Here is a 410,274-nt window from a genome sequence, read left to right as displayed (position 1 = left end):
GACAGGAGTAGGGAAAAAAGAAAAAGAGATAGAAAAAGGATGAAACAAAAAGACAGAAAAAAACAGAGAGAGAAAGGATAGAGAAATTGCAAAGATAGAAAAAGAGATAGGAAAAGGGAGAAAGAAGCAGAGAAAAAGGACAGACGAATAGGGAAGAAGGAAAAAGATAGAAAAGGGAAGAACGGAAAAGAAATAGGAAAAGAGACAGAATGGACATGTGTAATGAAGGAAGAAAACGAGATAGAAAAGGAAGAAAGAAAAAGAGATAGAAAAGGTAAGAAAGAAAAAGAAATATGAAACGAGAGAGAGAATCAGAGACAGAAAGGACAGGTGTATGGAAGGGAGAAAAAGAAATAGGAAAAGGAAGAAAGAAAAAGAGATAGGACAAGAGAGAGAAAAGCAGAGAAAGAAAGGATAGAAAAAATGGAAAGAAAAAGAGATAGGAAAAGGAAGGAGGAGAGAGACGCAGAGGAAAACTGAGTTCCTCTACTTTCCTCTTCTCTCACATTCTTTCTGTTCTCATTCTCTCTACCTTTTTCTCTACTTGTCTCTGTGTGTTTTGTTTATCTCTCTCTCTTTCTCTCTCTCTCTCTCTCTCTCTTTCTCTCTCTAGATCCGAACGAAAACAAGTCTCCGCTTAAGTAGTGACTCGATAGGCCTCGACGGCGTGAGAAGGGCAGTGCAGCTACCACCAGAGCGTACTCCTTCGCTCCGCCCACTTGCTTTCTCTCCTTATCTACCGTTATGTGCGGCCTTGCTCCAAAGATTCTAGTCAGAGTGTAAGACTATTGAAGCGAGAGGGACACTGGCAATCCTGGCTATACTTCGTTCCAGGAGCGTGTGGAGCAAGGCTGCGCATAACGGCAGAGAAGAAGAGAAAGCGAGTCCGCGGAGCAAACTCCTGGTATTGGTGAGCCCAACTTAAGAGTTCAGTATGGGGCTTATGGGGACAGTGTTGCCGCATGGTGCGCAGTGGAAGAAGGCTCCGCCGCGCATCGAACGTCTGCTGTAGTACACGCCGCAACAAAAGTTAGTGATTAACGGAACGGGTACTGTTCAATACAAGAATACAAATCCTTTCGCCATGATTTGATGGGAAGCTGTTCTTTCATGCGGCTGTGGTACAGAGTAATGACGGTCCATGGAGGGAGATTTGCAAATAACTGTTCCCGAATATACTTGTCATGCGTCTTGCTGTCCATTTCATCGTGTACGTTGGCCGTGTTTTTTTCCCTTTAAGTCCACTTTTTGCACAGAAAGGCTAATCGGGACTGGACCTACAGTTTAAACTGGGATCCGAACCACTATATGCCTCCAAAGGGTATCAAACCAGGACGTTACCACTGTGCCATCGGAGAGGCCTGTTTCACATTTATCGGCACACTGTCTCGTTTGAGACAAAACCGTGTTCATTACCGGCATGCACCAAAGCAAATCTCTCCCCCCGACCTGTGAGTGCTCGCAAACAACTCGTAAGGCCGCACAGAAAGTCTTGTTGTGTCTTTATTGTTTTGTCCCTCTATTCGTTTTGCACAGCAGCAGCTCGACAGTCATAGGCGGGTCTAGATTATTTTTTTCTGGGACGTGCACAGAATATGCTGTAAGCATTACGTAATATTGGAAATATAATGTGCAGATTTGCAACTTATTCGACACATCAAAGAGTGCCCTTATATCAGTGTTGTGCCCAGTGTTTTCGAAGGGGGAGGGGGTAGTACGTATACTTTTTAGTAGCTGGTCCTCATATGCCATCTTCTCCTGCCGTTGATCCTCTTCTTTTAGGAATACTTATCCAAGGGGGAGTTATGACCAGCATATACGCCCATTGGACACGTCACGTCATTCACATCAATATAATTGCAAGGGTTCGTTCTAGGTGTAATTTGTGGTCAGATGAACTAATCGGAACTGAGCCTTCAATGTATAATTCATCCTAGAATGTAACTCCTCCAGGAAACTGAACCCAGGGTCCTTCGATTATAAGGGGATAGCATTAGCAGAATTTCCGTCTTCGCATTATAATCAAGTGATCCAGGGTTCGATACCTGCTGGAGGCACATAGTACTTCGTATCTCACATAAAACTGTAGGTCCAGTCCCAACTAACCTATCTGCGCATAAAATTGGACTTAAAACTCAATCAATCAATTATTAGTAGAGGTGTGAAATAAAAGGAGTTCTATTGTATTTTTACTGATATGAAGGATAATTACAGAAACGAGACTGACATTCTTTTAACTATCTAGGGAAAAATGGCTCGATCATTTTTTTTATCTTTTAATATAACGCTCTCAATACTTTTCATAATACTTAGTCATCATTTCGGGAGGAGCAAGTGAACCTCCTCCCGAAAAATCTGGCAATGTATTATATACAATGGGCCTGGGAAGTTTCGCCGCACATCGCCTCGTATTAAAGTTATATTCGAAGTCGTTGGATTTTGCGTACCTCTTGACGTTTTTTCTGCTCGTTTGGTGTTGCAAGAGGACCTTTAATCGCTTCGCAATTAATTTTGTAAACAGTTTTGAACGAAATTCCAGTCGTTTCAGCATTTTCGCTTGCAGTCCAACTAACACTTTCACCGGGATTTTTCTGCTTCAAGTATATTTATATTTATTACAATTTGTCTCTCTTTACTTGTAAGACTCTGGACACTTTTATGCTTGATAATACCACCCCTTGCCATTTTGCTGTTGTAGAATAATATTTCCTTCAAGAAATACCCAAAATGAGAAAGCGCGTACGCAAACAACAAACCACTTGACCCCCGACAGGAGCCTATTCACGAACTTTTGCCTGGCCATTCCCCGCCCCCTTCCCTCTTCCCAACACGCGTTTGAAGCAAGTGGCAACCGTCGGGCGGCTGTTAGTTTTAACTCCCCAAATCGCGGTAAACACAAGAAAGGAAAACGTCTTTTTTTGATGATCCGAATTGCAAAAGAAGGTGTAAACCATCAAAGCCTTACATTTCCTCTGGTTTTTGCTTATTTATTATTTTCTCTTCGAATGATAACGACTTTTGTTTCTGACAGAAACACACTTGTTTAGGGGTGGTGATCTCAAAAGTAAAGTGGTGATCTCAAAAGTAAAAGCCCATAAGGGCCCATACTGAACTCTTAACTTGGGCTCCACTATAGCTCCAGTCCTCTCAAGTCATTACTTGTGCAGAGGACTTGTTCTCGGTTCCTTGCTCCACAGTATAGATGTGCTCATATTAAAATCAAATTGACCGAGATTCGAGAACAGTTGTTAAGTGCTCAGTGATACAAGGACCTCCTCGATGGCGTAGCGGTAACGTCGTCGCCTTGTAATCAAGGGGTCCCGGGTTCAATACCTGGTGGAGGCACATTGCACAGTGGTTCGGTTCCCGCTTTAAACCAGAAATATCCGGATAACGGATATCAGGATTTCCAATTATCCGATATCCGTTTCGGATGCAACGGATAATCTGGATCCGAATATCCGGATAATTAGGATATCCGGGTAATCGGAATATCTGGAGAATTCCGATATTCGGATAATTCGAATATCCGATAGAACAGTTTTCATGAAGGATTTACAGAAAATTCGTACAGTGAAATACGAAAATGAATAAAAGAATGTAAGATTATTGATTGGTCCGTAAAACGGATAAACGATAAAACTGTCCGGATAATACACACATTGAGATATCCGGATATTTCGGATAATCCTAATATCGGATATCCGGATAATTTACATGTAGAGATATAAAAATATCCGATATCCAGATAAAAAATTATCCGGATAATTTACATGTAGAGATATAAAAATATCTGATATCCAGATAAAAAATTATCCGGATAATTTACATGTAGAGATATAAAAATATCCGATATCCAGATAAAAAATTATCCGGATAATTTACATGTAGAGATATAAAAATATCCGATATCCAGATAAAAAAAATTATCTGGATAATTTACATGTAGAGATATAAAATATCCGATATCCAGATAAAAAAATTATCCGGATAATTTACATGTAGAGATATAAAAATATCCGTTATCCAGATAAAAAATTATCTGATATCTGGATATAATTTTATCCGGATTTGGCCATCCCTACTTTAATCTGTAGGTTCAGTCCCGATTAACCTATGGGCTTCCCTGGTGGCGTGCGTCCCGGGTTTGATACACGGTGGAGGCTTATAGTGGTTCGGATCCTACTTTAAACTGTAGGTCCAGTCCCAATTAGCCTATCTGTGTATAAAAGTGGACTTAAAACAACAAATGACACAAACAAATCACTGACACCGATGTTAGAGCCAGTGTTTCCATCCAGCGAACAGCCTTGCCAACAATGTAGCCAGGTCTACAGTTCAATCTGCTGATTGCTGGAGAAAACCTCTTTGCCCGCATCCCTTGGGTAGGACTGCAGAATCTCTTCCAGAGATATAACGCGTCCAGTGCACCTCCGGGTCGACTTACGCGCTGCTCCAACTCCCAGATGAACAATAGACGCTGGAGCAGACGGCTTGCATTGTGCGGACGTAGGAGAGTTTGGAAGAAACTTCGGACAGGACTTTGGAAGCATAAAAGACAGCCATCTTCCTCTTTTCTCCAGCACTTTCCTCCTAGTTTAACCCCCGAAAGAGAAACGAGGAAACACTTGAGCTCACCGTAGTTCCTACATTTTTTACAATGTGGAAAGTTTGAACGCGGCTCTTTTTATCGTGTTTGGTGAACAGATACGCCGCTGCAGATGAAAATTCTTTTTCAAGTGCAAATATTTGCGAAACACATTCTCAGCATTTTCCTACACCGTGTGATGAATTCGTATGTGTTTATTTCTTGTGTATGAAAACGATGTGTAGAAAGAGTGTGTGTCTGCACGTAAAAACAATAGTCTGCGTATAAACGTAAAACAACAATAGTTTACATATGCGCGTAAAACAACAATAGTCTACGTATAAACGTAGAGCAGCAATAGTCTGCGTATACGCGTAGAGCAATATATTCTGCATATACGCGTAAAAAACAATTGTCTGCATGTACACGTAGAACGATAGTCTACATATGCGCGTAAAACAACAATAGTCTGCGTATAAACGTAAAACAACAATAGTCTGTGTATACACGTACAAAACTAGTCTATATATGCCCGTAAAACGACAATAGTCTACATATGCGCGTAAAACAACAATAGTCTACGTATAAACGTAGAGCAGCAATAGTCTGCGTATACGCGTAGAGCAATATATTCTGCATATACGCGTAAAACAACAATTGTCTGCATGTACACGTACAACAATAGTCTACATATGCGCGTAAAACAACAATAGTCTGCGTATAAACATAAAACAACAATAGTCTGTCTGCGTATACACGTAGAACAACAGTCTACACATGCGCGTAAAACAACAATAGTCTGCATATAAGTGTAGAGCAACGATAGTCAGCGTATGCACGTAGAATAACGGTGTGCGCATACACATAAAACACAACAGTCTGCGTATACACGCAAAACAATGGCCTACATCTGCGCGTACAGCAACAATGATCCAATCTGCGCGTAAAGCAACAATGGTCTAATCTGCGCCTAAAACAATGACAGTTTACATCTACGTGTAAAACAACGGTATGATTCATATCTACATGTAAATCAATAGTCTACATCTACGCGTAAAACAACGACATAGTCTACTTCGACGATACCGTACATATATAGTCTGTATCTACATGTAAAACAAAGACAGTCTACATTTAAACGTATCTGCTTTGTCAGTTCAAACTAGGCTACCTGCAAACTATATTCTAGATGAAATTGTGAGCCAGCGAGATCATTATTATTACCTATTTCCTATATTATTACGCTGCCTTAGTTCCCGTCAACGTGTAGTTTATTTAATCGCGCATTTACCAATACTTTTGAGCTTGCAGTCGTTAGTTTGAATTCTCTTCTTAAAACCAAGCAAGCTTTCAGGTACACGAAGCGCCAAAACAAGCACTTTCTTCTTCTTCTTCTCTTGATTTACATCTTCTCCACAGACTACAAAGGGGCTGAGCGTGCAGCGGCGAGCGAAGAAGAAGAAAAAAGGACCAATCCTTTCCCGTGCTTCGCGGAGCAGCTATGCGATTCACACTGTTCGTTGAACAATTCGTTATCTCCACAATGCATTCGTGTAACAGGCTCTGACGTCATTTTGCCTTCTTAACGGAAGCCATGACAAAGCTTTCCCTTCTTCTTTCCGGAGAAAGATGTGAGTGTCGAGGACTTATGGATCGACTGACGATCTTTCAGCACAATAACGTCTGGCTATAATTAGACCTGTTCCCATTTCTTGCTCTTACTTTGTCAAATCTCGCTTTTTAACTTTCTATGGCTTAGAGCTTGGAAAAAGTGAGCAGTGAATGGAAGCGCACATGATTTTGAACAGAGCTTTCAAACTTGTGCGGCACTTCCAGAAAAACTTGGGAATTTGAGAGTCACATCTTGGAACAAGAACAAGAGCTCAACGTTAAATTAGTTAAAAGTTTAATTCCTTTATTGCCGTTATAGTTATGCAATAGTACGTATTTTTTTAATGTACTTACACAAATCTTCTTGATAAATCTTAATTGGTTGAGATCTGTATTGTATTTTTGTTATTTTACGTCGATTTTCTGCCACTTTTGGCTAATCGCGACGATAATAATGAGTGAGGATTACATGAAATCGATGAAGGAACACTCAGATAGAGAATCCGGGACTCGAACCCGGAAACTTAAGTGGCGAGATCGAAAGGGGAGAGGGGGAGTCATAACTCCTCCTTTGGCCCAGTATTCCTAAAGAAAAAAACGTTACGTGTTAAGTGTTTTTACCTTAATAAACTGCCTTGGTCAGCAACTTATTGGTTAGAAAAAAAAGATCGTGAAATTCACGAAAATATGGTAAAATGAGGGCTGACTACTGAAAAAAGTATTCGTAATCCCCCTTTCGAAAATCCTAGGCATGCCACTGACCACTAGGGGTGTGCGGGATCCCGAAAAGTAAAAAAATTCCCGTCCCGATCCCGACTTCGGGAAATGACATCCCGACTTTTCGGGATCCCGTGAAATCGGGAAATGCCGAATGGCAGTTTTAAAAAATCGTTACTTCTCGACGTTTTCTGTGCCGGCCCCCGTGGCGGAGTGGTAAGCACATCGCGCTACAACGGCAAGGGGTCCCGGGTTCGAACCCGGCCTGGGCATGGATTATTTGTGAGTGTCCATTCATAAATTTCATCACATCATCACTCATCCCCATCTTCGTAAATTACCCAAAAGTGGCACAAAAAGCGAAGTAAAATAAAGCAAATCAATCAATCAATTGACGTTTTCTGCATTGTAAGTTTCTGGAACTTATCGGAAATTGTTAATTTTTATTCCAAAAATGCAAAAACAATCACTTAAAGTGAAAATGGCGTGTAGAATTCGAGATTTCCAGAGCTTCGGGAAATTTCGAACTTTACCCGTCCCGAAAATTTCCCGACTTCGTCGGGGGATTGCGAATTTTTCCCGTCCCGACCCAAAAAATTCTGTCCCGCACACCCCTACTGGCCACCAAACTAACATTACTTAATTCAGAGCACAAATGGCGTAAATCTACTTTTCATGAAAATTGAGTTACATGTACAGTGTGTCCGGCTTAAAGTACAATAAAAGAAAAAATCATTACGTGTAATATTTAACCAACAGCACCTTAAGCCTTACGTAGTAATCTCAAAATGTTATTTTCCCGCGCTTGCAAAACGTCAGCACTCGTTGGATTGCGCGCGTGCGTGCGCGAATTGAACTGAACTGAATTGAACAGTCGTAGCGTCAGTATCTGTCAGCGATCTGTGAATGAAAGAATTTACCTGGACATGTTGCAATTGTATGCTGTGCCTCAGTTTCCACCTGATGAAATCTTCCAGCAAGATGGAGAACCATGCCATTAAGCGCAAGAAGTGAGGGATTAACTGGACCGTGAGATTCCTTGCAGAATCAAGCAAATTTTTAGGTATCATTGATATTTTTATCAATGGTGAGTTTCTCCTTCTATCCCTTGGCCCCCTAGATCCCCGAACATTACTCCTCTTGATTTTTTCTTTGTGGTTTTGTAAAGTCACGAGTGTACCAGACACGAGTTCGTGACCTTCCTGATCTACGACATCGCATTTGTGCTGCAATCCGAAATGTGACTCCAGTAATGCTGAACAACCAGAGACGTCTCGTGAACTCATGCGGTGCATGCTGCGCATGCGTCAATTGTGGGAAAAAGGACAGCTTGCTCTGCGACGACATTTATGAGCATTTCTACATTCTAATTTCTTCATATAGGAGAAGTATTTATTTTACACGAGAGCGCTCAACTAAGCTTATATTACATTTCTTGGATCTGAAGTGAAAGAAAGTACTAATTCATTTCCCACAATTGACGCATGCGTCACTTCAGATCCAAGAAATGTGCAGCAAGCGGCAAATTGTCCTTCGCTATTTTCATTCCTTTTCTATTCTACGTCACTGCTTATTGACGTTTGTATTTCAATTCATGATCATCACATTGCGGAAAACAGAGTTAATGAAATTGTTGATTGACAACTCTATTACTCTTGCTGTTGGGTGTACAGCAGGTCGAGAATTATTTGTCTTATCGGCCGGGAGCAATGAGACAATATCTCAACAAAAGGAAGAAATAAACTACAAACTGTTTGTAGTGATGTGTGGTATGGTAATATGAACTTGAATATTTTATCACTAGATGGCATAAATGTGAAAAGTATTATCTCAAGCGACGTTGATGCAGCCCAGATAGCAGCGGCGGTAGAATTCGATTGAGAAACCTGTTGTGAAATTAATAATAATGCTGTAATTGAAGAAAAAGAAAAAAAGGACCGTATCCATGGAACTGAAGGAGTTTTGATGGTACATCACTTGAAAACTAGACTTACCTGTGATTACATAGGTACAGCATAAGATTCATAACTAAGCAAATATTCGATCCGAGTTCTTTTGAAGGTTGTTTCTAATGGAATTTTGGGTTGTTTTAGTTCTCGAATCCCACATTGAGGGAAAGCAGAGTGAATGAACATTGTAATTTCCCTGCTATTATCTTTGTGGTTAGTTGCATAGTGGGGTGCGCACGTATTAATGTGCAAAATGTCCATGAACAATTGTCATTAAATTTTCAAATTTTCTTTTCCTTCCTACGTGTTTTTAATTACTTGATTTTACGTATGCTTGTGCATATGATGTCAGCAGCTTCTTTAGTTCTTATGAATCAATTATTGAAGCTTTCATTGCGTAAAACAAAGAGACAAAACATGATTATGGACAATTTGGTTGATACTTATGCATCTCGATCTATCAATTGAACTCCATCACAGGCTACTCTATTCGGTTCTTCTTCTTTTATTGGCTCACACCACATTTTAGCTATTTCTAGCCAAAGTTGCCGAGTTATATTGTCTTTGATCTTGCTATTCCCTTTCCTCAATAAAATACATTGTCACTTTTTCAGAATTATAGACTTTTCTGTTTCTATGATATAGTGAGATTTTATGGTTTATTTTTGTATCGTTTATTCTGGAAGTTATAATACCAATAGAGGTATCATTCGTTGCCCAAATATAATTTTGACGAGATATTTTTTTTTCCTGAAACGTAGAATACGTCGATTCCAAAAATAATAAAGTATTTGTAACTTGGAGAGACTTCATTTTTGGAGTATCGAATACCCTAGACACGCAATATGATGCACATTGTAGACAGAATATGCATTACTCACAAAGAATCAACATGAACACACACGAATGGGTAATATGGATCACGGGTATCGATTTTGTTAGTGTACAAAAGTGGGTATGGCGTCTGATTGCTATGCAGAAGTCTAGAGGTCAATTTCCGGGGTTGTCGATCTTCAAAATTTATCTTCTTTCTCAACTTCTCTCAAAAACACAGAAACAGACATGAAGTCACACGACTTTCAGTGTATGTGTGTGTATTTGAGTTTGTTCTTAAGTCCACTCACAGGTAGGAGACTGGGTCTACAGTTTAAAGTTGGATCCGAGCCACTAAGTGCCTATTTAAGATACTTGTAAATCTCACATGTAAGCTAAAAGTAAGACTTGAAGCTTTCCTGGCGTCGAATGATGAATAGATTCTCTCGGGCTATCGACCCCTCCCGCTCCGCTGATAAATGTGAACAAGAATAATAACATTTGCATACATCACACAAGCAGGATCGGGCGACTACCCAGGGCGCCAAATCTTGATTACAGCCAAATCCTAAGTGTGAGTTTCTTTTTATGTCCACTTTATGCACAGAAAAGCAAATAGAGACAGACGATTTACAATTAAAGAGCGGTCCGAATCACTATATGTGCCTCTATCGGCTGCATGGCTATTTGTTTTAAGAAGAGTTGGATTTATTGTTGCCAAGAATTAATTGAAGTTACTGCTGAATAACTTAATAAGTATATTGCAAAATCATCTAAGCTAAGAGATTATTGTTCTTTTGATGTCATTATGTAGGTATTAATTAAACACATACCTACAATAAACGTGTTTTTTAACAGCATTATAGTTTTAAAATAAGGCTATTGTTTTTCGTCATTGAAATCGTGTATACTTGTATATACCATGGTTATGATTTATATTGGAGGAATGTGGATAGTAGGGGACGCCAAAATTCCATCTCGCCCGGGTGAAAATTTTATCTTGAGCCACTCCCGCAAACAAGGTAGCTGATCCAACGACAACGTGCAGAAAATCAGTTGTAATCTATCTAGCAGTTGTTTATTTCTAACGACCGACTGACCAAACCAACAAACTCAAGCGAAATCAAGAAAATGAATAAAAAATATTAAAGAAAATGACAGTACTCATTCAGACCACACTGCCGTGCTTCGTACTTCAGAATGTATCTTGTCCTTCCGCCTTATCTGTCTTATTACTGCAGTCGCTGTGCGCTTTGTAGAGTAGCTAACTTCCCTCCAAATATTCAACAACGTTAAATATTACGTCTCTGCTTTCGCTATGTACAGTATTCCCTTTCATCATGCTCACTTTGCAATGAAACAGGAACAAGCTTTTGATAGTGTAACAATCTTGCAACACAATGTAAACAGCTGACTGATCCACGTCTCCTTTCCCCCCTGTCTGGTGGATAATTCGACTACAGCGTCACAAGAACAGTTTATTTTGACCAAGCAAAGGCAACGCAAGACAACTTTCAGTTGTACTCCCCTCCTTCCTGTCTTCTTCCTTTCCCCTGTCATGCTCGGAAAAGGGTGGGCGAAGATACCATAGAAATGTCCCTTTTCCAAAAAAAAATAAAAAATCCCTCTACTCCGCCATACGATCTCGAATGGAATGGGATTGCAACACTGCTGTATCATGAACACAAACATTGCAGTGCGCGTAAAGCCTATAATACTGCAAGCTACAGGCGCCAATCTCTTTTCACTCCTTGCTAGCTGCAAACAGCGGCAGTCGAGCACACGCCAACTTGTGTTCAGACCGAACGTATCTCAGCGGCAGGTGCTGGTAAATCGAAAAATCGAAGCCGGTGGGGTGTGGGAACGTTTGATGTTTTGAAGGAGATAGTATTCAGTAAATAAGTATAATAAAAAAAAATTGCATTGCAGATTTATTTGGGTGTGCACGTGCGAATAGGCAGAAGCCGCTACTGACGTTAAGTACGGAACAAAACTGTTTCATCCATAGTATTAAATTATTACTTTGGCTAGAAATCGATAAAAGGCGGTGTGAGCCAATAAAAGAAGAGGAAGAAGCTCTTCAATTATGTAAGTGTTGTAAACACTTGTAAGAAAAAGTTTAAAACGTGTTTTAAAGTAACTGCTAAACTTAAACAGATAAAAATACACAGAGATTCTTCGCCTTTAAATCGAAACTGGATTGTCAGCCTCTTTTACCCCCCTGAAGTGACCTAACGACAACCAGATTTCCTGATATTACCTCGGATATCCGGTTTCTGATAAGCTGCGGGGGCCATCTTGTCCTTCCGTACGTGACTGCCCGCTTGTCATTTCTCGCGGACTGCAACTGACCGTGGAAGAGAAAGAGTTCTTTCCTCTTTCTTTTCGGAGAGGGGGGAAAAGGCAATCTCTTCCACGTCTGTTCCTCTCGGAAATCTTGTTATAGGAATTTCTTTCAGAGGAGCGGGGGAATCAAACGATTTCAGGAAATGAAGATACTCGGATCTCTTTCCCCGAAGCTGAATGGTGCAGTGCGGAAATGTATAGACTGCTTTTTAAGTGATATTCAATTGTTGAAACATTCAATTGTTAGTGAAAGAGAGAGACATGGGCCATTGATTTAACCGAGGTCATACAAAAACCTACACAAGTAATAAAATTTGCAAAAAGGAGTTTAAATTAAAAAAGTAATTATACAAGTTTCCATTTCATGATATGCTTACGTTTCGTTCCTTTTTTTGGACGATGCGAGCCAAATATTAAATGATTTTTTTTGCCTGTAGGAGTACCAGGATAAAATATTCGAACCTGTATCACACAGCTACGAGTATGTTTAAAGAATTTAATGGGTTAAACCCTTTCTTTTGTTCAGTAATCATTCTCCGTTAGTTATGTAATGCGTCAAAACGTTAAAATATGTTTGAAAATTAGTTAACGGTTGCCTTTAATGTTGTCTATCACATAGAGAATAGCATGGTCACAATTACTCTTCAAACTCAACGCACTGTATTCAAAATTTCTAGTCAGTCTTTATGGAAGTGAGTTGAAAACATGGAAATGAACACTGATAATTTGATAGTCCTAACGTTTATTACTTCCCGCTTCGGCAAAGCGCGCCAAACAGAACACCCAATCAAATAGAGCGTCAGTAAAGAATACCTGGATCTTATTGGTTGCCTCACTTGCAGCTTCTATTACGTCAAACGTTTTGACGGGGAAAAAATCACAGTTTTCTTGAGAAGTTGAGTATAAAAATGTCTCTTGAAATTTGGATACTTAATAATATTGTGCAATATACCAATTAAATTAGGTAAGGAGGTCATGTTAAAGACATGAGTTCAAACCAGAATAGCTTCACATTTTTTATTAGAAATCTGGATAACAACTACAAAGTTCTAATAACTGCGGTACTGAAAACTTAATTCCGTCATTTGTTGATATATCTATGTGTGAGTGTAAGGTAGAGTAACGCTCTGAATGTTGGGGGAGACACATTTACTATCTTGGCTATTTGTGGAGGTGTGATCAGCACCATGCTCCGGTCGCCTTTACCCCTCAGGTTTGCCCCCAGCTACTCATTTACTGTATTAGAAGCTGAGTGAACTCCAGAATCGGTCTCCTTATGGCGATAATGACGGTAATTCACAGTATAATTGAGAACAATTCGCTGTAGCGATCAGACAATTATTGAAAACTTCCATTCAGTTAAATTTATGGCAGAACGAATATCAACCAAAAAATTTTACTACTGAGTGTAATGCAAGGAGTTTTTTTTAAGTTTGTTCTCAAGTCCACTTTATGCACATGAAGGCTAATCGGGACAAGACCTACAGTGTAAAGTGGAATCATGCCTCCATCGAGTATCGATCCGGGGCCTATTGGTTACAAGGCGACGACGTTACCCCTGTGCCATCAGAAAAGCTCTGTAATACGAGTACAATGAGAATGTAATTCCGTAAAGAGATAAGTTGCACCAGTTTTAGCTTTAGAGAAATGATTCTGGTAATTTTACCCGCCGAAAAACTGTTCTGCAGTGGGTGAATACTACACAATTTATGATACAAGTTGTGGAAAGACGTTCGTAATCCTCACGAAATTATAAGCTTCAGAATTTCCCATGTGCCTCTGTACAAAATTACATAAATTGGTGGTTATGTTCGCATCGTTTTCCAGCCACAATTTACGTAGTATATCGTTACTTTTCGATTCTTAAGACTGCTAGAACGATGTTGGAGCACAATACACACAAAGCAGATTACAAGCAAAAACAAAGAAAAGGCGAAACAGCATAAATCGAGCGCTCAAAACTGATGACTTTTGGAGCCCTGAACTGGATCCACTCCAAATGCAATTGGCACGTGTCATCAGCATACTGCAAACTCAGGTCCAATTGAGGATTGGCTTAGTTCGATCTGATAAAATCAATCGCCTGACCGACAAGGAACGATTCCAGTGGTCAAACGGCGTATTCGCAAACCCACGTGAGAATTGCAACAGTGGCGTGACTAATGGAGGCCTTCAATGGCAACGGAAGTTGGACCTCCCGTGATGGCACTGTATTCCGGTTCGATTCCTACCCCAAACTGTAGTTCCCGTCCCGATTAGCGTCTTTGAGCATAAAGTGACCTTAGAACAAACTGAGAAACTTTGGGACAGTAAAGTAAAGTAAGATAAAATACGTACATACGCAAGAGAGGGGACTTTTTCATCCCTCATAACTTATATATGAATAAATTATCATCATAGAATGTGTTAAGACTACATAAACGCTAGATTCGGCTCTTGTATCGATCATACAATTTTAGTGATGACGTCAGAGTGGGTGACAGGATTTTTTTAGGGAGGTATTGGGGGAGAAATCCGAAAATGTGTAACAAAGAGAAGATGCGAAATGTTTGTATGTTTGAGTTGTTTTTCTTTAAGTCCACTTTATGCATAGAGAGAAGCTAATCGGGACTGAACCTACAGTTTAAAGTGAGATCAGAACCACTATACACCGGGTATCGAACCCAGGACCTCTTGATTACAAGGTGACAGTCCGAAATGCTGTTGGATTGAATTAGGTAATTTTACGTCGCTTTTCTGTCACTTTTTGGCCGCGCGGATGAAGGTGAGTGATGATATAATGAAATTGATGAAGAGACAATCACAAAGAAGAGCGATGCCAACGTCGGGATTTGAATCCGGATTTTTGGTGCCCCCTCCCTAATTGTACCAACCTTCCACCGTGGCCCCACCTACTTTCCATCACCCTTCAATAAAACATGATCATGTTATAGGGTCAAGTCCTGTAATACAGACACGTAAATGTTCTTACCACAATACATGGTAAACAATAATCGGAAATTCCTTGAATTTAGGTTTAATATGAAAGACAATACACTAAGTAATAAATCAGGAAAAATGGTTTATGTTGAACTTTTTATACACACACTTATATTAATATTTTCACAAAAACAATAAATTGGCCATTTTACAAAACAGTCCTCTAATATGGCCAAGGTATTACATGTGATGTTCTCAATTAGTACTTTACACACGAAAATGTCCACATTTTCAGCATGTGCACATTCCCACAGTGAGTACAAGAAACCCACATTTCACCTCATGATCATCGCTGTAAAACCTGTTACAGTAAGTGCACTGTGGATCGTTATCTCCATCTTTTGATTTTTGTTGGGTAACTTTTTCGATCTCTTTCTGCTTTCTGTTACTCTTTTTCTTTAATTTATCCACTTTCTTCTCTGACATCTTCCTTATGTGGTCTGGTGACGTCAGGACCAGAAGCCTAGCCACTATGTAACAATACACAGTTCCGTTTGTGGCTCATAGATGGCAGAACCTGTTGCCTTCACACAGTGCCTTTGTATACTACAATGAGCACACGTTACCGCCACAGGACGCTCCCGATTGCAACACACAGTCACACATCTAACACTAATGCTACGTAAGAATACAAATCATCAAAAAAACAATATGGCTGTTCTTTACTCACGTTCAGACACAGTTGTTTCATTAAAACACGCGTGCGGCTGAACAAAGCACGGAGCTCAATATTCACTGCCACAGGACGGTCGCCGTAACTCTCACTAACAGTTCGGTAGTACCCGAACAGATGTCTCTTCCGTCGTCGAGGCGCAGCAGTACGAAATATAATTTCTGGTCATTTTACACGACTGGCCGTATTACAGGACTTGACCCTATATTTATGGTTTTAACTAGTAAAAATAATAAATAACCTTATTATTTCAAATACATGTTACCGTCAAAGAACAAGTTTATTGAAGGTATGTATTTATGAAATACCTACATAATGATATATATAACAGTAATATCTTAGCTGAAATTACTATATGATTTTGAAATGTGGTTTTTGCGTAATGCAGCAGTAACTTTAATTATTTTTTGGCTACACAAATCCAACTATTTTTAAAGAAAATACAAAAAAAAGTAAAGTGCTCCCCTGAGCCTTGCACCACGCGTATAGAGGGTGTGGGGTTAGGGCCCCACAGTTTCTTGATCTCGGCCAAGCTGGAGGTGATGTGATCAGCACCAAGCCCCTGGCCGCCTTTACCCCTCACCCAGAGTTTCCTCCAGGTACCCACTTTATACGACGCTGGGTGGGCGCCGGAGCCGATTCAACAGGTTGAAAAAGTCCCGGTTATGCCCCGCCGGGGATCGAACCCGGGTCTCTCGCATGGTAGTCAGACGCCCTAACTAAAGGGAATACACACACTTAAAAAATCAGAAATAGGGCTCCCTCGGTTTGGCGCCTCCGAGGGCGCAGCCGGGTTCATAAGTCGCCCCTGGGGTCAACTGGCAACTTCCTTGGCCCCCAACCCCCCACCCTCCCGTGCACACGCCTCCACTCACTTTTTTGCTGGCGTCATCACCAGCAAAAAAAATAAAAAAAAAATACATGCAACTTTTCTCTTGTTTTCCAACTGCCTTTTCTATTGTTTCCTGAAAGACAAGGCCAAAGCAGGAAAGGATATCCACAGGCTATATCAACAGTCGTTGTAGTCTTTTCTCCAGCGGATTACGAAAAAAAGAAAAAGAAGTATATCACGCAAAGTTGACACAGCATGCAACATTGATAGCATCTGATCGAGCAGAAGCTCGTTACTAATTAATGGTCAGGTTGGAACCCGCCAGGTGGCCTCAGTGTGCAAAATTTATCACCCAAAAAGGCATCAAAGGCAACGCCTCGGTTTGAAGGGAATTCAAAGTGGGACATTCAGTGTTGCCGAGTCACTTTAGATTTTAACAGCAAATTTTCAATGGCAAGTTCTGTCACCGCCGGATGGTTAGGCAACACGCGTCACGCCTTGCAGAGAGAGTATTTCAGGATACAGGTGTCCGTACAGCCAACAGCAAAGATAAAGGTGTCCGTACAGCCAACGGCAAAGATAAAAGTACGCAAATTCTCCATTCCTTTTCATACCACATCCTGTGCTATTTTAGGGAATGTAATTCTGTTGATGCGAAGCAGGTGTCGTCCTCCATTAGTGTACTATTTCGATTCATAATCATTATATTGTGGAAAACACACTGAATGAAAATGGTGGTGAGCAATTCGTCTACTATTACCTTTGCCGTTAGGTGTACACGTTACCTATACTCGTCGCATTTCCAGTTGGCGGCTGGGAAACAACGAATCAGCGATCAGATCAATTCTCTTCGACTGACATCGGGCATTTTCGTGTCACGAGGCACCCGAACGTTGCTGGCGGGACAAAACAAATGAGCGTCGGATACACTGTTGCCAAACGCACTGTAAAACGAGGGAGAGTTGATCAGCGCCGTTACTGGATAAAAGTTGTACAATAGAACACAAAGCACGGAAAATTAGTACACAAAACACAACACTGTACAAACAAGCTAATAAAAACAACTGACAAAAATAGGCGTACGCTTGGCAACGTTGCAACGGGAGAGCGATGTTACCCCTACAGCTTTTACTTCGGAGCTGAAGGTGTGACACCGAGGTACATACCCCCGAAGACGATTGGTGGACAGATGGAACTGTGTAGGTCCACGAGCGTATATTCTGGGCTAGCTAAGCTATTTGCGAAGCCTGAAATCTAGAGAATAAAATACAGGAGAAAATCCATCAGAAATTGTAAATAATATTATTCATATCAGTGAGATGATGATCCTGATTCTAGAGTTGGTAGACTGGTTTCCTACGAGTTGGCAAGCTAATTTCCTGAGTTGGCAACCTGATTTTCTATGAGTTGGCAACCTGATTTCCTGAGTTGGCACCTAACCTGACTTCCTATGAATTGGCAACGTGATTCTTAGGAGTTGGCAACCTGATTTCTTAGGAGTTGGCAACCTGATTTCTTAGGAGTTGGTAAATTTATTTCTATTCATAGCCTAGGACCACGTGAGGATCGGTACATAACCTAACCAATGAGGTTGCTGACTGCTCACGAACAATCAAGACATGTGTACATGTTCGATAACCCCACGTCACCGGACAAGTTTCTGAATGTATGATCCCCTCCCTTCGCACCGACGCCGTACTTATCGACATAATCACAAGAGCGCGCTACGCCCCGAAGAACCTCGACTGAAGGAATGATGTGAAAACATTAATAAACCTTGAGGATCCGATGGATACATTTGACAATCTTGATTGGTTCTTCACACGCTATGGGTATCAAATAGACACAAATGAATTATGGGAAAAGACAGCCCATGCAAAATGTACACAGGTACAGAATGAACAATACACTTTGGCGCCAGGCATGGATGTCTCAATTTGAACACTGCTGAAAGCAATGATGAATTTTAAAAGTCCACTGAAAGATTTTTTCGAGGAAAAATCAGCTTATTAAACTTTCCAGACGTGGAACAGTTGTGAGAGAAGCTTCAGCAGTTTTTAATAAGATATTAAATAAATCGACAGATATCGATAAGAGTGGCCATGAAAAACATTACGGCGCATACTGTAATTATGCAAGGTGTGACAATAAAGTTCCCAGACTGAGGTCGAGTTTTGAGTTTGACAGGGTAAAATTGGTTGTGTATTCATCACTTCAAATATGTCACCGAGTACGTGAAATACTTGTTTAGTTCGACGCATTCTTCTAATCCAACTTGTTTTTGTTTGTTACAAGTTTAGAATTGAGTAACGTGTGAGCAAACTCGGGAAAATCCGAAAGAAAAGTATGGTGTGTGTCCTACGGTACCACTTTCGCTCACTAGTACTCGTTCGAGTGTCTGGCGAATTGGTAGCATCGTCGCCTTGTAATCAAGGGGTCCCGGGTTCGATTCCCGGTGGAGGCACATACTGGTTCGGATCCCACTTTAAACTGTAGGTCCAGTCCCGATTAGCCTTAATGTGCATAAAGTGGACTTAAAACAACAAATCAATCCAATCCAATCGTTCGAGTGTTCCACCCACGAGAGTATACATTCAAATATTTTACGCTGACAATAATGAACCCTGGTAATTTCAGCCCACAATCGTCTACATTTTCATATATTACTATGCATTAGTAAGGTAGACTAAACTACATTTTAACATGGAGATGACGACTATGCGTCTTTGAGTTCACGATCCATATTTGAGAGCCCACTATCACAAGCAAATGATGGTTATACGAGCGTATACCGCTCGTTTTGCCTGCTCGAGCGTTATTCGCTCGAGCTCTCAATTCCGTACGCTATCTAGCGTCGTCCGTGCGAACTATTTGGCGCTGTAGCGAAATCCTTGCAACGCAGCACTCTAGTGTGTATTATACATGAAATAATTCCGACAGCTACACGAAACTATACGATTTTTCACTTTCTATATGTCTTGCAGATATTGTATGATTATCTACTGTCTTAATTCCCGTATTTGTTGCGCGAAATGTCTGGATGAATCTTATAAAACGAAAAGGATTAATGATAGAGATCTTATCTTGACTTGGTCGAACAGGGGGTCACTTCCACACTTGAAAATCTTCAATTGCAACAAGGCTCGAGAAACACAAGTTATATGTTTTCCGTTTCCTCTTACATCTTCAAAGTGTAAATTTCTCCGTCGCCTATTCTGATTTTGTTCTCTTAAATAATAATAACAAGGCAGTAAGGTTCTTTACGTGGTGCCGACTGTGTTCCCCAATCCAAACCGACTGCCGTCTCAAACTCCAAACCCCGACTGTCCAGTTCAAGATTCAACTTGCATCCTCTCCACCTAGGCTCCTCCTACTTTTCTCCGTCTCACTCCACTGTACCTCTGCAATAACTGGAAATTGCATTATGATGAAGTTAACTTTACCTCTGCAATAACTGGAAATTGCATTATGATGAAGTTAACTTTACCTCTGCAATAACTGGAAATTGCATTATGATGAAGTTAACTTTACCTCTGCAATAACTGGAAATTGCATTATGCTGAAGTTAACTTTACATCGTTGTAGACGCACATCACTGGGTTTAACATGATCAGTATTTTATATATTATTCTACACAAAATGTTTGTACTTTTTGCCTATATAAGTTATTGAATTGTATATCAAGAGAAATGTAAGTGTGTTTACAGCTTACATATTACAATTCCTTTCGTATGAGCTTCACCCAGTGATGTGCGTCTACATGTAAACTACGATAGTCTACATTCTACACGTAGACTACATTATACACGTAGATTAGGTAATCTACGTAAACAACATGGCGAAAGGTGATATCTTAGCAAAGGGCGCCGTGGAATTAAAAGAAAATTACACTGCGTATCAGTTGCTGATGTGTGAGGAGAACTTTTCATACTCTTCCTTCCAAAATCGAACAATTTCTCACCTAGGAAGAGACCTAATATAGGAAATATTCTAGTGTTTTATGGGGAAAAGACCACTCTTGCCTCACGACTGCCATCTGTTGTTGTTTTTTTGCATACTATGTATCTTCTTCCATAGTTGATAATAGAAGATAAGAGAAATTTTGTTGTAAATAGGATTCTCTTCATTTCGTTAGGAACCAGTATAGTTGAAAATGTCACTTTCCTTTCATGAAACCCTTGAAAATTAATTTTAATGCACTTTAGATTGTCTACGTAGTCTATGTAAACTACAACCCACTGTAATCTACGCGTAGATTACGTGTAGACAACGCATGTAAACGTAAACTTATAGTCTACGGCATATCACTGGCTTCACCCCATCAGTACATATATTTTGTTTCTTTTCTTTTCCCTTCTTAGAGCGTAATCAACACCATTAAATTGTCCATCACCATGTTCGTGACTTTACTTAACCCAATAAGAGCTTCAAGAATTAGAAGAAAACTCAAAACAAGCTGTTGACAATTTTTGCACCAGCATACCATAAAAATCCATCGCTTAAAAACACGTAAGATGTAAAAGAAAAATTAATGAAAATGATCATGGACAATTTGAATGGATCCCACTGTACTTTCGCCAAAAGTGATTGTGATATCTACAAATCCTAATGTACATTATTCTATAAATTGTTTACTTAAAGTGATTTAAATAAATCAACCTTGGGTGAGGTGTGGACTCCCGAGCAACCACACAGTTACGCCTTTGGTACCAGCGATTCCAGATGGGAGCTACTTGAAAGCAATAGAACCCGTCTTGAAATGCAGATAACAGCAGTGATGAGATCCGCGCTGACCATGCGTTACCCAACAAAAACCTGTCCTCCTAGTCCAGGCTCTGAAAGAGCCGATTCCTCACAGAGATTAATTTTAGGTACAAATTTAGGTGGTTTGAAGCGTGGGGGAAATGGGGTGGGGGTGGGCGAACCCGTCCGTCGACCCCACTCCTTGAAATTTGAATCGTTCATTTCAAGTTACAAAAATATCAGAAAGTTTATTTTTGTTGTTACTAAGAGAAATACAGTTTAGTTAGTTTGTATTCGAACAGAATAACGACGTAAAAATGCGTTAAATCGAAGAAAAAATAGTGTAAAATAAGGAACCATTTTATATTTTCATATTGCACCGTTTACACCAAACAATAAATGGGTTAACAGTTTTCAAAATTTAAAAAAAAAATAATAATAATTTTTAAGTGAGAGATCACACAACATAAACCGTAAGACGACTAAAATTAATCCATTACTCTTAAAGCATTTTTCTCGAAAGAGGAGTGTATAAGTTAATAACGAAATGGAGTATGGATTTCAGTACAAGAAGAAATAATAAAAAACAGCTGTGATGAAAATACGCTCATCCGGTGGACCGAGTAGAAATGTCTCCCAAAGTATATAATATTCACACTTATATGTAGAGAGCCACTGTTTATAGACGTGTTCTCTCGTTCAATACTTACGCAAAAAGTGCCTCAAAAACTCTCTTCATCTTCCAATTATTGCTCCAAAGTCTAAAATATTAAAGTGTCCAGCATGTACGAGACGCACTCCATTACAACGTCCACCACAACACTTATCACTGCACTAAATAAATGGTATTCTTCAAGATTCTCCTCTCGCTGATCACATCCCTTTCATATCAATTTTTCATTATACGAGAGCGATTCTTCAAAGTTTTAACATTGTAAAAATGTAGAGAAATTAATACTTTAGATATTCATGTATTATAGTAACGAATCTTATTTTTCACTAAACGCCATATAACAACATTTTATAAGGTTTAGAAGTTACCCATAAATTTTGTAAAGAAATATAAACACAAAAAGCGCCATCTATCCGTGCAAGAAACAACTCGGTCATACTTCGCCATGGCAGTTGACGATCAACTTTGTTAAACGACTTCTAAAATCGCAAATACTGCAGGTCTCTTCTGCAGATCATCTGATTGGTCAGTGGAGGATATCTGCGGAAAGTAGGGAGGTAACGGGTCACGAAGGCTTAATTATTGAAAAGAACAAACCATTGCAACAAAGGTAAAAACCTTTCTGGTTGGTATGTCCGTTGTCCGGCATAAAGTACAACCTTTCTTCTCAATTTCATAATTCAGCTTCGGTGAATATTTTAAACGTTTCAGCTGCTTCAAAGAAGCACTATCGGAGTCATGCGAAACGCCTACAAAATTGAGTTAAATAATTTCTTCTATATGACAACTTGTCATGGTGTATTGTTTTTCTTTGTAATAATATCACATCGTTCTCGAGTCTTTACACGCGTTAACAGATTACGTGCAAAAGGGGTATGTAGAGTTGGAAGCTTTTGTATTAGAAGCAAATTGTCCACCACCGTGTTAATTCTCTTTGCTTTACGAAATGAAGGCTTCAAAAATTGAAACAAAACTTTAAACAAGCTGTTAACAACCTTTTCACCAGCGTACGTAAAAATATAGTGGACTCTGTAATTCAAACTTGGGAGGATTCGAATTTTTTCGTGTCCACTGTAATTCTTTAAAACACGTAGGATGCAAGAGAAAAATTAATGAAAATAGTCATGGGCAATTTGCCGAGCAATACGTGTGCATCCCACTGTATGATTTTTTCCAATTACCGACACAGTGAAATTGCCATTTTGTTTCGGACTTGGTTTTGGCTAGTTCTCTCAATGGACATTTCCACTACTTTTTTTAAAGATCATTTTTCAAATCTATAACATCGACAAATAAGCCCTGCAATTTCCCCACGTTCATTTTTAGGTAGAAAATTGACTTTCCAATTAGCGAGCCGAGCGTTGCGCTCAAAACACACCTGCGCCATGTTGTGACGTCGTGGTTCGGTTCGTCCTGTCGTCTGCACTTTGTGTTGGCTGCATTTGATATTAGGGTGCGTGTGTGTCTGCTATGAGGTATTTGATTGGAAAAGAAACGCGATTACTAGAATAGGAAGCGGTCTTTACCAATAAGAAAATATTCTGTCAGTACTTTACTAAAGTTTTCTCCGTCGAGTTAACATTACAAATAAGATTTTACTGTTGCCTTCCGCAGAAACAACACGTTTCCATGTTGTGAGTTACAAGATCCGAGCCGCCCGAATTTTGTAGTTGGCCAGTGTGGTTGATATCAAAAGGGAAGATAAAGAATTATAACTGGTGCATTTTAACATTATGCACAAATACAAGTACCAGATGCCTCAAATGAAAAGGCGACTTGGTGGGGTGCGATTTGCGAGGTTACAATAATTGATGAGCTACAAGAACAATGAACTTGGTCTGTGAAAGTTTTGTAAAAGTACAAATTACTAAAAAACTACTGTTCTATTTAATTACAATGTTGTGCATTACCATAGGCGTAGCCAGAAATTTTTCTACGAGGTAGGGGGTTCAGGCTCTGAAAACTCAAAACAATAGAAATAATAAACATAATAATGGTTATGATTGTCATTGTAGAACAATATTATAAACTAATAAAATAAAGCAATTTTATTCCTATAATAATTTTATTACATTCTTCCTTCGGGAGGCTGTTCTATTCAGTCCAGATGAGCGAATATGCATCACAAAGGTTTTATATTTTATTTTTTCACATTCAATGCATTTATTATACTGAAATGTATAATACTATATTTTGTTATTTACATTCCCACGCCTTGTTAAAGAAATAATTTAAGTTAGGGGTAAATTTTGGTCATAAAGTTTATGTTGTGCGACCTCTCACATAAAAAATATATTTTTTGGAATTTTGAAAACTAAATTTTGAACCCGTTTGATCAGTGATTGGAACGCAAAGAGAGTAATGATAACGGAATAAAACTGATTGATTTCGCAAATAGACATTGATATACATCAGTGGCGTGCGGTGACATTTAGACTAGGGTACGCAAGAGAAATACGTAAGTGAAATCCTTAGTGGATAATTTACCAAACTTTGAAAACAATACTAGTGGCTGTATCAAATGCATTCATATGAAGAAAAAAAAATTCTGCCGCATTTTTTGATATGTTAAAGGAAGCAGAATTTAAGCTTCCTTTATGCACACTAAAGCTGATTTAAGTTAGTTGAATTGAAATGGGATCTAATTCAGGATTTTTTTATATAAATATATAACCTTAAAACGCTACCGGAGAGATTCAGATGTAACACGATAAAACATTTGTATGATATTTTATATACCTGCTTCGCAAATATATTCTCAAAAAACGTGCAGTCCAACAATTCAACCTTGATTAGTTTCTTCATGCAGCGTGATGCACATTGAACGGGAACGAAAGGACAGTCAAATGTTTAAATAAGTAATATCTTAATTAAGGGTTATGGAAGAAATACACACATGCATATATAGTACGTATGTATACGTACAGGATGTCTCCATACAACACCGACAAACTTTCACAAAGTGTAGAGGACATCAAGATGAATAACATATTTGGTCTCGTTTTAAAACACGTTATTCGTCCCCATGTCCTCTACATGTTTTGAAAAAATTGTCGGTATCTCACACCGTATATGAAAAAATGTAATTTTGACTACATATTTGAGCATGCATTTTGAGAAATAAAATGCTCACCTGTACGTTTCAATTATCCGTGTTTTTTCTGATTGCCTTATGAGGTTCACCGGTTACTTCATTTACTTGAAAACGAAATCCATTCTTCATTCCTTCTTCAAAAACTCTTCTATCACTTGATCGTAGAAGGACGGTTTAAGTTTTAGTTCATACAACAGTTCCTTTTCAATTGTAAGTAATGAAAGTTGTGATAGCCTCTCCTCGTTCATGGTGTTCCTGCAATATGTTTTCACACGCTTTAGGGTGGAAAATGACCTTTCCACAGAAGCTGTTGTAGAAGGAATGACTAGAACCAGTTCCACAAGTTTCCTGAATTCCTGTACACACACACCTAAACCACTATTTCTAATAATTTCATGGCTTTCGTGAGGGTACTTTTGCTAGAATTGAGGTGAAGAATATACTACTTGTAGCTCGTTTTTGAGCCTCGGAAAATCAAAATATTGCCCATATGTTGTCTTCAGTGACAGGAGTGCTTCTTCCGGAAAAGTTCGCGAATATTGTGGAAACTTGTCTGGGTTCAGCAATTCCACAAACTTAAGACGATGGAAGTTACCAAATCTTTCTCTCAGCTGGGTAGAAATGTTGTCTATAATTTCGTTAAAAATATGCCTGTAGCGTTGTTTTGCATCGCCCCTCGTATCTGTGGAAAGGTGGCGACGTTTTGTAGGTGGTCCTCCAGCTAAAGCCTCTGTACTATTCCAAAAGTTCAGAAATTCCTCCCTCTTCCGTTCAATTGTCTCTTTTGTGCTCTGGACATGGTTCAAACAGAAGGTAATATCATAACATTTGCTCTGTAATATATTGTATAACACATCAGTATGGGCGAAAAGATCAGAAAATATTACTAGTAAAAACAGGAAATCAAAATCATTCAGGTCTCGCTCAAATCCCTTTGCTGCAGATATGGTTTCATTGTCCCACCTTTTGGGATCTGACAGAATGCTCTGAAACAATTCCGAAAGATTTTCAATGTTTTCAAGGACAACGTGAACCAGCCGAGAATGGTAATTCCACCTCGTTGGTGCAACATGTGGTAATCGGCGATGTACAATTGTCTCCAAAAGTTCAGTGCGCTTAGATGATCTATTAAAGAATGCAGCCAATCCATCAAGCGTAAGGAAAAATAATCTACATTCCTTAATATTTGCGACACTTTGAGACAAAACTAAGTTCAGCGAATGTGCTAGGCAGTGAACAAATATAGCAGATGGTAGTTGTTCTCTGATTCGCGCTTGGACTCCATTTAAATGGGAAGCCATGACTGCTGCTCCGTCGTAGGTTTGACACACTATTTTGTCCTTCATATTGAATTTGTTAATGTAACCCATTACAATGGAGGAAATGCTTTGTGCCGTCTTATCAGAACTGCAGACCGTGAAGCCCAAAAACCTTTCAACTGCTCCTTTACTGGGGCTTATTATTCGCACAATGGCTGATAATTGTGAATGTGTTGACACATCGGACGTCTCATCAATCATAATGGCTGCAAACGAGTAATCGCCAACTTCTTTCATAATGGAATGCCACGTTACTTCAGAGACTGCATGTATCAGATCATTTTGTATTCTGTTGGACATACCTGAAAATATTGTTGCGGTTTCTAAATGAGAGGCTAATAATGAATCATATTGCGAGAGAAGACGCACCAATTCCACATAATTGCCCGCATTACTGGAACCGTGTCCTTCTGAATGGCCACGGAAAGGAAGTTCTTGCTTGCCCAGAAAGCATACATCTATAAATCTTTTCAGAATCTCACGATTACGTTTCACGTTTTCGTTATGACGTAACACGTCGTCTCTTTTCTGTTGATCAAGTTGTAGCTCGATTCTGGTGTTTCCAAAAGTTTTAAAATCTAAACTTGACCTTATATGACACAATGATTTTTCATGCTTTCGAATAATGTGATAGATTTGATAAATCGCAATACCCTCTACTATTCCATACACCTTTCTCGGATGAGAACAATAAACAAGGCCAACAATAAAGTTTTACCGTTTTCATACTTCCAGTCAACCACTCTGTAGAGCTGTAAGTTTTTTCCTGAAAATGCCTAACATACTCCTTACCATCCTTCGTAACTCCTGCCTGAGACAAGTCCTCCAATTCAGGAACAGGCCTCCCATTTCGGATTATTTCCACTTTCTTTTCATAACTATATGACGAAAAAACCCTCTCCAGAACGTCATCGACAACTCCCGATTCCATATTATTTCTATTTCACCTCTTCACCGCAATGACAAAACAATAATAAGAACGAAACACTGCAAATTTCACACGCAAGACGGAAGAAACAAAAAACGTCAACCTCTCGCGGTAACAAGTGTCTCCTTACTCGAAATAGCCACTCACATTTGTAGATGAATGGATCAGGGTTGTCAGTCGACGAGATATTTTGTAGAATGAAGAAATTACGGACTCTCGTAGAAAATGCATCAGAATAGAATGGTATTAATCCCAACACACTTCAAAAGCTCAAATAAACGTTGGGCAGGGTTCGAAGTCCTGAGGGAGAATGGAGGGATTTCCCCCCACCAATAATATTGGCCACAAAAATCTCCACACCAAAATTTCCCCAGGGGAGGGGAGAGTTTTTGTTATAACAATGAAAGATGAAGGATAATATTGAAAACATACACTACCTCTTCAAGAGATCTTTAACAGATCTACACCAATAGCAAAATATGCACAATAGAAGTAAAACAAGAATGCAAGACAAATATACATATGATGTTAATAGAAAGCAAAAACTAAACAAAAACCATTTTATTTCAACTATTGCATAATAAACCGATTCCAACTATTTTGTAATTTATTGACATCTTTAACCCGTTAGTAAATGAATTAGTTTGCTACTTTATAAATATCTGATGTATATAAAAGTAACAAATTGATTTCTTTCTATGTATTTATTAAAAATGCATTTTTAAATATTTAGAAATTCATAATTTTTTATATTGAATGACATTATAAATATGTATATCATAATTATATTATGTATATATGTAAAATATGTGCGCGTAGATTCAGATATTCCCCCTCCCCACCACCAATATGATTTTGCACCCTTATGTTGGGCACAATATAACGTCAATTTACATAACTTTGCAACGTAAGGGAGCGGGGGTACGTTCGAATCCCATAGTAAGCAATGTGTTTATGTTTTTTCTTTCGTTCATTTATATCGTCGGGTCAAGTCAACACCCATCCTTATCATAAGCTGAAATGCAAAGTGACACGAATACAATTTTGATCTCTTGAATGAGAAAGACAGATACTGAGAATGGTGTGAAAGATGCAAATTGTCCATATAATTTCCCTCTGACACATTGACATGACGACGCCGAAAAGGGTTTCAGGTAAAACGCAATGCTCAGTCGATCAACACCGGGGCACAATCGGGATCATTAGGGCAGACGTTCGGGACTGCCTGGAGGGCCAGGCTACTCGGGCAAGGCAGCAGCGTTCTCGTACGGAAGATAGAATTTCTGGCAGTGGAAGGGGTTTCGGAGAGACGATAGTTGAATTTTCATGCTCCGAGAAGGTGGGGAAAATTATTATTTTTTCTTACGGTGTTGTGGGTACGCAGTGCGTACCTTGCGTACCCAGAATGCACGCCGCTGATATATATAAAGCAACATGGAGAACTCCGGATGGGGGATCAAGTAATCAGATAGACCATGTAATTTTAGATAGTAAACACAAATCTCATTTTAGATGTACGTGGTTTTAGAGGAGCTAATGTGGATACAGACCACCACCTGGTTATTGCTAAGGTTAAGAACCGAATATCTTGTACAAAAGGAAGACAACGAAGTGAAATTACAAGATATGACACAAATAAATTAAAGGAAAAAGACGAAGGAAAAGATATGAGCAAAAGATTGTTGACAGGGTGAGAAAATTGGAAGGTGGTATGAATAGTAGTAGCAGTGAGGGGTGGACCAACATAAGAGACATAATAATAAAAGTAGCTGATGAAGAAATAGGGGAAATGAAGAAACAACATCGTAGTGAATGGTTTGATGAGGAGTGTAGGGAGATAACAAGGCAGAAAAATGAAGCTTATCAAAATATGATAAATAGCTACTTTACAAGAACAAAGTTAGAACTATATAGGGAATTGAGGAAGAAAGAAAAGAAAATACATAAAAGGAAGAAGAGGGAGCATGAGAAAAGTAAGATGAGACAACTGGAGGGATTTAATGCAAAACGAGACAGTAGACAATTCTATAGAAATGTCAATGAAATAAGAGTAGGATTCCAAACAGGAGCATATATATGTAAGGATAAGGACGACTGCTAAGCAATGTTCAGGATATTTAAACCAGATGGCAGAAACATTTTAATGAACTATTGAATGACCAGAACTAGAATGGGAATGAAAGGGAGCAAAGACAGAATCAGGATACGGAAGAAAATCAGAATGCCACGAAGCTCCAAATGAATGAACGGGAAAAAGATTGGCCTAGTCTTGAAGAAGTTAGCAGTGCCATTGTAAAGCTGAACAACAACAGAGCACCAGGATCTGGCAAAATAATAGCTGAGAGGATGAAACTTTATGGAAGGGATTTCATGGGAAGCATGCAAAAGCTATTAGATAGAATATGGAAGGATGAAGAATTTCCATCACAATGGGAGGAAGGTATCATATACCTCATATATAAGAAAGGAGACCGTCTACAAACGGGAAACTATAGAGGTATTAGCAAACTTAACACTGGATACAAAATGTATTCTAATGTACTGTTCCGAAGCCTTTCCCCATATGTAAATAAAATAATAGGCGACTACCAATGTGGCTTCAGAGAGGGAAAATCAACCTCAGATCACATACATACAATCAGTCAAATATGTGCCAAGACAAAGGAATTTGGAATAAACACATATCACCTTTACATAGACTTTAAATCTGCATATGATACCATAAAAAGGAGTGTGTTAATCGAAGCCATGAGGGAATTTGACATCCCACAGAAGCTAACAAACTTAGTAAAAGAGAACCTTAAGAAAGTACATTGTAGAGTACAAATAAGAAACCAGCTGACTGAAGAATTTAAAACCAAACAAGGATTGTGTCAAGGGGATGCCTTGTCATGCATGCTATTCAATGTTGCATTAGAAAAGGCTGTTAGGGAAGCAGGCATAGAAACTAGTGGAACCATAATAAACAAATCAGTGCAAATTATGGCATATGCAGATGATATAATAATAATAACCAGAACAACAAGAGCATTACGTGAAGCTGTAGCTAACCTTCTCACTGCAGCACAAAAAATGGCGCTCACAGTAAATGCAGCTAAAACAAAATATATGGAAATAACTGAAGTGCCTACTAATACTGCAACCTTTGAAGTTAACAGACTCTCTTTTAAGAGAGTTCAGGAATATAAATATCTTGGCGCATATATAACTGAGAAAGGAGATTCCCTGACAGAGATTAAACACAGGATAAGTATGGCAAATAGAAGCTATTTTGGACTCGGGGAAACATATGAAGTCTCAGTACATCAGAAGGGAAACAAAAAAACTATACAAAACGTTAATAAGACCTATTTTAATGCATGGATGTGAATCATGGATAATAACCAAGAAGGCTGAGTCAATGATCGGCAGCTTTGAAAGGAAGATTCTGAGGAGGATCTATGGGCCGATATATGAAAATGGATTATTGAGAAGAAGATATAATATGGAACTATATCAGGATATAGAAATTGTGAAGGAAATTAAACTAACACAGCTAAAGTGGTATATATACCGAATGCCAGACAACATTGTGTGTAAGAAGATCACATTTACGAATATGGATGGGAGAAGAAAAGTAGGAAGACCACCTTTAAGGTGGGTTGATTCGGTGGAAGAGGACCTGACTGTGCTGGGAATTAGGAGTTGGAGAAGAAAGGTTGTGAATAGAGATGGATGGCGAAAGATTCTGAAGGAGGCCAGGGTCTGTGATGAACTGTAGAGCCAGGAAAGAAGAAGAAGCGGTAGATCCATTTATTCTTTGATTTAAATGGTAAAATATGGTTCCTGCATTTAACACTTAACTTTTTCCATCTCGCACATTTTCTACTTTGTTTTTTCTGTTGGAATCATGGGCGCAGGAAAGGGAGGGGTTCCGAATGGGTCCGTCGACCCCCTTGGAAATTTCCAGTTATAAAAAAGCAGAAAACTTGTTACTTTTATTCATAATCATAATCTTTATGTATTGTTCATAAATAACAGAAATGGAGTCAATTTAGTTAGTATTCAAAGAATAGCAACCTAACCGTGTTAAAAGGAATAATGTAAAATACAGGAACCAGGTTGTATTTCTATGTTCTACCATTTAATCCAAGAAATAAATGCTTCCACAGTTTTCAAAATTCCAAAAATTATAATTTTAGGCAAGAGGTCACAACATAAACCTTGTGAGTAAAATTTCCCCCTAAATTTTACCTTTTCGCAAAGGGTATGCAAAAGTTAATAATATTACAATGACTGTGAATGAAATGTGAAAAAAAAAATGTGTGAAATGAAATCTGTACTTGATATTCACTTACCTGTTAAATAGAGTAATGAATTCTCCCAGTTTAAGTAATAATAAAAATTGGAATAAAAATGCTTTATTTTTATTATAATTTAATATTTACCATTGTATAAAAACAATTTAATTTTTTATCAATTTTTATTAATGTTATTACTTCTACTATTCAAGTTTTATCTTTGTCCGGAGTTCCTGCAAAAAATTCAGGCAACGCTCATGGTTGGAATAATGCCTAAATGAAATTAATTTCTTCTTATTATTAAAATAAAAATAACATACTTTCTGTTTTTTGTAACTTGAAATGAACGATGCCAACTTCTAGGAGCTGGTCAACGGATCAGTTCGAACCCCTCCCCCCCCCCCCCTCCTCGGCGCTCATATGCTTTACATACATTTTCGGCTACGCAAGAAAATAGAAAGAAAAAATGCTGGTGTGTACAGTCTGCAAAAAGACACGGTAACATTTTTCTCCAGGTAAACTTATTGCACTGCAGTAATATCACCACTACTACTAATAATAACAGAAGATTACGAATGATTCCTACTGAGAAAAGTCTTGCAACAGAATAATATTGAATGATGCTGTCGATAAGTAAACATGAAATTTCCATTGCAAAACGTAACTTGCTGCTTTCCCTCCTCTGATTTCTACTCCAATATAATTTCGGCAAAACATGAAGCTACCGTGAATGCATGTACACATGTTAGATTACCAGAATTGGTTTTCGTATATCTCTTTACTGTCATAATAGAAACTTTCATTATGAAAATCACAGAGAATCTTCAGTGTTTAACGTTACAAGCACGAGGAGCAGCACCTTCTTGCAGAGCACGAAGCAGACAGCTTTCACTGCCGAACGAGACCGTCATAAATGCAATGTCCAATCAGAGGTCGTTACGTTTTCGTGACGTATATCATCAATCTGGTACAACTTCTAAGGTCAATTTTTTGCAAATGATGTCGAATTAACACAAACTATTTTGCACAACGTCAATATAAAATGAATAGCATGCAGTGATAGTTAAAATCATATTTTAGTTTAGAGTGGAAATGTCCATTAGTACAGCGGGATCCATGAGTATTACCGTGCAAATTGTCCATCACCATGTTCGTGGACTTTATTTGACCTAATAAGAGCTTCAAGAATTAAAAGAAAACTCAAAACAAGCTGTTGGCAACTTCTGCTCCAGCATATATAAAACATATCGCCTAAAAACACATAGGATGCAAGACAAAAATTAATGACGATAGTCATGGACAACTTGCACGCTAATACTAAGTACTAATGGATCCCAATGTACCTTACCTAGAGGTACCGTAATTCGTCGAACTGAACCACATACCTCTAATTACAGACTTGAAACGATGATGTGTCTTTGTTTGACACCCTAGGGATAGAAATATAGCGAGATGCGCATTAGAGCTCGTTAAGTTTTCATTTTTATGAAGAAATTATTTGTACTCACTTGTGGAGTGTAATATGTAGTGTTATATCCTTCTTAGTAAACTTAAAAATTGCAATCTTATGTGCTGCAATGACTCACAATCTTCAGAATAGTGGTTACAAGTAGAAATATGAAAGTATGCTCGCCACCATTATATAGACTCGAGGATCTCGAATTTGCCGATGATGTTTGCCTTCTTTTGCAGTCCTTCAAGGATATGGAAAACAAATTGAAAAGACATTGAAACTGAATCAAAAGTAGTCGATTAAAAATAAATGGGTAAAAAACAAAAGAAATTAGAACAAAGAACAAATGCCACAAAAAAGCAGAAATTGGAAATAGGTAACACAATTGTCGAAGAAGTGGAAAAATTTCAATATCTTGGAGCAATAATAACCAAAAATGGAGGAGCAGATGATGTCAAAACAGAGTAATCAAAGCCAATATAGCTTTCATTCAACTGTATCCAATATGGAAAAGTAAACAAATTGGATTAAGAACAAAGCTCAGGATATTTCAAACAAATTTTAAGTCAGTTTTACTATATGGCTGTCAACAACTACAAACATTTGTGAATAGGTGCTTAAGGAGGATCATGAATATAAAATTGACTGATAAAATTACAAATGAGAAACTTTGGGATATCACAAATCAGAAACCAATCATAAAACAAATAAAGAAGAGGAAATGTCAACGGATCGGGCACACCCTGAGAAAACTGGATGGCTCAATAGAAAAGGATTCTTTGGATTGGAACCCCTAGGGAGCACGAAGGAGAGGATGCCCCAGATGTACATGGAGGACAATTGAGCAGGAGCTGCTACAAAAAGAGAAGACGTGGTTGGAGGTCAAGAGTTTGGCGAAGAATCGGACAAGATGGAAATGCTTCATGGAGCTGAGTAAGTCAAATAGAAGAGAGTTCGGACAACTAATTTTTTTCCCACCAGAATATGAGACCGGCACGAAAATCGAAATATATAAATGGAAGGGGGGAGTGTATGGTATGTATGAACAATGCATATCATGTGTACCAGGTGTAGGATAGAGAAGAGAACAAAACATCCTTAAAGACAGTATCGTGTCACATGTGTTTACAAGTCTGAAAGCATACATTAGCATTACAGGAACAAAAGAGGCACATACTATGGTAGGACATTATTGCCCACAGTTTCCACCAGCTCCCTGTGGCATTCACTGGCATTTATGCTCCTAAGAATGGCTACACGAACTTCGTTCACATCATGGGATGGCGGTTGTCTCACCAATGAATTGCCACTGCCCTGTGTACGATAACTGTTCACATACTACAGGTGCATGTTCTCCAGGACATACGATCATAATTGTGATGTCACCGTTTAACTTCAAGAAAAAATATAGTTGCCATAACTTACACCCCAACCCTCGTACAAAGTCAGAGGTCACATGTTCAAACCCGTGATGTGTTTGTCCCACCATCCGTTTCATTATTTATCCTCATCATCACAATTCAACTAAGAGATAGAGAAGTGATAGAAAATAACCAACAGAAAGAAGGAATTATATAAATAAGAAATTGTCTAAAGTTACCCATGTGTGAACTTGCAGGCACCATAAAATAATAGTTACTACATTTTGAACTCTTGGTGGAATCAATCGTATTCAATCTCTATTTTTAACACATAAAAATGTTATTCATTAAACTATATACTTTTCTTCTTTTTTTGCATATATATTACATTCATATATCTTCTGATTATAAATATTTAGATGCAATAATTTACAAGAAAGGACAATAAATTTGATTAATACTATGATTTAACAAAATATTACAATTACAAAAGGCATAATGGCAATGATGTATACAGCAAAGTAAATACAAATTCATGTGTTTTTACTTACAAGTTAAAGATGAAAATGGAATTTTACCCATCAACATGTAAGGTGTAGTGAAACATCTTATAGCCCAGTTTTAACCTAACAATGATTAATTTCAAGCTCAATTAGGCCAGTTGCACACCGGATCCAACACAATGTGATGCAACATGATGAAATGCAACACGATGAGACAATTTGTTGGCTAAAATCTGATAACAGATTTCATTCATGTATGCAGTGTGTCTAGGTCTGTCCTTTATAATTTGGGAAGCAGGTAACGATGTGTTGCAAGTATAACAGTTTACAGCAGACTGTATTGATGTGTATGTAGAATTGATGTATCCGTTTATATGTTGTGAATTAAATATATTTCTAGCAAATAATTGTTTAAAAAATACGATATTAACCATTTAATGGCCTTTCCAGTCAGTGATTAGATGTCTGGGTCTGAAGCGAATGGACTGGCGAAAGCTGTTCGACGAGACACCAAATTCCACGGGCCCTCGTTGTTTCGTCACAACCTGTCGCAAAAGGCGACTCGGACCAAATGTTTTGTCCCGTGTGCGGCCTCCCACATGCGTGACTATGATAAAATCTTTCCCGGGGCAGTTTGCAACAAGAATGACTTGTCGCATCATTTCGTGTTGGATCCGGTGTGCGGCTGGCCTTAGGATAGAAACATTCTACCATTGTTAACATGTGTAAAACTACATGACTACACGTCTGATGACAACTTATTGTTACAACCAGAGCAGTTCTCTCACTATAACTAGTATTACTATAGTTAGAGTGGGATTTACTGTTGTAACGAAACACAGTCGTTTACTGTTGTCAGAATCCTTTTCAATACTGATACACTGTACTGAATAATGTTACCCGTGGCACAACAACCTGTGAGGGTCAGGGCCTACCTACCGACTGCCGGTATCACTCCAACCAGTTACGGGGTGATGTGTGGTCAGCACTACGAACCCCAGTCATTGTAGGTTTCCGTGACCAGGTTACACTACTCATTTGTAGCTCCCCAATTTCCTCACGATGGTCGGTGGCCACTGGTCCCATACACAGGCCGAAATCTCAGGAAAAGGTGTTACGCTTCCCCCAGGAGACTTGAACCTGCACACGTCCTGAACCCGGAGCCCAAAGCATGATGCCTTAGACTGAACGGCAATGGTGTGGAACACTGGATAATGTTATCAACAGTATATATCATGTGTACAGTGTTATGTCATGTGGAATCAATTGTATTATGTATCGATTGACTGATTGATTTGTTGTTTGTAAGTCCACTTTATGCACAAACAGGCTAATTGGGACTGGACCTATAGTTTAAAGTGGGATCTGAACCACTTCCATGTGCCTCCACCAGGTATCGAACCAGGGACCCTTGATTACAAGGTCATTTGTATATTATTTTTATAAGTTTATTTTATGCACAGATAGGCTAACTGAGACTTTAATTTAATTAATATATGTAACCAAGATACTGCCATAAGTTCTCTCTCAAGAAAAGATACTGCATATTTAGACATTTACTTTACAAAACCGAATTAATTGAATTATACATTAATATTCATATAAATAACAACAAAATGGTATCCACCCCTATATACAAGTAGACAGATATCACAGTGCGTCAGTCATGTAAAGTAGATTATATGTTTAGTGATAATTGTATTAGAAGAAAAGGTGCCCTGTTAAAGTTTGCGTTCTGATTAACTTTGCCCAAAAAAATATTCCAAGTACTCTTCAATCTTTAAACAAAACTGTGTTTGTAGATATGTGTACATTCCATATTCGCTGCACGTATAATAATTACGAGGGTTGGAAAAAAGTAGTGGCAACACTGTCGTCACGTTTCCTGCACGTGCTACCTCTATCTTAATCCATGCATGCATGCTGTGTTCTCTTCGATAGCATCACTTTAAAGAGGTGCGATTTCACACCACCACTTTACAGCTCCACATCCATCCATCTGCATGCACTGCACTAGAGACAATGAGTGAGTTGAACAGCTATACCTTCCCTCTAGATGTACTGGAAACTCTTGATCATACGCGATGTGACGACAGTGTTGCCACTACTTTATTTCCAACCCTCAACCTGACCCAGGTTTCTTAACAAAATTCTGATTCTTCCATTATGCCAATGAAAATGAAAACTCTTGACTAGAGTGGAAATACAAGCAGAAAAAAGTGGTAACATACAGATATTGCATTAGTCACACAATTTATCATTACATGTTAACATGTACCCCTTACTACTCTTACCTCCAGAGAATTCCGAGTTATTATGTTGTACATGCTTTCAATACAACTTCCCTCTAAATTGATTTCCTCATAGAAACAGTTTCACTGCCAATACGGCATTTAATGTTACAACAAATTAATAACAATATTGTTCTTCTTGCTTTGACCAATCCGTGATGAGGTCATTCAGCTCTCAAGCCTGGTCATGAACATGAAAAGCAGTTGTCCTCAGTGTAATCTAACACACAAAGGTTCATCAATGTCACGTACCCATCTCTCACGTTTCAACAACACTATCATATGTATCCTGTAGTGGAGTATTTGGTAATAGGTCCTTGTTTTGAGTGTCCATCCTTCAACCAGTTGTAATCTTCATGTAGCTTAACGAGCCGAGAACAACTGTGGCCCAATTTCTGCTCGTAACAGTGTTCGGCCAAAGACAGGAGTGTATCCAGAAGGAATGCAGCATTCTTTTGGATAAATTTGTACTGTTCACAAAATAAGAGAAACAAGTATTAAATATAAGAAGTCTCTGTATGCAGTTGTGGATGCTTAGAATGAAGACACATCAAGAGAGCAAAACTTGCAATTGGAAGCACCTGAAGCTTTATACAGGGTGTCCAGAAAGTCATGCAGCTAGTCTTTGAACATATGGAACGTTTGTACAAAAACCGTTAGATATATGAAACTTACACTGGGTATTAACTTTGTCAACATGGATATTTTTTAAACATTAAATATGAAAATCATGCCCTACATGAACATTCAGTATGCAGAAATACAGTAAAACTTCTCAATAACGGACAAGACTGGGGGAGAAATAAATGTCCATTATTAAGAAGTGTCTGCTATTCAGAAAAAAATGTAGGATGTTACACAATAGGATAAACATATTACAGTACATACATTACGAACATAATGTTTTTTTTTCCTACATTCAAAGAACAAAATACTGTACTACATACGGTGAATTTAAATTTACAAAAGTATTCCTACATACATTAAAAATTTCAAATGAGAAAATACAGTACACGTAGTCGCACGGCCATGTCTCGAACAGTAAGTTTCTCTCAGTCGTTTGCGTTTCAGTGACATCGTAGCAGAAGTGACACACACTTCTCAAGATAACCACAAAGAATACTGTCTACTGTCTGCACTTTTAAAAAGAAATACCTTCGGTGTACGTTCAGTGTAACATGAAACAATGCACGCTAGTTCGAAATACTGGCCATTGTTGTGTCGAATTCCAGGAATTGTGACCATTTTCTTTCAGGTTGTACGTTATTAAGAAGTTTTATTTGCGTTGGGGAGATAGTTTTTAGTGTCGGTGTCCATTATGAAGAATGTCCGTTATTGAGAAGTAATACTGCCATTAAACCACATGTATTTCTGCCGGGGAATTAAGAAATGTCCTTAATTTAGAGGTGTCTTCGAAGGTGTTTCCATATTTTTTGTCCATCCTCTGTATATGAACAATATGGCACTCTCAACTTTCGAAGATAAAAAATTGAATATCGCAATCAGTTTAGATCATAACATCCTCCTGCCCGGTTAACGAATAAAGACCATGACAGAACTTCTCCTAGAATATGTGGGATAATGAGTTTTCACAGGAAACGGCGAGGAAAGGTCAAGGAAAGGGAACAAAACCAAGTGAAAAGAGGAGAACCAGGTCTTTGCTTGGAAATCGTCTGTAGGAGCAACAACTGGAGCTATAGTCTGATTCGTTAACCGAGTAAGGTAAGTTACTCTTCACTAGGGATGTGCCGAAGCCGATTACAGATGTACGAAAATCGGCCGAAATGGACATATCGGCATCGGTATGGGCATCGGCAAAAATCCGATATTTAAACCGGTACAGATTACACTAGAGTTTTTACCTTCTAATAAGTTTTATATTTTAGTTTTGTAAGATTTATTGAAAATTAGGTTCTGATTCTTCGTCATTGTAGAGTTCTTGTAATAAAATTATTGCAAACTCTCATTCAGAGGATCAACCTACCTCAAAATCAGAAATAAAACAGTACATTGCTGGACCAACTAGTCCAAGTGAACAGGATCTGCTGTTGTATTGGAAATTCAGAAATGAGTATTCAAACCTGAAGCAAGTGCTGAGAAAATACTTGGGCATACCTGCTGCATCAGTATTCAGTGGAGTGTTCGGTGTTGCTGAACAGATTTGCGATAAGAGAAGAAGTAGGTTACTTCCAGAAATGCTTCCAAAACTCGTGTTTCTGAAGTTGAATCTGGCAGCAGAACATTTCCAACATTAAGAACAGTAATTCATTTTGCATTTCAAAGAACTGCTTGTGTACTAATGTTAAATGTCTTGAGAATCTATGTTGTTCTTTAAAGTTCACATAACCACTTTTTGTAGATGCAAATATACATAGCAAATTTATTTTTGTCATGCTGAAAATAATATTCCATTTCTGTTTAATAATTTTATGTATCGGAATCGGTTAAATATCGGCATCGGTATCGGTTCCAAAAATTATCGGTGAGTACATCGGCATCGGTAAATTTTCAGCTTCGTCACATCCCTACTCTTCACCTTAACTGCCATTCTCATTGCTCAGTCAGAAGCATTTAAATCTAAACATGAGTTTACATTAACTACCTCAATGCTAAACTAGGTATTCGTACCTGGCCCGTTTAGGGCCGTCTCTACCATCAAGTGTTACATTTAGTGGAGGTGAGCAACACCCCTTGGTTTGATCCCCGCATTCCAAAAGTTGGAATGCTACGAGATATCGAACTCTCACCAATACCATTCTGATGTACCAAAGTTTCAAAGTTTGTTATAAGTCCACTTCACCCAGCAACGAATAACATGGGTACCTGGGGGAAACCCTGGGGGGTAAAAGCAGTCAGGGGCGTGATGCTTATCACATCACCCTCACTCACGACCGGATCAAGAAAGTGTGGGGCGTTACCCCCACACCCCCTATACCCATTCATGGTGTGGTGCTAAGCACAGGGGAGCACTTTACCTTTTTTTTTACCTTTACCACTTCATGCACAGATAGTAATTGGGACTGGGATCCAAACCACTATTTGCTCCACCGGGTATCGAACCTGGGACCCCTTGATTACAAGGCGACAACAATGCCACTATGCCTTCAGGGAGGCCCTTTCTGATGTACCAATTTTGGCCAATATTCATGTATCAGAAATTGGTTTTGTCCCAATCGTAGCTAAGAGGATCAGTTAGCAGAAAAACCACAATATCACCAATCACTTTTATAAACTCACTTCATTATATATTAGTAAATATGATAACCTTTTATGCTTTTAGATGTCACAACTCTAACAACCATGCACAAAGCTTTCATAATGATAATTTACACACAAATTAACTGGAAAAGCCAGTGAGGAAAAAAATAGATGTCTGTAATATCAAGGCTGCCCACACTATTTCTTCTCAGGGGTGGCGGTCATAGAAAATTTCACCTTTTATTTTTATTACTACAAATCACAAAATTGAAATTGAATAAAAAAGACTACTGAAGTGCTGAATTAGAAATTTGCACAGTATCTTGTCAGAAAATGGTGAATTCATTCAGTCCCAAACATCGGGAATATAGAAATTCCACTTCCCAATCCTGGTCCAACCAAAAAAAATTTCTTCCTGCACACACCCAGTTAAGGCAGTCAATATGATTGAATTGTTGATTTCTTGCTTTTAAATCCACTTTACACACAGAAAGACTAACGGGGACTGGACCTACAGTTTAGAGTGGGATCTGAGCCACTGTGCAATGTGCCTCAACCGGGCTATCAAACCTGGACAGTCAACATGATTCTAATGTGTTTGGTGTCTCCTTGCTATTTTATGTAACTTAGAGCCTGTACATCACAGAACACAATAATATTTGTTAAGAAAATATTGCCACAATTTCACCATTCAAATTACATGAAGTTTCTAATTAATTTTTTGATTAATATAAGAGTTCCCAACTCAATATGCATCAGCAATAAAATAATCTTACCTCATTTTTTAATGTGTCGTTCTGCAAAGATACTTCCAAATGCCGCAAGTGTGCTCGGAAAACATCTGATAAAATTTCATCAATTGTGTAGAGAAGTTCTGGACCAGCCAACCTCAGACAATCCTCCAGAAGGCCAAGATACAATTTACTGAATGCCACAGTGTTGCTTGTTAAGTTCACCCAGCATTCGCCTGAAGAATAAACAAAACAGACAAATCAAAATGACAATTGCAGTGAAAGTAATACAATGCACATTGTTAGTAAAAATTATTCCTGTACAGTCTCAAACTGTTTAATCAAGTTTATATTACAAACAAACATTGGGCATACTGTTTATTATATCACACACCAAATACAAGGGTAGAAGCTGCGGTAGCTCAGTCGTTAAGGCATCCGACTACAATGCAAGAGACCCGGGACTTTTTCAACCTGTTCAAGCGGCTCCGGCACCCACCCAGCGTGAATAAAGTGGATACCTGGAAATTCTGGGGGGTAAAGGCAGCTAGGGGTGTGGTGCTGATCACATCACCCCCAGCTCGGCCAAGATCAAGGAAGTGTGTGGCCCTAACCCCACACCCCCTATACACCTTCATGGCATGGTGCAAAGGACAGGGGAGCAATTTTACTTTTTTTTTTTTTACCAAATACGAGGGTTGCCCACAAAGTAATTTACAAATGATGGGCTATTAAGAAAAGCAAGAAATTATTAACAAACCATTTATGTTTCAGTTTGATGTACATACAATAAGCAACTCTCCAACATTGTTACCACCATTGTCGAGGCACTTGCTATATTAGGACACCAGTTTTTGTATTCCTTCATTGCATGTAATACAAACCATGTGGTAATGACCTCTTTGACCTCATTGTACAAGGAAGGATTTCAGATGCAGGAACACTTGAAAATATGGGCTTAACTTGAGACCTAACTTTGAGGGGCAGAATTAAACTGGGCCTAATTCTAAGGGGCAGAATTAAATTAGGCCTAATTTTGAGGGGGCAGAATCATATTAGGCCTAATTTTGAGGGGGCAGAATTAAATTAGGCCTAATTTTGAGCAAGCAGAATCATATTAGGCCTAATTTTGAGGGGTCAGAATTAAATTCAGCCTAATTTTGAGGGGTCAGAATAAATTGGGCCTAATTTTGAGGGGCAGAATTAAACTGGGCCTAATTTTGAGGGAGCAGAATCATATTAGGCCTAATTTTGAGGGAGCAGAATTAAATTGGGCCTAATTTTGAGGGGGTAGAATCAAACTTGAGGCTTTAGTTTGGGGGAAGAGATTCGAAAAGTTTTCCATCCAATAAAAACAGCATCTGGAATTATTTTTTAATCAACTGTGACGTTTTCAAAATCACAAATATACTCTTTACTACTTTGCTCCTTAGGTACCCTAACATGTAAATTTCAATAAACCCAAAAATTTTGGGGGGGCAAGCGCCTATGCTTGAAAATCACTTGGAGCTAAGTCTGGGTTGTATGGGGATGACAATTGTTCTCAAGCAAATGTTGTGATAAGATCTTGCCTTGTGGTGACAGTATGTGGACAGGCATTGTCATTAATAATTATATCTCTGCACTGAAGGGTCGAACTCATCTCCATATTATTGAATCATGCATGGCATGTTCTACATACACCTCACAAAGTTGACAATAAATTTTAGCTTGTTTATGATCCTTGCTACAAGAAATAGATTGCAGACTGCATTTTGTTGGGGATTAATCCCAAGTTTTTTATTCTTTGAACCATTTGTTTAATTCTTATCCTTTGTGATCTTTGGAAACCCCTGAGGAAGAACGTGGAAGTAAGTCCGAAACATCAGAATTAGTAAAGGACTTGTAGAGCACATGCTTTGTTTAATAAAATTGTCAATACCAATAAAGTTCAGATTAATCAGTCTCATTTATACTAAACAATATTACAATTGATTGATTGATAATTTTTTCTTCGCTTTGCTGCCATTTTTGGATCAATAGTAATGAGATATAACTGATGATAGGACAATCACAAACATGTATGGACAGCACACAACACATGTCTCACAGAGGATTCTACAGTTGTGAGCCCAGACACCAGAGTCTCCGGACCCTCATGTCTTCAAGAATGTTTCAATGACTTTCAAGTGACCGACCGTATAACTATGTTAAATATCAGAATTTCTTGCGTTATACGAGGCTTCTCGATAACATAACAGATGCAGCACTCATGTCTGTAATGTGACGAATGTTGTGTGTTTACCAAAGAATTGCGAGTCAATTTATATGAATTGTTCAATATCAAAACATTTTATCATAACTCAGGATTAATAGTCTTACCAAGAAGTAATATACGACTTATTACAAGTAATCACCTTGAAAGTTCTTAAAACAAATTGCTTCGTGTCAAAAATCTTCTATTCATCAATGTATTAAATACATAAACATGAGTGAAAATTACATTTTTAGTTTACGCATTACATGCTTATGCATAAAAATAATCAATCAGTATCTCGAATTTTACAAAGTACAAGATGGCACGTTTCTACAGAAATCAAGGATACAGAAATCCATCTTTGGACAAAATTGCGTTGTTTAGTCTTTCCATAATTATCATATTCGTGTTCCGAATGTGTCAAATCTTGATAACACAATTGTCCAATGTACAATTAGCAAATATATTATACTCCTGTCAAGTTATCCATACTTATCTTCAAGTCCTCCGACCCAAAAATGGCCGACGAACACCACCCCCATGACAAGTCACTATTTTCATGTTTTTTCACATTTCGATGTATGCATGCCAAATCTTATGATACGTATCAAACGTATGAATCCTTTTGCAAAATATATCAAAGTTTTCACAGATTCATCCCGTTTCTTAAAAATAAAAGACCAATTTTAGTCTTATAGCAAAATTTACGACTCCTTAGTACAAGTCTGCGATCTTCAGATGATCAGTGTATCCAAATTCACACTGTTACAACTATATGCACAGCATATCAACTTGTTAATATTTTTTAAGTAATAAATATAAAATTGTACAATGTCAATACATGAATATGATTGTAAAATAAAGTTAGTACAATAAAACAGATATTACAATACTCTATTATGTGTTTTGTATTTCTTTTTAATTATTAAAGGTAAATGAAAATTTTATAATTTTTGTGGGAAAAAGATTTTTCATGCATATCTTAGATTTTTCCCTCTATGAGAGTTGGCAATCTTTAACAACTTTATTACTTTAGGATTAATATTTAAGACGCTTGTTGTATCAAATCTTAATTTTTTAGTTGAAATTCCACCATAACACATTTCAATTTGCTTGTATGTGTTGGTAATCCATATGAAGTACATGTAGGTACCCATATACCTATGAATAATCGAGTAAAACCTAGTGAAACCAAACTTAACTGCATTTTTGCATTAATTGGAAATCTACCGTAAGTACATTCCTGATCTATCATAGACCAAATTACTTCGATGAGTTTTTAAATATTTTTGAATGCTTCAAGTTTAGATATGTACTTCAATTCAAACAAAGCCAGAATAATGTACATTTAATTTTGGACAAATATAAACAACAAATACGAACTCGAATCGTAGATTTTACCTGATTGCATTATTTCATTTTAAATTTATAATGGTACACATTATGGTACCGTTATAAATGCAGTCCAGGGTGTACTATTTGGAAGAGAAGTTGAAATTTGAGTTCTTAGGGAAAAATGATCAATACAGAACTCATACAGCACAGTTCACGGAGATTACTTTCTTCACCTTTCATATGAGGATAAGGTAAAGATTTTCTTTACTGATACAGTATAAATGTATATGAAACCACGTTGATAAAGGTCAAGGAACTCATAAATTATAATGGTTCTATTTTTGTCTGTAACAGGATCAGAACACTTTTCCTTACATAATTCAATTTTCAATCCAAGTTGCGTATTGATTCATTTCAATACCAAAATGTCCAATGTCATGTATTTAAATTGATCTGGTAAAAAGGTTCTGGGACTGATTGAAATACAGTAGAGCGTCGATTATCCGAAGTAATTGGGGGACATGGGTGTTCGGAAAACTGGTTTGTTCGGATAATCGAACTGTACATGTTTATTTGCCAAAAAGAAGTACTGTACAGTAAATTTATTCATAAAAACAGGCATCTCTTTAAGTATGTATTACAAAAAAACGTACAAAGGCAACTTTAGTAGGAATATATAGTACGTGGTACAGTTTATTAAAGAAACATATGTACATATTACATACGCATTTTGCATGAATAATACACACAGTACACAAAATTAACGTTTAAAAAAATCCTTTATTTTGGTCTGTCTAAGCAAGCCTACACGCTTACGAGCAGCTAAGTCACGTACTTTTTTCATTACAGATATCTGAAAGTGAGCGAGTACACAGTTCGGTTAAGCGGTCGTTCGGTTGACCGACGTTCGGATAATCGACGCTCTACTGTACTTCAAAGTAGAGTTGCGCAAAAGCCGGCTTTTTTGAATAGACAGTTTTCTTCCGATAAAAAGCTGGCCTTTTTTTAAAAAAAAAATATGGAAATTTTGACAGCTAGCCTATTTCACTTGAAGTTACTGTTATGAGTTTACAGGTTTGTAGCGACTTTCGAAAAAAAAAAATCCAGTTTTTTTTTCGACCACTTCCAACTCTACTTTAAAAACAAAAAGGTTTTTTACGGTTCAGAACCCATTTAAGCTTGCTGATTTTCTCCCCTGGACCAGAATTGGATTTATTTACAATTCGTGGACCTCTAACAACCATGGTGTGATTAACGGTCCAGGAACCCATAAATTCTAATGGGTTATCTTGGTTTCCCGGACAGAATTGATATACTTTAACTCTTTCGCTGCGGAATTCTCTGGCACACAATATCCCTTGGCTGCGTAATTAAATTTGAATTTTTTTTTTTTTTTATAAACAAATAGTTTTCACAATTATATTGCATTATATATGAGAGAGAACTTACAAAAGTCATTCCTTGCACTGGAAAACCATTCTGTAGTCCCTGATGGTATGGTATTTCTCAAAACACGGGATGACGCAGAGTGGTGGAGCGGCGTGGAAATTCGTAAGTAGTATCAAGATACTGGGTGGCGAAAACTTCAGTTTGTTCTGCTGTGTGTTCAAATACTGAGCGGGGGAAATATTTGATAAAACAAGAAAATGGTGTGCTAAATACTGTACTGTCACCAAGTAACTTAGCACTTGCCTGTGTCGAACTTCCCGCACCTAGATCAATGCTGCTTTGCACTCTGCTCCATGATGTTACGGACGGCGGTACAAATTCTTCATCAGACACTACACAATCACTGTCACCACTTGAAGTCTCATAAAAACTGTCGCTATTATAGTTGCAATTTAATTCACCTTCTGATTCAACAGTTGAGTAACATCATTATCAGACAAGTGTTGACGACTTGACGAAGCCATGTTGTTTACATTCAAACATGCATTTGAAACTGCCATGTCAGAGCACTCAGCTCTCGTATTCTAAACGGAGGCGTAATTAGCGACATCATACGGATATAAACAAAACTACAAGTTCAAATAGTTCCAAATAGTATCAACAGATGTGTGAAGGCTACTAAAAGCGACGTACTGCGGAAATGCGACACCCGCAGCGAGTGGAAGTATGAACTCGCAATAATGCGACTTCCGCGGAGCAAGGCACCTGGCATGCTGTGCATAAATGTGACGACCGCAGCGAAAGAGTTAAAGATCAAAAGGTTCTTTATGGCCAAGAACCCATTTACGCTTGTCATTTTTCTCTCCCGGACTGGATTTGAATTTATTTACAATTCTTGGACATTTAACAATCCTGTATAAAACTTTAATAGGCATTCACTGCAGAAAAATTGAATCTTCCTTATTTACATTGCTTTTCTGCCTTTTTAAGGCTGAATGATGATTTATGATGGTTGCTCACAAAGAACTCTAATCCAAAACCTTTACAGGTAAGATAATCAATCCACCACTCAACCTCTTCACACACCCCCTAACTTTTACAACAATGTATTTGACAATTAGCTAGGAAAGTAATTGCATAACAACTACACTTGTATTACATTATGCAATTAAAGTCATACCTGATGAGTAGCTGTGAATGCTTGCTATTCCAATGTCACTCATTTCCTGCAGGAATTTGTTGAGGCCAGCCTTGCTTTGTAAATTTAAAGGTCTCCATTTGTCTTCCTGGGCCCTCAGTTTCACCGCATCTATGAGCTTCTCCCTCGAATCCAGCAATGTTCGAACCAAGGGAGTTCTCAGCAGGCCGTCCAATTGAAACCGGAGATCTAAACCCAACTCGCACAGCTGAAAAATAATGTTTATCCTATGTAAATATTGTGTAATATAACAGTAATATGAAATTTAAGGTAGTCAAAATAAAATATTGAGTTGTATGAGCTTGGGATGGACACAAAATCAGGATAATGGATATCTGGATTTCAAATTATCCAATATCTATTTTGGATGCAACAGATAATCAGAATTTGAATATCTGGGTAATTTGGATGGAACATATTTTATGAAGGAAAATACGTACGGTGAAAACAAAAATGATGAATATAAGAATATGTGGATAGCCCGTAAAACAGATAAATGATAAAAGTGTCCAGATAATTCACACATTCGGATATCAGGGCATTTCGGATAATCCAAATATCTGGACGATTCATATATCCAGATAATCCTGACAATTTGTATATCTGGATAAGCCAGGAAATTTGAATATCTGGACAATTCTGATATCCCAATCATCTGTATGTCAGAATATCCAATATCCAGATAAAATTTTATCCACATTCGGCCATCCCTATAACTCTTGTCCAGTCTTACGTTGGGCGACCTACATGCTGGCAAGGATAAGAAACGAGGTGCATGCAGCACCTCCTCCCCCGACGTCGTAACTCTCGGCGCTACCACTGTTATAGATCCACCAACTTATTTGAAACCCTGGCCAGAAACAAGTGGCGCTAGTGTCGAATGTTTAGGAGGGGAGCTCGGGAACTCTGGGGCAAGGGAAGGGATGGCAGAAACACGTGTTTTCCCCCTGTGTTGCCAAATCTGGAAGTGGGCGTGTGCCGTGAAAGGTTTGCAAGTAAACAAATATGCAGGCCGAATATTAAGTTTCGTTTCTAGACGTGGTAATTCAAATAACATAGCATAAGAGAGAGGAGGAAGGGGGACACTAAAGTTAAAAATGCCTGCTGTCTCGCAGAAGGATATCAACAATTTAAACACACAAGATTAATATTCTAAATTATGTAAACTATAAAAACAAATATGTAAAAAAAAAGAAAAAAGCATGAATCCAAGTATCATCAATGTAAACAACAGGCCTCCCTTCGTTGCGGAATCTGTTGATCGCACGAAGATATCTTGCTCTACAAACCACAATGTTGCTTCGTTCAACCAGAGCTAAGCAAGAGTTTCTACCATGGGCGTCCGGAAGAGGGGGCAAGGGGGGGAGCCGTGGCCCCCCCCTGGAAAATGAAAGTCAACTAAAAATTATATATTTGACACACATAATTTCATTTCAGCCACAATAATATGTGTTAATTAATGAACGAACACAATAAATTCAAATTTAAGCAATGTTTTTTGAGGGAACAACATTATTATTGGGGAAAATGTGGCTTTTTGCCCCCCCCTGGAAAAAATACCATCCTTGCCCCTCCCTGGAAAAAATCCTGCGGACGTCCATGGTTTCTACATTTTTTAAATTTAAAGCCTATTTGTTTCATAATTTTCCGTAATATTTCTCGCCCCCCCCTGATAATTAATATCTTCCTTAGCAATAGCTAAAAGTTTCAATATTGTAGGAACTTCTCTTTTCACTACGTACATTTCATGGACAATTTCTGGTCAGGGGTTTGTAAATCTTTTTTCTCTCTTTTCAGTTTTTTAAGCAATGACTCCGACCGTCCCGTTAGATATACTGCTCTCTTTAGGGGTTGATCGCGAGGATAATTCCACCCGTCTCTTTTCTCTTCTTCACACTTCTCAATGATTCGTAGTAGCAAATTTCGCTCACTGCTGTGCACAACTTTCGACACTTTAGACTTACTCAAAAACACGTCTACGCACATCAACAACACTCCTCGAATTCTTGAAGAGAGTAAAATTAGCAACACTGTGTCAGCGGAAGTGGGAAGGTCCTTGCCTGACCAGCACACCGGGGGTGAAAGAAGGGGTGGGGGAGGCTGGTTAGTTCGCATATTTTCCGAGGTTTCAGAAAGCTTGGTGGATCTATATCTGGTTGGTCTGCTGGGTATTCCCCAGTCCCCACTTCCCTTGCCAGCATGTAGGCAGCCCGGCATAAGACTAGACAAGACCTTTAGTATGAACTATGAAGTCGTTGGATGTCACCTGATGAAAGGTTTGGAAATTGTAGCTAGGAGGTAGGTCCATTCAATTTACTTACAGATGGTGTTACAGTTTTCGTGACCCCAGCTTAGTATATCCATACTGGTCACACAATACAAATAGTGTAAGCTATGTTCAGACTTGCATCCTATCACCATATCCATACTGATATTTATATTGTGACTGGCTAAATGTGGACATGACTCAATATTAAATTAGCACATCAAAAACTTATACAATGATGTGCTATAACTCATAATTTCTTAATGCTCGATTGGGCCTTTGGCCAATGCCAGCAAAGGAGTTTTCAAAATTTCCTCTCATTTAGAAAAACTGCTATGATATTGCAATACTGAAAAACTACATGTTGTCTTGATATATGCAACAATTTAACACATTCCCGCCCGTAAACGACCATTATCATTTTAAAGTATGTGCTTGTATTTGCCCGTAAACGACTAAGATCAAAATGATATTGATATGGGAGCCATTTGGCAAGAAAAATTTAGCTTTCTTACTACTTCTATAAAAGGAAATTACATACATTTTTCTTTATGGCAATTAGAAATTAAACTTTGTTATCTTCCTACATGTGGTTTATCTTCTCAATTTCAAATAAAGTTCTAAATTCTGTAAAAAAGATCAAGATATTAACTCATTTCCACCACAGTAAAATATTCAGAAACTATAAAGAAAAATGTTAGAAAAATACTCATAAGTCCAGAGCCATCTATTGTTCACCACAGCAAACCATATCTCAACATAGTAGTGATTTTTTTAAACCCTATTTTATTTCAAATTATTCAATAGTAAGTTAAAATCAGACAATATTGTAAAAACTATTCAAATTTGTTAATGAAAAACTTTGTAAAAATTATGTCCACTTGTATTCGATTCTGGAAAGAAAAAATATCAATAAAGAATGAGGTGAAAAATTATCATCGCCACTACTAAAATAAGATGGCTGAAGCCTGAAATCAAAAAATTGTAAGTAATTTCTTATTTCTTTATCCCAGGTCGCATCAAGTGCTTAAAAAACAGCATAGCTGCAGTGTCCATTTCTTCAGGTTTATTTTCATTTTCTCCTCCCCGTATTTGATTGACGAATAAAAAGGGATGCATCACGTGACTTGAGGGGGAGGGCTCCAGGGGGGCCATCACCTTCAGATCTTTAGAGGTCGAATGGGAGGGGGGTCATCAGTAGGGAACAACAGCAGGAACCCTCAAAAAGGTCGGGCTGAAAAAAGTTGACGAGAAAGCACCACTTGCAGCCTCCAGGGTGTCATTTTGAAAATCTCGAAAATTTAAGAAGGGGATCACATTTTTCTTTAGGTAGGTTTGGATTCAGAAAATGCCTGGACTGGCTGATTAAGTGCCCCTCCCATAGCTGGGCGTGAATGTGTTGATAGGCTTGCTTAATCACAAAACTATTGCAGTATGTCATTTGAGTATGTCATACCTTGGAGCTGGGAAAATCTTTTCCCATCCGTCCACTAAATGTTGATTATGATTAGTAGTTAGTAAAAAATTGAGGCTTCAAGAAGTTAATACTAAATATTAATCCACTGTGTACCACTATGATAGTCTATTAGGTAATTCAATGATATTGAATTTCCCAAACATACCTGATCACACTGGCCTCTCACAGAAGCAACACATTCAGCAAGGGTTGATATAGATGACTGTGGCATGAACACATGTTTTATGAGGTGAGAGGTAAAATGATTCAACTCCGATCCAGCCCACACAACAAATGCTGAAAAAGAGAAAGAAAGAAATAGATAGCGCACAAATATCACTTCACAGTAGGTAGTAATTAAAATGAGTAAATAGATTTGTTGCAATTAGGGCTGAGGTCTATGGTGTCAGTATCGGAAAGTACGGCTAGATATGATCACTGATAGCAGCAAATACTTTTCCGGAGTATAAGTGACACAGAATTTGCAAAAATGATGTGCAACTCTTTTGCAGTGTTTAAATATCCTGTAAATTGTAACAAAACTGTGGCAAAAAATGGATTCTGTGATTAAAAAAATATCTTGTATGAAATTATGAATATTATTGATTGATTGAGTTGGTGTTTTAAGTCCACTTTAAGCACAGAAAGGCTAATCGAGACTGGACCTACAGTTTAAAGTGGAATCTGAACCACTATGTGCCTCCAGATATTATGATTATTATAAAGTAGGGATGGGCTGATATGAAATGTTGGCCAATACCGATAAAGTACCGATATCAAATTTACTGATACCGATATTCTACCGATCCGATATAAAATTAGAAATGGTCCTTGAAGAACCTGAATGGATCATTGACCTCCTTAATAAATGTGTGCTTCGAGGTGACTGGAGTGCAAAAGAAGTTGCATATTTACTTCTTTAAAAAGTATAGCATGGGGATTATCCATAAAAATTACAACAAAATGGCAGAATTTTGCACTAAATTATAAGATATTTATAGATATATCAGATCGCTAAAATAATCGATAATTTTACAGATACATCGATATGCCTATATCGACTGATACTGATAAGAGTACCAGATAATCTGTCCTATCCCTATTACCGTGTGTCCGAAAAGTCACGCAACCCAGTGTTTACGACCGTATAACGGAATAGTGAAATGGAATGAGGTTTTAATAACAAATAAGCAAAGTGTTGCCAAAAGCGGAAATGTTCGAGAATAACTAACTTTCTCCTTTGTCGTTAGAAGTGCCTTAGTGTGATAGCCTGAGGTGAAACACGTCTGTTAGTGACACATGAGAACAACAGTGTTGCCAGTATCCCTCGTAATATTGTGAAAACATCGATTTTTGGAACAGCCCATTTATTCCCTTGTGCAATGTTTTTTGAAACTTCGTCAAAGTTCTTGTTCTGTCAAATTCAATAGATGGCCATCCAAATTGTTCATTGGTATTGTGAAATGTTGCAATAATTTACCTCAGCGAGTTCTGTGCATCAATACACACGATTTGCAAAAAAAAAAATTTCCGCCTTTGGCAACACTTTGCTTATTTGTTATTAAAACATGCATGTTCTTACATATGTTTGTCTCTCTGAATTTTCCCAATATACAGGGCATTCTCTTGGCAGAAAGCGTTTCTTCTCATTCCATTTTGCTATTCCGTTATACTGTCGTAAACAGTAGGAGATTCATGTAGTATAGTTTGAATGGAAAAAATTATGAATTAAAATTTACAAATATTGAACTACATTTAATTGTTACAATTTTCAACTATCAGTAGTTTGACTGGTGATTGATTTGCTTTATTTAACTTCGCTCTTCTGCCATTTTTGGTAAATCTCGAAGATGAAGATGAGTGATCATGTGATTAAATTGATGAAGGACACTCACGAGGAACACCCATCCCCAAGCCAGGATTCGAACCTGGGACACCTAGCATGGTAGTGCCCCCACAGAGGGCAGCATCAGTATTGCTTCAAAGTTGAGTCAGCACAGCCCTAAAAATAATATTCACTTTGGAAGAAAGTATTACCCGAGGCACAGCTTGAAGAATGTGGGAACGCTCTTTGGAATTCTCTTGCCATATCAGTCAAGTTGGAAAAGAAGATTCCGCCCAACTGACGCACATACAGGGTCGTTGCACCTTCTCTTTTCACCCTTTTCAGCTGCGTCTTCAGAATCGTGCTGCACAGTTTGAGGAACAGGTTACATGCCTGGAAGGAAAATATAAACTCAGATTACTGTACTGGATAACAAGTTTTAAATATGGTGTTAAAAAACTTCTAACGTCACGTGCTGGCAACATTCTTGTTAAACAGCACACAAAACACATGGACAACACGATATGAGGCAGTTTAAAAGTTTGTCTGAGCTTTCGAACTCCATCTCGAAGTCATCATTAGGGCTAGTCAAGAGACTGCGAAGAAGACACAGTCGGAGATCCAATGATGTTCCTTGCTGTGTCTGCCGGAAGATATCGGTGTGGTCTTGCAGAGCTGGTAAGTTCCTAGTTGTTTCAATTGATGGCTGACGAGGATTTTTTTTTTTTTAACTGCCTGTGCAATACCACGGAAAATAAAGATTTCCACACAAATTGTCATTGAGATTGTGTTCCCCTTCCTTAACGTAACCTTTAGCATGTGCCAAAAAGGAAATGCAATCCTGTGGGAATTCGTGAATGGTTTCTATGACGTGGTCTGAGAATCTGTCCGTAATAGGTCTTTTGCATTCACCTACGTATTCCTGTTGCATTCACATTTAATACTGTAGATGCCAGAGTTTATTAAAGGATCTTTGTCTTATGTTTTACAGTGTTACATACCTATGGCAAAACATGCAAAATTCCTAAAACTTACACCCAATCTGAAAAAAACAGCCTTGCACTGTGTAGTGCCTCTTAATTTTTACCATTACCTGTCCTGCCTGTGAGAAAAGGATTTTACATTATGGAATTTTCAGGGCATGTTTCAATAACTCCATAACAATGGCACTATTTTTGTGACTATTCAAGCACCATGTTTGTCCTGAAAATACATATACTTGGTAACATGCTGACAAAAGAGGTAAAACTAGACAACTGACAACCATGGGCCTCCAGTGGGGTTCAAACTGATCTGTCGACTTCCCTGGAAACTGTCATCCTTCATTTCAAGTTACAAAAAAAATAAAAACATGAAGCTTATTATTTTTATTGTTAATAACAGAAATAAGGTTAATTTAGTTAAAATGTGAACAGAATAACCAAAGTAAACACTGCATTAGATTTAAAAAAAAAAATGAGTGCAAAAACACAGGAACGAGATTATGTTTTCATATTATACCATGTAATCCAAAGAATAAATGATTCTACAGTTTTCAAAATTCCAAAACTTACATAGTTTCATTTGGAAACTAACACAACAAAAAATTTGAGCCAAATTTTCCCCTGCACTCACGAAAATGAGGATGATACAACGAAATTGATGAGGAGACACTCACAAACAACACCCATGCCGAGGCTGGGATTCGAACCTGGGTCACTTACATCATAGCAAGCTGTGTTAACCACACTGCCACGGAGGTTGGATTTTACAAAATATAATTTTTGTGTTATATATTACCTACCTGCGTAGATCTGCCCAATAAATTTAGGAGACGGACTGCTCGTCTAGCTGCTCTTAATCCGCCTTGTAGAGATTTGTCTGGAGAAACTTCGAGTTCCTTCATTAACACGAGCGTCAAATTCTTTTCACGTGTATCCACTTTCCTCCTACATAAAAAAAAATTAGAAAAATGCAATAATACCAATACAAAACAAAAATAAAATCTCAAAAGTATTACTGATAAGTCCATACTTATAACACCTACGGTTGCCAGATGTCCCATATATACGGAATTGTCCAATTTTTTAAAGAAATGTCCCGGTGTCCCGGAAAATGTTCTCGTATTTAGCTAAAGAAAAAACGAAGTCAAATTTCAAAATCATTTTATACAACGAGAAATTAATAACAATTTATAACTACCACTCAATCCTCATATTAACATTGGCGTAGAACTGCTCATTGTCGATGTCGAATAAGAAGCGACTCACGACTGGCAAAGGCAGTTCTGGTTCTAATACAGCTCTCACTTGTTTCTTTTCTTGATCAACGGAATCAGAGTGGAGTGGATAATATTCAGGGCTTAGGTGATGTAAAAAGTTTTCTTTTATTTCGTCATGCTCTTATAGTAGTGATTATTCTAAACAAAGGTCCTCTTAAAGGACGCCAAGTGTTCACTCAAATATTAATATATTTTGTCAAAATGTTAAAAATTTGGCATTAACAATGCTTTAAACTGGAATTGATTTTGTAATGTTTAAAAATGTTATAAAAATAAATTTAACTATATCCAAGTCTATATGTCCCGTTTTCTTATTTTAGAAATCTGCCAACCCTAATAACACCACAACTGTAAAATCACTACAAAACACAAATCAAGGGAACTGATGGCATTTGAGTATGGAACACACTTATGTCAAATGTACACAAGAGAAATTTTGACAAGAGTTTGCTCCAAACCTGCATTTTTAACTGGCTTTGCATTTCATCTTATGATCCTTTAACTTGAAAGACATTTTTCAATTACACATTATTATTTTCTCATCTGTATATTCAAGTGTTATCGGTAAAGAATGAAGAAAATTCTGTTGTACAAACTTCATTGAAATAGTGCTGTTTCTATGTCTTGTTACTGGTTACTCAGGTGATTTTAGTTGAATGATGAATGCAGGCTTAGGTTAAATGATATTTATTGATTTCTTTATTTAATACCTAAATAATTATTGCCACAAACTGACGACACTAGGTAAGATGGTTTATGTTCAGGGCTGAACCGAGTGATGCCAATACTCTCACCGATTCTCACAAATACTGATACCAATGCTAGAAAATAGTAATAATTAAAAGTTGTTCAGAATATATATTAATATTAGTGCATAAGTATTCCACTCTAATTATACACATCAATCAAATCATCAAGATTTTTGCTTTAAAATATTTGTGAATTACATCAGAATAATATATGTTATGACAAAATTCAGTTTGATCACACAAAACTGGTGCAAAGCTAAAAGAAACTTAGAATTTTGCACAATTTCCGAGTTAAGTAGACTTCGTGAAAGCGTCGCATGGCATTCTTGAGGACTCTGTGAAATACCAAAATGCCAGAAAATTATGGACACGTATTCACTAATAAATTCCAATTGTTACTTTCCAATATTGATACATCGCCATTGGTATCAGCTCAGCCCTAGATTTATTGATGAATGTTTGAACATTATGTGAATTAAACACTATATAGTACACGTGCAAATATTGAAAAATAAAAAGACTTAGGCTCGCTTTAGACGAAAGCATTTCCTTTAACATTTCTGCTAGCATAAATGCTACGTAAATGCTTCCAAAAATCTTATAGCAGATGGTATTTTAAACGGAAGCATCTCATGTAAAATTTCGGTAAGCTTTTGCGATTACAATGTATAATATAACATATACAGCACGAAAGACAAGTCAAGTTTCACCATCTATGCTAAGTACAGGGTGTTTACAATTGAAACAACTAAATTATTCTTCCATATGTTCACAGTGAATGTTGTAAAGTATATATTTATGGAATGCCATTGTTTTGTACTTAATATTGTTTTATATGAAACGTTATTCCTCTCAGTTGAATAGTTATTGGCTTTTAAAAATGTGAAGTGATATATTACAATGGTGCATTTTACTCATATCAATTCAAATAAAAATATATAAATAACTTACGTCAGTGAGTACGTTTCGGAAGTCTGTATTATTTCCTTCATCAGGTAATAAAATAAAAAAAAACTTTAGGTACCAAACATGGTACCGCATTGTTTAATCGTAAGTTGAGGATTCAGGTTGAGGATAGAAAAAGTAAAAAACTTAAGGTGACAGCTTAAAAACTCCGATGGGACACATGGACAATTTGGACATGGACACATGTGTTCTACCCAACATTGACGGAAGTCACTAGGGGACTGTAATGGATCTTCGATTTTTATTTGTTTAAGTTGTGGTTTTTATTTTTAACAGGGAATTTTTAACCAGCAAAGACTTCCATTGGAGTTTTTACGCAGTCACCATAAGTTTTTACCCTTTCTATCCTCAACCTGAATCAACTTACGATTTAACAACGCGGTACCATGTTTGGCACCTAAAGTTTTTTTTTTATTTTATTACCTGATGAAGGAAGTAGTACAGACTTCTGAAACGTTGTTCTGAAACATTCCTACTCACTCACGTAAGTTATTTATATATTTTTATTTGTGAAGTGATACATTGTTTACATCTCACGCGGCCGCCATTACACCTGCACTTGTGACCTGGAGGTTGCTTCTGATTGGTTATGCTACGGAAATAGGATCCTATCCTTGAGAAATGGCATGCAATATGCCATGAAATTTCTCACTTTACATGGTAGCATCTTGGTCATGGCGTAAATGTTAAGGAAAATGCTTTCATCCAAAGCAGGCTTCATAAAAGCAGGTATCTGTTCAAACAGATTGATTGATTTGGTTCATATTACCTTGCTTTCCTGCCGATTTTGGCTAATAGCAAAGATGAGGATGAGTCCTTTGATGAAATTGATGAAGGGACACTCAGAAAGAACACCCATGCCCAGGGATTCAAACTTGTGACCCTTGGGATGTGCTGGTGTCGCAGAATGCTAACCCAGTATGATGTAAGCATGGACACGTACTGAATCATGATATCAGTTTAGTTCCCCCACCATAAAAGCAGCGACCAATATCACCTTGAAATATGCCAATGGCCTCTCCAAAAGATCAACCTACCGAATATCTTGCAAAGGGGCATCATTCGGAGCTCCCCTGAGATAGCCATTGGCCTGTTCTAATAAGGAATGTGCTGTCTCGAAGTGCCGCTGCGCTATGGACACATCCAAGTCTTCCGGAACCTCCAGTAACCACTCTGGAATCTCAGGTTCTGGTTCGCCTTCTGGAGAGTCTTCGAAAAAGGCTGCATGAAGAATTCATTATCAATAAATCAGTATATCAATATATATATATCAATATATTTATTAAAAATATACAGTAGAATAGGTAATTTCAATATTATTAGATATAGGTTGTAGATTTCAAGTGATAAACTCCACCAGTAAGTCTCACATTCATTTGCTCCCAGCAATCAGTGCAGTAATGAACCGTAACAGGCAGAAAGAAAACCCAGACAGAAGTGAATCCATTCTGGGTCTCACTAACAAGGAGAGGAACAAGTTCTCATAACACCTCTCAGTTTTTTCATTCCCCTTCCCTTCAATATTATTTACCAGGGCTCGAAAATTCACTGTCGCCAGGTTGCCATAGCGACTAAATATTTTAGCCTAGCGACTGTGATCTTTTGCTGTAATATTGCCATATTTTTTAATAGTTTGCATGTACAAAATCTTGAAGATTCTAAGTTCAAATTGCAGTACAGCGTACATTAGCAAATGATTTTTTTTTTAATCAACATTGTGAACGTTCTATAGAATCAGTAACAATTTATTACTCTTTGTTCCCAAAACCTCCCATTTCCCGCTTTCTCACATGATTTAGCGATGTTTTGAATACGGTGATGCTCAGCTTCTTATAGATTGATCGATTAATTTGCATTATTTTACTTCAATTTTTGTGCCACTTTTGGCTAATTTGCGAAGATGGGGATGAGTGATGATATGATGAAATTGATGAATGAACACTCACAAATATCCATGCCCAGACCAGGATTCCAATTTGGGACCCCTGGCGTCCTAGCGCGATGTACTAACCACTCCACCACAGGGGCCGGCTCAGAATTGCTAGTAGGTAGTTTCCTGGTGCCTGATTTTCAGACCTGGTGCCTAGCTCTGAAGATTTTTCGAGCACTGTTATAGACATTCTTTTTTTTTTTGAGCAGCACAGGGACATGAAACATTGTCATATCATACCGGTTTACCGATAATTTTACAGATCCGATATATCTATACATATATTACAAAATAGCACGATATTCTGCCACGTTGTTATAATTTTCATGCATATAAACATAAAATCACCATTCTGTATATCTTAAAAGTAAATGTCTACATAGGCAGCTTCATTTGTATGCAGTCATCTAGTAGCACACACTTATTAAGGACGTCAATGAACCATTCAAGTTCCTTAAGGACAATTTGGAATTTTATATCGGATAGGTAGAATATCAATTATTGGTATCGGACAAAATTTCATATTGGTTCGAAAGGAACTCTTGATTTTGTGCAACAATATCAAATTTAGGATTATATTCAGCAATTAACACCAACATGCCACTTTATATAAAACTTTTGATCCCAAAATGTGGCTAGTTTTGTACCAAAATATTGATATTCTATTCACCATAAATATATAGCTCTATTGATAAGTGTGTTTATACATCACCTCTCTAAAAAAAATCATGAGAGTGAATGAGGAATGGAAAAAGTATCATTGGACACATATCCACACCTTATCAATATTTCAAACTTAAGCCCCCCGTCCCCCCCAATATATGAATTTGCAGCAGATTAATCCACACCTGTACATCCTTGCATCGGAGCATAAGGGTACCTTTAATCTGATATGAATGTTGATTTACGAGACACAAAGGGATTTGTAAACAAAGTAGCTAACAAGATTGATTGATTGATCGATTGATTAGGTTTATTTTACTTCGCTTTCTGCCACTTTTGGCTAATTGCAAAGATGAGGATGAGTGATGATATGAAATTGATGGAAGACACACTCACATAGGACACCCATGACTAGGCCGGAATTCCTAGCATCGTAGCATGATATGTTAACCACTCTGCCACAGCACTTGTCCAAAATGGCTATAAATACCAACATTAATTTGGAAATTAGTCTGAAACAGATATTGCAGCCAAATTCTTTGACCAAAATAGAGTATATTTATTTTTGTTATTTTATGTTGCTCTTCTGCTACGAAAGCTGAGGATGAGTGATGACATGATTAAATTAATGAAGGGACACTCACAAAGAACATGTTCCTGCCAGGACTCGAACCTGTTAACTTCAGTGGTGATTGAAAGACAAAACCTGCTAGGGTAATATGAACCTTCTCAAGTAGTGATAATTAATGGAACCAGAAACCAGTTCAAGGTAGCTACGATTTTTTTTATTATAACACCATTAAGTCTTGTTTCCATGATATGAAAAACTCAATATGCTGACCAAGGCAGTAATTTATTTTATTATAAAACATAAACTAAACGTAACATTTCAACCTTCTAGCAAGGTCTTCCTCAGACTCTGCACTAAGTACAAATGTAACAAGGTACAAAACAGGACGATATATATACACAAAAATTACTCTCCTCCAGACTATTAGAAAGTTGTTCTGGAACATTCTAGCAGGTGGCTTTCCCTTGTCAACTGTACTTTCACCTAAAAGGCTAAACATATTTTCTTCCATCTAGAATGTGGTTGGACTCTTTATCTCACACTCTTTTTCCTTCATTCTTCTCCCTTCTCTTGTCCTTTCCACTCTTTCTAACCCCTTCTTCCATTCTTTGTTTATCTTCAGTCCCCCATTCCAGTTCATTGTGTCTTTTTCACCTTTCTTCTCTATTTCCTTGGCCTCCTTCCATTTTCTCACTAGCATTCTCTTCTCCCTTCCTATCTGCTTAGCCTCATCCCACTCTATGTCATGTCCTGTTTCTCTCGTGTGTTTAAATATCGCATTTCTCTCTCTCTCTTAAGTCGTACATCATCCCTATGTTGTTTCAACCTGTCTTTCAGCCTCTTTTTTGTTTCTCCTATGTACACACTCTGACATTCTTTACATTTTACTTCGTAGATCCCTTCCTCTTCCTCTTCTGTTTTCCTTTTTCTTGTTTGCATTCTTCGTTATGCTTAAGATGCTTCTCCCTCCCTTCCTGTAAGTTTAAATGCCCGCTTTCCTAAGCACTTTGCATATCTTTTCTGTGGTCTTCCCCATACTCCTTATTCCAAACCTCCTCTCTTTTTCTTTCTCTTCCAATTCTCCCCTGCCACTTTTCTTCCTTTTTCTGTTTATTATGAAATTTCCTGACATTTCCAGGTTTTCCAGTTCAAAAATGAAATTTTCCCAGACATGTTTATCGTCATGATATTTGCTTTTAAACTTTGTGGTTTTCAATTAAATATATAATCAGTTAATTATTATGAATATTCACTTTCACAACTTTTTTTTTTAGCAAATTTCATTCTACATGCACAAAAACACATGAAAATTTGAAGAATAAAAAGTAAAATTACAATCGGCATCAAATGTATTGGGTGCTACAATCATGTGCTTCAAACCTTCAGGCTAAAGTAACAGAGGTACATTATTTCACCGTAACAGATCTCCACAATATAAAAACAACAGAAAAAGTTCATAATCCATACACAATTTTTCATTTTCTGGTGGATTTATAGTGTTGTAGAAAATGCTGATTTTTGCTTACATTTATAAGTACACAGCATCTAGAGAAATTTTTGTTGCATATAGGAATCCTAAACGAAATGCCAACAAGACTAAGATCTATAAAATAATAGACGATAACCTCATCGTCACCAACTTTTCCGGTAATTATGATCATATTGTCAGTGTACTTAAGTTATCAATCAGATATCTGTACTGCAAGTTTTGATGTTCCTTCTAATATCCAGTATTATAAAAGTGAAATTTTATTATAGAAATTCAAATAAACCACACTGCACTAGACTGAGAATCATATGAACAAAAGAAACAAGTTTCTGAACTGAATCTTTTTTGGGAGTGGAATCACAAGAACCGAATCCAGAAGTGAACTGCTTGTTCATTTTGCAACTTTTTCTCTTGCAGACTCCAAAATGCACGTAAATTCCAGACGATCTGCAAAATTCCCTGACATTTCCCTGTTTCCCAGGTTTTCCAGGCATGTAGCAACCCTGCAGTTCTACATTGCTACAATACTAATTTCAATGCTACATCATGAGTTATCCAATTTATAGAGGCATGCAAATTTCGTTTTTGACGAAGACACGAAATACGAAAGAACATGCTGTATTGTTCATTTTTCATGTTTCTGAACGGTCTGAGGTGCATTTTTCTACCCTGTTTTGTCACGAAATAATGCGAAATGAACTGCAAAATGCGAAATTGAGTCTTAAACACAAAATTTACCGTTTACGTACCGATGCGACACTTTCTGAAGTCTGAAGTATCCTGTGAGTTATGCAATTGATGGAAAATTGATTAATTCTGCTGTAAATATTTGAGAAGCAAAAATGGACCCCTTTATACAGGAATAAACTTAATACTCTGGTAACTACATAAATGTGCTATTAGAAGGGATAAGTTTATTTTGTGTAATAAGTGCAGTTTTAAATCAAATTTAGGATTATATTCACAATTTTAAAACCAAAATGTCATTTTATATAGCACTTTTGATGTGATTATTCACCGCTGTAACACCGAAATTTTATTTTATTTACCACTTTTGAACCCGAAATCGACTCTGTTTTTGTACTGAAATTTTGCTTTTTTTATTTACCAAAAATATGTGCCTCTACCAATTTATATTCTTCAGTTGTCACTTCTATGATCATCAGGTACCTGAAAATGCATACTCAACATTCTTCTAGAATAATTACTTACAATTAGGGATGGGCAGACATGAAATTTTCGCCGATACCGATCAAATACCAAATCAAAATTCCAAATGGTTCTTGAAGGACATGAACTGCAGTCCAAAAGAAGTTGCATAATTAGACAGCAACACATGTACAAAAATAGTAACAAAACATCAATGTAGGAATATGCCCTAAATATACTGTATCATAAAACTTACGGTTATTGGAATCCACAGACTCTGTCCGTGAAGGTCTGGAGGGAGGTCTTTCACCAGAGACGGATTCTCGCTTTTGCTGCTCCTGTGAAAGTCTGGCCTTTTTAGCTGCTTCAAATGCTTCTAACCATTCTTTCTGTAGATAATATATGGAAATTTTTGGTAACTGTCCACATTACAGCCCTCATATTAATATAAAATAGAAATAAAAACGTAATTATAGCACTTTAAATAGTTTCAGTTTCAATTTTACCAAGATCTTGATCAGGAAAAACAAAAAATTATGGAAACGATGGATTTTTTATCCATGTTTTAATTGATACAGGCACTTCACAGATTTCTTAAGGTATCTGTGATGAAGCTACCAGACAAGTGGCGAAATCAATAGCGAACACTGTGCAGAGAAACGAACCTGAAGTTTATAAGAATGAACTACCTCTCTCCGCATAACAGCATAATGGATATCTTTAGATGCAATGCCACAGGCATGTTATTTTTTCTATTTTATAAATACATATAATAGATTACCAAAAAAGTTGTACACTATATGCTGTCCCAGCTAACTTTAGAGCAGGGCCGTGCATATCAGTAGAGGAGGAAAATCGAGTGGTGAAAGCGCAGGCCAATCATACGGTCCTGACCGCACATGTATGGACGTACAGTCCAGATCTTACTCCGTACGCTAAAAGCACGTCTTGTCAAAATTTGCTTTTGCAGTTTTATCCCTAAGAAATTCTTAAATCAATCATATGGACATGGAGACAAAAATACGGTCCATTTGCCATGTGTGTTCGGTATTATCCTTTTCAAAGTTTGCAATGCTGCATGCCCCTCAAAATTAGATAGACTAAATTCTGTTCTAAATTTCTTCCTGGTCATTGCTCGCCACCGAATTCCATCCACAAAACATTTACAAAAGTCCTTCCTTCTGAAAATGCTTAATAAGCATACCCCTCACGATAGACACAAACTTGCAGACTATATTTTCCTCCATAAAATAACAAATGGAAACATAAGAAGTGATCGCCTTCAAGAAATTCACTTTCGAGTACAGTCCCGCACCACAAGGAGCACTCAGTTGTTCACATATCAGAAAGTCAGATTAAGCCTAATACAGCATTCCAATACAACACTCTACCAAACCAAGTTGATATTTTTGAAAACCAGTCACGTTTTAGAAAGCTACTGTGTAACAACATGTAATCCACTTTATCTCATATGGATGTATTTTAGTTTATGTTATTATTCTTTATTGTTACTTCTTGTTATTTCCATTGTTATTACATTGCAATGTAAAATGGCCAAAGCTGTATTTGGAATTCTCTGGTAAATAAATAAATAAGTAAGTAGCGAAGGAGGAAATCGCCCATTACACAATCCCGTTTCTCTCACTGTTCATTGGTGGAGCCGTCTCACATCACTACTTGCGCACAGACTTCTTCTCGTTCGCCTGGTATACAGTTAGCTGGTACGGAGTTTACAATTCCTCACTATCCTCCATATTTTTGTTCCTGTTTTGTCTTACAAATTGCTTGTCTGTTTGAAGATTCTAAATCAATTATTAGAGATGGGTCTAATTAATTAGCAGATAACAACTTTCATTGACAATTTTACCAATCCTGTATTTATATGAATAATCTGTCATTTTCTTATTGTCATTGTAACTATAAAAGAAAAAATTATGTACACTGTGCTATGAGTTTAAGTTTTTCTTGTAAGTCCACTTTATGCACAGATTGACTGGACCTACAGTTTAAAGTGGGATCTGAACCACTGTGCAATGTGCCTCCCAGAATTAATTTATTACAAGGTGACAATGTTATCACTAGAGGCACATATTTTTGGTAAATAAAAAAGCAAAATTTCGGTATAAAAACTGAGTCAATTTCGGGTTCAAAAGCGGTAAATAAAATAAAATATCGGTGTTATAGCGGTGAAAAATTGTATCAAAAGTGGTATATAAAAAGACATTTTGGTTTTAAAATTGTGAATATAATCCTAAATTTGATTTAAAAACTACACTTATTCCACAGAATTAACATTTCACTTCTAATAGCCCATTTATATAGTTATCCGAGTATTAAGTTTATTTCTGTGTAAAGGAGTCAATTTTTGTTTCTCCAATATTAACAGCAGAATTAATCAATTTTCCGGGAATTGCATAACTCTCAGGATAATTCAGACCTCAGAAGGTGCCGCGTCGGTGAATAAACCCTAAATTTCGTGTTTAAGAGTTAATTTCGCTTTTTGCAGTTCATTTCGCATTATTTCGTTACAAAACATGGTCACAAAATGCATCTCACACCTTTCAAAAACATGAAAAATTAACACTACAATGTGTTTTTTTCAATTTCGTTTTTTCATCAAAAACGAAATATGCATACCCCTAGTTATCACTATGCTTCAGGCAGGGCCCCACTATGCTGTAAGTACATATCTACAGTTTGTTTTTTCTTATTTCACAAATTGTCAAATGAAACAAGCATAGATACAAATTACTCTTATGTAACATTATAAACATATGACTTAAAAAGTATAAAAAACAACCACTGTTAAATTTAAATACAGTAAAACATCGTTAATCCAGGCCCCGATAAGATGGACTTTTGCTTAATCCGGACAGCCCCCCCCCAAAAAAAAACAACAGAATTCATGGTTTTAAATGTGGCTAGATGTCAACAATAGATCTTCCCAAAGAAAAGGCATTCAACCACTGATGAAATTCTGTAACATGCTACAAGCATGTTAAACCCAACCTCCTCATAACTTCTTTGCTTAATGCATAATTTCAAAACAAGGATGCATACATAGTCCATTCTTAAAATCTTACCTTGCTCTGAGAATTAGCACACTGGAACACTCGCGTGTCGGGAAAAGCTAAAAGCTTAAAGGCATGCTTAACACTGCCCAAGTCTCGTACATTAACAACAGCTAAATTGCCCAACTCATACATGGCTTGATATTTGTATCGTACTGGACCTCTCCTGAAAAAGTGCATAACATGTATATCACCCTTTCTGGTATTAATGAAATTCTTAAGAGTTACAAACAAAACTATTTGAATTCATATCTTACTTACGTTTTCAAAACAAATGTTATGACAACACACACAAGGAAAAAATTGAAAGACACACAATTATGTTAATTTAGGTACAGTCTAGAAACGACTGCACAGATCATATATGGGGAGTCTTGAGTTCTGTTTAAAGTAGGGCTGAGCCGATACCACTTTGAACCGATGCTGATACTCTTGCCGATTCCCACCGATATCAATACAGATACTTGAAAATTGCAAAAATTAAAATTTGTTCAAAATATTGATCAATGTTGGAATGTAAATTTTCTTCTGCAATTATATGCATCAATTTAACAAGAAATTTGCTTTAGAATATTCAAGAATTGCATCGGAATATTTAAATGGATGTTATGGAATCACAAAATATAGTTTTCGTGCAAAATTGGTGCAAAATAAAAAAAAAAAGTTTGAATTTTGCACAATTTTCAGGACAATTAGACTCAAAAGTGTCGCTTGGAATTTTTGCGGAATCCGTGAAGACCAATATGCCGGAAAAGTATCGGTAGATGAATTTCAACCGATACCACTGGTATCGACCGATAATGATAGATCGGTATCGGCTCAGCCCTAGCTTTAAGTCCACTTTATGTAAAGATTTACAATTTAGAGTTGAATCTGAACCACTATGTGTCTCTGCTGGGTAAAACCTGGGACCTCTCATTACAAGATGATGGTGTTACCACTAGGCCATCCGAGAGGCCCTAATACACAAGGACTGTGAGCATGCCAATGACCTCCCATCACCATTTTCTTGAAATGATGCCCACTTTTATCCCAACTGTTCCAATTATCCATTTTGTGGGGAAAACATGCAAACCTCCTTCAACACAAAACTAATTGTGTTAATTTGAAAGCAACCTTCAATTTCCAATCTACATGGGAAAGCGGCCAGCATAAAGCTAGGTCCTAATGTTGAAATCCTGAGTAAAGTACATATATTGATATTCATTCCTTTTATCTGTTAATATCTATTTCAATATTGGTTATTTCAACAACTTATGTTAAGTCCACTTTGCGTTTATATAGGGCAATCTAGTTTAAAGTGCGAGTCAATGTGTAATGTTCCTCCAAAGGGAAATGAACCTGGAATGCCTTGAATACATGATAACGGTGTTATTACTGCAGCATCAGAGAAACCGAAACTATGATGATCAGATAAATGCACATAAATGTCTTAGCCAGATGCTAAGCACAGGGGAACACTTTACCTTTTTTTACCTTTAGATGTCAAAGGTAGCCCCTCCACCCATTATCTGCTTCAGTAAATTTTATATAGGTCCATCCCTAACAAAAATACAAATTGCAAACTCAATAACTAAGAATTATTCTCTTGTAGTTTATAGTTTTTACAAGCATAAGAAAACAGTTTTTCATTGTGACGTTTCAGGAGAACACAGGCTCCCTTCATTTTTAACGTCTGATGAAGGGAGCGTGTGTTCTCCTGAAACGTCACAACGAAAATCTTTTCTTATGCTTGTAAAAACCGTAAACTACAAGAGAATAATTGTACAATGCAAGCAATGCGTACATACAAGAAAAACTATCAATAGCTAAGACAATATACAATGACTACATTCTCTGTACAATAGTGTACCTTTGCAAACTGACTGGGATAATCAGTGCTACATTGAAACAGTAGTCTTTTAGTCTTGTAGGCTTAGTCAGGTCTGAGGTTAAATTACAGTGGCTAATTTGACTTACAAATTGAATATGCATACCTGTTCGGAATCCACGATGCAAGCATAAATCCATCGTTGAGTAAATATCCATGGACACGTTGCAAGGCAGTGTTCTCATTCGGATCTAGCTCCAGAAGATCACCATTGTGAAGCAACTGACGGCCAGCAACTTCAAGAACGCTCTGAAATGAACGTTACAGTTTACAAACAAGACAGACAATGCAATGTTAAAACAGGATGTATAAATGTTACCAGGCAAATTCTCCGGACTTATGTCATTAACTTTGTGGCCATTAAGACTGAAAGCGAATGTTTTCCAGTTGCTGGATTGGGAGACAAGAGTCCTGTGGAATAGACACACGATGATAAGAGAATAAAAAAAATTCCAATACTATGCCCTATTGGGACAACAACATAATGTAAAAAAACGTTACCGGTAGGGAAAGTAAAATTGGGATCCCACTGAACTTGAAAATTAACTTTAAAAAAAACTAGAAAATTAAAATCTGAGTGAAAAGAAAGGTGTAATATTTGTATCAGTAAAGTTGATGCTAACGAACCAGTGGAAAAAATACAAATCAACAAATTGTATTTATGGGAAAAAAAAAAAAGAAAAGCTTCCAGGTACTTTATTACAATCCAATGACATATCCACAGGAATATCTAGTTACACACAGGGTAGATAAAAATGTCATTTCTCTCTAAAACATCATTTTTTATGATTATTTTTTAATTTAAATCTGTTCTTTAATATTTCAGAACAAAACATGCTTAAAATTGTTTAATTGAAGATTAGGCACACACAGGAGATGTACTACATAGAAATTTTCAGCAAAAAATGCAGGCTCGACCAGGACTATGGCTATGCTATAAACACAGGTTGAAGTCCTGGTCGAGCCTGCATTTTTTGCTGAAAATTTCTACGTAGCACATCTCCTGTGTGTGCCTAATCTACAATAATTAACATCTCTAAGCTGGAAGAAACCAGGCAACGTCGAAGTCTACTGTGTTTTAAAAACAACAACTCCCGTTGCGGTAGCACTGGCAGAGATGATTCCACGCAGGTAAAACAGCGACAGCGAAATATCAGGCGAGGCCAGGCTGGCTCGGTAGCTCAGCGGTAGAGCCATGGCACGGTATGCCAGAGACCCGAGTTCGGGTCCTGGTCGAGCCTGCATTTTTCGCTGAAAATTTCTACGTTATAATTGTTTGTATGTTTTTTGGCACCATACATGATTATATGATGTACAATGTAGCACCATATATGATTTTATAGAAAGTTTTTCTAGTAAAATATTTGATATAAAATATTTGATCAGTTTGATTAAAGCAAATAAAAAAATTATCATGTAAATATACATTTTTCTGTTTCTGTATAAATGAACCAACTATTGAAACGTTTGTTGAGTCTTCCAGTGAAAATAAAACATGCTGGATGTACTCTATAATTGTAATTTAAAATATTGAATTAAATATCTGTCTTTGTAGCTGATTCTTGGCAATTTTTTTTTTTGAGTTTGAAAAATATCAGCTTCCATGTTTATTTACAGTTTAATGATAATGTCACTATTTATGATTTAATATGATTAACTAACTAACTCTCTAGCCTTCTTAAACCCGAAGGTTCATGACTGCAGCAACACAGGCCTTCCATCTGTCGCTATCCTGAGCAAGATCTATATACTCTTTTCCATCCCTACCGATTTCCTTTAGGTCCATCTCAACGTTGTCCATCCATCTTCGTCTTGGTCTTCCTACAGGTCTCTTACCATCAGGTTTCCCAAAAAGAATCCTGTAAACTCCTCTTTCCTCTCCCATTCGTGCCACATGGCCTGCCCACCTAAGTCTTCTTGATTTAATTATTCTAATAATATCTGGACATGAATACATATTATGTATTTCTAAATTATGTAACCTTCTCCACTCACCTGTCTCCTCATCCCTTTTAGGTCCAAATATTTTCCTAAGGATCTTATTTTCAAATACTCTCAATTTACGTTTCTCTTTCAATGTAAGGGACCAATATGATTAGGATCTTGTGAATTTTTCTCCACAAAATGTTTGCTATTTTTGCGTATAAAAATTATTGAAATTTAAATCAAGAGAAATATAAGTGTGTTTACATTTCGTTTTGTATGAGCTTCACACCATCAGTACATGTATTTTGTTTCCTTCATTTTCCTTTCTTAGAGCTTAATAAACATAATTATATGATTACAAGATTAATGTACTTTCACCAAAAGTAACTCTGATATCTACAAAAACCTTATGTACATTATTCTATAAATTATTTATTGAAAGCAATTTAAATCAGTGATTTCCTTTTAAAAAAATCACCTGGTTCAAAAGAATCCACCTTTGTTACACAGTAACTAATATTTACCACACAGCCTTCCACTTTCTCCAATACTTCCGTCAACTTCTTTCTCCCTTCGTCTTCTTTCTCTTCCTTCTCCTTTTTCCTAAAATCAAGGTCGAGGGCCGGTACCTTATCTCCCAACAAGGATGTTTCCATCAGCGAGTTCAGCAGCGCCCTCTGTTCCGTTAACGTATGGGATAATTGATACATCTCGCTTTCCAAGTCTGAATATCAATTAAGGATTTTGTTTGTCACATAGAACTGTTCCTTATATTTGCTATACTTGCATACAAATCTCTCATTAATAAAAAAACAACAATATTTATGCTCATTGAGCTCTTTCCTAAGAAGCTTCTGAGTGAAGCAACAGGCAACTATAGCCTGACAAGTTAAGTCCCGATATGCGCAGATCGCTGCGGAGCACTTCCTATTACGTCATCCTCCCCACCACTCTTCTACTCACAGGTCTGGCGTTGAGAGTACCAGTGGTGCCAACTCAGCAAAATTAAGCTAAAACAAATATGACAAACGATTTTCACTGTTTAGCGTGACTGTGCATGCAGGCTCCTATTATATCAGTGGTTCATTTTATTGAATCCGGCCTTTGAAAATGCGTGCGGTGCACCGATCGTAAACTGTAGTATTACACACGTGCATTAAGGTTTATAACGAAGAGAAACTACAGGGCGAATGACTTCATTTTCTGAATGCGACATCGAGCAGTGGCCAGTTTTTTTTTTGTTTGTTTTTTTAACTATTGGGGTGGTGGTTCGCTTGTTTATCGTACAACAATCACTACGAGAACGCAATCTGATAACACGCTTGCCTGTGTTCTTTTCTAAAGCATTGAAATGTTCATGCTCTTTACTCTTGGCTGCAAGATTCTTACTTTGAAAGAGATGGACTTATGGACGAGCGTGTAGATGAACTGAATTAGACTTGGTAAAGCCGATTCAGACACGGACACAGATTCATCATTAGACACAGACTCGGATGAGTGGGAGAGTGAAACTGAAGAAGGAGAAATGGAAAACATTTAGAAGGTGAGCTCAGTTCTATCGTTTATATATTTTTCATATTTCTATTGTTTTATTTCATACATTTCTTATGCTGGTAAGAAATATCCCTAATATAACTTAATTCCTTTAAGGTTTAAAGGGAAAATATCAAAATGTATTTAGAATTTAGCGTAATCAATAGGTAGTGTAGGTGACGGGATACTAATTCATGCCTTTCACATTCAAATGTCGTTGAAAATTCTCAGACAATTCCGCTCCCTCCAGGTTGCAACACTGCGAACGAATGTCGCCGCAGACAATGGAGTGGGGAAATGTGATGTGAGGTGCGCAAACAATGGATTGCAGTGTCTTGTTTTTAAACTTGTCAAGTTATAGCATGCAACAAGCATTTTTAATTATTTTTTTTTGTTGTACGCATTGCATGCATTGTATAATTATTTTTCTTGTAGCCTACGGTTGTTACAAGCTTAAAAATGCAGTTTTTTTGTTGTTGTTGTGGTGTTTCATGAGAATACATGCTCCCTTCATCAGACATTTATTTTTAGTTTGTTTGGCTAAAGGTAAGATTTTATAATACCGGGTAATTCACCAATTTCGTTCATATTTCGCATACTCAACAATTTAGGGATCCTAATCACGAATCTGCAGTTAATATTTGGCAGCCACATGTGGAATTTCCAAAAAAAGGGGGTCCGTGATTGCAACCGACAATGCACGATTGCTCATTATTTAGTGGAAATTTGTCGCTCAAGTGCTACGAAACTGACATATTTTTACGGTGACCCACAAACCATTCACGCATAGCCCCAAAAACCATCCATGGTAAGGTCAGGTCAGGTTAGGCAAACATAGTTAAAATATATCTGACATTTTTTACGGTGCCCTACAAACCATTCCCGCATAGCCCCAAAAACCATTCATCCATAGCCCCACAAAACATTCACGGTTAGGTCAGATTAGGCAAACATAGTTAAAATTTGGGGTCATAGTAATATCAGGAATGTATATTTCGTTTTTAAAGTATTGGAAACAGAAAATCTTCCGGTAAATAATGACCAATTGTGCACTGTCGGTTGCGATCATGGACCCCCTTTTTTCCGAAATTCTACACGTGACTGCCAAATATTAACTGCAGATTCGTGATTAGGAGCCCTAAAATATTGAGTATGCGAAATATGAACAAAATCGAGGAATTATCCGGTATTGTAAAATTACTCCAAATAAAATTTTTAAAAACTGTGTTTTTAGAGAAATAACTGGCTGTATGTGTTACTTGCAGTGGCATGCCAAGGTTTTTTGAAAGAGGAAGGGCAAGGTCCGTCGAAGCCCACTTTCCCCCGCTCTAGAAGGTCTGGTCATAACCGGTCTTTTTGTCAATCCCCGTGTTTACAACTTCCGCAGGGGTTCTGTGACGTCATCAGCATGATACTCTCTGCGTGTCTGCTATTTGCAGCACTGTAAAGCTTGCAACGCTCTTGTTTTTAAGAGAAAAAACACATACTGAAGAGCATCGCAATACAACTTACACAGAATACATGAAAGTAATGGTGTATAGATGAATTATAAGTATGTAAAAGCATAAACTTACCCACGGCTAGTGCTGGAAAGAACTGGAAGAAGAGCAGCTCTGGGTCCATTGTTTTTGTTTCATGGCATTTCGCCTTTTTATTTCTTGGGTCCTACGATTCAGATATCGAACTCTGAAAAATGTTCTTGCTCTACAAAACAACTTGAGCATCTTCGGATCTTCATGGGGAAACCTATTTTTCAGAATTTCCAACAGACTGCTTATTACTTTTGCTCTTCGATTTATTGTTTTTCCGTGGAACTGCCGGAATATTCCCTCACACTCTTTTATAACTTGCATCCAATGAGGAGAAGGAGACACAAGGCCACCCCGTGACAAAGTTTCTATCCATCCTCCACCCGATGAATTTGATGCACAAATTTCACCAGCTTCGACATTCCTACATTTTCTTGCGATATAGCCCACAACATACCGCAGAGCCTCCTTTTCTTCATTTCTCATCAAGTAAAGCATGTCACTGTTTTCATCTGGCAAGTCTACAGATGATGACGTAAAGGTCACTTCTTGTCTTTGGTCAGTTGTTTGAGAATCGACGAGACCGTCAAACAATGAAGCAAGCATCGTGGTCTCCCCAGCATCTTCCACAGGAGCACTCCCCGGGTGAGGCAGGCGGCAACCTAGTATCAATAAGCGCAACCTGTGCTTCACTTCTACCGGTAGCGGATTGTTGTAAAAATTCCCCATCCCACGAAGTTGAGAGAAAAGGTTCTCCAGAGCATCTTGGTTCAGCTTTCTGGTAAGAATGTATTTCAAACCTTTTGATTTTAAATCATGGTATAATCCTCTTAGGCTGCGGATGGAGACAAGAAATCCTTGTTGGAATGGAAGAAGATTGCGTTTTCCCATAACTCTTGCCTCTGATATTGCTTTCTCCATTTCACTAAGCACTTCCATTTGTTCGTCATAATGTATGCCAAAGCCACATTTGATTTTATTGCTAGAATTCAGTGGCACACCTGAATTCATGACGTCAATAAAATTGTTAGTGAGATGGAAAAAATTTGCCTCAACCTCATTCTCTGGGAAGACATACTCAATAAGAGCAGCAGTGTGCCTGGAGAAAAGTTCCATTGCTGGCGCAACCCTTTGTCTGTCGTTCTGTTGCACTGATATGTGCATCCAATTTAACTTTGGAGCAAGCCTGAGTTCGGAAGAATCCATTTTGAGTATCCTTTCTATGATACTTTTCTTCATAACTGTTTCATTCCACTGGATCCCATTATCGATAAAATGATTCCTCAATAATTTTATTAAGTGTGGCAAATCCGCAAAAACCCAAATTTTCTCCCCTGACAATGGAACTGAAAAAAACGGCTGCTCACAATTGACACTAAGATCGTTCCATAGTTTTCTATTACTTCCACCTAGATCCGAAACTACAGCGACTATTTTATACCCAGCTACCCCAACCATGGATATAATATCAAACAACAAATCCTTGGTCATAGCCATATCAAAGTTATAGTATACTGGCTGTTTCCATTCACCTGTCAAACCTCGAAACATTGCAACCTGAACATTTCTATGGGGACCCAAAACTCTCATTTTCACTGTCGTAGCACACTCGTCCGTTAACATTCATTTCATCAAACAACAGGACACACAGTTTTTCCACTTCAGTCAAACACTGTCCCTGCTGTTTCATAATATTCAAAACTGGTGCAAGAATTCCTGGTGGGAGTCTCAATTTCTGCGTCCAGCGACGAAGCGTTGCAATGCTGGGTAATGGAATTCCGACCTCTGATCTCATGTGGGTATACAATCGTTCACTGATCGCCCTTTGTGTTAAAGCAGGAATTATATCTTCCTGTTTCCACCTCTGCTTTCTATTCCCCTTAATTAACATGTTGATTTGCCCTGGAGTAAAGGTTTTGCTCAAAATTTGTCTCACTTTTTTGTTCACGATAGTTTTCACTTTCTTCCGCTCCCTTGTTTTTAAAGCCACTTTTGACTGCAATACCTTCTTATACCTTGCTTGCCATTTTTGCAAATTGATTTTAAGGTTTTTAATTTCCTCATGACAATTATTTATATCTGTCTTTAGCTTTTCATTTTCCCCACGAAGCACTTCCAGTTGTTTTGTGTTTTCGATTTTTTCACTTTCTATTGAACAAACAAATGGCAACACAGATAAAGGCTTTTGTTCTTGAGGTGGCACGCTGCTGTTCACTAATAATTGTTCACTTACCTTAGAGATAACCCTTTTCCTAGCACATCTTGCCTTTGCACCTTGCACGAACGCTGTTGTCGTCACTGACCTGCACATGTGTGACTGGAAGTAACAATGTAGGAATGGCATCTTTCTTCAGTCTCTTCTTTGGTGTAATTCCTAATAATTCCGATTTTAAATCGCGTTCGTAACATTCTGGTGAAAAATGTGAAGAACAAATACTCGAGTTAGCAACCTGAAATTTGTCTTTTCGATAACATTTGCTCTCCCAGATTTTTCGGAACTTCTCGTTGGGAGGAAATTTATGGTAAACTATATCAAAATTTTTAGTTTTCCTGAGATAGTTTCGACATGTGCTCACAGCACAGTTAGCCATTATTATTATCACTCACATTACAATATGAAAACACAACAAAATGACTAAAAATACACGCGAATACACGAATACAAGAGCAAGGAAAGAACACAGAAACACGTTTCCCCTGCTAAAACTAGCGGATACTAAACTTTCCCCAGCGACCTGTCATGTCTATGACGTCACAGTTTTACAACCACCTCCGCTTGCTCAAAAGGCGCGTTATGAACGGACCTTCCAAAGCGAGCGGCAAACACAGGTCAACGGACCTTGGAGGAAGGGGTATGTATACTTTTCTATGGTAGTCAGTTCTAATTTTGCCATCTTTTCCTGCCATTGACGTTCTTTTTTATTAATAACGAGCCAAAGGAGTGGCTTATGACCCTTCGACATGCCACTGGTCAGTTGGAAACGAACCCCCGGCAATATTAGGTGGTCACAAATTAAAGCTCCTCCTACTCAGAGCCTTACGGAACTCCTTCGAACCATCGAATTGCGGTGAAACTTGGTGTAGAGGCTATGGACACATTGGGAAAGTGAATTCCGATGAAAAAAATAGTTCAAGTTCTCACCACCAGGTGCAAACATTCATTAACAACATAATCTTCATAAACCATGCAAAATATTTCACTTTCTCAAGAGGGTACAGGGGGTCAAAGGTACCAAAAAAGGAATTAATGGCCAACTAGCTAATTGTCTACTTAGCCACTGATTACAGTGGATGGAAATTCATGAAGGATACGTGATATTTCCTTGGCAGTTTCAATGAACTGCATGTAATTCTGGTAGACATTTTTCTTAAGAAGCACATTTGTTTCATCAGCAAGACCCTGGATTTTTTGCCTTTGCTGCTGAAGTTCCTGACCTCCCACACAGCGCTGTGACAACTCCTTCACAACTGCAAGAATATAAACAACAAATGAAATTGAAACACATGCGCAAATGTATTTATTTCAAATTACACTTAATACTTAGTCGCAAAACTATTGTTCTGTTGTCACATTCAATCAATTTTCTTCAGTCAGAAAAACACATAAGTTTATGGTGCATCAAGTCTATAATTGAGTATTTAAAATACTTCTTACCTCTGTTGAGACATATTTTTGTATTTTTCTGTCAAAAAATATTGAACTTCCTGTCCTATTTCTGCACATCATATATTCTCAAACAAATGAACATAGTACAAAATAAGGATATGGAAGTACCAAGATTACATTCCGACAGCAATATTGCTACTATTAATTTATGAAGGTCTGGTGGATGTTATGGTAATAGCAGGCTGCTACCTCCACCAGAAAGGAAATTAAAATGAAGGTAAGACTTGCATCTCCGAACAACGCATTTCTTCATTTTTACAGGAGAGACTACTTATGGAAATGACTCTCTCTAGCATTCCAAAAGTTCGTGGAGGTATTTTTTGTCATCGTTGAATCTGTTCGACCGGTAATTCATGTATTTTTTAAGAGAAATATATGTGCGATGCAGAATTGCCGTTGCTTTTGTTAGCTTCCTCTACGTGGATTATGTAACCTCCTGTCAGTGTTTCCAACCACGCCGTTGTTTCGCCAGAAGATGGTGAAACAAAATATACATTCCTGACCCGAAATTTTAACTATGTCTGCCTAACCTAACTGAACCTAACCTAACCTTGCCATGAATGGTTTGTGGGGATATTGGGCATTTTTCGGTTAACGAGGTTGGAAACACTGTGAACCCACTGATCCACGACGCTAGTCAACTTGGCGCGTGCCATATTGTGTGTTACGGAAGCCAAAGAAGCAAGAACAATAATTACAGTTAATGTAAAAAATGGAACTTATTTTCGTGTAAAAAGCAAAATGACACCTAAAAGAATGTTTCGCAAAGCACAATAGGTAAAAAGCAAAATGACACCTAAAAGAATGTTTTGCAAAGCATTATAGGTAAAAAGCAAAATGACACCTAAAAGAATGTTTCGCAAAGCACAATAGGTAAAAAGCAAAATGACACCTAAAAGAATGTTTTGCAAAGCATTATAGGTAAAAAGCAAAATGACACCTAAAAGAATGTTTCGCAAAGCACAATAGGTAAAAAGCAAAATGACACCTAAAAGAATGTTTCGCAAAGCACAATAGGTAAAAATCAAAATGACACCTAAAAGAATGTTTTGCAAAGCACAATAGGTAAAAAGCAAAATGACACCTAAAAGAATGTTTTGCAAAGCACAATAGGTAAAAAGCAAAATGACACCTGAAAGAATGTTTCGCAAAGCACAATAGGTAAAAAGCAAAATGACACCTAAAAGAATGTTTCGCAAAGCATTATAGGTAAAAAGCAAAATGACACCTAAAAGAATGTTTTGCAAAGCACAATAGGTAAAAAGCAAAATGACACCTAAAAGAATGTTTTGCAAAGCACAATAGGTAAAAAGCAAAATGACACCTAAAAGAATGTTTCACAAAGCACAATAGGTAAAAAGCAAAATGACACCTAAAAGAATGTTTTGCAAAGCACAATAGGTAAAAAGCAAAATGACACCTAAAAGAATGTTTCGCAAAGCACAATAGGTAAAAAGCAAAATGACACCTAAAAGAATGTTTCGCAAAGCACAATAGGTAATGTAAAAAATGACGAAATCAATGAGTGACACATGTTGTTTGGAGATGCAAGTGGTAATAAACTGAAAAACAAGTTTGCATTATGATCTTTATGTCTGATACCAGCATGAAATTTAGTAACACCATCAAATCTGATATGTTAAAAGCTTCAGTTCAGAAGGCCGTCACCAGAATGAAAACAGTGTCCCTTCAAACAAATATGATTATTTTAAAGAAATGAAGGTAAAAGTTGTCAATCGGAATAACGGATTTCTTCAATTTTACAGGAGAAAGTACTTACGGAACTGAGTTTCTGTAGACTTTTGAACGGTCGTGGAAGTGTTTTCTCCCTTCGTTCAATTTATTCGGCCGGTATTTTTCGACATTAATGTCTCTCCGATGCTCATAAGCTCTTGCCTCCATTACCTTCAACTTACGTGAACCAAATGTTCTGTGCGTTCGATGATGTAACCCTCGGTCAGTGTTTCCAACGATGAGATTGTACTCCCTGAACATGACAATTTTAACTATGTTTGCCTTACCTAACAGAACCTAACCTAACCTTGCATGAATGGTTCGTGGTGCTATTTATGAATGGTTTGTGGGGCTATCCGTAAATGGTGTTGGTGCTATGCGTGCATGGTTCGTGGGGTTTTGGAACCCAGAAAAAAAATCTGTAACACGAAAGTAGGAATTTTTCGGGGCATGACTTAAGATGACCGGACCCCTCTCAGATTGTCTTTATATTTGGCATACTTACTAATTGAGGCCTGCTAATGACGAATCTGAAGTTAAAATTTGTCGGAAACGTCTAGAAATTGCAAAATAATTGCGAACCATTGACGCTAGCCCCACGAACCATTGACGTGTGGTTAAGTTAGCTTCGGTTACATTAGGCAAACAGTTAAAATTTGGTGTCGTGGTAGTATCAGGAATATACAGGGTGACTGGTAATTAGATGTATTCCCTGAAAGGGGTTAAAGTAGAGACAATTTGCAATAAATTTTACCATATGATACCCCGTCCGAAAATTAGTAGTTTTCGAGATAATCGAGTTTCAATTGTTTTTTTTTTGAAAATGACAATTTTCCACATAAAAAGATGAATTGAGAAAAAACTGCTCATTGTATGGAACTTATTTCAGCATTTTCTGATAGCTAACAAATAAGTGGTTCATTGAAAAAAAGTTTTTCCCAAATAACAATCACATGTAAGTAACGGGTGGGTCTAAACTTACAAGTGATGATAAAAAAAATGAACTCTTCGTTTACTTGGCAACGTATTAATAACAAAAAATGGTATGACACGAAGCGTACAAATTACGTAAATGACTTCCTTGTGACATCTGCTATCCAACAAGGTACAAATGTTGTTAACATACACATTTGTGTACAAGAAATAATACTTCATTCATCTTCATGTGAATGGAATCAATGAACAATACAATTAAAGAACATTACATGTCTTGCTCAAAGTGGGCACCTTCGTTACGAATGCAGGCATGTAGGTTTTTACGGACATTTGTTCTCTTAACTCGTGATGTGATAGTGTCCTTGATGTGTTGACCAACTGTTAAGATCCTCTCCCTGAGCTCTTCTTGTGAGTTTACCGGTGTCTTGTCATGTGGCTCCAAATGTAAAAGTCGCAAGGCGTCAAATCGATAGGGGGATCGAGCTGGGCAGTCATCATGATGATAAAGCATGTCACGTCTTGTAGCTAGAGGCACATCCTCCAACAACATTGCCATCCCGTTCCTCAAAAAATGTTCATAAGTGATGCCATTTAAGATTTGGGGCAGGAAAAATGGCTCGATGAAATGATTGTTGATGACGCCCATCCATACTTCTGCTTGAGCGTGCGACAGTGGCTGGATGAAAATTACCCAAAGAAATGGATTGGCCAAGGTGGTCCGATTCCCTGGCCGGCTCGATCCCCCGATTTGACGCCTTGCGACTTTTACATTTGGAGCCACATGACAAGACACCGGTAAACACGCAAGAAGAGCTCAGGGAGAGGATCTTAACAGTTGGTCAACACATCAAGGACACCATCACATCACGAGTTAAGAGAACAAATGTCCGTAAAAACCTACGTGCCTGCATTCGTAACGAAGGTGCCCACTTTGAGCAAGACATGTAATGTTCTTTAATTGTATTGTTCATTGATTCCATTCACATGAAGATGAATGAAGTATTATTTCTTGCACACAAAAGTAGTGGGATTGGCTATAGGATAAGCACCACTTATAAGTGTAGAAAAGGAGAGGCTATTTGATTGAACAATCCGATTTGCCCATACTTAAAACAATGGCAAGAGGGGCTTATACCCCAATTCTTCAGGTGTGATACGCTCTGAAGTTTTAAGAATTTTGAATTCTAGTGTAGAAAAGGTGAAGCCTCTTAGACAGATTTGCCTATACTTAAAATTATGTCAAGTACCCATATCATCTTATTGTTTATAGTGTGTTTTTTCTGTCAAAATCCCAGGAGACCCAGTAGAGTGTGGTGCATAGCCCCATGGTTTTTATTGCCTTGCAATCAGGAGGCCTCTGGGTTTGAGTCCTCATAAAATATGAAGCCTCCCCTGATGGCAAAATGTTAATATTGTTGGCTTGTAAACAAGAGGCTCGGGTTTGAGTCCTGATAAAATGTGTAAGATTGAAATACATGTTGCAAAATAATATCTCCATACGTGAGATTTTGAGAATAATTATTGCTAGTTGATATATAATTGATAGCTCCCAGATCTGAAACCTGGTACAAAGTGTTATACAACAGCATAAAAAGAGCAAAATTATTTTATATTGGGGATCACCAGGGCCAAGTTACTGCTGTTGGGTATAAAAACACTAGCTCAGCCAAATACTATATATTCTCATTGCAAAACATCCCCGATCAATACAATAAGACATGTGCATGTGCCTGCATGTTCTTCTAATCTTTTGATCAGTCACATGCCCCGGCCAGGGCAATTAATTGCACGCCTGGGAGATTATATCTGCTGACATATAATTTTCCCCCGAAAGGACACAGTGTAGATTATATCTCTTGCATGCCCATCCATCAGTGTCATTAACTCCAAGGTGAATTCTTAGTTGCCCGCTTCCATGTTTGCCTGAAAGAATTCAGTTGTGTTAATATGTACCTCAGAGGGACTCTGAATATTTACTGCACATTTCAAAATCCCATTTTGAATTGTATTTTAGCTTTTCTGCAGAATAGGCAGAAGTACTGTGTTATTTGAGCTTCTCTGCAATATGCAGATGTGGTGTAGACATAATTCCTTGGCCTATATGTTCTATAATCAAAAGGCCACAGGTTCGAAACCTGGCAGAGTGTCTGAGCCTCCCTGACGGCAAAATGTTGGTATTATTGCTTTGTAATCAAGGGGATTCTGTGTTTGAATCGGCCCTCTAGAATTGTTCTGTGACTCTCTCATTTCTTACATCATAAACATATGATTTTTCCCCTATGAGAATAACACTACATATGGTGTCATCAGGTAATGCCTCATGGAATTCACAGATAATTTTAATGTTTGTCCTGTCATTCACCACAACTTGTTTTCTTTTTGAAGCATTGATGACAAACATGGGTCTCTGTGTTTTGAATTCATCTGGTGTGTAATACATGTCAGTATTGCCAGTAGTGACCCTTTTGTATGCTGTAAATGCTTCATATAATTTAAGGAAATCATCCTTGGAAATGTCTAAATTATAATTTTCTCTAGGAAATACCTCATTTCTGCCATTTTTAAGATATATGTTCTTGATGTTGCAGTTATCAAATCTACTTGAATTTTTTTCCTGATTATTGTGTCTTCCATTCTGAAACAATACCACCACAAAATCCGGCATGTCATATTGTATACTGGAGAATGAATTTGTAGCATCAAACTCATAATAAGTACCAGTTGCGGGCTTCTGTACACATTGATATGTATAAAATTGTAGAGGAATCTGTGGATTTTTTATTATATCTGCTTTGTATTTAAGAGCATAACTGGCTTCATATTCAACAACTGGGATTCTTAGCTCCATAGTCTGAATAAGGCACTTGCCCTCATCAGGTAGGGTATTAGGCAGAGCTTCCCCGGTAGAGTTTAATGTACTGTACCTCATAAAAGCATTATTATCATTGGCAGCTCTTCTAAATGTGATTCTTAAACCACCCTTCCACATAATATCTTTGTAATCTGAGAAGAATCCTGGCAACAGGCGCATCGGGAACAGCACTGTGTGGCTCTTGGATAATATTTTATCACCAGCCTCAAATCCACCTATTTTGTAGTAAAAAGCCTCGGTTTTGGATAATTTTAGTGTGGCCAAAGCTGTGGAGGTAATGCCGGGATAATCCACTCTGTTTATAACACCACCATGTTTTCTGATCTCAATTTCAGAGAACAGATGCGGCACAAAATTATCTACCAATCTTATATTTGAATTTGCCGGATAATCTGTTCCATCGAGTTTTACAACATCAAATTTGATGTATAGATCTGCTCTGTGGGGGTGTATAAAGCCATCCCCTACATCAAGATCAACCTCAATCTCTGTGTTGGGTTGATTTAAATTTGCAAATGTCCTCCTGTTTGGGGGGAATGATTGTAGCTCATAACTCTCAATATTTTCCATTTTTTTTTGTATGTATTTTTATTTAAATATTAATCTCTATGATTGCAGTTGTTGTGGCTCCAGCAAAATCAACTAATTCTTCTTTTTCATTAGTGACCATCAACTCAATGTAATCTATTCTGTTATGGCACACAGGAAAATATAATGTTGGTGATGGAGTGTAGATGATTGGCTCCATAAATTCAGAATTAGGTTTGAATGTTGCAATGATGCCAGTTTGTTTGTGAGTGCCTATGCCATTTGATTTGGTGATCATACCCTCGGCCACATTACAGTGAATATTTAGAGTCTCTATGGCTAAGAATTTAGGTATATTAATAGCAGTGTGTTTGATGGCCGCTTCAAGTTTTGTGTTGTTCTCAAAGCCTAACAGCTCTCCTATAGTACCCAGATCCACTGTTTCTGTAGCAGATACAATCTCTACTCTGTGAGTGACAGAATTTTGACTTAATACTATACCTCTGGGTAATTGAGCATTTAGAGTGGACAGATTATATTGCCCTGGAGTGATGACAATGTTTTGATCCCCAACTGCAATTTTGTTGTTGTGGTGTGTAATATTAGGGATCAAGTACATGCCGTAAAATGCTCTGAGAGCTATTGTTTTGGGATACACTATGTCATCATGTAATTTGAGTTTCAATATTGAATTTTGGCTGGTGAGATGGAATACCCCCATGATGTTTTAAATACCACAGGGCCTTTTGAAAATTTTCAATTGATGGTTTATTTATTTGAGACATATATCTAAGAACAGATAAACACAAATGTCCGCAATTAACATCTTTGAAATTTTGAACACGGGCATTATTGTAATAAAGATTAGCTGAATTTAGATATTTTATTAAATTTTCAGGTGGAACACCTCCAAATGAATCAAACACAAATGCCTCATCTTTTAAATATTTAAGATAACAAATCCAGTGAGTGCCCTGATTTTTGTACTTATCCAAATTAACAATGCCACACTCTTTGTTGAGTGGTTGTTCTGGCAAAGAATCAGACATGTACACACCTCTAAAATTTTTGATGCCCAGTGGCTTGATTAAAGCTTCAATATCTTGGTTTGTAAGCGGCTCTTGTTTTTTTTAAACTTATTCATGGCTCTCTTAACACCTTTGCCTTTTTTCTCCATGGCCAGGTTATGGCGCTTCAATTCATCTAATTCTGCCCTATTTTTCTTGGCATCTATTACTGTTTTTGCTATGGCAGCTGATCCCCCAGCCAAGCTCCCAACAGCCCCGAGAGCTGCTAAGATGGCAGGGATAGTAAATATGAATCCCCCCCACATGTGATTTTTTTCTTGATTGCTGTAATTTTTTTAATTGGGGGGTACTAAGCAACAATTTCATACCATGTCCCTTTGCAATACAAGAATTTTTTTTCTTGCGCTGCTTTTTGGTCAAAAGGCTATCAATAGGCCCAAGAGATTTGAGACCTGCATAAGGTATTTGATACATAACACCCTTGGCCTTCATTGTAGGTTTATTATATATATATTCACAAACCCCACCCCAGTTTTTGTTTGGTGTTCATAGCTATGGTGGTCCCCAATGCTGCTATTTTTTCACTCAAAGAAGCATCTTTGCTTACAAATCTACCAAATGCAGCCTCTTCTAATTTCTTGTCTGCAACATGTCTCTTGTCAAGATCAGAATGTGTGTTGTATGCTATGTCATGGTCTCTACAAGCAGCATCTAGGGGATTTACACCAGGATCCCCTCTGTTTAATCTATGATCCAATTTTGTAATATATGACATAATCCTGTTTCGGCTCTAGAGTCATCATCAATTTCTTCTGTTTAGAGCCAGGTGAACACTGAACCTCGGGAATTGGGGGCAGATCAGAAAATTTGTTGTGTAAATTATCTGGAATTGTCAGATCAACCTTTAAGAAGAGGCCATAGTCACTTTCATCAAAATCCTTAAGATTCTCAATATTGAAATCTTCAACCCATTCAAGCCCTGAATATGGCAGTTTATCCATCATGGCATAACCATACAGGCTGTTTGCATCTACATACAGTATATAATTTGATGACAGTGCTGGATCATAATCAGGAATATATTTGTTATTTGCTCTGGCATATCTCTGAGAACATTGCACCATGCCTCCTCTTATACATTGTTCCATAAACAGATACATATCTTGATCCTGGATCAGATCCAATTGCATTTTAGTGTTTAAAAACATTGCAGACCATGCTAGGCCCGGAGCACTGTAAAAATACATTGGATCCAGCTTATAATTTTGCATGGAAGATTTTCTGAATGCCTGCAGTATATCAGCTAAGAGGGTCACATCAAGTTTTAAATAAGCCTTGTGATAATCACCAAATGTCTTGCATTTTAAATTGTTCCACATCAATTGGGCATGGTGATAATCATCATCAGTGATTCCAGATGCTCTGATTTTGCTGTAAAACTCTTGTTGTGGTGGCAGAGAACACTCATCAAATTTAGAAAAATCTGTAACATAATCATATGGATATACACCCTTCCGCCTAATTAATTTCAGGTCCTGATTTGGAAACAAAGCACATGTGATTTTGAATTGATCATCAGATAATTGAGTGGCCAGTGTAGCCAGGCTAGCCGATAAAATTCTGTAAGAATCAAGAAATCTTATGTGAATAGGAACACCATTAACTTTAATTATTTTGTTAATAGCAATATATTTCTCATCATTTTCAGCTAAAATATTTAAATTATGCTTCTCAAACCCCTCGTACCTGATCAAATGATGAAAATCATAATTGGATGCTCCATGGCAAAATATAGGGATAAATTTTGGTCTCTTGATCTTAATATTACAGCTATTACACAGGGCCATTAAGAATTTACCATCTGTATGAGAATGGTGTTTCACCTTGATATTTATATCTGAAAATTCAGAATCACATACCGGGCATTTTTCTGCATTGTTGAAATCTTCAATCTGTTTCTCTGTTAAAGGCAACATGGGTTTTGATTTTAATAAAATATTAGATGCTATGTCATGGCACTCATTTTCTATTCTAAGTGCAAATTCTTTGATGGCATCTGCTCCCATGTATGAATCTTTTTTACTAACAACACCATCCTGTACAACAACATAATAAAAACTAGAAGGTTCATGTAGCTGGTATGGTGTAATTGAAGATTCTTCAGGATCTGGATTGCAGAATGCAAGAGGTTTGAGATTTGATTCAAAATCACAAACTATATATGCTGGGTGTTCCGACAAGGCTTCAAACTTTTTGAATTCTGCATTTTCACTTGGCATTGGCATCACCATATGAACAGGTTTATAGTTGCCACAGTATTTTAAATGTTCAATTAACTTGTTTTTAGCAATTTCTGCATTCACTTCCCGAACCCCATTCACCATTTTCCTGCCATCAAATACACTTAAACATCTTCTGCACAACTTGAATATTGTATTGGATTTGTCTATTTGCTTTCTCACTAAAGCTTCAAGATTATGTATCAGAGTGTAATGGTGTGTGCCATCCCCTTCAATTAAGAGCAGATCAATCGGAACAGCAGATTCATCATTAAATATACTGATTCTGAGAGGTTCCATCAAGCAATTGCCACGGCCAGTGGAACAAATAAATACATTAATAGATAATTGTTTGCCATTAATATCCCTGGTCTTTTTTTTCAAATTTATCAATATTCTGAACAGACATTGGATATTCTAAACCCTCCATTGCTTCATCAAAATCATGTTCATGTTGTTTATAATAACTTATTCTCTGAGGATTTCTTGAAACTGGAAACAAAGCAGCTAAAATACACCACAAAAAGCATTTCTGGTCGGTATTTTCAATATTAACCACGGCTTTTTTGTTTTTAATATTGGCAGGTAATGGCAAATATGTAGATCCTTGTAATGGGCTGAATTCAGAAATATTAACATATAACTTGTGTGGAGATCCGCATAGGCTCCATCCAGACTCTTTTGCTGCAAATTCAGAGTGTTTAATATTCAGTTGATCTATCAAACTGCTTATTATTTTGTCTGAATTTGCATTTGAATATACAGGTACAGTTTCTGTTATGTGGGGCTGTGTAAATTTTGTGCCATTTGGCTTCTTATATTGTGTAAACAATTTGAGGGAGAGCTTATAAGAGCCATTTTGTGCATTTAGAATTGCCTGCACATCAGGATTTACACTGTTCAAAAAATTCTCAATACCACATCTTGGCTCTGATACAAACCGATAATCTCTTAATTGGCCATTAAAACTGCTATGGATAGGTGGTGCATAGCGTGGCTGCTTTGCAGGTCCAGCATTAACAGGTGCTTCATGCTTCCTTTTCAGACCAGATGTGGATGGTTGTGAGGGCAATGTTGATGACTGTACATAAGAATTACACTTATGCCATTTGTAATATGCCTTGCTTAATATTTTGTGGCATCTTGGACACATTTTCATGGCCTTTCTGCATTTCTTACGGTCGCAAATATGCCGGTGCCTGGCCCAATGAGAACTAGATATATTTTTATTACACTGATTGCAATATTTTTGTTTTGGCATTTTTGTAGTTTATTTATATAAAATTTCTTGGTCCAAAAAAAACCAGAACTATGCCAAAACAATTATAACAGCAATAACTAGGCTCGGGTGATCCCCAATATAAAATAATTTTGCTCTTTTTATGCTGTTGTAAAACACTTTTTACCAGGTTTCAGATCTGGGAGCTATCAGTTGTATATCAACTAGCAATAATTATTCTCAAAATCTCACGTATGGAGATATTATTTTGCAACATGTATTTCAATCTTACACATTTTATCAGGACTCAAACCCGAGCCTCTTGTTTACAAGCCAACAATATTAACATTTTGCCATCAGGGGAGGCTTCATATTTTATGAGGACTCAAACCCAGAGGCCTCCTGATTGCAAGGCAATAAAAACCATGGGGCTATGCACCACACTCTACTGGGTCTCCTGGGATTTTGACAGAAAAAACACACTATAAACAATAAGATGATATGGGTACTTGACATAATTTTAAGTATAGGCAAATCTGTCTAAGAGGCTTCACCTTTTCTACACTAGAATTCAAAATTCTTAAAACTTCAGAGCGTATCACACCTGAAGAATTGGGGTATAAGCCCCTCTTGCCATTGTTTTAAGTATGGGCAAATCGGATTGTTCAATCAAATAGCCTCTCCTTTTCTACACTTATAAGTGGTGCTTATCCTATAGCCAATCCCACTACTCACAAATGTGTATGTTAACAACATTTGTACCTTGTTGGATAGCAGATGTCACAAGGAAGTCATTTACGTAATTTGTACGCTTCGTGTCATACCATTTTTTGTTATTAATACGTTGCCAAGTAAACTAAGAGTTCATTTTTTTATCATCACTTGTAAGTTTAGACCCACCCGTTACTTACATGTGATTGTTATTTGGGAAAAACTTTTTTTCAATGAACCACTTATTTGTTAGCTATCAGAAAATGCTGAAATAAGTTCCATACAATGAGCAGTTTTTTCTCAATTCATCTTTTTATGTGGAAAATTGTCATTTTTAAAAAAAAAATTGTCATTTTTTAAAAAAACAATTGAAACTCGATTATCTCGAAAACTACTAATTTTCGGACGGGGTATCATATGGTCAAATTTATTGCAAATTGTCTCTACTTTAACCCCTTTCAGGGAATACATCTAATTACCAGTCACCCTGTATATATTTCCTTGTCAAACAAAAAATTTCGCAAAAATAGACTGTTTCCATTCCGAAAACTAATGCCTTATTTTCGCATATTTTGCATCTAGAAGTTTCCGACAAGTTTTAACTTCAGATTCGTGATTATGAGGCCTCAATTAGTGAGTATGCCAAATATGAAGAAAATCGGAGAGGGGTCTGGTCATCTTAAGTTGTTCCTTTTTCGGTTAAGAAGGTTGAAACACTGCATACCCACAGATGATAGACAACGCTAGTCAAGATTTGCCCGCCATATTGCGTGTAACACAAGCGAAAGAGGAAAGAACAATAATTACTCAATATGAGAAAAATTGAAGCTATTTTCGTGAAAGAAGCGAAATTGCACCTTAAAGAATGTTTCGGAATGCATAATAGGTAAGTACAAATGTAAGAAATGACAAAATTAACGAGTTAGAGGTGTTTGGCCTATTGACAACATTTAATGAATGAATACTGGTGCTCCTGGAATTATACAATATAAAATAATGTGGCACAGAATTGGACTTTGATTATTTGCAGCCGGCCCACGTAGCAGACTTGGGTAAGAATTTACACTATAGATATTCTGTAATTACTTTACTAGTTGTTATACTCACTAAATATGAAGTCGTACTTACGTATATGCACATAATATTTGGGGGTAGCGTGTTTAAATTGCACATCGAGTTGTAGAACTTGTAAAATAACGTTGTTAATTATCGCGATGATTCCCCATAAACAAACATAGCAACCATGTTTGATGATGTGAAGAAATGACGATCAACGTCCGTTCCGCTGTCTGGAGCGTTGCAACGCTGTTCAGAGTGATTCTCTTTGGTTCATAGCATTGGTTGTGGAAGGTCGTGGAAGAATGGCAGTGAGAAATGAAAAGATTGTTAATGTGCTACAGTTATATAAGTGTTGCTCATGTGCTACAGTTATATAAGTGGAGTGTAGAAGAGGATGGTCGTGGTTTGGTTAACAGATTTCTACAGAAGAAACCGTAATAAGTTCCTGTCGTATTGTCTAACATCGGGAAGGTGTTCTGTGTGAAATTCAGGTAAGTTTTTCGTATCCTGGAAACGGATTTCTTCAAATTTAAAAGTTTGGGGCTCAGTTGGGGGCAGGTGACTCCGGCCAATTTCTAACATGCCTTTAACAGGGAGTCTATAGAAAAAGTCGGGGAGCCGGAGCGGAGGCGGGGCCGCGTTAGCGGTTGGGTGCGGTAGGTCAATTACCCCAGGGACGGAGCCTGGAATCGGTGGGAAATTCGGACTCAAAAATTTCAAAATAAAAAAATAATTTTTTAGTTTAAATTTCCCACAGATTCCTGGATGGATAGCCCCCAAAACCAGTTGCAGTTGGGTTAGGCAAACATAGTTAACATTTGTGGTTGTAGTATATCAGAAATATGTACATTTCGTTGTGAAACGATAGATCTTGCAATAAATAATGAGCAATTCAACATTGTTGGTTGAGATCATGAGCCCCATATTTTCCGATATCTAGACGTGACCCCCTCCTATTTTAATTTCAGATTCGTGGTTGTGGAGGCCTAAATTAGTGAGTATGTGAAATATTAACAAAATTGGAGAATATCTCTATATTGTAAATTAGCTCCCAGACTTGTCCCACGCAATGATTCAGAGGACCTAGGTTCGAGTCGTGGTTAAGGCATGTATCTATCATTTTTCTGTCGCACCATCAATTTCATGGTAAATATGCGATATCGCCCGGATGGATTTCCTCAAATTTACAGGAGAAAGTACTTACTGAAATGAGTTTCTTTAGCATCCTGGACGTTCTTGGAGGTATTTTCCTTCACGGGAAACTAAAAACTTCGTATTTGAATGCTGCCGAACAAGAATTAATCACTTTTTACGTAAGAAACTTACATTGGCTGCCATATTATGCCGTTGTTTCCATTGTGTGCATGCAGATGGCGAGAGCGTCGAAAGTCACACGGTCTCGTCAGTGTTTCCAAACGTGCATTTTTTACGAGAATTTTGTTTTCTTTTTTTTTTACTATGCTTACCTAACCTAACCTAACCTTGCCAGAAATGGTTTTTGGGGCTATCGTGAATGGTTTTTGGGGCTATCCGGCAATGGTTTGTGGGGCTATCCGTCAGTGGTTTGTGACATAATGAACACGAAAGTAGGTATTTTTCGGTTAAGGTTGAAAAACTGCATACTCACTCCAAAACACAAACACGGCGCGATGATCCATGACGAGTGCATGCCATATTGTCTGTACCAATTTGGTACCGTTCTTCATTGGCCCAAAACGTAGAAAAAGTGGCGTAAAATAACAAAACAGAATGCCTGGATCTGACAGATTCCATAATAGTTACGTTAAGAAACGAAATCATTCTAGTTAAAAGTTAAACACTTGTTCTTTCATAGTACAGTATGTCATATAGATAGTTTCGATTTAAAACAAGTTAATAACACTTACATTTATCTGGATTGAAATCGGAAGCACTAATCTTTTTCGCTACAACATCAGCCATCTTCGTTTATGATACAGTTGATCTAAAATCTAAATTGAATATAACTGTGTACCATGTTTAATCATGGACCCAAAAAATCACAATGAAGAAAAATATTGAATATAATAATTCTGATTTAAAATATTCAATAAAGATATAGATTGTAAAGGAAGAAATAATGAATTATTTGGCCACGTAAAACTCCAGTGAACGTTGATAGTTTATTGACCTTCCTGTGAGACAACTTTTAGGAATAGTAGAAAATTCTTGGCGATACTGGTGGTGGCGATGATAATAATGAAACTATATAAAGCGTTATTTTCAAAATCCACACTCATTTATGCTTTCGGATGTATTTCCGTTCAATTTATTGCTCACTTTCTCTTTCTTTTAGCGATATATCATATGAACGGCAAATCTAACTTTTGTGTATATAAAATGATCCGGCGAGTGTCATCTGTTGGTTCGAAAATCAAACTTACGAATTACGATTGGCATTTGTCAGTTGTTTTTGTTCTACGACTGTATTGGTGTAATTCTTTGATTGCTGTTAATTACTTGAAATCAAACTATGGATCTTCTAGGTTCTATATTAAATTCAATGGATAAGCCTCCTACGGTAAACGATAAGCAAAAAAAGATAATCAAAAGTAAGGATTTAAGTTTTGTTTTTTAATGTGTAATTGATCTTTCGGTAGGCTTGCGTCGTAGAAACATGCAGAAGCAGAAAAGTATTTGCCAAAGCAAGATACAGTCTCGGAAATAGAAATCAGAGTAAATGCTTGCCAATTACTTCAGAACACAACAGTTGGTATTAATTACATGAATGAAATCTAGAACAAAATTTTCACAATTGCCCTTGTACATGGAATTTGACATCATGACTACTTATTAAAAATTTCAACAAATGTTATCGCTTTATAGTAACCACAGATTAATGCGAATCTATATCAGCTATAATCATTGAACAGAAGCCTGCCAAAAGAGAATTTACAAAATTTGGAGTGGTAATATTTCTTTTTCTATTTTCTCACCAGGTTACTTGTTTCAGTGACCACCTTCATCAGGTGGTGGTCCTAGATTTTATACTATTTTCACCAGGGTTTTGGATTTCACACAGTGTGTGGGAATTTTCGGTATGAAACACGTTCTCTTGAAGGATATTACTTCCTTTTTTTCAGTGCTGTGCACAGTTTACACTAGCAGCATGCTAACACTTTGTAAGTGGCAGAGTTGCCACATGCATAGCTTTAATAATATATTGGTACTACTTCTGTTGGTAACACTTTACTATACGGAAGACTGATTTCTTCAAATTTACAGGAGAAAGTACTTACACAAGTCATTTTCTGTAGGTTAGGTAGCATTAGCATAAATACAATGACAAATTATTTTTTAGGCTAAGAGTACTAAACGTAGCTAGCCTAACCTAACAACGTAGGCCCCGTGACGTCAGAACACAACGTTGCTAGAGTGTTGTGCAATAAGTGAGACCATCATGTGACATGGTGCAGCCCCGGATTGGCCCAAGTTCCTTTTGTTTTATTGCGATTTCATCATGCTACGAATGCAATTTTTACATGGTTCGATTTCGATGTACGTCTGTTAACACATACTGTTGAGTTTTAAGGATTACTTAAGGTTTTGTTCAATATATACTTTCGTGGTTAGGTTAGGCAGATTAGGTTTGGTTCCCTTAGCATTTAAATAAAGTCCCTAAATGCATTCTACTACAGATCGACCACAAGGAAAAAAAACCTTGGGACGAAAAGTCCCCGCGCAGCTTTCCCTTCTTCCCTCCACCTTGGGCCATAAGGAAGCATGGTCCACTCTCCCCCTTCGCTACTTGCGGGAGTAGGGTGCATGGGAGTGGTGGGTCTGTGCAGGTTGTTTTGCTCGTGGTTCCACTATAAGGTTCCGATTTACTTCTACAATCATTCCCACGCTTCTGCGATGTTTACTGTCACTTCTCGATGGAGCATATCTTGTCCATGAGAAGTGCGTAAGGTAATTTTCAATTTTTTTTTCCCAACATAAATAACTTTTTTCGAGTCCAAACAGTGATCATTACTTTAAGGAAGGTTCAAATTTCGTGTGTCAATGATTTCCAAAATTCTACGATAATTGGTCTTTGTGCTAGGAGAAATCATAAAACAATCGGCACCGTTACCCCCGGATTTTCTTTCGAAGGTGGGCGTGCGTCTTTAGTGTGGTAAGTGCTATCAATGAAAATGTGTGATTCGTCTGCCAATTGACACATTTCGCCCCTGCAACCACGTAGCAGATAGTGCATTGTTTTAAGGTTAGTACTTTTTAAAATTATATATTTTTGTTCGCATTGGAAATAGTTGGTAGGTTAGGAGGGCCAGATTTGGTACCAATAGTGATTTCACATTTTTGTTACGCCAAGAGTGTTAGTTTTGCTGCTGTTTGGGAATTTTTTACAGTAAAAATGAGTGAAAGTAGTCTGGAATAGGAGTTTCTTGTGCTTACGCAGGTCATACTTTGCGATCAAATATCTCCGTTATTTGTGGTTTCCTAATGCTGGAACCACTTTTATATTACGTAAAATGTTGAAATCTGTCAATTAAAAAAAATCGACGTAATTCTCGAGGGGTTACAGTGGATCGACAACCCCCCCCCCCCTTCTTTTTCTGAGGAACACTGTACTTACTGCTGCTTATTTCCAATAGCCTATGATGCACAGCTTTCCTTTTAAAGTATTCAATTGCGATTGATAATTCCCTTCTGGGTTTTGAAAGTTTATAGTACAAGAACTATAACACATAGAGCAAAAAAGTGTATATTAGTACACAGTGGTGGCCGGTGGCAACTATAATGGGTAGTGTCGTGATTAAAAAAATTTAAAAAAATCCAATGTCCCCCCCCCTCCCGCCCCCTCCTTGAGGTTGCGCCACTGACCAAGATGTATATCCTCGTTTGGTAACATGGAACAACGTGTGTTTAAGTAATAACGTACTAATCTGATTCATCATCACTCACTAACCTATGTTTATACACTGCAGGACACTTCCCTAAAAATATAACAATTCCAAGAGGAAAGGAAAAACAACTCCTAACACCTTCTCCTCCTCCATGCACACGTATTCTAACTGGATGTCGAAAATATCGTTGTTATGAAAATAAATTGTCGAAATGCCAAAGGAAACTGGCATCATCATAGGATTTTTTTACTTTTATATTTTTAAAAAAGTCTGGATGGCCCTCTTGGTGCATCTATATATTATCAAAAAATGTTCATTTAACTTTGAAAAAATACCAGGTTCATTTCTCCAAAAGTAGGCAGAAATTACTTCCTGTCTTACAAATTAGTCGTATTTAGCGACTTTTCTCTGAAGGTGGCAACTGTGTCAACACTGCGAAAGTTCGCTTGCTGTGCCAAGCGAAGAAAGGCACGGTTTCTTATGGGCTAACCCCGCCCCCTACCACTTTGTTCTTGGCTCATGGTGGAAATATTCCTCGCGGAGACTTCTTCAACCCTCTGCACGTGTGTCAACTTGGTGGTCCATGGGTTAGGCCAGGTCTTACGCGGCATGGACTGTTGTGTTGCCTCGCGAGGGTACGAACGAAACAGCTGGCGTTGCAGTGAGGAGGTTTGGGCAGTCATCACGTCAGCTTGACCGATTGGAAGATTCGAATCTCCTTGTCTGTAAACTATCAATGTATTCATTTAACAATACTTGGCGAGGTATGCATTTCTTCTGAGGGTAGTCCCATGGCACGGCGGCTCTACCCCTTCGGCCGCCGCTGTTAGTACATAAAGAATCTGTCCAAGTTTGGTACGTACCTTACAGGTGCTTGATATGTGCATGCCTGGTAACGCAGCAGACATCAATGCTGAAATCAAATTCCTGCAACACACATAACAACATATTGTTTTGCATTGCACAGGCAGCCAGCCTCCTTGAACTTGTTGTACCACACACTAATTGTCTTGTCTGTTTCGTATGAAGTCTGCATTGTACCGTTACAACCGACTCACGTTTAGAGAATTCTAAAATGCAGATCGCTTTGTGTTCACAAGTCTGTACATTTTTTACATTAATATTTGTTTACATTATAAGACAATGTAACAAATTACATAGCACTGTATAGATGCCTATTTATGGAACTTCTTTTTCAGAGCAAAAAGAAGAGTTTTTGAAAAGGCAGCAACAAGAAAAGGAAAAGTTAAAGCATTTTAGAGAAAAGGTAAGTAAATTAAAAATATTTATTATCGCCCTTACTATACATTTCATTACGATTGACCCCTGATTTCACGTAATGTGGTTCATGTAACTATGCAGGTAATATTTATTATCTTTTTACTAATGACAGTTCCGTACTTTAAGCATTTCTTCAATCAAACATTGCAAATCTATAGTTTGAAGATTCCCGTCTGTATTAGCACTTCGTTTTACTCATTCAAGCCATTACATGTGTAGGCAGCATGGCACTTTTGGAAATATTTTTCATGAATATGTGTTGATTTTTAGTAATACCTGTGTGGGTATACAGAGGTTGTTTCCGATCTATGGTGACAAAATTGCACACCTTGTGCAGCACCACCAAGCGGGAAGAGAATGAAGCTGCCAGTCGTATGGGCATGTTGGACAGTTTACTGTGTGTGACAGGTGTGGTCATTGCCGAAAGGCAGTGCATATTGGGAGGGTTACATAACTGCACTTTCCAACGTAAACTACAGTTATAGTGCCATTATAAAACTGTGCAAGGAGCGTGGATTCCCTGTGTCCAAAAATGGCATATCACGGGCGTTGAAAGGGGCAGGTAAGGCGAGGTGTGAGATGATTCCTGTGGGGCAGAAACAGGCCAACCCCCAGTCTGCCACTAGCCGCACAACAGCTACAATTCGGGATGTCAGGGTGCTGGCCACCAGGGAGAATCCAGCCACACAGAGAAGTATCGCGAACCGCCTACAAACATCACTGAAGACAGTGCACACCATCATTCACCGTGATTTGGGTTTGGAAAAGCGACGCAAGGGTGTGTGGGTGCTTCAAGAAAAGGCGTCAAGTCACACATCTCGCTCAACCTGCCTCTTCCTCCAACAAATGGCAGAAGAAACTGGAATTCGTGCTATTCTCCTTTCACAGACATTCCAGTGAAGTCACCTGATGCCTCACCGATGGACTTTTGCACCTTCGGCCTGCTGAAACGAGCCTTGTCTCAAACAGACCCCGTACCATTGAAGGGCTATGGAAAGCCTGTCGGGAGGAGTGGTTGAGGCTGGGCATGACTACACTTCGTGCCAGTCTCCTACAGTGAAAACTTCACTTTCGGGCAATTGCCAAGATACACAGCCACCAAATAGAGCACTCTCGATGGTGGCGACATGGTTTCTCTTAAGGAAGGTGCAGTTTGAAATCGTCACCATAGATCGGAAACAACCTCTGTATATGTATTTTTTTGCACGTAGTAGCAACTTACTTATGGTTACAGAAACATTGATTGTAAACCTTTTCAGTCCCAAGCATCTCGATCGAGACGCTGTGTCAAGGTCGTCGTTTTTACGTTATAACGTTTCTATTTTTGGCTAGAATTTCGATTTTTTTTATATATTGTTCCTAACACATGTATTTAACAGAAATGTTTTTTTTTTGCATTTTTTTTTTGTCTTTATGAAAATGGAGGGAAAAAGGTGGGAAAAGGGACTTCTCTTTTGCGTCTCTTTTCAAGGGAAAATTTTTGCCGACAAAAGAAGACCAGCTTTGTTGTTCTAAAGCAATGCTTTTCACTCCCGCCTGTGAACTGCATTCGAAGGAAGCTTGTTTATCAGTATCCGATGTCAAAATAAAAGTTTTCCGTGAGGGTGCAAGCAGGGGGAGGGGGAAGACTGGTTGTTGAATCTGCGTTGTGAGAATGGAATTTCGAAGCGTGCTGAAGGAAACCTTTGTTTTTTTAGCACAAGTGTCCACAAGTTGCGACAGGGGTTACCCTGCATTGTCTAAAAATAGAATTTCAAGCAGCTGCAAGAATCGGCGCTCATTTTTCACTGCGTTCTAGCTTTTCGTCCGTGAATGTTGTGCGTAGGTGTCATTTTGTGCCCAAGTGCGAGGACATTTTTTGGGTGGTGACAATTTTTTAAAATAATTTTTGGGGGTTTTCTCCCTTCCCCCTCCATATATACGCCAAATTTGCATAAATTTTGCATTTTGACATTTTTTTCGGGGGGGGGACCATTTTTTTAAGAAAAGTATTTTTGAGGGGATTCCCCCCTTTCCCCCTCCATATGTACGCCGAATGTGCATAAATTATATATCGTCTGAATCTGAGATTCATTCTGCGTACAACGGTATATCTTTCATATCTCTAGGGCATTTAGTTTCTGAGCTATAGTAATTTCAAGGTACCGCTGCATTTTGAAACTTGAATCAGTGGCATGCCGACCATTCCTTTTGGGGGTACAACTCAAGTTACATTGGTCATATGATAATAATGCAAATATTTTTGTGTTCCTTACATGTCAGCGATCATTTCCATGTGCATGTCGACACTGACATGTACTTTTTTCTTGGGGAGAGGGTGGGGGAACCAGATTTTTTTTCCGAAATTTTGGAATTTTGAGAGTTAGCCCCCTCCCCCCGCCACATATATGCCGAATTTGCATACATTTCATATAGTCTGAATCTCAGGTTCATTCCGCGTACAACGGTATATCACTCATCTCTCTAGGGCAATTAGTCTCCGATCTACACTCATTTAATTGATACTCTGCATTTTGCTCAAAATCGGCTCGGGACAGAGAGGCTTACTTGTGAAAATGGCCTTGGGACTGAAAAGGTTAAAACAAATCATATGGCTAGACTGCAAAATCAACACTTGTGTTTTACTGTTTGAAAGTAAAAGAAAATATTGTGCGCTAATAGTATGTATTTAACACTTCGAATTGCCACTGTGCATTTCTCAATTTGAAGTTACATTTCTATGAAATAATAAAAAAAAATACTACTACATTACTTGCCATAGCTGGTTTCCTTGAACATAATCCATGTTGCAAACACACAGTATTGTCAGGTCGAACTTTAGTTTTCAACGGGAATATATATGTGAATTTCCACTAGGATTCAACTTTTTTTAAATCATGTTTTCATTTGTATTTTTTCATGTTTTCATTCAAAGGGACTCTATAGAAAAAGGCGGGGTAAGTCAATTACCCCAGGGCGGAGCCCGGAATGGGGGGGGGGGCAATTAATACTATTTTTTTTTTTCCACTTCCAATTGTTTCCTCACCTTAAATTTTACATTTCTGGAATCTTTGATTCATACCCTTCCCAACGATGTATCAAACATATTTCTATTAAGAAGGGTCGATTCAACATCCTTACCAATCATATTTATAGGCTGATGCTATTAGATTTTTGTGAGATACATTGTACAGTCACAGACAGTTCTGGGTTGTAATAAGCTCTAGATTTTCAGTACATTTGTTACATCCCAGAAGTGTCTGTGACTGTACATTGTTCATGTAATATTTTGCAGAAATGTATTCTCATCGAACCTTGCTGAAAAATGTAATATTTTATTTCAGATTGAAGTACAAATAAATGAGTTTCTCAAGGATGAAAAACAGCAAAAACGTACTTTTGAACCAATGGACAATATATGTAGAAGCATTCTGTAAGTAACTTTAATGAGTGTATTGTTATTTTTGTTTTCTGACCTTATCCTGCACATTGTGACTAATATCATCACAAACCGTGGATAGACACTGTATCCTATGTAGACACAAAGTGTACTAAATTTCAAGAAATGAGATCCATAGATACTGGTATGAACACAAGTGCAAATTTATTTTTAAATTTGCAGTAGTCTGTTAATTCTCGCACAAAAAATTTATTTCTGTGTTACACAGGGTGGTTGCTCAAAGACTGCGAGTTAAATTTCAAATCTAATTCCAGATTTTTAGGATAGTTTTTCCCAAAATTCAAGGCTAAAAATAATGAAATAATAAAAGAAATCATTAGAACTAACATTTTATGCTACATAATTGCACAAATATATCTCCAAGAAAGTTCAAGAATTTACTACTTGTGTTGATACAAGTGCAAACGTGCATTTTTAGATTAGAGAATTTTAAAATTCACTTGGCACCATTATAATTCCTTGCTGTGTATACTAGATACTGTAAATTCACAGCCCTTCAAGCAACCTAATTAAAGTTAATTTTTTTTTGTAAGAATTTACAGTACCGGACCCTTCCGTAATTTCTATAGTTCTTATACTCACGAAATACGTATTCCCGATGAATTATCTGAGGTTAACATACAGGGGCGACGTGTAGAAATTGTTCATTAACATGTAGAAGTTGTAAAAAAAGCTTCACAATTTTCGCAATCATTCTCCGTATACAAGCATGGGAACCATGTTCGTGGATATGAACAATTGACGTTCACAATTAGTTACGCTGCCTACAGCGTTGCCACACTGTTGCTTCATACTTGGAGAATCACGAGGGAGAAGAGCATGTGGAATGCAGACTGCTTTCATTAGAGGTAAGTTTGGCTACAGTGCATCGAGCGTTCAATTGCAGGTTACGAAAATGGTGTCTTCAGTTAGGAAATTTTGCCATTATAGTGCTACGAAACTATCATCTTTCATCGGTCCGTGATCGCAATTGGCCCACAAACTATTCCCGGCTAGCCCCACGAACCATTCTCGGTAAGGTTAGGTTAGCCAAACATAGTTAAAATTTGGGGTCGTAGAACCATGCACGGGTAGCCCCACAAACCATTCATGGTAAGGTTAGGTTAGGGAAGCATAGTTAAAATTTGGGGTTGTAGTAATATCAGGAATATATAAATTTCGTTCTAAAATGTAAAATATTGCAATAACCATTGTTTTCTGGGTTCCGATCGTGGACCACTCAGTTTCCCTCATTTTGCAATTTCTACACGTGACCCCCCAAATTTTAACTTCAAATTTGTGATTAGGAGGCCTCAATTAGTGAGTATGCGAAATATTACAAAAATCGGGGAGGGGTCCGGTATTGTAAATTTGCTCCGTTTTTTGTGTGTTCTGTTTTTCCACTAGACACAAGTCGTGGACCTATTTGGCGATATCCTCTGTTTTCTAGGCAGAATAAAAGCAGTATAATAGTAAAAAATGTACAGGGTGTTCATGTAATGCACATTTGCAATGGTACCGGGACTTGATGAACACCCTGTACATTAGAATGTTTATGAATGTCTAGATTTCTTACGATTTAGTTTACTATGTTGCAATTTTACATGCTTCTGAAATATATTCAAGTAATAATCTGGTTACTAGATATCCTATTAAGTTTCTACCAACATCCACGATTCTGTGCAGCAAAGTCCAAGATTTTGGTAGAAGCCCTCTATGATTGTAACTAAAACACCACCATTTGTGGGATGTCACTATAATACTGCATAGGTTTGAATTTGATTCTTTTATCGTCTTTGCATTTGAATTAATTAAAGCAAATATAACTTTTCAGCCATGACGTCGCGGAAGTTGCAGGATTAGCTGCATTCTCAATAGGTGACGAAGGTGTGGATCGGCACGTAATCCTATACAAAAAAGAATTTGCACCGAGCGATGATGAATTGGCAGCCTTGAGACGTGGCGAAGAGTGGGATCCAGAAAAAGCCAAAGAGTTGGCATTGCAGGTGTGTTGAGTAGTTGATTTTCTGTTGTTGTTTTTTTTTTTCGGTGTTATTTTTCCAAAATTTTTATTTTAGCACAATTTTCTGACAAATATACCTGGAATTATAAATCTGTTGTGTTTTTAAACTAGTATTTTAATTTGTAGGCCCTAGAGTACTGCATTGGACCACTTTCGCTCGAAAATACTCGATCGAATCCCCCACGCTCGACCGTAATACGCTCGTTTGTACCGCACTCGTAGTGGAATGATCGACAACTTCTCGTATTTCAGAGCCCAATAAGCAGCACTGTCAATCAAAAAACCATACATGGAAGGAAACCACTCTATGCAATTACAATTCAAAATAATAATTCGGTATATTATGTAAGACTCAAATACAATATATATGAAAGTGTGCAATATCTACAGATCGAAACGTAAAATGGATACACATGCTAACAGAGCTGCATAAGCAATAATTAATATCGTATCACAGTGCAACAAATACATTGTTCACTTACCGAAAAGGATAATATTCTGCAAAATAATAAAATGGAGTTATAACAATCGAACATCATTTTAATATGACAATAATCGTAGCAACATAAAATGTCACCCTTGGTTGATTCAGCCTATATTCATCTATTTCATTTTCACATATGTCGGTAAGATACACAAAACTGCATTTTAACATGGAAATGATGACTATTTTCACTTGTTTTTCAATCTCACTTCGTCTTTTACTTCATGATCCATATTTGAGGACCAATTACCATAGATAAATGATTGAAATACATGTACTAATAGGGTCCGAGAGTTCGAGTGTATTCTGCTCGTTCGAGCATTTTTCGCTCGAGTGTAAGACCTATCAATTCTGCATGCCGTCTAGCGTTGCCCGTGCGAACAATTTGCCACTCGAGCAAAAAACGCTCATTGCAACACTCTAGTAGGCCCAATGCTGAATATTATTTTTGAGGAAGCTACTTTGCATTATTTCTCACGCGACAAATACCGACGTTACGACTCCCGTGTGTTAGCACTCAATCTCCCAGTCGAACACCACCACTTTGCTCGGTGATGAAAACATACTGATAGAAGATGAAAAATGATGAAAAACATTATTTTACACATAGTTCATGTAGCCGATTTAAAATTCGTGAAAAAGACTAACTTTTTTTTACAACAGTTAACATTTTTTGGTGTTATGAAAAAATATAAATATGCTGACCAAGGCAGTAAATTTATTTTATTAAAAACATAAACTAAACGTAACGTAACTAAGTATTTGTACTTGATACAGAGTCTGATGAAGACCTTGCTAGAAGGTTGAAACGTTACGTTTAGTTTATGTTTTTAATAAAATAAATTTACTGCCTTGGTCAGCATATTTATATTTTATCATAATCATGGAAACAAGGCTTAATGGTGTTATATTTGGTGTTATCATGTTTGCGTAAAACATAGGTAATGACTAGGGCTCGGATAATTATGCATATTTAAGCATTTTTAACTAAAATGCATATTCCATATGCAGGTGCATATTTGTATGATGATAAGTTGATGTTGTGCATATTTTTGTACCCACATTTTTTTTTTACCTTTACAATCAACGCCGAGCATATACTCTATTTATGTGGGTATGCAACAATGGTGAAAGTTTGCAAAATTCTGCATACAAATGGACAGCGTGTGGATGATCTGGAACTTGGTGTGTATATGACTGCTGCCCTAAAATACATTCCACTTGTATCTTGCGAAGTGGAACGTGTGTTTTCTGAATATAAGCCTATTCTAGTTGAAAAGAGAAGGAGTTCCAAGTTCGAACATTTGAGACATCATGTTGTTATCAGTGCAATTATGATCTTGATCTGTAATGCATTGCGTTTCATTTAACACAGAACCATATTAATTGAAAAAAATCTGTGTAGCGAATGAGCATTCAGAATAATGCATATTCATTGCCTGGCATGTAATCTTTCATAGTTTGTAATCTACAGAATTTATAAATTAAACGGATTTTTAAAGTGCATATTGTACACTTTTTTAGTGTATATTTCCATGCATATTTTGCGTTTTTTTTTGTGCATATATGTGCTCATTGCTTGGAGTTCCGGAAACCAAATAAAACTAATGTCCCGTGCCTTTGTAGTGCAGTCTAAGGCATCACATTATCGTCTCCGACTGCAGGATGCACGTAGGTTCAAGTTTCCGGGGGGAAGAGTAACAACTTTTCTCCTGAGATTTCGGCCTGTGTATTGGGGAGCTACAAATTAGTAGTGTAACTCGGTCATGGACACCTACTACGATGCCTGGGAGTTAGTCGTGCTGACCACACATCACCCTGTAACCAGTTGGATGATCTGCCACCTCTGGTCAGAGTGAGGCTGGCAGTTTGTGGGTATGCCTTGGCCCTCAGGGGTTGTTGTACCACGGGTTATTTATTACACTGGCCAACACACATTTCTAGACCTGTTTCTGGGTATATTTGACCTGCTGATTCCAAAAATGGTACCAGTTTTCCCCTATCAGCTCTAGTTTTCGTATATGCCACTCTTCGTTCTGATCGTCCATAATAAATATATAAAAATCAGGATATTTTAATGTGCTTTTAAATTAATATATTTTAAGCATGAAGGAAACACATTAAAAATTAAAAGAAAAATGTAGTTCCTGAAAATCTATTAATTTCATACCAAAAGCATAGATTTATGACGTAAACTTTCCAGTCATTCGACACACAAGAAGCTCCTTTTGAAAGACTTCCAAGAGTGCAATCTGCCAGGACAATCCCGCATAAGATTCCAACAATAGTCTGCCATCATGTGTGCATCCCATCCTCCTTGGTATCTGGCTTCCATTTTTTTTATGTACTGGTGAAATTTTTCACCCTGCTCTTTGCTTAAGTTACCAAGGTTGTCTGGAAAGCGATACAAGTGACTGTGCAGATAATGGAGTTGAACACTCGTGTTACAGACAAGCCTGTTGAAATGAAAGATCTAATTGTACTAATTGTGTGTAGCCGTCTGCCTATTTGTTGCCAAGAAAGGTTTTCACAAAAACAAATGAAGAGCAGGCACATGATTCAATTTCATTCATTGATGATATGAAATGTGGGTCATTTTTAACCTTCTTCAAGTCTACACAAATCACCCATTCATGTTCTTTGTACTTTTATATTTTCCAAGACTAAACAGATGATGTACTTTTCTTTCATTCTGGTGGAGTGTCCAATTGGAATAGAACCATGTTTTTTTGCCATCACTTAAAAGAACACATTTCAAGCTACATTTTGAACTGTCATTGAAAAGACGCCAATCAATATTCTGAAAGACCAATTTTCTTCAGAAGGTTTCCGATGTCATTGCAGAATACTAAGTTGTTGTCTTCGGTAAAGAATGGCAGCAAATCCTTTTCTGTCGTTCGATAAAATGTAATTTTGTTTTCCTTTAGTCTGGAGGCAAGCAATTCCGAAGACTCCTTGGAAAGATTTAAATCCATCATCAATTACTCAAATTCATTCTGGTCAAAACGTTCACTATGTGAAGTTGTTTGGAAATCACTCTTACTGGCCCGGACTTTCTTTACCTTGTACGATATCAGACATGGGAGACTCATCCCCTGAGAACTGTGGTAGTTCAAAAAAGCTGGAGAGGGTATCTGAGTGCAGAACAGGTCTGGCTGAAGGCAGATCAGCTAAGACCACTTGACGCGATCATTTCCATTGATGCCTGCGATATTAACAATACAAAAATAACAGTCATTGAAGTGATTTTTCGGTTCCCTCCACACCATTGGTACTCCAAATTTCAGGCAGCTTCTCTTTCCATTTGTTCACTGGCGCAAATGCTCTGTACAAGGTTTGCATACAATATAAGGCGCCCATGGCTTATCCTGATCTCCAAGCTTGACACCAAAATAACCTACTTGCTTTCAGTGTGTACTCCCCACAAATATAGCAAAATACGAGGGTCACTATTTATATTTTGAGCCTAACAATGAAAAAACAGGAATTCGGCATTGAAAACTGCTTTATTGTTTTTCGAAGTATTCTCCTTTATGGTCAATACACTTTTGCATTCGTTCGAACCATTTGTCAAAGCAGTTTTTCCAATCTTCTTGAGACACCTCCATAATATGGCTTTTGGATGCATCAACGGCATCTTCCGCCGACGAAAATCGTTGTCCACGCAATTTATTCTTGACATTCGGGAACAAGAAGAAGTCATTGGGTGCCAAATCAGGACTGTACGGCGGATGACCCATCAATTCGATTTTTTGACTGTTCATAAAGTCGGTTGTTAGACGAGATGTGTGACAGCTGGCATTGTCTTGATGAAGAATGATCCGACGGCGTTTGTTTGTTTTCCGTATTTGACCGAAGACCTCTGGCAAACAAATTGTTGTGTACCATTCAGAGTTGACCGTTCTACGTTCCTCTAAAGGCACAGTTGCCACATGACCAGTTTTCCCGAAATAACAGGCGACCATTTGTTTCGATGTGCTTCGAGCACGAACAACTTTTGTTGGATTGGGTTCATCTTGAAACACCCATACAGTCGACTGCTGTTTACATTCCGGCTCATATGCATATATCCATGATTCGTCACCTGTTACAATCTTATATATGTCTTTTGAGCACCACGATTGTATTTATTGAGCATTTGTTTGCACCAATTGATGCGAGCGTCTTTTTGAGTTTTTGTCAAATTGTGTGAGATCCAACGAGAACATACCTTTCTCACAGCTAAATGATCATGTAATATTTTATATATGCTGGTGGAACTAATGCCTATGGTTGCCTCAATCTCACAGTATGTCACATGACGATCTTGCAGTATTAGGTTTTGCACAGCATCAATGTTTTCTTGAACAACTGATTTTGGACGACCTTCGCGAATCTCGTTGGTGAGCGAATGGCGGCCACGATTAAATTCGTTATACCAGCGTTTCACAGTGGCAAAGGATTGGGCTTCATCGCCAAATGTGGAAGTAAGTTGATCGATGCACTCTTGTCTTGATAATCCACGTCGAAAATCGTAAAAAATCATCACACGAAAATGTTCACGAGTTAATTCCATTTTATTGTTGTCACGCAATCTCCAAGGCAACATAAACAACACAAATCAAGCTACTGACAAAACATTTGAAGTACGTTATGGTCAATAATGCCAGACGATTCCGTGCAAACGTCAAATCGCGCCTAACTTCAATCAGTGTTGCCAAGGCTCAAAATATAAATAGTGGCCCTCGTACATCGGGATGATTCAAGCAACTCCGCCTTGAAGTAGCCATAACATTTATGGTGTCATGAGTGGGAATAGTTGTGAAAGAAAGGTCAATTACATTTAAAAAACGTGGGTAATTTAAATACAATAATTGCCAAGTCAAATAAGAAAGCATGTTATAACATCCCTATTCCTCAGAAGAGATCTCTTTTAAAGAGCGGACTAAAATTGTATACATTCATATCTATCATATCATATATCCATATCTAAGAAACTAGAGCTGATGCAGTCTATCCAATGCAATTTTCGGAATCAGTGCCCTCCAAAACCCCAGGAACAGGCCTAAAAACCAAGGCACCAAAAAAAATATATTTTTTGTTAGGCAGTGTTATTAATTATAAATAAAACAAGTAAAACACGTCAATATTTATTTCACCACTCCAGGTACATTTACTTTCTGTTTTATGCATAATGAGAGCTCTGGTTACAAGTAGGGCCCGGGACTTTATGTCCTATAAAACTGTAAAATATGTATGTACGAGGCACATCCAGAAAGTAAGTTTCCCTATTTTTTTCCCGTGAAAGTAAACATAATGAGCTGTGTAAGTTGCGCATGCGCAGCAGAGCTAAGACGTATCAATCATATGCCAGGCGGACAGATCCCACCCGGCACCAGTAGTGAGGCAGCAGTGGTCCGAAGTAGAAGCTCGTATCCCTTCTCCCGCCGCATGCGAGTTCGGTCGGTGATAAAGTTCCTGAATGCACAAAGCATTACGCCAATTGACATTCATCGTCAGCTCTGTGAGGTCTATGAGGCGAACATTATGAGTAAGCAGATGGTGCATCGCTGGTGTCGGCAGTTTTCGGAAGGTCATCAAAGTGTCCATGATGAAGAGTGCAGCGGGCGTCCATCCCTCATCACTGATGATCTGGTTGAGCTGGTGCGGCAGCGCATCGTAGAGAACCGTCGCTTCACGATTACGGAGTTGAGTAGCCTTTTTCCGCAGATATCGCGATCCGTGTTGCATGAGATTGGCACGCAGCGCCTGCTGTTCAAAAAATTGTGTGCCAGGTGGGTGCCGAAAAACCTGACACCCGAACACCAAATGAAACGTTCAGGAGCAGCACTGACATTCCTGCAACGGTACCATGATGACGGCGATGATTTCCTCGACAGGATCGTCACGGGCGATGAGACGTGGATTTCGCACTTCACCCTGGAAACCAAGCAGCAGTCAATGCATTGGCGGCATAGTGGATCTCCGGTCAAGAAGAAATTCAAACAGACGCACAGCAGCTGTTTTGACGGAATTTGGCTGGGAGTTGTTTGGTCATCCACCTTACAGTCCTGATCTGGCTCCCAGCGATTTTCATCTTTTCTTGCACCTCAAGAAATTCCTGTCCCCCGGTGAGCGTTTTGGCAACGACGAAGAGCTGAAGACGTTTGTCACACGCTGGTTCCATTCACAGGCGGCAGAGTTCTACAACAGTGGGATCCAAAAGTTGATACTACGATACGACAAGAGTCTCAATTCTGGTGGTTGCTATGTTGAAAAATAGCTGAACCTTTGCTGTACCTGTTACCAATAAATGGTTACCTGAAACTTTGTTGGTTTTTTTTTTAAAAAAAATAGGGAAATTTACTTTCTGGATGCGCGTCGTAATTATGTCATATAAAGTGAAAAATATGTCATGAAAAATTACAAATATGTCAGAAAAATGCAGAAATATTCCCAGTAAAGCCAAAAATATGCACAACAGTACTCTCGAATTTCTCCCATACCCGATAGAGTAGAGTAGGGGCTGTAATGTACCGAATGTTATTTTTTACTTTTGACTGATATTTGTGAAAAGCGAAAAAGGCAAAGAAATGAGAACGAAACTTCTTTACTTACCGTGCAACAGTGAGAGAGAACATTGTTCCTCAATAATGTTTGCATGGCTATAAATTGTCGGCGGGATATAAAAAGTTGGGTATTATTGTTCTGTACTAAGAAAAGATGGCACCATTCTTCCTCCGTAATTTCCATATCGTGCCATCGACAATATGAACTATCCGTTGTGCTAAAGCTACAAAGAAAAAATTATGAAATAACCGATTATGTGCGAGAGAATTAAGAAATTATACAGAAATATGTCTTATTACAACAAAAATGAAGAAATATGTCAAAATATGCTTCGTCAAGTTTCTCTATTTCATCAGATATGTAGAGATCTCACCCCAATTTTAGATCCGAAGCCAAATTAAAAATATGTTATAACATAAAGTCCCGGGCCCTAGTTATAAGTAACAGTCATTCAGAATACATGTTGAAATAGTGCAAAGGTAAAACACTTGGACGTCTATCAGAAAATTGTTTCTCATCAACGTTTGTCTTCAATTCCAGAGAGAACTGGAGGAGAAAGAAGAACGAGAGGATTTGAAAAGGAAACCAAAGCAATTTGTGCCTAACAGTGATTACAAGGAAAAATATGAAAGGTTAATCGGCAAAGAAGTTGCACTCGAAGCTGCCAGGAAGACTGAAACGAACAAACAATATGGCTTTGGTGAGTATTAGGAGCGTTGCTTGTTAGAAAGCTGATTTATAGAATGTAAAATTCCCCCCTATCCTGACCTACTCGACTCGATATTTGTGGTACACAGTTTCATTGAAAATAAACTTACATCATAGTTCACAGTTGAGTACTGCATGGAGCACTTTGGCTCGCACCTACTCATTTGAGTCCCCCACCCTCGAGCGTATCAATAGAATTGATCAATCAATCTATTATTTTGGACCTAACAGCTTTACAATGCAATATCATTTTAATGTGACAGTAATCATAGGTACATCTATGTAAAATCTCAATCTTGATAGTTTAAGCTCACAATCATCTATTTCATTTTCATACATCACTGTGCATTGGTAAGATAGGCTAAAGTTCATTTCAACATGGAGATGATGACTAGGTTCAATAAAGTTTCAATTTCACTGCAACTTGCACTTGACGAGCCATATTTGAAGGCCCATCCTCCGTCTTTCTGCATCCATCCTCTTCACGTTCCAAACCATCTCATCTGTGCCTGATCTATCCTGTCCTGAAGCTTCACTGTCTGACGGATCTCCTCATTCCTTATTCTATCGCTTCTAGTCATCCCAATATACTCCTTAAAAGTTTCATCTCCACCACCTGCATCTTTCTTTTGTGTCTGTCATTTTCCAAGAGACTGCTCCGTACGTAATTCAGTTATACGTGTACTACTGTACTTCCGAGTGTATAATGTTCGTTTTGGAAACTCTCAATTCCGTATGCTATCTAGTGCCGTCAGTGAGAACTATTTGACGCTCTCACTGCAGCATTCTAATACATATAATTACCGTATTTACACGTGTATAGTGAGCGTGCGTGTATAATGCACACTGGTTTTGTATGGGTAAAAGTGACAAAACAATTATATCTCGTATATAATGTGCTGTACAATCCAGTTTCAAGAAATGGCTTGCTTATTTGTAGGTTGTAAATCTGTTGCTATGCTGATCAAGAGTGAATGACATCATACCTTTCAATTGCTCATTCCTTCTTTTTCAAAATATATACTTTTTGTTTCCGTGACTAATGTAACATTTATATGAGGCACATTCAAGACTTTCCAAATAGCAGTAAGCAGCACAAGCTTTCTTCCATTAAGGAATTTACACACTCCATGTATGTCATATCATTTGGCCAGTAATACATTTTAATTTTTATTATCTTTTTCCTTATGTTTTCATTCATCCAAAGTACCATAAAAATCAGAACTTTCTTCATTTTTTGATGAACTTATTTCAACCGCATTTCATATTAGTGTCGTTATCTTGTATGAAATTCTGTTTCCATATTCAGAAACTGCAGGATTCAAGCTTTACAATAATATATAACATGATAGGGTTCCGTAAACAGGAAAAATCAATGCAAGTGTCCCAAAATCATAGAATGACCCTGTACGGTTTCATGTTGGCTGTCTGAATTATTCCGTGCATAATACGCACAACAGTTTTTCGGGGCAAAAATTTTGGGAAAAAAAAATTTGCATTATACATGAGTAAATACGGTAAATAAAATATCCTCATTTTGTAAATATCTATATTTTTTCCCCAGTAGATTTAGATGTATAGCAGTGAAATAAAGATTTTAAATTACGATTTCTCTGTTGGGTTTCAGTTCCAAGTGAGAACAAGAAGGACATTAGGTCGATTGAACAAACCTTGGCCGACATTCACGCTAAGAAGAAGCAGAAAACAAGTCACAATGCGGCATCAGATAATGGCACTGGAGGGGATAACAGTAGTGTGTGATTGAGGAAGGCATTTTCGTTGAAGTTCCATCCCAAACCCCTTTTATGAAGAGTACAATTTTCCGATAGTATGTTTCGTGGAATGCAGCCAGTGATATTAAGTGAACGTCCTCGTTTGTAAGAAACTGCAACATTGTACTGACTCATAATTTTTTTTATTTATTTATTCATTGTTTTGAAGTGTTGACAATTGAATAGTGTTCAGAGATAAGCTAGGCCAATGTCAAGAGGTTGAAATGTGACATCATGTGATAGAAGTGCGTCCAGGTATTTTCTCAGTTATGATTGCCTTAATTTTAAAATATAAATGTATGTTGCGAAATGTACAAATATCTCTGAATGATTGCTTCGAAAAATGAATAAAGGTACTGTTGCAATCCATGTAAAAGTTGAAAAGAAACGATTAGTATTAGTTTATTCAAATACAGCTTGATCTCTTTTTTTGAGGCTATTGTTGACTCAAAGTAAATAAATACATTAAAAATATTGATGAAGTCTTTTTAAATTATCTTCTGTAATCATTTTAAAGCAATTACAGTGGAACCATGATTTTACATTTTCTGATTTTACATTCAATCTTGATCGCTCCAGCATAGCAAAATTTTATAAAATTTTCCCCGATTTTACATTTTCCTGCAGTTCAAGTTTCAGCTTGGTTCCCTGAAAAACGTAAAATCAAGGTTCCACTGTAAGTGCACAAACAAAAGAAAAAAAAGTGGTATATCAATCAACATATTGGCCATGGTGGCTCAGTTGGTAACGCATCTGACTACCATGCTAAAGGTCCCGGATTCAATCCCCGGTCGGTTCAAATGCGGGAACTTTTCTAACGGAAGCGGCCCCGGTGCCCAGCCAGCATCGAATGACATGGGTACCGGGGGGCAAAGGCAGTCAGGGGTGTGATGCTGATCACATCACCCCCACTCACGACCCGATCAAGAAAGTGTGGGGCATTACCCCCACACCCCCTATATACCTCCATGGCGTGGTGCTAAGCACAGGGGAACACTTTACCTTTATTTCCATCAACATATTAAAAGTGAGATAAAATCACAACCATACCTTGTTTGGTCTTCAAATTTTTGGATAGACCTCAATCCTCCTTTGGGGAGTGAAGAAATGAATGTGAGGTGGAAGCGATAAAACATAGCCAAGCTAGTTAAAATGGATTAAAAATAAAAAATTGTAATAATTCTTGAAGGTTTTCTGGCAACGAATATTGAGGTTTCCTCGGGCAATCATGCAGGTGATTTCAGGATAGGCTTTCGAGAACTAACATCACTCATCTTGAGGGATTGAAGTGCACAGATATGACAGGCTGACGTTATATGTATTTGGTGTGGGATGGGTCCGTTGTAGGTGGCGGGCCAATCAGTGGCATTTCTCTGACATCCATTATCGCTAACCAGGCTGTGTCCAGTTCCGTGTCCCTGTTGAGGTTTTCCTTTTCCCCGTGAATGACTATTGCTTCTTTGATGAGACAGTTCCAGTAATTAAATAAATCATCGGAGAAACGCTACCTGATTGGCCTGGACCCCTCCAACACCAAATACATATAACTTCACCCTGACGTATCTCTGCACTTCAATCACCTGGTTGATTGCCCGAGAAAACCTCTTCAATATAAAAATGTGTTGTTCCAGTCTTTGCAGCTACCTCGGGAAAATATAAGATTCCGGTATCCACAACGATGCCAATACTTTAACAGATTCCCACAAATACAGGGTATTTAAAAAACTCAGCACTCAAACAGTTACCTTGTTCTTTTAACACCCTGTACTTGAAAATTATAAAATTTGTTCAAAATATATTGATTAACATTAGTAAGTATATCACTCCAATTCTAGGGTGTTTGGGAAAAAGTACTTAGTCACAAACTGCGATTTTCTGTTTGTCACACTGATTCAATTAATGAAAGTATTGCGAATATAATTTCATATTGAGCATGTGTAAAGATTCTAAACAGTAATGATCCAACAATGTATATCATGTTTTCTGTTTAAAGAATAAACATAAAATAACTGTCTACTGTAAAAGTGCATTTTTTGACTCCCAAGTGTTTTTTTTCCCCCCTAACAGCCTAGAATTATAAGAATCAATTTTTCAGAGGTTTGCTTGAAGAATTACATCACAATATTAAAATACCTAATACTGTAAAGCCAGCATGTGTAGCAAACTGGCTACACCTGCACTCCTAGTGGCATGCAGGGAAACAGCAGGAACCGGAACCCAGCCTAGCAGTGAAGCAACAAGTTCCCAAGTGGATGGTAGCAGGAGCCACCAAAATTAATGGTAATTATTGTAGAGCCGCATCTATTCTCCGCACATGGATTAAATTCAATACCTGTTATAGGATCACATATTTTTTTCACACAATAATGGTGCAAAATAAATGGAAACTTAGCATTTTGCATAACTTCAAGGATAATTAGAATGCAAAAGACCGAACATCGGAAGGGTATTGGTAAAAAGAGTCCAACAATATTGGTGTTGGGTCACCTCTTAACTGCACCCAATATGATGGATGCTACTGGCAACACTGCAGAAAGGCTAGCATGTTTGTAGGAGGTAGAAATGGACGGATATAAGCTGGACCCTAGTTGTAGCAACACATCTAGTGGCATGAACCGGAATCCCGCAAAGCAGTGAAGCAACAGGTTTCAGTATGAATGGTGGTACGTGAAATAGCATATGAACACTGGAAGGATACATTATAACTTACTGAAAAGTAATGTACAAGTTATACTCGACCAGGGATAGAAAACTTGGCTCTTCGGCATTCCACGTGAATGCTCTACCACTGAGCTGCCAACCCAACCTCTGCCTTCCCACAAATCTGTGTGCAAGTACAGTGCGTACATTTTAAAACCAGCCCCGAGCACAAATATGAGAAATGTTACAATATAGTGATCTGCGCATTTAGTACCTTACAACAAATGTTGGAAATGACGTCCTTCTTGCAGGATACACATGTCCAGACGGTTTACCATATTCCTAGCAATCTTATGGAGTACTTCTGCGGTGATATTCTGAATGGCAACAGTGATGTGATGCTTCAGCTCTTTGATAAAAACCCATAGGATCAGGAGACCTGGTGGGCCATAGTCCTTGTGAAAAAACCCTGTTGCCAAAAAATTCCCTCAAACACGCAATGCAGTAGGTAAGGGGAAGAAGAGGAGAGGGGGAGGGGAGTATAAGTATGCAAGAATTGAACAACAAGGTACAACAATATATACAAACGAACATTTGTTGTAAGGTACTAAATGCGCAGATCGCTATAAAATATACGCACTGTATATTCTAAGTATGAGTCCCACACCGTGGCCATGCAAGCTTTGGGCTCCAACTACAGGACGTGCGCAGGTTTTGAGTCTCCTGCAGGAAGCGTAACTACTTTTCTCCCGAGATTTCGGCCTGTGTATGGGACCGGTGGAGACCTACCTCAGCAGGTGGGAGTGAGGCCGACAGTCTTGTTTTAATTTTTTATATAGTAATTTCTGCATGTAGAATTGCACAAGTTTGCTGCATTTTAGTATATATAGTGGTACCCAGATTTTATATTTTCCTGCATTATACGAGGCGTATTCGTAAAGTAAGTACCGTTTGCAAATATTGCCGCTGTAGCGCTGCAGTCGCAACCGTGCGAGTTCTCACGGACGTCCTTCATCCCTTAATAAACCACAGGCAGTCGTGGGAGCAGGTCATGCTTTTTCTTCGTAGGTTTATGAAGGTTTGAAATGAAAAGCAATCGGCCCGCGACTGTGAAGTCCGGTCTGTGATTCGTTTTCTCAATGCAAGAAACATGAAACCGGTAGACATCCACTGTCAACTGTGAGAGGTCTTTTTTTTTATGTTTAAAGAAGGTCGTGAGACAGTTCACGATGAGCCAAGAAGCGGTCAGCCATCTGTTGTGACCGAGGATTTGGTGCGTGCAGTCGACGAGGAAATTCGTGAAAACAGATGCTTCACAATATCGTCGCTTTCCATGGAATTTCCACAAATTTCAAGAAAACAGTCCTCTACGAAATTGTGACAGATCACCTGGAATCGAAAATTGTGGTTAGCGTTTCGACGAGGATGATGGCGTCGAAGCAGGAGTGCATGGATGGCTTTCATCACAGGGTGGAACATTCTATGATGATGGGATACAAAAACTAGTGCCACGCTATGACAAATGCTTGAAAAATGGTGGAAACTACGTAGAAAAGTAGTTTAAGGCCTGTAGAATGCAATTCAAATAAAAAAAGGTACAAAACTATTTTAATTTATTTCTTACACCCTTTCGGTACTTACTTTCTGAATTGATGGTCTCAAAATGTGGGAAAATGTAAAATAGAGGAAAATTTTACATTTTGACATAAAATCAAGGTTCCACTGCATCCATTGCTACTCCACATATATTTTCAAGTTTTGAGTTAGTGACTGTGCATCTCAGGAAGAATCTTTGAGATGCACACCCATTGTGAAGGTCTTTCCACCCACGTGCCTGCAAACTGAAGCCTTTGTCGTACTTCCCACTCCATTCATAAACTTGCTGACTTGGTAATCATGGATACAGATATTAAACTTTAATTTGCGAGAGACTTTCTGAGTTTTAGGCTTCCAGACGGCAAGAAACCACTGCTCTTCACAGGTGCAAGTGTCTCAAGGAGGCACCATCTTTAAAAATGACGATAATGGTGTTGTGAAGCTAACTAACTAACTCCCTAGCCTTCTTAAACCCGAAGGTTCATGGCTGCAGCAACACAGGCCTTCCATCTTTCCCTATCTTGAGCAAGTTCTATATACTCTTTTCCATCCCTACCGATTTCCCTTAGGTCCATCTCAACGTTGTCCCTCCATCTTCGTATTGGCCTTCCTACAGGTCTCTTACCATCAGGTTTCCCAACAAGAATCCTGTAAACTCCTCTTTCCTCTCCCATTCGTGCCACATGGCCTGCCCACCTAAGTCTTCTTGATTTAATTATTCTAATAATATCTGGACATGAATACAAATTATGTAGTTCTAAATTATGTAACCTTCTCCACTCACCGTTCTCCTGATCCCTTTTAGGTCCAAAGATTTTCCTAAGGATCTTATTTTCAAATACTCTCAATTTATGTTCCTCTTTCAATGTAAGGGACCAAGTTTCACATCCATATAATACTACAGGCAAAATTACTGTTTTGTATATTTTAACTTTTAGTTTCTTAGATATTAAACGAGAAGACAAAAGTTTATGAAGAGAGAAGTAACATGCATTTCCTGAATTAAGCCTACTTTTTATTTCCTCTTTAATATAATTTTCATTTGTTAATATTACTCCAAGTATTTGAATTTGGAAACTGGTTCAAACGAGTTGTTATCAATAATTAGATTTTGGATTATTACCTAACATTTGGTTTCGGCCTGTAAGCATATATTTAGTTTTCTCTTTGTTAACTTCTAAACCTATCTCTTTAGCAGTTTTGAAAAATATTTTAGCATTATTCTTAATTGTATTCACATCATCCCCCAGTAAGTCTACATCATCTGCATATGCTAACAACTGAGTCACACCATTTAATTTTAGTCCTTTAGTTTCTTTTACCTTCCTTGCAGCATATTCTAAGGCAAAATTAAAGAGCAATTGAGATAATGCATCTCCTTGTTTTAACCCATCATGAATTGTAAATTTGTCAGACATATTAATACCCACGCGAATTTTACTTTCTGTTTCACTGGTGCATATTTTTATCATACTAACAAGCTTCTTAGGTATTCCAAACTCTACTAATATATTATATAATTTATCTCTTTTGACCGAATCATATGCTTTTTTGAAATCAATGAATAGCTGATGGACATTTTGATTATATTCCCACTTTTTTTTCAAGTGTCTGTCTGATGTGAAAAATTTGATCTGTTACGTTTAAATCCACATTGATAATCACCTATAATTTCATTAGCATATGGGGTTAGTCTTGTTAAAAGAATGTTAGATAATATTTTATATGTTGTTGAGAGTAGAGAAATTCCACGGTAATTATTGCAGTTCATTTTATCACCTTTTTTAAACACAGGATTATGGATTCTTTCCACTGCTGAGGGATTTCTTCTTTATTCCATATTAAACAAATTAATTTATGAATTTGACATATTAATGAATTTCCACCATATTTAATTAACTCAGCTGGTATTAAATCAATGCCAGGTGCTTTGTTATTCTTAAGCCTTTTAATAGCATCTTTGACTTCAGTCAAGTTAGGTTCTGGAACTAAAGGTTCTGCTGTGTGTACTTTATTTACTTCTGATTTATCTCCTACATGAACATTTAAAAGGTCATTAAAGTAGTTCTTCCATCTATTTAGAATATCGCTTGGGTCAGCTAGAAAATCACAGTCTTTATCTTTTATCAAGTTTACTTTAGGTTGCCACCCCTTTCTAAACTCATTTAGACCTTTATATAAATCTCTGATATTTTTATTTTTGCTGTTTGTTTCAATTTCGTTAATTTTGCTTTTCAAGTAATCTCTTTTTTTACTTCTAAACGTGCGGTTAACTTCTCGCTTTATTCTATTATAATAGTTTAGATTTGTATCATCAGAGTTATTTAACCACCTAAGTCTAGCCTGATTTCTTATTTCTATTAGATTATGACATTAATTATGAAACCATGGCTTACTTTTCCTCGGTTTATGGTATCCTATACTTTCTTTAGCTGCTGATTCTATTGCATTACGTATGTGCTCCCAATTCTTATTTACTTCTTAGCAAATAACAGTTGATACCTGATACACAAATTTCATCCATATACAGTCTGTCATATCATTTTTATCAGACTTTTAAGGTTTTTCTCGTATATACTGCAATATAACGTTTGCTGCTATTGGGACACCAATGCAAACTAACTGAACTGAATTACTTTTATGAAACTCCTTAGCACACAGAGGCCAATAGCATAATGCAGCTCGGAATGTCAAAGACCCAATTCATGGATAAAGTTAAGTACTACTGTATGTGCATCTTAATTATCCAATTTGGCTACATGTCTACCATAAAGTGCAAAAGATATAGTGTAATTCCTGTTTTTGCACACAAATAATCTGTGGACAATATTTCAACTATAGCACTAATAATTCTTCACTCATCTGATTATAAATTATATACCTGAAATAACATGCATACTGCTACATATTTTTGATGAATAAAAGATCAATATTTTAGTACAAAAACTGGGCACATTTCAGGATCAAAAGCGTTAAAATGGTGAATGTAATCCGAAATTTGATTTTAAAACTATAGTTATTACACAAAGTAAACCTTTCCTTTCCAATAGCACATTTATATATTTATTAAGTTGATTCTTTTACAAAGGAGTCAATTTTTGCTTCTTAAATAATTACATCAAAACTAATATTTTTTCCATGGTTTGGCATAACTCGAAGCATAATTAAGACTTCAGAGAGTGTTATGTCAGTCATTAAAATCTCAATTTTGCATTTAAGAGATCACTGTGACAAAACATGGTAGCAAAATGTGCCTCTAAAACCATTAAACAAGAACATTACAGCATGTAATCTCAAGTTTCCTTCTCCATTAAAAACGAAATATGCATGTTTCTAAACATGGTTAGGCATTTTATGGAAGACTTGACATAATTCATGTAAGATACAGGGTGTACCACAAGAAGTAGACCCATTTGTCGTATATATTACGAAACAACCTTATGAGGTACAACAAAAATAGAGACATCTATGGAAAGCCTACAGTTTGTAGATCATATATGAAAAATAACATTGGACATATGACCACCATTCACATCCCAACACTGACAGATTCAAGGCACCACATTTTCCATAAACTTCGCCAAAATTTCTTGGGAGAGACCATGAATGGCTGTACGAATGTTGTTTGTGAGAGCAGCAATCGTTGCTCGTTTATTCTGGTAGACATACTTGAGGAGCCCCCAGAGGTAAAAATGAGGAGCTGTGAGATCTGGTGATCTCGGAGGCCAGCAAATGTTTCCATTTGGTTGTTCTGCCAACACAAGGAACACATGTGCAAACTGTAACCTTTGTTGCATGTCTCCAGGAATTATTTTCTGAACAATTTAAAGTTAGTCAGTTAAGTCAGCACGTAAGATTCTGCACAAGGACATTTTGGGTATATACTTAGCTCCTGCAAACGACGGCGAAGTAATTTCTGGGGACTGTTTAACACTGACGTACGGACAGTCTTGATCTTCTCTGCAGTACAAATCTATTTCAGACATCCAAAACGGGGGTTGTCAGCAACATTACCTGTTATACGGAACTGAACTGTTGTATTACCAACCACGGTAATATGATATAATTAATCAGGTGGGTTCGATTTTATACAAAATAATCATTTAATCCATAACTAAGAATATACAACATGGCTAACTCCATGCTTGACAATCCAAATCAACAAAACAATTGAACATCTATATTCAAAGATATAAAAACATCATAGATGTTTCACAATCTAGCTACTGCAACTTTCCCCTTCTTCCAAATGACAGCTGCAGCCTGTCAGGTGGTTTCCTCCTTCTAAAAGATCGTCGTGGACTGTTCACTGCAGAGGCGGTAACAGCTTCCTCTCGCCCAGTCTGTGGTCTCTCCTCACACACCCTGTCCTGCGCTGACACGGAACCATCAAAGATCCAATAGTTATCTTCTCCACTGTCGGTATCCGACCTGTTGGATTTAAACTTCACTTGATGCAGGTGTACCCTTCTCGTTGTTCCACCGGCATTGACCAATAACAATTGTCTTCCTAAATGGCCCGTAACTGTGGCTCGTACGTATTTCGGAAATCTGGATGTATAATTTCTTGTCCACACTGTACTTCCGATTGATGGTAATTCTTCATTCTTATTGGTCTCACTTCTCACCACTTCCTTCTCTATTATTTGCGACCAGGACCAATTATAGATATTACGAGGTTGATATGACAACAACAACTCTGCAGGAGTCTTCCCCGTAGCATGGCAAGGTGTAAACCTGGCTACTCTTAACGCACCTTCCACCGCTTCTCTGAAATCGAAACTTTTTCTAGATGGCAATCTTCTAACCATCTCTTCTTCAGAGTACTTTTTACGTTTTGGACCCACTTTTCGGCTAAACCATTACTGGGTGGATGATATGGTGGTGAATGAATAATTCGTATTCCTAACTTGGTGCAAAATTCTTTAAGCTTCCTTCCCGAAAATGGAGGTCCATGCTACTACACTAGGATATCCATATCTTTCAAAACATTCTTTGAGACAATTTATCGTTTTTTCGCTAGATGTGGACTTAACTTTCCAAACCTCTATCCATCGTGTGCATGAATCAACTAACAATAAACATGTGCGACCAGCGAAATGGAAGAAATCCAAGTGAACTCTTTGAAATGGCTTATCTGTTTGCTCCCAAGGTACATATTTATTTTGCGGAGCATTGTTCTGAAGTGCTTGACACTGTGGACAGTTAATAAATTCTCTTTCTAAGTCAATATCAATTTGTGGCCACCAATACATAGATCTTGCTAATTGTTGTAATTTCCACAAACCTAGATGATTTGCGTGCAGTTTTTTCAAGATTGTATCATGCAACGATCGTGGAATAATTAACCTGTTGCCCCATATCAAACATTCTTTTACAATCACTATTTCGTGTCTTCTATGGAAAAAATGTGCAAATGGTGAAGCTTGTTGATCTTTATTTAGCTTTGCTGGCCATCCTTCCATAACATACAACTTTATCTGCTGCAATAACAAGTCTTTGGCTGTTTCTTCCTTAATAGATTGTAACAAGACTGGTTCACATTCTAAGTGAAATACATACTCATCGCTAGAAACATCATCTTCAGGTACTTCCATTAAGGGTAATCTTGATAACAGATCTGCTACTTCCACATGCTTAGTGTACTCAATTTTAAAATCATACGTTGATAAAAGCAAAGCCCATCTTTGAAGTCTACTGTTGCCCGTAGAAGGAATTTTAGCTTTTTCCCCAAAAATATATTTCACAGGAAGAGAATCGCTATGTACAGTGAAAGTTCTTCCATACAAATATTTGTGAAATTTCTTGACGCCATGTATAAGAGCTAAAGCTTCCCGTTCAAACTGACAATAGTTCTTCTGAGCGTCAGTTAACGTTGCTGATGAACAAGCTACTGTGCGTAAATTACTTTTGTACACATTACATAATTGACAACCTATTCCTACAGGACTTGCATCTGTAATTAGTACAACTTCCAAATTCTGATCGAAAGGAAAAATGACATCTGCTTTCTTCACCATTTCCTTTACTAATTCATATTCGCGTTGATGAACATCAGTCCATTCCCATTTATGTCCTTTCTTCAGCAATTCATGCAAATGAGGTATATGCATTGACAAGTTGGGTATATGCCTATGGTAAAATGAAATACCTCCCAAAAATGACTTCAGTTGACTGACATTACTAGGTACAGCACATTTTAATATTGCTTCTAAGTTCTTGACAGATGGTCTAATTCCTTCACCAGAAATGCAAAATCCTAAATACTCAACTTCCGTAGCAAAAAATTGACACTTCTTAGCATTTACCTTCACATTATATTTCTGAAGACGATTAGTACATTCCTCACGTTATTATAACACTGTTCCAGTCCTTTACCGCAGATAATTATGTCATCTAAGTAACATTTAGCGAATGGAATTCCTGTTAAGATCTGATCCATTACATGTTGAAATATCAAAGGAATACACTGCAAACCAAAAGGTAATCTGTTGTAACCAAATAAACCAAAATTAGTATTTATTACCAAATATTTCTTCGAATCTTCATCTACTTCCAACTGTAGAAATGCATTCTTCATATCAAGAACCACATATGTATCAGAATCACCTAATGTGTTCAAAATATCATCTATTTTCGGTAATGGATAAGTTACTTTCTCCAGTAAAGTATTCAGTCCTGTCTTAAAATCAGCACATAACCTAAGATCATTTGACTTCTTGACAACTACTACCAGTGGTGATGCCCAGTTAGAATAAGTTACTTCTGACAGTATGCCATCGGAAACCAATTTACTTATATCCTTTTTAACCTGTTCACTTAAACTATAAGGTACTTCATAAGCTTTCCTAAAAATAGGTGTACTGTTTGGTTTCACCGGAATCACAGCTTTAAAACATTTAATAGACTCCCTAAGATCATCTGAAAATACTGCCTTGTACTCAGACAACAAATTATTCATCAGTACTTCCTTATTATAACAACTCTGAACTTCTATCTGCTGTAACATAAAATTTTGCCTCCAGTTAGGCCATAAAATGTCCAGCCAAGTTCTTCCTACAATTGGTTGTGGCAGATTTTGCTTACAAACAAAAACATTCATATTATATTTGTTATCTCTCCACAATACATCCAACATAACCTGACCTTCTAATGCTAATGGTCTTCCATCAGCATTTTTCAGATTGATATTTGCAGGTTGAATCTTTAAATACGGAAAAGATTGATCGAGAAATCTTTTATCAAACACACTTACAGAAGCTCCAGTATCGATCTCAAAATTAACTAATTTACCATCACAATTCAAATCAATTGTACATTTGTCAGCATTATGCAAAGTTCCAACTACAGAGTTAAATTCAAATTGCCGTTCTTTAGTAGAACCATACTTGTACAACGGTAACTGGAAAGTGTGCAAGGGCTCGCGTGAAATTAACAATTCTTGATGTTCCTTTTCTGCATTCGACTTAATAGAATCTTTACATTCTTTTGAAATTACGTCAAGAGACACGTTACTTAAGCAACTGTTAGATTCAGCGGATTTACTTTGTAAACTTGATAAGTTTTTATCTGTCGGTTTATTACGAAATCTACAAAATTTCTGAATATGTCCAAAGAATCCACAATAATTACATCTAACTTGCTTTAAATAACATTTACCTTTTTCATGCATCTTTCCACATTTATAACAAATCCATTGTCTTGAAGTTCCAGGTTTCTCATTAACTCTGCTCTTTTCAGTCTGATTATTACAGTTATTGGAGAAATCTTGGAAAGGGTTAAACTTGCTTTCATGAAGCTTATGTACATTATAATCAGTAGCAAAACCTTCATTTTGATGGAATAGCCGTACATCTTTCTCAACCATTTCCATATTCCCGGCAATGTCGCAAGCTTTAAGAAAGGAAACGTCGCCTTCTGATAACAATTTGTTTCTTGTAACTTCACTGCTAACTCCAAACACCAGTTGATCTCTTAGCATATCATTTAAGAATGCTCCAAAGTTACACTTAGTAGCTGCATGTTTAAGAGAAACTATATATTCAGACACAGGTTGACCTAACTCTTGCTTCAGAAGATGAAAACTGTATCTTTCTGCGACCACATTATGCTTCGGTTGAAAATGATTCAACAATACATCTTTTATTACTTCGTATGTTTTACTAGCAACAGAATCTGGAGTAACTAAATCCCTTAAAACATCATATAAATTTCCTCCACAGAATGCAATAAAATGACTAATTTGCTTTTCCTTTGGAATACCATTAGCATCACAAATCTGTTCAAACTGCTCCAAATACAAATCAATGTTACCTTTATCCACATCGAAAGGTTCCAGAATATGTCCTTGGATCCAATACATAGTCGCCAAATTGTTGTATTACCAACCACGGTAATGTGATATAATTAATCAGGTGGGTTCGATTTTATACAAAATAATCATTTAATCCATAACTAAGAATATACAACATGGCTAACTCCATGCTTGACAATCCAAATCAACAAAACAATTGAACATCTATATTCAAAGATATAAAAACATCATAGATGTTTCACAATCTAGCTACTGCATGAACAACACATCGCTGTACGACATATTTTGAGGGGGTCATGCGAACATTAAATTGTCGTCTGTATGTTCGCTGAGCTTGCACAATGTGTCGTCCATTGAAAAAGTAAGGTTTTACGATGGAAGCACGTTCTGCGTTAGTCCACCTGTTCATGTTCAAAACTCCAGACCCACAGCTCTAACATGCAACAGAAAGAAGGGACATAATTTGTACACTAGTAATAATTCATATTTCAAAACTGTTTACTTTTTTGGTACACCCTGTATAATAAAATAAGTCAATAAATTTCAATAAAAGACTTTATTTTACTTAATCATTAATTTCACAGCTTGATTGGAAACAAAAACAATTACACATTTCTTGCACCACTTTTTACGGACACACACACATACACTCACACTCTCTCCCTCTCTCATCACTGTAACGAAACGTAAGAAATATTACAAAATGTTCCTTTCTTCTCACTGCCTGTGAAACTCATTAACACTGTACACTATAAAAGATGAATATCACTTACAGCAACCAGTTTCAAAAAGCTGTTTGGAAAATGAACTCGTTTTCTCTGATTAAAAATTATGAACATAAAACTGCTGTTTAGAACAAATGATACTTTCTTATGCTTACGAGTTGAAGTCTAACCTGTAGGATTCCCTACTCTTGAATGCCGAGTGACGTCTTCTGTCACCACCACTGCTCATACTTGAACTTCGTCTCTCCCGGTTCCTCCTTGAACGTCCGTATTCTGAAGACTCTGCTTTGGTGTCGAAACTAAGGAGACTGTCGCTAATGCTTGACCTATTGATAGGGATACAAATATTATGGTAAATAAAAACTTGGGAGAACAGGAAAAAAAATGTTACATCGGTGGTATATCCCAGCGGTGAAAAAAAGTTTTTCACACACACTTTTACATGATGAGAGGAAATAACACACAATAAAAGCTATAAGTTAAGTTTTTAAATCAGAATATGTTTGTCTTATCGATAGGGTCATATATTTATGGTGAATAAAAGATCAAAATTTTGGTATCAAAAGCGATATATAAAATTACATTTTGGTGTTAAAATGGTGGATATAACCCTAAATTTGATTTTAAAAACTTTTCTTATTATGCATACATTTTATGTAATTTTCAGAGTACTAAGTTTATTCATACGTAAAGGAGTCCATTTTTGCTTCTCAAATATTTACAGCGGAATTAATCATTCTTCTGCAAATTGCATAACTCACAGGATAATTCAGACTTCGGAAAGTGTTGCGTCAGTAAATAAACTCTAAATTTCATGTTTAAGAGTTTATTTCCCATTTTGCAGTTCATTTCGCATCTTTTCGTGACAAAATATGGTGGGAAAATGCACATCTTTCAAAAACATGAAACAAAACCATTACAGTATGTTATTTCGTATTTCCACCAAAAACTAAATATGCATGGCCCTACCTATTAAACAAAGGAAGTGATTTTAAACCACTATATTAATAACCTGGGAAGATTGTTATATTACAACAAGAATGCGTGTACCCAAACCAAAACATTCTCACACATCACTTGCTGTGCCTGTAAGAACTGGTAACTAGTTCTAAAGATCACACTGCAGGTAGCACTACCACATTTATACCTGTAAATTTCATCTGCAATGCACAGGTTGAAATTAAGCTGATATCACACTGAATTGATACCTGTACAGACTCCTACAAATACAGATACCAATATTTGAAAATAGTAACAATTAATTTTTTCTAAATATTAATACAGTGGAACCCCAATTTTACGTTCCCAGATTTTACATTTTCTGCATTTTAAGGTTTTTGAGTTTGGACCCCTGAAAAAACATAAAATCAAGGTTTCACTGTAATTACCAGAGTTTTGTTTCAAAATATTCAAGAATTACCATATTTGCCCTTTTTTGTACATATTTTTGAGGGAAAAGCTTTTATCACTGAATATTATAATTAATTTACAGTGAATCAAATATAAAGTAAGTGTAGGTTTATTTTCAACAAATAACGTAAATAATCTAACTAGGAAATAATACATTTTAATCTTCGTCAAAACCCAGACATTCATCTCCAGATCGAAATGAAGAGTCTCCTGAAATCTGTTCAAAATCAGAATCTGAGTTCTCATACAACATAGCTGTGATAGCCGTCAACAGTGTATGCACATCCATGAATATGAACTGTATGTGACTGGAATGTTCTCACACACTGAAAGGAAACAAGAAAGATATTGTCTAACCCACTCTCACACACCGCAAGAAAGAAATCATCTCACTCACTATCACACACCACAATGAAGCAAGAAAGAAATTATTTCTCACTCTGTTTCACACACCACAATGAAGCAAGAAAGAAATCCTCTTAATTCTCTTGATGAGAAAGTGTGTATTACTCACTATTGAATACAAAATAATTACGTAAAATAGTATTAAAAATCATTTCTCACTCTCTTTCACACACCACAATGAAGCAAGAAAGAAATCCTCTTTACTCTCTCTCTCTCCCACTCCACAAGGAAGCACGAAAGATATTGTCTAACTCACTCTCGCACTCAGCAAGGAAGCAAGAAAGATATTGTCTAACCCACTCTCACACACCACAAGGAAGCAAGAAAGAACTAGTCTTACTCTCACACACCACAAAGAAGCAAGAAAGAAATCCTCTAAGAAAAATAATCTCTCACTCACTTTCACACACTGCAAGGAAGCAAGAAAGAAATTGTCTAACTCACTCTCACACCCTGCAAGAAAGAAATTCTATAAGAAAGAAATCATCTCACTCACTCTCACGCACCACAATGAAGCAAGAAAGAAATCCTCTTTACTCTCTCTCACACTCCATAAGGAAGCAAGAAAGATATTGTCTAACTCACTCTCACACCCCGCAAGGAAGCAAGGAAGAAATTGTCTAACTCACTCTCACACTCCATAAGGAAGCAAGAAAGATATTGTCTAACTCACTCTCACACTCCATAAGGAAGCAAGAAAGATATTGTCTAACTCACTCTCACACTCCGCAAGGAAGAAATTGTCTAACTCACTCTCACACTCCATAAGGAAGCAAGAAAGAAATCCTACAAGAAATAAATCATATCACTCACTCTCATGCACCACAATGAAGCAAGAAAGAAATCATTTCTCACTCTCTTTCACACACCACAATGAAGCAAGAAAGAAATCCTCTTAATTCTCTTGATGAGAAAGTGTGTATTACTCACTATTGAATACAAAATAATTACGTAAAATAGTATTAAAACTTTTCAAACTTACGTGAGTGAGTATATGTTAATCCGGACAACGTTTCGGAGGTAACTACTTCCTCCTTCTTCAGGTCTAACTATATATCTAGACACCGGACATGGTGTCACGTGAAATAGTGTTAAATAGGGATATGGTTGAAGGAATCGGTAAAAAACACTTAAAAATCCTAGTTATTAAAATCGTAAAAATCCCTATCCAGGTAAAACATTCTAAAAACTACTCATATCCTAAACTAAAAGACTAAAATCCAGGTGACCACTTGGCAGCCAAGGAATTCCCATCCAGCAGTAAGGTGAAGCACGTGGGCCTACGCACGCACTCTCACACACCGCAATGAAGCAAGCAAGAAATCCTCTAACTCTCTCTCACACACCTCAAGGATGCAAGAACGAAATCGTCTAACTCAGAATGGATTTTTTTTTAGAAATGAAGGTAATCCAAAACTGAGTATCGGCATGAAAGATACACACCGTTTTTCAGACCTATTTTAAGTGCATCTTTTTGATTTGACTTGATTTGAAATTAAAATTTTGGGAGCGTCAGCACTTAGGCTATTTTGCTCCCGTCACATGATATGGGGGCCAGCCCCTTATCATTACAAATAACAACTCTAACGTTGCATAACTAAAAAATTTAAAATGTTCTGACTTGTGTTAAAAGCTGAGGCTGTAAAGGGGCACTCAGCACACATAAGGACAACAGGACAATACAAACATTATTATACTGGCCATGGGGCCAGTCGCCAGAGCCTCGTTAGTCTTCAGTCCAGGGCAGTAGCGGCTCGTGCCTAAAATAACAGGTCAAGAAGTACAAGTGTCAGTGGGCCCTCCAGAATTTAAAACGTCTTTTTTGTCTTCATCCGTCCATCTGGTAAATGGTGTCTGCAACAAATTACACACTAAGTCATTTACTGGGTTCATTGTACAAACCACAGCTCAACACATGAACACAACACACGATAGGAAACGCAACGATTTTGCCACAACTACTGGATGCAATGTTTTCTGTCGACGAGAGAACTGGTGCACCTAGATGGCGACACCCGTTCAATTCCAACGCTAGGTGACGTCACCGTTGCCATGACAACCAGCTAAAGCCTTCCGCAACCTGGCGGCGTCTGCTCTTGGTTTATTGATGCTACGACGAACTCTTCACATGTGTAGCGCCGAGCGGCGAATTATTTGAGTATTATCGTGTGCGCTCTGCTGGGAAATAGTTTAATTTAACAAGCAAATGAAAAATGTCAATATTAATTTGAAAATTAGGTGAAAACATCTGCACTTGTTGCACTTGGCCAGCCGCCACTGGTCCAGGGTGCACTAATGTGGAAGTGAGGTTGACATTTGGGTGTACTATGTGGAAGGTCACCCCTTACACCCCAAGTGCATCTTTTTAAACTGGCAAATATGGTATAACTGAATATTAAAATACCCATTATGTAATAACAAAACACAGGTTTTCACACAATACAGGGGTAAAAGCCAACTAATACAGTGCGTTCGTTTTGGCTCTGAGCCAAGATAGCATGGGACCAACTTTGAGCAACTTTTATAACACAAGTTAGTACTCATTATGCAATATAAATATAATTGTCTACATGCTAAAGGTATGTGCGTAAATAAGCGAGACGTTAGAGGACGAAAATGCCGGCATCTGCGTCATGTCATGCCATGTCAGGCGATATTTTGTCCCAGAGCCAAAACAAATGCACTGTACTTTCTGATACCAATACATCGGCTCAGCCCTGGTTAATAATGATAGTGACGCTGAATTGTTTATTACCTGGTGGATGATGTTCTTTGTGCATCTTTGCTTCTCAGCGACTTGCTTATGTAGGAGAGTGAAACAAATTCACCCCCACTTCCAGAATCTTTACTTGAATGTTGGTGCGCTTCTTCCACAATAGGTTGCAAGCTCTGCGACGTAAGAACACTCCGCCTCTGGGGACGTTTTTGCACTGGTGACCGCGTGTGTGGGGGAGAAAACACAAAGGGTAGCACGTTCACTTCGGGACCTTTGCCTAAAAAAAAAGTTATATTCTAATGTAATGATGATTACATAAGTCAGAAAAACAATGTTGAATATTCTGTGTAAACGATGCAAATTTTACTATAGCAAGTAAGATAGGGTTCCCAGATCACTATAAGTGAAGAGAATTTAAAAAATAAACTATATAAACATTTTTATTAGAATATCTCTCACTAAGAACCTACTTGAAGGTTTAAAAAAAATGGAATTTTCATTCTCAAATCCAGGGAAGTACAGAAAATTCTAGATTTTTTCGGACATTTCTAAGATTTTTGGATGTACCATTTTCAAAATCAACTGACTTTGCCAGGTCAGTGGCAATATACTAGGGGTGCGCCAATATGAAATTTTGGCTGATACCAATAAATGTTTTAAAATTTTAAAATTTACAGAAAACAATATTCTACCTATCTGATATAAAATTCCAAATGGTCCTTAAAGAACTTTAATTGTTCATAGAACTCTCTAATAAATTTGTGTTTCAAGGTGACTGCAATGCAAAAGAAGTTTAATAATTACACACTTGCTTTTACAAAAAGTAGGGGATGAAGATTATCCATAAAAATAATAACAAAATGGCAGAATTTTGCACTAAATTAGTTGATAACGTTGTCATATTCCATACATGTGAATGTGTAACATTTCAAAGCGATGTACAAGGTGTGGCTAGAAAAAAACCGGATTGATGTTGCTGTGAACAAACAGCAAGCTTGTATAACGTAATATCCTGCCTATTGACTGTGTGGAAATTCCGTCACATAAACTTATGGTTTGTTGAAGGAAATGTACGGACATGAGTGTTTATCATGCGTGCAAGTGTTTCAAAGGTTTAAAGAGAGACGAGAAGTGATTGCGAACGACTCGCATCCTGGATGGCCTTGCACGTCAAAAATGGAATCAAACATTGCAAATCTCAGTGAATTGATTTGAAAAGATCACCGCTTGAGTAATCGAGCTATTGCAGAATTCACAAGATTTATCAAAGTTTCAACATGAACATAGTGTGTTCGAAATTGGTGCCACGAAACCTGACAGTGGAACAAAAGGACACTCGAGTGAACATTTGTGGTGACATTTTAACAAACACTAAAACAGACCCTACATTCTTAGTGAGTGTGATAACCTATGACGAATCGTGGTTTATCACATACGATCCTGAAACCAAGCGCCAATCAATGCATTGCAAGAGCTCGACTTCGCCACGACAAAAGAAAGCTTGAATGAGCAAATCAAAATTCAAAGCCATGAAGATTGTTTTTTTTCAACATCCGTGAGATTGTGCACGTTACTTGGGTACCCGAAGGTCAAACTGTCAACCAACATTATTACATTACGGTGCTGATGATCCTTCGTGAGCGAGTAAGAAGACAACCTGATTTGTGATTCATGGATTCTTCATCAGAACAATGCTCCTGCCCACACGGCATTGTCAGTCAAGGCTTTTGTGGCCAAACATGGGATCCCAGTGTTAGAACATCCACCCTATTTGTGGGATCTCGCTTCATGAGATATTTTTTTTAGTTTTTTTTTCTAGCCACACCTCGTATCTGATTGTCAGGTGGCATGAATTATCAACAACAATTAAATGTTTATGCAAATCTTGCAGTGTATTCCAACTCAATGTCAAACTTTAATCCGCTCTCTTGAGAAGTTAGTGCAGATGGACATGACAAAATAAGTGTTTAGCCAGGGATATGTAAAACAAAAATGCTGCTGACAACGACAAGGAAATAACTTACTTGTTTCATCTTTCTCTACTTTTGTGGGTGGGGAAAATGCAAACACTGGTCCCCTGGTTACTGGTTTCTCTGCAACTTTAGTGCCTTCCTCCTCCTCAACATCCATATCTTGTTCCGGTATGGGCACCAGTTCCCCTACCCCATGGCTCCTTCGACGAGTGGAACGACGAGGAATAACTTTTGTGTTAGCCTTCGGTAACTGGGATTCAGCATCAGGTAGAGATGACCTTTCTGAAAACAAAGGATAAATGATTATTTTATTTTCTTATTTTGCGTAATTTTTTATTCATATCAAGATATCATTAGAATGATTAAAACAAGGCAATGTGGCATGAATGGGAGAGGAAAGAAGAGTGTACAGATTTCTTGTTGGGAAACCTGATGGTAAGAGACCTGTAGGAAGGCCAAGATGCAGATGGAGGGATAACGTTGAGATGGACCTAATGGAAATTGGTACGGATGGAAAAGATTGGACTGATCTTGCCCAAGATAGGGACAGATGGGAGGCTTGTGTTACTGCAGCCATAAACCTTTGGGTTTAAGATGGCTAGAGACTTAGTTAGATTTTGCATTGCTTCTCTGCCACTGTTGACTACCGTGATGATGAGAATAAGCAGTAATCACATATGTTAAGAAGCAAGATCCTTTGGTAATGGAACACTCAATCAGATCTGCTACTGGGGCAGCTACCAAAGCAACCAACATTATGCTTCTCATGTTGTTTTCTTTAACTTTAATAGATTCAAATTTAGAAAAATCAGGCTTTAGTATACATTTAAAAAAAAACTAGTATGCACTATTATTAAATAATATTTAATAATCACTGGGATCACATATCCAGGGTGCCCACAAAATTTGTGAAGTTAAATTTCCTGACATTTCCTGACTTTTCCTGAGTAGATTCTAAAAAAAATCCTGACTCACACACTATCCAATTTCTTACTTTTGCAAAATATTTTGTTTTCTTTTACATGCAGTATCCACCATCCCCATAGCTGCCCAACTCTCAGCTGAGTAGCAAATTTTTTATTACTTCAATACTTTTTATTACTTCATTACAATTCAAAATACAATAAAATTACGTGAAAATAGTTTTTACTAAAATATTTTGCAAATGTACTGATTAAAATAACCAAAATTGACATTTTTTCCATCATAAACATGTTATGCTAACAACTACAACACACTTATATGAATACATTTTATGTATGTATGCAATGAATATTAGACTATTACAAAAATTGAACAATATCACCAGAATGAAAACCGAAGTTTTAACAATGCCCACAGATGTTAATTTTGCAACTTCCACAAAAGTTTGATTTTGTGAGAAAGTTCTTGTTCCATTTCAGATTTTTGTCTCAACTTCTTTTCATATCTTCCAGTTTCTCTATTTCATTCATGGCCTTCCTCTTTTTGGAAGAATTATTCTCTTCTGTTTTCTTAGTGTTACGCTGCGTTTCCAAATAATCTTCATATTGCCTCGAGCAGATCTGGCATACGTAAGCATTTTCTGTGTGATGACAATACTATGAATTCCTTTGCAATTGATAACAGCATCATGCACTCTCCTCAGTGCTATGATTGTATGTTCGCATTGGTTTTCAATAAGGGCAGACTTGTTGATTGAGAAACCACCCTCACTTGTAGCATTTCTGTGTGACTCCACTTTATCACTTTCCACAATGATGAGTATTTTTGGTTGTTTGAAAGAAGGGAAGAATAGAAATCATCGAGTCTGGCAATTCCTTGGTTGTCTTGTAGATATGTTTCAAAGTTTTGTGAAGAGGATGTTCTGGCAACTTCACACAGTAGTGAGTACTCTTCTTTTGCATTTTCTGCGAGGTCGTCTGGTACTCTGTTAGCTTCGAACCAACAGTGAAGGAGGGATTTGAACCTAGTGCAACCAACCTGTGATTGGTTTATCATTACAGAGGGATCCAGGGAAGACAATCTTCTGACTACCTTAAATCTCAATGGGCTTCTTTCTTTTAACTTCTCAACCGTAGTTCTCAAAAATGTCTGGCATTCCTTTCGGAATTGCAACAATTCAACTTCAGTTGCCTGTACTTACTTTAGGAACTTCTGGGTCTGGAAGCCGACATCAACTTTATTTACAGGAAGCAAATTTTCAGCATCATTAAGGTCAACTGACATGAGTGTACTTACAGTGGGAGCCGACTCATAAGTGATCTCATGAGATTATGGAATTTAGAGAATAAATACGGAGCCAAGGGACTTGCAGATTGAAAATGTGTCAAAAAAGACTGACATTCAGAACAAATAGTCTTGAAAAAAGACAACTTACATTTGATAAATTTATTACTAACCTGCTCTGCAACAACTTTGTAAGGCTTTGACTTTACCATTTTTGACTTTCTCATAAATTTTCCTGATCCAACAGTAGATTTTGTACTTTTTCCTGATTTTTGACCACATATATCACTATTTTCCTGTCTTTTCCTTACAAATCTTGAAATTCCTGGCATTTCCTGCCTGTGGGCACCCTGCATATTCATGGTGAATAGTACATCAAGATATCAGTACAAAAACTGATATATAAAATGAAATTTCAGTGTTAAAAAGATGAATATGGCTTGTTTTCGATAGAGGGATCGAGAAATGAATTTGAGGTATAAATATTAGTTCACTTAATGCACAGAAAGGCTAATTGGGACTGGAGTACCGGAAACGTCCCATGCACAAATGCATTGGTGTTCAAGGTGCACACATTGAACATATATCATAAATCCCTACGTAACCTGACTTTTGACTCACCCTGTGCAGATAACTTGATCCTATCTAATTAATACCAAGATTAAGATTCTTACCTTCGGATTGTTCTGAAGTTGACTCCGTATTTATAATAGCCTGGCTCCTAGTACGCATGCTTATGCTGTCTTCTGAATCATGCGTTCCTATGCTTTGTCTACTGGAAACAGATCTAGGGCTATCAAAGTCGGAGGCTGGAAGAGAGTTGATAAGATTATTGGATGGTTTATGCCAGGAGAAATTATTGTAGAAAGATGCAGTTGAGCAAGTCTACTTCAGTGATTATTGTAAATTTATACTGGGTGGTCCAAAAGTCCCGGAACGGTCACATATCGTGAGAAATACACATCGAATCGGAAAACGAAAAAATACATGTTGAATAAGTGAAAGAAAGCTATTCAATGATAACGCACTTCATTCCCCACCCCTGCCCCCTGGGGGTGGGGTGGAGGAAACTGAAATTTTAAATGGAAACCCCCATTTTGTATTGTAGAATGGGAAAGAGGACTTCATTCCGAGTCCAACGAGCTATCAACCATCCTCCTAGCTCAATTAGGAATGGAGATATGGGGATTAAAAAAAAAAAGTAAAAATTTCATAAAACCCAAAAAATTTTCAAAAGGATGTATCTCTGCCCCTAATTGAACTAGAGTGAAAGCAATTGCAGATTCGGAATCTGCACGTCAAGACCTTTAAATATTTCAATTTCCCTTTATTAAAGGGCGAGGTTCAGCCTGAGGCTGTTCTACCACCTAACCCCGATGGATACATATACATACTAAATACATTCTACCTACTAAATGTTTGTACAATAACAAACAAAGAAGAAAGAGAGAAACATAAAGAAGACACAAAAAGAACAAATACAAAATTGAGAACAAAGGCTCGTCTACACACTAAAAATAATAATAATAATAAAAAGATTGAAAACAAATACACAAGGATACACCAATTAATTAACACAATTGTGCTTGGTGTGATATGGTTAAGAATAATACAAATTAATATTAATGTTATGTGTAAAAAACATATAAATATTCTTAATATGCGAGAAAGGACAAAATATTGTTAAGGGTTGGCAACATGTAAGGGGAAAAGTAAACAAGCAAAATGAAGATGAAAATACTCGTTATTAGAAATTTGGTTCAGAAATGAGAGCTATTATTCGTGAGTGCTGGAACACAGATATTAGTATATAGTATATGGAAAGGGAAGCAGGGGGTCTACGATCACATGCAGATTCTGAATATGCGATCACTTTCATTCTAGCTCAATTAGGGGCAGAGATACATCCCTTAAAAAAAAATTTGGGTTTTATGAAATTTTCACTTTTTTTTTTCTGCTGCGAAAATTTAAAATCACCATATCTCCGTTTCTAATTGAGCTAGGAGGATGGTTGATAGCTCGTTGGACTCGGAATGAAGTCCTCTTTCCGATTCTACAATACAAAATGGGGGGTTTCCATTTAAAATTTCATTTGCCCCTGCCCGACCCCAAGGGCGCAGGGGTGGGGTATCAAGTGTGATATTATTGAATAGCTTTCTTTCACTCATTAAACACATATTTTTTCGTTTTCCGATTTGATGTGTATTTCTCACGACCACCCGGTATATGAGGGACATTTCATAAGTTTTGCACACTTTTTCTCTCAAAAAACTAATTTATTTTACAAAAAGCAGTTGCACGTCTTCAAAAACAGTGGTTGTTGCTTGAAGGGCCGACTCAACAAATAAACCCTGCCTACTTTAAAACAAGTTTAGCCGCTGAGACATAACTAATATTAAAATCTCATCAAGTGATTTATAATTAAGATTTCTAAAGTCACTGAACTAAGCAATATAAAAATGAACAAAATATGGTAGCAATGTCTATCCCAGTAACACAAACCTTTCCACTTCTAACGCAGAATGCTAGGATTAATATTCAAATATCTAGCTGATCAGGAGATTCAGCCGTATAAACCAACACTTAGCTCAGTATTATGATCTTATAGTTAAATAAAATAATTCTACTAGAAACTGCAAAATACTTTCTTAAGCTTCATGGTTACATTTTTTTACAATGTTACACACATTGAACTCAATTTGTTATAAACCAACAAGAATTATAAAGGAATAAAAAGAAGAAGAAAATGTACATACTGCTGAATTGGCAGTTTCAGCCCATAATTGTGTTTCATATTACAACACAGTCTTCCAATAGAAAAACAAGATACATATATTAAATTATTTGATAGAATTTGGCTCATCTCACCGTGGTAGCTCAGTTGTTAGGGCATCTGACTACCATGCGAGATCCCTGGCAGGGGAGAACTGGGATTTTTTTCCACCTGTTCAAGCAGCTCTGGCATCCACCCAGCGTGTGAACCTGGATGAAACTCTGGGGGCCAGGGGCTTGGTGCTGATCAGCCGTGATTAAGAAAGTGTGGGACTCTAACCCCACACCCCCTGTACGCTTCATGGCATGGTGCAAAGCACAGGGGAGCACTTTACTTTTACTTTACAACAATGGATGGATCAGTTTGTAGAATGTCTGGCCACCATGCAGGAATCAGAGTTGACCAATCTTGTCCCTGCATAGAGCAGCTTTAGGGTCACCCATCCTTTAACAAATGACAACCCCAAGGAGTAAAGGTGGCCACAGCCCGTTACTGATCACATCAATGGACGTCCGCAGGATTTTTTCCAGGGAGGGGCAAGGAAAGTATTTTTTTTCCAGGGGGGAGGCAAACGAAGGCAAATTTTCCCCAAAAATTGTGTTGTTCCCTAAAAAAAACATTGCTTAAATTTGAATTTACGGTGTTCATGCAATAATTGAACACATATTATTGTGGTTAAAATGAAATTATATGTGTGAAATACATATTTTTTGGTTGACTCATTTTCCAGGGGAGGGGGCACAGTGCCTCTTTGTGCCCCCCCCACCCCTTTCCGGATGCCCATGATCACATCACTTCCAAAATTAACCAATATACATCATGTATAAAAGCTAACAGCAAAACTTGGGGTAGTGTGCTGGTATTACAAGAAGCTTTAACATATAATAAGATATCGCTAGCGTTGTGAACTGTATTTAAAATAATTCAAACGATCTACACCACATATTGGAAATCATATTTCTACCTCCTTACGTTAATCACAATAGATGAAACACAATTAGTCAACTACTCTGTGACGAGGACTTGAATCCAGAGCCTTCAGTAGCAATTGCTCTCTTGAAAATTTTATACTGAAGTATTCACCTTACTTGGGATCAACTTGTATACATACACGTGCTTGGAAAGTACTTGGATAATGGACTGGTTAGCGGTGACATCTCTAGCAGCCCATATCCCGGATGTGTTTTCCCAAAGAAAACTTCAACCTGCTTGCTCCTATCCTTTTGCATTGGAAAAGTATGGGAAGGGATAACTTTAGTTACAGTGACAGCAGTTAGGAAGCGAAATATTGAGGCGTATCACACATCAGAGTAAGGATTAGATTCTGCTCAATACATACACATTATGCTAATTACTTACAGATGAATTCATGATGAAGGTTGTGCGAATTACTCACAAGTTTAATATATATATAATATTAACTTACGTTTTGCGAATATCGAGGTAACCCCTGCGACATTTCGGGAAGCAACTGCTCCCTTCCTCAGGCTGATCACGTTTAGGTTATGTGGAAACGGAATGTGCTTAAAGAAGAGGTAAAACCTATATGTAAGGGAAGAGAGAATAAATTAAACAGGGATGACAGGAATATCGATGAGTTGTGGGGGAAGATGTTCAAGAAATGGGATGGGAAGGAATACGTAAAAATAGGATTTAACGTAACCCCGGAAGTAGCATGCAAAGCTCTAACGGAAGAGGAATTCACGCTGGACTTGACTTGAACGGGAATGGAGGAGGAAAAGAAGGGGAAAAAAATGGAGGGGAAAAAGAGAGGAAAGGGAGGGTAAGCACCCGACCTCGCGCTCTACGAGGAAACATTGAAGTATTGCAGCACACACGGACCGTGGCTACACTCAGTTTTAAAGTTTTAACATTCCAAGGAGCAGTTTCTAATTGGGAAAACGGCATGGTAGTTTGACGTGCACCTGTAATGGGTTTTAGATTTTTATTGTTTTTTAACTATACGCCTTTTACCAATCCTATATCCTGAACCTATGGAGTTCGATGTGGTTATGATTTACACATGACCTAAACGTGAGCAGCCTGAGGAAGGAAGCGCTTCCCGAAACGTCGCAGGAGTTACCTTGATACTCGCAAAATGCAAGTTAATATTATATATATACTTACAGATGAGGGGTTAATTAGGAAATAACGTAAGAAAATGTAGTATTTTTTTAGGAAACACATGAAAAATTGAAGCTCTCGGGACATTGGCAGTTTTAGCCCATATTTAAAAACAATATGAAGATTTCTTATAAGGTGAAAACTGATCGTAGAAGATTATCGTTTGTTACTGTGACATCAGTTAAGAAATTAAATACTGATGTCTATTGTATATCAGTGTAAATACTCTGTTGATGTTCCTGCAGATAATTGTTGACACATTTCATGAAAAACTACCCGATTTTCTTATGTTATTTCTTCACTAAGGAAGGAGTAAAATATCCAGGTATTCTCCAGAATCAGGTCTTTACATTGATGTACGGTAAACACCATCCTCCTGTTTCGTAGCTACTGTCGCTGTAATAAAGGTCACATCATTTTGCAATGTCGAAGCATAGGGACTTCACCTCATGAAAGTTTGTTTGGAAACATACGCTTAGCCAGTCAGTAGCAAGTAATAATGCATTTAAAAATATCACACTGTCATCTTTTGTTGATCATTCAGCATAACTAAAAGCTAATTAATTGGAATAAAGCTTACCTGTACTTAACGTGCTTGCTCTGCCAGGACTGAACTCACCAGACAGTCTTTTGCTCCTTCTCAAACTACCAACGCTTAATGTTTTCTTGTGTGGCACCTTCTGCAAATGAAAACAACATACTAATTTAACCTACAAAAAGAAACATTACTAGAAAATATCAGCAGCCATTTTCATTAGTCTCAAACTGTTTTAACTTGTGATGAGTTTTAGACAGTATTCTAATCTTTGTGGTAGAACAGACTAAGGGCTTTCCACTCGATGATTTGTGGTTCACTAAGACATACCGTTATGGTTTCCTGGCATTCTAGACTGGAGTTTGATACTCTTTCTTTTATATAGTTCCTCAGTTGTTCTGACGATGCTGGGTGAACACCGCAATATTGGGTGTCAAACCTAGAGAGCATTTGTAACAAAGGCAGGAGTGCTAACCCAATAAAAGCAGTTACATGTCGATGTCTTTTAAAGATAATATAATAGGACTTTTATGTAGAAAAATACATCCATGCCAATTCAGAACATTCAATGGAAAATATATTTTTAATTTTTTTCCTGAGAGCACAAAGACTGTGTTCTAATAATAAGGATATCAAAAATGAAGAAGAAAGGCTTTTTAATATAGCAAAAGAAAATGGCTTTCACACTAACAGAATAAACAAAATCAAAAAAAAGTCACAAGAAAACTAAAGGAAAAGAGAATTACAGACAAAGATGAAAAATCTGGTGAAAATAAATTTGTGTGCATTCCATTCCACAAGGGATTCTCACATAAAATTGCCAAAATTTTTAGAAGATTTAATTTCAAAATTTGTTTTTAGATCACCAAGAAGTTTGGAATGTACTGTTAATGAATTCAAAATGAGAAACTCTCTACAGATGTGGAAACCACAGGAATATATAATATAAGTTGTTCATGTTCAAATGATTATGTAGGACAAACATAAAAGAAAATGGCAATAAGATGGCAGGAACACGATTTGGACATTATAAATCTAAACCCAAGAACAGGTTTGTCAGCTCACATCATCGAAGAGAAGCATTTGATTTAAAAGAGAAGGGTTTTAAAAAGATTGACGGGAAACATAGAGTTAAATGTCTGGGGAGCTTTGTTCATTGCAGAACACCACTGGAATAAATTTAATAATGAAAATGGTAACATAGATCCAGTATGGAGTTTTCTTTTTTACAAATGGAGTAAGCCACCATCTTTAAAATTTAATGTAACAGAAAACATAAATATACTTTGTGAAAACAATGATGACTTTGAATTACCTGATGATAAGTGCATTGCAAATAAGTGTCGCCATTTTGAATGGCATACTGTTGCCATATTCAGAAACTGCAGGATTCAAGCTTTACAATGATATATAACATGATAGGGTTCCGTAAACATTAAAAAATTATTTTGTGCATAATATGAATGAATGTTGGAAAAAAGTGCACATTATATATGAGTAAATACCGTATATTTTCACATGATTTATAATATTTACAGACTAATAGAATCCTTTAAAAATATTGTAAATGTATTCTCTTTGACATTGTTGATATTTCTAAAGAAAAAAATGAGTGAATTTTACTTAAAATACATTCATTCATTCATTGTTTTCTGCCTAATTGGCAGGTTTTTCACTGCAATCTCCAGCTTTCCCTGTTCTCTGCCTTACGCTTCGTAATAGCATACGACCCAGTTAATTTAATATCATCCATAAGCTGATATCTCTTTCTTCCACGGACTTTTCTTCATAGAATACATAGGAAAGGAAATTACAGTATTCTACCATGTACTTGGAAAATTGAAAATTAAGTGAGATATCACCAACTGATTTTGTCGTGTCTCCACTCTTCATTGGAAATGACTTGATGACATTATTGTGTTAATGCATCACACCCCGAAATGTGAATTATCAACATAATAAAATGTTGACGCAAATCTTGTAGTGTATTAAAAATCCTCATAAATCAAACTTTAATCAGCTTTCCTGACAAATAGGTGCAAATAACAAGAAGCATTTCTGGCCAAAGAAAGGGAGGAAAGAAGACGGATTTGGTGGTGCATGAAAAAAAAACGAAGTGCATGGCAGCAGGTAAAGCACACATATATGATACATCCCCGACCATAACAATGGCTAATTAGAGAGAGTGGACGCCTTCATCTACCTGGGTTCTCTTGAGACATATGAGAATGATTCACAGAAGGAAGTAAAGGCACGACTTATAGAAGCAAATAGGGCCTATTATGGACTACAGACACATTTCCAGAACAACTAAGTTAACACTTTACAAGACACTGATAAGACCTGTTTTGATCTGTTCTGCGTAAACTTGGACCACTTCAAGTAAAAATGAACAGTTTGTGGAGACCTTTGAAAAAAAGATATTACGAAGAATACTGGGACCAGAACGTGAGAATGAAAAATGGAGAAAATGTTTTAATAAGGGACTCTACAACTTATATCAAGTTATTGGTGTAATAAAGGCAGCAAGGTTAAGATAGGAAGGTCTCCCATAGAGAGTGATGTTGGATAGCCCAGGTGGACAGAGGAAGCGAGGAAGGCCTAAATTAAGATGGGTGAATGAGGATGTTTGGAAGCTCCAGTATAGAAATTGGAAAGTTGTCGCACAAAGTAGAGAGAGATGATGACAAATCACGGAGGAGGCCAACGCTCATCACTGGACTGTAGTGCCACAAGAAGAAGGACATCCACATAATAGCTTTCAGTCTGTGATATGTTAGGCAAATATCATTCTCCTTCACACAGGAAAATTGTACAGTGAGTAAATGTTCTAAGACTGTAGTGGCAATGCATTATGCTTCATTTATTATATTTTAAGAAATAATACTCTATAAGTGCAAGTTTTTAACTTAGTTTGCTCTCTTTTTTTAACACTACAGGTGTTAAAAATTTACTAAAGAGGGAATACAGGTGTTAAAAATTTACTAAAAAGAGGGAATACAGGTGTTAAAAATTTACTAAAAAGAGGGAATACAGGTGTTAAAAATTTACTAAAAAGAGGGAATACAGGTGTTAAAAATTTACTAAAAAGAGGGAATACAGGTGTTAAAAATTTACTAAAAAGAGGAAATACAGGTGTTAAAAGTTTACTAAAAAGAGGGAATACAGGTGTTAAAAGTTTACTAAAAAGAGGGAATACAGGTGATAAAAATTTACTAAAAAGAGGGAATACAGGCGTTAAAAATTTACTAAAAAGAGGGAATACAGGCGTTAAAAATTTACTAAAAAGAGGGAATACAGGTGTTAAAAATTTACTAAAAAGAGGGAAACAAAAGGTACTACCAAGAAGGAAATACAGTGGATCCCCGTTTTTACATGTTTCTGCATAATTTCAATATTCACAATTCCAATGGAGCGAACAGTTATAAAATTTTCCAAGGTTTTGTTTTTCCATCTCAGTCCTCTGACAGATTTAAAATCGAGGTTCCACTGAATATGCTTCAAGGAGGAAAATTAACATTAAAACTTACCTTCCCAACAGTGTCGCCTCCTGGTGCTGAGTGCACCGAGTAGTCCGGAGTCAAGGTAATTGCCGTGGAAGTATCTGACTGCGGAGAATGGTCTGTTTTATCATGTCCTTTGTTTCCCCTGAGCCTTAAAGATCTTCTACTTGGGGTTCTCACGCTGCTTGTCGAGACCTCACTATTGGTAGGAGAGAGTTTTCCATCATCAGCACCAGGGGTACCGGGAGCGGATTCTAAAGTTTGCCCCATCAGGCTTATGCTCTTGGAGAGAAGTGTCTTTTGGCTTCTGGTCAAACGCCGGGTTCCCGCGTAAGACTCGACTGCTTCCGAGACCATGCTCTCCTTGGATTCCTTTTCCTCGTCCACGATCATGGTGTTTGAATCTCTACGACCCTTTACTCCAGTCGAAGACCTTCTCCTCCCCTTCCGAGATGATGTCGCACTATAGCTTGATTCGGCACCTGATAGTCTTGCATCGCTCTTTTCGTCGTCGTCCTTCTTCGACACTTCCACAGATCTGCTCCTCAGTTCTCTGGTTTCTGGTGCAACGCTTTGCCTTCCCTTGGACTTTGGTGTTCCTATTTCTTCAGCTCCCTTCCCTACCCTTTCATTCGCTTCAGCCTGCAACTGGATGCTTCTTCTATTACTTCTAGTTGACCTTGAACTAGCAACAGACATCCTCTCTCTTCTATCATCTTCCACATGCTCTGATGTACCCACAGAAGCCTTTTCCAAATCTTCTAATTTCAAATTACTTCCCCTTGCGGTACTCCTTGTTAACCTGTGGCCTGGTTCAGACTCGTTTTTGGTATCAGATTTCACGGAAGCTACTGATTGGGGCTTTTCGACACTCTCGTCGCTGCTAGACCAATCTAACTTCAAGTCATCAAGGTAACTCTGACTGTCTGGTGTCTTGATCTCCACGCTTTTCTCTGCATCGGTCCTCGTGACAGACTCTTTCTCTTGTACAGGGGATAGTTTCGAGTCATCAGGGTAACTCTGTCTATCTGGTGTTCTGTTCTCTATGCTCTTCTCGATTTCCATCCTCGTGTCAGACTCTTTCTCTCGTACAGGAGATAACTTCGCACCATCAGGGTAACTGCTCTCTGATCTTTTTTCAGTTTCCATCCCTGTCTCCCAATCTCTCTCTTGTACAGGGGATAACTTCGCATCATCAGGGTCACTGTTCTCTGTTGACTTCTCGATTTCCATCCTTGGGTCAGACTCTTTCACTCGTACAGGGGATAACTTCGCATCATCAGGGCAACTGTTCTCTGTTCTCTCCTCGCAACTGTTCTCTGTTCTCTCCTCGATTTCCATCCCTGTGCCCAAATCTTTCTCTTGATCAGTGGACAACTTTAAGTCGTCAGGGTGAATCTGACTGTCTGGTGACCTGTTCTCTATGCTCTTCTCCACTTCCAGCCTTGTGTCTAATTCTTTCTCTCGTACAGGGGATTCCTGCTCTGCAGTTTCTGCAACACTCACAGCCATCTCTTTATCCGATTCGTTTGTGTGTTGAGCAGATTCTACATCAACAACCATACCTTGGGTGTCGGCTACACTCTTTACAGAGGACTGATTTGATGCCTCCACATTCGACTCGGAACTATTTCCACTACTTTCACTATCATGTACACTTTCCGACACTCTGATGGGTTCAGTCTCTTCAATCTCCGGCTTAGTAACAGCCTCGATAACATCTTGGAGCACAGCTTCACCAATCACTTCATACTCCAAGTTACTAACAGTTCTTGTAGCTGAATACATTTCGATACCTTTGTCATACTTCTTGTCCGTTACCAGAGCAAATACTTCACTCAATGTCATATTTTCGACGGTGTGTCCGATCTGATACTCCATTTGAGAATGAGCAATGTCTTGACTGATGTTCCCGTCACTGCTTGCCTCCTTTCGGCTGCTGCTTATACATAAGTCCGAGTTGCTGGTCTCTTCCACGTTTTGGTCAGGTTTTGCCACTTCGAGTTCCTCAAGGTCATTCTGGAAATCAAGATAAAAAAATGTTACCTACTTTCTGTGCTCATATACGTTAAGCTTGTACAGTCACGGACACTTCTGAGTTGTAGTGATAGCATTGAAAATCAATGGAGTTGTTACAATCCAGAAGTGTCTGCAACTGTACAGGATGTCTACCAGTCGATAAAGTAACGAAAGTCAAGAAATCAATAGCAAGGTCAATAAGTCAAGAAGTTATACTTGTGGTCAACAATGTTTGCTATTACAACGGGTGATCGATTGATTATGTTTCCTTCACTTCACTGTTCTGCTACTTTTGGCTAATCGCGAAGATGTGGATGAATGGTAACAAGATGAGATGGGTGAAGGGACAACACAATATGAGTTCCATAGAAGATTATACTGGCTTAAAGTCCAGCTGCTAGTCTGCCAAATGCAGTACTACATGAAAGGGAAGTTGATGAAAACTGAAACTGTAACAAGAGAATTACACTTGCTATATCTACTACTGCATGTAAATATTATTGCTGTACCCCTCAACTCAAAAGTTTAAGAGTAAAATCAATTCAGCTGATCGTCAATGTGATAGGATGTAAGAGGTGATGCCTCCCTAAGATAATCACTCATTGTAATATCAAAATTCTTGACCAGAAGTATAATATCATGACTTCATGACCTAGCTATTGATTTTTCATCATAACTGGCCTCCTCTTTATTAAATGAAGAATATTTAATTTCTTAATTGCTAATTTATAGAGGCATGCATATTTCGTTTTTGGCGAAAACATGAAATAACACATTGAACTGTTAATTTTTCATGCTTCGGAAAGATGTGAGGTGCATTTCCTACCCTGTTTTGTCACGAAATGATGCAAAATGAACTGCAAAGTACAAAATAGACTCTTAAACACAAAATTTAGAGTTCATTTCCAGGTGCAACACTTTCTGAAGTTTGAATTATCCTGCAAGTTATACAACGCATGGAAAATTGATTAATTTTGTTGTAAATATTTGAGAAGCAAAAATGGAATAAACTTAATACTCTGTCGGGATACATTTCTTTTGTGTAATAAGTGCAGTTTTTAAATCAAATTAGGGATTATATTTACAATTTTAAAACCAAAATGTCATTTTGTATACCAGTTTTGATCCAATTTTTCACCGCTATAACACCGTTGAACCTAAAATTGACTGTTTTTGTACCGAAATTTTGCCTTTTTATTTACCAAAAATATGTGCCTCTACTAATTTATAACTATATCTAAGTAGGGATCGATTTAAAAAAGGTTAAAAAAAAAAGATCAAGAAAAAGTCAATCATTTGAATTTGTTATTTTGGTAGACACTGTTGAAAAATACTAAAGTACTGACATAAAATTGATGCCAAAAATTAATAATGTATTGACAAATAAAATATAACATACATTTAGAGGCAATGACCAATACATCTCCTTAATTGAAGGGCTCGGGAGTAAAACATGGTGACATTTTGGTCATTTCAGAGTTCATTAGGAAAAAAGGTCATTAGACGCTATACTGTAGATGAATTTGTCTTCATGTTGCATTTACTAATTTCACAAGGCTTCACTGAGTCTAATGCAAATTGTATGACATGGCAATCTCACTCGAAAATTGAAGGATGGCACATTTTTTGTAACTCAAAAAATTACCAAAATGTCACCATGTTTTACACCCCGAGCCCTTCAAATAGTAGTCACCTTTGTTTTGCACAACAATATAATTAAGCATCTATTATATATGAGTATAATGTTTCACCCGTGCATAGACTTATACTAACAACATGAATCTAAGAACAACACTTGCTTAGGTTCATGGTATTTATAGCAAACACCACATGAATTTTTCCTTCACACTTGGAAAAACAAAAAAATTGGCCGGTACCGGTAAAAAAACAAAAAAACAACAACAATACTTTCTGATGCTGATACATCAGCACCGTCTCAGCCATACTATTGGACAATATTTTGTAAGTGGTATCAGCACAGGCCCAGAAGTAATATAAACATTTAACTTAAACTTTGATTTCTCATTGCATCGAAAAATATCCGTTTGGTGGTTACACGGAGAGAGGTAGTTCACTTTACTCAACTTACAGTTCATTTTTCCATGCAGTTTTTTGTTCACGATCAATTCACCACCTGTCTGGTAGCTTAGGCAAATGTAACAATTTCTGAATGCCTACAATAATACAGGCTTCATAAACTTAGCTACAACTGATAAGTAATTCAAATTCCTTACCTTTGGTTCGGCTTCAACTTTTGGTAGAAGTTGCTCCTCAAACGTATACTCCTCTTTAGCCTCTGCAAATATCACAAAATGAAAAAGACTCAAATAATGAAAACTGGTTATGTAGTAAAACTAATAATCATAACTGTTATTGTCTTTTTATAGACCTTGTTTCCATATGCATTGATCTGCCTGCATACCATATGTTAAAACATTAATTTTCACGTTCCTGAAATACACAAAGAATACACTTCCAATCTATCTTTACAGATTTTAAGACAAGATCTTGGATATGGTATTTATATTTTTAATCTAAGTTTTGAGTTTCAGTCAAAAGAGATAAATTATATAATATATTAGTCGAGTTTGGAATACCTAAAAAGCTTGTTAATATGATAAAGGTATGCACCAGTGAAACAAAGTAAAATTCGTGTTGGTATTAATGTGTCTGACAAATTTACAATTTATGATGGGTTAAAACAAGGAGATGCATTATCTCCATTGCTATTTAATTTTGCCTTAGAATATGATGTTAGGAAGGTAAAAGAAATTAAAGAAGGACTAAAATTAAATGGTGTGACTCAGTTGTTAGCATATGCAGATGATGTAGACTTATTAGGGGATGATATAAATACAATTAAGAATAATGCTAAAATATTTTTCAAAGCAGCTAGAGAGATAGGTTTGGAAGTTAACAAAGAGAAAACTAAATATATGCTTACAGGTCGAAACCAAGTGTTAGGTAATAATCAAAATCTAATTATTGATAACAACTCGTGTGAACCAGTTTCCAAATTCAAGTACTTAGGAGTAATATTAACAAATGAAAATTATATTAAAGAGGAAATAAAAAGTAGGCTTCATTCAGGAAATGCATGTTACTTCTCTCTTCATAAACTTTTGTCTTCTCGTTTAATATCTAAGAAACTAAAAGTTAAAATATACAAAACCGTAATTTTGCCTGTAGTATTATATGGATGTGAAACTTGGTCCCTTACATTGAAAGAGGAACATAAATTGAGAGTATTTGAAAATAAGATCCTTAGGAAAATCTTTGGACCTAAAAGGGATGAGGAGACAGGTGAGTGGAGAAGGTTACATAATTTAGAACTACATAATTTGTATTCATGTCCAAATATTATTAGAATGATTAAATCAAGAAGACTTAGGTGGGCAGGCCATGTGGCATGAATGGGAGAGGAAAGAGGAGTTTACAGGATTCTTGTTGGGAAACCTGATGGTAAAAGACCTGTAGGAAGGCCAAGATGAAGATGGAGGGATAACGTTGAGATGGGCCTCAAGGAAATTAGTAGGGATGGAAAAGAGTATATAGACCTTGCACAGGATAGGGACAGATGGAAGGCGTGTGTTGCTGCAGCCATGCAGCAATGTATGTACGAGCGAGAGTTTTTATTTTTACAAGGTTACTGGATTACCCTTTGCAGTATTGCAAAAATAAAGTACAGGGAAGAACAATATTTCTTGAGTATGAGTTTGCAGACTAGTCTCGCTGACAATTTAATTGCAGTTAGTGATAAATTAGTATTTTTAAAAGGAAAAGTGGCCTCCACATTTCCATAGGCAGCCCTTGCACATGAACACAAAACTAATGTTTTATCATTACTGTACAAACACATACTTGAAGCAAAAAATATATACTTTTAAATTTAATAATTATGGCAACAAAACATAATTACACAAAGGTAAAACTTGTCTTTAGTTTACATTATCTCCTGCATCTAAATTTATTATTCTCTTCTTACAGTACCATCTCACTGGCTTCTATGAGTTGTACCAAGTTGAATACCCTAACGTAACCTTAACTTAACCCATGCCACAACAGCCTGTGAGGGCCAGGAGCCTACTTACAGACTGCTCGCCTCACTTCCACATACCAAGGTGGGCAATCATCCCCCCAGTTACACGGTGATGTGTGGTCAGCACAACAAACCCCCAGTCGTAGATTTTCAATGACCGGGTTACACTACTAATTTGTAGCTTCCCAATTTTCTCAGGATGGTGGGTGGCCCGCACAGAGGCCGAAAACTTGTTGTTACACTTGCCCCCGGAGACATGAACCTAGAGCCCAAAGCATTGACGCCTTAGACTGCACAGCCACGGTGCAGGCCCCATAATGTTACTTCTCATCTACAATCACCAATTGCAGTCAGACGACGACTTTGGGAAGGAGTTTGAAGCTTGGGAGCAATTTTCTTGCCTTTCTTGTCATGCTGTTATTTGTGTTGCATATTATTTTTGAACAAAATAATGCTATCTTGCTCAGCAGCACCCAACATATGATTGGTTTTCATTGAGAACTCATCACGTATCGTCCAAAATGCAGGAACATGCCCCCTCCCAAAAGAAGTCATGAAAAAAAATACAAATTTTTCAGAACTGACAAATTATAAACAGACTCTTTTCCATTCCTGTTATTTTTCACGTCCCTAAGAAAACAAATTTTACATGAAACTGGAGATGCAAAGTCATGATCACCTTAATGAAAATGACAAAAATCTCTTTTATTTGTTCCTTACGTGACAAGGGCTTAGGTTCTTCTTTGTATTGCCGAAATTTGAGATTACTGATCTTACAATTTCTGTATAATTTATTTAGTTTAGTGAATGCACAAACATGCTACCAATACTGTGAATAACCAAGTCTCTCCTAAAACAATGTACAAGAAGCCTTTCAACTATTACGATAAAATTAACTGATGTCGAAATGATTCTGCATTATAATCAGTAGATTAAAGAAGAGCAGCGAGCTTTCATTCCCAAAGCTTTTTATTTCATCGCTAAATAACTAAACTCACTCTCTAGCCTTCTTAAACCTGAAGGTTTATGGCTGCAGCAACACAAACCTTCCATCTGTCCCTATCCTGGGCAAGATCAATCCAATCTTTTCCATCCTTACAGATTTCTTTTAGGTCCGTCTCAACGTTATCCCTCCATACTTCTCTATTTGGTGTTCAAAGTCTTCAGCATCCTTCTCTATTTGGTGTTCAAAGTCTTCAGCATCCTTGTCTATTTGGTGTTCAAAGTCTTCAGCATCCTTGTCTATTTGGTGTTCAAAGTCTTCATCATTCTTCTCTATTTGTTGCTCGAATCCTTCAGCATTCACTTTGGACTCCTCAACATCCATCTCTTCTTTATTGGAAGATTCCTTACAGTCATCCTTTGAAAACTGCTGCTCTTCAAAGCTATGTAATTCCTCAGTTGCTTCCTCTTGCCTTGGCCTTCCTACAGGTCTCTTACCATCAGGTTTTCCAACAAGATTCCTGTAAACTCTTCTTTCCTCTCCCATTCGTGCCACATGGCCTGCCCATCTAAGTCTCCTTGATTTAAATATTCTAATACTCTCTGGACACGAATACCAATTATGCAGTTCTAAATAACGTAACCTTCTCCACTCACCTATCTCCTCGTCCCTTTTAGGTACAAATGACAAATATTTTCCTAAAGATTTAATTTTCATTTCATTTTACTGCTTGATGATAAAAAAGGTTAGCATATACCCAGACATCCAGAAACACACAACTCACTCACTCTGTCACCTCTCCCCCCACCCCACACACACATATACATATTGGTGTTGTGTTGATATAACTAACATTCAGTTTTCACCACAATTATTGGTGAAATTTACTGGTATTACATATGAAACATGCAAGTAGAACTTTATAAAAGTATTTCTCACCTTGTATATTGTAATCTGATCCCTTCTGAATTTCATAATCAGAACTTTCACTACTTTCAGAACTGGTTTTATTTCCTTGAATGTAGTTGTAAGTTTGGAGCTCTGAGAATGTACCGGGCATCAAGGCATCCTTCCTCATCCTAACCAAACTACCATCCTCGACTTCATCACTTTCCGAAGACGTTGCGCCCGTCTTCGAACCTTGCATGGAGTCCTGCAAATCCTCCTCTTCGTAATCCAGCTCCTCAAATTCAGGCATCCTGTTCGGATCCTTCGTCTCCTTATCTTCCTCTGAACTCAAGACCAGCACTTCTTCCTCTTCTTCAGTTTCCTCTTCCTCCTGTTCTCCTTCATTTTCTTCTTCGTAAGAGTCTTCGGATCTCTTTCCGCTTCCTTCGCTCTCATCTCCCGACCAATCGCTCGCGCTGTTCTGGCTTGGTTCTTCTTTTCCTTCCGGTTCACTATCTGTCAGTTCGATGCACTCAATTTCAGACGGTTCGGTTGCTTTGGCTTTCTCCACACTTCTAGTATCGTCTACAACATGCTCTGTTTTTCTAACTGCATTTGTCAAGTCTGTGATCGTATATCCATCCACATCTTCATTATAATCTGACAACTTTTTAAAAGTATCTTCGCTGTATTCGTATCCAGTCTTTTCCGCAATTTGCTCACATATTTCGGACCTCTCCTGTGGGTGCTCACTTCCTATTCGGTGTTCAAAGTCTTCAGCATCCTTCACTATTTGGTGTTCAAAGTCTTCAGCATCCTTCACTATTTGGTGTTCAAAGTCTTCAGCATCCTTCTCTATTTGGTGTTCAAAGTCTTCATCATTCTTCTCTATTTGTTGCTCGAATCCTTCAGCATCCACTTTGGACTCCTCAACATCCATCTCTTCTTCGTTGGAAGATTCCCTACCGTCATCCTTTGAAACCTGCTGCTCTTCAAAGCTATGGAATTCCTCAGTTGCTTCCTCTTCATCGGTACCTGTTGAGAATATGAAAGAAGGTACGTCTTTCTCATTGCGAACTGTTTGGACAGAATCTGCCTTCTCATCTCTCAAGCCGCTGACTTCTTCGTATCTCTTCTCAACTGTAGTGCTTGTTTCTGGCACATGCTCCCTGCAGGTAAAAAAAAATGAATATAGACCTTTTATTTAAAACAAGATAAGAGTAAGTTTCTGAAGACAAAAACTTGCACTCGAAATAATTTTAAAAACCCAACATAATTATAGTGACATATGTATTAATCCTAATATCAACCAAACAACCCAAAAATACGACAAGAAAGTAATAAATACCTAATAGCTAATTACTGTATTTGTTAAAACACTAAAATCACACACAAACAGCACGATAAAAAACACTTCGGAGTTCTTCCAAGCTTTCGTCTCCTTCACGGAGTCATCTTCAGGGCTGGTCGAGGAAAGGCTGAGTAGACGCAGTCTACGACAACCGCGTCTACTCAGTCTTTTCTCGACCAGCCCTGAAGATGACTCAGTGTTTTTTATCGTGCTGTTTGTGTGTGATTTTAGTGTTTTAGCAAATATGTTGCAGGCACGTGACGTAAGAAGTTTTCTAGTCATACTAATTACTGTAGTAGACTTCTACTTGAAGTAGCAGAATTCTACTTGAAAACACTTCAAATATGACTCTTTTCCTACAGTATTTTATGTGCAATTTCTACTGTAACTACTGGTAAGTATATAAAACTGAAGTATAGTTTGCCCAAAAAAATCACCAAATTTAAAATATCTTACTTCTCAGTTTTTTCTTTGTAAAAAAAAATACTTTTTATTATACTACAAAAATGTTTATTTTTTCAGAAAACAGTAAATTTTCCTGACAATTATAGATAAAGTCAATTCAAAGTCAATTCCCTGACTTTTCCAGACTGGTAGACATCCTGGAGGATGGTGATAAGATGGCAAGACAATCACAAACACATATGGACAGGACACAACATACAACACGAGCCCCATGGATGATTTTAGTGGATATAAGGCCAGATGCCAGAGCCTTCATAGTCTGCAAAATGAAGTCATGGGTGCACTGTGTGGAAGGAAGGTTGACTTTTTGAGTGCTTTCTCAGAAGGATTTGACCCATCGAACCCAACTCAAAAGCCTTCTTGGTCAAGCGCCGCATCTCATCTGACATAAGCACGGAATGCTTTAGTGGATAAGTTAGGCTTAACCTTTAGACAGCCGAGCAGGTTTACGAAAGTATCCCCGTTCTGGTCCAGGCTTCTCTGAAGGAATTTTAACGAACACTCTTTGGAGGAAAATTGCTATAACTCTGGCACTATGGGAGCAATCTATTTCGGACAACTTTTGTTTTGCAGCTAAAACATCAGCGCATGCAACCGTGTACAATTCAGAACGCGAGACTGAGGAAGGGGGGCTTGGGGGGGCACGACCCCCGAATTTCAATGTAAAAAAACACAAATATCTGGAGTTTGCCCCCTCTTGTCCTGCTATTTTGGGAAGAAGGCACAAACCTTAGTATTCTTTTCAAAGAATGGACGTTTCTCAAGAGAATGAAACATGTTTCATGTTCCTGGGTGCCATACAAGTTGAATAATGAGCCGAAATGTGAAACTCTGTTCGGAAATGTGGCATGGATATGTTGCGGAGAGGGGGGTCATCAATGTGAATTTCCCAGGTTTGCTCCAGACCTGTGTCAGAGTTTCCACCCAAACATAAGAGTATGAAGCTCCAAAAAGCACATTCATTTCACAATCAGCACCATGATAGCATATGGTATCATCGGGCCAGTACAACCTTACATCATCGGGACAGTAAAGGTTAAATCTCTTTGCATAAATACACTACATTTAGCCTAACTACAGAAGTATTTAGCCTGACGTCAGAAGACTAAATACGGTAATTGACCAAGAAAGTGACAAGCCCTTCTCAGGTCTCCTCCATACAGACCGATATTTATTAGGGAATAGCTCAACTAATCGATTGGCAGCAAGATTATACCAATCGGAAATATCTAATCACCGTAACAGAGTACATTAGAACTCAGCCAATACTGATACACAATTAGTGGTTTGGCTAATACAAAATGCACGATGAAAACCCCAATGGTTCAGTCGGTAGGGTATCTTCAAAACAAGAACCTTAGATTGATTTCCAGGGTGGGAATTTGAGGCAATATCCCTGCATGAAGCAGCAAGATTTAGATACACAAAACTGAGCACATTTCGGGATGACAAGCAGTACATAAAAATGGCATATCCATGTTAAAATGGTGAATATAACTAAATCTGATTTAAAACTGTACTATAAGCTTTCCCTTCTAATAGAGCATTTATGTAGTTATCAGAGTATTAAGCTTGTTCCTGTGTAAAGAAGTCCAATTTTGCTTCTCAAATACTTACAGCAGAATTTATCAATTTTTCAATGATTTGCATAACTCACAGGTAAATTCAGACGTCAGAAAGTGTTGCATCAGTAAATGAACTTTAAATTTTGTGTTTAAAGTTTATTTTGTATCATTTTGTGCCAAAGTATGGTATGAAAATGTACCTACTGCCTATCAAAAACATTCTGTCATTCCACATTTCATGTTTCCGTCAAGAAAAACAGTGGTCTTGTAAATCACGAACGAATTAATAATTCTAAAAACATCAAGGAGATCTAACAACATCACTCTACCCATGAGTGTACGAATGACCAGAATTATTCTAGTAATTTCAGTATTTGTAGGAATCTAGATCACAGGAAAAAAAAATACTGACAGTCAAAATGAGTACTGATCCAATATGGTGAAGCTATAAACATTGTAACATGCCATAAAGGCACATAGCAGGGTTTGGGCCTAACACATTCAAAATCTCGACATTTTTTGTGGAGGTGACATGATCAGCACCACTCTCCAGCTGCTTTTGACTCTCCCCCTCAAGTTGGTCGCAGTTACCCATTTATCAGAGGCTGGGTGGACCTCAGAGCTGCAGGGACATAGCTGGAAATTTTTTTATCTGAAATCATTCATCTCAGGAATCAAACCTGGGTCTCCTGCATCACACACACTCTAACAGCAGCCCACCTTGGCTCTCAAGGACGGATTTCATATAAAATTAAAACATTTCATGAAGAATACGAGATTAAAAAACTTCTTATGTCACGTGCCAGCAACATCATTGTTAAAAACCACACAGAATTTCAGGAAGAAGTTGAATGGCTCATTCTAAGATGGCTGGATCGTGGTGCTGATCACATCACATTCAAAATGATCAAGATTGAGAATATGTGGGGTTCTACACTCCCATCCCCTAAATGTGCCTTCATGACACGGTGCTATATGCATGGGGAACTTTACCTTTACCTAGGAAATAATATGCATTGGTAGCTCCGTCATTGCAGTTAAGGTTCAGAAAAAGAAACTGAATCTATGTATTAACATGTAATATACAAATAATATACTAATAAAGGTATGTCATTATAAACTGGCACTGATCCAGTAACAATTAATGCATTGTGCTATCTTATCCATTAACATCAGAATTTCACCACTGAAGATGAAAGGTTAGCACCTTCTTAAATAATATGCTCCCTTGGTTGTCCAATTTTGATTAGTGGATATAAATACATATAGACATGCTGTTTTATTTATACTTCTTGCAGATATTTTGCACGCAAGTCTTCACGTTTGTCAGAAAAGAGTGAGTGTTCATATATGTATTTTCAACATACTAGATAACCAGTAAAATTGCCTGCATCATTGGTGACCTTTCCAAAAACAGGTTGAGAGTTACTTTCACAATTTATCATTTTGATTTGAGCCAGCCTCCGTGGTGGAGTGGTTAGCACAATGGAATATAATGCGGGGTTAGCTTGGGCATGGGTGTTCTTTGTGAGTGTCCCTTCATCATATCATCACTTATACTTATCTTCGCAATTGGCCAAAAGTGGCAGAAATGTAAAATAAACCAAATCAATCATTTTGATTTGATTTGGTTATTTCATGTCGCTTCTCTGCAGTGTCATTTAGTGTCTTTTATAATAGTGGACAAATTTATGCGGTTTTTGCAGTTTAGTACCTATATTGTTATACCGTAAAGAAAAACTAAGAAATGTGTTTCTGAAGCTCTGTTTTCATGTGATGATTTCAAATATAAATTTTCCTTGTTAATTGAACATTATCCATTGTCAAATGCTTTACATTATACTAATAAAACATTAAAATGCTGATCAAGACAAACTTTTATAGTATAAAAATATACATAAAAACGTAACTTTTCTACCATCTAACAGTGTCTTCTTCAGATGAAACTTCACAACAAACAAAAAGAAAAGTTTCATTTGAAGAAGACCCTGTTAGATGGTAGAAACGTTACGTTTTTATGTATATTTTTATACTATAAAAGTTTGCATTGGTCAGCATTTTAATGTTTTATTAACATGGAAAGAAGGCTTAACAGTGTTAAGCTTTAAATTATAGTTATTCTAACACTACGTTTCGACAAAGCACCTCTTCTCTCGTCTTCAAGTGAAATATCTTTTGCTGGTGGTGGGAATCGAGCATACGACAGAACTGTGATTTTACTTTAACCAATTACTCCATGGTAAATATTCCCCATTTTAACACTGAAATGCCATTCTATGTACCACTTTTGATCCCAAAATATGCAGTTTTTGTACCGAAATCTTGACCTTTTATTTGCCATATATGGCTCTACACATTTATTAACAGCATTTTTACTTATACTAAGCTGAAAAAGGTGCCAAATGAAAGGTAGGAAGGAAAACAACCAAGAGGAAATGAAGAAAGATCAGCAGAAGCAGAATAGTGGAAAGAGCCCTAGCAAAAATCCACACTACTGTCGGTTCAAAAATCATAGATACTTGAGTTTGTTCTCCAATTAAAAATTAACCAGTAGACCTACATGAAACTGAGTTACATCAAAATTTGGCTTATTCAATTCTGCGTTAATCTTTGCTAACAAAATTTTTTTTCAAGTAGGCCTTATATTTTTTATCGGCGTGAGAACAAAAAAACTCCTTTTCTTGGAGTTTTGCAAACGATTGCACTCTTTGAAATTCTGTAAATCAAAAACGATTTGTCCGATCGTTGTGAAATTAGTACAGTGGAGGCAGAAAATATTTTAACACAATTCTTAATTTTCAAGTTTGACAAAATTTGTCAAAAAACAATTTTCTTCAATTTTGTTAGTATTGGGTAGCCCTATAAATACAATATTGGTCTTGTTTTGAAGTTTTTAAAATGCATTATCATTGTCAATTCACATTGCGGAACAGATTTTATACAGATTTTTATTCAGTGGAGTAAATCTGTACGCGGAACGTGGCAACACGGCACATAGCAATGTCTGTTGAATCGTGAAAACTACGGGCTCGCACTGCGAGTCAATGCTTGCGGCGTTGCCACGTTTCACGTACAGCTTTACTCCGCTGAATAAAAATTTGTATAAAATCGGTTTCGCAATGTGAATTGACAATGATAATGCATTTTAAGAACAGATGGAAATAGCTTCGAAACATGACCAATACTGTATTTATAGGGCTACCCAATACTATGAAAAAGTTATGTATATTAGCAAAAAATGCAGGCTCAAACAGGACTCGAACCCAGGTCTCTGGCATTCGGTGCCATTGCTTTACCACTGAGCTACCGAGCCAGCATGGCTTCACCAGATTTTTCGCATCCGCTGTATTACCTGTGTGGAATCATCTCTGCCAGTGCATTGAAACACGTCGACATTGCCTCTTTCCTCCCAGTGCAAGTAAGAAAAAGTTGTTCCACAAAATTTAAGAAAACTCCTTTTTGGCAAATTTTGAAAAATTGAAAATTAAGAATTGTGTTAAAAACATTTCTGCCTCCACAGTACTAAAGTTTCACAACGATCGGACAAACCGTTTCTCATTTTAAAACAGCGATCGTTTGCAAAACTAAAAAAAAAAACTCCCTTTCTTTGTTCTCACGACGATAAAAAATACAAGGCCTACTTGAAAATAAATTTGGTTAGCATATGCAAAATTGAATAAGCTATTTTTTTTTCTATATCAGTTTTATGTAGGACTACTGGTTAATTATTAATTGCAGTCTAAACTTGAGTATCTATAATTTTTAATCCGATAGTAGGACTGAGTGAATATTGATGATTATGTATTGGTATTGACCAATATCAATATCAGAAATTAACGCTTAGATTTTACATATCAATACTAGCTGATACTATTCTCGCAATTTGGTTTTTGACAGGGTCCACAAAAATGATGCACAAAAACTAGAGCCACAGTGGTCTACTTGGTGGTAACTGCAACATGGGAGACTTTGTTCGATTCTTGGGGTGGCTGATCTAAGGTAGGAATAAACAATGGATACCTTTGGGGCAACCCTAGGGGGCACAAGCAGCTGGAGCATTGTGCTGATTACATTACTTCCTAAATGGTTGAGATCGAGAATGTGTTGGGCCACGGCCTGCTTTATTAAGGCCGGAATCATGAAATGTGGCAACACTGTCTCACCGGCCAAAACATCCAGCTACATAGCATGTGCGCGAATAGCCAAATTGACGTTGACTCTTAAAGAAATACTGGAATCTGTGTAAAATGTTTTTCATTTTCCAAATCTGGACAGAAGATTGACATTACAATGTAAGTGGAAAACATACATTAACAATAAAATATAAATTTGCCGTTAAATAACTTGAAATAAGCAGAAAATACAATGCCAACTTAGCAGTATGGAACTTTTCAATAATGTGTAGCTTGCCCTTATTATATTTGCTAGCATTTCGGAATGACATTCGAATCTAACAACTAAATATTTAAATGATGGAAGATCTAACACACTGGACTTAAAGTTCTAAAAGTAAGAGTACAAAGTAGTTGTGGATGTGATAAACATATAGTCCATGTATGTACAAGGCTAAAAAAAATGCCGAGTGCTGGAGACTATGTACTCCCTGCGATAATTTTGCATGGCTTAGAAATTAGGTGTTCTATTTCAAATGTTTTTCTCTTGCGGAGATATGTTACAGTGAAGGAATTAGTGATTTGTGTTCTATTGTTTTTGTTAGGTTAGGCAGTTTTATGCTCTTAGAGGTTTGTTGGAGTTTGTATTGTTTCCCGAATTCTTGTTTGAGTGTTGTAGTTTAACCCTTGTACTTAATACAAGTAAAAACTTAGCGTGTGGTGCCTCATGCACACACAACTTTTCTCAGCGTGGAATTTGCTTTTTGCCTACACATGTTTTAAGCCTCTATGTCATGGTTATAGATCTTCGACGTCGCTAATTTATTTTGCACATGTTAATTAAGAATATTAATGACATCAATATTGAATATTTATTACATTCGATGATTTACCACATGTGAAACATACGGAATGCTCCGTGAAGTGCTGATATGCTGCTCAAAACATGTAATGTATATTCTTAACAACTTGATAACATACTGCTTTACTTAGGAAAAATAACGTTCAATACACTAGCGAATACAATTTGAGCAAATGAAGTTATTACGGGATGAATAGGCTACATAAAATTATTGTCTTTTTTACTTTTGGACGTTCATTCTTTAATGTTTTTTTCCGAGTAATATCGGCCAGCTGATGTCACGGTTTACAGGGTTGCCAAATTGAAGGCTCTGGCCTAACTTGGGTTAAAGATGGTCGTGGTTGGGTCCTACTCCCCATCCCCTAAATATGCCTTCATGGCAAGGTGCTATATGCACAGGGAACTTTTATCACAAAAATGACACACACCACTTTTACAAACCTGGAAGTTATGGAAAATTCAAAGCTTCCATTTATTTTGCACCAAAAATGTCTTAAAACACAACAGGTATTTGTTTATTCTGATATTCAAGATTGAATATTTTAAAGCACAACTGGTAAATTGACACACATCATTGATGTGGAATACTCTGTCACTAATATTAATCAATATTTCGAACAGCCAACCTCAGTGGCAGAGTGGTTAGCACAGCATGCTATACCATCAAGGTTTCCACTTGGTGCAGTAAAGCTGAAATACAGGTCAGACACCCTAACCAGCCACAATCAACACATCTACAAGCAACCCAGCCACAATCAATCTCCAACGACCAATATAAATGGTTTGCCTTCCTCTACCATCCCACCACATCCAACCACATATCCAAAGCCCTTCTCCCATATGGTATGAAAGTAGCGCACAAACACAATGCCAAAATAGATAAACACAAACACAAACGGTACTTTCTCTCTCCCACTGATAACCAAAGTGTATACGATGCAGAGTGCGAGTACAAAGCACATTACATTGGCAGATCCATCAGATCGGTAAATGAAAGAATCCAACAGCACCTAGCAGATGCGAAAAAAGCCCAACCCACTACTGGTCTTGCTAAGCACATTGAATACAATAGCCATAAAATTCAAAAGGTACAAGTCAAACACACTGCCACACGCTCGTAGACACCAAAATCATGAAACGCATGCCATAATGCACTTCCCACACGAGCTAAACATCGATAGCGGACAGGCACACCACACTTGGATTTCCCTACTACAACAGTTAAAGCTGGGAAATAGCAGATGACAAGGACACAGACGTACAGTTAACAACAGTGCACCTAGCAGTCTGTGAGGATGGTGGCAGTGGCCACTGAAATTAAGAAGAAAAAACAGTTTCGCGGATAAAGTGAGTACTAGTTTCTCCGTATTTATATACTACCGCGTCTCTTTTTTCCCAATTATGAAAGGCTTCTAGGTTTGAATCCCAGTCTGAGCATGGATGTTCATTGCGACTGTCTCCTCAACAAGTTCACAATATATCCATTCATCCTCATTGTCACGATTAGTCGGAGGCGACAGAAAAAGAGATGCTAAATAACAAAAATCAATCTATCAATATTTTGACCATCCTTTAATTGTTACAATTGTTAAGATTCGGTAGCAGTATTGGCTGAAACCTAATCCAGACGACTACATCCAGATGGAAGCAAATGGGAAGTAAGTTCGTTGCTAGAGTTATAAAATTAAAGCTGTGTGTATCCTACATCCAATTCCCCACTTTGGCATTGTGAAGATGCTATTTTGCAGCAAAGCATTGTGGTTCACAGGAAAAGTAAGGCTATTTTTATAACATGCTTTTATTTTCCCCAAATCATAAAGATATGAAAAAGTACCATTGATAAACAGCAAGCACATATATACCTGTTCTTTATTTGTTGAGATTCGTACTCATTGTCATTTTCAATTATGGATTCTTCGAAAATTGTTCTTCTCTTGAATGTTCTTGTTTCACTGAAACTCAAGTTGCTTTTTGCTGCCCGAGGTAATGGCCTTCTTGGAGTGACCGACACTGGCTTGCTTGGAGAAAGTCTGAAAAAAATATAGGCTCAATTATGTTATCAATTTTATTTTCACGTGTGTTCCACGATTTTATAATAATCCTTGCCTCTAAGCTAAAACAAGGTGTCTACAATTTTATAAAAACAAAATTCCCTGACTACTTTTCCAGGTCTTCCAGACAAAGCCATTAGGGCAATTCATGTATTTACGCATTTTTGTAAGAAGGGCACTACTTTTTAGCTAAACCTCACACTTAGAAGCCCAGTAAATGAAGTACAAAGTAATAACAAGAAGGAAAACTGAACAGAATTTGACTGTTGGATAGCGGCATCAGGAGTGAGCTTTTACATAATAATATTGACTAATTACAGCAGATATAATACATAACTGTAGTAAAATTTTACAATATATGTATTAATCCAAATATAAACCAAACACAACCCAAAAATTGCAACAAGAAAGTGGTAAATGCCAATGGCCACCTACTATAATAGATTTCTAGTTGAAAAGAGTTCAAAACATGCCCCCAATCCTAGAGTATTTAATATGTAATTTCTACTGTAATTGTCTGTAGTGTAATAGTTTGTCCACAATGAATTAAACATTTCTTGCATGTCCTTTTCTTCTTTGTTCAAGAACAGACTGTTAGTGCACTTCCATAAAAATATTGATTTTTCCAGAAACACAATAATGTCCATGACATTTCCATAAAATGTAAAATTTTCTGATTTTTTCAGGTTTCCAGACTGGTAGACACCCTGTAAAATCCTTTAAAATCTACAGAACCAAAAATTGTTGCATTTATATTTACGCATGAATATTTAATGAAGGTCTCTTGAAATTTAGAGATCCAAGACAAGGATACGTCAGAGAACCATTTCAACGAAACAGAGATGCACGTCAAGGAGATGCATTGTCAGCTACTTTATTTTAATACTGCTCTACAGGGAGTTTTTGAATCCTTTGGAGGGTCATATTGTTTACAAAACTACACAGGTTTGTGCCTGTGCTGATGACAATGTTGTAATAGCACGAAATGTGAATAGAATGACACGTATTCTTAAATGATATTTAAAAATACTAAAACTTATTGTACCTATGATTGGTGAGTATATATTATTTCCGAACAACGTTTGTGGAAACTACTGTTCCGTTCATTAGTTTCCATTTTGACTATCGAAAACACTCGATTGCCACTTCAAGTTGATTCAATAGCCAGGAAAAAGAATATAGGTATGACTCTGGTAAAGGAGGAATTTAAAAAACTTGCCAAGACGTTGCCTTGGGGAAGTGAAATGGCGTGCACCATTTTAACTCTTTTAAGTTGAAATGCTTCTTTTAGATTGATTTTTTAACGTTTGTGGTTTTAAATAGTAGCGTGGGAATGGCAGTTTTAACAGGTTTTGGCAAGTTTTCTAAATTCCTCCTTTACCAGAGTCATACCTATATCCTTTCTCCTGGCTATTGAATCGACTTGACATGGCTATGGAGTGTTTTCGATAGACAAAATAGAACCTGAAGGGAACAGTGGTTTCCCGAAACGTTGTTCGGAAATAATATATACTCACCAATCGTAAGTACAGTGAGTTTTAGTATTTTTAAATATCATTTAAGAATATGTGTTATTCTGTAATTGTGAGTAATTCGCACAACCATAAGTTATGAGAAATGTGAATAGCCTAAAAGAAAATGATTTTTTGATTGATTGATGTAGTTTATTTTACTTCGCATTTTGTGCCTCTTGGCTAATTTGCGAAGATGGGGATGAGTGATGAAATTGATAAATGGACATTCACAAACAACCAAACCCAAGCGGGATTCGAACCCGGGACCCCTGGCGTCGCAGCACGATGTGCTAACCACTTGGCCACAGGGTCCGGCTAAAAGAAAATGAAAAGGAAGAAATCATATAAAAGAACTGAAAATTGAAGACTTTAAAGGGGTTAAAATTTTGTTTATCTTGGATCAACCATTCATAATAATAATAATAATAATAATAACAATAATAATAATAAAGTTAGTGAAGAGATACAAAAAAGAATAATGGAAGGAAATCTAGCATTACACTATTAATATCACAACTAATATCAAAATCCACAAAAAATAAAATATACAAAACACTAGGGATGTGACGAAGCTGAAAATTTACTGATGCCGATGTACTCGCCGATAATTTTTGGAACCGATACGGATGCCGATATTTAACCGATTCCGATACATAAGATTATTAAACAGAAATGGGATGTTATTTTCTGCATGACAAAAATAAATTTGCTATGTACATTTCCATTACATATCATATGTATATACATATATATTCTCAAGAGATGCGAATGTACATTTGCATCTACAGAATGTTATGTGAACCTTTAAGAAGAACATTGATTCTCAAGAGATTAAACATTAGTACACAAGCAGTTCTTTGAAATGCAAAATGAATTCCTGTTCTGCCAGATTCAACTTCAGAAACACGAGCTTTGGAAGCACTTCAGGAAGTAACCTACTTCTTCTCTTATCGCAAATCTGTTCAGCAACACTGAACACTCAATCACTGAATACTGATGCAGCAGGTATGCCCAAGTATTTTCTCAGTGCTTGCTTCAGGTTTGAATACTCATTTTTGAATTTCCAATACAACAGCAGATCCTGGTTCAGCAATGTACTGTTTTATTTCCGATTTATAGTTAGGTTGATCCTCTGAATGAGTTTGCAATAATTTTATTACGAAAACTCTACAATAATGACGAATCATAACCACATTTTCAATAAATCTTACAAAACTAGAATATAAAACTTATTAGAAGGTAAAAACTATAGTATAATCTGTACCGGTTTAAATATCGGATTTTTGCCGATTCCGATACCGATGTGTCAATTTCGGCCGATTTTCATACATCTGTAATCGGCATCGGCACATCCCTACAAAACACTAATAAGACCAGTGGTAGTATATGGCTCAGAAAGATGGAACATTAGCAGGGTTCCTACACAAAATCAAGCATTTTTTTCCAGGACTTTTCAAGGCTTTTCTCCAATTGCTCCAGGACAAGTGTACAAAGTAACCATGGCAAAATACACATCATTACATATTTTCTTTTAATAAAAAAAAAGTTTTACGTTTTCTTAATGCAGGCTCCCAACCCCCCTACACCTGCTTCTTTCCACACATTTCATTTCTTAGTATAATGAAGGTTATTTAATTTTTACAATAATACAAAAAAATAAACACAAGTATATATAAGTTTATAAAAAATTACCATCTTGTATTACAAATAAACTTTCGAAAACTTGGAATACTTAGGATAGCAAACCCTTTTCTTTAAACCATTATTGTTATATTTTCTACCTCTGAGCGATACAAAATAATACAAAAACGCAGGGCATTATACTTCAATCACAAAAATAAAACTTAGCACAAAACTATGACTACAGTAGACAGCAACGTGACATAAGTAAATTAACCAATGTCCTGACACTGACCTGTTTTAAATGAAAACTTATTTTAATTCATACAAATAAAACGGGGCAAAGGAATTTCCAGGACAACCTCCAAAATTCCAGGTTAAGCTTGGAAAAATGTGAAATTTCATAACATTTCCAGGACTGGAAGGAATATTTTAAAATTCCAGGTTTTCCAGGATGCGTAGGAACCCTGATTAGTTCCGAAGCGCTTGGTAGCTCAGCTGTTTCAAAAATCCAAGGTTCCAGGCTTAAATCATGGTCATTGACCATTCGTACAGTTATTACAAGCTATTTCTATTCAAACCAAGAAAATTTATGAATTTCAACAAAATTGCATCTTTCATACTTGAAACAGATGATACATTATAATTTGGGACACGCAAATTTCATTTTTGAGAGAAACACGAAATTTCAGAGTACATACTGTAATGGTGTATTTACAAAGGTGTGTGGTACCTCTTTTTGCCACAAAATGATATTAAATCAAGTGAATATCTTGTATCAAGATATTTTAAAATACACAGTGCGGCAATTTGAAATCAAGACTGATTTCTTTTTCTCAATAGGTGGCGCCACTGTGCAAGCATTCTGTGATGCGAACAAGTAACTGGTATCTCACGAACAATCGACACAGAGCTCGTTGACCTTGAGCGACACTGCTGCTTGTGGCATTGTTGAATGTGGGCACGTGTCGTGAAAGTGCATTGTGATTTCAACATGGAACAAAGAGCAAACATCAAGTTTTGTGCACTCATGGGTAAAACTGCTGCGGAAACGTTTGACATGTTGTAGCAAGTCTATACGGATAATTGTTTATCCTGTATGCGCATATTTGAAACGTTTGGTGCAAGGAATAAAACTGCGGGATGATGGCAGCTGGCGTCTGCTTCATGACAGTGTCCCAAGTCACAAGACTGTGAACAACATTTTGGCCCTAAATCGACTGTGTTGTCACACCCTGCCTACTCACCGGATCTGGCTCAGTGTGATTATTTTTTATTTCCTAAACCAAAAAATGTACTGAAAGGTTCTTACTTTTATGATGTAACAACAGTCAAGAAGGCTACGACATGGATTGTAAACAATTACACAAAATGAATTCCAGCAATCCTTCCATGCACTGGTAGGCATGCGCTACAATGTGTGGATGCAGGAGGGTCCTACTTTGAATGATCCAAGGTAAGTAACTTTCTATGAAGACTTGTTTATTTTATACAGCACCAGTCTTGATTTCAAATTGCTGCACTGTGTATACTGAAAAAATATTGCAGGCCCAGACAATACTATTAATTGTTATAACGGAAGAATATTGATTAATTGATTGACTGGGTTTGTGTTTTAAGTCCAATAGTAATTAAAATACAAACTATAGGGATATCAATAGAAAGAGTGCCTTTATTTGTATGGTCTGTAAATATATTGATTTTTTAGCGTCACTGAAGAGCAAACGTGGCTTGAAAAATAACAAACATAAAAATAAATCTTACTTATTGTCAGAGGAACTTTCCTCCTTCCCAGGAGAACTTGTTTCACTTTCCGGGGAACTTGTTTCAATTGTTGGAGGCAAACTGAACCTGATTTGTCTGGAAGCATTTTCAACTTGCTCACCTGAAAATAAATAAATAACAGGATTTTCAAATCAGAGTTTATCACATACTACTTTGAACCTCAATACCAATGCAACTTATTCTTAATTATTTCTACTTGGAAATCGTAATAAATCAAAGTAGTTCAGAATATTTTCAAGTTGAACTCTGCCATAGCAAAGCACTTAGATTAATACACAGAAGCAAATTTCTTTCTTTCATGCAACTACTGGCTGAATCACACAAGGCTAGTTATCATGCTGGATTTTCCAGTTGAACTTGGACTAGTCATGTGGTACTTGCTCACCTGCTAGTTTTCGCCTCGCACGATACTTGTTATGGTACTTGTTTGTTAGTTGACTTTTGTTCCCACAAGGCATTCCACAAACGAGCAACTTGAGAAAGGACATTGTAGAAAAAGAACTACTGTTATTTTCCTTGCAATTACCAAAATAAAGTAAAGCATGTGCTAGAAATTGGCACGCAAGAAAACATGGTACTCAAGGCGCAAGAGAAAGCTAATGAAGGATTTTCGTAATCAGCTTATCACATCTGTTGTGTACAGATCTAGTCACTTTGGATAAATTCCTAAATATTAATGAACACAAATGCACCTCTTCTCTGTCTTTCTTTCATTGACCATAGAACAAAAACCACTAACACTCTGAAACCATACGACTCTTTTCTCTTTGTCAAACTCACAGATTATCTTCACATGACCAAACTTTCACTCTGACTGGCTGTTCCACAGAATGTAGCAGAGAAAGCCAGTTGCAATTAGAACATGGTCTATTCGTTAAAACCAGTCCAGCAGCCATCATTTCCATTCAGGTAGCCAGTCCTGCATCAACTCTAAAGCATTCCTAGTGGAAATCCAGTTCCGTGTGATTCTGCCTTTACTTATAAATGTTCTATTAATTTTGGTGGCCTACTGCCACCATCCACACACAACGTAATGTCTCCTTTCTTCCCTCCCCCCCCTCCTCCTCAACACAATTGTGAACAGATGCCCATAGTGATGGAGATAGCGATGTTTGAAACTTGATATTATTTGTAATTCAAACTTGGATAATTTGAATTACTCAGTAATTTGAACAGGTTTACTTCCCTTAAACACATCTTTAATGATACACGTTTTTGTTAATTTGACTTTGGGATAATTCAAAATTTTTTCATGTCCCCTTGGAGTTTGAATTAAAGAGAATCCACTGTACTTGAAAATGTTTTGAAATACTAATATTTACCAGTTTGGTTTCACACCAATCTAGAATTACATGTGAACATTGTAAAATACCTGTTATGTAATTACAAAACACAGTTTTTATTAGAGCTGAACTGATACCGATGCTGATGTATCAATATCGGAAAGTATCGGTTGGAATATATTTACCGATACCAGCAGATACTTTCACAAGCTCTGCAAAATTAGCGCACGATACTTTCGCGGAAATTATCCTGGAAATGAAGCAAAATTCGAAGTTAATTTTTATTTTGTACCAGTTTTGTGTGAAGAAACTGAATTTTGCAATAACATGTAATTTAATAATCTGGTATGATTCTTGAAAATTTTAACACAAAAGTATTGGTAAATTGATGCAGATAATTAGAATGGAATACATAACACAAATATTAACGAATATTTTGAATAACTTTTAATTATTTCAAAGTACCAGTATTGATGCTAATATAGGCATCGGTATCGGTTGAAAGTGGTATCAGCTCAGTCCTAGTTTTTATACAGCATTAGTGTAAAATAAATGGAATTTCAAATTTGTGCATGATTTTCAGCATAATTAGACTCCTTGAAAGTGTTGCATATCATTTTTGTGGACTCCGTGCAAGACCAGAATGTCGGGAAAGTATTGGCCGGTATTGGTAAATAAAGTCGAACCGATACTATTGGATATCGGTACATCAACAGTGGTACCCTCTAATTCTAATCACTATTTCATGTGAAAAATACTACAATTTTATAAAATGGTTAATATGTTACTCACGTGGTGCAATGTCTCGTTCTGGCGTAAGGGAAGATGCCCGTGACGACAATGGTGTTACACTTGGGCTCTTCTGCGGAGACTCGGAACTTCCAGCCTGCTGCACCATCTTTCGTATCTGCCATGTAAGCGAACATATACAAAATAAATAAACGAAATGGGGAAATAACAAGTAACACTCCGAGAGGAGTATGATAAAACCTCATGTGCAAGAGCTAAACAAATACACCAATAATTACAGAGAATCTTAGTACAGTCGGCTCTCGATTCTATGACCCCGGATATAACAACCATTTTTCCGGGAACAGTGAAAAATTTGGAAAAAATTTGAAAAATTGAAGGAAATCGGCTGAAAAATGTGTTTTCTGCACTCGTTTTATTCGCACTCATTCCTTTTACAAGTGCTTTACCACTCGCAAGTGGGTCTGATCTAAAAATAGACACAACACCATGCTTGTGTGATATCTAATAGAACTTGACCTCTGCCCTCCCCTCCCCCAATGTTACCCCCCAGCTGACTGGCACTACCCAAGACACCAGGCTTGTTTTGCCATTGTGATTTCACTTGCTCTAGTTTAATATTATTTATTGTGATGTATGTTCTATTATTGTGTAATTCTTTATGTATCGAGAAATGGTTTGTGTGGATTTTGGATAGAAACTTTGTAATTAGAAATTGATTCATCTGCGCTTGATCTGTGATCTTAAAACAAGTACAAAAGCAAGGATTTCGCTCAAGAAATGAACATTCGCTGCAGATAATCTACAGAATTTAAACACAAAAGAACTGCTCGATGTTGTACATGCATCTTGGTGTGGTAGTTCAGGGTGCTAGTTAGGGCAATGCAACCACAGACTGCTGATAGCTAGGCATAGAGGTTCTATGTTATAGTTGAGCCAAGACACCGATAAGGCGAAATCCTTACTCTTTTGATGTGTATATACAGGGAACCTTAATTTTAAGTTTTCCTGAATTATATACTCAATCTTGATTATCCCAACATAGCAAAATGCTGTAAATTTTTTTCTCAATTTTACATTTTCCCACATTTTAAGTTTTTTCAGCTTGGTTCCTTGAAAAACGTAAAATTGAGGTTCCACTGTACATGCCCACATTTCAACTGTAATAAAGGAGAAATAAATCCTTTCATTTTTCTTAGTCCATGGCACGAAATGATGTGTTTTTTTATTTGTTTTTATTTCTCTGCGAGAGGAGTCAGTGTAGTCACTGATCACTGCAGAGCATTATTCTGATATTATTATTATTAAATATAAATACAACCACCGAATACCTCTTCAGGGTGGCCACTCTAGGACCATAATAAAATGCAAGTATAATTCCCGGTTTTCAAGGCAAACTTTCCAAAAATTCAAGGCTACAAGCTGATGTTCTCTCCATTTCAACCTTACATATTATAACCTTTCACACACCCCCCCCCCCCCTACACAGACACATAAATATATTAACAATATAAAGGGTCCATGTGATTCCAATGTATCCTAAATTCGAATTCAATTCAATTAAACAGTGTACATATTTAAAATATTTAATTTAAGGTCCGGAGTTTAAATTTGTCATTTCGCATACTCAGACTCGAAATACATCTACAAACACAAGTCACAAATGTTACTGGATCTACGAAAAATTGTTAATTCAATTGTATGAGAATTTCAAACTCAAATGTAACTAATGAACTTCAAGATATCTTATCTTGCAATAATCTTCCGTCTGTCAGATACATTGTTCTGCAAAGTGCATCGCAATGTTAAAACTGCGATGGGAAGAACCTTTAGATTGTATTGGGTGGTGTAGTTATTCATCATTCATCTTTCAGATGGTTATCACTCACTTAGCCTAAAGTATAATGTATGTGAAAGGTTACATCCGAAGTTATGGCACAAGAATTCACACGTACAGTAATTAGGTTTCTGTACTCTCCATGACTGAACCGATATGGGTATGTATAAGAAGAGGATAATACTTGCCTCACTAACTAACTAACTCTCTAGCCTTCTTAAACCCGAAGGTTCATGGCTGCAGCAACACAGAATAAAGCGAGAAGTTAACCGCACGTTCAGAAGTAAAAAAAGAGATTACTTGAAGAGGAAAATTAATGAAATTGAAAAAACAACAAAAACAAAAATATCAGATTTATATAAAGGTGTAAATGAATTTAGAAAGGGGTGGCAACCTAAAGTAAACTTCATAAAATATAAAGATGGTGATTTTCTAGCTAACCCAAGCGATATTCTAAATAGATGGAAGAACTACTTTAATGACCTTTTAAATGTTCATGTAGGAGATAAATCAGAAGTAAATGAAGTGCACACAGCAGAACCTTTAGTTCCAGAATTTAACTTGACTGAAGTTAAAGATGCTATTAAAAGGCTAAAGAATAACAAAGAACCTGGGATTGATTTAATACCAGCTGAGTTAATTAAATATGGTGGATTTCGTTAATATGTCAAATTCATAAATTAATTTGTTGAATATCGAATAACGAAGAAATCCCTCAACAGTGGAAAGAATCCATAATCGTTCCTGTGTTTAAAAAGGTGATAAATACTTGCCTCACAATTAGATAAAGGTTATTTCCACACTTGTCCTCTCAATATTCACTTTCTGTTAGAATTCAACCTGTTCACGTCCCATTGCACCATCACACCCATTACACTAACAAAGAAAATGGAATGAGAGTGTTTTTATTTTGCACGCAGCTTTCTTTTTCCTTCCTCCATAAAATTAAAAGCTAAACTGTGAAAAACTTGCCTCGGAGCATTTATAAATATGTAAAACATCAATTGGATTTGGATTAACAAAAGTTGCAATTTTTCACGTTTACGGAGAAATATTCACGCACGATTCCCGGAGCCAATAATTCATGCAGAATTCCCGGTGAGTAGCTACCCTGCTCTTACAAAACTATCAGGTTAATATTTGATGTCATAATTTGAGCAGCAAGACCCACAGCTAAGTACAGACTTACTTTCAAAATAGACTGTGGAGTCATGACATCCACACTCTCTGCTTGCTTTCCTCTTGAAGAGAAGGATTTTCTTCTAACATGAGGTGTCTGGAGCAAAGATACAACATCTACACATGAGTAACGTGTGAGCCTCCTGAAGTGTAAAAGAAATAATATAATTACCAACAACGTAAGATTAAACAGAAATAGATAAATGAAACCGGTTACAGCAGGAACATGTCAAGAACTTTTGTGAAATTTTGTAGTTCAACCAGGGAATGAACTGGGTAAAGTGAATGACTGAACCACAATTTTCACAACACTTTTGTCAATATGATTAACATTTCATTTCTTGAATGGCCGAAATTCTTTAATAGACTTCACATTTGATGTACACTCACCTCACTTAGTACTCCGGCAGTTTGTTTCCTTATACAGCATATTTGCAGAAGATACAATTCAACTTACAAGTGTATCAATATACGCTGTATAAAGCACACCTTATTCCTAACAATGTTATCCACACTGTGACATTAAAAAAAATCTTACATCAAGTGCCAGCAACATTTTTGTTAAACACTTCACACAAAGAAACATGATAAAAGACACTATATCATCAAGATTATTTGGGTTCTTAATCATAATTACCCTTTTCCTTAATGTCCCAGTCCATTTTCCTTTGGCATGTGTTAATCATATGTACCCTTCCTTAATGTTGTTCTATTTTCTTTTTGGCATGTATTAATCATATGTACCCCACTCATAATGTCCCATTTCATTTTTCTTTGGCATGTGTTAATCATATGTACCCTTCCTTAATCTACTTCTATTTTTCTTTTGGTAAGTGTTAATCGTGTACCCCTTCAAGTCATGTTCTATTTTTTTCTTTGACACATTATAAACATTAGCTGCCAGGAATTTCAAGTATTATCTCACACAGCCACATAAAACTAAGCTGCAGAGAATGATAGCTTTCAAACAACCACACCGTCTCACACAATTTCCAGTTAAGTCACCATTGATCAATACAAGGATTTCCACCACTAATTTCATTTTATTACAGTAACAGTAAGTTAAGAAACAAGTTTTCAAGCTTCTCACCTTCGAACACTATCTGTTATCTTGAATGGAGCACTATCTACTACCTTAAATGGAGCAAGTTCAAGGTAGCGGGTTCTTTTCAGAGGAGATCCGCCAAGCTCCTCCTCTGAAGTGAATGCACTGATAGCAGTAGGCCCAGTAGCTGAGGGAAATACAACAGCAGGCACAGCCCTGTAAGAGAAAAGTGTGCCAGTGAAAAAACAAAAATGTACTTTGGCATGAATCTGATCGAACACACAATACAGTGCAACCCATATTATTAGAGGCACATATTTTTGTTAAGTAAAAAAGCAAAATTTTAATACAAAAATTGAGTCAATTTCAGGTTCAAAAGCGGCAAATCAAAATAAAATTTCGCTGTTATAGCGGTGAAAAAGCGATATATAAAATGGCATTTTGGTTTTAAAAATGTGCATATAACCCAAAATTTGATTTAAAAACTGCACTTACTACACACAATAAACATATCCCTTTTAATAGCACATTTATGTCCTTATCAGAATGTTGTTTATTCCTGTATAAAGGGGTCCATTTTTGCTTCTGAAATATTTACAGCAGAATTAATCAATTTTCCATGAATTTCACAACTCTCAGGATAATTCTGACTTCAGAAAGTGTCGCATCGGTAAATAAACTCTAAAATTTGTGTTTAAGAATCTATTTCTCATTTTGCAGTTCATTTTGCAATATTTTGGGGTGTAAGGGGTGACCTTTCACGTAGTACACCCAAATGTCAACCTCACTTCCACGTTAGTACACCCTGGACTGAAGACTAACGAGGCTCTGGCGACTGGCCCCATGGCCAGTATAATTTTGTTTGTTTTGTCTTGTTGTCCTTATGTGTGCTGAGTGCACCTTTACAGCCTCAGCTTTTAACAAAAGTCAGAACATTTTAAGATTTTTAATTACGCAACGTTAGAGTTGTTCTTTGTAATGATAAGGGGCTGGCCCCCGTATAATGTGACGGGAGCAAAATAGCCTAAGTGCTGACGCTCCCAAAATTTTAAAATCAAATTTAAAAAAATAAATTTTGCAACATTTCGTGACAAAACAGGGTAGGAAAATGAAGCTCACACCTTTCAGAAACATGAACATTAGAATGTGTTATTTCAGATTTCATGTTTTCGTCAAAAACGAAATATGCACGCCTCTACACATTATACATTCCCAGATTGTACATTTTCCCCCACTAAACACCATATCAACAAATTATTGGTCAATTTTGTCAACAAATTATTGGTCAATTTTGTAAGACTATATTTTCACCAATAATGAACAGAAATGCATGCATAATCTGAAGGCCTTAAATGCATTCCATGTGCTCCCAACGTGTGACTGGGCAGATGTCCAGGCAGGATTCCCGTTCACACCAAATTACCTAAAGCATGTTGCATGTAACGTTTCTGACGGTGGATTCCTCAGTCACCGGACCTGACAGTGAGCGATCTCTTCCAGTGGGGTTTCATCAAAGACAATGTTTACATTCCTCAACTTCCACAGACAGTCAGAATTGCAAAGGTGCATCAACACTGCCATCGGGAATGTCACACAAGACATGCATGAGGGGGTTTGGCAAGAATGGGAATACTGCCTGGACATTTACAGTGTCACACGTGATGCACGCATTCAAGGCCAGTACAAAACTTTAAACATCCTCTTTTACATTGTGGTAATATTACGTCTGTCTGTTCAATATTAGCAAAACTATTATTATAAAATCGCCCAATAATTTGTGGACACAGTATATAATAAGCTTTAATGGTCACAACATAGTAAAATGTTATTAAATTTTCCTCGATTTTTACATATTCCTGGTTGGTCACCTGAAAAACATAAATTCGAGGTTGCGCTGTACATTCTATACATTTAGAAACTAATATAAATATATTTGTATTGGCCAATATTATTCATACTGATTTCAATTCCTGCTGGTAAGATTATTTCTCTAGTAGTTCATGGTTCTGGCAAGTACATAAACTAAATTTTTGATTGACGTTTCTGGAGAACACATGCTCCCATCAACAAACATTTAATTCTGGTAGGGGCATAAGAAATTCAATTTTTGATGCATGAACATTGGTGGAAAGTGGCTCAAAACTGGTATGAGAATTATTAAAAATACAGTATTTAAACTAGGGATGGGCCGATATGAAATTTTGGCCGATACCGTTAAAGTACCGATATAAAATTTACCGATACCGATAACCGATATTCTACCGATCCGATATAAAATTAAAAATGGTCCTTGAAGAACCTGAAAGGTTCATTGACTTCCCTAATAAATGTGTGTTTCAAGGTGAATGCGGTGCAAAAGAAATTGCATATTTAAACATTTACTTTTTTAGAAAGTAGGGCATGGAGATTTTCTATTAAAATTACAACAAATGACAGAATTTTGCACTAAATTATCAGATATTTATTGATACATCGGATCGGTAAAATAATCGGTAATTTTACCGATAAACCGATACACCGATATGCCTATATCGGCTGATACCGATAGAGTACCGATTAATCGGTCCCATCCCTAATTTAAACTAAGCCCAGTAAATGGATTTTTTTGCCAATACGAGAAAGCACCAATATACAATTTAATGATACCACTAACAGATATTCTATTGATTCAATATAAAATTCCAATTGCTCCTTGGAGAAGATGAATGGTGTATTAATAGCCTACATTTATGGATGCAACAGTAATATTTTTTTCTTTTTGCCTTTGAAAGTAAACTGCATATTTAGGCACTTATTTAAAAAAAAAATCACGACATACGAATTCATGTTATATTACATTAATAGAAATGTATACTTATAGATATATCAGGTTGGTAAAAATTATCGGTAATTTTACCGATACACTGACATACCTACAGGTAATGGACAAAATAATATGAACACCAATGCAATTGCAGAAAACTTGTATTAGTAAGGGGTTGGGCCCCCCTTGCCTGAATGACAGCTTGTATCCTATGTGGGATAGACAAATAAAGGTCCTGTTCAGTGTGAACTGGAATACGTAGCCACTCCTCGCACAAAACAGTCTCAAGTTCCGAAAGTGTCATTGGAGGTGTAAACCGATTATGCACTTTGGCCTCCAAAATACCCCACAAAGGCTCAATGATGTTAAGATTGGGGGACTGTGGACACCAGATGAGATGTTCTACCTCATCACTGTGCTCATCAAACCATGCATCAACGCACCTAGCAGTGTGAATAGGGGCGTTATCATCTTGGAAGATGGGGCATGCATCGGGAAACAAAGTCTGAACCATGGGATGGAGGTGGTCACCCAGGATGGAGCAGTACTTCTCTGCGTTGATTCTCCCACGCAGGATGACCAGTGGGCCAACACCATTCCAAGATATAGCCCCCCACCCATCACAGACCCCCCACCATGTTTCACGGTAGGCACTAAGCAGTCAATATCAAATGCTTCAGCAGGAGTTCTCCACACATAAACACGTCCTGTGGTCTGAAATAATGTGAAAGACGATTCGTCTGACCATATCACATTCTTGTGCTCTTGGCACCACCTTCTTCGTGTCACTGCATTACGTGGAGTCACCAACGGTTTGGGGATGGCAACTCTGCCATGAACGTTCACAGAATGCAGCTCCCTTTTAATGGTTTTCGTTGATACAGGGTCCTGGAGGTGATTGTTCATCTCTGCGGTTATCTGGGACAGTGTTGTCTTGTGCTTTCGAGTCACTATTCGCTTCAACACACGTCGATCCCTGTTGGATAACTTTGTTTTTCGCCCACTATTCTCCTTTGCGGACGTTGTCTTTCCATGTTGTCTGTAGGCTGTCAGAACAGTTGACACTGTGCTCCGCGCTACACCAACAAGTGTAGCTGTTTTTGTCACAGATGCTCCAGCCAGGCGGGCTCCTATGATCATGCCTGTTTTGAAGTCTGAAAGGTCGGACATACCTGCATTTGACGGATAGCTGACTGCTCGCATGCAACTCTCACACCAGCTTCTGATAGACTGATATGTTTGCTTTCATCGCCACTAGAAGGTTGAAATCTCTGCTGAGTGTTGTTCCTTTTCCACGAAGGCGTATACAGGCCTTTGCAAACCAAGGTGTTCATATTATTTTGTCCATTACCTGTATATCAATTATAATTTTACTGGATCATTTATCTTATAATGACTCATCAACCCGGTGTAGAGTTCAAGCAAATATGGTCCCCTCTCCTCTAATTTGAAATAATAGCATAATTTGGTGCAATTAGTACAAAATTCAAGGGGACACCATGATGCACCGGGTGCTGGAATTTGTAGTAAAATCACAATATAGTTAAAAGCACTAGATTATGGATGCTAAAATATTTTTCAAAGCAGCTAAACAGATAGGTATGGAAGTTAGCAAAGAGAAAACTAAATATATGCTTAAGTGCCAAACCCAAGTGTTAGGTAATAATCAAAATATGATTATTGATAACTAGTTTGAACCAGTTTCCAAATTCAAGTACTTAGGAGCAATACTAGCAAATGAAAATGATATTAAAGAGGAAATAAAAAGTAGGCTTAATTTAGGAAATGCATGTTACTTTTCTCTTCTTGTTTAATATCTAAGAAACTAAAAGTTGAAATATATAGAACAGTAATCTTGCCTGTAATATTATATGGATGTGAAACTTGGTCCATTACATTGAAAGAGGAACATAAATTGAGAGTATTTGAAAATAAGATCCTTAGGAAAATATTTGGGCCTAAAAGGGATCAGGAGAACGGTGAGTGGAGAAGGTTACATAATTTAGAAGTACATAATTTGTATTCATGTCCAGATATTATTAGAATGATTAAATCAAGAAGACAGGTGGGAAGGCCATGTGGCACAAATGGGAGAGGAAAGGATTCTTGTTGGGAAACCTCATGGTAAGAGACCAGTAGGAAGACCAAGACAAAGATGGAGGGATAATGTTGAAATGGACCTAATGGAAATTATTGGTAGGGATGGAAAAAGAGTATATAGATCTTACACAGGATAGGGACAGATGGAAGGGCTGTGTTGCTGCAGACATGAACCTTTGGGTTCAAGAAGGCTAGAGTTTTAGTTAGTTGGTAACAGAACAAGCATCAGTAAAATTCATAGAATTAGTAAAATTTCTTTTTAATCTTTAGCCAGATGCTGCCAACCAATATTTCTGGCACACAAGCCACTACCATACCAAGCTAGCCATAGATTTAACTCGTGCATCCAGGCCTAAGCAAATAGCTTGAGTCCCAGTTCTTATCACATTCTGTACGGAATATATCCAGCATATGTCGGAACTTACTGTCCCCATATTCTATTTTCATATAGATATCAAAGTTCACATTCATATATTCCTGGTACATATGGAAGACGGCAAGTAAGCCACTAATGTTTACTAACAAATACTAAGTGAGATACTGACTTTTTGCAAATTTTTCTGACTTTACGCACACTTTTCACAAATTCATGCATCGTGCGGTAGGCTAAACCATGAGAACTCTCTATTGCAGTTGCTATGCTGTCTATCGTCACACCTATCAGCACAGATCATCTCCACGTAGAGTCCTCAAGCACGGTTGCCATTTTTAAGCTGAGCTCCCCATGCATGCGTCTGCTACCTGAATATCAGCTGGATTGCGCTGCCACCTAATGGCACCTTTAGAAACTACTATTGTCAGATATCCCACATCAATATGTGACCTATTAACAGACTTTCCCTCATATTTCATGTTTTTAACCTACCCAAGCTCAGAGTTTGATTTCGGTGTAACTGGCGTGCATATGAAAGGAAGCTCTTCGACATTACTCCTGAAGCTCCTCTTCCGCTTCCCACCAGTTCTGAAAGGGGTAAATGACGATTTCCCCCAAATCTCCTTCGTCTTCTCTAGTGCTGCACTCACGAATGACGACTTGTACTTAACCAATGGACTTTTGTGATGGACTTCGACGGACATTGGTACTGGCCGATCAACTGGAAGAAAATCATTAAATTTAGGGTTGAACCAAAAGTAAGACTAAAGCATCAATATCAGAAAATATTTGTTCGAATCCAATAAGATCAGCTTATACTTTTCCAGACTGCAAGTGTCTACCGAAGGACACGCAATACTTTTGCACAATCTAAAAATCCTGGAAATTACACAAAATTTACATTTATTTTGTAACAATACAGTGTATCCTAAAATAAGGTTTACACTCTTTGAGCGTTAATAACAGAGAAACTATTAATGACGACTTTTGTATTTGAAGCTGCAAATGTCTACATAGTACGTGTGAGCATGTGTAGGCATTTTGTTGTTTTTACTTCCATCACAGCCCACCAGGTGGTGTACACAAAATGGCACAAGTGAGCAATTTTTATTTCGAGAAACGTAAGTGTCAAATAACCACAAAGATCTCCAGATTTAATCCCGTTAGACTTCTACTTGTGGAAAACTGTGAAAAACAATGCATACGGCACAAACCCATGGGCACTGAACTATGTGAGATATGCCATTGTGAACACCTGTGCTTCCCTTCCCATGGAAATTGTATCTGCTGTTTGTCGATCTGTTCAGCATTGCAGACAATGTATGCTGCAAACAGCGGTCATTTTAAACAAATATAACTTTCAAGATATGCGACACCAAAAAAGTTCATACTTGCTGTTATTATTGTTCCTGTTGTTGACGTTCGAAGAGCATAAACCTTATTTTGGGACATTCTGTAATTTATTGAAAAATGGATTTCGTTATTAAATGACAACAGCTATTTTATTTATTTATTATTTATTTTAAGAAATTGAACGCAACAGGTATATTAACCATTAATGGCATTCATTATACAATAATTTTGTGATAACATTATTGAAATATTGACAGATGAATGTAGTATATAGACAGAAAACATTTAACAAACATATAAATCTTAGGTTCTATCGTAATTTATGTAATTTTAGTATATTCCTTTTCAAAATTGCGGTCGGGCAAAATAAGTCCACACTGTTTTCACTTTTGATGGTATCATATTCCAAATTGGGGATATTGTCAGAGCGTTGGTTCTATTACGACGGAGGCTGAAGAGTTGCCTCCTTGGTCGTAATTTGCTTGAGGGGACGTAGATTAAAGATTAATCAATGACCACTAGTATAATTTCTGACTTTCATGACTGGTAGACATCCTGCATTATTACTATGAAAAAAAAAAAAGAAAAACAGCTGAGAATGACATTACCTTCTTTTCTCTTTTGTGCTGCCACACTTTCTTGAGTACAGTAAGCAGCAAGCTGTTGCGTAACAGATGGAAGTGTCTTGCTGTAACCATTTATGATAGCATCTCGAACAGAAAACTTGTCTTTACATTTCAAAACTGATTCCAAAGACAATTTAGAACACTTCATAGCTTCATTCACGTGAAGAGCTTCCACAAGCCTGAAAGAAATACCAAAATCTCTTATGAATGTAGGTTTGCACACAAGAAGTGGAACCCCAATTCTACATTTCTCCTCATTTTAAGTTTTTTTCTACTTTTATTAGTTTTTATGAATGCTTAATATTTTGTCTGTTAATACCAATGTAACGCCTTTCTTTATGCAGTTTTAAAATTAATATACTAGAGGCTTGGACTACGTGACTGGAAGCAGGGTTGTGGTAGGCCGTTCATTTTAAAATCCTTTTCCCTCCAGGTCAATAAGGGGAGGAAATTTCCAGTTTACCGGTTCGGAGGGCCTATACAAAGGATCCGGCGGCATAGCAGGCATCGGAATTTAACGATTCTTGGACAACAGGGGAGACCTTGAAGTGGTATAGAGTGGCTGTAGCTAGCTTTCTGGCTAGCAGCCGATCATGCATAGGCAGTCCACATAATTTATTCTGAATCGTTTGTTCCTGGAGGATATGGTGTTATTTTGTTTAGTGGCTGTGGCTAGATTTACGGACAGCAGCCGATAATTCATAGTGTCCATGCAATTCACTCTGAATCGTTTGGCAACAAGCCAACGTTCAGTTACTGGAATATATTATAATTATTATTTGTTGTGATTGAGCATTATAGTATGTATAATCATGTAGCTACAAAGAAGAACTAATATTGTAGATTAGGCACACACAGGAGTTGTACTACGTAGAAATTTTCAGCGAAAAATGCAGGCTCGACCAGGACTCGAACGAAGGTCTCTGGCATACCGTGCCATTGCTCGGTAGCTCAGTGGTTAGAGCAATGACACGGTATGCCACAGAACTGGGTTTGAATCCTGGTCGAGCCTGCATTTTTCACTGAAAATTTCTACGTAGTACAATTCCTGTGTGTGCCTAATCTAGAATTACTAACATCTCTACGTTGGGAGGAACCAGGCAACGTCGAAGTCTACTGTGTTTCAAAGGCAACAATTTATTGACTTTATATTCAAAGGATATCAAACTCTGATATAGACAATTCAATATCACACAGCCCTATTTAGAGGCATTCTAAAGATTGATAGAAACATTATCTACATCACATTAAACTTATGTCCTTGGGGAGAACAACTGTTGAGATGGGATGCAAAGATTACCAAAATCAAAAAAACACTACGATTTTACCTGGAACGCTGTAGGTAATACATGAGCAAAACATCCTGAGCTTTAGGATCCTGACAGGACTCCAAGTATTCAACTAACGCTTCTTCTTCAACCATCGAGAGAGACAGTTGCAATGCAGTCTTCAATTGCTTCATCTGGTGGCAACCTACCAACGAGATTATAATAGTAGAGTTGCTTCCATCTTTAAGTGAATACACATTCAGACAGATTCATATAAACACACAGACAAGGATTGAAACAAACAAAAAATTAGGGATGGACCGATATTAAATTTTGGCTGATACAGATAAAGTACAGATATAAAATTTACCGATAACAATAACCGATATTCTACCGATCAGATATAAAATTAGATATGGCACTTGAAGAACCTGAAATGTTCATTGATCTCCTTAACAAATGTGCGTTTCGAGGTGACTACAGTGCAAATGAAGTTTAATATTTAGACAATAATTTTTTTAGAAAGTAGGGCATCGAGATTATCCATAAAAATTACAACAAAATGGCAGAATTTTGCACTAAATTATAAGATATTTATCAATATATCAGATCGGTAAAATAATCGGTAATTTTACCAATAAACTGATATACCTATATCGGCAGATACCGACAGAGTACTGATTCATCGGTCCCATCCCTACAAAGAAATACAAACACGCAGATAACAATCAGCATTTTCAGTTGACCATTAATATTAAAAATACATTATTTTGGGCTTATTATTTAATTCATTTATGGAAAAAGAAGTTAACTTCCACAAGAGAGTGCAAACTAGATTCAACGAAAGTTGCAGTTACCAATGCTGGTGTCTCTATACTTGACCTTTTCCCTTTAAAAATAGTCTGAGTAACAGGGTGAATCTTATACACTTATACTCGGGTTACACCATCAGGAAGAAGGAAGTTTGTGAATAGGTCAAACCTTCATTCGATGGTGGTTAAATTATTTAAGTGTGGCATTAGCAGAAGCATGCATATTTCGTTTTTGACAAAAACACAAAATGTGAAATAACACATTGTGTTAATTTTTCATGTTTCTGAAAGGTGTGAGGTGCATTTTCCTACCATGTTTTGTCACAAAACAATGCGACATGAACTGCAAAATAGAATCTCAAACACGAAATTTAGAGTTTATTTACAGACGCTACACTTTCTGAAGTCAGAATTATCCTGTGATAATTCACGGAAAATTGATTACTTCTGCTGTAAATATTTGAGAAGTAAAAATCAACCCCTTTGTACAAGAATAAACCTAATATTCTATTAACAACATAAATGTGCTATTAGAAGGGTTATGTTTATTTTGTGTAGGAAGTGCAGTTTTTAAATCAAATTTTGGGTTATATTCACATTTTTAAAACCAAAATGTCATTTCATATACCACTTTTGAACCCAAAATTGACTGTTTTTGTACCAAAATTTTGCTGTTTTATTTACCAAAAATACGTGCCCCTATGCATTAGTAATGCCTGGATGGTACAGAGGACAATTAGTTGTATGAGGTCTCAGATTCTGATTTAGAAAAGTTTTCAAGTTACTTCATTTAGCTCTGGAAATGAATGTCTGGGTTTTTGATAAAGAAGATTAAAAATCTATTCTTTTCTAGTTAGATTAGGTAAGTTATCTGTTGAAAGTAGACCTACATATGCATTACTTTATATTCGAAATACTGTAAATTAATTATAACATTCAACAATAAAGCTTTTCCCTCGAAAATATGTACAAAAGAGGGGATGCACTTTATACAGCGGTGCGTCTTATGTGCAGGCAAACACAGGTAAATAACTCTGCATACATATCTAACTGGCTTATCCAATAGATACATCTCGAATTTCCTTTAAAAAAAAAAAGATTGGATCTGTTACAAACAAACTGAAAATAAGGACAAAGAATTTTCACTTGTTACTCCTGAAAGGTAGCCTACCAAGAAAGAAGTGCTGAAGCAACGCTGATGCATTCTGGTCATTCCTGAGCCGCCTCTGGTAACTGAAAGCTTCATGGATCATTCCATTTGCCAACAACAGGGTCAGGTTCAGTCTGAAAGATGAAAAATGAAAATATATTTCTTTTACCTCACCTTTGTAAAAATATCTTTACAAAGTATTGATTTGAATTTAACCACTGATATTGACCAATACTTTGCTAAAGTCCTAGTGTCTTGTTAGAGACTTGATAATTTCTAGGATATGACCGTAAAAAAGTCACGTACCAGCAAAGTTTCTCCAAAAGGGGGGAGGGAGGGAGAGGGAGAGAGGAAGGGAGAGGGAGAGGGAGAGAGGAAGGGAGAGGGAGAGGGAGAGAGAGAGAGAGGGGGGGGGGGTTGGAGTTGAGTTTACGCTGGCGTTACTCTACCACATCTTTCGGCAGACACAGTGAGTAGCGCCAGTGGAAACTCAATTGCGTCCACTGTGACATCTCTCGACCAGCCCTGATCATGCTGTTTGTGTGTTTTGCGTTGCTTTTAACAAATTTCTAGGATATTTAGTATCCGTGACAGCATGTTAAATGGGTAATTCCATGTCAAATCAACCAGTGCATAAACCTTTGATGTCATGGATTTGGCTAAATTTTGGTATACATGTTTCCTATCATCTGAAATATAGAAAATAATTTTTCATTATTTTTCATGTTGCCGGTTTTTGAGTTATTGAAATTTGAAAATTGACAAAATTGCCCAAAAGCTGCTTACCGCTGAAACTTTAAATACAATTTGCAAGAGACCTGTTTCAACTACAGGGCTGGGCACGGTCTCATTTTAAAGCTTATGAAGAGGGTTTTCATTTGATATACAACATGCTTAGTTCTTTGCGAAAAACAAATTTTGAAAGTTGTTTCAAAATTTCATTTTACAAATGGGTAATTTTATTTAAATTTTGCACAAGCAACTCTAGACAAACTTGATTTGATAACTGAAGGACAGTTATGTGAATATTCTCATTAATTCACACATACTTCTTGAAATTACTTTTAAGCAAAACTCTGGAAGTTTGTGACGTTCATTTGGCCAGAACCACAGGATTACGTCATGGTGGTTTCCCAACCTCTGTGCTTGATATGGTTATGAGACTCTCCTTCATGTTGCCCTCTCAGAATGCAATAGTAAAAGAATTAACCTTTAGACGGCCGAGCAGGTTTACGAAAGTAACGCCTTTCTGGTCCAGGCTTCTCAGCGGGAATTTTAAATTCGAACACTCTTTGGAGGAAAATTGTTATAACTCTGGCACTATGGGAGCAATCTAATTCGGATAACTTTAGTTTTGCAGCTAAAACATCAGCGCATGCAACCGTGTATAATTCAGAATGCCACGCCAAGGAAGGGGGACTTCGGGGGGGAACGACCCCCGAATTTCAATGGAAAAAAAACAAAACTCTGGAGTTTGCCCCCTCTTCTGCCACTATTTTGGGGAGATGGTGCGAACTTTAGTATTATTTTCAAAGAATGGACGTTTCCAAAGAGAATGAAACATGTTTCATGTTCCTGGGTGCTATACAAGTTGAATAATAAATCAAAATGTGAAACTGTTTTTTTTACGAAAAATAGGTAATTTGCATATTGCTCATAAAATTGTTATAACTTTGGCACTATGGGAACAATTTACTTTGGATAAGTTTCGCTTTGCAACTAAAACATCAGCACATGCAACCGTGTACAATTCAGAATGCCGAACCGAGGAAGGGGGTTGGGGGTGGCATGCTCCCTGAATTTCAATGAAAAAAAAAATCAGGAGTTTGCCCCCTCTTCTCCTGCTATTTTGGGGAGAAGGTGCAAAGCTTAGTATTATTTTCAAAGAATGGACGTTTCTCAAGAGAATGAAACATGTTTCATGTTCCTGGGTGCCATACAAGTTGCATAATGAGCCGAAATGTGAAACTCTGTTCGGAAATGTGGCATGGATATGTTGTGGGGAGGGAGAGGGGAGGGGGAGAGGGGAGGGGGAGAGGGGAGGGGGAGAGGGGGGGGTCATCAATGTGAATTTTCCAGGTTTGCTCCAGTCCTGTGTCAAGAGTTTCCACCCAAACATAAGAGTATGAAGGTCCAAAAAGCACATCTATTTTGTAATCAGCACCATGATACCATATGGTATCATCAGGCCAGTAAAGGTTAAAAGATAATTTCCTTACCTTTACTAAAGTTTATAGTCGTTCAAGCATTAAAGAAAACTCACAGTTATTAAACACCACTATTGTTACATACACAATCACAATACAAGGAACCTTTCTCTACAAAATAGTTTCTTACAAAGATTTTCTTACACATTGTAATCAACATTCTGTCTCATTGCACTCTGTTGTCATGGCAACTAATTCAATAACAGACTATATACGCTTCCGATGTTGCCTTAAATCAACATAAAACCCAAAACAATAAATTCAACAAAACTAATAACATTTGAACAAACAAATAAATGAAAACACGTTACTGTGAAAATAACAAACATATACATGCTAAAAATAAACAAGATCGATGTGGTACGGTTGCAATGGAATAATTATTAGGGATGGGCCGATATGAAATTTTGGCCGATACCAATAAAGTAACAATATAAAATTTACCGATACCGATAACCGATATTCTACCGATCCGATATAATATTAAAAATGGTCCTTGAAGAACCTGAATGGATCATTGACCTCCTTAATAAATGTGACTTAATAAACCTGACTGCAGTGAAAAAGAAATTGCATATTTAGACATTTACTTTTTTAGAAAGTAGGGCATGGAGATTATCCATAAAAATTGCAACAAAATGGCAGAATTTTGCAGTGCAGTAAGTTCCAACGAGGATGGTGGCAGTGGCCACTGAAATTAATCGAAAAAGAAGAAAAAACAGCTTCGCAGATAAAAGTGAGTACTAGTTTCTCCGTATTTATAAATTATCAGATATTTATCGATATATCTGATCGGTAAAATAATCGGTAATTTTACCGATACACCGATATGCCTATATCGGCCGATACCGATAGAGTACCAATTAATCGGTCCCATCCCTAATAAATATTAATATTTATAAATATTCTGAATGACTTAATTGTTACAATGTTCAAGTATTAGTGGGAATCTTGTATAAGTATTGCCACTGATATTGATTCAAATAAGATAATGCGTAAAAAGAAAGAAAGAAATTACATGCACCAGAAGTATAAATAAAACACTAAATGTTCACGTAAATGTATTTTTCATTATCAGAAAGGTTCTTGCCGAGTGAACCCTCACAAGGGATTATAACATCGGTGGCAATTAATTTAAAACTAATTACTGTATCTGACATTTCGCACAATTACAAAATTCTACACTAGCTTCATTGTACTCACCTTATATCCTCTAGATCTCGCACAGGCGGCTGTCTCACCCTCACATAACGCAGGGCCTTCTGATGCTCACCTTGAAACAAAAAAGCTCGAATGATGCAACGATGCTGCCACGGCTTAATGTCATCTACTGATATCAGCGGATCCAACAGAACGCTCACAGCAACCTACAGAAAAAGCACAACAATGTAATTCCTTGTTGTTTTCACTGTTAAAATTTATACGAAGATAAAATATAACTCAGGTGGGAGATGATCCAACGAGTTGCAGGGTGACGTGAGGTTAGCACGACCAACCCCCAGTCCTCGTTGTAGGTTTCATATGACCAGGTTACACTAATCATTTGTAGCTCCCCAATTTCCTCACAATGGTGGATGGCCACCAGTCTCATACACTTACCGATATCTCAGGAGAAAGGTTGTTACGCTTCCACCAGGAGACTTGAACCTGTGCACGTCCCCTAACCAGCACCCACAGTTTGCACCTTAGACAAGTACAATTGCAGCTAGGTAAATATGTACATACGTTTTACCTCCTGCTTACAATATGGAGCTGTGTTCCAGGTACATGTGGCAGCAAATTTGGAATTCCATACTTTTTATAAGAAAATGTACTCACTCGGAAACTATTAGTTGTAGCATTACAAGTCATAGCTGTTTTGTTCAGCACAGACCATCCTACAAGCACATGCTACTAAAGGAGAATTTTCTTTCATCAGTTGAAACAACAACAGGAGCATATTTTTAAAATAATTAACAAAATTTGACTGTTTCTCATGGAGGGCTGTGCTGTCCAAGGTATGATTCAATATTGTACAAATAATTACACACTTGTTTATACTTGTGAAGAAAAATAATATACAAGGATCAAATTAAGCAGGTGACAAATAAAACTCCTATCCAACAGAAACCAGCACTGAACCTGAACAATGGACAGGCACACATGACTTGGCACCCCATCCTCCAAAAGATCCCAGACCAGAAAAAGAAAAGATGGGGTGCAGATATTAGACTCCCCTCCAGCCATGCAGGGAACAGGAACTGCACCACACCGAGCAGCACGACCCGGCTGGCCAGCCTCCCAACCACCACCTGGCAGCGCCACCAGACGACGCAAGCTAGAATACACATGCCCGCGCCGCTAAATGGGAGAAATGCAACTATCACTGCCTGGGAACAAAGAAAGCAGTGACGTGGTACCATCTCTGCTCCAGATGCCGTACCCTTAGTGAATGAAAACAGAGACTCTCTGAAATTAATAGGATATAACCATTAAATTGTGCAATGCGGGAATAAGAAACTGGTGAAGGTTTCATGATGAAATGGGACTTGTATTTGTATGGGGTGTTTATTAGAGAGCAAAGAAAACAAAATCTGTTAAGTACTTGCAGGCTTTCATAAAAACATACAACCACATAAAAGTAATTTACATATTAATATATGTCATTTAATATAATATATAAGATACAATTATTCAGCAAATATAAAAATTAAAGCCCAACTTCATCCACAGTGAGCAATTACGAAACCTATTTTAGCCAACTCTTTGGTATCACTTTAATACACACAACCAAAACTAATAATACTCTCAATTGCTGATTAAAATGCACAAAAAATGTAATTATAAAAATCAAAATATCATCACCATGAAAATATCAAAGTTATACTTACTTCAAAGTCCTTATGATCCAATAGCCAAAATCCCTGCGTGAGCTTTATTATGCTGGGGGACAAGGAAAATGCTGATGGAAACTGGATCAAATGATTGGTCAGTGCTCCAAATCTGAAAAGAGAGATTAATACTTCACATGTACACACAAAAACTTCTACAGAACTTCTATTTTTAGAACGAGCCCATAGTTTAATATTGTTAATATTAAGGTTCACCATGATCACTTGACCATACAATATTTTACTTAAGTTAATAATTAGCTCACGATCAGCACATGAATAAAGTCTTGACGTGCATAGTTTCAAAGCTAGCAATTTCTCATAGGCATATGCATGTATATGTCCTAATAAACATGCTTTTGCTTTCTGAGAATGTGCTCATTTTCAATCACATCAACATGGGAGCACATACAACATTTGAAGTTTCTTACCACCTTCGTGTGAAAAACGAACGTTTTATTTACATAACATGTACATTCACATTCTGATGTAATTCTTGAATATTTTAAAGCAAAACTATTGCTAAATTGATACAGTCAACTCTCGATTCAACGACCTTTCACAGTTCCCGAGAAAAGGGTTGTTATTTCGAAGGGGTCGTTATTGGAATTTGCACCAATTTTCAGCTTAAAGGGAGCTTAAACGGACACAAAGATGCCTAGGAGATGGTAACGCCATTTATCCTGGTAGTTATACAACCTGTTATGCACAGGATGCGTGTTGTGAGAAGGAAAATAGAACATGAAAAAGTTTTCACAAAAGAGAATTTAAAATAATGTTACTTTGTTTCAATTGTGCACAGTCGTTGCTTTTCCAGGAAATTCTTACAATTCTAGTTCATGAGAAACCTGTTTGCACCGAGACCAATGGAAAGGAAAACAATCTCTCGCTTATTGCAAGCGAAACTAGAAGAATTTTGACACCAGTCAGACTGGTGCCAGCAAAAGTCGGGAGATAATCGGGCAGAATGAATGTTGGATTTTATACGGGTTTACTGGAGCATTGTCTGTTACAAGATTAACTGGTAAGATTAGATCTCTCGGGAGAAACAACACAGCCTCTCTAGGTGCCAGACAAAAAAAAAATAAAGACAGGGCAGTAATTTTCGTTCTGGTTCGGCTGTGTAAAATACATCGTAAAAAAAGTCACTTTTCTTTGCTTCAACCAACTTCATTCACCCTCCTTCCCCATTCAAGGGAGCAGTCCAAACTCCTTCGTTGACTTGCATTGTAATCCAGCGTGAAAAAGGAAACGCGCAACTTGCGATCTGTTTTCACCCAATGCATATTCTAGGACACGTCATTAAACAGCGTGGCAGTTGATAATCATTCGGGTTTGGAATTGAATTTCACTTTAAACTGTATATTTAGTCCCGATTAGCCCATCAGCATAAAATGAACTGAAAACAAGCTTTATGAAACTGCGCATTTTCACATATCAAAATGGTAGATCGTTATTTACTCTCACGTTAATCGGATTTAATGGTGGATTTAGGAGTATTCTCGATGTCAAACACCCACCCCTCCAAACGTTCTCCCCTTTAATAATGTCTTTTTAATCAGTCTCAGCGACCATTCCTACATTGAACACTCTTTATTTTTTTTCCTCCACATGAATGGTTCTGAAGAAAAGCGGATGCAAATTCAAATTAAATTTACAGATTTGCTTATCAGAAGGCGCAGAACACGAAGTTATTTTAACTCTTGTTTTCCTTTCTGGAGATCGAATTTCGTTATCGTCAAATCAAAACAGCTTTGCGAGATTCTAAACAATAACCTTTTCCTTCACGCTGGATCAGCTGCATCGTAAAAACAAGGAGACCGGCTGGAAGTTCGAGCAACAGGTGGCGGAAGAGAAAAGTCCCAGCATTATAAAGATAACGCAACTGTCGAAGACTGAACTTTTAACAGCAGTGTAAAGAAGAAAGAAATGACCCTTGCTTTACGTTTTACCATGCAACAGACAATAATACGGGCAATATTTCCTATGCAGACAACAGCATTAAAAAATAATAATAAATAAATAAAAAAAACTGAATCTGCAATAATCAACATTGCCGTGCACACCAGTGGCGGAGAATGAGCTGGGGAAAGGGTAGAGGGTCACTTTTTTTTTTACTTGTTCTATGGTTTTTTTTCTTTTCAAGAATATATCCAGAACTGGTTGCCCCATTTTCAACGTCAAAGGAAATGAAGAGGGGTGGTTCCTTTCCACCCTCGCCTGTAATCAGCCCGCATCAGCAAGAAAATTGTGGCTGAAACAATCTGCATCGCCCCCCCCCCCCCCATTTTTTGGTAGATTTTACGACATCGACACAATTAGGAAAACGTATGAAGTGGGAAACGGGAGTTATGATGCACGTAAGATCGAAGTAAACTTTTGTGGAAACCTGGATGACAACGCATTAAGCGGGTTGACGATCTTTAGTTCATCTATGTGGTTTTGATTATCTCTAACAGTTTCGCTTTTTTATGAAGTGTTGCAGGGAACAAAGAACACGTTTTGAATGAAAGCGGTTACCGGAAGTTGTCGGCTACAAGGCCGAAAGTTGCTAACTCACGGGAACCTGCTGAACTCTAGGTCAGAGCTGGACAGATGGGCCAGACTTCCAGGCGCCACGCATCTGTATTTTCGAACATTCCTGAGATCTTATCTCTAAAGGTGGTGTATTTATCGATGAAAGAGCTTGACCTGCCATACACATTGGCAAAGACTGCAAGTCCAGCAGTCATTTCAGGCTGCTCCCACCCTCCCCCGCAAGTTTTCAGCAGCTCTTAAGACAAGGAAACAAGTCAAGTCGATTTAAAATAACATCCAAGCACATTCGATCTTCTCTTCTCTCGTATCCAAGAGCAAGTGTGGCAAAACAAGCCTGGCACGCTGGGTAGCGGCAGTCGGGTGCGAGGTAACACTGGTGCACTTGAGGGAGGGGAGGGCAGAGGTCAAGTGCTATTGGATATCACTCAAGCATGGTGTGGTGGTGTCTATTTTTAGTTCAGACCTAATTGTGAGCGGTAGAGTGCTCGTAAAGGGAATGAGTGGAGGAAAAAAACACATTTTTCGGCCGATTTCCTTCAATTTTTTAACTTTTTTTTTCCAAATTTTTCTATTTTTTTCTAAATTTTTCACGGTTCCCGGGAAAAGGGTCGTTACTTCGAGAGGGTCGTTATACCCGGGGTCGTATAATCGAGAGTTGACTGTACATGTAATTGGAATGGAATACCTCACATATTTATATTAACCAATATCTTGAACTTTTAATTAGGGCTGAGCCGATACCACTTTGAACCAATACCGATGCCGATACTTGTACAGATTCCCACCGATTCCAATACTTGAAAATTGCAATAATTAAAAATTTGTCCAAAATATTGATCAATATTGATGTGTAAATAATATTCTGCAATTATATGCATCAAATTAAGAAGGAAATTTGTTTTAGAATATTCAAGAAATACATTAGAATATGAAAATAGATGTTATGTAATCACAAAATATAGTTTTTTGTGCAAAACTGTTGCACAATAAAGAGAAACTTCGACTCGCATAATTTTCCAGGATAATTCGACTCCGTGAAAGTGTCACACAGCATTTCTGCGGACTCCGTGAAAGACCAACATGTCTGAAAAGTATCAACAATCGATAGATGAATTACAACTGATACTTTCCGATACATCGGCATCAGCTCAGCCCTACTTTTAACGATTACAATTTTCAATCATTGGTATCACTTTTGAGAATGGCCAAATTCGGATCAAATTTTATCTGGATATCAGATAATTTTCTATCTGGATTTCAAATATTCGGATATCTGGATATCCAAATTATCCTGATATCTGAATTGTCCAGATTATCAGAAATCTCTAGATATCCAGACAGCTTTATCGTTTGTCCATTTTACAGGCTATCCACACATTCTTTCTTTTATACGTCACATTCCTATTTCACTGCATAGATATTCTACCAATCCTTCATCAAATCTGTACAATCCGGATATTCGGATTATCTGGATATCTGTTATCCAGATTTTGTAGTCATAGCTAATCACTGTAGGTATCAGTTAAAAGGGCTATCGCTAGAGGCATGCATATTTAGTTTTTGTCGAAAACACGAAATGTGAAATAACCCATTCTAATGTTAATTTTTCATGTTTCTGAAAGGTGTGAGGTGCATTTTACTACCCTGTTTGTCACGAATAATGCGAAATGAACTGCAAAAGGCGAAATAGACTCTCAAACACAAAATTTACAGTTTATATACAGACGCGACACTTTCTGAAGTCTGAGGTATCCTGAGTGTTATGCAATTCACGAAAAATTGATGAATTCTGCTGCAAACGTTTGAGAAGCAAAAATGGACCGAATTATACAAGAATAAACATAATATTCTGGTAATGATTTAATGTGTTGTTAGAAGGGATATGTTTATTTTGTTCAATAGTGCAGTTTTTAAATCAAACTTGAGATTATATTCACATTTTTAAAACCAAAATGTTATTTTATATGCTGGTTTTTCACTTTTGAATCCGAAATTGACTGTTTTTGTACCAAAATTTTGCTTTTTTTATTTACCAAAAATATGTGCCTCTAGGTATCGCCCCAGTCCTAGAGCACACAGTCATCTCTACAGCTTACGAAAAACAACACATGCTCCATTCTCAAAAAATGCTGTGTAAAGAAGCCAACTGCAGCACAATTAAGAGGGGCAAGCATACCTGGAACTTCCCCTACTTCACTAGGATAGGGCAAGTGACTAACCATGTGATCCAATTCAACAATAAGCATATTGGATTATTCAATTACATGCTAGAAATTCTTACCAAGGATGCTAAGACACAAACCTGTCTGTGCAGAGCAGAGCAGCAAGATCCAGGAATAGGTAATGCACTATACTGTGCTTCGTCTCCTGATTTATTCCTTCCAGAAGATACATCGACAGCAGCGCATGCAACGTTGGAGGAGGATACTGACCAGATCCTCCCTCTCTCTCCCACGTGCTGCTTAACTTTGGTCCACACTCTTTCATTAGTCCATCGATAAACAGAACTTCTGTTACATCCACCACTGAATTTAGGTTCCGCAGCTTTTCCCGCCTGGAAAAAAAAATTCTTTTTACAATTGGCATATTAACAAAAAATCGTTGTCATATTTTGGTCTCTTCTTAAATAAGAAAATACGGATGGACAATATTCCTACACGGTAGGGATGGGACCGATTAATCTGTACTCTATCGGTATCGGCCGATATAGGCATATCGGTGTATCAGTTTATTGGTAAAATTACCTATTATTTTACCGATCCGATATATATTGAGAAATACCTTATATATAAATATATTAATAACTTACGTTTTGCGAGTATCTATGTTGCTCCTGCCACTGCTCCCTTCTTCAGGCTGTTCATGTTTAGGTTATATATAATTCATAACCACGTCGACCTCTCCATAGGTACAGGATATGGGATTGGTAAAAGGTGTGTGGTCATTCCCAAGGAGCAGTTTCTAATCGGGGAAACAGCATGGTACTATGACGTGCAACTGTAATGGGTTTTAGATTTTTATTTCTTTAACCACACACCTTTTACCAATCCCATATCCTGTACTTATGGAAAGGTCGACGTGGTTATGAATTATATATAACCTACACGTGAACAGCCTGAAGAAGGGAGCAGTTGCATCCCGAAATGTCGCAGGAGCAACATAGATACTCTCAAAATGTAAGTTATTAATATATTATATTAAATTTGTGAGTAATTCACACAACTTTCATCATGAAATACCTTATAATTTAGTGCAAAATTCTGCCATTTTGTTGTAATTTTTATGGATAATTTCCATGCTCTTCTTTCTAAAAAGTAAATGTCTAAATATTTAGCTTCTCTTGCACTGCAGTCACCTCAAAACACACATTTATTAAGGAGATCAATGAACATTTCAGGTTCTTCAAGGACCATTTTTAATATTATATCGGATCGGTAGAATATCAGTTATCGGTATCGGTAAATTTTATATCAGTACTTTATCGGTATCAGCCAAAATTTCATATCGGCCCATCCCTAATACACGGAAATAAAAAAATGAACAATACCCATTTTATTTTAATCTAGTTTGCATAATGAAGGTGTCTGGGAAACATCAAACTATTGGCAAGGGAGAAATAGAAAAGAAATTGTTCCATATCTGAAAGTTTTTATAACAAATAGCAATTTTATATGGACACATTTATAATTCTATAACAAATTGTAGCTTGGTGCGTATTACTCACTATTAAATAAAATAAAATACACAACGTTAAATTCTATTAAGTTTAACACTACAGGGTGCTACTGCCACCTTCATCAGGTTTGTAAATATTTTCCTAAGCACTGAACATAGTACGTGTTAAAAAGTGTTGAAAACACTTAACACTATCCCTGACACATTTCTAATTACAAAACTCCACATATTAAAAATCCCGTAAAGACAAACCATCTATTCCGATTGAAACCACTTAAAAACGGGAACACATGAAATCGATAAAAACCCACGTCAGTTGCAAGACCAGCACTCACGTAAGTAGTGTTAACCTTAACTTAATACAATTAAACGTTGTTTATTTTATAATTCTAATGAGGAAACAACAATTCTGCTGTATTAAGAAAACAATACATAGATAACAAGAAAATAAATAAATAAATGAAATAAAAAAAGAAAGATGAGGTTGAAACAAAAACAAAACTTCTCAGCCACTTATTTTAAACTATTTGAAATTAAATTCTTAACTAACAAATGATCCAAAAGTCAAGAAGATAAAAACAAACATCTCAAATTAAAATGACGTTTTGCATGACATTAATGCATTTTTATGTTAAAACAAGGACTAACTGAGAACTATTTTCATCTTCCTGTCCTATACCTGTCTCTGTTAACCTCTTGTTTACCAAATATTTCAATCGAGATATTTACCTGCAACACCTCGGGTACCAAATATCTTGATCAAGATATTTCGACATGTTCGTAGTTTTTACGTCATAATGTCACTATTATTTATTGGAATTGCGATTTTCTTCTTTTATATTATTGTTAACACATACTCTGCACCGTAAAGACTCTTGCACGTCTTGTTCTTCCATAAAAAGGGGGGGAAATGGTGGGAAAATGGCGGCTTCCTTTGAAACTGAGTCAGTGGCGCATAGACATGTCGTTTGGGGGGTACAAGTCTTCCTATGATAATAGCGCAATTATTTTCTTGTTCTAGACATGCCAGCAATCATTTCCATGTGTACTTTGATAATGTCCTGTACTTTTTTGTCCAGGGGCGGAGGGAGAAAGGGGAATTTCTCTTCAGAAATTTTGGAATTTTCCAGTTCCTTCCCTCCCCCCACATCCATATATACACTCAATGTGCATAAATTGTATGTAGTCCGAATCTATGGTTCATTCCACGTACAACTGTACTTGATTCATCCCTCTATGGCAATTAGGCTCCAATATACAGGCGTTTCAAGGTAACTCTGCAATCCGAGGCTTGAGTCAGTGGTGCACAGACATGTCGTTTGGGTGGGGGGGCTACAAGTCATATTCTATTGCTCGTAGTGCAATTATTTTCTTGTTCCAGACATGCCTGAGATCATTTCCATGTGTATTTTGACAATGTCCTGTACTTCGTTGCCCAGGGGTGGAGGGGGGAAGGGGCATTTTTCTTTAGAAATTTTGGAATTTTCCAGTTTCTACTTCAACCTCAAACTCTGACTCTGTAACTAATAGTGACATACATATCTATACATAGCCAATGCCTTGAGTGAATATAATATTCACAAAGTACGTAATTAGTGGGGAGTGTGGTGGAACTAGAGATTTGTTTGTTGAATTCGTAGAGCACCGACATGAGAATTCCAGTCACAATCACTAAATTTTCAAGCAGTCAGCGGTTCTAGGCAGAAGAAAATTACACCTGCAAACTTCTCACCTCATCTGATATGATTTCACAAGATCAGAAACCGGATAAGGCATTCTGCAACCATCCAGCACTTCAGTGTCATCTTCCTCAAACTCCGGCAAGAGACCAGCGTTGTAAAACCAAATTACCACTTGCACAAATCCACACAGCAACTGTAAAACATGGCACCTCTGCCTAATGTCGGGTAGTTCTGCAATGAAGGAAAAAAGTTATATGTTAGGAAATTTGCTACACATTCTCACAGGAGCTATTTTGCATGATTTTGCATGTTTGAACTCTCTGCATGTACTATATAGAAATTTTAGCGAAAAATGCAGGCTTGACCTGTGTGTTGAACGGTAATGTAATTTACAACTCTATGCTGGGACAGATCATGTTGCTGTATTCCACAATTCCACACAGGTAAAACAGCAACTGTGAAAAATCAGGCAAAACCAGGTCTGGGTCAATAGCTCAGTTGGTAGAGTAATGGCAGGGTATGGCAGAAGCCCAGGTTCGAGTCCTGATCGAGCCTGCATTTTTTGCTAAATTTTCTACATAGTACATCTCCTATGCGTGCACCAAATCACACAAAAATTATGCATTATGCTCTAAACTCATAAAAGCATAATTGTGCACATTTTTTTTCCTTTTACAGCTTACCATGAGCATCAAATTATTATTATTATTATCCCTACTAATGATTTATTGAGATTTCCCCCCTGCGTAAGGAAATTAATACAATGGAACTTCACCTTACTTGGAATTCAAACCTAGTGGCACATTTTGTTAACTACTAGACCATAGAGACTATTATTTCTATCTTAGGATGGCCACTCTTGGACCATGAAAAAATTAGAGTATAATTCCCGATTTTCAAGTTAAACTTTCCAAACATTCAAGCGTGCAAGATGTTTTCTCTATTTCAACCTTACGTATTACCACCTCTTACCACCACACATACACACAAATATATTAATAGAGAGCGAAAGTCGATGACCTAAAAAATATACGTATATGACCTATAGAATGTCCTAAAAAATGGGGAAAAATGACATAAAAAATGCAAAAAATGACCATTACATATGTTAGTTTCAGGTTAAAAATTGAAATGAGGAAATTGAACAAAATGCAATCTTGCTTTCAAAAAAAAGAAAAAAAACGACGCAACAAAGACTGTCACCAGTTCAGCATTTCTTTTGCTCGTAAATTGCAATCCTGCAAGATATATTTTTTATTTTTATGGAGAATCTCGATGGCGTACTTTTTAAAAAGTAATTGTCTAAATATTCAACTTCTTTTGCACTTCAGTCACCTCGAAACACACATTTATTAAGGAGATCAATGAACATTTCAGGTTCTTCAAGGACCATTTCTAATTTTATATCTGATCGGTAGAATATCGGTTATCGGTATTGGTAAATTTTATATCGGTACTTCTATATTGCATTTTTTAGCATTTTTTGCCAATTTTCAGGTTTTAGGTCATTTTTCCACCAAGAATAGAATATTAGGTTTATTCTTGTACAAAATGGTCGAATTTTACTTCTCAAATATTATTATTTATCGGTACTTTATCGGTATCGGCCAAAATTTCATCAACTTCCGCTCCCTATATATTAGGGATGGGCCAATATGAAATTTTTACAGCAGAATTAATCAATTTTCACAGTGACAAAATATGACGAAACAATACACCAAATATTGCAAAAAAATGACTGAAAAATGCCAAAAATTGGGGAAAATGACCTAAAACCTGAAAATTGGCAAAAAATGCTAAAAAATGCAATATAGAATTACCTTTTTTGGGTTCTAGAGGAAGTGTAATATTGTGTATATTTAATGTTCATCGTGTCCAAGATGTCAGATAAAAAATGACATTTCATCAACTTCCGCTCCCTATATATTAAGGATGGGCCAATATGAAATTTTGGCTGATACCGATAAAGTACCGATATAAAATTGACCGATACCGATAACCGATATTCTACCGATCAGATATAAAATTAGAAATGGTCAAGAACCTGAAATGTTCATTGATCTCCTTAATAAATGTGTGTTTCGAGGTGACTGAATTGCAAAAGAAGTTGAATATTTAGACAATTACTTTTTAAAAAGTACGCCTTCGAGATTCTCCATAAAAATTACAACAAAATGACAGAATTTTGCACTAAATTATAAGATATTTATCGATATATCGGATCGGTAAAATAATCTGTAATTGTACCGATAAACCGATACACCGATATGCCTATATCAGCCAATACCGATAGAGTTCCGATTAATTGGTCCCATCCCTACTATATATTAACAATATAAGGGATGTGTGCGATTCCAATGTACCGAAAAATTATATTTCAATTAAAATATATAAGTTAATGTGCAGCGTTTATATTTGCAATTTCACATATTCAGACACGAAATACATCTACAAACACAAGTCACAAATGTTACGGGCTATACTAGTCTATGAAAATTTGTTAATTCTATACGAATTTCGAACTGAAATTTACCTACTCAACTTCCAAGATATCTTATCTTACACTAATCTTCCATCTGTCAGATAGATTGTTCTGCAAAATGCAAAGTAAACGGATTGAGAGAATTCTGTTTTATTTTCCACGAAGCTTTACTTTCCATGCTTGATACGAATAAAAGCTAAACTGTGACAAACTTGCCTTGGGGCATTTAAAAATATGTGTAAATTCAATGGAGTTTGGATTAATAAAAGTTGCAATTTATCACATCTATAGAGGAAAATTCATGCAGAATGCACACGTGATTCCCGGAGAAAATACTTCACGCATAATACCTGGAGAATAGTCACCCTGTATCATTCGATGCTCCTTCGCAGTAATAAACCCAATCATCACAAAAAATTACTTGTAAAGCATACCTTGTTGTTTCAAGTACTGGAACAATGTAGCAAGATGCTGTAGTTGATTCCCACAGTGCGCAAGGAGCTGGTACGAATTATTGTCAAGTTTTTGCCCAGAGAAGTCAAACAGAGGAACGCCTGCAAAAAAATATATGCTTAGACAAAATTATCATCAGCTTAACTGATTAAAGCCCTTCAAAAATAATACATTTGTACATATCCTTATTATATCACCAGCTCCCCTTAATGTTCACAGACAACTAGTTCCAGAAAAATCTTACACATATGTTCATTTAGTTTTTCTTGTATGTACGCATTGCTTGCATTATAGAATTATTTTCCTGTAGTATATGGTTATTACAAGCATAACAAAACAAGTTTTTCTTTGTGACGTTGTTATAACTGTATCTTTAGTCAAAATGAAAATAAATGTCTGATGAAAGGAGCGTGTGTTCTGAAACGTCAAAGAAAAACTGTTTTCTGATGCTTGTAATAACCGTAAACTACAGGAAAATAATATGTTCATTTGTTTTATATAATTCAAGTGCTTAACAGCCTTGATGTTAGTGATCTAAATGTACATATTTGCACTGATTCAGATATTTTGCAATGTATATAACAATACACTTAACTGGCAAATATGTTGTTACATCCGTCTCTGTTTGGGAGGGCAATTCTCATTCTCGTCTCAAGTCTCAGAATTAACAATGTATGCAAAGGCTTATCATTATAAATACAAAAAAAACTTTCTTATTATTTTTTTTTACTCCTCGTTTTAACGGTACGAGCCCTCGAAAACTGAATATTATCCTGCTTATATATGCAAACCAAACGGCAGATTAACAATTACCAGGAATGAACTGACGTTGTAATTATTATACACAAAATTCATGATTTATCTGAGGAAGTCGCATGTTCCAGGTTTGACTCGGCCTGGGCATGACTGTTACCTTGTGAGTGACATTTCATTGAACTGAAAATTGTTACATGGAAGGATTTTGCTCGAGATTTTGGGGATGCCTAGGGGGATGCTTCTATTGTTAATGTTAGTGTTGCTCACGAGACGAGACATTTTCCGTCTCGTCTCATAAAAGGACAAGTGAATGTTTTCGAAATGAGATGGGACAGAAGAAAAAGTTTGTCTAGTATCGTGGCAGGTTGGGGGATACTTAGATTGTGCTTGTTGGTGGTGGTGGTAGTGTGTGTGTGTGTTGGGGGGGGGGGGGGGGGTCATCCTGCACACAGACTTCGAATACTGCTTGTAGTCATTCATCTTCATTGTAGCGATTAGCCAAAAGTGGGAAGAAATGTGATGTTAGAGAAGATACATACTAAATGAACCATGCGTTCTAATCGTTGCGGAAAAGCAACGTAAAAGTAGGCTAAATACAAACATTTGCAATATATATATTAACTGAAGAAAACTGTCATTTACTTCAGGAAATTTAAAAACTCCCCGTACCTTTTTATACCGTATCACCTCTTATATTGGCGTGTAAACCAGAGTGTTCTAAACGTATTATCTTAAAATTTGCGAAGAAAATATTATGATGAAAATAACTGTAATTCCAGAAAAGGCATTCCTATAACATTAAGTTCTTGCCAGTCAGATGCAACCTATGTATTCGCAATGAACAAGGCTGTTCACGTGTTCAGCCATTGACTGTTACAAGTTTTGCTTTGTCACCCTAATGGGAAAACCCTCTACAGAGTGGCTGAATTATAGTAAATACTGCTATACTGACGTCAGAGGACCTCCTGTCTGTGGAGAGGATGTTTTCAAATCTGTGACGTAGGAGGTGAATTTCAGCGGTGTTTGAAGGCGTGTTTCTCGAGAACCAAAACAAATATCGCAGAGATACTTTGCTCATCTCATGTTTGTGTCATTATCTGTAAAATGATTGGATTTAAAACGTTTTTATGTCAAAGTGGAAATGTCCATTAGATAATTTGTCCTAGTATACATCAAATTTATTCAAACTGGTTCAAATTGCAATTCCACACACATTTAATTACATTAAATAAATAAATTTGGAGTAATCATACGAGGGTCACAATTTATATTTTGAGCCTTGGCAACACTGATTGAAGTTAGGCGCGATTTGACGTTTGCACGGAATCGTCTGGCATTATTGACCATAACGTACTTCAAATGTTTTGTCAATAGCTTCATTTGTGTTGTTTATGTTGCCTTGGAGATTGCGCGACAATAAAATGGAATTAACTCGTGAACATTTTCGTGCGATGATTTTTTACGATTTTCGACGTGGATTATCAAGACAAGAGTGCATCGATCAACTTACTTCCACATTTGGCGATAAAGCCCCATCCTTTGCCACTGTGAAACGCTGGTATAACAAATTTAATCGTGGCCGCCATTCGCTCACCGACGAGATTCGCGAAGGTCGTCCAAAATCAGTTGTTGTTCAAGAAAACATTGATGCTGTGCAAAACCTAATACTGCAAGATCGTCATGTGACATACTGTGAGATTGAGGCAACCATAGGCATTAGTTCCACCAGCATATATAAAATATTACATGATCATTTAGCTGTGAGAAAGGTATGTTCTCGTTGGATACCACACAATTTGACAAAAACTCAAAAAGACGCTCGCGTCAATTGGTGCAAACAAATGCTCAATAAATACAATCGTGGTGCTTCAAAAGACGTATATAAGATTGTAACAGGTGATGAATCATGGATATATGCATATGAGCTGGAACGTAAACAGCAGTCGACTGTATGGGTGTTTCAAGATGAACCCAATCCAACAAAAGTTGTTCGCGCTCGAAGCACATCGAAACAAATGGTCGCCAGAGGTCTTCTGTCAAATACGGAAAACAAACAAACGCCGTCGGATCATTCTTCATCAAGACAATGCCAGCTGTCACACATCTCGTCTAACAACCGACTTTATGAACAGTCAAAAAATCGAATTGATGGGTCATCCGCCGTACAGTCCTGATTTGGCACCCAATGACTTCTTCTTGTTCACGAATGTCAAGAATAAATTGCGTGGACTACGATTTTCGTCGGCAGAAGATGCCGTTGATGCGTTCAAAAACCATATTATGGAGGTGTCTCAAGAAGATTGGAAAAACTGCTTTGACAAATGGTTCGAACGAATGCAAAAGTGTATTGACCATAAAGGAGAATACTTCGAAAAACAATAAAGCAGTTTTCAATGCCGAATTCCTGTTTTTTCATTGTTAGGCTCAAAATATAAATAGTGACCCTCGTATGACCAAAACTTTTCTTTTGATTGTAAAAAGTGCAAGTCTGGCTTTAGCCTAAGCATCTCAAGTCTAAATATGACAATATATCAGCTCTATTGTCACACTACCTTCTCATAAATCTGTGAAATCAAGATTAAATTATGCTAGAATCTAAGACAAACTGGATACTGGAGAAAGCACACTCCACAAAGTGCCAATAAAGTTAGTTATTCATGCATTTCCAGCAATGTTATGTACAGTACCAAAAAAACAAAACATAGCTTACAAATTCTGTCAATGTGAGACTTGATGGCTGTAGCCTGTTGCCATGCCCAGTCCACCAGGGTTTGCAGAGTGCATCCCACTGCCCCTTGACTCCCACTGGCCCACACGGCTGCACACTTTACGAGGAATGACACGAGGTGATGCTGCAGGGCAATGGACAGGAGGAATTCACGCTGTTCCATCTGAAAAGAGGAGAAAAAATTACTTCAGCATGTGAACACTTGACAACTCATTTATAAAAGAGGACAGCCAGATGAATTTGAAATACTTAAATAGGCTGTCCTTTATCTATTTCTACAGTCCAATATTTCAGACCCATTTCCTGCTTCGTCAGGGAGTGGCAGAAATTAAAATATTAACACAAAGCATGGCACAACAGCCCACCAGGGTCTACCTACCGACTGCTGGCCTCACCTGAAGAGATGATCAAACCAGTTACAGGGTGACATCGTGATGCCCACCCAGTCGTCGTTATAGGTTACAATACTCATTTGTAGCTCCCCAATTTCCTCACGATGGTGAGTAGCGTATCAAGCTGCAGATGTGAATCGAACCTAGGACCCAGGCATCATAAATAAATAAGCTAATCATGTTATAAATAGGGTCCCGCTGAAGCATTGAAAAAGAGCTTCTTAAAAAGCTCATCGAGACAGCGTCCTTCAGCGGAGTTGGAAAAACTCCGCTGACATTGCATTAGAAAATGAAATCAGGAATCAACGTTCTTGCTCAGAATTGCCGTTGCCAAAGGACGCGGTCCAAGCAACCGTCGTAACGGCCGATAGTTCGAATTTCACATAAATAGGTCGCGTGAGAAAATATCTTCCTTAGTTGTCTTCAGTTTTCCGTAAGATGAAGTAGTTACAAAAGAACTTCGTTTCTAGTTGTTTTCAGTTCACGTTGAATCCGGTTATCGCGAGAGAGCTCCACAGGCATCATAAGTTTAGAAAAAGGAGCGAACGAACGATCGGGAAGTTAAAGTTATCGTTTAGAATATCGGTCTACGAAAGTACAGAGTTTGAAGCCCGGAGTTGCTCCCTCGTCCATTTTCTTACAGAGTAGGTAGGACCACATCGATCCAAGGACCAGCGGAGAAGAGATCGCTGTAGAACTTCAAGTAACGAACATTCCTTATGTCTTTCCTCCCCCATCCCACCTGCCTCTTCAGTCAAAGGTAGTGTTTTTTTAAATATATGTCCGTGTATTCTTATTTACAGGGCTAGTCCCCTTGCAGTTTGAGTGTCGACGTTGCTCTTCAGAGCTACCCCCTTTCTCTTACAACGTTCCTCTCGCTTAGCACGCGAGTGGCTAAAGGCTGTCATAGCCTATCTACGATCCCCCTTTTAGACTTTATACGGTAGCAAGCGGTACCATACACAGGCCAAAATCTCAGGAGAAAAGTTGTTACACTTCTACAAGCAGACTTGAACCTGTGTGCATCCTGTAGCTGGAACTCAAAGCGTAACACCTTAGACTCCATGGCCACGATGTTGGATGGAAATAAAACATTAAAAGAAAGTAGTTAAAAAAAAAAATAATTAAAAGGTGGGACTACAATCAGAGGAACATCCTGTACATGACTCAAATGTGGAGGGGAGGGGTAGAGTGGAGCAGGCTTCAACATGAGATGAACTGAAGAGATGGTGGGGAAGTTGCATGAAAGCTTCTGGCCAAAGGTTATCTTGTTTGTAGTCGATCTGTACATAAACTTCAGTAGTCTGGATGACCTGACAGTGGGGTCCTGTTTAAAACTATAAACGAAACTGCTTGGGCATTTTATTGTAATCCTCTCTTTCCTTGTATCCATCTTTTTAAACATTTTAAACCTGTTTAATTTTATCTGAACCCCACGACCAATACCAATGAAGGATTTGGAAATGGGCCCAAAATGAAGTAAAGAAGTAGTGAAAAGACAGCCATTGTTAGCACAAAAACTTTTTTGTGTTTTTCAAAATACCTCCAGTGATTATGTGAACATTCAAGATACATAGTGGCAACTAAATGCTGTATTACTAGTAGAATATTCAAATTCAGTTACAAATAAAGCAAAGTTAACTTATTAAGCCTCTTCTACACCTGACTAAAATATGAGGGAAATACTAGGAATGTTCAGGAAGTCTTGTATACTTTACACAGCACATTTTAAAGATGGAGTAAATAATTTTTCTTTGTTGATATGAATTTACCAGACACATATTTATGGAGATTTGCTGCTGTTCTCATTCTTAGCATACCAATCCCTTAACCTGATTGAAATTAATTGGAATAAATTTCAGTTTATTTTGCAAAAAAAACTGTGTCACTCAAGACATTCATTCCACTTACGTTTTACTTACTGTTTCTCATAATAGCTTACTAACTCTCTAGCCTTTTTAAACCCGAAGGTTTATGGCTGCAGCAACACAAGCCTTACATCCGTCCCTATCCTGGGCAAGATCAATCCAATCTTTTCCCATCCTTACCAATTTCCTTTAGATCCATCTCGTTATCCCTTCATCTTCGTCTTGGCCTTCCTACAGGCCTCTTACCATTAGGATTCCCAACAAGAATCCTGTAAATTCTTCTTTCCTCTCCCATTCGTGCCCACCTAAGTCTTCTTGATTTAATTATTCTAAAAATATCTGGAGAGGAATACAGATTGTGCAGTTCTAAATTACGTAACCTTCTCCCCGGTCTGTCTCCTCATCCCTTTTGAGGCCAAATATTTTTCTAAGGATTTTACTTTCTAATACTCTTAATTTATGTTCCTCTTTTAATATAAGCAACCAAGTTTCATGTCCATATAACACTACAGGCAAAATTGCTGTTTTCTAATGATCTTCCTGAAATTTTCACAATACTACAATGAACTGCATTCACTCACCACAGGCGTGTTCGAAGGATTAATAATTTCCATGTGCAAAGACTTCAATCCCACAGCTAAGCACTCGTGGAACAATGTGTTTGGATACAACAGAGCCTCTGCTCCCATCTGATGTAGGTCACGTAGAACTTTATGCTGGATCCCAGGATGAGCAACTTTTAATATTCCCTTCGTAAGCACACTCACAGATTCTGAAACAAACCAAAACAAAGTTCAATTTCCACATGCACTAATGCAACTTCCTTCCACAATATATGTAAGATTAAGATGTCAATACTCAAATATTTTGTATCTTAAAATTTCTATTTTTCTCCCCATATCCCCTCCTTTCATGAAATTGAGAAATGGGGTTACATCTACTCAAAGAGAGGTATTTTGTTGTGCTTCCCTGCAAATTTGGTTCATCCAGCGTCCATGGGGACAATGCTACAAGGAATTTTTGGGAACTTTTTTGTAAGATGGCAATACTGCTTTTCTTACATTGTTATTATCTTTTTCTTCCCATGAAATATCACAACTTCATACTACATGTTCCTTGTTCACTTTGGTCTATTCTGGTGGCCATCAGGGGGGTGCTAAATTCAAATCTTTGTGTTAATATTTGCAATGTTGGGAGGTAATATGTATAATTTCACCTCCACTAAGAGTCCTGTCATTCTGCAATAATAATAATAATAATAATATAACTGATTTCATCTTTCTACCACAATTAGTTCTTCTTTCTTTCTTTTCTGCTTTAACATCGCAGAAAGTTTGAAAAACGTGTTTATGAAAAGTTCCCGTCGCTACAGGCTAATATGTGATAGTGGCTCCCGCCATAGTATAGACTCAACTCTAATATCTTTTTCAGATACAGTGAAAATGCAGTTATGCGTTTCGCGATAGTACGTCTTTCTCGTTAGTACATTTTTTTTCTGGCGGTCCCTGCCAATTTCTATAAGGCTGCATACTATGATATTTCAGTTATAAGACTTTTTTTACTTATATGTTCAGGAATTATAGTCCCAAAAGGTAAAAGACTTGAGTTACACGTTTCTTAACTGTGCTTGTCCAAAATAATGCTGCTCTTGGAGTTCAAGATTTCCATGATGATAACATGTGCACCTGTTCCCAAGCAGGTTCTATATCAGCTGCAACTATGGGACAGGACTCTCCACTTGGAATTCTAATTTTGTCACTTGTATCGGATGGCAGGTGATGGGCAATGCAACCTTGAACCAGACTAGCCTATGCTAAATAATCCTGCTTTTTTCAGGTCTTGGAAAACGTATAAAGCGGGAAACAAGAGTTACGGTAAACAAAAGATCGAGATAAACGTCCTAATGTTCAACATGTTATTTTGCAGGGAATTGGCTGAACGGATTAAGCAGGTAAACTTGATTGCATCCCTTCCACCCGGCTGGTCCTTTCACAGTCTATTTCTCGTGATTTTGTAAATTTTCAATAACGATTTAGAACAGATTAGTGCAATATAGCAAACTTTGGTGTATATGCAGTACACCATTTCTTTCTTTCTGTGCTTAATTTTACCATTTTCATTATCTTTCAACAATATGTTTTTTTCCCTTCTGTCCCCATAAAACGTATAACTGATATTTCACCGTATTTGTTGCATCACGGCACATGACTTAAAACTTTTATGTAGTGAATAAGATAGACATGGAATAAAATATCTACACTTAAAACTTACCAAATGAAAGAGCCGTGGGGTAGAAGTGTTCCTCCAAGCTCACAACTGAGCTATACCGTGAAAGGCTGGATGGAACAACCCGAACGTCCAACAGTGAATTCTCTTTTGCTTGGCCTACTATCTGTTCCAAGGCATAGAACGCAAAGTAACAGGATGAACTGCTGTCCACTTGGTATGGCATTTGCTCCTTGTACCACTGATTCAAATCAAACAATGCCATCTTCATTGATCTGTGCTTGGATTCATGCTTCCCGCTCTCCCACACAAACATGCACAAGCTCCTCTGAGAATTTACTGGATCTGTAAGAAGAAAAACAGTAAGGGATGGTAAACATTATTCCATACAGATAAAACAGCAACAGCGAAAAATCAGCTGATACCAGGACTGGCTCGGTAGCGTAGCTATTAGAGCAATGCCAAACCGATAAAGTACTGATATAAAATTACCGGTACTGATACCCGAGAATCTACAGATCCAATATAAAATTCCAAAATTTTCCTTGAAGACCTCAATGGATCATTGACCTCCTTAATAAATGTGTTTTGAGGTGACTGTAGTGTTATAGAAGTTACATATTTACTGTATTTACGTGTGTATAATGTGCACCCTGGTTTTTTGATGGGGAAAAGTGACAAACAACTATATCTCGTATATAATGCTCAGTACAATCCAGTTTCAAGAAATGGCTTTCTTAGTAGTAGGTAGTAAAGCTGTTGCTATGCCGATCAAGAGTGAATGACATCATACCTATTCAATTAGTCACCTGTTGCAAATTGCAATGTGGAACAAGAGGAAAATATTCTCTTGTGTAAACAATAAGCCACCTCACCCATCTCTCTCCACTGTGTCTAGCATCCCAAATCTTTCACTCTTTAACCACCTTATTTATTCTGTAACAGTAGAAAGTGAGATCAAAATTAACTTATGGATTTGCAGTACTCAAGAAGTTATTTTCTAATATTTCTCGCTCAACAAATACCACTGATATGTATCCCATGTGAAGAGAGGTGAATTCCCGAATTCCAACACAACCGCACTGCTTTTCTTGGTGTTGCAGAGCTTATTTTAACCGCATTTCACATTAGTGTCACTATCTTGAATGGAATACTGTTGCCATATTCAGAAACTGCAGGATTTAAGCTTTACAACGATATATTATATGATAGGGGTTCCGTAAACATGAAAAATCAATGCAGGTGTCAGAAAATCATGGAATGACCCTGTACTGTTTCACGTTGGCTGTCCAAATTATTCCATGCATAATACGCACCACAGTTTCTGGGGGCAAAAATTTTGGAAAAAAGTGTGAATTATGCATGAATAAAAACGGTATACACTTTCTTTAGAGTATGGAGATTATCCATAAAAGTTACAACAAAATAGCAGAATTTTGCACTAAATTATGAGATATTTATAGATATATGATTGTTAAAATAATCTGTACTTTTACCGACAAACCGATACACCTATATCTGCAGATACCGATAGAGTACCTATAAATCTGTTCCATCACTATAGAATAATAAATACATGTAAGCGAATTACTAACTTTATCCGTGACTCTTACTTTTAACTAGAGATTGGACCGATTAATCGGTACTGTATCGGTATCTGATAATATAGGCATATCAGTGTATGGGTAAAATTACCTATTATTTTACCGATCCGATATATCAATAAATATCTGATAAATTAGTGCAAAATTTTGTTGTAATTTTTATGGATAATCTCCATGCTCTACTATCTAAAAAAGTAAATGTCTATACCGCGTTTGTTACAACCTGTCCCGGTTCCCGCACTAGCTGATCGCTGGCTTTTCTCTGTGCTGGGGAAAATCAAAGCCAGGCAGCCAATTAAAATCCGCAACGTTGCAACAGCATCTACGTAAGCGCCTGTCTTCTAGCTTCCATTCGCTCCTCGCTGCCCAGCAGACGATTTTTTCCTCGTTTCTCATTGGCACCGAAACTGTAGAGCTATCCCTAGCGTGGGAAACGGGACAGGTTCTAACAAACGCGGTATAAGTATGCAACTTCTTTTGCACTGTAGTCCTACAGTGTAGTCCACTGTAGACCATTTCTAATTTTATATCGGATCGATAGAATATCGGTTATTGGTATTAGTAAATTTTATATTGGTATTTTATCGGTATCGGCCAAAATTTCATATCAGCCGATCCCTACTTTTAACCATTAAAAGTAAGTCTTGCAGATATAGTTAGTAATTTGCCTGTGTGTATATATTATGAAATTTCTATGTAAAAATCTGGAATATTGTGAAAATCTCACACAGATACTATGCCATGTTTAATGACCATAATCTCCCATCTCAGTTGTTTTAACAAAATTTCTTCTTTGCATCATACTGTCATTCATCTTCATATCTGGTTATTAAAATGTGTATTTTTACACCAAACTTGTACAAAGTTAAAATTAAGATTCCATCAATATTTTCCAGGAACTTACACTGTTGTTTATGAACCGCATTAAACATAGTAGCCAGAAGTAGAGGGTGTTTAAAAAAAAGTAAACTCTGCACTCAAACCATGTTCATTTATCTTTTTAAAAAACACACTGTATGTAGAAGGAAGTCTTGACACTTTCCTTCCTTGAAAAGATTATCTCAGGCTATCGACCAGGTGAGTTGTGGAAAGATTCCAATTTTGAGAGCTAACATCACTTTTCTTCAGGGTAGACGTTCAACATGAACATCAGCCCAGTGTATGTATATTCATGTAGGGGAGGGGGGTTCCCAGTAGGGATGTGCCGAAGCCAATTACAGATGTATAAAAATCGACAGAAATTGACATATCGGCATCGGTAAAAATCCGATATTTAAACCGGTACAGATTATACTAGAGTTTTACCTTCTAATAAGTTTTATATTTTAGATTTGTAAGATTTATTGAAAATTAGGTTAGGATTCATCATTATTGTAGAGTTTTTGTAATAAAATTATTGCAAACTTTCATTAAGAGGATCAACCTAACTCATATTCGGAAATAAAACAGTACATTGCTGAACCAGGATCTGCTGTTGTATTGGAAATTCAAAAATGAGTATTCAAACCTGAAGCAAGTGCTGAGAAAATACTTAGGCATACCTGCTGCATCAGTATTCAGTGATCGAGTGTTCAGTTTTGCTGAACAGATTTGCGATAAGAGAAGAAGTAGGTTACTTCCAGAAGTGCTTCCAAATCTCGTGTTTCTGAAGTTGAATCTGGCAGCAGTAAATTTCCAACATTACGAACAGGAATTCATTTTGCATTTCAAAGAATTGCTTGCGTACTAATGTTAAATCTCTTGAGAATCCATGTTCTTCTTAAAAGTTCACATAACCACCTTTTGTAGATACAAATGTACATTTGCATCTCTTGAGAATATATAAGTACAGGGGATGGACAAAAATATGGAAACACCTGGTATAAAACAGGTAGCCATTTCAAACACGATTTGCATCTGAATGGTAGGTGGCGCTGTGGTCACTGGCACTTCCTGCGAGGTATACACCCTGGCCAACCTGACAGATGAGCCAGTTAGTTCAGCGACCGGTCCGTGTAGGTTATCGCGAATCATGTCTGAGCTGACAGAGTTTCAAAGAGGGCAAATTGTGGGTGCGCGTATGGTGGAAGATTCCGTGATGCAAGTAGCGGAAATATTTGGTGTTTCAAGAGGCACAGTCTCGAATATCATGACTGCCTACAAGACTTCCGAAAAAACTGCATCAGCGAATCACCAGCATGGACGTAAGTGTGTGTTGCGTGACAGAGAGAGACGCACATTGGGTAGGATTGTGAACAAGCAGATCACCATGGCTCCAAAAGTCACTGCTGAGCTGAATACAGTGCTTACAAACTCTGTTACCATCAAAACAGTTAGAAGAGAACTCCACAAGCAGGGTATTCATGGCAGATCTGCAATTCCCAAAAAACTAATGACTGTTGACCATGCTGCTAGATGGAGACAGTGGTGCAACGCCCATAAAAACTGGACAATGGAGCAGTGGAAGACTGTAATCTGGTCGGATGAGTCATCCTTTACATTGTTTCCAACTGCTGGCCGAGTGTACGTGTGGAGAATGCCAGCACAAACGTACGATGCAGACTGTCTGTTACCGAGAGTGAAGCATGGTGGTGGTTCAGTGATGATTTGGGCAGCCATCTCCTGGTATTCTGCCGGACCCATCATCACCCTGCATGGACATGTCACTGCCAGGGACTACGTAACCATTTTGAGTGACCAGCTGCATCCCATGGTGCAAACTTTCTTCCCGGATGGTGATGCCGTGTTTCAAGATGACAGAGCCCCTGTTAATACAGCTCACATCGTCCAGGACTGGTTTGATGAGCACGAAGATGAAGTGTCACATCTGCCATGGCCTCCACAATCACCAGACCTCAATATTATTGAGCCCCTGTGTTTGGTTTTGGAGACCAAGGTGCAAGCCCGCTACCCACCACCATCGTCTCTACAACAACTTGCAGCTGCTTTGGAAGAAGAATGGTAGAACATCCCTTTGACAACCATACGCGACCTGTATTTCTCCATTCCACGTCGACTGCAGGTCGTTCTGCATGCCAAAGGTGGTCCTACTCGATATTAATAAAGGTAATGTGCATTTCTGCAGATGTTTCCATATTTTTGTCCATCCCCTGTATATACATATGATATGCAAATGTACATAGCAAATTTATTTTTGTCATGCTGAAAATAACATCCCATTTCTGTTTAATATTCTTCTGTATCTGAATCGGTTCCAAAAATTATCGGCGAGTACATCGGCATTGGTAAATTTTCAGCTTCGTCACATCCCTAGTTCCTGGTGAAGATGGCGGACCAATTGGGTGTCGTGTCTGCTGCATACATGCTCCTGGTTGACTATGCTAGCCAAGCCGGGTCCAGTTTCAGCCGTGTGTCGGGATTAAGATTATCTTTTTTCCCATGGATGGCTATTGCTTCTTTGATGATGCGGTCTCAGTAGTTTGAAGATTTGGCTATAATTTCTGTATTGCTGAAATCTGGTCTATGTCCCTTGTAGATTGAATGTTCCGCTAGTCCCGACTTGCCAAGATGGAAATATAACTTTGGTGTTCTTTGCAGCGCTGTTCTATTGTCTTGCTCACCTACCCAATGTATGCTTTACCCCATTTACAGATAATATGGTCAACTACAGGTGTTTCTAAGTCCTAAATCGTCCTTGGGGTTGGGAAGTAGACTTCTTATCTTCGGCGGTGGTTTGTTAATGATTATATGTTGTTTTTCCTGACAATTTGGTTTATAATTACGGAGAGATTTCCGACATATAGTAGGATGGCTATCTTCTGGTCAACTTTGTCTGGGTTCCTTGGAGTGTCTGGATTTCATGGTGTGTCCATGTCCCCTGATATGTTCACATTCCTTAATGTGACCGGATTTCCTGATGTGCTGGATCAGAAGCCTACTACCCAACCCAAGGGACAATTTAGGACTTACAACACCTGGAGTTTACCGTATTAACTATAAATGGGGCAAAGCATACATTGGGCAGATGGGCAAGACAATAGAACAGCGCTGCAAAGAACACCTAAGTTACATTAAGAATTTCCATCCAGAAAAGTCGGGACTAGCAGAACATTCAATCAACAAAGGACAAAGACCAGATTTCAGCAACACAGTAATTATAGCCAAATCTTCAAACTGCTGGAACCCCATCATCAAAGAAGCAATAGATATTCATGGGGAAAATGAGAATCTTAATCGCGACACAGGGCTCGAACTCGACCTGACTTGGCTAGCATAGTCAACCAGCAGCCACGGCACACAATTGGTCTGCCACCTTCACAGGGAACCTCCCCTCCACGAATATACATACACTGGGCTGATGCTCAAGACTGAACGACTACCCTGAAGAAGAGTGTGTTATAAGCTCTCAAAATTGGAATCTTTCCACAATTCAGCTGGTCGATAGCCCGAGAATATTTTCAACACAATGTTTTCCTAAGATTGTTCACATGATTCACTCCAACTTTTCATCTGTAGAGAACATCAGATCTTGTTATTTGAACTAACCAGACACAAAATAAAGGTTTGTAGTGGACAAAGTGAAAGTGGACGGACGTGTTTAAATCTGCTCCGTGGAACCGCGTGCCTAGCGAAGAGATGGGTGTGTCGACCGAGACCTGGCGCTGCCGTATAGGAATGTACGTGGGAAAAGTGCCTTCGAAATGTCAAGCGACCGTGGGGTGCAGTTTTGGATTCAAGCAGTGTTTCTTTGCTTACGGACTAGTTGTGCTAGTGTTATTAGTGATTGGAGGCATGGAACCAAACCCTGGCCCAAGTGACGAAATGAAAGAAATCAAAGAAATGTTCCGTGATCTCAAAGCGTCTCACGAATCACTTGTTACCGAAGTTCGACAATTCAACGACGCACTTAGAACTCTGGTCGGTAGAGTGGATGTCCTCCAAAGTGACGTAGGTTCGCTTACAAAACGCGTAGAAGAACTGTCGGAGAACAATAGATGGCTTCAACAAAGGCTGGATGATCAGGAAGATAGAAGTCGTCGGGATAACCTAGTGTTTTACGGTGTCGATGAGGATTCCCCGGGAGAAGACTGGGCAGAATCCGAGTCCAAAGTACGTCGAATTATACAAGACAAGCTGAGCATAATTCTGCATGAGGATGACATTCAGCGAGCTCATAGGATAAACACGAACAGCACGCGAGGCCCACGCCCAATCGTTTGCCGCTTTTTACGGTACAAAAAAAAGGAAGAAATTCTCAGGTGCCGCAACAAACTAAAAGGTACAAAAATATATGTTGAACATGACTTTTGCTATTCCACTCGGAAGGAGCGCCAGGGACTCCTGGAACATATGCACAGTGCCCGGAATGCTGGTCATAGAGCCTACATTAGTTACCGCCACCTCGTTGTTGACAATGTCAAGTATTCCTTGAGTGATCTCCAACCTGACCCAGCCACCTTATCTGAGCCCCAAACTGTTGGCGCCAACCCGTCTCGAAGTGAAAGTGCAGTTCAACATCCCCCAGCCCCTATCCACCCTGGAAGTTCAGGAATGCAGTACGATCGGCGAAGCAAGTGGTCCCGCGGAAATGGCCTCCGGCCTCTCTGAAGATGTCGACGTAGCCACGCCCATCGCAACCTGACAGGTAAGAATGACATCCCCTCAGGACCCACTGGTGTATTAGTGAAAACAGCTGACAATCTCGAACCTAGCGGAACGAGTACAAACGCAACTAGTGCACACTCCGTTTCTGATAACTCGCCAGAGAATGTACATTCAGTCAAAACCGTTCACGAGAATCAAACAAATCGAGTCCCCATGAGCATTATTTATCAAAACCTAAGAGGTATACGCACGAAAACGAATCAGTTTCTTCTCAGCATTTTGGCGAATAACTACGACGTGGTCTTGTGCGCTGAAACTTGGCTCAACACTTCAATATCCAACTCGGAAATATTTTCAGAACAATACAGTGTTTTTAGATCGGACCGCAACCCACGAGAAAATGGGAAAACCCTAGGAGGTGGTGTTCTTATTGGTGTAAAGAAAGAACATTGCCCTGAACTGGTGGATTTACCGTTAACTGAACAAACCATAGACTGTGTAATTATAAAATTAAAACCGGAACATGCACATGCCATCTATATTTCTGTAATATACATCCAGCCGTCATCACCCCTACCGGTATATGAAACTTTGTTCTCCCACATAACCGCACATTGTCCTCTAGGGGCCCCATTGCTCATCGCTGGTGACTTTAACATCCCTGACATAACTCATCCTACTAACGACCTCCTCACGTTAGGTTCCCACTGTCGTGAATTGAAGTACTTTATTGATTTTAATGATCTCAAAAACTTAAATACTATACAAAATGCCAACGGTAAAACCCTAGATTTAGTCCTAACAAACATAGATAACGTAACGATACTACGGCAGGATGCACTGGTGCCGGAAGATACTCACCACCCTCCCCTAGGAATAAATGTACCACGCCCCAAACCTAAGCGTAAAACTTCAAAGTCGAGTATTAAGCAATACAATTTTAAGAAAGCTGATTTCGTCAGTATGTTTCACAAATTTAAATCGGCTAACTGGGAACAATTACATAAATACAAAGATATCGATCTTGCAGTGGACAAATTTTATGAAATAATTAAGTGTATATTTGATGAATGCGTCCCATTCTCCCGCTCAACTTATTCTAATCAGTACCCATGTTGGTTCACGCTAGATATTATAAAAGGTATAAAGATCAAGTCGCACCATCATAAAAAATGGAAACAAAAACAAGGGAATGTAGGGTATCATGAAGCTAACTTTAAAGCCCTAAGAACGAAATTAAAAGCGGAAATAAACAAAGCTTACCAAAACTACCTTAACAGCTGCGAAGCTAATCTGACTCGCGACCCAAATCTATTTTGGTCTTTAGTTAAGAATCAAAGGAAGAATCCACCAGCCCAACCAACCAAACTCAATGGTGAACCTATCGATAACAATAACATCCAGAATGTTTATGCTACATATTTCGAATCTGTCTTTTCCGCGGAACCGTCCTCTTACGAAACCACACGTACGAACGTGCTCCCGACATCCCAACTTAGTCTCTTAAGCATCCCAGAAATCTCCCTAAAAGAAATCGAAAAAACCATCAAGAAACTCAAACCAAAAAGAGCAGCTGGACCGGACCTAATCCCCCCCTACGTTATTAAAGGTTGCTCAGAGGCGCTCAAGTTCCCTCTCCACACCCTCTTTAATTTAATCTTGAAAACAGAAAAATTCCCCGCAAGTTGGAAAACGACGGAGATTTGTCCAATCCCCAAAGCAGCAGATAAGACAGACATAAGTAACTACAGACCAATCGCGAAACTGTCAGCTCCAGCTAAACTCTTTGAGCAAATAATTTATAATCATATTTACTCTCATGTCAAACCTATCCTTTCTCCACACCAGCATGGATTTGTACAAAACCATTCAACTGTGACTAATCTCGTCGAATTAACAAATTACGTTGTGTCAACTATTGACGATAAAGGACAGGTCGATGTAATATACACGGACTTTTCAAAGGCCTTCGACACTGTACACCACGATACTTTAATTCAGAAACTAGCTTACATCTGCCTCTCCCCGCAACTTATAAAACTACTTGCTTCATATTTACAGAATAGACGACAATATGTCATGCACCAAGGACTAAGGTCCTCCTATTACGTAGCCAGCTCCGGTGTCCCCCAAGGTTCGAACCTAGGCACCCTGCTGTACTTGATTTTCATTAACGATTTACCAGATGCACTAAAAAACTCCGAAAAATTAATCTTTGCTGACGATGTCAAAATTTTCAAACAAATTAAAAGTGATCACGACTGTACGAAATTACAAGACGAACTTAACGAAGTACTTGATTGGTGCAAGAACAACAAGGTTAATCTCAATCTCAAGAAATGCAAAGTAGTGTCATTCACACGTAACAAACATCCCATCCAATATTCATATAACATTTCCGACGTAGAATCCTAAGAGAGAATACTGTAACTGATCTTGGAGTCACATTTGACAAAGTTTTAAATTTCCAGACACACACTGCGCGCATCCTCAGTGAAGCGCACAGGAACCTAGGATTTGTGATGAGAATGTGTAGCCAGTTTAAGAAAAAAGAAACCTTTTTGCTACTATACTATACGTTTGTCAGATCAAAACTTGAATATGCCTCAGTCGTTTGGGACCCGTTATTTATAAAGGAAATCGAAAAAATAGAAAAACTGCAAAATAAATTCTTAAGGTATTTAGTATATAAATTAGATGGCATTTATCCAAAATTCACTTCGGGTGACATCTTACGCAACATGCTGAGTGTCCCGTCCCTTGAAAAAAGAAGACAGATGCACCAGTTAACATTCTTTTCGAAACTTGTCAATGGAAAAACAGACTCCTCCGCACTTCTCGCAAAGATAAACTTTTACGTTCGATGCTCAAAATTAAGACCCAGAAATGACCTCTTTAAAATTTCACGCGGTAGAACCAGGATGGCTGAAATGGATCCCATGAGGAGGATGTGCGCGTTGTACAATATAGTCTCCAACAATACCCCTGACATTGATCTATTTAGACCTAAAAGCAAACTTATTATGTGAACCCTGTATATAATAGCATTGTAACCAAATATGTTGTATACTTTATGATATACCACCCTTGTATTATATATTGTTGTTATGTAATGATTATTCTGTTCCGTCTTATACATAGTTATTTTCTACTTGTCTTTGTTGTTTTCTCTTACCAATTTTTAATTACTTGTTTTGTCAATATGTATGTAAACTGAACTCAGTTAACCTCAAAGCACTGTAACTGGGCATTTGCCTGTAGTGTTTAATAAATAAATAAAATAAATAAATAAATAAATAAATTAAAAATCAGTAACTTACGTGTGTGAGCATGAGATTTATCAAACTACGTTTCGAAGGTTATACTACCTCCTTCTTCAGGTTGAAACGATGTTTTCAGACACCCGACATGGTGCCTCGTCGAGAAAGTGATAGTTGAGGATTTAGGTTAAAATGGTATAGGAAAGACACTTTCTAAAAAAAAGAATGTAAAATACACAAACTAAAACCGCGCAATACTCTAAAAGAAAAAAACAACAAAAAAACAAAAGAACGTTCAAAGCTGATGACGACGAACTGCTGATCGGTGCTCGGGGTAGGCGAATGCACGGTGTCAGCTCATACCTGGAGAAGGAAAACTCCTCCCCCATCCCCGGTCGATCCTCAACCGGGGCTCGTGAGTCACCAATCCAAGGAGAATTCAGTTTCCACCTCGGCGGCTTTCCTAACCTCAGGGGTAACATGGAAGCCCATCTCGTCTCTACTCCCGGCGGCTTTATCCCATTTTTTAAAAAGGTTTATCCAGCCATCTTCCAAATTCCCATCATCCCTATTGTTTATTCCTATTATCCGCGCATATATAGGCTGCCTCATACACATTCCTGTCCAATTTATTGTTAATCTTCCTAATGACTTCTCTTTTGGCGATCTTATGCTGGTTAACTAATATGTGTTCAGATAATCCTGTCTTGGGTATACCCTCCTTTACATCTTTATCATGCTCGCCCCACCTAATTTGCATACTCCTCCCGGTCTGTCCCACGAATTCCTTTCCGCATTCACATACTATCCTGTACACTTCCTTTTGCTCTTCAGGGTTATCGTGCCTATCTCCCCTCCCTTTCTTATAAGACGTGAAGTGTTTTTCAATGCTCCGAGGTGCTCTTACCCCACATTTTATCCCGTATCCCCTTACGGATTTTTCAATTTTCTCGGAAACACCCTTAAAATATACGTGTTCTTTTCACCGTTTCCTACCTCCGTTTTATCTTCATCTTTATCATTTTGTGATATTTCTTGTCTAACAATCTTTTTTGCTTTTCTAGCTACTTTTTGCATGTCGTGGATAGTATACCCATTCTTTATACCCACCTTCTTTATCCATTCTTCTTTTTTTTCTTTCTCTTTTTCGTCATTGCACAGCCTTTCGGCGCGAATGAAAAAGTTAAGAAAAACATTAAACTTAGTTCTATCGGAATGTTGGGATCTCTTATGGAGATACAGCTCGCCAGCCAACGGTTTATGAAAGACCCCGGTTACAATCCGTTGTCCGGTTTTAGTAAGGCACAAGTCAAGAAAGTGAATCTTTCCGTTGGCTAGATCTTCTCTGGTAAAACAAATTCTGGGATCTTGCTTGCCCCATTGGTTGAAAATGCCAGTTGAAAATGGGATAAAGCTGCCGGGAGTAGAGACGAGATGGGCTTCCATGTTACCCCTGAGGTTAGGAAAGCCGCCGAGGTGGAAACTGAATTCTCCTTGGATTGGTGACTCATGAGCCCCAGTTGAGGATAGACCGGGGATGGGGGAGGAGTTTTCCTTCTCCAGGTATGAGCTGACACCGTGCATTCGCCTACCCCGAGCACCGATCGGCAGTTCGTCGTCATCAGCTTTGAACGTTCTTTTGTTTTTTTGTTGTTTTTTTTTCTTTTAGAGTATTGCGCGGTTTTAGTATGTGTATTTTACATTCTTTTTTTAGAAAGTGTCTTTCCTATACCATTTTAACCTAAATCCTCAACTATCACTTTCTCGGCGAGGCACCATGTCGGGTGTCTGAAAACATCGTTTCAACCTGAAGAAGGAGGTAGTATAACCTTCAAAACGTATTCATGATTGGGAAAAGAGAGACGCGGTAGTATATAAATACGGAGAAACTAGTATTCACTTTTATCCGCGAAGCTGTTTTTTCTTCTTTTTCGATTAATTTCAGTGGCCACTGCCACCATCCTCGTTGGAACTTGCTGCGCTGTTGCTTGGCGTGCGTCTTTTGTTCGTAGTTCTCTGGCTGCCGTTAGGTGCGCTGCTAGGTGCGCTGTGCATCTTGGTGCATCGTCTGCTATTTCCAGGCGATAACTGCTGCAGTAGTGGAATCCAAGTATGGTGCGCTTGCCCGCTATCGATGTTTAGTTCGTGCGGGAAGTGCATTATGGCGTGCGTTTCCTTGATTTTGGTGTCTATGAGCGTGTGGGCAGTGTGTTTGACTCGAACCTTTTGAATTTTATGGCTATTGTGTGTATATGATGCAGAGTGTGAGTGCAAGGCTCATTACATCGGCAGGTCCATCAGATCTGTCAATGAAAGAATCCAACAACACCTAGCAGATGCGAAAAAAGCCCAACCGACTACTGGTCTTGCTAGACATATCAAATACAATAGCCATAAAATTCAAAAGGTTCGAGTCAAACACACTGCCCACACGCTCATAGACACCAAAATCAAGGAAACGCACGCCATAATGCACTTCCCGCACGAACTAAACATTGATAGCGGGCAAGCGCACCATACTTGGATTCCACTACTGCAGCAGTTATCGCCCGGAAATAGCAGACGATGCACCAAGATGCACAGCGCACCTAGCAGCGCACCTACCGGCAGCCAGAGAACTACGAACAAAAGACGCACGCCAAGCAACAGCGCAGCAAGTTCCAACGAGGATGGTGGCAGTGGCCACTGAAATTAATCGAAAAAGAAGAAAAAAACAGCTTCGCGGCTAAAAGTGAGTACTAGTTTCTCCGTATTCAAAACGTAGTTTGATAAATCTCATGCTCACACACGTAAGTTACTGATTTTTAATCTTTTAACCTTTATTTTGTATTTAATTGTGAGCAATCAGCACATTACCAGTATGAACTAACCAGAACAAACACTATATTGATGAAGAAATTGGGAGCATGAAAGTAGAAATATCACTTTCACTAAAACATCGTCCTGAAGATTGCCAGTTGAACGCTCATTCACCCCAAATTCCACCGGTTGCAGAGCCGAGCAACAAGAATGTTCCACTCGACTCTGCACAGTCAGCAGCAAGGCAAACAGCCCTCGGCAGCTGTGAATGCATCTCCACTGTAAAATTCCACCTACACCCAGGGATACCCCAGGTGTACAGGTCCACCAAGTCATGACTCAATTCCAACGTATAAAAACCCTGGAGACCGTAAAGTGATCTCTCACTTTCGCTCCACAATTACCAGCAACTCGATCGATGAAGACCACGACATTTGCCAGTTGAGAGATCGCAACTTTACGAGGCGGCAACGAGTGAGCAGTGCAAGAAGCAGTCCGGAACACGGAGAATCGTTAGCATAAAGCCAGCCCGAGTCCGGAGAATCAGTGCTCTGCCGCATCGCCTGCCACCTCTTATTGCCGCCAACAATCTCTCCAGTGGGCACCCATCTCCATCCGACCATCGAAGAAGCCCGAAGCCGAGGGTCAGAACAACAAGCAAGGGGTGAGTAACGTTCAACGACAGGCTTCCAGCAATCCTTCATCTGCACCACTCAGGGTAGAGGTGGTCCAGCAAAACCCAATATAAAACCTGCTTCTTTTAACTGAGCTACGTCCCAGTGTGACTCGATCCCGGGCCATACCAGACATCACACTACAATATATATAAATAGTAACAAAACTTTCAAATTTTGTTCACTTTAGCAAATTATACAAACAATACATAATTTCAGATTCATTATGTCTAAAATACACTTACAATCATCAGGGTCTTGTTGACCTAAGCCATTGAACATATCCCGCTTGTGTGGCTGAGTTTCGATGGGATGGCACGATATGTGTCGACTTCCACTGGCACCCTCTTCACTTCCAAGTTGGTGTTCAAATCTAACTGTGCACGACACAAATTCCTACCAAAAAAAAAATATCATTGTGTTTCATTTATACTAGTGATGAAGGCATTAAAATTTATAAACTTAACTACTTTAAACTTCTAAGCATCAGTATCTGCAGGGATGGGTTTTAGACAATTTGTATAACAACATTCTGTAATATTAATTTGTCATGGTTTTGAATGACGTGAGGTACACCTTCCTACCATGTTTTATGAAATGATGCGAAATAAACTGCAAAATAAACTACTAACATGAAATTTTGGTTTTATTTACCAATAGAAAAGTTTCAAATATCTCAACTATCCAATGAACAATGAACTATCTATAAAAAATTTGAGAAGCAAAAATGGACTCCCTTACACAGGAATAAACTTAACACTGATAACTATTAATATATAAATGTGCTATTAGAAAGGAAGTTACTTTGTGTAATAAATACAGGGTGTTTAAAAAAGAATCACCCTATTTCAAAAGGCTATATATTTTTTATTTATCAAACCAGGAACTTGGAATTACTTTTAAAATACACAGCTATACATAAATATTCAATGTGACCCCTTTTGGTTGGTCGGCATATGCCCATACAGTATGAGAATTCGTCCCATACAGATGCGTTCATGTCTGGAGTCGCTGCTGCCACTGCTGCTGTGATCCAATTTCGCAGTTCATCCACAGTAGTCGGAAATGGAGGCACATAAACAGTGCCAACGTCTAATACTCTGTGCGGTACGAGATTCAACACCATACTGTCACCGAAATTCATGCTGCACTGTTGTAACAGATTCACACACTTCAAAGTGCAGTACACAGATTTTTTTTTTTTGCGATGTCACCATCTTGCTTGAAAATCTGATGAGAGCACAGAGGGCGGAGAGGGGGGAGCATGCTATTGCTACCTGCCGGCAATCATGTGAACCTCACAAATATCCACTTCCTAACAGTACGTTATTCGATGTGTTTTAGCGAATGCTTACTGTGTTAAATGACTTCGAATTTGGATCATTCTTTTTCAAACACTGTGTATAAATTTCAAATCAAATTTATGATTTCACTAATCATTTTAACACCAAAATGATACCTGGATTTCGTGTCCATCCATAGTAAAATCTCAGAAGATACTCTACAGTAAACATAAAAGATAAAAGCATCACCACAAAAGTAGTGAAAAGTTCATAGAGTACAGCCATCTGGCAACTACTTTCACATTCAAAATATTTTAGAATTGTTAGTACATTTCCAAACATTGTGTGCTCACCTGGTACAGAAAACCACAACCCTGTATGAGTTCCTTGGTTTGGTAGCAGAGAGCATACATGGTAATAACAGCATATGTACTAGTCTCCATACCATCCGTAAAACTTCGGTTCACCCACAAGTAACAAAAGTTCCGAGGATCATCTTCAGGCTCTTGAAACACGAACCCTGTGACCGGTTGGTCACCTTTCATACTCCCATACCTAAAAAATATACATATATTGGTATCGGCCAAAATTTCATATATTTTAATAATTATAATAATTACAACAATTACCATCATTGATAAAACATAACCACAATTGTTGAATGTACAATAAAGTACCAATATGAAACTTACAGATACCGATAACCAATCTGATACAATGGTTCACTGACCTCCTTAATAAATATACGTCACCAGATAAACCAAACTTTTGCAATGGAAAATAAAGTCTTATATTAAACATTTACCATATTTACTCATGTATAATGCACACTTTTTTCCAAAAACTTTGACCCCAAAAACTGTGGTGCGCATTATGCAAGGAATAATTTGGACAGTCAACATGAAACCATATAGGGTAATTCCATGATTTTGTGAGATTCACATTGATTTTTCATGTTTACGGAACCCTATAATGTTATATATCATTGTAAAGCTTAAATTCTGCAGTTTCTGAATATGACAACAGTATTCCAGTCAAGATGGTGACACTAATGTGCAATACGGTTGAAATAAGCTAATCACAAAATGAAGAAACCTTCTGATTTTTATGGTACTTTAGTTGAAAGAAAAGATAAGCAAAAAGAAAATAATTAAAATGTATTACTGGCCAAATAATATGATATGTATGCAGTGTGTAAATGCCTTAATGGAAGAAATTTTGTGCTAGTTTGAGGGTCCTGAATGTGCCTCATATAAATGTAATGTTAATCATGGAAAAAATATATATTTTGAAGTTTCTCTTTTAAAAAGTAAAGAAGGAATGAGCAAAACCACGTATAAAAAAATAAAGGCCCTTTCCCACGATTTTTCACCTTGTAATGTAAAGTTTGGTGACACCAAGAGAATCAGTGTCATTCTGGCAGAATTCAAGCATGCACCTCCCATCACATGGGATCTGTATCAGCTGTATTTGTTGCATGAGAAATAATAGAAAATAACATCCTGAGCATGGCAAATCCATAATGTATTTATGATCTCACTTTCTATTACAGAATAAATAAGGTGTTAAAGAGAGAAAGCTTTGGGATGCTAAACACAGTAGAGGGAGAGGGGGAGGTGGCTTATTGTTTACACAAGAGGACATTCTCCTCTCGTTCCACATAGCTACAGATGACTCATCGAATAGCTATGATGTCATTCACTCCTGATTGACATAGCAACAGCTCTATGACCTACAAATAAGAAAGCCATTTCTTGAACCTAAATTGTACTGCGCATTATATACCAGACATAATTCTTTTGTCACTTTTCCTCATTAAAAAACAGGGTGTGCATTATACACTTACTTATACATGCATAAATACAGTACTTTTAAAAAAGTATAGGATAGAAATTATGTTTATATTCATAAAAATTATAACAAAATGGCATGATATTGCATTAAATTTTAAGATATTTATAGATATATCGGATCGGTAAAATAATTAGTAATTTTACAGATAAACCGATATAACTAACTAACTCCCTAGCCTTCTTAAACCTGAAGGTTCATGGCTGCAGCAACACAGGACTTCCATCTGTCCCTATCTTGAGCAATATCTATATACTCTTTTCCATCCCTACCAATTCCCTTTAGGTCTATCTCAACGTTGTCCCTCCATCTTCGTCTTGGTCTTCCTACAGGTCTCTTACCATCAAGTTTCCCAACAAGAATCCTGTGAACTCCTCTTTCCTCTCCCATTCGTGCCACATGGCCTGCCCACCTACATCTTCTTGATTTAATCATTCTAATAATATCTGGACATGAATACAAATTACTTATGTAAATTACGTAACCTTCTCCATTCACCTGTATTCTCATCCCTTTTAGGTCCAAATATTTTCCTAAGGATAAAGATCTTATTTTCAAATACTCACAATTTATGTTCCTCTTTCAATGTAAGGGACCAAGTTTTTACACCCATATAATACTACAGGCAAAATTACTGTCTTGTATATTTTAACTTTTACTTTCTTAGATATTAAACGAGAAGACAAAAGTTTATGAACATGCATTTCCTGAATTAAGCCTACTTTTTATTTCCTCTTTAACATAATTTTTCACATGTTAATATTACTCCTAAGTATTTGAATTTGGAAACTGGTTCAAACGAGTCGTTATCAATAATTAGATTTTGATTATTACCTAACACTTGGTTTCGGCCTGTAAGAATATATTTAGTTTTCTCTTTGCTAACTTCCAAACCTATCTCTTTAGCTGCTTTTTATATTATCCCCTAATAAGTCTACATCATCTGCATATGCTAACAACTGAGTCACACCGTTTAATTTTAGTCCTTCGTTAGTTTCTTTTACCTTCCTAGCATATTCTAAGGCAAAATTAAAGAGCAATGGAGATAATGCATCTCCTTGTTTTAACCCATCATGAATTGTAAATTTGTCAGACATATTAATACCCACACGAATTTTACTTTCTGTTTCACTGGTGCATACTTTTATCATACTAACAAGCTTCTTAGGTATTCCAAACTCGACATATATATCATATAATTTCTCTCTTTTGACCGAATCATATGCTTTTTTGAAATCAATGAATAGCTGATGGACATTTTGATTATATTCCCACTTTTTTTCAAGTGTCTGTCTAATGTGAAAAATTTGATCTGTAGTTTATCTGTTACGTTTAAATCCACATTGATAATCACCTATAATTAGATAAATATTTTACCTAATTTAACTCAAAATTTATAATAGATAAACTGATATGCCTTTATCAATAGAGTACCAATTAATCTGCCCCATCCCTAATTAATACATAACTAAACTCCAGCCAGCCAGAGTGGCTTTTCATTGGGTTATGTGCAGTCAGCGCATCGGCTCCCATCCCCACTGTTTTCTGGCATTCGTAACCGGAGCCTGAGCCTGCTACATCTTCCCAATTGTCATCACGATGCTGGATAAGAAAATGGTTTCCTGAATTCTACAGGGTGGGAAATAACCTTTTGCTAGGGGTCTGCAGGAAAACTGTGTTAACATGGAGTCATTTGAGGTTTGGTGTGTTAAAGTAGGCTATTTCCTGTGTTTCAGGAATAAATTCCAAGATGGCGAATCTATTGTGTGACAGTGAGGAGCAATGAGTTGTTCACGGTAACTCCATGCATTCATCAACCGCAAATGGGTCGCAAAGAAACTGCATCGAAGTGAACGTTCTTGACTGCCAAGCTTATTCCATTCCTCAAGGATCCCAACAATACCCTGGATGCAACGGAGGTCTGCTTCCTTCACGACAAAGCACCTTGCTTCAAGGCAAATGCTACCCAAGACTGTCTTCGGCGAAGTGGCATTGACTTCTTCAGCAGATCTAAATGGCCGGGTGCATCACCAGAATGTAGTGGAGCACTTTGGGGCTGTTCTGAAGAACGCAGTTGAGTCCTTGATAATAGTGGAGCACGGACCGGACCGCTATTCCCGGGCAACACTCCTTGCACATCTGGAACAAGTCCTCTGTGACATGGAATGGAATGGAATACGGACTTGTTTACGAATCTTCTGAGCTCCTGCCCTGATCGTCTTCGTGCTATGAGAGAAGCAAACGGCGGACATACTAACTTTTAATTTTGGTTTTGTAACCACAATTGTCGTAGTAAACATTTGGTATTACCATAATTTCTTAATTGTTGTTACTTTTTACTGTGGACCCCTAGCAAAAGGTTATTTCCCACCCTGTAGTGATAAAAAAAAGGTGTGGGCCTGTGAGCTCCCCACCCCATGTCAGATCAGTTAGTTTGTTGTGACACAGGTAAGCTAGAGTTAATACTAACAGTGATTATGTCAAAAAAATAAACATACAAAAATGCTTGCATGAGGCAGGGTTGGCCCAGCGCAGTTTTCCCAACGTGTTTTTTTTTTTTCAGAAAACCCCACCTCGAAAAACCCACTCAATTTTTTTTTTCAGAAAATTTAAATTATTGCTCTAAATAATTGTCAGATTCTACAATTGTCAACAGTTTGAGAAAACTAGTAAAATATAGGCTTAGGCAAGCTTATAATACTCAAAATAATTAATGTGGTACAAGTCTGGATATTTTTCTCAAATTATACTAGAAATGGACTTTTAACAGAAATAATACGAACATATATTTAAGAAATAAAAAATCCAAAGGGTCTAAAATATTTAGATAAAACACTGAACGAATAAAGCTTATAATTTAGAAATGTGGTAGCACTTTAGATATCAGTCACTTCCGGACGTGGGAAAGCCACGTAGTTTCACCTGTGACGATCAACTTTTACAATAAATTTTTCCATGTATAAAACATTACAAAGGAGAATTCAGTAAATTTTATTGAAATGTCATAAAAGTAGAATAAAGATAATTGTGGTATAATGAAATCAAACACTTTTTAAATGATTCATTTCAATTCTCAAAATTTAGTGTGTGCGCAAATGTTCTGTTTTCTCTCCAATGCCTTGCACTGAGACAGTGTTAGGACATCACTTGAGTTTGAAGATTTTTAATAAAAGTTGTGTAATATAGTGTGTGGTTTAGGAAGGGTGGGGGAGTGACACCACTTTTGAGACCACGAGATCTATAGCAAATTTAGAGTTTTTAAGCTGAAATTCATGTTGCAACTAAATACACCCAAGGAATATTTTTTATTTTACATTTCTTGAAAGCATTTGAAGATGATGGATGAAAAATTGATTTTTCATATTCTGAGGTAGCTCCAAATTCTGACGACACTTTCAAATATCTGCCTAAACTACAGTTTTGGACATTAAGAAAAGAGAAATATTTTAGGGCATTTCTTAAGCTATGGCTTGACAATGATTTTTTTAAAAAATATAGTGCATATGTATCTTTGGGGCTAAATAGGGGTCACTAATATTTTGTCCATGGGAACTGTAATTTTCATAGCAACCAGATACGTTTGAGGATGGATACGGTATTACATTTGGATGAAATCAGCCAGGACAATTAAATGTCAGTTACATTTTTGGCATGGTTAATACATGGAGGAGTTATTTAAGCTTGAAACATCCACAATAATAATGGGAAGAAAACACAACTGAGATATGAACAAACTGTATCGAAGCAGATTTAAAAGTGTGTGTGCAGCTATTGTGTGTTGTAGGTAAAGGTAAAGTTCCCCTTGCATATAGCACCGTGCCATAAAGGTACATTCAGGAGATATGGGGGTACGGCCAGAACATTCTCAATCTTGGCCATTTTGGATTTGATGTGATGTGATCACAACCAAACTCAGGCTGCCTTTACCCCCCCCCCCCCCCGGAACCATTGATTTGAGGCTGGGTGAGTCCCAGAGCTGCTTTATGCAAGGACAAGGTCTGAAAAATTCAAACCTTAGTTCACCCACCCCAAGATTCGAACAAAGGTCTCCTTCATGACAGTCAGACAGCCTGTCGACTTTCTTTTTACATTTGTAATAAAAGCAATACCCCTAAGCAGTACTATCCCCTCTGTTTTCTCTAGATTCTCATTGGGACACACATTCATTTCTGAACCAGGATTCGAACCCGGGACCCCTGGCATTGCAGGTTGCTCTGCTGACCACTCCGCCACGGAGGTCAACTAAACCACCACAGCTATCAAGTATTAGTATAGTATTGCAATGCACAACCCTGTGATCTATTAACTGTTACGCCATCCAGGAAGAATAGAATCAAACTGTTGGTCAATATTTCAGAACATAGTATTTTAGATAATTTAAACATTTGGCCTGCACTGTGGCTGTGCGGTCTAAGGCATCATGCTTTGGGCTCCAGCTACTGGATACGTGCAGGTTCGAGTCTCCTGGGGGCAATGTAACAGCTTTCTTCCAGAGATTTTGGCCTGTATTTGAGACTGGTGAACACTCACCATCATGATTAAATTGGGGAGCTACGAATGAGTAGCATAACCCGGTCATGAAAACCTACGACGACGACGACTGGGGGTTCGTCGTGCTGACAACATTTCACCCCATAACTGGTTGGATGATTGCCCACCTGATCAAGTAGGAGTGTGGCCGGAAGTCAGTAGGTAGGCCTGGCCCCCAAATGGTCTGTTGCAGCATGGGTTATGTATGTTTCTAGTTTAAGGGCAGCGGAACAGTTTCAACGGTGCAGTTACTTTCCTCTGTGGCAGTTACTAACTTAGCTCTCTTAGAGCCAGATCTGGCACTCGTTTCGCTGTGAACTGGGGTGACTGCTCCCGTGCCCCACTTTGATACCATCACTGGTTCCGGCCCACACAGACCAACTTTTGCCACAATTATACATTTTGCATGTGACGTGATATTGTAATATTGGCTGCATTGCCCCATTCCCTCTTATATCACCAAACCACTTTTTTTTTATAGCGCCATGATGACGTGAAATTGAAATAATATTGTTATCGGGGAATCCTTTGTTTTCAATTTCATATGACCATCGGTGGATTATTGAGATGGGCGATGCCGCCGGATCTAGATGGTGAAAAGTAAGAATAAATTGTCATTACTTTAAAGTTAACGGTAATAGCAGCACCCCACACCTTTGCCAACTAACATTACCCTAGGAAGCACTTTATCCAGCATTCGCAAATCTAGCTCTTTGAAACTCAGTTTTAACTCCATTTAAGGTGAAATTTAGCTCTAATGCGCATCAGGTTTGGCAATACTGCCAGGATGGCCGTGGGAGGCAAGGAGAAATGTATTGTGCTTATGGGAGTATTATTTGATTTGTTCTCTTGGTAATTTCAAACTTCTGATGGAATAGAAAAATACATCAACAGGAAGAGAGCAGTTTGAAGATGCATTTAACCAGCGGAAAAGTCGAAACTTCCATTTGAATAGCCGAAACTTGATGTTGAAGTTGATTCCCCATAAGGAATACATGGGATTCCGAAAATTCTTATTCATCATATTTTTCAAACATCGTGTCCAGCTTAATAATCAACATCAAAAAACACATCCACTTGCAACATGGAGAGAAATTCATACTCTTGGATACACCCAGGGTTTTCTAGTAGCATTGCATCTTTGGGCGATCTTGAAATAAATGCACAATTGTTGCATAACTAACTCCTCCCCTTAATCATTTCAAAGGTGTGAGACCTTGATTGTCAATTCTTAACTATGTTAACAGAAAATATTAAATAGTTTTTGAATCAGTGAACTAAAACAAATCTGAAAAAAACAATACAACACAATTTTGCCTGGGTTTTTAAAAAAAAACTGGTATACCACAGCAAAAGGTAAGTAATATTATGACAGTTGCAGGAATGCAGTTGTGAATAATTTTATTCTAAAAATTACAGAAAAATTCTGCACTTACTCTATTTCGAGTGTCATCAGATTCCATATCTGGAAACCCCCAAAGCTGAATCCCACAATTACACTTCCTAACTGTGGTACGTAAAGCAATGCCGTTACTAGGACGTCTGCTGTGTTAAAAGTCTCCAAGATGTTATTGTGTCTTGCTTGGAAGCGGAAATTGTTGAATTCGGTCGCAGAACCTACAACATAAGGAATGAAATTTTCAGAACTTAAAAATATACAATATGACTGTATGGATATCAAAATATATTTTTTTTTAACATACATACATACATACAAGGCACTTCAAAATGATTTGAACAATAACAAAATGTTCCATGAGGAATATAACATTACCAGTGATCAAAAGATCCTTTATATTATATGGCATTCAACATCTCCACACCAGGTCACTGCACACTTCTTTATCGAACACAAAACTAAAAGTTCTATGAAGAAGGCAGTGTTTTGTAATGTATGGTTCCATATTGTACTTAAAGAAAAGAAAATTAATGACTTGTAGAAAGCAGAGAAGAAAATATGACTTTCAAACTGTATCAAAATTTTTAGCTATTAAAGAAAGATAATGTTCAAACGATGGACTAATTTACCAAGGAAAAATTAAGAAAATAACTTTGATCTTTATTTGAAATAAGAAAAAATATCTGTCACTCATATGAAAGACATGAAATTATCTCCAGCAACAAAAATAAATTACAAATAAATGTACATTCACTTGCACATGCTTCACCTAATAAACATCATTCAGATATTTAAATAATTATCATAAATAAATATAAAAATATCCCTTGCTGTGTCTGTAGAGAAGACAATTTGCGCTACAACGTTGCCAAATTCAAATTATTTTTCCAAAATGTACTGTTCATCCTGCTCCTGAAGTGCCAAAATGCATGATGCACTGTTCATTGCGATTCGGATCTCACTTTAAACTGTATGTCCAGTCCCAATTAGCCTATAGTGGACTTGAAACAAAAACTTATTCATTGCTTTTGTAGCAAATGTCCAAAGGTCAAGTTGAATTTAAAATAACTCTGTAGTTGCTCTCACAATGCAGAACAATCCAATTTCACTCTTTCACAACATATTACAATGGAACGGAGCATTTGATTGGTTTTCCTTCAAGTAACGTGCTTGTCACTTGGTGAAAAGCTGGCCTTTTCCATCAATTTCGAACCTGGTGTTTACAGGAGGAGTCCCTTCACTTAAGCCAATGAGCTCTCCTCCAAAGAGTTGCACATTTGACACTAGCACCACTGCTTCAAGGTCAGAGGTGCAACAGTTTTTGTGATTCAGACCATTACATCATGAACGTTGATGTTTTCGTGTTTTCATCTCATACGCTATTTAAATTTCAAGGTGATAGTTCTGGACTGTAAGGTGGATGTCCAGAACTATCACCTTGAAATTTAAATAGCGTATGAGATGAAAACACAAAAACATCTCAATACAGAATTCAAACTTACCATTTAGCAGGAGGCAAAGGTGAGAACGGTTCTTCACAGATAACTCCTTCTTCAATTCCAACTGTGGATCTTTAGGCTGTGTTAGCATCACTTTGGCATACTTAAGTTCATCTGATCTTTCTGTATTCTCCTCAGACTTGCATAGGTCCATTAGCAATACATGTCCTCCAGCTAAACCAAGAGCTACAATACCATACATGTGCCGCAGCTCATTTGCAATTGGGTACGACAGTACACAGGATGTCTTGGATGTGTTCAACACAGCTATAGACGTAACCTACAGAAATCAAAATGCATTATCAACTTAGGTTCCAGCAGGGAAGAAAATATGCTTTATACTGCTTCAAAAATAATTTAGTTTTTGGAATATAATTATATAATTTAGTACTATGTTTAACCATTGGAACATAGTGGTGCATCTGTGAGCAAGAATTTGAAACTTACGGGATACTTAGTTCTAGCACTTAAGTGTTGATACTTCACAGTTCTAAGTTATACATGGAACTCAATTTTCACTAAAAGTGGAGTGAAGCAACTTGTGTTCACAGGACAAAAAACTTTTAAGAAATAGTTTTTGACAATTGTCAAATGCGTCTACATTTCCACTAGAAACCTGATATTCTCCATAGGCAACAGTGGAAAATCAAGTGCTAACAGCTTATTCAGGTTGTTTTATTTGCACAGTTATAAACGGTTTGCTGATAACAAAACTATGGCCTTGTAACTGTGTTTCCTTGAATTTGAATGTAAAATTTTGGGAGTGTCAGCACTTAGGTTATTTTGCTCCCTCTGTCACATTATACGAGGTCCAGCCCCTTACCATAACTAAAATAACTGTAATGTCGTTAACTAAAATATTAAAACATTCTGGCTTCCATTAACGCTGAGCTGAGGGTGTAAAGGGGCAGTCAGCACACATAAGGACAAAAAACAGGACAACACACAGAATTATCCTGGCCGTAGGTCCAGACGCCAGAGCCTCGTTAGTCTGCAAAATGCAGTCCAGGGTGTACTATGTGGAAGTTCACCCCTTACAACCCCGTAACTGTGTTTCTAGATGATGTACAATCTGTATCAAAAAGATGGTGAAATTTTAAGATGTTGATTTTCACATACAGGATTTATAGAAGCACAAAAAACATGGATGAAAGTAACACTAGTTCATAGCAAGACATCTCAAGGCTTGGCTGGACCTTTGGGCAAGGCCAGTGAAGCAGTCCTCCCCTTTCAAAAAACTTCTATGATATTCCAAAAAATTAGGATTCCTTCTAGAGTATTCACATGAATCTACATGTGGTTTGCTTTCACTATTGCCTAGATATTCTCAATAGTTACGTGGCTGCATAAATCTACTTAACTATTGACACTATCTAGACAACAGCAAAAGCAAACCACACAAATATTCATATGAATGCTCTAGAAAGAATTCCAAGCCGATTCGGATTTTGGAACATCTTACGGGGTTTTCAAAAGGAAAGGAAAATTCAAAAACAGCTGCCCTGCCATGTGCCGAAGGTCCAGCCGAACCTTAAATTCCAAACTGGCAAATGATTCTCTCATGCACGTTCCACTTTTTCTCCTGACAGAGATCGAAATCCTGAACTTTTTCTTTACAGAGAAAAGTATCCTGGTATCTTATACGAGGGGAAGTCAATGTATAAGTCGCAAAATGAAATATCTTCAAATTGCTGCAATGTGAAATTGTTTTATGAATATCAGTAGTTGCGCTGATCATTTCCGCAAATGTCTGTGTAGGTGGCAGCACCACCGTGTATCGTATATGGCGCTAGTAGTCACGTTCCCGTGCGGCGGTGAGTCATACGAGTGCCAAGTGGGTAAGATGGCACGTGTGTAGGAAGTTTAAGGTCACCCAGTCGCACGGAAGCTGATGGTCACCATAATTTGGGACAGTAAAGGCTTCGTACTCGTTGAATTTCTGCCCCAGGGTTACACTGTCACTGCAGCCACGTAGTATTGCAGACCCCTGACAAACTTACGGTCAGCCATTCGCAGGAAACGTCCAGGTCCTTTGAGAGATGGAGTTCTTCTGTTGGATGACAACACTCGTCCACACAGTGCCAATACCACAGTGGCTCACATACGGTCCCTAGGTTGGGAACGACTGAAACATCCAGCCTACAGTCTGGATTTGGAACCATCAGACTTTCATCTCTTCGGCCCCCTGAAGAATCACCTAGGTGATCACCATTTCCAGGATATGGAGGAGGTCCATCAGGAGGTTATCAGCTGGCTACGACACCAACCACAAACCTTCTTCGCTGCTGGCTTTGAGGGACTCGTGAAACGCTGGGACAAGTGCCTAAATGTTCATGGAGATTACGTTGTAAACTAAACCACATTTCATCAGGTAACCATTTCAACTTTTCTTTCTATTCCATTTTGTGACATATATTGACTTACCCCTGTATAAGGTACTTTATATCAGATTGGTAAAATATGGTTTACCTGTACCAGCTAAAATTTCACATTGGTCCACTCCTACCATAAATGTTCACACACAAATTGCCATACTCCTTTGTGTTTTGTTTTTTAATTCTATTAATCACCAGTTTGAACAAACAGTGAAAAGAGGATAGGTGTCACAGTGAACATAGAAAAATGAATTAGCATGTGACAAACAATTCAAACTAACATTTAGGCAAAGAAAACTAATGCATTTACCACTCAAAAAGCAATTTGTCAAGTATTTCCAAATTATCAAAATGAATGCATCTACCTCTGTAAAAAGCAATTTGTCAACTATTACCAAATTATCAAAATGAATGCAGCTACCTCTGTAAAAAGCAATTTGTCAACTATTACCAAATTATCAAAATGAATGCATCTACCTCTGTAAAAAGCAATTTGTCAACTATTACCAAATTATCAAAACGAATGCATCTACCTCTGTAAACAGCAATTATGTCAACTATTTCCAAATTATCACTATTCATATTTGGAGAATAAAAGATTCTGTTGATAATAATTGAACATAAGCGAGTTGCTACCTTTTCCGCGAAACTTACTCGTACAGGTTCTATTAATCTGATCTGAGCATAGACAGTGGTCAAGTGCATCACATTTTGCTCCCGCAACTCAAACCCAGTGCACGAACTGGCTACACTAGCGCTCCTAGCGGCTTGCAGGAAAACAACAGGAACTGCAAGCCAGTCCAGCAGAGGCCACCAAAATAGTAAGTAGTAAGTTTCACAGAAAAAGTTCGTAACTCGCTTCCGTCTAATTATCACTATTGATTGCATCTTCTGTATTATTCCGTTCATCCACACTTACCTTGCTAGGAAGCTGGACAGCCTTAGTTATTCTGGAACCTGTTGTGTCAAACACGCACACCATGGCTGGCAAAGAGCCATAATCGAGCCCAATAATAATCTGTGTAGATTGGCTGGAATTAGAAGCTTCACCAAATCCTGGAAGTTCAGCGGCACATGTAACCTGTTAACAAAGAACAAATTCACAATAGAACAAAGTATCATGTAAATTTATGACAGTTTTTCAAGCACTGTAGGCGAAATATATGAATATTACACGTCTCATGGCTTCAATAAAACGCAAACGCAACCTGGGATAAAGAAATAAGAAACTACTTACAATCCTCGATTTCAGGCTTCAGTCATCTTTTCCAGTAGTCATCATGATAAGTTTTTCACCTCCTTCTTTATTGATATTTAACTTTTAATTTTTAACTTTTTTTTCACATACATTCAATAACTTTCAACAGGTCATCAGTGATAGATACACTGCTTATTCCGCATCTGTTGACAAATGGAATGTTTTTACACCTTGTAGGCTATGTGGATTATTATTTTTCATAAGTTTGCAACACTGTTAGGGTACACGTGCTTTTGTTTACAGAAGGTCTGAAGTTCTATGATTCTCACTTTAGTGAAATATGCAGATTTTATTTTACCAGAGCAGCTTGTATATAAATGGGTTAAGAAGTATTTTCAACAAGTTCTTTTTAAAGAAATATTTCTTTTCCAAGAAAAAATACGCACCATTACTAAAAACAAAATTTGAACGTGTTATTACTTTTCAACTAACATATTTTATATTTTACTTATAATAATGACAAATATGTAAAAAAAAGTTTGCTACACACTCAATGTTTTTTTAATACAATTTCTTATGTAGACATTGTATTTTTTTCTTGAAAGTTTTGTAGATGTCAATTATAGCACCTGAAAATATATCCATCTGTATTAATTTAATTTCCTGTGATAGGCCTATCATTCAGAAAAATAAACAATCTCGCTTCTCTAATAGTTCTCCAACTGTGATTTATTTTCTACAATATGTATGTGTGTGTGTCGAAGAAGTGAATTTTAACCATATTTAAAAGTAGGGATGGGACCGATTAATCGGTACTCTATCGGTATCGGCCAATATAGGCATATCGGGAAAATTACCGATTATTTTACCGATCCGATATATCGATAAATATATGATAATTTAGTGCAAAAGTCTGCCATTTTGTTGTAATTTTTATGGATAATCAATCTCCGTGCCCTTCTTTCTAAAAAATTAAATGTCTAAATATGCAACTCCTTTTGCACTGCAGTCACCATTGAAGCACACATTTATTAAGGAGGTCAATGAACCTTTCAGGTTCTTCAAGGACCATTTCTAATTTTATATCGGATCAGTATTTTATATCGGTACTTTATCGGTATCGGCCAAAATTTCATATCGGCACATCCCTATTTAAAAGTAAAAGGTAAAGTGCTCCCCTGTGCTTTGCACCATGCCATGGAGGCGTATAGGGGATGTGGAGTTCGGGCCCCACACTTTCTTTATCACGGCCGAAGGTGGGGGTGATGTGATCAGCACCACACCCTTGGTTAAAGTCCGCGCGTTCATTATATCCCCAGCGGTTAACAAAGGGAGCGGTACTCTTTGTTAAAAGAAACACCCAAGCTGGCGGTTTTCTTTTGAAGTAGAAGCACCAAACTGGAGTAGGAAAGCGATGTTGCCAAATTGAAGAGATAAAGAGGAAAAGCACAAGGAAATTGTAAGGAAACAAGAAAAAGAGAGAGAAACAAGATGAAAGAATATGGAAAGAGAAAATAAATACAGATAAAGATTAAAAAGGAAGTGTTTAAGGGTATTATCGGAGGGGGGGAGAAATATCCAACTCTTACATATTAGGCCTTAATTGACACCGGTGTTCTGGGGGTATTCTGAATTAAACGTGTTAAATACTCAAAATTGAGTTTTATAAACCCACTCAAAAATACTATTTATATGCATATTTACATATTTTAATTTACTACATTTAACCAATCAATGTGCTAGCTTTACGTTTTTTTTCGAAAATCGAACAATCAAAAAATATGGACAATGTAACATGGTATTTCATTCAAATAGACATCATCTATTACACATTCATCCAAACTATTTTCGGGGGTTTATGAACGATTTTAAAGGTGGTCTTGAGTGATGGCCACCCCTGTTTAGGGAATAAGGGCAGATCAAGTATAGTGTTCTGTAAAGCTAAGAAAAAAGTTACTTTCTGTAGACACACTGTCGTAATTAAATACTTTGTGGGGATTACGATATGGTTTGAGGACGTGAATGATGTTTTTTGGGGGGGACACATGATATGATCTGGGGGGACGCATGACATGATTTTTGGGGGGAATGCGCCATTGGCTTTGAGGGAGGGTGGGCACCTGTGCTCTGCATGAAGGAAATAATATTCTGCAGTTTTGTCTTCATACTTAGGATTTTCACTCTCAGCCGTGAGTGATAACTTGCATTATGCAAAGTCTAAGGAAAAAACTAAAAGCACAACACTATAACAAAGCAACAAAACTGCACATAACACAACTAGTTAAAAATAATCAACCCCGCACGTGGTTATGGAGCAAAAATAATGAGAGGCGGCTTGCAACTACAAGAAATGTAAGTAAAGAAAACGTGGCAACAACGTGTGAGCGCACGCGCTTATCGGGAGCGGCTTGGCTATTGTTTGCTATTGTTGTCAGTGTTAAGTTTTATAAAAGGGTTGCCGATGGGGACATAATAAACGCGCGGACTTTACCATTAACCCACAGAGTTTCCTCCAGGTACCACACACTATACGAGGCTGGGCTAGTCAGACACCCTAACGACTGAGCTACCGCAGCTTCATTTTAACCATATTTAGTTCTCTAAAATGTAATATTATTTACCTTTGTATTAGGATCTTTCAATATTGCTCCGAAGGTCCAGGCAGCTTGCCTCTCCCCGCTTAAAGCAGACACCACTTCAAAATTGGGGCCACAACTGAGAAAAGCACGAAGGCCATCTGTGTAAAGAAAAATGTACATTTCAATAACAATATAATGGAACAAGGATAAATAATGAAATCTGTTAATGTATAAATGCACAAACATTGACTATTTATATGTACATTTTGTAAATTTATGCGTTTACTCACTAAATATATTCACAGTATAAAAAAAGGTATAAAAAAACTTCCGTGAGTGAGTATAATAGTCGTAAAACTCCTTGAGTAGTCATTCATTCTGTATGGTAATATGGGTATACCGTTCTTTTAGAATTACCTCTTAGCCTACATGGCACTTTTAACGTCATGTAATTTAAAATTCCATATCTCAATACCCTTTTTTACCTAATCCTGGATTTATTTTTACATTTTATGACAAAGTATTTTATATACTGAAAAGAAATACCTGAAGAAGCAAAGTGTAGCTTTGCGAAACGTCGTCTTCAAGGAGTTTTACGACTATTATCCTCACTCACGTAAGTTTTTTTTATACTGTGAACATTGACTATTTTCAAGATACTGGAATGTATTACAAAACTGTTAACATTACCAATAATGTACTTATGCAAGAAATTTGAAAATTTCTGTACCTGTAATCTCTATAATCATACAGTGTGTAAAATTTCGTAAGAATAAAATTTCCAGACTTTTCCAGGTATCCTACACCTATAACAAAATTTTTCCACAACAATTCACTAGACTTGTAGACTTTGTCATTAGACTTTGGTGGTTAAATAACTCTGATGATACAAATTTAAACAATTATAATAGAATAAAACTAGACCTAGAAGTTAACCGCACACTTAGAAGTAAAAAAAGAGATTATTTGAAAAGAAAAATTAACGAAATTGAAACAAATAGCAAAACAAAAATATCAGAGATTTATATAAAGGTGTAAATGAATTTAGAAAGGGGTGGCACTTGATAAAAGATAAAAATGGTGAATATTTGGCTGATCCAAGTGATATTTTAAAGAGAGCAAAGAACTACTTTAACGACCTTTTAAATGTTCATTTGATTTAGTTTGATTTAGTCTATTTTACTTCGCGTTTTGTGCCTCTTGGCTAATTTGCGAAGATGGGGATGAGTGATGAAATTGATGAATGGACATTCACAAACAACCAAGCCCGACCAGGATTCGAACCCGGGACCCTTGGCGTCGCAGCACGATGTGCTAACCACTCGGCCACAGGGTCGGGCTTTTAAATGTTCATGTAGGAGATAAATCAGAAGTAAATGAAGTACACACAGCAGAACCGTTAATTCCAGAACCTAACTTGACTGAATTTAAAGATGCTATTAAAAGGCTAAAAAATAACAAAGTACCTGGTATTAATTTAATACCAGCCAAGTTAATTAAATATGGTGGAAATTCTTTGTCAAGTTCATAAATTAATTTGTTTAATATGGAATAAAGAAGAAATCCCTCAACAGTTGAAAAAAATCAATCGTTGTTCATGTTTAAAAAAGGTGATAAAATGAACTGCAATAATTACATTGGAATTTCTCTACTCTCAACATCATATAAAATATTATCTAATATTCCCTTAACAAGACTAACTCCATATGCTAATGAAATTTAGGTGATTATTAATGTGGATTTAAATGCAACAGATCAACTGTACATCAAATTTTTGACATCAGACAGACACTTCAGAAAAGTGGGAATATAATAAAAATGTCCATCAGTTATTCATTGATTTTAAAAAGCATATGATTCGGCTAAAAGATATAAATTATATATAGCCTATATAATATATTAGTCGAGTTTGGAATACCTAAGAAGCTTGTTAATATGATAAAAGTATGCAAGAGTGAAACAGAAAGTAAGATTTGTATGGGCATTAATGTGTCTGACAAATTCGTGGGCACCCGGGAACAAACAATGCAGTGATGGGGTACCATCTCCGCTTCAAACGCCATACCCTTTTGTGAATGAAGACAGTGGAACTTCGAAATTAATATGACTGAACCATTAAATTGAGCAATGCAGAAGTGCGAAATCTTCTAAATTTCATGTAAGTAATATCAAGGTTCAATTTCAAACAATGGCACAAAGTTACCCAAATTAAACAGCTTTTGGTACAGCCTGTCACATTTCCCATGCTTGCTGATCGTTCACATTTCTAACAGAAACCAAGCGACATTACCACTGTTCACTGCAGTGAACCCTGCATTGGGGGAAGCCGAAGCCAGGTTGTGAATAAGATACATGGGCATGCATACACCAATTCAACACCATGTTTACAAAACAAGCTTCTTCCACATGCAAACAAAACATGCGGAAGTTAGACTACAATGTGGTGCAGCGTATGCAACTCTCTTCTGGCTTCCATTCGCACCTCGCTGCCCATTTAATGACTTTTTCCTTGCTTCTCATTGGCAATGAAACTGTCGACTGATCTCTAATGCAGAAAGTGTGACAGGTTGTATCAAATGCGGTTTAACCCCAATTCTGCTTTCAGCACATGCCTCTTCATTCAAGCAATTAAATTGGTAAGGAAACAAGGCTTACCATCTGAAATCCAACCCATCATTGGGTCAGAAATGTGGAATTCTCCTTCTCCGTCATCAGGGTCCAAATGGTTTTGTACAGCCTGAGGAAACTCGATTGCACGAGACAATTTGCATGGTGCAAGATGGAGCCTCATTGTGTCAGAGGATGCTGTAAGTATATGAAAAAATTATGAAGTAATCTAAATAAATATCCATTGCAGCATACATACCTCGTATTAAAAAGTAACAAAATGGGAGGATTAAAATTACAGACTATTTATAAAAATAATGCACTAACAAAATTTAATACATTTACTGTTTAATGTCCCATTACTATTATAAAGTAATGTCGCAACAATATAAAATTTACAAATCAGGTTGTTAACAAGTAATAAGTCCTGACAACATAGCTTGTCGAATTTTCCATTTGTCATTGAAGATCAAGAATATTTATTCTCTCTCAAAAAGGTGAAATAGCTCTTTATTTCTTCTAACCTAACCCAATATTACTTTTTCCTATCATCACAAATATGAAAAAAAAGCCACAGAAATCATTCATGGTTGCACTTCTTTAGGTCATAACTTCAAGGTTATTGTAAGAATGGTTCATGTAGAGAGAGAGAGTGCAGATTAAATATTAATTTTACTGAATCTGGAGACTAAATCTTCCTTGGAGAAAAAAACTGGTGAGTAGTCAAAGTAAAAATATACTTTCCATTCCTTGCACACATGCCTGAATGAACAGCTCAGCATGTGGATCATAAAAAAGAGGCATTTTAGCCATAAGAAAGAGGCATTTTAGCCATACCTACAATTTTTTGATGGCTCATGATAAAGGTTCCAAATATTTAATTATTTATTTTCAAAGTTTCATAGGAGAAAAACTAATTATTGCGGAATTGTAGAAATTATTGTTACAGTGAATTTGAACCTTGGTGAAAGTAATTACCACTGTTTGGAGATCCGAAAAGCACAATTTATCAGCTAAAAAAGATGAAAAAAATATTTTACGCAAGATTCAATGCTTCCCATCGACAAGGCATTTTTGTTCGGACAATAGTGGAAATGATTACGAAAGCAAATTTGAAGCTTTCTGAAAGCAATTAACACTGTTTACAGTTCCGAAATGTTCTATTTATCGGAGAAAATAATATTTAAAAGGTACCTTACACTAATATTCTTGATCCCCATCAGCTAAACATTTCACACACTATTGCCAACATGAGGCTCGAAGGGATGTCGTACTTGAGACCAACGTGAGATGTTGAAATCATTTACGGAAATTACTGTAATGCTAAGGGCCCTACACCTGGCCCAATTAACCTAACCACAAAAACCAATGGAGCCTGATTTAGTTCATTAAACTAGCTTTCCAGGAGAGTATGTTTTTGCAATGATGTCAACAGTAGGTATAATTTAACAATACAGGGAATTTCTCCTATTTGTTTGAAATTTCGGATACTTACTAATTTGGGTCTCCTAATCAAGAATCTGCACTTAAAAATTGGCGCTCACGTATAGAAATTCCTGAATTATGTGGAATTAACACCGGTATGATTGTCAATACATTCCTTTGGTAGCCATGTTTGATGTTGACAAGTGAGGTTCGGTATTCGTTGCATACTTGTTGCTGTGTCTACAGCGTTGCCGCACTGTTACTTTCTCATTTGGGGAGCATTGATCGTAGCAGAATGGAGGCGGAAAGCAGTGAAAAGATCGTCAATATGGTTCAATTATTGAAATGGAGTACGGAAGATGATGGATGTGGATTGATAAAGAAATTAATGGGTTTTGGGGAGCTCGGAGGAGAATAGCGATAGTGACGATGACAGTGTGGAGGGAGAAGATGTTGTGGATTGCGGCTTCCAATAGAGGTAAGTTTGGCAACGGTGCGGTTCCTAGAGTGTTGTACGAATAGTTATACCAATTGCATGTAATCTGTGAATTGCATGTAGCGTTCATTTGCATGTGAGAAAATGGTGTCTTCAAAAGTGTGGATTACATGTTTCTTCCACGATTAATTGACGGTAAGGATAGGTTACGTTACTTAGAATAACTGAAATATATGCAATTTGTTTGAAATTCGGTGTACTTACTAATTTTGGTCTGGTAATCATGACTGTGCAGTTGAAATTTGGGTACTTGTTTACTATCCTTCGGAGAGATTTCGTACATCGCCCCACGAACCATTTCCAGTAAGGTTAGGTTAGGTAGGGCCACGCAATGGTTACAATAGTTAAATTCGTTTCGAAAAAAATATTCGTAGCCCCACGGACCATTGGCGCTAGCCCCACGCACCATTGGTGCTAGCCCCACGCACCATTGGCGCTAGCCACACGCACCATTGGCGCTAGCCCCACGCACCATTGGTACGTAGTTAGGTTAGGAAACATAGTTAAATTTTGCAAGTTTGACACGTGAGCGCCAAATTTTAACTGCAGATTCGTGATTAGGGGGCCAAAATTAGTGAGTATGCCGAATTTCAAAGAAAATGAAGAAATTCCCGGTATTGTAAAATCGCTCCCAACAGTACAAGCTTCCAGAAAAATTCAGCACAGAGGTACGTTTAAATAGCAATCACTTGGAAAGCATTAAGAAATTTAAAACCCATTTGGGCTTAGAAACTTGTGCTAGGTAGCCAGTCAAAGATGGACTTGTTTGGTTGGTCATCTTGAAAATGAGGTTCCTAGTTCAAATGGGGAGACCAAGTTACGATTGTTTAATTTCAAACTAATCATGATATACAGGCATTTTGGTCCAAGTTCCAAATGTTTTATTGCAATTTCATCATGCTACGAATGCAATTTTAACATGATTCTATCTCGATTTACTTCTGTTAACACACACTGCTGATCTTTAGCAATTACTTAAGACTTTATTTAATTGTATATGCTTTCGTAGTAAGATTAGACAGGCCAGGATTGGTTCTCTTAGCATTAAAATAAAGTACATAAATGCATTCTAACGTTCAGATTTACTTCCACATTAATTCCCACTAGTCTACGATACTTACAGTCAGTCACTTGTCAAGGGAAAATACATTGTTCATGGGAAGGACGCATGCTTGTGTAAGGTAATTTTTAAGTAGTTTTTATCAACATAAGTAACTTTTTTTGGTATGACTTAAGATGACCGGATCCCTCTCAGATTTTCTTCATATTTGACATACTTACTAATTGAGGCCTGCTAATGACTAATCTGAAGTTAAAATTTATCTGAAACTACTAGAAATTGCAAAATAATTGCGAACCATTGAAGCTAGCCCCACAAACCATTGACGTGTTGTTAGGTTAGTTTCGGTTAGGTTAGGCAAACAGTTAAAATTTGGTGTCGTGGTAGTCTCAGGAATATATATATTTCCTTGTGAAACAAAAAATTTCGCGAAAATAGACTGTTTCCAGTCCGAAAACTAACACCTTATTTTCGCATATTTTGCAAATTCTAGACGTTTCAGACAACTTTTAACTTCAGATTCGTGATTAGGAGACCTCAATTAGTGAGTATTCCAAATATGAAGAAAATCTGAGAGGGGTCCGGTCATCTTTAAGTCGTTCCCTTTTTTTCGAAATCCAAACAGTGCTCACTACTTTGAGGAAGGTTCAAATATCGTGTGACAATGATTGCCAAAATTCTACGATAATTAGTCTTCCTGTTAGGAGAATTCGAAAAAAAAAAAATTTAACCTAATTGGAACCATTACATAGTTCTATTTCTATTCTTAGTTTGTTAACACATACTTCAAAGGTTGAGCGATTATTTACAGCATGTGTCTGGAGAGCGATTTCTTTCCTTCCGTATGCAGCTACATGATTCTTTGGTAACACTTCCGCATAGTGGAAACGGATTTCTTCATTTTTACACAAGAAACTACTTACGGAAAATACTTTCTGTATCATCGTTGAAGTTCCTCAATGTGTTTTCTTTCGCTGTGTAATATTTTTTAGCGTCAAATCTTTTTTTCTATAAAAATATCTCTCCCACACGCAATTCCTGTTGCTTCCATTTTCTTCTATAGATCAAGGATGGTCCATGAGTTTCATGACGTAACCCCATGTCAATGTTTCCAAGTATGCCTTTTTGTTGCAAGATTTTTTATTTTTCGAAAATTCAAACTATCCTTGCCTAACCTAACCAAACCTAATCTTACCGGAAATGGTTTGTGGTGCTAACATCAATGGTTCGTGGGGCTAACGTCGATGGTTTTTGGGGCTAATGCCAATGGTTTGCGAGGCTAACGAGGTATTAGCATAATTTCAAATCCGGCCACAAAATCAGGTCTTTTTCGGTGAAGAAGGTTGGAAACACTGCCACAACGAGCGAGGAACGCTATCGCCACATTGTGTGTTACAGAAACCGAAGAATGCAGGCATAACGAAGATTCACATCGGTGTTGGTAATCTTTTATCCACATGAGACAAACTTTGGTTTTTTGTTTTCGAAGATAGTAGCGACATTTCTGTGTCGATACTTGTAAAATTTGGATTGTTGGAGACTCAAACCTTGCAGAACTTAATTTCACCAGTTTAGGTATTTCTGGGCTGCCGTATTTCATCAAGATTGAGATGGTAAGGTGGATGATCATCTTTAATGTTTTCCAAGTTAACACCGACGACACGTGTCTCGCAAAGTTATTGTTGTTGTCGGAAAGGAGTGGGCTGGAGTCCCAGCCTGGACCTTTGTGAATGTCCCTTCAACAAATTCAGACAATCATCATTCATTCTCGTCGTTCTGATTACCCTAAAGTGCCACAAATATGACGTAAACTAAGAAATACAAATATTCAAGTCCCATTTTTTATGTTCTGTGAAAAACACTGTTACTACGAACTAGGGTGGTTCAATTTATGTTATTAACATTTGATCATGTTACTTACCTTATAATTCAATTTTTGCAATATGATTCCACAATGTAATCCAAAGTCAATACCAAGGTCTCCGAACCATGCTGGCTACACACGGTATTTGCGGTCGTTAATAAAGACAGTAAATTTGTATATACAAATTAAGCAAAACTATTTTTCGCAAACTTGACTCGCAACACAATGCAATATTCAAAATCATTATCTGTCGAGTGTGAAATTCAAAATGAACGCAAAAATCACGCACTCTCATACCCTCGGACAGAAGACGCCGCCATCTACGCACATGTCACAACCAATTAAAACAATCGGATTCGGATGACTCCGTGTATACCAAAGAGATATTTCTAAATGTTCACCACCGAATAATATAATAAATAATATATTGCAGAGGAAGATATATGTATCATTTTAGAAGGTGACTGAATCTCATTCTCGAAATTAATTCAATTGAAATGTAATGGAATGAAAGATAGTGAAATTTGATCAATTTATATTCTCAGCTTTACGGGACGAATTGTTTGACCTGGGGTTATTCACAAAAAAGGAATACACCACATAAATGATTTAATTTATTCTACTGTAGTTCAGTCAATTTGTATACATACTGAAAATGTACCCTACGTATTTTTACTCATATCAAATTATACATCCGAATGAATAAAAAGATCCTAAATTCCGTGAATCCGGAACTTGGCATTGCATATTCATCCAGAGCAAGCAACGATTGTGCTACTTGCAGCAGCATTTCGTTACGAGATATGTTAGTGATACTGGATGCAACGCAACCAAAACAACATTTTTCTCTCGCAGAAAATTCGTGGCGTAAATGCGAATTTGCTTGAAATCATGTTTATTGAAGTCTGCTCTTTTATATAAACAATCTTATCTATATTTGGACAAAATAGAAGTTCAACAAAAGGTACGTGCCTACATATTCAGGCTCGTCTGTTTATTGTTGAATGGATGTGGAATATTCATAAGTAGGTGGACCATTTAAATGTCCGGCACTTTGGAATAGAAGTCAAATCTCAGTGCTCACACTTACTTCGAAATGCTGGAGAAGTCAGATGAATTTACATACAACTAAAAATTTCTTACATTTGTTCATATTGATGTTTATAATTGAACAGCATGTCTTGGTATGGATTTTCTCACATTTAAAACACTATTTGCTCCAGTAAGTTCACTGTATAATTATGATTATAAACTCATTGCTGCACTTAAAAAGAAAACCATTCCTAACAAAGGAGTTGGTACACCTAAGATGGCCAAAAACATCCATGGTTCCATTAGATAAAATTTAGTATGGTACTAGTTTACTATCCTTTGGACAGATTTCTACAGAAGAAACTACTTACCGTAATAAGTTCCTGTAGTATTGTCTAACATCGGGAAGGTGTTTTGTGTGAAATTCAGGTAAGTTTTCCGTATCCTGGAAACAGATTTCTTCAAATTTAAAAGTTTGGGGCTCTTTTGGGGGCAGGTCACTTCGGCCAATTTCTAACATGCCCTTAACAGGGAGTCTATAGAGAAACGGGCTGCGTTAGCGGTTGGGGGCGGTAAGTCAATTACCCCAGGGCCGGAGCCCGGAATTGGTGGGAAATTTGAGTCAAAAATTTCAAACGAAAATAAGTTTTTTGTTTAAATTTCGCACCGAGTCCGGAATGGATAGCCCCAAAAACCATTCACGGAATGTTCCGCGAAGCAGATAGGTAAGTACGAATGTCAAAAATTGACGAAACTCAGAAGTTGTAGGTGTCCGACGGATAGTAAACTTTTACCCATTTTTTTTAAAAAAACGGATCTCTCAATCTCCTCATGGAAGAAAACCATGTTTAAAATTATTACTGCAAGTCATTTCTTCTTTTTGCAGATGGAGCAGATGTTGATTGCATTCGACTTTGACCACACAATCATCAATGATAATAGTGATACAGTTGCATGCAAACTAGTACCCGGAGGTATTCCAGATGAAGTGAAGCAACTTCACAGAAAGGACGGTTGGACATTTTTCATGAGGAAAGTGTTTCAGTTGTTACATGAAAGCAATGTATCTAAGGAACACATTCGTGAAGCAATGACCAGAATCCCTTTCACAGAAGGAATGAAAGAATTAATTCAAATGTTGCACAGTAAAGGTGGGGATATCATTATCATCTCAGATTCAAATTCAGTATTTATAAATGATATTCTGCAACACCAGCATTTGGATAATTGTGTGACAGCAGTTTTCACAAACCCGGCAAAATATAATGATGCTGGTTGCTTGGAAATTGACATGTATCATTATCAGGATTGGTGCAATCTTAGTACAAAAAATTTATGCAAGGGTTATGTATTAGAGACTTACATTGAAGAGAGAAGAAACCAAGGAAAGATTTATTCGTCTGTCGCATATATTGGTGATGGCAAGAATGACTTTTGCCCCAGCAGCAAACTGTCTGTAAATGACTTTGTCTTTCCTCGAATAGGTTACGTTTTGGTGAACTATATCAAGCAGATGGAAATCGACAAGAAACTGACTCTAAAGGCCAAAGTGTATCCGTGGAGTTCAGGTCATGATATACTAAAAGTGCTGGATAAATCTGAATAATGTTGAAAATACTAAAAAGATCTGTGTGCCAGTGCATGAATTTGTTTAACATAAAGTGTTTATAATATAAGTGGAGTAGGTACAATTCCCATATACAGTATTTATATTCTTTGTGTGCTTTACAGTTTACTGTGATCATGTTCGAAGATGAGAGTTATTCTTCTTGGCAGGTGAAAATGTACTATATGTAGAGTTCAAATTGAAAAAAAAAATATGCTGAGAAGGTGAGGGGGAGGTGTCACAGTTTCTTTGTCTTGATATTGTGATATCAATTGTTATAATCTTTGTAATACAAATCAAGTTACCATTACAATATATTTGTAACAAAGCAAACTATTTAACTTATTCGATGTTTCACTAGGAGCAATTTTACAATACCGGACCATTCCCCGATTTCGTTAATATTTTGCATACTTAATGATTTTGGGCTCCTAATCACGAATCTGCAGTTAATATTTGGGGGTCATGTGTAGAAATTCGAAAACAAGGGGGTCCATGATCGCAACCGACAATGCACGATTGCTCATTATTTACTGGAAGATTTGTGTTTCCCATACCTAAGAAACAAAATTTCAACCCCAAATTTTAACTATGTTTGCCTACGCTAACCTAACCTTACCGTGAATGGTTTTTGGGGCTATGCGTGAATGGTGTGTGTGGCCTGTGATTGCAACCGACAATGCACGATTGCTCATTATTTACCGGAAAATTTAAACAAACATGCTTTCCATTCTCGTATATGGAGAACCATTGTGGTAATTGAAAAGTTATTATACAACTTCTGCATGTCAAATAACAATATCAACACGTCACCCCCACATGTTAACCTAAGATACTTCATTGGGACTACATATTTTGTGAGTATAAGAAGTAGGATATAAATTACAGCTGTGTCCGGTATTGTAAAATCTCACCTTTCACTACTTGGTTGACCCAGGAAATTACTTATTATAGAAATACTATTTATTGTTTATTTTAGGAAGATGAAACTGTGGTACCACATACATGATGGAGTGAAAAAATGAAAATTTAAATCCAATACTATGCAAAAATTGTCTGTGTTGCTTACAATTCCCATATATATATATATTTTAAATTTCTGAAAAGTTCTACATCCCAAGATTATAGAGTTTATTGAAAAAAAAAAATAGTATCTTGTAGGAAATGCTTGCATTTAAAAACAGCACATCTTATATTATTACTTGTACAGGGTGTTGCAATAAAAAGGTAACTCAAAATGTGCAGAATGTACATGGTTCCGTTACCTTTTTTTTAAACACCCTGTATTATTCGCTGCATATATAGCCGTTACACATTTTGTTCTCATTTCAGATGTGTTATTTAGCTAAAACACACACCACAAGGGATCTGTTGTGTTGCAGACAGCATCTAGATGGCCAGCATAATAAAGGTTCAGTCTGCATCAACTATTTCTGTGTGGACATGAAATACTATATAGTAGTGTTATTGGCTGTTGGTGCAGAAGGATGATACAATTAGCTCAGACAAATTATCCCCTGTGTTTGGAATTCCATTGGAACTAAGTGAAAATATGTGTCAAACTTATTAACCCATTAACTGCGGCGGAACTATATATAGACTAAAATTGGGCTTTTTTTGCGGAGCATCTATATATACAGACGATATTTAAAAATTAACGGTTCTTGTATTGTGGCAAGTCATTTTTATAGGCAACACCTTTTCGTGCTATTATTAGTCTATGTGGATTATTGGCAATCAAACAATCCATTGATGATGCTCTATCAGTTCCTGAAAAATATTTTTTTTGCAATATGGAATTAGAGCCGCGATGTTGTAGTTGGTAAGATGTCTGACAGCAATGCGGAAGACCCGGGTTCGATTCCTGGGGTCAGAATTTTACCACTATGTATAAAGCTGCTCTGGGGCTCACACAGCCTCAAATCAATGTGTACCTGAGGGCAACCCTGGAGGGTAAAGGTGGCCGAAGCATGGTCCTGATAACATCACTTCCAAAATGTCAGAGATCAAGAATATGTAGTGGAGGTGAGGGGTCTATATATGCGGTGGCTCAGTCGGTAACACGTCTGACTACCATGCTAAAGGTCCCGGGTTCGATCCCCGGACGGTTCAAATCCGGGAACTTTTCTAACGGTGGAAGCGGCCCCGGCGCCCACCCAGCATCGAATAACATGGGTACCTGGGGGGTAAAGGTGGTCAGGGGCGTGATGCTGATCACATCACCCCCACTCACGACCAGATCAAGAAAGTGTGGGGTGTTACCCCCACACCCCTATACGCCTTCATGGCGTGGTGCTAAGCACAGGGGAACACTTTACCTTTTACCTATATATGTATATTGTTTTCCTTAGCTTCATTCTGTCGCAAGTCTTTTTATAGTTATTGTTTTGCATTATTTACAATGACATGAATTTACTGTTGCATCTACGAGATATAGATGATTTTTTTTTTTTTGGCGCACTTCTCTTCGTCGCCCCAGGGAAGGGGTTAACAATTTGTGAAATCATACACAAAGACTAGGTGTCCCAAATACGAAGCAACTAACAGCACATTTCGTTTCCACAAGTAGTGTTCATGTTAAAAAAAACACTGTGGCGCAACAACCCTTTGACTACCAAGACATGCCAAGTGGTTTTTCATAGGGTAACACTTGGTCAACACATAGAGTCCCATTGCCACAGTTTTCTGGCTTCCAAGACCATCGCCTGCAACTTATAATAAAATAGCTTCCAATTCTCCTCACAGGGCCTCCTTAATGGCATAGTGGTATTGCCGTCACCTTGTAATCAAGTGGTTCCAGGTCCGATACCCAGTGGAGGCACATGGTGGTTTGGATCCCACTTTAAACTCTAGGCCCAGTCCCGATTAGCCTATCTGTGCATAAAAGAAAATCAAACCCAATTGTCCTGACAATACTTGGTCAGGACTGAGCTCCCATCTGGAATCAAACTTTTCTCTCTCTCAGTAGAAGAGGAGAAGAGAAAGTGAAAAAAGGGTTGAGAGAGAGGTGAAGGGGGAGCGAGATAAGAGGATTTTAAGAAGGGAAGGAGAGTCCTACCTACCAGGAGGAGAAAGAAGTACATCTTTCTCTTTCCTAACTTTCTTCTCCTCTCTCTCTCTCTCAGAGCAATTAGGGGGGGGCAGTTTATCTTTCCAGGTCCTTCCCCTTTCAGCCTCTTTTTTTTTCTCTTCTCGAAAAAGGAGAGAGGAAAAGAAGAAATATTCCTCTTCTCTCTCAGTTGAGAAACAGAAAGAGGAGAAAAAAAGAAAGAAAGATAGGTTTCTTTCTTTCTTTTAGGGACCGGGGGCACTCTTCCTCCTCTTTCGCCACGGGGGTCGGCAAAAGAAAGAAATAGGAAAAGAGAGAGAAAGAGAAGGACAAGAAGAGAAAGGCGAGGGAGGAAGAAAGAGAGTAATAGAGGAGAGAGAAAGAGGAAAGAAATTTCTCTTTCTAAAAGAAGAGGATTTCTTCTTTAGTTTTTTTGTTTTTCTCTCTCCTTTTTTTTATTCCTCTACACGAGAGAGAAAGGAAGAAGATGAAGAACAAAGAAAGGGAAATAAGAGGGGAGAGAGAAAGCAAAGAAAGAAAGAAAATTCTGTCCTCCTTTTCCTTTCTTCTCTCCTTTCGAAAAGAAAGGGAGCAGCAGGAGGTAAGTCCTCCCTTGTCTCTCCCCTTAAGTCCCCCCCCCCATCCAGAGAGAGAGAGAGAGAGAGAGCTTGGATTTGATTGATTTAGTTTATTTTACTTCGTGTTTTGTGCCTCTTAGCTAATTTGTGAAGATGAGAATGAATGATGAAATGGATGAATGGACATCCACAAACAACCAAGCCCGAGCGGGATTCACACCCGGGACCCTTGGCGTCGCAGCGCGATGTGCTTACCACTCGGCCACAGAGTCCAGCGAGAGAGCTTGGACTTTTTGCACCAAGCATGGGAATCCTAAAAAGTTCTGGCAGTAAAACCTTTACACATCACTACCATTGATGGTGCACCATCGGTACTTATATCACAACAGTATTTCCATGAAATGGTATGGTCAGTGAGATAAGAGAAGCTACATTGGTTGTAGCTCCCAGGATTTAGAATGACATCTGCACTATCAATGCAGAATAAGCTGTTTTTTTTTGTAAGACTTGCTCATTTAAATTCGACCACATCTTGGATATTTTACAGGTGATTGTATTCAAGTGGAATTTTAAAATCTTAATCTGAAGGTTCTTAGCCAAGCATGGAATCAACTATCATATTACAGGCATGTCCTGATTTCCTACTGCAATGGTATGAGTAGGGAGCGGAAGTTGATGAAATGGCATCTTTTTTCTGACATCTCGGACACAATGCCCATTAGATACACACAATATTACACTTCATCTAGAACCCAAAAAAAGGTAATTCTAAAGTGCATTTTTTTGCATTTTATGCCAATTTTCAGGTTTTAGGTCATTTTTCGCAATATTCGGTGTATCGTTTTGTCATATTTTGTCACTTCTTTCATTTTGGTAATATTCTTGATTCAGTGTACACAAGTTTTTCATTCAATTGTTTTCAAATTATTCGGTTGTTTCCATTGGAAATCCTTGTTGCATATTTTAATTGAATGTGCATGTGGTATCATTTCGTGCTATTTTTTTTTTTGAAAGCAAGATTGCATTATATTTAATTTACTTTTCATTTCGATTTTTAACCTAAAACTCACAAATTTAATGGTCATTTTTTGCATTTTTTAGGTCATCAACTTCCACTCCCTAGATACGAGGCTTTTTTGGGTGGAGGGGGCTACAATATGGGAGGGAGCAGTCATCCATCAGTAGTTCTGATAAACGCAAAAAATTATTCCAGCAGAACAAAAATTTTGGGCGCAGCAATCTTTAACCCTGAATAACCTCTGCTTGAAGTGTTGCAACCCGATTTCACGTAAACATAAAGAAAATGTTCATCAGGTTGTCTCAAGCCCCTTTATGTTCACATATTCTAATCTGGACTGCTTAGCACAGCCAGGGGTGTAAGGTTCAAATCCTGGGTGTTCTTTGCGAGTGTCCATTCCATCAATTTAATCACTAATCCTCATAGCCCGCATCACTCCCACCTGCCACGGTGGAAGATCATCCAACCCATTACGGGGTGGTGTGGTCAGCACAACAAACCCCCAGTCAATGTTGTAGGTTTCTGCGGCCGGGTTATGCTACTCATACGTAGCTCCCCAAAGTCCTCACGATAGTGGGTGGCCACCTGTCCCATACATAGGCCAAAATCTCACGATAGAAGTTGTTATGCTTCTCCGTGGAGACTTGAACCTGCATGCATCCTGTAATCAGAGCCCAAAGCATCATGCCTTAGACCGCATGGCTACTGTCTGGCTGCCTTAGCCGAGACCATGGACAGATGTGCGCATGTGCCAACCGGACGCGTTCAGTTGGTTAATAGGGGTGACGGAGCTTTGGACAGGAAGGGGGCTCCTTAAAAATCGTCTGCTGTAGAAACAGCAATGAAGTTTCAACGTAATAACATCACCGCCAAAATACATACAAAGATGTTTACGAATAATGTAAGGGTTATGTAAGCCAGTCATATACTATATCAGCAAACAGAACATATCAGGAAAGTATTCATATCGTCACATTAGTAGATAAACTTGTTTGTAAACCAGTAGCTTTATTTTAGATCATTCAATTAAATTGATCTTTTTAGTAATTATTATAATTAGCACAAATGTACACAACCTTAATCACGATAGTATTCAATAATAATAATATTGTTGTATATAGTATTATATATAAATGTAGTAACTGAATGGCTTGTGACATTTTCTAGCATAAAGAGGGTGTTTTGTAGAATGTGCAACAGGGGCCAAAACGTCCCAATTTTCCTCATTCCACTTCGAAACGGTTTGTTGCGAATTGTAAGAGCCATCACAAACACAACACAGAAAGCGGTAATAAACACAACAAGCGAACCCACGCAAGTTTGGCGAGTGCTTCTCCCTGCTTTCCCTCTCGCGTTTGGAATCGTCGTTTCCAGGCATAGGCGCCGACTCCATGGGGCTTAGGGGGGCTCGAGCCCCCCCAATGTTAATGATGTGGGGGCAGAGCCCCCCAAATAATTTCGCTTAAGAGGATCTAATGTATTATTTTTCTTCTCTTGTAAAGTTCTATGAATTGTGCCACATGAACTTAACTTTAAATACACATTTGAAATGTTCTAGACCATCAACGTTGGGGGGGCTGAGACAGCTAAACCATCAACTTTGGGGTGCTATGATCGGAGACAGCAAAACACATGACTTATTACTATATACTAAGTATATAATTATTATTTACTATTATACATATATTAATCAATGACATAATGAATTTATCCAACGACTTGTTAAAGACTGTTTGGGAATCCCCTAAAAGAATGCAAATATTTAATGGTATTATTTATGTGAATGAGAAGGCTGGCCATACTGGACTCCGACCACTTTGCCCTCGTCGGTGGACGTTGAGAGCCTCCAGTTTGCAACAGATCTTAAGGAACTATGAAAACCTTCTCAATTTTCTTGAGAAATTTTCTGAAGAAATTCTACTGACGCAGCATCAAAATGTGCTGGATACCTGGAGACAATGCTTCACTTCAAGACATTTTTCTTCCTCTCCCTCTACTGCCATGTGATGGGTCCAATAGAAGAGGTAAACTGTAAGATTCCGTCTCCACGCATTGGTGCTACAGAAGTGGAATCAAAACTAAAATACTTGACTGACATCTTTCAAGAAAAGCGAATGTGTTTTGTGCAGTTCTGACTGAAATTCACAAAGGGCAAACAGAGCCTAGTTGATGAGCCAGAATTGCCCTGGCAACGTCACGTCCCTAAGAGACTTGAAAATCCTGATGCTGACAAACATCACAAGTTCTACACTCCAAAATAGTATTATAAATCAATATACACTGACGTGTGTGACACAGCAAAATCATGTGTTAAACAAGGACATGAATCTACAGGACTACAAAAAATAACAGCCGTAGAGAAAGAATGCATCTCAACTGTGAACAGTTGCACAACAAACTTTCAGCAAACGCGAGAATTCTTTCGCCAAGATTTGGATGCTGATAGGCTCTCCTTATAGCAAACGCGGTATACACATGTCCATGCTTGGCGATATCGCCAAACAGAAGAAAGTGGTTCTAACTACCATGCGTGACATAAGGAAGTTTCTTTTGGAAGACAGCACCCTCCAGGAGCTTCTGCCTGAAGTTGCTAAATTCATAATGGTCCTCCGCACTGTGCCAGTGACGACAGCCACAGCCGAAAGGTCATTCAGTCCTCTTCGCCGACTAAAGACATATTTGAGATCTACAATGGGGCTGAAGAGACTAAGCAGCTTAGCTGTACTCCACATACATCAAACTGTGCTTGATAATTTGAACCTGAGACAGCTCGTTAATGAGTTCATAAAAAAATAACCCACTCCGTAGAGCAACTTTTGCTTTATTTTTAAATCATGTTCATATGTTTTTGTTGTGTATGTCACTTTATATCGTAGTGTACATGCTATTTTTTTTATTATTGCAAAATTAAATTTAAAAAGTTAAATATTGTAGCAAGAAGAAAAAAGTCAACTATTTTCCTGCAATTTGTGTTAGCATTTATGTAAATAATTAAATAAAACTGTTAAATATTGTAAATATTCGTTATTTTATGGGTACGTCAACACTAAGGTTATTTGCAACCCATCACATGTCTGTTGCGGACATTAAAACAGACCCATGCCGCCGCCGGGACTCGAACCCGAGACCTCAGGATCAAAGCGAGATGAGTCGACCACCCAACACGCTTGCATACTGAGGCTGGCATAAAACTGTTAGGTTGGTCTCTTAATGTAAATACATAATTTTCAATGAAAATGTTAATTGTTATCTAAGAAACAAATGAACAGACACAAAAGACATAAAGAGTCTTAAACATTTTCTAAACGTTTTTCATGTTACATTTCATTTGCATGAGGAATATAATAGCTGCTTAAAAACTGCTATACGAAGACGTAATTTTTATTTTTAAAAAAGGGAGGGAGGGAGTCATTCATTCATTTATTTCAATGATCAGAGCCCCCCCAATAATTTTGACAAGTCGGCGCCCCTGTTTCCAGGTAGTTTTGTCTTCCTTGGCTGGACTGAACAGTGTGGGACATCATTATAATTATGCCACTATGAATAATTTGCAAAACATGGGTGTAGAATCTCTTCAGTAAAGAGTGTGTGTGTGTGTGTGTTCGCGGGAAGGAGGGGGCAATAATTGAAGCTGCTGTTGATTTATTTTACTTCTGTTTTCTGCCACTTTTGGCTAATTGCAAAGACGGGGATAAAAGGATAATCACACACACACTTAGACATCACACAAGAGAAATCCCACAGGGGATTATACTGGTCGTGGATCAAAATGCCAGAGTCTCATTAGTTTGCAGAGTGCAGTCCAGGGTGTACTATGTGGAAGTGAGGTAGACATTCACAAAAGGTTACCGTTTGTGCTGTCCAAAATTTTGCATGCAGTGAAGTTGCAATGGGTACATGGGTGGAGTTTCAGCTTTTGCTTTGAGGGGGGCCTGACCCTGGGAAAAGAAAAGCATATGATGTACCTGAGGGTTATTGAATATCCCCTAGTTTATAAGGGGTCTGGAGGCTTTCCCCCGGAAATTAAAAAAACAACTTAAAAACACTGAGTTTTAGGCCTTTTAGATTTGCAAATGTTAAATTTATTTGCTTAAGTAAACAAATATTAATTAGTATATTGGTTGTCAGCTTTAAAAGAAGCAAAACAGTACGATTATTGCATTTTGCATTTCATTTTTTTTTATTGATAGAATACTCGTATTACTTTAAAAAAGTTACGGTACAATAGTAAGCTTCAGAAATTTTAGAAAAATTAAATTGAAAAGTTCTTTTGATGCCTCAGCAGTAACTGTTGACTCAACACAAAGTCATTTTACGTTTTTCTTTCTTCAAACTGTACACATCAATCAAAGCGTCTAAGACCCGCTATTGCGGCACAACTACCGCACATGCCAAACGTCAAGATTTGCTGTATGGTTTAATAACAAAAATGTAGTAACTGAACTTCATCATGTGTTATTTTTTTAGTCTGGCCCCTCCAGAACTCCACCTATGAGTGGGTACCTTATTTGTGTAGTGTTATGGTATACAAAGAAAGGGTTGAAAGAGGGTTTAACGCAAAGTGAAAAATCAATTTAAAGAATTAATGATAAAAGCATGTTATTTATAAACATCCATAGATTACAATAATGCACATACAAAGGCATACGATCCAGTCTTGTTCTGTTTCACTGGTGCATGTTTAACATACAATGTACCATACAAATTAAGCTTTTAATGAGACATTCACCCCATAAACCAGTTTATAAAAACACATATCACATGCAAAATCTGTACATAGCAATGAAGTAGCATAAAAGTGGTCAAGTTTGTTTCACAGCTCTGACTTGAGACCCAGCCATCTCCAATATTTTCTCTCCAGTACCTAGAAAATAAAAGCACTATGTTAATAATAAAACAGTACTATTTTTTTTTTATTAGGGGTAGTGATGGTATAGTCGGTAGGGCATCTGACTGTCACATGGGAGGCTCGATTCCTGGGGTGGGTGATCTAAGATCGGAATTTTTCTGGCCTTGTCCCTGCATAAAGCAGCTCACCCAGCTTCAAATTAATGGGTACCTGGAGGATAAAGGTAGCCGGAGCATTTTGCTGATTACATGATCTAAAAAAAGCTAAGATCGAGAATTTGTGGGGCCTCTATGGTATGGTGCTACATGCACAAGGAACAGAGAGAGGGAGACAGAATCTCTCCTCCTTTCTTTCTTTCCATAAAAAAGGCTTTCCTTCTCTCTCTTTCCTTCTTTCTTTTTTCTTCTCTCCTTCTCTCTCTCTCTCCATCTTCTTCTTCTTCTGGAAAGAGAAAGAAGTGTGTGAGAGAGAGAGAATAAGGAAAGACACCTTCTCTCTCTCTCTTTCTTTCAGAGAAAAAAGAAGAGAGAGAGAGAGATGGAGGAAGAGGGGGCAAACCCCCCTTTATCCTCTCCTTCTTATCTCCTTTACTTTTCCTGTTCTCCTTTCTAAAAAAAAGGAAAGAGAGAGAGAAGGAAGAAGAATGGAAGAAATAAACCTCTTCGTTCTTCTCTCTTCCTCTCTCTCCATTTCAATCTTTCCTTCTTTCTTTCCCCTTTCTCTGAGAGAGAGAGAAAACAAAAAGAAAGAAGAAAGAAAGAAGGGGAGAGAGAGAGAATGAGGGTGGGGAGACAGAGAGAGAGAAAGGCAAAAAAGGAAGAAGGAAGGGAGAAAAGGAGAGAGAAAGAGACCTTGAGAGAGAGAGAGAGAGAGAAAGAAGAAGGGTTTAAGAACTAATTTTCTCACTTAAATTCATACCATTAAGCCACATTGTGGGTAAGCGGGTGCTTTGAACACCATTATGCTCTGGTCACTTCTACTGAATATTCATAATGGTATGAATTGGAGGTAGCGGCTCACTCGAACAAGGTCTTTCCCAAAATTTGGCAAAATTATCAATGCACCGAGGTTTTCTACAAAAGACTCTGGGATGTGCATGTTACTTGAAAATCATGCTCATGTTTTGTGTGCTGAACTTTCAGTTTGGAAGCAATCAGCAAAGGACCAAAATATTAACAGGAGAAATCAACTAATGTTTAATTTGATTTATTTTTCTTCACTTCTCTGCCACTTTTAGCTAATCGCGAAGATGAGGATGAGTGATGATATAATGAAATTGAAGGACCACTCGCAAAGAATGCCCAGGCCAAAATTCAAACCTGGGACCCCTGGCATCGTAGCACCCTGTGACAACGACAGAGGCCAGTAAAAACTGACTGATGTGAAGAAAGAACTTGTTCAGTACAACAAATAATCTTTGACCAAAGATTAGGGATGGACGATACCGGAAATTTGATATTGCGATATATCGTCATAGACGATACAATACAATTAGGGTTACCAGACGTCCGGATTTTCCCGGACATGTCCTACATTTTAGCCTAATGTCCGGCGTCCGGGAGGAATTTGAAAAATATCATAAATGTCCTACATTTTCAGAGTCACATAATATTAATTAGGAAAGTAGATAACAGAAAAAATCATGCAAGTTACAAATCTATGGACTGCGCTTCCAAACTCAATGGTGAAATTTATTTTGATTCAGTCATTGCCCAAAAGGAAAAAAGTTTGTCCTGCTATTAAAAATACCGAAAAACGGAAGCACTTAATGAGCAAAGTTTTGGAACCACTTTCTGATAACGTAACTGTTCAATGCCTGAGCAGAATCTCTTGCCTTAGGGGTTTATACTGATGGAACAAGGTGTTGCCATTCTTATTCAATATAATTTGATTGTAAAGCAGGGGTATAGAGAACAAAGTTATTCAGGGTGTCTACCAGTCAAGAAAGTCATGGAAGTCAAGAAAAGTAAAGAAATCAACATGTAGGTCAAGCAGTCAATAAAAAGGCAATAAATTATTCTTGTGGTCAAGAATTTTTGCTATCATAATGACTGATTGGTTGATTTAGTTTATTTTACTTAACTTTTTTCTGTCCCTTTGGTTAATCGCGAAAATGATAATGAATGGCGGTAAGGTAAGATGGATGAAGGGACAGTCACAAACGTATAAGGACAATCGACACAAGCCTCACATAAGATTATACTGGCTTGAGTCCAGACGCCAAAGCCTTGCTCGTCTGCCAAACACAGTTCAGGATTCATTAATACGAGAAAACAGATCTAATTCTCTTCTTAAATTCAGCTTCAGTTTTCATCTTAACTAGCCCTTTGGTAGGGGTTTTCAATAAATAAATATTTATTTTCTTAATTACTAATTTCCAATTTTACCTAAGTAGGGGTCGGATAAATAAACTTTGAGAAAGACGGGAAAAAGGTCTAGAAAAAGTCAAGAATTCTCGATGTGTTATTTTGGTAGACACCCTGTTATTGAACTAAAAACTACCCAAGATGAAACTTCTCGAACTTTAAACTTCTGGAATTTTAAATTACGGTAATTGCTGAATATTTGTTTAACATTACAGGTCATAATTCAAATGTTCAGAGGGTACTTTTATTACCATCAGCCCAACAGACTAACGAGATAAATTATTTTTTCATAAAGTCCGTAAAATGTCTGTTACTGGTCCCTATAATTTCAAAGATTTTGACTGTCCACTCTAACATAAATATAATTTGACTAAACCTGAAATTTTGAAAAAAATTGTCTCCTCAGAGAAGTACCACTTAAACCATGTAGTAAGAGGTTCATTGATTAGTATGATTGCAAGTCTTGGAATTTTGCATTTAAAAATTCATTAAGAATTCATTTTTTTAAAACTGAAAAGTGTAATTTTCAACTACTTTCTAACGTGCTCTATAGAAATATGTTTCATTTATTGAAAATGTTTTGTGTCCTACATTTTGATTTATTGTCCTACATTTTGGGACAGCATGTCCTACATTTCCCTTACGGCGATCTGGTAACCCTAAATACAATATATTTCCCATATCATGATATCGGAGCATATATATTGCCAAATATGGTGATGATATATTAGTGATCAATATATATCGTGACGATATATCACCAACACAATATATATTGACAAATAGCATGACAATATCACCCACATGATATATATTGCCAAAATATCATGACGATATATCGTCTAATTGATATTGCCTGGATGATATTTTTTCAATATCGTGATATATCGCCCAACACTAGTGTCAGCCTTCAAAAAGAAGTTGCTGCTTTGTAAGTAAAGACAAAAGCATTGGTGATTGCTTTCGTACAATGAGCATGTTGTTAGAAGAAACAGACCTACAATTAAATCCAACACTGCTGTATGTTTGTTTTCAACATCTATTATCCAGCTTTTCTACTGTTCGTATTTATCCTTATCATCTTGTGAATATCGTTATCACTGAACGAATTAATACCAGCTTGTAAACATTAAAAAATTGTACGTCACCTAAATTAATCAAACATTATACAGGGTAATTCAAAATGAATGGTTCAAATTTACACAGTTATTATGACGTTACTATTTATAATAGAAAAATCAGACAATGCATCAACATGAAGAAAAACTGTGGAAGTTTGTACTCACATGACTCTCATTCCAAACATTCAACATGGGAACCACATGTAATGCAGTAAACATCCAAACCATAATCAAGTACATGCTACACACGAGACAGCAAATCATTGTCCATGGTTTCGAAGACACTAATAATTCACAGTTGTAACTTTGGCAAATCTTTCTGAAAGGCGAAATATGTGCATTACTACCGAAACACATGTGGAAATGTCTTTGCACCATTGTGAGTGAATCAGTTCTTGATAGCTCCAACACACAATACACCTACTGGTTACTAGCCATTTTGCAACACTGGCGATCCTGGTGGAACAGCGGCAAAGCAGCATAAGCCCACTTAGCGAGAAGAAAACTTCTAGTGTTTTTCTCTATATTGAGGCCTTGTCTGATTTTCTGTGATAAATAGTCAAGTTGCAACATTCATTTTGAATTACCCTGTATATTCATTATGTGTAAATAAACACCTGAAGAGATTTTGTGTTGATCTTTCATGGTCACGTGTATTTATATTGAAGGGAGGCGCATGTACATTTTGACAGCAGAGCGGAGCCATGGTAGCAAAATGTTTGAAAACACCTGCTCTATGCCAAGATTCTTTAGAAGCCAAATTGGCTGAATCTGACATTGGTTTTGGCTCTAGTTTTAAAGATTCCAAGGAAACCATCATGTACATAAATACGTGGGTGACACTAAAAGTTTTTAGCTGCGGTAACACTGATTGCAGCAATACATTGTCTCTAGGATATGTTGAAGTTAGTAGTCTGTGAAGTGTGATAATGCTGCAGAATTTATAGTTGTTAATTGTTGTGTGCCAGAAATTAGTCAATTATTGTCGTGTGTGTACAGTAAAATGGATTTAACACGGGAGCACTTCAGAGCAATTATTTTTTACGATTTTCGAGCAGGTTTAACGCAGCTGCAATGTTATGAAAGGCTCCAAAATGCATTTCAGGAGGAAGCCCCATGCCGTGCGACTGTGTTTAATTGGTTTTTAGAATTTCGACGTGGACGTCAGAAACTCAGTGATGAATTACGTGATGGTCGTCCTGTGACAGCAACTTCTCAAGAAAACGTCGACAGAGTGCGTCGCATGATAGAGGAGGATAACTGGGTGACATATGCAGTTATTAGTGCAACACTGGGTATTGGTATCAGTCAGGTTCAAACGATCCTGCATGACCGCCTTGGTGTCAGGAAGCTCTGTGCCAGATGGATCCCACACCATCTTACTCAGGAGCAAAAGCAGGCACGCATCACATGGTGCATGAAAACGCTGGACAAATTTAACCAAGGACAATCAAATGCAGTGTATGACATCGTAACAGGTGACGAAACTTGGGTGTACTGTTATGAACCCGAGAGCAAACGACAGTCGACACAGTGGATCTTTCCAGATGAATACCAACCAACAAAAGTCAGGAAGGGACGAAGTGTTGGCAAACAAATGGTTGCCACTTTCTTCAGTCGGACGGTCCATATTGCAACAGTGCCGCTACAGGGACGTCGGACCGTTAATGCTGAATGGTACACTACGGTTTGTTTACCGGAGATCGTACTGAAAGTTCGTGAAAAACGCCCACGAAGTCGCATTATTGTGCATCAAGACAATGCGTGCAGTCATACAGCAGTACGAACAATTGAATTCTTCAAAGCCTCCAACATCGAAGAAATGACTCATCCTCCTTACAGTCCCGACCTTGCCCCTTGTGATTTCTTCCTGTTCTCTAAAATCAAGGATACATTACGAGGTTCTTCATTTCCTACGCCCGAGGAGGCAGTCACCGCCTTCGTTCAGTGCATTCAAGAGGTGCCTGCAGATGTGTGGTCCCAATGCTTTCACACTTGGTTTGAGCAGATGAACAAGTGTATCAACTGTCATGGAGAATACTTTGAAAAATTATAGCATTCATACTTTTGGTCTCCAGTGTTTTACTTGCGTGTGTCTAAAAACATTTAGTGTGACCTATCGTATATAAAATTTTACCATTTTATTTTTGCTATGTTATGTCATGATGTTCTAAACAATTCCAAAGAGAACATTAGCTACTTGTGTATCAACATGTGTATCCTTATTCCTTGACAGGTTTTCTCTTTTTGTAGATAAAAATATTCTGAATTATGCATATCTAGATATATAGGGTGTCTCAGAAATAGTTTGCTTTTGAATCTGCCCTCTGGGGTAATTCACACATGATGGAGAAATGAGATAGATCGCAAATGCTTGGCAACATTGTTAATATTTAGTTGCCATGGAGCACTTTACGGGGCAGCAATGTGCTTTTTGTGTTTGTGCGTTTTATAAAAACAATAATTCTTATGTTGTTGTGCGTCGTTTGTATCGGCATCATTATAACCTGGTAGGAATGAGAGACGTCCCAAGTGCAAATTTAATTAAATATTGGGTCAGAAAGTTAAAAAGCACTGGAAGCACTATGACGAGTAAACCGTTGGGATGTCCACAAGGTCATCAAGATCGAACAGAAATGTTGACCAGTCTGTTAGTGAGGATCCTCGTGTAATGCCTACCTTTACAATTCCAGCCTCAATTTGACACCAGCAGAGGAACATTAACGGTCACCATTTGTCCAATACTCTTTTCCATAAATAAAAATGTAATGTTTAAGCTTTCTTTTAGAAATAAATTTATCTTTATACAAAAAATGTAAGTATTTATTTTAATAGTTTTAAAAACGAACATATTTCTGTGACACCCTTTATAAATTGATTCATTCAGAATAAATCGTTGTTGTTGTTGAATTGCATGGATGATGGATTATGTCCACATAATAACTCACTGAAATGTGACTCAAACAGGATTTACACATGCCACGCTTTCCAGATTCCACCGGTGGATGGGCTGGTGCACTGCTGATGCATGTTTTGGCATTCCGTATTTCACCAGGGCACACCAAAGCTTTCACCAGATTAAACCATGCCGTCATCATTTTACATTGTGAATCACAATGGCGTTGTCTGCACTGGAACTTGTTCTGATTCATGATGTGTGTTCTATAGGCAATAGTAAGGAATGTCACGCCGATTTTGTTGCACGGAAGGGAAATAAACTGGATGCAGGCATAAACTGTTGATATTTTTAATACTATTGCTTCTTCACTTGCACGCAAAGTGAAAGAAAGTATGCCGTTGCATCAAAACTGTTACGTACCTACGTGCCTGAAATCAGTTGTATATACAGTGGAGTCTTGCTTATCCGACATTACGAACCTAATACAGTAATCATATTTTACAACAATACAGAAAAAATTAACTCGAAAAATAAACTTACAGTTAGTCAGGAGAAACTAAAAATAGACTACGCTCACACTCGCAACTTGCAGTTCTTGTTGCCAATTGATGATTTTTTTTTCCGGTGGCATGTTGGATAAGCGAAGGTCGGATAAACGAGACTCTACTGTAGTTCAAGTGGACGATAGATGGCGGCGCGTGGCAAATAGCATAGTTACATCAACTAGAGGAATAATGTGAAAGGAAATCAAACAAAAACAAATGTATATAGTACAAAATTATTACTGGCATCTGATTAATAATAATATGTCAACAATGAACTGTGTAAAGGTGTTATAATATAATGATCGATCACCTTAGCTATGACATGTCAGCATGAGGAAAGTCAAGAAGCCAAAGAATGGTGTTCGATTTTGAGTCTTTACCATCTAATAGGAACAAGATTTCCTATTAGATTTTTGGTTGTATTTCCCTTGGTGGAACCAGGTTCTAGGCAGCCCCAGAGCACTACTGACTTGAGCATTGTATTACAGCACCAGATTGAGGTTGGCGCGGGATTGGCTGCAACCTTCAATTATCCCTTTTGGTTGTGTTGGCGGTGGCGCAGTATTCAAACAGCGTTCCGAAAGTGGGATATTTAGATATTCAGGGCAAACGCAGAAAGAAATAAGGTCAACGTGCCGGTAGGAAGACCCATAAAGCCTTGTTAGAAAGAAGAAGAAGTCTATCTACGTGTATATAATTCAAATATAGAAGAAGAAGCCAACGTCAGAAGAAGAGACGTAGAAAGAAGAAGGCAACATAAGAAGAAGATACGTTGAAAGAACAAGCCAACGTCAGAAGAAGAGAGATAGAAAAAAGAAGAAGCCAACATCAGAAGAAGAGACGTAGAAAGAAGAAGAAGCCAATGTCATATGATAGAAGAGGAAGACTTTAGGGATATAAGGACCTTAAAGCCGAGATTGTGGAAAGAGAACCACATGTATTGAAATGTATTAATCTCATGTTTTCAGAATATACGGTGGTTTCGTCCTTCTGTTGTGGGTAAACTGATTGTTTCCTTTCATAAACCTTTTGACATTTGTTACTCAAATTTAATAGCCCGAGGTATCTCATGTCTTTATCCCTGAGCTAAGCTGGACGGTGTCTGTACCTAAAAGGGTGTGGCAAAACATGCGTCCCATCTTCTGTTGCAACATGCAGGAAAGCATCCATTTGCAATATTCGAGATTTTTACAAAAGAATACCACTTAAATTCGTAGTGCACTTGCAAAATAAGATGTCGTTAAGTGAAAATATGTAATATTCATGAAATATCTTCTGTGATTTAGTCACTGATGGCAAATTTTTCCTGATAAAACGCGAATATGCGTGCATATTCCGAATCTAACTTTCATTTGTTTTAGTATGAAGCTTTCCTGATTTCAGTGAATTTGACGTCATTTTAGGTGCACCAGTCTGATGCACGCTGGTGAATTCTGGAAAGTTCGGATGATGTCCTGGCATTCTGTGGTGTTACCAGAATGGCAAAATTTATACTACAGGGATCTCTGTGTAAGCATTGTCTATTCAACGTAGTATGCATGGAACATATAGAAAAATCAAAGGAATACACATTTGGTTAAGCCAGACATTTGTTTTGTGGCTCCTTCATTGGGCACTAACAATGACTGTTAGGTCCCAACACCTGTAGAGCTACAATTTTATTAATTAATTAATAAAGTATACTTACTTGATTCATCTGTGATTTGAACAAAGTGTGTCTTAATCACAGAGTTACTCTCCAAGTATTCAACATTTGAAGGGCTCAACTTCTCCCCAAGATGTTTGAGAGCATTCAGAATCTCAACCTACAATATATATATAAAAAAAAATGAACGTAATTCTGGAAAAAGAAAACATTGCCAATAATTACCTATCATATATTTCCATAAATATTCTGTCAGTAATTTTATAACTGTTGTTGTTTTCTGTGGTATACAAAGGCAAAATTCATGTGCATTATTTTGTAGTACTTACATAAACTCGTTTCCAATTTGTAAAACTTTCCATAATCTTGACTAAGACAAGTAATAATCCTGATACATTTTCAAAAATATGCCTCATATGCAAAATAAAACAAAATATGAACCTATTTATGGCAAATTTGCAATTTAAATGTGGTTTCATGTACTTATACTTTTGTCAGAATTCATAAGGAAACAATTGTATTTTAAATGTGTCTTTTCAATACATTCTCTATGTACATCACATACATCAAAGGAGTGGATATTTCACTCAAATCTGGCACTAAATGTTTGCCATTTCATATTATATTAGTAAATTTCATACCGACAAATTGATGCATGTTAGTAAAGCAGTTTTGCACATTTCAGTATAACATTTTTCCATATTTCTTCTCAGTGTGATTCATAATACAAATCGAGATAACTCTGCTGAATATCAAGAAACAATGGATGAAAATCAAGAACATCTACGTGTGGATGAAAAAAAGCTAAATTTAATGTCAGTCAAATTTTGAAGCATTAGAAATTATGTTTGCAAATAACTCAATACTAATGGGTAGAGATATGTATATTTCATTTTTGACGAAAACACGAAATGTGAAATAACACATTATGATGGTAATTTTTCATGTTGAAAAGTGTGAGGTGCATTTTCTTGCATGCTTTGTTGCGAAACAAACTCTTAAATGCGAAATTTAGAGTTTATTTACTGACATGACACTTTCTGAAGTCTGAAGCATCCTGCGAGTTATGGAATTCAGGGAAAGTTGATTAATTCTGCTGTAAATATTTGAGAAGCAAAAATGGACTCCTTTACACAGGAACAAACTTAATACTCTGATAACTACATATGAAGGGAAATGTTTATTTTGTGTAATAAGTGTAATTTTTAAATCAAATTTAGAGTTTTATTCACCATTTTAACAAAGAAGTACCACTTTTAATCCAAAATCTTGATCCTTGATTTATCATAAATACAGTACAACCTCGGTTTTACATTTTTCAGGGGACAGACCAAAAAGAAAAAAAACTTAAAATGTGGGAAAATGTAAAATACAGAAACATTTTATAACATTTTCTCTGTTGGGACCATCAAGTTACAATGTATAATGAGAGAAAAGGTAAAATCTGGAAACAAAATTGGGGTTCCACTGCATAAGGACCTACTAATGGGTTAGTTGATATTACCTTCTGATTACAGAACTCATCTGGAGAAAGTTTTCCTAACCTTCCATCCCTCTCCACTTCGGCTAGTCTCTGCTGCAATTGGCCAGGCTCTCTCCTTGCGAACATTCGTATTACGGCAGGTGTATGAAATGCTTCACTTATAGCTGCCTGTATTGCCTGAAATAGTTACCGAATTATTAATTGCACATTTGCAAGAAAACTATTGGTGAAAATGATAGATTAAATTAATTTATAAACATGATTGATTCATTGATTTGGTGTTTTAAGTCCACTTTATGCACAGTCAGGCTAATCGGGACTGGACCTACAGTTTAAAGTGGGGTCCGAACCACTATATGCCTCCACTGGGTATCGAACCCGGGACCCCTTGATTACAAGGTGGCGACGAATTTATAAACATTACTTCTTGTTGATTTGCTTTGTTTTACTTCGCTTTTTGTGCCACTTTTGGCTTATTTGCAAAGATGGGGATTAGTGATGACATGATGAAAATTGATGAATAGACTCTCACAAACATCCATACCCAGGCCAGGATTCGAACCTGGGAACCCTAGCGTCGTATTGTGATGTGCTAACCACTCCGCCACGGGGGCCGGCATTTCGTATCATGCCCAAGGCATGACTCGAATCCGGGACCCCGGGCGCCATAGTCCGATAGCCTAATCATTTCATAAAAAGGGCCCGAGTATGATAGAAGCTGGAAAGAGCTTCTTTCAAGCAAATGCCACCTGCGATCTTCAGCGGATGTAAAAATCCGCTGATACGAATTCTTCCGGAATCGCAGGAACAATACTGCAAACACAGCTTTACGCTGAAAGCACCGTTATTGAGAGACGCGGTCTCTCAACGGCCGAAGTTCGAATTTTGTTTAAATAGCTTGAGAGAATATTTCTCTCCCCAGTTGGTATCTGAAATCTATCGCGTGCACAGTTAGTGCCTCGGAATTATACAAGTTGTTGAACTAAGAAAGTTATGGCATGAATAGTTGTTACCGAACGTTACAAAAGGAGTTACAGCGAGGAGAAGTACAATATCGGAAAGTAGTTTTATTTCAGGAGAGTTTCATCAACGAACCAGCCAGTCGATCCTCACTTCCAGATCTACAGGTAACGAACGTTCCTCTATCCTTGTCTTACATTCTCTCACACCCTTGCGAGACCAGTCAATTGTAGTGTTTAAAGTTAATCGTGAGTGTAGTTCTTATTTCACGGGGCTAGCCCCCTTGCTTGGTTAAGTGTAGACGTAGCTTTTCAGAGTTATACCCCCTCTTACGATACACCTCTTGCAGCCAAATAACTTCGAATATCAGGCTTCACATAGCCTATCTACGATCCCTTAATTTAAAACAATCGGGTGATTGTACGATTTATAAACATGAATCGAACACTTATGCTTCTAGCGTATTCACACATTTTTGATGGCACCTGCGGCCTCCACACTGGCAGTAGTTTTTATAGGCTTCCTGCTTATGTAATTTTGTGAAAGCACAAATCTTAAATACAAAACACCCTCACAAAACAAACTAGAAGTCAGTGAAAAATAAATGAAAATTAATATATTTTAAATTAAATAAAAATATACAATTTACAATTTCTTGAAACATGCAAGCAACATTTCTTCTTTCCCACTGCATAAAATCAAGGATTTTAATACGTTTTACACTTACGCAAAAACTTCCAGTTTGAAAGCTCGACAAAACAAAAATACACAAATGTATATCTTACTTGTGTTGAACAATGTAATTTTATGTAACAAACTTCTTCCTTTTCAAAGATTATATAATTTTTATTGTACCTAACTGTGTATTTTATGGCACATATGAAATTACTTAGATTTTTTAAGAAGAACCCCCTCCCCCATAATAATGAACATTTTTGTTTATGTCATGAAACAGTAAAGCATAGTGCACACTGCTTTAAAGTCATTAGAGGTAATAAACAAAACTCGGACAGTTATGTTTAGCATCACTTTTAGTTTTGTCCCAAAGAACAGTTAATTTAAGATTGTAATTTGTTAAAACTGAACAACATACATTATATTTTATTAACCATACAGTAAACATAATTCATTTTTTAAAAAGTTCAACTCTATGCTTAGCCTAATCAGGATTGAATTCAAACTACTGTGTATTAGGAATCAAACCTGCAACCCCTTAGTTACTGGGTGACAGCATTATCCCTGCACTATTGGGAAGGCACAGTCAAACATGCAAATAGTACATTAGAATAAAACGTTAATGTATACAGAAAAACAAAATATAATTATGACACAAAATTAAAACAATATAATATGAATCAGTGCATTTAATGTTCATAAACTTATCTCTATTTTGATTATATAGGGTGTTCATAAAGTCTGGAACGAATGGCAAAAATGAAAAAAAAATGCATGAAAACTTGCTTTAATAAATCACCACAAAACCCTGTTTCACTAGTCCACCATCAATTTCCAAACACATGACCATGTTGCCCTGGATTCAGTCCAACATTTCCAGGTACAAAGACATGCAGACTGTAGTAATACATTCACAAATATGATCAAGATATCTGATTTTCACCGCACACACCTGTGCCTTCAGAATACCTCAGACAGCAAAATCTAGTAGGTTTAGGTCTGGTGACCATGGAGCCCATTCCACCAGTCCGCTCCTGTCTGTCCACATTTCAGGGAAAAAGGAAATCCCATTGGTTCCAGACTTTATGAACACATTGTAATATTTTCACACATTGTAATATTTGCAATCTTGTGAAAACTTACCAACTGCATCGAATTTAATTGGTCCACCAAACTAACATTGCCCGAGATCAATTTCGAGAGGCTTGTGTTGAAGTCGTTAAGCTGTGCAAGAGTCTCTGCTTTTGTCTCCGCATATTCACTAGGTTCAAGATCTTCACTATTGGCAAAATAAAGAACAAATTATGAATAAATATTTTTCAAAATACCTGTAAAGTTACATTAATTCTATTCACAATACTAGGAGTGTGCAGGATAAAAAAAATTCTGGTCTGGATGAGATTTTGTTAAATCTCACCTGGCCAAATGGGAGGACTTAAAATATTGTTATATTTTTGTATGGTTCACTTTTTAAAATACCCTCCTTTGGACATATTGTATTTTGTGTCTGGCATGGTAATTAACCATAAAATAGCATTCTATTGCCTTGATGGGACCTTAGGTCCTCCAATCTTCTTGTTTATGCCACCATTTTTTTTTTAAATATATATATATATGCGAGTATCTAAGACCTCCTACTTAGTAACGTATTATTTTTATTTTGTTATTTAGTTTTTAGGTATTTTTGTAGAATACTACTACTAATAATGTAAGGATGTTTACCTGAAGAATTTTTTGAGATGCATCAGAGTCGATATAATTTTTAACATCAAGTATGTAATGCATTTTATGCACCACTACACTACATTTTGTACACTACCAAAATTAAACAAAAATAAAGAGAGAAGTTAATACATATTTGTAAAAAGAGATGACAGCAAATGTGTTTAATATCGTATAATTTAGGTTGGGATCACTTAGGTACCCCACTTCATCGTTTGCGTTAACTTTTAGACCATGGTCGGGCAAGGGTTAATCCTGACATTCAGGCTGAGAAAAATTCTCTGCGAAATTTTTTGGACGACAATTGTTCAAACTTTCTCAAGACTAAAAATCTCAAAACTCTACACACTATTACTCCCTCAAAGTATTGTTTTCATATTTCTGGAATAAAATATGCAAAGCCCAAGAAATGTCAAAAACCTTAAGCACTGAAAACATCTAGAATTAACTACTTTTAAACATCATCATTTTGAATTTCCTGACTCAGCAGGATCCCTAAAAAACTGGGATGGGAATTTTTTTGCAATTCTGATAGCCTCATACATTACTGAACTACACAAACTATGCCAAGTGTCTAAGCTCTCCTTTAAAATAAATTTTTGTTGTCTCAGTCTCAGACCCCAAGGCTCGACTCAATACTTGAACTCTTCGAGAGTTGCACATCAAGAGTACTTCGTTACAATTATACGAGGCACATGGAAAAAAAAACCCAAGGAGGCTGATAATTTTTTACTTGGGACTGGCAACACTGACAAATGTGTGCATGCATGGAAGCATACTTTAGTATTCTGTGCCTCCAACAGAGGTATATTTCTGTGTGGGGGTGCGTACCTGCGAGTAGCAGGAAGTTGAAATGGCTGCGGTAATACAAAATTCCGCCAAATGCGAGGTGAGGTCGGTGATTAGATTTCTCAACGCAAAAGAACTGAGTGCAGCTGACATTCATCGGGAATTATATGCCATTTACGGACAATGGTGCCATGCTTTTCGGGAAGGACTTTCAAATGTTCCGTGCAGAGTGGCAGGCCTAGTGTTCAGACGGACAACCTTCTGCAACGTGTTGATGAGAAAGTGCGATCCAATTGCTGTTTCACCATTACTGATCTAGGCAAGGAGTTTCCTGAAGTGGCTGATAAAACATTGCACCAAATTGTAACGGACGATCTGGGTTATCGCAAATTGTGAGCGAGGTGGGTGCCAAAAATGTTGACGAACACTCACAAAGATGAAAGAATGAAATCAGCACAAGACTTTTGGCCCACTGGGAGAAGGATGGGGATGACTTATTTTCTCACATAGTGACTGGAGACAAAACCTGGATATTGTACGTCACTGGTGACTAGAAGCAGCAATCCATGGAATGGTGTCGTTCCGGTTCACCGAAACCAAAGAAATTCAAGAAAACACCATAACATCGCAAAATCATGGCAACCGTGTGTTGGGACCAAAAAGGTGTAAATCTCGTGGAATTCCTGAACCCGGGACGAACCATCACAGCAAATGTGTATTGCCAAACACTGTCTAATCTGCGACGTGCCATCCAAAACCGGCAAAGAGGAACGATACGGTCTGGAATTCTGCTTATTCATAACACCCACCCACACACAGCTGACCGTACTGTTGCGACAATTCCAAAATTCCGATAGGGACGTTTTAATCACCCACCATACAGTCCCAATCTTACCCCAAGTGATTACTTTATGTTCCTTCACCTCAAAAAGTGGCTTGCTTCGCAACGTTTCGATGCTAGTGAAGTTCTCGAGACGATCCCAGGTGGCAGATTTCTACGCAGAGGGTCTACGTAAACTTGTTCCACGGTACCAAAAATGCTTGGAGCATCATGGTGACCATGTAGAAAAATAGCCAGGGTATGCACTTGTATAGCATCAAAATAAAAATTTTCTCCGCTTGATTTTATTCTCTGTAATAACCAATTGGTCCTTTTTTTTACATGCACCTTGTACAATACAGTTTATTAGGATACTGACATTTTTTCTTCTATTTATTATTTATAATATAAAAAAGGTAAAGTGCTCCCCTGTGCTTAGCACTATGCCATGAAGGCATATAGGGGGTGTGGGGGTAACGTCCCACACTTTCTTGATCCAGTCATGAGTGGGGGTGATGTGATCAGCTTCACGCCCCTGACTGCCTTTACCCCCCAGGGTTTCCCACAGGTAACCATTTTGGTTAATATACAGTGTGCTTTAAAAGTCCTGCAGGATTCTAAAAAGCTATAACTTCAAAGTAATAGGTTTATTAACGAAATCTTGTTTTCTTACACAGATGAAAATTTAAAATTTTGTTCTCCCCACACTGATGAATGGTGCGTGTGCAGGTGATTCCAAGATGGCATCAACGCAGAAAAAAGCTCAGTGTGTGTTATGGCTTGCGGAGTTAAAATCTTGTCTTGGTGCGGAGACATATGTGGGGACATGTCAAGACCTAGTTGTATGCACATAAACCAACAGATCTTGACGACGTGAAGTTCAAGATACGTGTTGTGATTCACAACATACTGGACTACCACCATCAGAATGCAATTCTTGGATTCAAACAAAGATTGCAAGAGTGCTTGGACATGAATGATGCCCTGCTGTAGATCTTGCAATGAACCAAACAACATCAAACATTAATTTTAAAGTTTCCAACATAATTTATTTCGTTGTAAAAGTTTTAAGTTTTTAGAATCCTGCAAGACTTTTACAACACACTGTATACACATAATATAATAGAATTAGTAGTTAGAAGTTGGTTAATGTAGTCTAATTGTAATCAGTATTATACAATTAATTAAAAGTTAGTAAGTGAAGAATAAGAATAATGAGTCATTCATATATTTGTTTCTATTATTTTCTCTGCGTCGTTCATTTAGTTGTGTGTGAATTGGAGGGGTGTGCGTGATCCCGAGCAGGCAAATACCGAATGGGCATTTTAAAAAGTCGTTAATTCTTGACGTTTTCTGCATTGCAAGTGTCTGGAATTTATCGAAAATTGTTAATTTTTATTCCACAAATGCAAAAACAATAACTTAAGATGAAAATAACATGTAGAATTCGAGATTTCCAGAGCTTCGGGAAATTTCGTACAGTTCTAGTCCCGAAAATTTCCCGACTTTTGTCGGAAATGGTAAATATTTCCCATCCCGAATGTCGGGATTTAAAAAAATTGCCTGTTCCAGCCCAAAAAAATTGTCCCGCACACCCCTAGTGAATTGTAATATGTTACACATACTTCAAATGTACATTACATGTTAACATTGTTGATGATAAAAAAAAACCTGATGATTTGGTTTCCATTAATTGTCTACTCTGGAAACCTGAACAGTTTAGGTATAGCACAATTACATTTCTTACTAGAGGGTAAAATTTATAACTTCATAGTTTTGATATCTGTTATAATAACCAATGGTGCAACAGCACATTGAGGGCCTGGCTCTACCTACTAACTGCCGGCTTCACTCCCACCTGCTGAAGTACGAGATCATCCAACAAGTTACAGGGTGACGTGTGGTCAGAACGACAAAACCCCAGTCGTTGTAGGTTTCCATGACCTGGTTACGCTACTCATGCATAGCTCCCGAATTTCCTCACGGTGGTGGGTGGACACCGTTCTCATACATGGCCGAAATCTCAGAAGAAAAGTTGTTACGCTTTCCCAGGAGATTCGAACCTGTGCACATCCCAAAGCTGGAGCCCAAATCATGACACGTACCACACTGCCACGGTGTAGGATTTTATTTACCGACAACAGCCGATAGTTTTCTGGCATTTTGATTTATCGCGGGGTCTGCAAAATTTGAAGTTTGCTTTTATTTTGTACTAATATTGTGTGGACAATTTATTTTGTGAGTTATAACAAGCATTGTAATACTACCTCATAATGAGAAGGTTCATTTACCAAATGGCTTCTGTACTTGTTTTAAAAATGAATAAATGCAGAACACAATTTGCTACACAATACTTTCAGAACCTTCTTCAACAGTAGCGTAAAGTCTTGTAGTAAGCAAGTCCAGAAAAATTATATAATTTTTAAACCTGTTTATTTCATAACTGACATTATATTTCCCAACTAACTTTGTAACAAATATAAAACCTTCATAGGATTTCTTCTTGCTTCTACAAAGCTGCTAGGAGTGGGTCTGTGGACCACTAGTAAAGAGCCACTTATCCAATGCTTTCCTGATATTCGAATACCAGAATTTTTCACAATTAAAATTTTACTCTTTCTTAATGATAATAACTCATCGAAGTTAATTTTGATATTAATGATGGGAAATATCAACTTCTTAAAATATGTAACTTAATTCTAATGTTCTGCTATGCAACTTCATTTCCCATAATAAATATGAGGAAGATACTCTGCACTTTTCGAAAGTCCTGCATTGATGCATCGGTAAATTCTAATTTCATGTGGTATGACTCCTTTCTCGGTACTCTTGATGAGTACGCCCGCAAGAAACTTCAAAATTTTTAGTTGGGGGTTGGGAAGATTGTCATTCATCTGAACGCTTCTCGTTGTTTTTAGCATGCAGATATGCATTGTACACAATTTTATGTGGTGTGAGTTATGACATCATGCACGAGGAATGCCTATGTTGTTATAGTGGAACCACAAGCAAAACAACCTGCGCAGACCCGCAACTCCTGTGCACCATACTCCCGCGAGGGAGGGGAGGGGGGAGAGTTGACCATGCTTCCTTCAAGCCCGAGCTGAACGGAAGAAGGGAAAGCTGCGCGGGGAGTTTTCGTCCAAGGTTTTCTTTCCTTTTGGTCGCTCTATAGGTTAGGCCTGTACGTTTTCTACAATATTTCAAATTTACGATTTCTTCAATTGAGAGCCTGCCATGTATATTCGTGAGTTGCAGGCGGAAGGTTTAGTGGACCAAAACAAGAAAAGTGTTAAGTGTAGCAGATGTTATTTTTTAAAATTTACACATATTTCCTCATTCTTGGATAACGAAAATTGAATACAATAAACGGGGACAGTGATAATTTACCATTTTTCTTACATTAGGACAGTTACTTTTCATGGTGATAGTAATTACACTTTATCCTTCGATATCCGCCATTGATTACTTGGGTGTATGATGAAAATTTCTTTAAATAAGTGGCGAAAGTGGTAAGGAATGTGAAGGATTGCATGTGCTGTGGTTACATTTCGAGGATAAATATCTCACTTATTTGTGGTTTCCGCATGTTAAAATCACTTTCAGGTACCTTAAAACATCAAAATGTGCAGATTGGAAAATAAAAAGTTGGAATTTTCAAGGGTGTATGGTCGGTCACCAGCCCCCGCTTGATAGATATTGCAAGTTACACAAAAATAAACAACTGTTACTTATGGTAATTTGAAATAATAAAGATTAATAAATGCCTTTAGTTCCAAACAAATATTACCCAATCTTACCGACATTCTTCCAAGTCTGCCAGTTGCTGCACGAGACGGCTGAGTTGTTCTTCCAAATTCTTTTTCAATTTTTGTGTTTCTGCTTCTCCACGGGATGTCATTGTCTGACAAAAAAAAAAAAAGAATAAGTAAAGCAAATGCCATGCTGCAAATATTGCATACATCTACATCAAGATCTGCCCCACTTACTTGTCTTACCTCAAGTGGTAAAACACTATCATCATCCACACAATCTTCAACTGCATTCAGTCACACCCTTACCATCTTTCTTCTACAGAATAAACAATGTAACAGACAAGTAGCAGTTGCAAATTCAATCTGCTTCTTAACTCAATTGTGTTATTTGTTTGTTGGACTAATCTGTGTAACTCTTTCAAACTTCAGACAAGGGTAGGCCAAATCCATTTCAATTCAGGCAGATTTGAGAAAATCTGTCAGGGTGATGTCACAGATATCCATGAAACTGAAATATATTATTCTAGATACAAAATTATGAGACACATATTTTTTTGTTTTGCAACTTGAGGTATTGCTGTAACTACCCTGAAATTTTGCAAATTTTTGAGGGTGGCTTTTTCGAGACTTTGGGGGTCCAAAAGGGGGCTAATTTTTTTTTAATTTCATTCATAGCACACCCCAAAAGCTGCATATAAAGTTCGTTGTATAAAAGGTAAAGTGCTCCCCTGTGCATAGCACCACGCCATGAAGGCGTATAGGGGGTGTGGGGGTAACGCCCCACACTTTCTTGATCCGGTCGTGAGTGGGGGTGATGTGATCAGCATCACGCCCCTGACCGCCTTTACCCCCCAGGGTTTCCCCCAGGTACCCATGTTATTCGACGCTGGGTAGGCGCCGGGGCCGCTTCCACCGTTAGAAAAGTTCCCGGATTTGAACCGGCCGGGGATCGAACCCGGGACCTTTAGCATGGTAGTCAGACGCGTTACCGACTGAGCCATCGCGGCCACTTGAAGCCACAAGTTCGTTGTATATGCATTTGAAAAGGCTTTCAATAAACTTACAGATAAAAAAAAACAGAATCCAAATATCTTTAATAGTTCCTGAGAAACAGCCGTTTACAATTTTTGGCACCAAAACTCGTGAAAATTTGGTCCCAAACTTTGAGGCAGCCTAAGTCAACATTTTTTTTTTTCTTAACAAAAAAATATGTCTCTCATAATTTTGTATCTAGAATAATATATTTCAGTTTCATGGATATCTGTGACATCACCCTGACATCCCCTGCCTGTCTGCATTTGGAATAGGCCGGTAGACAAAACTAAGAATAATTCAGGCACCAGACCCTTTTTCTCTGGAGCCACCTTTCTTTCTTTTTCCAAATACGGGAGTTACCTCTGAATACAAGTAAGCAAGACATTTACAGCGAATACAAAATGCATGTGTGCATTTTATTTATAATATCAAATATTTTGACCACCTTATCCCAGCTTTCAAATACCTAGGCTGGCTCGACCATTCCACTCGCTGCTGCTTCTACGCTCTTACAGTGCTCTACAAAATAGTACATTCAAGCGAACCCCCTTACCTAATTCCACGATTTCAACCCCTTCGCGAGACAACGCTCTGCTGAACATCCCCTCCCACAAGACAGCATTTTAAAGAAATTCCTTCATGGTCACTGCTACCAGAGTATGAAATGACGTAAGAAACTCTTCTTCTCTCGGCCAATTGAAATCAAAATTTAAAAATAATCTTCTGGAGTCTACTTACCAATAGGCCTACTGAAAACCAGGAAAGACAATAAAATGAAACTTTTCTTGATGTGAATTTGTAGGACAAACACCGACTTAGTTCTCTGTAGTTTGAGTATTTTTGCTGTGTGTGTTTTCATGTTTTATGTGTATTTTTATTACTTATCTTACAGTGTATATGTGTTCTATTGTGTTTCTTTTCTTCTTGTTTTCCTCTTTTCGTTGGTATTTTGATGTTTTTAGTTTTTATGTATTTCACAACCTGTTAGCTAATCAAATCAACTTGTAAAATGTAAAGTACAGAATACAGATGGTTAAGTAGAAGAAAAGGCTTGTGCCTTAACTTCGCCATTCAAGACAATAAATAAATAAATAAGATAATGGCTGCTGGTAACAGCATAAATAAATATGTAATACATCCTAATGTATGGTCGTTACCATATCGCTGCAGAACAAACATTTGCAATGGCATCCTTATTATTCTGATTGGTAACAGTCTGTTATAGCCAAAACACTCTCTAGCCTTCTTAAACCCCAAGGTTCATGGCTGCAGCAACACAGGCCTTCCATCTTTCCCTATCTTTATCTATAGCCAAAACACAATTCTTCAATTTTACAGGAGAAAGTACTTACGTAACTGAGTTTCTGTAGACTTTTGAAAGGTCGTGGAAGAGTTCTCTCCATTTGTTCAATTTATTTGGCCGGTAAAACATGTATTTTTCAACATTAATGTCTCTGCAATGCAGAAAGGTCTTGCCTCCATTACCTTCGACTATGTGAACCAAATGTTCCGTGTGTTCGATGACGTAAACCCCGGCCAGTGTTTCAGACGCCATTGTTTTCCCAGAACATGACAATTTTAACTATGTCTGCCTAACCGGTACTTGTTTACTATCCTTTGGACACATTTATTTATTTTTACAGAAGAAACTACTTACTGTAATAAGTTCCTGTAGCATTGTCGAACATCGGGAAGGTGTTTTGTGTGATGTGGGAATGTTTCATAGCTGAAATTCATCTTGTTTGTTGAAAATTAATTCTCCGACGGAGAATAGCTAGCCCCACGAACCATTGGCGCGTGGATAGGTTAGTTCTGTTAGGTTAGGAAACATAGTTAAAATTTGGTGTCATGTTAGTATCAGGATCTAGAAATTGGAAATAATTGCGAACCATTGGCGTGTGGTTAGGTTAGTTCGTCTCAGGCAAGCGAAAAGGCTTATCAGAAAGACTTACTGGTAATGTGAAATATTGCAAATAATTTCATCAAAACAACGTTATTAAAATTTCAGTAACCACCAAACGTCTCTAATTCCCTTATTTTCGTATTTTTCACATTGATACTTACATATTCTGCATTCGTAAGGATTCTTCTATTTCGCATTTCGTTTTTTGCAGGCAAATAATCCCAATTTTCGAAATATCGACTATTTTTATTTTGTTCGCTTTTGCTTGCGTTACACGCGATATGGCGGAGAAATCTTGACTAGCGTAGTCCATGATCAGTGGTTAAGCAGTGTTGCACCCATCTTCATAGAAAAATACCTACTTTCGTGTTACTGATTTTGTATTTTTTCAATTTTCGAAAACTCCACGAACCATGCATGGATAGACACACGAACCATTGATAAATAGCCCCCTGAACCATGCACGGCAAGGTTAGGATAGGTTCTGTTAGGTTAGGAAAGACAGTTAAATTTGTTTTTCAAAATTATAATTTTTTTTTCGGGTTCGAAAACCCCACGAACCATTCATAAATAGCCCCACAAACCATTCACGGATAGCCCCACGAACCATTCACGGATAGCCCCACGAACCATTCATAAATAGCCCCACGAACCATTCATTAATAGCCCCACGAACCATGCACGGCAAGGTTAGGTTAGGTTAGGAAACATAGTTAAATTTGTTTTTCAAAATTAGAATTTTTTTTTCGGGTTCAAAAACCCCACGAACCATTCATAAATAGCCCCACTAACCATTCACGGATAGCCCCACGAACCATTCACGGATAGCCCCACGAACCATTCATAAATAGCCCCAAGAACCTTTCATAAATAGCCTTAGAGATACTGGGCGAAAGGGGGGGGGGGGTTTATAACCTCCATCAATCTCACATTAAGCACGACACTGATCCTGTGCACGTCATGTTGTCGCAAGTTCGTAATCAGAAATGATGAACAGTAACTCACGTTTATTTACGTTCTAGAACTGTTACACAGTTACAAAACCGCGTATTTGGAAACACTGACCGGTTGTTACGTCATGAAACGCTCGCAAATATTTGGTTCACGTAGTAGACAGACATCAAGGGAACAGCTTTCGTGCATCGGAGTGACATTAATGTCGAAAATTACATGATTTACCGGCAAAAAAATTTCAACGAGGTGAAAACAAACTTCCAAGACCTTCCTAAAGTATAAATAAAGCCATTTCGGTAAGTACTTTCTCCTGTAAAATTGAAGAAATACGTTTTGGGGATACGAAAATTTTACCACAATGTTGATACACCTTCAGGAATGTTCCACGAAGCAGATACGTAAGTACGAATGTCAAAAATTGACGAAACGAAAAAATTAGAGGTGTCCGAAGGATAGTAAATTTTTACCAAAAATTCAATTTTTTTTTTTCCAAATTTCCAGACGTGACCCCCGGTTTTTTACAACAAATTCATGGTTATGAGGTCAAAATTAGTTAGTATACCGAAAATTAACAAAATTGGAGACTTTCTCTATATTGTCAATTCGCTCCGGCACATGGCACAGTGGTTCCGATCCCACTTTAAACTGTAGGTCCAGTCCCGATTAGCCTTTTTGTGCATAAAGTGGACTTAAAGCAACAAATAAATCATGATAATTCAAATATACCTTTTGATTATCAGACACTTTAACATGCCTTATTAATGCAACTTAACAGTAATGTAGAGTTTGAAATTATTATTTTTATTCTTCTACACCCTTGAACATGCCGTACCTTATCCAAACATTCACTTCGATTCGCTTCCAAAAGTTCCAACCCAAGTTCCCCTAGGTCAAAAGTGCTGTACAATTTCTTCCAAACCGTTTAATATAAACAACATTTATACAGCATGATTGTATATACGGATTGGGGCCTCGCAATGTCGCCCAAGGCTCCGCGATATGTTGGCTACTCACAATATTAAGAAATTTTAATTGTCGATGGAGTTTGTCATTTCTACTTCAGCGTATCATTCTCTTGCGGCCCATAGACTATAGGATGGTCTAGTGGCAAATCCCCCCTCTCCGGGAGGGAGGCTCTCCAGATTCTTGGCTTCACCAGACTAGGTTCGCCTATGTTCACCAGTAAAGTAGCGTTTCTCCATGTTTCTCCGACGCGTTTCACACATGAAATGTCATGCTGACGAATAAACAAAACGTTATGAGTCATTGTACGCATAAGAATCCCAGGATGTTTACTTGACAAACGTTTTTTTGAATTTTTACTGCGTAATGTAGTAAAGAAGGACTGCCGTTGCAATTACAGGTGAAAATGAATTTAAAATGGTTCTAAAATAGTTCTACTCCACATGTTTGCATACCGCAGGCAAACCATCTATTTTTGTGTGCAGAACCTTTCTTTTCTTGCAAGAAATCTTTTTAGTATAATAGTGCTCCTATTCCGTGAAAATAGCATTTTTCATCCTCTACGGTTGAACATGATTCCATTTTGAACATTGTTTTGGTTATTTTTCCGATATTGAATCATGGAACTGTGCTGAAGTTATGAAGCTTTGTTTTTGCTTCTGGAGAAGTGATTCGCGTACGAGCGCTCGAGGTGATAGGTTCAGTCGTAAAACACGGTGCATATCCGACAGAGCAACACAACGCGAGTGATTGGTTCAATTTCGACGACGTTATTGACAAGTTAATTGCGTGTAGAGTGCAGTGCAACGATTTAGTGTATTTTTCCCCTTGGAGTATACCCTAGACAGCGACCCATTAGATCATCGTGGCTTCCGGCGGACAGCCGGATACCACCCAGGATGCCGCAATGTTGGACCCGAGAGAGAGGACGGCGGCGGAAGGACTAGTCGACCTGGCGACACAGGAATTTCCATTAAACCACCATGATGATGACATTACCATGACCGACTCAGTAACACGCTCAGGTAAACGGACCCTGGACGAGGTGAGTAAAAATGATAGCCAACAAGAGAAAATGTTCCGCCCCATTCAACCGGACACAAGACCTCCAACTCTTTGGTATTCGACCGATACCACCGGCCCATTTGTGGTCCTCTTAGAAGGACACAATCAAAACATTGGTAAACTTTCTAGTGGCAGTTTGGGCAACAAATTCCGGAAGGCCAACATACCCGTGTGTTTAGTGGAACAATGTGGCAAAAACAGGGTTCGGGCCACCTTTAAAACAGCCGATACAGCAAACGCTTTTGTGCGGAACGGGACCTTTCTGGACTCCCTGGGAGTCCGTGCCAAAATACCTCACAGCCTGATCCAACGGGAAGGGCTCGTGTATGGCCTCGAATTTGACGTGACAGAACAAGACATCTTAGACGGCATTGACTCACCATTTCGGGTCACATGCGCTAAAAGACTAAAGAAAAAAATCTGGCGCGAGGATGGTACTTCCCACCTCGTGGACACCAAGTTGATCTGCCTTACCTTCCATGGTAAACATCTACCTGAAAAAGTGCTGATCAACAAGGAAATCTTCACAGTCAAACCGCGAGTACGATCGGTGTTACAATGCTCTAGCTGTTATCGTTATAACCATTCCCAGATTCAATGCCGGTCTAAACCACAATGTGCCAACTGTGGACAAGAAAGACACGGGGACGGATGTTCCAACCCCCCTCACTGCAGCAACTGCAAGGGCCCCCATGGGGCACGTGACCGCCACTGTACCTTCTGGCAACGAGAACAAAACATACAAACTCGCATGGCGGAGGAAAATATCTCCTATTACGAGGCGAAGGCCAAACTTTCCGGTACCTTCCACCCACCCCTAACCCGGGAAGATATTTTAAACCCCCTGCTCAACAAGCGCGACTTCCCCAAATTGTCTCCCACACCCACCTCCACCCCCTCGAATGGAACACGCCAATTCGGCGCTTGGGACAATCCTTTCCATACCTTACAGACGCATTTTGCATCTGCACCCCCTACCCCAAGTAGTCGTCAGACCACCACACCACAGGCAGTGGAAACAGTCCGCTCCAAAAACAAAATCCAACCCCGCCGCTGGACTGGCAAGTCTAATCCTCCTATACCCCATTACCCCCAAAAGGAACAACCCCCAGACTCACACGTTAAGGCACCCAGCCCTAAAGTTGACAAAACAAGAACGATTTCTAGTTCCACGACATCAGAAGATGAATTTACCCCCTCTCCCCCCATTGGGCGTAACGCTCATCCGGCCCGGAGGGCCTCCCCGGACACGGTACCACCACTGAATTTGGAACCACAGCAAGTTCCATATCCCGATCAACAAAGAATCTACAAATCACTCCTGGACCTCATAACAACCTTATGGGCATCAGTGCTCCAACTATCAAACATACGCGAACAAAAGATTCTCATCCAGCAAATACAAGCCCTCACGACCCAACTGTTATCCATAATAGAAGGCTGATTACCTTTTCATTTTTGTTTCTTTTTCCTCTTCCTTTTTTCTCGTTTTCTTACCCTATTGACAAAATGAAGATATTACAACGAAAGCCCGCCTACCCCGGCACAGACCGCCTCCATGAATCTCTCTCCCCGTTTTATTTTTCCTTCCTCCCTCCCCCTCCATGTCATTCCCTGTTATCCTTCAATGGAACGTCCGCAGCTTTTCGGCTAGAAAATGCGAATTACAGAAACTGGTGGCGGATTATAAACCGCATCTCCTTAGCCTACAAGAGGTGAAAGGAACTCGATACGAGAACTACAGACTCCCACATTTCATCTCTTACGGTCCCCCTTTCCCCGCAACACAACGAGGTGTTGCTATATACGTCCATGAAAATATACCACATTCCCCCCTCCCTCTCCCTTCCTCCCTTCCTCTAATTCATCAGTTTAATGTCGAACTTGTTGCCGTACGCATTCAGTTTCATCAACACCTATTCACACTCCTCTCCCTCTATATTCCTCCCCACCACTCTTCACAGAATATCCCTTTATCCACCCTCACCGACCTACTCGACACACTCCCAGGACCCTATCTCATAACCGGTGATTTCAACAGCCATAACCAATTGTGGGGTAACGTCCAGACCGATAGATTAGGTTACAACATTGAACATTGGATCTCTGACAACGACTTCATTATAATGAACGACGGTACCCCCACCCACTACCCACACAATGGTTCCTGCCCGACTGCCATCGACTTAACAATAGTGTCCCCAAACCTCTTTTCTCATATCAACTGGACAAACGATTTAGACTTACGAGGGAGTGACCACACGCCGATATTTATTTGTTTACCAAACACCTCTCCGACTACAGGAGTGACTGACATCCCTGTCCGTCGATGGAGACGCGAGTCTATCAATTGGAATACCTTTCGTTCATACTTCCTTAACTTATACTATATGGATGACATACCCTCTCACCGGACAATGACGTACACCAAATTCCTCCAAATGATCACGTTAGCACTTGATCGGAGCGGTACGCGCCAAAAATTCTTTTCCATAGACCGATTCCCTAAGATTCATTGGTGGAACAATCAGTGTGCCGCCATCAAAAAAAAAAAAACCGCACTCAAAAAAGTTTATGCCAAACACCCCACACCCGAAACATGGCAGGAGCTCCACAAACTACAGACGCTCGCAAAAAATACATATACTAAAGCCAAACGACTGGCATGGAAACTCTTCTGCCAGTCCCTCGATGTGACTATCCCCATAGGAGCCATTTGGCGTAAATTCAACTCCTTTCGACACCCCCATATTCCCCGCCCCCGACCGCTCCATAATGCCTGGGAAGCGGAATTTATGGACCTCCTCACACCCCCTACGGTTACCTTACCTCCCCCATCCCTAGCCCCGACAAACTTTTCCTTTACAGCAGATTTCCCTGCCGTTACAATTCCGGAACTTCAACATATCCTAGAGAATTCCCCCTCCACTGCCCCAGGATATGATGGCATCACTTACGACACCCTCAAACACCTCCCAGAACAAGGACTCAATATCCTCACGGCAATCTTCAACTCTGTTTACCGCAGGGGTAAAATCCCACGAGGATGGACCCAACATGTTGTCATTCCAATATTAAAACCGACGAAACCAGCGACCCATGCGACGTCATACCGTCCTATAGTTCTTATACCTGTAATGGCTAAATTATTCGAAAAAACTTTACAACACCGCATAACTTGGAATTTAGAGAAACGAAACTTTTTTCCTCCCTCTCAAATGGGTTTTCGAACCGGACTCGGCAGCCAAGATGCTATCTGTACTCTTACAGTGGCAATTCAAAATAGCCAAATCATGCGACATTATTGCTTTAGTTTATTTATAGATATTGCTCACGCCTACGACTCGGTCCACATTCCCATATTATACCAAATACTTAATACTCTTCACATTCATCCGGGGGTAGCCCAATTAATATGGCACTTATACCACGAACGAATATTGGTTTTTTGGTTCTCCCATAACGTCACGGGACCACGAATAATTCGGAGTGGTGTCCCCCAAGGCTCCCCACTTAGCCCAATTCTTTTTAACATATACACTCAATACTTGCATCAAACGCTAAATTCCAATCATCATATACTGCAATACGCTGACGATTTTTGCTTCTACAATAGCACACCAGATGCCACTAGAGGCATCTTAGACCTACGCAAATTTATCATTCAATTACGTGATCAATTAGCGTTCCGCGGCTTATCATTTTCCCCGGAGAAATCACAGATCATTATTTTCAATCCGTATACGCTTACCCGCTATCCCAATACGTTACCTCATTTACATCAAATTCCGGTGGTCCAAACCTGTAAATACTTAGGTATCCATTTCGACCGTAAATTAACTTGGCAACCGCATCTTCAATACTTGCACACAAGAGGGAAAAAATTGATCAACATTTTGAAAGGGCTTGCCACTACCAAATGGGGGGGCCACCCCTCCATTATGCTATTATTTTATAAGAATTGCTTTCGCTCACTTTTTGACTATTCGGCACCCGTACTGGGAGGGATGTCTGATCGCTGGCTCCAAAAAATGGATATCTTACAGCGACAGGCACTCCGAATCTGCCTCGGACTAATGGCATCTAGCCCTAACGTGAGCGTTTATGGAGAGAGTACTGAACTGCCTCTCTCATTCCGATATCAATATTCTACAACGAAATACATCTTGAAAGCATGGGAACGACATCCTCACCCCTTTAATACCGTATTCGCTATTCAACGCCAACTGAATGCAACTCTCAACCTCGATCGCTCTCGCCTTCGGCTTTTCTTTTTATCTTGTTATAATATTGATAGCGATGCCTACCATCTCAGCTTTACATTTACATCCCCTTTGATATATACTCTCCCAATACTCACCGCCCCTCTTCCTCATATTAACTTTACTGATTTCGGAAGACATGAATATTACAAAGAACTCTGGCCCGACCATATTTTTATCTACACAGACGGGTCCAAAAATGCTGACCGAGTTGGATGTGCCTTTTATGTCCCCCAATACAATGTTATACGCCAATTTTCCCTCTCGTCAGAAGCATCCATCTATTCGGCAGAGTGCTATGCCATTTATCAGGCCTTGATACACGCTCGCGAAGCACAATACACGCAAACTTTAATTCTTACAGATGCCCTCAGCGTATTATTCTCGATCGCTCGTTGCGGTAAGGATGCTTATCGGTTGCAACTCTTCCCCATCTTGATCTTACAAGAGTACTTTCACCTCCAAAACAAAGCCCAACGCGTACAGTTTACCTATGTCAAAGCGCATAGCAATCTCAATCCTCACCAAGACCTTGTGGATCATTATGCCAAAACAGCTGTGGACGTTCCTTCCCCCTCTACAATCCGACTCGCCTATACTGATCTTCTCCCACGGGTCAAAAAAAAAATCCAATCTCAGTGGGAAAATTGGGTTCATGACGCAGTGGCAAAAACCACTACTTACAAATGGTTTTACGACAAACTCCCTATTCGACCTTGGTTTCATCATCTAAAAATACCCCGTGAAGTGATCACCTGTATCCTACGGCTTAGAACGGGACATGTGACCACAAACGAGCATCTGGCACGCATTCACCAAACTCCCTCTCCCACTTGTACCTGCGGAGAACATAAACAAACCCCCACCCACTTATTTTTCCAATGCCCGCTATGGAACACACAACGCCAGGCACTTTTCCACAGACTACATCGACAAAAGGTTGCTTCTCCTTTCTCCTTGCCCACACTACTTTCATCTCCTTCCCCCTCTACTATGTGGATTCTCTATGGCTTTGCCCGACAGTGCGAACTTCGCTTTTGATTCCCGCCCTCACCATAATTGTACTATAGTGACAGTGAAGTGAAGTGTCAATCAATATTGTGATGTTCATCTTAGTGCGCGAACTCCTAACCCTCAATGTTCTCAGACCGTTGCCCAAGACTGCTATCATTTAAGCGGTGAGGGGCATGAAGAAGAAGAAGAAGAAGAAGAAGAAGCTTCTGGAGAAGGGTGAGTGAGTCTCTTTTTCTGTTTGTGTTATTTCTAAGGAATGATGTGTAGTTCCAACAGCATTTTTAATTATGTTTTTTTATGTAACAATTTGTGAATTTTAGAACTAAAACTAAGTATATTTGTGTCCGTGCTTTTCGAAGAGAACCTGTTAGTGTAAGAAACGACTACAAACACTTGTCTGCTAAATCATGTCCGTAGGTACCTTCGTATTTTTCTGCTGCCGGTGAATAACTTACGGAAATATTAGACTTGTAAATGCATTTAATTACATTTTCATGGTGTTCGTTCAAAAGATCACTCCACTTTCCTAGTACAATTGCTATTTGAATATCACTTATTGCAATCTTCATCGGGATTCAAGCAGTGTGTTTACTACGTGAACTCTTTGTATTGAATAACATTGAGTATATCAGAGGAAAATTTAGCTGTACAAGATTAGAAGTTTATTTGCATGATTGATTTCGAATGAATTCACTATTGTTGGCCAATATTACTGCATAATTCATCATTGATTAGGTGTATGATTGTGTTCTCACACTAATACTGAGTCGCTAATGGTAACATTGTAGATCAGGACTACTTTAACCCTACAGAGCTAACGTGGAAATCGAAGAACACTGAAGCTAAGGCGTAGTCAATTTGACAACGTTACTTTTTTGTTTGAAAGAAAGTTTTATTGGCAATTCAAATTGACTAACAACATAAATTTGTTCTTATTTATTTTTATAGTGTTAACAACAAATAGAAAAGATTTGATATCATTTAATGTGCATAGTTAAGTTCATGACAGCAAATGTCGTGGTGTTCTAAACATATTGCTTTGGAACAATGGCTGCGAAACAATTTTATCGTTCTCCTTTTCTTGCTTTGACAGAAGGCAAAGATCTGGCATTTCTTTGCTTCCTGGGCCTCTTGTTTCATCTGTAGGCATATTCACATGTAATATTTCCACCATGGGCAAGAGTAACAGGCTTGGTAAATTTGCATTCCCAGATGGTTCCTTTTTTTCCATTACTGCATTCCAGTTCAGAGCTTAATTCTGAAAAATTACAAGGTTTTGTTGTTTTGCTGTGATGAAACTCTAGATCAACATCGTAGTCATCGTCATCTGTCAACATGGACTCATCAATTTCCATGCCTCTAGCTTCACTAAAACTCTCACTTTGGCAGGCATCTACCCCCTCCATTCCTTGAGCCATTTGCTTTATTGCATGAAAGTGAGATCCACTTTGTTTTGCACAATATCATTTAAAAATGCTCAAACGTACCGCTTGGAATATCTATGTAGAGAGATAAAATACGTATACATATAACACCATGAATCAGAAACTCAGCTTCTGGACTACTGTGCAGATCAGTGAACCAGAAATAACGAATCAAGTGGACAGCAATTTAACATAGGCAATGTCAGTCCCACTGCAGCTGAAGGTCAAGTGAGAGTACTAAATGCCTCAAGCTCATCACCTGATAATGGGGGTTGAGGAAAGCTTTTCCTATTTAAGCATTGTCATTACCGATTCATGCCGATACTTGAAAATTGTAATAATTAAAATTTGTTAAATATTGATCATATCGGTAGATGAATTGTGACCGATATTTTTCGATACTGATACCACTGGTATCGGACGATACCAATACTTCGGCATCGGTATCGGTTCAGAAACACGGGAGACTACTTTACTCATGGACAATCAGCGCGAGTTGCAATAATACACAAAAAAATATTGATTTTATTTATTAACACATTTTAAACTTTCAGAAAAAGGAAATTAGTTTCCGCACCTCCCTTGCGAAATTTTGACACCTCCCCAGGAGACACACCACACAGTTTGAATTCCACTGGTCTACATCATAAACTGAATATGCAGAATTATAGAACATACTTGAAAATTAATAAATAAAATGTACTAACCTTACAATTGTGTATACTTTTATGTCCAACTTATATGAAAGTAACTTTAACCTTTAGGTGCCCAAGCGTCTCGATCGAGATACCCAAAAGTAACCCTCAATTGCCCAAGCGTCTCGATCGAGACGCTGTGTCAAGGTCGTTTTGAGAGTTAGCCCCCTCCCCCCACCACATATACGCCGAATTTGCAAAAAAAACATATAGTCTGAATCTCTGGTTCATTCCGCGTACAACGGTATATCACTCATCTCTTTAGGGCAATTAGCTTCCGAACTACACTCATTTAATTGAAACTCTGCATTTTGCTCAAAATCGGCTTGGGCAACCGAGGCTTACTATTGAAAAAGGGCTTGGGCGTCAAAAGGTTAAACTGAATGTACACCAAATTTCATACCAAATATAAAAAGATAAATTAAGTCAATTTTCCAAATTAAATATGCATTCATGTGAGTAGAATATTGTTGTCCCATATTTACTCGGGATGCAATGCTCGACTGTGGGGGAAATGTTACCCCTCAGCTCTAAAATTTGCTCTCTTGTCACCATATTAATTAAGTATTATGACAACTGTTTAATATAAAATACCTGTGGGTGCAAGGACAATCAGAATTTTGTCACCATGTTGAATCATACATTTGCTATCCCAAACATCCAGGGAAGAATCTGCCTGGCTCAACTTCAGGTTGCTTCATGCTAACTTCATAAAGCGTGCACATGCCATGTAGGTGTAAATAATTCTTACTGCACTTCCTTTTGTGAAGTGATTTTTCTGTCCCATAAACTTCCATGTATGTATTTCATTTGATAATTGTAGCATAGGAAACTGACCAGTCTTCCAACCTTGAAACATTTAGTGTTGTGTTCAGTTTACTTATTTTCTTTTTCCAGAGTTCATAGAAATGTCTTTATATACAGTTTTGAACAGTTAACATTGAAGTAATGGGTTTTAATGATTAAAATGTTTGCAAGTTTTATATGAGCATTAGAAAGTTTGATGGAAGCATTAGGAAATTATTGTGGTCATGTGTTTCAAGCTTTGAGAAAGTAATTAACACTATTAGTACTATTTATCGGAGAAATTATGATTTCAAATATAGCTACAGAGGTCGTTCAACGTTGACCGATAGATTTGTGAATATAAAAGTGGTAAATAGCTGGAAAACAATCAAATTGCCAAGATGTACTTTCATCCTTCGTGAGTATTGCACATTCGCCCCGATATAGTTGGCACATGAGTAGTAGTGTTAGCAACAAGGCCAGCAAGTAGTGTGTCTGTAGCTGTGGAGCAGTGGTTTTGATTGATTTGGTGTTTTAAGTCCACTTTATGCACAGTATGGCTAATCGGGACTGGACCTACAATTTAAAGTGGGATCCGAACCACTATGTGCCTCCACCAGGAATCGAACCCGGGAGCAATGGTGTATGATTAAATTCCTGGTGAAGGAGGACCTGAAGTCAGCTGAAATTTTGAGAGGATTTTAAACACAGTATGGGGAATAAACAATGCCACAGGTGGAATGATGTCAACGTTTTGGTGAAGAATGCTAGTTGCTGACAAATGAACCACACGGACACATTTGTCCGGCCGGGACTTGCAAGGTGTTCTTTATATGAATCGATTGGGGAAAGGGTCATGATTATTACCCAGTATTTCTGCACATTGTTGAAGGGTGCCATACATAATGCCATTCGTGAGAAAACACCGGGAATGTTGTCTGCAAATGCCATTCTTCACCATGACAATTCATGCCCTCACATGGTGAATTTAACGGTTTTGCTTCATGTTCTTACACTCCAGACTTAGCCCTCAGTAATTATCAGATTTGTTTGAGCTGCTTAAAGAGCATTTGATTTGATTGATTTTGTTTTATTTTACTTCGTGGTTTGTGCCTCTTGGCTAATTTGCGAAGATGGGGATGAGTCATGAAATTGATGAATGGACATTTTACAAACAACCATGCCCAAGCGGGGTTCGAACCCGGGACCCTGGCATCGTAGCATTATGTGCTAGCCACTCAGTCACAGTGTCCGGCAAAGAGCATTTGAGAGGGAAGAAATTGAAGACACATGAAGCACTGACAAAAGATGTCCTGCAACATCTATGACAGCAGTCAACTTCCTATTATGCCTAAGGACTCAGGGAACGCACACAATGATGCCTGGATGCTCGGTGGGATGCCTTTGAAAGATCGCATAGTTTGGTGTGTGTAGGACAGTTTTTTCCTAGAAATAATAGTCTCGGTCAAAAAATTGTTAACCATTGTTGTAACTGTATCTTTAGTCAAACTAAAAATAAATGTCTGATTAAGAGAGCGTGTGTTCTCCTGAAACGTCACAACAAAAAACTGTGTTCGTTCTTATGCTTGTAATAACAGTAAACAACATGAGAAATAACCTTGAACGAACCTGGTAGCTTATGCAAGCATCTGCACTTTCCAGTAAGAAGCCATTTAGTTACAGTCACCTTAGACGTGTGCTACTGGTCGATTACTATTTTGTCCTGAAAGAGGGGTTTTGTGTTTGAGACTAGGTGTCACGTTGTCAGCTGTTGGTGATATTATTTTAATACTTGGGAGCTGTAAAACATGCACCTAATATTGAAGAATTGCATCAGAATATTAAAATAGATATTAATAACCCATGGTGCGACAGCCCTCAAAGGACCTTGGCCTATCTCCTGACTGCCAGTCTCCCTCCCACAATCCTATCTAGAGTTGTAGAGAGCTTCAACTGGTAATGGGGTCCACACGTCGAACCCTGAGCCCTTATAGGAGAAATATTTATGCTGGGTTACACAACTCACTCACCCAATTTCCTCAGGATGGTGGGTTGCCACCAGTCCCTATACACAGGCCGAACCTTGACTGAACCTTGGTGGACTCGAACCCATGCTGGGCCGCAGTCTGAGTCCAAAGCACAGCACCTTTGACCGCGGTGGAGAACATAATAGATATTATCTAATCGCAAAGTAAAAAGAAAGTTTGAATTGCAGGTCAATTAGACTATGCGAAAGTGTTGCGCATCATTTTTGCATACCCCGTGAAAGACCAATATGCCGGGAAAGTATTGGCTGGTATTGGTAGATGTTTTCCAATCGATATTTTCCGATACCAGTGGTATCGGCTAGGCCCAAGTGAAAACCATCACCTGTGGATTGCATGTTGTGAAGGTGCACCAAGGAACGTGGAGGTAGGGTTCACACATTCTCGGTTTTGGCCATAACATTCTCGGTTGCCAAGACAATACTTGTACTGTTGGAGATTTATGCATAATTAGAAATTTTGATGTGTGTGGCACCAGGATTAATTATCTAGGGTTGCTGAGGGAGTGCAGAATGAAATTTGAAGGGTGCAATGTTGAAATAAAGAAAAGTTGAAACATGCCTGCAGGCATGTATCTAGAATTATGTATTTGAATTGGGTTCGATCCAAGTGCCTGACATGTAAAGATAATAATAATAATAATTGTAAGAATATTGATATAACAGCATATATTTAGTATCTAACTTTTAGGTCAAGTTAAGATCACTAAGATTTGAATAATAACATCCCTTCTACCAAAGAAAGTAAAAAATGTTTAAAATGTATTATTTACTGAATACCAAAATAGTTGTTACTTTCAGCTGACGAAAAGGGAAGTCCCTGATCATTATATTTATGCGTATTCTTTAACGGATATTTGTTGTAAAAGTTATTAAGCATTTTTGGTTGAAAGTATGTTTTGAAAAAGTGCACCCCTTCACACTCCCTGGTGTTTACATAGATGTGAACTATATTCTTCCTTTCTTTACTTGCAGTTCAAATAAGAGAAATGAACATCAAAGATGGTCAGCTGCATATTGCAACGTAGAACAAATTACAACTAGAAGGAAACTAGAAGGACCATGAATAAGAAGTAAGTATCCATTTTCATCTATTTCTGCACTTTATTCTTGTGCTTGTGGATGTGCAGAGAACATGGGACATTTTTCGTTACTCTGGGAATGGTGATGATAGAAATAGTGTCTTTTGAAATTTTCATTCAGCAAGCATCATCTTTCATTAATACAGTGGACACTCCAAGGGTCCATGAAAAGAAATTCGAATTTAAAAAAAAGGCAGTATAAAAGAAAATCAATAAAACATAACTACAGTGCCCTCTTTTCAAACAAACTACTTCGTTGAGCACTATCCTTTCATGTTATCCACACACACACTGACAGTGGGGCAGGAAATGTGCCGTGGCTCGTGTCGGTCTGTAGATATTGCATACTTTCATATACACTATGTTGCCATTCGTTGTCACCGTGCCGTATGCCCGGTGAACGCTGTTTACAGGAGTGTATCGTACGCACAGTGAAATTCCGCGGAGGTGTGGTCCTGCTTTTAGTTTGTATGGTCTTGGTCCTCTTGTTTTAGTTCGGGGAAACATGAATGCTGATGCGTACCAAAAAGTTCTGGACAATTCTGTGCTACCGACATTGTGGGAACAATTCAGTATTGGCCCATAACAGTTTTAGCATGACAATGCTCCATGTCATACGACAGGCATTATCAACACGTGGTTCGAGAACATGTGTGTGCAGAAACTTGATTGGCCAGCCCAAAGTACAGATATCAACCCCATTCAACACCTTTGGGACGAATTGGAGCGCCGCTTGAGAACCAGGCCATGCTCCCCAAAAAACACCACTGAGCTGTTTGCCGCTTTGCAGGAGGTATGGTGCAAGATTCCCGTCGACACGTATCGCAAATTGGTGGAAAGGGTTGCGGATGTCATTGCGGCGAAAGGTGGCCCTACACAATACTGATGTGGTGCTGCGACCAGATTAACGTACTAGTATGGGGTGTCCTGTGACGAATGGCAACATAGTGTATATGGTATTTGAGTCTTACATAATGGTATACCGGCCGGCCTCCTTGGCGGAGTAGTTAGCACATCATGCTACGATGCCAGAGGTCCCGGTTTTGAATCCTGGCTAGGGCATTGGTCTTTGTGAGTCTCAATTTCATCATATCATCACTCATCCCCATCTTCGCAAATTAGCCAAAAGTGGCACAAAAAGCGAAGTAAAATGAAGGAAATCAATAATGATATACAGAATTATTATTTAGAATTGTAATTGCATAGAGTGATTTCCTTCCATGTATGGTTTTAGATAGACAGTGCTCTTTATTAGACTTTAAAATATGGGACGTTGTCAGTCATTCCACTATGAGTGTGGTATGCTCGAGCGTAACATGTTTGAGCGTTGGAGACTCGAACAAGTTTGAAGGGGTCCCATGCAGCACTCTGGTACGTAGCCATAAAAAAACATTTCCACCACCCAAATTCCACAGTTCTTTATTATAAAAAATACAGATAGGTTCTGTAGATAATTGTTATTCTTGTGCTCCATTCCTTGAGCATGTTACATTACATTGGCGTGACCACCATGTGCTAGTGAAAATGCATTGTGTATTTATTACTACTGTCCTTCAACCACGGGTGAAAATCTTCTCTCTCCAACTATGACTTGCGAAATATATGGATGTTTCAACTTTTTTTTCTTTTTACATAAGACTGCATTTACCACTCATCTTGAAACACCTTGAAGAGAACTTAAAACAAGACCCCACACACCATGCTTTCTGGGAAGAAATTAGAGAGCAGGGAAGGTAGAAGTGGGGATTAATGTCGGCCCCACAACAATGGAGGCTGGCCAAGTGCAACAAGTGCAGATGTTTTCACCTAATTTTCAAATTAATATTGACATTTTTCATTTGTTTGTTAAATTAAACTATTTCCCAGAAGAACACACACGATAATACTCAAATAATACACTGCTCGGCACTGCGCACGTGAAGAGTTTGTCGTAGCGTAAAGAAATCAAGGGCAGACGCTGCCAGGTTGCGGAAGACTTTAGCCAGTTGTCATGGCAACGGTGACGTCACATAGCATTGGCCTTGAACGGGTGTCGCCTTGTAGGTGCAGAAGTTCTCTCGTCGACAGAAAACATTGCATCCAGTGGTTGTGGCAAAATCGTTGCGTTCTCCCGAGATCTTGTTCTGCGTGTGTGTTTCGAGTTTCCTATCGTGTGTTGAGCTGTGGTTTGTACAATGAACCCTGTAAATGACTTAGTGTGTAATTTGTTACAGACACCATTTTCCAGATGGACGGATGAAGACAAAAAGACGTTTTAAATTATGGGTGGGTGGCCCACTGACATTCTTCAAATATCAGTTAAGCGAGAGAACAAAAAGGCAGGGAAATCGTACAACATTAAATTTAAAAGTTCCTGGTTTGTCGACTTTCCTTGGTTGTGTAGTAGTCGATATTTGCAATTGTTGTTCTGCTTTCCTTGTTTACTGTTTAGCAACAAATACAATGTGTGGAATAAAGAAGGGTATAACAATTTTGTCAATATAACGGCAATATATAGGCAATGTTATATAATATAACATTGCCTATAAATGTACTTCTTCACCTGTTATTTTAAGCATGAGCCGCTACTGCCCCACAATGCACCAGCACTAGTGAAAGAATCGATGATCTATGGGATCAGAAACATCTATACAGCCGAGGGGAAAATATAATTTTCAAATACGGGACAATTGATGTCCCAGGTAAGATTATTATGGGATGAGGAACACATTACTTAAATAAGAGACATGCTGAGGTTGAGAATATGTGGGACCTTACCTCTATGACAGACAGGCTCCAGCTGTAAGCTATGTGATTGATTGATTTGGTTTATTTTACTTCGATTTTCTGCCACTCTTGGATAATTGTGATGATGAGAATGGGTGATGAGATAATGAAATTGATGACGGCACTCACAAATGCCCAGGGTGGGATTCGAAACCAGCACCCCTGGCATCGTAGCGCACTGTGCTAACCACTCCACCGCGGAGATCAGCCTATGTGCTTTGTGTTTGAACACACCTAAATGTGTAACAATGTAAGTAAATATCGCAGAAAATAAAATTATTTTGTAGTTTTCGAAGTGTAAAGTAACTTTTGCATCACCCTGTATAAACTATAAACATTTGGTGAAGGTGCTCTTTAAAATAAGGAAGATATTTATGATTAATTTAGCCTCATAATGTTAGATGGAATTTATGTGCAAGTTGTAGACCAAAATCTGTTAGAACCCGCTCTTATATGTTTCGGCAAGGGTTACTTGAAGATGAGCAATTTTTACATATGTGCATTAAAACAATGAACCAACCAATTACAAATGAATGAATCATATATGACTGACAATACATGACAGGAAATACTTGTGCTTTGAAGACTTGAAATAGTGAAACATGATACATATTTATCTGCTGGAGGACTTGAACAATGCGAGCTTATCTGTTTACATAACTTCCAGCACAGCACCATTGTGCCATAACAACTCTGCAGTTTTACGTCACATCAAATACCCTTGTGGTAAGTAACATCCTGTCAGACAGTTGTGCTTGTTCGAACACTGCAGAAGGAACTGCAAGGAGTGCATGTGTGTGTCTGTAAGCGACTTCTGTTTTCCAAATCTCGTTCTTTAATTTCTATCATTATCTCCTAATTAATGTAATGTAAGTACAGGGTGATTCACAAGTTCTGCACCTAAGTCATCAGAAATGAGTTTTCACATTATTGACTTGTTAGTTTTCAAGTTGTTGGCGAGCCAATTTTCAATATTGTTTTTGTGTTTTGAGTCATTATACTTGTAACATTTCAATTTATAGAATGCAACAGATGCAATGAAACATTATTATTAGTAAATCAAGAGGGTATAGAAGCAATTCATTTTCATGGTAGTTATTGCTTGATAATGTGAGTAATATTAAATCAATAGAAATAAATGTTATAATCATTTCTGAGGTTCTAAGCTTTTCTCAGCTTAAATTTTTTACAACAGTATATTTTGTACAGGCCAACAAATTTAAAATTCAACATTTAAAAGAAATCTAGATCTTTGCAGATTTTGCAATGACGTGCTGTGACCTTAGCTTAACCCTTTCGGGGCGGGGCCTGTAGATGTCAGAAGTAACTCAAGGACGGATGACGAATATTTCGGCAAACAAATATTTTGGTAATAAAAGTTTAATAAACAGGAAACTGAATTAAAAAAACGACTCTGTATCTTTTTGGATTTAGTCTCCAAGCTTTCACCTCACATCTGCCGTCATCAACGAGTACACTCTGAGGTCATACTCGCGTCGCCAGGCTGATTGTTGTATTCGCCTTTATATAACTTGGGGCAATCAGTGACCAGTGGCGGTTTGCCCTGATCGAGGGGTGCATTTCTGATAACGTCTCTGTGGCCAGTTGTGATGAAAATTCTTCGTGATTTTGAGTTTTTTCTTTTTTTATTAAATTTACTTTTTGTATTATTGTTTTGATACTACGTATTCACCTTTATATAACTTGGGGCAATCTGCGACTAGTGGCGGTTTGCCCAGATCGATGGGTGCTAGCTAGCGGATGGGCTTGATTTTGAGTTCTTGCTTTTTTCTTTTTTATATAAAATTCACTATTTGTACTATCGTATTCGAATTTATATATCTTGGGTGACCAGTGGCGGTTTGCCCAGATCGATGGGCGCATTTCTGATGGAGTTTCCGGTCAGTTGTGGTAAACATTCTCCTTGAATGTTTTTTTAAAAAATAAAATACCATTTGTATTATCGTTTTGATACTATGTATTCACCATTATATAACTTGGGGCAATCAGCGACAGGTGGTGGTTTGCCCAGATCGATGAGTGCTACCGGATGGGAGCTAGCCAAACTGGAAAAAAAAAAAAAAAAAAAAAATTGAAGTTCCTCTGTCTGTTGCTTCCAAAAATGGGTACACATTGACATGTTTACCTTACCGAATGAATGCCTTGGAAATTCTGAATAAAACGAGCCCTCATTGGCATTTATCGTGTTTTTACAACTTTTTAAAAACACATTTTCCAACATTACATTTTGCTTAAAACTTCCTTGGAGAATTTCCATGGATGACGAATATTTCATCATCTGCCTCGAAAGGATTAATGTCATACCGGAATCGCCATTTTCCTGCCAATAATGGCATTCAAAATACTTTTTCAGCAATGGGACTTCCTCCTTAAAAGCTTTCAGGTTTTGTGCGTATGTATGCAAACACATATGCACAGACACATGTGTACAGCATGAATGTTTGTTTATGGCTGTTCTTCATTATTTCCATAAGTTCCTGAGCCATTTCTATAGTCACTATTACATTTCAGAACCAGAGAAGTTATGTGAAGTGGCAAAAATGCAAATTTGGACAGCAAGAAACAAGTCAAGTACAATACCCCCTCACACATGTATCGGAGTATTTAACATAGTGTGCTTCGATGCTAGGTGTCCTGGGTTTAAATCCATGCATGGACATGGATATTCTTTGTGAGTGTCCTTTCATCATATCATCACCATCGTGATGTGCCAGTAAGTGGCAGAAAAGCGATGCTAAGCTAAGTAACAAAAATCAAATCAAACACGCACATTTTCACATTTCCGAGTGTTATGCTTATTAAATGGTATTCATTACCTTTTCAAATTTTTGGCAAGAGATTAGCATATTTAAATACAGGGTGTTTCACTCGAGGCGGAACCCTGTATTTCGTTCATAACTCTTGACACTAACAAAGATATTGCAACGAAATTTGGAGTGGACTTACCTCTGTTCATGCGAAGTCTTGTGACATCATAAGAAGGGCTGGAAATGGCCACTATTGGCATCCAGGCAGCATTGGAAGCGGCGTTTCATCTTGTGGAAAGTCCGTCTCAGTATGTCAGGTGTCACTGCTGGGATGGCCACGCTGATGTTTGCTTTCAAGGCCTCTATGGTTCGCAGTTTGTTTGCGTAAACCTGCGACTTCAAATGTCCCCAAAAAAAAATCAGGCGGCGTGATTTCACCCGACTTCGCATGAACGGAGGTAAGTCCACTCCAAATGTCGTTGCAATATCTTTATCAGTGTCAGAGTTGTGACCGAAATACAGGGTTCCGCCCCGAGTGAAACCCCTGTTATAACACTACTAAAATGTTGACAACACATTAAATAGGGCCTCCCCGATGGTGCAGTGGTAATTTCGTCGCCTTGTGATCAAGGGTCCCAGGTTCGATACCCAGTGGATGCACAAAGTGGTTCGGATCCCATTTTAAACTGTAGGTCCAGTCCCAATTAGCCTTATTATGCATAAAATGGACTTAAAACCAACTCAATCAATCAAAACACATTAAATATTGTTATTTGTAAATAATAAGACATGTGAGTTTGAGTGATCTATCATTGCTGGACTTGCTACTCCTCATTACACGTCACTGAGCTTGTGAAATGAATGTGGAAAAATGCCCTTATAGTGGTTGAAACTGAGTCGACATTTCGACACGTACACACAAACACGTATCATCCATTCTGTTTCGCAAAGTTCGCTTGTCTTCTTCAGGGATACATTTCAAAACAGGAGCACGTACATGTTGTTAGACTGCAGTGTTAAAAACTTTTTCAAGAAAGGTATCCATAGCAAGCTTTAACGTGTAAAAGATGAACGTTGTAACATGTTGTTCCTACGGAAGTGTCACCTGTTGTACTACAACCATTTAACCTTCCTGTGGATACCTATTTTTATATTTTTAATGCTGCCCGAGCAGTCAGGAAATAACGAATGGTCATTTTAAAACGTCGTTAATTCTCGATGTTTTCTGCATTGTAAATGTCTGGAACTTATTGGAAATTGTTAGTTTCTGTACCAGAAATGCAAAAACAATCACGTAAGGTGAAAATGACGTGTAGAATTTGCGATTTCCAGAGCTTTGGGAAATTTCGAACACTTCCCGTCTCGGGAAATTGCAATTTTTTCCCATCCTGAATGTCTGAATTTAAAAAGTTTCCCATGCCAATTCCGTCCCAACCCAAAAAATTGTGTCCCGCACACCCCTAGTGTACGTTGGCGTTTAACATATTTTTCAAAATACGTATACTGTATTTCACCGCATAATTGTCACAGATGTTATACCATTTTTTCTTTGTTAAAAAGTAGTGTGTGACTTACGGATTAAGTAAGTATTATTAATACAGTAGAGCGTCGATTATCCGAAGTAATTGGGGGACATGGGTGTTCGGAAAACTGGTTTGTTCGGATAATCGAACTGTACATGTTTATTTGCCAAAAAGAAGTACTGTACAGTAAATTTATTCATAAAAACAGGCATCTCTTTAAGTATGTATTACAAAGTAACGTACAAAGGCAACTTTAGTAGGAATATATAGTATGTGGTACAGTTTATTAAACAAAAATATGTACATATTACATACGCATTTTGCATGAACAATACACACAGTACACAAAATTAATGTTTAAAAAAATCCTTTATTTTGGTCTGTCTAAGCAAGCCTACACGCTTACGAGCAGCTAAGTCACGTACTTTTTTCATTACAGATATCTGAAAGTGAGCGAGTACACAGTTCGGTTAAGCGGTCGTTCGGTTGACCGACGTTCGGATAATCGACGCTCTACTGTACTTATACCTAGTCTTACCATAAATACTGTCCCAAAGTTGTAAGTAAATAGACACAAAATGGTGACAGATATTGTAATATCAGAATAACATGAGGTGCATGGATGCATTATGAACCAAAATCACAAATAATTATTCGAAATGGCCACCTTTAGCACTGACACACTTCTGAAGTCTTCGTGGCCACGCATCAATTGAATTACGCAACACATCGACTGGAAAATGAGCAACTGCCTTCAGAAGAGATCGACCGCTTTAAACTTTCAATATTGGGATGTCTCTTCTTCCAAGCCATCTCCTGAAGCTTGGACCACAATTTGTAGTACAAAAGGTATAGGTCTGGACTTGCAGAAGGCCAATCTGAAGTGGAAATGAAGTTTGGAACATTTGCTATGAGGGCACGCTCCATTTCTGTGAAAAAGGGGTAAAAACATCAGCCAAAGTGTACCAGCAGACAGTGCTTGAGAAACTATGCAAGAATCTTACCGACACCATCTTCCATGGAGAGAACTGGAGCTTCCAGCAGGACTCAGCCCCAGCACACAAAGCACACACCACCCAGCAGTGGTTGGAGGCAAATGTTCCTGACTTCATATCCACGTCAGATTGTCCCTCTGCCAGTCCAGACTTAAACCCTTTGGACTACCAATTGTGGTCCAAGCTTCAGGAGATTGCTTGCAAGAAGAGACATCCCAATATTGACAGTTTAAAGCGGTCTCTTCAGAAGGCAGCTGCGGAGTTTCCACTTGATGTGTTGCGTAATTCCATTGATGCGTGGCCACGAAGACTTCAGAAGTTTGTCAGTGCTAAAGGTGGCCATTTCGAATAATTATTTGTGATTTTGGTTCTTAATGCATCCATGCACCTCATGTTATTCTGATATTACAATATCTCTCACCATTTTGTGTCTATTTACTTACAACTTTGGGACAGTATTTATGGTAAGACTAGGTAATTTATTTATTACTAGGTAAAGTGTGTTTGGTGCAAGATTAGGATACACAGAATACTCGTGATTGTTGAAGGGCCTCCCCGATTGGCACAGTGGTAGCGTTGTCGCCTTGTAATCAAGGGGTCCCGGGTTCGATACCCGGTGGAGGCACAAGTGGTTCAGATCCCACTTTAAACTGTAGGCCCAGTCCCAATTAGCCTTACTGTGCATAAAGTGGACTTAAAACACCAAATCAAAATCAAATCGTGATTGTTGAACAAATCAGTGCACATTTCTTCATCACAGTTTAGTGAACATTTTTTCCGGCCTAAAAAAGTTAACACATAAGTTGTTATTCATTTGAGCATTATAGTCGAAATAGAGAAAATTTGCAAAATACGGACTTACAAAATTTAATCTTGTGCATCTGAGGAATTGCACTGAATCCATTGGGTTCGTTACCTGTTGTGTGTGCGATGAAAAGTTATAAACCAATTTTTGGACAAAAATATAAGATGTGACAATTATGCAGTGATTTTTTGGTTGATTTGGTGTTTTAAGTCCACTTTATGCATAGTAAGGCTAATCGGGACTGGAAAGTTTAAAGTGGGATCCGAACCACTTGTGCCTCCACCGGGAAATTTAACCCGGGACCCCTTGATTACAAGGTGACGACGTTACCACTGCGCTATCAGGGAGGCATAATTATGCAGTTAAAAACAGTTTTTAACACTAGAACGGCAAAGGATTTGATACCCCGTAGAACAGCAGAAATAGATCATTTTGACCCCTTGTAAGACATGGATTTAAAGATTCTAATTATTTTTGAATGGAAACATATTTTTAATTTATATTATTTTTGTGCTTTGTATATTATAATCAAAGTGATTAGCTGGTTTGTGATAAATTTTGCTTACAAAATAAAATATAATAAATAAATGGACACTCCAGAATATGCAACATGTTCGGAGACGTCCTTCCTGGTCCAAGAGCACTCACTACCTACACGATGACATGTAAGCTGTGACAAGTGGGAACATGATGACACAGGAACCTCAACCTAACGCTGATATTTCTCCACCCATAAATGAAATAAAAGCAAGGGTCAAATTGACCCCTCCCGCCGTTCTAGTGTTAAGAGCAATATTATTATTAGCTTCATGTGTGTACAGGTGAAACGTTACCACACATACCAGACCCATTTAGTTTCCAGCATGAAACATCCCCTTTCACTGCTGAGATGTGATTGGTCACTTCTTAGGTTTCTTTTTCTACTCGCCACAGCAGACATTCCAAACAGCCAATCAGACAAGCATGTTCTCAAAATCTGCATGCACTCTTATGCTATTGGAGGCCAGAAATTACACTGGTCGTTATCCTGTGCCTCTTTTATTTGCATTATATTGAATATTATGAAGGCTAAGGAAAATAAAATATAGAATAAACCATACCAGCCATATGTTGCAGCACATGCTTGTTGGTGTGATTCATTCATTTTTTCTTTTATATGTAGGAATGCACTTACTTGCATCCTAGCCTAGATAATTGTGGAAAACAAGAATAGACAAGTAACATTCACGCCACAACTTCCAACCCTATTCAGTCTTCACAAACACTTCACAGTTATACTTTGTAATAAGAACTGCACATAACAATTTCAACTAATTGCAATATAATTTTTATTGTGAGAACTACAATTTTTTTGAGTTTATTTTTGCACAAGATGCATCAAATTTTTCAATCAAACAGAATTTTATTTGCATTGTTGCATTTATTTTCTTCCCATAGATTGTGAATTTAATAGCTTTTGAACTGTTCTTTAATTTGCTTAGTAATTTATTTTTTTTGTTTTATGTTTTCGTGGCAATTACATGTTATATAATAAATATTATTTATTCAGAAGAGACCCACGTGCACATTTTCTCGCATGTAAACTATGTGATAAAAATGATTAGTAGCTATGAAGTAGAATTTTAGTTTTTCTTGTATGTACGTATTGCTTGCATTGTAGAATGTAGAGGTAGAATTTGTATTCGTCCAGAATATCATTATCACATGCTTACTCCTAGCTGTAGAATTACAAATATTCTCTTAATATTTTAACCATGAATATATGCTTGTAAGCATGTACATTTTTATATTCTCTTCTGCCTCCTCGATTGCACAGTGGTAGCGTCGTCACCTTGTAATAAATGGGTCCCGGGTTTGATGCCTGGTGGAGGCACATACTGGTTCGAGTCTCACTTTAAACTCTGGGTCCAGTCCCAATTAGCCTTACTGTGCATAAAGTGTACTTAAAACACCAACCAACCAATCTTCTGCAGTCATCAATAGTATAGCGATATCTTCGGAATATTATATTGGGTTGGTGCAAATGAAATGTCCACTTTGACATCTGGTAGGAAACTCACCTCAACAACACAACACAGGGATTGACTGAGGTCATGGGTCTTAATGTCATAAACTCTGTACACGTGCAGCAAACAGGCTGGATCTCCCAGACACTCAGGAGGCATTGTGTTGCTGAACAGGGTCGTCTGAAAGTGCACCATTTAGAACACACAATTGCGAATGATTTTTCTTTACAAATTCAACCTGGGACACACTGCTCAGCAAGCCACCAAAAACATTAACAGTGCATTTGGGCCAGGAATGGCAAATGAACGCACCATTATCAACATCCAGGGTGGTTTCTGAAACCACCTCTCCACCCACGAAAGGTGTTGTTGCTGGTATGGTTTTATGGAGTGTGTGATCCATCATGTCTTTCTCAGGCGAGGTGAAACCATCAATGCAGATCGTTACAGTTTTGAACTCCATTAAATGCACCACAAGCTTCTCCGCAAGCATCCAGCAATGGTCCACAGACATGGTGTCCTTATGTTGCACGACAATACTCGGCCACATGTCGCGCAAAGGACTGTGCAGGCTCTACATGAGTTGCAATATGAAACCCTTCCTCATCCAGCATATTCTCCTGACCTCTCCCCCACTGACTACCATCTCTTCTGGCATCTTGATCACTTCCTGATAGGGAAGACCTTTGTTGATGATCGGGCAGTGCAACATGCCGTTGAGTTCTTTACGTCGCAGACTCGAGACTTCTTTCGCCATGGAATCCAATTGTTGGCTGACCGATGGCAAAAGTGTGTGGCTGCAGACGATGACTATTTTGATTAACCAGGTATTGTAGTTTTGATTTTTTTGGCCTTTGGCAATGACGCACCTGGGCCGGACATTTCATTCGCACCAACCCAATACTTTGAATATTTTTGTTTTGAGCCATCAGCTTTTACACAAAACATAGGTTTGTGCAAATGTTATCATTTACAATAAATAATATACAAAGGGACAGTACCTAATAATCTTTGTCATTTGAGAAAGAAGAAAGTATGTTACAATTTCAGCATATATGGACTTCGTGCTTCAATTTGAATACGATTTAGTCTGTTTTTAATTCTTCAACATGTGTTTCTTCATCTGCTGGATGTACTGTTGTACATCTGTTCATGAAACAGCAGCTTGATAATCTTTCTTGTGAAATAGTGTGTATGATTTTGATATGTAGAACTTTTTCGACTATTCCATGGATTTGTCCAACAATCAGACAAAGAAAACTGAGCCATTGTGGAACTGATGAATGAAGAAGTATCTGTGATGATAATTGTAGGATACATGGTATCCAGAATATGTTACCAGACAGTATTAAGTATTTTAATATTGTAGCAGTAGTATTGTGTGTTGTATGCATTTCTTTAGGAGACTTTTGATCTATTATCTTGCTCAAGTTGATATACTGTGTGATGTATGAGTACAGAGCCGTTGTGAGGATTACTATTCCTGCATAGCATAAGAGTATTGCAAATAGGTATGTTCTGAGAAATCTGTCCGATAGGTGGCAATGTGTTTCTTGTACTGTGTTGTTTGTAATTGTGTTTGTTTCGTGATTGCTATTCTCGGCATTGAACTTGTCAGTAGTGTTTAGAAAAAGTTCATCAAAGAGTGTCTCTTGGGGTGTTCTGAAATCGTGCTTATCCTCAGGATAATCATTCAGTGAAATTTCAGTTGCCGCTGTTAACTGTTCGGTAGATGAGTCCGGGGACATTTCTCTTGTCGGAACTTGTGTTACGTCTATTGGCTGGGTGGTAGATTCTTGGACAATGAAAGCATCACGTTCCTCCGATTGTGGTTCGGTAGAAGTTTCGTTCAGTATTGAATGGTCCCTCTTGAGGTTTCTTCGGTCGTACTTCAGGAAGGTGAAGTCAGGAGTTGATGGTAGAATACCAGATCTGTACGCTACGAGAGATCCGTTGACCAGAGTATAGATTCTATTCACAATGTCAGATGTGATTTGAGAAATCCGGTTTTGTTGCCCACTCTCGTTCACTGCTTTTATCTGCTCCTCACAAGTAATATGGGTAAACGGGCTGGAAGTGCTACACAGACTGTCGAGTTTAATGTTTGTCTCAGATGTATTAGACAATAGCACTATAATGGCTAGTAAGGGAACAAGCCAGTTCACTCCTACAAACAGGATGTTGCAGTTCTTTTTCCGTGTGATGTTGTATTGTGATTTTAAGTCGGAGTAACACTCGCACACGATAGCTAGTATTGATACAAAGGTGGTAGTGAATGGTATCAGGAATAAAGTTGCAAGAAGAATGTAATAGTGACATGGCCGAGGGAAAAAGTAAGCTCCGAAATTAATACTGCTAGCAAGTAGAAAGCACAGACCTGCAATGACAGTCATAATTGTTTGTGATAAACATAGCACTCTATATCTGGTACAGTTATTCCCATTCACACAAAAAATGCACAGAATTGTAAAGAAGCTTGCGATCAGTAAAATCAAACCCAAGCACAAGTATATAGAACCCAGAATCATCTTAACGTTTTGTTTGGTAGTCACCGAACACACTAGGATGGTGCAAAATATCCACAAACACTAGTATTTAACAGTTAATGTCAGAATAATTGGTTTTCCTTTTGGTGCAACATGTTACACAAACACTAATATTTTTTTCTACTATACTTTGTAACCAATATAATGGCTACTTTTAATATCACTAGCACTATTAGTAAGGATAAATTTTCACACTAAGCAGTAACGATTATTCTCTTTGTAATACACTTTGCAGCCACCGACACTTATTTCAACTGACAATTTTTCCATCCTCCATCCTCACCTCTTGCATCTCATTGTTGCACTGTAGCAGAGTTTACATCATATGAGTTTGTCTCACACACTGGATACACTGGTAGTGTTCTTTATAGTAGATCAATTTGTTCTGCAGTCAATCAGAAGCGAGAATATACTTCTTTTTATAAGACCATGCAAAGAAACACATTCTGAAAGGTATGCCACTTGCAAAACCCTTCGTTGATGTAAATTATCCACAATCATGCATGAATAGCATAGAGAAAACCCCTCTCTTTTTTGCTGGTGTTGACTGTGTGCAGAGTATTGACTGATTGAATGCAGTGATGTAGGAAGTGAGAAGTACCCAGGAAATGCTGGTACCTTGATTGTTGGTTCTTGTAAGAGTAAAACTGGGTACCAGCATGTGGTTTTATGATTGCAATTTTCCATACCGTACAATATATGTTAGTGTTTCAGTGAACTCCTGGTTTCTGATAGGGATGGCCACTCTTTTTCGAAAAATTCAAAAAATCATTTTCTTGAAAAGAATAATAAAGAAAAATTTTCCGAAAAATGTTTTTTTTTTTTTGGGAAAGTGAACAATTTTTGGAGATACGAAAAATGAATATATATATATTAGAAACAAGAAACTAATTTTCCTCCACAAAAAAACTAAAAATCGAAAAATTCAGTTTCAAAGTTTCCCTTAATAAGGTTGAGTTTTCAAAACTGGCCATCAGGTAAATAGTGCATTTTGCAGTCATATGCTGGAATATCGTGAGGTAAATGTAACGTACAGTCATACACCCTTATTCGGCCACACCCCTCAGTAGGCATGACCACCATTTTTTGAAAAATTCAAAATAGAAAAATGGGAAACAAATTTTGGAGATACGGAAAACTTTTTTTGTAGAAATCAGAAACTAATTTTCCTTCCCCAAAAAACCCTGAAAATTGAAAAATTCATGTTTTGAAGTTTTCCTTTATAAAGCTGCTTTTTGCAAAACCTGACGTCTTCTGCATTTCCCTGCCATGTGCCAGAATATTGTGAGGTAAATTGTAACATACAGCCGTTCACACTTATTCAGCCGCACTCCTCAGTTGATGTTTCAGTCGGATAAGATGAGTGGTCTGTCGGAATTTTTCTTTTGATGCGATTTGTGCTTAATGGTGAATAAACCAAGGAAGCAGTTTGAAAAGTGTGTAGTATGTGTGTGTAGGGTTACCAGATCGCTGTAAAGGAAATGTAGGACATTAAGTCAAACTGTAGGACGCAACACATTATCAATAAATAATACATATTTCTATAGAACACGTTAGGAAGTAGTTGAAAAATGACACTTTTCAGTTTTTAAAAAATTATTTCCCAACGAATGTTTAAATGCAAAATTTCAAAACTTGCAATCATACTAATAAATGCACCTCTTACTACTTGATTTAAGTGGTACTTCTCAGAGGAGACAATTTTTATGGAGAATGGAATTTCGAAGCACACTGAAGGAAACCTTTTTTTTTTTTTTAGCACAAGTGTCCACAAGTTGCGACAGGGGTTACCCTGCATTGTCTAAAAATAGAATTTCAAGCAGCTGCAAGAATCGCCGCTCATTTTTCACTGCGTTCTAGCTTTTCGTACGTGAATGTTGTGCGCAGGTGTCGTTTTGTGCCCAAGTGCGGGACATTTTTTGGGTGAAGTGACAATTTTTTAAAATAATTTTTGGGGGTTTTCTCCCTTCTCCCTCCATATATATGCCAAATTTGCATAAATTTTGCATTTTGTGCATTTTGACCTTTTTTCAGGGGGTGGGGAGACACCATTTTTTTTTTAAAGAAAAGTATTTTTGAGGGGATTTTCCCCCTTTCCTCCTCCATATGTACGCTGAATGTGCATAAATTATATATCGTCTGAATCTGTGATTCATTCTGCGTACAACTGTATATCTTTCATATCTCTAGGGCATTTAGTTTCTGAGCTATAGTCATTTCAAGGTACCGCTGCATTTTGAAGCTTGAATCAGTGGCGTGCCCACCATTCCTTTTGGGGGTACAACTGAAGTTACATTGGTCATACGACAATGATGCAAATATTTTTCTGTTTCTTACATTCCAGCGATAATTTCTATGTGCATTTTGAACTTTTCATATCCTTTTTTTCGAGGGGGGCGGGGAAACCCCATTTTTTAAAAGAAAAAGTATTTTCAGGGAATTTCCCCCTTTTCCCCCTCCATATATACGCCGAATGTGCATAAATTATATATCGTCTGAATCTGTGATTCATTCTGCGTACAACGGTATATCGTTCATATCTCCAGGGCAAATAGTGTCTGAGCTAAAGTCATTTCAAGGTGCCGCTGCATTTTGAAGCTTGAATCAGTGGCGTACCGACCATTCCTTTTTGAGGTACAACTCAAGTTACATTGGTCATATGATAATAATGCAAATATTTTTGTGTTCCTTACATGTCAGCGATCATTTCCATGTGCATGTCGACTCTGTCATGTACTTTTTTCTTGGGGGGAGGGTGGGGAACCAAATTTTTTTTTCCGAAATTTTGGAATTTTGAGAGTTAGCCCCCTCCCCCCACCACATATACGCCGAATTTGCATAAATTTCATATAGTCTGAATCTCTGGTTCATTCCTCGTACAATGGTATATCACTCATCTCTCTAGGGCAATTAGTCTCTGATCTACACTCATTTAATTGAAACTCTGCATTTTGCTCAAAATCGGCTCGGTACCTAGAGGCTTACATGTGAAAATGGCCTTAGGTGCCAAAAGGTTAATGCATCCTGAACTGTGTTTGGCAGACAAGTGAGACTTTGTCGTCAGGACTCGCAGCCAGTATAATCTTATGTGGGGTTTGTGTCGGTTGTTCCTATATGTTTATGACTATCCATTCATCCATCTAATCTTACCATCATTCATCCTCATCTTTGCGATTAGCCAATGGGACAGAAAAAAGTGAAGTAAAATAAACTAAATCAACCAATCAATAGCAAAAATTCTTGACCACATGAATAATTTGTTGTGTTTTTAGTGACTCCTTGACTTACTTTTTGATTTTTTACTTTTTCTTGACTTCCATGACTTTCTTGACTGGCAGACACCCTGAATAACTTTGTTCTCTATACTCCTGCTTTACAATCAAATTATATTGAATAAGAATGAGCAACACCTTGTTCCATCAGTATAAACCCTAAGGCAAGAAATTCTGCTCAGACATTGAACAGTGATGTTATCAGAAAGTGGTCCCAAGACTTTGTTCATTAATTGCTTCCGTTTTCCCATTTGTTTAATAGCAGGACAAACTTTTTTTCATTTTGGGCAAAAACTGAATCAAAATAAATTTCACCATTGAGTTTGGAAGCGCAGTCCATAGACTTGTAACTTGCATGATTTTTTCTGTTACCTATTTTCCTAATTAATATTATATGATGCTCAAAATGTAGGACATTTATGATATTTTTCAAATTCCTCCTAGATGCTGGACATAAGGCTAAAATGTAGGACATGTCCGGGAAAATCCGGAGGTCTGGTAACCCTATGTGTGTGCTTCTAAATACTGGTAATGTGTAATAATTTGTGTGTAATAAAAGAAAAGGAAGATTCCTGGGCAGGTCAGGTTGCACCAAAGATAATAGAATTTTCAAAATACTAAGGTCGGTTTAAGAAGATTAGAATTTCAAACAACTTCCGACTTCGTACGAGCTTTTGTTGCCACATTCATGAGCATTTCTACATTCTAATTTTTTCATATACGAGAAGTATTTATTTTACACGTGAGCGCTGAACTAAGCTTATATTACATTTCTTGGATCTGAAGTGAAAGAAAGTAATAATTCTTTTCCCATAATTGATGCATGCGTCACTTCAGATCCAAGAAATGTAATATAAGCTTAGTTCAGCGCTCTCATGTAAAATAATTACTTCTCCTATATGAAGAAATTAGAATGTAGAAATGCTCATGAATGTCGTCGCAGAGCAAGCTGTCCTTTTTCTCACAATTGACGCATGCGCAGCATGCACCCGAATGCATTCACGAGACGCCTCTGGTTGCTCGTGCTCTCTACACCATCGTTTCTCAACCCATGGGGTGCAACCCACTGCTGGGTCCCAAGAGGGCATTTGGTGGGTCCCAAAGTCGGGCTCGAAAATTTAATTACTGTCTCTTAAAACCCTATTACTATTACATTTAAATTATTAAGATATATTGTTTTAACAATTTATATTCAACCTGTGTTTACTTAGTCTAAACTCTTTCATATCTGTTATTTGCGCTCTACCATTGCTTTTTACCGGCATCTCTCTCTGATGTTTAACTCAAGGGAATCGGATATCTGTCATTTTCGTTTACGTTGCAGCAATGAGTTATTTACTTTACAGTGGCGTACGCAAAGTGGGGGTTACGGGGTTTAAACCCTCCCCTTGAGCTTGTGAAATATTATGAAAAATGCTGTGGAAAAAATTGAATGGCCAATTTTTCACAGTCAAAGATCTGGGACAATAATATTACTATTACTACTTCTACTACTACTACTACTAATAATAATAATAATAATAATAATTTGAATTATTATTTCCATGCAGCATGGAGAAAAGCACAGCATTCCAAACACACGCATCTTTCAGAGTGATGCCTTGAAAATAAACACGAGTTTATCCGGAGGTCTGGTAACCCTATGTGTGTGCTTCTAAATACTGGTAATGTGTAATAATTTGTGTGTAATAAAAGAAAAGGAAGATTCCTGGGCAGGTCAGGTTGCACCAAAGATAATAGAATTTTCAAAATACTAAGGTCGGTTTAAGAAGATTAGAATTTCAAACAACTTCCGACTTCGTACGAGCTTTTGTTGCCACATTATCAACATCCTTGTAGGGATTATATAAATGGTGGGGTTTGGCAACAAAACGCTTCAGGCCCATACCCAGATGATTTTTTTTTTTTTTGAGGGGGAGGCCACATCCGAAAATGTGGAACAGAGAGATGATTCGAAATGCTGTTGGATTAATTGAGTTAGGTTATTTTACATTGTTAATTGTTGCCACTTGTAGCTAAATTTTGACAATGGGGATTAGTGATGATATGATGAAGGAACACTCGTATAAAACACCCATGCCCAGGCTGGAATTCAGACGCAGGAACCCTGGAGTTGTAGCATGATGTGATTTGACATTTGACCTTTTATGCCATTCCCTTGATGGAGTAGGTTGTGCATCTTACTCTGAAGCTGTGTGTCTTGGATTCAAAACCTGGGCGAAGACATGGATTTCTTTTTTGTTTGTTAACCTTATTTATTTATGGCATAGAAGTAACTTAAAATAATAAATCTTCTGAAAAACTCAATATGCTGACCAAGGCAGAAATTAATTTTATTATAAAACATAAACTAATTTAAACGTAATTACAAACATGTAAACGTAATGTACAAACATTTGTACTTGGTGTAGAGTCTGAAGAAGACCTTGCTAGAAGGTTGAAACGTTACGTTTAGTTTAGTTTGTTTTATAATAAAATAAATTTCTGCCTTGGTCAGCATATTGAGTTTTTCATATGATGGAAACAAGACTTAATGGTGTTATAAATCTTCTGATCTTTTGAACCCCTTAGGACATATTGGTATGTGGTAATTTATCATTTCTTTATCTGGAAAGTTGTGTTACAAAGTTGCTACAAAGCTGCTTATAGTGGTGGGGATTATGGAGGTTGGGGGCAATTACGCCTCTGCACTATGCTACACCTTATTTTCAAACAGAAGAAAACTGTTTTTGTCCCCCCCCCCCCCCCGTAGTGGCTGCACCAGGATTGACCGTGTTGGGGTGTGGAATGAAATTTAGGGGGTGCGATGTTCAAAATTAAGTTGAAATGAAACATGTATGTTTACTTTAGACACCACATCAAATACCAATCAACTTTTAGTGGGCTTGTGTGAAAATATGCCTATATATGCATATATGACTACAACATGTAAGTAAATGTGGCTTCTGTTTTAGATTAGTATCAATAGCTTCCCTTTACAATAACAGTGCTCTCTCTTCAATATAATACATTTTTTGCTAATGACGACATGGTTCCCATAAGCCATATTGTAAATGACACTGCAACACAGAAAAAAATGATTTCGTTAAATTAACATATTATGTTTGGTTATGATATTTGGAAACTGTAAACAATAAACATAGTAACATTTGCGAGGTGCTACGCACAGGGGAGCACTTTACTTTTACTTTACCATTTACTACAGTTGGTAATTCTGAACAAATTACTTGGTAACTATAAGCACATGTGTTCCATTTCTGAACATTTAGTACGGGTGAATAATTATGCGTTTGTCACTTCTTTAAACAAATATTTGATTGCCAGAAACTATTTTTAGTTATTCCAATTTTTTTCTTCTGTGAAGAGTTAACAGTACTTTCGGTTGAAAATCGGTTGAAAATTGGTTTTGCAGGTTGGCTACTCACTGGGATTTCCTTAAATTTGGAAATTCTGCATGAATTTTTCTCCATAGACGTGAAAACTTGCGACTTTTATAAATCCAATTCCACTGAATTTATACACCTGTATAAATGTCCTGAGGCGAGTTTTTCATAGTTTAGCTTGTATTTTTATCGAGGAAGGAAAATAAATCTGCATGGAAAATTAAACTGAATTCTCTCAACCCATTTACTTCGTTAGTGTCTTTTGTAGAATCCTGTATCTGACAGACGGAAGATTATTGCAAGATATTTTGTAGTTGATTAGTTAAATTTGAGTTTGAAATACTTATTGTTAATTATTAACAATTTTCCGTGTGTTATTATATCCGTAGCATTTGTGAGTTGTAGATGTATTTCTTGTATGAGTATGTGAAATGACAAATATAAACTCTGCACCTTATTTTAAATGTTTAATATATATATATATATATATATATATATATATATATATATATATATATATATATATATATATATACCATTAATGTAATTTAAATAGAATTTTTGAATACATTAAAATCACACAGAATCTATATTGTTAATATATTTGTGGTGGAAGGGATGATAGGCGGTAATACGTAAGGTTGGAATAGATAAAACATCTGCTTCTACCTTTGAATTTTTGGAAAGTGCACCTTGAAAACCACAAATCATACTGAATTTTATCATGGTCCTAGAGTGGACACCCTGTTTTGAGAAAGGGCTGCTTCACACTCCTCTGCCCTCCTCCCCCACAGATTTTGAACCCAATCGCTGCCACTGGCTGCTTATCTAAATCTTGGAAAGGAGAGAGAGGAAATTACATTTCAAGACCCAGTGTGTATTTAACGTGCTCTGGTGGAGTTAATTGCAAACAGGAAGTTGACATTCACCTTTGAACACCTGCTTACCCCCATGGGTTCAGGATGAGGGTCCTGAACTCTTATCATTATTGAACTGTTTTCTTGTTGTCCCACATTTGCATGAACAGTTACACTGAGTGAGGGGGAGGTTGCACATGTCTTAACAATACAGCATGTGCTGTTTGTGCAGTTATAAATTCCATTCAGCTCTCATGATTTTTGCTATACTTCATATATACTCTCTCTCTCTCTTGCTCTCTCTCTCTCTCCTCCCTCCCCCTCCCTCCTCCCCTCCTTCCCCATGGTACAGCAAGAAATATTTGTGGTGCAGGTTAGATTGATTGAATGATTGAGTTGGTGTTTCAAGTCCACTTTATGCACAGTAAGGCTGATCGGAACTGGACCTACAGTTTAAAGTGGGATCCGAACCACTATATGCCTCCACCGGGTATCGAACCTGGTACCTCTTCATTAAAAGACGACGACACTACCACTGTGCGATCGGGAAGGCCCTTTAGGGAAGATTAGACTTTGGTATAAAATTGCATAATAATAATAATAATTGTAAACTAATAATACAAAACTGTTCTTTTATTGCCAACTTATTATGATGTCCACAAGATCAGTGATCATCTAGAGCATTGTTCTTGTGTTCTGTTAACTTTTACACATGCTCTTTAAGGCAAGTTATGAGGGAATCTTAGTCATGGAGTTTACATTGTGTGACCTGTCTCGTAAAAATATAATGTTTGGAAATTTCAATACCTATGGAACCATTTATTCTTTGGATTAAGTTGTAGAATGAAAAAGCATAGTTTTGATCTGGTTTCAGCATTTTACACTCAATTTTTGACCTAATAGTTTAAAAAAAATCATGTTACTCTGGTGGAACACAAATTAGCTAACGTTTATTTCTGTAATCGAGTTTAAAAATGGTAAGCTTTTTACTTTTGGGGGAGGGAGTCACTGCCTGGTTTGTTCTCTTCCTACCCTCATGATGCTTATGATTCATTCTGATTTACTGACTTGCATATTGAATTGCCAAGTCAAGGAAGTGAACTAATTACTGTCAGTGGTTATTGTAACAAAAGATAGCACATTTTAAACTATTTATTCTGCATGTTTAAAAAAAATCCCCTAATGATTAGAGCTGAACTATTCCCATGCCTATGCCATTAGTCTTAACCAATTTCCATTGATACTCATGCTTGAACATTCCAATAATTAAAAGTTGTGTTCAGCCTATCAATAAGTATTAATAGGGTGAAAACTTAATTTTACATTTTTAGGGGATCAAGATGGTAGAACTTTAAAATAGGGCTGTGTGATATTTCAATATATCGATACTGAGTCCATATTTTTTTAAATATCAAAGCGTCGATATCATAAGAATATCGACGTCGATATCTGTATTTGATATTCAAATTATCTGTATGGTTGTGTTGCATTCCTCACGTACAAGTTATGTCAAGCATAAGGATGTTATGATGAAAAGTAAAATGTGCTCACCACACGGGGATAGAACTTGGGAGGTGAATGATGAGAGATTGCCTCTGATTAACATGGAAAGCAAATACGTGCAACAACCAATAAAAAGAATAAGGTTCCTACTTTATAGAACTAGCTGGTTACCCTTGTGTGCCCAAGTATAGGGATGGTATCGATACAAGACAATACTTGGCAAAGACTCAGTCTCAAGTTGTAAATGATTGTAGCGTTCTTGGTCTCGGCTCGATATACAGCATATAAACAGCACACAATATTTTGTAATTGCATTTTTCTGTTTGATGCATAGTTTCAACGCTACGAACAGGGATAGCTCCAGAAGAGGGCAGGGACGAAACTTCAAATTGAAAGATATAGATGTGTTGATATTGTCGCAATCGTCAATATCAGTATTGTCTGGATCATCGATGTCTGTATTTTCGGTACCGTCAATATCAATGTTATCGGTATCGTCGATATCAATATTCAATCGATATCAGACAGCCCTACTTTAAATGCGAGAAAATGTTAAATCGGGGAAAGTATTGTAACATTTTGTTATGTTGAGACCATGAAGAATAAATGTATAATGTGGGAGAATTTAACATCTGAGAATGTAAAAACAGGTTTCTAGTGTATATGATTATTTCATTACGCTTATATCACATCAGTCTATCAGAGTATTGCTTCAAAATATTCAAAGCATTACATAAGAGATAATTGAAATATTAAAAAAAAGTATAATTATGAAATCACTTTGGCTACATAGTGTTGGTGTAAAATGTTAATGTAATGATGCATTTTGCATAATATACAGGATAACAACACACTGCAAAGTGTGGAATTTTGTGCATCCTTTGAGATATACAGACCTTGGAAAACTTATCGTCTAGTGTCCGTAATTAAAGATGAACCGAAACTTTCATATACCACTCATATTGCCTCATACTGATTTCCAGCTCGAGCGTAAGTATGGTATAGTTTGTTATTGGATTAAAAACATAGAACCCTATTTTTAAATATGTTGGAAAAGTGTTAATTTTAAGTAGACTCATATCGCAATTCTTTTTTTCTAGGATATTTTTAGCAATGTCCAGGAGAAGGTTGTCTTGTCCACAAGTTACTCAGCATTTATGGGATGCTATCAAGGTGATAAGGTTCCAGAAACAGATTCCAACATTGGACAGAATATGCCGTTACATGAGCAGACTTCACAACGTGAATGAAGGTAAATGAATTGGGAACGAATTGGTATCCTGTCTACTTTATTACATATTTTTTTATCCCACAACAACCATAACTTCAATATTCCTTCCTAAGAACTATGAAACAAAGATATTAACTTTTTGCAAAATTCTTATATTGATATTTCTGTTTCCTTACAGTCACTTCATGGAAACATTGGTTGTTTAGGAAGATATTTCTAATCTGCTTGAGTACTTCAGAACTTCATGTTGCTAGGTGTTAAGTTACTTAGCATATATCGCCGGCCCCCATGGCAGAGTGCTTAGCACATTGTGCTACAATGCCAGGGGCCCCGTGTTCGAATCCCGGCCTGGGCATGGATGTTTGTGAGAGTCCATTCATCAACCCTGGACCGACCCTAAATATGTCTTCGGCACATAGTAGTTCAGATCCCACTTTAAACTGTAGGTCCAGTCTCGATTAGCTTTACTGTGCATAAAGTGGACTTAAAACACCAAATCAATCAATCAACGAAGCATATATTAGGTGGTAATGAGATAAACAACTCTAAGGTGAAGTTCCCTTGAATATGTCACTCTTACACTTTCAGATGAAGTGCAGAGGCAGCTGAATCATTGTGTTAGGGATGGCCTAATTCGGCATGTGAGGACCGTTGGTGTTAAGGGTTCCAAGACAGGGGTCGAGCAAGATGCGTATCGTTTACCTCTTGATGATGTAAGTATAAATTGCTTGTCGAAATAGTTGCTATTGTATTAGTGTTATATTTATAATGAACACTATCTTTGTAGGTTGATCACAAATCAGTGAGAAAACATTAAATCACTACCTTACTTGAGACTTAACCCAGGACCCTGTTTTGTCATTCCTAGGGCTCGAATGTAGATGACAAGTCACATTTTATTGTGAGCCTTGAAAACAATGCTAAACCTGATACCAGTCTGTTTCCCTTTAGTTAGAAGCAGAAAACATTATTTTTACTTATTTTGCATTTTTCTTCATTTTCGAGACTTTTTTTTCCTCCTGTTGTTTCGTGAATTTTTAAATGCATTTGCTAGCATAACTTCTACATTTAAATTTCCTGACATGGTGTTTTTAGCAAGTTCACCATTAATCAAAAATACGATCAAGGGAAAATAAAATAACTGAAATGTTTGGCAATGCATTTAATAATTTATTGTGGTAAATTTATTTTTCCTCCATCAAACTTAAAATACTTGTGTGAAGGTTCCCTTGGTGGCCTCAATTATTGCTTTAAAATTAGTCAATATTGAAGAGAATCTGATGTACGCGAAACAGTGGTATTTTCAGATGCTGGCTGAGTACTGTATCGTTAAAGTTCCACTCTGAAAGAAGATGAAGATGACTTATACAGAAAATATTTGTGGTGTATTTCATATAATTTTGAAGTGAAAATAGAGAAAACTACATTAGCAATTAATTGCTTTTATGCCTTTGCTTCAGTGGTTTAAACCACCAAGCAGTGGTTTTCATCGAATTTTTCAAGTAATCTCTTGTTATTTGTGAAAAAATCAAGTTTTCATTTTCAGAGCTTAATTTTTTTAGATCATCAATAGGGCTTGGAAGTTGAAGACCTATGAATTGCCAAAAAAGACCTAAAAATGTCAAAAAAGGACCTAAAAACAGAAAAAAGGGCATAAATGTGATCTAAATTAATTAATAACCAGTTTTAATTACTTATTTAATGAATATGCACGGCACCTCCTTATCTGACTTGAGAACTTTGCAGGCACGTGCTGAAAGCTTCAAGACAAGAGAAAGTTACGGTTAAAGGACCTTGTACAGTACCTGCTTCAGTCATCCAAAAATGTTTTTCTCTCGTTTCAGGGATGGTTTAAATATATTTATTTCTTTACAACAGAAAGGATGTTTTAGAGGTGATGAACTGATGATGATTCGAATTGAGAATGGGCAGTAAAAATGTAGTCGAAAGAAGGTGAAGTTGCAAAAAAAGCCGTAAAGACCTAAAAAAAGGCAAAAGAGGACAAATAAAACCCACCTTTTTCTGGCCTACAATGACTGGCTACTCGTGATGATTTAGATGAAGGATGATTACATGGAGTTGATGAAGGGACACACACAGACAACATCCATGCCCAGGTCGGAACTTGAATCTGAGAACTTTGTTCGCAAGATCAAAAGTCCTGTTGCCCATTGAGCTAGCGACTAAATTTAGCATTACCTACATTGTTAATGGGCCTTTAATTCAATTTTTGATAGTGTCAAAAAATTCATGGTCAAGATTCAGTGTGTGTCGAATTGTGTTTAGTCTATGTACACATAAAGCAGATTTTAAAACAATACTACGAGGTGCATTTAAAAAAATAAGGGCCGATTATTTATAGAAAAGTGACTGGCAACACTGATCGGATCGTAACATCACCTAGTCCATTGTCAACCCAACAATCATATTTTCGCTAGTCAGCTGTTGGTTATTGTGTGAGTTAAGAGCGTGTTGAAATAGCTGCACGATTATGCAATCCTGCTAGTTGAGAAGTACAGTCTGTGTTTTGATTTCTTAATGCCCAAGGTCATAATGCTGCATAAATTCACCAAGAATTGTGAGAAGTTTATAATCCGAGTGTAATGAGTAAATGAAAAGTACGGCAATGGTGAGAGTATACACCCACCAAAGGCGAGAAAGTTCAAGCAAACTCCATATGCACGGAAAGTCATGGCAACTGTTTTCTGCAACCAATTAATTTAATTAAGGAGATTTAAGCCAGAATAAAACTTTAATTCACATTATAAAGAGAAATACAATTTATTACATAAGATGGATTATATTGAATTGATTATAATTAAAAGTTATGTAGGTGTGCTTTGGTGGATTTCATGGAGCCAGGGATAACATCGCAAGCGTACTGTGAAACGCTATCAAAACTTAAGGCGTGCCATACAAATCCAAGGATGTGGAATGCTGTGTTCAGGATCTGTTCTTATCCATGACAAGGCAGGATCACACATTGTTGCCCGTGCTCTCTAGACCATCGTTTCTTCAACCTATGGGGCGCAACCCACTGCTGGGTCCCGAGAGGGCATTTGGTGGGTCGCAAAGTCTGGCTCAAAAATCTATTTACTGTCTCTTAAAACACTATTACTATTACATTTATATTACTAACATATATTGTTTTAACAATTTAAATTTAACCCGTGTTTACTTAGTCTAAACTATTTCATTTCTGTTATTTTCACTCTACCATTGCTTTTTACCGGCATCTCTCTCTGATGTTTAACTCAAGGGGATCGGATATCTGTCATTTTCGTGTAGGTTGCAGTTATGAGTTCTTTACTTTACATATTTACTTTTCTAGAATGAAGTGCAATTTGTTTAACACATTCGGGTCTGGCCTCATAATACAGCATTGTTACCTCTGGTCTGCGGTTTTTCGTTGTTTTTCAAAAAATCATAGAAAGAATATTTTTAATTTGTTTTTATTTATAACATTTTTCTTAAATCTACAAAACTTCCACTTTTCAATGAACAAAAATTTGTTAAATTTTATTTTCATTTTCAGACGTTTTTTAATATTTTTTTCAGCAATGTTTTGTGAAGAAGGAAAAAGTACAACATTGTAACAAATGTTAATATAGAGATATTTTAAGTTCGTAATCTGGAAATTTCAACAATTAACTACATAAACTATCAATACATCTTTTGAATCTTGCATAAGAATACTTCTTATGTGCACATAACAAAAAATAATTAGAAATTACAAGTAATTATCTTTTGTATGAAAAAGTGGCTGCAGGACAGGACCAGACGCTGTATCAGTTGGTTCTGCGTCATCTGTAAAAATTAAACAAATAAATAAATAAAATAAATTTTACATACACTATACAAAATAATAAATGGAAAAACTAAAAATACATCAGTGCATGTAGGAGAATCAAGCAAGAGGCAAGATGAATAGACCGAAAAAAATTACCTCTTCTCACTTCATTCATAAAATACTAGAGTTTGCAACACTGTTTATATTGTCGACAATAATTATTACGAATATAACCTACCTTCCAAATCTTCAAATTCATCTGCATCATCAAAATCTTCGCTAACTTCAAACTCTGAGACAGAATCCTCTATGCAGTCTTGATCTAACGACGCCATTCTAAACAATGCACAGTACATCAACCCGACAACAAACAGTCACAGGTGCCAGATAAAAATAGCACATGAGTCACTTAGCGGTCGGAATTTCAACATAGGAGCTTGAATGAACACGCTCATGAGACGAAGTACGAGCATAGCCCGTCGTTCAATAGGCAAAGCGATTGCATACCGCAGGACAGGCTATGCCCGTCGTTCGTCCACATTGACTTTAAGTGCACTGCGGGCTATGCCCGTCGTGAGACCCCAATGTGTTAAGGAAGCTTAAAGTACTCGATGTTAGTAAAAATATGATTATAAACTGTGTGCACACCCCTACAAGTAATTCTGCCAGCGTCCATGCTTATGGGTGTCATGAAGTATAATATCCTTCAAGGTGGGTCCTGGGCCTCCCCGATGGCGCAGTGGTAGCGTCGTCGCCTTGTAATCAATGGGTCCCGGGTTCGATACCCGGTGGAGGCACAAGTGGTTCGGATCCCACTTTAAACTGTAGGTCCAGTCCCGATTAGCCTTACTGTGCATAAAGTGGACTTAAAACACCAAATCAATCCAATCCAAGGTGGGTCCTGGACTGAAAAAGGTTGAGATCCACTGCTCTAGACGATTCAGGGGTGCAGATGGGAACTTTCTGATCACTTCTTGAATAGACTTGACCTTGGACCTAGTGACTATGACGTCTCAAAAAGTGGCATGTGTCTCAACGATTTGAAGAAACTGAGGTGTTGAAAACAGTAGTGTTGGTTTGGCTAACCTCCCAGGCAAAGAACTTCTTTACAGAAGGTACAAAGAAACCTTCCACAGTACCAAAAGGGTTTGGAAGACAATGGTTACTATGTTGAAAAAAAAAGTGGATATGCATGTGTTTGTAACTACTGATACACTGTTTCTACACTTTTTTTTTCTCGTTTCATACAATCAGTCAGCCCTTCCTTTTGAAATGTGCCTTGTATTAAGCCATGTGAGAAATTTGTCACCAGACAAACATTCTCAGAACCGTTTATTTAAAAAGTAAATTCTTGTAAGACTGGGATACTATTAATCTGTCTTCTTGAGTTACCATAAGTTAGATGTAATGTGCATGAATAATTAGTACTTCGTTAATAGCTTGAACATTTTGTGTTGTTGTTATAGGAGGACCGTGATAAGCATGACTGGTATTGCTTTGAGTGCCACAGTGGAGGAGATGTTATATGTTGTACTGGTTGCCATAGAGTTTACCACTTGTCTTGTGTTACAAAAGAGGACATGCCCGAAGATGATGTCAAGCACAAATTCATTTGTGCAGTTTGTAAGGTAAGTGATATTTGTGCGTTGGCAGATTAGGGAGTGTGTGGTGGAGGAAGCATTCTCCCCCCCCCCAAAAAGACACTAATGGAGCTTTCAGATCGAGGCGACAAGTGACACACAACAGGCAGCACGAGGTACAGGTATTTCGAAGCGACAAGCTACACAAGGCCCTTCAGCCTTATGTGACTACCTAAATACTGAGGTGTCATGATGCATGATAGTTATTAAGAAAAACAGGCCAGTTCAGGTGACATACAAGCACTTATTACTGAAGGTTCGTTTCCAAGCAACATGTGTGGCCTTCCTCCCCACATCTTACTGAAATGTAAGAAAAAAATAAGTGATCTATCTCTTCCCCTTTTTCTTCTAAAATTAAGTGATCACATCACTCAGGCAGGCATCTAAAACAAAATTGCCAATTAACATAAGAATAAATGGTGATCACTCACATTTTGACATCTAAAAGAGATCACCCATTTCCATTGACAAAAAAAAACCAATTGCCCTCTAGAAAAGGCACAAATCTAGTGGGCAATAGCTAAAAAAAATGTAATTCTTTTCTTACTTGTATGTTGTTAATTCACCACTATAAATGTTTACTTGTGTGTGTAATTACTATAATTTAACTAATTTGTGTTGAATTGATTAACACCTAATTATGGTGAACAAAATAATCAAGATTTTTGGTACAAGAGCTGAACACATTTTGGGATCAAAAACAGTACACAAAATGACATTTTAGTGTTAAAATATTGAATAACATCCCTAATTTGTTTGTTAAAAACAATAAAAAAAACACACAAACAGCACCATAAAAAACACTTTAGGAGTTCTTCCAAACTTATCGTGCTGTTTGTGTGTGTTTTATTGTTTTTATCAAATATGTTGCTGGCACGTGATGTAAGAATTTTTTTATTGTCATATCCCTAATTTGATTTAACTTTTACTCTGCCGAGAGGGTCGTCAGAAAGGAACCCCAGTTTCGCCGAGTACTTTGGCGCAAATTTTAAATTTGTACACTTATTTGACAAAAAATGTTATAACTCGTAGACTATTTGACCAATCTACTTTGGGTAACTTTTATTTTTCAGCTAAAACATCAGGGCATACAATGGTGCAGAAATCAAAATGCCAAAGCCAATAAGAGGGTTTGGGTGATCCCAGCCCACAACTGTCAATGAAAAAATCATAAAAATGGGGAGTTTGTTTCACATATTTGATAATGTAATGCACCCAGGAACATGAAATGACTTTCATTCGGTTGAGAAAGGACCATTCTTTGAAAATAAGGCTAAAGTTTGCATCCCCTTCCCAAAATAGCGGGTGAAGAGTTGGCAAACTCCCCATTTTTATGATTTTTTCATTGAAAGTTGAGGGCTGCGGCCCATCCAACCCCTCTTATTGGCTTTGCTATTTTGATTTCTGCACGGTTGCATGCCCTGATGTTTTAGCTGCAAAATAAAAGTTACCCGAAGTAGATTGGTTAAATAGCGTACCAGTTATAACATTTTTTTGTCAAATAAGTGTACGAATTTAAAATTTGCACCAAATTTCATATGTAACTTTGGACTCGGGGGAGGGGGAAGGGCGGTGCATCCACATGACGTGCCAAAGCATCGTTTAACATACTGTAAGTGTTTCCGACCGAACAGAAAAGAATCAAGATAATAAAAAAACAGGAATTTTGTAATGGGCTGCATGGTCGAAATATCGACCAAAATACGAGTAAAGGTTAAATACTATACTTAATTCTATACTACATTATACAGAGTGTCCGAAAAGTCACGCAACCTGGTGTTTACGACCGTACAACGGAATAGCGAAACGGAATGAGAAGAAACGCTTTCTGCCAAGAGAATGGACTATATATTGGGAAAATTTAGAGACAAACATGTAAGAACAAGCATGTTTTAATAACAAATAAGCATAGTGTTGCCAAAGGCGGAAATTTTTTTTTTTACAAATCGTGTGTATTGATGCACAGAACTCACTGTGGTAAATTATTGCAACATTTCACAATACCAACGAACAATTTGGATGGCCATCTATTGAATTTGACAAAAAAAGAACTTTGACGAAGTTTCAAAAACATTGCACAAGGAAATAAATGGGCTCTTCCAAAAATTGATGTTTTCACAATATTACGAGGGACACTGGCAACACTGTTGTTTTCTTTTGGGGGGGTGATAAAGGCAGGCATATTTGTCGTACTGATGGCCGATAACGCTTTTGAAAAAGTCACGCCATGCTGCTGCTTGAATTCTTTGTATCAGCCTACAACATATGTTGATGTACGAATTCTTTGTTGCAGATGTGCAGTAGCCAAACACCAGATTTCAAGATAAAAAAGAGCGAGTTGAACCATCTCCTGATCTTCACATGTGCACGATTAAAGGAAAGGGTAAGCAGCTTTCCCGTTAGTACTTAATTTTTAATGAAAATTTTGACATTTCAAAATATAACAGTTGTCGCTCATAACTGTAGAGAAATACTGCAGCGTTAAAATGGAATTGCTTTGCTTATTTGGTTAGGCTTGAAGTCATACTAATCAATATCTGAATAAGTTGTAGTCATTTTAAATATCAATAATGTACGAGTTTACCAGTTTTCTTGAGGTTAGAGTTAAGAGGCATTTCTTTATCCTTGGTGAGAGCCTTGCATTTTCTTGTCGAATGCTACTTGCTAACATGGCAAATGTTTGAATGTTAATGCTTTGCTTTGCTTTGCTTGCCTTGTGTGTATGCGGAATTTATTACTTGTGTACATTTAATTTTTCATTTTTGTAAAAAATTAGCTATGCTATTTTTCCTTTTATAATGTTCACTATTACAAAGTAGAACAACTAATGGAAGTACAAGGGTGATTCAAATGAAAACCTTAATTATTTATTATGAGGCAAATGAGGAAATACAGAAAAATAATATATACATCATTTTTCGACATAGTCTCCATGACGTGATTGCACATATTCCAGTGCTTCGGAAGTCCATGGATACATCGTGAGAAGAATTACTTTGGTTGTGACTGTAGCCATTCGTGCACCGCTGTTTTCATCGCTTCGGAAATACAAGGTAGAATCAAAAAAGTAAGGTAACAAGTTTTTTTCCACAGAAACCTTTGTCGTGGTTTCCTAAACTGTGACAGGGTATACATGACACTGCACACTAACATTCCACATAGTCACCATATTTGTCTAAGCACGTGTTCCAGCGGGTGACCAATGCATCAATGCCACGAGTGAAGAAATCAGTGTCAAGGCTGTCCAACCATGTTTTCACTGCATCCTGTGCCTCTTGCCCTGTGTTGAAGCGTCGTCCTCGAAGATGCTTCTTCATTGGTCCGAACAGATGGAAATCGCTGGGTGCAAGATCAGGGCTGTATGCGGGGTGTTCCAAATCCTCCCAGTGGAAACGTGTGACTGGTCACGGGTGAGCTGCGCTGTGTGAGGTCGAGCGTTGTCGTGTAACAACAATACACCCTCCCTGAGTGCTCCAGGTCGTTTCCGACGTATGGCCTCTCTTTTTGGATGGGGGCGATGATGGATGTTTCTACATCATGGAGGAACGTTTGGATTCCGGTGTCCACAATGGCATAGGTGTCTCATCACCCGTAATGATGCGATACAGAAATGACGACCCTTCTTGTTGATAACGGATCAGGTGGTTCAGACTCATGCCTTTGTCATAATCAGTGAGATTTCTTGTTACCCAATGTGCACACACTTTGCGGTAGCCAAGCGTGTTGTGCACAATACTGTGCACAGAACCATACGAAATGTTCAGTGCATCTGCAATGTGTGACAGTGTGATTCGCCTATCCTCCCTACTCATTCCCTCCACCTGACAAATGTTCTGGTTGGTAGCTGAAGTTGACGGTCTGCATCTTCGCTGATCATTATTAATGTCAGTCCTACCATTTTCAAACTCCTTACACCAACACCACACTTGATTCCTGGATAACACGTTGTTTCCATACACCTCCACAAGTTCCCGATGGATCTTGGCTGGTTTCTTCCCCTTCGCATGCAAAAACCTGATCACACTTCGCACTTCCACATTTGACCATATTTCCAGTAACCCTGCCATCTTCGAAGTGCGATTCTCTGCAACTGTGTCACCGTGCTGCTCTAGCGGTCACCAGGGATACTATCCATCAATACCTACAACACACAAAAAAAAAAACTAGTTACTAGCATACCGTTGTACATTTTCAGGGCACTTGTTACCTTACTTTTTGATTCTACCTTGTACTTGCCTCCCATCTCCTCTTTGAGCCTTCCAAACACATGAAAGTCATGGGGGGCAAGGCCTGGTGAATAAGGTGGGTGTGTGAGACATTCAGATTTCATATCCTGGGTTGTCGCAACTGTTAAATGGGAAGTATGCCGTGAGACATTGTCATGCAGTAACAATACACCTGAAGTCAGAAGTCCTCATCGTTTATTCCTGATTGCAGGGCGAAGGTGATTTTGGAGCAGATCAGCATAAGAAGTACTGGTCACTGTTATTCCCTTTTCCAAGTAATGTTCAAAAATTACCCCATTTGCATCCTCGAAGAGAGAGAGCATGACTTTTGCTGCTGATGGTTGGGTGTGGAATTTTTTGGGTTTTGGCAACGAGCCTGATCTTTTTGTTTCAGGTTGGTGATAGTGCACCCAGGTTTCATCTCCTGCAACAATCCTTTCCAGAAATCCATTACCTTTGACCTGGAAACAACACAAAAGTTCCTCACAGGCATCGACACAACGGTCTCTCAATTCAGCAGTCAACTGGTGTGGCAGCCATGTTGCCAACACTTTATTGAATCGCAGCACATCGTGGTCAACGTTGTGTGCTGAACCAACACTAATATCGAAAATGGTGTCTATTTCCTTTACAGTAATACACCTGTTTTCCTTCACAAGATTTTCCACTGCAGCGATGTTTGTTTGTCACTACGCAGTATGCCTGGCGCGGTTGCTGGGGCATCCTCCACAGAAGTTACGCTGCTTTTAAGCTTTCTACACCACTCGTACACTTGCTGCAGGACGCACACGAATCACTGTACTGCGCTTTCATACTGCAATGAATTTCAAGTGGTTTAACACCTTTACTTCTCAAAAAATGCATCACAGATCGCTGCTCTAATGCGGTGCATGTCGACAATAGGCGGGCCATCTTTGCACTGACGCTGCTTCCTTCTTCAGTGTTGCAGCATCATGTTGCCACCTGTTGGTCATTCTTTCAACCACAAGGATAACTCCTGCCAACTTACAAATCAATCATACAACTTTTTGGAATTTTATTGAACTTTTAAGGTTTTCGTTTGAATCACCCTAGTACATTTTTTTCAACAATACATGGAATTTTGTTTGTGACAACATAAGATTTTGTTAACGCTTATCAACATATTCACATTGTACATAATCTTTTTCATGAGTGATCAATAGGGTCGCATATTTATGGCAAATAAAAGATCAAAATTTGGTACAAAAACTGTGCACATTTTGTGATTAAGAGCAGTATATAAAATTACCTTTTGGTGCTAAAAAAATTGTGAATATAACCCTAAATTTGATTTTAGAAACTAAAGTTATTATCAGGGAACGGATTTATGTGTTAATACATATCTTCATACGATGCTATTATGTTTGCGAATTGTGGTATGTAAGTGCGACAAATGCTATTTTTTTCCATATTTTTTTTATATTAGCTTTTAGCACATATTTTACATATAATTTCCATATTTTCAAATATTTGTTCTGACATATACTCCATATTCTTGCTATTACTACATTTTTCCTTCTTGTGTGAAATAGCAAAGGTTTTTCCGTTCATCTTTATTTTGTTTGTTTTGTACTCACTGTTTATTTTAAATCTTGACAATAGACAATGCATCTGTTATTTAATATTCCTGTTAACAATAGGAAATGCAAGCTCAAACTTTCGCAGTAAAATACATTGCATATTTTTAATATATTTCCATTACTTCATACAGTCAATACGTATAAATCTGTCTTTATGGACAACACGGGAGATTCACGTTTTAGTACTTAAAGGACTGTTTGGTAATAAAAAGTAGAGCATATTTTAATTTTGCACTACAATTATGTAATGTCATGTGCAAGTGTAGTTTGGTAATCCTTTGCTTTGGTAAAATAAAATAAAGCAAATTTGTATCTTAATTTTGCATTACAATTATGTCACCTAAACCTAATGCATTTATTTAGCTAGGTGAGCTGCTTGTTTAATGAAAATAGTCATTTTTCTCAATTTAAGTCCATATTTAGTTTCATATTTGGATTAAAATAACTATATATATATATATAATGGATAAAAGCAAGGAGGGGGGCCTCCCCGATTGCGCAGTGGTATTGTCGTCGCCTTGTAATCAAGGGGTCCCGGGTTCGATACCCGGTGGAGGCACAAGTGGTTCGGATCCCACTTTAAACTGTAGGTCCAGTCCTGATTAGCCTTACTGTGCATAAAGTGGACTTAAAACACCAACTCAACTCAAAAGCAAGGAGGGCCAAAAGGGCTAAGTAAAAATCAAAGAAGGTAAAAGGAAACACTCACCGGACAGTAGAAAAATTCAAAATTTTCGCTAATTTCATAGCATCATCGGTTCCGTCTATTTCTCCTCACACCGATGATGCTATGAAATTAGCAAAAATTTTGAATTTTTCTACTGTCCGGTGAGTGTTTTCTTTTACCTTCTTTGATTTTTATATAAGGATAAAAGGAAGGAGGGCCACAAGGGCTAAATAAAAAATGAAAGAGGAGAGAGGAAACACTCACCGGACACAGAAAAAATTCGAATTTTCGTGATGGTATGTCACATCTTCAGGAGTAGAGAGACGTTGTATAACTAAGTGACTAGAGGGAAGAGTAAGCATGACCTGCAGTGTTGCCAGGTCCCGAAGGAAAAAAAAGTGTTGACAGTACCACACAAAAAAAGGTTCTTTCGCCAGGCTTGTCGAAAACTGTGATTGGTGGGGGGGGGGGGTTGGTTGGGAAAAGGTGGTGGTGAGGGTGAGGATAGGGGATGAGGGGCATTACTGGGTGGCCTTGTTCAGGCCTGGAGGTGTGGTTGCATTCATGGTCGATATGTAGGCCCTCTCCCATCTTCTACGTATTGAGGTGTTGGTGGATTTCCATCAAATACGAAATATGCATGTCCCTAGTGATTGATTGTACTATTCTGTTAGCATCTTTTTCAGACGTATGTGCACCTACTAGAAAGTGAAGGGGGCGGGGTTGATTGCTTGTGAAACAGTTTCATGGCACATGAATATGTTGATAGGAGTTAATTTTGTAGCTTCATGAATTCATGACAGAAACTGTGTTATTTGACATGCACTTAATGTGAATTATGTTCGACGAATATTCAAGTTAAATGTTGCGAAGAAAGAGGACCCAACAGTGCATGTGAATTTTTGAGTGATCTTAATATTTTCAAAGAAGGGTGATAAAATTTTATACAGATATTGGGTAATTTTCTATCCAGATTTCAATAACCACATATGGGATATTCTGATATCCAGATATACAGTGTGTTTCGGGCTAGAGGTATACAAAAATGTATGCTTATAAAGAACTATACATTTTATGGTGTTGGGTAAATGCTCAATCGATAGAAAATTTCCCAGATTTTTGATCGTCACCATTTCAAGGTCAGCACAGAGTCTTATAGATCGTGCATGCACACAAATGTTCAATGTGACGCGTTAGCATCAAATCAGTAACACATGTTCAGCGGCGTACAAGAAGAGAATGGAACGTGGACCCTCCCACAGGTAAGTCCATTTATCAGTGGGACAAAACTCTGCGAGAAATGGGAGGTTTGATTTCACAAGCTGGAAAACATTCTAAAAAGCATGTGAATGAAGAGACCATGGATTGTGGGCACGAAGCATTCTCTAGGAGTTCACGTAAGTCACGAGCTAGTAGGGAACTAGCACGACATTGTTCACAAACATCTCCGGTTGCGTGCTTACACGTGTTACTGATTTGAACTCTGCTAACGCGTCACATTGAACATTTGTGCACATGCACGATCTATAAGACTCTGTGCTGACCTTGAAATGGTGACGATCAAATCTCTGGGAAATTTTCTATCGATTGAGCATTTACCCAACAACATAAAATGTATAGTTCTTTCTTTATAAAAATATATTTTGGTATATCGATTTTTCAGATATCCAATATCCAGAATATCTGGATATTTGGATCGTCCGAAACATCCAGATTATCTATCGTTAATCCATTTTACAGGTTATCCGCATGTTATTTTCTTTGTCGTTCGTATTTTACTATCACTGTATGGATTTTCTGCAAATCCTTCATTAAATCTGTACTATCCAGATATTTTTATTATTAAGATATTCATCCAGACATCCAAATTATCCTGATATTTGGATATCCAGATCATCTGTTGCAACCAAAAAAGATATTGGATAATTTGAAATCCAGATATTCATTATCTGGCTTTTGTGGGCGTCCGTAATAACTAACCAAAGTTATCAGTTATTGTGATAGCGTTACGTGCAAAAATGTAGCTTAAGTTGCAGGAGACAATCACAATTTCCAAGCCCTTTCTTTTCGTTGTCCTGTTTTATTGTCTTTAATTTTACCTTTTTAGTAGTTAAAGAAACTCCTAGATAAAGGAAGATTGGAGCAAATTAATATTCGCAATCTCTTTTAATTATATCAATTTTTATATATTTTATGAATTTATTATCCTTTCTAATCTTTTTTCTTCAGAACTGATATATTTATTGTTTATTTTCTTATGTATGTACAGCACTCTATCTAGTTATTGCCTACATATATGCAAAGTACAAGTAAAAATATTAATGCCTGAACACTCCTCACATAATAGTTTCTTGCTGTTTTTCACTTAATTTTTCTTACCAACAGCATAATCTCATGTCTGCCTCAATAAGTATACACCTCTGCCCTATAAATGTTAAGGGCACATTTCTTAGTTGTCATATGTATTTTTTTTTGGCACACATGTGTAGGTCAAGTTCTTGAGGATGATAGCAGCATTGCAAATTCTTTTGCATATTGTTTCTGTTGCATGTGTCTGATATTATTAATTATACTGTGTATGTTGCTGTTGTGCATTTCTTACCATATTTACTCATGTGCATTGTACTGCTGAATAAATTTACCTTACCTTTTTTTAATGTTGAATGCATTCCTACCACATAGTCTCTTAGGAACTACAGCTGATAGACACAGAAATTGCCTGGGTTCGATCTCTGAAGGAGATATGGATTTTCTTTATCAAGGAGGAGCTATACCATGTTGAACTGATGATGATACTGATATTGATACTTGAAAATTATAACAGGGTCCATATTTATCCTAATTTTCCTACTATACTTACTTTTTAGTAGAGAGCGTTGACATAATTTGCATATCAACTATGACTATTTTTAGATATTTATTTATTTAAGCTTGCACTAATGTGCTAACTATTTGTGCCCGGTAAAAAATGGTTTAATTGTGTCTTAAAGACATGTGCTGAAGATGCGTTCCAGGTTTTGAGGAGCAGTGAGTTCCAAAGATGAGAAGCGGAAACTGAAAAGGATGATTAAATGTTATTAAAAGAATTGATAGCATTATATTACAATGAAGAATGTTTGACCAATCCTTTACCAGAAAGTAAAATAACAAAACAATGTTTGACACAATGACATTAATAAGGACTAGATTTACAAAAGACTTAAATAAGTAGACACCGGAAATTTGAGCTGGAGCTTGTTGGGTACAAGGCAATAACGTGTACTGGTGAACACAAAACGATAACATCTTAGGTCAAATATTTCCCACATTTATGACAGTTTTGTATGAGGAAATGAATTCTCAAGCTTATCTCTTTATTTCTGTAATCATTGTTAATACAAATAGAAAATAGAATGACATATGTATTTTACAAATATCTGCTATCAAAATATAATCAAAATGTCCTGGGTTCATTCACTGTGAAAGCACAGTGGTTCATAATACCGTATTTACTCATGTATAATGCACATTTTCTTCCAAAATGTTTGCCCTCAAAAACTACAGTGCGCATTATGCACGGAATAATTCGGAGAATCAACATTAATACTATGCATGTTTTCACTATGTCACTGCATATAGCTTGTATATATAAACAGGCAAAAATACAAATTACTAGGTTCTTTAGTAATCATAACTTTTAAAGAAACCCTATCAAGTGAAATGGCCATTTACCATGATTTTTTTTCACTTTGTGAAGAAACTTTTTTGCTACACCGAGAAAAGCAATAAGTTGCTGACCAAGGCAGTTTATTAAGATAAAAACACTTAACACGTAACGTTTCGACCCCGTATCAGGGTCTTCCTCAGACGAAGAACTAAACTAAAAAAGAAAAAAAAGTTTAGTTCTTCATCTGAGGAAGACCCTGATACGGGGTCGAAACGTTACGTGTTAAGTGTTTTTATCTTAATAAACTGCCTTGGTCAGCAACTTATTGGTTTTAATATGGAAACAAGGCTTAATTATATTACGAGAAAAGCAGCGCTGTGCCATTCTGGCAGAATTTCAGCATCCATCTTCTGTCACACAAGATGTGTATCAGTGGTATTTGTCAGGTGAGAAATAATAGAAAATAAATTCCTGAGTGCTGCAAATCGATAACATAATTTTCATCTTGCTTTCTTCTACTGCAGAATAAACAATGAAAGGTTTGGGATGCTAAACACAGTGGAGGGAGATGGGCAAGGTGGTGTGGGTTTGTGACTCATTGTATACACAAGACAGTATTCTCCTCTTGGTTCACATAGCAACAGGTGGAACACTGAATAGATATGTCATTCGCTCTTAATTGGCATAGCAACAGCTTTACTACCTACAACTAAGAAAGCCATTTCTTGAACCTGAAATGTTTTGTGCATTAGATAGGAGACATAATTGTTTGTTGCTTTTTCCATCATAAACCAGGGGGTGCATTACTCACTTAAACATATTATACATGCATAAATACGGTACCTTTTTAAAGATCCATTCTATATTGGTTTATCTTACCACAAATTGGACCTAAAACAAATCCTTTTAATTATGCTGATGTGTAAGCTGTGTTTAATAACCACAAAAATCTGCAAGTTATATTTCCAGTGTTAGATCTCTCTTTATATGCTTACAGCATATTCTATGCCCCTCCCAGAAAATATATAGATCCACCCATGATTCCACACCCTCCACATATCTTCAAGGCATGCAGCTAAAGACAAGAGATAACATTTTATTTTTATAGTTGTTTTTTAGGACAAGTGCAAATAATTGCAAGGAGCATGGAGAACTATCTAGAATAAATTAATGAAGTAATGTTTTTCTTTGTACTTGCATGCTATAGTGTTGACGCATGGCATTCGACTTGGTTGTGGCGCTTTCCTCGTTTCTTCTTGGCTTCTTTTTTTTTTGTCAGAATAAAATATTACATTTTGAGTAAAACTGAGCCAGTGCTATTGTAAGTACAAATACCGATGTTGAAACTTAAGTAATTCCTACTAAGCTCATACTTAGCCCATTGAGCAGAACGCAGATTGACTTGCAACTGACTCCCCATATAGTGAGTTTTATTTGCATCAAATTAGAGTACAAGCATGTTATTTTTGCATACCCGGCCTCAAATCAATAGATACCTGGGGCAAACCCTAGGGTGGGGGGATAAAGGCAGCTGCAGCATGGTGTTGATCACATCACCTGCAAAATGGCCAAGATCGAGAATGTGTGTGGCCCTACCCCACATGGGAAACTTTACCTCTTCTGATTATTATTATTATTAATAAATAAATTTTCTCGGGATATCAGCCAGATGGTTTCCTGATATCCCAAGGAAACCTCTGTATTATTCGCTGCTAGGGAATCTTTCAATAATTTTTATTAATATCATCATAATTATACGTAATAATAACCGATAGAACAACAGCACATGAGGGCCAAGACCTACTTACCGACTGCCAGCTTCACACTCGCATGCTTCAGTAAAGTTTAGCGATCATCCAACAAGTTACAGGGTGATGTGTGGTCAGCGCGACGAACCGCCGGTCGTTGTAGGTGTACGTGACCAGTTTACAGTACTCATTCGTTGCTCCCCAATTTCCTCCCGATGGTGGGTGTCCATCGGCCCCACTGGCCGAAACCTCAGGAGAAAAGTTGTTACGGTTAAGCCCCATGCCGTAGACTGCACTGTTATGGTGCGCGACTATTATTATGACCATGAATAATAAAAATGGAACTAAACGTAATATTTTTTTATCCTTGCAATAATTTTAAGGATGTACAATTACTTACATTTTGTAACAATGTGCATTACAAAATAAAATAATCAAATTACAAGCATTTTTTTTGTAACTATTTTTATCATTAATAATAAAAGTAATAGTAATTGTTCACCATTTATGTTAGCCAATGTGTGTACAGAGTCCTGTACCGTAGCTGTGTGGTCCAAGATGTCATGCTTTGGGTTCCAGCTACATAACCGCATCCAGGTTCAAGTCTCCTGGTGGAAGCAAAACAACTTTTCTCCTGAGATTTTGGCCTATGTACGCAACTGGTGGCCACCTGCGATCATGAGGAAATTAGGGATCTGTGAATGAGTAGGGTAGCTCGGTCATGGAAACCTACAACAAGGACTGGGGGTGTTCGCCATGGTGACCCGTAACAGGTTGGATGATCTCCCACCTCGGCAGGTGGAAGTGAGTTCGGCTGTCTGTAGCACTGGCCCTCACGCCCTGTTGGGCCATGGGTTGTTAGAAAGACTTCAGGGTGCGGTAGTCCTCAAAGCAGAGAGTTTTGTCACCAGCAGAACAAGCTTAGATAAATGAAAGAAGAGCTCATGTCCAAAGCAAAATTAAATGGAGAACTTAGACTGACAGATATCAGCATACTTGGAAGTAAAGTAGATGCTGAACATTATGTTACGTCAGTATCACTTTGGCACAAAGTTCAAAATGTACACTATGTTGCCCGTTCGTCACCAGACACCCCTCAAAAAGTGCTTGGGATCGTCTGTACACATCATACAATCTATAAAAGGCGTTGCCGGTTGAGAATACACTCATACCAGCTGCTTTTCATGGTATGGTCTTGGTCCTCTTGTTTTAGTTTGGCGAAACGTGAATGCCGATGCGTACCAAGAAGTTCTGTGCTAGCGACATTGTGGGAACAATTCGATATTGGCCCATACCTGTTTCAGCACGACAATGCTCCATGTCATACGGCAGGCATTATCAACACGTGGTTTGAGGACATGGGTGTGCAAAAACTTGATTGGCCAGCCCAAAGTCCAGATATCAACCCCATTGGGACGAGTTGGAGCGCTGCTTGAGCGCCAGGCCATGCTGTCCAATAAACACCACTGAGCTGTTTGCCGCTTTGCAGGAGGAATGGGGCAAGATTCCCATCGACAAGTATCTCAAATTGGTGGAAAGTCTTCCTTGAAGGGTTGCGGACGTCTTTGCAGCGAAAGGTGGCCCTACATGATACTGATGTGGTGCTGCGACCGGATTAACGTACTGGTATGGGGTGTCTGCTGACGAATGGCGTACGTCCATTCTACAGTAGGTCAGATCATCTAACGAACATCTGTAAATGAATAAATTAACATCCATACTGCTCAATGGGTTAAGTATTTATAGTGTTTAAGCTTATCTTAAATAATTATAAATAGGGTGTTGCCTATTTTTATATAAACATCAGTGTTATATTTCTTTTTCCATTATTCCCCTCCAAATCTGCATTTTAAGAAAACAACCTGTACACATTGTATTGTACACAGAATATTTTTATGTAGCCTTTATTGCTCACTACAGAAATCAAGAGAGCAAATTTCCAAATTAATCAATGTGTAAATGCTTGCAAAAAAATTATGAAATTAACCTTTTTTTTTACTTAAAACATTATTTAAATCCTTACATAACATTCAGAGTAAATAAGTGCAATATTAAATAGCGAACACTTAATTGTTGAGAGCCTATTGTAATAATCCTCCTTCTTACTCAATAAATAATTATGATCTTTTATTATTAATCACTATATTGTTCTTGAAGAAGAGTGTTCGTTAGAAAATTATTTTCCTTTAAAAGTAACATTTTCTACTACCAGTGATGTAATGAATTGATTTGAAGTTTTAAGAGAAACCTACTCAATCATTTTTTGGTCAAATTCATTGAAGAAAGCAAAAATAAACAATTTTTCCATCCTTTGTGGTAGAGTGGTTAGCACTCCATGCTACGATGATAGTTTTATGGGGTTCAAATCCTGACCTGGGCATGAGTGTTCTTTGTGAGTGAATCTTCATCAATTTTATCACATCATCACTCATCCTCAACTTCACGATTAGCTGAAGTGGTAGGAAATCAGAGTAAAATATACCAAATCAGTCAATCAGTTGGCAATAATTTTGTAACTTAATTTTTTCATACCCTTCTCTAATAAATTATTATGTAAAGCCAGATATTTTCATTCATTTTTGATGTGGTTTCTCAAAGTTTGGTTTAAGTAATAATGTTAATAAGAAATGCATTAAAAACTGAAGGTTACATGTATAAAATCTTTATCCTTTCATAAATAGTACTCTTTACGATATGCACCAACAGAAAAATCACTAAAAATAAATAACTCTTCAGTTACATAACTCTTTTGTTTTACTTTTGTACAGTTGAAAAAATTTAGCTAAAGATCAATAAAATATGTGCCAGTCAATTAAGTCACAGTGATAATGTAGGAGAGACAATCCAAAAATAATATATATTTTTTAGAGTCGATGGATTTAATGGAATGGTACAAACACCCTACAACTTATAGTCTAGGACTGATGTTCTCATTCACGACAGTGTCATGATGGCTGAGACAGCTGATTCCCTTCCTTCCAGTTTGCTTTCAAATTCCTCCTGGTGCTGGTATCCAGCGTAGGGCTACCAGATTTTTAAAAGGAAAAGCAGAGCATTATACACAAGAGCAGTAGGTTTCTACATTTTTAAGCTTCTTCCTTCCACCCACCCCAATGGTAAATGCACACATTTCATGTGTAATGTCGGGGGTGATTTTGTTATTTGGCAAGCCGTTATGAAATTATATTGTACAAATGGAACAGATTAATCGGTACTCTATCGATATAGGCATATCGTTAAAATTACATATTATTTTACCGATCTGATAAACCCATAAATATATTATACTTCAATGCAAAATTCTGCCGTTTTTTAATAATATTTATGGATATTCTCCATGCCCTATTTTTAAAAAAGTAAGTTTGTTAATGTGCAACTTCTTTTGCATTGCAGCCACCTAGAAACATACTTTTATTGAAGTCAATTCAGGTTCTTCAAGGATAATTTAGAATTTTATATCGGTATTGGCCAAAAGTTCATATCAGTCCACCCGTATTACTTGTATATTGTTTACTCATGTAAATAGCTTTCAATGCTGAACATTACGTGTTTGTCTTACTTGTCAGTAAACAGGAACAAACCGAAACATCACGCGTGTTTGTAAAAGTTTTAAAAATCGGATGTTTCACCAGCATTTAATAAAGGTTAAATGTGTAAGTAAACAAGTCACAGAAACATCGTCACTGTTGGTAAAATATAATTCTTGATCGGCAGCAAGTTTTGCAGGACATTGTGTCCCCTTTTTTAAAAGAAAAAATAAAGATATAGCATTATCGTAGTCACTGTAGCTCGGTGACTTCCACTTCTTGTAGCTTTGCAAAAGGCACTAGTTCAAAGTAAATTTTTTTAAAACATTTTGTTTTATGTAGGACATAGACTTTTGCAAAGGGACCATCTTTATTCCAGTACAACAAACACCAAGTACAAAACTAACAAGGTACAAAAACAGGACGATTTATATACATAAACATTACTCCCCTCCAGACTATTAGAAAGTTGTTCTGGAACATTCTAGCAGAATGGAAGAAGGTGTTAGAAAGAGTGGAAAGGACAAGAGAGAAGAAGGATGAAGAATGAAGGAAAAAGAGTGTGAGATAAGAGTCCAACCACATTCTATATGGAAGTTAATATGTTTAGCCTTTTAGGTGAAAGTACAATTGACAAGGGAAAGCCACCTGCTAGAATGTTCCAGAACAACTTTCTAATAGTCTGGAGAGGAGTAATGTTTGTGTATATATATCGTCCTGTTTTTGTACCTTGTTACATTTGTACTTGGTGCAGAGTCTGAAGAAGACCTTGCTATAAGGTTGAAACGTTACGGTTAGTTTATGTTTTATAATTAAATAAATTATTGCCTTGGTCAGCATATTGAGTTTTCAAGAGGAAGAAAAAGATAGTAAGTTGTTTTCCAAAATGAAATGAATCATTGCTTAGAAAACTTATTTTTGGACTGTCTCTTTGTAACTAGCAAATTTTTGCCATACTAGTACACCATTTAATTAATGAATCAATAATACTTGCCTCTAAAATGATATTTGACAGTGTCCGTGAATATATGAGGGTCATCCAGAAAAAAAGGAACATTTTGGTGTAAAACACAATGTATGGTATAGGAACTATATACCTTACTCTACTTTTCCACATAGTCACCATAACCATTCAAGCACTTATCATAGCATGATACCAATTTGTTGATGCCATCATTATACTCTATTGATGTCCACGTATTCAACCATGTAGTAACAGCGTCTTTGAGTTCATCAGCCGTGGCAAAGTGCTTTCCGGAAAGAAGGAACATTTGACTATAGCACACAGCACCTACAGAGGCATTAAAGACAAAGGTTGATGAAGCAATTCAGACTGACCAACCTTTCCCGTTAGACATTCACAATCTCTTCATCATGAAATCGTTACAGTACACCTTTGGTGTAAGCAAATCTGTGCCTGATGGGTCCCTCGACTGCTGATCGAGGAGCACACTGCCATTGTCACTACATGGTTGAAGACATTGGCGGCAATTGAGTACAATGATTGTGTCAAGAAACGTGTCACGCTATGATAATGATGAGTAAGGCGAATGTGTGGAAGCATAGAGTAAGGTATGTAGTTTCTGTACCATAATTTGTTTACACATATAAATTGTCGTTCGTGTTTGACACCCAAACGTTCCTTTTTTTATGACCCTCGTTCATGCACACACTGGAATAACAAAAACAACGATACCAGCTGGTTTCAATAACGTCGGTATTGGTACTGGCTCAGTTTTAATTTTGAGTAAATACAGTAAATACGAATTGTCTCCATTTTATAGCTTCCACCTACCATCACTGATCGGCAATTACAGTTACCTGCAAGATCAATCATGCCCACCAGCACTAAATCCACATACACCACTGATCGGTCTGGTGCATTACAGTGTCGTGATCTTCAACATATCAAATGGGTCATTGATGAGGAGGATAAGTGGCGAGTTAATTATCTGATATACCAACCGATGGATCTCCTCACGATGGAAGACAAGGCAGATAACAATAGGTACCGGTCGTTAGAAGAATTCCAAGCCGATGCTCAGGTGATTGTGCACAATGTCGTTATATACCATGGAGGTTAGTAAACGTTATTGCATTTTTATAACTAATGTGCAGTAGTGGAAGTGTTGGATACGTACTAAATTGGCTGATAGTTAAGGTATGGTGGCATTAGGAAGTATAGTAAAGTCTTGATTATACAGGGTCGCTATAAAGTCTTTGCAACGTTACAAAGGTTTATTACAAAGAAACTCTTACAGTTACAGCTGCATGGCTTGTGTCAAAAGGAAGAGAAACTCTGAAAGTTTTTTCCTGTTACATATGTGAATCCGTGTTGCAAATTGGATAGTTTTTTTTTTCCCCGATTAATATCGAAAGCTCACTGCCTTCATTCACAAATGAAGCATCTGCAACTAAGATGGTAGGCCATCACTTCTATGTTTGTTGCCATTATTAATAATAATAAAAAAAATAAAAAACCTAAACACCTGTCCAATTTGCAACGTGGAAACGCACATTTTCAGATTTGTGCTAGGGTAGTTTGAAAATTAAGGTAAACAAAGCAGAGATGGCTCGGTGGATATGTGTGATCCTTCAAACGAGCACGTGCAGAGTTTCAGCCCAGTGCATTGTGAGGTTATTTATTGTTTGATCACGCTAAGTAGGTGAATGTGCTAGCGTTTTCAAAAATTATTGACAAAACCACCAGGACAATGCACCTGTTCACACCTATGGCTAAAATCTATGAACTAAAATTCGAATTGTTGGATCATCTGCTCTATTAGCCCAATCTAACTCCCTCTGACTTCCCTAACCTCAAGATGGCTCAGAGGACAACAATTTTCCGATAACAATGAAGCAATTCATGCTGTGAACAGCTATTTTGCAGACCAGGAGAAATCATTTTATAAACAAAAACCTCACAACGCACTGTGCTGAAACTCTGGAAGGGCTCATTTTAAGGATCAAACTTGTCGACTGTGCATCGATTTTGATTATGTTCTACCATCTCTGCATCATTTACCTTACTTTTCAAACCACCCTCGTAATGCTAAGCTGCATTTACCACATCCATCATGAATTTTTTCTCCATTGTTCTAGGTAGAGATCGAGCTGCAGTAGCTGGAACTGAAAATGGTGTCAGTTTTGAGATAGCTCGATGTGCTTTCATGAGAGAGTCACTGATTGTTCTACAACAATGCATTTCTAATCAGGTGGTGGTCATCCATATTCCCTTCTAAAATTTTGCTGTACAGCAATCAGTGAGATGGTCTCACAATGCCATAAAACACATTAAGCTTTCTCCTGCACTGACGCCATTTTCCGTTCCAGGAACTGCAGCGCCTTCTATATCAACTCAGCCTCTACCTACAACAAAGGGGGAAAACCTTGAGTTTCTGTTTATTTTGTCACAAGCCATGCACCTGTAACTGTAATAGTTTCTTAGTAATAAACCTTTGTAATGTTGGAAAGAATGTATGGCCACCCTGTATATTTTCCTGTATCGAGATACTATGTTATCCTCATATTAAGACATTTTTTGCACTAACTCGCCTGAAAATATATGATGAAAGTTGTACTGCGTTTTGTTTTACATTTGTAGTTCTTTCTGTAGACAATGTGCGAATTCAGTTTGTAGCGAAGTATTGTACAGGGTTTTTCACAATCTGAAAAGTAATTGAAATGCCAAGGAAATTTCTTGTGTTTCTGGATAAATCAAAATTTTTGTAGTAGTGCACTAAAAATAGGTTTTTGAAGAAAGAAAGAAGGGGAGTCAAGCAATTTCTAATTTATTGTGGACAAATGTAGGAAATAGATTCATCTTTTTTCACTATGCTCATCTAGAACTGGACTACAGTAAGTGCGTATTGAAATTTACCACTTCCTTCTTTGGGAGAGGGAGTTGTTTAGTAGATAGTTATTAGGATTAATATATATATATTACTCAATTGTACCCTAATCATGTATTATTTATGCTGTAATTGATATGATTTTTTATAAAAAATAATTTTTGTCCATCATTAGTCAGTATGTGCTAAGTATCGCTCATTGTTATCTTTACATGTGAAGTGAATATTCTAATACTTTGTTAATTTGGATTCTAAGTGTGATTATTTAGCTAAAATATTGTGATCTACCAGCCATGTTCACGTACAATACCGTATTTACGCGTGTATAGTGTGTGTGCATATATAATGTGCACTTTGGTTTTGGATGAGTAAAAGTGACAAAAAATTATATCTTGTATATAATGCGCAGTACAATCCAGTTTCAAGAAATGGCTTTCTTAGTACGAGACACATTCAGGACCTTCCAAATAGCAGTTGGCAGCACAAGATTTCTTCCATTAAGGAATTTACACACTCCATGTATGTCATATTATTTGGCCAGTAATACATTTTAATTTTTATTATATTTTTCCTTATGTTTTCTTTAATCCAAAGTACCATAAAAATCAGAACGTTTCTTCATTTTGTGATGAACTTATTTCAACCGCATTTCACATTAGTGTCGTTATCTTGAATGGAATACTGTTTTCATATTCAGAAACTGCAGGATTCAAGCTTTACAATGATATATAACATGATAGGATTCCGTAAACATGAAAAATCAATGCAAGTGTCACAAAATCATGGAATGACCCTGTACGGTTTCATGTTGGCTGTCTGAATTATTCCATGCATAATACACACCACAGTTTTTGGGGGCAAAAATTTTGGAAAAAAGTGAGCATTATACATGAGTAAATACGGTAATTGCACTAATGATTTGATCTTTATAAAATTTTGGTTCTTGGTCAGGCAATTTTGTTTTTACGAAATTGTAGATATTGTGTGGCAATTATTTTGGGTGGGGGTGTGTGTTGTAAATTGTTTGTATACAATCAAATGAATCATGAACAAGTTGTTGAATTGAACGTTTAAAATCGACAATTGAAAGTCATTGAACAGGAAATCTTGAAATGGTCTGAAATTACACATGTACACGATAAAAGGAAAATTGGACAAGTTCACATTTTACCAAAATGTGGCAGTGTGTACAGCACGAGAAGATGTAAATAGATTAGCGATTAACTGTAACAATATAATAATTTTCTTTACATAGGAATATGTAGCGCATATTGGAAACTTTAAATAAGAGGTAATGATGATGTATTTTCTCGGCATTTATAATCTAAAATAATGTGAACACAGCAAAATAATTTCATAAATATCTCATTTCCACAGGTATGTATAGTTATTTTTCATTGTGTTTATCTAAATTTCATTTTAAGATCAACACAAAATATTATGTTTTACGGTTGGTTGTTGAATATATTATATTATTACCACACCCTAATTGGCAGGAAGTGCCGTTCTTGCAATAGCAAGCGGTCCAGGTTGAGTCGGTGTTCTGAACGATACTCGTACTCTTTCAATGCGAGGGCGAGGATATAATACCTTGAAATCTATTACCTTAATTTTACCTGACACCTGTCGGCACACAAAAATAGTAACAAATAGCATTGTACATGACACACCTGGTACCTGTAAACATCAAATGATAACTCGTACAAATGGTAAAAATATGTGTCTTGCATAGAATCCCGTTCGAGATGACGAAGTGGTCTTTCACGCGCCATCAGCAGGTTTCTAACCTTCCAGTACACTGAAAATGAGTCCAACCACATTCCAGATGAAAGAAATTGTTTGGCCTTTCAGGTGAAAATACAGCTGACAAGGGAAAGCCATCTGCTAGAATGTTACAGAACAACTTTCTAATAGTCTGGATTGGAGTAATTTTTGTGTGTATATATATATCGTCCTGTTTTGTACCTTGTTACATTTGTACTTGGTGCAGAGTCTGAAGAAGACCTTGCTATAAGGTTGAAACGTTACGTTTAGTTTATGTTTTATAATAAAATAAATTTCTGCCTTGGTCAGCATATTAAGTTTTTCATAATCATGGAAACCAGGATTAATGGTGTTATAACTGAAAAACTGCCCGATATCAGCATCTTCGCGTTGAATTTCTGCAAACCGCTCACGACTGAAGGTGGTTAAGTATGGGGAATCGAATTGCATAAGATTCACGCAAATCTTAGTTAATCCTTTTCCTTCAACGTATCTTGACAAGGCATCAGGAACAATATTATCACGCCCTTTCACATACTCCACATCAAACTAATATCGTTGGAGCTGGTGACTCCACCTAGTGAGACGTCCGCTCCAATTCTTCGCATGGTGCAGCCATTGTCCTTACTACGAATTGCCCCCACCACTGCTAGACACTCTAGTTTGCCGACGGAGTAGTTCCTTTCCGCCCCCTTCAAGGAACGGCTGGCGTATCGAATGACATGCTTATCTCCCTCTTGCTGTAGAAATGACATCATTCGTTGTTGTATAATTGTGATTAAATGCAGATGAGAATGTTCCACCACTCCACCTTTACTTTCTCGCAAGCCACAGACATGTGTTGCACTTTCCACGTCATTTTCTCGTCACCACAGAATAGAAATAAATAGCATTCTGTACATGCTTCTTTTCAATAATTGATTTCAACAGCATGTCCTCTGATTGAGCAACAGTCAGGCTTGGATGGCATTATTTAGAACCGTTCCTAATTAAAAAGTCTTGGACCTAACCTTGCCTCGTCATTTCCTTTTAAGCATTCAATTCAACGACTTGTTCGTGAGTAATTTACGTGTACAAACAGCTTAAGATAGATATCAAGATTGAATGAAAGAGGAAAACTCATTGAGATGGGAAGAAGCTGTTTATATCTCTCAATCTGGTTGCATTTTCCTCGAAGATGAAAATCATTGATAACACTTGGAACCAATATTGATACCACTTAATAATTCCCAATGAATATCACCCAAGTAAAAGCCACCACAGAAATATGGTGTAAATATATATACAGGGAGTCCATAAAGTCCTGCAAAAAACTAAAACTCTATAACTTGAAAACTATTAAGTTTATTAACAAAATATTTTGTGTGTACTTACAGCAAGGTTCAAAGTTTATTTCCTGCTTGTTAGGTTCATCGCCAAACCTCCAATTGTGCACCATTCATGTCCAAACACTGTTGCAGTCTTTTTGTGAAACCGAGAATTGCGTGCTGACGGTGCTCTCCTGGGATATTCAGAATCACATCTCTTATTTTTTTCTTTTAGGTCATCCAGATTAGCTGGTTTCTGTGAATACACCTCGGTCTTTACATGTCCCCACAACCAATAATCGCAAGATGTTAAGTCTGGTGATCTTGCAGGCCAAGGTGTGGGCCCTCTTCGGCCAATAAATCTACCTGGAAATTGTTCGTAAAGAAACTGCATTCTCATGTCACAGTCTACGTCTTTCAGATCATGTACAAATTTTAACTGGCCTTCACCTTCTTGCCTACCATCTTGTGTAATGTTGACTTCGGTATTCCCAGTTCCAGTGATCTTCGTTTCAGCGATTTCAATGCACGCTGTCCTGCACTGACTGAATCACATCGTCACTCGATCCTGGCCTTCCACTGCATGGCAAATCTGACACACTTACCGTTGCCTTGAACTTTTCATATCATCTCTTGATACTTGAATTTGCTGGGGGTGGTTTCCCATATGTTGTCTGGAACTTTCTCTGCACTGAAACACAAGATTTTAACTCTGCAAACCACAGAACACATGTGTCTTTTCCTGGATGGACGCCATCTTAAGTCACATGATCACGTGATTACCAGTGCAAGCGTCACTGAGCAGTGTGGGCAGAACAAAACTTTAAACTTCCACCCTTCTCACCAAAAAAATGTGTATTGTTAAACCCAACAGCTAAAAAGTTATAGAGTTTTAGTTTTTTGCAGGACTTTATGGACTCCTGTATATATATATGTAAATATGGTTATTCTGACAAGTTTCTTTTAGGGGGGGGGTGTAGGGTAAGTTTCTTGCAGTAGTGTGATCTCCTGGATTGGGAGAAGTTGCATGGGCAGAGAGGTGCTGGTTGCTATCTTATTGACTAGCAATTGTAAACAGGTTTGAATTAGAAGGTATTTTGAATTATACAATATTGGATACTGAGGTTTTCCTGTATATATGAACCTAAGTCACAGGTTAATGAAGAAAGTGAATTACTAGTTGCAGGACCTTCATGAAATATTTACCATTTTAATATGGTATGTGCAGTATTTGCTATTGGTATTATCCTTAGGATTCACAAAATTATTTTACATTATATTCTTAGGATCGTTTATTGTAAATACAGTGGGTCTCACGGTTGAAGTTGGTCGTGGAGCAGCAGCTAGCACGACGGGCTGCGAGAACATATCTGCCGACACACTGGGTACAATATCCATGTAGCTGGAACCGCTAGCTATGTAATGAAATAAGCTCAAACAATTACAATTAAAATGAGCACATACCTTGTTACAAGAGGTGTTGGAAACGTTGTCCTCTAGCATCCATAAATTTATGGCATCTTTTTATGAAATTCTCACTAACATGCTTGAGCTCCTGTTCTGAAGTTTCTTCAATTTCTCTTTTGATATTTTCTGTGTGGAACAGGAACGTCTGGGAATTCTGCTGCAAAACACCTTCTAACCAGGGTTGGCATGTTTTAAACAAAAGTGTTCAAAACAACTTGTTTAGAATGCATTTTGATACTTGATGTTTGATAATCTGTCGCTATTTGCATGTTTTGTAATTTTGCCTTTTCATTCAATCCATGCCATTTTGTTTACTTTGCACAGAAATCTTTTCAGTCGCTGGAAATGTGTTTCAGTTAACAGAGAAACGTATCATGATGTATACCCATGGACCACATTTAAAACACGTGGCCAAGTGTTTAAAACATGTTGTTTTTTTGTTCATTAAAACACTTTTTTAATGAAAAAAAATTGACCAACCCTTCTTCTAAATTTCTTCCCTACAAGAATTCGTAATAACATAAGAGTCGTACATAAAAATTCATTGTTTTAAATTGTATGTATAGCGTGGCATTATTAAACTGCAGAAAAGCACCAGCAATACGTAATCAAAAACAAGACAATCTTAAAACACTTGTTAACACCTTAACACTTCACAAACACAAGCATCCAGTGCCAACGTCGGCGTAAAGCTGTATGTCTACATGGTGGTGGATGCGCTCTCCACTACTAGTCACGCTGGCCTTCGCTCCGTGGACAACTGGACCATGAAATGCACTGTATATCACATATACTGATTGACATACTTATAAAAAAAATACTGGGCTGATATTCTTTTCAAATTCTCACAGATACTTGATATTTGAAAATTGTAAGAATTTAAAGAATTTCTGAATACTTATAAATTGTAATATGGAAATTTTTCATTGTAACAATATCATATCAAACTTTGAAATATTCTTAATTTCACATAAGATAATAATTAATCACAAATTCAATTTCTCCCCACAATGTCGTTGCAAAAATTATGAAATGAGCAAAATTTCTAGAATATTTAAACTCCGGAAAAGCACTTTTGCGAACTCAAAGAGACACCTAGACTAAGAAATGCATCGATTGGTATTGATAATGAAAAATCTAACCAAAACTTTCTAATACTAACGATGTATATTATTATCAGTATCAGCACAGACCTAATCATTATAGTTCTTGTACATGTGTAAATAGAATATATACAGGGTGGCTCAATAAGTCACTTAACACCCTCAGTACAAGGCCACTGCGGCATGGAATTTGAAATTGGCGATGACCAATCGTTATCTGGCCAAGGGGGAACCACATTGACACCACCCCAACGGTCGGTGGCCATCTTGATGTCCGCCATCTTGAATTCAACTTCAGAATTTTAAATGGGAAGGGGGTCGTGCAACATATCAAAATGTGCTAGAATTTCACGAGAAATGCAATGGTGAAGTTTTTTTCGACGTATCTTTAACCAGTAAAAAGTTATGACTGAATTCTTGTACCAATTTGCTCCTTTTCGAGGTGTTAGAAAAATGCCTTAAAATTTGTTTAGCGCTTCGGTAATGCATCGAGATCAAAGTGACGTCTATGGAGAGACGTTTGCATGCCATTGCACATTATTTTAATCGGATACATCCATGAAGAGCTGTGCATTATGAATGGTTGTCGCGAACAATTTACAGTGTGACGCTTCCATTGAATTAAAAGTCCTTCACAGTGACAAGGCTAATGTTTATGTTCATAAGGAAGTTCATAAACAGAATATGTGACCCTTGTCATCTGATAACTAACTTTGGACAAAAACTGGTTCATAACGTTCCCATAAGTGTTCTGGTGTTCTTCCCTATTGAAAATACTCTGTAAAAAGTACCTTCTTCCATAAGCAAAGATGAAAAAAACTGTTTATTTAACAAATCCAAGTAGCCCTAACCATTTAAGGTTCCGTTGATGGAAAATTGACTAACCAATCGTGTTCCACACAGCACGCCACACCATTAACTTACCAACACTAACCATTCAGCTTTGATCAGATAAAAATCATCGAATATTCTGTTTATGAACTTCCTTATGAACATAAACATTAGCCTTGTCACTGTGAAGGACTTTTAATTCAATGGAAGCGTCACACTGTAAATTGTTCGCGACAACCATTCATAATGCACAGCCCTTCATGGATGTGTCCGGTTAAAATCGTGTGCAATGGCATGCGAACTTCTCTCCCTAGACGTCACTTTGATCTCGATGCATTACCGATGCGCTAAACAAATTTAAAGGCATTTTTTGAACACCTCGTAAAGGAGCAAATTTGTACAAGAATTCAGTCATAACTTTTTACTGGTTAAAGATACGTCGAAAAAACCTTCACCATTGCATTTCTCGTGAAATTCTAGCCCATTTTGATATGTCGCACGACCCCTTTCCCATTTAAAATTCTGAAGTTGAATTCAAGATGGCCGCCGACCGTGTGGGTGGCGTCAGTGTGGTTCCCCCTTGGCCTGATAACGATTGGTCATCACCATTTCCATGTTGCGCGCTGCAGTGGCCTTGTATTGGGGGTGTTAAGTGACTTATTGAGCCACCCTGTAGTTTCCTCTCAACACTTGTTACAACTTTTTTCCATGTCGTTGTTATGCAGTGCACAGTAGTTTGGCTGATATGGCCAGGCAAATGTTGAGGGATTGTATATATGACCTCCGAGAAATTAAGCAATGCAGAGATTGTTACCGTGTATCCAATGAGAAAAAGGATAAATATTGGTTTTGCCAGCCATGCAAGCCACCTCACGAGCTAGTGTACGCAAAGCAAAAGGGATTTCCGTTCTGGCCGGCAAAAGTAAGTATTTACCTCTACTCTTCTTCCTTCCCCATTTTGTTTACTTGTTAGATGATAATGTACATGATGGAATAACACTTTTAAATGTGTGTGTCTTTTTTGAAGGCTTATGTATTGTTTTGTGAAGATATATCATGTTGCCTGTTGACACTTCTGGTTTATGATAGGACAACAGTGATTTTGGAGAAAATTAAACCGCTTCTTACTTTATTCACCTATTGATTTCTGAGACTCGTAGAAAAATACATGGTCTGATCGCCACGGTGCCTAAAAACTTTCACCAGGTGCCTGAATTTTCAAATTCAGTTTGAAATTATTATTTTTTTTTAATATTTCCTGTTGGCTTACGGAATTTTTTTTACTCTTTTTTTTAAATAAGTATTTGGTTTTTAATATTTGTGTGTTTTCTGTATCACGTGTATCATTAAATCAGAATAATAAATTAGCCATTATAAATTTCTGCCCTACTCCTAGCCAAATTTTATATCATATGTTACGAGTCGGCCATACATTACAATATGTTTGTATTATTCATGCTGTTACCAGTTGAGCCTTATTTAGAAAGGTCACTCCAGTGCAAGAATAAATTACTTTTAATCCAATTTTGTATTAATTAATAACTTTAATGGTTTAAGATTGCATACGAGGAGGATCCAGAAAGTAAGTTTCCCGAAGGGAATAGCAGGCCATGCTTTGCGAGAGGTTAGTGTGCATGCATGAGAGATGCATGACGTGGCAATCGTATATCAACAGGCAGCACTCCCCAACAACTCACAGTAGCACCGTAGTAGCGGTTGAAGATGGTGGCTCTTATTCCAGCTCCCGCCAACTGTGAGGTTCGGTCGGTGGTGTAGTTTTTCAACACACAAGCCATAGCACCAATCGATATCCATCATCAGGTGTATGCGACAGACATTAGGAGCAAGCAGATGGTGCATCGCTGGTGCAGCCAATTTGCAAAAGGTCGGCAAAATGTGTGTGATGAGGAGCGCAGCTCCATTGTTTCGGACGACCTTGTGGATTAGGTGCGGCAGCACATTATGGAGAACCGTCCCCTCACAATTACGGAACTCAGCAGCCATTTTCCGCAGATTTCTCGCTCCTTGTTTCACGAAATCGTCACGAGGAACCTGTTGTATCGGGAATTATGTGCTAGGTGGGTACCAAAGCAAATGACACCCAAACACAAAGCAAAGCACATGGGAGCAGTATCGAAATTTCTATAGCGGTACAATGATGACAGCGATGAGTTTCTGGACCGGATCATCACAGGCGATGAAACGTCGGTCTCAAACTTTACCCCAGAAACTGAGCAGCAGTCTATGCATTGGCATCACAGTGGATCTTCATGCAAGACAAAAATCAAACTGACTGTGTCGGTGTGGAAAATGCTGTGCACGACATTCTGGGACAGACAGGACATTCTGCTCATCGTGTTCTTGACTAGAGGTGAGACAGTGAACGCTAAACGGTACTGTGAAACACTACGGAAGTTGCAATGGACCATTCAAATGAAGCGGCGTGGGATGCTCAGTACCGGTGTTGTCATGCTGTACGATAACGCTCAGCTATATACGGCTCAGTGCACAACAGATCTTCTGCAGGAGTTCCGCTGTGATGTGTTTAACCATCCACCCTATAGCCTGGATCTTGCTCTCAGTGATTATCATCTTTTCTTACACCTCAAGAAATTCCTGTCTGGTCAGCATTTACAAAGTGACCAGGAGGTGAAGACTTCTGTCACACACTGGTTCTGATCCCAGGTGACAGACTACTACGACACAGGGTTACATAAGTTGATCCCACGGTACGACAAATGTCTCACTTCCGGTGGGGAGTATGTTGAAAAATAGCTGAACAATTGCTGTATCTGTTGCAATAAAATTTTCCATTGCAATTGTGTTTCTTTCTGTGGATGGCCCCAGGGACACTTACTTTCTGGACGGACCTTGCTTGGTTGAAATCGTGACTTTTTTTAGCTTGTGTATGACAAAAAGCTGGCTTCCAAGAATAAGATGCTAATGGCTGAATTATTTTTAGTTTTGTCTACTCATTACTGTAACCACAGAAGGCTGTTGATTGACAGTGAGGCACCAAATTGATAGACAAAGTAAATTTTCACAAAGAGAAACATGGAATTACTATGTATTTGCGTGGGTGTGAATTCAACCATGTTTGCACTATAAACTTGAAAAGTAAAACCAATTTTTCTTGAATGATTTCCACCACAAGGATTTAGATTTGATACTTTTTTATTACTTTATCTAATTTTTTGTCTGCCATTAGCTGAATGTCTTAGATTAAGCCCATTCAGGTCTCTACATGCCTTCCTTTTCTTGTTCACGATTTTAGGACACATTTTACCAACACATTCTTATTATTGAATATGCCATGACTACAATTTTCAGCAGCTTTTCCAGTTGGGATAACTATACTAAATCAACTTTTTAAGTTTTATCTTTGTGTACCATTCAAGTTTGACTGCCTTTTTTGATATCAAGGAGCTGTTTCCAGTCGTGTCTTTTTACATACATTAACTTCATTTTTGTTTTATCCAATGAGCGCTCTTGAAATTTATTCTGATAGAATATAAAATGTAGCATTCTAATCATTGGTTATAATGTTATAATAATGTATTGTCTAATCCTCTCTCTTGTACCAGTATAAATATTACAATGAATGAGTCTGAGTTTTGGTTCTAAGTGCACATTATACACAGGAAAGCTAATCAGGACCGGACCTACAGTTTAAAGTGGGATCTGACCCACTTGTGCCTCCACTGGTTATCGGAATTGGAACCCTTTGATTACAAGACTATTACAATGAAATAAAAATATATAATCATTCTTACTGGATTTGTTTTAAACATTCAAAATTTACTTTAAGCTGTGGTAATAAATTCTGACATGATCATCCAATGACAAATATTTGATAAAATTCATAAAGGGTAAAAAATGTCAGTATATAAATTTTATATACAGGGTGTCTCAAAAGTAATAGCACAAACTGGCACAGGTGAAAGTACACGATAATAGAAGCAAAAAAGTCTCAGTAAACATAGGTCTGCAAACGTGCCGTTTTCAAGATAATTGCGAATGTGTGATTACAAGCTGCCACTGACTTCATTGTTTGTAAACGTCGTCCTAGTTGGTAAAATGCTATTAATGTGTGGGTACAAGCCGTCACTTTTTTCATTTTGTGAAATGCTTTACTCCTTGCATGTTCCGAGGTTTGCTCTTTGTTTACAAAACAGAATATTTCCGAGGGGTGGCGTTGGAATCAAACAGGATGGATACAATCAGTGCACAGTCCAGCAAAGATCTCCAATTACTTTTCTTACTGTATTATTAGCATTTTACCAACTAGGACGACGTTTACAACCAATGATGTCAGTGGCAGCTTGTAATCACATTCGCGATTATCTCAAAAACGGCTGTTTTCAGACCCATGTTGACTGAGACTTTTTTGCTTCTATTATTGTGTATTTTCACCTGTGTCAGTTTGCGCTATTACTTATGAGACACCCTGTATATATTCATTATTTTATTATCACATTAGTTGTAGTGCACATTGTTTATGTTATGCTTTATAATAGGTCTTGTAAAGAATCTGATCTTCACAATTTTTTGTTGCAGGTTATAAATATTAATGGCGATCAGTACGATGTTAGGTTCTTTGGTGGATATCATGAGAGAGCTGTCATAGAGAGAAATCACATAAGGCCTATATCAGTCAACATACATTCTCTACAGGTAATCAATGTTTTTCAACTGTTGATTGATATTTACTGGTATCATAGGATTTGTAATTCTATTTCTGAAATTTTTTTATTCGCAATATCATCCCTTTTTGTGTGTGTGGGTGGGTGGGGGGAACCCCCTGATAATTCATACATTAACCTTGGTGTATTGTAGTTGAGGGAGACAGTATGTTCAATACAAAATATAGAAATGCTTCTTTCAGCCTGCTTGCTGACAGGGCATTAAGTGCCTGACTTTCAATCTCATCACCAAAGTTGCCAGTTTCATGTCCCGGTCTAAACATTTGTTTTGTTTGGGAGTGTCCCTTCGTCAATTTTGTCTAATCAACACATCCTCATTGTCGGGATTATGCAAAAGTGGCAGAATATATGCAAATACTAATACAGAAATGCTGCTTCAGCATTGTACACCCTGTACTGCATTTTGCAGACTAACGAGGCTTGACTCACAGCAGTATAATCCTCCTTAAGGCTCATGTTGTGTCGTCCATGTATGTTTGTATTATCCGTCTCACCTTGTCACCATTTATTCCCATTGTCATGATTAGCCTAAGTTGCAGAAGTGATGTAAAATTAAAAACTGAACCCTGCAATATACAAACTGTTGAATGTCAACTGTATTGCACTTAAATGTAACAAAGATGATGGTTAGGACTAACTGACAAAAATCATATTAAGAGAAAGCAAAATGAAAGGACAGTAGAAAGACAAAGATGAAGGTAATTGATTGTGTTGAAGATTTGAGTAGTATGAAGATCAAAGGTTGGAGAAAGGTTATCGTGGAGATGTTGCACTTCTTTTGTCAGCATTCCACGACGTTTCTTCTTCGTTGCAACCCGCAACTTGGTAGTACCGCCCAGTGATGGTTTGCCCATTGTTTGCATAATCTTTGCAGGATCACACTGCAGAAATCCCAAAAGAGACTCAGCATCACCTCCCCTTGCGATGTCATAACCTTTTTTGGGGGAGAATTGGTGGTCCAAAGTGCTTCCACTGCTTATTTTGTGTCTTCATCTCTGAGTCACAATGGTGCAACCAGCACTCATCCACAGTGGACAATTTGCATTTGTTCCTTTCAAAAACAAAAGCAAATTACACCTCGAACTTCCGCTGGCTCCACATGCTGCGTCATCTTGGTTTTCTGGCCCTCTAGCGGTGTTCTGCAGAACCACTATGCATGGAATGTGCACCGATCCAATGGCTTAAGGACCAATGGCTTCCTCACAGTGCAAATTCTTGAAATAAGCATACAAATAAAATGCAAAAATTATTACTTTAGCAGAGTGTCTACCAGTCAAGAAATCAACAGTTAGGTCAAGAAATTATGCTTGTGGTCAAGAATTTTTGCATTTTTTTTACAGTATAGTGAATTTACATTGTTATATACATGTACTGGGATTTGTTAAATTGAATATTTGGAAATCTAAAATTGCATTGAGTTGTGGTTATGATTTGTGTATTTTGTTTCTTAAAAATTTTATTCTTGCATGTAAGTTGTGTAAAAATATTAAATATAGTAATGTGGCCATTTCCCATCCAGAATGAAGTCTGAAGCATCAATTTTTACATGCATTAATATTTAAAGCAAGTCTAAATCTCTTGTTAAAGTACACCTTCAGTTTTCATCTTAACCAATCCTGTAGTAGGGGTTTTTCATTAAATAAAAAAATATATTTTCTTAATTTCCAACTACCCCCAGTAAAGAAAAAGAACAAAAGGTCCTGGAAAAGGAAAGAAAGTCATGAAAAAGTCAAGAATTTTCAATTTGTTATTTGGGTAGACACCCTGTTCATGAACATCCCTTGTACATGCCTTCATCGGGTATTGAACCTGGGACTCCATTGAGTACTTTACCATTATGCCACTGTAATCAGCTGTTGTGAACATACATAAGTAATTGACATTTGTATAGTTCCCATTTATGCAAATGGTTTGCACTCTTGCCTTTGTTATAAGAATATCAGGTTTTGTCCCCTGACACTACTCCAATATGTTGGTGTTGAAACAACATCATGAGGAGAAATGTTGCACTTCTCAAAAGCCATAATGGTGGACTCCATTATAAAAAGTGAAAAAAACATTGGTGATATTTAGAGCTCCGAAGTTGATGACAAATTATGTTTATTCCTGAGGTTTGAAAACAATGCTATCTGTTGATAACTGTCCGTTTCCCTTAAGTTTGAACCAGAAAACATTATTTTTAGTTTGCATTTTTTAAGTATTTTTTGTCATTTTTCTTCATTTTTGAGGCTTTGTGTTTGGCAATTTTAAATGTATTAGCTAGCATCCATCAGTGGCCTCTATTATCGCTTTACTCTGTGGTTTTAAAGTAAAATTAGTCAATATTTAAAAGAATCTGATGTACACGAAACAGAACCGTATTTTCAGATGCTGGCCGACTACTGAATTATGGAAGGTTTATTCTGAAAGAAGATGAATTACTTATACAGAAAAACCTTGCAGTGTATTCTTAGTAACCATGAAGTAAAAATATAAAAAGCCACAATAGCACGTAATTGCTTTTATTCATTTGTTTCTGTAGTTTAAACCACCAAAAACAAAGGTTTTAATCGAATTAATCAACTACTCTCTTGTAATTTATGAATAAACCCAGATTTCATTATCAGAGCGAAAGTTATTTTTAGGTTAATTTTTGGCATGTTTGAGAACATCAATTTCCGAGCCCTAGTGATATTATTCAGTGAGACCTTGAACTTCATTAATTCCTACTTTTCCTATTTCATTCAGGTCAAAAGAACATCTACATGGAACAAGGCGTGCGAGGAACTGAGGAGACACCAGGAGCTCATGGACAAGCTGCGTTCCGAAAACCAGAACCAGAATCTTAAAGAGGAAGAATCTAGCGAGGACGAAAGTGAAAGTGAGGTGAGAGGTTTGCATTGTGTTAAGTAAATGTTAATTTCTGGAGATTGCAGGTTCAAACCCTAAGAAGAGTAGGGTATATGTTCTGTTCTGCCACTTTGGTGATCTTTGATTTTACTAGAAATTTACGTGATTTTCAGACTCTTTCATCATAGAAAATGTATTCTTGTAGCTGTGATTTTGAAAAGCACCTAGCGATTTTAGACCCTCTTCAGGTTTTCCTGATCCAATTTTCATGATTTTGATCAAAAAGGGCATTTTTCTAGCTGTGGTTGAAGTCTATCTAACATTTTTCGATTTTGATATTCGGGACTTTCCCCGTGAGGGCTGAGTTTTTCCTGTGAACAAACACTGATTGTTTGGAAAGCAGGTTATGTGTTGCTGATTGGCTTCGTAGTTGGTCATGTGATTATTTATTAATGTGATGGGCTAGGGTGTGCATGTATGTCTTGGCTTGTCCGTACATGTTCTGACTTGTGTGTGCAAGACTTTTCTGACGAAGGACCGATTTTCCAAATCAATCAATTAGTCTCCCCGATGGATTAGTGGTACCATTGTTTATTTGTAATTAATGGGTCACGAGTTCGGAAAAGTGTTGCACAACAAGTCAGGACATGCATGAGCAAGCCAGGACATGCATGGAACAAATTGGGACATGCACATCCTAGCCCATCAGATTAATAAATAATCACATGACCAACTATGAAGCCAATCAGCGACACATAACCAATCAGGGTTCGCTCACAGGAAAAACCCAGCAGTCATCAGGAAAGTCCTGAACACCAAAATCAAAAGTTGTTGTGTAGGCTCCAACCACAGATAAAAAATGACTTTTTTTGGATCAAAATCATGAAAATTGGATCAGAGAAAAGTAAAGAGGGTTGAATATCGCTAGGTGTTTTTCTAAACCATAGATGGAAGAATGCATTTTCTACAATCAAGAGTGTCTGAAAATCACGTAATTTGCAGTAAAATCAAAGATTACCGAAGGGAGGAAAAAAGGCATTGGCCCAGAACAGAGCATATTCCCTTCTGACCAGCAAACTGTTAAATACTGTAATTACAGGTGGGCCAATACTACTTCGAACCGATATCTATACCGTTGCTGATATTCTCACTGATATCAGTGCTTCAAAATTGCAATAATTAAAAGTTTTTCAATATATTGAGTAATGTTAGTGTGTAAGTATTGCATTCCGATTGCAAGCATTATTTTATCAAGAGTTTTGCTTCAACATTTTCAAGAATTACGTCAGAATATTAAACTACCTCTCATGGAATCAACTACAGTTTTTGCACACAATATTGATGCAAAATAAATGCACCGACTTCATGATCACTGTTTGTTTTGGTGTCTTATGAGGGTTGTTTGGAAAGTTCTAAGAATCGGTCAGAGATAGCATTGCAATCTGAACAAAAGCATGTGCATCAGAAGGCCACATCTATTCTCAACGTGCAGTGAAAATTTCATCGCCACCCTTCCAATAATACAAGTGACGTGACAACATGGAACAAAAGGAAGTTCGTGTGGTCAAGTTTCTGCTGAAGAAAGGATTAAATGCGACAGCCATCAAATCCGAATTGGACAGTGTTGGGAGACTCTGCCCCATCATTTGCCACTATTGGCAAGTGGACGACGCTGTTGAAGCTTGGACGGGACAGGATTGAACACGACCCTCGCAGTGGACGTTTGGTGCTTTTCCAGAGGAATCCTCAAGAATTCCTGCGGCGTTACGTCAGTATGGACGAAACTTGTGTTCATCACTACACGCCTGAGACAAAAGAGCAGTCCAAGCAGTGGGTGGTAAGAAATTTCAACCCAATGAAGAAGTCATCCCCACAGTGACAGGCTATTTTGCAGACCTGGACGAATCCACATATTCTGCTGGTGTCAAGGCATTGGAAGACCGTTGGCAGAAGTGCATTAACCTTTGAGGAGATTATGTTGAAATAAAATCTCAATCACTCTGATATTGTGTTTCTTTCTACCTGATTCTTAGAACTTTCCGAACAGCCCTCGTAAGACACCAAAATGTATGATACATATTCCCTATTTGCCTGCCTCTTTTAAAGGTTAAAAGTGCCTAAAAATCTGCTCCCTGTCCTGTGCAATTGTAAATTGCTTCTATTTTCATTGGAATGTATAGGAATCAGTGAAAAGCCAGCATCAATTCAAAGTGGTATAAGCTCACCCTTTCTCATATTGGGAAAACCTCCTCTCTATTACACTATTATGCACACACATGATCCTACTTTTTGAGAGAGTCTATTCTCTATTTTTTGTTTCCTGTTGCAGGAAAGTGAAGTTGAAACCAAGATGGCTCCTACTCTGGCGAGGCAAGAGGAAGTAGAATCTGATGACCCTTCTCAGGACGAGGAAGGCTCCATATCGTCAACAAGTAAAGCTGTAAAGATGGAAAAGGTCAGTTTCAGCGTGAGGTGACAAAAGTCATACTTTGTGTGGTAATTTTGTGTGCTGCTTCTAATTTTCATAGCTTTCTATCCCAAGCACCTTGTTCTCTATCCCAGGTGACTAGTCACCAGAAATTTATTAGTCCAAATTCTATTGAATCTAAACATATTTATAAATGCTCTGGGGTATGTTTTTCACCGTTTAGTTTTTGTGTTTATCGAGGAAGCAAAGAAACTGCAGTGGAAAAGAAAACCGATTTCTCTCAGTCTGTATACCTCGTATGTCAAAAAAAGGGCCGATAAATTTTTACGCAGGGTTGGCAACACTGATGAATTTGAGCATGCGCAGGAGCATGCCCTAGTATTCTGTGATTTCAACAGAGATATAATCATGTGTGGGGTTGCATACGTGCGAGTAGCAGTAAGGTGAAATGGCTGCCGTAATACAAAAGCCTGCCAAATGTGAAGTGAGATCTGTCATACGATTTCTTAACGCCAAAGGACAGAATGCAGCTGACATCCATCGGGAATTGTGTGCCATTTATGGGCCGACAGTGATGAGTGAAGGGAAGGTCAGACAATGGTGCAGAAAGTTTCGGGAAGGACGTTCAAATGTCCATGACGATGAGCGTAGCGGAAGGCCTAGTGTTCAGACGGATGATCGGGTGGAAAGCGTTAACGAGAAAGTGCGTTCCAATTGCTGGTCCACAATATCTGAACTCGCCAAAGAGTTTCCAGAAGTGTCTGCAAAAACAGTGCATCGAATTGTGACTGACAACCCGGAGTATCACGAACTGTGTGCGAGGTGGGTACCAAAAATGCTGACAGACGCTCATAAAGAGCAAAGAAGGACAGCTGCATGTGATTTTTTGGCCCACTGGAGGGAGGATGGGGATGACCTCTTTTCACACATAGTGACGGGGGATGAAACGTGGATATCGTACGCCACTGGGGAGTTGAAGCAGCAGTCAGTGTAATGGCGGCACTCTGGTTCTCCTAAACTGAAGAAATTCAAACGAACACCATCAATTCACAAAATCATGGCAACCGTGTTTTGGGACCAAAAGGGTGTGATTTTTGTGGAATTCTTGGGAACCAGGACGAACAATTACAGCAGAGGTGTATTGCGAAACACTGAATAATCTGTGACGTGCCATCCAAAATCGGCGGAGAGGAATACTATGCTTTGGAATTTTTCTGATCCATCAGAACGCCCATCCACACTCAGCTGCTTGTACTGTTTAGACAATTGAAAGATTTCGATGGGAACTATTCAATCATCCCCCTTACAGCCCTGACCTTGCCCCCAGTGATTTCTTTCTTTTTCTTCACCGAAAAAGTGGCTTGCATCGAAGCTTTTCAATGACAGTGACTTGCTCAAGACATCAGTTCTGGACAGTGCACTCTCAGGCGGCAGATTTTTACGCAGAGGGTATACGGAAACTTGTGCCACGCTATCAGAAATGTCTGGAGGTTAATGGTGACTACATCGAAAAATAGCCAAGGTATGTGCTTGTTTATCAATCACAATAAATTTCTTCTCCTATCATTTTCTTGTTTTTTAAAAAAATATCGGCCCTTTTTTTTGACATGTGCCTCGTACTTTGTTAACCCTTAGATGCCGAGGCTGATTTTCCAGGCACAAGATTTGCACTAATGCTGAGCGTGTTTTCAGCGGGAAATTTGAAATTCTGCATGCTTCTAAATGAAATGTTATATTTCAGGAACTAAGAACGTTAGAGGTACAAATGATACCTCGTTTTCTTCAGTATACTTTGGGCTATAATCCTGATGGAAGAAATATAAATTTTCCGTAATCAGTTAGAAGAAGAAGAAATAAAAGGGAAAGTAACTTCTTTTTTCGCAAAATTTGAAGTTCATTGGACCCCACGCAGGCTACGCCAGGACATGAATTTCAAAAAGGTACCCGCATAATGCCTGGTATGTTTGTCATTGATGTGGAAAAATTTACGCACTTATTTGTAACACTTTCGGAGGGGGGAAAATATTTTTCAATATAGCACAAAAAAAAATTGAAGCTACAAAAAATGATTTATCTTACCTTGACCCTGCCTGGCCACCATGTACCTCCTACCGGGCATGGTACTTTTAGAAGTATGAGGTGCAGAGGGGAACATAGCTTGACCGACAGAAACAAGGCAAGTCATTCAACAATACTTCCTTTATAATCATATGGCGCCGTTTTGTGAAACAGCAAAGAGCAGTCGGCTGTTTTCCAACCCTTTGTTAATGGCTGGAGGCTTTTGACTTTGTTTCCCTGCTACCCCCACCCATCCTTTTGGCTCCAGGAATGTCCAATGAAAATAAATTTTTTTAAAAAAAATCACAATTTTTTGGACATTGTTTCCCCCCCCCCCCCCAATAGTAACAATGAAATTAAACTTTACTAATTGTTAATAACATACCTCTAGACTCACGCAGAACTCAAAACATGTTTCTCCAATCCTTATCCAAGTTACAGTATGTTAAAGAAAAAGTAACGTACTATGAGAAAAAGCTGTTTGTGACACTGGTGTCACAAGCTGTCTTTAAGGGAAATACCTGCTGTGACACCCATGTCATGACCCGTTCTTTAAGGGTTAATATTCTTCACATAACAATCTCTCTGACAGACATAGCGACTCATATAATGGCAGCAAATCTAACCTTTTTCAAGATTTTTAGCTACGAGTTCCTTTATGACGGAAATTCGACTGCATTTAGCGTCAGTTCATTGTCTGGATACGTTGGAATCATATTGACCCTTTATATTGTTAATATATTTTTGGAGGGGGAAGGGGGGTAATAAGTTAGGTTGGAAGAGAGGAAACTTTTACTTGTAGCCTTGAATTTTTGTAAAGTTCGCCTTGAAAAACTGGAATTGTAATTGAATTTTATCAGGGTCTTAAAGTAGCCACCCTGCTCTCTCTTACCACATCTCCGCATTCCAACCCTTGCTAACCTTAAAAAGGGGGCTGGAGCGGTTCTCTACCATTTGAATAGGTGTTCATTTACTTGCAGCTTCAACCAGTCAGTGGCAACATTGAAGACAGTGATTGGATCTATCAGAAAGTTGTGAGGCTTTTATCCTGTGTTTTGTAACATAGGTCGTTTCTCTTTTGAGCACATAGCTTGATGAAAGTATGTTTGGGAAACTAAATCATCAGTCAAGTGAAATTCAAGCATCTATGAACATGCATAGTGGAACCTCAATTTTGTGTTCCAGGATTTTATATTTTCCTGCAATATACATTCATCTTGATGATCCCAACTAACTCTCTAACCTTCATGAACCCAAAGGTTTATTGCTGCAGCAACACAAGCCTTTCATCTGTCCCTATCTTGGGCAAGGTCAATCAAATCTTTTCCATCCTTTACTGATTTCTTTTAGGTGCATCAACGTTATCCCACCATCTTCATCTTGGCTTTCAATTAAGTGTGCTTTTTATTTCCTCTTTAATATCATTTTTATTTGTTAGTATGACTCCTAAGTACTTGAATTTGGAAACTCATTCAAAGCAAGTTGTTATCAATAATTAAAATTTTATTATTACCTAACACTTGATTTTGGCCTGTAAGCATATACCGTATTGGCCCAAATATAAGCTGCACATTTTATCCAAATTTCAATTGTGAAAAATTAGGATGCATCTTATATTCGTGACCTTAAAAAAATTATAACATTTCGTCATATGCTGTTAAAAATGTGCTGATTTCTCATTTTCAAATAAGGATAATGCAACAATAGCATTGTTGTTTCTAACTGGAACAATAGCATTGTTGTTAACAGAAAGCTACCTTTGAAGTAGGTATAGCACACAACTGTAACCTTAATTTTTCAATAATTATACTGTATTTTGTATGGACTGTATTGATGATAAAATAAAATATGTACCTACCTAATTATATTTCCCTGAATCTGCCGGTAAATGGTTACCAGTATTTTCGTTTCTTCCCTCAGCTTATAGTTTGGTGTCATCTTTTCTTTCTTTCCGCTCCTTCAAATTTTAGAGTGCGACTTATATGCGGGCCAATACCGTATTTAGTTTTCTCTTTGCTAACTTCAAACCTATCGCTGCATAATATTCTTACATTTTCCCACATTTGAAGTTCTTTCACCTTGGTCCCCTGAAAAAGGTAAAATCAAGGTTCCACTGTATTGTGAAATAGTGTGTTCATACGAATCGTTAAGAAGGAAGTGTAAGGACAGTGATAATTTTTGAGTAAATGTACTTGCATTGTCTTGAAGTTGTTAATATTTTTTTGCATTTAAATGTTGAAAAAAATGACGTAATATTCTTTGTTATGCTGCACCCCCTCCCCCACCTTTTCACATAGGTCGAACTTGGTGAGGTGGCTTAGCATGAAGGCAATTCACTCTCACTAGAGTGAGTACTATCTCACTTCATGCATCATTGTTCATTGATCCACTAATGATCTCTCAGTTTTAATGTCTGAAGTTCTTGGTAAGTTTTCATCTTTATTGTGTGCCCAGGACTTACTGGTTTCAGTTATAACCCGGAACACTAGGGATGGGCCTATATGAAATTTTGCCTGATACCGATAAAGTACCGATATAACATTACCGATACTGTTATTCTACTGACCGATATAAAATTCCAAATGGTTTATTGACCTTCTTAATAAATTTATGTTTCCAGACAAACCAAGCATTCTGCACATTTGAACATTTTCTTTTAAGGTACAGAATGGAAATTGCATGTTTATATCCATGAAAATTGTAATAAAATCGCCCAATATTGCACTAAATTGTAAGATATTTATAGATATATTAGATTGGTTAAATAATACTGATAAACTGATACACCGATATGCCTATATCGGCCAATGCCAGTATAGTGCCAATTATGGCTAAGCCGATGCTGATGCCAATCTATCGGTATCGGTTGGAATTTATCTACCGATACCAGCTGGTACTTTTATGGCATATTGGTCTTTCACGGGGTCTGCAAAAATGCCATGCAACACTTTCGCAGAGTCTAATTATCCTGAAAATTATGCAAAATTGAAATTTTATTTTTATTTTGCACGAAAAGCTGTATTTTTGCGGTTACATGACATCTATTTTCATATTCTGATGGAATTCTTGAAAACCAAATTTCTTGATAAGAATATTTACACACTATTATTGATCAATATTTTGAACAAAAATTAATTATTGTAATTTTCAAGTACCGGTATCGGTATCTGTGGGAATTGGTAAGAGTATCGGTATCGGTTCAAAGTGATATCAGTTCAGCCCTAGTGCCAATTAATCTGTCCCATCCCTCCGGAACACCATCCCACCACCACCAACAATTGGCCCAATTTTCTTACAAAAGTACCAGATACATGAAAAATGCAATATAATACAATACTGATTATTGAAGAAATAAGTTATAATCTCCATTAACGAGATTCCTGGCCATGGCCTTGGACTTATCTGTTAAAGATAAGATAAAGAGGCTAATATTATGATGCCAAACACATTAAATTTTTATGCTGTGAGAAGAGTTCTTGTTAATCTCCCAATAGTTTGAGAAAGAGTGAGTACTGTTAACTACATCAGTTGTTTAAAAGGCATGCAGTCCTTAAAGTAATCTGGAATTATCCTCGAGATTTGTGAACAAATTTTTTGTTGGAAAGTAAATATTTAAATGTGTACTTTGGTGTCCAGATCAACATCAGACTTGTTATCTCACTTTGTGAACATTGTTCAAGGTGGTTGAAATATTGTTAAAACCAAGTACAAATACCAATTATAGTGAGAATCATAAGTGATTCCCAAATATTCATTATTTAGAGTTGCGAATTTTTTCTTTTAAAATAATGCACATAAAATTCTTCTTTTTATTTTTTTGAATGTAAGAAACATTCTTGTTATAAAATTTATAGAAAGCATTAATCTATGGAAACATTTCCCAAAAGAAATTACTTATGGGCTGTGAATCTTGCTGATTTTTACGTAGTCACCATTGAAGTTTCTTATGCAAGTATTTTTTTCCTTTCTCTCCAATTTAGGGTGGACCAGTACCAGAAGACATGGTGTCGTCATCATCTCAGGAACCAATTACCAAAGTAGTGTCAACACAAACCCCTCCAAGGTTTCTTAAGGTAGAGATCTACTATTATTCAGCATTTTGTTTGGAGTTTATATCGTATCAGTTTTTTAGTTTTGTTGTGTCATTATTTACGTATTTATCCCCGAAAATGAAACTGGGACTGACATGTCTATGACAGGGTCCACTAGTTGGTGTCAGAAATGCAAAGTAAAATGAACCATATCAATATGTCACTGTTTTTTTTTTAAGTAAAATACTGATAGATTGATGTGGCATAAATGCAATATAATTATAATATTGCACTATTTATAGCTATGGCAAAACTGCTACAATGTTCGTAGCCTCCCTGATGGTGCAGTGATAGCATCACCATCTTGTGATGAAGGGATCCCAGGTTCGATACCAGGTGGAGGCACATAATGTTTCGGATCCCACTTTAAACTGTAGGTCCAGTCCCAATTAGCCTTTCTGTGCATAAAGTGGACTTAAAACACCAATTCAATCAATCAATGCTACAATGTTCAGGTATGAGTTGAAATTCCTGTTTAAAATATATTTACCACATACATAATTTTGTGTTATTTTTGAAGTGATGAACAAGGAAAGAGAACACATCTGCTACAATAAAAGATTAAAATATATCATCATTTTGACCCTCAGAATCAGAGAATTAAGACATTTATGTGTTTTAACATTTTACTACATCAGGTATGTTATTGTTGTTTACTCATCATGACTAACATGGGCAATTGATATGAATTTGATTTTGTAATGTAATAATTCCAGTTCACAACCCTAGTAAGTTAATCAGGGATTTTCAGTGTAACAAATCTCTAGTACCACTGTGTTACATTAATGCTGTAGAATGAAGCCATTGATTATTGCAATGAGTACTTTTTTCCCCCTCTATGGTATTAACACATTGACTGCCACAGTAGATTTTTTTCCTTGTGGGCCATGATGTTTTATTCCGTGAATACAATAAAAGCATTGAAAGCAATATGTTTCTCGATGATTAGATGATTTATTTTTATGTGCATGAGTCATATGCAACTCACAGGGCATTAGAATCAATTTTTATGCTGCAGCCACGTGAGTTATATTTGGCTCACAGCATATTTATTGTTTTTTCTGAGCATTAAGTCTTTAGTTCTTTGGAACATGACTCTGCTGTACACTACTGTACCGATATTGTTCAAGGAGCTCGCCAGCAAAAATTCAAGGTCAAATGCACAATCAGAAAAACTTGAAAACAATTCATGAGGGAATTTTTTTTGTTGTTGTTTATTTGTCAGATTTAAGTGAAATTTAAAAGCAAAAATAAATCGAAAAGAAGTTAATGTACATCTCTTCATTTGATCCATGGTTTTTAAATTGTTCGTATTAATTGTAACAATAACAGCGTCAATAAATAAGATTTTTCGCGAACCATCAGCAAACCTTTGTCCACGGTGCCACTCTTCATTTAACATGTATGTTACAGCCTGGTGTATGCAAGGTAAAGAGACGTGCGAGTCAAATATGCTTCATGAGGCCCCGGGTTTAAAACAAGCATGAGTTAAATACAACTCAGTTAACATGTTACAATATCCTGCTGTTGATATTGTTTACAATTTGTGTTTGTTTTTTGCAGGCATTGGAGGAACTTTCTGGAGCCAAAGCAAAAAAGAACAATGCCAAGGACACAGAAAAAGCAGTAAGAGAAGTACAAGAAAAGGTATTTATACTTCATAATTCCCTTTATTTTAGTCATAAGCTTGCATATATTATCAGTAAGTTTATTTGATCAAAAATAGGTGAATAGCAGGTATAAGGACATGAAAGTTGGTGGAGTGGTTAGCATATACAGTGTCTGAGGTTTCAGATTTGAATCATGAGTAGGCATAGATGTTCCATATTTTTTGTCCATCATCTAATTCATCAGCCGATGAATGAGTAAAGATGTGCATGGACCGTGGCAACACTGCACACAGCAATGTCTGTTGAACCGTGGAAACTGCAGGCTGTCAGCGTGTGCTGTGGTGCCACATTATCACACACGTTTACTCTATTGAATAAAAATCTGTACAAAATCTATTTTGCATTCACAATGATAATGGGTTTTGAAAACGGCTGCAAGCGGCTTCAAAACAAAACCAATATTGTGGTTGTAGGACAACCCAATACTAAGAAAAAGTTGTTTCACAAAATTGATAAGAATGGTTTTTTGACCAATTTTGAAAATCTGAAATTAAGAATTATTTTTAAAACCTTTCTGCTTGCACTGTATTAAAGTTGCATCATGATTGGATCATTGGGTTTTTTATTTACGGAATTTAAAGGAGAGCAATCGTTCCAAAAACTCGAAAGAAAAAAAAAATATTGGTTGCCATAGATTAATGCAGAATTGAATAAGCTAAATTTTTATGTAACTATTTTATGTGGATCTACTGATAAGTTTTTAGTTGGAGTCCAAACTCGAGTATCCATAATTTTTTGAGTAGGACTCAAACTCGGCATCTTTGCGGGCAGGATTTTTCAGTTCAGACATAGTGTAAACATTTTTTTTTATTGACTCAGACTTATTCTGAGAAAATCCTATATCTTGTTTCAAGAAGATTATGACTTCCTCTGTCTTTCAGTCATCTTGAAATAGATCAAAGTGATAGTATGCGAGCATCAAAAAATTTTAACAGAAATTTAATTTCCTGTGAATGATTATTGCGGGAATATAAATTTCACATTGTGAAGAAAATATGTTGTTTTTGCATTTTCTTCGTTCCATTTGCAACTTTTATTAATCCAAATCCCATTGAAATTATACATATTTATAAATGCCCTGAGGCAAGTTTTTCACAGTTTAGTTTATATTTTTATCAAGGAAGAAAAAGAGAGCCACATGGAAAATAATAACACCATTAAGCCTTGTTTCCATGATATGAAAAACTCAATATGCTGACCACGGCAGAAATTTATTTTATTATAAAACATAAACTAAATGTAACGTTTCAACCTTCTAGCAAGGTCTTCTTCAGACTATGTACCAAGTACAAATGTAACAAGGTATAAGAACAGGACGATATACAGGGTGTCATTTTAATGGCGCCCACGGACCACGGAAACGTATAGAGGACATCAAAACAAACAACTTTTCTCAGTAACATTTTTCTCGTTGGTGCGTCGTTTCGGCGCTACAGTTGTTCAAAAAAGCCCGTTTAGCCGCCTGAATGCTGGCAACCACACACAACATTTGATTGCATTTGTGACGTATAGGGTTGCCAGGAACACACATAATCTGTGAAAAATGACATAGCTACAATCAGCCACATTATGTACCGTAACACAAAACGAGAAAACACGTTCTGTAACCTAACAGGAAGTAAACAAACTATACGAAAAATAGTAGAAAGGAAATAGAATTCAAGTGGAAGTGGTCATATCGAATTTTGTCTCAGCTTACATGTCACATAATTGCAAATCTAGTTACGAAGTTGGCATCTACAATTTAGTCTATCCACTTCGTTCTTCTGATACTATTTGTCTGTGACACACTGAACAGATGACAAAATAGAAATGAAATAACTCAAAATTCCAAAGGTAAGCAACATATATTCAGAGAATTATGAGGCAAGTGTCAAAAATGATTGAAAATACAGGGATATAAGTAGTAGTAATACAAGCTCTAAGACGACTATGTGTTTATCTATGCACAGGATACACATGTAATAGTTTGCAAATGTGAACAGGGTAGTATATTCGGTACTGATTCATCATTAGATTGTTACTGTGGTTGTACTTGTTTTAGCCGTAATGTAACAAAGTGAACCTCGGATACTTCCGTTATCAGCACAAAAGTACCACATGGCATCTGGACATAAACCTGTAGATATCAACCTTGCAACGAGATTTGCAAATATTTGACATGTAGTTGAGCGTAAACAGCCACGTGTAAGCTGTAAGTCCAATAAAATGTATTGTTGTTGATATTTTAGATGTAGACTGAGACAAAATCCGACATTGACATTTCATTTTGAATACGTTTTTTTACCATTTCTCATATCGTTGGTTGACTTCCCCCTTCCCCTGAGATGACTGCTGATCTTTTGGCTGGTAGGCTATGGTGTTCGGTCTGCTGGATGTGTTTCTCGCTTCGTTTTACAGCTAATAATGTGGTTGGTAGTTTGTCATTTTTCACAAAATGTGTGTGTTCCTTGCAACCCTGCCGTGCGCTGTTTCGCTGCAGAATATGAGGTCACAGGTACGATCAAATGTTGTGTTGGGTTGCCAGCATCCAGGTGGCAAAATGGTCTTTTTTGAACGGCTGTAGCGTCGAATCGATGCATCAACGAGAAAGATGTTACTGGGAAATGTTGTTTGTTTTGATGTCCTCTATACGAATCTGTGGTCCGTGGGCGCCATTAAAATGACACCCTGTATATACACAAAAATACTCCCCTCCAGACTATTAGAAAGTAGTTCTGGAACAATTTAGCAGGTGGCTTTCCCTTGTCAACTGTACTTTCACCTGAAAGAGAGTGTGGTTGGACTTTTTATCTCACGCTCATTTTCCTTCATTCTTCTTCCTTCTTCTCTCCTCTTTCTCTCTTGTCCTTTCCGCTCTTTCTAACACCTTCTTCCATTCTTTATCATCAGTCCCCCATTCCAGTTCATTGTGTCTTCTTCACCTTTCTTCTCTATTTCCTTGGCTTCCTTCCATTTTCTCACTAGCATTCTCTTCTCCCTTCCTATCTGCTTAGCCTCATCCCACTCGATGTCATGTCCTGTTTCTCTCGTGTGTTTAAATATCACATTTCTCTCTCTCTCTTAAGTCGTACATCATCCCTATGTTGCTTCAACCTGTCTTTCAGTCTCTTTTTCGTTTCTCCAGTGATGTGCACTGAGGAGTAGCTAGTCTAGCAGATATAGATCAATCAATCTCAAATCTCTAATTATTTTCAAATCACAATATTTATTGTTTTGTTGAAGCCACAGTTCATATGCAACACTTTTTTTCACACGCTTCTCGTCCCTCGGTGCGTTCAGCGGCCTAGCTCCCTCTTTCTCCGCCTCACAGTTCCAGGTAGAAACGGGTTTTCGAAGGGAAAGGGAAGAATTCTGCCTCTACCTCCCTTGCCCCCTCGCCCCCGCTCCAATAGTTGAAAGCCCGTTCTTGAGGTCCCTCAGTCCCTCCTATAGGACAGATAGGGGATTGGATTCCCTTCGCTTCCTTTGAAAATACTCTAAAGAACTAAGGGATTTTTTTTCTGCAGTACTTATTTTCTCTGTATTTACACTACTTTTTACACGTTGTACAATATTTATGTATAATATGGGATGTACTTTTATCATTTATGCAATTGGAACGTCTTATGTGCAGACATTTTTTTTTTTTTAAATATGGAATATATAATGATTAAATAACAAATATTTGCTCACACGCTCTCTTGGTCTCATTTTAGTAGTGTTTTATTTAAATATACTAATCTCTTGGCCTCCAATAAAAAAATACTAACTAACTCTCTAGCCTTCTTAAACCCGAAGGTTCATGGCTGCAGCAACACAGGCCTTCCATCTGTCCCTATCTTGTGCAAGATCTTTATACTCTTTTCCATCCCTACCGATTTCCCTTAGGTCCATCTCAACGTTGTCCCTCCATCTTCGTCTTGGCCTTCCTACTGGTCTCTTACCATCAGGTTTCCCAACAAGAATCCTGTAAACTCCTCTTTCCTCTCCCATTCGTGCCACATGGCCTGCCCACCTAAGTCTTCTTGATTTAATTATTCTAATAATGTCTGGACATGAATACAAATTATGTAGTTCTAAATTATGTAACCTTCTCCACTCACCTGTCTCCTCATCCCTTTTAGGTCCAAATATTTTCCTAAGGATCCTATTTTCAAATACTCTCAATTTATGTTCCTCTTTCAATGTAAGGGACCAAGTTTCACACCCATATAATACTACAGGCAAAATTACGGTTTTGTATATTTTAACTTTTAGTTTCTTAGATATTAAACGAGAAGACAAAAGTTTATGAAGAGAGAAGTAACATGCATTTCCTGAATTAAGCCTACTTTTTATTTCCTCTTTAATATAATTTTCATTTGTTAATATTACTCCTAAGTATTTGAATTTGGAAACTGTTTCAAACGAGTTGTTATCAATAATTAGATTTTGATTATTACCTAACACTTGGTTTTGGCCTGTAAGCATATATTTAGTTTTCTCTTTGTTAACTTCCAAACCTATCTCTTCAGCAGTTTTGAAAAATATTTTAGCATTATTCTTAATTGTATTTATGTCATCCCCTAATAAGTCTACATCATCTGCATATGCTAACAACTGAGTCATACCATTTAATTTTAGTCCTTCTTTAGTTTCGTTTACCTTCCTAACAGCATAAATAACAATAAAAAAATGGATAAGCTAAACAATCATAAATATAATGTACTTATTTGGGCAAGAGAACGCACGTTCTAATTCTTGTTGTTGGTTTGGTTTATTTTACTTCGCTTTTCTGCCACATTGGGTTATCGTGAAAATGAGAATGAGTGATGATATGATGAAACTGATGAAGGGACCTCACAAAGAACAATTCGTGACGAGCGTGCATTCTTGTTCTTATGTGTTGTACTCGGCCTGCAGTGAATAATGAAAAAATTAGAAATGAAAAATGTATCCCAGAACTCAAAAAGCCAATTGAATATCATTGAAGAAAGTAGAAAAATGGTTTGTTTAAAGTTGTGTTCTGTTACCCATCGCTTTTTCTAGCTGTATAGATTTAATCGGAATAAGTAGCTAAGAGCTTGAAAGTCGTGAGGGACAATCATAAACAGAGAATTCTAGGCTCCTGATTTCACAGTGCCCTGCAGATGCACTGGTGGAAATTATTTGTATTTTCTTCTCTTCCATCGCTTTACCTAATTTCTGCCATGACGATGAACGTTGATTAAATTAAACGGGTGAAGATGGGTTGCAAAGAAACACTCATGCAAAGGCCAGGGCTCAAGCCCGGATCCTTCAGTAATGAGATTGTGAGATGGGGAAATTAGGGAAATCAAACAATGCAAAATTTGTGAAAAAAAGTTAATCATATATAAAGATGGTATTTCAAAAATTCAATTAAAAATTACTACTCAGGAGAAATGCAGTATCCGAATGGTTAGCGCCGTCCTCACATGTTTGTTGTCGGCCAACCTACGTGGGGGAGTGGAAGTGGTTCTGGATCTGTAGATGGAGGCATATAGTGGTTCGGATCCCACATTAAACTATAGGTCCAGTCCGATTAGCCTTTCTGTGTATAAAGTGGACTTAAAGCGTCAAATCAACCATCAATTCAACCAACCGTGGGGGAGTGGTTACCACAGCACGCTACAACACCAGGAGTTCCTGGTTCGAACCCCTACCTGGACATGGGTGTTCTTTGTGTTTGTCCCTTCATTAATTTTGTCGTATCATCTTCGCGATTAACCAAATGTATAAAAAAGTGAATCAAATAAAATCATTGATTGTTTGATTTGGTTTATTTTACTTCGCTTTCCGCCATATTTGGCTAATCGCGAAGACGATATGATAAAATTGATTAAGGGCATGGGACACACAAAGATCACCAATTGCCAAGCCGAGATTCAAACCCGGCATCTCTGGCCCAGTAGTCAAATCAAATCGTTTTTGATTTTCGAAAGTGGGTGGAAGTTATGTGTACAATTTTTTGTAGTCATTCCTAACTTTGCAATTTTTCCTGTATTTGACGTTCTTCTTTTAGGAATACTGAGCCCAAAAGGGGGGGGATTATAACCCGTTGGGCATGCCACTCATTGCTACCCCAAGTGTCGACGTCACCGCTCGTCACTGCGTTTCTCCTATGTACATACTCTTACATTCTTTACAGTTCACTTCGTAGATAATCCCTTCCTCTTCTCTGTTTTCTTAAGATGCTTCTCCTTTCCTCCCTGTAAGTTTTAATGCCCGCTTTTCTAAGCACTTTGCATATCTTTTCTGTGGTCTTCCCCATACTCCTTATTCCAAACCTCAATATCAAATAAAACGGAAATCTCTCTATCCATTTACTTTGTTAGTGTCCTTTGCAAAACAATCTATCTGACAGAGGAAAGATTATTGCAAGGTTTCTTGAAGTTGATTAATTATTAATTAGTTAATTGTGAATGTGAAAATGTTATACAATTAATTATTTTTTTCTTAAATTAGTATATCCTGTAACATTTGTGACTTGTGTTTGTAGATGTATTTGGAGTCGTGAGTGTGTAAAATGACAAATATAAACTCCACACCTTAAATTAAATATTTTAAATACATATACCAATTATTTGAACTGATTTAGAATTTTTGGATTTATTGGAATCGCATAGACCCTTTGTATTGTTAATAAATTTGTGTGTCTATGTGTGTGGGTGGCGAGAGATGGAAATTCATAAGGTTGAAATACAGAAAACATATGCTGGTACCCTTGAATTTTTGGAAAGTTTGCCTTGAAAACCAGGAATTATACTTGAATTAATCGTGGTCCTAGAGTGGCCACCCTGGGTTCAGATCCCACTTTAAACTATAGCTCCTGTCCCCCCGATTACCCTTACTGTGCATAAAGTGTACTTAAAACACCAACTCAATCAATTAATCAGTCATTTCCTAAAGTATCTTTGAGGCATTTGTTGGTACAGACAATATTCTGTTTCATTAAGCTTGCATACTTATCTACTTTGTGACTCTTCAGAAGATTGTAGTATACTTCATGAATTTTGTTAAATTGCCTCTTGTTATGGATCTGCCGATGTCTCATTCTTCTTGATCCATCAGCTAACGTTCCATGTAGATGAATATACCATGGAGCAGTTACACAGTTCGGAAACTATCTGAGAATATCTCTTTGTAAGTGGTCAGTGGACTCAGTTTGAATGATTTCTGCCATACACTTCTGCTTGAATCTTGCCATTTGTACACTTGCGTTAGAGTACTGCATTGGACCACTTTCGCTCACTCAAACTCGATCGAATCTCCCACGCTCGAATATCAAATATCATTTCAATGTGACAATAATCCTACAAATATATGTGTAAAATTCGTGTTGGTAGTTTCAGCCCATAATCCTATTCATTTTCATATATTGCTATGTATTGGTAAGATAGACAAAATTACATTTTAACATGGATATGGTGACTTTGTTCACTTAAGTTTCAATTTCACGGTGTCTTTCACTTCACGAAGGATATTTATAGGTCCACTACCACAGACAAATTACGGTTGTACGTAAACCACTGGGCTTCGAGCGTATACCAATTGTTTGCCTGTTCTAATGCTCAAGTAAGAAACGGTCGATTCCGCAAGCCATCTAGCATCAGCCATGCAAACTATTAGACGATCGAGATAGAAAGCTTCGATGCAGCACTCTAACTTGTGTATTTGAGGTTTTTGTACCTGCTTTGAATTCACTATGACTGACTAGCTTAATGCTCTTATTTTTATTATATTTTTTTTTTGTTTGATTTTGTTTGTCAGCTCTACCTACCTGTCATTATTATTACAGGGTTGCTATTAAGTAGGGATGGCCGCAGAATCTGGATAATGGATATCTGGATAGTACAAATTTGAAGAAGGATTTGTAAAATATCCGTACTGTGAAATACGAACATGATGAATAAAAGAATATGTGAATAGCCCGTGAAACGGATAAACAATAATTCTGAATAATACACACATTCGGATATCTGGACATTTTTGGTAATCCATATATCAGATATCCGGATAATTAGGATAATCCAAGTATCCAGATATCAGAATATCCAATATCAGGATTTGGCCATCCTTCCTATAAAGAGGTGCCATTATTTTATTTAATTCCAGCATTTTAATATTATATGAGATTGTATTAGAAACACTAGCCATTTAGCTAAACTAGTCATGTTAGGTAACACTTGTTCTCAACACACTTTTGACTGTTAATCAAAGGGTCCCAGGTTTGATACCCGGTGGAGGCACATAGTGGTTTGGATCCCACTTTAAACTGTAGGTCCCATCCTGATTAGCCTTTCTGTGCAAACAAACAAATCAACACACTTTCACGTGCAAGTTACAATAAACCCCTTCTCCTTTTCTGCCTAAAATTGAAATGGTGGCATTCTTGTGACATTCTTAGTTTTGGACTTGGTTTAGACATGTGTTATTTTCCACCCCCTTTCATAATCAATAGTGTGTGTATTAATCAATTACTTGAAAAGGAAATCATCTCTTATTGTAGTTTATATATTTACAAGTTTCTTCTGATGAACAATATTTCACCTTTATTTGAAAATTTTGTAATTACGTTGGTAATACTCTTGTTTCAGTTTGTTTTTAAGTGCACCAAAAGACTAATCGGGACTGGACCTAAAGTTTAAAGTGGGATCCGAACCAGTATGTGCCTCCACTAAACGCACAGCCATGAAATTAGGTGGGTAACAGAAGTTGACGTTGCCACGTCGGAGCACAACTGTGTGTGTTTGGAGGTTTAAGAGAATGAAACTGACAGTATTTGTGCGAAAGGTCAGGAATGAACCCAGATAGAGGTCGATCTCACGTTCGGACTAGGCAACGCAACCCAGTTGACGTTGCCACACAGTGCGCGGGAACCAGTAACTTTTGTCCCTCTCTCGCTTTGCTTTCCCATATGTGGCACCAGCGTAATTCTACCCAGCTGCCTATTTTCATGGCCGTGTGTTTAGGTATTGCACTTGGAATCCATCTACATCTTGTGGAAATGGGGACATACACTTGGTCTTTAAGAGAGCCCCAAAGAAGAAATCACAAGGTGTAAGATCCAGGGAGTGGGTTCAAATTGGGGATGAACGAAGATGCATTTCTTACACTTACACTCTTCTGCTCCCCACTTACGAGGAAATCACAAGTACATCTGACAAACTTTCAGATAATTAACTCATGTAATACGTTACTTATCAAAATATAACATATCTGCATTGTAACTATGAAGATTGAATGTACAAGGGTCATTTCATAAATAATGCAAAAGATGGTAACACTGCAGAGTGAATGATACAATCAGAGTAAAAGTTACACCAGTTGCAGATAAAGTCTTGTAGAAGCAGCATGTGTGTTACTCAGTTCCCTAGTGTACGCCAGTTGGTAGTGAGAACTGTTAGAAATGGCATCTGCACACACCTCGGGTACTGTGATGGTTGAAAACCAAAGTTTGTGGTGAGCAAACGGCTGAAGTCTCAGTCAAACAATGAATAAGTCCATCATGGACATGGCCAAAAATATTTGACAAGCACAAGCAAAGGTGAAGCAAATGATCACTTTTGCCTAAGATCAACAAGGAATTATCATTGCTGATGTAGTCTCATGTGGAACTAGTGTGACATCAGCATATTATCGTGCCCAAGAAATATCCACAAAACCGACCTGTCTTGCTTCAGAATGGACCACTCATTTTGCATTTTGCACGCCCGCTCCTGAGAGAGGTTGAGATCAATTTTCTGAGCAATTATGAGAACAAAGTATGGACTCACCTGCCATCCATTCCAGACATTAATCCACCAGACTTAACTTATTTCCCAAGTTGAAAGAGCCCAAGCATTTTTCCTCCCTGAAAGTTTTCTTCAGCGGTACCTGAGTCATCCTCAGACTGAACAGCAGTGGTACCCTAACTAGCATAGCAAATCTCCCCGAAACGTTGGGACACAGTTATTGAGATGTAGGTGATTAATCCAGAAATGAAAGACAATACATTTTAAGAGGCAGGAGAGGAAAATAAGATTATCAAGGAATGCAGGTGACTACCCATTACCTTACTTACATGAAATTTAGAAAATTTCGCACTTCTGCGTTGCGCAATTTAATGGTTAAATCCTATTAATTTCGAAGATTCACTGTCTTCATTCACAAGAGGGTACGGCGTTTGAAGCGGAGATGGTACCACGTCACTGCATTGTTTGTTCCCGGGCGGCGGTAGTTGCGATAGGATTTAACGTTTACCGCAACCATCATGTACCCCTTACCTATTCCCCATTTTTTTTTTTTCATGTTGATCGTACCATAATTTATTTACTGTTTTGTCTCAAGTTTCAATCATTCATTTCAGTGAAATATTTTATGGTAAGTTACCTAACACAAAACTTATTTGTGTATGATGTGAGATTGGTAATATGCTACATACACCCAACATTTTTTAAATTCACATTTTTAATTTTTTGGTGTGATTTGAGTGGTTTTCTTTTAGTGTGGTAATTAGGCACTGGTGTGAGGTTGTTTTTTTTTTGTTTGTTTTTTTACAAAATTGGATCATTTTTACAATTTGCACAAGTTTGCCAATTAGATTGTAATCTTATTCGAATCGATTTAGTATGAGAAAATGTAGAAACAATAATTACATTTGTCAATGCTCTGTGCTTTGGGAGATCATTTTTACTCTCATTTTGCCATGTGGAGCTCACTCCATAAGTAAGAGAATGCCATGAATGTGGATTCTTCACATGTTATTAATCTTTAATTTGATACAAGTGCTTGCGAATAAATGCATACAAATATGGCCTTCCATGTAACTGGATGCCACTGTTCGTATTTTCATGAAAGTAATATACAGTAAACAGGATACAGAAACGTATTTCAAAATACCTGGAAAAGTCACTGAATTTATGTGGGCTAAGTGAACCTTGCCTTACTGTACTTTTCACCATATTGTTTCTCTATGTGCGCATGGGTTCTTTTTTCCAAGTTACAAATTGACTTTGGGTTCGTGGAGATATCACTGATACCATGCCGGTTTGAGGCAGAGTAACCCCCAGAGCCATTTTATGCAGGAACAAGGCCTGAAAAATTCTGACCTTAGATCTCCCACCCAGGGAATCAAACCTGGGTGTCCCACGTTGTAGTCAGACACCCTACCGACTAGGTGCAATGTATCACCACACAGAGAGCTAGAGCAATGAAAATGTAGTGAAATCAGGACTGCGGGTCAGATAAAACATTGCCATTGGATACCAGGATGTGGTTTTGAGTCATCGTTGAATCATGTTCTCACCCAAAATGTCTACATTTGAGCAACTTATCTCATGCGTACATGTCCAAAATGCATTTAAATTCCACATGAAGGAATTTATTGTGCTTTGCCTTCTTAATTTTTTGATCCTGAGGGATCATAAACAAAACTGAACTCTTCATATACTTTGTAATCTCGTGCAATAATTTTGTTTTTGTTTTGTTTTTTTCCTTTTAGACTGAACATATCTTCCATGTCTTACAATAAAACAAAATGCAGTTTCGTCAATAACATAGTATCATTTTTCATCATACTTTATGTCCTTTTGCAGATGAAGCGGGAGTTTGAGGCAGAAAAGCAGCGAGCTGTTGCAGCAGCAGTGAAGAGTTTGGAGCGTGACCTAGAAAGGTTGAAAGCTGATCATACAACAGAGCTGGAAGAACTGGCAGAAAAACACAAACTACACATCTCTGAAACCAAGAAAAAGCAGTGGGTAAGTCAAATCCACCATCAGGGTATTTAAGGAGCTTCCAGACAGAAGAGGCAAGTGACAGGATGCAAAGGACAACTGACGAGACAGGCTACAAAGGACAAGTGACATGAGAATATGCAATGGAGAACTGACATGTGACAGGCTACAAAGGACAACTGACATGGGACAGTCTACAAAGGACAAGTGACATGGGACAGTCTGCAAAGGACCACTAACATGGGACAGTGCAAAGGACAACTGACATATGACAGGCTACAAAGAACAAGTGACATGGGGCAGTCGGCAACTGACACATAACAGGTTGCAAGGAACAACTGACACGTGACAGTCTGCAAAGGACATGTGACAGGCAGCAAAGGACAAGAAGTGGCATGGGTGAGAGTGCAGATAACAGCTTAAAACACTAGACAATGCATCCACTGAGAATGTAAATGTTCTATGTCCAATTTTTCATTTTTCTTGAGAGACCTTTAACCTTTTGGATACCCAAATGTAAGCCTCACTGTCCCAAGCATCTCGATCGAGATGCTGTGTCAAGGTCGTAGTTTTTATGTTATAACTTTTCTATTTTTGGCTAGAATTTCGATTTTTTTTATATTGTTCCTAACACATGTATTTAACAGAAATGTTTCTTGCACCTTTTTTTTTTCTTCATGAAAATGGAGGTGAAAAGGCGGGAAAAGGGACTTCTCTTTTGCATCTCTTTTCGAGGGAAAATATAAATTTCAAACATTTCAACAATTTTTAAAAATATTTTTTGGGTGTTTTCTCCCTTCCCCCTCCATATATATGCCAAATTTGCATAAATTTTGCATTTTGACATTTTGGGGGGGAAACACCATTTTTTTTAAGAAAAGTATTTTTGAGGGGATTTCCCCCTTTCCCCCTCCATATGTAACCCGAATGTGCATAAATTATATATCATCTGAATCTGTGATTCATTCTGCGTACAACGGTATATAGTTCATATCTCCAGGGCAAATAGTCTCTGAGCTAAGGTCATTTCAAGGTACCGCTGCATTTTGAAGCTTGAATCAGTGGCGTGCTGACCATTCCTTTTGGGATGTACAACTCAAGTTACATTGGTCATATGATAATAATGCAAATATTTTTGTGTTCCTTACATGTCAGCGATCATTTTCATGTTCATGTCGACACTGTCATCTACTTTTTCGAGGGGGAGGGTGGGGGGAAACACCATTTTTTAAAAAAAAAGTATTTTCAGGTGATTTCCCCCCTTTCCCCGCCACATATATGCCGAATTTGCATAAATTTCATATAGTCTGAATCTCTGGTTCATTCCACGTACAATGGTATATCACTCATCTCTCTAGGGCAATTAGTCTCCGATCTAAACTCATTTAATTGAAACTCTGCATTTTGCTCAAAATCGGCTCGGGACAGAGAGGCTTACATGTGAAAAAGGCCTTGGGTCTCAAAAGGTTAAAGTCACTATTATGCTGAAAGTTTGTATCATTGCAAAGCCTCATATATAGAAGCCCTTCAAAAAAAAAGAAGTGGGTATTTATGCTGTAATTAATTATTGAAATTTCAGATAGAATGCTGCACGAAACACCAACTTTGATTTCATTTTTATTTTATTTTGATTTGTTTTATTTTACTTCACCTTTTGTGCCACTTTTGGCTACTTTGCGAAGATGGGGATGAGTGATGATATGATGAAATTGATGAATGGACACTCGCAAACATCCATGCCCAGGCCAGGATTCGAACCTGGGACCCTGGCATTGCCGCCACAGGGGCCGGCAAACTTTGATTTGAGAATGCCAGTGTTCTATCTACCAGACAGAACACTGCTTTTTTAGAAATGAGGATGAAACAATTTCATTATAAATTTATCATTCAGTAGCAAAGTAAAATAAATAAATTTAAAGAGTCAACTGCTTTGATTCCACTCTTATTCAATTCTTTTGTCTGTTAACAACAAAAGTAAGAACAGAAGTCTGCTATTATTTCTAAGCAGCTCCCACAAGTGACCGAGGTTAGAATGCAACTGGTTTATCTCATATTCAGATGGCACCTGTGGTTGGTTGATGGAAATTGTCGTAAGGTTCATTGGCTGTTTGAGTTTGCATTCTCGTGGCTGCTTCCAAATTTTGTAGATGAACCAAAAACACTCTCAGTATATCAATATTGGTCGTATGTAGGCATCAGATGATAGCAGAGATAAAACAATTGCATCGTAAATAGAGAACAGCCAAAATATCTTTGATTTGTTTACAATTTGGAGGTAGAACATTTGCATTGTCAATGGACAATTGGGTAATGTCCAATAAACATTGCATGCTAATTCTTTCTTTGCCTATGCACTCAATGGTGACAAAAACTCAGAATGTCATAATTATAGACCTTACAATTTGACACACACAGGAGATGTACTGTGTAGAAACTACACCGACAGAGCTGACTAAGTATCTCAGTTGATAGAGCAATGACATGGTATACCAGAGACCTGGGTTCAAGTCTGGTGGAACGTGCATTTTTTGCTGAAATTTCTACATAATTATACAGGGTATACACAAATGAATGGTGTGGTTATAAATGTCAATAAAAATTTTATTTTTCAACTAATGTGGTTGCAGCAAACACTGTTAGATGCGGAAACTGTCCCAGTTTTGGATATGTAAGTTAAAATTACAACCCTTCAATGTGTGCTACCCTGGTCACACTACACACATCAATGCAGTAATGAAACTCGTTCCAGACATGGTGTAACATGTCCAGCACTGCATGGATTATCCAATCATAAAATTATTGGATGGAAGTTGACTTTGGTTGTGCATAAACCCTGTCTTTAATAAACCCCCATAGAAAGAAATAGCATGGCGTAAGATCCGGTGGACGAGTGGGCCAATGGCGAATGTGATTTTTTTGTGGAAAATCCTTACGTGATGAGAAAAATGGAGGTCATATTTGGAATCAGCGTATCAAAAATATTGTAATTTTAACTCGCATATCAAAAACTGGGACTATTTCCACCTCTGACAGTGTTTGCTGCAACCACGTAAGTTGAAAATTAACATTTTTATTGATATTTATAACCGCACCATTCATTTGTGTATACCCTGTATACTATTGATATTATTAAAATATTCCAGTTCTGTGCATTGAGTAACTCAACTACAGTTGCTCTTCTTAAAATATAATCCCATTAGAGTTGCAATCACAATTATGTTATTCTAGGTAAGGTAAGTGTAAGGAAGAGAACATCGTGCATGTATGAATTGCAAATGGACCATTCTTTTACTGACATCCTAAAGATAACAGTAATTATCATTAAATTATAATTAACTGCATGTGTTTAAACAAACCGTTATGAAAAATTTTTCACATGAAAAGTTATGGTTATTTTTTTTTCTATTTTATAATGTTGGAACATACAGAAAAGTGACTAAGGCCTCCCTGATGGTGCAGTGGTAGCGTCGTCGCCTTGTAATCTAGAAGTCCTGGGTTTGATACCTGGTGGAGGCACGTGGTAGTTTGGATTCCACTTTAAACTGTATGTCCAGTCCCAAATAGCCTTTCTGTGCATAAAGTGGACTTAAAACAACAATTCAACAGAAAATTGACTGTTAATTTTGTTAACACTGTTAAGCCTTGTTTCCATGTTAATAAAACATTAAAATGCTGACCAAAGCAAACTTTTATAGTATAAAAATATACATAAAAACGTAACGTTTCCACCCTCTAACAGGATCTCCTTCAGACGAATATTCACAATAACTTGATGAAAGATACAAACCATCATCTTATACTGGGTGATTTTTTTAACCTGAATCATTTGAATATCTTGAAAAAAAGTCATCCTACAAAAAAAAATGTTCCAAATAAAAAGTTGATAGTTTAGAGGGGGAAGTTTAGTGGTGCAACAAAAGAACACCCCCTCCCCCTCTTGTAGGTGGGGCGGGGGACAACTTTGAAATTTCAAATAGAAACCCCAATTTTTTATTACAGATTCGGATTTTACGGAAAAAAAATACATAAGTTTTGTCTGAAACATTTTTTTCGATTCGTAATAGATGGCACTATAATCGACAAATTTTAATTTCTTGAATGTTTACACTTTAAAACCAATGTATTTCATTTCGCAATTCATTTAAATTCAAAAAATAAAACATTTTTGTTCCAGGACTTGAAATTGTTGTAAAACAAATAAATTTATTTTGAAAATACAAAATTACTCGACAATTCTTAGCTCTAGATATCTCGATGGCTAGTAAACTACATTCACTTCTCAATTACTTAAGTGTTCAAAATGGTGACCTTCAACTTCAATACATTTATTGATCCGCGCTTCGAATGAATGTACACAACTCAAAAGTACCTCTGGTTCAATTATGGCACAAGCATTTTGCCACCTACAAGAGGGGAGGGGGTGTTATTTTGTTGCACCACTAAACTTCCCTCTCCAAACTATCAACTTTTTATTTGGAACATTTTTTTGTAGGATGATTTTTTTTTCAAGATATTCAAATGATTCAGGTTAAAAAAATCACCCAGTATATACACTCCCAGTACAGGGTCCAAACATAAAAGAACATGAAGGCACCAAGCAGTCCGTACCTTAGGACATTTCCTGTCAGGAATTCCTGAGTGTGGAATCTCCTGACAGGTGATTGACAGGTATCTGGTGAGAGTCTGTGCCTTATCAATCTCCTGTGTGTGTCTAATTTAATGAAGTAACATCTCTACGCTGGGAGGAAAGAGGCAACGTCAATGTCTACTTTGTTTCAAAGGCAACAGATCCCATTGCGGGAGCACTGGCAGAGACGATTCCACACAGGTAAAACAGCGGAAGCGAAAAATCAGGCAAAGCCAGGCCAGCTCGGTAGCTCAGTGGTAGAGCAATGGCACGGAATGCCAGAGACCCAGGTTCGAGTCCTGATCGAGCCTGCATTTTTCACTAACAGTTCTACATAGTATATACCGTTTAATTGAATTGGATTAGAAATTTTGTATACATTGGAATCGCACAGACCCATTATACTGTTAATATGTTTGTGTGTGTATGTGTGTGTGTGTCGGTGGTGAGAGGCAGTAATACATACCTTGTACATGCTTGTACCCTTGAATTTGTGGAAAGTTCACCTTGAAAACCAGAAATTATACTTGAATTTTATCTTGGTCCTAGAGTGGCCACCCTGAAGAAGAGATAGTCATTGATGTGCAAAATTAATTTTATCATTTATTTCAATTGCTTGTTAATTCTTGATGTGCAAGTAAACACTGTATTTAAAGTATTGATTAATTGTTAAATTTTGTCTTGCAGTGCTATAACTGTGAGCTAGAGGCTATCTACCATTGCTGTTGGAACACTGCATACTGCAGCATTGAGTGCCAACAGAGTCATTGGCACAAGGAGCATAAGCGTCTGTGTAGAAGAAAACGTTAGATGCATTCCTATCCACAAGCATGTGTTGTGTAACGGATTTTGACTCGGCTTGAAACAGTTTTGTAATATAATGCAAAAGAACTCGTGAAACGTGACCACTGCTTACATTTTATTAGTAAGTTTTAAAATGTAATGCTGAGTGTTTTATTATTCAAGTTGAATACTAGATGCAAACATATGAGAGTGCATGTGACAGTTTATTTTTTTTAACATATGGCTGGAGATACCATAAGCCATAACATTAACATGTGTTCGTGATTGCCAGATGAGAGGAAAACTAAAGTAGTGCAATCAAACTTGAAGAAACTAAAAGTGTTTGCAGTGTCAGAAGATAACAAACACTTGGATTTATTGTTGAAGAAAGTGCATTCAGTGTTTTTTTGGGAAAACATGTATGTTAAGAATTATTTTGTGTCATATCTTAGAAGTTAATTTAGAGCTTATAACTATGCATGATTTGAAGTATTGTACCAAACAATTACTTATTAAGTGCTAATCATTTAAAAACATGACACATTTAAAGTTGGTACGAAGAGAGTCCTGAGTGGATTATATTAATGATTGATATTTATTTTTACAGTATATTGAGAGCATTGTAGTAAGTTTGTAGATCAGTTTTTTTAGGAGCCAGTTTATTTTGAAAATGATCATGGTATAGTACTTTTGCTTAACTAAATAATTACACTTATACCTTAAGTGTGCATATATGTTTACATGTATTAACTTGTCATCATCTCCTTTGAATAATTCATAGTTCCTTACTTCAGTATTTTATTTCCATACATGTAATCTAATTAGATTATACATAATGAAAAATGCTTCGCTCAGATATATTTGAATGCAAAACTTAACATTTGGACCTTGAGGTAAGCAACAGACTTCATCAACCATTTTAGAAAGATTTTGTTAATCACAGTGCATTTTTTTTGTTTTGTACAAGTGCTTTTCTTGATCTCTTATATTTTCCCTTCCTGCTAGGGAACATACATTTGTGCTACAACACGAGCAAGAGTATGCTTGTTGTATTTAAATGTTGAGAATGTGTATCCATTGTTGACTTTAATGTAAAGTTTTTTTTTATGTACATATATATAGAGTTATAAATATCTTAATGTTATGGGTAATACATCTCACATGCTGTCATGTACAAAATTGAATGTGAAGTTTGGAAAAGGATAATGAGATCGTTAATTTTTATGGTTTTACAGACTCCCTCATGAGGTCAAAAAAGGCATTGAAATGTAAAATTATTCCTTGAATTGTCAGTTTATAGGAACCCACATGTGCATTCATATTAAGAGTGTAAGTGCTTCAGAATGGACAGCTCGTAAAGTTCATAAGTAAAGATGTGTTTTCAATTCTGCAGCTAGTGCTCTTTAGGTAAAGTGGGATAAAGACTAATGATCTCAAACATTTATTTCAAGGAAGTTTGAGAAAAAGCGTAAGAGTGCAGTGCTGTTACAAAAAGCAGTCCACCTACAGAGTACAGTGCCGTTCAAAAAACAATCCACCTACATATTATTTTGGCAGTGTTCGTTGGAAATTTGTGAGATGTTAACAGTGTTTCACACACAGAATAAGAAGATATATATAGTGATGTGGACAACAACTGAAGCATGATGCGATGCTAAATTAATGTGTTGAAGGAACACATGGAAGTGGTAGAAAAAAAATAACTGACATGAAACTAGTTTATACGTTTCTACCTTTGTTTTAAAAGATACTGATTCTATTATGGTTCAAAGTTAAGAGGAAATATTCTACATAAATATATATAAATATATTTTGATTTACTTTAAGAAGGAACAATATGATGTTACCCAATGTGTCCTAAATAGAACATGTTACAATGTACCTATCAGCAGTGGCATTTCTTTAAACAGAATATAGGTGTGTGCATGTGTAAATATATAGTGAAAAAGATCATGGATGCATGTGTTCATGTGTTTGTAACGTGTTGTATTCTTGGTTACCATTCTCAGCAATGAAATTCCGACATATTCATTGGTGTCATACATTTCTGACAGAATTGAACAACGTGCCAATTGGACTGCTTGAACACATTTTTGTTTCCTGGTCATCACACATCATTAACTATGGCTCCGGTGCTTATCAACTCCAGAACAGTGGTTGAATTGCAAATTACGATAAATGAAGTCACAAGAAGGCTGTTTCATTGTTTATCTTTGTAGTGGCTTATCATTTACTGTTTGCATTTTCAGTGTCATTTTTGTAATTTTGGAAATGTAAAAGAAGTAAATAAACCAGCATTTTCTGTAATGTATGTTTAAATGGTGTTTTTCCTGATTTATGATTTAGAGATGCACATGTTTTCATTTCAGCTTTCCACGTGCATCAGATGCCTTATCGTTCCTTGCCCTTTACACTAACCTGGAAGTGTGGAAAATCAACTATGAGTGAAAAAGTTAGGGAATTTTGGAAATATGTTCTAAAACATGAGAAGTCAGATTTTTTTTTTATCAGGATTTGTGAATGAAAATATATTCAATTTTTACTTGAGTCAGCTTCTTCGTTAGAGTTGATTTTGTTTATTTTACTTCGCTTTTCTGCCACTTTTGGTTAATCGCAAAATGAGGATGAGTGAAGACATGACGAAATTGATGAAGGCACACTCATAACGAATACCCATGCCCAGGCTGTAACCCCTGGTTCATATTGCCCTGTGCTAACCACTCTGCCAATTAGACCGGCTCAGCTTCTTACTGGGTAATATTTATTTATTATACTGTGCACAACAGGCATCTACCCTTTTGCAGTGTACAGTAAAATTCTAAACATTTGGAGATTTATGTATACATTAAAACAATATTTATACTTATTTTCAAGCATCCTTATACATTATCTTGTATCAAAAATTAATCAAATTTTACACAAAGAAAATAAAGAGAAAATTAAAATCAAAAAGATGTTATGTAAGAATGCTGTGCATTAAATTGCGCAACGAGAGGATGATGAAGGATGGAGGTAACAAAAAATTAGAGGATGAACCAAATAAGGATGATGGTTAGGGAGCAACGAAAGATAGGGGACGAACCAAGATAAGAAAGATGGGGGTGACGAAAGATGAGTGTGAAGGACTAGTGTAATATTACTGGCGTTGATGAAAGGATTCATGAAGCAACCGTTCCTTCCTGCCACCTCTGCCTCATTCACTATGGAAAGACAATAGCCAGGAAGGGGCAGCAACTGACATGTACCCCAGCACCACTAGAGTGACAATGGAAAATAAACTAGGTGAACTACAACTACCAATGTTAGTAGCTTGCTGGAAGGGTGGATTAAAGCCTTGAGGGGGCGATCATTCTTCTCCTGTGCCCCTCACAAGGACTTTATTATTTTCTTTAGTTATTGATAAATTTGCATAGTTGGAATGAAATATCAAACATTGTGGCATTTTTTGACAAGGAGTAATTCCCCTCGGTCTCTTACAAATACCACCCTGTTTTAATTTTCTTCCAAGGTACAGTATGGTTTTGCATTTAAGTTTCATTCCCTTAGAACTGACAATATACAGGGTGATTATAAAGTCACTATACATTTCTGCATGAACAGGATTTATTGCACAAAATGCAATATGTACTGAAACATATATTACAGTAAGACACAAAATCAATATAACTCAAATGTTACCAGCCCTTAAGTCTAGGCACAATTAAGTCTATCCACCACTGCCTGAAACATCATCTCCAACGTAGCTGGTGTAATGTGAGCAATATCAGCCATAATGCGTTGTTTCAAGTGACAATCATGTGGATCTTCACCTCCTACACCATAGACTTGATTAGTTGATCCCATCTTGCTGATACACAGTAGGGAACTTTGTGTTCCCCAATCCACTGTTCTATCAGCCACAGGTAGTTGATGGAATTGTGGATACTGAGTCTCCTGGTTGATGCGGTGGGACTACGTGTGATCGTGCCCCATACACTTTCCACAATTTGTGGTGTTATGGTTGGCCTACCAGGACGTTCTTCATCCACAACACTACCAGTTCGCTTGAATTTGTTGACCAGGTTGTTGATAGGCAACCTGGTGGGGCCTGGTTTTCTGAATTTCCAGGTGAAGTCCGTCCGCACCTGTTCATACGTCATTCCATACAGACGAGCACAATCAACGTCTGCAGTGGCGTGCCCAGGATTTTCGAAAGGGAGGTGTTATGTATACTTTTTCTTGGTAGTGAGCTCTCATTTTGTCATATTTTCTTACTTTTGACGTTCTTTTTTAGGAATACTGGGCGAAAGGGAGGGGTTGTAACCCCCATCAACCCCTCTTTGGGCACGCCACTGAACGTCTGTTCTTTCTTCTACTGTTAGCATTGATTTACATAACCTGCAAAAGAAATGTATTTTGCCACGATATCACTAAAATGTATAAATACTTTATAATCACCCTGTATAAAAAATAACTGAATGCGAAACATTACACAAGCATGTTCCTCTTGCTAAAACAAGCTTTCTTCTCAAATGTCTTGACATCTGTAAATCCACCGCTTGTCGAAAAAGCAACCCTCAGTACAGTACCTTGTCCTCGGAGGTGAGGGGAAAGATGTGGGGTGGTTTGGAGGGTCAACACATGGGTTTCTCCTAATCCTTACTATAAATATTTTGGAAATGAAGACATATCGTGGTCACATGACCTGTCTGCCTCACTCCCACATTTCTCGGTAGAGATATGCGATCATCCAACCACTTACGAGATCATGTGCAGTCAGCAGGACAAAAGAAAATCGGGATCAGGATCGGAAGAAAATAATTTCCAGGCCGATCCCGAACAGTCGGGGAATTTCAAAATCATAATTTTTCAAGTGGTTAATTCTTGGTGTTTTCTGTATTGTAAGTGTCTGACACTTCTCGGAAATTGTTAGTTTCGTTCCAGAATTCCAAAACCAAACACTTAAGGAAAAATAACGTGTGAAATCGAGATTTTCACAGTGTCGGGAATTTATTTTTAACATTTCCCTTACCAAAAAATTCCCGACTTGGTCGTGAAATTGCAAATTTTGCCCATCTCGACCGTCGGGATTTTAAAAAATTCCCATCCCGATCAAAAAAATGCTGTCCCGTACATCCCTAATGTTTACATATCTACATACATATCTGTACAGGGGGGTCACAAAATGGGCATACCCTCCTTTTTTTTTGATACTACAGTGGTGGTTGTTATAGCGATGTGATCACGTACCCGATAGTTCACTTGTCCAGGACATTGGTATGGAGACCATCATATGATCGTCGTGCAGCTGAATGATGTGCCATGTCCTGGCAGATGTTTTGCGGAGATATTCCGGCGTCACGTCCTATCAGCATCAGAGAGTTCATTAACCTTTTGTTTATCAAGCCCATCTTTGCTGGTAAGCTCCCAGTGACCGGGCCAATTTTGAGGAAATTACAGTTTTATGTTCAAACAACTGTAACTTGGAGACTAATTGCAGTAGATGGATCATTTATATAGCGTTGCAAGCTGAATGAACCATAGAATCGAACGATATAAAATTTATGCGCATTCAGTGTATTTGTGGGGGGTGGGGGGAAACAAATTCAAATATTTCTAAAAAAAATTGGTTTTGCCCCTCCCCCTCGGGCAACAAACTACAGCAAATTGTCAAAATACACATGGAAATGATCGCTGGCATGTTTGGAACAAGAAAATAATTGCCATATTATGATATGAACAATACAACACGACTTGTACCGGCCAAACCATATGTCTGTATGCCACTGAGCCATTCAGGCTAATGCGCAGTTACCTTGAAACAACTGTAGGTCCGAAGCTAATTGCCCTAGACAGACGAATCAAGTACCTTTATACACGGAATGAACCGTAGAATCGGACTATAAAATTTATGCACATTGAGTGTATATGTGGGTGCAAGGGGGGGAGGGAGGAACCGGAAAATTCCAAAATCTCAGAAAAAAAATGCCCCTCCCCCTCTGTGCCCCTGGACAACATAGTACAGGACATTGTCAAAATACACATGGAAATGATCACAGGCATGTCTGGAACAAGAAAATAATTGCACTACGAGCAATAGAACACGACTTGTAGCCCCCATGGCCCCATCCCCCCCAAACTACATGTCTGTGCACCACTGACTCAAGCCTCGGATTGCAGAGTTACATTGAAACGCCTGTATATTGGAGGCTAATTGCCCTAGACGGATGAATCAAGTACCGTTATACGCAGAATGAACCATACAGGCCTGTAGCCGGGGGGGGGGTGAGCCCTCCTGTAACTGGGGTCACCCCCCCCCTGGCACTGCCATCAGCTCCCCTTGACATTAGGTGAAACTATTTTGTATAGCTACATTGTTTGCAGTGAAGAGTGAAAATGTAGACAGCTCACAACTTTAAATATAAATTCACAATACATGAACAATAACTATTAGTACATTCGCTCATCTTGTTTATGAGCTGAAGCCTAAGTAGCTACAAGCAGTGGCGGCGATTAGGGGGCAGTTGCCCCCCACTTTTCGCCACTTTTGCCCCCACATTATGAAAATCTTATATACAAAGGGAAATATACTCCCCTCCCCCCGGGTTTGGAACTCAATCGCCGCCAATGGCTGCAAGTATTTATAAGATTATCTAGACTTTGTAAGTTCTATCATAGGGGAGCTTCCTTATATCAGGCGCGGCTCGTGCATTACTTTCCTGGGGGTTCACCGAAGTCATATGACACATATTCAGTTTCCGCAAAAAAACTTTCTTCGCGAAACAAAGGGATCGGAGGGGGGGTTAAAAGATTGGTACATAATTTTTTCATAGAATGAGGTTTCATAGTAGAGGTGTGCGAATAAATTTAGGAATAAAGCTAAGTACAATATATTGTGCCTCTATGAAAGAAATTTCGGGTCTCATTAGAAAATCATGGACGTCCTCAGGATTTGTTCCAGGGATGGGAAGCAAGATCATTTTTTTTTCCAGGGGGGACAAACGAGGCACATTTTTCCCTGTAATAGTGTTGTTCTGTCAAAAAACACTCCTTCGGTCCCTGCAACGCCTTTATAATACTTATCATAAATTACTGTGACTGAAATGAAATTATGTGTGTGTAATACGTAAATAGTTTTAGGTTGACCTTAATTTTCCAGGCGGGTGTGGCCCCTTTTTCCCTTCGGGCGTCCATGTCTGCAATTATAAAACGACTAAACACAATGGTCCTACAATTATTAAAGGGAAATGACAATCAATGGCATGTGCGTACTAGAAACCTGAGACCCTTTCACTGAAATGCTACAGCTTTTTTTCTATCTTCAAATTTGGAGTTGGTCGACCAGCACACGCTTTATCTCTAATTTTCTTTCAACAAACGAGAAAATTTATTTCCGTTAATTGTATGCATTTTAGCGGTCATTTCTTACCTGCGCAGACGGCAACACCTACACTGCATCAAATGACGTAACATAGTCCATCCTTCGGAGCATCAATACTTTGCAACAACTATGAAAGCACTTCGAAAACTTACAAACTTGAAACATTGACCCCGACAGGGTTTGTCACGTCTTCCTTTCTTGTCTAAGATCGCGGCATTCTTTTACTTTCACATATCCGAAATGTTTCCATCTTTAAGGAAAAAGTCTGAATGCATGCTCGAATTATTTTAGTAATGTATTTCTTTTATTTTAATTAATCGCCTCTATTTCCAGCTTTCATTCATTTCTACTCATCCTTCTCTGCCCAATTTTGCATTTATGCCAAGAAGTTCGGCACAACAATTATTCAACAGAGACGATTGAATATGTAACGAATGCGCTTCAAACTTGAACCTCACAAGGCAACACTGGAAGTAAGAAACCAGCTGGGCCACACTAGCAGCGCGCAGCGAGGACGGTGTCTTCTGGCTTCTGCTGCGGCTTCTGAGAGAGCACGAACTGCGCATGACCGTTGGTTGGAGATCGAGATTTCTCAGTATCATCTGCCATGTATTTTGCCTATATAGCTGCCCCGAGCTTCTGCCTGCGCCCGAACCTTTACTATGGCAGGAGCTCTCCTGTGGGGGTTCAGCTGAGGGTCTGCACGAGGGCGGCCGACTCGCGGTTTCTCTTTCTCAGCAAAAAAATTTGCCGTGGTACGGACGCAAATATATGACTTCTTGTGTAGAAATTTTAGCGAAAAATTGTCAAAAGGTAAAGACATTGTTTATTGTCCATTCTCGATGTAAATGACATATACTATTACTGGGGGTTCACTGATCCTGTGCGCTATAGGGCCAACCGCGCCTGCCTTATATGTACCTTCACAGTCCCTGTTGCGATCTCCCGTGCGATCACAGAAATCTGTGACTGTCATCATGCAAATTCCCTTCGAATCTGCATCAAAGGTCAACTGCTCCCAGGTTTTAGGAAGGAAGGGGAGTTTCATTGCTTCGGCCGGGGGTGGAATGTACTGTTGGCACTTTGATCAGGGGCGCCGACTTGTCAAAATTATTGGAGGGGGGCCTCTGATCACTGAAATAAATTAATGAATGACTCACTCTCTCCCTTTTTTTAAGTTTTGGCCTCAGTGTTCGGAATCTCATAAAAGCCCATGAATTCCTCAAAAACATAAAAAAAATTATTCGCAGTTCTAATGCAGAATATGAATTGTCCACGGATGGATATGTCACAAGTTTCGTCAACCATAATAGCAAAATATTCCCGACTTTTAATATCTGCTACCAGGGAGCTCAAAACAGATCTCCCTAATATATCATTGATCTGATTGTCATGTTAGAGCCATTTGTAGCCCAAACGTCCCATCCACTACCCTAGTTCATGCACATCTTCTTTTGAAACTCCTTTTAGTAAAAATTTTAACAAGAGTCATAATTACATACTTAGTATATAGTAATAAGTCATGTGTTTTGCTGTCTCTGGTCATAGCCCCCCAAAGTTGATGGTTTAGAGGTCTCAGCCCCTCAAATTGATGGTCTAGAACATATCAAATGTGTATTTAAAGTTAAGTTCATGTTGCACAATTCAGACTAAACTTTACAAGAGATGCAAAATAATATCTTAGATCCTCTTAAGCAAAATTATTAGGGGGCTCTGCCCCACATCGTTAACATTGGAAGGGGGTACTCGAGCCCCCCAAGCCCCATGAAGTCGACGCCTATGACTGTGATTGAATATTGTGTATTTTTTGTTTGATATAAATATCTGTATCATATAAAGTACATAGTATGGAAAGTGTAAGGGATGATTTCAGCATCAGAGATGTTTTAAAAGGTGTAGAAAAATTTAGTATTTGTATGATATTTATAATATTTTTATAACTTTATGACCCTCCCCTCCCCCCCTCTCCCCCCCACACAATTTACCTTGATTTAATACTGTTAAGTTTTTGAAAAATGGACTTGGTTTACAAAGCCCTCCCTGATAACCCTGGAGATCAATTCTAGCTACGGGCCTGATTCGGTACATTCAACAAGAATGTTCCTAATACCTGAAACAACATTACAAACACTACACATCGGACGGAGGGTCCAGCCCTTGCAGCAAGCGGCCATGCGTTCGACTTCGACGGATGTGTCCAATACGCAGTCGGGTAAGTAGAGTCTTCTCGACGAGAGGGACGGAACGAGGAACGCCATGCGCCTATGGCGTGAAGCTTGTTCCTCGTTACCGCATCCCACTTTTTCTGCCAACTGTCAAGAACGCAACCACGAAACACATTCTGCAAGTCCCCAGCTGGCAGAAGATGGACGAGAACGTCGCCGTCTGCACCAGCAGGCTTGGCAGCAGCATCGGCTCCTTCGTTCCCCTTGATGCCCACTTGACTAGGGACCCAGCAGAAGCGGACAATGGAATTCGGCAATTCCAGACCCTGAAGCACACTGTTGGAATCTGTGCACAAAAGGACTTTCTGCAGGGCGTGAATATCAGCAAAATATACTGCATACAGTTCTGCTGTGTAGATGGAACAGGCAGGGTGTAGGGCGAAACTGTAGCTTTGGGAGTCCACAACAAAGGCGCATCCCACTGATTTAAACCCCTATCACACGGAATTGGATTTCTAGTTGGAATGCCCTAGTTGGCGATGAACTGACTCTGTAGGTAGAAATCATGGCCGCCTGGCTGACTGCTTGACTGGTTTTGAGGAATAGGACATGTTCTAATTGCTACTAAAGCCCGCATCACACGGAACTGGATTTCCAGTAGGTATGCCCTAGTTGGCGCTGGACTTGCTATCAATTTGCTAGTTTTCGCCTCACACGATAATTATCAGTGTACTTGTCGATAGACTTTTGTTCCCATACGAGGGAATTGTAATGGCGGCCGCGTGAGAAGTAAACAATGTATCACTTCACATTTTTAAAAGCCGATAACTATTCAACCGAGAGGAATAACGTTTCGTATAAAACATTATTAGGTACAAAACAATGGCACTGCTTAAATACATACTTTACAACGTTTACTGTACACGTATTGGAACAGGGTTGGCAAAATTTGTTTTTTTTAAAAAAAAAGAACAAAACAAACTGTTTTTTTGTTTAAAACATGTTTTTTTGTTTTAAACATAGTTTTAAACATGCGTTAAAAAACACGTTTTAAACAAAACAAATTCAACCTTTTCCCAGTAAATTATAGTTAAAGTTAAAGAGAAAAAAATACTCATTTTTATGAGTACAGTGGCGACAAGGACAGTTTATTTACCTTTGGAGATAAGGTTTACCATACTGCGGGGTAGGGGTGTGCGGGACAGAATTTTTTGGGTCGGGACGGGAAATTCTTTAAATCCCGACATTCGGGACGGGAAAAATTCTCAATTTCCCGAAAAAGTCGGAAAATTTTCGGGACGGGATGTGTTCGAAATTTCCCAAAGCTCTTGAAATCTCGAATTCTACCCGTAATTTCCATCTTAAGTGCTTGTTTTTGCACTTCTGGTACAAAACCTAACAATTTCCGATACGTTCGAGACCTTTACAATGCAGAGAACGTCTAGAATTGACGACGTTTTGAAAATGACCATTCGGAATTTCCAGACTGCTTGGGATCCCAAAAAGTCGGGAAGTCATTTTCGGAAATCGGGATAAGGACGGAAATTTTCTTTCCCGATCCCGGTCCCGACTTTTCGGGATCTAGCACACCTCTACTGCAGGGACAAAAGTTGTGGGTAATAGTCCCACTTTTTCCGCCACTACTGAAGTAGGTTATGATTTATATTCATCTAAATTTCAAGAAACTAAATATTATAGAATTACTATCCTCGTCCTGAAAAAAATCACGGTGAAATATTTCATGCTGCCTGAACAGTTTATATAGCAGAAAACAATACAATACAATACAATACAATATATTTATTCATCGTTAGACATTGTACAATGCAATAGATTCAGTGCCATAATAGATTCTCCAGATCAATTTATCTTTCAAAGTACAAAATTATGTTACCAAAAGTAAGCTTCTGCGCTTCATTCAGTTATACAGACCAATGAATCGTATCGCAAAAGAAAAAAAATCACATCATGATCAAAATCACGCATTCTGTATTCAGATATTAGTTTCCATTTCCAGCTTCCACCAGTCTCAAACTTACAGGACGATACGAACAGGGGCACCGACTTGTCAAAATTATTGGGGGGCTCTGATCACTGAAATAAATTAATGAATGACTCACTCTTTCCCTTTTTTAAGTTTTGGCCTCAGTGTTCTGAATCTCGTAAAAGCCCATGAATTCCTCAAAAATATCAACATTTTTATTCACAGTTCTAATGCAGAATATTAATTATCCACGGATAGATATGTCACATGTTTCGTTAACCATAAGAGCAAAATATTCCCGACTTTTAATATCTGCTACCACGGAGTGTAAAACAGATCTCCCTAATATACTTATCAATGATCTCATTCGGAATGTCATGTGAGAGCCATTTGTAGCCCGAACGTCCCATCCACTACCCTAGTTCATGCACATCGTCTTTTGAAACTCTTTTTAGTCAAAATTTTAACAATACTCATAATTCCATACTTAGTATATAGTAATAAGTCATGTATTTTGCTGTCTCTGGTCATAGCCCCCCCCCCCCAAGTTGCTGGTTTAGCAGTCTCAGCCTCCCCAAATTGATGGTCTAGAACATTTCAACTGTGTATTTAAAGTTAAGTTCATGTGGCACAATTAAGAGTAAACTTTACAAGAGAAGCAAAATAATACATTAGATCCGCTTAAGCAAAATTATTAGAGGGCTCTGCCCCACATCGTTAACATTGGGGGGGCTCGAGCCCCTCCCCCCCCAAGCCCCATGGAGTCTGCGCCTATGGATACGAAACAAGAAACTGAGAGGTTTCGATTTCTACAGTAAAGCACGGGTCTTTCTTGTCGCACAACAATTTTGCTACCTTGTGCATACATAGCTAGCCTGCCTAACCTAACAACATAGGCATTTAGCCTAAAATTAAAAAGCTTTCTCCCGTGACATCAGAACATAACGTTGCTCAAGTGTTGTGCGATACGTGAGACCTGTAAAGCACGGATTAATTGACACAGATTCAATGAAAAACAGGGTAGCCTAACAAAAAAATTTTCACAGACTACAAAATATATACAACCAAAATGTGTTTTAAACACTTGTAAAAAATCATGTATAAAACACATTGTTTTAAACGTTTAAAACATTTGTAAAAAAACAAAGCCGTGTGTTTTAAACGTTTAAAACAAAGTGTTTTAAACACTTTTGTTTTAAACATGCCAACCCTGGTATGGAAGCATATTTTAGTTGTTTCAAATGTAAACACCGTGCCCTCAGCATAGTCAACACGCCTTTCATGCTGTATACGTTATACATTGCTGGAGTAACACTCGCAAACCACAGACAAAAACGCTCCTTTGCACACTCACAGATTATCTTCACATGGCGATACTTCGCTCTGATTGGCTGTTCCACAGAATCCAGTCGAGGAAAGCAAGTAGCAATTAGAACATGTCCTATTCCTCCAAACGAGTCAAGCAGTCAGCCAGGCGGCCATGATTGCTACCTAGAAAGTTAGTTAAGCGCCAACTAGGGCATTCCTACTAGAAATCTAGTTCCGTGTGATAGGGGCTTAACTTTCTTCGACTAGATTCTGTGGAACAGCCAATCAGAGCAAAGTTTGGCCATGTGAAGATAATCTGTGAGTTTACAAAGTAGCGTTTCTTTTCTGTGGTTTCCGAGTGCATACAGCACGAAAGCCATGTTTACAATTGAAAAATCTCCGCTTAACGTCTTATCCCTCACTTAACACCATTTTGCGGTTGCTCAATGTCCGCCTAACGTTAACTAGTCCCGTGTAACGTAAGTGGCGGTCGGGGCTCCGCCTAACGCGTTAAGTGGCAGGTAAACATGGAAAAGCAGTACACTGTGCAGCCAACAGATACGTGCAGCACCTAGTATAATCTGTGTTTACACTTTTATAGTTGATAAAATGGCAAAGTCTCGATCAGCTGTTGCAAATTGCGAAAGTTTGCTGAATGTTTTGCATTACCAAATAACAGCAATAAAAGGCGGATTTGTTAATTATCCCAGGAACGGCAATAAATAAAGCAACGTTTGTAAATATATGTGAAGAAATGAATATTAGATGGTCATTTTCGTGTGTGTTCCGAAAATGTTGTATATTGATATTAGCATTAGCAGTTTCACTGTAATTTCGTATGTAGGATTTGAGTGCATGCTGGTACAGAAAATAAAACCAGGTTAAAGTAATGCGTTTGATGCTTGCAAAATTGTATTAAAATGCCGTTCCAAATAAATGAATGTGTGTTTGCTGTAACAATTTTTTTCAACCAAACGCAATACACGAAATGTACACCATGCATCAGCTGCTTTTTCGCAATGCTAGTAATTTGTAATCTTTAAGATTAAAACACGTGTAATATTATTAGAGTCACTTCCGTCGCCATTGGTGTGAATGTAACATTGCAAATAAACAAGTAATGTGTTGTTTCCGAATAACAACTGGCAAAGAATGCACGTATAATATTTAGCAGTAGCTACTCTTACCGTTCAGTTCATACATATGTACGTACAAGGAACAATTTCCGAATGGTGTTACAATAATAACCTTGCAAGAAACTACATACCTAGTAGTACATAAGACGTAATACCAATCTTTTAAGAAACGTATACATTGTATATGTGTGATTTTGTATGTTAACTTCCAAAATTGGCAAAAAAAAAAGGTTTACTGTTAACAAACATCCTTACGATGTTGACATGCATGTACAAGGAACAATTTCCTACTGGTTTTGTACCTAACCTAACCAACCCTACCCTAATATTCATGGCAGAGCATAAGACGTAAATGCCAAAGTTTTTTTTTCGGTATTTACTACTTAGAGGAAACGTTTTATGCGAAGTAACATATTTTTAATTACATTGTGCGAGATTTTGTACTTTAACTTTAAAACTGACAAAGAATAATAATAATAGAGACAGGTACAGCAGTATCTTTGGTGTCCGGTAAAAATGGCAAAGGAAAAATTGGCAACGGAAAAAATGGCCAAGTAAAAATGGCAAACGGAAGAAATGGCAAAGGGAAAAAATGGCAACGGAAAAAATGGCAAACGGAAAGAATGGCGAAAGTAAAAATGCCGACAAGAAGAAAGGAAAAACAAATGATAAATAATTGATATAAGTAATTCACATGTAAATTGTAAAGAGTATTCATCAGGTTCTTAAGAATGCAATAACTGATACGTGTGAAATTAACTTATGATAATTTATACACTATATTACCGAATAAGGTTACCAAACCTAATAAAATGTTCGTGGTACAGTTCGAAATCAATCTTACATGATTGCATTAACGTAACAAAGTATCAGAATACGACTACTACAGACTTATTCTTCTTCCTTTTTAGAATGCGAACGACTACATGTACCCACAAAGGCAAAAGTCATAGTCACGTATTCTGAAACTTTCACTTGGTTTACAGCAACAATTCTTATTTATTGTACATATCCAGTGGTTGCGTTTGGGTTCCAAAACTATGGAAATATAAATAATTGTTATAAGCAAATCATATGTAATTCGGAAGGAAGAAAAACATTGATGCAGTAAGCACACCTCCACCTTATAACATTCTTCAGTTCAAACTGTTTTGTATACGCGTATCCTAGGAAGAAGAGCTTCTCACCACCTTTCTGCGATCTAACAATTTCCATTTCGAAGAAGTAAACAAGTTCGTCTCCCTGAGCGGAACGAGTGACACAAATTAGTGTTGGGGGTTGATAAGGGTTGGGGTGAAGTCATACTTGTATTAAACACGTGTGATTGGTCAGCAGGTGCGCGCAAGATGTAAACTTGTTTTCAGTCAAAATTAAAACGCCTGCTATGCTACCCTCCAAGTTTCATTTCACATGCTTGAAATTATTCACCTTTCATTAACATGTGATTTTATAGTAATTTTATAGGAGCCCCAAGTTCTACCACATTAAGGAATGAAGAATTTAAACGGCATAATAATAATTCTTGGGAACATCAAATACAATTTATCTCTTCAAAGAAAGTGTTAAGACATCAAAATTATATTTTTATATTTAATTACAAATGATGCAACGCTAGACATAATTTCTCAATTTTCAGACAAAATCAAAATATATTGCATTTCCCATTTCTACCGTTGCCATTTTTTCCCTTTGCCATTTTTTCCGCTTGCCATTTTCATTTTGCCATTTTTTCCTTTGCCATTTTTACCTAAATTCGTATCTTTACGGCATTGATACGTATATACAAGGAACAATTTCCGAATAGTGTTACGTTTCGTAGATACAAAGAAAATGCACCATTGTAATAAACCTTGCACGAATCTACATGCCTGAAAATGCATAAAACGTGCACTCAAGTTTTTTCTGTTTTTTTTTTTTTTTTTAACATTCATATGCAATACACATGATCTTGTATTTGATTTTTCAAAATAACTGGCCTAAAAAGACGAGCGGCTATGGGCAGCATTAGCACCTTGGGAAATACATGCTAACAACACCAAACCTGGCCTGCCTAACCTATCCACGTAGACATATAATAAAGTCCGCGCGTTCATTATATCCCCAGCGGTTAACAAAGGGAGCGGTACTCTTTGTTAAAAGAAACACCCAAGCTGGCGGTTTTCTTTTGAAGTAGAAGCAACAAACTGCAGTAGGAAAGCGATGTTGCCAAATTGAAGAGAGAAAAGAGGAAAAGCAGAAGGAAATTATAAGTAAAAAAGAAAAAGAAACAAGATTAAAGAATATGGAAAGAGAAAATAAATACAGATAAAGATTAAAAAGGATGTGTTTAGGGTTATTATCGAAGGGGGGGGGGGAGAAATATCCAACTCTTACATATTAGGCCTTAATTGACACCGGTGTTCTGGGGGGATTCTGAATTAAACGTGTTAAATACTCAAATTGAGTTTTATAAACCCACTCAAAAATACTATTTATATGCATATTTACATATTTTAATTTACTACATTTAACCAATCAATGTGCTGGCTTTAAGTTTTTTCGAAAATCGAACAATCAAAAAATATGGACAATGTAACATGGTATTTCATTCAAATAGACATCAACTATTACACATTCATCCAAACTATTTTCGGGGGTTTATGAACGATTTTAGGGTTGGTCTTGAGTGATGGGCACCCCTGTTTAGGGAGGAGGGGCAGATCAAGTATAGTGTTCTGTAAAGCTAAGAAAAAGTTACTTTCGGTAGACACACTGTCGTAATTAAATACTTTGTGGGGATTACGATATGGTTTGAGGGCGCGAATGATGTTTTGTGGGGGGGGCACATGATATAATCTGGGGGGACGCATGACATGATTTTTGGGGGGGAATGCGCCATTGGCTTTGAGGGGGGTGGGCACCTGTGCTCTCCATGAAGGAAATAATATCCTGCAGTTTTGTCTTCATACTTGGGATTTTCACTAGTAGCCGTGAGTGATAATTTGCATTATGCAAAGTCTAAGGAAAAAACTAAAAGCACAACACTATAACAAAGCAACAAAACTGCACCATAACACAACACAACTAGTTAAAAAGAATCAACCCCGCACGTGGTTATGGAGCAAAAATAAAAAGAGGCGCCTTGCAACTACAAGAAATGTAAGTAAAGAAAATGTGGCAACAACGTCTGAGTGTACGCGCTTATCGGGAGCGGCTTGGCTATTGTTTGCTATTGTTGTCAGTGTTAAGTTTTATAAAAGGGTTGCCGATGGGGACATAATAAACGCGCGGTCTTTAGCATAAATAAGCATGTAAATAGCTTTGGCAAATTATAATTTGTTTATTTAAGCTATTATATACATACATGGATGGATTAGGCAGGCCATGTTTGGTGTTGTTAGCATGTATTACCCAAGGTGCTAATATTGTCCCTATCCGCTCGTCTAAAAAGGACCACAGCTTGTACGTATGTACAATGTATATTTTCCTGGTGAATATTACTATTTTTTTGTAAAGAAATATATACGTTCTTGCATTGCACTAGCATATAACTTTGCACGAAACTACCTATCGGAAAGTATACAGCCTGGAGTTTCTTCTTTTTTCTTAATAAGAATAAAACATGCGTACATACAGTACTACGGTACTTTACATTACTATTTGATTCTTCCTTTTGTGCTAAGATGATAGTAATTCCCAAAATGTACCTTGTACATGGAACCGTTGATTAACGATTTTTTTGTGCTATTCGAATTTGTTTTGAATAAAAAAAAATATTTTCATCTGCATCGTTATTACTCAACCAACTTTCAATATTAATCTTGCACAAAAGCTGCTTTATAAATAAAGAAGAAACCTATAAGATGGTCAACGTTGATAATACTATACTCGCTATTCGCTAAAGAAGGGGTTACGGATTGATAAATTATTAACAGAAACGAATGATAAATTAGTAAGAGCAGAATAGAAGATTGCTCTTCTCATTCCGTATATTTTAACAAACTCAGATATGTCAGCCTTGCACTAAAAATTGAATAAATTTAACTTGCAGTTGTTACGACTTCGTAAAATTTTGGTCACTGTTTAGTAGTGTTTAATATTTTTTAAAAAGTGACCGTATGTCTTACTGAAAGATAAGACGAGGAATATTCTTTTTTGCATTATGTTAATTGGAGTAAGTGAAAAATAAATTGAAAATTTTGTAAGCTTCCCACTACTTCGAAAGATTACGGGTTATATTGTATCATATAATATACATTTGATATTATGTGAGAGTACGACACATGCATTACCTACTTCTATCAGCTGTTTCATTTTATTGCAATAAATATTTAGTTTTTTTAAACATATTTCAGTTGAAAAAGCATGCATTTGGAATTGACAAGCAGACATTAGCACGTAATAAACAAACAAAACACAATCGAAAACACAACTTTCTCCAGTTTCTGTTGCCAGGTCGTACGGCAAGCAGGAGAAAGTTCCACCTTACAAGGCTGAGGATAAAAATGCTTGGTGCAACCCACCGCCGCCTAAATCTCCCGCCTGTCGTTATCCAGCACTTTGTAAAGTGGCAGATTGAGTGGCGATGGTGCAACCGGCCCTTAAAGTCCCGTGCAACGTAAGTGGCGGTCCGGGCTCCGCCTAACGCGTTAAGTGCCAGGTAAACATGGAAAAGCAGTACACTGTGCAGCCAACAGATACGTGCAGCACCTAGTATAATCTGTGTTTACACTTTTATAGTTGATAAAATGGCAAAGTGGCAGTTTAGGGATAAAATGGCAAAGTCTCGATCAGCTGTTGCAAATTGCGAAAGTTTGCTGCATGTTTTGCATTACCAAATAACAGCAAAAAAAGGCGGATTTGTTAATTATCCCAGGAACGGCAATAAATAAAGCAACGTTTGTAAATATATGTGTAGAAATGAATATTAGATGGTCATTTTCGTGTGTGTTCCGAAAATGTTGTATATTGATATTAGCATTAGCAGTTTCACTGTAATTTCGTATGTAGGATTTGAGTGCATGCGGGTACAGAAAATAAAACCAGGTTAAAGTAATGCGTTTGATGCTTGCAAAATTGTATTAAAATGCCGTTCCAAATAAATGAATGTGTGTTTGCTGTAACAATTTTTTTCAACCAAACGCAATACACGAAATGTACACCATGCATCAGTTGCTTTTTCGCAATCCTGGTAATTTGTAATCTTTAAGATTAAAACACGTGTAATATTATTAGAGTCACTTCCGTCGCCATTGGTGTGAATGTAACATTGCAAATAAACAAGTAATGTGTTGTTTCCGAATAACAACTAGCAAAGAATGCACGTATAATATTTAGCAGTAGCTACCCTTACCGTTCAGTTCATACATATGTACGTTCAAGGAACAATTTCCGAATGGTGGTGTTTTTTTTACAAACACACACATTTACAATAATAACCTTGCAAGAAACTACATACCTAGTAGTACATAAGACGTAATACCAATCTTTTAAGAAACGTATACATTGTATATGTGTGATTTTGTATGTTAACTTCCAAAATTGGCAAAAAAAGGTTTACTGTTAACAAGCATCCTTACGATGTTGACATGCATGTACAAGGAACAATTTCCTACTGGTTTTGTACCTAACCTAACCAACCCTACCCTAATATTCATGGCAGAGCATAAGACGTAAATGCCAAAGTTTTTTTTCGGTATTTACTACTTAGAGGAAACGTTTTATGCGAAGTAACATATTTTTAATTACATTGCGAGAGATTTTGTACTTTAACTTTAAAACTGGCAAAGAATAATAATAATAGCGACAGGTACAGTGGGATCCATGAGTATTACCGTGCAAATTGTCCATCACCATGTTCGTGTACTTTATTTTACCCAACAAGAGCCTCAAGAATTAAAAGAAAACTCAAAACAAGCTGTTGACAACTTCTGCATCAGCATACATAAAAATCCATTGCTTGAAAACACATAGGAGATAAGAGAAAAAATTAATGAAAATAGTCATGGACAATTTTCCGAGTAATACTAGTAGATTCCACTGTACAGCAGTATCTTTACGGCGTTGATACGTATATACAAGGATCAATTTCCGAATGGTGTTACGTGTCGTAGATACAAAGAAAATGCACCATTGTAATAAACCTTGCACGAATCTACATGCCTGAAGATGCATAAAACGTGCACTCAAGTTTTTTCTGTTTTTTTTTAACATTCATATGCAGTACACATGATCTTGTATTTGATTTTTCAAAATAACTGGCCTAAAAAGACGAGCGGCTATGGGCAGCATTAGCACCTTGGGAAATACATGCTAACAACACCAAACCTGGCCTGCCTAACTTATCCACGTAGGCATATAATAGCATAAATAAGCATGTAAATAGGTTTGGCAAATTATAATTTGTTTATTTAAGCTATTATATACATACGTGGATAGGTTAGGCAGGCCATGTTTGGTGTTGTTAGCATGTATTACCCAAGGTGCTAATACTGTCCCTATCCGCTCGTCTAAAAAGGACCACAGCTTTTACGATTTTCCTGGTGAATATTACTATTTTTTGTAAAGAAATATATACGTTCTTGCATTGCACTAGCATATAACGTTGCACGAAACTACCTATCGGAAAGTATATACAGCCTGGAGTTTCTTCTTTTTTCTTAATAAGAATAAAACATGCGTACATACAGTACTACGGAACTTTACATTACTATTTGATTCTTCCTTTTGTGCTAAGATGATAGTAATTCCCAAAATGTACCTTGTACATGAAACTGTTAATTAACGATTTTTTTTGTGCTATTCGAATTTGTTTTGAATAAAAAAAATTAATTTTCATCTGCATCGTTAACCAACTTTCACAAAAGCTGCATTATAAATAAAGAAGAAACCTATAAGATGGTCAACGTTGATAATACTAATACTCGCTATTCGCTAAAGAAGGGGTTACGGATTGATAAATCATTAACAGAAACGAATGATAAATTAGTAAGAGCAGAATAGAAGATTACTCTTCACATTCCGTATATTTACACAAACTCAGATATGTCAGCCTTGCACTAAAAATTGAAGAAATGTAACTTGCATTTGTTACGACTTCGTAAAATTTTGGTCACTGTTTAGTGGTGTTTATTATTTTTTAAAAAGTGACCGTATGTCTTACTGAAAGATAAGACGAGGAATATTCTTTTTTGCATTATGTTAATTGGAGTAAGTGAAAAATAAATTGAAAATTTTGTAAGCTTCCCACTACTTCGAAAGATTACGGGTTATATTGTATCATATAACATACATTTGATATTATGTGAGAGTACGACACATGCATTACCTACTTCTATCAGCTGTTTCATTTTATTGCAATAAATATTTAGTTTTTTAAACATATTTCAGTTGAAAAAGCATGCATTTGGAATTGACAAGCAGATATTAGCACGTAATAAACAAACAAAACACAATCGAAAACACAACTTTCTCCAGTTTCTGTTGCCAGGTCGTACGGCAAGCAGGAGAAAGTTCCACCTTACAAGGCCGAGGATAAAAATGCTTGGTGCAACCCACCGCCGCCTAAATCTCCCGCCTGTCGTTATCCAGCACTTTGTAAAGTGGCAGATTAAGTGGCGATGGTGCAACCGGCCCTTAAGTATGTATTTTATCAGCGCCATTCTTCTCTACCTAAAACCATTTATTACGAAGCGATATTCTTATCGGTTGAATAGTTATCGTATTTTAAAAGTGTGAAGTGATACGTTGTTTACATCTCGCGTGGCCGCCATTATGGGAACGAAAGACTATCGACAAGTACGGTGCAACAATTACCGTGTGAGGCGAAAACTAGCAAATGGGTAGCCAGTCCAGAGTCAACTAGAGCATTCCTACTAGATATCCAGTTCCGTGTGATTCAGGCTTTAGACTAATCCGTCTAAAACATTAAAATTGGGGTACTATAAAAATCGAACCTTTAAGGCTGTGTCCAAAAGGTACAAAGTACATACTTGAAGTACAGTCTTGGCGGAAGTGACGTCACCTAGTGCAGTTCGAAAGCGCCAAGCAAACGAGTGTACAAGACCAGAGGACGCAGCACACGAGCGGTGCACACTTGCGATCTGTGCTTGCTTTCCATTTGTTAAAAAAATGGACGTCTGAAGTCAATCAGCTGGTAGTTGTAGTTCTTCCATTGTGTGGAAATGTAAGTAAACAAGTTTTTAAAATACTATGTAATTTTATTTATTGGTTTTATTCATATATGTGTGGTTTCTTTCTTCTATAGTGAGAAGGTGTTTAAAAGTGAGAAAACAATTTCTTTTCCCGCGATCGTAAACCATGTTGCGGAATGTGTGAAAATTAATTTGAAAGAGCAAATTTCTTTCATATTTCTATAATTAATAACGTGCTGTGTTAAATAAACTGCACGCCGAGTCATGTGTGTGTTGTTCACGGAAAACAAGAGTGGCACATACAGTCGATGTTTGATAATTTTAGTTTCGAAGCAACTTTTGTTGCATTCCTCACTTGTGTTGGCGCTGCAGTCGAAGTGCAGTTCGAAAGCTTCTGCGAGTATGGTCTCGAAGTATGCTCGCTTCAAGTATGGTCTTGCAGCTTTCGGACACAGCCTCAGTTTTGCAAAACCATATAAAGATGAAACTTTTTGAAAAATCATTATTGAGAGAGGCAACAATTCAGTTAGGGAATGATGGACCAATACCAGTTTCATAATGTTTCTGTAATTGCTCTGCTTTTGCTATCAGTTCGTCATGCGCTAGGTTGGGTATGCAGTAATGGTTAGGTAAGAAAATCACAGGTTTCAGGGTGCCCAAAGTAAATAGTAATTTCGTTCTATCTTTTTTGTGTCTTGCACCGCCGGGTTGGGCTTCTAGTAAGAACCTTTCACCTCTTAACTCATATGTACAGCTGGCAGCCGACGAGAAGAGCGCTGGCAGAAGAGGTGTGACGTACTGCCAGGCGACTCCACTCTTTCGTGTGGGTGAGGTGCTCTTCCGCCTAAACTCTTCTCGTCAGCTTGACAATGACCCGCCAAGAATAATATAAGACTTCCTTCTGCCCGACCACCCCCAACCACCCCTAAATTCTGCAAATGAACCTGACCCTCCCTTTCCCTCTGTGCCCCGTCTCCCTTCATTCAGCGATCTTCTCGTCGGCTGCCGGCTGTACAGTCACTGTCATCTAGATCCTGAAATACACGTTTCCCCGCATGACGTTATGTGTGTTGCCTAAACAGCGATGAGCGAACGTGAGGCCGTGTCCCAAAGGTGCAAGACCGTACTTGAAGCGAGCATCGTCCGAGTATGGTCTTGGAGTGCGGTCTTCAAGTCGTGGACTGGAAGTGAAAGTCTTTCGAATTGCACTTCGACTGCAGCGCCAACTACGATCAGTAGATAAAACTGAGTACTCGTTGTTTTCCCCACGTTTTAAACACTTGTTTTTCACCATAGAAATCACGTTGCATTTTCAAATGTTCTACACATACATTTCCATACATTAGAAGCACTTTAACCAACAACTTGCTGACCCATAACGTGTATTTAACTTGTGTTGCTGCCTTTCTATCTCCGCGATTTTAAACAAATGAACAACGAGTGTGGAAAACACGTGACCGAGTCAGCTTCCATCTGCACTGCGAGCTCTGCACTTGCGTACTCCTGCTCTTGGCGCTTTCGAACTGTAGGCTACTAGGTGACGTCACTTCCGTTAAGACCATACTTCAAGTCTGTACTTTGTACCTTTCGGACAGAGCCTGAATAGCAAATCTTCAACAGGGAAGCGAGTATTCCAGGATGTTGGTGTCCCATTTGTATTGCCGGTGACTGTACAGTAAAATCTCAATCCTAGTTCACACCACAGAGCTGGGGAAGAAACATTTGCGGTTAGAAAGAATTAAAGTTCAGGTATGGAGCAGTGGCGGCTCGTGGTCTGGCTCTATGGGTGTGCACTTCAGTCTCGCGTCCAGAAGTGTTATAACACCCCTGTGAAATACTCGCACCCGTTTATGCGTACATAATGATGCTTAATATATTGGCAACCCAAGTTTTGATCACCTTTCACTGAAAATGAGGCTATGACAGAGTTATATTTCATGTTTTTTTTTTAACACGGATGTTTTTACAAATTTCAAATATTTCAGAAATTATACAGCCAATCACGAGAAGAATGATGTTATTGTGCAGTATGTAATTCAGCATTCGATAACCTGATAAAATCACTCAAAAGATAGAAATGCCTATCTACAATATCAATACTATTGTCGATTTGCAAAATATTTCGTAAAAACTTCCTCACTCGCTCCGCTGATATTAATGAACAAAGAGAATTGGCGTACACCAAAGAAGCCGATCCAACTACCACATGGAGGAAATCAGTTGTGATATATTTAGACACTGTTTATTTCTAATGACAGACTGATCGAACCAAGCAAATCAAGCGAAATCAAGAGAATAATAAATCTTAAAAGAAAGTTACAGTACTCAGTCTACACTGCTCTGCTTCCAGGGGCGCCGACTTGTCAAAATTATTGGGGGGGGGGCTCTGATCACTGAAATAAATGAATGAATGACTTACTCCCTCCCTTTTTTAAAAATAAAAATTACGTCTTCGTATAGCAGTTTTTAAGCAGCTATTATATTCCTCATGCAAATGAAATGTAACATGAAAAACGTGTGTCTGCTCATTTGTTCTTTAGATAACAATTAACATTTTTATTTAAAAGTAGGCTATGTATTTACATTAAGAGGCCAACATAACAGTTTTATGCCGGCCTCGGTAGCCGAGCGTGTTGGGTGGTCGACTCAACTCGCTTTGTTCCGGAGGCATAGGCGCCGACTCTATGGGGCTTTGGGAGGCTGGAGCCCCCCCAATGTCAATGATGTGGGAGCAGAGCCCCTCAAATAATTTTGCTTAAGAAGATCTAATGTATTATTTTGCTTCTCTTGTAAAGTTTACTCTGAATTGTACCACATGAACTGTAGACTGAAAATAAAAACCGGGCTAAGTGCCACAACAATCGATTTCCATTTTATTGCTAAAATATGGGCTATGGGCCTATGCCAGTGCGGTAAAAACCGGGCTATGTGATATGCAGTCTGCAAGTAGTTCAAACTTTAGACATAAGAATGCGCCTTGGCCTAAGTGCCACCTGCTGTGTATCAAAATACCGGCTATGTGCCAAGCGACATGTGACTGGTTTTGTGGTCAGTTGGACGTCTTGGAGGTTATTGTGTGCTGCGTTTCCTCCAAAACAAGCCCCGTCTAATGAGGTAAGCCTAGAACGGTAACGTTAACCTTGTAGGATATCTTCCAAGACAATGTTTTTCCTGTTTTTCTCGGAACTTAGATTTTGGCACTTAGCTCGGTTTTTGTTTTCAGTCTACAACTTAACTTTAATTACACATTTGAAATGTTCTAGACCATTAACTTTGGGGGGCTGAGACCGATAAACCACCAACTTGGGGAGGGGGGCTATGACCGGAGACAGTAAAACACATGATTTATTACTATATACTAAGTATATAATTATGAGTATTGTTAACATTTTTACTAAAAAGAGTTTCAAAATAACGAGGTGATATGACAATTATACCAGTATGTTGTTCAGTGAATTCTGAAGAATTTGAGGTCGTAAACACGACTTTCAGTCAATATTGATATGTACGATATTTAGTTATCCTCGAAATCTCTTCCTCTAGTACAAAGAATAAGGGGAAAATAATTCTAAAGTCTTTGAGTTTATTTAACACTGTCTTGCAATAAAGTACTCAAGGAAAGCTTATGAAAAGTCTGGATTCCGAAAGCGGGAACGGCTTTGCACTGAAACAGGTACGTCCTTTTGACAGCGCTAAACAATTTTGCAACGGAGTAACAGACGACATACAATGCAAAACAGCTGACTGATTGATGCACGCTCCCTCCGCGTGGGGTTATAATTTGGCTACTGCGCCACAGAGACAGTTTTCTTGGCCAAGATGCACTAAGCAAGGGCTATGTCAGGCATGTTTAATATATTCGTTTCGCTTTCAGTTGCCCTCCCCTCCTTCCTTCCCCTGTCATGCTCGGGACAGAATCGGAGCGACAATATACCATCGAAATTTCCCTTTTCTAAAAAAAATATCTTTCAATTTCCAATGATGTATGGGTTGCCTCTACTCCGTCACACGATCTCCAATGGAATTGGTTTGTAACACTACATTTGCTCGCAAACTGATCGCTACGTTCACGACTTTCCTAAATGATCCAACCTCCCCTCACACGACACTCAAGCCAAAAGACCCAATCAGCGTCCTCTACGTGACTGCTTCAACAGCGTCATAGGGAGCTTAACTAACATTGTGTTCAAAGACCAGGGCGCGGCCCGGTCTACGAGCAAGGGCGCCGACTTTCCAAAATTTCTGTGGGTGCATATCAATGGCGGTTAGATCTGTAATTATCAAGTATTGTATACTTTAAACAACTTACATGCACAATGTTTGCAAGAGGCAATTATATTAACTAAAAGAAAATACCACATTCATACAAATTAAAATGAACAAATCTTCATAAATGCAAATAATTTTAGTTGTATTGCAGAAAGAACTATGCAAGGATTTTGTTGTGAACAGAAACTACAAAATGACTAACTTTATGTACCAAATAATAGTAATAATAATCATGACATGTTACCTTTCAATATAAAACACAATCCTTCTTACATCATTTGCAGTTATGAATTTGTTTGCAATTTTGGTAATGTCAATATTTTTAGTCATTTCTTTATGAACATGCAAAATTGCCAAATCATTCAATCTTTCTTGGGTCATTGTTGACCGCAAAAACGTTTTCAATCGTCTAAGTGCTGAAAATGACCGCTCAGAGGTACAAGAAGTAACAGGTATAGTTAAAATCACCCGTACAAACATCACAAATTCTGTGAGCATTTCACGAATGGGACCACTGTTTTCTCTACTTAAAATATTTGTAATGTCTGACAAGTTGGCCACTTTTTCTTTGTTCGTTCTGCACACATCTAGAAACATGTCCCTGTGCAATGTTAGCTTGTCTTTATCAAAGTCTGTCCCATAGAAGTGCAGAATTCGATCAGCACCAATTTGACCGATAGCAAAAACTTCAAGTTGTGAAATAAGTTCCAAAACCTTTGTTTGAAATCTACGATTTAGCGAATCCACAGACACATCAATTATTTCAAAAAATATTTGTCTGTACATTTCCTCCGGCGTTTGATACGTATGAGGATCACTACCTTCGTCGTAGCGTTTTGACATCTTCCTTTTTCTAGGCAAAACTGGTTCATCAATGTTCAATTCCTCCGCTTTCCTCGTGGTTTTATTCCACAACTCAAAAAATATATATCCCTTTGTGAAGCTAAACTTACAGACAAAGTTTCCACCAAAGTTTTGGTTTCTCGGTATGGCAATGATTTCTTCTGAAAAGAAGAATGAAGTTGTTCAATCCTGCCGAAAACTGAAATTAACATTTTCAGGAAAATAAGAAATCTGAATTGATGTAGGTTTGAAAAATATCCACTAGCCTTCCCACCGACTTCACTTTTTTCTTCTGACAGATCTTCCAAAAATTTCAAGAGAACGTCATAATTACTTTCCAACGATTGTAGTGATTTTACCCTCACACACCACCTTGTGGGGCAGATTGGTCGCAAAGTCAGTCTGGGAATGTTTTTTACAACACCATCTTCGTTGTCTTCTTGTAGCGATTGAAACACTGCTAGCCTCTTTGGCGAATGTCTTACAAATGATATTAATTCACAAAAAATCACCAGAAAGTTTTGCACATACATCACTGATACATCTTACACTACCAAATTCAAATTATGCGCCGAACAATGAACAAATATAGCTCTCGGCTCCAACTGAGTAATCCTACTTGGTAATCCTGTTAAATGTCCACTGACATTACTCGCGCCATCATAACATTGACCACGACAGTATTTTATGTCGAGAGATAAACGTCTTATGACATCCTGGACGACTTCAAATAATGTCCTAGAACTTGTTGAAGCTACTTCATAGGAGCCCATAAACACTTCTTCAACTTGCAGATTTTCATCGACAAATCTGAAGCATATGGATATTTGTTCCTTCATTGATATGTCGGAAGTCTCATCTACAATGAGAGAAAAATATTGTGCCGCCTTAATAGATTTCACAATATTTTGCTGTACATCGCTGGATAATAAAGAGACAATTTCATTCAATATATCGTGAGAAACCCACTTATATGTAGTTCGCTGCAGCCAAGATTTCAACTCAGGAGCATCTTCTGCTCTAAGCAGCAGCAACTGATGAATATTTGATGCTTCATCGGTGTGTCCTTGCTGACTTAAAAATTGGAGGGACGTTATTATCTTTAAAATCGCCTTGCGTGCATTTTTCATATCTCCTAATTTATGTGTTGAGATAAGAGATGACACATTGGTTCCTTGTTTCGTAGTTGCCAGAGCAGTCACGGACGAACGATGAAGTGTACATTTTTCGTGAACCCTGAAACATTCAATTGCCTTTTGCCACTGGGAAAATCTATTTCGAACAAATTACACGAATCTCTGTCTGCAGAAGTAGCAGTTGCCGACGGAAGCACTATACTGGAATCAAAAGCGTCTTTACACACACTACAGAACACTTTGTCCAATTCTTTGTCGTAATAAATCCAAGGAAATGTCTTTTTCCATCCTTCATGGTATGACCTGCCTGACGATTTCTTGACACTTGTTGCTAATGTACTACAGGAACAGGCAGAAGACACATTTTCGGGTTCCTTATTTTTTGATTGAACATGCTTTTCACTATGTTCAGTGTCAGTAATATCCACTTGTGATGACGACGACAAACGTATAATGAATTTATCCATAGCGACTAGCAAACCTACTGTTCGAATTCGAAAGTATGTAAAGAAGCAATACTCAATATTGTGTTTCAGCTTTTCACACGCGTCCCGTACCACGTTTGAAAATTGCGAAAACTTTTGCCCGGCGAAGAGCTTTTGCTCCACGCATCCGGTCAGTAGACCCTCTTCTTTGTACTAACTATTAACACGGTAACACCCCTTTTTTCTGAAAATGAGAACTTTCCAGTATACAATCTAAGCTTCCGCGTCCTTCCAAGCCATTGTGTATCGAAGAAAAAACAAATGATAACAATATAGATTACATGAAAACAACTTCACTGAAATCGTAAACCACGCCGCTCTTATCTGATTGAAACGAACAAAATAAGAAAAAAAATCAACTATTGAGGTAATCGGTCACAATCGGCTTCCTTGTGTTTCGGTTTATTCTTTATTAGTGCTCAATATCGGCAAGTAGTTATTTTAAAACAATTGTTGACGAATGGAGTGGGCGTATTATAGTGTGTCACTTGTAAGGAAACATCAAAGCAAGCCGAAAAGACGGCATTCTATTGGCAATACAATATACTTCCATTGTTATTGTGGGGACTGCCTTTGACTTGGCCAGAGACAGGCAAGGAAGGGAGGAATGTGTTGCTTGGTTGCCTTTGCACAAACACATTTGAAACAATTATGTTTTAGAGGTTAGAAATTTTAACTCCCATCTCAATGTTTCAATTGCTTATTATTTTTTGATAATGGCAAGCGAGAAATATTTATTTTATTTTGTTTTTATCAAACTAAAAATCTTGTGGGTGCGCCGCACCCACAAGATTATCTATGTGGGTGCTCGAGCCCCGGAGCACCCACGTAGTCGGTGCGCATGTCTAAGAGGGTTGATATCTCTGTTCTGCGATGCTGAAGAAATTACTACGTTTACTGTTTTACATTGCCTTCCCTCAATGCCGGGTTTTCCGGTTTATAGACCCGACACTGCTCTTTTGTCTCTTTCCTTGTATTTTTAGTTTTCGGTCCCTTTTTTCAGCCCTTTTACCTATTCGTTCCTGTTTATGAAAACAAACTCCCTTCTATAGAGCAACCACAAGGAAAACAAACTTGTTTCTCTTCTTCCGTTCAGCTCGGGCCATAAGGAAGCATGGTCCACTCTCCCCCTCCCCTCCTAGCCGGAGTAGGGTGCACAGGAGTTGCGGGTCTGCGCAGGTTTCTTTGCTTGTGGTTCCAATTATAGACTATTTCTTTTTCCTCCCATTTTCTGTGTTTCTTCTTCATTCCTTCCAACTCTTTATCTATCTTTTGTTCTGCTATTTCCCTTCCTTCTCTCTCTCTCTCTTTCTGCTTGTTTCCTACTCAATTCCTCTTTTCTTG

General features: G+C 37.7%; 6 protein-coding genes across 8 annotated transcripts; 3 read left to right on the top strand and 3 right to left on the bottom strand.

Annotated features, from left to right (window-relative positions):
• Positions 1-37,430: 37,430 nt before the first annotated feature.
• Positions 37,431-90,487, bottom strand: Exo84 (exocyst complex component Exo84). Its single transcript, XM_083132451.1, has 13 exons — positions 90,413-90,487; positions 75,806-75,961; positions 69,956-70,155; positions 67,612-67,754; positions 65,648-65,801; positions 62,821-62,953; positions 57,800-57,983; positions 54,571-54,715; positions 53,000-53,180; positions 51,129-51,259; positions 47,223-47,448; positions 41,128-41,318; positions 37,431-37,623 (listed from the first exon to the last, which is right to left on the bottom strand). Exons 1-13 carry the CDS (start codon positions 90,465-90,467, stop codon positions 37,432-37,434), a joined length of 2,091 nt encoding a protein of 696 aa, XP_082988577.1. The 5' UTR covers positions 90,468-90,487; the 3' UTR covers position 37,431.
• A 469-nt stretch (positions 90,488-90,956) lies between these two features.
• On the top strand, positions 90,957-110,100 carry LOC145996500 (sperm-associated antigen 7 homolog). Its single transcript, XM_083133002.1, has 6 exons — positions 90,957-91,096; positions 94,591-94,658; positions 97,996-98,084; positions 99,925-100,096; positions 107,687-107,846; positions 109,482-110,100. Exons 1-6 carry the CDS (start codon positions 91,018-91,020, stop codon positions 109,613-109,615), a joined length of 702 nt encoding a protein of 233 aa, XP_082989128.1. The 5' UTR covers positions 90,957-91,017; the 3' UTR covers positions 109,616-110,100.
• Positions 110,101-122,704: 12,604 nt separating this feature from the next.
• Positions 122,705-242,588, bottom strand: Elys (AT hook containing transcription factor 1 homolog). The gene is made up of 33 exons (XM_083132450.1): positions 242,323-242,588; positions 237,469-237,618; positions 234,856-234,971; positions 231,956-232,117; positions 228,665-228,941; positions 227,200-227,380; positions 219,736-219,937; positions 218,345-218,495; positions 204,264-204,563; positions 202,574-202,764; positions 199,715-199,895; positions 196,230-196,349; positions 193,364-193,544; positions 190,259-190,510; positions 185,419-185,530; positions 183,752-183,915; positions 180,363-180,475; positions 178,440-178,584; positions 177,094-177,290; positions 175,625-175,853; positions 169,902-170,072; positions 168,822-168,954; positions 165,838-165,952; positions 163,742-163,862; positions 158,655-158,822; positions 148,489-149,606; positions 144,802-144,863; positions 140,576-142,567; positions 137,091-137,190; positions 132,288-132,422; positions 129,457-129,687; positions 127,472-127,709; positions 122,705-123,227 (listed from the first exon to the last, which is right to left on the bottom strand). Exons 2-33 carry the CDS (start codon positions 237,602-237,604, stop codon positions 123,053-123,055), a joined length of 8,169 nt encoding a protein of 2,722 aa, XP_082988576.1. The 5' UTR covers positions 237,605-237,618; positions 242,323-242,588; the 3' UTR covers positions 122,705-123,052.
• Positions 242,589-242,929: 341 nt separating this feature from the next.
• Positions 242,930-245,407, top strand: LOC145996499 (pyridoxal phosphate phosphatase PHOSPHO2-like). Of its 2 annotated transcripts, none has more exons than XM_083133000.1 (2): positions 242,930-243,229; positions 244,184-245,407. In XM_083133000.1, the coding sequence occupies exons 1-2, from the start codon at positions 243,137-243,139 to the stop codon at positions 244,901-244,903; spliced, it is 813 nt and encodes a 270-aa protein (XP_082989126.1). In that variant the 5' UTR covers positions 242,930-243,136; the 3' UTR covers positions 244,904-245,407. The 2 variants fall into 2 exon arrangements, with proteins under 2 accessions (XP_082989126.1, XP_082989127.1); XM_083133001.1 differs by lacking the exon at positions 242,930-243,229 and adding an exon at positions 243,402-243,449.
• Positions 245,408-254,121: 8,714 nt separating this feature from the next.
• LOC145996498 (protein LZIC-like) lies at positions 254,122-278,206 on the bottom strand. Its single transcript, XM_083132999.1, has 6 exons — positions 277,902-278,206; positions 273,223-273,326; positions 267,235-267,370; positions 264,478-264,633; positions 263,016-263,133; positions 254,122-254,412 (listed from the first exon to the last, which is right to left on the bottom strand). Exons 2-6 carry the CDS (start codon positions 273,321-273,323, stop codon positions 254,351-254,353), a joined length of 573 nt encoding a protein of 190 aa, XP_082989125.1. The 5' UTR covers positions 273,324-273,326; positions 277,902-278,206; the 3' UTR covers positions 254,122-254,350.
• Positions 278,207-284,627: 6,421 nt separating this feature from the next.
• On the top strand, positions 284,628-382,403 carry LOC145996133 (zinc finger MYND domain-containing protein 11). 2 transcript variants are annotated; one of them, XM_083132449.1, is made up of 15 exons: positions 284,628-284,786; positions 290,298-290,395; positions 313,929-314,080; positions 314,648-314,772; positions 319,316-319,477; positions 321,783-321,872; positions 336,794-336,983; positions 345,953-346,149; positions 349,785-349,901; positions 352,658-352,795; positions 355,089-355,214; positions 361,226-361,318; positions 362,900-362,983; positions 374,565-374,726; positions 380,017-382,403. In XM_083132449.1, exons 2-15 carry the CDS (start codon positions 290,385-290,387, stop codon positions 380,137-380,139), a joined length of 1,770 nt encoding a protein of 589 aa, XP_082988575.1. In that variant the 5' UTR covers positions 284,628-284,786; positions 290,298-290,384; the 3' UTR covers positions 380,140-382,403. The 2 variants fall into 2 exon arrangements, with proteins under 2 accessions (XP_082988575.1, XP_082988573.1); XM_083132447.1 differs by having other exon boundaries at positions 336,689-336,983.
• Positions 382,404-410,274: the final 27,871 nt, after the last annotated feature.

The sequence above is a fragment of the Lepisma saccharinum genome, chromosome 12 (assembly GCF_977018435.1).
Source record: "Lepisma saccharinum chromosome 12, izLepSacc3.1, whole genome shotgun sequence".
Lineage (NCBI taxonomy): Eukaryota > Metazoa > Arthropoda > Insecta > Zygentoma > Lepismatidae > Lepisma > Lepisma saccharinum.
The sequence above is the reverse complement of the archived record's forward strand: the minus strand, read 5'-3'. Positions and strand labels throughout refer to the sequence as shown.

Coding starts and splice junctions, on each gene's coding strand:
- LOC145996500 (XM_083133002.1), top strand. CDS start 91,018: ATGGATCTTCTAGGTTCTATATTAAATTCAATGGATAAGCCTCCTACG. Junction 98,085..99,924: donor AATATATGTAGAAGCATTCT/GTAAGTAACTTT, acceptor ATAACTTTTCAG/CCATGACGTCGCGGAAGTTG. Junction 100,097..107,686: donor CCAAAGAGTTGGCATTGCAG/GTGTGTTGAGTA, acceptor CTTCAATTCCAG/AGAGAACTGGAGGAGAAAGA.
- Elys (XM_083132450.1), bottom strand. CDS start 237,604: ATGAGGCTCCATCTTGCACCATGCAAATTGTCTCGTGCAATCGAGTTT. Junction 196,350..199,714: donor GTCTCACATTGACAGAATTT/GTAAGCTATGTT, acceptor ATTTTTTTGCAG/GCGTTCCTCTGTTTGACTTC. Junction 178,585..180,362: donor GCTTCAGCACTTCTTTCTTG/GTAGGCTACCTT, acceptor TCTCGTTGGTAG/GTTGCCACCAGATGAAGCAA.
- LOC145996498 (XM_083132999.1), bottom strand. CDS start 273,323: ATGACATCCCGTGGAGAAGCAGAAACACAAAAATTGAAAAAGAATTTG. Junction 264,634..267,234: donor AATTAAATTCGATGCAGTTG/GTAAGTTTTCAC, acceptor TAACTATTTCAG/GCAATACAGGCAGCTATAAG. Junction 263,134..264,477: donor ATGAGTTCTGTAATCAGAAG/GTAATATCAACT, acceptor TATATATTGTAG/GTTGAGATTCTGAATGCTCT.
- LOC145996499 (XM_083133000.1), top strand. CDS start 243,137: ATGCGAATTTGCTTGAAATCATGTTTATTGAAGTCTGCTCTTTTATAT. Junction 243,230..244,183: donor AAATAGAAGTTCAACAAAAG/GTACGTGCCTAC, acceptor TTCTTTTTGCAG/ATGGAGCAGATGTTGATTGC.
- LOC145996133 (XM_083132447.1), top strand. Junction 346,150..349,784: donor TTCCGTTCTGGCCGGCAAAA/GTAAGTATTTAC, acceptor TTTTTGTTGCAG/GTTATAAATATTAATGGCGA. Junction 349,902..352,657: donor TCAACATACATTCTCTACAG/GTAATCAATGTT, acceptor TATTTCATTCAG/GTCAAAAGAACATCTACATG.
- Exo84 (XM_083132451.1), bottom strand. CDS start 90,467: ATGGCTGATGTTGTAGCGAAAAAGATTAGTGCTTCCGATTTCAATCCA. Junction 70,156..75,805: donor AACTGCCAAGGAAATATCAC/GTATCCTTCATG, acceptor ATTGATATTCAG/ACTTGGAAAGCGAGATGTAT. Junction 51,260..52,999: donor TTCTTCAAGCTGTGCCTCGG/GTAATACTTTCT, acceptor TCTCTTTTTCAG/CATTTGTTGTGTGGGCTGGA.